General features: G+C 38.4%; 4 protein-coding genes, 2 long non-coding RNA genes and 6 pseudogenes across 29 annotated transcripts; 7 read left to right on the forward strand and 5 right to left on the reverse strand.

Moving 5' to 3' along the window:
- The first annotated feature begins 25,511 nt into the window (after positions 1–25,511).
- On the forward strand, positions 25,512–138,037 carry BMAL1 (basic helix-loop-helix ARNT like 1). Of its 10 annotated transcripts, none has more exons than XM_077114030.1 (21): positions 25,512–25,666; positions 58,020–58,092; positions 101,595–101,723; positions 105,186–105,453; positions 109,307–109,454; positions 109,935–109,955; positions 111,699–111,737; positions 112,041–112,082; positions 113,429–113,586; positions 115,315–115,394; positions 120,240–120,332; positions 121,473–121,590; positions 124,211–124,360; positions 126,394–126,640; positions 127,769–127,875; positions 129,122–129,272; positions 130,145–130,233; positions 131,697–131,805; positions 134,534–134,627; positions 136,542–136,644; positions 137,391–138,037. In XM_077114030.1, exons 5-21 carry the CDS (start codon positions 109,315–109,317, stop codon positions 137,549–137,551), a joined length of 1,902 nt encoding a protein of 633 aa, XP_076970145.1. In that variant the 5' UTR covers positions 25,512–25,666; positions 58,020–58,092; positions 101,595–101,723; positions 105,186–105,453; positions 109,307–109,314; the 3' UTR covers positions 137,552–138,037. The 10 variants fall into 10 exon arrangements, with proteins under 10 accessions (XP_076970145.1, XP_076970149.1, XP_076970146.1 ...); XM_077114034.1 differs by having other exon boundaries at positions 126,397–126,640; XM_077114031.1 differs by having other exon boundaries at positions 105,329–105,453.
- On the reverse strand, positions 124,182–128,003 carry LOC143644707 (uncharacterized). The gene is made up of 3 exons (XR_013156824.1): positions 127,795–128,003; positions 127,508–127,613; positions 124,182–124,343 (listed from the first exon to the last, which is right to left on the reverse strand). It is a non-coding gene; the product is annotated as an uncharacterized LOC143644707 (long non-coding RNA).
- A 751-nt stretch (positions 138,038–138,788) lies between the features above and the next one.
- Positions 138,789–308,149, reverse strand: BTBD10 (BTB domain containing 10). 13 transcript variants are annotated; one of them, XM_077114045.1, is made up of 10 exons: positions 306,815–307,016; positions 272,480–272,813; positions 254,957–255,086; positions 189,185–189,381; positions 186,880–187,165; positions 184,646–184,748; positions 181,898–182,018; positions 164,316–164,513; positions 161,620–161,730; positions 138,789–139,933 (listed from the first exon to the last, which is right to left on the reverse strand). In XM_077114045.1, exons 3-10 carry the CDS (start codon positions 255,055–255,057, stop codon positions 139,623–139,625), a joined length of 1,428 nt encoding a protein of 475 aa, XP_076970160.1. In that variant the 5' UTR covers positions 255,058–255,086; positions 272,480–272,813; positions 306,815–307,016; the 3' UTR covers positions 138,789–139,622. The 13 variants fall into 13 exon arrangements, with proteins under 13 accessions (XP_076970160.1, XP_076970162.1, XP_076970156.1 ...); XM_077114047.1 differs by lacking the exons at positions 272,480–272,813; positions 306,815–307,016 and adding an exon at positions 307,197–307,883; XM_077114041.1 differs by lacking the exons at positions 272,480–272,813; positions 306,815–307,016 and adding an exon at positions 307,197–307,883 and having other exon boundaries at positions 254,957–255,114.
- On the forward strand, positions 196,273–196,332 carry LOC143645399 (U6 spliceosomal RNA; annotated as a pseudogene).
- Positions 261,117–271,839, reverse strand: LOC143644706 (eIF5-mimic protein 2-like; annotated as a pseudogene).
- LOC143644704 (uncharacterized) lies at positions 306,807–393,323 on the forward strand. Of its 2 annotated transcripts, XR_013156823.1 has the most exons (3): positions 306,807–307,439; positions 384,878–385,051; positions 393,126–393,323. XR_013156823.1 is itself a non-coding variant. In XM_077114055.1 (2 exons), exons 1-2 carry the CDS (start codon positions 306,862–306,864, stop codon positions 384,927–384,929), a joined length of 630 nt encoding a protein of 209 aa, XP_076970170.1. In that variant the 5' UTR covers positions 306,807–306,861; the 3' UTR covers positions 384,930–385,447. The 2 variants fall into 2 exon arrangements, 1 of the variants encoding a protein (XP_076970170.1); XM_077114055.1 differs by lacking the exon at positions 393,126–393,323 and having other exon boundaries at positions 384,878–385,447.
- Positions 307,968–316,027, forward strand: LOC143643928 (cap-specific mRNA (nucleoside-2'-O-)-methyltransferase 2-like; annotated as a pseudogene).
- On the forward strand, positions 317,834–319,427 carry LOC143643929 (E3 ubiquitin-protein ligase KCMF1 pseudogene; annotated as a pseudogene).
- PTH (parathyroid hormone) lies at positions 335,572–336,170 on the reverse strand. The gene is made up of 2 exons (XM_077112256.1): positions 336,085–336,170; positions 335,572–335,966 (listed from the first exon to the last, which is right to left on the reverse strand). Exons 1-2 carry the CDS (start codon positions 336,168–336,170, stop codon positions 335,705–335,707), a joined length of 348 nt encoding a protein of 115 aa, XP_076968371.1. The 3' UTR covers positions 335,572–335,704.
- A 9,449-nt stretch (positions 393,324–402,772) lies between the features above and the next one.
- On the reverse strand, positions 402,773–403,367 carry LOC143645234 (RWD domain-containing protein 1 pseudogene; annotated as a pseudogene).
- Positions 403,368–408,921: 5,554 nt separating this feature from the next.
- Positions 408,922–456,678, forward strand: LOC143644708 (uncharacterized). Of its 2 annotated transcripts, none has more exons than XR_013156825.1 (4): positions 408,922–409,046; positions 454,533–454,605; positions 455,651–455,849; positions 456,536–456,678. It is a non-coding gene; the product is annotated as an uncharacterized LOC143644708 (long non-coding RNA). The 2 variants fall into 2 exon arrangements; XR_013156826.1 differs by lacking the exon at positions 408,922–409,046 and adding an exon at positions 439,958–440,084.
- LOC143643666 (Y-box-binding protein 1 pseudogene) lies at positions 438,227–439,125 on the forward strand (annotated as a pseudogene).
- Positions 456,679–508,883: the final 52,205 nt, after the last annotated feature.

Raw genomic sequence — 508,883 nt, forward strand, 5'->3', positions numbered from 1 at the left:
CATGGTTAGGGTGCAGTCAGGACAACTTGTGTTCAAATCACCGTTCTACCACTTGCTCTCTGCAAGACAGCAGGCAAGTTAATTAAACTCGCTAAGCCTCAATAGTCTCATCATAACGTGGGGATAATCATAGGATGCACATGATAGACTTGATTTGAAGATCAAAAGAGAGATACATGAAGAGAATTTAGCACAGTTGCTCAACACAATAAGTTCATATTTATGTTAATAATTACTATTAATTGAATACAGAAGGTGAAGCACCAAAATACAGGTTGAACAAAGTATGCTTATTATTAGAAGAAATCTAATAGAATATTTCCATCATCTTAACGTGAGGAGGTCTTTTAAAGCAATACATAAAACTCAAAAGCTAATGATGGTCATTTTACTGATATAAAAACATGAAACTTTTAAAAACGTGGAATTTCTATGTTACAAGAGACATTATAACGTTAAAGTCAAGTTAAAAATTTGGAAAAATGTTTTCAGCCTCTATAACAGCCAAAAGTTAATATGTGTACTATTTTGAGCCCTTCCAAATGAGTAAAAAGGAATTAACACTCCAACAGGAAAATGGGCAATGGATATATATGTATGACACAGTTCATTGAAGAAGGATAACAAAGGTTGAGTAAATATGAAAAATAATTCAACTTCAACAACAATTGAAGATAGGCAAGCTTTTTTAAAAAAAATTTATTTATTAATTAAAAAAATAAGAAACAAAATAAAACATACATAATCAGTAATTCACAATATCATCACCTAGTTGCATATTCATCATTTCTTAGAACATTTGCATTAATTCAGAAAAAGAAACAAAAAGACAATAGAAAAAGAAATGAAATGAACACAAGAAAGATAAAAAAAAAGATTATACCTATCATACCCCTTACACCTTGCCTTCATTGATCACTAGCATTTCAAACTAAATTTATTTTAACATTTCCTCCCCCTATTATTTATTTTTATTCCATATGTTCTACTCGTCTGTTGACAAGGTAGATAAAAGGAGCATCAGACACAAGGTTTTCACAATCACACAGTCACATTGTTACAGCTGTATCATTATTCAATCATCCTCAAGAAACATGGCTACTGGAACACAGCTCTACATTTTCAGGCAGTGCCCTCCAGCCTCTCCATTACATCTTGAATAACAAGGTGATATCTACTTGATGCATAAGAATAACCTCCAGGATAACCTCTCGACTCTGTTTGGAATCTCTCAGCCATTGACACTTTGTCTCATTTCCCTCTTCCCTCTTTTGGTCGAGGTTTTCTCAATCCCTTAATGCTAAATCTCAGCTCATTCTAGGGTTTTTCTCAATCCCTTGATGCTGAGTCTCCATTCATTCCAAGATCTCTGTCCCACGTTGCCAGGAAGGTCCACACCCCTGGGAGTCATGTCCCACATAGAAAAGGTTAGGGTGGTGAGACTGCTGGTTGTGTTGGCTGGAGAGAGGGGGATAGGCAAGCTTTTGACTATTTAGATAACAAAGATTAAATGCAGTGACAATGCTCAGTCGTGGCTGTGGGAGTCAGGCGCTCTTATGCACTGCTGGTGGGAGAGTTAACAGGCATTGCTTTTTAAAAAGACAATCAAGAAGTAGCTCTCAAATTACAAAATAGGGCTGTCATTTAATCTAATGACTCTGTTTCTAGGAATCTATCCAAGAGAAATAGCCACTCAAATGTATAAGGGGATTTATCCCAGCATTGCTTTCGTAATCAGCCATTGAAAAAAATCAAGGTTGCTTCCTCTTTGCTACTGTAAAAAGAAAAATTAAAGATAGAAATTGAAACATAAAAGTCACTGAACAGCATTGTACTATGGTTTGTTTTTATGTACTGAAAGTGCTTCTATTCCATTTTTTACTTAAAAGGAAAGATTTGGTGATGCATGTTTATAAACGCAGAGAAAAGACAACACTAACAGCAGTTACTTGGAGTCATGAGAATGGGAAGTGAGGATTTCACTATTTACCTCTGTGCTGTTTGCTCATGATTTTCTAGGAATGCTTTCTAATTTCTATAATAAAAGAAACAAATATGGGAAAATGTGGAAGAAAATCAAAGCGTTTGGGGAGTCCAGAATAGGGAGTAAAGCATGTTAGTGGAAGTGACATATAAAAGGTGTTCCAAGGAGGAAAGGAACTGCTAAGTGGAGAAGGCAATGGAAAGCATCCCCAGGCGGAGGGAAATGGGTACTTGGGAGGTAGGGTTGAGGCACCTGTCAGTGGTCAAATGTGGGAGTGGGGGGCTGATGAGGCAGAAGAGGTACTGAGTTGAAATCATGAACTCCCCCAAAGTTCCAATTGGAATGTTCACTTAAAAGGCTACATTCATTCAGTCAAAAATATTTATTGAGCACCTGCTACGGACTGATGATAAAAAAAATATATGAATCCTCTTCATTTCAGGTTGCTTTTGGTCTAAAAGGTATGGCAGACAAAAATATAAAATGAAATAAAATAATTGGCAAGTGCTTTGAAGAAAATAATCAGGGTGCAGAAATGGGGAACATGGAAAAGATAGGTCTCAGAAGGCTCCCAGAGGCAGTTATGTTTAAACGGAAACCTTGAAGGATGGCAAAGAACTAGCTTAATGAGAGAGTTGGAGTGAAGGCCAAAGGCTTTCTAGGGAGAGAGAGAACAGTATGTGCAAACCCTGGGGAGAGAAAAGCATTGTTTGAGAATAGAAGGAAAGCGAGAGTGACTGTTTTCCAAAATAACACCATGAATTCACCTTCTTTGATTTCCCTTTATAGTACCCAGCCCTGCCGAGGACTCTGCCTGCCTTCCTGTTAACATCTGTTAACTAACTGGCTTTTTGTATTAAATGGCATTCAAAAATGTTATTAGATACTAAATCTTGTACCCTAAGCCACTTATATCGCTGAGAGCTTCTATCTCTATGTGTGTGCGTGTGTGTGTGTAAGAAAGAGAGAGAGAGAGAGACTTAGGGTACAATTTTACATATGTTATCTGTCTTAAAAAAATTAAACAGGGAAAACAGTGGACCCTGAAACCATTGCCATTTTGAAATAAATGCTATAAGTTTTGCGGTGTAAGCCTGATGTTACTGAAAGTCCGACTGAAATGAAAAGAACTGCCAGAAGAGAACGGATCTAGCTTGAGCATTGTTGGAGTGCCGCTTCTGCTAAACATTTGGCCATTTTTGAGTAGCAAAGAGTATAACAGTTAATGTGTAAAATTCCTCAAGAGTCCATTAAACATTGTAAATTTTATGGGAGCCACAGATGAGGGACACGCAGTGTTGTCCTCAGAGAGTTTATAGTCTAAAGGGGAAGATTGACACATGGAGCAATCCTTGCAAAATAATAATAAATGTTGGAAGAGAGGCATAAACATAGTGGATGTGGTGGAAAACACAGATCGGGGAGCAATGAACTCAGCGAGGGGTGAGAATAGAAGCCCGCTTACAAGAAGGAGGTGGCGTCTGGGGGGCCGAGCCTTAAGAATGTGAGCAGGAGGGTATCCGGAGGGGATGGCGTTCCAGATAGAATGAACTGCATGAATAAAAAAAAAAGCATAGCTAAAAGTACACAATGTTTTCAGGAAATAAAATTCAAGCAAGAGTGGTTAGAGGATCAGGGAGTGTCTTGTGATGAAGCTGTAAGTTAGGCAGAGAGTCAAGGAGGGAAGGACCTTGAATGGCCTACTAAGGACTGTGGAATTTCTCCCGTAGGTGTGTGTTTAGGGGGAAAGTTTCCTCAAAGGTTTTTAAGGAGGAGACCGGGATCAGAGCAGTGTTCAGGAAGCCTGATGGCTGTAAAGGATGGACAGAGGGGCAAGTCTGGGGACAGGCAGAGCAGATAGGATTCCAGTCTGTGATTTTTGTCTCCTTCCCCCATTCCACGCTCACTCCCCACCATCTCCCACTCTTCATCCCCTGGCCTGGCTTCTGTTCGCCACTGGGTTTAGATGGGGGATGGAGAAAAAAAAATCAGTCTTTGCTCTTCCTCCATGGCTGGCATCCACCCCTTTGCTCCAGGGATGACAGAGGTTGAGGTGGTCGGGACCTGACCTCCTAAGGCCCTGCTCACTTCCTTTAGGAGATGCCTGGTGGCCCTTAGCAGGCTCAGACAGAGCTGAGCCCTGGCTTCAGATTCCTTCCTAGAGGGAGCAAAAAGGAAGCATAGACTTTATGCACCCAGGAGACAATCCAACTTTGGTGCTGGGCTATTTCCTAAGCTGGGCTTTCACCATTACTTTATATTTCAATTAGGGAAAGCCTCTGTAGTTTGGAGCTATTTTTCTGGCTGTAGATCAACAGTGGCAAACACGGACACTGGGAACTGGCCCAGAGTCTCAGAATGATTAATATCCTGTGTTGTGAGATGTCAAAATGCATGGATAGCCAAACCTTTTAGAGAGCCGACTGGTGCAGTGTAGAGGCAGTCAAGTCCCTTGAGTCATTTGGGAGAAAGATGCTGTAATTCCATATACTAAATCAATGAAATTGAATAAAGGATCTGCAAACAAACCTCATAGACATTGTCTTTCAGAAATGCTCCAAGGGTCTCTCCGAGCTTCTGTTATCCTCAGATTCTCCCAGGAAACTCAGCTAATCCCTGGTTTAGCATCTTCTCAGCTCTGAACCCCATTTCTTGTTCAGCCAATTGCAGCCTGTCTCTCCAGACTGTCACATATCAATTGCTTTGTTTATCTTATTGTCGGCCTGTTTTGGAAACACTCTCCTCAACTCCTGTCTGACTCATAGGTTAAGGAGCATGAGTAATTCTTCTGGAACTCACTTGGAACAGGAGGGAACCCTTCCCATTTGATTTCCGGCCCTAAAAAAAGACAAGATAGTTCACACAGGATGCTAATTGATTTTCCTATTCAACATGACCTAGCCCTGCTTGGAAAACTGCCTTTCACGCTGTGAGGTTTAGAAATTTGAACACCTCCAGCTTTTATTTCAGAATTATAAAATGATTAGTATTGCTACTGCAAGTGTTGTTACGAAGGGAAACCAAGCACTTTCTTTTAATGAGACATAAAAATTAAGAGAAATGAACGACTAGATTGATCCTATGGATTTTTCTTGGTTGTCAGTGTAGGTAACAGCTCACTGCCTTCTTCCTGCTGTTTTTGGCCTGTCTTTCTAAGCTCTTTCACCCCTACGTGGGTGTGGCTCCCAGTTTGGCATCCATTTCCTATAGCAGAGACGGCAAGAAAATGGCTTCACTCCTCTTTGTTTCTAAACCAGCTTCAGAGAGGGCGGATCCTGTCATAGGACTTGAGTATCCAAAAGCTTTTCCGCATCGCCAATGGGAAGTATTCCAGCATTGCTGGGGAGAAAAAACATAATGAAAGTTCAAAGTCACACCTTAGGGGCAGGGTTATGGTGACTTTCAACTTTCTACTTTATACAGGACTGTTCGGTTGGATTTTTCTACAATGAGTACGGAAAACAATAATCAGAAAGAAAAAAAACCTCAAAGCCTGCCTGTGCATACTTGCAAATGGTCCCCTTATTATTATTATTATTATTATTTTGTCTCAGTAGCTGTGTGACCTTGGACAAGTTAATTAACATCCCTGTCCTTACCTGAAAAACAAAGATAATAATGCATCCCCTTATAGGGTTGTTAAACATTGCAAAACACATGTAAGCACTCATATTGAGTGCACATAGTAAATGAGCACAACTATTACTGTTGGTGGTGGCAATGATATTGTTTCATTACCAATGCCCAAAGGCCTTCTCTCTGAAACGTAGCTATGGAGTGCTGCAGAATGCACCTCTCACCTTTCCATCGGGAAGGAGGAATATCAATCCTAATTCGAGCATCACTCCATCAGGAAGACACTGAAAGATAAAGGTAAATCCATAGGTTTCCCAGCTTCCCCTCCAGTCCTTTCTCCAGTGGGCTGCTGGAAGGATCACTGTCCCCTCGATTCTTCTTCTGCATGTAAGTCAGACCAGGCCATTGCCCACCTGAATCCCCCTGAAGCCTTCTAAATCATGTAGAGTGAAATCAGACTCCTTTCCCAGCCCTGCCAACCTCTCTGTCCTGGCTCCTCTGCTTTCTGACCAGCTCATTAGACTTGTCCTCCAACAGTGCCTAGATCGGGGCAGGCTCCTTCCCACCTCATGGCCTCATACGGGTGCCTCACCCTCTCCCTACCCTCCCACACCCTGTGTTCCTCACAGGTCTCAGCTAAATGTCTCTTCCTCAGAGATCTTTCCTAGCTGCCCCATTCATCATTTCCTATATGGCCTCCAGTTCATTTATTTCACTGTGCTTGTCATAAGCAATAATTAGTTTATTTGCTTACTTTTGAAATTAAAGACTCTCTTTGGGCTGGCATATATGGCACGTGAAAAAGGTGAGAGAGAAGGAAGGAGGGAGGGAAAGTAGGAAGGAAAGAAGGAAGAAAGGAAGAAAGGAAGGGGAGAGACAAAAAAAAAAAAAAAGAAGGGAAAGGTTATGTTCTAGTTTGCTAGCTGCCAGAATGCCATATACCAGAAACGGAACAGCTTTTTTTTTTTTTTTTTTTTGCATATTCATCATCATGATCATTTCTTAGAACATTTGCATCAATTCAGAAAAAGAAATAAAAGACAACTGAAAAATAAAAACAGGAAAAAAAATTATATGTACCATACCCCTTACCCCTCCCTTTCATTGATCACTAGCATTTCAAACTGAATTTATTTTAACATTTGTTCCCCCTATTATTTATTTTTATTCCATATGTTCTACTTGCCTATTGACAAGGTAGATAAAGGGAGCATCAGACACAAGGTTTTCACATTCACACAGTCACATTGTGAAAGCTTTATCATTATTCAATTATCATCAAGAAACATGGCTACTGGAACACAGCTCTACATTTTCAGGCAGTTCCTTCCAGCCTCTCCATTACATCTTGGATAACAAGGTGATATCTACTTAATGCATAAAAATAACCTCCAGGATAATCTCTCAACTCTGTTTGGAATCTCTCAGCCATTTATACTTTGTCTCATTTCACTCTTCCCCTTTTTGGTCAAGAAGGTTTTTTCTCAATCCCTTAATGCTGAGTCTCAGCTCACTCTAGGATTTCTGTCCCATGTTGCCAGGAAGGTCCACACCCCTGGGAGTCATGTCCCACACAGTCAGGGGGAGGGTGGTGAGTTTGCTTGTTGTGTTGGCTGGAGAGAGAGGCCACATCTGAGCAACAAAAGAGGTTCTCTTGGGGGTGACTTGTAGGCCTAATTTTAAGTAGACTTGACCTATCCCCTGTGGGGTTAAGTTTCATATGAACAAAACCCAAGACTGGGGGCTCAGCCTATAGCTTTGGTTGTCCACACTGCTTGTGAGACTATCAAGAATTCAACTCGGGGAGGTTGAATTTCCCCCTGCGGAACAGCTTTTTAAAAAGGGAATTAAATAGGTTGCTAGTTTATAGTTCTAAGGCTGAGAAAATGTCCCGGTTAAAGCAAGTCTATAGAAATGACCAATCTAAGGCATCCAGGGAAAGATACCTTGGTTCAAGAAGCTCGATGAAGTTCAGGGTTTCTCTCTCAAGTGGAAGGGCACATGGCAAATGCAGTCCAAGTTCCTCTCTCATCTGGAAGGGCACATGGTGAACACGGCATCATCTGCTAGCTTCTTCTCCTGGCTTCCTGTTTCATGAAACTCCCCAGGAGGCCTTTTTCTTCTCCATCTCCAAAGGTCGCTGGCTGGTGGACTCTGCTTCTCATGACTATGTTGTTCTGCTTTGCTCTCTCTGAATCTCCTTCATTTTCCAAACTATTTCCTCTTTTATAGGACTTCGGAAACTAATCAAGACCCACCCGAATGGGTGGAGAAATGTCGTCACCTAATCCAGCTTAACAACCACTCTTGATTAAATCACTTCTTCAGGGAGATGATCTAATTGCAGTCTCAAACATATAGCATTGAATAGGGATTAGAAGAAACAGCTGCCTTTACAAAATGGGATTAGGATTAAAACATGGTTTTTCTAGGGTACATCCATCCTTTCACACCAGCACAGGTTACATACTCAGGTGGTTATATTTAAAAGGCTAATGACTAGAAGAACATGGAGCCAGTGATAAAATAGTAATAGTTTGGAAGTAGAATAAGTTTGAGGAGTAAACTAATGTGTTTGGTTCAAATGTGTTGCATTTGAAATGAAGGCAGGATACCCAGGTAAAAACAAAATAGGCAGAAGGGTGCAGGACTGAAACTCAGGGCCAGGTCAGGGCTGGAGATGCCAGCAGGGAGTCACAAAAATGGTATTTAACCTTTCAAAATCCAAGAATTTTTTAATGGATAGGGAAGGGGATACAAAGAAAAGCAATTTCCAGGAAAACAAAATGTTTGAGTTTGGGTTGGGGGTTGGGAATTGGGTGGAGAGAATAAGGTTATCAAACTGAAATTTAAAGGAATTAATGGAAGGGCATAACCAGGAGGAGAGCCTTTGGCTTAATTTGATCCAATGTGGGAAGCCTCACCCAGCTGGACTGGACAGGACTGACAGATTGATATTTCCACTTAGGGTTAGTGAAGGAAACTGAGGACATGCACCATGAGGAAGATGATGTGATCCAGGGCCAATGGGCAGGAGGAGAGTGTTAAGAAGAGACCAGGAATAGAATAAAATAGAATAAAATGCCTAAGAGTTTGCTGCTAACAGTTTAACAATGCTGCTTAGTTCAGTGTTCTGCAAATTAAAATAACTGGATGAATATGCAAAGGTGTTGGTGATAATGACAGGCTAAACTGAAGTCAATGGGGAGTTTTTCTTGTTTGTTTTTTTCACTTTCAAGGCTTTCTGCTTCTAACCCCGGCCCTGCCCAATTGCGAGTGATACCATGGAAGGAGAAAAGATCAGAGGTACCCAAGAAGGAGAAGAGATTAAGGGCTCTGGTGCCAGAGAGCCCTGGGTTTGTATCCATTCCTCCCCCCACCCCCCATATATGCATGACTTTGGGAATATTTCTTATCTGAGCTTCAGTTTCTTTCATCTTTCAATTGAGGATGATAGCACTTACCTTTCAGGATTGTTGTGAAGATATTAAACAGGCTCTGAAAAGCCCCTGGGACATAGTCAGTGCCAAACAAATGTTAATGCTCTTTCCTGCTAAACCTTCGTCCTGTCTGCCCCTTCCCATTCATATCAGACACTTAAAATTTAGTGGAGCTTCAGGTTGACTAAGATGGCAGCCATTCCTTCACAGAATCTTTGAACGTAGCAAAATTGGCGGAGTGATCTTCTGCATTTCTCTGGAAAACAGTTAAAGGGTTGTAGGAACTGGGTGAGTGCTAAATCAAGGAAACACAGCTTTAAAAATGGTAGGAGAAACTTGGGACACCCCTGCTGCCTACTCTTATGACTCCTCCCCGGCACAATGTATAGCCAGCCTATGCTTCTATTGTGGGTCCCTGGTCCCGTTCCAGAAGGAAAGCATAATAATGTCTATGCACATACTGTGGGTACCTGTATGTCAGAACTGGATTATTGAGTTACAGCCTGAAAGACTGAACCAGGATAGTCCTTTTGGGCTCACCCTCCCAGAACTTACCCTGCAATCAGAAGAAACCTACAAATAGCTAAAGCAGTATGAGAAACCATTAAGTAATGGCCTAGGGCAAAGGATTACCTGTACTAAATCATAAAATAGAGCACCTAAGAAGGGGAGAAATTCTATTTGTAGGAAGTAGAGGGGAGCATTTAAAATCCAGTAACTGGAGGAATTCCTAAAGCCACAAGCAAGCACAAATACAGAGCGGACCCTGCACTTCTCATGCCCCACAGGCTGACTGGCTTTCTTGATAGGGCTGTTAAACTCTGAAAGACAGCACCAGCTAATGCAGAGCCAATTTGCAAAGATTGTGAAAGGTGTTCTTTACAAAGGTTGATTTTGCTTATCTTTGTTAGCTCACGGCACTCAAAGAAATCTCTGTCATATCACTAGCTGGATATAAACACAAGGAACAGATAGTTCAGGGACTAAATGGCAGAATTAATACTTTAAAATATTAAAAAGTACACTGTGCAATAAAAGATTATGAGACAAACAAAGAAACTGGAAATGATGGCCCACCCAAAGGAACAGGATAAAAGTTTAGAAATTGCCAATGAAGAAAACCAGATTTTGGACATGCCAGACAAAGATTTTTAAATAATGAGCCTCAAGGAAATTAAGGAAAACATGGAGAAATAACTGAAGAATAACAGGAAAATCTTGACTGAACAATGTGGGAATCTCACTAAAAAGATAGAATTTTTTTAAAGAAAACCAAATATACTGGAGTTGAAGACCACAATAATGGAAAGGAAAACTTCCATTTTCTTTCAACAGGAGTTTCAATAAAGATTGGAGCTGGCAGAGGAAAGATTCAGTGATCTCAAAGACAATACAATTAAAATGATTCAGGCAGGGGAATAGAAAGAAAAAATAATAAAAAAACAAGAAGAACATAAAACACCAGTGGGGAAATATATACAGAAAGAAATGAGAAGGAACTCTAAATGATACACTACAAAAAAAAAAATGAAAATAGGAATTAATGGAAGAGTTGAGAGACTTAAAAAGGTATAAGGCAAAATAGCAAAATGACAGAAAAAAATCCTGCATTATCAGTGGTTATTTTAAATGTAGATGGATTAAATCCTCCAATCAAAAGACATAGATTGCAGAATGAATTTAAAAAGTACAATCTAACTATATGCAGTTTACAAGAGACTCATCTTAACTTCAAAGACAGAAGTAAGTTGAAAATGAATGGATGGAAGAATATACCATGTAGATAGTAACCAAAAGAGAGCCAGGGTAGCTATACTAATATTGAATAAAATAGAGTTTAAGTAAAGAAAAACTGTTACAAGAGACAAGAAGATCACTCTATATTGATAAAGGGGACAATTCCACAAGGGGATGTAACAATTATATATATATATGCACCTACCAACAGAACCCCAAAATACATATGAAGCAAATATTGACAGATTTGAAGGGAGAAATAGACAGTTTTACATTAATAGTATGTGTGCTGGTTTGAAAAGATGTTTGTACCCTAGCAAAGCCATGTTTTAATCCTTATTCCATTCTGTGAAGGCAACCATTTCTTTTAATCCTATTCAGTACTGTTTGTTTGAAACTGTAATTAGATCATCTCCCTGGAAATGTGATTTAGGGAATCACATCTTGATGTGATCTTGATGTGATCTTGAGTGATCAAGAGTGGTTGTTAAAATGAATTAGGTGGAGATGTGTCTCTACCCATTCAGGTGGGTCTTGATTAGTTTACTGGAATCCTATAAAAGAGAATGACAAGAGAGAAAGCTAGGAGATTCTGAGAGAGCAGAACGACATAGCCACAAGAAGCAGAGTCCATCAGCCAGCGACCTTTGGAAATGAAGAAGGAAAACGCCTCCCAGGGAAATCCATGCCAGGAGAGAAAGCTAGCAGATGATGCCGTGTTCGCCACATGCCTTTCCAGATGAGAGAGAAACCCTGACCCTGTTCACCATGCGCCTCTCACTTGAGAGAGAGACCCTGAAGTTCATCAGTCTTCTTGAATCAAGGTCTCTTTCCCTGGATTCTTTAGATTGGACATTTCTATAGACTTGTTTTAACTGGAACATTTTCTTGGCTTTAGAACTGTAAACTAGCAACTTATTAAACTCCCCTTTTAAAAGCTATTCCATTTCTAGTATATTGCATTCAGGCAGCTAGCAAACTAAAACAGTGGGAGACTTCAATGCATCACTTTCAGTAATGGATAGAACATCTAGACAGATTATCAATAAAGAAATAGAAGACTTGAATAGATACTTTAAACCAGTTAGACCTACTAGATACATGTAGGTCTCTTCACATAATAGCAGCAGAGTACACATTCTTCTCTAGAGTGCATGGATCATTCTCCAGGTTAGATCATATATTAGGTCATTAAACAAGTCTCAATAAGTTAAAAAATGTGTCTCCTCTGGAGGTTGCTCTTATGCAAGCTTCAGTTAGACTTTGCTACCTATCATAACCTGCCAACCCCCAACCAGGGCCATTCCAGCGAATCTTAAAGAACACCTAGGGCAATATATAAGATTCCACAAGGGTTCCATGCACTAGAGTGACTTTCAAGAAAGCTACAACCTCTGGATGGGTCCCTGGTCCTGATAAGTCCTGAAACCTAGAGGACTCAGCCTCTCTAGGACATTGAATAGTTCTATCTCCCTACCCCATATTAGTGAGAGACCCTTCCAACATAAAAAAGTTAGAATGACCAAAGCCCAAATACCCCTAAAAAGAGGGATGGAAAGATCAAAGGTGATGGTGGAGTTATACAGTAAAGATAGGATTTAACAAATGATTATAAATGCTGAATTATTAAATTGTTAACTCTTTTAGTCTCCAGTATCTTAGAGCAGCTAGAAGTAAAACCTAAAATTGTGGAATTGTAACCTTTGCCAAACTCTGAAATATGTACTATAACTAATTGTGGTGCTGTGCTTTGAAAAGTATTTTTTTTGTATATATGTTATTTTTCACCGAAAAAAAGAAGGAAAAAAAGTCGATTGTGCTAAGAAAAATCTTTAAGCCTTCTTGCCTCCTAAATTCTGAGCAGCTAGAAGGAAAAATCTGAGAGGATCATATGGTAGCCCATGACAAACTCTGGGATCTTGTTGAAGAGTGCTTTGAAAACTATTGATTTTTATTTCTTTGCTTTGTATATATATTATATTGTACAATAAAAAAGTTTTAAAAAAACAACAAACAAAAAGACAAACAACCCAATTTAATAATTTGTGCAAAACACTTGAATAAACATTTCTCCAAAGAAGATATACAAATGGCTAAAAAGCACATGAAAAGATGCTCAGCAACACTGGCAGGGAAGTTCAAAGCAAAACCACAATGAGGGGTGGTGCGACAGTGGCTCAGTGGCAGAATTCTTGCCTACCATGGCAAAGAACTGGGTTTGATCCCCATCGCCTACCCATGCAAAAAACAAACAAAGAAACAAAACATAATAAGATACCATTTCACACCCACTAGAATGACTGCTATTAAAAAAAACAACAGGAAATTACAAGTGTTGGAAAGGATGTGGAGAAATAGGAACACTCATTCATTGCTGGGGGAAATGTAAAATGGTGCTGCTGCTGTGGAAAGTAGTTTGATCATTACTAGGAAATTTAAGTGTAGAATTGCCATACGACCCAGCAATCCCACTTCTAGATGTATACCAAAAAGAATTTAAAACAGGGACTTGAACAGATACTTGCACCCTGATGTTCACAGCAGCAATATTCAATTGCCAAAATGAGGAAGCAAGTCAAGTGTCCTTCATCTGATTAATGGATAAACAAAATGTGGTATATAACTACACTGGAATATTATTCAGCTATAAAAAAGAATGAAGTTTTGATACATGTGACAACCTGGCTCAGCCTTGAAGACATCATTTCAAGTGAAATGTCAGACACCCAAGGATAAATATGATATGATCTCACTGATATGAAATAATTTGAATAAGCAAATTCATAGAATCTGAAACTAAAATAAAAGTTACCAGAAGCTGGGGTGAGGGTAGGGAATGAGGAATCATGCTTAATTGGTTCAGAATTTCTTTTGGGGGTGATGGGTATGTTTTGGTAATGGATGGTGGTGATAGTAGCACAACATCATGAATGTAATTAACACTGCTGAATTATATATTTGAACCTGGTTAAAAAGGAAAATTTGGATTGTGTATCTGTTACTAGAATAAAAATTTAAAAAAACCATAGAACTGTACAACACAGACAGTGAACTGTTATGTAAACCACAGACTATACTTAATAGTAGAACTGTAATGATATTCTTTTATCAATTGTAACAAAGATATCACAACAATGCACAGTGTTAATAATAGGGAATATGGCGTGCGTAAATGGGGTATATGGAAACTGCACTTTCTGCATGACTTTTTGGTAAACCTCCAACTTCTCTGAAAAATATTTTTAATTTAGTGCAATTGCATTAACTTTCTAGAAGTATTGGCATTTAAAATTTACATACAGCTGAGGATTCATTTTTTTATTCTTCATGTATTCTCTCCGCAAATACTCATTGAACACCTTCTATGCGTTCAGGGCTGAGCTTAGTGTTGGGAGTATAAGGATGACCAATACAAATGTGCCACTCTTGTAAGCTTATTAGGTAAATAAGCTTTACTCTTCCAAAGTCTACTGAGGATGGATGCATAGCAGTAGTTCTCAAACTCCAGTGTGCATCAGAATCACCTGGAGGGCTCTTTAAAATGGAGTTGCTGGGGTCCACTCCCATGGTTTCTGATTCAGTAAATCTAGACTAGAACATGAGAATTTGTATTTCTACAAATACAAATTCTACAAATACAAATACAGCACCCAGTTGGTGCTGCTGCTGGTCCAGGGAACACGATTGGAGAACCACTGGAGTAAAGTTTTAGGGACTAAGTGGAGATAGTCAGAAGAGTCTTCATATCCATAAAATGTGTTGTTCTCTGACAGGGCATGGTCTGGGTGAATTCCAACCAAGTACAAGTACTTGAGATTTGAGGGTGGGGTGGAGGCAGAAGTGTCTGAAGGCACAGTGACCTCAGGCTGCAGATACAGGGGGCTCCAGCCATGTCTTCTCTGCCTGCAAACTTCTACTTGTCCTTCTGGCCTCTATTCAATACAACACCACTTTCTCCAGCAGATATTGGCCATTCCTCACTCCCAAAGTACTTACCACATATTTTTATTGTCATAACAATTTCTCTGGACTGTAAATTTGTTTATAACCTATATTCCCCACTAGACCATGAATGCCTGTATGGGTGGACTGTTAATCTATCTTGGTATCTCACTTAATATTTAAATACTTATTGACTTTCCAGCTAATTGATTGAATAAATGGATGTGTTTAATGAGTATTAAATGTATGTGGTGCCAGGAAAAACTATGAAAGTTCATATTGTGTGCAGATATTGAGAATTGGGAGCATGTACTTTCTTCTCTGACAAAGTACTTCTCTGAGCGAGTACCATTTCTCTGGTGTCTTAGTTTACTGGCCTGCTACAGCAAAGACCACAAATTAGTTGGCTTAAACAACAGGAATCTATTGGCTCACAATCTTGGGGCATAGAAGTCAAAATCAAGGTGTCAGCAAGGCCACGCCTCCTCCTCCTCTGCAGCACACGGGCAGTGGCCCGCTGACGGTCAGTCCCAGCTTCTGTCAGGGGCCTTCTCCTTCAGCATCCTCAAGGGGCTTCTGCTATGACTGTGTCACTTCCCTCTGCTTTGAAGGTCTCCAGTTAAGTTGGATTAAGGCCCACCCCGATTCTGCTTTGCTTTATCAGCTTCGAAGAGCCTATGTACAAATGAGCGCACCCCCATGGGACCTGGGATTAGGATTTGAATGTGTCTTTGTGGGGAACGTGATTCCATCTACCACTCCATTAATCATGTAACCATGGTTAAATTAGCCAGTCATTCTGAGTCTTTATCACTGATAAAATAAGGACAATCATCTTAGCATGCATGCAATGGTTAAGTGAAGCAATATGTATAAAATGTTAAGCTGGTACTTGGCAATAGAAAGTATTCAGTAAAATAAAATTCAATATTCAATAAAGCAAAGCAAGAAGAAAAAAATTGAAAATCGATTAGTCTGGGTAAAATTGACGCTGGCAGTTTAAGTTATTTGCAATATTACTTAATACTTATGCTACTTATTAAGCAGCAGTATACCGTTCTGCATTTAACTCAACATGTGTCAAATTAACTTTGGTGATTCTTTTGATAACATTAAATTTTGCCCATTTGTGCTCTCAAGTCAAAGAGACTGAAGACTTAAGAAACACCATTTCCCTTGGGGATGTGAATGTCATTGGTGACTTTTAAGAACTCTGATTCAGGAAAACGTGTATAGTAGGTGAAGGAGAGATTTTGTAGTAAATATCAGGAGGCCACAAATACACAACTCTGAGAAGTATGTCAGCAAAATAATGTGTGAGAGAGAAACATAATAGCAATGTTTTGTTAAGCAATGTTGTATCTATAGAAAATAAAGTTTCCATTGACATTTGTAATATCTTACCAGCATTGAAATGATTTCACTGCTAAGTATCAGGCACCCTACAATCTTGTTTCCCTCTACATTCTGTCAAATAAATGCTCAAATACACATATAGCTCATTTTAATGTTTCACTCTCAAAACAGTCCCTTTACCAGTGGATTCCCAAGACTGCTCATTTAAATAACACTTAAAATGTTTCTATTCTAAAACTTGTAGCTCTTGTAAAGGATAGGTATTGCAAAATGGGTAGCCACCCATTTTTGCCAGGAAGAACCCTGCTCAATAAACCAGATTCTAATGGCCTGGACAGGACACAGCAAGCAAGACTCTGTTATTGCTGAATTGGTCTCAAAAACAGTAATGCACAGGAAACAGGATGACAGCAAATTCCAAAGCACAGCAAAATCTTCATAGAGCTGAACACAGAAGTCACACTTCAGCTTAAAATTTGCTGAAGCAAAAATGAAAAAGAGGCCCGGTGGGTCTTCGTGTGTAGAAAAAAAGATGAGAAATATGCTATTCTATGGGGCTCTGTGATAATTAGGTTCGACTGTTTGTTTTTAAGCCACTTTTATTTTCAGATTTATTCTTGAGGAAAGCTCATCTAGGGCGCTCTCCCTAGTGTGTTCGAGTGGGCACCAAGGACTTGCCTGTAAACAGAAATTTAAAGAGGAAAGCTTTACAGCTTGGAAAAAAAAACAAGAAAGCATTCTGCATTGCAGTTAATGGATTCTTAGGCCTGTTTAGTGGAGGAATATGTTCAGTTTAGAAGAATGATCAGTAGCTAATCAAGGAAAAAAATCAAACATTATGTTCTTTTGTTCTATTCCTTGTTTTTTAGAGAAAATATATTTTTCTAATTCAACCAACCAAATACACGGTTTCCTCCTTGCAGAATAAGCAAAAAAATAAAAAAGGAATGTTGCATTATCTTTTTAAAAGACTGGGTTAATTTAACAGTTTATGACAGTTTATAATCAAATCATTTTTCCAATCTTGATTAATCCATAAAACTTTCAAATGTAGTCAATTGCAAACAGTCATGTAGAAGGTGATCCTCTGGAAGTTGGGAAACACTTTCTAACGGAAAAAAAATTTCTTTGTGATGACTGGATTTTCAGACCAGCCCACATACTTAACCCATCATGAACTTAAAGGACAGCAGGAATAAAAAAGTACTGAGGTAGTGCTATTTCAAGGTTGGAAAGGGTTCAAACATTAGAGCCAAAGAGACCTGAAGCCTGGGCTGAAATCCAGGTTCATCGGTGTTTAGCAACTTGTGACTGTAGGCAAAGAACTTGACCTCTTTGAGACTCAGTGACCTCACTGAGGTCATAAGAATGGGGATAATGTCTAGTCTCAGGACTGCTGCTGAAAGGATAGCAGAATGGATTGCTAGCAGAGACTCTGGAGTCAGATGCCTGGGTTTGAATTTTGGCTCGGCCATTGACTAGATGGGTGCCTTAGGTAAATTACTTCACTTTTCTGTGCAGCAGTTTCCTTACCTGTGAAATGAGGATAACAAAGAAACTTACCTCTAGAATTGCTGTCTTGATCATGTTGGATTGAGTCAATAAATATAAAGTATTTAGAATAACACTTGGCATATAGTAAGCACTATAGAACTGTTACTATTATTATTAGGTGTGCTCCCTGTTTTAAGCAACAAATGCAAAATATCCTAAATGAAAATATTCATATAATAGAGTTATTTATCTGGGAAATGTATTTGGCTTGTGATTATTTGCCATTTTCTATGGAAAAGAAGTTTCAAATCTCAGAACGTGTAAATGAAGAAAGAAGGGAAGATTGTGTCTAGCCAAACCACAATTTCAGACACCCGTTCACTTGGTTTAAAAGGAATGTCAAGCGTTACCTATTCTTTACCAGAAGGAAAACAAGCAACAAGTCTCTGCAGCCAGACATAGAAAGTATTGTTTTGAGAAAATGGAAGGGAAATCACAGACATGCTTGGGCAAGATTATTATTCCACTGCCTTTTAATTACAATTGTCATACTAAAAATAGTTGTATTTCATTCATTCATCATTGTTCAATAGCTCCATTTGTAGAATATAAAAATATTTGATGCCTTGCAAATGAAGACATCTGGATGCTTAAAACAGTCTCAAGTATTAGATAGACTGAAGGTCTTAATGTATTCTTTTTCCCTGGTACAATGAAATTATTGTTTATCAGCTACATTCTTAACTCTTCAGATTAGGTAGGGATGAGGGGGATTTGATTTTAATAGGGAGGTAGCCCAACTATTTTAGCTTTAGCAACTTGGAAAGTTTAACTTCTAAACATTGTAATCATCCAACCTTCCAAGGTGCCAATATGGCACCCAGAGTTAGGGGAAAGGAGTGGAGTGAATGGAGGTGGGGATCACATGAGAAGAGCTAGCTCGCTTTCATTTTCTAAAACCCATAATCCCTGGGAAGCATGAAGTCACTGAGATCATGCTCTCATGAAACATGAATTTTCCTTGTTTGGGCCCAAACAGGAATCTTTGGTCAAGGCAATGACCTGAGTGGGTGGTGCAGGGTTGTGGTGGTGGAGTGTGGAGGTCCCTTAGTTCTGAATATCCCTGGGTAGCAGGTGGTTTCCTTAGATGCAGGGCTGCAAGGTAGAGGATATCTGAAAATAAAGATAGTGCTAAGCACCACTAATACACTGTAAGTTATTTTGAATCTCATTTGGGAATGGAAAATTCACCATGCAACTTTCGGCGTTTCCTAGTTAGTTTACTGAGGCAAAAAGGGATTCTGAGGCCTAAAAGCAGATCACCTTGGAATTTTCCAGGGATCCCAGCCCAACCCAGAGCAAGTAATCTCATGCACTGTCCTATCTGAAAGTAGATAACTGGTGTCTTTAATAAGGAAAGAAAGCCAAAGTAATATGATGTGGTGCCAGAGAATACATAAAAGGTTCTGGGACACTTGGCTCTCCTGGTTTCCTTTTAAATACATTTTTATTCTTATAAACAACTTTGCAGAAAGTTTCTCCCATAACTTCTTTACTAAAATGAATTTTTGATAGTTCTTTATGAACATTTCTAACTTCATTCATATATAAACACCTTAGTTACAAATTAAGCACTCTGTACACATACTGTGGGGTCTTACTTTTTATGTTACATTTATTTTCTTTGATTTTTCCACATTTTTATGGTCTAATTTCATGTTCCAGTTTGTAAGCTGCCTGAATGTGATATAACAGAAATGGAACAGCTTTTAAAAGGGGGAATTGATTAAGTTGCAAGTTTACAGTCCTAGGGCTATGAAAATGTCCATATTAAGGCAACAATAAGAGGTAAGCTTCACTCAAGAAAGGATGATGAAGTTTGGGGTTTCTTTCTCAGCTGGGAGGGCACATGGCGATGTCTGCTAGGTTTCTCTCCCAGCTTCTTGTTTCATGAAGCTCACCCAGGGGCATTTTCCTTCTTCATCGCCAAGGGTTTCTGGCTGTGTGGACTCTGTTGGTTCTGGTGGCGCTCAAGCTTTTTCCAAAGCAGTTCCCTCTTAAAGGACTCTAGTAAGTAACCCTGCCTTGAATGGGTGGAGACACATCTCCATGGAAACCATCTAATCAAAGTTTACCATCCACAATTGGGTGGGTCATATCTCCATAGAAACAATAAAAAAGATTCCACCCAGCAATATTGAATGAAGATTAAAGGACATGGCTTTTCTGGAGTACACACAGATTCAAACTGGCAGACCTCATATTTAATATTTTAGAGTACTTCATAATATTTTCTTTCCAGTTGATATAACAAGGTATTCTGTCAAAAATGAGTCAACTTCCTATCCCTTATTGTGGGATTCTCTATCAAAAAGTCAACAATCACTCTGTAAGTTTTGGATAAGTTTGTTTATACCCAATGAGATACTTTATTTCAGTGTACTGTCAGTTCACTGTAAGGTGATAAGAAATGAACATTTTGAAATTGGTAACTGATTGACTCATAAATGATAGAAAAAATACAATTAATTAAAGGAAAAATGAAGAAAAAGTTTTATTCCTTTCTCTCCCAATCTTATAAAATGTTTTTTTTCTGAAATCTGATATGACAATTCTGAAAGCCAAAATGGTCCAATTGTGCTGCACTCTAGAATCTCATTCACTCATTCATTCATTCATTCATCTAACATTTATTGTATGCCTACTATATGTTAGAGACTACTCTAGGTGTGGAAGATAGAGCAGAGAAAATGCCCCTCCGCTCATAGAACTTACACCAGAGAGACCTATAATAAGTAGATGAATACATAATAAAATGTCAGGGAGTGATGCGTTATAAAGAAAAATCATGAAATGTGAAAAGGTAGACAATGACAGGGATAGGATGAGATGGAACGCTGCTATTTTTAAAAAGGTGGACTTGGAAGTCTTTTCTGATGAAGGGATGGATGAGCAGAATGAAAGGAGTGATTGAATACTACTTGTTATCTATGGGAGAAGGTGTCTCATGTTTGTCCCTGGAAGAAATACAGTTCAAATTTGCATCTCTTTATTGATTTATATTCATTTGTTCAACCAATATTCATGTTTGTGAATGTGCTACTATTTGGCTAGCTACAGAAGATACAGGCATGACCCACATAGGCATGGTGGCTGCCTTACCGAAAATTCTTATGGAAAGACAAGAATTTGCAAGTGTCATAGTGCTTTGGAAGAAGAAGTACTGGATGCTCCTATGGGAATCTTTTATAGCCGGGAGGTCAGAGAAGGTTTCCCATAGGAAATGATGTTTAAGTAGAGAAGCAGGTGTGAGCCAGATTAATGTCGGCCAAGGCAATGAGTGAGGGAAATTTACAGGCAAAGGAGAGCACACAACTTCTTTTTGCTGATGCATTTGCCACCTAAAATTTCCCAAGGGCTAAGAAGCAACAACATTTGATCGTATTTCCTTGTCTCTCTCTGGCAGATGTACCAATGCACAAATAAATGATCGAGCAGTATATGAAAAAAGGAAAAGGCATAGCACTAGGAGGCCAAAGTAATAATAATACACACAAAAATACTCCATTTATACCCAAGATTTGGATATCTTTATTTGCAGTGAGTTTGATTGTCAATTATTCCTGCTTTTGATACATGGAGTGCCTTTTGAAACACAGAATTTGTGTAATAAATTTCCCAAGACCACTTGCTAAGTTAAAGCAATTTGTGGTTTTGCTTTTAACTCAATGGCATACAAATCTTGTCTTTAAAATAAAGTTTATGACAAAGATAGAAGCAGAAGAAAGAGAAGAAAACATCAAACTCTTAGAAGAAAAAACATGTAAGTCTTATTCCCTGTTTATAAAAACTGATTCTTTGAAACCCAGAATGATGATGACGTAGGGAAGGAAGCTGTGGGTCCACCCCATATATAACCTAAGGAAGGCCCTGAAGTTGTTCAAGAAATCTCAAAGAATGTTCTTTTAGGCATTGTTTAAATAGTGAAAAACTAGAAGAAATAAGCATTTCAATCAGAGGGGTTTGCATAATGACTTAATGTTATTTCATACGGTAGAATAGGTGCAGCCATTAAACATTGTGTACAGAAGCCTTAAAGGCATGGTAGGAAGTTTACAATGGATTAAATTTAAAAAGGAGTATGCCTCCAAAACATTCAGTGTGAAAAAATTAGGCCAAAATAAAATACAATTACCGAGAAAATTTAATGACAAAAATACATTAATATTTTAACAAGGGTTAGATCTGCTTAAGGGAATTAAAATATTTTGATTTTCTTCTTCACAATTGTCCGTGTTTTCTAAATGTTCTGAAAAGATGTTTATTGGTTTTGTAATCTGAAAATAAAGTAATCTATTGTAAACCTCCTACCATGTCTCTCTCTGACTTTAGATTCTGTGCTTGTTTCTTTCTCGTTTTCTTAACATTTTTTAAATTGTGAAATATAACATATTGTGGTTATTTCTTTAGATATGCAATTCCCAGATTTGACTGCATCTTAGATCCCAATGACACTGAATCAGAATCTTCCTATGACTCAGGGATCTGTGTTTTGTTTGTTTGTTCTAACTTTGTACGTAATTTTAATGGATCTAACCAATTAAATCAGAGTTTGGGAAATTACTGTGGATTACACTACTTTATCCCCACCAATGTCATTTGTAAAGTGAGAGCAATAAATAACAAATTCATGGAATTAACAGTGGTACCTAATATATGTTGAATCTTTATGTAATCTAGGCATTGTGCTAAGGGACTTCTTGTCTATTATCTCCTTGAACTCTCACAACAACCCTGAGAGGTAGAAATGGGTCATCCCCATTTTACAGATGAGCAAACAGAGATACAGAGAGGTCAAACAATTTGATAAAAGTCATTTAGCTAGCAGCTGTGGCGCGCGGGCATATCAACTGCTGGAGTTAATGTGAGGGTTATGTTCCACGATATATTTAAAGCACTGGACACACAGAAGGTGTTTAATAAGTGTTCGCTTTTCCCTTCTCTTTATCTACTTGGTTCCATACATACCTAGAGATTTTCTTTAGTTTGAGGAAAATGCTTTGACCTTGGCAATGCCCAGATAATTGAAAATTCAGTTTTTGGAGGGTATTAGAGGGAAATAGGTAGCAGTGGACGATGGAGGTGTTTGAGGTCTCCTGCAGGGAGAAACATAAAGGAGAATATAACTCCATGTGGAAGAACAGGTGCATGTGAAGAGAAACAGTGTCTTGGCCACTCAGGGTAGGAAAAGGCAGGTGGCAACCTTTAAAAGAGGAAAACCAAGGTATGAGACTAGAACACCTCTCGGGGAGGCGACATCCTGAAAGACACTTGGTCCAGGTTCTCTTTCAGCTCACAGTTATCTGAAACTTGCTTGTACACTTTCTGTAATAAGAAACTCATTTGCCTTATGACGGTTCTTGTTGTTAGAAAATTCTTTATATTGATTTATTCTGGAGTTCCCACCCACACATCCCTCTTCCACCTCTTAGGGCCCCAAAGAACAAGTCTAATTTCTCCTCTGTTTGACAGCTCTTCAAATATATGGAGACAGTTATCTTGTACCCCCTGGGGCAAAACTTCTTGCTTCCTTTAATCTTTCCTCATATGACATAGTTTCCAGCCACTTTACATCCTGGTCTCTCTCCTTGTACATGTAGATAATTTTATTTGCCAAGCCTTAATTGCAGACAGTATTTCTAGTTTGTACTGATAAGCACTGGACACTCTAACATTCATCTTGACTTAGATATCAGACTTCTATTTGCTGCAGTCCAAGACAGCATTTATTTTGATAGCCATAGTACACTGTGGACTCAGATTAAGTTGTTTTTCACCTAAGACTCTTTAGTCTTCCTCATACACGTGTCAAGACAGCTTTACTCTGGCATGTCTTCCAGCAGTTGGTTTCCCAGGGCAGCATCCCACATCTACCCTGTTAAAGTTGGCCCATTGCTCCAATATGGGATTCAGCTTAGGTTATGCCTTGATGTCTCTTCCCTTCCTAGCTTTCTGAAATCTGAAAATGCCATGCAATTTCTCTAAATTTTCATCCAAGTCATTGAAAGAAGTCCTGAAGTCTTTGGGCCTGAGAGAGCCCTGGGTTTTCCTGATGGTAAACTGGTGTGATTTGGAGGTTTTGGAGGCAAATAAATCTGGTTTGAATTATGACTCTTGTCACCTACAGTGTGACCTTGGGCCAGCTAGTTTAACTCTGGGTTTCAGTTTCCTCATCTGTAAAGTAGGGCAATAGGACCTTCCTCACAGGATAGTTGTGAGGCAAGCGCAGAGAAAGCACTTAGCACACTGCCTGGCACATGGCAGACGCTGCATGAATGTTAATTGCCTCCACCCTTCCTTGAGGTCAACATGGATACACTAATCAGCATCTTTAGGTTATGGCTACTTAGCCAGTTTTTATCCAATTAATTACACTATGATCCAGCTCATATTTCTTTATCTTGTCCCGTGCACCGCTAAAGTTCCACTTATGCAGAGTGGCCTCATGAAACGGGAGCAGAGAAAGTAAAAAAGCAACAAGATTCCACCTGCATGTAAAGTCCTAAGGAAAAGCAGCTTCCTTTCCTGCTCCCAGGAAAGTCAATTGACCTGGAAAATAGTCAGCATCAATCCCTAAGCGATTACTGAGCAATTTCTTTGCGCATGCCAATGCGTTGGGAATGAGTGGGCCGTTTTACAACGATTAAAACGGTGTCTGCGTTTAAGGAATTTACAGGGTTAGAATTCTAGAGTCAGAGTTTAGTCTGGGTCAAAGAATTGGGTCAAGAGATTTAATTCCATTCGTTCATGTATCCGGTCAATAAACATTTACTGAGCATTTGCCTTGTGTTAGTTCCCCAACCCCACTCATTCACCCATCCCCATTAGGTGCTAAAGGGGAGGGGCGAGGGAATAACCAAAACAAACAAAGAGACACTTTTTATAAAGGAAGTTTAACATCTGTAAGGGTTGGGAGTTCTTTGTGCTGACCCTCTGCTAAGTGCTTGAGATGCAAAAATAAGACAGATTCTGTGTCCTCTCAGCACCTAATTCGCACCTCACAGAAATTTTATTTTCTGCAACTATTTGTTCCCTTCTTTCTTGCTCACTAGAAAGCTTTTTGCAGTTGGGACTGTGGCCACAGGAACGATATCTGTCACACAGTAGGTGGTCAAAACCTGGCTCCTGGAAGGAAGTGCAATGCAATCGCTCCGTGTTTCGGTCTTCTCTTCTGAGCGACAAGAATGATAGTTCCAGTGGAACGCTTGGAGGTCGGGACCAACGGAAAGAACGTGAGAACGCTTGGAGTTCTCGGGGTGAAGAAGCCTTCCAGAACTACGAAGCATTCGTTCTCTCGTTTGGACTTTGGCAAACTCGGGCATTTTAGGAAGGTTCTGGCACTCTGTGTTCCCAAAATTGGTTTCCTGGATGGAGTTGGAGGGAGGGGAGTGAGGGAATGCTGTTTTTAGCCTGGGTGCCGGGAGTGAAGAAGGGGAAGGAGAGAGAGGTGAGAACGGAGCCAGACTAAGTCAGGGACCTAGTGACGAGGGACATCCCAACCGACTGCAAGGAGTGCTGTGTCCGCACCCGCAGTGGTCGCGGCGGGTGCGAGACCTGAGGGGAAAGGCAGAGGGCAGGGGCGAGGAAATCTGAAGAGAACGCGCGCATTGGCCCTCTCCTCCGGGCGTGCGCTCCAGTGCGCCAAATGATTGGTGGCGGGAAACTGGCAGGTAAACCGGCCCCCGCCGCCCAGCCATTGGCCAGCGGTCTCTCCAGCTGCCACACAACTGGCCAGCAGGCCGCTGAGCCGCGCGCGGATTGGTCGGGGGCGACCGCCGAGACCGGCTTCCTTCCAAAGCTCGGATTGGCTGGCGGGAAGAGGCAGGTATCCGGGCTCCGCGGCTCCTCCATTGGTGGGTGGAGAAAGGGGGTTGGGCACAGCGATTGGTGGGCGGGGGGCCGGGCCTGGGCCGGCGGGGAGCGGATTGGTCGGAAAGTAGGTTAGTGGTGCGACATTTAGGGAAGGCAGAAAGTAGGTCAGGGACGGAGGTGCCTATTTACCCGCGCCGGACTCACCGCCGCCGCCGCCGCGGGATCCGAGTGGGGGCGCGGGCGCGGGCGTTCCCCGGGAGCCACGGTGAGTGTCGGGCTGGCAGCGGCCAGCGGCGCGGCCCCGGGCACCCGGTCCGGGGCCGTTACCACCCTGGCAGGCGCGGCGCCCTCGCCGCCACCCGGGGCGCAGCCCGGCAGCCGGGGAACCCTGCCCGACGTGCCCGCTGCTGGCCTTAAAGGTCCCGTGCTCGCTCCCTGCCCCCACCCTGGCCGCGGGGAGGCTGCGCCCCTTAAAGGCGCCGCGCCCGTCCGCCCCCATCCTCCCTCGCGGGGGCTGGCGCTGCGTGGTAGGGCGCAGGCGCCCTTAAAGGGACCAGGAAAGTGTCCACGGGCTTACCCACCTCCCCTCCCCGGGCATCACTACCTGACGGGGGAGGGTGCAGCCAGCTGTTTCTTAAAGGGATAGCTTCGCCCTTCGGGAGCTATGACCCTGTCGAGTGGCGGGTCGGAGGATGTATCCCCGGGAGCTGCGGGGACCTTCGAGAGGGACCATCCTTAGGGGCAGCGCTTCAAGGGCGTGGGGCGAGCGATGCCGCTTCTGCGCTCCCTCCCGCTGTCCTCCACTTCCCTCTCGCGAGCCCGCGGGGCTGGGTGGGGGCGGGGAGGGCATCTTGGTAGGTGTTGGAGAGTCAAGCTTGCCCGCCCCCCTCGACCCCAGTTGCGGGCGCTGGCGCCGCACCCGGGAATCCCCGGCGGGGAATGGGACCGACCTCAGCTACGAACTTTCGTCCGGCCTGCCCGGTCCAGGTCCTGGATGGCCCCATAGGATCCCGTGGGTCTGCGAGCAGGTGCCGGACGGCGCGAGGATGTCGGCCAGCGCCCAGGGACCAGCGCGCCGCGGGCCCTGGAGCCCCGCGGAGGGCGCAGCGAGGTTGGCTCAAGCCTCGAGTTTGACAGATGTCAGGGAAGGAAAAGGTTCCCGCTCGCGATTGCCGAGTGTTGACAGCCGAGAGAGCTCGGTTTACTCCGAGGAAAAGGTGGAAGATAGAAATTAATGCCGACCTTGTGGGGCGCGGGTCAGCCGCCCAAAGAGGGACGCTGGGCGGGTGCCGGGCGTATGCAGGTGCCGGCCGGCGGGCGCCGGAGACGGAAGGGTTGCACTGGACATTGGTTTCTGTTATCAAGTTTTTGTACAGGTGGGTGGTGGACCCGCTAACACTCTTAATTCTCCAATCCTTTTCCCCTGCCCCGGCCCGGGCCCCGGTCCCTTTGCGGTCACCTAGCTTTGCCACTTTGGCATTTGTGGTATCTAGTGTCTTACGTCGCTCTTCCCGAGCAGGGAGTTATTAGCCGACTTTCTTCCCTCAGCTTTCAGAAATCAGATTCGGTATTTATAAGGAAGCCTTTCTTGACAGTACCTGTTTTTCCAGGATCTTGGTTTTTCTAAAAAAATAAAATCCATAAAACCTGCCCTTTAGATGCATCTCATTTTCCACAACCCTAACTTGTCATTTGTCCTTCTAAAATCTTCTACTGTGCCCCCTTTAATCTATTTTTACATGACAACTATTATTTTAATTCATCCCATTGATATCACTATCTGTCAATTTCGGTTGGTGGAGTTTTGATTAATGTACCAGTTGCATCATGAGCTTAAAATAATCGTTGCTGCTCCTGCGCCGTTTTGAATAATCTCATGCTTTCCGTGTTTGGGAGATTTAAAAAAAGAAAATAAAAGAAAAAAGCACTGCTGTTAAATTTGATTTCCATATCAATGAAATTCCAAAATATTTTTTAATACAAACTTTAATCATTCAAGTCCATGTTTTGTTACTAAGTTCACTTTATTGGCAACTCATTAAAACAGTTTGTTGAACATATTTAAAAGGTTTTAAAATTTCCTAGGTGGGATTTGAAATTTATTGTATCATCTGAAGTTGGATCTGTAGAGGCATTTTGGTTTTGATTAATGTCCAGTGAATGGTAATAAAACTCTAAAACCATATTTAAAGTTGTATTTTATTCCAACCCCTAAAGTTTAAAAGGCCAGGGGTGGGGGTTGAAGAGCAAGTGTGGTAGAAGAGCACTACACTAGCCTGGGAGTTCGGCACCTTGGTTCAAGCCCAGACTTGGGCTTTCAGGGCTCTGTCACTTGGGGCAAGTTACTGAACCTCTCTGGTTTCTATTTGTCTCAGGTCGAAAGTAAGACAATTAACTAGGTGATCTCAAAAGTTCCTTTCTGCTCTAAAGGCCTGTGAGTCTCTAAAAAATTTAGTGCATTTGAATTCAGGTTGATATTTACCTGCTGGAATCTCCAGAAAAGCTGAGCTGAAGTCCTGTTTTCATAGGAAAGTTAAGCAGATCAGCAGATGGTGTTTGAAAGGATCCATTTCAAAAGATTTATAAAACGATGACTACTCACGAGTTTGTCTATTTGCCCAAGAGGTTTGCATGCCACAGGGCAGGAAAAGGAAGTAACCATACTTTCATATTCATCCCGTGGCACTAACAATTTCTATGCAATTCATGTACTAAAAGGTTTGGACCAACATAGAGGCTAGGCTACATTAACAAAACTGCATAAGAATATGCAAAAACAAAATATTTAACATCTCTCTTCTGTATAAGAATCCCCTCCCTTCTATAGCTTTCTTTGTTTTATGATTCCATTATCAGCCCCCACTCTGATGGGAGAAAGTCAACATTACAGAAACAGTTTCTGACTCTTAAGATGTTTCAACTTTAGGCAGTGATTTTAGTTAGTACTGTGGTTCGGCACTTGCGGGGAGGTAAAAAATCTTTTATAGACCCCAAGGTTTAGAGAAACACAGGCGTGCAGCCCTTCTGAACAAAGAGCCCACTTTCCCCTCTCCTTCACCTCTCTTGAAACAAGACCTGCTCTGAATTAAGCTCCCTCAGCATCTCTTCCTTCTCCCTTACAATGTCCTTTCCCTTTCCCCATTGTGTCCTCCTTTCCTCTTAGTTCACAGCAAGCAAGTGGAATCTTTCCTTCGTTCCCTTTTTTGGTACCCTCACTGTGGGTAAGAACCTGGGCTTTGATGACAGAAGAACCTGGGGCTTGGATTTGGACTGTAGGCTCGAACAAGGACTTGACTCCTCTAACCTCAGGTGTCTCCTTTGTGGGATAATGACAATACCTGTCTCATAGAATTCTTATGTGAGGATTAAGGGAGGTGATACGTGTAGAATGCCTGGCGCACAGGAAGCCCTGCCCAAGTGCCAGCTGCCACTTCTTCCCATCTTGTCACTGGAATACCCTCTGTGCTGTTTGTCTTCAGCCTCCCCACCAACGTGAGGGGCAAGGCAAAAAAAAAAAAAAAAAAAAAAAAGCCTTTTGCCTTGATCTAAGAGATGAAGGATGGTAAATGAAGAAACAGACCTGTTGTGAGCTTATTACACACCAGGCAGTTTATATGTGTCTACACGTGGTACCCAGAGTCTGTATGTCTTTCCTCTCCCTTTTCATCAACCTCTCAAAATGCTGAAACCATTCAACTCCTCCACATTCTTGTCTTTGCTCCATCCTTTGCCCTGCCCTCTGCTTTCTCTCTCTACCACACTTCTCTATGTTTCCTCTCAAAGGTCTCCAAAAACAAGTCTTGAATTCCAGTCCTAAGTGATTGTTCCTGGCTGTTTTGCAGCTTTTATCTTCCCTGTCTTTTCTTCCTTGAAATTATCTGCCTTCTCAGCCTTTGGGTCACAATATTTTCTTGGTTCTCCCCCTTTACCTCTTAAAGATAGGTGTCTGTCCTGGCATGTGCTCTTCACAGTATCCACCTTAGCCTCAGGTTCCATCTCCAGTCCTGATCTCTCTCCTAATTCAGCTGCTAGTGGTTCCATAGTAGACATCAGTGGCAGTTTGTAGCTAGCATATGTGGCCTTGAAGTTACAGATTACAAGCTTCTTTCAAATGCTGTCTCATTTAATCCTTGTGACATCCTGGAAATTGTATCTCTTCACCCCCACCCTACACCCCCAAAGCTGTCCTGAGAGGTGATTTGGGTTAGGTGTTGAGTGTAGACTCTGGAGCCAGATTTCCTATCCTAACTATGCCTTACTAGCTTTATGACCCGGGGTCAAGTTGCCTTTGTAATCTGTGCCTCAATGTCCTTACCTGTAAGACAGGGATCTTGGTACTCCCTGCCTCAAAGAGTTTCATGGATTGAATGAATTGAAATATTAAGAAGCACAGCACACTATTTGTGATGCTCAGTGAATGTAGGCTGTCAGTATTGCTCCTCCATACCTTGGAACCTTGGTCTGGTGTGCAGGTTTTCCACATCTAACCCACCTGTCTGCAGGACACTGCTGTCTGTCTAGACTCTCAGCCAAGCTGAAGGGCGGTTCCCTGTACTTGACCCTGGCTCATTCCGTTCCCACATGCCCCCATCTTCATCACATGTCCCAGTTCTACTAAGATTTAAGGCCCAGCTCAAATGCTTGGTACTCCAGAAACTGCTTTCCCTCTTGTTTTTTTCCCTCCCTACAGCCGACAGTAGCATTTCCCAATCCTTGATTTGACTCTAGTTCTCTTAGGGTACTGATGCATTTTGTTTCATTTTGGACTGCCTCAGGGTATATCTCACTTACTTGCTCAGGTTGAGCACTTTGGGAGGAGTTCATCTTGGTTTTCCCAAAGTGACAGGCACAGGGAGCCTTTAGGATATGCTTGTTCAATGAACATCCCAGTTAAAAACCTTGAGGAGATGGGGTGGGATAGGGGCTCAGGGATGGGTAGGGGGAAGGAAAAGGGATATGCATCCTAGAGAGATGGGGGCGTGAGATGAGGGGGGTACAACAGGAGCATGAACAGACATGGTTGTGAGTCGTCAGGTCTTGATGGAATGAGTGTTTGGGTTGAGGACATAACTTGGGCACGGGGGGATGGTGGGGAATATGAGATGGATAAGCTTTAGTCATCTTTGCTTCAGGGGAACGTTGAGTGCTGGCATATGATGGAAAATGATTTTTACTTTAGTACATGCTGTCCTTTTTAAATATTATAAACTCATGTTTATCCAGCATGGTTAGATAAGGGAATGGATGGTTTGCCTAATTTAAAATTCTGGTGAATACTCTCCCCACTGGGTTTTGTCCATATACAGAGTCAAACATTTACATGCATTTATTCCTTTGACTGCCGTTTGAAATGTGTGACCTTGGCAATTAGTTAGATTCTTGGAGTCTGAGTTACTTCACTTGCAAAATAGGAATACTACTAATAATAGTGATAATAGCAGGTAACATTTATTGAGTACTTTCTGTGTGCCTGCAGATATGTTAGTCAGTTTATTAATCCTCATAAGAATCCCCTGAGGTAGGTATTGTTGTTATCCCCTGAGTTAAGTACTGTTTTTATCCTTAATTTACAAGCATGGTGGTTTTGTAAGCTGCCCAAGGTCACTCAGCTGGTACGGGGTGGAGCAGAGCTTGCTCCCTAATCACTGTACTAGATGCCCACTGGGAAGAAATGAAATCATGTATGTGAAGTGCTCAGCCCTGTACTAGGAGCCTAGTAGGCCTACAGTCATTGGTAACTGTCTTATTGTTGATGCACTTGATGTGCATGTCCTGTAATTCAGTGCAGAATGCTTCTATGGTGGGCATGAGGGATGGGCATTTGACTGTTGCCCTGGAAGCAGTTGCAAAGCTTTGTAAGCATTCCTCTTACATCCTTTTGTGCATTTCGGTCTCTCTTGCTTCCTCCTGCCTTTCTGCAATACTGTACTGACACGGGCCTTGCATGGCTTATCCTCCCCCTCAGGCAGCCAGGCAGCTCCTTGTGTGAGATGAACCTCCGAACATAACTCACGGCCTCCCTGCCATGTTCCCCAATGTAGCCATCTGCAGAGCTCCTCCCTGGGGAGGAGACCTTTTCAGATGTCTCTTACCTCTTTCTGTCCACCCCAATTCCTTACCGTAAAGACTGACTTCCATAGCTGAGTATATATATTTACTTAATGTCATTTGTTCTCCAGATACATTTAGCTAGTAAGGGTAATACTGTTTTATGTCAAGAACCTGTTTCATAAAAATGCATTGTATAATGTTCAGATATACTGCACAGTTAAATTAGGTACTACTTTTTTCTTCCAAAGACTAAAAAGATAATAAATGCAGGTTATATTGAATATAATTAATCTCGGATTTGGGAGCCATGGAAGAATGTGCTCTGCCCTTAGAACTGTCATTTTGAGCCTCCCTTACCCTCCTTGAGTGCTCCAGGTGTCAGACGGCCAGAATCAGCTATAGTATGCTCCTCTTTCAAATACTGCCTCATTTAATCCTGTGACACCCTGGGCACTGTATCTCTTCACCTCCGCCCCCCACCCCCGAAGCTGTCCTGAGAGGTGATTTGGTTGGTGGTTCAGAGTGCAGACCCTGGCGCCAGATTTCCTATCCTAACTGTTCCTTACTAGCTTAAAAGTAAATTGCTCTTTTAGGGGGAAATGCCTCACCATCTTACATACTTATATCTCTCTCTCATGTCTAAGAAGAGGAAAGAAACTTTTTCTGCAGGTTTGTACTTAGACTGCTGTGGTCGTCCTCAAACCGGTTTTCTGCTCTATTCTCTACTCCTTTTACTTCTTCTCCTACAGTGAGGCCAGCTTTGCCCTCTGAGAAGAGCCCTGTTGGCAGTGACATGTGGAGAGTCCAGGCTCCCTGAAGTGGGCCAGGTACTTCCTCTCCAGCCCTGCTTCTGAGATTTAGATCTGCTTGTTTCTCCCCCTCCCTTCCCTATGCTACTTCGTGCAGTATTTTCTTTAGCTGCTTGTCTTTGCTTAAGTTGCTCCTTTGACCTTGCCCTCTTCCTGCCTTGGATCTCACTTCCTTCGTGAAGCCTCCTCCAATGACATGCGCTCTTTTTTCTTTTTTTAACTTTTGGGTTTTTGCTCTGTCTCACACTGTTAATTCCCAGTCATTCATTCAGAAGCAGTGGTACTTCATAGTTAGCAAATTATGATATCATATCTAATCAGGGTGGCCAGATCTCTCATTTCTTAATTGTTTCATGAATACTTATTTTGTCCTGGCTTCTCACTCTTCAACTTTACTCATTTATTCATTCAGTGAGGTTTGTTGAATGCCTCCCATGTGCATGTGCCTAGCACTATCTAGGCACTGAGGATCCAGCAGTGAACAAAACTGCTGGGGTCAGACAATATACAATTAAGCATGTTCACTTCTGGTAGTGGTATGTGTTAGGTAAGCAACAAGACAGTAAAGCAATAGCTATGATGAATTGTGGGAAGGGGCTGCTTTAGCAGGACAATCAGGGAAGACCTCTCTGAGGAAGTGACATTTGAGCCATGGGAAAAACAGTGAGAGCTCAGCTGTAGGAAGAGCTGGAGGAATATGTCCCAGAAAGAGGAAACATGTGCAAAGTCCCTGGGGTTGAAAGTGCTGTTCTTGAAGAAGTAAAGGCTAGTGTAACTGGATTATGAGTTCCTTGTAAGTACATGGTTTCTCCTTTTATCCTTCTTGTAGCCCTGAAGGGCTTTGTGTTAGAAGCATCTTTTAAATACGTGCGTTCAAAATGGAAGTGTTTGCCCTTGGTTATGTATTATATAAATAGCAGTTTACTGTACTCTGCTCAGAAGGATTTTAATAAAACATTGAATATAATAATGATGAACTGTGATTTCTCAGGTCCTTTTTAGTTACACAACCCTATATTTTTATCACCATAACAGGAAAACATGCATATATTGCATTGTTCAAACCTTCCCTCAAATGACTACCTACATCCATTTTTTTTTTAGTAGATGGCGTGCAAATAATGAACTCCCAAAGTTCTCATGATTAGCACTCAACAGTTATACTTTTAATATGAACCTTGATTTTGAGCTGCTATCTTTCTTGATAAGTTGAATGAAATTTTGTTCTAGAACTTTTGGTCCAGATAAGAATCCTGTATTCTTGGTCACCTTATCTTCCATATATTATATAAATCTGTTTTTTTTTTTTTTTTTTAACTTTTAGGGATAAAAGTGATGACTCTGGTTTGTTTGCTTATGAAGCATACTTATAGAAACCCTTAGGAAATGGAAAGAATTTGAGGAAAAGAGCAGAGCTGAAAGAGTGTGGGATCAAAAACAATTTTAAATGTTAAATGCAAAGCTATTTTCGGTATCCTGCTGGAAGAAAAAAAAAATTTAAGGCTTCAGATGACAGAAGAGGTTTCTGCTCCAAAGGAGAAAGGAGCCTCAGGCTTTGCTCTGGTGAAAACTAAAACTACCTGATCCTTCAACCAATTATCAACCCTCTCTTCCTCTTTTCCCATCCCTGGGTTTTGTCTTTAGCATCAAGAGCCACATTTGCCATTTGGGTGGTTTGGCATTTAACTGATGCTAGCAGTAGTGCTCAACTGGCAGCGTTCAAACGACTTAGGATGCAGAGTGCTGTGCTGTGAGCAACTTTCCAGTGGAATCAAGAGTAAGGGGTGCCTTATTGAAAGTGATGGTGCACTTTTAGCCCTGCATGTGCCTCTGTTTGGTCAGTTGTGAATGAGATGTTCCTTTTTTATTCTTCTTCACTTGAAGGCATACCAAGTTGGTGCAAGGAGTTGTCCCTGTCTGTACTTCACTTTGGAGCTTGAGGACGGCTTTGTACCTAGCCTTCATCCTTAGACGCTGGGCAATAAGCAAGAATTTTGTATCTTGTTTTTAGCTGTATCTCCAGCATCTAAGACAGTGTGTACACAAAGTAGGAGCTCCAAAAATAGTTGTTAAATAGGTGCATTCAGCTTGGGAAGATCTCAACTTTCCTTTACTCTTTAATAATATAGGCTCATGAACTTGGTCTCGCAGGGTACTTTGGAGTTTAGGCTACCATTTCCTTCTGACATCAGTGTTTTCTTCAGGTTGGCCAGGTATCAGTATCTTTTATTGATGATGATGAGTTAACTAGGCCATGGTTGTCCCTGCCCTGCTGACGCTCATCTTTCTGTTATCTTTACTGGGGGCCAAAGCTCAGTAAATCAAGAGCTGAGCCACATCAATTAAAAAAAAAACTTATTGCATATTTCCTTGGGTATAGTTGTACAGATTTATTTATTCAGTCAGCAGATATTGGACAGGCTATTATATGCCAGGCACCATGCTAGCCCCAGAGGAAGAAAAGAAATAGCCATGGCCAAGCCTGCAATTTCTTTTACTGCATATGGGCACTTTAAGCAGAAGATAATCAAAGCCACATACAATGTTAATTAAGTGGTCTAGACTGTCCCTAAGTGCTATAGGAATTCAGAGACCAGAAGAGATCTTTGGGGGCTGTCATGGAAGGGAGGAGTCTTCATGGAAAAGGAAAAGTTTATCTAGATCTTTAAGTATGGGTAAGATTTAGTTTGGCAGACAAAGGTACAACACTTCAAGGGGGAGAGGGTCAGGTACATAGCATAATTAAAGCTCAGAGGTAGAAATGACCAGTTTTTATTCAGAGACACAAACCTGTCTAGCATGGAGGGTTCTTAAATAAGGGCAGAAAGTTAAATTTGTAAGATCATTTAAAACCCAAATCTGATACGTATCATATCAGATGATAATAATTGCTAATATGTGAGTTCTTCCAGTGTACTTAGTATTTCACTCGTATTCTTTCATTTAATCCTTACGAAGACCCCAGGAAGTATAAGTATTATTATTATTATCATTTTAGAGATGAGAAAATTGAGGCACTAATAAATGGTGTATCCAGGCTTCAAAACAAGAATATGGGAGATTCTCGGCCACCAAGCTCTACTGCTTCCTAGCAGCCATCAGATACAGGATTTGCCTGGATTGGGGATGTTAGAGTTGTAAGCTTCAAGTAGACAGGGCTCTATGAATCTCACTCCATTTTTTAGATGAAGAAACTCAGCAAGGCAAAGTGGCAAGTCAAAGTTTGAGGTAGAGACTGGTAGGCAGTGGAGAACCACTATGAAGTTATTTTATTGTGATTATTATTTTAGTGATATGAAATAATCCTTCCTAAATCATTAATCCAGTGTTAGTGTTCCAGTAGGATTGGAGCAAAGAGGGACTAAATGTGGCAGAGACCTCACAGGTGGCAGAGGGTGAGAGAGAGCCAGAAATAGAATTAATTGTCAATTATGTTAATCATCCTGGCCATTTTCAATTATCCTTTAGATTTCTAGAGTGTGGTGAGCATCTGCCTGTGTGTGTGGCTTTCAAGTGTGTGAATCTGCCTTGACAGCGTCACCTTGGTTAATGAACGCTCCAGAAGCAAAGCACTCTTAAGGAGATCAGATGTGTAAAAACAAATACCCATGTTTTCTGAAAAGAGCACAAGATCAGGAGTCAGATAACCTACATTGTAGACTGGTTTCACTACTTAATCACCATGTATGTAGCCTCAGCCAAATCACTTAATGTCTCAAACTGATGCCAATTTCTTACCTGGGAAGTTGGTATAACAATTCTTGTTCAGTAAAATGGGGTTCAGATGCTTGAATGAAATAAGGAAAGAATAAGGGTTTTGAAAGCTGCAAAGCTGCTCCCTGGATTTAGGGAACAACATCTATAACTTTAATAGTGATGGTGTATTGGCCTTCCTGGGGATGATGCTGGGAGAGGGGGAAAGGAAATTTTCCCTACCTCTAGGATAAGTTTAGAGCCATGGAGCTGTCCACCAGATGGGTGCTGACAGGCTTCGCTTTGCTGGGTAGGGACATATTTTAAAGACGATGATGCATTTCATTCCCAGACATGGAGCGCCACAGCCTGATTCCTGAGTCAGGACACCTCTGGAACCAGGTGCGAGATGGACACAGAGGTGCCCAGTATCTCTATCTCCTGATTCCTTTTTCCTTCCTCTTTCCTTTCTTACCTGTCTTTATCACTCAAGTGCTTAAGAACCATGACTTACCACCCTTGGGCATGGATGGAAAATTTAGGCACAGATATCCATGTTACTATATCCTCCTCTGTGGACACCTCCTAGGACAGTGATGGGCAGTTGTGAATCAGTAAAACAAGTGCCAGGACCTAGCCAGATGGTCAGCCAGGCACTCTTGGATGTTTCACCTACCCTGGGGCATTGGGCAGAAATTCAGAAGACTCCTGATAAGCCTGGAGGATCAGTGGGTGAATCAGCATGCTGTCCAGGTAAGGCCTGTTTACAGAGCCCATACCAAAGCCTTGATGTGAAGGGTAGCAGACCTGCTAACTCTTAATTTTTGTTGCTATTTCCTGGTCTATTTATTATTGTTATGGTTAAATATTAGTAATAGAAATACCCAACTTTTGAGTATTTACCATATGCCAGGAACTGTGTTGAGTGCTAACATTCATTTTCTCATTTAATCCTCACGATACCCTTGTGAGGTAGATACTGTTAGTTCCATTTTATAGTTAAGGAGACTGAGAGTGAGAGATGCCCTAAACCACATAGTAAGAGGAAAAGCCCTGATTTCAACCAGAGACAGTCTCATTCTAGAGCTTGCCCTCTTAACTGCTGCATTCTTCTTCGTCCCTCTTCTGGGCACCCTGAAATGCTTCCTACCTCTGGTATTAAGGTTCCTGACAGCCCAGTGGGTCTTTGGAACACGTTTTTGGTTGAACAGCTCAGGACTGATATCTGGTAGTTCCTGTTGGTTGCCCTGAGGCTGGCGAGCAATTGGATGCCCACAATAGATACAGTAAAAAGATTCACTCGTTGCTTGCTTAATGCATGGGGCAGGCTGGGGATGGGGGTTAAAAAGAGAGAAAGAGGATAGCAAAAGACATTTCTCTGGGTCAGTGTTTGAAAAAGTGACTGACTAGTAGCCACTGAAAAAGTGGCTGAATAGTCATCTGCTGAAAAGTTTTCATCAGGATGCTTGTCACAGTCTCCCCCCAAAAGCCTCTCCAAGTGCCATGATCCAGGTAACAGTCCCATTTCAATGTGTGCAATTTTCAATGTGGTTTTTATGTATAGTTTCTCAATTAGTCTCTAGTACAAGTTTGTGAGAGAGGTGTTATCAAGTCTTGCTTTGTGAGCCCGGAAACAGTTTACAGAGTTTAAACAGTTGTCCAGGGTTCCACAGCTAGTCCGTGGCAGAGCCAAAACATTGGTTTTCTGACTTCAGCTTCCACCCTCTTCCAGTTTCCTTTTTGCTTTCTCTGTTGAAGACATTCTTAAACATTCTGATTTTCTGTGTTTAGCAGTCAGCAGAAATCATTAAACTGAAGTACTTTGTGCTACAAAAGGTCCGGTGTTGGTTGTTGTGTTCAGTTTAATGGACTTACGCCTGCTTTGTATTGTACGGAATGTGTATTAATCTTCTGTGGTATGTTATTAGACCAAGAATCCTTCTAGTTTTAAAAGTCCCAAGATCTTAACAGATGATAAATATAGTGATGATATAAAAACTATGGTGATGATAAAATAAAGATGGTAAAAAAAAATACAGTTTCTTTAAACAGTTGACCATTAAGTTCTTGGTCAGGAACACAAGCTTCTATTATGACACTGTTTCCTTGAAAACACTAGCCTTGGCTCGCATCATTTCAGCTTTCGGTGCCTTTTCTAGGAATGGAGTGAACTGCTCTAAGAGGGAAGAGTGACCATACTTGTCATAAATACCTCTTTCCCTCACTGCAGGAGGCTCATTTGCTTTTTGGAGGGCCGTCTCATTGTTTTCCTGTGACCTGAGCATATCACTTTTTTAGATCCTGGTGATGTCATTTTTTAATAGTTTGCCATAAAATAAAACTGTGAATGGAGCATTTTGGTATTCATAGTTTTTTAAACATCCCCTTTAAAGTATTTAGTTTGTGGCAAGAGGCTTTGCTAGAAGAATGTAAAGCTGTTCTCACTCAAGCTTCTTGTATTAGTTGGGACACAAGGCAAGCTCCTATATCAAAGAGACCCACAGGCGTTATGGTCAAATTGGATGGAAGTTGTTTTCTCTCTCATATATCAATCCAGAGTAGATGAGTGGTCCAGGCCTGGAATCTAAAACATGTCATGTCCACTTGGTGGTTGAAGGTGAAAGCTCCATTTTTCATCATCTCCCAGGGGAGAAGGATTAGGGGAGCACGCATGCAGTGTTTTGAAGGCAAGACCCATAAGCAGCATGTGGTGCTTTTTTTTATCTCGGGGGTCAGAACTTAGTCATATGGTTACATTTAGCGGCAAAGGAGAATGGGAAATGCCTTTAATTGGAAGGCCATGAATCCAATAAAAACTGTTTTAAAGGTGAAGAGGGAGAATGGAAATTAGGGTAAGTTAGTAGTCTGCTGCATTGCGGTGGCAGTGGGAGGGAGTAAGCAGGATTTGAAGCTGGTGCTGACAGGGTCAGAATCTCAGCAGGCACACAGAAACCAGGGCATATGCAGCCATCTAGAGGTTAGGTCAGCTCATTGCTCAAAAACTCAGCAGCCAGGTGGAACCCAGGTGCTGAAGGCAACATGAATAATCTACATTAGATTGTTAGTAAGAGGAAATTCACCAGTGTGAATTTCAATAGTACAGATGAAACAACACTGGGCTGGGAGTCCGAAGATCTAGGGTTGAATCGTGACCTTCTGCTTCATAACCTCGGGCAAAATACTGCAGTGAACATTAGTGTTATCATCTTGAATATGGGAATAATGGTGATTGCCTTTCCTGCCTCTCAGATAAAGACGATGGGTGCAGAAGTACTCTGCAAGCTGCAGCTCTGTGGAAGCTGCACAGCATCTGCATTATTCACCCTGGAATCCCCAGCACCCATTCCAGTGTCTGGCATGAGTGTATTTGTTGAATGACATATGAGGTATTATTAGAGGTGGAAAAATGCTTGGCCACGTGGAGATCTTGATCTGGGAGAGTGTTCTCTACCAGGCAGAAAAGTTCTCCTGCTCTCTGCTGGTCAAGGCCTTGGGCATACGTGGAAAACCAGGTACCCAAGGAGGATGTGGGTAGCCATTAGGGCAGCTCCTGATCAGGTGGCATATGTCACATAACATGTCTTTAGCGAGGTCATTTGCTTACTCCACTGTTTAGGTAACAGGATGCAACAAAATTGGAGATAAGACTTTCATTTGGATGCCATTATCCATATGTGTGAGCCAATCCTTTTTAAGTGATTTAGTCCATCTGCAGATTGGAAGATGGAAAACCCTCCCAAAGCCACCAAAACTTGATTTCTTGTTTCAAAATAATAAGATACAGTTATACAGTTCTTCCGATGATTTGAAAAACTGTGTGACTTGCTGAAAACAATAAATATTTATTGAAAATATAATATTGGTGAGTGGATACAGAAGAGGTTAATATTTCTGTCTTACGGGAAATTTCTATCCTAGTGATAGTGATTTTTCTTTTCTTTTGGTGGGAAAATGGAGGCTCAGTGGAATAATCAGTTTTTGTTTTTGTTTTTAAACCTCAATTTTATTCATTTAATTTAATTTGTTTATTCACTAAAAGTGAATTTCCTGCTTTGAACTCCAAGAAATATTTAAAAATTGACTTTACTGGGAAAAAAGCAGGAATCGAAAATATATATTATACACAATATGCTCTTGACTCTTAAAATCTGATTCGTAGAAGGGGGAAATTCACTAAAATGTTAATGGTGATTCTCAATTCATGAACATATAGGTGATTTTTATTCTCATCCCCTTCTCTTTAGTTTCCTATTTTTCAACAATAAGAATGCTGAAAATAATCATAAATAGACAAATTAGGTCACACAAATCAATACTCTCAAGTCCAATCAAAAAGTTTTTTTTTCCAACAACCTGTCCTGTTAAATTGTACTCATTCAGGTTCTTCTCTGACTGAGGCGTTAAGGAATTTGTTATGAAAGAGGATGTTTTCCTTTTTGAAATAAACCTAAAGAGCTAAGGGCTTGCAGTGTATTAGGAAAGATGGCCTGAGTAACTCTCCGCCTGGAATTTAACTAGCTTTTATTACAGTTACTTAAGGAAATTAATTTTGCAGGTTTCCTTTCTACTGTGTGCCTGTTTCTTCCTTTGTCCTAAACTAGCATGTCCCTTAGGTGCCCCCCATTCTGTTATCCTGGGATTGGGCGACCCTGTCCTTTGTTCTCTCTGGCCCCTTCTGTTACTCATGCTTTGTGTGCATCTCCTCCATCTGCTCATGCCTTTGTGGATCCAGTTGTTGCTTCTTCCCAGCGCCATTTTTATAGACTAAAGAGAACTAATTGTGTCCTCTTTCCTGTAGCAGCTTTCCTGTGCTCTCTGTCATAGGTTCAGGTGAGTGGTTCTCCTGGGATGGGGTGAAGCGAGAGGACAGTCAGGGCTGCAGGGAACGGGTGGTGGGGACTGAGCTGGCTGCAGAGTTTTGGCGAAGGCATCTGGGCCATCCATCCTGCACTCGGCTCAAATCTGGCAGGACTGGCTCAAGTACAGCTCTTGGAGATGACTATTTGGTGTCTGAAACCCGGGGGACTCCACTCCATGCATTTGTGTATGGGTGTATATGTGTATGTTTATACAACTCGCTTTGCAGGATACAGAAGGGTTTGGAATGAACCTGGCCCTCAGAGGGCCTGTTTTTAAGCCCTGTTTGGGGGGCATTGGATGCGATGGTGATGATAATAACTCTTTGGGAAATGCAGACTTTTTGTTTCAAACAGTCACTGGCTTAAATTTGTAAAGTTTTATTTCAGTCATAGTTTCAGAGTTTGCCCCAGTTTTCAGGATAATAACTTTGAGGTTCAGTATCTAGAGAAGAATAGTGATTATTGGATCTGCCCTCAAATTCACCATTGAATTTGGTAAGGAAAGCCTTTCATTTACCACCTAGTGCTTGTAGCTCCTTCAGCCTTAAGCAGCTCTTTTAACATCCTTGTTCTCATGATGCAGGAGCTTGGAGGGCTTGGGCACTCTCTGGCCTGAGTATCAGTGGCAAAGCTCCTGATTGGAATGCGCCTGTCTCAGCCTTTCCAGCCCAGGCACATGTGCAGAGCTCCTTTTCTTGGCCACAACGTTGTGAAGTGTGTCCACTTTGCTTTGGAATGCATATTTTACTCAAAAGGTTTAAGCCAAAAGTAATCCCTTAGCTCGTCAGAACAGCTCTCCCCTCTCCTTGTACGTTTGGCTGACACTGTCTGTGTGAGAGATGGGCACCCTGTGCTCCTCAGCACAAAGTTGTTTCCCTCTGAAAAGGGGGAAAAGAAGGACAACCTCTGTTGTTGAGACAGAACAAGGCTGGATAAGGGACTCAGGCTCCCGGGTCAGTCAGGAAAATGTGAAAGAATCATTTTGGGAGCCATCTCCAGCAGTCAAATAGGGTAGAAAAGTTAATACTGATGATTTATCCCTGAAAGTATTGTGTAAGACACAGGTCAACAGAGGCCACCAATAATGAAAGAAGATAAGGCAGCGTAGTAATGGCTAAGCAACCAGCCAAGCACCCATGAATCAAAAATAAAAAAAATCTACAAAGGCAAGATCGCAGAAAGGGACCACTCCCTTTTGTTTCTCCCCTCTATGTCGAGGGTGAAGTCTGTCACCCCAGAGGTGTAGAACAGTTGTTACAAGAGGGTTGAATGCAGGAGTAGCGAAGAGGGTGAGGAACAAGCTGTCTGTGGGCTTGAGACTGCTGGGGTGACAACCCCCCCAGGCATTTTCCACCAGCACTGCAGTCAGCTTGCACATCAGCTGACACAGCCTCTTTGTGAGTCCAGAAGGCTACTGTGCTTTTTTGGTTGTTGTCTTGTCACTGTACTCCGTTGTTTACCCCTATGCAGCCCTAAGAGTTATTTTATTTTTTTACAGCTTACATGTATGAACTCATTCAGTCCTCATAACAGCGCTATGAACCCAGAGTCTCTGGCTCTAGTGTCAGCCCTCTAACTCCTGCACTTTCTTTCCTTTGAAATCCTCTCTGGTGTTCAGAACTTTGGAAGGACTGGCCTGAGAAGTTGGGCTGTGGGGATGAGGAAGTCATCCGTTCATTCAGTATCAGTATTTGTGGAAGGGCTGCTCTGTGGCATGGTAGGAAACCACTGGAGTGTGGAGAGCAAGAAAATAATATCTGATTTATATTTTTAAAAGGTTTTTCTGGCTTCCAGTGTGGAGAATGGATCAAAGGGGGCAGGCCAGGTGTGGACCAGGGCGATGGGCTGGGTGGCAGTTGTTCTGGTCCAGGGAAGAGAGGCCGGCTTGGACTTGGCTGGTAGGCATTGAGGTGGGAGTACTTAGGGCAGAGGTTGGCCCTTACAGACACGCCCCAGCCATTGACCGCTGCGTCCTAACCTCCCTGGACCGTGAACCTCCCCTTCCCCAAAGGCACCTGCCAAGTTCCTGTTCCATCACCCCTGCTGTTCATTCCACCTGGAATGTTCTCTTCCCCCGTTTCCTGATCCTGACAGCTCTTCCACCACCTAGCTGAGGGGCCCTGCCTAAGTTGCCAGATTTCTCTTGCACATCGATCTCTTCATCAGTGAAATTGTATGGCATTGTGAGGGTATATATATATATACATATATATATATATATATATATATATATATATATATATACATATATATATTTCGTGTGATTATCGCAGTAGCCTCCTAAGTGATTTCCCTGCTTCTACCATTGCCCCTCCATCGTTTGCTCTTCACACAGTGATGCTGGGAAGACGAGGGCCAGATCAGGTGCTCCTCTCTCAGGGCCCTCTCAAAATTAGAGTTCCTGTTTCATTCAGAGGGAAAGCCGAAGGCCTCGAGGCCTCTGGGCACATCTGCCATCATCCCAGGGCTGCAGTGTGTGGTCGGGAAGGCTGGTCGTAGTGGTGCCTGTGAGAGGTGACCCCTGAGTTATGCAGCCTACAACTTGCATGCAGTGCACGTGGTCCTGCCTTTCCCGCTCTCACTCCACTCCACTCCAGTCCCACTGGAATCGGGCTGTGCTTCACACGTGCCAGGCAGGCTTCCTATTCAGACACCGCACTGGCTATTCCCTCTGCCTGCAGTGCTCTTCCCCCAGATACCTGAATATCTTGTCGGATCACCTTCTTCTGGTCTTTACTCTAATGTCATCCTATTTAAAATTTTGCCACCCAGCTCACTCCCAAACGCCCCCTCCGAGGTGTTTCCTATCTACCTTTTCTGCTCTATTTTACCTTTTGGCACTTATCACGAATTAATGCATTCTACATTTTTCTTCTTTGATTTCTTGTTTATCTTTTTCTCAATAGGACATGCACTCTAGAAAAGGGGAGATTGTTGTTTATTCTGTTCTGTGCTCTATCTCCAGTGCCCAGAACTGCCTGATAGATGGTAGGGCTATTTATTAATGAATGAATTTGTAACAGTAGGTGAAGTGTATGGTACAGTGCTTAATCCACAGTAAGCACTCAGTAAATGTCGGCTGCCATTTTTTATTTATTTATTTATTTAAATTTTTAAATTTTTATTAATAAAACCAATCCCCATTTTTTTTTAATACAGTTTTGTTGAGATACAGTCACACACCATACAGACCATCTGAAGTATACAATCACTGGCTCACGGTATAATCATATAGTTGGACATACATCCCTATGATCAATTTTGGAACATTTTCTTTACTCCAGAAAGGAAATAAAAAATAAAACCCAAATCCTCCTACCCCTTATCCCTCCCCCTCAGCCCACCCATTGACTGATAGTACTGGTGTGGTACATTTGTTAACTGTTAATGAAAGAATATTAAAATATTACTGTTAAGCATAGTCCATAGTTTGCAATAGGTACATTTCCCCCTGTTATTTATTTTTAATCCATATGTTTTACTCATCTGTCCATGCCATAGATAAAAGGAGCTTCAGACACAAGGTTTTCACAATCACACAGTCACATTGCAAAAGCTATATTGTTATACAATCATCTTCAAAAAACATTGGCTACTGGAACACAGCTCTACAGTTTCAGGCACTTCCCTCTAGCCTCTCTAATACATCTTGGACTGAAAAGGGATATCTATATAATGCGTAAGAATAACCTCCAGGATAACCTCTCAACTCTGTTTGAAATCTGTCAGCCACTGACACTTTATTTTGTCTTGTTTCTCCCTTCCCCCTTTTCAGTCGAGAAGGTTTTCTCAATCCCTTGTTGCTGAGTCCCAGCTCATTCTAGGATTTCTGTTCCATGTTGCCAGGAAGGTTTACACCCCTGGGCATCATGTCCCACATAGAGATGGGAAGGGCAGTGAGTTTGCTTGCCATGTTGGCTGCCATTATTTTTATTGTTGTTAATTATCCTTCAGAACCAGTTCAAATATGGCTTTCTCTGAGTCCTATCTTAGCCCTTTTCAGGGTTGAGTTAAATCCCTACGACCTCTACTCTTTGCTGATATTCACTCTGTGTCTTCTTTCTCTGCTTTGGCATTTATCATGTTTCCTTAGTGAAGCTTATCTCATTTTTTTTTCTGTCCTTGCAGGGAAGATTGGCCTGTTCAGATTAGTATCTTAACTGTCTGGTACCCACCAGGATAGCACATAATAGGAGCTCAGGAAGAGATTATTACTGGCAGCTGTGGCAAGAGGAAAGTACTCTCCCATCTGTCAGGACCTTTAGGAAGGATCCTGGCTTCAGCTTCATTGCCTAATGTTTGTGCCTCCATTCCAAGGGGGTGTCAAGGGAGAGTGCAACAACATCTTAAATAACTGAATTTCCAGTGGTATATTTGGAGCAAGTTTTGGGAAGAATGTGTCTCCTATGCACTGTTCCTTGAATGACTGTATCTGGATGACCTGCTTGTCCACATTCAACAGCCTGGCTCTTTGGCTACTTAGGTTCTGATGGGTTAGGGTTGTTCAGAGAGACTGTGAATAAAAGACCAGTGTGTTTGGGGAGGCAGGGTAGAGGGGGAGAAGAAGAAAGCACTTGAGCTGGCCCTCAAGGGATTTGGAGATAGGGGTGGGGAAGGAGAGCATGACCTCTGGAGGTGGCAAAAGGAGGAGAGCAATCCCTTGCCCAACCTCGGTGACAGGTGAGTTCCTTGGAGGCATGGATAGGTGGTAGTTTGGGGCCATTTGAAGAAGGTCCTTAAATGCCAGGGCAAGGAGTTTGGCCTCTTGTATTTGGCAATAAGGGTCCACATTGGGAATTCTGATAGTGTGGGGTTAGGAATCAGGGAGTAGATGGGCTGTGGGAAGGAGCGCTGGAGTAATTTTCTCCTATTTAGATATGGAGTTGTCTTTTGGGACACACATGTGGCATGGCAGTGCCAGAGTTCATGCCTGCAGGGCCCAGCATTGCCTCACCCAAGGGCAGCCCAGCTTTAGTTTAACCAACAGAGTGCAGGGGGCTGAGAAGTTAGAGGTTGAGGTTTGGCAAGGGTTTGGGTACAGGATCAGACTTTTTGCCTTTGAGGGCAACTGTTGATATCTTGGGGTTGCTGACATTTTCTTGACCTACGTGTTTGGGCTCACCTATTTATAAGCCACTTGCTTCTCTGGCATCAGTTGGATCCCTACATTCTGGGAAGGGCTGGCCAATCTGTCACATTGGTCCATCTTGCATCAGGTTACTCTGCAGAAAAGCTTTATTCCCAGAGATTTGTAAACTTGGATTCAAGTGCTACCTTGGCCCATGGGTTCTGTGTGGCCTAGGCCAGGATGCTCAGTTGGTCTCTTGGGAGTTTCCTTTCTTTATCTGTCAGGTTAGCAGCAGGCAAGCCAAATCCTTGGGTTCTAGGCTACAGTCCCTTCCATCTCTCCTGCCTTAGGTCAGGTTTAGCTCTAGAGGCTTGTGAGAGGCTGAACCTTCAGGTGGGCATTCTGTGGCCACACTGTGGAGAGGATATGGCTTGATGTGGAGTGTCTTAGAGGGTTAAAAATCGTTCTCTCGTCCAGGGATTGATTCATCCTACAGAATGGGGTGGGGGGTGGGGGGTTCTCCTCCAATTCTCCTCCAGCTTTGAGATGAAATTCCTGAAATGACCATGGCTTTGTGGAGCCTTTCCCTTCTCTTGCTTTGTTCTCCTAAGTGGAGTTCCTGCCCCTGCCCAGAATTCTGATTTTCCTATGGCTATCCCCATTCTTTCCATTCCCATGTGCCCAGATTTCCTCTTCACTTTCCCCTTACTTTCCTCCTAAGTGATCTCAGACTCGGGGCCCCCTGATGGCAAGAACATGTGTGTCCTTACACATTTGTGATCCCTTTACTCTTAGCCTCAGCCTTTTTCCATTTGGTTCTCTCGTTTTCATCATGATCATTTAAGATGACTGCATAATACTCTATCAAGGGAATGTTTTCAGTAAGCCATGAGCTTGTTGTGAGGCATTTAGATTGCTTCTAATTTTTGCTCTTTCAAGTAATACTACATTAAGCCATCTTTGTGTATTATGGAATCATTTCATTAGCTTGTCATTTAGCTAATGGCAGTGGTCCAAGAATAGATAGAGAATTAGAATTTCTTTTTTCGAGAAGAATGTTGTGAGACTATTTTAAAAATTAACTTTAAATGCTAGGAACCATCTTTGTTGTGTTTTCCTCAAATGAAGAGGCAGAATAATGGCGATGTGAAATTAGATGCATATTTACAAGAAGTACTTGACTTGTTGTTTGTTCCTCAGTGTGGAGGTGAGCCAATAAATTCTCCTAAGGAGCAATCTACTTGCTCAAATTGAGGAATTCTTCATCTCTGTATCTTTGATGATTTAATTAAATCAATAGCAAAATAAAATAAACTGATCTTTTCTTAAGGATGTGTTTAAGAAATGCTCTAAAATAAGGAAAATATGGAAAAGTAATTAGGATTTATGAGAAAAACATGGTTTTTTTTAAAGCAAGAAGTAAACCTGATGGGAAGCACAGTTAACAGAGGAAGCAGGTTGCAAACTTGCTGAAAGGATTTGGCTTGTTGTCAGCCATTAGGAAATGTCTAGAATGAAACCAACCAACGTACATCATGACTGGATCCCAGTGTTGCTTTGATCAAAGCTGAGGTCTTTGTTAACTTTGGTGTGATGGGGAAGGCTTCCTCTGATCTGCTGATCCATTTGTTGGTTATTGTTGTTGTGTCCATCCCTGGCTGTTTACTGAGACTTTACACTGTAAAAGATTATAGGGAATAAAAATTTGAGAAGGAAAAAGCCTGATGCACATTTGTTTCTGGAATGCTCATGACCTGGAATGAGAAGGGTAAAACAAGTCTGAAACTGATTACTCAAGAGAGATTAAGAGGTCCTAGGAGATATTAGCCTCCTTGCCCTGAGTTAGAAGAAGGAAAAATTCCATTCCATTGGGGGACCAAGACCCCAGGGAATCAAGAAAAGTTTTATGGAGGTTGTTGCTATTGTCAGTACCTTAAAGGACAGGCTGAGATGGAGATTGGGCATTCCCAGCACAGGTAAAAGGCCCGAGAAGAGGTGCTGGAGGTGGAAGGACACAGGGTTTGTTTGGTAACTGGCCGAAGCATTGGGTGCATGCAATAAGGGTCATTGGGAGCATTGTGTTGAGTAATATCAGGTGCCAGGCATGATTCTCAGAGCTTTACATATGTTAACTCAGTTAATCCCCACAATGACTCAAAAGAAATAGGCACTATCATTATCTCTATTATACCGACAAGCAAACTGAGACATACAGCAATCAACTTGCCCAAGATTACATCACTGTAGAGCCAAGATTCAGACCCAGTTGGTCTGTTCCAGAACCGTTACTTAACCATGAAGCTGTCTCTGAGGTAGGGGAAGAACAGGTACTAGGATCAGAAAGGTGATCAGGCCGTTAAGGGTGTACGGATGTAGAAGAGAGGCCAGTGAAGACGAGAGGGACTGGAGAGGTAGGGCTGGTGGGTGGGTGGTGGTAATGAGAACAGTGAAGGGTCACAGGAAGAGAGAGTTTCAAGGAGGGATGGTGAGTAAAGCCCAGCACTACGTACAGTCCTAGGAGGTGAGAGCTGAGAGCAGGTGGGGACCAAGAAGGAAGCTGAGAGCAGCTCTGGAGAGCTGGAGGGCGGCAGACCCAGGTAGCTGCTGCCTGGGCCTCTCCTGGCTGCATGGTACCATTCACTATGGGAGGATTTTGTATTTTGAAGATGGCAAAGCAGGTGCTATGCTATTGGGTATCTGTGTCCTCTTATCATTAGAAGGAGATGAGCATGACAGAGAGGGGGCATGTGAGAGCTAGCACTGCTAATTTGGCAAACCCAGTTGCTTTTCTGCAGCCTAATGATTTTTGAAAGTTGTTTGCTATGCTAAGGCACAAGTGTGACTCCTTCATCAGAGTGCTGAGGCAGTCGTTATTTTTCCTGGAAAATTGGGCCCTTGTGGGCTTTGTGTGTGGTTTATTTGAGTTCCATTTTTATAGCCTTATTACCTTGTCCCTATGATGCAAGAAGCTTCTCTCTTTTCTTGAGTTTTGCTGGCAAAATTGTCTCTTAAAAGGCACGAAGTGAGCTCCCATCATTTGGATGGTTCTTTCTTTATAGCAGCACTTTTCTGCAGACTCAGCACATACTTTTCATTGCCTGTGTCACCAGTTGTCATGTTTCTCTGATTGTTGGCAGTTTACTGAGAAGTTTTACGCAGCGCTTGCATCTGACTACCTAGCTATTTGCCATGATTTCTTTCAGAAGAGTTTGTGCATGTGAATATCCATTCAGTAGATTCCACTCTGAAATACCACCCTGGCAACATCCATGCCAGACCCAGATACCCAGTCTTGTCCTCAGGCCTATAGCAATTAACATTTATGGAACCTGAGCTGTTACCAGGCACTGTGCTAAGGGATTTATGTTCATGATCTTAATTATTACCTGTTATTACAAAGTACATAGTATTCTTCTCCCATTTTACAGATGAAGAAAATGAGTTTTAAAGAGGGAGAAAAACTTGGTCCAGGTCATGTGTTAATAAATGTCAGGACTGGGCCTCAGCTTAGGCCTTTCTGACCTTGGAGCCCATGTGCTTCATTTATTCATTCATAGAAAAATTCATTCATTAAAAAATTCAATAATGAATGACTGACTGCAATAGGTCAGGCAGTGTTCTCAATCCAAGAGAGACAGCAGAGGGAAAAAAAATGGCACCAATCCCTGCCTTCTGCTTATATTCTAATGTGGGAAGATAGAGAAGAAAAAAATGAACCATTAGGTTAAATAACAAACAAATCCCCATATCTTATCAACCCAGAATGATTTTATGTTTTGCACACCAAAACTACAGTGTGGCTGCTCTGGTTCACAGGCATCCTTCCTTGAGGTCATTGAGGGATCCAGATTCTTTTTGTCTTGTGACTGTCCTCTTTGAGGTCCTCAGGTTCATTTCCATTTAGTTGGAAGATAAGGAGAGAGAGGGGGGATTCTGTGGGAGGTTTTTCCGGGCCAGTCGGGAGGAAGCATTGATTCCTCCCACCCACATTCCATTGGCCAGAGCTCAGTCATATTGGTTATTTGTAATTGCAAGAGGGGCTGGGAAATGTGCCCACAAGGAAAAGGAAATGGGTTTTGGTGAATTTATGCCATAGAACATGCCACAGTGAATGAGGTGAGGAAGTAAGCTGAGGGGAGAGCATTTTAGGCAAAGGGAACTGCAAGGGCAAAGGCTGCTACTGTGGCTGGAATGGAACTGAGAAGGAAGAGGAGGAGAATTTTAGAAGATGAGGGCAGAGAGGTAACTACCTGGGGTCTTCTTGGTTATTGTAAGGACTTGGGTGGATTGCGAGGGACACATGGACCCATGAACATGTCAGGTTTTGAGAGAGGAATGACATGATCTGAGTTAGGTCTTTTAAGGATCACTCTGGCCACTGTGTTGAGAATAGACTGAGGGAGTAAGGAAGGAAGCAGGGAGACAAGTCCGAGTCTGTTGCAGTTGTCCAAGTGAGTGATCAGAGTGGCCGGGTCTAGTGTGGTGATGTAGAGGTGGAAGGAAGTGGTTGGCTTTGAGATGTATTCTGAAAGTGGTGGTAGAGGTGGAAGGAAGTGGTTGGACTTGAGATATATTTGAAGGTGGACAACCAGTTTTACTGTAGGAGTGGTTGCAGGGTATAAGAGGAAAAGATTCCGAGGTTTTGACTTTTGCATAATAACTGTTAGTCTCACTTTCAACCATTAGAGGGAAGAAAAGGGAAGATTTTTCTAAAAGAAAACTCAGTGTCCTCTAGTTTGTGATCTTCACCGCACAACACTGCCAGGTGATTCTCATTCATAACTAAGCTTTCAGACAGAGGGAGGGCATTTGTAACTCTTCCCAGCTCATAGCATGGATGAGACGAGGTGGCAGTGGTCTCACATCATATGGAGGTCTTTGGGTCAAGCCTTTGGACCCCCTTGGACTGCTGTAGGACAGCCCATCTTACCCCCTGGGTGGCTGAGAGATGCCTAAAGGGGTCACTTTCAATCTCTGCTGTCTGCAGCCACTGATAAGGCCCTGGTTGTATTGTAAGAATATATGTGTTTGGGAGTGGGAGTGGAAATGGTTTCCCTGGAATTTTCTTAACAATCATGATTGCCAAGTCAGCAACTGGGACTTTTAAATAGGTCTTGTGTCCAGTATCTCCAGTGAAACCAGCTCTCTGTGAAGATTTATTTTTTGGTAGTTTTTAAAATTACAAGTTCAATGTCTGACAGTACAGGATTTTTCAAAATATCTATTTCATATTGTGTGACTTGTGGTAGTTTGTATTTTGAGGAATGAATTGGTCCATTTCATCTAAGTTGTCAAATTATGTGTGTAGAGGTGTTCCTCATATTCCTTTGTTATCCTTTTGATGTTTGCAGGGTCAATGGTGATACCCACTGTTTCATTCCTGATAGTGGAAGTTTGTGTCTTTTCTTTTTCTTTTTCGGTCTTGATGGAGGTTTATCAACATTATTGATCTTTTCCAAGAACCAGTTCTGTTTCATTGCTTTTCTCTATTGTTTTTCTGTTTTCAGTCTCATTGATTTCTGCTCTTGTTTTTATGATGTCCTTCCTTCTGCTTGCTTCGGTTCTTTTTTTTGCTCTTCTTTTTCTAGGTTCTTTAGGTAGGAATTTGAATTATTTATTTTTCCCCTTTTTCCTAATGTATACATTTAATGCTATAATTTTCCCTCTCAGTACTGTGTTAGTTGCATCCCACAGATTTTTGTCTGTTGTAATTTTATTTTGATTTGGCTATATATTTCCCTTGAGATGACCTCTTTGACCTATGGATTATTCAGAAGTATGTTAGTTTCTTTTTTTTTTTATCCTCCTTGATTTCTTATATCTGCTGTTTGAATTGCTTTTCCTCTATAGATAAAATTCTGTTTTTCTCTTGCTAATCTCAAGAATTTTTCTTTGTCTTTTATTTTTAGAAGCTTAAGTATGATGCATCTTAGCATGGATTTGGGGTCATTCATCTTGTTTGAGGCTTGCCTAGCTTCTTGAATCTGTAGGTTTATGTCTCTTTCCAAATGTGGGAAGTTTTCAGCCCTTATGTCTTTGAGAACTTTGTCAACCTTATCCTCTTTCTCCTCTCCTTCTGGGACTTCAGTCAATGAATGTTATAGCTTTTTTGTTATAGTTCCACAGGTCTCTGAGACTCTGTTCATTTTTTTCTTTCAGTTTGCTTTCCCTCTGTTGTTCAGATTGAGTAATTTCTTTTGTTCTGTCTTCCAGGTCACTGATTCTTTGCTCTAGCCATTTTGTTCCACTCTTAAGACCATCTACTGAGCTTTTTATTTGTTAGTGTATTTTTCAGTTCTTAAATGTTTATTTGGTTCATTTTTTTCCATTTTCTTTTTATTGAATTGGTTAATGTTATAGTTCCAGCACTGCCAAAACCATGCCTGAGAATTCAGAGAAAGAAGTGGTACAATGGACAGCCTCATCTACGCATCATACAGTATATTCAAACTTGATTCATATGCATTTTTGATAATTTCACAATCTTTTAAAAAGTTGTAACAAGATTTGGAATTTTTCATTTGCTTCAGATTTCTGAAGGTCTTCGGATTTCTAGTACAGTATGCCATTAAATAACATTTCTATATATTCATCTGAGTTCGTTCCTGAAAAATATAATATCCAACAAGATTTTGCTGGAAAAGATGCATACTTTTCAGGGAAAATATATGGCTCTATGTCCAAGAGATTATTTAAGGTTTTTGGTTCCCAAATGAAGTCTTCAGTTTTATCAAAAGTCTGTTGTGTCTCTTTTAATCATCCAACCTCTCCTTGGCTCAGCTACTTGCCCAGTAGATCAGAAAACAGGTATCCTTCCTGCCACCTCAAGTAATACCAACCTTATTGCCCAGAAGTGGTTGGCAGGTCCTGTCAGGAGACAATATAACCCTCCTAGGAATCCGTTTCCTGCACTGATACTTTCAAGACTGAGCTCCTACCAGAAAAATGCTCTCATATCAAGACAGTTTTATTTGCCCATTTGCTTCATTCTTACCAGTAGCAAGTCTACAGCTCCTGCATTTGGCAAAGGTATTTATTATAGAGAAACTCAGACTCTTTGTCAAGTGGTCACATAACACTTTGAAATAGTTCTATTAAACCAAAGAGACAAAACTAGAAAATTACCAGAATATTTCATTAGATGAAAAGAAACATTTTAGTAACTCTGGGTAGCTCAAGTCCCTTTTATGTTTTTTTTTGGCATGGGCAGGCTCTGGGAAATGAACCTGGGTATCCAGGTATCCAGCATGGCAAGCAAGAATTCCGCCACTGAGGCAGGTTTGCTCCGCCCTCAAGTCCCTTTTAAGGACCAAAAAATTATTGGATAGTTTAAGCTGTAATTATTTAAAACACAAGTGCTACATCACCTGTCTCTTGCCTCTGACTCTCCAAATGATTTGAACAACATGAAGATACCATTTGGTTCCTTTTGATATTTTCTATTTCTTTCTTTTTCTTGGCTGGTTTTTTTTTTAATTTAAATTTGTTTCAAGTATGTTCATAATTACTCACTGAAGCATTTTTATGATTGCTGCTTTAAAATCTTTATCAGATAATCCTAACATCTTTCACCTTGGTGTAGGCATTTATTGACTATAATTTTTCATTTAGTTTGAGATCCTCCTGGTTCTTAGTATGATGAGTGAACTTTTATAGGAATCTAGCCAATTTCATATTATGTTATGAGACTCTAGAAGTTAATTAAATATCCTGTTTTAATTGGCTTTCTCTGACATCACTGTGGCAGGGGAAGAGGAGGTACTACCTCATTACTGCTCGGTGGAGGTAGAAGTCCAGGTTCGTTATTTGGCTTCTGTTGACACCCATGGTGGGAGGTTCCTCCTTATTGCTGGGTTGGGATGGGAGTTCCAGCTCCCCACATGGTCTTCACTGATATACAGTGCGAGTGGCCTTGTTGTTGCTGGGTGATAGTGAGAGTCCTGATTCTTTCCTAGGTTTCTTCTGATGCCACCCCAGCAGGAAGAGGAAAGCAAGCCTAGTTATCACTGGATAGGGGAACTCAAACTCCCCATGTGGTCTCTAGTGACATTGCAGAGGGAGGCAGTCCTGGCGAAGGGGAAATCCTGGCTCACTTCTTGGACTTCTCTGATGCTACCCTGGCAGCAGTCTTGCAGCACCATTCCATCCTTGAAAGGGTGGAGGTGTAGGTATCTCATCTGTACTTTGCTGGCGTTGGCTGGGGTGGAACCATGGTGTTTTCTCTGTTGTTTGGCTGGAATAGAGTGGTTACTGTCTAAAAATTTTCTGTTTTGATAGAGGAATCAAGCTTTTTTATTTTTTTGTACTACGTCCTGTCGGCATTTCTGGGTCACCAGCTCCCTGACCTCCAAATCTGAGCAAAAGGAAATAATAAATATGTGGCAGAAAGGAAACTCAAGTTCCTTGCCACCTAGTCTTTCCTCATGTACTGAGGTCCCTACCGCTCGGGCTTCTTCATCTTGCCTTTCAGAGTCTCCTCCTGTTTGCTTTATATATAATGTCCAGGGTGTTTAGTATGACTTAGCAGGAAGAATAGAAAAAGTATATGTCATGGGAAAAATTAGAGAATGTCAGCTGCGGCCAATTTGTGAAGGACCTTAGATACCAAGGGTTTGATTCCAGAGGCAATAGGAGGGTTTTTGGAGGATCAGCTCTGACAGCAGTGTGGGGGAATGGCTAGTTGGGGGAGGAATGGCAGGGAGACCAGAAGGCTGTTGCCTGGGTTCAGGTAGAAGATAGCGAAGTCCCAGACTGTGACGGTAGACATGGGCAGAAAGGAAGATGAGGAAATTTGATATGGACAGTGAGCAAGAGGGAGGAGACTAGGGTGACTCTGAGATTTCTAGCTTGGCAACTAGTTGTGGCTCAGTGAGATTAGGAAGGCAGAGGGAGGAGTCTAAGTGCTACCAGAAAGCTATATTCCAGGCATTTTTAGAGCACAGCTAGAAAATTGGACTAACTGTGCTTCCCTTCAGGGAAGGCTACATAGAAGAAATCTGGCTTCTGTGTAAAAATCCAGGGAGCATGCATTCTGGATAGAGGAAATAATGTGGGGAAAGTCATAGATACAGGAAATAGCATGGTGGGCCATTAAGACTCCAGCTAGCGAAGGCATAAATGGGTAGTTATTGGTTCCATAACTAGGAAGGATGCCATGGGAGTTCATAAAATAAAGAGGTTCTGGAATGGAAGTTGATGCTGCCAGTGGTCCATCTGGCTCCTTGCCTGCCATTCGCAGTGTGTTGGCATCAAACTTTCCTGCTGTAGTTAGGCACTCTCCTCCTCAGAGCACAGCTGCCGACAGCCCCAGTTTAACAATCCCAGTGAAGGGAAAGCTCTTTTCTTTGTCTCCACATATCAGTTCTGGAGAAAGGTTCTTAGTGGCCTAGCTTGAATCATGTGCTTATCTTTTTGGACTAGTCAGTGTTGCCACGGAGTGGGGTATTCTAATCAGCTGGATCATATGCACCCCAAAAGGGTGCAGGATCTTTTATAGTGAAAAAGGGTATAGAGGAATTGGATCTGAGAAAGATAAAAAACATTTACCATGGCTGACTCTAATACATTTTGAATAATTCATAGTTTTAACAATGCAGGAACTCTTTGGAGTGTTTTAAGCAGAGAACTTGATCAAATTTGGATCTTATCAAGATCATGCCAGGAACTGTAAGGCATTGTGGTTGGAAATAAGTAAGTGATTAGAGATGGAGAGATTGGTTAGGAAGTTGCTGTTATGTTTCTGAAGATGGTTGATGAGATCTATTAGTTATTTCATCTGTACTTTACCTCATGGGAGAGAGATAATAGAGTTTAGAGAAAAATAGGCAAATAGGACTTGGAGAACAACTGGAGTGTACAGGGAGAGGAAGGGTTTAGAGAGAATCCTCCTCCACCACCACCACTACCCAGTGGGGGGTAAACAGATGTTATCTGGAAAGCTAGCCTTATCTTTGGAAACTATTTAGGAAAAAAGAGGTGGTGGACTTTTCACATCTTGTGGTGCCCTAACTTGGAAAAGGAAGCTGATTGATATATTTCCCCCCTTCTAAAAAGTTTCTTTTCTTTAAGAAATCAGGTAACAGGAGATAAAGTCAGGAATCCCAGTGGAGAAGTAGATGGATGCAAGGAGTACACTTGCCCAGAGAACCCCTATCTATCTACAAGCCTGCCTCTGGACCTGCACATCTACTTTAGAAGCATTTGTCTCTTTGGCATTGTCCCTGCTGGGAAGTGTCCATTGGATTTGAAGGATGAGCAGAGAAATGCATGATCTAATATATGTTATAATGGATTCCCTCCTGTATTGAGAGGAAACTATGGTGGAAGCAAGGTCTCCAGTTAGGAAGCCATTGCAATGTCTAGAATGGTAATGATGGAGATGATAAGAAATGCTCAGATTCTGAATATGTTTTGAAGGTAAAAAAAATTAGTTTTAATTAGGATAGGATATGGAGTGAGGGAGAAAGGGAGGAGATGAAAATGAGTCCAGACTCTTTGACCTGGGCAGCTAGAAGAATGGAGTTGCTATAAACTGAGATGTGTTAAACTTTGAGAGGATAAGGTCTGGGAGGAAGGTCAGGGGTCTATGTTGGACAAGTTAAGTTTGAGGTATCAAGCATGTCTAACACAGAGCTTCAGCTTACTTGACATCTCTTCTTGAAGCAGGCAGTTGGATGTACTAGTCAGGATTTCAAAGGAAGGTCCAGACTTGGAGAGAAATTGGGACCTCATTAGCATGTAGATGATATTTGAAGCCAGGAGATCAAGTAAGAGCCCCAAGAGAGTCATTGAAGACAGGGGAGCAAAGGCCAAACATGGTGGGGCATGCACCATTAAGAGATGGGGAGATGAAGAACCAATAAAGAGAAAGAGCAGCTAGTGAGGTGGGTAGAAAACTGAGAGACAGTATTATCCTAGAAGCCAAGTGAAGCAAGAAGGAATTATTAAGTGGTATCAAAAGCTGTAAGATGAGGGTTAAGACTTGACCATTGGATTTAGCAATGTGGAAGATAAGCCAATGCATGCTTCTGGTCCCAAGCTTAACATTTCAATAACCCAAAAGTTCCTGCCCTGAAGGAGAATATAATTGTGCAAAAAAAATATCATCCAAGATTGAAATGAATAAGAAAAAGATGTAGTGGTACAGCAGAAGGGAACAGTATTTCTAGCTTTTGTGGGGAGGAAGGAGGTCAGGTTCATTCATGTGTTCATTCATCCATCCATGCATTTGTTCATTCCACAAATATTTATTGGGGCCTTACCATGGACTTGGTCTGGAATATGAGGTATGAAATGGACAGCATTTCAGCAGGTGGAGATAATGTGGAGAGAAGGGAGACAGACATCCAGCTAAAGGGAATGCTGAGAGGAAAGAAGTGTTTGTTTGGGAATCAGCTATCAGTCCTATTTGTTTGGATTGTAAGGTTCAGTGGGGGAAAGTATGTGAGCTGAGGCTGTAGAGTTGGGCTGAGCCAAATTGCTACATTGTGATTACAGAGTTGGGCTTGCCTTCTTAGATTCTAAAAACCTTTGAAGGTTTCTGTCTAAGGAAATGTTGTTCCAAAGCTGTATATTTAGAGGATTAATCTCATTATTCCCTCCTTTTAAAACATTGCCTATTAAAAACAATGGCATTGAGGCATGCATTTCCATCACCAAATTGTGGCCTAGCAGAATTTTAGATACACAGGCATGTGTTAATGAATTGAGTAGGCTGTTTTTCCATCCATTTTATAGGTTTTTACTGAGGGCCATCTAAATGCCAGCAGTGTTCTGGGCAATGGGGACAAGGAATGAGATGAATTAAACAGGTATTTTTTTTCTTGAAGAGCCTACAGTCTAGTGATCTCCATTCCTAAAAAAGGTATTATATTATAATGTCTCCTGTGTTACAAACATCTCACCGGAGTTCTGTGGGAGATGAGAGGAAGGGGTAGCTGGCCTGCCCCGTCCACTGAGGAGGCTTCCAGGGAAAAAGTATCCATTGAATTTGAAGGCTAAGCAGGAATTTTCTGGACAAAGAAGCAAAGATGGGCATTCTAGGAGGACAATAAATCAGAACTTTTGGAGACTGTGAATTTAAAGAAAATGTATAAATATTCTCTCTTACAGCTAAACTCTTATTTCATTGGCTTTTAGGTGGTGCTGATTAGAGTGTATGCTTTTGGATCCAAATTTAACTTTTCAAATGTGGAATCCTAGGCCTTCATTGGTAAGTTTGTTTGATGTCTTCTTACCAAATTATGTTATTGGAGGTCAGTATTTGGAATGAAGGGCAAGGTGGCTGTTTTTAATATGTGCTCTGTGGAGGCTACCAAGCCTGGACCTAGAGAAGCCTATAGTATAGGCTGAAAGGACACACAGGAAAAGTGACATCTCACAGTAGGTTTTTATGGTAGATGCAGAAAGGGAGGCCAGAGGAAGATAATCCAAGGGTCACAGAGGTTGGATGGGACTGGCTTGATGGAGAGGTGGAGCTTTGGCTGTATTTTGAAGGAAAAGGTAGATTGGGAAAAGTTCATGCAAGAGTGAAATAAGATTGTCAAGGGCTTGAGGAGGCATGAGGTAGAGAGTGTGTGAACTCAGCAGCAGACCTGTGGGAGCAAAAGCTTCATACACAGTCATTATAGGCAAGGAATTTGGCAAGGTCTGCTAGTGTTTGACTGCTCTAGACCAGCGTCAACAAACTTTTTCGGTAATGGGCCTGGTGGTAAATATTTCAGTTTCATGGGTCATGTGGTCTTTGTCACAACTATTCAGCTCTGCTGCTGTACCTTGAAAGCAGCCAGAGATGATATGTAAATGAATGGGCATGTTGGGCTCTAAGAGACAGGTGGTGGCCAGGTTAGCCTATAAGCCATAGCTTGCCAACTCTTTTTCTACACCCTGCATGCCAGATTAAGGAATTTGGACTTTATCTAAAAGGCAGTGGGAAGCCATTGAAGTTATTTGGGAGCTAGAAGTGAAATGGCAGAAGTGGTGTTTTAAGACCAGTGATTCATCTGTTAGCTGAACAAAAAGCATGCAACCCTGTTAGAAGGCAGCAGCAGAAATCTAGGTATGGTGTCATGTGGTTAATAGTGGCTAAAGTGGGAGGAAAAGACCAATAGAAGAGCTACTACAAAGGTAGAAATAATAGGATTTGAGGTCTTATTAGACATTAAAGACAGGAATCAAAGAAGGTCAAAGTTTAAACTTGGTGATTCTCAGAGTTGCCATTGACCAAAATGTAGATATTGGGGGCTGAGAGGAGTAGAAGCATCCAGTTTCATATATGTTGAATTTGAGATGACAGACAATCATCCACAAGGACATGGCCAGCAGATAATTGGAAATGCTGGGTTGGAGCTGGACTGAGAAGGTTAGGTCTGGAGATGTAGAGTAAAAGCCAGAGGATTAAATAAGTTCTCCCCATGATGAGGAGAGGGCTGAACCACAAGGAATGCCCATAACTCTGTGTTGGGAAGAAGGTGGTGAAAGAGAACTAGAGGCTGTGGGAGGAGAAATTCCCTGGAGCAGAGGCCAGGAACAAGGGACCTGAGAGAAAGCTTCTGAATTTGTGACAAGTTAATTACAGATGCCCCTGAAGGATGTATTGTCATAGGAGGGGAAGTAGGAGAAAGCCATACTGCACGGAGGTAGGATATAAACGACAGAGAAAGAATCAGAAGTGTTAGAAAGAGTATGGGAAGTAAGAGAAGGAAGACATAAAGTATAGGTAGGTATTTGCATGTCAAAATAACCTTTTCTTTAGCTTTGTACCCGAAAACATGCTATGACCGGTTCTCATTTCGTTAGTCAAAGCCAAGCTATGTTTGGAAGTTTATGTGTACATTGGGTTTGTGGTTGTGTTTTTGTGCTCCCTTTGAGGTGTATGCTCATAGTTCTGTCACAATTTGCACCATGGAATCCAGCCCATGCTTGGACTCTTGCCATAGAACAAGATATGACCTGTTGAGGAAATAGTTGCATTTGCATAAATTAGAGGAGAAAATGAGGTTGATCTTGAGAATCACCAGGTTTGAACTTTGATCTTCTTTGATTCTGTTTTTAATGTCTAATGAGACCTCAAATCCTATTATTTCTACCTTTGTAGTAGCTCTTCTAATGGTCTTTTCCTTCCACTTTAGCCACTATTAACCACACAACACCATGCCTAGATTTCTGCTGCTGCCTTCTAACAGGGTCCCTTTTGTTCAGCTAACAGATGAATCACTGGTCCTAAAACACCACTTCCGCCATTTCACTTCTAGCCCCCAAATAACTTCAATGGCTTCCCACTGCCTTTTAGATAAAGTCCAAGCTCCTTATTCTGGCATGCAGGATGTAGAAAAGAGTTGACAAGCTACAGCTTATAGCCCTCTTACTGCAGAGGCCACACAAGTATGGGAAATTCAGACAGTTCCTTGAATCATTCAAGTAGATATCAATTTTTGCTCTATTATTTCTAGTGGAAGTTCTTTGGTTTGGCTGCTAAATATTTTCTGACATGGTTTGTGTGGATAGAGCAGTTAGAGGTCTAGTATTAGAAGCAACTGGTGTAACTGGTTCCGGCTACCAGTTATTGAACAGTCATGGTGCACTAGGTTCTATGCCAGGTTCTCAGTATTTCGCCATTTCATTTAATCTTTGCAGCAAACTGTGACACGGAAATTACTGTTCCCTTTTCAGCAATATGGAAATCAATTTATAAGGTGATTACCTGACCAAGGTTACAGGGGATCTGAACTCAGACCTTTCTAACTCTTAACCCCTGGCCCGTGCCATACCCTATTTTCTCCCACCTAAATCTGGATTTCTCTTTCCTGGTTATATAGAAATTCTAGAGCTAGATTGAGCCCTTGAAGTTAAATATTCAGTGCCTGTGGTGGGTGTTTCTACATCTTAGGAGTCGATTAAAAGGGCGGAAATAGTGTGAGGTCTCTGGAAGGGACTAAGACCACACTTTAAATGCTTAGTTTATTTCCCCAGCTAATACTGGCGGCCATTATTTTCCTTTAGTTGGAGAAGGAGGCAGCCTTGGACTTGGCAACGTATCATCAGTAGGCATGACAATCAAATATCAGCCTTAGTTCTATAAGAATTGTAATCTACTTTTGTTTAAATATTTGGAATTTCTGTCCATTCACCTCCAACCTTAAGTTTTGAGGACAGGGTCCTATTTTGTCTTGTTTACCACTGTATTCTCTGTATCTAGTGCAGTATCCATTATGTAGTATACGTTTATTAAATAATTGTTGCTTCTAATGAGCCAGGTGACTTGGAACAAGGTGGTTAACATCTGTGTGCCAGGCACTGCTGTAGCACTAAGGTAATGGAGGTGACACAGAGCAAAACCTCTGACCTCATGAGGCATATATTCTAGTAGAAGAGACAGACTGTGTAGATATATGAGATGTGTATTGTAATGTCAAGCAGCAGGTCAGCTTTGAAGAAAAATGCAATGAGATAAGAGGGTGGAGAGCTATGGGGCTGATATTTTAGTTCCTATGGTCAGGAAAGGACTCCTTGAGAAATGAAATGAGTCAGTGAGCCTGTTGTAGGCAATGTCATAACGGTGCACACATGAGGTAACTACAGATTTGTCAGCCGAGCCCTTGATGTTTCTATGGAATTATTTTGCTTGGCTGCAGTTGCTTACACACTCCTAGTTGCCCACTCCAGTGAGGGCTGCCTCTTTGGGCCTCCTTCCTACGGCCTTGCTGAGCACTTACTCACTGCCTCCTTGCCTGACCTGATATCTCCTGGTTCTCCTGCAATCTCTCGAACCTCAGCCTCTGAAGCTGCTCTGCCAGTTCTCTTCTTTGTCCATCCCTTTTGGTTTTGCCTTGGTCCCTTTCATGCTGCCCCTAGTGTTCTCCCTGGATGAGCTTATCTCCTACTCTCCTCCATTCCATAGACACCCAAATCTACTTATCCAGCCCAGAACCTCCATCCAATCCACACCCCCAGCTGCCTGCTCTGCAGACACCTCACACTCACTCCTCTCCCTGGGGACAAATGTTTTTCTGGCTCCCGGTGCTGCTCTCTTGGGTAATGAGTCTGCACTCCCTCAGTTGTCTCTACTTCAGGAGTCAGCCTTGGCTTTTTCCTTTTCTCACCTGTCACATTGGATTGGCTACCAAGTCCTAAAAAGCCATTCTTCTCATTTGTCAACTCAGTATTTTCTTCTCTCTTTCCACTTCTTTATTTAGGACCCATCATTTGGATTTTTTCCAACAACCTCTTAATTGGTCTTCCTTTGCCCATGTTTTTCCTCCATCCCCCTGACTCTGATCAACAAGACATTTCTAACTCACAAATCTGATCACATCTTTCTTCTGCTTAGAACTCCCCAAGTGTTCCTCATTGTTTATAGAATAAAATCTAAACCTCTTCAGTGAGCCTTTTCACAGGCTGCCCTTTGGCCACCTTCCTCATTTCACTTTTTCCTTAACTCAGTTTTCTTACTTCCTGAACTGTCACCTCTTCATGCCTTTCTGGTGCTGGGCCCTCTCCTGGGAATGACCCTTCTACTATTTCCTAACTGGGTAACTCAGCTCAAGTTTCCCATTTTATGGACACCTTCCTTTCCCACCCCTGTGCCCCTCCCTGACCTGGAGATGACCTTCCTCCTGGCTCCCAGAACACCCTGCATTTCTCTTTTTCTCAAAGCACTTATCAGGGTAACTATTGATTTACTTATCTGTTAGGCTGAGTAAATTGAGCTCCTTTAGGGTGGAAACCAAACACACACACACACACACACACAACATAAATCTCTGTGTACCCAGTGCCAGCACAGTACACCTGGCTCAGGAAGTGTTTCTGAAAGAGTGCGGATAGCAAAGTCTGTGCAGCCAAACAGCAGATTTGTAACGTAATCAAATATATTTGAAATCAGATGCTCATTGGCTGGTGGTTTGGTGGGGCTGCCCCACTTCTCACCTTTGAGTGCAGGACAAGTTGTTCTGGGTTTGGGTTTGTTGTTACAGCTTATGTCTCCTAGGATGCTGAGGACTCAGGAATGTGGCCTGTATGTGCTTTGTCCCCAATTTTTTCCTAAACATTCTTTTTTTAATGTTTTTTAAAAACATTTTTTTTAACAACAGCAGAATAAACATTTTATTTAAGCACACATGGAATATATACCATGACAGACCATATCCTGGATGATAAAATAAACTTTAACATGTATAAAATAATTGAAATAATGCAGAGTATGTTCTCTGAACACATGGAATCAATCTAGAAATCAGTTACATAAAAGCAGTAGGAAAATCTCCAAATTCCTGGGAGCTCAAAAAGAAATCTATTTTCTGTCTCTATAGATTTTCCTATTATGGATGTTTATTATAAATGGAATCATATATACATTGACATTTCATTGCAGTTTTGATTTTCATTCTCCCAATGGCTAATGATGTTGAACACCTTTTTTTGTGCTTATTGACCACTTGTGTGTCTTTGGAGAAATGTCTATTCAAATCTTTTGCTCATTTTTAAATTGGATTATTTTCTTTTTATTGCTGCATTGTAAATATTCTTTGTACATGCTGGATATTAGACCTTTATCAAATAATGATTTGTACATATTCTCTCTCTTTCTATGGGTTGTCTCTTTACTTTCTTGATAGTGGACTTTGATGCACAGAAACTTTTAATTTTTATGACATCCGATTTATCTGTGTTTTCTTTTGGTGCTCATGCTTTTTGTGTCATTGTTAAGAAATTGTTGCCTAATCCAAGGTCATAAAGGGTTACATCTATGTTTTCTTCAAGGAGTTTTATAGTTTTAGCCCTTATCTTTAGTGAATTTATATTTGAGTTAATTTTTGCATTGATATGAGATAATATCCTAATTCATTCTCTTTTTAAAATATTTTTATTGTAAACAACAAACAAACATGCAAGCCTTCTTGACATGGTTACAATCAATGGCTTGGCTTACAGTATCATCACTTGTTTATGTAGTCATCACCATGATCATTGTTTTGAACATTTGCATCTCTCCAGCAGAAGAAATAAAAAAGAAAAAAGAAAAAACTCATACATGCCATACCCTTTGCCCCTCCCTCTCATTGACCACTAGTATTTCAATCTACTCAATTTATTTTAACCTTTGTTCCCCCTATTATGTTTATCTCTTATGCATATTTATACTCACTTGTCCATACTGTAGATAAAAGGAGCATCAGACACTAGGAAAAACATTTTTTTAAATGTTTTTTTTTTTCAATGTTTTTAAAATGTTGATGGAATAGTAGCAGTAATTCAAAAGGAAAAACAGCCTTTTCTCTCCTTGGTCCAGCTGAGACTGCTTTTCAGGCTGAGGGATGCAGATGCCTAGTGGTTCTCTGTGAAGGTTCCTAACAGCATCCTTCTCTCCACCTGGAACCTTGTCAGGTTTCAGTGGCTACTGAGGAGTAACCCACATAGGAAGAGGCCATGGCCCAGGGCTCCCAGGTCAATGCCTGTCTTTTGGGACCTCATACAGTGCACCTAGTTGATAGCAAATAAATTCTTATGTCGTGTCATCTTCGCTTCCTAGTTCTGCCGCATAACTGGTAAGTTGCTCCCAGAATGCCACTTCTCTTTGGGGGCTCACAGCACAGGAAGTGAGCTGCTGGCTAACACAGCAGTATCCAGCTGATCAGGGTGCTCAAGCGGAAATGTGGAGCTGCTCTCCCTCTCCTGGTAATGCTTATGATGCTGCCCTCCCTCGCGGAGATATTCCATAAGCTTTTCCTGAGCATGGAATATATTTCCCTTCGGGTTTGCCTAGTTAATGCTGTTCACCCTTCAGATCCCAGCTGATTTGTCTCTTCCTGGATCTTCCTGACCTCCCTGATAAGAAGGCCAGGTCTTATCATCACATTACCCTTATCATTCTATCCTGCCTTATTGCTTGCTCACCATGTGCCAAGCACGGAGTAGTGTTAGGGACCCAGTAGATACTGCCTGGGCTCAGTATCATTATTATCCCAATGACATAGATGCAAGGAAACTGAGACCTAGACCAGTTGAGTCACTGGCAGAGCTAGGGTTTGCCCCCAGGCAGCCTGGCCTGGCTTTACACTGGTACCCGGTCTCCTGTCCTCCTCATGCCCTCTGCCACACATTACAGTATCTCCATCCTCTCCTCATTCGGAGCACTCATCACAGATGCAATATTACATGTGTTTGTGTGATTATTAGATTAATGAATATGTGTCCCCCTACTGGGCAGCCCCTTGTATATCCCAGGGAGGCAGGAGCCTGACCTCTAGTTAGGTGCTTAACCCAGAGTTGGCACAGCCTGTCTGACTGCACAGAGAGAGCCACTCACCCCTCTTTCTCCTTGCCCCTTTCATCATTTGAGTCTGAGCGTGAACATAAAAGGGGCTTCCCCCTGCCCCTTGTTTTTTGGGTCTTCTGGTTGTGGGCATGGGGTTTAGCCCTCATCGTCACCTCCCTGTTTTGTTCTAGAACCACCCCCCCCCTCCCCCCGCTAAGGAAGCTTACATGCTTGGCAGGACTGCCCCTTCTGCCCACTCCCTTTGTTTTGTTCTCCATATTGCAAACTCCTCCTGGTCCTTTTGAGAGGAAATGGGCCTTTTTCTCCGAGAACCAAACCAATTGTCCTTCGTCTGCTCTCTGGACCTGCACATGCTCGGGATGGCTGTGACCAGGGTGGGTCACATTAATCTGGTGCCTTACTTCCTCGCCCTCCCAGAGCCTCTCAGGATCAGCTCTGACTGTGGTCTCTGTGGTAGGACAGCACTGGTGCATTCAGGACTTGGGTCTATAGAAGGCGACAAGGCAGGATCAGAAGTTAGTACTTTGAGTGGCTTCTCCATGATGCAGCTTGTGTGTATAAGTGTGCCATGTGTTTATTTGCATAATTTCTTCCCCTGCACGTTAGAAGCTATGTCTTTGACCTTGTCCTCTCTCAGGAATTTAATATGGGGCTTTGAATATATAGTGTACCTGTTAGCTAAATAAATATTTTCTCCTCTTCCAACCCAAATATGCCTCCTCTTCACCAACCCCCCCAACCCCCCAAACACTTTGGTACCTTGCTGACCATTCATTCAAAGGGGTACTGTGAATATCAGGACCCTCTTTTCAGACCTTATTCAGATAAGAAGGATGTAAAAGCCCTTTATAAATTGCAGAGCCCTGGGCTACCCTGCTCAGGCTAGCAGCAGGGGAGGCCCTGTCCCCCAGGGGCACCTTCCCCTAGTCTCTAGGGCCTTTTGAGGCCAGACTGGCCGAGCTCCAAGTGAATCACACTGCTTTTGAGTGGGGAAACAAAAATGGCTTTCAATCAAGTCGGGAAGGTGGGCATGGGGAGAGAGGCAGGGGGTGTTAGCTCCTTAGCAACATCTGCTGATAGCAAACTGAGATTGGCTTAAAGCACGGATGGCATCCAAGGCACCTTTCACAGGGCATTTTGGCCCACTGGCCTCAGGCTCTGTAGGCAAACCTACTTCAGGACCCCAGTTCTGCACGTGCTAACTGTGGCCTTCAGTTTCCTCACCTGTAAAACAGGATTATGATGCTAGTAATATAGTAATAACCATCATAAGATTCATGAAGGTGAAATGAAAAACATGCTTAGCACTGTAGCTGACAGGTTAGAAAACGCCAAGTATCTATTATCTATTATCATTATTGTTGAACAATCAGTATGGTTAATAATAACCATAAGAAGACTTTGAACAAGATGTAAAGTCTAAAATGTGCAGTTAAAGGCTGTGAGGAACAACGAGGTGTATAAGAAAAGCCCTTTGTAAATTGTAAATTACGTCCAAATGTAATTATGCCTGTTGTTTTGACTTTGGGAAAAATGTCTGAGGACAAGTTTATGATGTTGAATCTGAGTTCTTGGTTGTTTTTGCTTTTTGTTTTGGAGGGAGGTTTGTCAGATGGTTGGAATTTTGCCCACTGCCTGTCCGATCCACATTTGTGATCCCGGGTGCTAAAGTCTATATAGCACCTGGCACAAAGGACGCCTTCAGTGGTTGCTGTGGTTCTTTAAAAATTTTTATGGTAAACATTAATACATAGTCGTATAGTAAGTTCCTACAGGATCAAGGACAGTAAATTGTGGGGGCATTGCCCTGATTTACATTTTTCTCTAGACTTGAGAAATTCTCACTCACTGAGATTTGTGCTTAGAATAGCTGAATAAATCTAAACAATGTCTTCAGAATTTGAGTTAGATAGCTACCATTTTCTTCAGAAGTCTGTTAGAAGTATTTTCTTAATTCGACTGCTTGACTCGTGTGTATTCTATCTCCATTCCATACCATCTCCCTGTCCCTCTCATTTTGCTGAAAATAAGATTGAACAAAAATTAGCCATTAAAAAAAATGTAGATATTTTCAGGTAGAAGTTGAAAATTGCTCACTGGCTGTATCTGGGCTGCAGATGTGTTTTGTTCAGTACTCACAATATTTTAAAACTTTTAAATTAATGACTGACATTTAAGAAATTGGTGGATTTCACACAAAAATCTGGACTTCCAGCTCTTCCTGAAAACTCGTAGGTCTGGCAACACTGGGCCTATCTTCCCCCAAAGCAAGGACAGGTGGAGCCTCTCTTAGAGGGAGCTGGCTTCTCCAGTTTGTCCCAGGCTCTGCCCTGTCTCTTTGTATCTTTACAGGGTCTGCCTGGCCCCTAAAGGTAATTTTGTTTGCCGGTCCTTGCTAATGATAATTAATATCCTTGGATACTGTACATCAATTTAAAATTGTTTTCATTAGCAATCCTGACCAAAGTAATGGAAGGTTATATCACTTGCTAAGTTGTCATTTTTAGGATAACTCAGTGACTTTAGTGTTTTAGGCTCTTTGGATTTAGTAGGATCACCTTCACTCCCTTTATGTCTATGTGATTTCCTCATTAACAGTTTTTGAAAGTCTTCAGCAAGGCTTACAGGTCCACATAAAATGTTGGATAATGTGGATATAAATTTTGATTGCCATCTATAGGGGAGGTTGAAAACAAGTGAACTCACTTAATTCAATAATTTTCGATACTGTAGATTTGAACAATTAAAGATACTTAGTCCTTTCAATTAGCTCTCTCATTGAAATAGTTGTAATTCAGCAGAATCTGTATTGAAATAGGCTAGAGGTTTGAAATCCTCAGTACTGGCAACTACTCATTCCCTTCTCGGAAGAACCCTTGCCTCCCTCCAGCCAGCCAGCACCCAGGGGCTGTGGCCACCTGCAGAGGGCTGGAAAGGAGAGTCAGTGTCCCAGGGTGGTTGCTTTAAGAGACAGTCCTTGCCAACACTGAAATTTTCAAAAATTATTATTCTGTGGGTATCTAAAATATTTTTTGTCATCACAAAAGTAGTATACTCTTGTGTTCTTATTTTCAAGCTGCCAGAATGCTATGTACCAGAAACGAAGTGGCTTTTAAAAAGGAGAACTTATTATATTGCAACTTTACAGTTCTATGGCTATGAAAATGTCCAAATTAAAGCAAGGCTATAGAAGTGTCCAATCTGAGGCATCTAGGAAAAGACACCCTGGTTCAAGAAGGCCAGTGAAGTTCAGGGTCGCTCTCTCAACTGGAGAGGCACCTGGTGACATCTGCTAGCTTTCTCTCCAGGCTTCTTGTTTCATGAAACTCTCCCGGGGGCATTTTCCTTCCTCATCTCCAAAGGTCTCTGGCTGTGTGGACTCTCGTGGTTCTTTCCAAAATGGTTCCCTCTTAAAGGGCTCCAGTAAGCAACCTCACCTTGAATGGGTGGAGACTCATCTCCATGGAAACCATCTAATCAAAAGTTTACATCCACAGCTGGGTGGGTCACATCTCCATGGGAATAATCAAAAAGCTCCCACCCAGCAATACTGAATGAGGATTACAGGACATGGCTTTTCTGTGGTCCACCACAGATCCAAAGCGGCACAACAGTGTTGTATGACAACACTGAAGAGTATTAATGTAAAGCCAGAAGGTCCTCCGTGATCCCCACCCCAAACCGTTCCCTAAAGATAACTCCTTTTGAGAGTCTGTTGTTGAATATTTCCTGTTTTCTTATGTCCCTCTGATCCCTGCCTCCTTTGACCTCACCCTCTACATACACATTTTTACTTTTGTTTTATAAAAATGGAATTATCTCTTTATACATTGTGTTCCGTAGTTTTCTTTTTTGCAGTCAGTTGCCAGTTGTTATGATTATTTTCTCAAGTCGTATACAGATAGATCTACCTTATTATTTTTTATGGTTGTACTTCATTTTGTGGATGCCTTTAAGTGGATTTATTCATTCCTATATTGATGCACATTCAGACCATTTCTAATCTTTTGCCATTATAATAACCTTTGCTGCAGGTGGAAATTGTACACACCTGTGGACTTTGTATGAGAATTTTCTGTGGTATACATACCTAGATGTGGGACTTTGGGTTTTGATTGGCTTGCCATTTGAAATTTGAATCAATATTGTCAAATTCAAAAAAGCTTGTGCCAGTTCCAACTCCTCCCAACAGTGTCCCACTGTGGCTCTGAAAACCCAGCTTTTGCGTAAGCATGTATAAAGAAAGTAAAAAAATATTTTTTTGCATGGGCAGGCTCCGGGAATCGAACCTGGATCTCTGGGATGGCAGGTGAGAACTCTGCCACTGAGCCACTGTGGCCTGCCCAAGAAAGAAAATTTTGAGAGCTCACAAATATGCTATCAAACGATGTTTGTCTTAGAAAAGCGTTTAAAATACTTCAGCTTGTTGATTTAATTAAATGATTTTTATAGGTTGATTTTCTTTAGGACTGTTATCCTGCAAGGTGACAAAAAAATTTTCTCCAAATATTAGAACCACTTTAATTATTAGTTGTTGTGCCGGTTAGCCTTTGGAAGAATAATAACCAAGTCATGGCTTCTTTCCCACACCTACACCAGAGCTGGCTTGCCTTTCCCTGCAATGGTCAAGTGCTCAGTACCAAAGCTGGGTCAGCATTTGAATGGGTTGAGCTAGGGAGTGCCAGGCCTTAGGTTTGGGGAGGCGGAGCCAGAGCTGGGCAGGTGATCTGTGAGGTACTTAACACCTGATTGCCATTGACAGATTCTTCCCTGTGGATTCTCTCATAGCAGTCCTACCACTCCCTGTGCAGCAGATAACCTCTCCCCTTCCCTGATTTATACCTGGGGATTCTTAGGCTCAAAGTGTGGTCGATTGAATGTTGCAGGACCGATAAGGGACAGTACTTTCGACACAGTTCTTCTGACTCCACATGTAGTGAAGTCAGACCCCAGTGAGCTGAGACATTTTTTGCCTACAAAACACCGTGGAAATTTCTTTTACTGAACTGGGGGTGGAGAAGGGAAAGGGAAGTGACATTCCCTGACTTCCTGTGGTCAGTTTTGCCCGCAGCTTCCTCCTAGGAGTTCTAACTTCTATGTTCATGTTTTCAACTATTTCCTTAGCATTTGGGAAAGATCTGCTAAGTTTTTACATGATTTTTGGTGGAGCTATTTTTTTTCCATTCCTTTTTCTACAGTATGAGTAATTTCTTTTGCTTTCTCAGCAATGAACAAACTACCAGTCATTTGATGTTTCTTTTGTGACTACCATATTCCAGACGCATGGGTCATCCCATCTAGACCTCAGAACATCAAACAGCTGTGTAAAGCAGGGGTTATTGGTTATTTTTTTTGCAGATGAGGAAACTGAGACTTAGGTTGATATACTGAATATTACACAAATAGCAAATGGGGCAGCCCCCGTTCAACTGCTGGGTCCTTTCTCATGTATCTCTGCCTTGCACCAGGGCATGGACAGCAAACGTTTGCCTACCGTGGCCAGACAGTGAGGTTCTTGTTGCTGGTTGTGTCACACATCTAGGCACAGTGACAGTGCTTGTCATTTCACTTCCTACCCTTTAATAGGGCCCCCGAACCACACAGCAGTGATAATTGACAAAAACCACAATTTCCCTTTCTTCTTACTTTTATTTCTACAGCATTTGTAAGCTGATAAGTTAGACTGCTAAAATTTTGTTTTTTGCTTTGTCTCTGCCCTTTAAGGAATTTGTGCGAGTATGCAGATGCAGTGCTGTCAGCAGTCCTGGGAGTTGGAGACTCAGAGTCCAACTTCAGTTTTGCAGATCACTTCTCAGTTACTGGTTAAGCGCATGCCCTTCTCTGTACGTGTTTCCTTGGTGAAAATGGGCACTCTGTTGGTCCCTAAGGATCCTCCCTACTGTGTGACCGTGCATTTTAGAGTGAGGCTGTGGAGTGTGCTGGAAGGAACACAGACTGCTGTCGGGCAGACCTGAATGTGGTTCCTGTACTTTCCAGCTCTGTGACTTGGGCAAGTAAACTAACATCTTAATATTCATTGCCCTCATCTGTAAAGGAGGGTGATAGGCCTTGCTTCCTAGGATCATTCTCGGGATTAAATGTCAGTTTCCTTCCCTGGACCTCCCATTCCTGAGTGCAGTGGTTTTGGAATCACTAGGTGTTTCTCCAGCTGAGTCTCACAACACCTTCATCAGGTGCAGTGTTCATTATACCTCACAACACCCTGAGATACTCAACCCCCTTAGATTTCTTGAAGCTCTTTTTTTGTTGTTATGAAAATTCCCAAGGGACACGCTCATTCTACCCCATTGAGCTTTATTAGTGTTTCAGTGACAGTGCCTTATTTTTTTTTTCACCTGCTTTTCCTTCTTACAGAAAGCAGCTGCAGTGTGAGTCAGTTCACATGCATGTAATTTCTTTTGCTCTTCTTTATAGAGAGGAGAAAAATCCATTCATTTAGCAAATGCTCACCATTCCCAGACCTTGTGCTGGGTGGGGATTCAGAGAAGAGTGACTTGCAGCCACTGCCCTCAAGGAGCTCACAGGGAGAAAAGGTGGCAGTAAGACAGTGGTGACATATAGGCTTGTGCTGTCACCAGGGTATGTAGGTAGTAGGGTGCCGTGGGAGAAGAGAGGAGGACTGAGAGGCTCCCTTGGGGGAAGAGGGAAGGACCTTGTAGAGAAAAGGTGACTTCTGAACAAGTCCTTAGAAACGATTAGGAGCCGACTGGCTGTGGAAGCCCAGGAAAGGCATCCCAGGCAGAGGGGGCTGCTGGGTCAGAGCCCTGGTAGGAGGGGGCACATTTGGCACATGCTCAGGGCTGGGCTGAGGTGTGGGGTGTGGTACCTGGGTTGCCATGTCTTGAGGGTCATCTCACTGAAGACTCCCACATCTTTGGTACCAGTTCAGACCTTTCTTCTGAGCCCAGGACTCACATAACCACTGTCACTCAACATCTACACTTGATGTCTAGTAGACATCCCAGACCAAAGTATCTTAATGCAAGACTTGATTGTTTTCCTTAACAAAACAAAACAAATGAAGAAGAACTCCTTGCTGTTCCCCATTCTTCCCTACATTTATCTTGTAGCCCAGGCCCAAAATGTAGGCATCATGTTTGACTGCACTCCTTCCCTCATTCCTCATAGCCAGTCTGTTTGCAATTCCTGGCAGCAAATCCTTCACTGGGTAAGCCACCAGTCTTCTTTAACTCTTCTCCAAATCACCACCATCTTTCAGCAAGTCTCCCCACTTCCACTCTGGCCCCACTGCTGTCAGTTTCCCACCAGTCGGGCAGAGAGAGCTTTTAGAGAATAAATAGGATTGTGTCACTTCCCTGCTCAAAACTTTCCAATGGCTCTCCAGCATCCTTGCCACAGAATCAAAACTCCTTGCTGTGGCCTGCAAGCACCTCATATTTCTCTGATCTCAACTCTTAGCATCCCCCACTTTGCTCACTCCATTCCAGCCACTGTCTTTCTTGCTATTTTGTGAACTTGTTCTTTCCTGCCTCAGGCCTTTACACTTACTATTCTTTCTGCCTGGAACACTCTTCTCCCAGATCTTAACCTGTTTATCCCTCACTTCTTTCAGCTCTCTGTCCAAGTGTTCTTACCTGTCTGAAAAAACACCATTCCCTCCCTATCCTATCACGCTATACTTTTACTCTGCTTTTTTTTTTTGTCACTAGCCCTCATCATCCCATCTCCACCTGACTATATTATATAAGTGTGTATGTTTCATGTTTTTGTCTCTTAATCTACTAGAATGTAAATCCATGAGGATGATTCCTTGTCTACCTCATTCACCATTGTATCTCCAAGGCCTCAAACACTGCCTGGCACATAGTAGGTGAGCATCAAACATTAGATGAGTGAATGAGCAAATGAATGAATTAATGCATGCCTGTGTGCAAATTAAGAATTTGGGATTTATTTCATAAGCAGCGTGGAGTCTAGTAGACATCTTTCAGGAGGTGAGTGACGTGGTCAGAACTTTTATTTTAGAGAGCCAGCTGGTGGCAATGTGGGGGCTGGACTGTAGGAGGGAGGCAGCAGAACTAGTTTAGAGGCTGTTAAAATGGTCCAGGAAATTGATGCTGAGCCTTATGCTAGTGTTTTGGGGAATGAAGAAGGGATAGATAATAGGACCTGAAGACCTTTGGTTGCTTTTGGATTCTGAAGGATAACTTAGTTTAATGATTCCTTGTAAGAACAGCAGGAGGTGCTGAGCTGGTCTGGGGAGAGGCTGGCAACACTCTATAATGCCTTCTCAAATAGCAGAGGTAAGCCCCAGGATGCACATTCTCTGCAGGGATGTTGGCTCTCTGAGGAGCTATTCTGCTCCTCTATAGCCTCTCTTCTTCAATCTTTCAATAAGAATGTAGCCAAGGTGTGGATCAGTGAGTCTGAGCCTTCTTTCTACAGACAAGTCTGTTGATTTTTACACACTACCAACCACTCGAAGTCATTGTACACACTACTAACTGCTCTAAGCCATCAGTTCTTTCTTGCAGTGGGGATATTTCTCCATATTTGACTTCAAAGGAGACTTGCTCTGATATAATTCACATGCCCATTTACCCATTTAAAGTGTATGATTCCGTGGCTCACAGAGTTGTACAGCACTCACCACAGTCGATTTTAGAACATTTTCATCCTCCCATAAAGAAACCCCACCCATTACCGATAAATGGATAAACAAAATGAGGCATATCTATAAAATGGAATATTATTAGGCAATAAAAAGAAATATGAAGCATTGATACATGCATTTAACAACAACAACAACAAAATGGAGACTCGCTCTACCAAATTCTTTTTTCCTTTTTTCTTTCTTAGAATGCCTATGAGCTACCCAAGTTCCATTCAAGGTTTGGTAGTATCTGGGAGGGTTGGAATCCCCCATAGGAAAAACACACTTCGGGGTCCCTGTCCTCCCTCATGTGTCAGGGAGTCAGACCAGACAGGGGGCAGATGTTCCTGGGCCAGGCACAGCCATGCTCTCGGGTTTTGCCTTTTGAGAACTTTCTCCTTGGTCTTGAATTATTCCTCTCCCCAGTATCCACAAACCTCTCTGACTTTTGATTGAGAGCCTTATGTCTCTGGGTAAACACATTCTTACCTGCCTTGCTAGGTGTCCACTCTCTGTCCCTAACCTCAAATATATCATCCTTGTCGCTCGCTCTCTCTGATTTTTTTAAGTTGCCATCAATAAGAAATTTACTTGTTTTTAAAAAATCCAAATTCTGGCATTATCCAGAAAAATTTAACAGGTTTATTTATAATTGTTATAAAGTTGAACTGTTGAAACTTGTTCACTGAAACATTTTGATTTACATTAATGCTTTATGTCCCCGCATTTAAATGAAATATTCACACACGTATGAAAATGGGAAAACTGCCCATACCTGATTTCTGTCCCTTATTTTTCCATTCACAGTCATATACTTAGGTACCTTTTGACCCCATGGGGGGAAACAAATCTAACATTCAGAACTACCAATAACAGGAAAAAGAGAAAAAAAAGGTTTTTTTTTTTTTTGAGAATGAAATCTTTTTCTTCAGAGTGGATTCTTGAGCGCATTCTCCACATGTGGTGTGCTATCAGGTAGTCTTTTGGCATAATTGTTGCACGTTTGGTGTGGATAGCACACAGGTTGGTGTCTTCAAAAAGGCTAACCAGATGGGCCTCAGTTGCCTCCTGTAAAGCACCAATAGCTGCGCTCTGGAAGTACAGATCTGTTTTGAAGTCCTGAGCAATTTCTCGCCCCAGACTCTGGAAAGAAAGTTTGCGAATTGGAAGTTCAGTGAACTTGTGATGATGTCTGATTTCACGGAGTGCTATAGTACCAGGCCTGTCATGATAGGTTTCCTCACCCCTTCAGTAGAGGGCACACTCTTGCAAATGGCTATTGTAGCCAGTTACTTCCTGAATGCTTTACTGCCTGTCGATTTGCTGGCGGTCTGCTTTGTATGAGCCATGGTATAGAGACCTCCTTACTTAGCCCCTTTCTGCTTGGGCTGGAGCTTCATGAACTAGAGGCAGTGCTGGCGTTGGAGAGCAGCGGAGGCATGGCAGTGTCTGTGAACACCCAAGCTTGTCTCTTAAGAAGCCTTGGTCCAGAATTCATAATCCTGTTTGTTGAGCCCTATGAAATGAAATGCTGTACCATCTGCATAGCCAGATGCACACCTCCCATATCTCACTCTCTCTTCCAGAGGTCCAGCTGTTGTAGGAATAACATCAGTAGCAATACTGTAGAGCATCCTCTGTACTGACACTGGGTTAAGCACTTCACATACATTGTGTCTAATCCTCACTGCCCTGTGGGGTAAGTCCTATTATCTCTTTTAACAGAGGAGGAAATTGAGGCTTGGTAATGCAGTAGAACTTGGTAGTCAAGAGTTTGGACTTAGTCAAACAAATCTGAATTTGAATCCCAGCCAGCTGTGGAACTTGGACATGTCATTTAATATCTTTAACCTTATTTTTCCAGATCTAGAAAATGGAGCTAATGTGTGTGTGTGTGTGAGGGGGCATAGGGGATGGTGAAAGAGTGAAATAACGTGCTATTTCATAGATAACATAAGTATTTGCTTACTAGGTGCTAGTCCTTGTGTTCTCAGTAAGTAATAGTTTGTCACTGATAACATTATCAATAGCACCAACCCAAGGCCACACAGCTAATAGGTAGATAGAGCCAGGATTTGAATGCAGCCCTGCCTGGCTTCACAGCCCATGTTCTTTCTACTGTCCCATGCTATTGTTCTGAAATTCATCTAGCCAAATACTCTCTGGTCCCTGTACTCTCAGTTTCTTCTAGTTTTGCCACTTGTCCCTTTGTGGGCATTGGGCTTAGACTAGGGCTCAGCAGTGCCTCCATTTCTTCTAGCCAATGATTCTTTTTCAGTCATTGACAAGAATCCCCAATGGCTGGGTTTCTGGGAAGAGATTCGACAAGTTTCCCTGATTGTCAGTGTCCTCTTGTCTACTGTGAAAGCCAGGAGGGCTTCCTGTATAATTGTGTTGGTAGGATTGTTGAAATAAAAGGGTGGCCAAAGAAAAGGCAGGGGGGAGGGGTGGTGGTTCCTAGTCTTTTGGGACCACAGATTGCTGTGAATCTGATAAAATTTACCAGATTCTGGATATTCTCTCTAGAAGAGTATCAAGAACATGAAACATACAAGTCCAGCATGAGACATTTTCCCTGAAACCAACCCAGGGGTCCCAGTTGAGAAATTCTGATCTGGAAGGTTAGGAAGCATGATATGTCCTTTTGTCTTCCTGCTGCTCCTCAGTCACAGCCTATTTGAGAAATATATCCACACAGTAGAACCGCCTGGCCATTTTGATGAGAAAGACCTGCTGATTTGCACAATAAATATAAGCCATAGTCTGCATCTACTAGATAAGCTAGGGACTTTTTTTTTTTGCTCAAAATTCAGATTGGTAAGAATTTTACTGTGATTTATAGATTATAATGGTGTATAAACTTATTTATGTAGGGGTTAGTGTTCTAAATTCAGGTAAATGTAAATCTCTACTTTTCAACTTAAAAATTTTTGAAATTTCTATTTTTAAAGTATGCTTCTTCTTTTTTTTTTTTCCTTCTAGTTTTCAAAGTATGGGTCTGGGAGAAGGCAGCTTCCAACTCCTTTAATTTTCTAATCTCCAAACTTGCTTGTAGGCCTCTCTGTGGAGCCTTATCAATGTACCGTGGAGTAGTCTGCTGTTTCTAAGAGCAACCGAATAAATGAGTGTGACTGCCCATGGCCACCTGCTGCCTGCCTGGCTTCTGAGATGCCATAGAAAGACAGAAACAGACCCTCCATAGAGAAGGCCCCAGAGTCCTTCTTCTCACTCCATGGCCCTGCAGCTCAAAGTGGGACTTGGATTTTGGGTACAGAAACTGAATCTATCATATATTAGATCATTTGATCTAATGGTCTTTCTGAAGCATAGTTTTTCCTATTAAGTTTTTCTTCTTTACATTTTCTGAATTATAAAAGCAGAGATGCTCATTATAAAACCAAGATTAGAACTCTGGCTTAAATTCCAGCCTAATTACTTATGAGAGGGGTAATCCAGATGAAGCATGTACCTTCTCAGAGCCTTGATTTTTCTCACTGAATGGGAAAGATAATAGTTTCTATCTCATAGCATTGCTGTGAGGATAGAATGAGAATTGTATATATAAAGCTCTTCCAAAGATCTGGCTTGTATTTATTCAGTCAGTGTTCACTGAGTATCTTCTATGAACCAGACAAGAGCAAGATAGAGAGGTCTCTGCCCGTGGAGAGCTCACATTCTAATTGGAGGCCATACACATTAATGAGATCATTTCAGAAAGTAAGGATTAGAACCTGAGAGCAGTTTGAGTCACAGGGAAGGCTACTTCGGATTGGGTGGCCAGGGAAGGCCTCTCTGAGGGATTCAGTGCTTTGTGGCCCTCCAAGTGCCATACTTTCCAGGACACTTCTGCCTTTAAAAATTCTGCCTCCCTAAGCTTATAGGTTTCAGTTTTGAATTTGGAAAATCTGACAACATAGTGCCTATTTTAGCCTGTACTCAGTTCTCTTCTAGGCTGTACTTGTTCACTAATTGGGTCCCCATTCAGATTTTAAGCCCTTAGAGTGGGGAACCATCCACACATTTCCCTCTCAAGACTGTGCGGGCAGGCGGGTGAGCTCTGCACAAGCACTCCTCTCCCAGCACTCATTCAGTTGAGCTGACACTCAATGAAGAACCTCTGTCTCAAGAGGGATGGTGATTAGTTTCTAACCAGAACCCATTTTGCTTCATTGCTGCTTTGAGCTTCATAGTTTTTAAGGAGCTGGAAGTAATTTCTCTCTCAGTGAAAATGGCATACTGCAATCTCCCAGTTCCCCTTGTGCGGTTCTTTAAGGACTTGTTGAGACCTCACGGAAGCTGAGAGGCTGGGGCAGTCCCACTCGGGCATCAGCATTTGAACCACAGTACAGTAAGCTCAGTGCCCGGTGCAAACTGCATTATCCCTCGCAGGGCCCTGGTGTGGATTTTTAAAAGACCATTTCAGCTGGCTGCATTGGGCAACCTATGAGTGAGGCAAATGCCAAGGGAAAAGCCAGGCTGTGGCTAACTCACCAATCCTATAGATGGCCTTGGAGCTGACCTACTTTTTTCTGACCTTAATTTGTTCAGTGCAATTCAAAACACTGTTAGACAAGTGAGTATGACTGCTGAGTCATTATATTGATATATGTTTTTAGTTTCCAGTGTCTTAGAGCAGTTAGAAGGAAATACCTGAAATTATAAAACTGTAACCCGTACCATACTCTGAAATTTGTTCTATAACTACTTGTGAAAATGTATTTTGAAATTTGTCTCTTTTTTGTGTATATGTTATAGTTCACAATAAAAAAAGTTTTAAAAATGCCGTTATGAATGCACTTCTGCTACCTGATTTAAGTCTGACATGTGACAGCCCATGATCTTAAATGCACATATGACCCGGGCACATGGTGGATGGGCGTGTGGCTAGTTTTTTACTTACCTCTGAAACGTAATTCTATCACAAGGAAAGGGCTTTAGTTTCAAGAAAATGGGGCAATTATATGAGACTAACTATGATGCCAAAGCAGCAGGCCTTGCTTCCTTGTTACAGGGCAGCTTAATCAGGAAATGGCCTAGATGGCCGCCTTTCAAGTAGGTCCTTGCAGTAGCTTGGCAACAGCCACAGGGTCATAATTGGAAGAATTTGGCTCTGAGTGTCTGTGGGTGTTTACAGTGCATTATAGGGCAGGGCTTCTCTTATTTATAGACTATTTTGAGCAACAAGCAGCAGAAGGCTGAAAAGCCACTAAATCTAGATTTATTTTTAACAAATTCCATTTATGCCCCTCATCCCAGAAGGAGAACTGAGTTACTAAAAAACAGTAAAAAAAAATACATCATTGCAGAGTATGCCATATCTAATTATGGGGTTGCAAGTGTCGGCCTGCAGCCACATTTTAAGGGCTTTGTAAATCCACCATCCATTCAATCTGTGAACTTATGATTCCTATTCTTCATTTAGATGTAAAATGAAATTATTGGCAAGTGAGTGCTTATCAGAAAAAGTTCTTAACTGTCTAAATGAGGAGATGGGAGGTATAAATTTAGACTAGTATACTTCTGTTCTTGAAGGGAGATAAAATCATTCTTCATCATCCATTATACTTAACTGCACAAGCATATACCCCATAAAACTAAATACCCACTTTAGCGTTTCACTCATTGCAGTGGCATATCTTTACCACTCAAAGGGGCAGTATTGTGTTTTCCCACTGAGTCCAACCCTGAGTGATCGTTACAACATGGTCATGAAAAGTCATGAATCCAGTAGGGTTTTCTGTCCATGTTCTTATGTGTGTTAGAGCTGGATGGGAATTCGGAGGTCATCGAGGCCAACTACATCTTGCTATAGGTGGGGAGGGTGAGGTCCAGAGAGGGGAGTGACTTGCCCAAAGTTCTATCGTATGTGATGGCAGAGCTGGGCTGGGGCTGTATCCCTGGGCTTTTCCCTGAACGTGCCCTGTGGTTCTAAAATTGGGAGTCGCTGAATTAAGCAGATTTGATTTCTAACAGGGTTCACAACCTCTGAAAGAGAGACATTAAGACAATTGAATAATCAACCATATACACAAGTAGATGAAGTTATATTTTGCAATAAACAGATTGAGTGGTGAGAGTGGGGAGTTTGGGAATCTATGTATTTGGATACCAAGATAAAGGTTGTCAGTTGCTCTCTCTAACTCACTTGGGGAAATCTTTATAGATGCTGTAAAGTTTTCTGATGGAAAAAGGTACAGCAAATTTGCTGTGTTGTGGGGAGGAAAGTATGGAGCAGCACTGGGTGCAATGAAAGGCCATTGAAGATGAACACTGTAATTATGGAGAAGCCCTGGGAATGGATCATTGAGATATCATAGGAGTATCAAAGGAACTGATGGACTGCAGTACAGGCTAAAGACCCTTGACTGGGCTAGCACATGGGTGGCATGTTTGCTGCCATTCCCAAATTTCTGACCCCTACATAGAAGATTCATCACTGACCATGGTGGACTTTTACTGATCTTTGCACAAATGAAAGAGGACATATATCTTACATCTTATACAAAAATTAACTCAAAATGAATTAAAGACTTAAATATAAGAACCAGTAGTATAAAACCCCTGGAAGAAAACATAGGAAATATCTTCAAGTCCTGGTAATAGGAGGTAGTTTCCTTAACTTTAAACCCAAAGCACAAGCAACGAAAGAAAAATAGGTAAATGGGAGCGTTTCAGAATCAAAAGCTTCTGTGCTTCAAAGGATTTTGTAAAAAAGTTGTAGAGACAGCCAACTCAATAAGAAAAGATATTTGGAAACCATACAACAGATAACTGTTTGATATCCCATGTATATAAAGAAATTATACAATTAAACAACGAAAGAACAACCCAGTTTTAAAGTGGGCAAAAGATATGAATAGACATTTTTCTGAAGAGCAAATACAAGGCTAAAAAGCACGTGAAGAGTTGTTCATCTTCTTTAGCTATAAGGGAAATGCAAATTAAAACTACAATGAGATATCATGTCATATCTGTAAGAATTAATGCCATTAAACAAATTGGAAACTACGAATGTTCCAGAAGATGTGGAGAAATGGGAACTTATTCAGTGCTGGTGAGACTGTATAATGGTACAGCTACTACAGAAGACAGTTTTGTGATGCCTCAGAAAACTAAAATCAAGTTGCCATATGGACCCAGTAATACCACTACTTGGTATATAGCCAGAAGAGCTGAAAGAAGTGACATGAGCAGACATTTGCACACTGATGTTCATAGCTGTGCACCATTCACGATTGCTAAAAGATGGAAGCAATCCAAGTGCCCATCAACAGACGAGTGAATAAATAAAATGTGGTATATACAGACAATGAACTAGTATATAGCAGTAAGACAAAATGGGGTCCTGAAGCATATGACAACATGGATGAACCTTGAGGACATAATCCTCAGTGAAATAAACCAGATGCAAAAGAATAGATACTGTATAATCTTGATATTATGACTCTGGTAAAGATGACAATGTCAAAGCTCAAGCGAGCCGAATGAGTTGCTCTGAATAATAGGCCAAGAAGTGATCAGCTCCCAGACAGAAAGGCAATGCACCTTCCTCTGATATTTGCCCTAGTGTGGTCTGGATGGAGATTTTGGGCACAGATGGGGAATGTGGTGCTGTTCTGTCCACATTACCCTCCTTCCTTCCCCCTTCTTCTTTCCCTCGTTTCTCCCTTCTCCTTTCCTGTCTTTTTCCTTCTGTCTTTCTCTATTTTTCTTCCTTCCTTCTTTCCCTTAATAATAATAATAATATAAAGAGGTGGGGGAAAAAAAAGTGCTTTGTACAGTACTCTGGGCAGCCAGCATCAGTGGGCTAGAGTTGTGATGGGAGTTGAAACCTGTATCTCTCTCTTGCCCTGGGCGCCGTGTCCAGCACAGGGCTGTATCAGAGTGGGATCTCAGTGTTGAGTGCTCTTTGGGGGCTGGGCAAACCTTTAGGAGGGAGGAAGTATCCTGAAAGCACCTGGAGAAATCAACTGTTGGCAGTAAAAAGACTGAAGGCCAGTGGTTTTAGAGGATGTGAGTAGTCCAGGAAGGGGGTGATCTGGAAATCAGGTGGGAGAGGAGCAATTACGAAGCTGTGGATTTAGGAACAGACAGACTGCCTGAAAGTGAAGCACGGTGACGTCTGGGACTTGAACATACCTACTGCAGAGGACGTGTGGGGAGCAGAGGAATCAGGGTTGTGGGGCGATCCCAGCAGCTTAGGAGCCTTAGTTATTCAGGCTGCAGCCTTTGGATTGTTGAATATATTTCTTTGAATAGAGAATGCTGTTTTCTTGCCTGAGTTCCTAGACACACACACACACACACACACACACACACACACACACCCGACACACACACACCGACTGTGGTTTGTCACACACACACACACACCCAGCACACACACACCGACTGTGGTTTGTCACACACACACACACACACACACACACACCCGACACACACACACACCGACTGTGGTTTGTAAGTAGGTTGCCAGGTGTTTCCATTTGCAAACAATTAGGGGAATTCGTAGACTATCCCCAACATCACCTTCATAAATTCTTTCTTAATCCTTTGAAATCTACAGGCACTTACCTGCTTTTGAGTTCTCAGAGTAGAGCATATATAAATTAGTAGTAATGAGTTAACAGGAAATGCTTGGAAAGTAGCTGATGAGCTTTAGTTTAGAAATTTTATGCTTTTTCTGGGATTTGTGTTCTAGATTCAATATAACCTGGTATTTTTTTATTGGTAAAATAGTATCTAGTTTTAAAAACTATTTTTTATTTCTATAGTTCATAAAGAAACAGTATTTCATGACACCAGTGCTTCCTGGGTCCCCTACCTCTGAACAGATTTTCAAGGAGCAAATTCTCCTTTTTCTCTCTCTTGTTTCCCACTCCTGGCTATTTCACTCTGCCTTTCCCTGTGTACAGCCTACAACGCAAAGCCCAGGTCAGGTAACTGAGTTGGTAAAGGGGGTTTGGTGGTAAAGAACATGGAAACCTCTGCCCAAAAGGAGGTGGGGCAGTTGCCTGTGACCTTCAATCTTCCTGTCCCTGTTACACGGCCCATCCTGTCGCTGCCCCATCATGTGGTGCTCCGGGCTCCCAGGAAACAGCAGCATTAGTAATCAACCTTGTCTTTAACTAAATTCTCCAAAGTGAGAAAATGTTAATAGCTTGCTGCCTCAGCCCCAGGATTTCACACTTTCTCTGAATTACTGTGCCAAGCACCCAGTGGGTGTTTGAGAAACACTTCTTGTTTCATTGAGCAATTGCTGCTCACAGCGACCGCGTCCCACCCCCACGTGGTGTTCCGAGAGCATCAGGTAGAAGTCCTCAAGGGTGTGTTCATTAAGTCTTGTCCAAAGTCTGTCCCCCTCCCTTCAGGCTGTCCAGCCACACCCCGGCTTGGCTACCCGTGCTTATTTGGTCATTATCAGAGCAATAGGATGGTTGAGTAGAGGGGTATGGGGGAAGGCATCCTGTCGCCACTGCCATCCTGTGCAGGAGAATCCTATCTACATACTTCAGAACGGGCAGTGCCCTTGTCCCATGCAGGCACCCATGCCAGGCATCCTGCTCCCCCTTTATGGACAACTCTGGCGACGTCACCTCGTTGATCTAGCACAGTCCTTGGTAGCAGCACAGAAATAAGGGCCATGGGCCTGTCATGATTCCACTTCAGAAGTTTAAAAGTGGTGCTCATGGACCCCCAACTTTCCCCTTTCCTCCTCCTTTTACCTTCCTCATAGAGTTTATTTCCTCAGTGCCCTCAACCATTCTTTATATGGCATTGTAGTCAATGTCAGCATTAATAATAGCTGTCATTTATTAACTGTTTACCACATGCCAAGCACTGGTCTAAATTCCATGCATGAATTGTCTCATTTAATATTCACAGCTCCCCTATGAGAATGGTACTGTCATTATCCTCTTTTTTTTTTACCACTGAGGAAACCAAGGAACAAGAAAATAAATCTCTTGTACACAGTCACCCAAATAAGTCATAGAGCAGAGATTTGAACCTAGGCGGGCTGGCGCAGAGCCTGTGCTCCTGACTGGTACTGTAATGTCTCAAAACCTTCTATGCATCGTGCTAAAAATAAGCCCATGGTGCATTAGACATGGATGGCCCCACTTGAACTTATTTTGCAAGAGATCATTAGATGAGAACTTGAGTTGAGCCATTTTCTATGAAACCTCTTCAGAGTTTGTTTCGGCAGAATGGACTTCAGGGCAGAGGCCTTCACACCGTCTTCGGCAGCTGGGTTCATCTGGCTGTGCCAGGCCCACAGGGTTCATTGCAAGTGGTGCATTTAGATCAAAGTACCAAATATGGGCTATCCACATTTTCTTTTCCTGAACATGAAGTCTGATGCAATAGTTTTCTTGTTTAAAATGCTTAGTCATGGTTTTATGACCAGAAAATAAGAGGAAAGAAGGTGCCTAAGAATCATAAAACTGGGTCACCTCTTCGTGTAATTACACAGAACAACCCCAGAGGTTATGGGATGGAAGGATATGACAATACCTTTCATCCCAAGTTGGGAGGGAAGATGCCAAATATACATTTTCCTGAAACGTATGAATCAGGAAGGGTTTTTGAAGGTACTACGGAGCAGGAGGTGGGGTGGAAGGAGGTCATTTGGTTTGTGCTCGAGTGCTGGCCCTGACATTCCTCAGCTGTGTAACCAGGTACAAGTCACTTTTGGTTTCTGTTTCCTCTTCTGTAAAATGAGGTGATGGTATCTTTTCAAAGGGATGTTTTGCATGCACTCTATTCATTGTCTCCCAGAGAGTTTAACAGCAAAGTGGGGGACCTGGTCTCTGAGTTGCAGACATAGAGAACTGCAGGGAGTGTTGCTTGGAGCGATAGAAAGAACACTGGATAAGTGTTTTGTTTCATTACGAAGTATGGGGCCATCAGCAGAATCCTTATCTCCCTGAAATGCAATGTCTTTTTCTAATAATGGTACTAACTCCTAAGGAGGATTAGATAAAGTCTTCTGTGGACATAACGAAAGGTACCTGGCACAACACATGGTGATTAATAAATATGTATACTGAAAGAATTATTTCCTTCTTCGCCTGTCTCCTTCCCCCTTTCTAGTCCTGCTTGCCATCCATTGACTTACTGTATGACATTGAGGAAATATCGTAACCTCTCTTCGTCTCTTCTCTCTTTGTAGAAAGGAGAGGGTTGGACCATACTACTGATTCTGAATGGGGACATATCATCCCCTGTAGGACAGCTTGGGAATTGGGTGGCTAGGTGGGGGATTGTTTGTCATGTGATGGGAGGAGTAGGAGGCACTGGTGTTTATTGGTGGGGAGACAGGGATGCTAGATGTTCTGTAATGCTTGGGGAAGACTAGGGATTGTCCAATACTCTGCAAACTTCCTAATGTTCAACTGAGCTTTCATATAGGTGAAAACCCTGTCTATAATAATCTTAGCTTAGAAAAGGACTCCATTCTACACATAAACACAAATAATTTTTTGCATGTTATAGTAAATACTGAATTCCCAGGAATGAACACAGCTATCATGTATATTTATTGTAAATAGGTACAAGCATTTGATTATGTCTTTCATTATGTCTTCTAGTGCAACTGTGGTCAAGCATTTGCATATGGTTTACATATCTCTACTAAGTTTGTTTCATTTCTTTTTTATGTTACAGCTAGGACATTATACTGATTATTTTTTAAATCATATGCTATGGTAGGTTATATTATTTGTGAATTTCATTTCAAGAGTGTAAAAGGAGTATGTATATGTATACTGAATCTTTGAAAGTATAAGAAAGAGTGTGTGTATTAGCTTATAAATTGGCTGGAGAAATCTACAGACAGCCTTAAAACAAAAAGAAATTGTTTCGTTTCTTTTACAAATGTCATTTTATGTAAAGATCTGTATTAGCAATCAGAACTTTTAACTGCATCAATTATTTGTTCTGAGAACTAAGGTGTTTTGATGTTCTCCCTGTTCCTTTTAGAAAATACATCATCTGAAAGAGTCTGAAACACAGTCATTACTATCATCCTTTTTCATCATTGCCATCTGTTTTTTTCCCTACAGATACATACATTTTTTTTTTAACATCCCAGAAAGGAAAACCAGCCAGGCCCTTTGCTCTTTATCAAATTTGCCTTGGTTGTTTTCCAGCCTCTGCCTGCACCCTGGCTGGGGTACCAGCTCTGGGAGCCATGGGCAGGCTGAGGCAAAGGAGGGAGGAAGTGGGGCTTCTGAGGGGCTGCCCCAGTCAGCTACCCGTAGGCTAAAGTTGAGTAGATGAAGCTGGGTCTCTCCCAGAGGCTTCCTGCTCCATGCCTGAACCGCCATCTGTCCTGAAGCGCTGAGGGCTTACCTGGAAGGCCGTGGAGTCTGACATTGGGGCGTCCCATGAGGGAGTAGCTGTCTCTTGGGTGCACAGGGCCTGGCACCGGCAGTCCTGTACAGCAGTGCTGTGCCCTTTGTGGGTTGGTGCCTCGTACAGCCTGGCGTTCAGAACTGACCATGCACCTGAAAGACGAACACGTGTCCTAATGGACATAAGGTTAATGCGTCAGTTATTAGATCTGGCCTTGGTGAGTAGTGTGTACTGGCTAGCAGCCTCTAGCCCCATTGCACTTTTTTGTTTTGAAAATTTCACAAGGCTTAGTGTAGTATAGCTTGTGTTTTGAAGACTCTCTGTCCTTGGAAATCTTTGGTACACATATCTTGAGACCAGTTGAAGGCTTTTATATGATGTTGATACAGTTACAGCCTTTGAATACTTTACAGTAAGGTTTATAGTTCTGTTTGTTTGTTTGGGTTAGTCCAAAAATAATATAGGCTCATTAGAGAAAGTTAGAAACTGAAAGTCCAAAATCGCTACCCATTGTTTCAGCCGCCCAAAACAACTACTGTTAACTTTTGGTTTATTTCCTTTTTATGTTTATTAAATTTTATTATAAAATAAATCATATTCAGTATAGAAAAGAATTGAAAATCAAGAAAGTTTAATAATGCAAAATGTCCCATCTCACCAGGTGAGACAGTTGTCTTAATATCCTTTATCTTTTATCTGGGTATAAATATGTAATGAGATTGGGAGATACTGTGTATAGAATATTGTATGCTTTTCACTTAGCATTTTTCAAGAGTATTTCATGTTTTATAGTCTTATGTATAAGTTAAAGGTTATATAGTATTTCTCATTAAATAATAAGCCCATAATTTAATCATTCTCTTTGGTTGAATATTTAGATGTTTTAATTATCCTCTATATTGTTATAAGAAAATTCCTTATATTCATTGATAGCTCTATTAAATGAATACTGTATACTAGATGAAGTTCTTAGATGCAAAATTTATCTTAGACATGAAATTACTGGGTTAAAAGATAAAAACGTTTCTAAAGCTTTTATACATAATGTCAAATCTCTTCCAAAAATTTCATTTCAGTTTCTTTTCTGATTTGCAGTGTGTTGATCTGCCCTTTTATCGTCTTTGAAAATATGAGCGTGAAAGTGGCATCTCACTGTTTTCTCTACTATATTTTGATCATTATGAGATTGAGCATGTTTTCGTATATGTATTGATCTCTGTGTCTTGCCTGAGTCAGACAGACCTCGGTTTGAATCCTGGCCCTGTCCCTGGCGAGCTGAGGAATTTGAGGCAGTTTACCTAAACTCTCTGAGCATTGGTTACTTCTTCTTTGAAAGCTAAACAAAACAAACATTGCCTGGCACAAAATAAAAGTTTGGTATGTGCTTTCTACTGCTAGTTTTTATGTTGTGATTCCTTACTGAGTATTTTCTCAGAAAAATTATCTTGAGCTGTACAACTCAACATGTTTGGCTCCCTAGGCATGTCACACTCATTTGCTGTAATAAGAAAATGTTACAGAAAAGTGAAACTGAAATCACTGCTTTTTTTTTAATTCCTCTTGTAGGAAAATGTCAGATGTAAGAAAACAAGTTGATTCCGTTTTAGTTAAAAAAAAAAAAAGGAAACTTGCAGCGTTGTTCCTGGGGTCAGGATATATTCAGATCAACATATTAGATCTGGCACAGTGTAAAACCCAGAGACCACATTGAAAGATTGAATTATCTTCCTCAGACTATGCTTTCTAGAGCAGGCAAGTGGATAAGTACATTTTTGAAATATTTTAATTGTTAAGAATTGATACAGAAAGGATCATCTCGTTAACCTTTAGTTTACCCATTTAAAGGCAAACGAAATCGGCCTTTCCCTTAGTGCTCTGGTTAATTCACATTTTTGTTACTGGTTTTGGCATCCTTGAACCGTAGGAGGGAGGAGGGATGGGTTTGAACCTGCCCTGCCCTCTTTCTCCTATTTGGGACAGAGTTTTTGCTTTTATTTGCTGAGTCACTGAAGCAACAGAGCATATGCAGAGCTCCTCCAGGCCTTGGGGTTGGACATATGTGAGTTCCAGTCCTTGTTCTACCCTTTGGACATGTTGCTTCACTTCTCTAAGCCTCAGTGCCATCTTCTAAATGATGTAGCTAATAATACCTTCCCCAAAAGGTCACCGTGACGACTAAGTGAGATGTGTAAGGGCCTACCACTGTCCTAGGTGCATGTCCAATGCACATGTCAGTGAACAGGTGGTAGTGACTGTTATAGAAAGGCAGGGGGCAGTAGGTTTCTGCTCTGTTTCATCGCCACTTAGACAGCAGTGCACACTGTGATATCATTTAGACGTCTCATAAGCATCTCAACTTAACATGCCTCAAACCCATGGCTTCCCATTGGATGGACAGATGACATGAAAGCACCGCTTTGTCCAGCTGTCACACAGGGCACACTGTGGAGCTCTGGTTGGACTGTCACCCCCGGTTGCCCCCTTGACTGGTGGCCTTGGTGCAGTTCACAGACTGGATGTCACATCCATACCTAAACAGTCAGGAAATCCTGTTGGGTGTTCCTTCAGAGGATATCTAAGAATCCGACAAGCACTCTTTTTACCGCTACTACAGTTCATGCAGTGGCAACTCCTCTTATCCCTCATGTTTTATCCATCAGCACAGCATGCCTGAAAATACATCTAGAATTCCGCCACTTCACACCACCTCCATTCCTAATACCTGGGACTGAGCTGCATCATCTTTCCCCTGGACCAATTGTTTCTTTGCTCCACCTTTATCCCTCCCCTCCATCCACCATACACACAGGCATCTGTGCATGCACACACACACACCCAGTTTCCCCTCCTCTGCAGTCTCCCCCCACACCCCACGCCCGCACAGACACAGTTTCCCTACCACATGCACATGTGGTCCTTCCCCACCGCTCCCACCTCTGGGTTCTCTTCTCACCAGCTGCCTCACTCCCCATTCCACTCAGAGTCAAAGCCAAGGTCCTTGCAGGGGCCCACCATGTGATCCCACCCCCTGTTCCCAGGTCCTTGACTGCACCCCAGCTGTCTTCTCCCATCACATCATCTAGTCCAGCTGCTGGTCCTCTAATACAGGGCAGCTCACCACAGCTCTGTGCGCTGGCCGTTCGCCGCCTGGAACACTCCTCCTCTTGCCTCTCACGTCCTCATCCCTGGATGCCATGGGGCCTTCCTAACTATCCAGCCGCCCAATATGCCTCATCTCCCGTCGCTGAATTTTCTCCCAAGCACTTACCGCCATCCAGAATCCTATAAATGCACTTGTTCATTTCATTTGTTTGACTCCCTCCACCAGAATGTATACCAAAGGAGGACATGGAATTTTGTCTCCCTGGCCCCATCCCCAGTAGCGCAGTGGAAAACAGCGCCTGGCACTCCGATGCTCTCAATAAATATTTGTTGAATGATTAATGGATGAGCACGCCAGCACCTGGACAGCATCTTCATTATTTCAAAATTGCCCTGAATTGAAATGGGGCCACCAATTTGAATTGGTAATTTATTGGTAGAAATTCACTTAAATTACCAATTCTATCACCTCAGAAATTACTTGGCATATATGGGTGCTCAGTAAATTGTGTTGGCTGGATGGCTTCAAGGCTTTGGGCAAGCAGTGGCCATCTTAGGCCTCCTTCCCAGTCAGCCAGCACCTGTGCTGGGGCAGGCACAGGGGACCTCCACATGCCGCCCCGAGGCCCCGCTGCCGGGTGTCTCTTCTCCTGTTGGGTTCCAGCTCTGTAGGGAAATCACTGTCCTTTGCTTTTTTCCATTTCATCTCTCTGGGCAACACCAAAATTCTTTTTTTCATTACCCATTGACTTAACTTTCCGTTGTCTCATTCTGAGCTTTCCCCCAAAACGTAGCTATAGAGGATTTATTCCTCTGTACTTCAGTTTCCTTAATTGTAAAACGAAAGAGTGTCCTGGACTCTTAAAATCCAATTTTCCTTTCAAATTCATGTGAGTCCTCAATGCTTCTTGCTGCAAAATGCTGACCTTTGGGATGTTTTCCAGCTTCTCTCCCAGGGCTCCTCTTCCTGGCCTTTCCCAGCAGTCACCCTCATGGACTCACTCCCAGTTCTCAGAGTTCACAGTCCTGGATCTCTTCAACTTTAAATTCCTTGGCACCCACTCACCACAGCGCCGCCCATGCCTCCACCACACTTCTGCCCTCACCGTCACTGAGCTCCTTCCCCTCTGAGATTTTGTGTCAGATTCTTTCTTCCACGTTGATACATACCTTTCCCACAGCCTTGGCCCCTCCTTTTTTCACCACCGTGAGGTCATCCCTGTCTAGTGCTGATAATGCTCATTCTCAGCGCAGAGTTGCCCTGTGCGGAGGACTCCTCCCTCTTCTCCGGATGAGGAAACTGCAGCACCCAAAGGCCAAATAGTTTGCTTAGGAGACACAGCTGTATGTGGTAGCACTGGGATTTGAACCCCAGGCTGTCTAGTTCCAAAGGCCCTGCATTGACCACCACCCCATCACTACCACTCTTCATGCACCCATGATCCTTTCACCCTTTAGTCCACAGATGACACTCCCCTCGCTGGTCCAGCGCTGGGCTTCCAAGGTACTGCTTCCTCTGCTCCTGCTTGCAGAGATGCTGGAGCAGCCCAGCAGACCTGGTTGGCTGGCTCTGGATAAATGCCTGCTGCCTGACCTCACCTGGGAGGCTCTGCTGTTCTACACCTCCCTCTCTCCCTCTCTCTCTCACACACATCATCGTCATCATCATCCAGCCCTTCCTGCTTGTTCTCAGTTCCCACCTCTCCCACTTTGCAGTTGGCTTTGCTCTCTGCAGAGGGGAATGGCGAGTGCCATTCTATAGGCTCTGTCAGTATCCTGTTTCTCCAGTGCAAACTATTCTTCCCGTTTTCTGTCCTCTTCCCAACTTTCCCAACATTCTCAGAGAAAGCATATCCCTTTTCTCTAAGAGTCAATTCTTGGGTTTTCCTCCTACTGTCCATTCCAGCAGGGGGACACCATGATGGAGGCATGCCGTTTCCAGCAGCAGCCTCTAACCATTCTCTCCTCCACCAGAGAAGTAAAGCCCCATCCTCGACTCTGCTCTCCTTCAGACCAGCATCTTTTCCTTTACCGCCTAATAACAGCAGTGCATTATTCTGTTTCCTTTAGAACAAGATGCAGATGTTATCCAGAATTTTCTTCAACTTCAGGCAGTAAGTTTTTTGGTGGAAGTCTAAGGACTTCCCCTGAGTCCTTAGAACCACGTTCTCCTCTCCTTCTTCAGCATTCAAAATAAAATGAAAACACACATTAAAATCCAAACAGGAGGTGGGCTAATATGTCTTCCGTATGCTGGTCCTTGGGCATGTCTCGCTAATCCTTCTTGGAATCACCGGCGGTCTTTGCCTGTGCTCTTTGTGAAAGCTGGGGCTTCTCGGAGCTGATGGCCAGGAGGAGGGCTTTGCTCCCAGGAAACTGCCTCCCAAGGCTGAGGAGGTGGGGCAGGCAGGAAGTGGCAGGTGCAGACCACTGCCTGCCCCCCAGGTGGTGAGCATCTCCTCCATGCCCGGCACTGGGACACAGGAGAACGAGGCCTGGACCCTGCTTGGGAAGAGGCAGCATCTGTGAGTTGCCTTTGTTTATCCTCAGATCCCCACCATTGTGCTCCAGGTAACAGAGAAATGCCAGCACCTAGGCTGAAGTGGAAACCCCTCAGAGAAGAGTCCTGGTTCTGGATGGCGGGGGGCTGGGCTGAATGCAGCTGGGTGCTGGGAGCAGAACATGGGCACCAGTGTCCCGAGGCAGAGATCGGCAGCGGACCAGACACCTCGTACTGGGCAGAGGATTGGCCTGTGACCACTTACGGGGAAAAGTGGGACTGGGATCTCAGGCCTCAGGCTGGCTTTCAGAGGGACAAAGGAGGCTGATAAAAGCCATACCAAACTCATCCTGGCAATGAAGACAGCAGGGAAGAGAGATTCTTAACCCTGAATGTTGTTGCATAGCAGAGTTTCCCTTAGCATGCCCGTTGGAACCCTTGTGCACTGGAAGCTAGATGAATAAAAGGTATGTGGACAAGTACACTTGGGGAATTGGAGGCTCCCCTGCCTCTGGGCATTGAAATTCCAAGTGGCACTGGCATGTTTAAAAGTCCAGGAGGCCCTGAAGAAGCGAAACCTGTGTCACTAACGGAGCGTTTCCCATTCTTCTTGGGCCACCGACTTTTCTTTCCTGTAACCTCTGTTAATATCCCACAGAATTAGTGCCCATGGCAGACCCTTGGGAAGTGCTTCTCTGAAGAATTTTTAAATCCTGGCTGTACTTTGGAATGAGCCCACTTTTTATTTTGCATGGAGGATATGTAGTAGGATGGAAAGAGTACGTATGGACTTTAGATTGGAGTGACCTGGGTTTAAATCCACCTTCCTATAAAATCACTGGCCTTGATCAGGTTACTCAGCCTCTCTAGGATTTAGTTTCCACATCTGTAAAATGGGAGAAATAACAGCAGCCACCTTATGGGGCTGTTGTGATGGTTAAGAGATAATAATAGTAACTAACACTTACAGAGGGCCTATTTTATATGCCAGATACCAGTATAAGTGTTTTGTGTATTTTGTTTAACCCTCACTGCCATTCTGAGGTAGGTAATTTTGTTATCATTACCTTCCAGGTCAGGAGACACACAGAGGTTAAGTCCCGTGCCCAGTGTCACTAAGCTGGCTTATATTGGAACTAATAAATCATGGAATTAGGATTTGAAACCTGGCCAGATCTGCCACCAGAGAATGTATACTTAATCACTATATTATAAAGATCTTAGTACATGAAAAACACTAAAAAAAAATATCAGCTCCCTTTTCAGATGATTCACAGATATTTTAAGGGTGATTCCAATCATACTGCATTCTTTGTTATCAGACCTATTGAAAGAGTAATCGCCTTCATCTCCTTATCTGTGTGGTTACTTCAGCTATGACCATCCTCTCTGCTCTGCCTCCACATCCTGGCCGACCCCAATTTGGACATTTGTTCAACTGGAATAGTGCCACTGCCCGCACTGTCCCTGTCCCTGTCCCTGAGGTCTGTCATATCCAGGACGAAGACTCCTCTCTGAATGTCCAGTGGGGAGGTAGCGTGTTCCTCGGCTTATTCTCATTCCCGTATATCAAGTGGTAGACTTGGCAGAAGGTTTAAGAGGACATCCCTTTTTATCATTCATTTAACAAACATTTATGGAGCACTTTGCTGTGGTAGATGCGTGCCTTCGGAGAATATACAGGCAAGCACCGTTGTGTATGACCGATTCACTGCAACAGTCCTCAGTAGTCCCTTGGAGTGAATTCTGCAGACCCTTCTCCATCTAACGGAACTGTGGGTCTTTTCCACAAAGACGAGACCGGCTTCCATTCACAAAGTGCCCCCCGGGGACCCCCCCCCCCCCCCGTGAGACCATTACAAGTGAAGTTGCCTTGATTTCTGTTTGATTTTGCTCTGCCAAGCCACTGGAAGGGCTGGCTCTCAAAGTGCAGTGGATGGGGCTCCCCCAGGCCCCTGACAACCACTGTCTTTCAGGCTAAATTCTCTCTCTCAGAACACACTCCCACTGTGCAGTCCACTGGGCAAACACTTGCAACACCCAATTCAGTTCTTACCTCCTGCCCAGTCCTTTCTACTTCTCTTACCCTGCACATCCCAGCCAATAAGCTTATCATTTTTCCTCTTGAGTTCTGCTCCTGTAAGTTATATATGCTCAATTAGGGAAAAAAAAAAAAGCACTTCTTCCTCAAGACACTTGCCTGCCACCTGCTGGAAATTTGTCATAGCGACACAACAAATCTCTGCCACTTAAAAATATGCAGGCAACAGCTGTATGATGACACTGAACCATTGATGTACACTTTGGATGATTATATGGAATGTGAATATATAATATCTCAATAAAATTGCATTAAAAATATGCAGGCACCTTCTGGAGTTGTGCAGTGCACGGCCAGCATAACTGTTAAGCTTCGTCCTGTCTACTGCACTGATCATGCCATTGCGTATTTATTTAAACACTCTCTCCTGCTAGATTGAGAGCATCCTGAGTATAAGGACTAGTGCGTGATTTCTTATTGCGTTCCCGGTCCTTGATTTGTTAGGGGTAGATAAGTGCTTGCCGACTGACCTGGTGCAAACACCTGTTACCTTAGGGTCACAGCACCTGGTCTCACTGGTAGAAGAGTCTCTAAATCCATCGGATGCAAAGCAAAGCAACCAAGTTCTCCCAGGCTTTCAGAGTAACCATGGAGTGTCAAGAAGGACATGGGGCCTGTCGTGCCCTCCCCATTGCTAAAAACCTGTTCAGATCAGAGCAATTCAATATCTGTTCGCTCAGAAGACATCGGGTCAGGCACCAGCACTGCATAGTGGAGGTTGGGGCTTGGGGCCCCCACGGGCCATCGCATGGCCAGTTTGGGAGCATGTCCTGTGCTCGGGGCCAGCTCCGTACAGGTTGTGGGGATTCAGAGATGGCAGTGCAGGGGCCCTTCCCGGAGTAGTTTGCGGTTTTGTGGAGGAAGTAGATCAGGTGAAGAATGAGGGGGAAGCCCTCTGTCCTTCCACAAAGCTTGTTCCCTAGGGCCATTTGGCAGAGTGTTACTCAGGCCCCACAGGAACGACCTCCCGGGCAAATGCCTCTCTTGCTCAAGTCTCTCCTGATGAGCTAATAGACTTCCTAGTCTGACATAGCCAAAGTTGAGCATTTCCCTTTCTGCCCTGGCTGGCAGGGGCCTCAGGGAGAACTTGTTTGCTCAGTTTCTGAAGTTTCTGAGCCAGGATTTCTTTAAATTTCCTCTCATTCCTTCCCCAGGATGGCTTGTCTTTGCTTTTTTCCCTGTATTTTACTTTGTGGTGGTGTTTTTTGGCAGCAGGATCTGCCGTGGTATGTGAGTTAGAATCAGACAGTGAGGCCAGGCACACCTGGGCTTCAGTCCCAGCTGTGTGATCTTGAGCAAGATACTTTTGCCTCTTCAAGCCTTCTCAGTTGACAATTGAGATAATGATCACAATTAACAGATAGGTTATCGTGAAGATTAAACTAGTCCAGTTTAAAACGCCATTGTTCTCTTTCTTCCTACCAGATCAGTGGCTCTAGGTTCTAGTATTTTCTTTCCTCCTTCCTTCCCGTATCAGTCAGTTTCGATGAGATAAACCACTGTAATCCTTAGGTGACTAGCCATCCTGCTTTGTCTGGGACATAGGGGATTCCTGGATGCAGGACTTTTCAGTTTGAAATGGAAAGGTCCAGGGCAAACAGAGAAGATGGTCCCTGAAGTAATGAACAACCTCAGCCTCTCCATGGTTTACAGGAACAAAGGTTTATTCTTCCTTGTTGCTACTATTTATCCAGGACCTAGGCCAAAGGAGGAGCCCGATCCATGCAATTGCTGATCTCAGGCAGAGACAAGAAAGCATGTGAAGGGTTGTGTTCAAAAGTTGCATCTGTGTTGTAAAGTAATCATGTTAAAATACTGAATGAAGCTGCATCTGAGCTATAGGGTTTTTTTTTGTTTTTGTTTGCTTGTTGGTTTGTTTGTTGTTGTTGTTTTTTACTATTACTACTACTTTTGTTTCTTTTCTTTATGTTGACATTTTATAGCTTTTTCTGTTGTGTTGCTAGTTCCTCTAGACTGATGCAAATGTACTAAGAAACAATGATCATGCATCTATGTGATGATGTTAAGAATTACTGAGTGCATATGTAGAATGGTATGATTTCTAAATGTTGTGTTAATTTCTTTTTTTTCTTTCCGTTAATAAAAAAAAAAAAAAAAAAAAAGGGCTCAAAAGCCCTGTTAACAGAAAATTAAGCCAATGAGTTCTTCATTTTCCATGTTGAAGTAGTTCCTAATCAGTTCTCTCAACTATGACCACTCAATCATAATATATTTTTAAATAGATTGGCTGTCTCACTCAAAAGCAAATGGGAGTTCAAATGAGCTCTATTCCAGTTTGGACCATTAATAACAATAAAACTGCTGTAATATCAGGGACTTTATATAGAGCTTTCTCGTGGACGAGTGCAATGAATTTCACGTTCATTGAATAATATATCAACAAAAGTGTACTCAAAGGTAGCTAAGAAACCAATATTATCAACATTGTTTTGCTCAACATAATTATTCCACATATACATCCTCTCTAGCTATTACCAATCTTATTTAATGCCTTCTTTCTAAGCATTTCAAACATATACTCTATCTCAATTTTACTTAACTCCTTCTCATATGAAATGTCATCAACTATTGTTTAGCAATTCACATGAACTATTTTAGTCCTCTTGCTCCCCTCCTAAGAAATTCAGATACAGTCTCATAAAAGGCTATTGCCTCTTACATAAGAATCACTCTTCTGTATCTATCATCTCTTTCTTTCCTCTATCTCATCTGTTTTAAGTCTGCCAAAGTCATCAATGATCTCTGAAAACTAAATCTTCCCTCTGATCTCTTTCACTCTTTAGATTACCACACCACTAGATTTAGAATTTTTTCCATTTACTTTACAAACTTTTTGCTCCAAGTCAGAACTTTCATCCTGCACTCAGTTCTCCTGGGTGAGTTCTATTCTGTACTTACTCAACATCTGCTTCCACTACTGCCAGGAGATGAATTGGGGCCTCTGGGGTCCCTTTTGGTTGGACTGGTGCATATCATTTAGAATATTACATTGACTCTTGGTCATTTTAGCAGTTTTATGCTTGAAGTCTTCTGACTTCCAATCAGTTCATAGTTTATCTGAACAGAGTCTTAGGGACAAATTCTCAAAGAATAACTTAAAACCCCCAAACTTGTTTGAGGATATTAAGTTATTATGTTTGTAGGATAATTGATAATAAAATGTACCCTCCAAATCTTAGGAAAACTATGTGCTACTTTTGAAATATCAACTTCCAGATACTTACTCTCTGTCTTTATATCTGAATATGATTTTAGAAATTTACGCATTGGTATAAAATCTCTTGCAAAGGTATTTATTATTTGACATAAACTGGAAGTACATAAGACTAAAGGTGCCAAGTATATTTATAGGCAGGTAGTCTGCAAAGCCAATATTACATTCAAGGCAGACAATATGCTTGCTTTTTTTTAAAACTAAATCAATACTTATATCACATTCATATATTGAGTACATATGATCGATTATTTCTGTCATTATCTAAGCTTTAAAAAAGAACTTTTTGTTAAGTGCATCATCAATTTTCTCACCCATTTTATAATTTCTAAGTATACACAATTTATGAAGAATCTAAGCTTCTTACAAATTTGTGTGTTGTAATGATGTGTGTTGTACAAACAGGCAAGTCTTAACAAACGGAATACAATCTAAGGGAGAAGGATAGAAATTATACAATTAATGACTCTGAGGGTCTTATACATATTTTATCTATTGAGTAGAACTCAGTCAGAGACACAGAGATACTATCTTGTGTGCTATTAAAACTGTTAAGCAATTCTTAACAGGATAGCCTTTAGTTATAATTTAGCCCTCAGTGAAAACTGTAGAATTCCTGAGCCTTGTTTTCAGCAATGTTACTCTCTTCAATCTATTGTCTTCCTTTCATGCTGACCAACCATTAGCTCCTCTTTTCTCTAACTCCTTCCCTCCACAAAGACTCTCAATATTTCCAGTACCCATGGGTTTATACCTATTCATTTGTAAACTATAATTTGGAAATTTTCAAATACTTTTTGACTTGCTGAGTTGATATGTTATCGTTACTATAGTCCTTTGAATTGTTACCAAATGATCAAAGACTTCATCTAGAATAATGTATTTCCAAGAGAAAAATGTCAGGTTTTAGTAAAGGGATTTAGCTGTGAAGTAGGAAATAAAGGAATTTTTCTACATACCTGGAATAAGAAGCAATACCACACATGAGGATAATTCCTACAATTCCTAAAACTAATTCCAGTTCTTACAACCTTGGTCCCAAAGACTGTTTTATGAAAATGCCAAAATAAACTCACTTCACACCAAACACATTTTTCATATTTCATGAAAGCGTATAGATCATTAAACCATGTGTAGGGACTTTAAATCTCTCAATTTCACATTGTATGGATTATTTTTCTCTTGTGAAATGATGATAAACAGACTGAAAGAAATATATTATGGTGCTATGAACATTTAATAAATGACTTTGAAGTGCAAAAAAAAAAAAAAAAAAAGTTGCATCTGTCACTTCTCACATGTCATTTGGTCAGAACAGGTCACATGGCCAGGCCTGACATCAGGAGGGCAGCAGTAGACAATCTTTCCACAGGGAGTGGCAGCCAAAATTTTGAACATTAGTGCAATTAACAATGCTTCTCCTTCTCTTCTTTGGGCATTTTTGGGGTGCTGGAGCAGGGACGAGGGAAAGGAAGAAAAAGACACCTGGCCTTGCATTGGTGGTCTTTGAGGCAGTTTTTTTTTATTTTTTATTTTTTATGGGGTGGTGTTTAGCCTCCCCCTACTCAACCCAGAGGAGCAGCTGTCTCCCCTTGGCTTCTACCGGGGCTTGAGGCCCTCGGCCTTCTCAGCTGGTGAGGCGTCTCTCTGCAGGGGCAGCTCAGGCTTGTGACTTCTCTTTCAGCCTCCCTACTTCTTCCTCTGGAGCTGCTGAGCTTCCTTTCCACATGCTTCAAAGAACATGGGGACAGAGATGGGATAGAGTATGCCCCAGTGTCTTCCCAGGTGGACTCTACACATGCCTTCATGCCCTGCTCTCACTGATCTCTCTGGCTGTCACAAGCCTCCCTCCCACCTTTGGAAATCTCTAGTTCAGAAGTGGGCACACCTGTGACCCCTGACCTTCGCGCCAGAGGCCAAGCTCTTCCCAGAGTGTGTCACTATGCAACACTTCGCTCGCAGCCCCAGGCAGGGCCTGCCCTCTGAGTCCACCTCTCAGCAAGGGTCCCCTTCTCACAGGTACCTTCAGCCTCTTGGAGCCCCACTCCCTTGGCTCAAATCTCTTGTGGAAGTCGTTAGCCCAGAAAGACTTTTGTTTTGTTTCTTTTTTGGTCGTTTTATTTTATTATATCTAAAAACATTCTCAGAGAGAAAACAGGTTTTCAAAAATAATTATTATAGTTGGCTCAGTTTTTTTTTTTTACCTTGTCTGAGCATATATGGAAAGCCTTCCAATTTCTGTTTTGCAAAATATAGTACCAAAATATTTATTAGTATTATTTCTAAAAGGTAAATTTGAGTATTAGAACAATTACTCAAAATAAGGAATTTCATGTAGAGCTTGGGACTTGAAACTTAATAGAACCTTCATCTAAGTTTCAGAGAAGTGGAGGAAAGAGAAAGGATATGAATTTAAGTCTGTTAACATTTGTTGATCACCTACCTTGAGTGAAGCATGGTATTAGATACTGGGAGACACCTATAAATAAGGCCCTGTCTGCATGGAGCTCACGGTCTTCTGGGCGAGACAGTCAAGAAGGCAGGCAGTGGCTGCAGAGAGTGAAGGACTTGGGGTAGGAGCAGCCCGGGAGAGTGGAGGGAGGGAGGACTGCTCAGAGGAGGTGATGCATTGGGGCACATGCAGGGAAAGCAGGAGTTCTCCGGGGATGCAGCTGACAAAGGGAGACACACCTGCAAAAATATGGGTACAACAGAGGCAGCATACTTATGAGAATGCCAGTGTTTCAGTCTGACTGGTGCTTTGGGTAGTGAATTGGAGAGTAAGTTGGAGGATTGCAGACCCTTGGTGTTTCTTGCTAGAGTATTTGGCATTTTATCAGGAAGGGTTGAGGTAGAGCAGTGAAGCCATTGAGGTTTTTAACAATGGGGTGTCATATCTCTGACCACAGAGGGGAGGGGTGAACCTGGAGATGACAGCCGGAAGGAGGCAGTAACAAGGGCGGGGGGGGGGGGGGGGGGGGAGTTTTGGGATGTGGGAAGAAGAGAAGGGAAGAAGCCCAGGGTGGATTCCAGGTTGCTAATTTGGGACCTGAGAGGATAGTGTGATTTGGACAGGGCATCAGAATTAGATAGAATTAGAGATATTGAGCCTCCAGCAGCACTTCCTCAGGGACTTGGTACACGTTTGAAGCTGCTCTATCGATTGACGCTTAGGGACGAGAAATCCAAAACTTCTGGTGACATTATTTGCACATGCCTAGATCAGGATTAACAGAGCCAGACAATGAAAACAATTGCTTTTCTCAGTTTCTGAATCAGGTTGCAAAGAGGAATACATTGAAAGGACAAAGTCAGTTCTATTCCTAGATATTCATTTAAAGTATTCATTTAAAGACCTCAATAAAAATCAAGATAGCGATGCATAATCCAAAGACTACAAGAATTCACTAAAAATCTGCAAGTTTAGCCAGAGGAAATGAAGTGCCAGGATGTTTCCTTCAGAAAGGTTAGGAAAGCTCCATTTAAAATCAAAGTCTTGGAAATGAAAATCTGCAACAGCAACACAAATAAATAGAAATCGAAGTCTTGCCATCTCAAGGCAGAGAAGAGAATGGATTAGCCCGTTCCTTCCTTTTAAAGCCAGTTCCCCCGAGGCATAAGACTCCTTGAGAAGTGAGTGAGAAGGACAGAGGAGAGATCCCCTTGCCCTCCCATCAGTTAGTGCGGGAAAGAGAAGCACTGCCGCTTCGTTAGCATGAGTCCTATTTCAGAATTTATTTCTCTTCGGCTTTTTGTGTGGCCCCAGATGTACTTGGCTTTCCTAGGCATTTTCTTTAAACATCTTAGCTTTCTCTTAGCAATTAGTTTTAGGTGCTGGCCCTGCTGTCAGTTTGGTTCAGTGTTTTCTGGAAACTTGTTTTCCATTACTCTTTGTTGTCTGCATTTAGGTAACTAGGTCCACTTGAGAGGTTGCCGAGGGGCGCTTTTAGCTGTGAGCATAACCACTGGAGCCCTGCCACCCTCTAGCTCCATGACCACACCCCGTTTACTCACCTCTCTGTACCTCAATCTCTGTATCTGTAAATTGGGGGAAATAATTGTTATCTACCTCAGAGTTATTTTCAGGATTGAAGGAGTCAGTCCACATAATAAGCACAATGCCAGCCTCAAAATAACACTCAACACACACTATTATTCTTACTTGACTCTGTAGGAGAAATGAAGAACCACAGTTAGCTTCCTTCTCTTAAGGACATGTCCAAGACCATTTTTAGTAACTCGAAGAGCATTGTTTTTTGCTGAAAATGTCTCCTGCCAGATTCCTTCATGCATTTGCAGTTCAGGCTTAACAAGCAGCTGGAGGAGAGCCATATCGCTCGGATTAGCGAGTACAATTAGAATTGGCCGTGGCTGGGGTGGTGAGCCATTCAGTGTTCCTCCCTGTAATTAGGAACCTAGCTCCAACATCCATCTCCTGTAGCTAACATGAGATTCTCTACCCTAAGTGACCTGTCTGGGTTTTCTTTTCCTGTGGTCCCTACTGTAGGTTTTTGGAAGAAGTTGACTGCCTGCAAGGAAACTGCAAAACATGAAAATCACTTTGAGGTGACCAACAAGTCTAGCAGCCCCTTGCTCTTCCCAGGCTGGGTCTGAAGCTTAAGGACTCTAACTTAAGGTAACAAATGGATCCCTTTACTTGGCAGTGAATTTCTTACGTTTTCCTTCAGGAAGTCAGTCCATTCAGGAGCCCTGAAACCTGGAATATTTTACCCAGGCAATTGCTTATTAAGAAAGGGAATAGGACACAGTGGTGGCCCCCCTGTCTGGCATGTCGCTCAAAGGGGCCAGGGTTCTACTGGTCACCAAGACCCTGAGAGTCGGGCTCTTTCTTTCTGGGTTTGTTGTTCTTAACCCTAACAGTGTCTCTAATAGGGCTAATGATATAAAATTCACCACAAAACATAAGTCAGAGAGAATAGCCAGGAGATTTCTGCAAATGAAGAGTAATGAGGGAAAGGATTTACCTTACTAGATACTAAAATGTATTATAGTGTCAAGATAATAAAAGTAGAATGGAAATATAAATAACCAGATAAAAGGAAAGAACAGTAATTCAAGAAAAACACAATGAATTAATAAAGTAGCCTTTCAAACTACTGGTCACAAGATGTATGTCCAGTGTTGGGACAACTGTCTACCCACTGGAGGGAAATACATTCCCAGCCTTGGATATAATCTACCAAAATAATTTCTGCATGGATTAAAGAGCTAAATAAAAAAATAAGATTATAAAAATGTCAATACAAAGGAAAATATTTTTATTATTTTGAGGTTAAAAAAAGGATTTTTAAAACACGTCACTTTTAGTTCCATATGTGTACAAATACCATAAAATTAAAAGGCAAAAAAGCAAAGGTAGGGAAAAAAAGCATTTGCTTTGTTTATCTGCAATCAACAAAGAATGAATATCCCTAATATACAAGTTTTTTAATTCATTTATTCAGCGCCTATTTGATGAGCACTTACTATGTGCTGAGAAGAATTCAAGGCACTAGGGAAGCAAGCAATGCACACGATAATCAAAACAAAATCACTGCTTTCCTGTTGTTTATGGTGTAATGGAAAGGACAGCCCATAAATAACTAAGGAAGTAAATTATAGTAGGTCAAATTCTGACAAGAGCTATGGAGGAAAAATTAAGCAGGGTGGGTGGTTATGGAGGATTGGTGGGGATTTGTATTATATGGGTATTCAGGACAGCTTCATTGATGGAGTGGCATTTGAGTGCAAACATGAAGGAGAAAAGGAGACGTGGTCGAATCTGTATTTTGAAACTTCGGCCAACAAGATTTAGTGATGGATGCGATACAAGTTGTGAGAAGAGAGCAAGGAGTCAGGGATGGCTTCTGGGCTTGGGGCCTGAGCAACCAGAAGGGTTGAAGCACCACTTACCGACAGGAGAATGACTAAGAAGTTTGGATTGGGGAGACTCGGGTTTGGCTATGATTGTTTGAAGTGTCTGTTGTATATCCAAATGGAGATGCCAGGGAATTGGTTGGTTATACAAATCTGGCCTTTGTGGAGAGGTCCAGGCTGGAGATATAAATTTGGGAGTCGCCATAGTCTAGATCATATTTGAAGCATTGAAACTAGATGTGAGACCTCCCTAGAATGTGAGTATAGAGAAGAGATTCAAGTATCTCTGTGGGACCTCCAACATTTAGAGGCCAAGGAGGTGAGACAGAACCAGCTAAAGAAACCAAGATGAAGTGGCCACTAAAGTAAAACCATGAGGAGGGGCATTTCTGAAGTCAAGAGGCACAAGGCAGGAGAGACCAACTTTATGGGATGCTGCTGATGCCTCAGGTGGGTGGGGATGGAGAATTCATTGTTGGATTTAGCAATGAGGGGTCACTAGTGACCCTAACAGAGGCTGTGTTGTTGGAGTGAAAGAGACAAAAGCCTGATTTGAATTGGTTTATGGAGAATAAGGGGAAGGAATTGGAGATAGACTAGGAGCAATACCTAGAGGGGGATGATCTTCAGAAAAAGTTTTCTTTTTCCCAAGATTGGTTTGTTATAGCATGTCTTCATCCTAATGGGAACAGTCCAGTAGAATGGGGAAAGTGGATGTTCTGGAGCAGCGTTTTTGAGTAGGTGAGAGAATCTGGGGTCTGGAGCGCACGTTGAGGGCGGTGACCTTAAATAGGAGCATCCAGGAAGGTTGGTAGATGTAGTCACTGGCTTCTTTTTTCAGTGAAATAGGCAAGGGTATCAGCTGAGAGGGAGGACTGGGGAGATGTTGGAGGTTGGAAGAGAGAAGAGCAAGTGTGATATCCTCATAGCACATGGGAGAAAATGGGCCAAGGAAGGTAAGGATCGGCCAGGTAGCCCTGAAGGCCTCTTGAGGGGAGAGGTCATGGATTGGAAGCAAGAGCAGTCAGCTCGTTGTATGTTTTTCTCCAGCCATGTTCAAGTGCACTTGGGAGGCCCATCAATGCTAACAACAACATAACAGAAAAATAGGATGTGACTAGACACACCTCAAAAGACAAACGCCATAGACATATGAACACTATCAGCAATAATAAAAAATGTGAGTGAAAACAGTAGGTTCCCCCACCCCCTTCCAATTGGCAAGAGCTCTGACTGGGAATATAAGAGCCCTTATTGGAGGTTTTCTGGAGGGCAGAGTTTCAGCATGTACCAAATGTCTCGTTTGGACCTGTCAGTTCCACGTTTAGAAATTTATTCTAAGGATAACGGCTCAAATGCATGGGGATATATGCACAGCGGTGTTCACTCCCGTGGTGGTTATGAAAGTGAACAGCCGGCACACGCTTAACCATAGGGGGCTGGTTTACTCAACTGTGAGCATAGCAGTGAAGTGACAGTGCTGACAATAGCTCACTCTCACTGAGGGTCCCCCCCCCCTCAGGAGTTCTTCTCAGTCTTTCCGTGAACTAAAGTATTTAATCCTCACAACAATAGCTGTGGGGGCAATTGTTATCCCCATTTTAAGGTGGAGAAATGGAGGCACAGAGAAGTTAACTAACTTGCCCCAAATCACACAGCTAGTAAGTGATAGAGCCAGAACTCAAATACTGTTTACCATCAGAAATGATGATCTAGTTCTCTGTCCGTTCATATGGAGTAACTTCTGGGTTAGGTGCACAGACTTGCTGAGCTTCACCCAGTGGCATGTGAGGAGCAGAACAGGAACTCGAGCTGAGGTTGTCCAGTGCTGGGATCCCACACCAGGTTGCCTCTCCATGGTGGGACGAGTTGGAGGAAGCCCCAAGATTCCAGGCCCCTCATTTTGATGCGAAACTGCTGCCCAGAGAAGCACTCAGGGGCTTGTCCCCGTAACCAGTATCTCGTGGATCCCCCTCTGTGCCGTTCTTCCAAGAGAAGATGGGTTCCTGTTTATTGGTTGTTTGGGTTCTTGTTTATTGGTTATTGGTTATTGTTATTGGTTTCCTGGATTTGGATTCTCCTTCCTCCAGCTCTCTCTTCTCTAGGTTGTCCCAATGTATTTCTCTGTCTCCTCCTTCTGCAGTCCCACATATTCTTCTCTTTGTCCTCTTGATTTATATTAATTTCCTTTTCTCTCTCTCTCTGTTTTGTTTTGTTAAAGGGGCCAGAACGGGGCACACAGCTTTACGTTAGTCTCCCTGAGTAAGACCAGGTGTTACCTGCTTTCTGCCTTCCTGCTGACAGCCATAGAACCTGCAAGTGGGCAGGCACAGCGGTCATTGATTCCACTCCCCTGCTTTGCAGATGAGGAGACTTGGGCCCAGAGAGTGGGAGTGACAGCTCCAGCCATATCCTGTGGCGCTCGGCTCCCTACTGCGGGCAAGGCCCAGGTCTTTTCAACCCGGTTTGGAGTTGGAGTCCCCTGCAAGGTACTTGCTAACCTGTATTTTGAGCTAACTTCATGCTTTTTTAAAATATAAATTCTTAAATGTTTTGCAAACTTGTTTACAATGCCTTCATTACAGTATACAAAGTTTTCCATCTTTCCAAATGTTTCCCAGAAATTTTGATGCTTTTAAGAGATCTCAGTACCTCCCAGGTTAATCCCTAGCATGGCTATTGGGTTCCTGTTTATTTCTCCAATTTCATATCCCTGTCCTTTTTTTGAACCTTGTGCCCCAGCAGCACCCCAAATCAGCCCTGCTAGGTCACAGACCCCAGCCTCTGCACATGTCCATTTTTCTTGGAAAGCCTTTAGGGAGTGAGAAGTAAATAAAAGCATGGGAGAGTTGATGCTGGGTTTCTTTGTTTTAGTGAACATCTATCAGGTGACAGAGGTACAGTGTGAGTGAAACATAGGAGTTACTTCCCTCATAGAACTTACAGTCCACAAGTGGGAAATAAGCAGCAAACCTCGGAGTCATTTGCATATATATGTAGGTACATATGCTTACATATAATTACTACAAAATTAAGGTGGCAGGCCTATGAGAATATAAAGGAAGAGGGCAGCGTTGGAGAAGAGTCATCTGGAGGATGAGTGGGAATTAAGCAGATAAAGGTTGGGGACAAAGGGGGCGGAAGAGCATTCTAGACCAAGGGAATCTCTGGGCAAAGACCCAAAGTAAGAAGAAGGGTCGGCCATTCGAGAACGTTCGGAAGGCCCGGGCGGGAAGCAGGACCAGGTCTTGTAGTACTCCAAGGACGTGTTAAGGACTCTGCTCTGGTTTTTCAGCCCAAGAGCAGTGGAAGCTTGTCCCTGTCACTCACCTGCTGAGTGACCTTGCTTGCATCTGTCTGAATCTTTTCCTCACCTTAAAAATGAGGGCACTGCCCTGTAGAGCTATTGTGAGGAATACGCGTGACTATCTATGAAATGAACCCAAGGCCTGGCAGACATGGTACCTATTCCTTGCCTGCTGCTGTGTTTTTTCTGGCATGTCTGTTGGCCCCCCCAGCCTGGGACTTCCTTGAGGTCCTGGTCTGAGAGGTTCTGTCAATTTATCGAATGAACGAATGAATAAATGACCGGACAGTTGGTTTGAATCTAAGTTTCTGCAAACCCTTGAAGCAAGGCTGATAACATTAACAGAAGGGAAGAACCTTTAGTAAGTAAAGTTTACCCCTGTCCACATCCACCACCACCACCTTGTGTAGTTCCTGCACATGGAGAGAATAACACTTAGAGGAAAAGAAAGAACACTTGCTTGTTAGTCTGTTTGTAAGCCACGCTGGGCTTACTTAAACTTGGCATCAGGCTCTCCCCCATTGACTTGTTAGCAAACTTAGTGTCTGATCTCCTAGATCCTGAATTCCTTTTTCTTCCTGTAACATTGTTCTGCTTTTCTCTTACCCCTCTCATTGTTAATTGTTTCCTACTTCCTTTTGGAAGTCCTCTTGGGTCCTGATTTTGATCTTTCATCTACCTTGAATTCTGAACTCTACAAAAACTTTCAACAAGTTACCCCAAACCAACCCCCTTCTAGATCTTACAGCATAGTAAGTCACATCCTGAGCCTGTCCCAGGCTTCTCCTCTCTGTGAGGACCCTGCTCTTTCCTGCCCCTCCTCTCCCAGCGAGCTCTTCCCTTTCCACCCTATCTGAAGTGGATCCCCATCTCCAACATTCATTCTGTCTTCTTTCCAGCTCTGGTCTCGACTTGTAGTTCTTTTGTTTGTTTGTTTTTGTCTCTGTCTTCGAGGATCATTAGTTCCAGGAGGGCAGGAAACTTCCCTGTCTTTTCACTGCTGTAGCACTAGCTCAGGGCCTGGCACTTAGTTGATGCTCAGTATTTGTTAATGAATTTGTTAATGAAACAAGATGAGTCTTACTTGGGGGAAGGGTCTTTCAGTCTTCCTTCCCCAGGGTAGCTGTCCTCGTGAAGTTCTGACTCGGTTTGTTGAGTATTTACTTTTGCAATGCACAGGACTAAGTGCCTAAAACATAATTGCTCCCTCATGAGATAGGTACCATTACCACCTGCATTTTACAGAGGAGGAAACTGAGGCGCAGAGAGGCCACGTATCTAGTAAGTGGTGGAGCCAGGATTTGAGGCAATCTAGGGAGAAAGACAAAAGTCCAGATAACCATGTTCAGGCTGATATCTTTATTTAGAGGAATCTGCTCTAGGAAGTGAACATTCTGACAGCAACCGCAGTAGGCTTCGGTGGGTAACAGCTCCGTGTGATGTAGGTGATCTGTTGGGGCTGAAGCAGGGCCCAAGCCGGTGAACAAGAGTGTAAGGGACAGGATTCTAGCTCCTTGTTAGGATTGGCTAGCAAGGGCTAGAGTCAAAGCCTCAACCAGATGGACTGTGTTTTAGGACAGGGCTCAGGCCCCTTTGAGAACTATAGTACAAATTCATGAAATCAAGGCAGAAGCATAGGGAATCCTGCAAATCTGAGTGTTTCTTCCAGTTAAGGTCACAGTGGCTGATGGGGATGAACCTAGTATTGCTCCTACTAGCCTTGGACAGCGTCAACTCTGGGCCTGTGCACACCTGACCCAGTTCTTTGGAGGCCAAGGTACAGCAGAGAAGAATGGGAGGACCAGTGGTGATTCTTCACCAAAGATGTCACGTCCTGGACTCAGGTGGTCCTGCTTTCATGGACAACCTAAACATGAGATCTTAGGCTAGAAGCAGTTTGTACCATTGGGTAGGTTTGCGTGTAGACGCTGACATTGGTCATTTGGCTCAACACTTTATGGATTGTCTCGGTGCTGTTTTCCCTTCCCTTCTTCTATACTTACTGGCTTTCTAATCTGTGCATTTTATTTTGGGACGTAATATCAGATTCATTCAGTCATTCTAAAACAGTGACGAGGGTAGAGCAGAGGAACAAGACTGGAGGCCAGAGACCTTCTCTATAGCAGACAGTCGAAGTCCAGTTGTTCTTCAAGCAGTTGTTGAAGTTCAGCCAAAAGAAAGTGACAATGGGGAGAGAGAGGAGGGGTGGGGATGAGTAGGTAGAAATGATAAGACTGATCATCAGGATCCCTGTTAAGCTCACTTAGGCCAGCACTGAGTACCGCGGTCACTGCAGCTGTAAGAGCTAAACTTGCAGGGACTATGTCGTTTTCTGACCCCCATAGTGGGAGCAGACAAAGGAAGAGGGGCTGGGAAAATGTTTTAGTTTAGTCAACCAACCGTCCTTTATAAGCATCAGGAGGAACCCTCTAAGAAAGTCATATCCTAACACATGATGCTGGATACAAAAGGGCAGTGGGGAAGGAGTACAGATTGCCCAGGCTTGATGAGAGGGGAGTGTCATATTTTCCTGATTCCCCAGTAGAGCTTCTAGTTTGAGGAAGGAAATTTTCTACTTCCCTACAAAAGTTGTAATAAAAGTACAAAGATAGCAATAAGTAAGTCACATTTATTTATTTCACTGATCATATTTATTGATTAGACGTAAAAACAAAGTTAGAACTATCAGAGGACATCTGGAACACTTGGTTCCGTCAGTGGGAAGTACACTGGATTTTAACTCCTAGAGCTTTGGGTTCTTGGGCTTAGTTCTTTAGCCCCCCAGCACTGGGACCTTGGAGAAGTCACCTCGCATCTCTGGGCTTTTAGTCTTCATTAGAAAAATGAGTGGGTAGGCCCGAGTTACCTATAACAACTCATAAGCCCCATACTCTTTCCATTCTGGGGTGGCTGGGAAAGAGATGCGTTCGTGCTGTAAGCAAGCCCTCTGCCCCTCCCACTATCTCTCCAAAATGCTTCCCCAGCCCTCCCTCACTTAAGCTAGGTGAAATAAATGCTCCTTGTAACAATTCCAGAGCACCCAATGGCGGACCAGAGAATGGACATATCCTCAACAATCAGTGATTTCATGTCTCCTGGTCCCACCGACCTCCTCTCCAGCTCCCTCGGCACCAGTGGTGTGGATTGTAATCGCAAACGGAAAGGCAGCTCCACCGACTACCAGTAAGGCCTTTAAATTCATCTTCCTCCTGATTAAACATGGTGTTGACTCATGGGCCAGCTACTGTTTCTCATGGAAAGGGATGGGAATCAAATATTAGACTCTGGGTGACCACACAGTTGGTTGGTGCTTTATCTTCTTCGCTGGACTGCAGGCAAGGAGGGAGCCTCCAGCTCTGCTGAGGTGCTGTCTTCCCCGTCCTGTCCCAGGTTACGCTACCCCAAGGGAAAGGCCTTTTACCCTTGTCTTTGTCTTTCTTTGTTCCTTTGAGCAGAAGGTCTAAGTTTACATATGTAATTTCAAAGAACTTTTCCTGAGACCCTTTTCTGATGAAGAAAGCAAATATTAGACAGTTAATGTTTGTGGACTGAATGAACGAGGTTTTCTCTGGAAAGAGTATAGGAACATTGATACTATCCTTAAAACATAATTTAAATTAGTATGTACCTGTTATATTAAATAGTATTTTTGTTTCTTTTTAGACTTGATGACTTTTCTTTTGAGTAAGTAAATTTTCACACTTACAGTCCAATTCTTCTATATTTGTGCAAACACCTAGGGAATATGGCAGGGTAGAATATTCAAAGGCACATTTTATTTTTGAGGCAGCTGTGTGGAAACTTACCCAAATGTCCATTTAAGTGGTTTTCTTTTGTTTAATGAGGGAAAATCTCCAAGGAGGTATCCCCCTACAGCAGATGTCCTCTCTGCTGAAGTTCACAGGTCGAATTTGGGGAGCCCAGTGGCTGGAGGTCAGATGCCCACTAGGAGATGCTATGATTAATATGTAAGTTATCCCAGATAATTAAGAGAGCAAATGCCCAGGGGATGGAGAGTGGGTGTGAGGACTGTGAGGGTGTTCATTGGAGGCAGTAACTCCCCAACAGAGAGACCAGGAGATGTTTTCCATGGAACCCCTTGTATTGGACAAGTGCTGATGGAGCCACTGGCATATTCTAAGACCTCTGTTATCTAGATCTGTGGTTTCCAATTTTGTCATCATCCAAGACCCTTCAGCTTTCCCTCATGGACCCCAATTCTGCAAACCTTCTGTAATTGATGGATGACTCATTTCCCTATTACTTTAATGCACTAAAGTTGCATGTAACTGCCAAGGAGAACATCTCTTCACCTGAAATGGTCAGGCTGGCCTTGATGAGCAGACACAATTCTAGGCAGAAGGGAAGGGGATGGTTTTTGTTTGCTCATGTAGCCTGGGTAATTTCCTCTGAACTTGGGGACTAACTAGAAAAACTCTCTGCCTTTGAGGAAATCTGGGGTCCCCGGTTGGGAACCACTATTCTAGAATGTCCCTGATGTGATCCAGTGCTCCTGAGAAACAGTTGTCTTTGCCCTTGAAATTACATTGCTTAAGGGGCCATAATCCCTCCTCTCTTTTGGGATAAAGGATAAAGGAGGAGCAGCTGAGGTGGCAGTCAGCACCCTCCTGACTTAGGGGCTAGAGAGGGAGTGAGCTGAGCTGACCCCAGAGTCCCCAAAGGATTTCAGTATGTTTTCTACTTAATAGCAAGGGGTCATGAAATTTGGATCTTTGGGATCTCTGGAAGGGAGGCAGATCCCTGCTGTCACCTCAAGGCCCTCTGTAACCAAGTAGTGCCCCATGCCCCTCTACCCTATGCTCCCCTTCATCCCTATCCCTGAGCCTAGGTTTCCCTGACTCAGCCAAGAACCAGAACATTTGATAGCAGTGCCTTTGAAACCTGCCTTGGGGCTCTGCTTAGTACTTCTTTGTTGGTGTTTTGAATTCCGCCCTCTTCATTTCGGCCCCCTCCCCCACCAAATATATATGTATGCACATATGCACACATATATTTGATGCTTGATTTTTTTCAAATAGAATAAACTCCATTTATCCAGAATGATGGGAGAATGAGGTGTTACAGTTATTTGGATACTCTGGTTAACAAGAATTTCTATAAACATGATATATTCCTGATTTTCAAATAATCAAAATATGGTCAAGTGTGTATAACCTGAAACTCAATTGAGGCTATATATAACTTGTTTGATAATCTAAAAAATCCATCCGGATTGTTTTTCTATAGTAGGTTAAGTTGGTTTTTTTTGTTGTCCTTGTTTAAATTATTATACATTATTAATCAATACTGTGGCTATTTGAGCGCTCTAGTTTGGTTTCTGGATAAATGAGATCTTTCTGTATTATGTTAAGAAGCTATTCTGTATGTCCTTTTTAACAAGCTATTGTGCTCTATTTGTTTTTTCAGAGAAAGCATGGACACAGACAAAGATGATCCTCATGGAAGGTACTTATGTACCCTTAGTAATTTGAGCTTCAGGGTCCTTCTAGCATTTTCTTTGCATTGTTAATTATATACTCTATTTGTTGGGGGTGGGTTCCACCAGTGTCCTTGACTGGGGATAAGCAAGAAGGACATGAGCCCAGCAGCACCCCACCTTCCCCACCCCCACCGTGACTAACAACCAAGGGCCCTCATGTATCTATAGCGAGACGACAGGGATTAGGGCAGGAAAGAAAACAGATATGTATAACTTCGCCATTTATCTCCAGGGGATTGTGTTTTTATCTTTTGCTTTTTTTCTTCCAGATTAGAATATACAGAGCACCAAGGAAGGATCAAAAATGCCAGGTAAACTCAGACTCTCATTCTATCTCCCACTAGTTGCGGTCACTTAGAAGGCAGCCTAGGGGGTTCGGTGTGTTTTGTCTCTAAGGGTCCTTCTGGGCACCATCACATCCTTAGGAAATGGGGAAATGGGTAAGTCTTGGTGTAATGCAGCCTTCTACCCCTCTGCTCTGTCTAGGCTCAGCTGGCATTCCATTCTTTGTTGACTAAGTGCATTTAACCTGAAGGGCACTTTGAAGGCAGAAGAAAATAGGCTAAAATTTTCCCCTGGTCATCAGCGGGTTACTTCTTGACTAGAGGGCCCTTCGGAGAAGAACTGGCTTGGTGTTCCTGGGCTGCATCTTGCCTTTGAAAGGGACCGTAGTGGACTGCAGGTTGCAGCTACAGCCCAGGACATGATGCCCTGCTCACCTGAGTAGATTCTCTAACTCAGGCTGTCCTTCTGGCCTTTGACCACACTTGCTGACCCTTTGCAAGTGGGTCCTTAGGCTCTCCTGCCTTTAGTGCCATTAGCTACAGGGTTTGGCTGGCCCAAGACTCCTGGCTTTTTCCTCACAGACGAGCCTCTGTGGGAGGTGTCATGGCTGTGGTGCAGTGGCGCGTGCAACTGGCCACGTTTCCACTGTTTGTGTAGCCCCTTTTGAGGACAGGCACCAGTGGCAGGTGAAAAACAGTCAGGGAGAGGATGTGCCAGCAAGTGTCATCCTGCTTCGACAGGCAGCCACTCCCAGAAAGAAGCAGTGTGGTAGTCTTTGGGGGAGCTCTTAGGTATAGATGTAGCATCTTCTACATCTAGGTAGGTTCATGGATCATCCAATGATAGCTGCATTAGTTACCTGGTGACGCAGTTAGTGCATCTCTAACAGGAGGGAAGTGCAGCCCCTCCTCAGGCCACACAGTGGGTCCCTCACAAACCTTGGAGAGCTAGGGTGATCCTGGACTCTTGCTGGTGGCCGTGGGGGCTTTGCTTTGTGGAGTTGCCACCGCCCTTCTCTTTTCTTCCATCTCATCTTAAATTCTAATTTTACCAAGGCTGGGAGAAGAAGAAACAAGCAGAAATTAATTTGCTCAGCTTACTCTGCAAAGACAAGTTTTGTAAAATTGTGTCTTAATTCTAAGGACAGGATAATATTGTTCCTTAATTCTAAGGACAAGGTAATACTGGCCTGACAGTGAGACTACTTCTTTGGTGACTTTAATAGAAAAGTTTAATTTGAAATATTCTGCAGATCCTCAATTTATCTTGTCAGATGAATATTGAAAACACGTAAAACTTATTTATTTTTGTCACTGTTTTCTTGATGCTTGGTGACATTTTGTAAGAAACCATTTTTCATTTTATTACTCAGGGAAGCTCACAGTCAAATTGAAAAGAGACGTCGGGATAAAATGAACAGTTTCATTGATGAATTGGCTTCTTTGGTACCAACGTGCAATGCAATGTCCAGGAAATTAGATAAACTTACTGTACTAAGGATGGCTGTTCAGCACATGAAAACGTTGCGAGGTAAGGCCCTAGCTTTAGTGTCCTTGCCCACAAATGTCACCATCTTCATCTAGAATGTTCCTAAGTTCCGAAGGCAAATGTTTATTACTTGCAAATCTGCAGCCTCGAGAGATAATGCCTATAGTTTTCAGCAGTAGGATATGATGTTCAGTGAAATAAGGACCGAGCTAATATGGATAGTGAGTTGCAGTTTTACAGTCACACATGCCCAGAGCATATAAGCGGGGGTCTTTGCATGTCTCTGTAAGTGCACACAACCAGGCTATGTACACATCAGAAAGGACCCTGCTGGTGCCCCACCTTGCGTTTATGTCTGTGCCTGGATGCCACCTATACAGTTATTAAAAATCAGAAATGTAGGTGTACACAGTGACAAAGAAAACTCAGTTTCAGAGGAAAATTCAGCATGATTCGTTTGAAGAGTGAGTCACTGGTTGACGGTTCTTGCTGCATTTTATTGTCAGGAATGAGCATGGATGATATTTTCATTTTCCTGGAATTTTCCCAACCCAGATCAACTCTCTGTGAGGGAGGCAGTATTTTCCTTCTTTTCAGATTCGGGGGAGGGTGAGAAAACAGAGGCAGAAAAGTGGAAATGACTTATCCAAACCACAGGAGAAATCTGAAACAGACCAAGCCTTTTGGTGAATACTGTCCCTGGAATTTTCCATAGCTAGTGTTGGGCTATTTGAGGAAATTGGGAAGTGGGCACTCAGCCAGACCTCTGACCTGAATGGTAAAAGAATTGTATCTTTATATTTCCACAAAACCATCCAAAATAGGTAACTGGTTTTATCTGATTTTTGATCAGAAATATAAATGTATCGTGTACTTGGAGGATGGCATTTAGAAATTCATTTCAATGGGATTAAGATGGGTTTAATTATTGTAAGGTAATTTCTATCAAATTGGAAGAAAAAGAGTAGCAAATCTCAAGTTATAATAAAAAACAGGGGTGTGGATCAATAAATAATTTGTGCCTTCTTACTTGATATGAATGTTACAAACACATCCATTTGCCTCCTTCCCTAACATACTTTGAATTGTTATGAATTCATTTCATTTTATTTCTTCATTATCCTACTAACCATTCTGCAGATTCTAAACCATTTGCCGTTGGCATTTTTCCCTGTTAAATTATTGTTCTCCTGAAAGAAGCCAGATTGACAGCCTTTTAAACATAAGCCTTGTCCCCGTTTCGTCCTGAGAGCCGGTGCTGTGTGAACCGAAGCGATGCATTTTGTCAGGTTGCCAGGGTCATTTTACTCACCCCTGATGAAGAGGAGCGTCCACTAAGGGGCTTCCACAGGGTCCTGGAAGACCGGATGGTTCCCCCAGAGCAAGGAGAGTGGTGATTTAAGGGACTTCTTGACAACCCACTTAATAGAGATCTTGGGAGGATGAAACCCTCCCAGGAGCCTCTACCAGTTTGCTACTAGAGCTGTCTTCTCTCTTATTATCACTGTTTTTTTCCTATAAATGAGAAAAGCAAGCTTGTTAAGTCTTCTGTGGGCAACAGTGTTCTCTTTTCAATGGAATTTTCTTTGGCATGACAGGATCTTGTCAAAAGCCATTCTAGCCTTGTCTCCAGTTAAGAGAATAGAAGATAAAATTTAAATCCCAACCAGTAGAGACCTGGCTGCATCTGGAAAATGAATGAGTGAAGTGGAATGAGACACTATCTGAATATAAATTGTGTCAACTCTTTCTCCCTTCTCCCACCCTCAGGTGCCACCAATCCATACACAGAAGCAAACTACAAACCAACTTTTCTGTCAGATGATGAATTGAAACACCTTATTCTCAGGGTATGTTGCAATTATGGGATTGTTTTATGCAGTGTTTATTTTTATAATTCTCAGAGTTAAGTATCAGCATGTAGGAATTTGATGTCTTAACACTGAGCTTTTCTTGACCTACTTCCTTTTTCTGTTCTCCACCTATACGTTTCCATTTAGGCAGTCTTCATACTCCTGCCTTAAGACCTTTCTCCTCCTCTTCTCACTTCACTTAGACAAAAAATTGAAGGTCCATACTATTGTAGTTTTAAAACAGAAGTAGGATTTTGTTAAAAATAGGATGTAGTTAAGAATCACATTCTTGCATGAAGGTTTTAGAAAGGGACTGAAACTGAAAACAATTGGGAATTTCTCTTTTCCTGATTGACCACTGGCACAGAAAGATCCACCTAAATTTTTATACCAAAATTCCATCAAAAATGGCAAAATTCCCCAAGACTTCTTGGCCCAAAGAGGACAATAAATGCAAGAGGTGGATGCTTTCACTTGCTTTATTTTAGTCTCTGCTGAATCTCTGCAGAAAGACAGTTGAGATGATATTGTGGGAACTTGGTTTACAAGTAGAATTAGGTCTGCAATAGGACTCCAAGGTATGCTGCTGGGTAGAGTGAGATTAATTTGAAAATTGAATGGAAAGAAAATGGATTCTGAAACATATACTCTTGCAAATTATTAATAAAAAGGAAAAAATATAACTAAAAGGAACAATAATACCTGTCCACACGACCCCCATCCCCACCAGGGCTGACCTTACTTGCTGAGCTCCCCCATAGAGCTTTGGCACGCTTCCTTCAGCAGCAGTTTGCAAAGCCCCAGGATAGAGGGTAGTCCAGCTGGATTTTTGCATCATCACTACTTATTTTCAGGTCAACCTGGCGTCAGGCCCTCCATAAGTTTTAGCCTGCCTGCTTATGTCAGTATTCTCTGTCAACCCTTCCATGTTAGCACTTATGATGTGCTATGTCAAACTGTAAAGTTTTCATCTGCAAGGAATAGAAGATCCAATAACAGAATTTTGATTCTCAAATACAGCATGTTGTGGGGTGGGCTGCACGCGGTTGGTGCGGTTTCTCAGTGACATCAGCAGGAACTGGGTCTCTTTCTGTCTTCTCACACCATCATCCTAAGCTAGCATGCTACCTTGTTTCCTCAAAGTAGCAGGTCCAGGTATCCAGACCAACCAGAAAAGGGGCTAGAGGAGATTCTAGGCCAGATCCTTTTATCAGAAAAGGATATGCTTTCCTAGAAGCCTAACACTAGATTTCAGCTAATCCAGAATAGGCCACCTGGTCACCTCTAGCTGCAGGGCAGTTTGCAGAAGCAAATATTTAGATTTTTCCAGCCTCCATTAGCGGAAAAAGGAAAGAGAGAAGGGGACTGGGCACAGGTGCCGTCTTGGCCAGCCAACAGCATGTGCGACACACATTTTCTAGAGGCCACATCAGTTTAATAGATTTCCCTCTAGAAGTAGCTCCTACAACCCAATACAGCACTTCGTCTGTGATCTGTCTGGCCTGGAGTTGCATGGGGCTAGTGCCTCCCTTGCCATAGAAGCTGTCTTATTAGCATCACATTGGGGCATCTATAATACTGCATTTCTCCAATTCTTTTATATATGAATTATTTGTTAGGTCAGGTTTTTTCCATCTCATATAGGTATAGTTAGTTTTTTGAACTTAAGATAGGGCTTCTCTTTTGTCTCTCAAAATCCATTCATCAGGGCAGTGCAGCCGTGGCTCAGTGGCAGAATTCTTGCCTGCCATTCTGGAAATCCAGGTTTGATTCCTGGAGTGTGCCAAAAAAACATTCATCAGATGGTCCCACGTTCCAGCCTGTCATTAGTGAGCCTTGTAAGTTTCTTGTGACTTGTAGGGCTCAAAGGCATGTCTTCTGTGTTTTTCATTTTTCCTCTACTCACTAATTCAACAAATACTTCTGTGTACTTACTGTATGACAGTGTTCCAGGAACATCTAAATCAGTGGGTCCGAGGCTTCCCAGCAAGTTGTAATGATCCTTTGGTTAGTATTTTCAGGACACAGTTATTCAGACACTCAACACTGCCCCCACTTCTCCAGCTTTTTCATAAAGATGACCTTGCTCTCTGGGAGGATTTGCTGAAGTTAAGACATAAACTCTGTCTGCAGTATCCCTGGCACTATTAACCAAGGTCACTGCCATGAACATGCAACCTATGCAGTCACACAGGGCCCTGTGCCCAAAAGGGCCCTGTGCTTGGTTTAATGCTCTGTTCTCACCATCTTTCAAGTGTTAATTTTTGAATAACGGTCCCTGCATTTTCATTTTGCACTGGCCCCTGGAAATTATGTAGCTGTTTCTGACTGCCATACCATCTGATTCTTTTTTCTTTTTCTTTTCCTTTCTTTCCTTCTTTTTAAGAAAATGTTAGGGGGAAAAAAAGCAAGATCCTTTTGTAAAAATAAATGCTTAATAATAACTTTTCTATTGCTCCTTTTCTGAATAATTTCCTATCAGATGCCAACATTTGTCAGATTATGGAACGAGGATATTGCTGCTATTTCAGCTAAATACATCATCTTGGGCTTGCCTTTTCTGCTCTTGTGCGTCATACCGCATTCATAGTGATCTTCTTTCCCTGATGAAACTTTTCTCACCTCTCTGCCACAAGTCAGTGGCTGTGAAAATAATGTTAATCTCTTGCCACTTCTAGGTGCCCAGACCCCAGAAATTTGCTTCAACAGAGGGCAGGGTCCACTCAGATGGAATGGGAGCAGTTTGGTAACAGAAACTAGATTTCCACTATTTCCTCACCAGTGCAAATCTCGCTGCTTTTTTAACAAAGTGCTTTCAGAATATCTTTAGTAAAATATGTGCCTGGCGTCAGTCAATCTATAATATCTAGGTCCTCTACTTCTCCCTGTTTTGAAAATGAGGGTGGGCATACCAGGGTTTCTGTGTCATTTAATAACCAGCACTGGGCGGGCCACGGTGGCTCAGTGGCAGACTTCTCGCCTGCTGTGCCGGAGACCCAGGTTTGATTCCCGGTGCCTGCCCGTGCAAAAAAAAAGGAGAAAAAAGAAAAACTAGCACCATCTTCTGCAACAGTGAGCCTCCCTCCACCTTTCCTTGTGCTTTGGGGTGCTCATTGTGTTCTCACAGCCTGTGCTCTTCAGGTGCCCCCTCAACCCCAGCTTCTTCACCTCATGACTTGTTTGCCAGAGTAAACTGGAGTGAGAGTGTTTAGGGCCTCCCCTGCGTTGGCTGTCTTCACTGGCCTTTGGAACCTACTCTTTCCCCATGATGTGTTGAAATTTGCCTTGTCCCAGTCATTTGTTTATGCCTAACTCTGCCCACCATTCCCACCAAGTGTCACAGTCACTTTCTTCCCAAGTTCCTTTTGTGCCACATCACTTCATCAATGAAGAGCCTCAAAACACTTTTTTATGTTGGATGTAAGATTGTCTGCAAGGCAAATGAAGTTATTAATACCCCATTTTTGACAGAATGAGGCTTCCAGCAGATGGTGCTTAGAAAATTGCTTCCCCCTCACTGTCATCCCTTGCCCCTGGGCCCGCTTCGGGACCTAACTTAGGAAAGAATCATCCCTAGCTACCTTCTGGCTGGGTGGCCTGCCATGTCCTCTCATGGATATAGTGATTCTGTTCCACTCTTGCTCCCTTCTTTTAACCCAGCCCAAGTGCATGCACCATTCTTTTGCTTCTGACACATGTATTCATTTCCTTGTTCTATGAATTAAATTTGGGCTCTCTAGTGGAAAAGAGAAAAAGAATTTTTCAAGATTTTTCCAAAGAACAAATTGACTAGTGAATACAGCCAGATGTCAATCCATCGTGTGTTAAACCATGGGAACTGAGACAAAAGAGCAAGTATGTGATAGGGTGGACAACTTCCTCCCTGTCACAGGGAATGCCCTAGCAGTAGCTGAGTGGTCATCCATCTGGAAAGCTGTGGTTAGGATTCTTGCACAGGTAGACAGAATATACTATGATCTCAGATTCTAGGGCTCTGGTGTTTGCCTAGTTCAGTCTCTCTACCAAATAGTGTCCTGTCTCTATACCTGTCCTTTTGGCACTTTAGGTTTTACCAGTACTTGAAGTGAAGAAAGGGTAAGAAGAATCCAAGGTGAAAATTAGGCTTTGCTTTTATAGTTTCACCTAGGATACAAATGACCCAGCCCTGGATAAAGGGATGATGTTTGAGAGCAGTAGTTCTCAACCCTGCGTACATCAGAATCACCTGGGAGAGGGGTTAAACCAAACCAATGAGCAAGCTCCTCCCAGATCAGTTGATCCAGATTCTCCCAAGGGAGCCCAGGCATCAGCCTTAAAATAAAACAAGAGACCAACACTTGGGTTGTATAGAGAACCCTATTTCTCTTAGAGAGCCCTTTGTGAATGGAGGTGTTCAAGCGGAGGACAGATGGTGGCCACAGTATTGGAGAGGAGATTCTGATCTAAGAAATTCTTTCTAATCTTAGACTCTCTGATTCTGTATAATAGAGTATTATAATTAGGCTCAATAAAATGTGCTTTCTCTGGACCTTCACACAATTAAAAGAAAATTCTTAGGCTGAATTCTGCTTTGAAATAGGACTCAACTTAATTGGACTTCACCTGCAATCATTAGATGATGGTCTGTGCATATGTGTGTGTGTGTATCTGCCTTGGAGAGAATCTTGTTATTTTCATTAGGGGTTCCTTTTAGCATCCTGTTCTTAAGATATCAGTGAGAGCGTCAATGAGTGTCCCTGTGCTGTGAATACTTAGAAAATAAATCTTTGATTTGCTATAGAGTAATTACAAATTATGTTTTCCTAAAGTGTGATGGATTGATTATCCATTTCTCCTAATTAGGCAGCAGATGGATTTTTGTTTGTCGTAGGATGTGACCGAGGGAAGATACTATTTGTCTCAGAATCTGTCTTCAAAATCCTCAACTACAGCCAGGTATTGTTCATGCTTCTTTTGGTGGAGGGCAGCCTGCACAGCAGTAAGAAATGTCACCCCAATTTTCAGAATAATGACAGTGACAAGTCACATGTGAAAAGCTTATATTGTTTTTCTCCTTTAATCTGTCTTCCAGAAAATTCTTAGCTTTTTAAGAGAGAAGTGAATTTAAACTTGAAAAACCTTAATATGTTCCATTCCTCCCCCTTGCCACCCCGATTGGAAGGTTTCATTTGATCAGCAGCTTCATAATTTTGTTAATAATAAATATCCCACACCTACCGGATGGGGGTGGGGGGCTATCTGTCAAGGGAGGAGGGTAGGCAGGTAACATAATACCAGAGAAGGAAGTTGGGAATCCATCCCATTCTGTGTTTGCAGCAATGTCACTATTAGCTGATTTGTCTTAGGCAAGTCACTTAGCTCTGTCGTATATCAACTTCCTCTAAAAAATAACTGTGCTCGTCCATACCTTTTATGATTATTTGTAGGATGTAATGATATTAACACTTATGAGAGACTTTAGAACAGAGTTTTCCCTTATTATACCCATAGTTTTCATTCATTCATTTATTCACACAGTGGTGTTTACCCAGAAGTTAGGTAGACAGAAGAATTACTGTCAAAATAACATTTATATAAATTAGAATTAATGTAGCATTTAACTTTTCCAAAACGTTTTGCTGTTCTTAATCTCAGGGGATAATTGTATAGGAAATTTTTTATTATCTCTGCTAACAGGTGAGGAGACCAAAGCATACAGGGTGACATAACTTAAGAGCAGAGAGGCCAAATGGCAGAGCTTCAGTCAGGGCCCAGGCCCTACATTCCTCATTCAGAACTCTTACAGGGGAATGTGTGGGAATCAGAAAAGAGTATATAGAGCCCAAAAATCTGTGCCTTTGAGGAGCATGAGCTGTTTATATAATTGAACCCTCTTTTTCATTCACATTATCAAAATCAAACTCTGATGTCTTATTCATTGCATCCATATCGAGGCACAATGGTTAGACCTTTGTACATGCTCAGATACGAGAAATACAAAATAAAGATGAGGGATGTTCCGACTTGGAACATGTGGTTGATAATTCCTGTTCCACATGCTGTTCACTTATCATTTTTAACGTTTCATGCCTACAGAACGATCTGATCGGTCAGAGTTTGTTTGACTACCTGCATCCTAAAGATATCGCAAAAGTCAAGGAGCAGCTCTCTTCCTCTGACACCGCGCCCCGGGAGCGGCTAATAGATGCAAAAAGTGAGTACAGGAGAAGCCACCAGCATTTCCGCAGCTCTGCTCATAGGTACAGCCACAGGCAGCCAGTGCCCAGGGCAGAGCAGAGAGCAGTGTGTGCGGTGGTCTCGACCCCTCCGTTTCCACCTTCTTGCCTCTTATCTGGGCCACAGGTGCTTTCTTTGGCTAAATGAAATTACTTATTTTCTTTTGTGTTCATATTTGCTTAATTTAGCATAAAGGAAAAAAAATTCAGTGTCTAAATTTATTGAGAGGAAGAAGAGCTACTTTAACCTGATTCTTTCTGACTTTTGGTCATTTTCTTCCAGAATTTAGAAATTAGCACTTGTTTGTTCCTGAGTTTAAAGGGCTCAATGCCTGCTTGACTTATTCTCCCAGAATGGTTTTATCACCTCTGTTTGTCTCAGTTGCACATATGCAGTCTCATAAGATAAAAGCAAGAAAATTTCAAATATACAAATATCCTATCTCCTTGGCCAAAGTGGTATCTCATTAGATTGGTTTTCCCTCCTGGCTTCCCTCTTATTGCAGTGGAACCATTCACCTTCTCACCTTGCTTCCTGCTCCTGCAGCCCCTCCTGCGCCTACCCGCAAGGCCTGCCCTGGCTGTCCTCTCCTTCAGTCCCGTGGGAGGCGGAGCACGTCCACCGTTGAGTGTAGACTTGGAGATCAAACTGCCTGGGCTTACATCCTGCCTCCACCGTGTGCTCACGGTGGGGCCTTGGGCAAGTGACTTGGCATCTCTCTGCTTCAGTTTCCTCATCTGCAAAATAGTACCTATTTCACTGGGCTGTTGTGAGGGTTAAATACGTTAATATACCAAGGAGCACGTGGAACGGTTTCTGGCACACAAGCACAGTAGCAGTGTCTTCTGCGACTGCTTTCACCTTGGCCCAGTGCCGTCATGGCCTCGCTAGTCTCGCTCGGGCTTCCAAGCTCTCCATTTTAATCCCTGGAGGGAAACAGTCCTTAAAATCTTCTTTACATTAAGGTATTCCTTTTCTAATGCAATATAAAATGCAGCTCCTGGTGCCTATTGCCCTTTATAGTCTGGCCATCATACTTTGTAGGTGACCTCAGGAGAAAAAGGAAAGGCGTTTGGTTCTTGGCTTTGAGGCTTTTAGCACATCGTCAAGACCAGCAGATAGACAGCAGCACCCTGGATAATAAGTGCAGCCATCGAAATAGTACCAGGCACAGGAAACAGGATGATTCATTCTCGTGTGGGTGCGAGGACAGGCACCACCGGGTGGATGACAGCTGAGATGGTGAATTAGTCTGCCAGGTGATCCAGGGAGGAAATGAGCAAAGGAAGTGATGTGTGGTTGGTACAGAGGTGTGGAGCTGGGTGGTCCGCTTGATGGTGCTGATGGAGCAAAGCAGGCAGGGGAGGGGAGGACTGGACCACAGAGATCTTTTCCTCAGAGACTGACGGGCTCTGAGCCACCAGTTGGGGCAATCTCAGATTGATATTTTGGGGTGGTCGAGGTGGCACTGTGGGAAGTGAACTGGAGGGGAGGACACCCATAAGGAACCCTCTGCCTGGCTGCTCCCGGGTGGGCCAGTGGGGTGCTCATTACACCCCATTGCACCCGGCTTCTGCACTGACAGGTAGCCAGTGTTTCTTAAGGAGGAGAGTACATCAGAATCACCAGGGCGCTTTTTCACCGTAGCCATGCTCCACCTCCAGGGATTCTAATTCAGCTGCTCTAGAACAGCAGTGTCCAGAAGAAACATGATGTCAGCCGCAAATATGAGACACGTGTCACTTTAATATTTCTGGTGGCCACATTTGCAAAAAAGTAAAAATAAATGTAAAAATAATTTTGATAATATATTTTATATAACCAAACAAATCCAAAATATTATTTCGACATGTAATAATTATAAAAAATTGAGGTCTTTTATGTATTTTTATATATTTTTTGACCAAGTCTTTGAAATTCTGGGTGTATTTTACACTTACAGCACATCTCAATTTGAAGTAGCCATATTTCTGAGGCTCAGTGTTCCATGGTTCCCATGGACCGTGTAGCTCTCGAATGGGGGTCAAGAATCTATATGTTGATCAGGCATCAAGGGATTCTGACAGTCAGGTTGAGAAGCTACCCTGCTTCCTCCTTTCCATTCCAGTATCCAAATCTTGCTCATCCTTTGAGTCCCAGTTCAGGTTTTCCCTCCTCTGGGAAGCCTTCCTCCAGGAGTACCAGCTGGTATCAGACTTTCTTCTTCTGGAAAACACAGCTTGTCTTTGTCATTTATTTGACACTAATCATATATCACCTTGTGTTGTTATTAACCTTTTCATGGTGCATTTCCATTTCCCTTTCTCAGGCGTAAACTCTTGTTTGTCAGAAACCCCATGCTGTTTTTCTTCTTATCCCCCATAGGACCTAGTTCACTCGTCCAGCACCTGTATTCAACATGATCTGTAAACATTTCTGGATTGACAACGTACCTATCCATATTGCATCTTTTAAGGCCTAAAATGAGGAGAGATCTTATTCTCATGTTGTTATAAAACAAGGAAGGAGGAAAGAAAAGGCTTTGTTCCAGGCCACACTCCCCCTGCGGACAGACACCACCACTCTCAGTTTATCACATTTTGTGTATTGATTTGCAGCTGGACTTCCAGTTAAAACAGATATAACCCCCGGGCCATCTCGATTATGTTCTGGAGCACGACGTTCTTTCTTCTGTAGGATGAAGTGTAACAGGCCTTCGGTCAAGGTTGAAGATAAGGACTTCCCCTCTACCTGCTCAAAGAAAAAAGGTAACAGTTTAACAGTTATTTAAAAATCACATTGCAGGTGAGGCTTCCTTACTACAGTGGAACTCTCAGCAGGGTGTTGGGTCAGAGGTTCCTAGTTGGCCAGAGAAGCAGGATGTGGGATTGCCACTGAGACCACCTATCCTACCCACCCCTGATAGTTTAGGGCTTTTGGGGAAAAAGAGAGACAGAGCAGGGAGACCCTGATATGTTGTCATGATGACAGACTTGTGGGGAGGGCGCTTCTTTTTAAATTCTATTTGTTTTAATGTGGTTGGGAAGGAATATTCTTAGCCACCATCCTAACTGCCTTCTGGGCACCTCACCCATCCACCAAATTTTTTCTTGCTAAGTTCCCCAATAATTTCATGTTGTTAAATGCAATGGGCACTTTCTGTTTTTCTTCCTATTTGACCTCTTTTTTCCTTCTCGAAGTGTTCGTTTCCCTAGGATTCCATAATACTACATTCTTCTTGTATCCTCTGCTCTCCATCATCCCAGAATTTCTTCCTGGTTCCTTTTGCTGCTGCTCCTCTTCTGTCCTAGGAAGGTTCTCTTCTCTCTACATTCCCTCCATAGGTAATATCAATCCAGTCCCTTAGCTTTAAATGCCATTTTTATGCCAATAACTTCCAAGTTCATATTTCCATCCCAGACTTTTCTTTTGAACTCCGAGTCCATAACATAACTACTTTATTCATTCTACTTGCCTGACTATCTCAAGGGCATCTCAGGCATGACATATTTTAAAGGCAACCACTTGAACTTCTCCTTCACTATAAATGACGCCACCATCCATTCAGTTGTTCCTACTAGAGGCACCCTCACCCTCTGCCTCACTTTGCTCTTGATCCAGTCAGTTAGTAAGCCCTGCCTCAACAAATGCCATCCAACATTCCACAGAAGTTATGAAATCTGCTTATCCATCTCCATGTTTGCCACTATCACTCTGATCCAGGCTCCCATCATCTCTCACCACGTCTGGTTCAGTAAGCTCTGCATGCTTTCACTCTTCCACACAGCAGCCAGAATGGTCTTTGTAAAAGTACATCTCTTTATCAGTCTCCCGTTTAAAACCCTTCAATGTTTCCCAGACCCAAAGTTCGGTAAATAGCCTATAAGGATTGGTCCCCCATGCTTAACATGTCCCAAATTAAAATCTCTCCCACTCCTGTAAAACATAGCCCCTATTCTGTATTCCCCGAGTTAGTGAATGACACCAGCATCCACTCAAACCAAAAAAGGTGGAATCATCCTCATTTTATATTTCTTTCCCTTAAGCCTGCTATTCATACCGAATCCCAATATTTCTATCTCAGAAATGTCTCCCGTGCCCTTCCCCTGCTTTCTCATCTTCACTGCACTGCAATAGTTCAGCCCTCATCTTCTCACACTCTTTTCTTGTCAGTGGACTCTTAACCAGCCTTCCTACCTCTGATCTCTATGCTATGCCAGTTCACCCCATGCTCCTGGACCACCCAAACTGGTTCAGTTTTGCTGCCTCCCCATTTAAACAGCTTCAAAAGCTCTTCATTTCCTGTCTGAAAAAGATCAAAACATTTGTTAGCAAATAATCCAAATCCTTTATAATCTGCCTCCTAACTGCCTTTCCGACTCTATCTCCCTCTTTGCTTCAACTACATGGACCTCTTTGCTGTGTCCTGGGCGGGATGCACCTCTGGGCCTTTGTACATTCGCAGCCTTTATACTTTCTTACTCCTTAGTCAGTGCTCATCATTCTTGATCCACCTCCTAAATTGAATTTTCTAGGAAGCTTTCCTCTCCCCAAAGAGATTAGACACACCTTCTTGATTATGTAATGCCCTTGCTATAACTGGCTCTACCAAGCACATATGACACTGGATGATGAGCATCTATTTTCCTGTCTGCCTCCTCTCACTAGATTCTCACTTCTGGGGAGTGAGGCCTTCTTTTATGTTTTTTTTGAGTCCCTATTCACAGCCTACTCCAAAGGCTGATTACACCTCCGTGCCCCCAAGCCGGGACTGACAGTAACCATGGATTTTGCTTTTTAGCAGATCGAAAAAGCTTCTGCACAATCCACAGCACAGGCTATTTGAAAAGTTGGCCACCCACAAAAATGGGGCTAGATGAAGACAATGAACCGGACAATGAGGGGTGTAACCTCAGCTGCCTTGTCGCAATTGGACGACTGCATTCTCACGTAGTTCCACAGCCAGTGAATGGGGAAATCAGGGTGAAATCTATGGAATATGTTTCTCGGCATGCGATAGACGGGAAGTTTGTTTTTGTAGATCAGAGGTAAGAATCTGCATGTTACTCCTGAGCAGTAATGGTAGAAGAATTTCAACACTGACTGAAAGGGAAAGAATGAGCCACCAGCTGGCTTTTCTGAGGAGAAAGAAAGAGGAGAAAGTGATGGGGGGGGAGGGGGGGGGCGTCCCTAATAAAGAGAGACTCATTAGGATATCATCATAAAGACAGAGATTTTTCTTTAGGTCATTCTTCAGCATGGAGAGATGTTAGTTAAGTGGGAGTGGTTTGATGTTTCTGGCCAAAAGGGAAATAGTAGGCATAGCATGTATCTGAACCTATAGAGTGTTCCAAGACCATTACCCTGGCTGGAATTCTAAGGAGTAGGACTTAACAAAGATGATCTAGTCCAGAACTGTCCAATACAGTCACTAGCCTCATATGGCTATTTGGATTTGATTTAATCAATCATAATAAAATAAAATGAATAAATTAATTCTTCAGGCTCCCTAACCATATTTCAAGTACTCAAAAGCCTCATGTGGCTAGTGGCACTCTTATAGAACATTGCAGAAAGATCTACTGGACAATGTTGATCTAGTTCAACCTCCTCATTTTATGGATAAGGAAACTGAGGCCCAGCCTGGGGACTGGTCTTCTCCAGAATTCACAGTTTGGTAGCAGTGCTGGGCCAAGGGCTCTCTCACTTTAAAATATTCACAGGTTAATAATTTCTCTGGCTACTAGACATAGCCAGTAAATGATGGAGTAAAGAGAGCCACTTTCCAGGGTCCTTGTGGCCTCAGCTGATGGAGCTACTGGTGTTTGGTTATCCGGATAAAAAGCAGGCAGTAAAAAAAAAAGCAGCTTTTTCTAAGTTTTAGATTTCTACCACACATGATCTGATATAGTTACCATTTCAAGACCATCTAAAATATGATTTCTTGTGATAACAGGCCCTTTGGGAGGTTCCTTTGCTTTGTTTCCATCAGTTTTTATAGCCTGGATTAAATTCAGATGCCTGAAGAAAGAAAAGAAAAAGATCCGCATAATAAACATTCTGAAAATCCACCCAGCTTTTTTGCCTCTAGCTTTAACAGGAACAGGATCTATCTGCCATAAAGTTGGTGGTCATCACTGAAATGGCTTTTTTTCTTTTTAAAAATTCCCTTTTAGGGCAACAGCTATTTTGGCATATTTACCACAAGAACTTCTAGGCACATCATGTTATGAATATTTTCACCAAGATGACATAGGACATCTTGCAGAATGTCATAGGCAAGGTAAGCTGCACTGTATGAGAGTCTTAAACAGTTCTAGTTTAGTCCACATAGCCTTCTGGAGTAATCTGTCCCCAGCCAGTCCAGGACTCTTTTAGTTAAAGCATCTGTGAGGAGTGGAGGCTGATGCTCTTAGTCACTGTTTGTTGCCTCACAGATCCCCCCGCCCCTAACTGCCAGGAAGTTTTCTGTGCCTAGACTAGAGCAGTTTTTATAAGACATCTTTTGTTCAGAAGGTTTAGCTGAACCCTATAAAGATTTAGTGTGGCCCAACTTATCTGGTTCTCTTTGCCATGAAAACCTGTTCTGCTCCCAGCGTCTTCCTTCTGGACTAATGGCATGGCCCCATTGCAACCTCCATGGAGAGAAACTGATGTTGACCTGTTCACTTACCCACCACCATGGCCCTGGTTCTGGCCTTTGTGCCCCATTGGATGCTTGAACACGCTGCTGCTAGGGCTGCCTACTCCTTCCTCCCCAGCCCATCTGTCAGAGTTATCCCATGTGGTCCCTCACAGATCAAGCTTGATAATGTCACATCCCTGCTTAGAAACCTCATGTCTTGAGAAACAAACCCAAATGCCTTCAACTGGGATTCAGGTTCCTCACTTCTGGCCCCAACCCACCTTCTCAGTTCCACGTCCCATCCCTGCCACCAGAGGCCCTGTGCTCCAGCCACCCGAGCCTGTTCTCCTCTTCCATGTGGGTTTCTCTTACTCTTCTTGAGGCTGGCAGTCATGTCTCCTTTTCTCTCTTCATTGTGGGCACATGAAAGGTGCTCATTATGTGTTTGTTATATGAAAGAATGAGGTTTGAATAGGTGAGTGACCCCAATATAGACTCAGATGTCCTAAAAATGAGATAATTGATGCCCTAAAAATGAGATAATTGCTATACTGCCCACAGACTTTGGATGGGGTAAAGAACATGGCTCCTTTGGACAGCGCTTTCCCCTTTGCGGGGATTTACTTTGTACCCAATTCCAGTTCAATTTCTAGGATGAAGTCAGTTACTCCCTGGAGCATTAATTTCTTAGGCTGTAAAAAATAGTGTCAGGTTTGCAAATTAATTGAAAGGCTCTAAGTTAGACCCTCAGAAATAACCCTTTCTCTGCAGTGTTGACTGCAGCTCCCTTGGATTATCCAAGAGTGATGGCATCAGAGCCTGGGCACCCTTTACATTTGGTGTTAATCTCCCTGCTATAATTATATTTGAGTAAATAATATTTGTGGTTTCTTTGCATTTTCAGTTTTGCAGACTAGAGAAAAGATCACAACTAACTGCTATAAGTTTAAAATCAAAGATGGTTCTTTCATCACACTACGGAGTCGATGGTTCAGTTTCATGAACCCCTGGACCAAGGAAGTAGAATACATTGTCTCAACCAACACTGTTGTTTTGTAAGTGTTTTTCCTATTCCAGAAGCTCCCTTACTTCAAAGAAAGATGCCTGGGGCTCCTTACCTAGGGAAGAAGTTACAGGCCATGGCCAGTGTTACATCCTTTAATGCCATCTTGTTAATATCCTGTGAAGCCTCAGAATTGGAATAAGCCAGAGAGGGTTATTAACAAAGGATAAGTTTCAATACTTAGACCGTGCAAGCTCTGGTTTGTGAAATTGCTCCAGGAAACAGGAACAATCCCTTTCAGAAAGGACCCAGCCTTTGAATTCCACAGGCCCTGCATATTGGGCATTGTTTTACTGCTATAGAAGGAAGGGTCACCAATCCATAAAAGACTCATATATGTACCAGCTCATACTGGCCTTGGCTAAGGATAGGTGGGTAGCCATGCCCATCAGGCTGCTGGCCTGAGCCCTGGCAGCTAGAATGCCACCTCAAAGGCTGCTGCTACCTGCTATGTGAGTAGGGGAGGGGAGGAGCCTTCTCTTTGCCCAAGCTGGCTATCCACATCTCCTCCCCCATAGTGTCCAAGTCACCCCCGATCATAGCTGAGCTAGAGGCTGTGGTCGGGTATGTAGTAGTCTGGCAGGAAAGGAGGTGTTGTAGCCATAGTAGTGGGCTGCTGCAGCTACCACCTCTGCTGGATAGCACCCCACACAAATTAGAAAGGTCCACACAGGCAGTGAGGCCAAAGGCTGGAATGCTCTCTGTTGTGTTATGAAACAGTAAGGAGAGCTGTTCAGTTATTCAGACAGTTCATTTTTTGCCTGTCCAGGTCCAGAGTGGACACTCAACACTTTGGCCAATGTGAAAGGTCCACAGTTCTGAGCAGGCCTGACTCATATTTTCTTATTGCTGGTATGTTCACAGAGCCAACATCCTGGAAGGTGGGGACCCAATCTTCCCACAGCTCACAGCGTCCCCCCACAGCATGGACAGTATGCTCCCGTCTGGAGAAGGTAACTATGCACTGTCTGGGCATTGGGGTTTGTTCATTGAGAAGCTCCTTGTGGCTACCATACCCTTCCGCACAACTATTCTGCATATTCTGAACAAGGAAGGGCTTGAGAAGATGAAGTGCTAATTTCCCCATGAGTACAAAGAATGCTGTCACCTCTCACTGTTGAGACTGGAATACTGGAAACTGTCTTTCCTAAGGCTGCTTGGACCCTGGACGCCCCTGAAATTGCAATCTCTGTATTACTCTCATGTTTTCCTCCTCTTCTGTTGCCCAATGGGCTGTGGAATAATGTTCCTTGGTGGCTGCTACTATTTGGGAGGATGGGTTCTGTCGGCACTGGGTATGTGCCATACCCTAGCGGAGCTCGCTTACATGGCTTCAGTCCCCATCCCTCTATCAATGCCCTCCCCACCTCCATCCACATCTCTAGCCCTGGTCTCTCTCGTGAACCCTCCAGATCCACAGAGCTACCTAAAGTTCCAGTGGTACCTGAATTTCAACATAGGCCAAACCAATTTGCTGTATTCCCTCTGTCTGATTGATTATTTAAGCCAGAAACCTGATTGCTACCTCTCCCCCATAACAGCTAAACATGAAATCCTGTTCCTTCTGTCTCTTACATTTCTCTCATGACTGCCACTATTTAGCCCTCCTTATCTCTTGCTAGGATTATTGTAGATAACTTCCTACCTCTAGTCATACTCTCTCCACTCTCTACTACAATAACTTCTCCATGCAGTGGGCTTTCTAATACAAATCTAATTCAGTGCCTTTTCTATGTGAAGTCCTTTGGTATTCCTTATTCCCTTCTGGATACTGTCCAGATTCTTTAGTTTAACATCCAAGGCCCTTTGTGATCTCAGGTGTTCTGCCTCTCCATTTCATCATCACTCCTTCATTGTCATTCATGATGAATTCCTTAGATTAGTTGCCTCAGTGCTTTTGTACATGCTGGTTGAGGTGCCTGGAATGTTCTTCCCTCCTTACCTCTCTGCCAAGTTAATTGGTACTGGTCTCTCAAATTCAGCTCAGTTAACCATTTCCAGGGAGCTTACCTGGATGAGTTAAGCACCCTATGCTTACCTCAAATTTATCACACTTTGCTTTGACCATTGTTCATTATGTCTGTCTTCCCTATTAGACAGTGAGCTCCTTGAAGGCAGGGATCCTGACTCACCTTTGTAACTTTGGTACTGTGTATAACACATTAGTACTCGGTAAACCTTTGCTAAGTGTATGAAGAGAGTTAGATGTTTCATGTCAACACTTTGGTGTCTGATCCTAGAAGGAAGCTTGAGCCTTTCTCTTCTGGAATTCGAGCTCACTTCCTGACAATCTGTGGCTGTTATTGTTCACAGCACAACCCTGAAATTGAACTTCAAGTGGATCATGGGGTTTAAATTGACATATAGTATTTCTTCCTTGGTTTCCCCCTCTCACTCTCAGATTCCTTTGTTGTAGGTGGTCCAAAGAGGACTCACCCCACTGTTCCAGGAATTCCAGGGGGAACCAGGGCTGGGGCAGGAAAAATAGGTCGAATGATTGCTGAGGAAATCATGGAAATCCACAGGCGAGTAACCCCTTCTACCTTGTTCCCTTAAACCAGTGGTTTTCAACCCAGGGAAATTTTGTCATCCAGGGGATGTTTTGCATATTCTGGAAGCATTTTTGATTGTCATAACCAGGTGGGAGGTTGCCGCTAAACATCCAACGGATAGGGCCAGGGATGCTGCTAAACATCCTGCAATGCACAGGACAACCTCCTACAATACAGAGTTGTTCCAACCAAAGTGTTATAGTGCTGAGGCCAAGAAATTTTGCCTTAAATAAAGAAACTAAACCAGAAAAAGGCCAGAGCTAACAGGGACCTCTTCAGAGGCTCAATTTTATTAATACTTTGCCTATGACTGAAGGAATTGTCCAGTAAGGATGGCTGTATATTAACATTCTAGAACTGCAGGAGAATAGCTGTAGATTGCCAGAGTGATTAATAAAAATTAATAAAATATTAGCTTCTTCCACTAAAAAAGCTGCCTAAAGTTAGTAACAGGGACCAAGCACATCAGCTAGCTATCTTGAAAGAGACTTCTTTTCCAAATGAAAGAGGAAGAGCTTAGAAGCAGTACCACCTGGGTTTGACTCCTGGGCTTACTTCTCTACTTGGATATGCTTATGCTTAAGAGGTTCACTAACCTCTTGGTCTCCATTTTAAGCCATAAAATGAAGGCAGTATTTATTCCTCCAAGGATTGTGTGGGATTCTTAGGAAACTCATAAAAGTTCCTAGACCAGAACCTAGCATATAGTGAATGCTCAAAAATTAATTAAATCTAAGTCTTAATGTAAGAGCACTTTACTGTAAGTCCATTTGAATTTGGGAAATGGAGAGAGTGGTAACCAGGTTTCTAGGATTGCAAACTGTAATGGAACATAAAATAAAAGGAAAAGTTTAAAAAGACATTCTCTACTACCTCTGGATTAATTCTTGGGAAATGGGAAGCTAGCCTGTTTTCCTGTTGGCCATATAGGGGCCTTTATTCAGTGAATAGGTAGATTCTGTTCCAATACCATGGGATGAATGCATGTGGGTGCCTGACTGCTTCAGAAGGAGATATGAGGGTAGTCAATAGCAGTAATAAGGTTCGGACCAGCCACTGCCTATCCTGCGCTTTGAGACCATCCAAGAACTGTCTGAAACAGTCCTTAAGCTCAAGGATTTGATACTCTTTGAGTAATCCATTTACTTTATAATAGTAGAAAAAGGGGAGAGTACATGGGTTGAAGCAAGCAAGAAAGGAGGGGTTTGAACTTGGTCTTCAAGGCAGGAGGGGTTTGTGACAAAGATGTGTTGTTCCCTCCAGAAAAGCCAGCACACGCCAGAGTGGGGATGGGTGTGGCATGTTCAGGAGCAGACTGCCTAATTGGGCAGCCTCTTTGTAGGAAGGAACCACAAAGCTATGATGGGAGATTGCTAAGAATACTAAGAAACAATGCTGAGCAGTTTGGACTGGAAGAAAACTATAGAACCTTATTTACTGTAGATTGCTGAGCAGGTGTCCAAAGCATTGTATTAAGAATTGTGGGGCGGGCCACGGTGGCTCAGCAGGTAACAGTGCTTGCCTGCCATGCCCGAGGACCCAGGTTCGGTTCCCGGTGCCTGCCCATGTAAAAAAAAAAAAAAAAAAAAATTGTGTATGTTGGATTGGAATAGGGAGGAGAGATGAAGGTGGGCTGTCTGATATAACCCAGGAAAGAGGCCTGTCCTACAGTGATGATGCTGTTCAAAAGAGAGAGCAATAATTTAAGAACTGACTAGATATTGAACATGTAAAGGCAACTCCAAGATAGGGAACCTGGAAAACTGCTTTCCTAGACATATAAAGATGGTAGATGTTCATCAATTTTTTAGTAAGTAATTATTAGCCATCTGTGTGTGCTAAGAGCACGTAAGTATAAAGCTTTATCCTGCCTTTAAGGAACTTATAAATCCAGGAGAGAGAGAAAGCTTATTCACTCACAGGGCTACAGAACTATGCAGTAGATGCCAAGAGCCAAAAGCCTTGTGGGTAGTAGAGGATGGGTCCCAGTTGACTCAGAAGCAGCAATCATGCTTGCAGATGCTGAGAGCCTGGTGGTCACACAGCTGCTGCCATACTCTCCCTAACCTTTAGTCCAGTGCAAGGCCATGGCTTCCTCTCCTAAGGTACTTTTGCCTGACAAAAGTTTATATACATTTACAGTTCTACGTCCTCCCCTCTAAAAACCCACTATGCTGAAAAATATGCTGACTTAGAAAGTAGGGCCTACAAGGCTACACAGGCTAAACAGAGTGTGTAGGGAAGAAGCTAAATCATTTGCTGTGAATTCCAGTTCATAATACCAAAGATGGAGGTTGGACTTCTAAGATTCCCCCAACTCTGAAGATCTGGGATCTCTGGCCACTTACTAGAAACCCACCCACCCGACCTGAACTCCAAACCTAATCCCAGGGCTGTCAGTGAGATGCTTGACTCCAAGATGTGCCACCTATTTTGGTAGATATTTTTTTTTTGTTTTGGAATGCAGCCACACCCATTTGTTTATGAATTGTCTACAGCCACTTTCAAGCTATAGCAGCGGAGTTGAGTTGTGACCGTATAGCCTGCAAGGTCTAAAATAGTCACTGTCTGGCCCTTTACAGAAAGAATCTGCTAATCTCTGTTCTGGACCTTCATCTTCTCACCCCCAACTCTCAAGAAAGCACATATGCTCCACTAAAAAAGAAAAGGCAGTGTAACTAACTCTTCTATTCTCTGATAGGATAAGAGGGTCATCGCCTTCCAGCTGTGGCTCCAGCCCTTTGAACATCACAAGTACACCTCCCCCTGATGCTTCTTCTCCAGGAGGCAAGAAGGTGAGGCTGATGACTCTTAGGCTAGGTCCTTCTTAATCTAGGGGGCCTCTTGCTCAAGTTTGGAAAGATGAGGAGTGGGGATATATAATTACAGTTGTGACTGAGCCCTATCTAGGTAGAAGGGTGCACTGTTGCTGAATAAATCAGAACTTTTTTTCTTCCTTGAAGGAAATGCTCCTGTGCAGACTGGGTGGTGCACAGGTAGAGCAAGGGAGGCTTGCTAACATTCTCAGAGGATTTGTACCACATGAGTGGAGGAAGACAGAAGGAGAACATTCTTAAGGAGTGGGGAGCTGGCAGTTCATTTAATTAAGGGACCAGTTCAAGAGTTCCCAAGTGGAAAGAATTAGTGCATACCTCACACACCTATTTCTCTGCCAGGAGTTTTCAATGGAGAAAATATTAGTAAAGCCCCAGGCAGACACTGGAAACAGCAATGTCACCAGCAATTCTTTGGAAGTCGGGCCATGGTTTTGCAATTGCAGAATACTCAGGGACCTGCTGCCTGGCTATCCTGTGATGTGATGGCATTGGGCAAAAATTGTTGAACAGTTCCCAGCCCTCAAGAGGAACTGGCTTGACTGTAAATAGTTTAGACACCACCCATCTTGTTTTCATCTTTGCTAACAAAATTATAAGCCCTAGCCCATATTAATTATAAATCATAAATTTATAGTGCTTGATGTTAGGTTAGGACAGCCCAAAGGCCAGCATCTTTGCAAATGAATTCCTTCTCCCACTATCTCCCAAAACGCAGACAGATAGAGAATATTAGTAATTTGTATATGTGGGACTCGTAGCACACAGATTGTACCAAGCAAAGCAAAGGTTTTCAAAACTGGGTTCAGAACTTCCAGGTTACCAGGACCTGTGGTATTATGTGATAATGGTACAGGGGGCTGGGGCAATTGGTGAGGAGAGAGGGTAAGATCAGGATTTCTGCTTTACTAGAATAGCTTTACTTCTGTTTTATATGAGTCTTCTGCAAAGTTTCTGTTTAGAAAAGGTTTTGCTCCCCGCAAAATAGGTTAACAGTCAATACATGAATAGAGCACAGTGAAAGGAGGATAAACTGGTTTAAAGACTGGCTTTGCCATGTGCTAGCCATGTGACTTCGCACAATGTTTACTCCTTCATTTTCTTTATAATGTGGCTAAAGGTACCTACAATTAAATGAGATAATAATGTATGTAAAGTGCTTGGACTTTAGTAATGACCCAGAAAATGTCACTGTAAGATGAAGTCTGAGCTAGATACTCTCACCTGCTACTTGCTGGCTGTTTTGTTACACCCTGGGTCCTTCCTCTGCTATTTGATTCACCATTACCTTAAGAGTGCCATCCCCTTCTCTGCTTCTCAATTCATCTCTGAGACATTTGACTTCCTGATATTTTCAAGAACCCCATTACTCTCAAAGGTTATCACTCTATAATAATGCTTAAATATTCCTCGGGGAACGTTAAATATGCATTCTCTCATCTGATCCTCATAACTCTATAGGTGGCAAAATCCATGCTCCCAAACTATAACCCAGGTCTATTGACTTCTGATTCTTTTCACATCAACAAATGCCAGAAATCAAGAACTGTGCTTTGCATCATCACAATGCCCCAAGTATTTCTAAGGCATTTATGATTTTTTTTTTCCTTTTCTTTGGACTTATAAAATGGGTGTGGGAGAAGAAATTCTGCATTCGTTCTGAGTTCTCAGCAGCAGGACTTTGCTAACTGTTCTTTGTTTGACATCATCTAATAGAAGTCTTCCCAACTGAAGCCATTTCAACGTTTTTCCCCTACCTTCCTCTTTCCCATAGTTTTCATTTTCTCGGTGACATTACACATAATGATAGTGATTGAAAATTCCCTTTAAGAATGTAACATTTCATATTTCATATTTTTCCTCTTTTGTCTGTAGATTTTAAATGGAGGGACACCAGACATTCCTTCCAGTGGCCTACTACCAGGGCAGCCTCAGGATAACCCAGGTTATCCTTATTCTGATAGTTCTTCTATTCTTGGTAAGTGGCATCATTATTCATTTCGATTGTGATGAGGTTGCAAAATGTCTGGTATAAAGTTAGTTTTCAGAACTGGATTGTATAAAACCAGCTAGTCCTAGATAAATTTTAAAACAACAGGGTAAAGCTTTAAAACTTGTTTAAGCCTCTCCTTCGGAGTTGACTTTAATGGTTGAATTCTGGTAAGGGTGCAGTTTTGTGTCCCTGGACCTCAAGAGGAGGCTATGGCAATCAAGACAGGCTTTCTCCCACAACATGGGGGCACCTCTTCAGAGGGACAGCTGAAGGTTCCGAGATGAAAAGCAGCTAAAAAGAAGGGTGATCCATAATTTTAGAGGGTATTAAAAGTCATTAAATAATGAAGAGTTTGCTTCTCCCTATCCCATCTCTCTTTTCCTCTACTTGTCTTTCTAGATCTTTTTTTTTTAATCCTTATTTCTCCTCCCTATTTGTCCTTCTGCAACTCCCTCCCCATAACTTGGGTTATTATCAGAATATTAAAATGAGGTTAACTCAACATTTTTAATAATTAATGAATTTTAAACACTTTTTTCTTATTTTTTTTAAAGTTGGTTCTTTCCTCTGAAAAACACCAAAGTTAAAAAAGATACATATTTCAGTGCAGCCTTAAGCAGCAGCCTCTCTCATCCTACTGTTAAATAAACTTTCTATTTAGGACTTGTTTAGAAAAGTTAAACATGCTTTGGTATTTTTCACCACTGATTAGTCTTTATCTCCTCCCACAGGTGAGAACCCCCACATAGGAATAGACATGATAGACAACGACCAAGGTTCAAGTAGTCCCAGTAATGATGAAGCAGCAATGGCTGTCATTATGAGCCTTTTGGAAGCAGATGCTGGGCTGGGTGGTCCTGTTGACTTTAGCGACTTGCCATGGCCACTGTAAACACTACACGTTGCTTTAGCAACAGCTATAGTATCAAAGTGCATTACTGGTGGAGTTTATAGTCTGTGAAGATTATTGGATAAGGAGAGAACAGCTTTTATGAACTGTCTTCATAAAAGCCATCTCAGAGCCATTGATACAAGTCAATCTTACTATGTGTAACTTCAGACAAAGTGGAACTAAGCCTGCTCCAGTGTTTCCTCATCATTGATTATTGGGCTAGCTGTGAATAGCTTGCATTAATTGTATATTTTGGATTCTGTTTGTGTTGAATTTTTTAATCATTGTGCACAGAAGCATCATTGGTAGCTTTTATATGCAAATGGTCATTTCAAATGTATGGTGTTTTTACACTACAAAGAAGTCCCCCATGTGGATATTTCTTATACTAATTGTATCATAAAGCCGTTTATTCTTCCTTGTAAGAATCCTTTACTATAAATATGGGTTAAAGTATAATGTATTAGACAGTTAAATATTTTTAATAAATGTTTCCCTTGTTCTATAAATACTCTTTACATTGCAAATAATTACGAAAACATTTTTACATGCTACCTCCATTTTCTGTAACAGATATTTAAAGGTGATCCATGCCAAGAACATTTTGCAGTGCCTTTCTGACCTTTAAAACAGTTCTGGAACTTACATTATTTCCCTGTGCTATCGCTTACCTGTATTGTTAAAAGAGTTAATTTCAAAATTGTTCCAACTTTATGTGAGAGCAGAGATGTTACTACATAAACACAAATTTCATCTCCTCTGAAATCATAAATTCCAGATTAAATGTAACAAATTGGTCTTTGACTTATAACCCACAATTATGACTTCAAACATTAAGTGACCCCAGACCCACAGCACCTAAATAGTTCTAATTTCTTCTTTGATAGGACCTCAAAATATTTTTAAAAATAGTATTTGCATGAATAATTTGCTAAGCAGAGCAGCACAGTATAGTGGAAAAAGCACTGAACTAGTGTCAGAAATCAGCTCTGAAACTTAGTGGTTACTACATAATCTAAAGTTGTTCCACCTTTCATATCAGGTTAGATTAGAAAATGCTCATTCTTCTCAGCTCTTTTGTTGTTTGGGATTAACAGCATATTTTACAATTATTAGGGAATCTGCCTCATCATAATACCAGATTGGAATCCCTTGAGCTAATATTTGGTTTCTAACTATGCTTACATCAATAAGAAGAAATCTGTGAATTATGAGACTAAAAATCTGATCAAAATGGTTATAAAGTTGGTCAGAAACAAACCAATGAAATTTTATTCTGATGAAAAACTCGAGTTTACAATCATTAAGTAAATGAAGAGCAAACACTTCATTTTCCTATCCCATAACATTTAAGAAAAAACTCATTAGTAAATAAATATCTGTGAACAGATTAAGGATAAGGCAGACTGGATAATAAACCACCTCTGATGTTCACAATCCCTGCAAATGACTCACTATAAAAGGGTGAAAGTGGCACTGGAGATATCTGAACTGATAATATGGACATTGATCACATCCTAATCATTCAAATAAGCCCAATGATACTCACTTTGTGCTCATCAGTGGGCAGCAAACTATATACGTTTTACTAAGGAAATACTTTGATAGAAGCACTTGTTTAAGTTATATAATACATCACATCTACAAAAAAATGGCTTGAACAGTTCCATTTAATCACCATTTATAAAGTATGCTATATAATAATTCTGCATTTTACCTGGGATGTGACCAATGTCAGTCTAGACTGAAGGTACTTAGCTGCCAATTTCCACCACTTCTGAAAAAAAAACTAGATGTGTGAAAAAGGACTGTCCCCCATACAAAGAACCAATTTCACAAACCTACTCGGTAAACAAAAACATTTATATAACTGGAACCTCAAGATACTAGAGTTGTACACATTTTAAAAACCATTCAGCTACCTTTGGTCTTTCAAAAAGCCTACACTGCAATATCCTAAACATTGTTATGTGCATCTCACAATGAAGAAGAGTGGCCTTGCAGTGCAGAATGAGGAGAGTACAACGTCACTGTGAAGAGTAGCATGCTATGGTTTCAGGAAACATGAGCATCACAGCATTGGATTCTGTCCATCAGGATCGAGGTCATTGTTGCCAGAAGGGGGATGGATAGGAAGAATATCCAGCTCATCCACTTGTGGAGTTGGGTGCATGACTACTAGCTGATCCTGGGGAATGTCCGCGGCAGCTGCTGCAAGGTTGGTGATAGATTTACTCTTTACACACTGAAAGTCTACATGCCGGCTCTTTCCTTCTTCCTTTTCCCAGGACATTCGAATAAAGGGTCTTTGGACATAGTTGTAAATCACTTCTGGGCGGCCCCCAGGCCTTTTCTTTACTTTTTCTTTGTAGGTAGGATAACCTGGGGAGAGAGAATTTTTAAAAACAGAGGACAAGACATAATTTATTTCTCACTGAATTTAGCCTAAAGATAGTTTTTCTGCTGTAGCTTTTGAACAGAAATTAAAACAAGGAGGGAAAACAGTATTCCACTCACTAGTCACAAATTCAATGGCTAGAAACTGACCAGTGATAAGAGTCAATCCCATTATGGTCTTGCCATTCCTGCTCAAGGATGAGGAAGATAGTGCTATTCATAATCCAATCAAACTAAATACTTCGCTTTGTCTAACTTCCAGTATTCTGTGGCAACTGTATTCAACAATAGTACTTCAGGTTTTCTTTCCTTAAATATCAGGATCTAAGTCTCAGTTAAGTACTCTGACAAAAAGAGTTCAGAACAAAGTTTCTAATCATGGGACTAAGGCCATTCCTAATATGGCCTGCTAGATGGAGCAATAAATCCTTCCAGTTCTGACTGCTTTTAGTACCCAAATTCTATGAGAGAGAAAAGCTGTTGGTCCACAAAAGATAGGTAACACAAACAAAATGAAAAATTCCAAAGAGGTATTTTTCAGTGAAATCATACTATGGAGAGTGATTTTGGTAGGTGCTAGTCATGCTTTTCCATCCTCCTCTTCTAGTACTTTTTTTTTAATGTTCACCATCCAAGCAATCCTGCTTATAATTATAAGCCTTAGGTAGGCCTAACTGTAGCAACATCTGGGTGTGAATATGGTACCATAAAAACAGAATATTTAAAAAAATCCTTCCCAGTCCTATATACTATAATTCTTCCTCACATAGCCAAGTTCTGCCCTGTCCTCCCTTACATACCAAGCCAATCTAGTGTTCACAAAAATCAACATACTGAACAGCTAATAATTAGACTCTTATTCAGGGTCTTTTGAAATTCAGAAAAATCTGAAAATTGTTTCTTTGGTTCCAGAAAACATCTCAAATGTCTACCAGGATTGAAGGCATTCTATTTATTTTTTTCAAGAGGAAAAAGTTAAACACTTGATGGGAAGATATGGATATTTGGAAGTGAAATACTTATTGAAGGAAGAGTAGAATAGCAGCCTAGTTACTATCCTGCCAAAGTCAAGCCCAATTTATCCAAGTTTGTACTACTCAGGCAAATAATGTATACTGCTTCTTTTTAAAAATGTCAATTTAATGTAATATTTCAAAACTACTCACAGGTTTTGAAATCAAAGAGGCCTGGGTTCATTTGTGGCTCAGCTATATTCCAATGAAACCTTAAATAAGGTATTCATCCTCCTGAAGCTTCAATTTCTGTCTCTTAAAAATGGGGGAACATACTGGATAACCAAATAGCTTCAAGTGATGGGGGAAAGCTCTACTTTATAATATATCATCAGATAATAAATGTAGAAGGAAGGATAGAAAATAAAGATTAGAATGGCAATAAATGAAATAGAGAACAGAAAAACAACTGAGAGAATAAGACAACAAAAAGTTGGTCCTTTGAAAAAAAATCAATAAAATTGACCAACCTTAAGCTAGACTGACAGAAAAAAAAAAGAGAAAAATGCAAATAACTAAAGCCAGAAAGGAAAATAATATCACTACTGACCTTACAGAAATTAAAAAATTATAAGAGGATATTATGAACAATTGTATACCAACAAACTAGATAATATAGGAATACTTCTTTAGTCTGCCAAAGCTGCCAGAATGCAACACACCGAAGGTGGATCGGCTTTTAATAAAAGAAGATTTATTTAATTAAAAACTTAAAGTTTTTCAGAGGAAAGGCAGATAACTTTCATCTGAGGTTCTCTGTTACATGGGAAGGCACACAGCAACGTCTCTCTTGGCTTATCGGTTCCAATGGCCTTTCCTGGGGCCATTTTTTCCTGCATCTCCGAAAGTCTGGCCTGAGCCGTGGTGCTGAGATGAGATATGCTGAGCTCTCTTTTAAGCCTCCAGCTAATTAAATTAAACAACATTCATTGCGAAAGCACTCCCCTTAGCCGGCAGATGTAATCAGCCATAGATGAATTGCACATACTAATGACTCAAGTCCACAGGAACAGAATTACAGGGCATCATTACCTGGCCAAGGTAACAACTGCAACTAACTACCACACATACCTCATTTTATTCTACTTTGCTTTATTGTACTACAGTGATACTGCACTTTTTACAAATTGAAGGTTTGTGGCAACCTTGCATCAAGCAAGGCTGTTGGTACCATTTCTCTAACAGGATGAACTTTTACTTTTGGGTCTTTGTGTCATATTTTGGTAATTCATGTGACATTTCAAACTTTTCCATTATTATTATGTTTGTTATGGTGAGCTGTAATTGTTTTGGGGTGCCATGAAATGTGCCCAAACAAGACAGCAAAATTAATTGATAAATTTTGTGTGCATTCTGACTGCTACACTGGTCGTTCCTGGTCTTTCTCCCTTTCCTGGGTCTCCCTGTTCCTGAGACACAAAATACTGAAATTAGGCCAAATAAAAACCCTACAATGGCCTCTAAATGTTCAACTGAAATGAACAGTCACACATCTCTCTCTTCAAATCAAAAGATAGAAACGATTAAGCTTAGTGAGGAAAACATGTTGAAAGATGTTTCAAACATGTCGAAAGATGTTGAAAGACGAAGTAAGCCAAAAAGTAAGCCTTTTGTACCAAACATTAGCCGAGCTGTGAATGCAAAGTACAGTTCTTGAAGGCAATTAAAAGTGCTACTTCATGAACACATGAATGATAAGAAAGTGATACAGCCTTACTGCTGTTGTGGAGAAAATTGTCATGATCTGGATAGAAGATAAAACCAGCCACAAGATTCCTTTAAGTTGAAGCCTTATCCATTGCAAGGCCCTAACTCTCTTCAGTTCCATGGAAGGTGAGAGAAGTGAGGAGGCTGCAGAAGAAAAGTCTGAAGCTTGCAGACATTGGTTCATGAGGTTTAAGGAAAGCAACTGTCTCCATAACATTAAAGTACGAGGTAAAGCAGCAAGTGCTGATATAGAAGCTGCTGCAAGTTATCCTGAAAATCTAACTAAGATAGCTATATTAAACAACAACAGATTTTCAACGTAGATGAAATAACATTATTTTGAAGAACATGCCACCTAGGACTTTCATAGCTAGAGAGGAAAAGTCAACACCTGGCTTCAAAGCTTCGAAGGACAGGCTGACTCTCTTGTTAAAAGTTAATGCAGTGGCAAGAATCCTCGCCTGCTGAGCTGGAGACCCCGGTTCGATTCCTGGAGGCTGCCCATGCCAAAAAAAAAAGTTAATGCAGTTGGTGACTTTAAGCTGAAGTCAATGCTCATTTACCATTCTGAAAACCCTAGGGCCCTTAAGAATTATGCTAAATCTACTCTGCCTGTGCTCAATAAATGAACAATAAAGCCATGATGACAGCATATCTGTTTGCAGCATGGTTTACTGAATATGGAAGCCCACTATTGAGACCTACTGCTCAGAAAAAAAGAAAAAGATTCCTTTGCAAATATTATTGCTCACTGACAATGTATCTAGTTTAGAGCTCTGATAGAAATGTACAAGATTAACATTGTTTTCATGCCTACTAACACAACATCCATTCTGTAGCCCATGGGTCAAGTTGTGTATATACTATGCTTAGTCTTCAAGAAATAAATTTTTTAAGGCTAAATAATCATTCCTACAGAAAGACAGCCATATAGTGTCATTCCTCTGATGGATCTGGGCAAAGTAAATTGAAAACCTTTTGGAAAGGACACACCATTCTAGGTCCTATTAAGAACATTTGTGATTCATGGGAGGAAGTCAAAATATTTCCATTAACAGGAATTTGGAAGAAGGTGAAAGAAGGTGACGCCAACCCTCGTGGATGACTCTGAGGAAGTAACTGCAGATGTGGAAATGACGAGAACTAGAATTAGAAATGAAACCTGAAGATGTGATTGAATTGCTGCAATCTCATGACAAAACGTTAAGAGATGAGTAGCTGCTTCTTAAGGATAAGCAAAAAAGAAAGTGGTTTCTTGAGATGGACTCTACTTCTGGTGAAGATGCTGTGAACATTGCTGAAATGACAAGTCCATTTAGATTTAAGAGGATTTAGAATATTAAGTAAACTTTAGTTAATAAAGCAGTAGCAGGGTTTGAGAAGGAATGACTCCAATTGTGAAAGTCAAGTTCTACTGTATGTAAAATGCTATCAAAAACACTACATGCTACACAGAAATCTTTCATGAAAGGAATGTTAATAAATATGGCAAATTTTATTACTGTCTTTGTGCTGGTTTGAAAATATTATGTATCCAAGAAAAGGCTGATTCAATCTTGTGGAGGCAGCTGTTTCTTTTAATCCTGAGTCAACCCTATAGGTTGGAAAGCTTTGATTAGATTATCTCCAGGGAGATGTGATATGCCCAACTGGGGGTGTGACCTTTTGATAAGTGGTGGTGTGACTCCTTCCATTTCAGGTGGGTCTTGATTAGTTTACTGTAATCCTTTAAAAGAGAAAACATTTTAGAGAGAGTAAAAAAATGACAGAGCCTACAGAAATGACAGAAGTCTTAGAGCTGACAGAGCAGATGTAGATGCTTGGAGAACAACTGCTTCAGAAAACACAGACATGGATGTTTGGAGATGCTTAGAGCCCAGCAGACATCACCATGACATGTTAATCAAGCCAGAAACTGGAGAGAGCCAAAGGAAGCCAAGAGATGAAAGCCAGCCCCAGAGAAGCAAAGTGAGGAACTCCCACAGGAACAGAGGCTGAAAGCAACGGAGCCCAGGAGCAAGGGACCTGGAGATGCTAGCCACATGACTTCCCAGCTGACAGAGGTGTTCTGACCCATCAGCTTTCTTGAGTGAAGGTGACCTCTTGTTGGTGCTTTAATTTGGACACTTTCACTTCCTTAGAACTATAAATGTGTAACTTATTAAATTCCCCCTTTTAAAAGCCGTTCCAATTCTGGTATATTGCATTCTAGCAGCTTGCAAACTAAAACACTGTCTCAATGTAAGAAATTGTCAGTCACCCCAACCTTCAGCAACAACCACCCTGAGTAGTCGGTACTTATTAACATTGAGGAAAGACTCTCCACCAGCAAAAGATTATGACTTGCTGAAGGCTCATATGATGTTTATCATTTTTTTAGCAATAAAGCATTTTAAATTAAGGTATTACATTGTTTTTCTTAGAGAAAATGCTATTGCACACTTATAGACTACAGTATAATACACACATAACATTTACATGCACTAGGAAACAAAATTTGTATAATTTTTTTCTTTATCACGGTACTCTAGAAACAAACCTGCAATATCTCTGAGGTATACCTATATAATAGAAAGTGAAAAATTCCTAGAAATATATTAATTACCCAAACTGAATCAAGAAGAAATAGAAAACATCAACAAACCTATAACAAGTACTAAGGTTCAATCAATAATCAAAAGATCTTCCACCAAAGGAAAGTCCTGGACCAGATGGCTTTGCTGGTGAATTCCACCAAACACTTAAAGAAGAATTAATACCTATCCTTCTCAAAATCTTCCAAAGAATTCAAGAAGAGGGAATACTTCCTAATTCATTTATAAGCCAGCATTACTATGATACCAAAACCTGGTAAAGACATCACGAGAAACAAAAATTACAGATGAACGTCTCTTATGAGTATAGATGCAAAAATTCTTAACAAAATACTAGCAAACTGAATTCAACAGCTTATTAAAAAGATTATATACCATGACAAAATGGGATTCAGTCTAGGAATGCAACAGTGGGTCAAAATATGAAAATCAATCAATGTAATACACTGCATAAACACAATGAAGGAAAAAAATCAAATGATTTTCTCAATAGATGCAGAAAAGGCATTTGACAAAATCCAGCATCCTTTCATGATTAAAAATACTCAGAAAAGTGGGGATAGAAGGGAATTTTCTCAACATGATAAAGTCCATTTTTAAAAAACCCACAGCTAACTTTATACTCAATGGTGAAAGACTTAAATAAAGCTTCCCCCCCGCAAGACAAAATGCCCACTTTGACCACTGCTAATCAGTATTGTACTAGAAAATCCCCCCAGAGCAAAATTAGGCAAGAAAAATAAATAAAAGGCAAGTAAACTGAAAAAGACTAAGTAAAACTATCCCTTTCTGTAGGTGACATGATCTTTTATATAGGAAATCCAAAGGAATTCACAAACTATTAAATGAATTCAGCAAAGTGGCTGGGTGAAAGATCAATACACAAAAGAATAACTGTATTTTATTTCGAAGGGTAAGGGCCTTGAATAGCCAAAAATATCTTGAAAAAGAAAAATGAAGTGGGAGGTACCACACTTCCTGACTTTAAAGCATATCATAAAGCCACAGTGGTCAAAAGAGCATGGTACTGGAAAAAAATAGGCATATTTATCAATGGAACCAAATTAAGAGTTCAGAAATAGACCCCTTGATCTATGGTCAATTGATTTTTTTTTTTTTTAATTTTTGGTGCATGGTCCAGGAATTGAACCCAGGTCTCCAGCTTGGAAGGCAAGCATTCTACCACTGAACCAGATCAACTAATTTTTGATAAGTCTCCCAAGCCCACTCAACTGTGACTGAACACTCTTCAATAAATGGTACTTGGAGACACGGATACTCATAACAAAAAAAAGAATGAAAGAAGACCCCCATCTCATACCCTATTCAAAAATTAACTCAAAATGGATCAAAGACCTTAAAATGAGAACCAGCACCATAAAACTCCTAGAACAAAATGGAGGGAAACATCATCAAGATCTATTGATAGGCAGTAGTTTCTTAGACTTTACACCCAAAGCATAAGCAATGAAAGAAAAAATAGATAAATGGGAACTCTTCACAATAAAATACTTCAGTGCTTCAAAGGACGTTGTCAAAAGGGTAGATGATAAATACTTCAATGGGAGAAAATATTTTTCTCTACTTATCTGATGGAGGATTTTTGTTGCTGTTGTTTTCAATATTTTTATTGAGATATTTTCACACACATATAGTCCATCCAAAGTATACAATCAAAGGCTCATAATATTATCACATAGCTGTATATTCATCACCAGGATCGTTTTTAGAACATTTGCATCACTCCAGAAAAAGAAATAAAAAGAAAAAAGTCATACATCCTATACTCCTTACCCCTCCCTCTCACTGACCACTAGTATTGAAATCAACCCAATTTTTTTTTTACCCCTTACCCACCCCTATTATTTATTTATTTGTTGCCCTTTTTTTTTAACTCCTCTGTCCATGCCTTGGGTAAAGGAAGCATCAGACAAAAGGTTTTCACAATCACAAAGTCACACTGTAAAAGCTAAACAGTTATACAAATGTCTTTAAGAATCAAAGCTACTGGACTACATTTCAAGTTTCAGGTATTTCCTCTTAGCCACTTCAAAAGGCCAAAACCTAAAAAGGGATATCTATATAATGCATAAGAATACCCTCCAGGCTAACCTCTCAAATCTGTTTGAAATCTTTTAGCCACTGAAACTTTATTTTTGTCTTATTTCTCTTTTCTTCCTTTTGGTCAAGAAGGCTTTCTCAATTCCAGGATGCCAGGTCCTGACTCATCCCTGGGAGTCTTGTCCCATGTAGTGGGAGGGCAGCGAGTTCGCCTGCCAAATTGGCTTAGAGAGAGGCCATATCTGAGCAACAAAAGAGGTTCTTTGCCATGGATTGTACACGCTGGATGATTACACGGTATGCGAATGTATAATATATATTAATAAATAATTTTTTAAAAAAGAGGTTCTCTGGGTGTAACTCTTAGGGATAATTATAAGCAGATTTACCTTTTTCTCTGCAAAAAAAAGCTGCACAGGGGCAAACCCCAAGATCAAGGGCTCAGTTTATTGAATTGGTTGTCCCCACTTCTTGCAGGAATGTCAGGAATTCCCCAGATGGGGAAGTTTAATATTTCCTCCTTTCTCCCTAGTCCCCTAAGGGAACTTTGCAAATAACTTTTTTATCTGCCCAAATTACTCTGGGATATATTGGGGCATCACATGAACTTGCAAAAACCAACAAGATCTCACATGCTATTCAATAGTCCATGTAATATGGTGTTTGAATAAACTGACCATGCAAGTTAAATTAAATAATGCACTGCCCAAAATATAAATTTTGAAACAAACATCTCTTTCTTTGGTCTCACACAGAAGTCAAAGTTTTAAAATATGAACCATATCATACTTTACCCTGTATTCTGATTTACCTCATCCTATTCAGATCAGCTTCTGTCAAAGTCTGATCAATTTTTTCAACTTCTTTAACAGTTGCTGTATGGGGTAATGCTGACTTTCATAGCTTCAGAGCTCTAACTCTGAGTCTCAGATGTTACATAAATATCTGAAGGTTCAGGGAATGAAATGTTAAATTTTTTTAATTAATAAATAACTTTAAAAAAAAAGAAAAAATGCAATTGGCTGTAGATGAGACATTCTATTTCTGAACACTCAATTTGATTCCACTGGTCAGGATATCTATCTTTAATCCAGTACCATGCTGTTTTGACCACTGTAGCTTTGTAATATGCTTTAAAGTCAGGCAGTATGAGATGTTCCACTTCATTTTTCTTTCTCAAGATATTTTTAGCTTTTTGGGGCACTCTAGGCTTCCAAATAAATTTGGTTATTGGTTTATCTATTTCTGCAAAGTAAGTTGTTGGGATTTGATTTGACATTGCACTAAATCGATAAATCAGTTTGGGTAGAATTGACTTTTTAACTATATATAGTCTACTGATCCATGAACATGGTCTACTCTTCCATTTATTTAAGTCTTCCATGATTTCTTCTAGCAAGTTCTTGTAGTTCTCTGTGTATAGGTCTTTTGTGTCTTTAGTTATTTGTATACCTAAATATTTGGGGGTTTTTTGATTGCTATTCTAAATGGAAGTTTTTTCTTGATTTCTCCCTCTGACTGTTCATTACTAGTTATCAAACCACTACTGATTTTTGGGTGTTGATCTTGTACCCTGCCACTTCACTGTACTCATTTATTAGCTCTAGTAGCTTTGCTGTAGATATTTGGGGATTTTCTGCATACAGGATTGTCATGGTCAGGTTCATGTGTCAACTTGGCCAAGTTCTGGTACCTGTTTGTCTGGTTGGGCAAGTACTGGCCTGTCTGTTGTAATGAGGACATTTCATAGAATTAGATCATGATCACGCCAGCTGCAGCTACAGCTGATTATTTGTAATCAGCCAAAGGGGAGTGTCTTCTGCAATGAGTGATGTTTAATCTAATCACAGGAAGCCTTTTAAGGAGGGTTCAGAAGAGACAGGCTCTATTCCTGCTCCGGCTGGTGAGCCTCTCTTGTGGAGTTCGTCCAGACCTTCCACTGGAATTGTCGGCTTCACAGCCTGCCCTGCAGATTTTGGAATCTGTGTTCCTGTGGTCATGTGAGACACTTTTATAAATTTTATATTTTTGAGTGTTCCCTGTTGATTCTGTTTCTCTAGAGAACCCTAACTAATTTAAGTATCATGTCATCTGCAAACAGTGAGAGTTATACTTCTACATTTCCAGCTTGGATGCCTTTTATTTCTTTTCTTGTCTAAATATTCTGGCTAGAACATACAGAACAATGCTGAATAGCAGTGGTGACAATGGGCATCCTTGTTTTGTTCCTGATCTTAGAAGGAAAACTCTCAGTCTTTCCCCATAGAGGATGATATTAGCTGTGGATTTTTCATATACTCCCTTAATCATGTTGAGCAAGTTCCCTTTAATTCCTATCTTTTGAATTATTTTCATCAAGAAAGGATGTTGAATTTTGTTAAATGACATTTCTGCATCACTCAAGATGATCATGCGCTTTTTCTGCTTTGATTTATTGATATGGTATATTACAAAAATTGATTTTCTTGTGTTGAACCAACCAAGAATAAATACTACTTGGTCATGATGTATAATTATTTTAATGTGCTGCTGGATCTGATTTGCAAGTGTTTTGGGAGGATTTTTGCATCTATATTCATTAAAGAGATTGGTCTGTAATTTTCTTTTCTTGCATCTTTTTCAGGCTTTGGTATTAGGGTGATGTTTGCTTCACAGAATGAACTAGATAGCTTTCCTTCTTCAATTTTTTTTTGAAGAGTGTGAGCAGGAACGGTACTAATTCTTTCTTGAATGCTCGGTAGAATTCACATGTGAATCCATCTGGTCCTGGACATTTCTTTTGTGGGAGTTTCTTGATGACTGAGTTAATCTCTTTACTTGTGATTGCTTTGTTGAGGTCATCTATTTATTCTCAAGTCAATGCTGGTTGTTTGTGCCTTTCTAGGAAGTTGTCCCTTTCATTTATGTTGTCTCGTTTATCAGCATAAAGTTGCTCATAGTATCCTCTCATTACCTCCTGTATTTCTGTGGGGTCATTGGTTATGTTCCCTCTTCCATTTCTGATTTTATTTACTTGCATCTTCTCCCCCTCTCTTTTTTCGTAAGCCTAACTAAAGGTCCACTGATTTTATTGATTTTCTCAATGAACCAACTTTTGGTTTTGTTGATTTTCTCAATTGTTTTCATATTCTCAATTTCATTTATGTCTACTCTAATCTTTGTAATTTCTTTCCTTTTGCTTGCTTTGGGGTTAGTTTGCTGTTCTTTCTCTAGTTCTTACATGCGAACAGTTAATTCTTTGATTTTTGTTCCTTTTTTTTTTTGCATGGGCAGGCACCGAGAATCGAACTCTTTTCTTCAGCATGGCAGGCGAGAACGCTGTCACTGGGTTACCAGCACCTGCCCTCCCTTCTTCTTTCTTAATATAAGCATTTAGTGCAATAAATTTCCCTCTTCACACCACCTCTGCTGCATTCCACAGATTTTGAGATGTTGTATTTTAATTTTCATTTGCCTCAAGATATTTACTGATTTCTCTTGTAATTTCTTCCTGACCCACTGTTTAACAGTGTGCTGTTTTAGTCTTCATAAATTGTGAATTTTCTGGATCTCTGCCTGTTATTGATTTCCAAATTCAATCCATTATGAGCTGAGAAAGGATTTTGTATAATTTCAATGCTTTTAAATTTACTGAGACTTGCTTTGTGACCCAACATATGGTCTATCCCTGAGAATGACCCATGAGTACTTGAGAAAAATGTGTATCCTGCTGTTGTGGGTGCAATGTTCTATAAATGTCTGTTAAGTCTAGTTCATTTATCTTATTATTCAAAATCTGTTTCCTTGTTGATCCCCTTTCTAGATGTTCTATCCACTGATAAGAGTGGGGAATTAAAGTCACCAACTATTATTGCAGAGGTGTCTACTTCTCCCTTTAGTGTTCAGTGTTTGCCTCATGTATCTTGGAGAACTCCGGCTCGGTGCATAAATATTTATGATGGTTATGTCTTTCTGCTGAACTGTTCTTTTTATTAATAGATAGTGTCCTTCTTTACCTCTTTGAATTGATTTACATTTGAAGTCTAATATGTCTGATAATAGTACAGCTACCCCTGCTCTTTTCTGGTTGTTGTTTGCGTGAAATATCTTTCATTTTCAATCTGTTTTGTCCATGGGTCTAAAGTGACTCTCTTTTACACAACATATGGATGGGTCCTAGTCTTTAATCCATTCTGCCAGTTTATGCCTTTTGATTGGAGAGTTTAATCCATTACATTTAAGGTAATCATTGTAAAGGCTGTACTTCTACCATTTTGTCTTTTAGATTTTATATGCCATATGTATTTCTTTTTCTCTTTTCACTCTTACTGGTAGTCTTTATTTCTACACTCTTTTCCAGACCTCTCTTTCCTGTCTTTTCCTATTTGCCTATAGTGTTCCCTTTAGTATTCCTTATAGAACTGGTCTCTTAGTCACAAATTCTCTCAGAGAATACTGTCTGAAAGTATTTTAACCTCCCCTTGTTTCTGAAGGACAGTTTTGCTTGGTATAGAATTCTTGATTGACCATTTTTCTCTTTCAGAACCTTAAATATTTTGTACCACTATATTCTTGCCTCCATGGTTTCTGCTGAGAAATCCACATATAGTTTTATCAAGCTCCCCTTGTATGCGGTGGATTGCTTTTCTCTTGCTGCTTTAAAAATTCTCTCCTCATCTTTGACATTGGACAATCTCTTTAGTAAGTGTCTTTGAGTAGGTCTATAGGATCTATTCTGTGTGGGGCATGCTGTACTTCTTGGATCTGTAATTTTATGTCTTTCACAAGAGATGCGAAATGTTCAGTGAGTATTTCCTACAATAGTCTTTCTGTTCCTTTTCCCTTCTCTTCTTCTAGGACACCCATATATTCGGGCACTTCATATTATCACTCAATTCCCTGAGACCCTGCTCATATTTTTCCATTCTTTTCCCTATCTTTTCTTTTAACTATAGGATTTTAGATGTCCTGTCCTCTAGTTCACAAATTCCTTCTTCTGCCTCTTCAAATCCAGTGCTGTAGTCTGCACTCTTTTTTTCATCTCTTCTATTGTGTCTTTTGTTCCCATAATTTCAGTAATTTCTTTTTTAAAACTCTCTAGTTCTTCTTTATGCTTGCCTACTGTCTTCTTTTATGTCCTTCATCTCTTTTGCCACACCTTCCCTCAACTTGTTGATCTGATTTTTGATGAGATTTTGCATGTCTGTTCAAACATCCTGATTAATTGTTTCAATGCCTTTATCTCATTTGAAATGTTGGTTTGTTCCTCTGATTGGGCCATATCTTCAATTTTCCTAGTATGACTTATTTTTTGCTGGTGTCTAGGCATTTGATTTCCTTAATTAGTTTATTCTGGAGGTCACTTTCACTTTTTTACCTAGGTTTTCCTTTTTGGATGGCTTTGTTCTCCTTTCTAGCATAATTTCTGCTTAACTCTAGCATAGGTTCTGTTTAACTGATCAGAAGTTCAGCTCTTGCTTTCCCATTTCTTGCTCTGCCTATATGGAACATTTTATTGAGAAAGGTCTCCTCAGATATGATCAATCCCTGTCAGATTTTCCAAGACCAGACAGGCCCACATCTCAGGAGGAGAGAGTAACCAATACCAAGTTTCCCTGTGGGTGATACCCAGCAGGTTGTCAGACTTTCCTATGAAGCCTCTAGACTGTGCTTTTCTAGTCCTGCCCATCATGTCTGCAGCTTCCCACCAGCATAAAGTGATGCGTTTAATTTCAGCATCCTCTCCCTGTCAGTGGTGTGAGTGATACAGAGGTGGAGGGTGAAGGCAGGATTAGGTTACTTCAGTTTTCTAGCCCCTGGGGCCCAAATTCCCAGAAGGAGGGCTGCCACTTGAGTTGGGCCCTGCCCACCTTTTCTTGGGAAAGATACACCCTTTAGGGAATTATCCTCATTCACCTATTTCCTTTGTCTCTCAGACATGCCTTAATTCTGCCCTTGACCTGGGCAGTGCTGAAGCCTAAGAGTGCACCCAGTTCTATCTAATGAGCTGTTAAGAAGTTAAAAAAAAAAAAATCCTTTCAGAGCTAGACCCCAGCTCCCTGGGTTTGCCAATCAAGAGCTGGAGTTGGTATGTGGCTCCAAGTGTCCTCAGGCTCTATATGCCCCCTTTTCTTGGGGTCCAGCCCTTTTCCAGGATTTTATGCTGTCCAACTCTAAAAGCCACTTTTTTTTTTTTCTGACAGCCTTGCCCCCTCTCTTTCAGGGTAAAAACTCCTGTTTCCTTTAGTGCTTATGTCAAGTTTATCTGTGCTTGGGGCCTGTTTTCAGCAGTCAGAATTTGTTAATTCTGCAAATGGAGCTTGGTTGAGCTAACTTCCTTGCTTGCCAGTAAAGTCTGTTTCCGTTCCCCTCAGGGAACCAGCCTGCCATGCCCATAGGGGAGGGGTGCTGGCCTCTGTGACTTGCAAGACTTATAGTCCTATGTGCGATCTCAGCCATTCCACCTGTTCCAGACCATGTGCTCGATCACTGATGTCCTCCCAATAGTTGTTTCATACAGTTTCTGGCTACTTACTAGCTGCTCTGGAGGACAAACTAAATTCCAAACCTCACTATCTCACCATCTTGCCCCACCCCTCCTGATAATGGTTTGATATCCAGTATATATAAAGAAATCCTACAGCTCAACAATAAAAAGACAAATTAAAAATGGGGAAAGGCTATGAATGGACATTTCTCCAAAGACAAAATACAGATGGCTAAGAGGCACACCTTTACTAACTATTAGGGAAATGCAAATCAAAACCACAATGAGGTATCATCTGACACCTACTAGAATTGCCACTATTAAACAAATGGGCAAGTGCAAGTGTTGAGAGAGTATGTGGAAAAACTGGAACACTTATTCACTGCTGGTGGGAATGTAAAATGATACAGTTGCTGAGGAGGATGTTTTGGCAACGCCTCAGGAAGCATGTAGAACTGCCTTACGACCCAGCAATCCCATTACTTGGGATATACCCAGAAGATCTGAAAGCAGAGACACAAATAGACATTTGTACACCAATTTTCACTGAGGCATTAGTCACAATTGCCAAAAGATGGAAACAACCTAAGTGTCCATCAACAGATGAATGGATAAATAAAATGTGGTATACATATATATGGTGGAATATTCAGCAGTAAGAAGAAATGAAGTCCTGAAGCATGTGACAACATGGATGAACCGTGAGGATATTATATTAAGTGAAATAAGTCAGACACAAAAAGATAAATATTTTATGATCTCACTGATAAGAACTAATTATAATATATAAACTCATAGGCATAAAATCTAGAATATAGGTTACCAGGATAGACAATAAGGCAACAGAATGGGGAACAGTTGCTTAATGTTTAACTAGGGAGAACTTAAATGTCTGGAAATAGACAGAGGTGACGGCAGCATGCTATTATGAGAACAATTAACAGTGTTCACTCGTGTGTGAGTGTGGTAGAAAGGTGACCTTAGAGTCATGTATGTCACCAGAAGGAGGTTAAAACATGGGACTGTATAACACAATGGATCTTGTGGTGGACAATGCCCACGATTAACTATATAAATATCAAAAAGTTCTTTCATCAATTAGAGCAGATGTACAACCCTTTTTCAAGGAGTTAATAATAGAGAGGTAATGGGGAAAGCATACCTATCGCAAAATATCAACTATAGTTAACAATAATTATTTTAATACTCCTTCATCAACAGTAACAAATGTATCATACCAATGTTTTGGGTCAATACTGTGGGGAGATAAAGAATATGGGGGGATTAGAGTTTTCTTTTTTCTTTTTATTTCTTTTCTGGAGTAATGAAAATGTCCTAAATTTGATAATGGGGCTGTATGCACATCTATGTGATGATACTGTGAACCAGTGATTGTATACTTCGGATGGTTTCTACGCTATATTGTGAATATAGCTTAACAAAATTGCATTTAAAAGTGTATTCCTATACACCAGCAATGATCAATCCAAACAGAAAATTAAGAAAATAATTCCATTTATAATACCATAAAAAGAATAAAATATCTAGAGAAAAAATTAACTAGGGATACAAAAGACTTGTACACTGATGCAGTGGCTTAAAGCTGTATGTACCCCAGAAAAACACGTTCTTAAATCTAATCCATTCCTATTGGTGTAAACCCACTTTAACTAGAACCTTTTGATTAGGTTACTTGAGTTAAGGTGTGTCCCACCTCAATCAGGGTGGGTCTTAATCCTGTTACTGGAGTCCTTTATAAGAAAATGAAATTCAGACAGAGAGAAAGCCACAGGAAGGAAGGAGTTACAGCAAAAGAGATCCAAAAGAGAAGGGAGAGACCAAGAAAAGCTGCCATGTGCCATGTTGTGCGACAGAAGAGTCAAAAGATTGCCGGCAGCCAGCCCTAGAATGCCACAGTCTGCAGAAAGAAAGCATCACTTTGATGATGCCCTGATCTGGACATTTTCTTAGCCTCAAACTGAGTAAATAAATTCCCATTGTTTAAGCTGACCAATTTCATGGTATTTGCTTGAGCAGCCTAGGAAACTAAAACAAAAGAAATCAACATAACACTGCTGAAAGAAATTAAAGACGACATACATAAATGGCAAGACATCCCATGTACATGAATTAGAAGAGTTAAGATGGTTAGTATGTCAATATTACCCAAGGCAATATACAAATTCAATACAATCCCTATTAAAACTCCAGCAGGCTTTTTGAAGAAATGGAAAAAACAATTCTCAAATTCATAAAAAGAAGAAAAGGGTTGGAGGATACACTTCCCAGTTTTTAATCGTATTACAAAATATGGGTAATCAACACAGCACGGCAGTGGCACAAACACTAACAAAATATATCAGTCCTGAAATAGACCTACACACCTACGGCCATATGATTTTTGAAAAGTATGCTAAGTATACATAGTGGGAAAGGACAGTCTTTTTAACAAATGGTGTTGGGAAAATTGGTATCCACATGCAGAAGAATGAACTGTGACTTCTATATTACACCATATACAAAAATCAGTTCAAAATGAATCAAGGGCCTAAATATAAAATTCACTGAAGATAATATAGGGGCAAATCTTCATGATGTGGGATTCAGCAGTGAGTCCTTAGATATGACACCAAGCAACACAGTAAACAATATAAATTTGATTTCATCAAAATTAAAAGCTTTTGTGCATCAAAGGAAAGTATAAGGGAAGTGGAAAGGCAATCTATAAAGTGGGAGAAAATAGTTTAAAGCCATATGTTAGATAAGGGTTTAATATCCAGAGTATATAAAGAATTTTTATAATGAAACAACAAAAAAGAAAAAAACAATTTAAAAAATGGGCAAAGACTTGAATAGCTATTTCTCCAAAGAAGATATACAAATCCCTAATAAACACATGAAAAGATGTCATTAGCCATTAGGGAAATACAAATTAATACCAAAATGAGATACCACTTCACATACAGGAGCAGGGCTTTTTTTTTTGTACGGTGGGGGTCGCATTTCACTTTTTCCATGTGATTATCCCGTTACTGCAGTACCGCTTGTTGATTTTTGGGGGGCGGCAGGGTTAGTGTATAGGCTGGGAACCTGGATCTCCAGCACAGCAGGTGAGAATTCTACCACTGAACTACCCTTGCACCCTTAAGAAAGGATGGCCATTACTTAAAAAAAGAAAAATAACAGGGGTTGGAGAGGATGTGGAGAAATTAAAACTCTAGTGTACTGTTGGTAGAAATGTAAAATGGTGTAGCTACTCTGGAAAGCAATATGACAGTTACTGAAAAAGTTAAAATACAGAATTAGCATATGACCCAGGAACCCACTTCTAGCTATATACCCAAAGAGAGTGAAAACAAGGCCACAGATACTTGATTACCAGTTTTTGTAGAAGCGTTATTCACAATAGCCAAAAGCTGGAACAACCCAAGCGTCCATCAACAAATGAAGAGATAAACAAAATGTGATACACACAGATACACAGACACCATGGAGTATTACTGAGCCATAAGAATAAATGTAGTTATGAGGCATGTAACAGCATGGAAAAACCTTAAACACATTATGCTCAGTGAAATAAGGAAAACACATAAAGACAAAACTTATATATTATCACTTATAGAGATGTCTAGAAATTAACAAATCCACAGGGATAGAAAGCAGATTGGAGGTTACCAGGGAAGTGGAGGAAAGAGAATTAGGAGCATGAGGGAAGGGGGAATGTTCGTTTGAAAAAAAAATTTTTTAAAAACAAAAGATGACCTCCATGTTGTTAAATCCAAAACAAATTTTCCAATCCTTATCTGATTTCTAGTATTGATTATAACGTCCTTCCTAAAGCATCGTCTTTCCTTGGCATCTATAACACTACTTCTGTTTTTCTCTCCTCCCTCACTGGCTATTCCCTCTCAGTTTCCTTTACTGGTTCAACCTCCGTTACCTGATTTTTAAATGCTGGAGTTCAAAACACAATCCTAATCCTTTTCTCACTTTGCATTCTACTCTCTCTCCCTAGACCAATCATCCATAAGATTGAAGGGGTGAAATTACTTCTTTACTTTCACTGAAATAGAGCATTTCCTTCCATTATGAATGTATAGATGTTGGCAACAACCCACAGTAACATTAGCACTACCCGAAACTTTCTCACTAATACTAATCACAGATATTTTCATACCACATTACAATTGTTAGATACCTCAAATTAGCTTTCACATTCATATCATTAAGTCAAAATGATGAGATCGTTATTATTGTATTACATTTATGAAAAAGCACATATATTATTATACCCAAATATAGTTTTAAAATTTTTTATAATTGCCTCTCATTATAATTTCGTTCCTTTGCCATCATATATATTTTATTTTATACATTTAAGAACATTATTCGGAGAAGGGGTTTATGGCACACACATTAAAAAAAGAAAAAAAAGAAAATGATTACTTCGCAATTCCTAATAATAATAATGATTTAGGTAATGATTATCAACTGATATTTAAACCCACTAGGTGAAGGTTGATGAGTAACTGAACATTTTAAAAGTGTCAACATAATATTACACTAAGGAGCAACTTAATCCCACAAAGGTGGGATCAGGCTGTCGCCTCTCAACGGAGAATCTTTATATTGCTACTTCTGTAGCAACAAGGTGTATCTTGATGGGATGCAATATGAAATGCACATCATCTAGATATATTCTTGCTGAAAACACTTAACTTTAATCTAATTAAGCCTTTAAATCTAACAAATTATAGAAATTACAGAAAAGAGAGGAATAATTGGGCAAATCCAGAAGTGGGAATTTCTACAGGAAAACTTGCATAGATTTTTAAATAGGGCAGGGTCATAAATAAGAAACTGTTCTAGAGATGGGAGACTTAGCATAGTGACTAGTAAAATGCCAAGGTCCTGGACTAGATCCTGATTTGGACAGACCAGGTATAAAGGACATTTTTGATGAACATGGAGAAGATTTTAAGGTAGACTGATGCTAGATGACATTAAGGAATTATTTTTAATATTGCTGGGGAAAAACATTTTTTTTAAAAGAGGCACATTACAGCTTTTGCAATGTGATTGATTGGGAAAACCTTCTGTCTGATGCTCCTTTTATTTTGGTATGGACAGATGATTTAAAAATATGGATAAAAAATAAACTAATAATAGGGGGAACAAAGGCTAAAATACATTGAGTAGACTGACATACTATCAGTGGTCAATGAAAGGGTGTGGTAAGGGTATAGCATGTATTTTTTCTTTTTTCTTTCTTTTGCCGAAGAGATGCAAATGTTCAAAAAAACTATCATGGTGATGAATACACAACTATGTGATGATACTGTGAGCCACTGATTTTAACCACGTCAAGAATATTTGCATGTCAAGAAGGTATGTCTGTGCGTTGTCTATAAATTTTATTTAAATATGGATAAAAATAAACAAATAATAGGGGAACAAAGGTGAAAATAAATTGGGTAGATGAAAATACGAGTGGTCAATGAGAGGGAGGGGGTAAGGGTATGGTATGTATGAGTTTTTTTCTTTTTTCTTTTTATTTCTTTTTCTGGAGAGATTGCAAAAGTTCTAAAAAAATGATCATGGTGATGAATACACAACTACGTGAAGATATTGTGAGTCAATGAGTATATACCATGTGTGAAATGTTTGCCTGTTACGAATAGTTGTGTTTGTATGTTGCTGTTGTTATTTTTTTAACTTTTTAATTGTATAATATAACATACTTTGTATGTTGTTTTAGCAATAAAAATATTTTTAAAAAGAGGCATATTAAAATATTTAGAAGTACAATATCATGATATGCATAATTTTAAATGAATTTTTTAAATGGAGTTAATAAATAATATCCATCACCAGGCCCTTATGGCTACATAAAGTTCATTCAAGAATTTAGCTCAAAGCTTAGAACATAGTAAATACACAATAAATTCTGTTATTTCCTCATGATACAGAAAAAAGTCCTCACATTTCAATAACTAATTAACATGTAGTTTTTCCATAACTAATTTCACTATTTGAAAACCTTAGGCCACATGTTAAGATATACAACATACTCCTTGACTTGTTCAAGGAGCTCAAAGTCCATGACTGGACAAACCGAAGTATCACAGAGTAAGTTGCAACTGTATATAAGGACCAACTTCATAGAGGCCTCCAAGAAAGTTTCAAAAAGGATTTGAAGGATGAATAGTAGTAGCCAAGCAGAGAAAGAGAAAGTAGGGTAGGAAGATCATTTTCAGGAAACCTCATTTGATCATCACAACCATCTTCCAAGACATAAAATGCATTATATCCACCTACAGATAAGGAAACTGACGCTCAGAAATGCTGAGAGACTTGTCTAAAGACACTTGGCTACGAAACACCTTACCATGACATTTTAAGACCCTGTGTCTTCTGATCCTACCTTACCTTTCCTAATCATCTTTCAAGTCAACTATATCTCTTCAAATCTCTTCAATCACTATACCAGCCATATTTCTGCTTTCTATACTTAAAATACACTAAGCTTATTCCTACCTCAATTACTTTTTGTATCTGTTGTTTTCTCTGCCTTGAACCCTCTGTCATCAGTCTTCAGCTTAAAGGTATCCTCCTCAAAGAAGCCTTGCCTTCCCCAGTCTCTCAATCTACAGTAGCTCCCAGCTGCTGCCTCCTCTCTAGCTCGGCAATCAAGCAAAAAAAACCCCACTATTTGTAAGGAGACAGACTAGGGCACACCTGGCGAATCTAATGTGTTACCAATTCCACTCCTTTTTAATCCCCAAATTTCCTCCCATTCCTGCAAAGACCACTTTCTGGTCATTCTGTTAGCACTGTTAGCAGTCCATTACTGTGATTAATAGCAACTCAGTTAGATCACTGACAAAACCACTGTCTTCCTTATCACCATAACAACATAATGAGCACTTAACTATGTGGCAGGTTTTGTTCTGTTTTTAACATATTAGCTCAGTCTGTTCTCATAATAACCCAATAAAGTAGGTACCATGATGTTCCTATTGAAGCAGAGGGAGGTTAAGTGCCAAGGTCATAGAGGTGTAAAGTCAGAGAACTAGGATTTGAATGCAAGTAATGTGGCTCCTCATCTTGGACTCTTTACACTGTCATATTATACCAGCAAAGACACTTTGTTCTTAGAAGGGACATTTTAAAATAAAATATGCATCTGACATGGCATATAGAAAACTTCATTTAACCTGTAGAGTAAAAAGCAACATAAAAATGTATGCATTTAGGGGATGCACAGGTGGTTCAGCGGTAGAATGCTCACCTGTCATGTGGGAGACATGGATTCGATTCCCAGACCATGTACCATCCCCACCCCCCAAAAAAAATCATTTAAAAAAAGTATGCATTTAAACCAGATGAAATAATTTTTGAAAACTGTATTTAACTTGAAAATAAGCTATTATCATGTCTTAAGATACCAGTAAGCTACTAGTACTACTTTTACATGAATTTTCAGAAAGCAGTTTTTAGTTCTGTTGGACTTTGAGGAACTTCAGCACTCACTGCTCCTATTCTAAAGGTCGAGGTAAAGAGCCTGGCTAATCCCATGGAAATGTCTATACATGAATACCCTCACACCACATGGGCTCTAACAAAAACAAATTAGGGCAAACTATGGCAGAAAAGACAAATGCATATGCCTACAATGCTAGGGAATCTTATGGAATAAATAATAATTAATAATGGCTTTCCATCTGTCTTCTCAGATAAGGAAGGTGACTTACTTATAGGGCCACTGCATAAGCATTCAGCAATCATTTTTCAAAAGAAAACTAATAGAAAATAATGAAGATGTCTTACCTTCTATTCCCAATCTAATCTTCTTAAGACCCCTTTCCTTCAAAACCGATTTGGCCACATCTCGGTTTTCAATGTACTTGAAAAATCTATACAGTTTTGTGCTATAAATAACTGCAAACAAAAAGACAAAAATATTTTCTTATTAAAATCAAAGTACACAGAGGTGAACTTAATTTCATCTTGGTATCAAAGGGGCCTGACAGTCCTAAAAGCCCAAATAATGGATGCAGTGATGCCAAAGAATGACTAGCCAACATGACAGAACAATTCAGTACAGTTAATGTATAAGCAAATGTCTACTTAGGTTGAAACAAGAAAAGCTTTGATAACCAATCAGGTAACCCAATCCATAAGAAGAATCTCCTTCTGAAAGATACAGCACATAGACTTACAGGAGTGGGATCTGCCCAAGGTTTCTTCAAATAGGAGAACCAAAAGAAAGTATCAATATCACATTATCAAGCAGGCAATGTAAAGAACTTTGCCATGATGCCTAAAAGGACTAGTCTAGATAGGGGGAAAAAAAAACAAAACACAAAAAACTGCCCTGTCAAAAAATACGAAACAGACATTTACCATTACATGGAATGAGCAACTATTAATAACTCCCCCAAAAAGGCCAAAGACCCACCCCACAAACTGATTTTCATTCAGGCGAACAGCCCCACTTAATACCAATGTTAAAAATGGCAGATTCGAGCATGTTCTGCCTAGGTTAGTCTGTTTAGAGCAAACTGGCTTTGCAAAGGACAGACATTCCACTGACAACATGTTGAGTCTTCCAAATGTGCTGAGAACTTCAGGGAGTTAGACTGATGGACCCTCCTCGCCTTCTCTCTTTCAGGTGGAGTTATCTCCCTTAAAAGATGAACTGCAAAGGTTTTTTCAAAAAAAGAAAAAAACACTCACAAACCAAACACGCTGGTTTATAAGAGTCAATAAAAGGAAAATAAGTATACAGATGTTACTCATGGGGCAAATTTGTGATTATTATTATATCCTCAAGATCTTAAGATCAATAAAAGATATTTAAGATAAAGATTTTTTTGATGTTTCAGAATGGATGGTGTCACAATGTCACATTTTAGGAAAATCAGGCTTAAGAGGCTATTTCTATTTTCTCATATGAATCCTGTTTAGGTTGAAACATCCTGACACAAAATAAAATATATTTAGACAAATTAAGTGAAAATGTTTTCAGTCCTTTTAAGCTTCAAAGTTTAGATTAAGATAAAAAACAAGAAAGCAAAAACTTTGAAATGGAAAGTTCAACAACAGAAAAGGGAAAATCAGTTCTGTTATAATTTCTATATCACAATGATGCCATTTCTATGTTCTATGGTTGGCTCCACTCTCTTAGAGTCAACTTTCGAAAACTAAAATACAAATTGTAAGCTTTTCCATCCTCTTAAAAGAAAATAGTATAGTACATATTTTTTGATTTTTAAGAACCTTTAATTTTTCCTACATTTTGTTCAACTTTTTATTTCACATATTATTATAGAAAACCATTGTTAGCAAAGAATTTAGGACTGAGACTATAGTAACAGAAATATCTGTTACTACAACTATCCACAAAAGATTCACAACACTCAATTTCAGTACATCATGCAAAGAAAACATCTCAATGTAAACCATGAAAAGTTCTAGCACAACTTGTGTTACAGTAATATTTTTAAAATCTTATTTAGAAGTCAAAAAGAATACCATTTGGAATCTGCTTTGCTTTGTTTTTAGAAAGGGTATGTGGAAGAATCAGTGTAATTCAAAGGTCTAGGTACCCTTCAATATTCCTGTACTTTTTTTTTTCCTATACTTTTTGCTTAAAATTCAATCCTTATTAATTCAACACACTGGAACACAAAATGATATCAAGATGCTAGGCTACTATTCTCAGTTCCTCAAATCATTCTTTCATGTTGATCATCTTCTCAATATATGCAACTAATAAAAAATACTGTTATTAGATTTATCAAGAAAAACAATACAATATAAATTTTCTAACCAAAAAAAAACAAAAGGCTCTAATCAGAAAAAGTTTAGAGGTGAAATAGGAAAAAAAGTTAGTCATTACTGCTTAAGATATGCTGTGCAGGACAGAAACACTTAAAGAATTATAGCTCCACAAAGTTTTCTGAAGTATCACTATATCCTCCAGGAATACATATGGTGTTTAAAAAGGAGTATCTTAGAACTTGAAGTTAATTTGAAAATAATCAGTTAAAAAGCTCATTTTATATATAAACAAAAATATTTTTAAAAGCTCATTTTTCATAATAAGTACAGCTCTCCAGGAAGCTTCTAAATGCAAAGGAAAAATCAACTGAGATCTAGATACCCAACAAAGAGCAAATCATTTCTGTGTATGGCAGGTATGGGCCAACTTTTTCTATAAAGAGGCAGACAGTAAATATTTTTGGTCCTTGCCAGTCATTCGGTCCCTGTTGCAACTACTCAACTCTGCTACTGTAGTACAAATGAATGGGTATGGCTGTGTGTAAATAAAACTTAATTCACAAAGATAGGTGGTGGGCTGGGTGGGTTGGGTTTGGTCATGGGCTATAGTTTGCTAACCCCTGGTATATAGTAAGGGTTCAATATACTTTCTTTTTTCAAAAACTGTCCTTTGAACCATATTATAAAAGAGAGATAATACATGATGATTCAAGAGAGAGAAAACATGCCACAATACTTACTTTGTGAATATTCTTCTCCCATCTGTGGTGGGTACTCTTCATCCCAATCAACAACATCATCATCTGTAAGCACCACTATGTGGCATTCTCGTTCCCCACTTTGGGCACTAGCTACCATAAGAGGGAGGATCATTTCTTCCAGATAAAATTCAAATTGTCTACGAGCACCATCATTTGATAACTCATGCATTAAAGCACCTGAAATGAAACACAAAAATATTCTGATTTTGATTTTTTTTTTTTTTAGATGATTGTTAGGTAAATAAAGAGCAGAAGCAAAGCACAAACAAAACTCCAGCATATTTTAGTACCCTTACAGATAGTATACTGGCTACTCTCCAGGCACCAAAACTTTTCCTAAGGAAAAGTTGTTAAAGAACTGTAGACTCTTATAGCAAGAAAGGACAATTCAAAGTACCCATCAAGTCTCCTCATTTTACACATCTTGAAATAATTTGCCTAAGATCAAAAAAACAAGTTAACTTACAAAATCACAATTAGAACCCCATTCCTAGCTTAGAGTACTTTTTATTATATTGTCTTCCATGAATATATGCCATTACGATATGCACAAATATATAAGATACCTTTTAGATAATCTCTATGAACTAAAATAGCTATCAATTCTCTCTCACACATGTTCTCTCTTCCAGTAAGTTATTCTGAAAAAGCATTAAGATTCAGGGTAGAAAGAGAAGTGAGAAGAGAAGGGTCAACTGGGTTTGGGATAAGGAAGGCAAAAGGTCAAGCAAACCACTATCTGATACAGGAATTCCAGAGCAGACTTGATCCTAGAATTGAAAGGGGTGATAGAATACACTTCACTGTCCTTCAATATAGACATAATGAATCACTTCAACTTCTCAAATACACTGCTACAAACTCATCTGCAATGACAGAACCTTTCTTCTTCTACTCCTATTTTAACAGCAATGTCTAATTTCCAACCTAAGGTTCTACAATCTCAGGATCTATTGTTACTACATTAGCTTGGGGCAAGAAGTTAAAGAAGCAAACCAGTGTGGAGAGGGGGGTGGGGGTGGAGTGGGGGGTGGGTGGGATGGGAGAGTAGTGAAGAGTGTGGAAGAAGGATACTAGAACTCACACCCACAGTCTCCCAAGAGGGAACTTTTTCCCTACAAACCCTTTTTTTGTTTGTTTGTTTTAAATCTCCCTTTAGAGCTAAACTTCTAGAAGTTTTCCATCTCAACACACTTTCCTCTAAGTTCTCAGCCAAACCAATCTGGTCATCACTACCATGACTCCATCAAACTGCTCTTGCTAAGGTCTCCAAATGACCTCTATATTGTTAAAGACAATGAACATGTTTTTAACCTCTCAGGTAAACCTGATATTACTACTTGAAACACTCTCATTCCTAAGAATCCTAGAAATCTCTCTATTTTCCTTGTCCCTCTCTGGCTGGTCTTCCTCAGTCTACTGTGCCAACTCTTTCTCCTCTAGCTGTTCATTAGCTGGGATTTCTCAAGATAATCTTTTCTTTTCTCACTCTATGCTGACACGTCCCAAATTGATTTCTAGTTCTGTCTTCTATATTATAGACACATTATCTCTAGTTACCTTCTAGAAATCTCCATCTGGATGCTACTTCACAGGCATCTCCAATCTAATATAACCAAAATTGAAATGATCATCTCTGCCTCTCTCTGCAGTATATTCCAAATCAGTAAATGAGATCGTTATCCACACAAGCTCTCAGAATCATCTCAGAACAGTGCTGAGAGCATATGCTATTAAATAATTGTTGATTAATTAATGATTCCCTGATTTCTCCCTTACCTCCTAATTCAATGACTCCCCAAGTCCTATCAAGTCCACTTCCTAAGCATATACTGAATTGTGCCATTTCCTTCCCTGGCTGATGATATTTTCCAAAGATGGCCACAAAACATCCCATGCCACATGTTCTTCTGAAACATGACCTTGCCAACCACTCCCTGAGAGATGTAGTCTAATTCCCCTCTCCTTGACTCTAGAGTGGTCACACTGACTTGCTTGTAACCAGGGGCGCATGGCAGAGGTGATGGTGCATGTCTTCAGAAACTAGGTCAGGAGACCATTTCTCTTGGTTTCTGAGAACACTTGCTCTCCAAACAGAACCTCTCTGACCCCAACAGCCCCGGGTTTAAAGAAACCCAAACCCCATGGACAGTTCATATGTAGGTACTCTGTTCAATGGTCCTAACTGGAAGCACCGTTTTCCCATTCCAGGTTCCAGACACGTAAGGGAAGAAACCTAAGCTTTTTGAGTCACTCCCAACCTTTCAATTCTTCACAGAAAGAGCTCCAGACTTTGTGAAGCACAAATAAGCCACTTTTCACGCACCTTAGCCAAATTCTTAACCCATAGAATCATTAAGCATTATAAAATTATTGTGATTTATGCTATTAAGTTACATAGCACCAGAAAACATTCCATATTCATCACCTCCATCTTGATCCAAGTTATCATTAGCTATAACTGGAACTACCACAAAACCCTTCTAATTACCTTTCCCCAACATTTGCTTTTGCCTCTCTATAATTCAATTTTGTCTCAGGAAGATCTAATTATGAGTCTGCCTCTTGGCTATACCTTTCATGGCTTCAGCTATCCTTAGAATCAAAGACCAAAATCCTTAACATGGTCTGTAAGGCTCTGTCATGTGAAAAAGGTGGTTATAGATCAGCGTGTATGGTCAGTCCTTTTCTTAAAAATATTTTCTTTAAACACTATCCATACTGTTGGCTTCCACATATTAATATCTAGCCCATATCTCTTTTCTCAGCTTTAGATACATACACCCAATGTACCCACTTAACATTTCCATGTTACAGAGTAGAGTATTTCAAACTTAAAATGTCTGAAATCAAGTTTGTAAATTTCTGTTCCCATAAAGTCTCCCTCATTTTAATTAATGGCAACTCCACCTTTCCAGTAAGGTCTTCTTCTCTCCTACCTCACATTCAATAAACAAGAAAATCCTGTCACCTTACCTTCCAGTATACTCACAATTTGACCATTTATCACAGATTCCACCCTGATCCAAGCCACCTCCATCTCTTAGCTGGGTTGCTGCAATAGCTTCTAATTGATCTCTTTGCTTCTACCTTAATTCACTTTTCAGTCCATTTATAACACAATAACAAAGTCAGATCAAAACTATAGCACTGCATAACTCTACAAAGAATTCTGTGTGAACAGTGCCCCCATGAAAGGGTACAACATGATGACCTTACAGATCATGGCATCCCTCTGTTCCAAACCCTATAGTGGCTTCCTAGCTCACTCAGAGTAAAAGCCAAAAGCCTTACAATGGCCCAGTGACCCTGCATCATCGAGCTCTCCTGTTACCTCTCTGGCTTCATTTTTTACTACTGACATTCTCACTCACTTCAACTATAAGGCCTCCCAGCTGTGCTCAAATATGACAGATAAGCTTCTTCAACACTTGTACTCATTGTTTACCTCTGCTTAGAATTCATTGAAATTTTCCATTCCAGTGATAGCTTCCCTGGCCTCTCTATTTCCTTTACTTATCTTTTTCTTCCTTTTTCTTCCTCAGCACTTATCACTATCTAACACATCACCATATATTAATTTGTTTACTTGCTTATTGTCTGTCTTCTTAAATAAAATCTAAGCCCCATTAGAACAGGAAGTTTTACCTGGTTTGCTCATGCTGTATACGCAAAACTTAGGGCAAAGCTTGGTACCGCGTGGACAGTTATTAAAAATTTTCTCAGGGAATAATTTTTTTATTTCCTTCCTACCTCTCTGGTCTTGTTCCTCACTACTTTTACTCTGTCCTTCTACTCTAGCCTCCACACACGCTGCCTTTCAGTTCCCTAAACATGTCATGTTCCTTTCTACTAAAAATCCTCTGCAAATACCATTTCTGCTACCTGGTCAGCTATTTCCATTCTTTGCCACTGTCTGAGGTCTCAGCTTTAATGTCACTAACTCAGATAATGATTCTCTACAGTCCCTCTGTCATAAATTTCTTATAGCATCTAATTTCTTCACTGCCTTTTCACAGCTTTTAATTACTTGTTTTGAATATCTTCCCACTAGACTGCAAACCCTATAAAGGTAGGGACAATATCTGTCTTGTTCACCACTCCATGTATTATATGCTTGAAACTCACAAAAAGCTTGATTAAGAAGGAAAGAAGAAAGGACAAGTTAAATGATAAACTAGAAACACACAGCTGATACTTAGGAGAAAGATGAGAGTTAAAGAATTGGGAATCTTCAGTACATTGGTAATATCTGAAGCCACAGAAATGAATGGTATCACTTACAATAAGTACACAGATTCTCTTAGAGAGAAGATAGCTAAGGACAAAATGGGTAGGAAACAATCACATTAAAGGAATGAGAAACCAGGGAGCAAGTAAAAGGATGATAATCAGAGAGAACCAATAGAAGGATGGCAAAGATCCAAATGAAGAGAATCAAGAAATGGATGACAATAGTAAAAACTTTAAAAGACAGGGATGCTAGAATGACCACTAAATTTAACAGTGTTCAAAATCTCGTGGGCAATTCAATGACATTGAAAAGCTACAAAAAGTGTTATTTGAAAACAGGGTCAATTATTATCAAGAAATATATGAGAGGGCCACGGTGGCTCAGCAGGCAAGAATGCTTGCCTGCCATGCCAGAGGACCTGGGTTCAATTCCCGGTGCCTGCCCATATTAAAAAAAAAAAAAAGAAAAAAAAAAGAAATATATGAGAACCAATTGAGAAACAATTATAAATAAACAGGGGTCCATGAGGTGGCTAAATTTCTTATTGTATGCTAGCAGTAAGAAAATGTAAACATATTCTATACACAATATCAAAAATTCAAAATATCAAAGAATAAAATCAACACCAGAGCAGAAACTATATTGAAGAAAATGATACAAGTCTATCTAAAAGAGGACATAAAACAAAAGTATGAATAAATGGAAAGACATAGCATTTGAAGCAAGAGTCAACACAGTAAATATGTTAATTCTTCTAAAATTAACTTCAAAGGATTCCAATGAAAATCCAATTTTATTTTAATGAGTTTTTTTTTTTTTTTTGGAAAGTCTCAAATGGACAGAGATCACATTTGGGCATGTATGAGCCTGAGTGTTACTATAAATGGAGAAAGGGGACAAGAAGTAGAATACGATCCTAAAAAAATGCAAAGGAGAATGAAACAATTTGTTTATTCAATAAAGTAAAAAAGGTATAGTTCTGTTCTCAACCTCCAAACTGGTCTAATGCCACACTTTGAGAAAGAACAAGGCTGAATGTAAGGTGAGAAAGAGAGAAAGAATGTACAAGTGTAGCCCCTGTTTCCATGTAACTAACTCTAAAAGCAGGATCTGCCTCTGATCTTCCTTTCCCCTTTTAATCTTTGGTTGTAGTCCCATTGTTTTCAAAATTGACAGTGTCTTCCTTCTCAATTGGTGCTTTATTCAGACTTTAAATTTCATTATCCATCACACCTTCACCTAAGGACACTATATTTTTCATTTCCTTTGGCCCCAGGCTCTCATTCCAAAATTCACCCTGGTTCTCAAAACTGCCTCTGGTTTACAATGCTTATCTGGAAACAGAAAGCAGATATTGAAGAAATCTATAGCCTAGTTAGGGAGTGCTACTACTTAACATAGCTTTCCTTCAGCACATGGTAGGTTCTACAACAGAAGACTGACAAGTCAGTTTCTCCAATTCCAATCTTTCTTCCCGCTGAACATGACATTCCTTTTGATTGGAATATACTTTTCTCTCCTCCAGAAAGCTTCCCCAATCCCTTATATGCTCTTTAGTTCCCTATTCTTCCTTTAATACTAAATTGTAATTTACTTGGCTTTCCCACTACCCTGAAAGCATCATGAGAAGAGGGATCTTGTCTTCTTTGTTGGTTCCCTTTTAAATACCCATAATCTAGTATAAAGTGAGTGATCAAAAATATGTAGAATGGCTGAATATTATATAACTATTAAGAAGTTATTAAAGGGTTATTTACTAATGTAATTAGTCACAAATATTTCCAAAGGCAAATATTATAAAATGGCATGTATAATATGATCCTTTGATAATTTTCTTTTAATTGGCCTTTATTTTCTAATTTTGTCATTTTTTTAATAGCAAACCCTTATTTAACACCATGTACCAGGCACTAGTCATTTAATCATTACAATAACCCTATGCAATATTATTTGTCACCATTCTAAAGATGAGAAAACTAAGAAACAGGGTTTTAAGTAACTTGTCGTAGAAATCCAGACTCTCTATTCAAGGACCACTTAGTACTTAACATGATTTATTTTTAATTAGAGAAGATGTGGATTTACAGAAAAATCACACATAAAATAAAGGGTTCCCATAAATCATCTCATCATATTATTATTAACACCTTGTGTTGGAATGGTACATTTGTTACAACTGATGCAAACACATTTTTTATAAATGTACAATTAACTATATAGTCCATGGTTTATCTTAGGGTTCACCATTTGTATTGTGCACTTCCATGAATTAAAAAAAATTTTTTATTCTAGTAACATACATATGACCTAATATTTCCCCTTTTAACCACATTCAAATATGTATACTTCTTCTTTAAATTAATTGACAAACAGTTATTTCACGGTAAAGTGCCATTCCAAATATTCAGTAAAGGGATATACTTGCAGGAAAAAAACCACTTTGGGACTCACATCTATACCTGCAGTATTCTTTTATACTTTTACAAGATTACTTCTATCTCTTCAAATTCTATATATAGTTTTTTTTCATAAGATTTTTTAGAATCTTTAAAATTTTATTAACTTATAAGTAATCTGGAAACAATCACATATTATTTAAATGCCAAAAGTTTAGGGAAATCATATTATATACACTTTACATAAATATACTTATCTTTAATTCCAAAACAAAAAAGAGACTTAATAGTGATGACAAGGTAAACTATGTCCAAAGGAATGCAGAACTAAATTCCAGATCATCTGCAGAAATTCTGATTTTTTGAAATTCTGAGCATCATCTCAATTTACTATTTAATTATATAGTTTAATTAAAATGGTTCCATGAATAAAAAGACCAAAACTTGAAGTTAAACATCTATACTTAGAATAATTAATGCTCATGGTTTCACATGGAAACATTTTTTGAAGTATGAAAAAAGAGCAACTTCGATCAAGTTTACAGTTGTGCACTCCTATGCAACTATTTGACTTTAAACTTTTAAATGTCATTTATAGAAAAATGGACTTGGGGTCAACCATCCACTTGTTTGTTCTACCTACTGGTATCAAAGTTTAACTACCCACTTGTTTGTTCCACCTACTGATATTTTCATGGAGACATAAAAAAATGTTTGGCAAAAATAACATGGTATTAAGGAAGAGATTTAATAATGCCTCAGATTTTCAAGGAGTTAGATCATAACCGGGCATAAAGAAGGTAGTTATTCTAATGTATAAAGTAGGTGCTTTAAAAACTTAAATAAAATTCTCCATTCACAGAGTTTCTAGCATACCAATCTTTGAAAAGTTATGACACCACTGCACTAAGTTAGTGTTGAGCTTACGTAATGTTTGGGACTATAAATCAAGTGTAGGAAACTTTTTTTTGGTACGTTACATTTCATTCTGTTTCCATGTGAGTATTTCCTTATTGTAGCACCATTTGTTGAATTTCTGCTTTTGTTTGGTTTTCCATTTGTTTGTTTGCTTGTTTGTTTGGGAAGTACATGGGCCGGGAATCAAACCTGGGTCTCCCACATGGCATGAGAGAATTCTACTACTGAACTACCCTCATACCTCTGTAGGAAACTTTTAATGGAAAAATAAGAACCTTATTTGGGAACTAAAGACCTTCCATAATCTGCCCCAACGGTTTGCTCCCATTTCCTTCTGCTCTTGATATAAAGTTTACACTCCAACTCAGTTATTTCCAATATATACCTTTTGCAACTTTACTTCAAAAATCTCAACTCTTAGAATAACTGCCCTACTTTTCTCTTTCTAAATCATTCCTATTTATTCTTTAATGCCTATTCCCTCTGAACTCTTCCCTTATCTTTCTAGCCCACAATGACTCTTCCTTCCTCTGTACTTCTTCAACCACTTAATATCTGTGCTAGTTTGAAAGGATGTATGTACCCTAGAAAAGCCATGGTTTAATCCTAATCCCATTTTGTAAAAGTAGCCATTTCTTCTAATCCCTATTCAGCACTGTATGCTTGAGACTATAATTAGATCATCTCTCTGGAGATGTGACTCAATCAAGAGTGGTTTTTAAACTGGATTAGGTGGAGGCGTGTCTCCACCCATTCAGGTGGGTCTTGATTGGTTTATGGGAATCCTATAAGAGAGGAAACATTTTGGAGAGAGCAGAGAATGACATAGCCATGAGAAGCAGAGTGCACCAGCCAGCGAGCTTTGGAGATGAAGAAAGAAAACACCTCCCAGAGAGCTTCATGAAGTAGGAAGCCAGGAGACAAAGCTAACAGATGATGCCGTGTTTGCCACATGCCTTCCCAGATGAGAGACAAACCTGACTATGTTCACCATGCGCCTTTCTACTTGAGAGAGAAACCCTGAACTTCATCGGCCGTCTTGATCCAAGGTCTCTTTCCGTGGATGCCTAAGATTGGACATTTCTATAGACTTGTTTTAATTGGGACATTTTCTCAACTTTAGAACTGTAAACTAGCAACTAATTAAATTCTACTTTTTAAAAGCCATTCCATTTCTGGTATATTGCATTCTGGCAGCTAGCAAACTAGAACAATATCCAAACCAACATTTAATAATTCTTATATACTGCTTTGACTTTTTTCTGTATAATCACCTTTTCTTTCTAAGGTAGCATGGTGTAATAGTAGGGAGGTTGAGGATGAGGAGGTGATGGGAGAATACTGATCAAAGAGCTGGGATTCAGTGCTCTAAACCCTGCTTAATGTTTGCATTTCATGGATGAAATCACTTAAGCCTACACACAAATGAAGACAATGATCAATCTAAGAGCTTTAATAAGTAGCTGTTTTCAGAATTATTTGTATCTTCCATAGTGATCAGGATATTATCTTACATGGTACGTATAAAAAAACTAGAAACTTATAGATGATCTATTGGAGGAGTTAAGCCAAGTCACAACACTTGGCCAAAGATAGGGCTTTCAAGGTGAGAGTAAGACTGACAACAAATGAGAGAAGAAACAGTTGAAGGGGAAATCTGACAGGGTTTATAAAAAAAAATAAATTATTAAAGTTTAAAAGAAAGGTCTTGGAGCCTTACCCCAATCAAGATATCACAGTGAGAAGCTTCAGAGCTCCATTTCCCAGAGAAGCTTCGAAAAATCTTCTTTTTTCAAAGAAGATTTTCAAAAACGGCAGAAACGTTTTTCTCAAAGCTCCAAAAAAAGTTAAAGCATTGCAGTAACAAATATACATATTCAAAATGCTCAATGAACTCCAAACAGTATAAATCCAAACAGACCCACATCATAATATATTATAATCAAACTGACAAATGTGAAACATAAAGAGAGAATACTGAAAGCCAACAGTGAGAAGCAACATTTCATGTAAAAGGAAACCTCAACAAGATTAAGTGCCGATATCTCAACTGAAACCGTGGAATGAAGAAGACAATATGAAGATACATTTGAAGTATCTAAAAACCAAAAACTGTCAATCAAAAATTTTATATCCAGCAAAACTGCCTTTCAAAACTGAGGAAGAGATTAAGAAATTCCCAGACGATGGAGGTGTCCAAGATGGCAGCTCAGTGAGGGGTGGGATATAGTTCATCCTCCAGAGCAGCGAGTAAATAACCAGGAACAGTACAGAACTGCTGGGGTCACATCAGTGACCGGACACACAGCGTACACCAGTCTGGACAAGCTGGGCCAACTGCAATCCTACCCAAAACCATGAGTCCCCCAAGCCACAGAGGCTGGTGCCCTTCCCCCACAGGTTGCTTCCCAGAGGGGACAAGAGAGAAGAGACTTTACTAACAGCAAGGGTCTGAGCTCAACCAAGCTTCAATTGTGGAGTCAATTAACAAATTCTGACTACTAAAAATAGGCCTCCAGATCAACTGAAATTCATGTAAAAGCTGAGGTGGCTGTTTTTTGCCCCGGCACAGAGCGGGCAGGGCTGCTGGATAAAGAAAAAAACCGAAAAACAAAAAACAGAGATTTTTTTTTTTTTTTTTGAATCGGACAGCACAAAATACTTGAAATAGTCTGGGCCCTGAAGGAAAGGAGGGGACACATAGAACCTGAAGATACACAGAACAACATAATAACATAAGCTCTTGATTGGCAAACCTGAGGAATTGGGGTCCTGCTCTGAAAAAGATATTTTTTTCCTTTCTTTTTTTGTGGCTGTGTTTCTACAGCTTAACTGCTCTTTGGATACAACTGCAAGGCTTCTCAAGCTCCAAATGTCCCAGATAAGGGCAAAATTAATCTTGTCTGTGCGCTTGTCTGGAGGTTGTGCCTTCCCCAGGAAAGGAGTTGTGCCCAACTCAGTTGGAATTCCTCCCTCAAGGAATTCAGATCCCAGGATCTGGAAAACTGAAGTGATTAAAGCCAGCTTACAACCTCTCCTCCATCTCAACCACGCTCCTAGCAGGGAGAGTCTGCTGAAGTTAAAGGCACCACATCACTTTATGCTGATAAGACCTGCAGGCAGACAAGTGCCACATGCTGGGCAGGATAGGAAAAAGTTTAAAGACTTCACAGGGAAGTCTTTCAACCTGCTGGGTCTCACCCTCAGGGAAAACTGATGCAGGTGACTCCTCCTGAGAGGAGGCCAGTTTGGTCAGGGAAAATCTGACTGGGGTCTGTAATACCTAAATAGACCCTCCTTAAGGGGGAAAAAAAGGGCACCATACAGGCAGGGAAAGAAACAAGAAAACAAGAACTGAAAATTTCTGATCTGTTAAACAAAAGCTAAGCTAGAAGTTTAGAATAAGCTGAACTGGGGCAGGCCACGGTGGCTCTGCAGGCAAGAATGCTTGCCTGCCATGCCAGAGGACCCGGGTTCAATTCCCGGTGCCTGACAATGTAAAAAAAAAAAAAAGAATAAGCTGAACTGAACATCAAAGAACAGATAGGGTCATCCAGCAAGAAAATCCTAGGTAAAAAAAGTGAAAACAATCTCCACAATAAATTAATTAAGGAAATTAAATGTCTAGATGCCAGCAAAAAATAACAAATCATACTAGGGAAATTTAAGATACAGCTCAGTCAAAGGAACAAAACCAACAATTCAAATGAGATACAGGAGTTGAAACAATTAATTCAGGATGTTAGAACAGACATGGAAAATCTCATCAAAAATCAATTCAATGAATTGAGGGAGGATATAAAGAAGGCAAGGCACAAACAAAAAGAAGAAATCGAAAGTCTGAAAAAACAAATCACAGAACTAAGGGAATGAAAGGCACAGTAGAAAAGATGAAATAAACAATGACAACCTACAAAGTTAGATTTCAAGAGGTAGAAGACAGGATTAGTGACCTGTAGAATAGGACATCTGAAATTCTACAAGCAAAAGAAAATATAGGGAAAAGAATGGAAAAATCTGAGCAGGAATTGAGAGAACTGAATGACAACAAGAAGTGCACTAATATACGTGTTGTGGGTGTCCCAGAAGAAGAAGAGAAGGGAAAACAAGGAGAAAAATTGATGGAGGAAATTATCACTGAGAATTTCACAACTCTTAACCAAAAAACAGAATAGATATAGACATACTCCAAGACATTTACTTATCAGAATGTCAAATGTCAAAGAGAAAGAGAGAATTTTGAAAGGAGCAAGAGAAAAGCAATCCATCACATACAAGGGAAGCCCTGTAAGACTATGCGTAGATATCTCAGCAGAAAACACGGAAGAGAGAAGACAGTGGTATGATATATTTAAAATACTAAAGGAGAAGAACCGCCAACCAAGAATTCTATATCCAGCAAAATTGTACTTCAAAAATGAGGGAGAAATTAAAACATTTTTGGACAAAAAAATCACTGAGAGAATTTGTAATCAAGAGACCAGCTCTGCAAGTACTAAAGGGAGCACTAGAGACAGATAGGAAAAGACAGCAGAGAGAGGTGTGGAGAAGAGTGTAGAAATGACCTGTACTATCAGCAAAGGTAAAAAAGAAAAAAAAATTAGATATGACATATAAAATCCAAAAGGCAAAGTGGTAGAAGTACTGCCCTTACAGTAACTTCTACCTAAAGTAGAAATGTTTATGGATTAAACTCCCTAATCAAAAGACACAGACTGGCAGAATGGATTAAAAAACAGGACCCATCTATATGCTGTCTACAGGAGACACATTTTAGACTCAAGGATAAACACAGATTGAAAGTGAAAGGTTGGGAAAAGATATTTCATGCAAACAACAATTAGAAAAGAGCAGGAGTAGCTATACTAATATCCAACAAATTAGACTTCAAATGTAAAACAATTAAAAGAGACAAAGAAGGATACTGTGTATTAATAAAAGGAACAACTCAACAAGAAGACATAATAATCATAAATATTTATGCAACGAGCCAGAGTGCTCCAAAATACATGAGGCAAACACTGAAAAGAGAAATAGATGCATCTACCATAATAGTTGGAGATTTCAATACCACCCCCCCTCATCAATGGACAGAACATCTAGACAGAGGATCAAAAAAGAAACAGAGAATTTGAATAATATAATAAATGAACTAGACTTAGACTATTTATAGAACACTACACCCCACAAGAGCAGGATACACCTTTTTCTCAAGTGCTTATGGATTATTCTCAAAGATAGACCATATACTGGGTCACAAAGCAAGTCTCAAAAATTTAAAAAGATTGAAATCATACAAAACACTTTCTAAGATCAAAAGGAATGAAGTTGGAAATCAATAATAGGCAGAGTGCCAGAAAATTCACAACTATATGGAGGCTCAACAACAAACTCTTAAACAACCTGTGGGGCATGGAAGAAATTACAAAAGAAATCAGTAAATATCTCAAGGCAAATGAAAATGAAAGCACAATATATCAAAATTTATGGGATGCAGCAAAGGCAGTGCTAAAAGGGAAATTTATTGCCCTAAATGCCTATATCAAAAAAGAAGAAAGAGCAAAAATCGAGGAATTAATTGTTTACTTGGAAGAACTAGAGAAAGAACAGCAAACTACCCCAAAGCAAGCAACGAGAAAGAAATAATGAGATTAGAGCAGAAATAAATGAAATTGAGAACATGGAAACAATCGAGAAAATCAACAAAACCAAAAGTTGGTTCTTTGAGAAAATTTATAAGATTGATGGACCCTTACCAAGGTTGACAAAAAGAAGAGAGAGGGTGCAAATAAATCAAATCAGAAATAGAAGAGAGGACACACACACTGACCCCTCAGAAATAAAGGAGGTAATGAGAGGATACCATGAATGACTTTACGCTAATAAACAAGACAACGTAGGTGAAATGGACAACTTCCTAGAAAGGCATGAACAACCAACACTGACTCGAGTTAAAAACAGACAACCTCAACAAACCAATCACAAGTAAAGAAATTGAATTAGTCATTAAGAAGCTCCCAAAAAAGAAAAGGGAAATAGCTTATAAATCTTATAATAGGAGGCGGTTTCCTAGGTTTTACACCCAAAGCATGAGCACTGAAGAAAGAAATAGATAAACGGAAACTCCTCAAAATTAAACACTTTTGTACATCAAAGAACTTTGTCAAGAAAGTAAAAAGACAGACTACACAATGGGAGACAATATTTGGAAATCATATATCAGATAAGGGTCTAGTATCCAGAATATATAAAGAAATTTTTCAACTCAACAACAAAAAGAAAGACAACCCAATTACAAAACGGGCAAAAGACATGATCAGACAGACACTTCTCAGAAGAGGAAATACAAATGGCTAAAAGCCACATGAAAAGATGCTCAACTTCCCTGGCTATCCTAAATGCAAATCAAAACCACAATGAGATATCATCTCACACTCAACAGAATGGCCGTTATCAACAAAACTGAAAACGACAAGTGCTGGAGAGGACGTGGAGAAAGAGGCACACTTATCCACTGTTGGTGGGAATGTCAAATGGTACAACCACTCTGGAAGGCAGTTTGGCAGTTTCTCAGGAAGCTAAGTATAGGACCGCCATATGATCCGACAATACCATTGCTAGGTATCTATTCAGAGGACATGAAGGCAAGGACACAAATGGACATTTACACACCAATGTTTATAGCAGCATTATTTACAACTGCCAAGAGATGGAAACAGCCCAAATGTCCATCAACAGACGAGTGGCTAAACAAGCTGTGGTATATACATACGATGGAATATTACACAGCTATAAGACAGAAAAAAGCCATGAAGTATTTAACAACATGGATGGACCCTGAGGACATTATGCTAAGTGAGATTAGCCAGAAACAAAAGGACAAATACTGTATGGTCTCACTGATATGAGTTAACATTAATGAATGAACTTGGAGAATTTCAGTTAAGAACAGAGGCCATCAGGAGATAGAAATAGGGTTGATTTTGGATAATTGGAGCTGAAGGGATCTGACTGTAAAATTTCAGAAATGGACAGCAAAATATACCTAATTGTAGCACAATAATGTTAGTATACTCAAATTAAGCTGAATGTGAGAATGTTAGACGGAGGAGGGCTGGGGGCACAAATGAAACCAGAAGGAAAGATAGACGATTGATTTGAGCAGTGAATAAAAAAGTATTTGCAAAATCCCCTTGGTGAGAAAGGAGGAAAATTCAACTTCCCCATTTGGAGAATTACCGATATTCTCGCAAGCAGTAGGGACAACCAAATCAATAGGCAGAGCCTTCGATCTTGGGGTTTGTTCATATGAAACTTATCCCTGCAAAGGCTAGGCTAAGCCTACTTAAAATTAGGCCTAAGAGTCACCTCCAGAGAACTTCTTTAGTTGCTTAGTTGTGGCCTATCTCTCTCTCAGCCAACACGGCAAGCAAACTCACGACCCTCTCCCTCTCTACTCCCAGGGGTATAAACCTCCCTGGTAACATGGGACAGAAATCCTAGAATGAGCTGAGACTCAGCATCAAGGGATTGAGAAAACCTTCTCGACCGAAAGGGGGAAGAGAAAAATGAAACAAAATAAAGTGTCAGTGGCTGAGAGTTTTCAGAGTTGAGAGATTATTCTGGAGGTTATTCTTACACATTTCATAGATATTTGTTGCTGATAGGGTGACGCAAGAATTAAGACAGACACAGATTTCTGAAAATGAGAGCAGGGGACTCTTGAACTTCTAGAGCCAAGAGCCCTTTGCCAGTTTTGCTCCAGCTATTTGTTAGTGGTTATTTCAAAAGGCAGGAGGAAGTAACATCAAGTTAATCTTTAATGTTAATTACAATTATGCCAATATGTAAAATACAAGAAAATGCAAAACCTTTTAAGCTAAATTGTTTAGCTGTGGAATCTCTTCAAAGAATAGCACATTCTGCCCCCAGCCTTTCTACCCTTCAAAACTTCCTTGTAGGAGACTAGCTGTCTGCAATGTCTACAAGAGCTACTTGACCTAGTATTCCGGGTCACCGTCTCAAAGTTTAGCCTGAAAGTAAAATGGTCTGTTTCCCACAGATATTCCCTTTTTAATTTAAGGTATATTAGAGAGGCTAGAGGGAAGTGCCTGAAACTGCAGAGTTGTGTTCCAGTAGCCATGTTTCTTGAAGACGAATGTAAAATGATACAGCTTTCACAATATGACTATGTGAGTATGAAACCTTTTTATCTATGTCTGATGCTCCTTTTATCTATGATACGACAGATGAGTAAAAAAATATGGATTAAAAATAAATAAATAATAGGGAGAAAAATGTTAAAATAAATTGAGTAGATGAAATACTAGTAAACAATGAAAGGGAGTGGTAAGGGGTATAGGAAAAAAATAGGGGGAACAAAGTTTAAAATATATTGAGTAGATGGAAATAAGTGGACAATGAAAGGAAGGGTTAAGGGGTATGGTATGTATGAGTTTTTTCTTTTTTTCATTTTATCTCTTTTTCTGGAGTGATGCAAATGTTCTAAAAAATGATCATAGTGATGAATATACTACTATGTGATGATATTGTGAACCATTGATTGTACACCATGCACAGAATGTTTGTATGTTAAGAATGTTCATGTTTGTATGTTGTTTTGGTTTGATAATAAAAAATAAACAAAAAAAAAAAAAGAAATTCCCAGACAAACAAAAGAAAAGGAGTTCATCACCGCTAGACTAGCCCCAATGAGATGTTAAAGAGAGTTCTCTGCAGGTTGAAAGGAAAGGATAATAGACATTAGATCAAAGATGCATGAAGTAATAAAGATCCCTGGGGAGGGAAATAATAGTATAATTATAAATGTCAGCAAGATTGTATTTTTGGTTTGTAACTCTTTTCACTTCCTACAGGATCTAAAAGGCAAATGCATATAATGTAATAAGAAATCCCTGTTTTGGGATTCATAAAGTATAAACATCAATTTGTGAGAAAAACTACATGAAGGTGGGAAGGTGGAGAGGACTATAAACGTAGTTTGTGTATTCTATTGAAATTAAATTGGTATTAAAAGAAATGAGATTGTTACAGGTTTAGGATGTTAAATTTAATCCCATAGTAACTACAAAGAAAATACTGGAGAATAGGCAAGCTCAGGGAGTCAGAAATTAGAGTACAGGCTGCCAGGGGCAGGAATCAGGAAGAACAGTGAGTTAATGCAAAATGGATGTACGATTTCTATTTGGAGAGAAGGGAAAGTTTTGGTATTGGATAGTGGTGAGGGTTCTGCAACATAGTGAATGTGATTAATCCCACTGAACGGTATGCTTGGGAGTGGAGGTCAATATGGGAAAATTTATGTTATGTGTATGTCCCTACAAATTTAAAAGAAAAAAAAAAGGAAGAACAAAAGAGATGACAAAATGAAATACATGATTCTAGATAGGATCTAACAAGGGCAGAGAGATATATCTCAAAGAAACAATATTAAGACATATAAAACATTGGAATGTAGGTATGCTATATCTTAAATTTCTTGAAACTGGTAGCACATTTTAAGTGGTTACAAAGATGAATATTCTTGTTCTTAGAAACTGCACAGGGCAGGATTAAGTGCTCAGGATGCATGATATAAACAACCTGCACTCAAGTGTTCAGAAAAAGAACTGATAGAGAAATGGACAGACGGATTGAAAGAGTGCTGTATGGGTAGATAAAATGATATGGGGCAAATGTGGCAAAACATTAAAAGCGGTATATCTGAGGGGATAGGGGTATACCGGAGTTCCATGTATGGAATTTGTATTATTTCTGTTAACTGTCCTGTATGTTTGAAAGCATTTAAAATTTAAAAAAAAAGGTTTTGGAAAATTGCACAAGGAAACATAAAGATCTCTTTAGGCTTCCTATAAATAATCTCCACGGTACCAGAAGGCTTTATAATTCAATTAAACACAATGAGGTCTAACTATGTAAATAGTACTATTTAAGGCTTTTCATTCTAATATGTTAGCTTTAGAAACCATTCATACATAAAGCAACATACTTACTGAGATCTCTACATTTAATAGTACTATATTCAAAGGAGATACAGAGATAGTCGCATGCTTCTCTCAATTCAGGAATAGATATGCCATCAGGACAACGGATTATTCCTGTCTTATAGTAATCCTGAAATAAAAAAGTAAGGAGTGTATAATATATCTGGATTGTGAGGGAGCCAAAATTTATTGAAACAACATTTTCAAAAATAGTAGTGCTCTGATATTTTAAAGTTAGGTGGAATCTCAGTTCACCTAACAACTTTTTGATTATACAGATAAGGAAAACTGAGGCTCAGGTGGCTTATACAGTCATACATTTATTTAATAGCAGAGGTAAGATTAGAACCCAGGTCTCCCTATTCCTTATTCATCTCCTCTCACTACTATGTCATGGTAACTAGTATGTATTTCCTCCATGAAATTATTTTTCTACACATCTACCATAAATTTTTAGAACATTTTTTAAAAAGTAAAGAAGCACAATTAAAAATTATCTAGAAAATTCAACAAAATTTAAGCTTTTTAATTAAAAAACTTTAACTCTTACCCAAGTATTAAAATATGTAAAATGATGCAAAATTAGGTATTGTTCTTCTAAACACTATTCTTTGGTATTTCCCATATTATTATAAATAATTAATGGAAAGTATTTTCCAGATCTAATTTAAAAGTTGTTATGGGCTGGAATAGTGGGAAGATGGCAGAATAGGACAGATCAAGTACATCCCTGCTCCAAGGAACAGTTAGAGAAGGGACAGTAAGGCAACCGGGATGGCGATTCCAGGATGTAAGTGCCATGGGAGGGTCTTCTACACCACAAAGGGAAATCCTGATTGGAAAAGCTGAAGAATTGAGACACAGAGAACCAGAGACCGTCCAGCTAGGGCAAACAACCTAACACACACCTTTCAAAATGGAAGCCCAGAACCTTTAGGAGTGCATGGACAGGGAGATGGGAATTAGGAAGTAAGCCAAGCCATGTTCCCTGAACACACTACCCTCACATGTGCCGCCCACACCCCATGACTGCCCCCATACACAACAGATCTGAACCCCATCACCTGCCACCCACAAGGCCCTCCAAGCACTCCAGCCACTGCACATCCCCACCTTACGCATGAGTGTGCACGCTTGCCCCAGCCCAACCCACCTCTCCCACGCAAGCACACAGTCTAGCCTTGTCTCTCCCAAGACCTACACACCAGCACCCAACCCTTCGACCCCCACCTCACCCTCCCTGTCCCCTTCAGGCAGTTGCCAGCACGTTCAGGTTGCAGTGCTCACCTTCATACATACCTGGGCCAAACCCACCCCCAGCCTATACAGTCACACACCCAACCCTGACCCCGTGAGCTCTGGGCACATGTTCATCACTGTAAAATCCTCCCACATATGTGCACACTAGCACCACTGCCACGTCCACCAGCTCTAGACAGGCCCTGACCTGTACATTCCCACCACACCTGCTCCCAGCCAATACAGGCATAACCCCTGCTTGCTGCCCCTGAGCTCTGTGCATGTGCACACCAGAGCGCCTTTTTGTATTTATGTTATTTTACACACAAAAAAAGAAAAAAAAAAACAGGAGAAGTATAACAGAGAAGATAGGATTTAACAAATGAGTGCCTGTTGAATCACTGTATTGATATTTATTTTGGTCTCCAGTGTGTTGGAGGAGCTAGAAGGAAAAACAAAAAATCATGGAACTGTAACCTATACCAAAGTTTAAAATCTGTTTCTACAACTACTTGCTAAAATGTACTTGGAAATTTATTGCTTTTTTGTACATGTTATACTTCACAATTAAAAAAACACTAAAAAAAAAAAAAAAAGTTGTTAGGGGCTGGTCCCAGAATTACAGATGCCATATAAGTTACTCAAGAGCTGAGTCACAAAAATTTTTCTTGCTTGTCCATTCCAAATGGAGTCAAATGTAAGTATGGACAGACAAAAACTTATTTTTCAACATGCTTTAAAAATTAAGACCTATCTCAAGCTTCTTGAGGCTCAGAGCCACAGCAACATAGTTTCTAAGACTGCTACATCAGTGGAAGCAAAATGTCTTCTGGTGCTTGTCCAAGCACTAATAACCTGATAAAGATCAACAACATTTCCTATCTTTCTTCAGGGTCCTTCCTTACCAAAACTTCTTGAGGAAGTTCTATTTCCTGACTATGGAAAAAATTACCATACACTATAAATCAAACTTTTATCCCTGAGCTGAAATTATAAGTAGGGATATGCTGTAATATTAATTCAAATATTCTTCAAAATAAAAGGTTAAAACCTCAACAGGAAAAGTTAAAAACAAAGATGCTAACATACACATTTTGGAGGTGATTTTTAAATGTTCATAAGTTTCTATATTGCTGGTTACACATCAAAATATTAAAATTCAAGTAACCACATCATTCTTAGGTAGCAAAAATGATCAGCATATTGTATTGACAAGAATTAGGAAGAGAAGAGTAGTATGACTCAAGAAATTCTACTACTAAATCAGCTGAAAGAACTAGATATGCAGGCCTAACAGTTTAAGCAGCTCTTCCCAACGGTCTTACGTTTCTTTAGGTCATAAAATTCATTTTTTACAATTGTACATACTAAAATAAAGATGAATTAAATGATATTTATTTAGAAAAAATAAGATACTGCACAACTCCAAAGAGATATCTAATTAGAACTCTGCTCCATTCCAAGTACTTTCTCAGAAGGGGCCTTATGAACAAGTCAACATAAGAAACAAAAACTCACCAGAATAGCTCGAAACACAGTGGAGCCAATTCCCTCTGCCACCTCATACTCTCCCTTCTCGTTGGGGCGTGTAAAATTATGTTCTCTGCCAGACCCAAACATCCTATGATAGCAAATAATTGAGAAATATATCAATAAGATATTTCCTTCAAAAGGGAAAAATGATTTCATACACAAAAGTAAAAAAGAATTATAATTTGAGCATAAAGTAATATCACTAAATTAATTTAAGAATTTTTAGCAAAAATTTATTCTGCAAATATTATAAACAAAGTATTAAAAACTTCCCCTTTTTGATGGGAGGGAACAGTAATACAGATTCCCTATAAACAATAATAAAATTAAACCATTGCTGGGGGTTGAATCATGTCCTCTTCAAAAGACATGTTAGGTTGCAACCCCCAGTTCTAAAAGTATAAATCGATTATAAGCAGAACCTCTGAGGATGTTATTAATTAAGGTGTGACCAAATTGAACTGAGGATAGGCCTTAATCCAATGTGGATAAAGTCTTTATAAGCAAAGGAAATTGGACACAAAAAAGAAACCACTGGGAGTAGCCAGAAGCTGGAAGTCAATGGAACCCGGAAAAGAAAGAAGACATTGCCATGTAAATTGTCAAGTGACAGAAAAGCTAAGGACCCCTAAAGATTGCCAGCTAGCCAGAAGAGACTGATCCCATCCCTAAAGTAAATATGGCTGATCTTAGTATTTTACTCAACAATTTTCCAATTTAAATGGTTTTCTTTTTTGCTGTAACACAGAAACCTGTAATAAACAAAGCCTTTATATTTCAAAGTTTCCAAAACAATGCTAACTTCTTTTTACAGTTCCCATGGATATTAAATTTCATCCCCCAAAATATGTTGTAGTCAACTAATATGAAAAGAAGCCTTCACTGATTAAAAATAAAAGTTTTTTGGGAATCAAATGTTATGCAATTTTCCAAAATATTTAAACTTTTTACAAAGTGGAAAGATAATTTCAAATATCTAAATTTTTACTGTGTGTTTCTTTACAGTTTAGGTAATATAAGGCATCATTAACAGTATGAAGTTATCCTTCTAATAGCTTCCATCAAGAGACCTCCTACAGTCTAAACATACATAAAAGTCTGTAGTTCAAGTATTTTTTTCTCACAAATGTCAAATCTAGTGCCAATGTTAAATGAAAATATTTACCTACTTAACACGCATATAACACCATAATGCCAGCATTTATTCTATATTCTGAGACACTGAGAAATCTCACACACACACACATGCACAAACATATACACAAAGACATCCCAAATAGGTACTCATATCCAAACTAGAAAAAAAAGGCTTTTTAACCTCACATAAGCTTCAATATATGCCCCTTCACTTTATATGAGCGTGAACATACAAAGAATCTAATTAAAAGGTAACCAAACCCCCACAAAAAAAATTAAATAAAATAAAACAAAAAGGAAAAGGTACCCGATGCTAATTTTGGACACACTGAAAAATCAAGCCTATGTTGTCCATATACTTCTCAAACTGTGGTTTCTATAACTGCAAACTTTAAACTAGTGCTCTGGACCAGCACAAATTAGAAGATGATTATTTTTTTATTTATTTATTTTTTACATGGGCAGGCACTGGGAACCGAACCCAGGTTCTCGGGCATGGCAGGCAAGCATTCTTACCTGCTGAGCCACCGTGGCCTGCCCAGAAGATGATTATTATCTCCTTTAGTCTATTCACTCCAGTTGTTAATTGCATTCCTTTTAGTTTAGTTTAGTTTTTTATTTAGTATCTACATCGAATTGATAACTCATGCTGACTTTACAGCTGACCAAACTGTTGGATTTTTTCTTTAAACAATGTAGATATCTTTTATATTTGGTGGCAGAATTTGGGAGCCCAAATGTAGGAAATCTATTATCACTGTTAAATTTACTTTGTTATATTCAATCTACGATTTCAACCTATAGAGGTCTTTTGGTTTCCTTGACTTCATTAATTACTACATTTGCTATTCTTACAGTACTACAAAGAAAGAAATAAAACCAAGTTCAAGCTCTGACCCTATCACTCTCTAGCTGTATTAATTTAGGTTAAGTAATTTAACCTCTAAAGATCATCCCTTTCATCTGTAAAATAATAACACTGCATTGCAATAAAAACTACTTTTAAACGAGAATGAAAAACAAAATAATGGATGTGAAAGTGTTTCATAGTTAGTAATAAAAAGAACTGCAATAATACAAACCTGCCCAACATTGTATTTGGCTGTGCAGTAAAAATGGATGGGTCTACAACAAATCTAGTATTATCCACTATTAGTGTCACTCGTTCTGATGTCCTTACATTCCGAGCTCCTTCTTTTGCATTTTCATATACAAATACCATCTCCCCAGATATTTTACAGGTACCATCTGAACTTGACTGACTACTGTTTCTGCTGCTGTTCCCAGCACTGCTACTGGAACCATTTGGGGATGTTTTTTGAGGACGAGGACTACTTGGACGAGAGGAACTGTGATCTTTCTCTCTTTCTGAAAGAGAAAAGATGTTAAACAAGGTATTACAAATGTTCTTTAAAAAATGTATGATCCATCTACACCTTTAAAATCTTTTACTTAAAATTTTTTTAAATCACAGTATTCATGCTTTTAAATTTCAAATAACAAGCATTTCCAGAGAACACCATGAATTTATATTTCCCAGAAATAAAATCCAAACCTTCAAAATGTTTTCTAAAATAGTTAATCTTTGGTTGTGGACTTTTAAAAATATGTGTATAGCTGACTAATAACAAAGACTAAGATTAAAATTAAGGCAAATTTTATGTTATTACTCTAATTAGAAATAACAGAAAGCCAAGAAACCAAATATCCTTACACAAGCCAAATAAATAAGCTTTCAGAGTTAGTAAAAGATTAATAAGAATACCAATTTAAATTGTCCTAAATACTAGATGTATCAACACTATTCTGAAAATACAAAATATAAACAAACTTTGGAATCTCACTATGTTAATGAAGGCATTCAAAAAACCAGAGTTCACCTCACAAAAGGAAGGTTCAAAAGGAGGAAAAAAACCAATTCACGCAGGACAGGAAGTATTTATTTTTCCAAACGACTTTGAATGTCTATCACATAAAGTGATTTGAAAAGCTGATGATATACTGCTTTCTTCTCATTCTCACTTTTGTTGAATAAAGCAACGTATATATTTTATAGGATTACAAAACTATTATTCATAATTTTGGTAGAAAATACTATTAAAATTCAGAAAATTTCCTTTAAATGCTTTGATATTCTACAAAATGGAAATAAGGACTAAGATTTTGTAATAAGAAGTTTCCTTTAGAGGCTAGATCACTACTTTAAAAGGTGACCTAGGGCCACAGTGGGTCAGTGGCAGGGTTCCTGCCTGCCATGCCGGAGAACCGGGTTCGATTCCCAGTCCCTGCCCATGCAAAAAAAAAAGGTGACCTAGAACGTACCTTCATCTCATCAGTTTCATCTTTTGCCAAATTCCTTCATGATTCAGGCTATTTAGAATGCTCTGTACAGTATTACTGATTATATAATTAGGTTTGTTATCTCTCCAGAGATACTCTGACACCTTCCTTTGATTGTCAGTTTCCACAATGCTATTGGTATATCAAAAGCAAAATTCACTAAAATGGTAAGATAATTTATTATACCCTCCTAGTCTCTTTCCAGATACTGAACTTTATATGTAACTGCCAACTCTTTTTTATACTTTTGCTGATTTTTAGCTTGTATTAGTCTGACATCAAAACCTACTTAGACAATGATACTTCTCGGCATACTAGAACCTAATATGAATAATTTTGATTTAGAAGAGACCATCGAAAAGTACTTTAGAAATATTAAACCAAGGTATTTAATTAGCCTCTTTTCTAAGGGAAAATGAAAATCTGCAAGCTCACACTACGTAGGCACCTCTGCCTCACATTAATAACAAAGACTGTGGTCACATTAAGTATTCATTTGGAACAATAATGTTAATTTCTAAAAATGACATAGGAAGGAGGGAAAAAAACATCAGCTAGTCACCAAGAAATCAAAACATTTCACATCTCTTTCACCTTCTATTTTTATTATGTAATTTGAAATATTTCCAAAAATCAAAATAAGTAACTCCATACTCTTGGTTATTTTAGCTTTCACTTTTTGTTAGTATGATTAATCCAGAGATTACTATCAATTATTTACTCTACTACAAACTATTTTAAAATAAACAACTGCTTTATATCTTATATGATAAAAATCAGCTTGAAAGATCTGAAAAATCTACATAACAGTTTAAAAGGCTTTTCAAATTACTTCTTTTATAAGATTGACAGTCTTAAAAAAATTCACCTTTAAGGTGTATTTATAAATTGTTTTATTCACTGCAAGAACCAAGCTAAGCCAAAATAGAAAAACTGAATAAAAACCAATTCTATTCTGAAGTATTAGGCACAATTCATTGTCATTACTAGCTTTAAAACGTGAATGCAGTTTTAAGAACCATTGGAACGTTAAATGATTTTACATACCAATATGGTGCTGTCGTGTCGGAGAAGTAACATTTCTAATACAAGGAGTAAGCTGAGACTCTGCTCTTTCATGCGATGAATCTCGTGATCTGTCACTTGACCTTCGTCTGTCTCTTGATCTCTCATGGCCCCCACTAGCACCATGTAGACTCATTTTGGTGTGGTCAACTCCTCCTTTAGCAACACGTGAGGGAGTACTGATAAATTAAAAGAGAAAATTAACCATAAAAGCAAAACATAAGATCGAAAAAAGCTTTTAAAAAAATATGATTAAAATAAAATCCCTAGTTATTATTATTATTATTATGGATTCAACTGAGATGCTTTAAATAGATATTTTAGAATTGAAGAGTTCCATGCTTAGGATTTATTTATAATCTAACATGTCACCTGACTAAAAGAAGCCAAGCCAAAACCCAACCCACTTAGCATCAACACATATCTCATTTCTTCTAGTAAAATTTTACTTTAAATATGGTACAAAGAAAATCTAGTAGGTTAAAATGAGTAAAAGACCCACTCTACAGAGATTAGATCTTCACAAAGGTCAGCTGAAATAATCCATAGCTAAAACTAAATTGTACAGATTTTTAACGAAGTTACTAGTCATATAAGACCAACAAAGTCACCAGGCAAGTCCTCTAAGAAATATGCTCCAAGAAATATTAATCTGGGTGGGCCATGGTGGCTCAGCAGGCAAGAATGCTTGCCTGCCATGCCAGAGGACCTGGGTTCGTTTCCCAGTGCCTGCCCATGAAAAAAAAAAAAAAAAAGAAATATTAATCTTTGTTTTGTGCCATCTTGAAGTCTTGCATGCTTTATTTTTTAGACAAGTTTAATAGGCTATCTTCTATTATTCATACAGGATTGCTTATCCTGAAGCCTTGCTATTTCCCCAAGAAGAACTCTGATTATGCTTTAGAAGTTTCATATAAATAAAAATATTCATATTAAATATTAATATAGAGGGAGGTGACACAGGCTGCAATATATTCAGTCAAGTTACCATTCTGTATAATTAGTAATAACTTTCTCTTTCAAGGTATTTGCCGCAGGAAGCTTAGTCTGTCCTTAATATTTCAGAAGTACAGGTTTGAACTGTCAGAACCTTGGCAAAACCTTAACATTTCAAAATTAGAAAATACCTTTAGGAGCAAGTCTATATTATTGAATTAGGACAAATTTACCCTCATAAGGGAAAACGAGTACAGTCAGTCATCTTTAAAAATGCCCCAACTACTGCTTCTCAATATACAAAAGACTAAAATTACATATGGTTTACCATACAGTAAATCTCATCTCTGTCCCCTTAAATTCCCCTAATTTCATTCACAAGGAGGGGATTTTTAAAAAGGATTTAAAGAGCACTTTACAAAACAATCAGCTTTCTTCTTTGAAATATTCAGGATCTTAAATGTTATGCATACTTTTCTTTCTTTTATTAAAATTGACACTGGCTTCAAAATGTGTGGAACTGGGGGACAAAATAACCCATTCAAAACCATTTTAGAAATCGTCTTTTGGCAGAATAGCAAGTATCCAAGTTAAAAACAAGAGGGTCGACTTCCGGGTCAAGATGGTGGCTTAACAACGTGCATGTTTTAGTTCGTCCTCCAGAACAACTACTAAATAACCAGAAACAGTACAGAACAGCTCCTGGGGCCACTTCAGGGTCCAGACACACAGCGTACCCAAGTCTGGACCAGCTGGACTGGCTGCGAGCACCCCCCAGAACCGTGAGTTCCCAAAGCTGTGGCAGCCAGCACCCCTCCCCAATAGGCCACTTCCCAGAGGGGAAAGGAAAGGACTTTACCAGCAGCAGGGAATGGGCACAATCAAACGCCAACTGTGGAACTAATTAACAAATTCTGACTACTAAAAATAGGCCCCCAGCTTAGGTGAACCGGATCAATTCCGAGGTTGCTCGTATTTACCCGGGTGCCAAGGGGGCAGGACTGACAGAAAAGGGGAAAAAAAAAAAAGAAGGAAACATAGGTTTTTGTGGCTGTGTATCTACAAAGGCTTGACTGCCTCTGGATACAGCGGCAGGACTTTTCAGGCTGCAACTGCCCCAGGCATAGGCAGAAGTGAGCTCTTCTGGGGGCTTGACTGGAGCCTGTGCCTTCCCTGGGGGAGGGGTGAAGCCCAAGTCAGGTGGAATCCCTCCATCAAGGAATTCAGACCCCAGGGCTTGGTAATTTGAAGACATTAAAACCAGCCTACAACCTCTCCTCTGTCTCCACCACACGCCCAGCAGGGAGCATCTGCCAAAGTTAAAGGTACCACATCATCTTATGCTGGTGGGACCTGCAGTCAGACAAGCAGGACCTGCAATCAGACAAGCGCCACACACGGGGCAGGATAAGAAAAACAGAGTCCAGAGACTTCACAGGAAAGTCTTTCAACCTGCTGGGTCTCACCCTCAAGGAAGCCCGATGCAGGTGACTCTTTCCTCCTCATAGGAGGCCAGTCTGGTCTGGGAAAATCTGGCTGGAGTATATAATATCTAAGTAGACCCTCCTAAGTGTGTGTGTGTGTGGGGGGAAGGCACCACACAAGCAGGGCAAGAAACAAGAAAACAAGAACTGAAAAATTCTCCTCTGTTAAACAAAACTTAAGCTAAAGGTCCAGATAAAGCTGAACGGAATGTCAAAGAACAGATAGACAACAAATTCATCCAGCAAGAAAACCCTAGATAAAAGAAGTGAAAGCAATCTCCAGGATAAACTAATTAAGGTAATTAAATGCCTAGATGCCAGCAAAAAACAACAAATCACACTAGGAAAATTGAAGATATAGCCCAGTCAAAGGAACAAACCAATAATTCAAATGACAAACAGGAGCTGAAACAATTAATTCAGAATGTACAAACAGACATGGAAAACCTCATCAAAAACCAAATCAATGAATTGAGGGAGGATATAAAGATGGCAAGGAATGAACAAAAAGAAGAAACTGAAAGTCTGAAAAAACAAATCACAGAACTTATGGGAATGAAAGACACAGTAGAAAAGATGAAAAAAAAAAAAATGGAAACCTACAACGGTAGATTTCGAGAGACAGAACATAGGATTTCTGAACTGGAGGATGGAACATCTGAAATCCAGCAAGAAAAAGAAATATATAGGGAAAAAAATGGAAAAATATGAGCAGGGACTCAGGGAATTGAAAGACAATATGAAGCGCACGAATATACGTGTTGTGGGTGTCCCAGAAGGAGACGGGAAGGGAAAAGGAGGAGAAAAACTAATGGAGGAAATTATCACTGAAAATTTCCCAACTGTTATGAAAGACTTAAAATTAGAGATCCAAGAAGTGCAGCGTACCCCAAAGAGAATAGATCCAAATAGACATACTCCAAGACATTTAATAATCAGAATGTCAGAGGTCAAAGAGAAAGAGAGGATCTTGAAAGCAGCAAGAGAAAAGCAATCCATCACATACAAGGGAAGCCCAATAAGACTATGTGCAGATCTCTCAGCAGAAACCATGGAGGCGAGAAGACAGTGGGATGATATATTTAAATTATTAAAAGAGAAAAACTGCCAACTAAGAATTCTATATCCAGCAAAATTGCTCTTCAAAAATGAGGGAGAAATTAAAACATTTTCAGACAAGAAATCACTGAGGGAATTTGTGACCAAGAGACCAGCTCTGCAAGAAATACTAAAGGGAACACTAGAGACAGATACAAAGACAGAAGAGAGAGGTGTGGAGAAGAGTGTAGAAAGGAAGACTATGAGTAAAGGTAAAAAGAAGAAAATTAGATATGACATATAAAATCCAGAAGGCAAAATAGTAGAAGAAAGTACTACCCATGCAGTAATAACACTGAATGTTAATGGATTAAACTCTCCAATCAAAAGACATAGTCTGGCAGAATGGATTAAAAAACAAGACCCACCTATATGCTGTCTCTACTCAAAGGACATGAGGCCAAGGACACAAATGGACATTTACACACCAATGTTTATAGCAGCATTATTAACAATTACCAAGAGATGGAAACAGCCAAAATGTCCATCAACAGACAGCTGACTAAACAAGCTGTGACATTTACATAAGATGGAATATTATGCAGCTGTAAGACAGAATAAAGTTATGAAGTATGTAACAACATGGATGGACCTTAAGAACATTATGCTGAGTGTGATTAGCCAGAAATAAAAGGACAAATACTGTATGGTCTCACTGATATGAACTGACATTAGTGAATAAACTTGGAATATTTCCTTGGTAACAGAGACCATCAGGAGATAGAAATAGGGTGAGATATTGGGTAATTGGAGCTGAAGGGATACAGGCTGTGCAACAGGACTGAATATAAAAACTCAGAAATGGACAGCACAATACTACCTAACTGTAATGTAATTATGTTAAAACACTGAATGAAGCTGCATGTGAGATGATAGAGGGAGGAGGGCTGGGGACATAAATGAAATCAGAAAGAAAGATAGATGGTAAAGATTGAGATGGTATAATCTAGGAATGCCTAAGTGTATAATAATAGTGAAATGTACAATGCACAAATTTAAAACTGTTTTTGCATGAGGAAGAACAAAGGAATGCCATTATTGCAGGGTGCTGAAAATAGATGATAATTAATACTTTAAAATGTCACCTTATGTGTGAGACTAAAGCAAAAAATGTTTATTTGTTACAAAATTTATAATTTGACTAGAGCATTTCCTAATATAACTCATGTAGATAGTTTGATTGAATGTCATAAATACTTGAAATCTCAGGTAGGACATGAGATTTTGTTGGTTTGTCCAGAGTGATACCCTGATGAATCCCAGAGTGATCTGATCAGTGACCGGAAAAGTTATTTCCAAGCCCCCTTCGGGGAATGGTGAGAGTGGAAGAAATACAACTTCCCCAAGTTGAATTCTTGCTATTCTCACAAGCAGTGTGGACAACCAAAGCTATAGGCTGAGCCCCCAGTCTTGGGGTTTATTCATATGAAACTTAACCCCACAAAGGATAGGTCAAGTCTACTTAAAATTTAGGCCTAAGAGTCACCCCCAAGAGAGCCTCTTTTGTTGCTCAGATGTGGCCTCTCTCTCCAGCCAACATGACGAGCAGTCTCACCACTCTCCCCCTCTCTGCGTGGGACATGACTCCCAGGGGTGTGGACCTTCCTGGCAACGTGGGACAGAGAAACTGGAATGAGCTGAGACTCAGCATCAAGGGACTGAGAAAAACCCTAGAATGAGCTGAGAATTAACATCAAGGGATTGAGAGAACCTTCTCGACCAAAGGGGGAAAAGTGAAATGAGACAAAGTGTCAATGGCTGAGAGATTCCAAACAGAGTTGGGAGGTTACCCTGGAGGTTATTCTTATGCATTAAGTAGATATCACCTTGTTGTTCAAGATGTGGAGGAGAGGCTGGAGGGAACTGCCTGAAAATGTAGAGCTGTGTTCCAGTAGCCATGTTTCTTGATGATGATTGAACAATGAAATAGCTTTCACAATGAGACTCTGTGAATGTGAAAACCTTATGCCTGATGCTCCTTTTAGCTACTATATCAACAGAAGAGTAGAACATATGAAAAAACAAATAATAGGGGGAACAAATGTTAAAATAAATTTTGTTTGAAATGCCAGTGGTAAATGAAAGCGAGGGGTAAGGGGTATGGTATGTATAATCTTTTTTTTCTCTGTTATCATTTTATTTCTTTTTCTGTCCTTTTTTATTTATTTTTCTAAATCGATGCAAATGTTCTAAGAAATGATAAATATGCAACTATGTGATGATATTAAGAATTACTGATTGTATATATAGAATGGAATGATATCTTAATGTTTTGTATGTTAATTTTTTTAATTAATAAAAAAAGGTACAAACAAAAAAAACAAGAGGGTCACTTTATTGTTCTGTTATCTTTCCAAAATTAATTTTTTTGTTTGTTTGTTCCCTTCAACATAAACCTCAGTCACCACTCCTGAGTGAAGATGGATAGAGGCTCTGGTCCCCACACCTCCAGTTCTCAGTAGCTGCCTTTTTATTGCTGTAGCAAGGCTTGAAAAAAAAATGTGTGTCAACGAGGACTTCCCCAAAATGGCCTTTGTAGATAATTCCACAATATATTTTCTATCTTTTTCAATATGGGAGATATAAAAAGGAAAAGACTGGGATTCTGTTAGAGTCAGAAGCCTTGTCAGTATCTGAGCCATCATCTGACTGCTTACTGTAAAAAGGAAATTGAACTGGGGAGGCACTTGAGGTGATACCATGATACCATTACAATTCTGACATTTAAATTCTTTCTGTAGTTTACTGATCCGGTTGGTTTTTATCTTGCTTCCAGACAGATTTTTCACTTTCTCTAGTTTCAATGTAGTCTTTAGACTGGGTCTAAGACTTGCATCTACCACATGATTCCAAGTTTTTGTTTAATCCTGCTGGCAGCTTCTTCCATCTTTTCACGAGCCACACACAGGCATTACAGGTATCTTCTGAATGAGTCTCATGCAACCTAAAAGAGCTTTGAAAGTTCTTTTCATAGTATTTATTGAGAGTGAATTGAGAACTGGAGGACTTAGCCCTGCAAATACAGCAGTCCTCTATACTTCGGTAATTCCATGGCTTGTGCAAAACCAAACACGTCTTCTTCTGAGCAACAGTCTTCCAAAAGCAGCCATTCCACACACAACAACACTCCCGAGGTGCGGAGTGCATGCCAGGCCAACCCCCTTCTTATTGCTCATTCCTCCATAACTAACATTTCAAGAAAAAAAAAAAAAGCAGTATTTTGAAATGCAAAATTAAAATGCTACTTTCCAATTTTAAAAACTTAATTTAGCTCATAGGTGAGGTTTTATAAATTTCGTAATGTCTTTAAAGGTCATATAATTCAACTCAGTCTTTATAGATGAGAAAAAGGTCAATTGACTTTGGAGTTTGTAGTAATATTAGACATCACCCAGATATAAATATTATTCAAATATCCCTTCAATTTCTTTTATTGTTGTGTGAGAGCAATGGAAGAAAACCAGAATTGAAATGCTTAAAAAACAGGTGTAGGGGTGGTGCAAAGGTAGCTCAGTGGTAGAATTCTTGCCTACAATGTGGGAGACCCGGGTTTGATTAGCATGACCCCTGTGCAAGGATGACACGCAAATTCGTGAAGCGTTCCATATTTTATAAAGGGAAGAAAAAAAACAAAAACAAAAACTGAGGTGTGGGGCAAAATAACTGTTTTCCCCACAAACAAAATAAGTTTGCATGCTAACCTTAATTCACTTTGAGAACTCTTTTTAAAACCACTATGATAAAAAAATTGTGGGGCAAAGCTTGTCTTTGAAAACTGTACTGATTATGTAAATAAAGTTACAGACTTTAAAAAATTTATAAACATCTTATGTAGGATAACTTTGCCCATTAGAGAATGCTGATTAATGAAAATATTCCAGTTAATATAATTCATCTACACAATTATTAAGTTACATGCACTATGTACACAATGCATGCTAAATGACAATGAAAAGAGAAGCTTTCTCAAGGAGCTCATGATCAAAATGTAGCAGGGTAAGACACCAACATGTAAATTTTTAAATAATTCAAGAGTTATCCCAAATTTCAAATATAAAACTACTAAATATATCCCTAATATAGAACTATTACATGACTGAGTAATAACAAATGTTTTAGGATCTCTGGGGAAGATGGCATCACTATAGATTGTTACACTAGGCCCTGACAGGTAAGATATCAATAGTCAGAATATACTGCAGGTAGGAAAACTGACAGGAACAAAATCAGTTTTTTGTTCTTAAGGCAATTTGGAAATTTACCATCTTAGCATATTCTATGACTAATGGTTTAAAAATATTAAAGTTTTTTTTTAAATCACTCCTTTAATAAGTTAACTGCTTGACATTCTGAAAATTATTTAACATTTTAGAGCCTTAGTTCCCTCATCTGTAAAATGCAGATTACATTTACTTTCTAGGGTTAATATGAAAATTAAATTAAATATAATAAGTAAACTGATTGGCAATGTATCTGGTAGAAAAGAATCACCCACTAAATGATAGTTTATTTAGTTATGACGAGGATGTTAAAGTTCAAAGTTACATGATCTGCTTAGGGTCATGCAGTATTTAGCCACAATGTTAATCATTCCTGAGCCACCTCTATAACATTATACTGTTTTTTTCCAACAAAACCACATAACTAAAATTTAATCTTCTTGATGGTTCACAAAGCAGTTTTAAGTCCTGCAGTGTTTCACAGTTATCTCCTTTGCTGGCTTATTAGTTATAACAATTTTTTGCTGTTATTTTAATAGCTATTTCACTATGAAAATCAGTAATTACCTCACTGTAATATAGACTCCAAGAACAAAAGAAAAGGCTAACTTTGTTTTTATCCTGAAAGTTACTTCTAGGTAAATAAAATCAAGCTATCAGCCTATACTGGTCATTTGCCACTCATAAAACTAAAGAGGAAAAAAAAATCAAAATTAAAAATTAAAAAAACCTCTACTCCCATCTTCTTTCTGGTCAGGAAAAATCACAGTAGGTTTGAATCCTTTTAACAATCTTTTTTTTTCAAATACAGCAAATCAAAAGACCCTATTGCACTTATATTAAAAACCTTAGAGGGTGGGCAATGGTGGCTCAGTGGCAGAGTTCTTGCCTGCCATGCTCGAGACATGGGTTTGATTCCTGGAGCCTGCCCATGCCAAAAAACAAAACGAAACAAAAAAAAACCTTAGAGTAAGAAAGCTGAAATTTCTGGCTCATTTCCTAAAACAGGAAAAAGAAGAAACTCTATACTAACAGAACAAAGATGGTGTAGAGGAAAAATAACTCTTCAAATTATTCTGGTTCCAAGTTTTAATCATTTTCAATTAAAGGAAAGTACATTTTAAAAATGTTAATCTAACTAGCAATCTAATGAACAAGATACAAACACAATTACAATCAAGGCAAATGCATGTTAAATGTTCAATTGAGTAAGGGCCAAGCAGACCAATTTATTGAAAAAGAGTTTCTACCAGACATCTCTGCAGCTGAAAAATTAGATACTACTAAAAATTCTGCTAAAATATTAGCTTCATTTCTAAACTGCTTAGATTTTAAATAAATACAAATAGTGTCATAATATACTTCCATCTTTTTATTCCCAAATAGAATGTACCCTGAATTACATCTTCAAAATAAGATGTCATGGAAGATTAATTATGTCCTACTCTATATAATTAAATAATTTTAGATCAGGGAAGCAAAAACAATATGTGCAAAGGAAAATGAGGAAAGCAAGTTCAGAAGGAACATCTCTGCTTTAGGCTTTGTTTAAAAGAAATTAAGAGCTATGAATTAAGAACAGATGAGGAGATATTTCAGCCCCAATGTCTGCTTCCAGCCAAGATGAGGTAGCAAGCACTGAACTTATTCTTCTGCCTGAAACAAGCAAAAAAAGGGACAAAATATATGAAACAGTGGTTTACAAGGCACAGTATATCTGGCAACAAAGAATAGTGATCCCTGAAGGACAAAAAATACATGAGGTAAGCTCAACAAATGCCCCAGACACTACTTTGAGAGTTTCCAGAGGAAACATAGGAAGGAAGAATTCAAGTAAGCCTGACAGACTCTGAGTTAAGGAAATGGAGCTGAGAGGGATACTACGTAGATAGAGTTTCTAGGAAAAGTACTAGAGAGGAAAGAGCAGCAAGAGAGAAAACCTCAAGATCTTCAGAGTCTTTCTCAATAACTGGGCTGAGTACCAAACAGCACATACAGGTGAGAAAACTACGCCAGTCTGGAGTAAAAAAAAAAAAAAAACACAACTGAAAGAATTAGACGAAGCAGCCACCACACTCTTACAGGGACAGAAATACTTCCTGTTTCCATTAGTCAAAGTGGAAAACTTTAAAATTCATACGGTATTGGGCAAAGAACACTAGGGCTCTTGCCTCTACAGTGTAAAATAATCATACCTAGACTGAGCAATGCTCCAGTCCCACCCACCAAATAAATTTTCAAAGCAAGACCTGAAAGGATCAAACTGTTTCCAAATAAATTAACCAAATTCCAAAACAAAGCTCAAGAATATTTATAGGAATACAAAATTATCTAGCACCTAAACAAGATAAAATTCACAATACATGACATCTAATAAAAACTACCAGGTATGCAAAGAAGCAGGAAAATATAACCCACAATGAAGAGAAAAAACTGAAATTGACACAGATGTTAGAAATAAAAACAAAGACATTAAAACAGTTAATTATAACTGTATTCCTTCAAAAAGTTTTGTAGAAAAACAGAATATAAAAAAAGATGCAAATCAGATTTCCAGAGATGAAAATGATATTTGAGGTGAAAAATACACTGAATTGAATTAATAATAGATTAGATGTTACAGAAGAAAATATTAGTGGATTTGAAGGTACCAATAGGAAATATCCAAAATCAAACAAACAGAAAAATAAATAAATAAACAGAATGCAAGTGGACTGTGGTTCAACTTTAAGCACCCTAATAATATAGGTGGAAATGAAATCTATGAAGGAATGAGGATGGGAGAGAGAAAAAAACATTTGAAGAAATAATGTCTCAAAATTTTCCAAAGCTGATGAAAACTAAAAAAAACACAGATTCAAGATACACAACTTCAAAGTCAAATAAAAAATGAAACTATCAACCTAGAATTCTACATTCTTCAAAAATACACTTCAAAAACAAAACCAAAACACTCTTTCAAGCACAAAAAAACAAAATAATTCATCATGAGACCTGCAATGCAAGAAAAATTAAAGGAAGTCCATCATACAGAAGAAAAATAATGTCAGATGAAAATATACATCTATACTAAAGGAATGAAGAACCTCAGAAAATCGATTACTGTTTTCCAACTATACCATAAATGGATACTATATCATTTGAATGTAGCTAGTGACAAGTTAGAGGTGTATACTATAAACAGTAAATCAAACACCATAATAAGAAAACAAAGAATCATAGTTAATAAGCCAACAAAGCAGATAAAAGGGCTCATGGAAAAGATTCAATTAATCCAAAACAAATTAAAAAAAAAATAGTGTGTGTGTGTGAAACAAAGAACAAATGGGACTAACAAAAAACAGGAAGTTGAGAAGACTTAAATTTAACCATATCAATAATCATATTAAATGTAAATGGTCTAAGTACCCCAACTAAAAGGCAGAGATTATCAGACTGGATATAAAAGCTAAACTCAACGAGAAGCTGCCTACAAGAAACACTTTAAATATAGATGTACAAAGAGACTAAAAGTAAAAGAAGATGCACCATTTTAACATTAATCAAAAGAAAGCAGGCAAGACTATATTAATATGAAAGCAGATTTCAAAGAAAAGAATATTATCAAGGATAAAGAAGGTCATTTCATAAGGATACTGGGGTTAATTCATCAAGCACACAAAACAATCTCTAAGATGCATATAACTAATAACAGAACTTCAAGATATGTGAAGTAAAACTGATAACACTATAAGGAAAACTAGACAAATCCACAATTATAGTAAGAGATTTCACTAACCCTTCTTGCAATATTTGCTAGAGCAAGCTGAAAGAAAATCAGTAAGGATGAAGAAGATTTGAATAACACTACTGAATAATCAATTTGCCCTAATCGACATTTATAGAACACTTAACCCAACAACAGTTCAGTGCTCATTCTTTTCATGTGCACACAGGGCATTTACCAAAACAGACCATTCTCTGGGCAACAGAAAAAGTCTCAATGAATTTTATAAAATACAATCATACAAAGTGCAATCTCTTGGTATAATAGATTTAAATTAAGGTTCTATAACAGAGAGATGTCTGGAAAATCTCCAAATGGTGGAAATTAATTATACATTCCAAATAACCATAACCAAAGTAGATATCAAAAGGGAAATTAGAGAGAATTTTGAAATAAATGAAAATTAAAGAGAACTATATAAAAATTTGTGGGATGGGGCAGGCCACAGTGGCTCAGCAGACAGACTTCTCGCCTGCCATGCCAGAGACCCAGATTCAATTCCTGGTGCCTACCTATGTAAAAAAAAAAAAAAAGGAGAAAAAAATTTGTGGGAGGAATGAGAACAGCAGTTGGAGGAAATTGTAGCATTGAATGCATATATTAGAAAATAAAAAATACCTAATAAAAATGACCTCAGCTTCCAACTTAGAAAATTAAAAAATGAGACAGTTAAGCCCAAAAAAATTAAAAGAAAAGAAACAATAAAGAATGGAAATCAATAGAAAACAGGAAAACAATAGAAAAAAGCAATGAAAACAAAAGCTAGTTCTCTGATAAGATCAATAAAACTCATAAACCTCTAGCCAGATTGGGAAAAGAGTCAAGAAAACACAAATTACCAAAATCAGAGATGAGTGAGTTGGCATAACTATGAAGCCTACAGATATTAAAAGAATATAGGAATATTATAAAAACCTTATGCCAATAAATTCAACAACACAGAAAAACTAGACAGATCCCTTGAAGGACACTCACTACCAAAGCACACTCAAAAGAAATAAATAAGCTAAATAACACTAACTCTATTAAAGAAATCAAATTTGTAGTTTAAAACTTTCCTTCCAAGGAGACTCCAGGCACAGATGCTTTCACTAATAAATTCTATAAAGGAAGAAATTTAATCAATCTTACACAAACTCTTCCAAAAAACTAAGGAAAAGAAAATAAATCCTAATTCATACCCTGAAGCTGGTATTACCAGATACCAAAAGCAGGCAAAGACATTATAAGAAACTAAAAATCTAGATTCCTCAAAAAACAAAACTGTAATAAATCAAACCCAGCAATATATAAAATGGATAATACATCATGAACTAATGGTTAACCCAAACATGCAAGACAGGTTGAGTATTCCAAAAATTAATGTAGAAAAACGGACTTTCCAAAAGATGAAAGAATAGTGAATTGTAGGGCTCACTTCTCTTCCAAAAACAGCTAGTGGACAGGCAGAAACTCTAGAAAAACTGTTCTGGGGCTCCAAAGACAGAGAGTACTGCAGAGCATCCAGAGAAGAGCAGGAAGAAAAGCCTATGAGACTGAGGTGAAAAACCTGAGTAAATGCTCAGATGGGGTTCCTGGTGCCGACGCCCCAGGATACAAGCAGCTTGGGGTCGACCAGTACCTGCCTTGGAGGGCTACTGTGAACTGGGAGGTTGCAGAAGTCCTCTTTCCCAACAGAAAAGAGGACATGGTCCAGTAGTGATACAGCTATTGGCCAGTGAATCTGGGCTACTGGGTGTCACTATTTTAGCCTGGCCCAGGCAGGTGCTGCTACACCGTTGCTTCGAGCTGCCACAGGCACAGGCTCCAGGGGGTTAAAAATACCCTGCATTCTTAAGTTGGTGGGGAAAAGGTTGGAAAAAGCATCATCTGCCAGGTAGACCAGGAACTCACAGCCTTGGTAAGCTGAAGAAAAGGCTTTTTGGCATCTTTCCTGACTCTCTCCCCAGGGCTCTTTGGAACTGGTCTGTGCCCTCAGTATGGGTCACTGGCCCTGTTTTGGCTGAGAAATGCTGACAAAGAAGAGCCTTCACATAACCCAATCAACATGAAAATCCCACATGTGAGAGAGAAACCAATCTTTGGAATAATCTCAGCAAGATAAGAAAATGCCCAGATATTGGCAAAAAATTACAATCCTTACTAAGAAACAGGAAGATAGGCCCCAGTCAAAGAAAAAAATTAAAAAGTCGGAGATACAGAATTTGGAACAAATAATCAAACATGTTCAAATAAATCTCCTAAATCAATCAAGGACATGAAGGAAAATATGGCTAAAAAGATAAAGGATACTACCAAGACACTAGGTGAGCATAAAGTAGATTTGAAAGCATGCAAAGAAAAATAATGGAATTTATGGGAATGAAAGGCACAACAGACGAGATTAAAAATAAACTAGAGGTATACAACAGCAAATTTGAAGAGGTTGAAAAAATGATCAGCGACCTAGAAGACAAGACAACTAAAACTGAAGAGATAAAAGACCAGAGAGTGAAAAGAATGGAAAAAATTGAGAAGGGTCTCAGAAAATTTGAAAGACAGCATGACGTGCACACATATATGTGTCAGGTATATTCCATAGAAAAGAAGAGAAAGAGGTCATAAAGAATATCTGAGAAAATGATGTCTTTGGCCTTTATGAAAGACATAAATATACATACTCAGAAGTGCAACACACCCCAAACTGAATAAATCTGATGGAACCTACTTCAAAACATGCATTAATCAGACTGCCAACTTCCAAAGATAAAGAGAAAATTCTGAAAACAGCAAGGAAAAAATAATCCACCACATTCAAGGGATGATCAATAAGACTAAGGTAACAATTTTTCATCAGAAATCATAGAGGAAAGAAGGAAGTGGTATGATATTATTTAAGATACTGAAAGAGGAAAAACTGCCAGCCAAGAATTCATTATCCAGCAAAACTGTCATTCAAAAAGAAGGCGGAGTTTAAAATATTCACAGGTAAACAAAAGATGAAAGAGTTCATTAACAAGAAATACTAAAGAGAATTCTGCAACTGAAAAGCAAAGACAGAAAAGAGAAGCTTAGAGGAGAGCAGAGAAATAAGATTTTTCAATAAGGGTAACTAAAAGGGTAAAAGGAGAGACAATAGATATGACATATAAAATACCAAAGGATAAAACAGGTGGAGTACTGACTTTACAGTAATTACACTGCATTTAATGGTTAAACTCTCCCATCAAAAGATTCAGGCAGGGGCGGGCCACGGTGGCTCAGCAGGCAAGAATGCTTGCCTGCCATTCCAGAGGACCCGGGTTCGATTCCTGGTGCCTGCCCATGTCAAAAAAATAAAAAATCTTTTGTTACTCAGATGTGGCCTCTCTCTCCAGCCAACATGACGAGCAGTCTCACCACTCTCCCCCTCTGCATAGGACATGACTCCCAGGGGTGTGGACCTTCCTGGCAATGTGGGACAGAGATCCTGGAATGAGCTGAGACTCAGCATCAAGGGACTAAGAAAAACCCTAGAATGAGCTGAGAATTAACATCAAGGGATTGAGAGAACCTTCTCGACCAAAGGGGGAAGAGTGAAATGAGACTAAGTGTCAATGGCTGAGAGATTCCAAACAGAGTTGAGAGGTTATCCTGGAGGTTATTCTTATGCATCAAGTAGCTATCACCTTGTTCAAGATGTAGCGGAGAGAGACTGGAGGGAACTGCCTGAAAATGTAGAGCTGTGTTCCAGTAGCCATGTTTCTTGATGATGATTGAACAATGAAATAGCTTTCATAATGAGACTCTGTGAATGTGAAAACCTTATGTCTGATGCTCCTTTTAGCTACTATATCAACAGAAGTGTAGAACATATGGAATAAAAATAAATAATAGGGGGAACAAATGTTAAAATAAATTCAGTTTGAAATGCTAGTGGTAAATGAAAGCGAGGGGTAAGGGGTATGGTATGTATAATCTTTTTTTCTCTATTATCACTATATTTATTTTTCTGTTGTCTTTTTATTGCTTTTTCTAAATTGATGCAAATGTACTAAGAAATGATGAATATGCAACTATGTGATGATATTAAGAAATACTGATTGTATATGTAGAATGGAATGATATCTTAATGTTTTGTTTGTTAATTTTTTTTACTAATAAAAGAAAGTTTAAAAAAAAAACAACAAATAAACCAATAGCTTTATCGGAAAAAAAAAAAGATACAGGCAGGCAGAATGGATAAAAAATATATGACCTATCTATATGCTGTCTACAAGAGACTTACCTTAGACCCAAGCATACAAATAGGTTAAAAATGAAAGGCTGGAAAAAGATATCCCATGCAAATGGTAAACCACAAAAGAGCTGGAGCAGCTATTGTAGTATCAGACAAAATATACTTTAAATGCAAAAGCACGAAAAGAGACAAAGAAGAACATTATATATTAATAAAGGGGATATCCACAAAGAAGAAATAACAACCATAAATAGTTATGCACCAACCAGGATACCTCAAAATATATAAGGTACAAACAAAATTGAAGGGAGAAACAGACTATCTACAATAATAGTTGAAGACTTCAATACAACATTCTCATCAATGCATAGAACATCTAAACAGAAGATCAATAAGGAAACAAAGATCTTGAAAAATATGATAAATGAACTAGACTAAGAGATATATTCAGGGGTGGGCCACAGTGGCTCAGCAGGTAAGAGTGCTTGCCTGCCATGCCCGAGGACCCGGGTTCGATTCCCGGTGCCTGCCCATGTAAAAAAAAAAAAAAAAAAAAAAAGAGATATATTCAGAACACTGTACCCCAAAACAGGAGAATATACATTCTTCTCAAGTGCTCATGGATCATTCTTAAGGAAAGATCACATGTTGGGTCACAAACCCGGACTTAACAAATTTAAAAAGATCAAAACTATACAAAGCACTTTCTCTGACTATAATGGAATGAAGCTAGAAATCAATATCATATGGAGAACTGGAGAATACACAAATATATGGAGGTTAAACAACACACTCTTAAACAAACAGTGGGTCAAAGAAGAAACTGCAAAAAATCAGTAAATATCTCAAGATGAATGAAAATGAGAACACAATGTATCAAAGTTTATGGGTCACAATGAAGGCAATGCTGAGAGCAAAACTTAACAGCCTTATATGCATATGTTAAGAGGGAAGAAAAACCTAAAATCAGTGACCAAACTGAATACGTGGAAGACCTAGAAAAATGGCAAACAAATCCAAAAGCAAGCAGATGGAAAGAAGTAACAAAGACTAGAGCAAAAATAAATGAAATTGGAACAAAAAACACAACAAAATCAATAAAACTAAAAGTGGTTCTTTGAGAAGATCAATAAAATTGACAAGCCCTTAGCAAGACTGACAAACAAAAAAAGGGAGAAGAAATGACATCAGAAATGACAGAGGGACATTACTACTGACTCCACAGAAATAAAAGACATCATAAAAGGATACTATGAACAACTTTATGCCAACAGATTAGACAATACAGATGAATGAACAATTTTCTAGAAACACATAAAAAACCTACATTGACTTGAGAAGAAACAGAAGATCTTGATAAACCAGTCACAAGTAAAGATGCTGATTAAGTCATCAAAAACCTAACAACAAAGAAAAGCCTAGGACCAGCTTGTGAATTCTCCCAATCATTCAAGAAGAATGAATACCAATCCTGCTCAAATTCTTCAAGAAAACTGAAGAAAAGGGAACACTACCTAACTCACTCTATAAAGTCAACATCACCCTAATATCAAAACTATAAAGATACTACGAGAAAGGAAAATTAGAGACCAATCTCTCAAATGAATATAGATGTAAAAATTCTCAGCAAAATATTTGCAAATTGAATCCAACAACATATTTAAAGAATTATACCCCATCAGGCGGGTTTTATCCCAGGTATTAAAGGTACTTCAACACAAGAAAATGAATCGATGTAACAGACTACATTAACAAATCGAAGGGGGAAAACCACATGATCATCTCAACTGAGGATGGAAAGGCATTTGACAAAATCCATCACCCTTTCTTGATATAAACACTTCAAAACATAAAAGGAAACTTCCTCAATATGATCAAGTACATATATGAGAAACACACAACTAACAACGTACTCAATGGTCAAAGGCTGAAAAGTTTCCCTTTAAGATTAGGAACAAGACAAGGATACCCACTGTCACTGCTGTTATTCAACATTGTACTAGAAGTTTGGACTAGAGCAATTAGATGAGAAAAATAAGTAAAAGGTATCCAAATTGGAAAGGAAGAAGTAAAACTTTTGATTATTTGCAGGTGACATGATTCTATATTTAAAAAGTCCTGAGAAATCTACAAGAAAACTGCTAGAGCTAATAAAGGAAGTCAGCGAAGTGGTGGAATACATCAACACATAAAAACCAGTACTGTTTCTATACATTGTACTGAACAATCAGAAGAGGAAATGAAGAAAACAATTCCATTTACAATAGCAACTAAAAAAGTCAAATATCTACAATAAATTTAACAAAGGATGTAAAGGACCTATATTCAGAAAATCACACACCATTATTAAATGAAATCAGACAAGACCCAAATAAATGGAAGGATATTCTGTATTGATGGATTGGAAGAATAAATATCACTCTGATGTCAAGTCTTCCCAAGTTGATTTACAGTATCAATGCCATCCCAATCAAAATCCCAATGGTCTATTTTGAAGAAATGGAATAGTCAATCAGCAAATTCATTTGGAAGGGTAAGGGGTGCTGAATAGCTACAAACATTTTGAAAAAGAAGAATGATGTTGCAGGACTCCACTCCTGGCTTTAAAGTATATTACAAAGCAACAGTGGTCAGAAAAACGTGGTAATAGCATAAAGATAGACATATTGATCAATGGTACCAATTGAGAGTTCAGAAATAAACTCTTACTTCTATAGTCAAATGATTTTTGACAAGGCTGCCAAGTCCACAAGTCTGGGACAGAGAAATCCCTTCAACAAATGGTGGTGGGAGAAGTGGGCATATCCAAAAGAATGAAAGAGGTGACCTATCCCATACCTTACATAAAAATTAATTGAAGGAGTGATGACATCAACACGGTAATGAAAACAGCTAGTGAAAATTACCGCTTGGAGATTCAGTGTTAAAAAAGAACATTCTGAATTGTTCAGATATCTGGAAGAGAACATGGACTGAAGAGGGATCCTACAAATTCTATATTGAAGAAGTAGAAGAATATGAGGCAGAAAATTTCTGTTTCAGACAGGCTGGTCCTCTTCCCTCCCTCCCTTATTCGGTCTCACAGTGCAGGAGGGACAGAAAAACAGCAACAGGGACCCCTCCTAATGGAGGGAGAATACATATTCTCTCACAGAAGTAGGATAGACCCTCAACTTTTGGAGATCTGGGAGACATTTCAAGGCCCAGGTCAGTGGGAGACAGAGAGTCTGAGAAAACATGGACAGAAGCTTTGTTTATAGTGTTGGGTCCAAAAGTCCTACCCCCACACCTGTAAGAAACGGCAGCAAGAAACTTGATCCCTGCTAGGGAGGAAGCTAAAAACTGAGACAGCTGGTGATGTACTCCACCAAAAATAAAGTGGGGGAAACTCTATAAGACCAAGTGAAGATTTTTCAGTAGAAACTATGGTGGTAAGAAGCCAGTGGGTTGGTATATTTAAGATACTGAAAGAGAAAAACTGTCAACCAAGAATTCTATATTCTTGGGACAGCAAAGCTGTCCTTCAAAAATGAGGGAGACTTTAATATATTTACAGATAAATAGATACTGAGAGAGCTCGTGAACAAGAGACCTGCTCTACAGGAAATACTAAAGGGAGCACTAGAATTAGGTAGGAAAAGGCAGGAGAGAGAGGTTTGGAGATGAATGCAGAAATGAAGATTATCAGGAATGGTAACTAATAGGGTTAAAACAGAAAAAAATAAGATACAACAGATAAAATCTAAATGAAAAAATGGCTGGAGAAAAGATAACATTAAATGTTAATGGATTAAACTACCCAATCAGGGTAGTGCAATGGTGGCTCAGTGGCAGAATTCTTGCCTTCTATGCCAGAGACCCAGGTTCTATTTCCGGGGCCTGCTCATGCCAAAACAAAACAAAACAAAAACCTACCCAATCAGGACTTCCGGGCCAAGATGGCGGCTTAACAACATGCACATTTAGTTTGTCCTCCAGAACAACTACTAAATAACCAGAAACAATACAGAACAGTTCCAGGGGCCACATCAGTGACTGGACACACAGCACACCCCAATCTGGACCAGCTGGACTGGCTGTGAACCGCCCCCAGAACCGTAAGTTCCCCAAGTTGCAGCGGCCACCTTTCCCCCACAGGTTGCTTCCCAGAAGGAAAGGAAAGAGACTTTACTAGCAGCAGGGGCTGAGCCCAACCGAACACCAATTGTGGCATTAATTAACAAATTCTGATGACTAAAAATACGCCCCCAGCTCAGATGAACCTGGTCAAAGCGGAGGTCGCTCATTTTTGCCCTGGCGCCAAGGGGGGCAGGGCTGATGGAAAAAGGGAAAAAAAAGAACGAAACAGAGATTTTTGTGTCTGTGTTTCTACAAAGGCTTGACTGTCTTTGGATACAGCGGCAGGGCTCCTCAGGCTGCAACTGCCCCAGGCATAGGCAGAAACAAACTCATCTGAGGGCTTGTCTGGAGCCTGAGCCTTTCCCAGGGGAGGGGTGAAGCCCAACTCAAGTGGAATCCCTCTCTCAAGGAATTCAGACACCAGGGCTTGGTAATTTGAAGACATTAAAATCAGCCTACAACCTCTCCTCTGTCTCCACCATGCCCCCAGCCAAAGTTAAAGGTACTGCATCATCTTATGCTGGTGGAACCTGCAGGCAGACAAGCACAACATACTGGGTAGAATAAGAAAAAGAGAGTCCAGACACTTCACAGGAAAATCTTCCAACCTGCTGGGTCTCATCCTCAGGGAAAAGCAAAGCAGGTGACTCTTTCCTCCTGATAGGAGGCCAGTTTGGTTTGGGAAAATGTGGCTGCGGTCTATAATACCTAAGCAGACCCTCCTAAGTGTTGGGGGTAAAAGGCACCATACAAACAGGGCAAGAAACAAGAAAACAAACTGAAAAATTCTCCTCTGTTAAACAAAACTTAAGCTAGAGGTCCAGATAAAGCTGAACTGAATGTCAAAGAACAGATAGACAACAAATTCATCCAGCAAGAAAACCCTAGGTAAAAGAACTGCAAGCAATCTCCAGAATAAACTAATTACGGTAATTAAATGCCTAGATGCCAGCAAAAAACAACAAATCACACTAGGAAAATTGAAGATATGGCCCAGTCAAAGGAACAAACCAAACAATTCAAATGAGATACAGGAGCAGAAACATTTAATTCAGAGTATACAAACAGACATGGAAAACCTCATCAAAAACCAAATCAATGAATTGAGGGAGGATATAAAGAAGGCAAGGAATGAACAAAAAGAAGAAATTGAAAGTCTGAAAAAGCAAATCACCGAACTTATGGGAATGAAAGGCAAGGTAGAAGAGATGAAAAAAACAATGGAAACCTACAATGGTAGATTTCGAGAGACAGAACATAGGATTTCTGAACTGGAGGATGGAACATCTGAAATCCGGCAAGAAAAAGAAAATATAGGGAAAAAAGTGGAAAAATATGAGCAGGGACTCAGGGAACTGAAAGACAGTATGAAGCACACGAATATGTGTGTTGTGGGTGTCCCAGAAGGAGACGGGAAGGGAAAAGGAGGAGAAAAACTAATGGAGGAAATTATCACTGAAAATTTCCCAACTGTTATGAAAGACTTAAAATTAGAGATCCAAGAAGTGCAGCATACCCCAAAGAGAATAGATCCAAATAGACGTACTCCAAGACATTTACTAATCAGATTGTCAGAGGTCAAAGAGAAAGAGAGAATCTTGAAAGCAGCAAGAGAAAAGCAAACCATCACATACAAGGGAAGCCCAATAAGACTATGCATAGATCTCTCAGCAGAAACCATGGAGGCGAGAAGACAGTGGGATGATATATTAAAATTATTAAAAGAGAAAAACTGCCAACCAAGAATTCTATATCCAGCAAAATTGCTCTTCAAAAATGAGGGAGAAATTAAAACATTTTCAGACAAAACATCGCTGAGAGAATTTGTGACCAGGAGACCAGCTCTGCAAGAAATACTAAAGGGAGCACTAGAGACAGATAAAAAGACAGAAAAGAGAGGTGTGGAGAAGAGTGCAGAAAGGAAGACTATGAGTAAAGGTAAAAAGGAAAATTAGATATGACATATAAAATCCAGAAGGCAAAATAGTAGTACTACCCATGCAGTAATAACACTGAAGATTAATGGATTAAACTCCCCAATCAAAAGACATAGACTGGCAGAATGGATTAAAAAAAGAAGACCCATCTATATGCTGTCTCTACTCAAAGGATATGAGGGCAAGGATACAAATGGACATTTACACACCAATGTTTATAGCAGCATTATTAACAATTACCAAGAGATGGAAACATCCAAAATGTCCATCAACGGACGGGTGGCTAAACATACATATACATATGATGGAATATTACGCAGCTGTAAGACAGAATAAAGTTACGAAGTATGTAACAACATGGATGGACCTTAAGGACATTATGCTGAGTGTGATTAGCCAAAAATAAAAGGAGAAATACTGTATGATCTCACTGATACGAGCTGACATTAGTGAATAAACTTGGAATATTTTGTTGGTAACAGAGACCATCAGGACATAGAAATACGGTAAGATATTGGGTAACTGGAACTGAAGGGATACAGACTGTGCAACAGGACTGAATATAAAAACTCAGCAATGGACAGCACAACACTATCTAACTGTAATACAATTATGTTAAAACACTGAATGAAGCTGAATGTGAGAATGATAGAGGGAGGAGGGCTGGGGACATAAATGAAATCACAAAGAAAGACAGACTATAAAGATTGAGATGGTATAATTGAGGAGTGCCTAGAGTGTATAATGATAATGACTAAATGTACAAATTTAAAAATGTTTTTGCATGAGGAAGAACAAAGGAATGTCATTACCGCAGGGTGCTGAAAATAGATGGTAATTAATATTTTAAAATTTCAACTTATGTGTGAGACTAAATAAAAAAACGTTTATTTGGTAGACCAAATTTATATTTTGACTAGTGCATCTCCTAATATAAGTTATGTAGATAGCTGGTTGAACAACATAAGTACATGGAACCTTGGGTAGGACATAAGATTTTACTGGTTTGTCCAGAGTGATGCCCCAATCAATCCCAGAGTGATTTGATCAGTGAGTGGAAAAGTATCTGCAAAGTTCCCTTCGGGGAATGGTCAGAACGGGGAGAAAAATTCAACCTCCCCAAGTTGAATTCTTGATATTCTCACAAGCAGTGCAGACAACCAAAGCTATAGGCTGAACCTCCAGTCTTGGGGTTAGTTCACATGAAACTTAACCCCACAAAGGATAGGTCAAGCCTACTTAAAATTAGGCCTAAGAGTCACCCCACAAGAGAACCTCTTTTGTTACTCAGATGTGGCCTCTCTCTCCAGCCAATACAACAAGCAAACTCACCACTCTCCCCCTGTCTACGTGGGACATGACTCCCAGGGGTGTGGACCTTCCTGGCAACATGGCACAGAAATCTTAGTATGAGCTGAGACTCAGCATCAAGGGATTGAGAAAAACTCTAGAATGAGCTGAGACCCAGCATCAAGGGATTGAGAAAACCCTCTCAATCAAAAGGAGGAAGAGTGAAATGAGACAAAGTGTCAATGGCTGTGACCTTTCAAACAGAGTCAAGAGGTTATCCTGGAGATTATTCTTATGCATTAAGTAGATATCACCTTGCTATCCAAGATGTAATGGAGAGGCTGGAGGGAACTGCCTGAAAATGTAGAGCTGTGTTCCAGTAGCCATGTTTCTTGATGATGATTGTATAATGATATAGCTTTCACAATGTGACTGTGTGACTGTGAAAACCTTGTGTCTCATGCTCCTTTTATCTACCTTGTCAACAGACAAGTAGAACATATGGAATAAAAAAAAAATAATAGGGGGAACAAATGTTAAAATAAATTCAGTTTGAAATGCTAGTGATTAATGAAAGGGAGGGGTAAGGGGTATGGTATGTAAATTTTTTTTTTATTTTTCTGTTTTTGTTTTATTTTCTGTTGTCTTTTTATTTCTTTTTCTGAATTGATGCAAATGTTCTAAGAAATGATCATGATGATGAATACGCAACTATGTGATGATATTGTGAATTACTGATTATATATGTAGAACGGAATGAGCATATATTAAGGATGGTTGCGTTTCTTTCTTGTAATTTTTTTTAATTAATAAAAAAGGAAAAAAAAAACACCTATCCAATCAAAAGATGAAGATTGGCAGAATGGACAAAAAAACAGAATCCATCTATCTGCTGTCTACAAGAAACTTAAGATCCAAGGACAAAAACATGTTGAAAGTAAATGGTTAGAAAAAGATATTCCATGCAAACAACAACCAGAAAAGAGCAAGGGTAGCTATACCATATCAGACAAATTAGACTTCAAATGAAAACAATTAAAGAGACAAAGAATGACACTATATATTAATAAAAGGGACAATTCAGCAGAAGGCATAACAATCATATGTGTATATATATATGTGCAGAGTCAGAGTGCCCCAAAATACATGAGGCAAACACTGTCAACACTAAAGGGAGAAATAGACTCTTCTACAACAGTAGTGGAAGATTTCAATACACCAAACAGAGGATCAATAAGGAAAGAGAGATGTTGATAATATAACAAATAAACTAGACTTAAGAGACATTTACAGAACACTGCACCAAAAAACAGCAGGTACACATTCTTCTGAATTGCTCATGGACCATTCTCCAGAATAGACCACATGCTGGGGCACAAATCTCAGTAAATTTAAGAACATCAAAATTACACAAAGCACTTTCTTGGATTATAATGGAATGAAACTGGAAATCAGTAACAGGTGAAAGCCTGGAAAATTCACAAATGTATGGAGGCCAAACTATATACTCATTTTGTTTGTTTGTTTCTATGTATGGTGGGGGTCACATTTCATTCTTTTTCCATGTAACTATCCTGCTATTGCAGCACCATTCGTTGAATCTTCTTTTTACCTTGGGAGGAGGGGGGCAGGGCAGAGTGCATGGCCTGGGAATCGAACCTGGGTCTCCCACATCGGAGGTGAGAATTCTACCACTGAACTACCTTTGCACCCCCAAAACGATACATCCTTAAATAACCAGTGGGTCAAGGAAGAAATTACAAGAGAAATCAGTAAATGTCTTGAGACAAGTGAAAATGAGAACAGAATGTATCAGAACTTATGGGATGTAAAAGGAAAGGCAGTCCTGAGGGAAATTTATTACCCTAAATGCCTATGTTAAAAAAGAAGGGCAAAAATTGAGGAATTAACTGCTCACCTAAATGAACTAGAAACTGCAAACTAACCACAAAGCAAACACAATGAGAGAAATAATAACAAAGACTAGAGTAGAAATAAATGAAAGTGAGAATATGAAAACAAAAGAGAGAATCAGTAAAACCAGAAGATGTTTCTTTGAAAATGTCAGTAAAATAGATGGCTCCTGAGCTCGGTTGATAAAGAAAAAAAAAGAGGATGCAAACCAATAAAATCAGATTTGAGAGGGGGACATAACTAATGAGACCACAGAAATAAAGGAAATAATGAGAGGGTACTATGAACAAGTATATGCTAACAAACTAGACAACTTGGAAGAAATCAACACCTTTCTAGAAAAGCATGAACAACCAACATTGACTCAAGAAGAAACAGAAGACCTTCAACAAACCAATCACAAGTAAAGAGATAATCAGTCGTCAAAAAACTCCCAAAAAGAAAAGTCCAGGACCAGATGGTTTCATATGTGAATTCTACCAAGAATTCAAGAATTAGTACCAATTTTACCCAAACTCTTCAAGAAAACTGAAGAGATGGGGAAGCTACTAGCTCATTCTATGATGCACACAACACCCTAATAACAACAGATACTACAAGAAAAGAAAAGTACAGACCAATCTTGATAATGAATATAGATGCAAAAATCCTCCACAGATACTTGTAAATCAAATCCAGTAGCACATTAAAAGAATTATATACCATGACCAAATGGGTTTCATCCCAGGTATGCAAGGCTGTTTAACACAAGAAAATCAATCAATGTAATACACCACATCAACAAATTAAAGAGGAAAAACCACATAATCATCTCAATTGAGGCAGAAAAGGCATTTGACAAAATTCAGCATCCTTTCCTAATGAAAACACTTCAAATGACAGGAATAGAAGAAAACTTCCTCAACATGATAAAGAAAATACATGAAAAACCCACAGCTAAAATCAGACTCAGTGAGGAAAGACTGAAAGCTTTCCCCCCGAAGATCAGGAACAAGATAAGGATATCCTGCAACTACTGATATTCAAAATTGTATTTTGAATTTTGTACTGGTAGTTCTAACTAGAGCAATTAGACAAGAAATATGAATAAAAGGTATCCAAGTTGGAAAGGAAGAAGTATAATTCTCATTGTTTGCAGATGACATATACTATATGTAAAAAACCCCCCAAAAATCTACAGCAAAGCTCTAGAGCTAATAAATAAGTACAGCAAACTGGCAGGATACAAGATCAACACACAAAAATCAGTTGTTTCCATACACCAGCAATGTGCAATCTGAGAAGGAAATCAAGAAAACACTTCCATTTATAACAGTAGCCAAAAAATTCAAGTATTTAGGAGTAAGTTTAACCAAGGACATAAAAGACCTAATCATATACAAACTACAGAACTTTGCTAACAGAAATCAAAGGAAGACATAAATAAACAGAAGCAAGTATCATGTTCATGGATTGGAAGACTAAATAAATGTAGTTAAGATGTCAACTGTGCTCAAACTGATTTAATGCAATACTAATGAAAATCCCAACAACTTATTGTGCAGAAATAGAAAAACCAAGAGTCAAATTTATTTTAAAGACTAGGGTGCCCTGAATAGCAAAAAATATCTTGAGACAAAAAATGAAGTGGGAGATCTCACACTGACCTTAAACACTTACAAAGCCACAGTGGACAAAAGAGCATGGTACCAGCATAAAGTTAGGTGTACTAACTAGTGGAATCGAATTTAGTGTTTAGAGGCAGACCCTCACATCTGTGGACAACTGATCTTTGATAAGGTGGGCAAGTCAACTCAACTGGGACACAGCAGCCTCTTAAACAAATGGTGCTTGGAGAACTGGATATCCATATCCAAAGGACCCCTATCTCACATCCTGCATAAAAATTAACTCAAAATGGATCAACAACCTAAAATTTAGAGTTAAGACAATAAAAAGGTTAGAAGAAAATATAGGAAAATATCTCAAGGAACTTGTCATAGGCAGTGGTTTCCTAGACCTTACACCCAAACTGCAAGCAACGAAAAAAACAAAACAAAACAGTAAATGGGTTCTCTTCAAAACTGAACACTTCTGTCCATCAAAGAGCTCTGTCAGGAAAGTAAAAAAGCAGCTTATGCCATGAGAGACAACCCAATTTAAAAATGGGCAAAAGACATGGAAAGACACTTCTCAGAAGAGGACATACAAATGGCACAAAAATGAGATGGTCAAAGAATGGTTATATGATTATACTGGGAAAGATGCTAAGAAAAGATACTCAATGTCACTGGCTATTAGGGAAATGCAAATCAAAACCATAATGAGATATCTCACACCTACTAGAATGGCCATTATAAAAAAAAAAAGAAAACAACAAGTTCTGGAGAGGTTGTGGAGAAAGAGGTACACTTATTCACTATTAGCAGGAATGACGAATGGTGCAACTGCTCTAGAAGGCAGTTTGGTGGTTCCTCAGGAAGCTAAGTACAGAATTGTCATATGATCTAGCAATACCATTACCAGGTATGTATTCAGAGGATATGAAGGCAAGGCACCAATGGACAACTGCACACCAATCTTTACAGCAGCATTATTCACAATTGCCAAATGTCCATCAACAGATGAGTGGCTAAACAAAATGCAGTATATACATATGATGGAATATTACGCAGTTGTAAGACAGAATAAAGTCATGAAGCACATAACAACATGGATGAATCTTGAGGACACCATGATGAGTGAAATTAGCCAGAAACAAAAGGACAAACACTGAATGGTCTCCCTAATATGAGTTAACATTAATGAGTGAACTTTGAGAGTTAAAGTTAAGAACATAAGTTATCTGGAGAAAAAAAGAGGGTAAAGAGACTGGGCATTTGACGCTGAAGGAGTACAGAATGTTCAACAGGAATGATTTTAAAGAGCCAAAAATGGACAGCACGATACTATCTGATGAGAACACAATATTATAAGTGCACTGAGGAAAGCTGAGTGTGAGTATGGTTGAGGGAGAAGGGCTTGGGGCATGTATGACACCAGAAGGAAAGACAGAGGATAATGACTGGGATGGTACAACCTAGCAATGCCTATAGTGAAAAATAATGGTGATTACATGTAGAAATATAAGAATGTTTTTGCACGAAGAAGTACAAATTAATGACAACAATGCAAGGTGCTGAAAGTGGGATGGCATATGGGGAAAAAATGTAATCAATGCATACTAGGGTCTATAATTAACAGTAACATTGTAATATGCTTCCACTGAATGAAACAAAGGCAATATGCCCAAGCTAAATGTCAATAAGCAGGATTATGGTGGAGGGATATGGGAGTCATTGTGGAAGAAATGGAAATGTTCTAATACACACTGTGGTGGTGAAGGAATGGTTATGTGGTTATACCGGAAACTACTGATTTTTTACTTCAGTTGAACTGTATGATGTTTAAAAGTGAACAGAGATATACATGTGCTTGAGAAACTGTGGAGAGTGAGATGTACCCATCCACTGTTGGAAGGGAAGTAGAGAGATGCATTCCCTCTGGTGGGCAGTGTGATGGCTCCACAGGAGGGTAGGGGTAGCATGATCCTATGATTTGCAACCCCAGTTAGGTGTTTACTTGGAGGAATTGAGAGTGAGGAGATGAACAGACATTTGCACATTGGTGTTTATGGCAGCAGTATTCAAGATTTGCAATGAATGATGGTGGCCTAAGGATACATCAACTGAAGATAGAAGGGGAACTGTAGCATATACATACAATGGATTAAGGAGCAGCTGCAACTGCAACTGAAGTCCTGAGGCATGCAACTCCCTGAATGAACCTAGAAAATAGTATACTGAATGCAATAAGCCAGAAATGAAAAGACAAATATTATTACACCTCACTAATATGGACTAACTAATGTGCAAACTCTGAGAATTGAATTTGAGAGTATAAGTTACCATGTGAAGACCTAAGGTTCCTAGATTGAAGTTCTTACAGCAGTCACATCTATTCTGGAGTTGTAACTGCTATTTCTAAATTCTGAGATGCTGAGCTCTCTGTGTATAACCTGGTCTGGTAATTCCTTGGAGTAACTGACTCGTGTGATTCCTGTGACTCAGAGCTAGATTTCTGCAATATCATTGTCAGCATTACTCCATACAGCAAATGTTAAAAACTGAAAAAGTGATCAGATTTCAATTAGAGAATAAAGTTGATCTAGGTAGGAACAAGGATGGTACTAACTTTATTTTAAAACCTCAACTTCGGTGTGAGGCCAAAGGAAGGGATATTTATTTGGTGCAAAATTCATGTTTTTGGTAGCACACTATCTAACCTAACTTGTATGTTCAGCTTATTCAAACACCATAATTACACAGAAATTTGAATAAGGAGTGAGATCTTGTTGCTTTGTACAGGTTGGTGTGTTGCTCTTATGTATCCCAGAGTATCTGGGCAGAAGATAAAAAAGTATTTGCAAAGCCCCCTTGATGGACTGGGGATAGAAGTGGAAATAATATACTTCTCTACCTAGGAAGACCCGATATGCTTGCAATCATTGGGGACTGCAAATTTGATGGGCCAGGACCCTGAATTGGGGCTTGCCCTTATGAAACTTGTTCCCGAAAGGGGAAGCTAAGCCCACTTACGATTATGCTGAAGAGTCACCCCCAGAGAACCTCTTTTGTTGCTCAGATGTGGTCTCTCTCTAAGCCAACTCCACAGATGAGCTCACTGCCTTCTTCCCCTACATGGGAGAAGACTTCCAGGGGTGTATATCTCCCTGGCAATGTGGGAAATGACTCCAGTGGATGAGCCAGGCTCTGGCATCAGGGGAGTGAGAAACCCTTCTTGACCAAAAAGGGGAAGATAAATGAAACAAAACAAAGTTTCAGTGGCGGACAGATTTTAAATAAAACCAAGAGGTCATCCTGGAGATCATTTTTATGTAGTATATAGATATCCCCTTTCAGTTTTTGGTGTATTAGAGTAGCTAGGGGCAAATGCCTGAAACTACTGAACTGTAATTCAACAGCCTTGATTCTTAAAGATGACTGAATAACTACAGAGCTTTTAAGGAGTGACTGTGTAATTGTGAAAACCTTGTGACTGATACTCCCTTTATCCACTGTACAGACAGATGAGTAAGAGAAAAAAAAGATAAAAAATAAATAAATAATGGGAGGAGGTACAGGATATTTTGGGTGCTCTTTTTCACTTTTATTCTTATTTTTATATTTTTGGAGTAATAAAAATGTACAAAAGTGATGATAAATGTACAGTTATATAATGATACTGTGAACCACTGACTGTATCTTTTGGATGATAATATATGGTATTTGAATATATGTATCTCAATAAAATTGCACTAAAAAAATTAACTCAAGATGGATCAAAAACAAGTCAGAAACATAAATCTCCTAGAAGAAAACGCAGGCATACATCTACAAGATTTGTAGTAGGCGGTGGCTTCTTAGACTTCACATTCAAAGCACAAGCAATGAAAAGAAGAACAGATAAATGGGTCTCTTCAAATCTGAATACTTTTGTGTTTCAAAGGACTTTTTGTCAAAAAGGTGAAAAGCCATTCTACTTAATGGGAGAAATATTTAGAAGTCACATACCTAATAGGGGTTTAATGCCCAGCATATATAAAGAAATCCTACAACTCATCCACAAAATGATAAATACTCCATTTTAAAAATGGGCAAAAGACTTGAACAGATATTTTTCCAAAGAAGAAATACAAATGACCAAAAGGCACGTGAAAAGATGCTCAACATCATTAGCTATTAAGGAAAAAGCTATCACATGAAATGAAAATCAAAACCACAATGAGATATAATGTCACACCTACTAGAATGGCCACTATTAAAGAAACAAGAAAACTGTGAGTATTGGAGAGGACGTGGAGAAACAGGAACACTTACTCACTAGAATGTAAAAGGGTGCAGCTGTTTTGGGAGACAATTGGGCGGTTCCTCAGGGAGCTAAAGTACAGAACCACCATATGACCCAGCAATCTCACTACTAGGTATATACTCAGAAGAACTGAAAACAGAGATATGAACAGATGTGCACACCAATGTTCATCATGCCATTATTCATAATTGCCAAAAGATGTAAATAACTCAAATGTCCATCAACTGATGAATCGATAAACACAATGTGGTATATACATACAATGGAATATTATTCACCTGTAAGAAGAAATGAAGCCCTGATACATGCAACAACATGGATGAACCTTGAAGACATTATGTTGAGTTAAATAGCAACACAAAAGTACAAATATTGTATGTGCTCACTAATATGAACTAAATATAATGAGAAAATTCACAAAGTTAAGATCCAGAATATAGGTTACCAGAAGACAGAATGAAGGTAGAGAATCAGTAGCTGATGCTTAACTCGTGCAGAATTTTTAATAAGGTTGAATGTAAATGTTTGGAATGGATAGAAGTGATGCTAGCACGTTATTATGAAGTATGAGTAACAGCAGTGAATTGTGTGTGTGATTGTGGCTGAAAGGGCAAGTTTTGGGTCATGTATGTCACTAGAAGGAAAGCTAGAGGATGAAACTAGGGACTGTGTAAAATGCATGACAAAGTGAACCCTATTATGGACAACGAAGGTGGTTAATTGTAAATATAAGTACATATAAGAATGCTCTTCCATGAACTAGAACAAATGTATTTGGTCACTATCACAAAGTGTTAATAATAGTGTGGTATACGGGGAAAAATACACCTAATACAAACTATGGACTATTGTTAACAGTAATATCATAATATTCTTCCCCAAAGCTACATATCACTAATAGGAGGATATAAGGGGTAAAAGAATTTTCTTTTTGGAAAATAAAAATGTTTTAAAATTGACTGTGATGATGAAAGCACAACTCTGTGATTATACTGAAAGCCACTGATTTTATACGTTGGATGGACTGTATTGTATGGTGTGTGAATAAAGTTGCTTTAAAAATATTTTCAAAAATAATCAAGTCTGATGAAGGTAAAATGAGGCAGGTAACCATCTACACTGGTTAACTTTTATATGGGTACATTCTTACTGGAAAGCAGTTTGGTAACAAGTACCAAATATCTTCAAAATGTTCATATTCCCTGACCCACTTCTGGGAAACCATGTTAAAAATTTTAAGAAAATGAGACAAAGATTTTTGTCCACAGATGTTATCTACACAGTTATTTACACTAGCAGGTGAAATAAAATGAACTCTATAGAATATAATCATGAATTAACTATATCTTTCCTCTAGCTTATATTATGTGGATATCCTTTTCCTGCTCCTGGATTATGCTACCAGAATATTTCATAGCTTCTCAAATAACTCTGAGGCATTAAAACAGACTCACTTCCAAATACCAAAAAGTCCTAAACCAGAACTTTAAGTTTCATTTCAGTTCCCAGCTCAGGCCTAATTTGAAAACTGCAAGAAGGGGAAAGCAAAGTAAATCTTTTCATTATTCTTCTACCTTGCTCTTCTATTCTTCTCCATTTCACTAAATTGTTTCTAAATTCAGGCCCTCAGACTTAAAAAAGCACAGTAGAGGAAAGCAAGTAGAGTAATTAGAGGAAAAGAACTTACACGACTATTCTGTTGCACTCTGATAACAATGTCCTATGTAGACATCAAATTTTGACACCCCTCTCATAAAGCACTTCATAGCTTCCTTAAAGACCATCCTACAGGGACATCCTTAATATAGGTGATGTACTTTCCAGTTGACATCCCATACTTTCATGTTTGCTTAGAAGATACAAACTAAGCAGCTTTTTTTCTGATGAGGACACCTCACCACAGCACGTAGTTTTCCTGGGCAAGATTCTTTTAAGATACCGCTATCCTACCTACCATTTTGTTACATCTACTTAGCCCAGGAGAAGAAAAATCAGCATTTTTGTCCCAGAGTATAAGGTTTAACTTTAGAAAGGCAGGGAGCTCAGAGTATAGCCCTCTTTCTCCTTGCTCTGCTCCAGCTGACTTTAACTCTTAAACTCTTCTAGGGAAAATCAGGCAAGAGTTTCAATGCCCCCTCCCATGTTATCCCCAATTCAGACCAGAGTCAGGTTCTACAAAAAACTTTCTCTATTCTTCACAGCTCAAATATTTCTACAGATTAATAAGCCTCAAGCTGGAGGTGAAATGTTAGTCCCTCTTCTAGCAGACAGCCCCAATCTAATTTTCTTTTTTTGCATGGGCAGGCACTGGGAATCGAACCTGTGTCTCCGGCATGGCAGGCGAGAAATCTACCTGCTGAGTCACCGTGGCCCACCCCCAATTTAATTTTTAAACTCTATTTGCATCATTATGGAGGGATTTTACTGTATCTCAACTATGTAAATGATATACATATAATTTTACAGTATCTTCAATATATGCAAATAAAACTATTATTTATTAATAAATATTAGAAGGAAAAATTACCTATGTACTATGTATTATGTATTAGGAGTTAGAATAAATGAGTGTTCACAGTTTTTATGTGGGTAATGGGAAAAAGGATCATTTTAATTTTATTCTTTATACTTTCCTATATTATCTCATGTTATATATTACTCATAATTAAAACTGCTTCCCAATTAGAAGAAAGCAAAGCCAACAACAGCACATTCTGGGTGCCACATTATCTGTATCATTACTTCATTTGTTTTTAGCACAAAAATTAACCTTTGCTGCAATTAAGGAACTGATCTAGTTGGGCTACTGCCATCATAATCAGGATCATAGGAATGATATCATTAAAGGTCCAGCATACTAATGAACTAGAAAAGTATTACCATGCTGATCAACACTGAAGCTCCCTTCTTTGCAAACTGATCTGATAATAGGAGAACTCATTAGAAATGTTTCCTCTAACCAACAAAAAATTATTGTTAGCTACAACTCCTGAAGATTCATGCAGGATCACAAAGTTAGCAAAAATTCTCCACTGGCTTTCTCAGTCATGATAGTCGAATCACTCAAAATTTCTATACCCACTAGCTTAGCACAGACCTAGCTTTGCAAAAGAGTAAACTTGCCCATTAAATGACGCTGACTATAAAACATAGGCCATAATTCAACTTAAGTGAAGTAGATGAAATGTCTAAGTTAATGTTCCTTTTAAATTCCTGTATTTGCAAGGAGGTATAATTTTTTTAAGTAGTAATGAAGGACTGTCTAGCTTAAAATCAAAAATCAATGTAATTCACCATATTAATAAATTAATAAAAACATGTATCTCAATTTACGTAAAAAAATGCATTTGACAAAATCCAAAACCCTTTTCTGATTAAAAGCAATAAAAAAAAAACTCCTCAGCAAAAGAAAGTTTCAGTGGCTGAGAGATTTCAAACAGAGTTGAGAGGTTATCCCGGAGGTTATTCTTATGCAACATATGGATGTCCCTTTTTAGTTCATGGCATATTGGAGTGGCTAGAGGGAAGTATCTGAAACTGTGGAACTGTGTTACATAGCCTTGATTCTTGAAGATGATTGTGTAACTATATAGCTTTTACAATGTGACAGTGTGATTATGAAAACCTTGTGTCTGATGCTACTTTTATCCAGGGTATGGACAAATGAGTAAAAAATAAGGAAGGAAAGAAAAAATCAAGAAATAATAGGGGGGTAGAAGGGGTTAAAAAAAAAAGGTAGATTGCAATACTAGTGGTCAATGAGAGGGAAGAGTAAGGAGCAGGGGACATATCAGAGTTTTACTTTTTTCCTTTTATTTATTTTTCTGGAGTGATGCATATGTTCTAAAAATGATCATGATAATGAATTCATAACTATATGATGATATTGTGAGTCAATTGTATATTACGGATGGGTTATCTCCATAACAATATATTTTTTAAAAACCCTTACCAAAACAGGAATAGAATGGGACTTATTGGTAAGATATCTATGGAAAACCTACTAGCTAACATTATACTTTGTTATCAAAGATGAAATGTTTTCTACCTAAGATCAGGTACAAGACAAAAATATCCACTGTCACCACTTTAATAATGTACTAAAGATTCTAGCAAGTGCAATGTGAGAAGAAAAAGACATAGAAGGCATACAGATTGGAAAAGAAATAAAATTATACTTATTTTCAGATAACATGAAAGTCTATTATAGAAAATCTGATGGAATAGAGAAAGTTACTGATCAAAGCACTAATTGGTAAGTTTAGCAAAGTTGCAGAATACAAGATCAATATTTAAAAATCAACTGTATTTCTACATACTAGCTAATGAACAAGTGGAATATTGAAATTTTAAAAACATCAGTCAAAGTAGCATCAAAAAATTAAAGTACTTAAGAATAAATCTGGCAAAAGAGGTGAAGGACCTACATATACTGAAACTAAAACACTGCTAAGAGACATTAAATGGAAATTCAAAGGACCTAGAGTAGCCAAAATAATTTCAAAAGAAGAACAGAGTTAGAAGACTAACACAACTTGATTTCAAGACCTATTATAAAACTATAGTAATGAACACTGTGTGCTCTTGGCATAATGTCAAACAAGCAGATCAATGGACCAGAATAGAGAAAGGATCTATATGTATGGACAATTCATTTTCAACAAGGATTCAAGAGCAATCGAAAGAGTCTTAATCAAATGGTGCTGTAACAATCAGATATCTATATGCAAAAATCATCCCAAAATGTCTATCCATACCTCAGTTCACACATAAACGTTAACTCAAAATGAATCACAGATCTAAATATAAAAATCTAAAATTAGAAAACTTCTAGGGTAAAAAAGCACAGTTTTTACAGAACAAATTAATACATTGGTCTTCATCAAAATTAAACACTTTTACTTTTCGAAAAACACTGTTAACAGATAAGCCAGAATGAGAGAAAATAATTGCAAATCATATAACTGATAAAAGACTTATATCAAGAACATACCTGTATAAAGAGCTCTCAAAATAATGGACAAAATATTTGAGATATAAAGATGGCAAAAACTAGTATATGGAAAGATGTTGAACATGAGTAATTAGTGAAAAGCAAATTAAAACAACAGTGTGACTCTCACATCTATTAGAACGGCTAAATAAAAGGAATGACTATTTCATATGTCAGTGAGCATGTCTATGAAATGGAACACTCATATACTGCTGGTGGGAATGTAAAAGGGCACAAGGGTATACGGGTGGTTCAGTGGTAGAATGCTCGCCCTCCGAGCAGGAGACCCGGGTTTGATTCCCAGACCATGCATCCCCCTCCGACCACCACCACCAATGAAGGGCACAACAACTTTGGAAAACAGTTTGGCAGTCTCTTAATAAGTTAAGCATAAACTGACCATATGATCCAGTCATTCTAATCTTACCCAAAGATTATTTTGCCCCAAAGAAGTAAAAGAATGCATCTTTACAAAGACATGTACACAAATGTTCTTATTAGCTTTCTTTGTAACGGCCCAAAACTGGAAACAATCCAAAATCCATGAACAGGTAAATGGGATAAACAATTTGTGATATATCCACATAACTGAATACTACTCAGCAATAAAAAAGGAATGAACTACTGGTACACATTACAACATGGCTTCATCTCAAAATAATCATGCCGAGTAAATGAAGCCAGACCAAAAAAATAAAAAAATAAGACAGAACATTATATAAAATTCTAGAAAATATAAACTTTTAACATATAAAATCAGAAAGTAGATTGATGGCTGGCTGCCTGGGATGGAGTGTAGGGGTTGGGAGAGGTAAGAGGAAGGAGCTAAAAAGGGACCCAAGAAAACTTTTGAGGGTGATGGATATGCTCATTATCCTGATTGTGGTGAGGTTTCATGGGTATATATACATGTCAAAACTTAATAAATGGTACGCTATAAGGATGTACAATTTTTAGTATCTCAATTTTAAAAAAAGAGTAGCCAAGAACTCAGAATGCAAGAATTGGTCAAAATATAGCCAGCTTGAGATTACCCTCCCAGGATGCTGTTACTTAGCCATTGCAATTACACTTCATAAAAGTCTTGCTTTTTTTTTTTTTTCGGCCTGGGCAGGCACTGGAAAGTAATGCTTTTCTTCTAGTTTTTCCTCTTATGCTTTTCTCACCACAGTTTACTAAATTCTCTTTTATTGACCTAACACAAATATTTGCATTTCTGTTTTATGTTTCATAGTCTCATGAAGTCAAAAGTATTTCTACAATCAAATAAAATCACCAATTGATCATCACATGAAAATCTCACAGATCAATACTGATTAGCCAATAAAGTAATTACAAAAGCCCATACCCACACCCTTAATCAAGAATCCTCTGAGATCATAATTTTCATCAACTTCTGAGCACCACTTATGTGAATAAATTTTCCTTAAACATACACTCTCTTACCTAAAGAGCATAAAACATTTCCATTTTTAAATTTTGTAACTATATAAACCAATAGTGTTTCTCTGATTTCTTTATCTTACACTAACTTTTCATTTACGTTCAAAATTATGCTTTGAAGCATAAGATGAATTAGCAGGCAGTAAATCTCTGAAATTTTAAAAATCTTACTAAAACAGTCACTCTTGAAAACAAATTTCTATTTACATCAAACTTTAGAATACTACTCTTGTATGACATTAGCATATGTTATGACCTAATTAGTTTTAAAATTCTATTAAAGCAAGCCTTTAAATTATCTGATAGGCAGGTTTCCAAGGACTAAAGAGAAATATAAGGGTCTCTATAGTTTTGTTCAGTGAAACTATACAGATTTCTACAGAGAGAAAAAAAAACTGTAGATGGTAAAATATACAGTTTAAAAAACCCAACAAAACTGCCAAATTTATAACAAAAACCATGCCATCTCTAAGTGGATAAATAAACTGTGGTACATCTACACATCAGAATATTACTCAGCAATAAAACACAATGAAATATTGATAAACGCAACATCATGAATGGATCTTAAAGACATTAGACTGAATGAAAAAAACCCAAACCTCTAAGTTCATATACTATATGATTCCATTTATATAATATTCTCAAAAAGACAAAATTAAAGTGATGGAGAACAGATGATGGGTTGCCAGAGGTTAGAGTTGAGAAGAAAGGATAGCACAAGGGAGTTTCTTTGTGGTACTGGAACAGTTTCGTGGTGTTAAATGAATTTACACATGTGATAAAACTATATATCAGGAAAAATGCATGTAAAAACATAAGAAATTCAAGTAAGGTCCACGTTTAATCATTATTATTATACCAATATCAATTTTCAAGTTTTGATACTCATACATTATCAATCTTACATTTATATAAGATGAAGGGTACCCGGGAACTCACTGTACTATTTTTCCACAACTTCTTATAACTCAAACTATTTCAAAATGAAAAACTTAAAACATACCCAGAAAACAAAAAGCCAATAGACAATGCAGAAACAGAATAAAAATCAAAACTATAATCAATAAAATTTGTACATTTTAAAAATATTATATCCATAAAACAAGAAGAGGGATGCTACTTTTAAAAAATAAAGGGAACATTTAGAGAAGAAGAAAGATTCTTCAAAATTCAGGACACAATTGCAGAAAATTTTTAAAAATTCCTATTAGTGTTGAAAGAAGAAATTTGAAATACCCTCAACAAAACAAAAAGATAAAAATTAAAATAAGGTAGAAAGGATAGGAAAATCAGACAATTAATGAAGACGGTCCAACAATTAATATATGTTCCAGGAGGAACAAAGAAAACATAGGAAAGGAAATTATCAAAGAAAGAAACAAGAAAAATTTCTAAAAAAATTGATGAGGGTAGCAATGCTGCCATATTCAACTCTAAGGGCCACCATTCACAACGTATCCTGTATCTGTTTAGAGTCAAAGAGCCCCAAAATATCCAGAAAAAAAAACAAGTCCTTCCTACTACAATTCACATAAACACCAGGGTACAATAATCATGACATTTCCAAATATCAAATATTTTTAACAAGTAACAAATGGTGTATCTGCTTTGGAAAACAGTCTGGGCAGTGCCTCAAGTGATTAAACACAGAGTTGCCATATGAACCAGCAATGGAATCATAGCTTCACACAAAAACTGGTACATGAATGTCTATAGCAGCATTCTTAATAGCCAAAAGATGAAAAGAAACCAAACGTATGTCAACTGATTAAGGAATAAATAAAATGTGTACTTGTACCATGGAATATAATCTGGCCATAAAAAGGAATGGAATACTGATATATGCTACAACATAGATGAACCTTGAAAACATTATGCTAAGTAAAAGAAGCTAGTCACAAAAGACCATATATGATTCCATTTACATGAAATGTCCAAAATAGGCAAATCTAGAGAGACAGAAAGTAGACTAGTGGTTGCTTAGGGCTGAGGTAGCTGGTGGCTAGACTGTAGGGTTTTTTTTAATTGGTGATGAAAATATTTTAACACTGTGGTGAAGGCTGCAATAAACACCACTGAATTTGTATAGTTTAAACTGGTGAATTTTATGGTATGTGATGGGGGCAGGGAGGGAGTATGAGCATCTCATACATAAGGAACCAATGCTTAAAACAGAAAACACCCCAAAAAGCAATTCAAACATGTTAATTAGAAATACAGAGGCCAAGAACAAGAAATAGCTAACATATTTGAAAGTGGCTGCCTCTAAAGAGCTATATTCTAGGGTGGTATTTGTTTTTCAATTTCAAGTAACTTTTTTTCCAGTTTTATTGAGATATAATTCATATGTCTTACAATTCATAATCTTTTTGGGAAATTAAAAAAAATCAATGCAAAAATAGATAAGAAGTACAAACATGAGACAGTTTTAGAAATATTTATCATTGGATTGTGAATATTTTAACAAATCAGTTTTACAAGACAAAGTTCTAGAGAAATTATAGCCATCCCAAATCCTTCCTACTTTCAAACAGCCTTTTGAAAACACAAACTGACTTCTATCAAATTCCCTACTAATGCCTCATACTAAAATCTCAAACATTAAAAGAGTTAAAATTAAAAATCTAAATTACTAGAAATTAGATTGATAAAATTAAAGACTAGGAGAATTTGTAGCAGAGACCTTTTGATTTGGTTGTTCAATATGGTCTAACTTTTAAGTTTAAGAAGAAGGCCTTTTAAAAAATCTAGTGCAAATACCCATCTAATTCTTAAATCTCATCTACCAAATCCCTATGAATTAACTGACCTACTCCTACTAATTACAGGGAATGGGTAACTTGTTTTTCTTTAAAAATGTTTTGCTCTACCTTTGGAAATTTGACTCTTCAGTACTTTTTCTTAACATTAAAGTTTAAACCATTTTACCTGACCCTAGTTCAAGTTTTTGGACCAGATAACTATTTGTTGTATGGGCTGTCCTGTGCAATGTAGGATATTTAGTAGTTATCTCTAGCTCTACTCAGTAGATGGTGTACCTCCCATCCCCTCACACACACACACACACACACCAGTAAATGCTAGTAATTCTCTCTCCCTGTCCTTGTTCTTTCAACTCCACAGCTCCCACCACCACCACATCAGTTGTCACAAACAAAAACTGTATCCAACATCATCAAATGTCTCCTAGGGGGCAAAATCACCCTGGGTTGAGAACCAGTGCCTAGTTCTACATCTGGGACCAAATAATAACAACAATAATAATAATACAACATTTGATCATTTAGTACATGACCGTCACAATATTGAGCACTTTATATATATTTTCAATTAATCCCCACAACTATCAGTTGAGAAAATGGAAGGTTAAAGGCTAAGAAATTTTGTGCAAAATTATATAGCTAATAAGCGGCAAGTATGGGATGTGATCCATGGAGGTCAAATTCAGACCTCATGTTCTTAACCTCCCAAGTCTGGCTCAAACCAAGTCTAATTTCTTTTCCAGAGGACAACTGTCTTAAGTATTTGAAAATAGCTCTTATTGTGAGATTCCTTAATATCTACTCAGAGCTACAACCATGACTTCTCTAAATTCTCAGTTCCTTAAGCTGGCAAGGTTTCCAATTTCTTCATAGCCTTTCTTCTTAATATACACAGAACTAAAGACCCTTTCTTCTTAATATACACAGAACTAAAGACAACAATAATTCAGTGTACAGCAGAGAGGCTCTACCTCTTTTCTGCTAATTGCAATGTATTGGGAGGGATAAGGATAAGATGGGATGATGGCAGACATATTGTACTCTTTTTTTTTTTTTTTTCATGAGCAGGAACCAGTAATCAAACACCCAGGTCTCCAGCATGGCAGGCGAGAACTCAGCCTGCTGAGCCACTGTGGCCAACCCAGACACATCATACTTTTGTTTTACCAAGTTTACTGCCAACAACCATCTTCAGGTCTTTTTCACATATGATGTTGTAAAGCCATGCTACTCTATATACTATTGTTTTTCAGGCTTTACGTACACTTGTAAAAAATTCATTTAAATTTAGCCCACCATTCCAGCTTCAAAGATAATTTTAGATCATTTAGTATATTATTTACTACCCTTCCTTCTTCACTGTAACCTATAAGTTTAATCATTTGCCTTCTCCTGATAAGCAATAAGACAAAGAAAAGAACAAAGCCACTTTCCAAGGTCAATCAGGCTTTGGATAACAATGTTCAAAATCAGATGCAAATTAATTAATATAATCAACTAGCACTTAAGTTATTTTTCCTTCATCTTACACGCAAGAATATCAAAAGAGATTTTACTAAAAGCTAAACTTAAGACCGAATATAATGTATAGCTACTAGTCTAGTAATGGCATCAGAGAAAAATCAAAGTTGGCCCAATAATGTTTAATAAACCCATTTCAGATTATCTTAATGTTTTTCTTCAGGTTATCATAAATTATTCTTTTCATTACATGTTCTAAAAGCGTCTATCCGTTCAAACAGTAGACCTAGAATTTCCTATCTTTCAGCGTTTCTTGCATTCTCCTAAAATCTTCAAAGGTCACAAATTATAACAACAATTTTAAGATATTGCAGGCAATTTCTTCCATAACCATAAGATGTTTCAACTGGCCCAGAAGACAACTTTTTAATTAGATGAATTCTTTACCTCTATGTCTTTGTTGGTTTTTATGTCCTTGGTAACAGTGCTTGTTTTGCTATTATTATTATTAGTAGTAGTAGTGGTGGTGGTGATAGAGGTCTGCTCTTTCTCTTTGACAAAGAAACTACAAAACTACAAACAGCTGAGGAATTTTTCTTCCCTCATTGCCATCATCCCCTTTCTTCGATCATCATTTTATACTGAACGTAATATAAGAAATTCTTTTGATAGGTTTAACATTTTTTTTAAGCTTCAGTTTGTCTGATCTCTTTTTTCCTGATTTTTCAAATTTTTTTTATACTGGATTATCTTAACTATTTGCTTTGTTTTAAAAGTAATGGGTAAACCTGAGTTTAAAGAGTCCACTATATAGACACATTAATGACCTTTTACTGCCTAACTCCCTAAGACATTCTTTCTTTTTGGAGAAATTTATGTTGTAGAATCATACTGATCTTTTCTCTTATCAGAAGTACTCAAATTAGTGAAAAACATTACAAAATATATATGCAGAAACACTATGTAGACCTTAAAAACTGCACTACAGAAAATTATTTCATGACATAAGGATGTTCATGATTAATTCTTTTTAAAAGGATAGATTATAACAGCCCATTGGCAAGATCACCAAATCATTTTTAAGAAAACAAAGATTATACACCAAAATACCTAAAGTGTTTTTCTTTTAATAAAAGAATAATATTTTAAGTTTCTTCTATGTATTTTTCTTACCTACCAAACTTTATACAATGAATATACATTACTTTCACAATGAGAACAGGTACATTATTATCTTAAAAGAATCAGGGTCAGAGGAAAATGTTTTACAAAGTATAAGATAAAAAATCTAGCTTGAGGTTCTATTTTTATAACACTATTACTATAATAAGCTTTTAAAAAATGCCTATACCCCAATCAGAAAAAAAAAAAAAAAGCCCTTATAAAATACTAGCACCGTCAATATAATAATTTAGACTTTGAGGAATTAAATAGGAGAAATCACTACAAGAACCTTTGTATTTTAAGGGAAGAATATAATGAACTATTCAAATGTATTTAAAAAGTAAAATAACTTTAAAATGTTCTATATCCCAAAAGTCCTACAAAATGTACGACCTGTGAGACAGAATGACAAAAGCATTAGTCGAAATATTTTAAATTGTGCTAAAATTCCCTAACAAAGTAAGCAGCATCACCTGTTAAGATTTAAGATCTCACAGCAAGAACAATTACCTTTATATTTAGAAATGTGTCTGACTGACAATCAATTTGCACTAATCCAAAAACTCATCTGGCTTATTCTGTTTCTGTGACAGTATATAGATCATCTACCTATTCAGAGATTACGTTCTAAAAGACTAGAAAGAAATATATTTTAAGTATTTAAGGCTTTATCATTCAAATATATTCAGTCCTATAAAATATCACTATATAGAAGTGATTCAATTAATCCTTACTTCATCCAAAAGTAAAAATACATTCAACTCATTCTCTAGGGAATTATTTCAATTCTCTACATTGAATCTCATTTTCACATATAAGAAAAATATTTCAAAATTAATCTCTCAAAGTAATTTTATAATACTCATAAAAGACAGTATCAAACATAATGCATTCTCAAGTTACATGAGGCTTCTAAGACTTTAAACAAAATAAAAAACAAAGGATCAAAGGAAAATTAAAAAGTCCATTTATTTTAAATAACTTGCCATTAAACTGACAATCAGACATGATTTTTAGAGAGAAATGTAATGATCATAATGAAACAAAGGCCACACATTTCTCTCTCTCAAGTTCTCTTTCATATTCATAAATGTATACAATTATAACCCAGAGATATCATGTAATAAATGAATACACACCTTCCTTTAGTATATGCCAAGGCAGACACACAAAAACAAGAAAAAAATTTTGAAATCAGAGCATAAAGGGACTCTGCTCTTTCAAACAATGCAGCACTGAAGGCCAGGTCAGCATCCTTGGGCATTACTAGGAAACTTTAGCACATCTGATAAATCCATCATCTTCAAGATTCCTCTGAACAATTAGAAAATTTCCCAATCTTCCCTACCTCACCTATCCATAGACTTCCTTTAGCTTTCCTCCTTTTACTGTGTAATAATGCAGTTAAGACTATTTAGGCTTTAAATGTTCAGAGATACAACCCCCTCTCTATTAATTCAGTTCATTTTCTCACAGACACTGACTCAGCCGTGGGTTGTGCAGTACTGACGTTTCTAACCAAACAGCGTGTGAGCTATGATCATCCCATTTCTCCATTTCTGAGCAATGATTGGATATTATAATTGATAGACAGGCCAAAGGAAATCGAGGAGATGAGGCTTAGAGATATGTTGCAAAATGCTATCTGTAAAGCTATTTCTAGCTCTTCCAGCTTGCCATATTTTAAAAAACTAGGATACAGCAACTTTCTCTTTTTTTCTTTCAATATTTTATTATGTACCCATTCTGGGCAGTGGAGCTTCTCTTTAAAACCAAAGAGAGAATATTAGTTGTTCTTTAGAATCTACTGAAGAACTGCTCTTTAAAGTAACCAAACTTTTCAATTACTAAACTGCTGCTGGGTTTACGGAGTGACTTAAAAGAGAAAATGGAAAGTTCTGTCTTCGTGCAGTCTCAGAAGAACCGAGCATGCGTATTTCTATGTGGAATGAAACCTTGCGGCAAAGTCTGATATTGAATGTGTAATGCATTTATCTTTAGTAACCTGAGCACAATGCAGATCTGAGTTTTATATAGTTATATGTGACCCAATTTCACTATTATAGGTTTTTAGCATATTGTTAATCTAGGTATCTTAACATTAGTCACACATATTTTTCATTTTTAAAAATAAAATTTCTTCTTTATAATTTAAATAAAAAGTTGTCATAATTCAGGCCAAATACATTTCAACCAAAATGATATTTAAAATATTCACCAAGCCAGCTAAACCTCTCTATAAGTATTAACTATAAACTACTCTGACAGAAAGTTTTTTAATTTTTAACTATCTAAATCATTCTTAAGCACTTTCAAAGAGACCACTGGCACCCTGAAGTCCATTCATGTCCATACTGACTTCCCTAACTATCTTGCTTTGTTTTTTATATCACAGAATATCATACATATCAAATCTAAATTTAAAAGACACTATATAGAGAAGAAACTTAAAGCGGCATTTGACAGAATAGAAAATATAAATGCCCATGAAACTCTAAAAATTTCAATGGTGGGAGCACAAAAAATAGTAATTACTATTGTTACTTTCATAAATCAAGAAATTAATTTTTATTCCTGACAGCAAGGAGAGTAGAAACAAAATCAAAAGAAAAAGATTGAAAAAAAAGCAGGCTATTCTAAAATGTGAAGAGAAAAAGAAAACAAAAAACAAATTAAAACAACATAAACATAAATTATTTATAAAAACTGAACCAATAAAGAAAAAGATCATTATTTGCTCACTTTTTGTAAAAATAAATTCCCCATTTTGGTTAAAGCAGAAATGTGTCTAATTTAAAAGCTGTATTTCTCAGTCTCCCTTATATCCAGAGAGAGCCATATAATATTGTTACATCCAGTAAGTTATCAGCAAATGCATGCTGGGAATTTCTGACAAACTTAATTTCCCGATATAAATGAGGCCTTCTTTTCCCCTTATCCCTTTCTCCTCTTTCTTGTCTGGAAGGTGGACATGATGGCTGTAAGTAAAATACCACTTATGATCATGAAAAGTCAAGAGAATCACAAAGATTTCTGACCCTGACATCCTTAAGCCAATAAACATACATATATTGTCTACTTCTGGACTTTTATGTACAAGAGAAAAAAAATTCCAAATATCTACCCTGGTATCTTTTTATTCAAACATCCCCAAATAAAAAAACAAGATTTCTAAAAAGGATAAGATAGGCAGAGGAGGAGATAAAACAAAATTGGCCCATAAATTGATAAAGCTGGGTACAGGGATTTCATAACTGCCCTCTCTACTTGGTAGGTGTGTGAAATGTAACATAATAACTTACTTAAATTTTTAGAAATGAAAAGAATGAGAAACTTGCTTTTAAAATCCCAATTTTCCATTTATAAGTTGGATAGCCTTCCACAAGTTTACTAACCTCATTTTTCTCTTCTTTGAAATGGGAGCATAATCCCATCCACAAACTCTACCTTCATTTTCAGTCAAGTTATTCTCCTGAATGAAGATGGCTGCTATGAATGCCCTCTGCCTATGTAATTCTCTTACCATCCAAAGACTAGGTCAAATCCCATTTCACCTACTCAAACGGACACTGATTTCTCCTTTGAACACGTATTTTACCGCAACTCAGTGCTATGGTTTAGTACCCTATAATCCTCTAACTGTTCCACATGTGGATATTAAACATCCCATGACTTCACTGGGGGCCCAGATCTGAGCATGGTCATTATTCCAACTCACCTCGGGCAAAAGCAGGAGAGCCGCTTCCTCAAAACTACAGAAAACAATTAACACAGTACATTTACTAGTTAAGTGCCAAACTGAAGAAAGCAGCTTCAAAAAGCCTTAGGAAAAGGAGAAGTGCATGGCATCCCTTCTGGCCCCTCCCTCAATCCTTCCCCTACACAGTTTTCAGGAAGCCAACATTCCTATTGTGGGTCACCACCTTCTTCCACTGGAAAAGACTGACTTAGAAAACTCCTCTCTAGCTGGCCCTAACCAAGAATCTGCCTTCCAGGCAAAAGAAGCTTGATTACAACTAAAGCAGTTTAAGGAACAGGTTAGTCCAATGGCGGAGAGCAAAGTCTTAGTTGCTTTAAATCCTACAGTGGACCACCAAGGAGCGGGAAAGAATCTATTTCCTAAGGAGTAGAGGGGGCTTTCCGATTTTTCCAGGCAAGGGGGAAATCATAAGGCCAATATACTGAATAAGCCCAGAACAGCTCACAGGCTCATAAAAGATATGGAGGACCCTGTACTTAGCATTTGACTATGAGCTGACATTCCTGACTAGGGGTTGCCCTCTGAAAGAAAGCACCAATCAACAAAAAGCCAATTTGCAAAGACAGTGAGAGGTGCTTTCTACCTAGGTTTGTTTGATTTTCTTAGCTCCTGGCACTCAAGAAAATCTCCGCCATGTCACTAGCTAGTTACAAACTCAAGAAAGAGATATCTTAAGGAATAAATCCCAGAGCTAACACCTCACATTAGTAAAACGTAAAGTGTGCAATAAAGATTACAAGACAAACAAAGGAAGAACATAAAAATCAAGAAAATATCACAGAAGAAGACCAGGATGTGAGCATATCAGATATAGACAGGCTGAGGGGTAGAAAGAAAAAAATATATATAAAAAACAAAAGAGACCCGTGGGACAACATGATGCATACCAATACATGATGCATACCAATACATGATGCATTATGGGAGTCCCAGAAGAAGAAAGAGAGAAAGGAGCAGAAGGAATATTCAAAGAAATAAAGAAAGAAGACTTCCCACATGTAGCAAAACACATGAATACACACATACAAGAAGCGCAACGAATACCAAACAGGATAACTTGAAGAGAAATATGCCCCAACACACATTGGTCAAACTGTTCTTACGAAAGGAGAGCATTCTGAAAGCTGAAAGAGAAAAGCAAAGTGTTATGTACAAGTGAGTCCAGTCCTAATTAGTTTAATGCTTTTTCATCAGAACCCAAGGAGGCAAAAGGGCAATGGATGAAATCCTTAAGTGCTGAGAGAAAGCAATTGCCAACCATGAATTTTATATCCAGTGAATCTTTCTTTCAAAACTGAGGGAGAGAATAAAACATTTCCAAATAAACAAAAGCTGAGGGGGTTCATTACCATAAGAACTGCCCTAAGGACAGTGCTAAAGGGAGATTTCAGAGTGAAAGAAAAGGACATCAGATGATGGATCAAAATGGCATAAAGAAATAAAGCCTAACCATAGGGTAATTACAAATGTCACCACCATCATATTGTGAGTTAACTCCACTTCTTACAGGTGCTAAAATGCAAATGCATATAAAGTAATGATGAATTTATGCTGTTAGACGTACAATATACAAAAATATAATTTGTAAAAAGAACAAAAAAGATAGGAGGACAGAAGGGTATAGGTACAGTGTGTGTATATGACACTGAAGTTAAGTTGGTATGGCCAACTAATTTTTGACAAAGATGCCAAGTCCACTCAATTGGAAAAGAATAGTCTCTTCAACGAAGAGTGGTGGGAAAACTGGATCTCCACATGCAAAAGAATAAAGGTGTACTCCTACCTCAAACAATATACAAAATTCAACTCAAAATGAATTAGAACTAAATATAAGAACCAGAATTATAAAACTTCTAGAAGATATGGTAGCCCATGACAAATTCTTGGGTCTGTCCTGTAACTACTTGTTGAAGAGTGCTTTGAAAACGACTGCTTTCTTCTTTCTTTGCTTTGTATATATGTTATGCTATACAATTAAAAAAAGTTAAAAAAAAAACAAACTTTCAGAAGAAAACATAGGGAAGCATCTTCAGGACCTTGTGTTAGGCAATGGTTCCTCAAACTTTACGCCCAAAGCACAAGCAAGAAAAGAAAAAATATATATAAATAAATTGGATCTCATCAAAATTAAAACTTTTTGTGCATGAAAGGACTTTATCATGAAAATAAAATGATAACCCACAGAATGTGAGAAAATAATACGAAACCACATATCGGAGAAGTGCTTAATGTCCAGAATTTACAATGAAATCCTACAATTCAACCACAAAAAGACAAACACCACAATTTAAAAATGGGCAAAAAACTTCAATAGAAACTTCTCCAAAGAAGTTATACAAATAGACAAAAAGAACATGAAAAGATACTCAATATCAGTAGCCTCACGGAAATGCAAATCAAAACCACAATGAGATACCATTTCACAACCACGAGAATGGCTACTATTACAAATGCAGAAAATTACAAGTGCTGGAGAGGATGTGGAGAAATAGGAACACTCATTCATTGTTGGGAGAAATGTAAAATGGTGCAGTCACTGTGGAAGACAGTTTGCCCCTTCCTAAGAAAGTTAAGTATATATTACACATGACCCAATAACCCCTTCTAGGTATACAAAAGAACTGAAAGCAGGGATTTGAACAGATATTTGTACACTGATATCCACAGAAACCTTATTCACACTTGGAAGCAATCCAAGTGTTAATCAACTATGAATGGATAAACAAAATGTGATAGATAAATTCAATGGAATATTTTTTTAACAATAAAAAGGAATGAAGTCCTGATATATGTGACAACATGGATGAACTCTGAAGACATCATGTTGAGTGAATAAACCAGACACAAAGGGACAAATACTGTGTGATCTCACTGATATGAAATAATTAGAAGAAGCAAATACATAGAATCTGAACCTAGAATACAGGTTACCAGTAGCATGGTGGGGATAGGGAGTAGGGAGTTAATGCTTAAATTTTGGAGTTTCTAAAGGAGTAGAACATATGGAATAAAAATAAATAATAGGGGGAACAAATGCTAAAATAAACTTAGTTTGAAATGCTAGTAATCAATGAAAGCGAAGGGTAAGGGGTATGGTAGGTATAATCTTTTTTTTTTTCTTTTCTGTGTTGGTTTTATTTCTTTTTCTATTGTCTTTTTATTTCTTTTTCTGAATTAATGCAAATGTTCTAAGAAATGATGAATATGCAACTAAGTGATGATATTGTGAATTACTGACTATGTATGTTGATGTTTTATTTTGTTTCTTTATTTTTTAATTAATAAATAAATTTTTAAAAAATTATGGAGTTTCTATTTAAGATGTTAAAAGCTTGGTAATGGATGGTGTACAATGTTAACACAAGTTTGTTAATATAAATAACAACTGAATTATATACTTGTGTATGTGGTTAAAAGAGTAAATTTTAGGTTGTATTTAGGTTATCCTAATATCCGAATAAAAGTTAAAAAATAAAAACATAGGATTGTACAATACAAATAGGGAAATCAATGTAAATAGTATATTTATAAAACTACTCCTTCGTTTTTATCAATTGTAACAACTGTACGAAATCAAGGGGCATTTGGGCACTCTGAATTTTATGCAAATTATCTCACAAAATACATTTATTAGTAAATAAAACAAAACTTCTCAGCCAGAAGATAAAAAATGGCTGATTAGAGAGAAGCTGGATTTATTTCTCTCCCAGAAAAACAACTAGGGATTAGGCAGAAACTGTCACCACAATGAAATGGGGCTCTGACCATTGGGGGGAATACTCTACAGCATCCAGGAAAGTGCTGGACAAAGAGATGGGAAAGGTGTGGTGAAAAAATGTGAGTAAATCCCCTTTAGCCCCAGCTTCTGGTAACCATTCCCCACTACTGGCACAGAAAGCCTTTGGTTCGGAGTTTCTGGAGGGCAAGTAACTCCGGACTAAAAGGGTAATGGAGGTCCACTCTCCCAAGAACAAGGTGGGACATAATCTAGCACTGTGCCAGCTTTTGGTCAGGTGATCTGTACTGTCGGGACTACGAGAGGATTAAATTTTTCCTACCAGGCTCAGCAACACCACTGTATAGAGCCCGCAGGGAATTAAGAAGAGTCTGCCTTCTGAGGGCTGAGGGAAATAGGTTGCTGAAGACTGTCATCTGCTGGCAGGTGAGGAAAATGCACCTCTGGGAAGACGTCTAAAAGGCTTTTGGAGGAAAAGGGACATCCAATGGGTGGGACATACATTGGGAAGGCCACAAAAGGGCACACTGGGGAACACAAAGGCTTTAAGGCCCTTTACTTGACCTGGAGCCCTGAGGGAGCTGATGTATACCCCTCTTTGTGGGTCCCTGGCCCAGCCCTGGTTGAATAATACTGACAAACCAAGTGTGTCAAGGCAGAGCATTCACACAAATCAATGAACAACAAAAGCTCTGACAACAGAGAGAATCTGAACTTCACAGTAAACTTACCAAGCTAATTCAACATCAGCAAACCATAATAAGCCATATGAAGAAACAAGAAGATATGGCTCAGTCAAACGAACAAATCAAAAAGTCAGAGAGATACAGAATCTAGAACAACTAATCAAAGATATTCATATATGTTTCCTAAACAAATACAAAGACATGGCGAAAGAGATAAACGATTTTAAGAAGACACTGGGTAAGCATAAAAAAATCTGAAAGCAAGCAAAGAAAAACTACATATCTTATGGGAATGAAAGGTACAATAAATGAAATCTAAATTACACAAGAGGCACACAACAGCAGTTTTGAACAGGCAGAAGGATCAATGAACTACAAAACCGAAAATCTGAATTCGAACAACAAAAGAACAAAAAAAAAGAATGGGAAAAACAAAGAAAAGTTTTCTGGAAAATGACTGACAAAACAAGCACATAAACATTTGTATCATAGGTGCTCCAGAAGGAGAAGCAAAAGGAAAAGGAGAAAAGCAGGGAAAGGGGGCAGAAGGGATATTTCCGGAAATAATGCCCAAGAATTTCCCAACTCTTATGAAAGGCATCGGTGTGCAGGTCCAAGAAGCATAACATACCCCAAACCAAATAAATCCTAATAGACCTACTTCAAGATACATACTAATCAGGATGTTAAATGCGAAAGATAAAAGGGAGAATTCTGGAAGCAATGAGGGAAAAGTTATTCATCATGGCAAGGGATACCCAATAAGACTAAGCATGGATTTTTCATCAGAAACCATGAAAGCAAGAAGGTAGTGGTATGATATATTCAAGATATTGAAAGAAAAAAACCCCACCAAGGAATTATTTATAAGGGAGAGGGACTTCCTGGAAGACGATGATGGGCGGGGTGGGGGGGGGAGAGGCTGACTTCACCTAAGCTCTGGGAACAACAAGAATAGGGTCAAAACAAATAAAATAAAATAAACAATCTGGACTGCAGCTGAACCAGAGAGACTGGGACAGAGAGAGAGGGATGTGTCTTCAACTGCAGGCTAAAGGGGTCATGCGGAACTTGGCAGATGGGAGGTTTGGGGGAAGGACATTCCTGAGCGAGCAGTGGGCTCATGCACTCTGGCCTGCTCCTGGAGCAGGCTTGGAGGTCTTCCCTCATAGACTCATGGTCAGGAGTTCCTGGGGGGAACCCAGAGGGCGATAGACTTTCTTCTGTGCACAGGAACCACTGGGTTGGTGCATGGTGCCTTCTTCCCACCCCTAAGGTAGGCCACCATAGGTGTCTGGTTTTGGTGGAGACCAGGGGCTCACCCCTAGAGAGGAGGGAAGGGATGTGAAGCTGAGCTGACACTACAGTCAGCCAGCAAAGGAGGCTCATGAAGTTCTGGTCCCACTTCCCTTTTACCCATGGATGACCAAGTATCTAAGGCATGCACAGATAGAAAGGCAGGGCTAAGGAGGATGGCTGAGCTGCGTGCCACTATCCTACATGGGTCAGGATTCAAACCTATGTTTCCCACGTGATAGGCAAGCTTTCTACCACTGAAGCACCTATGTTACTGTTTTCTGCCTAGTTTTTAACAGACCCTCAAGTATTTCTTTTCTTTTTTTCAGTGTATGGCAGACATTCTGCCACTGAATCACCCATGCATCTTTCGTGTCTAGCATTTAATAGACCCCCAAATAGAACTGGACCTCCTACACAATTGGGCTGGCAGGAAATTATTAACAAACTAAGTGTAAAAAGGGACCTTCCCAATGCAAACCCTAGAAAATATAAGCCTTAAGACAAGTAAAGGAAACCAACATACAAAATAATCTTACTAAGACCCAAACACAACAGAAAATCACAAAGCACATAATGATCCAGGAAGAAATGGCCAAGCTAAATGACCAAATCAAAACACCAGGGCTGGAGGGAACACAGAATATGGAACAACTACTCAGGATATTTATAAAGAAATGAAAGATATCAAGAAGACACTAGAAGAACATAAAGAAGAATTCAAAAGATTAAATAGAAAAATAGCAAATTCACAGAGGTGAAAGATACTTTAGACTAAATTAAACATATGCTAGATAAACAAAACAGCAGATTTAAAGAGGCAAAAGAAAGAATAAGCAAACTAAAAGACAGAACAATTAAACTCAAGTGCATGAAAGAACAAATGGCAAAAATATGTGAAAAATGAAGTGGATCTCAGGGAAATGATGGACAATAAAAGGCACACAAATATAAGAATCACTAGTGTTGCAGAAGGAGAAGAGAACAGTAAAGTACTGGGAAAGTTAGTTGAAGAAATAATCAGAGAAAACTTCCTAGCCCTTATAAGAGACATAAATATGCAAACCAAAGGGGCCCAATAAACCCCAAACAGAACAAATCCAAATACATACTAATCAGGCTGTCAAATGTTCAAGAGAAGTAAAAAGTCCTGAAACTTGCACGAGAAAAGTGATCTACTACATACAAGGGAAACCACAAAAGACTGAGTTCAGACCAATCAACAGGCACCATACAGGTTGAGAAGGCAGTGGTATGATATATTTAAGAACCTAAACAAGAAAGGCTTCTAGTCAAGAATTCTTTATCCAGCCAAATGTCCTTTAAGTTGGAGGGAGAGATTAAAATCTTCAAAAACAAAGACTGAGAGAACTAGTCCACAAGACATACTAAAGAGATGTCAGTTGGGGAAAAAAAAAAAAGCTAGGAGAGGGAGGTCTGGAGGAAGGCAGAATTGAAGACTACCAGTAAGGGTAATTCAAAGGATAAAAAGAGAACAAAGGAAAAGAATAAATAAATCTGACAAAAACAAAAGGATAAGATGGTATATTCAAGAATTGCTTTTACAGTAATAACTTTAAATGTTAATGGATTAAACTCACCAATTAAAAGATACAGATTGACAGCATGGTTTTAAAATATGATCTACCTATGTGCTATTTACAACAGACACATCTCAGACCCAAGGATACAAACAGATTGGAAGTGAAAGGCTAGGAAAAAGATGTTCTATACAAGTTGTAAACAAAAGAAAGCAGGAGCAGCTATACTAGTATCTGATAAAATAGACTTTAAACTTAAAGACATCGTAAGTGACAAAGGATACTATACATTAATAAAAGGGATAACTTACAAAGAAGAAACAATCATAAATGTTTATGCTCCCAGTCAAGAAGCTCCAAAGTACATGAGGCAAAACTAAAGGGAGCTACAAATGTTTCAACAATATTAGCTGCAGACTTCAATACACCACTCTCCTCCATAGACAGAACAACAAGATAAAGGATCACCAAGGAAACAGAGAAATTAAACACTGTGACGAATACATTAGATCTAATAGACATATATAGATTGTTATGCTCCAAAACACTAGGACATAAATTTTCATCCAGTGCTTGTGGAACATTCTCTAGGATAGATCATATGCTGGGACATACAGAAGGACTTTAAACATTTAATAAGACTGAAATTACCCAAAGCACTTTCTCAAACCCCAAAGGAATGAAGCTGGATATGAACAACCACCAAAGAAGGAGAACTTTCACAAATATATGGAGATTAAACAACACACTCTTAAAAAGTCTGTGGGTCAAAGAAGAAATTGCTAGAGAAATCGCTAAATATCTGTAGACAAATAAAAATGAGAATACAACATCTCAGAATTTATGGGATGTGGCAAAGGCAGTGCTGAGTGAGAAATTTATTGCCCTAAATGCCTACATTAAAAAAGAAAAACATGCAAAAATCAGGGACTTAACTGTTCATCTGGAGAAATTAGAGAAAGAGCAGCAAACTAACCCCAAGGCAATAGATGAAGAGAAATAAGGACTGAAGCAGAAATACATGACCTGGAGAACAAAAACAGAAAGAAAGAAAGAATCAACAAAACAAAAAGTTCTTTGAAAAAAATCAGTAAAATTAATGGACCCTTACCTAGGCTGACAAAGAAAAAAAGAGAGAGGATGCAAATAAATAAAATCAGAAACTACAGGGGGATATTATCATGGATCCTGAAGAAATTTTAAAAATTGTAAAAAGATACTATGAACAACTATACAGTAAACTAGACAACTTAGATGAAATGGAAAAATTCCCAGAAACACATGAACTACCTACACTGACATGAGAAGAAACAGAAGATCACAACAAACCAATTACAAATAAAGAGATTCATTTGGTCATCAAAAACCATCCTACAAAGAAAAGTCCAGGACCAGACAGCTGTCCAGAGGAATTTTATCAAACATTCCAAAAAGAACTAACAACAATCCTGCTCAAACTCTTCCAAAAAAACTGAGGAAAAGGGAATGCTACCAAATTCATTTCATGAAGCTAATCATTCTAATATCAAACCAGACAAAGATGCAACAAGAAAGGAAAACTACAGACCAATCTCCCTAATGAACTTTAATGCAAAAATCCTCAACAAAAAACTAGCAAATATTAAAAGAATTGTACATCATATAAAAGAATTATACATCATGACCAAGTGGGGTTTATACCCAGGAATAAAAGGGTGGTTCAACATAAGAAAATCAATCATTGTAATACGGCACATTAACAAACTGAAAGGAAAAAAAATCACATGATCATATTGACTGATGCCATAAAAGCATTTTACAAAACTCAGCATCCTTTTCTGGTAAAAGCACTTCAAAAGGTAGGAAATGAAACAAACTTCCTCCATAGCATGAAGGGCATATATGAAAAACCCATAACCGGCAACATAACAATGAGAGATTGAAAGCATTCTCCTAAGATCAGGAACAGGATAAGGATACCCTCTGTCACCACTATTATTCCACATTGTACTAGGAGCCCTAGCTAGAATGATCAGATAGGGGAAAGAAATAAAACGCACCCAAATAGGGAAGGAAGAAACAGAACTTTCATTATTTGCAGAAAACATGATCTTACACTTGTAAAATCCTGAAAAATCTATGACAAAGCTACTTAAGCTAACAAATTCAGCAAAGTGACAAGATACAGGATTACTGTCAAAAATCAGTAATGTTTCAATATACAGGTAATAACCAAACAGAGACAATCAAGGGAAAAAATTTCATTCAAAATAACAACCAAAAGAACTAAGTATCTAGAAATAAGCTTAACCAGCGATGTCAAGGACTTGCACACAGAAAACTATAAAATATTGCTAAAAGAATTTACAAAGAACTAAATAGAGAAAGGGGGAAAATTCAACTTTCCCAAGTGGAGAATTCTTGATATTCTCACAAGCAGTGGGGACAACCAAAGCAATACGCTAAGCCCCTGATCTTGGGCTTTGTTCATATGAAACTTAATCCCGCAAAGGATAGGCTAAGCCTACTTATAATTAGGCCTAAAAGTCACCCCCAAGAGAACCTCTTTTGTTGCTCAGATGTGGTCTCTCTTTCTCAACCAACACAACAAGCAAACGCACTCCCTTCTCCCTCTGTATGTGGGACAAGACTCCCAGGGATGTGGCTCTTCCTGGCAATGTGGGACAGAAATCCTAGAATGAGCCAGGACTCAGCATCAAGGGATTGAGAAAACCTTCTCAACCAAAGGGGAAAAGCAAAATGAGACAAAACAGTATCAATGGCTGAGAGATTCCAAACAAAGTCGAGAGGTTATCCTGGAGGTTATTCTTATGCATTAAACAGATATCACCTTTTTAGTTAAGGTGTAATGGAGAGGCTGGAGAAAACTGCCTGAAAATGTAGAGCTGTGTTCCAGTAGCCATGTTTTCTAGAAGATGATTATATAATGATATAGCTTTTGCAATGTGACTGTGTGATTGTGAAAACCTTGTGTCTGATGTTCCTTTTATCTACCTTATTGACAGACGAGTAAAACATATGGATTAAAAATAAATAATAGGGGGGAACAAATGTTAAATAAGTTTAGTAGATTGAAATGCTAGTGATCAATGAAAGGGAGAGCTAAGGGGTATGGTATGATGAATTTTTTTCTGTTTTCTTTTTATTTCTTTTTCTGAATTAATGCAAATGTTCTAAGAAATGATTATGATGATGAATATACAACTATGTGATGATATTGTGAATTACTGATTATATATGTAGAATGAAATGATCATATGGTAAGAATGTTTGTGTTTGTATGTTGGTATGTTTAATAAATAAACTAAAAAAAAAAAAAGAACTAAATAGATGGAAGATATTCCATGCCCATGGATAGGAAGGTTGAATGTCGTTAAGATGTCAATTCTACCCAAATTGATCTACATATTCAATTCAATACCAATCAAAATTTCAACAACCTACTTTGAAAACTTGGAAAAACTAGTTATCAAATTTATTTGGAAGGGGGGAAAGAGACCTTGAATAGCTAAAGATTTCCTAAAAAGAACAGAGAAGTGGAAGGACTAACATTTCCTGATTTTAAAGCTTACTATAAAGCCATAGTGGTCACAACAGCATGGTACTGACACAAAAACAGAAGTACTGATCAATGGAATCAAATCAGAGATGAACCACAAAATTTATGGTCAACTGATCTTCAATAAGGCCCCCAAATCCACTGAACTGGGTGAGAAGAGTCTTTTCAATAAATGGGCATGGGAGAACTAGGTATCAATAGCCCAAAGAATGTAAGACGACCCCCTACCCTTATTCCCTATAAAAAAAATTAATTCAAAATGGGTTAAATACCTAAATATAAGAGCTGGTACCAACTCCTAGAAGAAAATACAGGGAAACATCTTCAAGATCTAGTTTCTCACATTTTACATCAGTAGCTCAAGTCATGAAAGAAAACAGATAAATGGAACTTCTTAAAATCAAAAGCTCCTGTGCCCCAAAGGACTTTGACAAAAAGGTGAAGAGGCAGCCAACTCAATGGGAGAAAATATTCAAAAACCACATATCAGATAAAGGTTTGATATTGTGTTCATAAAGAAATTATACAACTCTATCACAAAAGAACAGACAGCACGATTATAAAATAGGCAAAGGATATGAACAATTTTTTTCTGAAAAGCAAATACAAATGGCTAAATGCACATGAAGAGATGCTTATTTTCTTTAGCTATAAGGGAAATACAAATCAAGACTACAATGAAATATCACCTCACACCTCTAAGAATGTCTGCTAAAACTACCAGTATTGGAGAGGATGTGGATAAATTGGAGAATGTATTCACTGCTGGTGGGAGTGTATAATGGCATAGACACTATGGAAGTTAATTTGGTGGTTCCTCAGAAAACTAAATATTGAGTTGTCCTGACACCTGGCACTTGATATATATGTAGAAAAGCTGAAAGGAATGACACAAACAGACATTGGCACACCAACACTTATAGTGGCACTTTTCACAATCACCAAAAGATGGAAACAATCCAAGTACCCACCAACAGATGAGTGGATAAACAAATTATGGTTTATACATGCAATGGAATATTATGCAGCAGTAAGACAAACTGAGGTCCTGACAGATACAACAACATGGACATAATGCTGAGTGAAGTAAGTCAGACAAGGTTAGACACTATATGATTCTGCTATTATGACTCAGGTAAAGGTAATCTCAAAGGTTTACACTGTAGAATATAGGGGACCTAGAGGTACACAGAAGCTAGAGAGTGGGAAAAAGTTACCCAATGAGGTTGAACTTAAATGTAAGGGAACAGATAGAGTGATGGTAGCTAAGTAGTGGGGTTATAAGTAACACTGCCATATTGAAGGTGAATATGATTGAAAGAGGATGTATATAGTGCCATGAATCACATCAATTAACTCTACAATTATAAATCAGTTCTTGCATGAACTCCTTCAAATGTTTGATCTTGTACAAAGAGTCAATAATAGAGAGGTCTAGAATAATACTGGATTCTATGGCCTACAGTTAACAGGAAGACAGTAACAGCACCACAGCAATATCACAGTTAAATAATTTGGAGGGAGGGGCAAGAGATTAGAAGAAGTTTTGATTTGATATTTGGTGAGGTTATGTTTATCAGTTCTTTGTCTCTATGCACCAATGAAAACCCTGTCTAAAATTAAGAGTGCTGCTGATTGTACAACCAAGTGAGGACACTGTAAAACATGGTTTGTTTATTTTGGACATTCTCCATGATGCCCAAAAGATGGAGGATGTTGAAGGGTACAATGACTAAGAAGCCAAAAAGCAAACTCTGATATAGATATATATAATGGAATACTGTGTAGCTACAAAGAAGAATGATGCCACGTGGCAAGCAACGAACTGAATGAACCTTGGGGACAATGTTTTGTGCAAAATAAGCCAGAAACAAAAAAACAAATACACTATGGTCTCTTTCAGAAAATACAAGAAAATTGGAGCCTAGGTAGTAAGCTCTTATGGCAGCCATACAAAGTCCAAAGTTGTAAGTGTATTTTGTATTCTGAGACACTGCTATATGTGTATAAACTGGTATTTCCCTGGAACTTTGAGTACCTCTGAGATAGCTAAGATTCAGAGCTGGAATCCTGTAGCTCTGAAAGTCAGCATTGTTACATACAATAACAGTTTAGTTAACAAAAAAGAGATCAGGCTTCACTTAGATACGAAAACAAAGCTGACCTCCTTGGGATCAAGGTAAATCAGAACACAGGGCAAAAGATGATAGTGTATGTATTCTAGAGCTTCACCTACTGTATGAGCCCAAAGGCTGAGTGATTTATTACATCTAGAACCTAAATTTTCTGTAACTCACAATCTAAATCAACCTGTCTGGATAGCTCATTTAAACAACCCAAACACATGGAGCCCAGAAAGAGAATGAGGCCTTCTAATTCTGTATAATGTAATGCAATACCCAGAGACATCCCAGACTATGACGGGCTGATAAACCCCTGATACAAAACATTAAGGTCTCCCAAGAAATAAGAAAAGCCCTTGATTTTGAGACTTGCCCTTACAAAACTTATTTCTGTATCAGAGAAGCTAAGACTACCTATAAATATGCCTAAGAGTTGTTCCAGGAAACCTCTTTGGTTGTTCAGATTTGGCCTCTCTCTCTCTCTCTCTAAGTCCAACCCTGCAAGGAAAATTATTACCCTTCCCCCTACATGGGATGACATTCAGGGGCGAAATTCTCCCTGACAACAAGGAATATAACTCCCAGGGTTGAGTCTGGTCCTGGCATTGTGGGATCGACAAGGCCTTCTGGACTAAAAGGGAGTAACAAAATAAGGTACCAGTGACTAAGAGACCGAGAGGCTACTCTGGAGGCTGTTTTTATGCAAGCTTCAGCTAAATAAGCTAATTGTCATGGTTTGCTAACCCCCAACTAACATCATTCCTGTTAATCTTAAAGAACACCTTGGGCTTTAACTGATACACAAAAGTTTCAGGTATTAAGTTTACTTTCCTGAAACCTAATAACTTCCAGAGGATTCCCAGACTAGACTAGATCTGTTCTGAAATAAAGAAGGGTCAGCATCTCCAAGAATATCAACTAATTACATCCCCCTAAACCCCTTATCTTACAGAGAAGATAAGATTTAACAAACGAGTATGACTGCTGAATCACTATAATGATATTTCTTTTAGCTTCCAGCTAGACTGACAAAGAAAAAAAGGGAAAAGATGCAAATGAAATAAAAAAATGACAGGGAGGACATTTCTACTGAACCCCAAAGAAATAAAAGAAACCATAAAAGGATACTATGAAGAACTTTATGCCAATAAATTAGACAACACAGATGAAATGGACAATTTTCCAGAAACACATAAACAACCTACATTGACTTGAGAAGAAACAGACCTCAATAAACCAATCACAAATAAAGATATTGATTCAGTCTTCAAAAACTTAATAACAAAGAAAAGCCCAGGGCCAGCGGGTGAATTTTCCAAATCATTCCAGGAAGAATTAATACCAATCCTGCTCAGACTCTTCTACAAAATTGAAGAGGAGGGAACACTACCTAACTCATTCTATGAAGCCAACATCACCCTAATACCAGAACCATAAAGATACTACAAGAAAGGAAAACTACAGACCAATCTCTCAAATAAATATAAATGTAAAAATGCTCAACAAAATATTTGCAAATCAAATCCAACAGCTTATTAAAAGAATTAAACACCATCATCAGGTGGGTTTTAACCCAGGTGTGTAAAAGTGCTTCAACACAAGAAAATCAATCAACAACACACATTAACAAATCACATTAACAAATCAATGGGGGAAACTGGAGCTGGAAAGGCATATGACAAAATCCAGTATCTTTTCTTGATAAAAACACCTCAAAACATAGGTACAGAAGGAAACTTCCTCAATAAGATAAAGAGCATATGTGAAAAAACCCACAGCTAACATCATACTCAATGCTGAAAGACTGAAAGCTTTCTCTCTAAGATTGAGAACAAGACAAGGATGACCACTGTCATCACTATTTTCAACACTGAAACTCTAGCTAGAGCAATTAAATGAGAAAAAGAAATAAAAGGCATCCAATTCACAAAAGAAGAAGTAAAAGTTTGACTATTTGTAGACGTCATGATCCTATACTCAGAAAGTCCTGAAAACTCTACAACAAAGTTACTAGAGCTAATCAAGAAGTTTGGCAAAGTGGTGAGATCCAAGATCAATATGCAAAAATCAGGTGTTTCTATACACCTATAATGTGCAATCTGAGGAGGAAATCAGAGAAAAAATTCCATTTACAATAACAACTAAAAGAATCCAAATACCTAGCAATAAAGTCAACTAAGGATATAAAGGACCTGTATTCAGAAAACTGCAAAGCATTGCTGAAAGAAATCAGAAAAGACCCAAATAAACAGAAGGACATTCTGTCTTTATGGATGGGGAGAATAAATATCATTTTGTTTTGTTTTTGTTATTTATTATTATTATATGTATATATATTTTATAAATATTATTCTGATCTCAATTCTACCCAAGTTGATTTATAACACAACCCCAGTGGTCTACTTTAAGAAATGGAATAGTCAACTAGCAAACTTATTTGAAAGGGTAAGGGGCCCCAAATAGGCAAAAACATCTTGAAAAATAAGAATCAAGTTGGAAGGCTCACACTTCCTGACTTTAAAGTATATTACAAAACTATAGTGATTAAAAAAAAAAACTACAGTAATAAAAACAGCATGATATTGGCATAAAGACAGACATATTGACCAGTGGAATCAAACTGAGAGTTCAGAAATAAACCCTCACATCTACAGTCAATTAATTTTTGATGAGGCTCCCAAGTCCACACAACTGGGACAGAACAGTCTCTTCAACAAATGGTTGGGAAAACTGGGTATTCATATCCAAAAGAATGAAAGAGGACCCCTATTTTGCAACTTATAAAAAAAATTAACTCAAGATGGATCAGACCTAAATAGAAAAGCCAGGATTATAAAACTTCTAGAAAAAAAATGCTAGGAAGCATCTTCAAGATCTTGTAATAGGAAAGCACAAGCAACAAAAGGAAAAATAGATAAATGGGACCTCCTCAAAACTGAACACTTTTTTGTTATATTGCATACATTTAAAAATATTTTTAATGAGAAATGCCCACAAATCATATTATACAATCAATGGCTTACAATATCATCACATAATGGTGTATTCATCACCACGATCATTTTTAGAACATTTGCCTCACTCCAGAAAAAGAAAAAAAAAAACAAAAAAACTCATACACCCCATACCTCTTACCCTTACCTCTCACTGACCCACAGTATTTCAATTTTTACACTTTATTTCCTGTTATTCATTTATTTTTATTTTATTTTATTTTTTACTCATCTCTCCATACCCTGGATAAAAGGAGCATCAGACACAAGGTTTTCACAATCACGCAGTCACACTGTAAAAGCTATATAGCCATACAGTCTTCAAGTCAAGGCTACTGGAACACAAAAACTGAATATTTTTGTGCCTCAAAGGATTTTGTTAAAAAGGTGAAAAGGCAGTCTATTCAATGGGAGAAAATATTTGGAAACCCCATATCCAATCAGGATTTAATTTCCATGATATAAAAAGAAATCCTACAACCCAACAATAAAAAGACAAATAACTCAAACAAAAAATCAGCAAAAGACATGAATACACACATTTTCCAAAGAGGATACACAAATGGCTAAAAAGCACATGAAAATATGCTCAACATCACTAGTTATTAGGGAAATACAAATTAAAACTATAACAAGACATCATTTCACAGTTACTGGAATGGCGACTATTTAAAAAACAGAAAATCCAAGTTTTGGAAAGGATGTGGAGAAACGGGAACACTTATTCATCATCGGTGGGGCTGTAGAATGGTGCAGCCACTGTGGTAGCCAGTATGGCGATTCTTCAGGAAGCTAAGTATAGAACTGTCATATGACTCAGCAATTCCACTACTAGTCATACTCAGAAGAACTGAAAATAGGGATGCAAACAGACATTTGCACATCAATATTCATAGTAGCATTATTTAGGCAGCTGTAAGAAGTCGTGTCCAATGTGACTACATCAATGGACCTTAAGGGCATTATTTTGAATGAAATTAGTGAGACACATGAAAAATATTATATGACCTCACTAATCTGAACTAAACAAAACTAGCAAACACAGTTCCAGAACAAAGGCCATCAGAAAATAGAAGGGAGTCAGATAATGGGATGTTGATACTCAATTTGTGCAAAATATGTAATAAGGTTGATTGTAAATGTTCATAAATGGATGGAGTTGATAGGAGCACATTATAGTGAGTGTAACTAAAAGTGATATGTGGGTGTGACTGTGGTTGAAGGGGAAAGTTAGGGTTGGGTATATCAATAGAGAGAAATCCAGAGGATGAAACATGGGACTGTATAATATAGTGAACCCTCTTTATGGTAAAATGTTCTAGAACTGACTGTGGTGATGTACGCACAACTCTGTGAATATACCAGAAAACAGTAATTGTACACTTCAGATAGATTGTATAATATATGAATTTATCTCAATAAAACTGCTTTAAAAAAAGCAAACAATTTACTATCTTAATTTGAAAAAAATATTGAGTCAATTAAAAACACTAAATTCAAAAATCTTTTGAATATCTTAATTCAAAAAATGAAAAAGTCAAATAGTACTTTTTTCTTTAAGTATCCTAAGCTACATATTCCAAAGTACATAGGGATAACAGGTATCTGAAGTAAGCTGTTCTTCAGTGAGGCAATTTTTTTTACTAATGAGGCTAAAATAAGTTCATTCAAAAGATTTCATGGTCTTCTCATTAAAAAAAATCCATTTATTGGTATTTATCTATTTCTCTTTAGTGTTTTCCACTCAAACTGTCCTCAATACTGCTGCAGCCTGCCTGGAAACAATAGACCCAGAGTTACTGAGGCTACAGATATCAATAAAAGCTATCGCATCAGTAGGAAACAACAGTAATAAAGCAAGCACTATTAGTTTTTTAAATTTTCTTGAATACATGGAGCTTAAATAAAGCAAACGATGGTTTACTTTCACCCATTGTCACTTTGTTAAATCATTCAGTACTGTACATTAGCAGAGGGAAATATCAAGAAGGAAAAAGGATAATACATAACTAACTTGAATATATTCAACATAATAGAACAACAGCTTCACAATTAATGTTGTAAAACCAATACCTCTTTAATTTCAAAGAGAAGAGAATTATCTATGTCACGGAGTGGAGAAGGAGACATAGAATAAACAAAGCAACAAACAAAAAAACACATACCATTTGGCATGGACGTATAAATTAATAATATCATAAATTAATAATGTCAACTTAACTATCATCATTTTAGATCACATTACACATTAACTGTCCACAACAAATATGGTTCTCTTGACAGAAGAGCTAAAAAATACCAGTTGTGCGTGAGCGGTGCCGTGGCTCAGTGGCAAGAATTCTCACCTGCTGAGCTGGAGACCTAGGTTTGATTCCCAGTCTGCCCATGCAAAACAAAACACCAGTTGCTCATATTCTCTAGCTATAGCACACTATTTAAAAGCAGTAAAATTATTCTGTGAAAGTTACAAAAATGATTTCAATACCTTTTTCAAAGAAGCTGGCATTAGCAGTGATAAGGAGGATTTTACATTCAAATAAGATAAATGTTCATTAATACCCTCTAGGTAATATTCATGAAGCAAAATCCTCTAAGGAAACAAGTTTACATACCTGTAATATGTGAAGCTTATGAGCTGTCAATTAATAAACTAAAATTTCAAAGCATGAAGTGTTTCAAATAAGTGTTCTTCATTCACACAGCCCAAAATGAGAGGTTTAAAAATAATTATATAAATGGGCTGAAACTTTTGAAATTAATTTCTTTTAGTGCTTCAAACTTTAAATCAACCAGGAGAGTCATCCCAGAAAGATTAAGTTTTCCATTAGGATCAGGACGTCAATACAATACAAATACATTTACACAGTTAAAAATGTAGGGAGGGGCGGGCCACGGTGGCTCAACAGGCAAGAATGCTTGCCCGCCATGCCAGAGGACCCGGGTTCAATTTCCGGTGCCCGCCCATGTTAAAAAAAAAAAAAATGTAGGGAGGCAAATATTAACACAAACCCATAAATTATCATTTGAAGTCTGCATACACAACATTTTTAGAACACTAAATAAATTCCTACTACAATTTTAAATACAAAGAATTAACCTGACTTGTCAGAGTCCCAATTAAATCAGCTGTAGCATTTATTCATGGGCCCAAAATAGAGATTTTAAAATTATCTAGAGATAGAAATAAATATTCAAACAAATACAAATACAGGAAAATTAAAAAGAAAGATCTTTCTCAAAGTTATTTAAGGAAAAAAGAAACATTCCTAGTATTTTGTAAACCATTCCTATTACCTGACAGGACCTGCCATATACAAATACAGTAGTCTTTATAATCAGTTTTATTACAGCTTTGATACGTGAAATATGTATTTTCTACCTACCTTGAATGTTTATAAAGCTTACGAGGTCTACTATGCAATTTCCGATCCCAATTCTCTGGATCACTGGAGTTACTGTCATAAGGATGAGGCCGTCCTGCCATCCCACTTCAAGCTTCCTCACACTACTGCTCTGAAAGCACATATGTAGCACCCACAACCTACATAAAAGAGTAGTGTTGACCTTTAAATGTATTCCATGCAGAATAAAGTAGTCACAGAATTTTATATATTTTATAGTATTGTTGTGACATTTTTTGTAAGTTATAGACAGATTAAGTACTTGACATACAAAATGTCACATGCCATATTAAAATAAACACCAGAAGTCTTTGCAGTACCTTTCATTTGGTTCTTCTATTAAACTTACCACCCTGGTATAACAGTTTAATAGTGTGCTGTTTATATTTAGTAAATGAACAATTGTCACCTAGGTACCTCATGTTTCTGAACATTAATATAGTACTAAAAGGGTAAAAACAACTCCATAAAATCACTATTTTAGGTAATTGGAATACATTTCTTAATTTCCAAAGGAAAAGTTTAAGATGCTTTTAAAGCATCTAGTAACACCAAATAATATTATTTCTTCGACCATGAATAGAAATTTAATATTTGCTCAAAAAATAAAAGTATATGAACATCCTGATGCTTCCCTACAGTATAATTACCACAAAAATATTGTACATGAATTCATATAATTCATGACTTTTCATAAAGAAGGCTTGTAGCTGTGGTTTTCATTACAGTTATAAAAAATAAGAAAACTCACTAGCAACAGCTTTGCAGAATACCTGAACTAAGCACTTTAAAAAGCATTTTCATTATCCAATTCAATTCACAATCATCTTGCAAGGTAGGCTTTATTAATCCCCATTTACAAAACAGATATCAGGTACCTGCTGAGGTTGGATCATTGCTGTTTCTTTCTTCATAAGTTTATATAAATTACAGAATAACTACATTCAAGTCCGAGTACAAAGTGAAGTGGCTTCTCTTCAGGGTAAGGGGCACATGACCATAACAGCTTTCACTTCACATTAATTTGCTTTCCCCAGAACATAAAGAGAGTCCATGTTGTATTTAGATAAGCAGCAGCATTTCATCACCATGAATGCGCAAGTGAACTTTATGAAAAAGGACTACTTTGTGGAACCTTAGAAAAACCTCACTTATAGAAAACAAGCAATCTGCAGCGATTTAGTACTCACTGATGAAGGCACCCATCTCAGAATTTCAGTAACTTTGCCAAAGGTTACAATGCTGTTAAGCAGCAGATTTATGTACAGAATATAAAATCTGTTTTGAAAATGGCTTAGTCTAGAGTGTTTTATTTGGGAATAGCAGTTCAAGTTTGACTTTTATAGACTGCAAATGCTAAATAAGGTTAAAAAATTTGACAAAGTTATATAGGTTGACCTAGGACCCAGATTCCTAATACACATTCCTATGTGCTTGCTATATACTTTCCCAAGGTGCAGTTCATGGACTAAAGTATGGGGTGGGGAGCTGGGAGTTGCGCATTTAAAAAAAAAAAAAAGGAAATCCCAGAACTGGGAAAAAGCCATGCTTTCCTGAGTTTTATAAGATATTTCAGTATAATTTCACAAAGAATGACAAATAAATTCATTGCAACTATGAGTTTATATCAGAACTCAGTGAGAAGACATGCTTTCATTTTAGAGAAACGATTTTGCTATTTTATATTTTTCTCCTAGTTACTCAGTGCTTTCTTTCCAAACACAGTTGAAAATCTTTTAGCAAAAGAACATTTTAATATGACAAATATATAAATAATTAGGTTGATCTCTGAGTGAAATAAAAATAATAGAAAAAGAAAAGGGGAAGGGAGAGAGTTGCACAAGGCTAATTATAATTCATAAGCAAATGTCACAGTTTATCTGCTGCATTCTCCTGCAAATGAACTAATTTCCTTAAGGGTCACCGAATCATATAAAATCAATCAGGTATTAGATAAACAAAACAAACAAAAAAAACAAAAAAATACATCAAATTACTTTGAAAAGAAAAATCTCAATTTTATCTGAGTTTTTAAACATAAAAATGAAAATGTATTCATTATAAGAAAACTTTTAAAACCTTTAATTTCAGATTATTTGTGCCGAAGAGAAGTGGTAGAAGAGAAAAAAGGGAGAAAGACAAATCAGAGAGACAAAGGAGAAAGATGGTTAGAAAAATGTGGCCACTAAGCAAGAGAGACACAAAAGTATAAACAGCAAGGAAAAAAATCAATAAAGAAGGAAAAGAAAAACGTTGAGAGGCTTAGCAAGTTCTGAAGAATGAAATTTAGAGAATTTTTCTTTTTACTCTTTAGGTCCTCCAACAAGTTACTTCAGGGATTAATGTTTCCTTACAATGTTATCTACTCTTTATCAATAACTGTCAGACTCCCCTCGGAACAGGACAGCCACAGGTTTCCACCAACGGAAGAAGGATTCTAAACCATGAGAATCAGTGACCAAAATAATGCAACCCCAAGAAACAGATGTGATAAATTCAGGTTCAGATATTCCACTACTATTAACAGTGGGTGACATGCACCTAGCCACAGGTGTATACCAGTATGTCTTCCTGATCAAACCTATAGAAATTAAGGAATATATATTTTACACCAAGCCACAAGAAGGTAAAGAATGCTTAGGTGAAAGAAATCAAAAAGTCAATTAGAAAATCATATTCACATTTCATCTGTCAGTAAAACTTGAGTATCATCATGAGAAGTATTTCTTCCCACTCCTTATATCCAACAGCGATCAGAATGTATATGAAACTCAAGTTGAGAAATTTGGAAAATATATGCCATGTATTTGCCAATAAATGCTACTATGTTTTCCAATTTTATCAATAGGCTATAGATATAACTGCAAATAATTAAAACACAAACTTTAAGGCAACTAAAACACATTATATATTGTTTTGTAATGTCCAATGATCTCTTCAGCTTTAACCATTCACTGCACCAGATTCAGTGACATTATATTTCTGTCTTTGTTCATTCATTCATTCATTCACGCACTTATTGGGCACTATAATATGCCAAGTAATTTACAAGATCCTAAAGCAAGTCAAACATTGTTCCTGTGCTCAAAAATATCATCCTAGTAAGGGAAAAAAGACTGGTCCTCTTATGGCTTTCTATGCCACATTCTCCTGCATCTGTCTCCCACATGTAGCACCTCTATTCAAATTCTTAAACTGTTACCCCACCCTTCATTCCCACTGAATCTTGCTGTTCTTTATAATTCCATCTACATCTTACTTCTCTGCTTGCTGGGCCTAGAGAATCAGAAGAAAGAAAGGAAAAAAAAAATTAACCAAATTCAACATGGCCTCCCAAATCAGTTAGTGTCATCTCTAGTCACCAATCAAAAACCTTGTAGTCATCCTTACTTTTTATTTCCCATCAAGTTTATCTTCAAATTTTCTTCTGACTCCCTCTCTCTTTTTTTCATTTGTAAGATTGCTGCCTTCATTTAAACCCTTAACATCTATTAATAAACCTTTCAACTAACTTCATCAACCACCATACAATACCATAATTGCTCTAATGCATTCAGAACTATCTTCCTACAAACTTTTAATGTTCCCCATTTCCTATATCTAAACTCCTTACTACAAGTTTCCTTCAAAATCTGATGCTTGGAACTCTAATGACTACTTCACCTTAAGCAAACTAGGTTTATTGTTATTTAAGTCTTATGATATTCAAAATATATTATATATAGTAAACTAAAAAAACAAAATTCAATGTCCTAGAAAATAATCACTGTTCACTACTGTTTGTAGTCATGATAGAAATAACCTAAGTTATTGTACAGAAGATAGCCTGGGCTTATTGGCTAAGGACATGCATTAGGGAAACTGCCAAAAGTCAACTGAGATCAGGGTAATTCAATTATTTCTCCTTCTCTACAACATTAATATCTAAGAGGGCCAATAAAAAACAAAATCTTCAGGACTACAGTAACATAATAATTAAGTGCTCCCTGGAACTCCATTCCCAAGTAGTATTAGCTAATGGCAATGATTTATAGAAGGATTAGAAAAGAAATAGACAATTATTCAATTCTGTGTGTCAATGCTAGACAATTTATATATTTTCTCCTATTTAAAGCTCAAAACCACCATATATTACCCTGTTTCATAGATGAAGAAATCATGGAGCTAAAGTTGAAACCTCAGTTTAACCAAAAGTCCATGCTCTTGCTAATCCAAAAGCAAAGTACACAGGAGAATGTCTCTTTTAAGCCTTGGCCACATGTAGCCTTGTTCATTCTATTTAGTCCTAACTTTAAATAGTACCATTACACAAGAACTTTTCTATTAACTAAAACAAAATTATATTTCATCATTTTCACCACTATCTTCATCAAACTTTGCAAATAAAGTGATTTCTCTCCTGGTTACAGGAGAGAAAACCCTGCCAGGCAAGAGGGAGAACAACGAAGAAGATAAATTCACATAATGATTCCAGGCCTGGGAGACAATGATTGCCTTTAGCCAAACAGGAAACCAAATGCCCAGAGGTATGGGTGGTAGAGACTGTCCAAGAAAACATAAGAGCTAGCCAAACGTCCTAAGGTAACTTTTCCTAGGTGGAAACGATCAAAAGGAATAGAGGTATGCCCAGAGAACAAATGAATCACTTGAAATTGCCAGACAAAAAAACAAACACCTGAATGTTCACATAGTTGATTTTACACTAACTATACAGAAAGCCTTCAGAGGGGCCTTGATGGTAGAAGAAATCTGAAGGGCCAAGAACTGAGGATCATTTGATGAGACTCTGCCCTTCGGAAAAAAAGAGAAACTGTACCACCCTGAGAAGCAGAAAATATATGACATGAATATAACCACCATGAAAGCTCTGAAAATTTTCTAAAAGTTTTTAAATTTCCTCATATTTGCTATCCCCCTGAATTTTCCAATGGATAATAACAATAAATCCTTAAATTGATAAAGAACAAAGCAGTTTCAGAAATATCAAGAATTGGAGGAGATTGAGGGACTGAATACCACTTATTCAAGAAGGATGAAGGAGAAACAACTTGTAAAAGAAAAGAAGACCAGAGGGTTGAAAAGCAATCTCCTACAAAGACGGCCAAGTGAAGTGATCATATAAGCCTCTTGCAGGTAATAATTATTTAAATCAGGATAAAATATTTTAAAACAACTATTTAAAAGCACTGGAAAGTCTCCAAAAACAGACAACAGTGAAAGAAGAATTTACGCTAAAAATTTTAAAAACAGAATTTCAAGTTCAGCTCAAAATGTCTTTTCCTGTGGGCACTCCCCATCTCCCACAAATATAGCAAAGAAAACCAGGAACCATTACAGCTCAAAGTGGTAGAGAAAAGAATTCAGGGCTGGAGGAACAACAGTAAATATAAGGCAGACATTCTGAGAGTGAAAGAACCATAGAGATGAAACTCAAAATCTGAGTATAAACTCTGCTTAAATTGCTAACTGACACTTAAACTGAATATTCAGGGAGGAGAGAGAAGAATGGAGTTGAGAGGGAGAACACTAGGGGGCCTGGCAAAAAAACAAGCAAAGACTATAGAAGAATCTACACTTGAAATAAGCGTCGCATGGCATGAGAATCTATGAGTTTGATGGTTTTTAAGTGAGGGCACCTCCCAGGCAAACCTTCACGCAGCAGAAAGCTGAAGCTGTGAGGTATGAGAGAACACAAACCATTATCCATGGAGCTGTATATTAGGAAGGAATCCTCTGAAGTCACTGCATAACACAGAGGATGAGCTCCAAAATCTTAGTATAATCTCACCACCAAAACATACAGGTGTAGGAGAGCCCCCTCTAACCTAGCCAAAACCAAGTTAAAAAAAACAAGCAGTTTGTAAGAAAAGAGCAGACAGGAGCTTTTAAAACTGCAGGGGAAGCAAAGGTTGCAGCTTGAGTCCAGGCAAGCTAATGGTACACTAGAACAACAACAACAAAAACTAACAATCTTCATAAGAACACTATAACGTTCAGATTTCAAACAAAATGTATGAGACATGCAAAGTAACAGGAAGTAAAAACATAATCAATAGAAAATGATTACGTTGGATTTAACAATCAAAGACTTGAAAACAACTATTATAAATGCATTCAAACAATTAAAGGAAAATATATTGAATATATATAAGAGAAGAAATCAGTATTGATGAGTAATATAAAGGTGAAAACTATCAGAAAAGTGACAATCCCAAAACTAAAAATATAATAACCAAAATTTAAAAATTTATTAGATAGGTGCACCAGCAGACAGAGATGGCAAAAGAAAAAAAATCTCTGAACTTGAAGATAGATCAATAGATATTACCCAACCCAAAGAATGGAGAAAGACTGAAAAAAATGAACAGACCTACAGAGACAACATAGAAGTAACCAGAGGCACTATTGATATATGTAACAATATGCTTGAATCTCAGAAGCATTAAAAGTAAAAGAAGCCAAAACCATTCCTGCCAACCCTAAAGAACACCTAGGACTTTATCTGAGATTCTACAAAGGTTCTATGCACTATGATTACTTTCCAAAAACCTATAACCTCCAGATGGGTTCCTAGGCCAGGTAAGTCCTGAAACCCAGAAGGGCCAGCCTCTCCAAGACATCAACTAGTTCCATCCCCTATCCCATACTATAGACAGCTCTTTCCAACATGAAAAATTTGCAATGGGCACAGTCAAAACACCCTAAAAAAATGGAAGAAAGATCAAAAGAGAAGGTAGAGTTATAACAGAGAAGATAGGATTTAACAAATGAATACGACAGCTGAATCATTACATTGATATTTTCTTTTAGTCTCCAGTGTCATGGAGCAACTAGAGGGAAAAATCTAAGATTGTGGAATTGTAACCCATGTCAAACTCTGAAATCTGTTCTACAACTAAATGTTGTGATGTGCTTTGAAATGTACTGCTTTTTTTGTACGTAAGTTATTTTTCACAATAAGAAAAAATTTTTTTACGTGAAAGAAGCTAGACTCAAAAGTTATATACCATTTAATTCCATTCTGGGAAAGGCAAAACTATAGGAACACAGAACAGATCAGTTGATTACCAGGGATTAGGGCTGGAAAACTACACCAGGGCAGCATAAGGTAATTTTGGGGAGTGAGAGAACTACTGATTCTAGATCTTGATTGTGGTGGTAGTGGTTATACAATTACATCCATTTGTCAAAACTCATAGAACTGTATATCAGCAAGAGAATTTTATTACATGAAGGTTTAAAAAGAAACGTAAAAAGAAAAGCAGAAAAAGTCTGCAAAAGGACTAAATATATTAGCATAGCATAATTAAACCACATTTTGATCAAAAACTGCTACACACACAGATAAACTTTTAAGAGGGAAAACTGGCAAGAAATTTTTTACTTCTACCATAATAGTGAATGAATAAGACAAGAGATCACTGAAATCAGATAGAACTAGCTGAACGATCCTGTATAAGCTTCTTAACCTCTGAGATACTAATTCTCTTAAATGCAAATTCTCACTATCATAATTTTATATTTTGCTGCTAAAACCACCAACCACACTATCATGAAGAAAAAATGAGACAGGCTTACCATATATATCACACAATGTCAAACACATAGCTGACTTTCATAAATGTTTATCTATCCCATCCTCTTTTCTCTAGTAGACTAAATAGTGTAAATATTATGTAATATTTCATTAGTTCATTCATGACTTTCTATTTATCTTATGAGGACAGAAAAGAGAATGAGAATCCACAGATAGCCTTTCTCCATTTATTAAAGCCATTCTCCATTTATTAAGCACCTATAACGTGCTAGATGGTTGGATAAAAAAAAAATCATGGACGGCACCCAGGCCCTGGTTTCTTCCCCAAACCTTCAAATACAACACAGAGGACAGGAAAATAATGACTTATCAGGCATAGGATTCTCACTCATTTTGAGATTTCCTAATTTCTCCATTGTCTCACCTGCCTCTCCAGTGTTCTACTTAACATCAAAAATATCTTTCTGCAGGGTCATCAGAGAGCCATATACCTGGGACACAACTTATAGTGACAGATTTAAAAACAAAATCAAAACTCTGTGTGATTCATACAATAACTAAGATAAAAACAGAATTTTTTCACTGTTCCCATAAAGGTATTTTATTAAACACACTAATCATTCTAGTTTTTAAACTGTTAAAATTCCTTCAATTTTTTTTAAGGGTAAGGATGGATTTTATTTAAAAAAAAAAAAGTGGTTTTAAGGACTACAAATTACAAAGTAAAAGCAGATCGCTACCTGGAAATTTGGTGAATAACATTTTTCCTGTGCATGAAAACTTTATCAAAGTTATTCATTTAACAAATTCACTCCATTTACAATGTTTTCACAGCTATAATAACAATGCTCATCTTCATATGGCTACTTAATTTCAAATTACATTACACCTATTCCCTCAAGATGAATTTTTAATTTTAAAGATTAAATTTCTGGCTCATAAGAATGGCATCATAAAAAGGGGTTATTTCAACTCAGTCTTGGTGACATTATTCCAGGCTATTTTCTTTCACCAATCAGAAAATCTTCAAAATGTTCACTTTTAACATGAATCTTTCCACCAAAAATGTGGCCAGGTTTTGACTCTAATGACTACAAAGATAGAAGGATAGAAGCAAAAAAAGTAAGTTGAAAATTAAAGGCAGCCACTAAAATTAATGGAGCAATCATACAGAAATAATATTTGGCTCATAGTAATTAAAAAACGGCAATTAGGGAATGTTAATAGCCCAATGTTCAAGTCATTACAGAATATGGTAAGAGAATGAAGTCAGTCCAGTATGACCAAGTGAGAATAGTACTGAGACAAATACTCTTAAGTCAGGAAGAAATGCAAGTCATACTTCATCCCAATAAGAATAGTTTTTACTGGGTTTAGTACTCCAGCCATCTTTTTTTACTTGCACTCCTTTTTGAATCCTTTCCTACCAATCCTACTAAGTCTATTATGAACATAAATACTTTGAATGACAGGACATTTATTAAAGGTCTTATTTAAGAATGGTCTGAAAAGAATACCCATTTCTTTTGAATGGAACTATATCAACTAAACGCAAAAGTTTCTCTAATGGAAAAAAGATCAACTTTCTCTTCCCATCATCTCTGCCATATGTGACTTCCCAAAAACCTGACTTTCAAGTTTGTTCTTCATGGCTTCACTAAGGAGTGAAAAACAGAGAGCTAAAAACTACACTTAAGGACATCTGTGATAAATAATGCAAGAAAATATGTTAACATGCAGCAATGATTCAAATACACAAGATTCACATTAATTAATTCAATTATTATAATGAGATTTTCATTGATGAATAGGGTTTTGGGCATAAAATATGCCACTTCTTCATTTCATATAAAATTATCACACAAATCACTGCTTTTTAAGACTTTGGATACTTTTACAGTTTAATTTGCAAATGCAATTTTTATAACAAGTTATTTTTAACCAAACCATGTTACGAAAACTGTTTATATAAAAAAACCCAGGGAATGAAGTAAACCGCTCACTGGGGAAGGCCTTAAATTACATTATTATAGTAGAAAATACAGTAAGTAGAAGATAACTGAAAAGGCAAATGCAATTAGATTCAAATCTATAGCTCCTGTACCTACTTAAAACACTGATTTAGAAAATAAACTAAACTTTTTCAGCAATCAGATAAAATAAAATTTGCCATGAAAGCCCTTATATCATGCTTGATATAGGGGCGTAGGAAGATATAAGAAGTAGGAAACATGAGACATGACATTTTATCTACAATGCCTGTTTGTTCTACTGAGATTGTAGTTTCAAACGTTGGTCACATTTTTCAGCATCAGACTCAAACTTTTCAGCATTTTTGAACCACTCTAAAAACTTTCATTTGCCCAAGGAAGACAATTTTCCCCTTTGCAACATGTGCATCTTTATGCCACTTCAGAATGGGCTCTTCAGCTTTATAAAAAACACCAATATTTTCTGGAAGGCTTTCATGTAATGAAAGCTGTCCTAACAATACTCCTGAATCTTTAGTAACTGAGTCAGTCCAAACTGACCTTGAGTAGTAAAGGCAGTAAGTATTGGGCTATACTACTTCAAGTGCTCTGCTACAAGCTCCTATTTTGTTCCATTCCACAGTGCTCATTACATTTGACCAGACTATTCCAATGACAACTGGTTCTGGGATGTTATGTTTTTTTTTCATCTCCTCCTTGACATATAAAATGACACTCTTAAATGGATCACCACATCTGTTCTTGATGTCCTTTCTGGGACACTTTACAAGCGCCTATGGTTTGCTGATTCCACACAAACTCTGAAGGCTCTTTCAAGCCTGCCTCAGTAAAATACTTTGTGAAGTGCTGGATGCTTTGCATACAGGCAGGAAAAAGTTCCATCAGTCTGTTATCCATTCTGACTTTCTGAAGATTTGCAGCTACTGCACTGATACCTTTTACACTTATCCATGACTTAAAGGGCTCTACAGCAAAAGCTGCTGAAAACCCCTTTTTTTAACCAAATTCTTTTTTTTTTTTTTTTTTACTTTTTAACTATATGTATAACATATATACAAAGCGAAGAAATAAACAAGCAATAGTTTTCAAAGCACTCTTCAACAAGTGGTTACAGGACAGATCCCAGAGTTTGTCATGGGCTGCCATACAATCCTCTCATATTTCTCCTTCCAACTGCTTCAGAATATAGGAGACTAGAGGGCTTAAATGTTTTTATCATCACAAACGACTTTTCACCCTTCTTTTTTTGTGAAAAATAACATATATATAGAAAAGCTATAAATTTCTAAGCACAGCACCACAATTAGTTGTAGAACATATTTCAGACTTTGACATCAGTTACAATTTCACAATTTTAGGTTTTTACTTCTAGCTCCTCTAAAATACTGGAGACTATACGAGATATCAATTCAATGGTTCAGCATTCATATTCATTTACTAAATTCTATCGTCTATGTATAACTCCACCATCAACTTTGATCTTTCCATACCTCTCTTTAAGGTTGTCTAGGCTATGGTAATTCTAAACTTTTGTTATAGGTAGGGTCTGTCACTAATATGGGGTAGGGAGATGGAATTATCTGATGCTCTGGAGAGGCTGGGCTGGGTTTCAAGACTTATCTGGACCAGGTACCCATCTGGAGGTTGCAGGTTTCTGGAAAGTTACTCTAGTGCCTGGAATCTTATATATTGTAGAATCTTACATTTCTAGGTGTTCTTCAAGATTGGCTGGAATGGACCTTGTTGGGGGTTAGCAGGTTATGATAGGTAAAAAGATCTACCTGAAGCTTGCATAAGAGCAACCTCCAGAGTAGACTCTCGACTCTATTTGAACTCTCTCTGTCACTGATACTTTATTATTTACACTTCTTTCCCCCCTTTTGGTCAGGATGGAATTGTTTATCCTACGGTGCCAGGTCTGGATTCATCCCTGGGAGTCATCTCCCACCATTGCCAAGGAGACTTTCACCACTGGATGTCATGTTCCACGTAGAGGGGAGGGCAATGATTTCACTCATTTGTTCCACGTAGAGTGGGCTTAGAGAGACTGAGGCCATATCTGAGGAACAACAGAGGTTCTCCAGAAGTAACTCTAAGGCATGCCTATAGGTAGTCTAAGCTTCTCCACTACCTACATAAGCTTCGCAAGAGTAAGCCTCATGATTGAGGGCATGGTCTATTGATTTGGGTATTCCTAAAGTTTGACATGGTATCAGGGGATTCCCTGAAGGTAAGGTTTAATAGTTCCATATTCTTTCTTCCCTCCCTCAGGAGACTTTGCCAATACTTTTTTTTTTTTTGCGTGGGCAGGCACTGGGAATTGAACCCAGGTCTCTGGCATGGCAGGTAAGAACTCTGCCTGCTAAGCCACCGTGGTCTGCCTGTCATTACTTTTTAATTATCTGCTTAATACACTCCAGGATGTTTCCAAGCATTACAATAATCTATACAGGATTAAAGGACCTCTTTCTTATTCTGTGCTCCCTATGTTTCAATTGTTCAAATGAGTTATACAGATAGGCTGAATTAGATTATGCACTACAGAAAATTCCAGTTCCAGATCAAATAAACCTTTCTTTCATTGTTCTCAAAGAGTATGTGTGGTTCTAAAATACAGACACTGTCTTCCTTACCCCTATGTTCTGAATTACTTTAACCCCAACCTGTTCAGCTTCATTCTTATCTCTAAATATCAGGTTATATATATATATATAAAACAGCCTTTTAAAATCCAGAAATAATAATCACCACCCTGGACTTAATGTGTCTGCTCTAAAAGCTTACAATCTAGGCCCCTGTTTTCTTATAAGCATTTTTTAAATGTGACCATACCATTGCTGTGCTTTTGTTTCTGGCTTATTTTGTTTCACCAAATGTCCCACATGTTCATTCAGTGATGCATGCCTCACGACTTCATTCCTTTTTGTAGCAGTACAACTTCGTTCATAAGTATACACCATTATTCACCAATCTACTTCTCCATCAGTGCCTCTCTTCAGCTACCTGTACTCATTATGTATCATTGTAGAAGGCCCAAAGTCCACAGTCCATCAACATTCTCAATTTTAGATAATTTCATTGTTCCCAAGAGAAAGAAAGCCAATAAACACACCCTTGCGCAAACAGGAAATCTAAACCTCTTTTAACTCTTGTTCCTCCCTATATTATTTACCAGGGAGACTGTTGCTGTGGTAGTGCTGGCGGTTTCCTTTTGAAGACAGCTCATAGCATGCAATAGCAGTTTTCTCCTTGTACCCTGGACTTAAACACTCTTTATACACAAGAATCACATCTTTGAAGTAATTCTTAGGAGAACTAATTCATATTTCTAGTGTGAATCAGTGGGACACGTAGGTCTATACCACCTCTTTCAATCTTGTTCATCTTCAACATGGTAATATTACTTCTAGACCCACTAGAGAATCACTTTCACTCCTATCTATTCCCTTACATTGGAATTCAACCTCGTTAGCAATGGTTCAACCATCTCTAGTTTCTATGTACCGCTAAGTCCCCTATATTTTGTATTATAAGCCTCTATTACACCTTTATGCTGGTCCTAAAAGTGAAATCATACAGTATCTATCCTTTTGTGTATGGCTAATTTCGCTCAGCATAACATCTTCAAGGCTCATCTATCTTGTTATGTGCTTCAAGACATCATTTTGTCTTATGCTGCATAATAAGGCCATAGGCGAGACGAGGCCCAGATGGGCCTGGGTGGGGGTGGTGAGTGCTGAGGAGCTGGCCAGTCCGAGAGTGAAGGGAAGAGTTCCAGATGGAGGGAACAGCATTCCATCATATGTATATACCACATTTTGTTGATCCACTCATCTGCTAATGGGCATTTGGTTTGTTCCCAACTTTTGGCGATGAAACATCAATATGCTATAAACATTGGTGTGCAAATGTCTGTTTGTGTCATTGCTTTCAGCTCTTCTGGATATATACCAAGTAGTGTCATTGCTGGGTCACTGGGTAACACGGTATTTAGCTTCCTAAGGAACTGCCCAACAGTCTTCCATAGTGGCTGCACCATTATACATTCCCACCAGCAGTGCATAAGTGTCCCAGTTTCTTCACATTCTCTCCAATATTTATAGTTTCTGGTTTAATAGCAGCCATTCTTATAGGTGTGAGGTGGTATCTCATTGTAGTCTTGATCTGCATTTCCCTTATAGCCAATGAAAATGAGCATCTCTTCATGCATTTTTGAGTCATCTGTATTTGCTCTTCAGAAAAATGACTCTTCATATCTTTAGCTCATTTTGTAATTGGGTAGCCAAATTGTCCTGATAAAGCTGATTAAGAATGGATACATTATGTATCCCATTAGCCAGAAGAACATCAGTCAACACAGCCTGCTTGCTCTTTTTCAACTTTGAAAAACCCTTTAAAAACAACAGCAGCTTTTTAACTTTAGCTTCCAAATCTTTCTCCAGGTATCTGTAGCACCTGATTAACTTGTTAAAAACCTGAGCAAGGGCGGGCCACGGTGGCTCAGCAGGTAAGAGTGCTTGCCTGCCATGCCCAAGTATGGCATGAAAAAATCGAATAAAAATTAAAGGATAAGATAGTAGATTCAAGATCTGCTTTTACAGTAATTACTTTGTATTTTAATGGACTAAACACCAATTAAAAGATGCAGATTGGCAAAACAGATTAAAAACTATAGTCCATCTATATGCTGTTCGATTCCCGGTGCCTGCCCATGTGAAAAAAAAAAAAAAAAAAAAAAAAAACCTGAGCAAATGCTTCAGGATCTCTAGATCTACTTGTGCTGCAAACACACAGACATCTGTGTGCATTATGTCACCTGCCAGTGTACCACCTAGGGCCAGCATTTCAGCGACCACCAAAATGTCAAAGAGTGTTTCTGAATATCAGTGATAGTCAAGTTTTGCTCCAGAAGCATTAGGAAACTGCTACTGTTTCCAAATCAGTACCAGTTTCAGTTAAGCCTTAAGTAATACAGTCCTGAAACTGAGTAGGGTCAAACTTCTCTTTTTCATCTCTTTTCCCAGTTTTGAAATGCTGGCCTGACAGTATGGGCTTTGAAATGCTGGTCTGACAGTATCGGCTTTTGCTGCATCTGATTACTCATAAAAGATACTTGAATTTAAGGTGAAGAGGGATGAGCCAGAAATCTCTGATGTGGCAGCAACTGCAGCGGAGTCTTCTCTACCTTCAATTATTTTTTATCAGAATATTCTTGTTGTATCCAAGGAGCTTAAGTTTTAAAAACATTTATCTCTTTTGGACATGACAGTCTCTTTGTTACATATAAATGAACACAAATCTAATAACATATTTATTTCCTCTTAGTGAACTTCCCCTTTTATTATGTAGTGTCCTTCTTTGTCTCTCATGATATCTGTTTTAGTTTGTAAGCTGCAGATTGCAATATACCAGAAATGGAATGGTTTTACAAAGGGAATTTAATAAGTTACAAGTTTACATATGTACAAACTAAGGCATCCAAGGAAAGATATCTTAATTCAAGGAAGGTCAATGGGTACAGACACCTTTGTCAGCTGGGAAGTCACGTGCTGGCATCTGCTGGTCTCATGCTCATGGCTCCATTGCTTTCAGCCTCTGTTCATACAGGGGTTCCTCACTTTGCTTCTCCAGGGTTGGACTTGATCTTTTGGCTTCCCTTGGTTCTTTGCAGGTTCTGGCTTGCTTAACATCTCATGGTGACGTCTGCTGGGTTCCAAGCATCTCCAAACATCCTTATCTCTGTTCCCCAAGTGTTGGCATCTGCGCAAGGTCTTCATCTGTTGACTCTAAAATTTGACTTTTCTGACTCTCTCCAATATGTTTCCTTTTAAAGGACTCCAATAAACTAATCAAGTTATTGGCGGAGACACATCGCCATCTAATCAAAAGGTCACACCCACAATTGGGCATGTCTCTGTGGAGATAATCTAATCAAAAGTTATTGACATACAGTATTGAATCAGGTTTAAAAGAGCTGCCCCTACAAGATTGGGTCAAGGTTAAAACATGGCTTTTCTATGGTACATATAGATTCAAATTGGAACATTTAAGGTCTATTTTAGTTGATATTAGTATAGCAACTCCTACTTTCTTTTGGTTACAGCTTGCATAGATCTTTTTCCATCCTTTCACTGTCAATCTAATTGTGTCTGTTGGGTCTAAGATGTGTTTCGTGTAAACAGCATATAGATGGACTATAGTTTTTAATCTGTTTTGCCAATCTGCATCTTTTAATTGGTGTTTAGTCCATTAAAATACAAAGTAATTACTGTAAAAGCAGATCTTGAATCTACTATCTTATCCTTTAATTTTTATTTGTCAGATCTATATATTCTCCTTCACTTTTTATCCTTTAAATTATCATTACTGATCTTCTTCAATTCTGTGCCCTCCTCCAAGCCTACTCTCCTGTCTTTTTCATTCAGTTGATAGGACTCTCTTTAGCATTTCTTGTAGGGCAGGTCTCTTGTTGACTAGTTCTCTCAATCTTGGTTATCTCTGAAGGTTTTAATCTCTCCCTCAATTTTGAAGGATAATTTGACTGGATAAATATCGAATTCCTGGCTGAAAGCCTTTCTTGTTCAGGATCTTAAAGATAACATACCACTGTCTTCTTTCTTCCATGGTGCCTGTTAAGTAGTTCAAAGTTAGTCACATGTGTTTTCTCTTTTATGTAGTAGGTTACTTTTCTCGTGCTGGACTTTGTTTCTTTTCCACAATTGACAATTTGATTAGCATGTGTCTTGGAGTAGGCCTATTCAGATTTATTCTATTTGGAGTTAGCTGGGCCTCTTTGATTTGTATACTGATATCTTTTATAAGGGTTGGGAAGTTTTTCCCAATTATATCTTTAACTAACAATCCCAGCCCTTTTCTCTTCTCTTCTTCTTCTGGGACACCAGTAATTCTTACACTTGTATACCTCTTTGCTGCCTATCATTTCCCTAAGAGGCAGTTCCATTTCTTCCATTTTTCATGCCATTTGTTCTTTTGTGTTCTCTAGTTCCATTGTTCTGTCTTCTGATTCACTTATTCTTCCTGCTGTTTCTTCAAATCTGCTACCATATGTACCTAGGATATTTCTAATTTGGTCTACTGTGTCTTTCATTTCTGTGAGATTTGCCATTTTTCTATTTAACCTCCCAAAGTCTTCTCTATGCTCTTCTAGTGTCTTCCTGATATCCTTTATTTCTTTATAGATATTCTTGAGTAGTTGTTCCATATTCAGCATCCCCTCTGGAATTTTGATTTGGTTGTTTGGCTCGGCCATTTTTACTTGGATCTTCACATTCTCTGTGATTTTCTGTTGTGTTCAAGGCATTTGATTATCTTAATAAAGTTACCTGGCAAGCTGGTTTCCTTCACTCTTCCAAAGTTTTGTATTTACTCGGCTTTGTATGGAAAGTTTCCTTTTAGACTTGGTTTGTCAGTTATTCTCCACCAAATCAAGGACCGGATCTCATGTAGGGGATACGATTCAACTTGAAGGACTATAAAAAGCTAGGCCAGGGTGCACAGGCACTTCAGTGGTAGAACGGCTGCCCCACTATATGGGACACTTGAACTCAATGCCCAGGCCACGTACCCACTAAAGAAGGAAAAAAAAACAGCAAAATAAGAATATAATAAAAATATGAAAAAAATAACAACAAAACATACCTCAACAGTACTCGTCAGAAGGAGACACCCCAAGATACATTGGGAATGGAACTCAGACTGGTGCTCATCAAAGGGAGAGAAAATTTAAGAAAAAAAAGTAATAATAATATAAATAAATAAAGTAGAATAGTATATATATATATATAATAAGAAATAAAAAGTAAACATTCAATTTAAAATGTAAAAATAAAAATAAAAAATAAAACTACTACTAATAAAAAAATACATTAAAAATGTACTTAGAAAAAGAAAGAAAAAAGAATATTAGGAAAACAATTAAAATCTAGGTAGACAGGGAGTTAGCCTGCCTGCACTTACCCCTTCTCACCAGCAGGTGGTGCACCTACAGCACCTCCTCCCTTAGGCTCATTTCTCCTGGACTGCAGTGGCTCCAAACACTTTCTTGCCAGGTGCGGGGGCTGCTCCTGGCCTGTCTTGGCCAGGCAGCCAGTCCCTGCCCGCAGCACTGGGGAGCCAACCTGTGCCTGGTGCTCAGTTCCACCAGACATTTAACTCGTGGGATGGCTATTAATGGCACCCAGCTGGGCAAGTGCCCCGCCATCGTGGAGGCCTGGACCCATGCAGAAGATGGTCAAGTCCACCTCCAGGTCTCCTAGGGCAGTGTGGACAAGAAGGTTTCCCCAGCCAGCAGCTGGGGCAGATTGGAGAGGAGGAACAGTAAGTTCCCTTCAATCCACACCTCCCCTCATACTGCAGCCCACCCCCAGGGGAGATCACAGTACAACCACCCCTCTCTCCCCATCCCAATTTCCCCACCTTGCTCCGCCCCAAAACTCCCTAGAGACCCTCTTCTGTTTACACACACCCCAGAACCACAGTTTCCATTCCCTATCTTGTTCCATGGAGCAGGGCTGAATTTAATCCACTCAGCATCGCCACCTTCCCAGAAGTCCTTAACACATTTATTATCTCACAGTTTCTCCTGGTCAGGAAACCAGAACAGTTTATCAGGGTCCTCTACAAGGCTACAATCAAGGTTCTCATCTGGGGGCAAAAATGGGAAAAGTCTCACTTACAAACTCACTCAGGTTGTTAAGAGAAATCACTTCCTTGTGAATTCAAAGCCAATGACAGAACAAATGTGCTAATAAGATGGAGTCTTACATAATGTGTAAAGTAATCATGGGAGTGACATCTCACCACCTATGCCGAATTATTTTGGTGAGAAGGAAATCATAGGTCCCGCATAAACTTAAGGAAAGGGGATTACACAAAGGAATGAACACCAGGAGATGAAGATCATGGGAAACATCTTAGAAAGTCATCTTAGAGTCTACTACATTACTCAACACATTCTACCTATGCACTACACTAAAACATTACGATTCTGTTCAGACCTCACTCAAATTACATATAGTACTATACTAATATACATATAAACACAAATGCAAATCTCTCTCCTTTTTTGGTATACAGCATTGACACAGTATACAGTATTTTTGGACACTGACAAAAATCTGGAACCAAATTAAATGTTTATTGAAAGTGATTTGAGGTGCTATGACAGAATGGGAACCTCCAGGAATTAGTCCCTGTACCAGAACAACTATCTAATTAGCAGGAACTGTCTGAATCAACTATTTTGAAACCCCGAATACAGCAGAAAACAGTACAGCATCTTGGGAAGAGCAATAGGAAGAAGCCGGTTTGTCATGGTAAATACAGGTGAACTGCACTGTCTGTGAAGTGGTAACTACCGCCCATCACTCAGACACTATGTTGGCAATAGTGAAGTACTCAAACCTGGCCCCCAGTGCAGTGAATTATTCCTAGAGTGAGACATAAAGACTTAGTTCCCCAACATCAGCGGATGTATGGCCCAATTGCTGACAACTGCTTTGATTACTTTAGATAGCTGGTGGGCCAGATCTGAGGGTAGTCATTGTTCTAAACAGCCCCAGACAAAAGCAGCTCAGGGGACTTAAAGACTGTATATTTCCTCAAAACTGAAAGACAGTTGAAGGGCTTCATTTGCTGGGCAGAGTCGAGAAAAGAAAGCACAGTGTTAATGAGCTGTGGAAAAAACTCACAGTTGGTCATTCACTCAACCACTACCCAGGGGAATCTGCAACCGAGTGACCCAGGGGAATACTTTCCAATGTGCCCCACCTCCTAGAATTTGCCCTCCATGCAAAAGACACTTTAGACAGCTAAAGGAGAGTAAGAAACAATTGAGTCAGGCAGCAAGGAGCAAAAGTACAACTGCTTTAAGCCCTGCATTGGAACACCTAGAGTAGGAATAGGTACTTTTCCTGGGAAGCAGATGGAACACTCAAACACATGAAAAACAGGAACTTCCAAGGCTACTACAAACACAAGCCCAGGACAAGACACAGGTCTAAAAAAAAAAAAAAAAGACAAGGAGGACTCTGTGCTTTGCATTCAACTTGAGCTGACTTGCTTGATTAGAGGGCTGACATCTGAAAGAGAGCCTCAATCAACAAAAAAAAGAGCCAATTTGCCAAGACTGTCAGAGATGGTTTTACTTAGATTTGTTTGGTTCTCTTAGCTCCTGGCACTCAAGGAAATCATCACGTCACTAGCTAATTACAAACTTAAGAAACAGATATCTTAGGGGCTAACTCCCAGAGCTAACACTTCAAAATACTAAAATGTGAAGTGTGCAAAAAAGATTACAAGACAAACAAAGAAAGAGGTATGAATGAGTGATGGCCTACGCAAAGGAAGAAAATAAAACTCAAGAAAACATCACAGAAGAAGACCAGAATATGGACATTTCAGATAAAGACAGGCTGAGGGGCAGAAAGGAAAAAGAATTATAAAAAGCAAAAGCAGCCAAAGAGACCTGTGGGACACCATAAAGCATATCAAATATATGCATTATGGGAGTCCCAGAGGAAGAAAGAGAGAAAAAGACAGAAGGAATAACCAAAGAAATAATGAGAGAAGTGACAAATGTAGCTAAACACATGAATACACACCTGTAAGATGCCCAACAAATACCAAACAAGATAATTTGGAGAGAAATATGCACTAAAAAAACTGGTCAAACTGTTGGATACTAAGGAAAGGAGGGCATTGTGAAAACTGCAACAGAAAAAGCATAGTTCTGTACAAGTGAGTCCAGTCCCAATTAGATTAACTTCTGCTTTCTCATCAGAAACCAAGGAGGTAAGACGGCAGTAGGATGAAATCCTTCAAGTGCTGAGAGAAAGCAACTGCCAACCAAGAGTTTTATATCCAGTGAGACTTTATTTCAAAACTGAGGGAAATTATATATCCCAGAGTAATTTGGACAGTGAATAAAGAAGCATTTGCAAAGCATCCTTGCAGAACTGGAGAGAAAGGAGGAAATACCCAACTTCTACATTTGGACAAATTCTGATATTCTCGCAAGCAGTGGGGACAACCAAATCAACAGGTCAAGCCTTCGATGGTGGGGTTTGCCCCTATGAAACTTATTCCTGCAAAGAAAAGGCTAAGCCTACTTACAATTATGCCTAAGAGTCAAGCCCCAGAGAACTCTTTTGTTGCTCAGATGTGGCCTCTCTCTCTAAGCCAACTCGGCAAGTGAACTCACTGCCCTCCCTACTATGTGGAACATGACTCCCAGAGGTGCAGATCCCCAGAATCCAGGATTGAGAAGGACTTCTTGACCAAAAAGAGGAAGAGATAAATGAGACAAAATAAAGTTTCAGTTAATCTCTGAACTTCGTTAATTTTATTATTTCAGTTAATCTAATTAATCTCTGAATAAAGAGATTTCAGAGTCGAGAAGTTATCCTGGAGGTTATGCTTACTAATTATAAAAATATCCCTTTTTAATTTATAGTGTATTGTAGTGGCTACAAGAAGTTCCTGAAACCCTTGAGCTGTGTTCCAGGAGCTTGACTCTTGAAGACAATTGTGTAACAAAAAAAATCTTTTGCAATGTGACTGTGTGATGGTGAAAACCTTGCATTTGATGCTCCTGTTATACAGGGTATGGTCAGATGAATAAAAACACACAGATAAAAAAAAAATTAATAGGTGGGATAAGGAGTAAAATTAACTGGGTAGATTGAAATACTAGTGGTCAATGAAAGTCAGGAGCAAGGGATATGGAATGCATAAATTTTTTCTTTTTCTGGAGTGATGCAAACATTCTAAAAATAATCATGGTGATGAATAAGAAACTATGTGATGATATTGTGAATCACTGTATACCATGAGTAGACTATGTGTGTGAAGATTTGTCAATAAAAAAATATATATATAAAAAAACTTATTGCAGTGTACTGAAAATAGATGGTAATTAATATTTTAAAACGTCACCTTATGTGTGAGACTAAAGCAAAAAATATTTGTTACAAAATTTATATTTTGATTACTGCATTTCCTAATATAACTTATGTAGACAGTTTGATTGAACACTGTAAGTACTTGGAATTCAGGCAGAATATGAGATTTTGCTGGTTTGTTCAGAGTGATGCCCGGATAAATCCCAGAGTGATTCGATCAGTGAGTGGAAAAGTATCTGCAAAGTCCCCTTTGGGGAGTGGTGAGAACTGCTTGATATTCTCACAAGCAGTGTGGACAACCAAAGCTATAGGCAGAGCCCCCAGTCTTGGGGTTTGTTCATATGAAACTTAACCCCACAAAGGATAGGTCAAGTCTACTTAAAATTTAGGCCTAAGAGTCACCCCCAAGAGAGCCTCTTTTGTTGCTCAGATGTGGCCCCTCTCTCCAGTCAACACAATGAGCAGTCTCACCACCCTACCCCTCTCTACATGGGTCATGACTCCCAGGGGTGTGGACCTTCCTGGCAACGTGGGACAGAGATCTTGGAATGAATGGAGACTCAGCATCAAGGGATTGAGAAAAACCCTAGAATAAGCTGAGACTTAGCATCAAGGGATTGAGAAAACCTTCTCGACCAAAAGGGGGAAGAGGGAAATGAGACAAAGTGTCAATGGCTGAGAGATTCCAAACAGAGTCGAGAGATTATCCTGGAGGTTATTCTTATGCATCAAGCAGATTTCATCTTGTTATTCAAGATGTAATGGAGAGGCTAAAAGGAACTGCCTTAAAATGTAGAGCTGTGTTCCAGTAGCCATGTTGCTTGAGGATGACTGAATAATGATACAGCTGTCACAATGTAACTGTGAGATTATGAAAACCTTGTGTCTGATGCTCCTTTGTTGACCTTGTCAACAAAGGAGTAGAACATATGGAATAAAAATAAATAATAGGGGGAACAAATGCTAAAATAAATTTAGTTTAAATGCGAGTGATCAATGAAAGCTAGGGGTAAGGGGTATGGTAGGTATAATCTTTTTTTTTTCCTTTCCTGTGTTCGTTTTCTTTCTTTTTCTATTGTCTTTTTATTTCTTTTTCTGAATTAATGCAAATATTCTAAGAAATGATGAATATGCAACTAAGTGATGATATTGTGAATTACTGATTATGTATGTTGTTTCATTTTGTTTCTTTATTTTTTATTAATATATAAAAAAGGAAAAAAAAGATTTATAAGATAACAACAACAAAAAAAAAAAAACTGAGGGAGAGGATAAGACATTCCAGATAAACAAAAGCTGAGGGAGTTCATTCCATAAGACCTGCCGTACAGGTGGTACAAAAGGAAGATCTTCAGACTGAAAGGAAAAGACACCAGACAATGGATCAAAGTGGCATAAAGAAACAAAGCCCAACCATACAAGTATTTATAAATGCCACTACAGTTGTTTGTGTGTTTTGGTACATAATTCCACTTCTTACTTCTTATAGGTGCTAAAATGCAAATGCATAAAAAGTAATCCACGGTGTTAGACACACTATGTACAACATATTAATTTGTAACAAGAACAAAAAAGATGAGAGGACAGAAGGGTACAGGAACAGTGTATTTGTATGGTGTTGAAGTGAAGTTGGTATGACCAACTGATTTTTGATACAGGTGCCCAGTCCACTCAATTGGGAAAAAAATTGTCTCTTCAACAAATAATGCCTGGAAAACTGGATATCCATATGCAAAAGAGTGAAAGTGGAGTCATACCACAAACATAGAAAATTCAACTCAAAATGGATCAGAACTAAAATATAAACCGTTATAAAAGATATCAATACACAAATCAAAGAGGCCCAATGAACTCCAAATAGAATAAATCCAAATAGGCCTACTCCAAGACACACACTAATCAGAATGTCAGGTGTTGAAGAGAAACAAATTGCTGAAAGCAGCACCAGAAAAGCATTTACAATGTACAAGGGAAAACACATAAGACTGACTTTGGACTACTCAACAGGCACCATGGAAGTAAGAAGGCAGTGGTACGATATTTTTAAGATTCTGAATGAGAAAGGCTTTCAACCAAAAATTCTTTATCCCACCAAGTTATCCCTCAAAATTGAGGGAGAGATTAAAATCTTCAAACCAAAGGGACTTCCGGAGAAGATGGCGGCTTAGTAAGACACGCGGATCTTAGTTCCTCCTCCAGAATAGCTACTAGGGGAGTAGAAACGATACAGAACAGCTCCCAGAGCCACGACAGAGATCAAAAAGACAGCGTACCCAATCCTGGAACGGCTGACTGGCTGAGAGAACTCGTTCCGGTGAGATCGCCGAGAGGTGCGGGGTTCCCCGGGCGGGGCGGCAAAAGCAGTTGGAGTCCATCCCTTCCTCCTTTCCGGGCCAGTTGGGAGAATTGGGCAGGCGGTCCCCTCAAGCAGTGGCGGGTGGCGACCCCACCACACGCAGCACCCCGGACCAAATGAGAGAATTGGATCAGAAATCCCAAGGCCGCAGAGAACGGTGACGGGGGGGGGGGGTCCCTTCCAAACACGTGACTCTCCGGTCCGGCTGGGAACAGTGCACTTTCCCGGGCCGCGGTGGCTGGCGCCCTTCCGCCACGCTTGGCACTCCGGGCCAACTAGGAAATTCGGACGGGCGCTCTCACGGGCTGCGAAGGCCGGCGACCCTCCCCGCGTTCGGACCCCCGGGCCGGCGGGCACTCTTCCAAGCCGCTTCGGCTGGCGAACCCCCCCCACAGCAAGAGTTTTCCAAAGTTAAAGGACCCACAGCACCTTTTACTGGTGGGACCCGCAGACAAACATGTGCCACGAGCGCCACCTACTGGGCAGGATAAGAAAAACAGAACCTAGAGATTTCAAAGAAAAATCTTTAAACCTGTTCGGTCCAATACCCAGGGAAATCTGTCTAAATGCGCAGACGCCAGCAGAAGATAACGGATCACGCTCAAAAAATTGAAAATATGGCCCAGTCAAAGGAACAAACCAAGAGTTCAAATGAGATACAGGAGCTGAGACAACTAATGCTGAATATATGAACAGAAATGGAAAACCTCTTCAAAAACGAAATCGATAACTTGAGGGAGGACATGAAGAAGACATGGGCTGAACAAAAAGAAGAAATAGAAAAACTGAAAAAACAAATCACAGAACTTATGGAAGTGAAGGATAAAGTAGAAAAGATGGAAAAAACAATGGATACCTACAATGATAGATTTAAAGAGACAGAAGATAGAATTAGTGACTTGGAGGATGGAACATCTGAATTACAAAAAGAAACAGAAACTATCGGGAAAAGAATGGAAACATTTGAACAGGATATCAGGGAACTCAAGGACAATATGAACCGCACAAATATACGTGTTGTGGGTGTCCCAGAAGGAGAACAGAAGGGAAAAGGAGGAGAAAAACTAATGGAAGAAATTATCACTGAAAATTTCCCAACTCTTATGAAAGACCTAAAATTACAAATCCAAGAAGTGCAGTGCACCCCAAAGAGATTAGACCCAAATAGGCGTTCTCCAAGACACTTACTAGTTAGAATGTCAGAGGTCAAAGAGAAAGAGAGGATCTTGAAAGCAGCAAGAGAAAAACAATCCATCACATACAAGGGAAACCCAATAAGACTATGTGTAGATTTCTCAGCAGAAACCATGGATCTAGAAGACAGTGGGATGATATATTTAAATTATTAAAAGAGAAAAACTGTCAACCAAGACTCCTATATCCAGCAAAATTGTCCTTCAAAAATGAGGGAGAAATTAAAACATTCTCAGACAAAAAGTCACTGAGAGAATTTGTGACCAAGAGACCAGCTCTGCAAGAAATATTAAAGGGAGCACTAGAGTCAGATACGAAAAGACAAAAGAGAGAGGTATGGAGAAGAGTGTAGAAGAAGGAAAATCAGATATGATATATATAATACAAAAGGCAAAATGGTAGAGGAAAATATTATCCAAACAGTAACAACACTAAATGTTAATGGACTGAATTCCCCAATCAAAAGACATAGATTGGCAGAATGGATTAAAAAACAGGATCCTTCTATATGCTGTCTACAGGAAACACATCTTAGACCCAAAGATAAACATAGGTTGAAAGTGAAAGGTTGGGAAAAGATATTTCATGCAAATAACAACCAGAAAAGAGCAGGAATGGCTATACTAATATCCAACAAATTAGACTTCAAATGTAAAACAGTTAAAAGAGACAAAGAAGGACACTATATACTAATAAAAGGAACAATTAAACAAGAAGACATAACAATCATAAATATTTACGCACCAAACCAGAATGCCCCAAAATACGTGAGGAATATACTGCAAACACTGAAAAGGGAAATAGACACATATACCATAACAGCTGGAGACTTCAATTCACCACTCTCATCAATGGACAGAACATCTAGACAGAGGATCAATAAAGAAATAGAGAATCTGAATATTACTATAAATGAGCTAGACTTAACAGACATTTATAGGACATTACATCCCACAACAGCAGGATACAACTTTTTCTCAAGTGCTCATGGATCATTCTCAAAGATAGACCATATGCTGGGTCACAAAGCAAGTCTTAACAAATTTAAAAAGATTGAAATCATACACAACACTTTCTCGGATCATAAAGCAATGAAGTTGGAAATCAATAATAGGCAGAGTGCCAGAAAATTCACAAATACGTGGAGGCTCAATAACACACTCTTAAACAATGAGTGGGTCAAAGAAGAAATTGCAAGAGAAATTAGTAAATACCTCGAGGCGAATGAAAATGAAAACACAACATATCAAAACTTATGGGACACAGCAAAGGCAGTGCTAAGAGGGAAATTTATTGCCCTAAATGCCTATATCAGAAAAGAAGAAAAGGCAAAAATGCAGGAATTAACCGTCCACTTGGAAGAACTGGAGAAAGAACAGCAAACTAACCCCAAAGCAAGCAAAAGGAAAGAAATAACAAAGATTAGAGCAGAAATAAATGAAACTGAACACATGAAAACAATAGAGAAAATCAATAAGACCAGAAGTTGGTTCTATGAGAAAATCAATAAGATTGATGGGCCCTTAGCAAGACTGACAAAAAGAAGAAGAGAGAGGATGCAAATAAATAAGATCAGAAATGGAAGAGGAGACATAACTACTGACCTCACAGAAATAAAGGAGGTAATAACAGGATGCTATGAACAACTTTACACTAATAAATACAACAATTTAGAGGAAATGGACGGGTTCCTGGAAAGACATGAACAACCAACTTTGACTCAAGAAGAAACAGATGACCTCAACAAATCAATCACAAGAAAAGAAATTGAATTAGTCATTCAAAAGCTTCCTAAAAAGAAAAGTCGAGGACCAGACGGCTTCACATGTGAATTCTATCAAACATTCCAGAAAGAATTAGTACCAACTCTCCACAAACTCTTCAAAAAAATCGAAGTGGAGGGAAAACTACCTAATTCATTCTATGAAGCCAACATCACCCTCATACCAAAACCAGGCAAAGATATTACAAAAAAAGAAAACTACAGACCAATCTCTCTAATGAACATAGATGCAAAAATCCTCAATAAAATTCTAGCAAATCGTATCCAACAACACATTAAAAGAATTATACATCATGACCACGTAGGATTCATCCCAGGTACGCAAGGATGGTTCAACATAAGAAAATCAATTAATGTAATACACCATATCAACAAATCAAAGCAGAAAAATCACATGATCATCTCAATTGATGCAGAGAAGGCATTTGACAAGATTCAACATCCTTTCCTGTTGAAAACACTTCAAAAGATAGGAATACAAGGGAACTTCCTTAAAATGATAGAGGGAATATATGAAAAACCCACAGCTAATATCATCCTCAATGGGGAAAAATTGAAAACTTTCCCCCTAAGATCAGGAACAAGACAAGGATGTCCACTATCACCACTATTATTCAACATTGTGTTGGAGGTTCTAGCCAGAGCAATTAGACAAGAAAAAGAAATACAAGGCATCAAAATTGGAAAGGAAGAAGTAAAACTATCACTGTTTGCAGACGATATGATACTATATGTCGAAAACCCGGAAAAATCCACAACAAAACTACTAGAGCTAATAAATGAGTACAGCAAAGTAGCAGGTTACAAGATCAACATTCAAAAATCTGTAGCATTTCTATACACCAGCAATGAACAAGCTGAGGGAAAAATCAAGAAACGAATCCCATTTACAATAACAACTAAAAGAATAAAATAACTAGGAATAAATTTAACTAAAGAGACAAAAAACCTATATAAAGAAAACTACAAAAAACTGTAAAAAGAAATCACAGAAGACCTAAACAGATGGAAGGGCATACCGTGTTCATGGATTGGAAGACTAAATATAGTTAAGATGTCAATCCTACCTAAATTGATTTACAGATTCAATGCAATACCAATCAAAATCCCAACAACTTATTTTTCAGAAATAGAAAAACCAATAAGCAAATTTATCTGGAAGGGCAGGGTGCCCCGAATTGCTAAAAACATCTTGAGGAAAAAAAACAAAGCTGGAGGTCTCGCACTGCCTGACTTTAAGGCATATTATTAAGCCACAGTGGTCAAAACAGCATGGTATTGGCATAAAGATAGATATATCGACCAATAGAATCGAATAGCGTGCTCAGGTATAGACCCTCTCATCTATGGACATTTGATCGTTGATAAGGCAGTCAAGCCAACTCACCTGGGACAGAGCAGTCTCTTCAATAAATGGTGCCTAGAGAACTGGATATCCATATGCAAAAGAATGAAAGAAGACCCATATCTCACACCCTATACAAAAGTTAACTCAAAATGGATCAAAGATCTAAACATTAGGTCTAAGACCATAAAACAGTTAGAGGAAAATGTAGGGAGATATCTTATGAAACTTACAATTGGAGGCGGTTTTATGGACCTTAAACCTAAAGCAAGAGCACTGAAGAAGGAAATAAATAAATGGGAGCTCCTCAAAATTAAACACTTTTGTGCATCAAAGAACTTCATCAAGAAAGTAGAAAGACAGCCTACACAATGGGAGACAATGTTTGGAAATGACATATCAGATAAAGGTCTAGTATCCAGCATTTATAAAGAGATTGTTCAACTCAACAACAAAAAGACAGCCAACCCAATTACAAAATGGGAAAAAGACTTGAACAGACACCTCTCAGAAGAGGAAATACAAATGGCCAAAAGGCACATGAAGAGATGCTCAGTGTCCCTGGCCATTAGAGAAATGCAAATCAAAACCACAATGAGATATCATCTCACACCCACCAGAATGGCCATTATCAACAAAACAGAAAATTACAAGTGCTGGAGAGGATGCGGAGAAAGAGGCACACTTATCCACTGTTGGTGGGAATGTCAAATGGTGCAACCACTGTGGAAGGCAGTTTGGCGGTTCCTCAAAAAGCTGAATATAGAATTGCCATATGACCCAGCAATACCATTGCTGGGAATCTACTCAAAGGACTTAAGGGCAAAGACACAAACGGACATTTGCACACCAATGTTTATAGCAGCGTTATTTACAATTGCAAAGAGATGGAAACACCCAAAATGTCCATCAACAGAAGAGTGGCTAAACAAACTGTGGTATATACGTACGATGGAATATTATGCAGCTTTAAGACAGGATAAAATTATCAAGCATGTAATAACATGGATGGACCTAGAGAACATTATGCTGAGTGAGTCTAGCCAAAAATTAAAAGACAAATACTGTATGGTCCCAATGATGTGAATCGACATTCGAGAATAAACTTGGAATATGTCATTGGTAACAGAGTCCAGCAGGAGTTAGAAACAGGGTAAGATAATGGGTAATTGGAGCTGAAGGGATACAGACTGTGCAACAGGACTAGATACAAAAACTCAAAAATGGACAGCACAATAATACCTAATTGTAAAGTAATCATGTTAAAACACTGAATGAAGCTGCATCTGAGCTATAGGTTTTTGTTTTGTTTTTTTTGTTTTTTTTGTTTTTATTATTATTACTTTTATTTTTTTCTCTATATTAACATTCTATATCTTTTTCGGTTGTGTTGCTAGTTCTTCTAAACCGATGCAAATGTACTAAGAAACGATGATCATGCATCTATGTGATGATGTTGAGAATTACTGATTGCATATGTAAAATGGTATGATTTCTAAAAAAAAAAAAAAAAAATCTTCAACCAAAGAAAGATTAAGAGAACTAGTCAACAGAAGAGCCCTACAGGAAATACTAAAGGCAGTCCTGTCAGCCGATAAAAAAAGACAGGAAGGGAGGTCTGGGGGAGGGCACAGAATTGAAGAATATGAGTAAAGGTAGTTTAAAGGAAAAGAGAAAGAGAAGGAAAACAATACATGGATCTAACAAATAAAAATAAAAGGTCAGGTGGTGCGACAGTGGCTCAGTGGCAGAATTCTTACCTGCCAGTGCCAGAGACCTGGGTTTGATTCCAAATGCCTGTCCATGTGAAAAAAAAAAAAAAACCAATCAAGATGGTAAAGTCAAGAACCACTTTTACAGTAATTACTTTGAATGTTCATGGACTAAATTCACCAATTAAAAGATACAGACTGACAAGATGGATCAAAAAACACAATCTATCCATATGCTATTTACACGAGACTCATCTTAGACTCAGGGACACAGTCAGATTGAAAGTGAAAGGATGGAAAAAGATCTTCTATGCAAGCTATAACTAAAAGAAAGCAGGAGTAGCTATACTAATATCAGACAAAATAGACTTTAAATGTAAAGATGTCATAAGAGACAAAGGATACTACATATTAATAAATGGGACAATTCACCAGGAAGAAATAACAATCATAAATGTGTATGGTCCCAACCAAAGAGCTCCAAAGTACATTAGGCACATATTGGAAAAACTGAAGGGAGCTATGGCTATATCAACAGCAATATTGGGAGACTGCAATACACTACTCTCTGCTATAGACAGAACAACCACACAGAGGATCAACATGGGAATAGAGAGCCTAAAAAATAGGATAAATGAATTAGATCTAATAAACATATATAGATCATTACATCCTAAAACACCAAGATATACAATTCTTTTCTAGCACACATGGAACATTCTCCAGGACAGATCATAAACTGGGACACAAACTGAGTCTCTATAAATTTAATAAGATTGAAATTATCCAAAGCACTTTCTCTGATCACAATGGAATAAAGTTGGAAATTAATAATTACCAAAGAACCAGAGCTTGCGGAAATATATGGAGATTAAACAACACATTCTTAAATAATCAGTGGGTCAAGCAAGACATTGCTAGAGAAATTGGTAAATATTTGGAGACGAATGATAATGAGAATACAACATATCAAAACTTATGGGATGCAGCAAAGGCAGTGCCGAGAGGGAAATTTATTGCCCTGAATGCCTACACTAAAATACAAGAACTATTAAAACTTGAAGATTTAACTGCTCACCTGGTGAATTTAGAGAAAGAACATCAGACTAACCCCAAAGTAAATAAAGCAAGAGAAATAATAAAGACTAAAGTAGAAACAAACAAGCTGGAGAACAATAAAATAATAGAATCAACAAAACGAAAGTTTGGTTCTTTGAGAAAATCAATAAAATTGATGGTCCCATAGCTAGACTAACAAATTAAAAAACAGGACACAAATAAACAAAATCAGAAATGAGAGACGGGTCGTTACCACAGCTTACAAAGAAATTTTAAAAATCATAGGACAACATTATGAACAACTATATGCCAACAAACTAGACAATTCAGTTGAAATGGATAAATCCTAGAAACACACAAATTACCTATACTGACTTGAGAAGAAACAGAAAATTTCAACAAATCAATTACAAGTAAAGAAATCCAATCAGTCATCAAAAATCTTCCCACAAAAAAAAGCCCAGGACCAGCTGGCTTCACAGGAGAATTTTATCAAACATTTCAAAAAGAACTAATGCCAATTCTGCTCAAACACCTCCAAAAATCTGAAGAAAAAGGGACACTATCTAACTCCCTTCATGAAGTTAATATCACTCTAATACTAAAATCGGATAAAGATGATACAAGAAAAGAAAACTACAGACCAATCTCCTTAATGAACAAGATGCGAAAATTCTTAACAAACTACGAGCAAATCGTATCCAACACCACATTAAAAGAATTACACATCATTAACAAGTGGGATTCATAACAAGAATGCAAAGGCAGATCAACATGAGAAAATCAATCAACGTAACAAAAACACATTAACAAAACAAAAGGGGAAAATCGCATGATCATATCAACTGATACTGAAAAAGCATTTGACAAAATCCAGCATCCTTTCCTGATAAAAACACTTAGAAAGTTAGAAATCAAAAGAAACTTTCTCAATATCATAAAGGGCATATATGAAAAACCCATAGCCAGCATTGTATTTAATGGTGAGAAATTGAAATTGAAAGTATTCACCTTAAGATCGGGGATAAGACAAGAATGGATGCCTATTATTACCACTATTATTCAACATTGCATTAAAAGTATTAGCTGGGGCAATTAGACAGGAGAAAGAATCAAAAGGCATTCAAATAGGAAAGGAAAAAGTAAACTTCCATTATTTGCAGATGGCGTGATCCTTTAGTTAGAAAACCCTGAGAAATCTATAGCAATACTATCTGAGCTAATAAACAAATTCAGCAAAGTACAGGATACAAGATTAATGTACAAAAATCAGTAATGTTTCTATACACAAGCAAAGACCTATCTGAGGAGACAACTAAGGAAAAAAATCCATTCAGAATAGCAACCAGAAGAATTAGGTATCTAGAAATAAGCCTAACCAGGGATGTCAAGAACTTATACATTAAAAATTACAAAAAATTGTTAAAAGAAATTTATAATGAGCTAGATAGATGGAAAGATATTCCATGTTCATGGATAGGAAGGTTGAATATAGTCAAGATGTCAATTCTACCCAAACTAATCTACAGATTCAATGCCATACCAATAAAAATCCCAACAACCTACTTTGAAGACTTGGAAAAGCTAGTTAACAAATTTATAGGAAGCAAAAGAGACCCCAAATAGCTAAAGATATTCTAAAAAAGAAGAGCGAACTGGGAGGTCTATCACTTCCTGACCTTAAAGTTTACTTCAAAGCCACAGTGGTCAAAACAGCATGGTACTGGCACAAAGATAAAAGGACTAACCAGTGGAATAGAATTGAGAGTGCAGAGATTGACCACCAAATTTATGGATATTTGATCTACAATAAGGCCCCAAAATTCACTGAACAGGGACAGAATAGTCTTCTCAAGAAATGGACATGGGAGAACTGGATTTCAACATCCAAAAAAATGAAAGAAGACCCTTACATTACACCCTATACAAAAGTTAATTCAAAATGGATCAAAGACTTAAATCTAAGAGCCACTACTATAAAACTTCTAGGAAAAAATGTAAGAGAACATCTTCAAGATCTAGTATACAAATATATGATAATATTATAAGCCATTGATTGTAACCATGTCAAGAATGTTCGTATGTCAAGAATGTTGGTATGCTGAATTTATTGCTTATAATAAAAATATTTTTTTTTAAATGATCTAGTAATAGAAGGTAGCTTCTCAAACTTTACACCTAAAGTACAAGCTGTGAAAGAAAAAATAGACAAATGGGAACTTCTAAGATCAAAAGCTTCTGTACCTTACAGGACTTAGTTAAAAAGGTAAAGAGGCAGCCAACTCAATGGAAAGAAATATTTGAAAACCACGTATCGGATAAAAGCTTGATACCCTGTGTACATAAAGAAATTATATATATAAGATTCTACACGGGTTCCATGCACTAGAGTAACTTTCCAGAAACCTACAACCTCCAGGTGGGTCCCTGGTCCATGTAAGTCCTGAAACCTAGCCCAGCCTCTCCAGAACATCAGATAGTTCCACTCCTTACCCCATATTAATGACAGACCCTTCCAATATGAAAAATTTAGAATTGGCATAGCCCAAACATCCCTAAAGAGAGGGATGGAAAGATCAAAGTTGATGGTGGAGTTATACAGAGAAGACAGGATTTAACAAATGATCATTAAATTGATATCTCTTTTAGTCTCCAGTATTTTAGTGTAGCTAGAAGTAGAAACCTAAAATTGTGCAATTGCAATCCATGTCAAAGTCTGAAATATGTTCTACAACTAATTGTGGTGCTGTGCTTTGAAATTTATAGCTTTTTTGTATATATGCTATTTTTTACAAAAAAAAAAGACAGAAAAAAAGTCAATTGTGATGATAAAAAAATATGTAGCCCTCTAGCCTCCTATATTCTGGAGCAGCTAGAAGGAAAACTCTGAGAGGATCATATGGTTACCCATGACAAACTCTGGGATCCTGTAACTACCTGTTAAAGAGTGCTTTGAAAACTACTGCTTTCTTTCTTTGCTTTCTATATGTTATACTATACAATATAAAAAGTTAAAAAAGAAAAGAAAGAAATTATACAGCTCAACAACAAAAGAACAAGCAACCCAATTATAAAATGGGCAGAGGAAATGAATAGGCACTTTTCTGAAAAGCAATTACAGATGGTTAAAAGGCACATGAAGTGTTGCTCACTTACACTAGCTATAAGGGAAATGCAAATTAAGACAACAAAGAGATATCACCTCATGCCTATAAGAATGGCTGCTATTAAACAAACAGGAAACAACAAATATTGGAGAGGATGTAGAAAAACTGGAATACTTATTCACTGTTGGTGGGAATGTAAAATGGTTCAGTTGTTACGAAAGTCAGTCTGGTGATTTCTCAGAAAACTAAATATTGAGTTGTTCTATGACTCAGCAATACCAATACTTGGTATATACCCATTAGAGTTGAGGGCAGTGACACAAATTGATATTTGCACACCAATGTTCATAGCAGCACTATTCACAACTGCCAAGAGATGGAAACAATCCAGGCGCCCATCAACAGATGAGTGGATAAACAAAATGTGGTATATACATACAATGGAATATTATGTAGCATTTAGACAAAATGACGCCCTAAAACATATAACATGGATGAACCTTGAGGACACAATGCTGAGTGAAATAAGTCAGACCTAAAAGGACAGATACTATATGATCCCATTATTATGACTGTTAAAGCCGCCAGTGTTTTGGAACAGCTAAATGGAATAATCTGAGATAAGGGCATGGAAGCCCATGATAAACTCTGGAACCTGTTCTTTAGCTGCTTGTTGAAGTGTACTTTGAAAATTATTGCTTTTTTCTTTCTTTTCTTTGTACAGATATATTTTATATTACACCAAAACAAAATTGTTTTAAAAAAATGTAGACAGTTTATAGTAATATTAGATAAAATAAATTCCTGGAATCAAAAATTTGAAAATATTTAGTAACATATCTCACTACTATAGCAAAGTTGTTATTTGTAATAACTTTTTACTTGATATTTTGAGTACGCAGTTTTGACAGCTAATCAAATGGTGTTTAAGACAGTGTTTAATATTCAGAATTTAAGAAACTCTATCTGTGTCTATAGATTTTTTTCCTTCCTTGCTTTAATTTCAAATTGATTTACGAAACACATTGTACAAACAGGCTTTATGGTGATTACTTACATTTTTTTTTAAGTACGCCTATGGATAAGCTAAGCTATCCATTTTGGATGCTTAAGATTTTCATATGTTAATTCTAAAAATATTTGTATCTTCATATTTTCCTGAAATCAGGAAAATGTTTAATAAAATAGGTCATTACTATAGCAATACAGATATATGCAAGAACTTTTTACTTGATATTTTGAGAACATTCACAGTTTTGATGGTTGATTAAATGGTATCTAAGTTAGTGTTTAATATTCAGAATTTAAGAACTTTGCTATCTGAATTTGAAGATTTTTTCCTTGTTGCCTTAATTTTAAATTGGTTTATGAAACTTGCTGCACAAGCACAGGTTTTATAATGATTATATGGATACTTTATTTAAATATGCCTATGGTTAAGCTAATAAAGATAGCCATTTTTGGTGGTTCTAAGTGTATTGTTTGTTTTCTTAAATAAAAAAAAAGTAAAAAAAAAAAAAACTTCTAGAAGAAAACACAGGGAAACATTTTCAGGACCTTGTGTTAGGCTATGGTTTCTTAGACTTTACACCCAAAGCACAAGCATGAAAAAAAAAAAAAAACAGATAAATGGGACTCCACCAAAATTTTAAAATTTGGCACATGAAAGGACTTTATCATGAAAATAAAATGATAACCCACAGAATGGGAGAGAATACTTGGAATCAACGTATCTGGTAAGTGTTTAATGTACAGAATTTATAATAAAATCCTACAACTCAATGATCAAATGACAAACAACGCAATTTAAAAATGGGCAAAAGGCTTAATTAGACATTTCTTCAAAGAAGATATACAAATGGCCAAAAAGAATATGAAAAGATCCTCAGCATCATTAGCCTTAGAGAAATGAAAATCAAAACCACAAGATACCATTTCACACCCACTAGAATGGCTACTATTACAAACACAGAAAATCACAAGTGTTGGAGGGGATATGGAGAAATAGGAACATATTCATTGTTGGTAGGAATGTAAAATGTTGCAGCCACTGTGGAAGACAGTCGGCCCCTTCCTTAGAAACTTATGTATAGAATCACATATGATCCAGCAACCCCACTTCTAGGCATATACTCAAAAGAACTAAAAGCAGGGACTTAAGCAGATATTTGCACTCAATGTCCACAGCAGCCTTATTCATAAACACCAAAGGACAGAAGCAACCCAAATGTCAATCAACTGATGAATGGATAAACAAAATGTGGCATACACATATAATGGAATATTATTTAACTGCAAAAAAAAAAAAAAAAAAATGAAGTCCTGACACCTGTGAGAACATGGATAAACTAGGAAATATGCTGAGTGAATAAGCCAGACACAAAAGGACAAATATTGTATGATCTCACTGATATGAAATAATTAGAATAAGCAAACTTAGAGAGTCAGAATTTAGAGTGCAGATTACCAGGGACTGCAGTAGGCATAGGAAACGGGGATAATTCTTAAATTATACAGAGTTTCTATTTGGGTGATGGAAAAATTTGATAATGATGGTGGTTATGAGAGTACAACACTGTGAATGTAATTAACAGCTCTGAATTACATATTTGAATATGGTTAAAGGGTAAACTTTAGGTTGTATATATGGTACTAGCATAAAAATTTTTCGTAAATCCATGGAACCAGTCAATACAAACAGTGAATACTAAAGTGAAATCATGGATTATAGTTAAAAAGAACAATTATAAAAATATGTTTTCATCAATTCAAACAAATGTACTACACCAATGCAAGATATTAATAATAGGGTGGTATATGGGAAATATGTATTTTATGTATGATTGCTCTGTAAACCAATAACCTCTCTAACAAAAACAAAGAAACAAAAAAAAAAATCTCTAGTTTTGACCCCATATTCTGGTTGGCAAGGCTGAAGAGGAAAAAGTATGCTCTACTTTCTCATACAACTGCTGATGTAAGTACAAAGCAACATAACCCTGTGGAGAAGAATTTGCAGTATCTAGCAAAATTATACATATATTCACCCTTTATTCTATGAGTCTCACTTCTAAGACTCCACCCTGAAGATACAATTTCACAAGTACTAAACAAAACATTCAAAAATATTTTCATTGCAGCATTATTTTTAATGGCAGAAGATTGCAAACAGTCTGAATATGCACCAAAAGGGGCTATTTGAATAAACTACGGTATTGCTACACAATGGAGATTAAACTATGCATCTACAAAAGAATTAAGAATACTACCATGTACTAATACTGATTAATTTTAAGTTATATTATTAGATGAAACAAAGATGCAGAACAAGCAGCCTACAGAGTTTACATTTGTGAAAGAAAGAAGAAATAAAATAAATATATACATACTTATTGTGGTAGTTTTGGAGCCTGTATGTACCCCAGAAAGGATCATGTTCTTTTTTTTTTTTTTTTTTTTAAAGAGAGAGGGAGGAAGGGAAGGAAAGACAGAGAAGGAAGGAAGGATGAAAGGAAGGAAGGGAGGAAGAAAGGGAAACATCTTTACACGTTTTCTTATTTTTTATTATATTTTGTTTGTTTGTTTGTTTTTTACATGGGCTGGGGCCGGGAATCGAACCGGGGTCCTCCGGCATGGCAGGCAAGCACTCTTGCCCGCTGAGCCACCGCGGCCCGCCCGGATCATGTTCTTTTGATGCATTCCTGTGGATGTAGAGTTATTGTAGGTGGGAACTTCTGATTGCTTATTTCAATTGAGATGTGACCTACCTCATTAAAGGTGGGTCTTAATCCTCATACTGCAGTCCTTTCTAAGAGGATAATACACATACAAAAGCTAAAAGATGAAATTAAGAGAAGTTTTGAGAAAATCCCTGGAGAAGCAAAGAGAGGACCCACAGAAAACAGAGAGGAAGCCACTAAAGCCCGAAGTTGAAAGCAATGAAACCTGGGAGAGAAAGCCTTCCCACGTGATAGAGTTGTTCTAGATGCCAGCAGCCTGTCTACACAGTCCAGGCATTATCCAACTGATGCCCAGAGTTGGACATTTTCATAGCGTAAGAACAGTAAACTATTAAGTTAGTAAATCCCCATTGTAAAAGCTAGTCCGTTTCTGGTATACTGTATCATCAGCTTTAGCAAACTAAAACACATATGTACATAAATACAAAAATATATGTAATTGCTCATTTTTGTAAACTTTAGAAGGGTAAATATGACACAAAAAATAATGATTACTGTAGGGACAGGATGGAATGGAAGGAATGGGAATGTAAACAAGACTTCCAAGTATTCTTTTTATAGTTTTGATATCTGAACCATGTAATGATTTAAATATTCAAATAAATACTAAAAAATAAAAAGCCTACTACTACAATATTCTAAATTGTACTATTTTATGGTTCTTTGATTTTGTTTAAATAAAAGAAATAATAACTCTATACTATATATGTAACTGCATATTTAATAGCAATAAAAAGCGTTTACACATTACTCAAATTCATTTACCACATATTATATAACTCCATCTAGAACAATAAGCAGATACCAACAGGTATCAGGTCAGATCATCTTTTTTTGGGAGGATTACCAGACTTGTGGTAGATTAGGGATATGCCTCAAGACTGTAATTGAACTACAACAAGAACCTCAGTGAAGTTTTTGTTCTTTTTTTTAAAAACGCTTTTTATTGTGAAATATATATACCAAGAAAAGAAAGAAAAAGCAATAATCTTCAAAGGACATTTCAACAAGTAGTTACAGAACAGATTTCAGAGTTTGTGAAAGGTTACCATTCCATTATTTCAGATTTTTCCTTCTAGTTGCTCCAAAACACTGTAGGTTAAAAGAAATATCAAATGAGTGAGTCACACTCATTTGTTAAATCCTGTTTTCTCTATTATAACTCCTCCTTCTCCTGTGATATTTCTCCAGATCTATAGGTATCATTAGACAATGCCTATTCTGGCTTTTTCATGTTGAAAAGGCATGTTGATACTAAAGGATAGGGGAATGTAATTAGCTGATAATCTTGGAGGGCTGGTACCTCTGGGTTTCAGAATCTATGTGTCCTAGGAACCCTCTAGAAATTATGGGTTCCAGGAAAGCAAACTCACTGCATGATAGTTTTACAGTCTCAATTCAAGCCCTAGGTGTTCTTAAGAGTTAACAGGAGTAATATTGGCAGGGGGTTAGCAAACCATGGCAATTATTACTATCCAACTGAAGCTTGCATAAGAGTAGCCTCCAGAATAGCCTCTTGACTCTATTTGATTTCTCTTAGTTACTGATACCTTATTTTATTATACTTCTTTTCCCCGTTTGGTCAGGAAGGCGTTGTGGATTCCACAGTGCCAGGGCCAGACTTAGCCCTGGAAGTCATGTCCCACGCTGTCAGGGAGACTTTCATTCCTGAACATCATGTCCCACGTAGGTGGGGAGGGTAATGATTTTCCTTACAGAATTGGGCTTAGAGAGAAAGAGGCAACATCTGAGCAAGGAAAGAGGATCCCTGGAAATAACTCAGGCATAATTATAGGTAGTCTTAGCTTCTCCATTACAGAGATAAATTTCATAAGGGCAAGACTCAAAGTCAAGGGCTTGGCCTATTTTTTTGGAAGTCCCCAATGGTTGAGACGGAACTTAGGGTTTCCCAGATTGTAAAGTTTAATAGCCTTTTTGTTTCCCCCTTTGGACCCTCAAGGGACTCTACCAATACTTTTTTTATTATAAGTCCACCATAGTCTGAGATGTATCCAGGTATTACATTAAGCTTTACAGAATTACAAGGTCTCAGTCTTTCTGGACTCTATGAGATTGGGCCATTTAAATGAACTATCCAGGCAGGCTAAATTAGGTTCTAGACACAATAAACCTCTCTGCCTTTGGTCTCATACAGTAGGTAAAGATTTAGAGTTCATATACCATCATCTTTTACCCTGCATTCTGATTTACCGTAATCCCAAACAGACTGGCTTCATTTTTATCTCTAATTGAGATCTGATCTCTCTTGTGGTTATTACTTTAACTATTACTGTATGTAGCTATGCTAACTTTCAGGGTTGTTGCACTCCATTTCTGGATCTTAGGTCTCACAGAGTTACTCAAAGTTCCAGGGAAATATCAGCTGATACTCAAATAGCTCAGTGTCTCAGAATCTAGAAATATACTTCCAACTTCAGACTAAAAGTGACTGCTATAATGGCTTACACTATAGGCTACAATTTTCTTGTAAGTATTTTCTAAAATATACCTTAGCACATTTGTTCTTTTCTTTCTGGCTTATTTTGCACAATACACTGTCCCCAAGGTTTAGTCAGTTACTTATAACCCCATTAATTAGTAACCATCACGCTATCCATTCCTTTGCATTAAGTTCAACCTCATTGGGTAGCCTCTCCCCCATATTTTAGTTTGTTAAGCTGCCAAAATGCAATATACTAGAAATGGAAAGGATTTTAAGAGAAAGATACCTTGGCTCAAGGAAGGATGATCTGGGAAGGCACGTGGCTGGTGTCTTCTGGTCCTTCTTCCCAGTTCTACTGTTGAAGCTTCTAATGCCAGGGTTTTCCTCTCTAAGCGTCTGTAGGTCTTCATTTAGCTCCTCTGGGACACAACTCTGGGTTCTGGCTTGCTTAGCATCTCATAGAAAGGCACATGGCGATGTCTGCTGGGTCCTGCATCTCCAAATATCTGGGTCTCAATTTGGCTCTGTCAGTTCTATTACTTCTGCTCTCCAAGTACCTGCATCTGCTCTCAGCCTTCTCCCAAATGTTTCCTTTTAAAAGACTCCAGAAAACTAATCAAGACCCACCTTGAATGGGTGGAGTCACACCTCCAGCTAATCAAAAGGTCACACCCACAATTGGGCGTACCCCCTCTCCGTAGAGATAATCCAATAAAAAGTTTCTGCCCTACAATATTGAATTAGGATTAAAAGAAACAGCTGTCTGCAACAAGACTGGATCAGAATCGAAACATGGCTTTTCTGGGGTAAATAATACTTTCAAATCAGCATACCCCATCTCTAGCTTCTGTGTACCTCTATGTCCCCTATATTCTATAGTATAAACCTTTGAGGCTACCTTTACCAGAGTCATCATAGCAAAAACATACAAAAGTACATCTTTCTCTTCTTATTTCACTCAGCATTATATCCTCAAGGTTCATGCACACTGTCATATTCTTTGAGACCTTATTTTTGTCTTACTGCTGTGGTATATGTATATACTACATTTTGCTTATTCATCCATCTGTTGGCGGGCACTTGAATTGTTTCCATCTTTTAGCAATTGTGAATAGTGCTGCTATGAATCTTAGTGTGCAAATGTCTGTTTGTGTCACTATTTTCAACTACTCTGGGTATATATCAAGTATTGGTATTACGGGTCATAGGGCAACTCAATATTTAGTTTTCTGAGGAATCATTAAACTGTTTCCCACAGTGGCTGCACCATTATACATTCCCACCAATAGTGAATAAGTGTTTCAATTTATCCACATTCTCTCTAACATTTATAGTTTTCTTTTTGTTTAATAACAGCCATTCTTATAGGTATAAGGTGATATCTCATTGTAGTCTTGATTTGCATTTCCCTTATAACTAACGAAAATAAGCATCTCTTCACATGCTTTTTAGCCATTTGTATTTGCTCTACAGAAAAATGTCTATTCATATCCTCTGCCCATTTTATAATAGGGTTGCTTGTTCTTTTGTTGTTGAGCTGTATTTCTTTGTATAAACAGAACATTAAGACTTTACCCAATATGTGGCATGTTGGTTTGAAAGTATTATATACACCAGAAAAGCCATGTTTTAATCCTGATCCAATTTTGTGGGAGAAACCATTTCTTTTAACCCTGATGCAGCACTGTAGGTTGGAAACTTGATTAAATTTTCTCCATGGAAATGTGCCATGCCCGATTGTAGGTATAATCTTTTAATTAGATGGAGATATGACTCTACCCATTCTAGGTGGGTCTTGATTAGATTACTAAAGTCCTTTAAAAGAGGAAACATTTTGGAAAGAGCTCAGAGCAGACAGAGTCTAAAGAAATGACAGAAGCCTCAAAGCTGACAGAGAGAGCAGATATAGATGCTTGGAGAGCAGCTGCTTCAGAGAACAGAGACACAGATGTCTGGAGATGCTTGGAGCCCAGTAGACATCATCAAGAGATGTTAAGCAAGCCAGAACCTGGAGACAGCCAAGGGAAACCAAGAGATGAAAGCTAGCCCCAGAGAAGCAAAGTGAGGAACTGCCAGACAAAGACTGAAAGCAACAGAGCCCAGGAACAAGGGACCAGTAGATGCTAGCTACATTACTTTCCAGCTGACAGAAGTCTTCATAAACCAGTCGCCTTTCTTGAGTGAAGGTAACCTCTTACTGGTGCCTTAATTTGGATACTTTCACTTCCTTAGAACTGTAAACTTGTAACTTATTAAATTCCTCTTTTTAAAAGCCATTCAGTTCTGGCACATCGCATTCCAGCAGCTTGCAAACTAACACACTTTTTGTACCAAGCTGTATTAATCAGGGTTCTCTAGAGAAAGAGAACCAGCAGGAAAGATCTGTAAATATGAGATTTATAAAGGTGTTTCACGCAACTGTGGGAATGGAAGAGTCCAAAATCCATACGGCAGACTATGAAGCTTGTGGCTCTGATGAAGGGCCTGGATGAACTCCACAGGAGAGGCTTGCTGGCTGAAGAAGCAGTGAAAGAGTCCCTCTTCTTCCTTAAAAGCCTTCAACTAATTGGATTATCTCAATGTGGGAGAGATGCCTTAGCTGATCACAGATGTAATGAGCCACAGATGCTTACATAGCTCATTCTAAAAAATTCATCCTAAAAAATATTTATCAAAGCATTTATGGCACACACACTCAGAAGAAGTAAGAAAATCCAACCAATTCTTAACTGTAGGTTATAAAATAAGTTGACACATGTAATGAAATGTTAATTTATCAATCTAGGTATATAAGTGTTATAGTATTCAAATATTTTTAATTGCTCAAAATAATACTTTTAACAGTTATTACATACAGAATGATCCCAATTCTGTGTGTGTGTGTGACTGGAAGCAATAATCATTCAGTTGTAGGATGTATTCTTTGCCCACTCTAAATATCCCAAATATCACAGAATTCACATAACCTGTATAGTCAGAAAGAAACTCAAAAAAATCTACTTTAATAAATAATTTTTTCAAAGAACTCATAAAACAATAACTCGTAAAACAATTTCAGAATCAACAAATGTTCAAGGCTACTATTGAATAATATTATTAATTAAGGAGGCAAAGAAACCACGTGACTTTTTCTTCTAAAATACAGTAGCACTTTTCTCTCTTTTTAAATATGCTGAGAGTTCAATTAACTAACTTGAACAGCTGCCTATATGCATATTTTTTATAAATAATGCACAAGCACTATCACACCTGTACTATGTATACAGTACACACACGCATAAGTAGGGAAATGACAAAAGAATAGGGTAAAAAACAAACATAAATAGAAGTTCTACTGTTATCTTCATATGGCTCTATGGATCATTCTCCAGGAATGCATGCAACCCACAAGCTAAATCATCAGAAAAAAAAAAAACATTCAGAATCAGGGTACTTGAGAATCTGTATTCTAGGTCAGTTTCCCCACTACTACCCATTACCTTTATCAAAAGCAGTTACTCTATCTGCGCTTCAGTTTTCTCTTCCAAAAATGAGTATTGATGATTTAAAAATACTATCAGTTTTAAGTTATATAATCACACTAGTCTCTAGTAACTAAATATCCTCTTTTAAAAGAGAAACTCAGGCACTGGAAAAATCAAGAAGAAAGAAACAACAGTGCCACACAGTTAACCACATTATCTGGTGTTATAGTCTTCTTTGGGAAAACTGTGAAGAATTAAAAGGACAGAGCAGATTCTACTGCTTGCTCCCTAGGTATGAGAAAAAAAGTCAAATTAAATCCTGCATTCCATAAAACAAACTACCCTGAATTACTTCTAAATACTTACTTTTAAAATGTCAGATTATTTGTAGGACCATCATAGAATGAGAAAATTATAAAAACATTCAGTTGCACAGTTATGCACCTGAAATTTCTTCTCAAGTACCTGAGTTTCATAACTTATTTTTAAGGTGCCATTTGATATAATCTACAAATATAAGACGCTGAACAATTTTCTACTCATCTGCTACTAGATGTGATAGTCAACAATCTTAAAGATAAATACTTTTAAAATAATATAGTGTTTTTATTTATTTTGGGATACATCATTGTGGTAGTTATAAGTTCAGGTGTCAACCTGGCCAGGTGAAGGTGCCTACTTCTTTTGCTGTGGACATGAGCCAATGGCATGTGAAGCTCACCTGTTGCTGATTACATCTGCAGTCAGCTAGGAGGCATGCCTGCTGCAATAATGATGTTTGATTTAATTGGCTGGAAGCTCAAATGAGAAAGTTCAACACAGCACAGCCCAAGCAGCTCAGCATACCTCATCTCAGCAATCACTCACTCAGACCAGGCCTTTGGAGATGCAGAAAGGAATCACCCCAGGGAAAGTTGTTGGAACCCAGAGGCCTGGAGAGAAGGCCAGCAAAGATCATCATGTGCCTTCCGGTGTAAGAAAGAACTTCAGTTGAAAGTTAGCTGCCTTTTCTCTGAAGAACTATACATTTTTAACTAAATAAATCCTCTTTTATTAAAAACCAATCCATCTCCGGTGTATTGCATTCTAGTAGCTTTAGCAGATTAAAATAATCGTTATTTCAATAGATGATTTTAAAATGCCATACCATCTCTCTCTTCAATCTATTCTCCCTTTCCTTTTTCTACTTTTCCACATGACATTCAAATTACATGGAACACCAGATATCAGTCAATGGATGCCAACATTTGAAAAGAAGAAAATGAGCTTCCTAATGGTCTATGCTTACTATGTAAATAGAAAAGTCTTGCTTACTATGTAATTAGAAAGTAAAAGATAAGGATTTCTAATTTGCAGTGGAGTTCTCATATTGGCAGAGCTGTAAATAGTCATTTGAACTGGTTCCTGCCAAAGTATACAGCCAGATGTGAAAGTAAATTTATCAGACATATGTGTTTTAAGATCATTGATGCAAAGGAGAGCAATGATGCCAGTATGCTATTTTCAGAGCATAAACACAGAACAAAGTGCTAACAACTTATATTTATATACCATTTTACATAGCATTTTTATGAACATTATTTTATTTCTTCCTTAAATTCCTGACAATTGTGTTCTATACCCATTTTTCATGTGTGGTTCAGAGAGGTTAAGTAACTTTAAGGTCACAGAACTAGCACTGGACTTTAAATTCAGCTCTAAATAATCTCAAACAAGGCATTCCAAGCCGAAAACTATTATCACAATTTAAAATGACCTTTAAAAAGTATGATTCATAATTTCTAATCAAGTACTTCAACCAGTGATTCATTATGACAGACTAGCACCCCCGCTAAACACTAACTTTAGTTCGTGACCAAAAATACTAATAGATCACTCATTTCAACTACAAAATCAAGTAAACTGAAACTCCAGAGGCCAGAACACTGTACAGCATCCAAGGAAGACCAGAAGGAAAAGGTAAATAAATTATGGTAAAGAACTATAAATCGTTCTTTCCTCGCAGTTACCAGTGCCCATCCCCCACTCTCGCCTGCCACTGCAGGATCCAGTCCCTGAATAGCTGCTATTGATGTTAAGGAAGATAAAAATTCTCTTACCAAAGAACAGGAGTGGACACAGCCAATCAGTTATCACAGCTTTTGATTACCAAATTCAGATAGCCATTGGACTCTGAGGGCAACCACTGTTTCAACCCTCCCAGGGCAGGGGCAGAGGCAGTAGAGACTTAAAGACACTGTACTTCCTCAGGATTGTCGGGGACAGTTAGCTGAAGAGCTGCATTTCCCGGGCAGGCCACGAAGCTCAACTTCAGGAAGCCATCAGAGAAGCTTTTGGAGCCCTTCCTGATTCACTCCCCAGGGTACTATGGAGTCAGTCTGCACCTCTTTTGTAAGTCCCTGGCCTTGTACTGACTGGGATAGACTGAATTGAGAAAGTCCTCTCTAGGGTGAGCCTCCTCCCAGAATTTGTCCTTCAGGCAAAAGCAGTGTGAGACAACAGTAGTGTAAAAAACTCTGGACAAAGGCCTGCTGACATCAAATACCCAGGAGAGAAAGGTCTGTATCCTGAGAAAGATGGAACAATTAAACTCCTGTAAACAGGAGAACTCCAAAGCAATTAACAAGCAAAAGTCCAAGACAAGACAGAGGCTGAGAAAGACAGGGAAGCCCCAACACTCTGCATTCACCTTCCGCAGACCTTCCTGATAGGGGGCTAAAGCCCAATAAAACCTCTGTCTTATCAGCAGCTGGATATAAAATCAAGAAACAGGGTGGGCCACAGTGGCTCAGCAGGCAGAGTTCTCGCCTGCCGTGCCAGAAACCCGGGTTCGATTCCCAGTGCCTTGCCCATGCAAAAAAAAAAAAAAACAGGAAACACACATCCCAAGGAGTAAATCCCAGAGTTAACATTTTACAATCTCAAAATGCACAGTATGCAGCAAAGTACAAGACAAACAAAGAAAGAGGAAATGATGGCCCATCCAAAGGAAGAGGGTAAAAACACAGAAATCGCCAATGAAGAAACTGGGAACACTACAAAACTCATTCTATAAAACCAACATCATCCTCATTCCAAAGCCAGATAAAGATGCCACAAGAAAAGAAACTATAGACCAATGTCTCCTATGACTATAGATGCAAAAAACCTCAAGAAAATACCAGCAAACAAACAAACACCATATTAAAATTATATACCATGATCAAGTGGAATTTATCCCTGGTATGCAAGGTTGGTTCAACATAAGAAAATCAATTAATATAATATACCATATTAACAGAATGAAAGAAAAAAAAACACATGATCATCTCAACTGACAATTCCATTCACAAGTAGCAACTAAAAGGATCAAATACTTAGGACTAAAAATAATCAAGGATGTGAAGGACTTGTTTCCTACATAGAAAACTACAAAAACGTTGCTAAAATAAATTTTTAAAAAACCTAAATAAGTGGAAGGTCACCCCATCAAGATATCAATACTGGTACCCAAAGCAATTTATAGATTTGATGCAATCCCAATCACAATTCCAACAACATTCTTCGCAGAAATGGAAAAGTCAATCATCAAATTTATATGGAAGGCTAGGAAGCCCTGAATAGCTAGAGCTGTCTTGTAAAAGAAGAATGAAGTGGGAAGATACACTTTGTAATCTTTGATTACAAAGCCACAGTAATCAAAACAGCATAGTACTAACACAAAGACCATGGCTGGTACTGGCATAATAGACCAATGGAACAGAACTGAGAGCTCAGAAATTAATCCTCATATTTATGGCCAAGTGATTTTTGACAAGGTTGAAAAAGACCACACATTTAGGTAAGAACAGTCTCTTCAAAAAATAGTACTGGGAAAACTGAAACTCCACTTGCAAAAAAAAAAAAAAGAGGACCCCTACCTCATATATACAAAAATCAATTCAAAATGGAGTAAAAACCTTAATTGAAGCTCAAACTATCAAACTCCTAGAAGAAAACATAGGGAAACATCTTCAGGACCTTGTGTGATGGAATGGTTTCTTATACTTTACACCCAAAGCACAAGCAACATAAGAAAAAACAGGTAAATAGGACCTCAGCAAAATTTAAAACTTCTGCTTCTCAAAGGATTTTATCATGAAAGTAAAACAACTACCCACCCAATGGGAGAAAATGTTTGGGGGGAAAAAAACAAATGATAAAGGATTAATATTCATAACAAGACACAAAAGAAATCTATGATGAGAATCTAGTGCTTTCTTTAATATACCTTTCATATTAGACTAAATCACAAATGAAATCAATGATTTACTTAGAAACAAATAATAAAAATGGCATAAAATAACAAGTTTTCTTATTTCATTGGATGTTTTAATTCTATAATCCTTAGGAGATGCATTTGTCCACTGATGCTCATACTGGTTTGCGTTTTGTAGCAACTTAACAAAAATACAAACAACCCTATTTAAAAATGGGGCAAAAGTCTTGAATGAACATCCCTCCAAAGAAGATATCAAAGGCCAGAAAGTACATAAAAAGATGCTCAACATTATTAGCCATCAGGGAACTGCAAATCAAAAACACAAGATGCCATCTCACACACATTAGAACAGCTGCTATAAAAAAAAAAATGGAAAATAAGTGTTGAATAGGATATGAAGAAACAGCAACACTCATTCAGTGCTTGTGGCAATGTAAAATGGTACAGATGCTGTGGAAGACAGTTTTTATTTCCTTTTCAGAACTCCCTTACCTGGCCTTCTCTCTCACCCTTATCTCCAAACTAGGGCCCTCATTTTACTCTCTCTATGCCTAAGATCTACCTCTTACTTAGGTCTGACCTCTAAAACTCCCATTACCCACAGCCCAACTAAGTATGACTCTCATACTAATGGGTAAATGTGGTTTAGTCCACAGGGTTAATTTCACGAAGATTAAGCTCTGCTATGTTTAAGGCACTTCACTTAATCACTGAAAGCACCCATTCTTTCAAGAAAAACGAGTTAACCCAATCAGTCTTTTAATGAATGATGTTAAGAAAGAGGCAAAAGATGCCTGCTTCACAGAACACCTTCCCTTTTCCATTTCTTTTCATCGTTCCTCCTCCCCCAACCGTCAGGGAATAAAATCCAAGAGATCAAAATTTCCTCTAGTAAAAACCAATGCCTAAAATAAGATTGTTATAGATTTAGGGTATGTGCCGGTCTGAATCTGTGGTGGACCCCAGAAAAGCCATGCCCTTTGATCCTCATTCAATATTGTTGGGTGGGAGCATTTTGATTGTTTCGATGAAGATGTGGCCCACCCAACTGTGGGTGGTAATTTTTGATTAGATGATTTCCATGGAGATGTGTCTCCACACACTGAAGGTGGAGTTGCTTGCTGGAATCCTTTAAAAGAGGAAACATTTTGAAGAGAGTTCCTTTTGGTAGAGCCACGTGAAAGACAGCAGACACCGCCATGTTCGCCATGTGCCCTTTCAACTGAGAGAAAAATGTTGAACGTTGTAGTTGGCTTTCTTGAACCAAGGTATCTGTCCCCAGATGCCTTAAATTGGACATTTCTATAGACTTGTTTTAATTGGGACATTTTCTCGGCCTTAGAACTGTAAACTAGCCACTTATTAAATTCCCCTTGTTAAAAGCTATTCCGTTTCTGGTATATTGCATTATGGCAGCTAGCAAACTAGAACAGGGTGTTAAACTTAAGCCCCACACAAGTTCATAGAGGAAGAAATTAGAGTATGGTTATGGGGTGGGCGACTAGGGAGAGCAGGGACTAATGTAAGATGGGTACAAAATTTGAAGATATGGGAAAGTTTTATTAATGGAAAGTGGTGAGGGTATGGCATCATAATGAAAGTGATTCATCCCATTGAATGGTATGGTTTGGATAAGATGAGATGGGAAAGTTTATGTTGCATATGTGTTTCCACAAAAAAAAAAGAAAAGCAAGCAACTAAAGAGACAGGTAATTAAATGTAATACATGATCTTGGATGAGCTCTAGGGAGGGAAGAGAAAAGACTCAAGGAGTATTATTGGAACACACTGAAAAATTGAAATACAGACTATAAGCTTTATCACGTTAAATTTCTTGAACTTCGTAACCACACTTAAAGTGGTTACATAAGTGAATATGCTTGCTCTTAGGAAATGTACATGGCAGTATTAAGTGTTCAAGGATCATGATGTATAAACCTATACTCAAATGTTCAGAAAAAATGTACTGATAAGCAGACATAAGACAGATAACTTAGTGATTGATGAAAAATGTGCCAAGGTGTTAAAATTGTTAAAATTGTATTACTTATGTAACTTTCTGTAAACAGCAACAAAAAAGTCAATGCCTACAGGCAATGGGGAATGGCAGAGCAAACAATAAACATTCAAAGCCTGAGATGGGTTGTAAAGGGTTTCCTAGACTGCATGTTACCTATTAGTTGCAAGTACAATAAAGTGCTTCCTTAAAAGATACCTATAAACCAGCTTTGCTCAGAACTCTCCAGCTCTTAAGTCATAAATACTGAGAGCTTTTTTCTTCAGTTTTTCCACGGTTAAAATATTAACATTAAGTACTGGTCCACTCTGTCCTACTATATTAAAGGCTATTAAACTTATCTACTGGTTTCAATTAGACTTGACATTTTTCCAAGCCCTCCTAGGTTTGAAATTCCAAACTAATTATCATACTGCTTTAAATCCTTTTGTCAGCTGTAAAACGTATAAATTTTGACCGAATAACAGAAGTCCGAAATTGGTGAGAAGGTAACAAATGACAGATGGGTTTACTTGGGCCATATGTTATTTTTAATTAGTTGTCAATATTTTAAAAATTAAGAGATTGCGACAAAAATCTAAATTTCCCACGTTTGCTTGAGAAGCCTGAAAATGTGGCAACACTGGGCCCATATTCATGTATGACACTCATCAGGTGGACCTGAAAAACTGGATGTCACTCTTAAATGAGGCAAAAACTCTCTAGTACATTTCACTGGTTTTCATTATGTGCCTAGTACCTCAAGGCATATGAGTTTGCTACTAATAACTTATTCCTTTGAAAACTGCATAATACTTTCCAGATCACTTCTAATGCTTCACGAAATCACCCAAGTGTAAAAAGCCACAAAGCAGACCACTGCAATATGTGATTCCATAGACGATGATGATAACCTCACAAGTCTTAGAAGGAAAAAAGGGTGATAAAGAAAAACAAACTTGTGGACGGATGATATACTGAGGGTAAAAAGCCCATCCAAAAGCTTTTCTGAGTGAGAAAAAAAGGTGAAAGAGCTCAAAAAGACTGCTGAGAGACTAAAAGCTTTCCTGATAGAACACTATGCTATTCCATGGTTCCTTACTACACTCCACGCTTTAAAACCTTTCTCCCACTCTCCTGATGTAGAAGAATAGCAGTTAGGTCATAAACTCTGAGAAATGTTAAGGAAATTTATGAAACACATTTAAATATTCAAAAATAGTTCTTCTCACAAACTTTTTCAACAGTCTTAAAACACCATCACATCGTTTCCCAGACATTTTTTACTGCTTTCTGCTTTATATTCAAATGACAAACACAGTCCTCAGTTTCAAGACCTGGCCTTATGTCTGATGGACTCTCCAGTCCAGAAACCCTTTCGCTCCTTATAGTTGCATACTCTGTTACAACTTTTCTCCTAATTTCAGTAGCCTCTTTTAGTCAAAACTTATTCCTAAACTCCTCTCTAAAAAATCTTAATCAAATTTGTGTAACTGTCTAAATAAAATAAACATGTTTTGCTTCATTCTAAACTTAATTTAAATAAAAAGCCTCGAGATTAAAATATAGTTTTCAAGTTGTTATTTGCCAAGTGCACAAACTGACAAGCAGATGAAGCTGTTTTTAGCACGTCTGGACTAGTGACTTTGCATCAGACTCAAAATACCAGGGAAAAAAAGAGAAGTAAGAAATCTGGGAGGCCCAGGTACGATCACATTGCTCCACACTAACAAATTGCTAACCAATGTCTCACCTCCCCCATCCCACTTCCAAGGAGAAAGGTTGTTAGGAGACCTGTGTCTTAAAAAGGAAAAAAAAAAAAAAACACCTTTTCTCTGCAAGTTCAGGGAAACAAAGCTTTACCACATGTGACAGAGAATAAAACCGCGCGGCACATTATCGGTGTCTCACTCCCCTCCACCCAAAACGAGACTCTACCTGCCACCTTATACCGTATTGTGATGCGCCCTCCTCAGGATATCGCTGCGTTGGCCCAGAGATGACAAGCAAGGGGCGGGGCGTGGGTTACTTAGCCCAGGGAAGAGGGATGAGAGTAACGCCTTCACCCCTGGGGAAAGGCCTCCGGACTGTCGAACCCAAGAACAGCACCCCAAAACCCAAGCACCATCCCTGCCTCTGCGAACTGAGTGCCAGCGGCCGGAGCCCAGAACCCCACCCACCGTGCCTCAGCAGGGCCCCTGTCCCCCAGACCCTCACCACAGCAGCCCGTCTCCCTGTGCCCATATTTGCCCTCCGCCTCCTTCACTTCTTCGCCCCCGCCAAGCTCAGCCTCGGGCGCCGCCCCCACCCAGCTGAATCCAGTCACGCTCGAACCTGTAGTCCCCCTTGGGTATCCACTGAGAATCCAGGCAAAGGCCACGGCCAGCGACACGTCCGCTTCCTCCTCAACCGAATCGCTCAGCTGGTGACTGTGGTGGCGGCCACTCAAGCGGCAGCCGAGACCAGAGCCGCGGGGTTAGGCAGCAGGCCGGCTCCACAGCGTCTTCTCGCGAGAGCCCTCAACTCGAAGAGGCGAGCCTACAGCCTTCTCGCGATAATGGTGGCTCCCGGTACAAGGTAGGTGGAGCGCCGAGCACCGGGCGGCAGTAGGGGAGGGTGTCTGGGGGTAAGGCATTTAATCTGCGAGTTGACAGGCCTGAGAGCCGGTTGTTGTTCGGAGACGTGGACCGCGAGCCTCAACTCTGACTGACTGCGAGCACTTACCCCCCAAAATTTGAATCACGTTTCCTCCTTGACTTCCTGTCTCTGTTAGATAAAAAGCGGGTAGTCTGTAGACTACTACTCCAGAATACTACCCCTGGGACTCAGTTTGCTAGCAAGAGCTTATGCCTTAACAAAGCAAGTTCTGAAACCGCCCTTGTCTGCTCCACTAGCCGGCCGTGGCCGACCCAGCTTCAGAAAAGGCGGTAGTCATAAAGGGCACCCTCTATTTTCTAGTATCCACCGCTGCTTGATTTTGAACTCCCGTTTGGCGGGAACCGTGACTCCGGCAGTCTGGCCGCCTGTGGAGGCTGGAGACGGGTGAGATATGCTACCTGGTTGCTAAGTAATGTCGTCTCAGTCATTCACATTACCGAGCCTACCATGCGCCAGAATGCTGGACGATTAAAAACTGGAAAAACTAAAAAAAGACTCGGTCTCCATACTTGAAGCTCACAGCCTGGGGGCGAAACCTCTTAGTGCTGAAACCCCCGCTGCTCGCAGTGAACTGTGGGAGCAGAAAGGGAGTCACCAACTGTACCTACCATGTTGAGAAAGCCGCCACCAGCTAGCTACCCGTGAGATGGATCTTGAAGCATGAACAAGAGTTCCCGAGTTTTGAGGAGAGTGAGAAGGGTGTGGCAAACAAAGAGGAAGAGGACCTGATATGAGTCATTTGGTATGAAGACAGATTTTGCCTGTAGAACTTCGTTGAAAAATCTTTCATCACTGTTTAGTTCAGAAAAGATTATTCCCTGGCTCCCACGTGTGATAGCCAAGCTGTTTTCCAAACCAATGTTTATGACAAGGAGGGGAGCAGTTGAGCTGGACACTTACATGATAAAGAGCATCCTCTTCCTCCCCTAAGGACACTTAAATGTCAGAGAACTAAGGGAAACAGAGGTGATTGTCGTTGTGTGCCATGTTATTATCATTATGGTGATACAATACATTAATATATATTAAAATTATTCTAAATTGGAAATTGTCGATAATTTTGAAAAATTATGAAGAGCTATCTAAAAGGAATTTTGCAATACAAACAGATAATCTTGTGCAGAAACTTCAAGAAAATCCTCAGGTAAAAAAAAAATCAAAGCAAAAACACAACAAAAACCTCACCAATAATAATTTACTGTCAAAGTTTTCTCCTGTCGTCTAGGCCTGAGAGAAGTAATTCTACAGTCCAAATTAGGGATAGTGAAGCCTGTGGAAAGAAAATGTTATCATATCAAAATAGAAGCCATTAAGAAAGTAAAAGTAAAAACCATCATTTTCTAAAGAAAGCCTCTGCTATTCCACTAGACGTCTTCCACCAATCTTCCTTTAGACTCGTTATTTTCATATGATTATATTTCTGTGCACTATCATTTCATTTGGCTCACACTACCCTCAACACATCAAAAAAGCCCATCACTTAATAGGAAAACAAAAACCAAGTACTTCTAATTCTGCTGTGTGTCAATCAGGTGCTCTGCTTGGCATATTCACAGCTTCTATCCAAGTTCCAGGAATTTTCTCGAAAATATTGAGAGAGTCATACCGGTGAATGATTTCAGGGAAAACATGGAGGCTTTATTCCATGGTGGAATCTGTTCAAACCATCTTACTGTGCTTTGAGGAGTCTAGAGATTGATTCATTCTCTTATTCTTTAAAACAAACGAACACAAACAACAAGAAAATCTAAAGTTTCCATTGTCCTTTGCTTTAAAAAAAATAACTATCCAAATATTAAATTAGGAGCTTTGGTAGCAGGTATACATCTGGAGGTAATACCATGGGTGACCAAGATCTGTTCTGCCCAATAATTTACAAATCCTAGCTTACTTACTGAAGGGGCTAAGGTTCAGATCTTTAATGAAAGTTTTTCTTTCTCAGTATCAAGGCACACAGCAAAGAAGTCAACACAGAAATAAAAGATTCATATAGAACTAATGGGCAAGTTCCTTTAGTTGTTTATATTATTGAACCTCAAAGTCTGCTAAGGCAAAATTGTTTCAAGGCATTCAAAACTTCTACTTGAATACTTGATGAATAAATTAATGATAATACATAGATCCAGAATCCTATCTAACTTAAAATCCTGGGATTTAAAATTCTTTGTATGCAACATTTAAGCACTGATACCTCATAGAAGGAACAGGAAAATCACAAATACACGCAGAAAGAATTCTATACCTTATTCCACCTCATTCACATATTTTATTCAGTAAATATATTGATTGATCAGGAGTGGTTTATAATATGCAGATTCTCCTAATAAAAATATGTATAATTAAATAACAAATATGAAGGAAAACAAGTTAGGTCATAGGGAAATAGAGTGTCCTATGGAAAGTCAGAGAGAGGAAAAATTATTTCTCACTGGAGAGATAAAGAAAATCCAGAAGAGAGGAAGGCAAGAGTGTTTGATCTGGGGCCTTAAAGAATAGATAGGATTCACCTAAAGAACACCTAGGGCAATATATAAGATTCCACAAAGGTTCCATGTATTAGAGTAACTTTCCAGAAACCTGCAACCTCCAGATAGGTCCCTGGACCAAATAAGTCCTGAAACCTAGAGGGCCCTCCCTCTCTAGAATATCACATAGTTCCAGCTCCCTACCCCATATTATTGACAGACCTTTCCAACATGAAAAAGTTAGAATGGCCATAGGCCATCTATCCCTAAAAAGAGGCGTAGAAAGATCAAAGGTGTTGGTGGAGTTATATAGAGAAGATAGGATTTAAACAAATGAATGTTATTGCTGAATCATTAACTTGCTTTCTCTTTTATTCTCCAGTATCTTAGAGCAGCTAGAAATAAAAACCTAAAATTGTGGAATTATAACCAATACCAAACTCTGAAATCTGTTCTACAACTAATTGTGGTGAGGTACTTTGAAATTTATTGCTTTTATGTATATATGTTATTTTAAAAGAAGGAAGAGTATAACAGAGAAGATAGGATTTAGTTAGCAGTTGAGTTTGACTGCTGAATCATTTTACTGATATTTCTGTTGTTCACCAGTGTCTTGGAGCAACTAGAAGAAAACGAAAAATCGTGGAACTGTAACCCATGCCAAACTTTAAAATCTGCTGTATAACTACTTGTTAAAATGTACTTGGAAATGTATTGCTTTTTTGTATATATGTTATATTTCACAATTTAAAAAAATTAAAAAAAAAAAAAAAGGATAGGATTCATACAAGAAGAGATAGTAGGAAAGGGCTTTCCGAGAGAGCCCAACAAAGGCATATAAGTGGCTAAGCAGTTAAATGAAATGAATAGGAAGTAATGAGAGAAAAGTAGATTGGAATTAGGCCATACAAGGGCCTGGAATGTTAAGTTAAAACAGGGGTTTGCAAATTTTTTCTGTAACTTATTAGCCACACTAGGATAAATCTTCAAACCTTCTGTATTTAGCTTGCAGTAGAGTAAATTCTCAAACATTTAACAGGCTTTTTTGTGTGTGGAAATTGACAAAGCTGATCCTAAAATTTGTATGGAAATGCAAAGAACTTCCATAGCCAAAATAATCTTAAAAAGGAAGAACAAAGTTGGAAAACTTAAACCTCTTGATTTTAAATGTTACTACAAAGCTAAAGTAATCAGAACAGTATGGTACTGGAATAACTCTGGACATTTAGATCGGTGGAATAGAATTGAGAATCCACAAAGAAACCCTCACATTTATTGTCAACTGACTTTCCTCAGTCATGTGAAGACAATTCAATGGGAAGAGAATGATCTTTTCAACAAAGAATTCTGGATATCCACATGCAAAAGAATGAATCTGGCTTGGGCCGCCCACAGTGGTAGCCATAAGAGTGGGTCCTGGCTGCTTTCCAGGACTCTGGGTACACTGCCTCCCTCCCCAACATTGGGGATCCGTGGACCCAAGGAGCAGTCATCCCGGGAGGCAGCTTCATGGGGCAGAAATGGAGTATGGCCTTGTTTCAGCATGCCAAAGCTGCCCGAGTTCAATATACCAAAAATGGGTTATCTTTTTCAGTGAGGATTTATTAGATTCCAAATTTACAGTTCTAAGGCCATGAAAATGTCCAAATTAAGGCATCGAGAGGAAGACACCTTCTCTGAGAAAAGACCAATGGTATCCAGGGTTCCTCTGTCACATGGAAAGGCACATGGCAACATCTGCTGGTCCTCTCCTGATTCTGGTTTCAATTGCTGTCTCTGGGTGTTTCTTAACTTCTCTGAATTCTACGCATGCGGATCTTCTCTTAGTGTCTCTGGATGCTTTTCTCTCTCTCTCTCTTTCTCTCTGTTCTTCACTTGGTTTCATCTCCCTGGGCTCTGTATGTCTCTCTTTCATACTCTTCATAGAGGACACCAGTAAAAGGATCAAGACCCACCTGGAATTGAGTGGGTCACATCTACATGTAAGCAAGCTAAGCAAAAGGTCCCACCCACACTAGGTCTGCACCCACAAGAATGGATTAAAGGAACTTGTTTTTTTCTGGGGTACATAATAGATTCAAACCAGCAGAGGACCCTACATGAAGAGAGTGAATAAAGTACAGTCTCACTTGACCCAGTGGCCCGAGGTGGGCATGAGTGTAGATTTTAATTTATTTTTAAAATGAGTAACCCTCTAGTTCATCAGATAGCAAATTTCAAATGTTCTTGCTGACATTTTTGGACACTACCAAGAATTTTTCTTATAGTAAGCCCTTAATAGTGAGTGGCAGTTACCAGCTGCCAGTGAGATTTTCATCTGTGACCACACAGAGTTTAATGTATTTCTTGACTTGAAGAACTCCCTAAATGAAGTTTAAAAACCTACTGAGTGATAAGAACTGGCTGAGTTCCATGAGCATACTGCCTTCACTAACAAAGCTGAAAAAATAATTTCTCACATGAAAAAGTCTCTGAATGTGAACTTTGTACTCAAACATGGTGTAAGTTTCATGCGATTTTGTGCAGCTTTCCACCTATTCCATAGGAAGCTTTTCAGAGTGGAAAACTGAATTCTCTATACCTTTGTGAAGCTTCTGTAGCTTTTGTAACTAGTCTCAATCACTATTTAAAATCCCATTTGTTCCCCTGTGATTGGTGTTGGGTAGCCAGTACTCTCTATCCATAGCATGATGCAAATGATTATCCTATGATGATTATGGATGACTGGCTTATTGTAAATACCATGCATTGGTAGTAGTTTGGCCCAGATAGCACCAGCGATATCATGACTCTGAAATATATGACTGGACTTCAGAATTTCATAAACCACATGGTTACCATTCATTTAATCACTGTAGATGGGAATTTTGATTGCCCAGGAAACCTAGGTTTAGAAGCTTTAGTCTCTTCTTTGCGTTTCTGTGATGTTATCACAGCTCTGACCACTCTTGGAGTTTGGTGGGACTTTTGTTTTGAAGATGTTTACTTTATCTGAATACTATTCCATAAAACTGATGTACCAGCTGAACCCTTCCTTTGACCAAGTCCATCTTTTCAAGTCTGCTGATAACCAGGCAGGAAACTTAGAAGTGCAATATGTCTCCAGTATAAGGGACAAGAGGCCATCCATCCTCTGCTATCTAAGATGATGCTGAACTTTGGCACTGAAATGACCAGCAAATCTCTCTTCCCCCATCATGTGATTCCCAGATCTTAAAAGACCTGAAGAATGCTGTGTGTTCTTTCATAAATATCAGAGAGAGACTATTTCTGAAATCATTCATCAGTTTGAGTCCATGGGAAAAGAGGAACAAGCAATCTGAATAATTCAGGGAACTGTGTTGTACCATATTTCATGCAAAATTTTCCATTGAAGCTTCTTTCCTGAAATAATTGACTAGGAGAAAATCTAATATTGGTTGTAATACAAAAACAAAACGAATTGGGCAGAACAGATATTTTAAAACCTATAATGTAAGGAAGATGCTGGAAACTTTCATGGAAAGATAAAGTGGCTAAAAGATACTTTAATAGTTGGGCCAAACAATATGCTGAATATCACCCTGGGCAAAGTTCTCTTTTGGAAGGGATAACTTCCAATCTTGCATGTCACTTGTAGCATATTTTAGAGGGAAAGAAACTTCCAAAAATAAAGTGTGAAGGTAAAGTCCTTTCTGTGATGGTGAAATTTTAAAGACTCTTAATGAAGCAATTGAAAAGTCATTAGAAGGAGCTCTGAATTTAGATTCCAAGTTCAGGCCACAATAGCAGTATTGTTGTCATGTTTTAATGAAGAACTGATAGCATCTGGGTTATGTAACCTTACCAAGTATCTTCAGGATGAGCAGGTTGTAGGACCCAACAATCAAATAAAATGTCTGCATTTGGGTTTGCCAACACTCCATGCTATCAAAAGGCATATACCATTGGAAATTCAATTCCTAGAATTGGCTAAACTCATGAATTCAGCTGTTCTTTGCTTCATGATGGAGACCCAGTTTATCAGCAGTTATTTTTGGACTGCCTTCTACATTCATTACAGCAGCTTCATACAGGAGATGCTATGATTTTGAAACCAAGAATTGAGAATTAACAAATAGCTGAGAGCCTTGATGTATGTTAGCCTTTCGAAGTAGCTAAAAGCAAATATCAGTATTTCAGCCTTTTAAAGTAGCTAGAGTCAAGTATCTTTAACTGTTATTTCACTTAACTTGTTTCTTTGATGCTGTTGCTATGCTTTGTAACTGTGTAATCTCTTTACCTTGTAATTGGACAGTCACGAGTTAACACCTGACTGGTCCCACTTGTATCCCCTTATTTTATCATACATGCCTCAACCTGACTTTGTCAGTTCTTAATAGCCCCCGCTTTGTTGAGCTTAGCCCCTTTACTTGCTGTCTTATGTTTATTATGCAATTTACAGCCCTTTAGTTTCGTTTAGCCTCCTTATGGAATGAACTACTTACAACTCTAAGTAGTACTAAGGAGTAGCTTAGACTCCTTACTTATTATCTTATATGGATTGAACTATTTACAATGCTACTGTAACACATAACCATTTGTGTTACCCTAGCCCGAGTTTGCCAGTTCCTAATGACTGTTAATTAAGCAATTTATGACCCAGATGTAATGTGTAACAGAATGTTTACCCCGGCAGGCTTTTGTCAAGAGCAGCCTCTAGGGCCCAGGTTAACACACTTCCTGTTAAACAAACCAGTCATGTCACCCAACACCCCAGTGTCACTATCTCCACCTCTTTGTTTGAATTTCATAAAAACCAAAAGTTTCTCCAATATGGGGGGACATATCTGAGATTTGATCTGCTTTCCTTGCCTTGCACAACTGCAATAAAGGCACTTTCTGTCTTTGAAATCCCAGTGTCCCCAGAATTAATCATGGAGTTCATCGGTTCTTATTGGGGTTTGTCCAGCATTAATTTTGCCTAACTTTCTTGTTTCAAAAGATATATGCCTGGTTTGATGTTTGTGCTCCACAACTGGTTTAGATTTATCACATTTTCTTGTCCCACATCCTGAGTCCCTGAGGAGTTGTTCAGTCGTGCTATGTATTCGTTATCTGGACCTTCTAAATCCAGTTTTCCACTCTCTGCAGATTGTGAATGAATTGTTGCGCTCTTTGCTTAATTCTAATGTACCCCAGCAGGTTTTACAGTTTGTACCCTTAAGGGGGCACTACTTGATTTTTTGTGTGGAATTTGCTGCCTTTGCTAAAAGGCATTTGCAGATTTTCAAAAAGAGAGATAAGAGATCAGCAGCAGCCTTCACTTATGAAATTGAACATGTCCTTTCTGGGATTCACTTTGACATCTTATAGTTTCCAATGTTATTTCATCCCTTTGCTCTGTTAATTTAAAACTTCAGCAGCTTCATTTTAGGGAAAGGCCAACTTTTTCATCAATCAAAGATTAATCAAATCTGAAAAGCCACTAGGTAGTTCTGATCTCTGGGATATGTATGCCCACAAGCATAGGGTTCTTCCATGTAGTGGAATCTATGCAGTGATTCTCTAAACATGAGATGTGTTTACGCACTTGGGGAAGACACACCATGCTTGCATACGCTGTTTAGTTGGGTCTTATTTATCTACTTAAGAGTTGCACCTGTGTGATTTCATTCAGCGTTTTCCAATTAATCTCAACAGATTTTTATTTCCAAATACCTGAATAAACTGATGCCCTTAATGAATTGATTTAGGTTGTTGATGACAGCAGGTGAGTTACTTCTCTAGCAATACTGACTTCCATTAACACTTAACATGCCAGTTAAGTGTTCCCTGGTTTTCAGGGAACTCACCTTGCCAGATTTCTGATTATGTACATTTGTTGCCCTTAGGCCATTGACCCAAGTGCTGTTATGGTTCAAATGAAGCTAGTATGTTTTATGAACATTTTACTAACCACAGCCATCCACTAAAAAGGACAGCTTAAAACCAAATATCACGTTTAAAACAATGGAGAAGTTTCCTGAGTCTAAAGTACTCCTGTATCACGAGAAGCTTCATTTAGCAATGATGTAGTTAATTTTAACTTACATGAAATAATCTGTGAACCAAAAGATTTTTCAAATTGCAAAATAATGTTTATGGCCTCATATTGGGGGCATATAAATGTGATGAACATAGTGAATACTGAAGAAAAATTTTTAACACATTCAGGATGATTGTGCAGCATTTAAAAATGTTTATCTTTACTAATTGTCTTTTTCAAAATGAAAGTAGCACTTCTCCAAGAAGATTAGCCATGAAATGATTATTTTTACCAGAAATAATCAAAGGGTTATTTCTTTGAATTGTACATATTTTACAATGTAATATGAGCTTCTCTGACAAACTGTACTGAGGAAATCTCCACTACCTTGACAGTTCCACAAAATGGAGAATATTTATATTCTCCTATGTGTATTTAAGGCATTTTTGTTAATTAGATGAAAAATGGATGTCTTCTCTGGTGTGATTGGTTGATAAATATTGTGCAGACCCAGCCCCCACACCCACCCCATACTGAGGTATAAATTACAGCACGTAGCCATCTGCAATGACCAGGACAGAAGTTAAAGGTCATCGAGCCTCCTCAGGAAGGGAAGGAATGTACAGATGGTATCATAAACTAAAGCCTCAAAACTCCCCTCCCTTGATCATGGTTGATAACAAATCTCCAGATCCCTGTGTCATGGGACCCTACTGAAACTCCATTCTCACACCTTATGAAATGTCTTTGTCCTTGTAAGCTGTGCATTGTACTCCCCAAACTGTTGCAGAGCACCGACTTCCATTTTCAGGTTGTCTGCCACTGTGAAAGATGTTCTTCTGTTCATAAGTCCCAATAAAATCCATGCCTAACTCTCTCCCTAGTATGTTCTCTGGTCTTGGAGCTGTGCCAACCCAAGCTCTTCAAAACCTGGTTTGGAACAAATATTAATCTGATTTTTTTTCTTGTATTTTCCTATTTTGAGTTTCATTATAGACTCATGAACAAAGTCATTAGCACAGAAAAAAAATGAATGAATTTGGAAACTTACCTCATACCATATAGAAAAATAAACTCAGTATGGATCAGAGACCTAAATGTAACAATTAACACTATGAAATTCTAAGAAGGAAACAGGAGTGCACTTCTGGTTTCAGCTCCAACAAGTAAAGAGCTTGGAAGTCATCACTGCCATACTTACCATAAGAAGGGCACTGAACAACCTGAAAATCAATGAATTTCCTTAGAACCATCAGAGAATTGAGGTCACAGGGCAAACTATCACCCCAAAACTGGAGAGACAGGTGAATACAAAGAATCACAGCCCAGATCAGCTTACCAGGAACAGAAGACACTTAAGTTAGCACATGGGAAGAACCCTTAAATGGTAATTCATCAATTGCTTGAGACTGAGTGTGAATTGAGAGTTAAAAAACATTAGGTCTCCGTCTTAGGGAAGCCCAACTCCTAGCCAGATTCACATAAAACCTCATTTATTATTACGTTGACATATAAAAGCCTGACACCTCAGTTCCTATTACCAGATACATCATGTCTGCCAATCAACAAAAAAATGACAAGCAATGCTAAAAGGCAAGAAAAAATGGTCTTGAGACAAAATAATCAGAATCAGACTCAGTCAATTCTTAGAATCCCATTTTTTACTCACTCTGTGTTTTAGTTTGCTTAAAAACCACATTTCTTACTACTTCTTAGAAGCAATCCCTGCATAACACACCCCCACCCCCACCTCATGGCTGGGCCTGGGAGTCAAGTATGAGTTGGCCAGCCCACACAGGCAGCACTAGGACCTGCAGGGGACACCACAGCTGTAGCCCCAGAGGGGCCACACCTGCCACTGACATGAAGGTGTCAGCTGTGGTGTATGTTTAAAAGGAAATTTTTAAGGTCACAGATATTAATGTTTAATTTGCTATGAATACAATATTGTACATCTTGTTATGAAAGTGATGCAATAACAAGGTGTACAACTGACCACCCAATCCAGTGTATATTAACAAGGGTAGATTTTGATTTGTACTATGGTGGGGAAGCTTTTTCTATAGAGCAACTGTAGTTTTTTACTTGGCCCTATTGTGGAAAATGGGTTATACAGAGAAATTTCTTCAGGAACATGCTACTTCTGAATAAGCAGAAGCATCAACAGAAGTGACTTGCCCAATCTGTGCAGCATTACCCAGAGGTGATCCTACTCATGTTATAAACAACTTTGCAGCTCACCTTACACTTGAACACAGAGCTCCTAGAAATTCAGATGAATTGAGTGGTGTTTGTTATGTACACAGGATGTTTCACCCTGGCCAGGGCTTAGGAGGTTTTCATGCTCATAAATCAAACTTACAGTGCAACCCAGAACACTAATACAAGCAGCGTCACCACTACAATCACACAATCCACAGCAACAACCAACACGGCTAACAGAAAGCAGTCAGCAAACCCTCTAGAATTCACGATTTCTTTTAATGAGGTTGAATGACCTTAAAATGTCTGAAAGAGTGACAGTCCATGGAAAGCGAGCATGCAGACCACAGCTTATTTGTCTAAGAGCTCCTTCTGTCCATTTTTGTGCACAGAGTTTGTCCTCAGACAAGGATGCACAGGAGGAGATGGCAGAATTTGGTGCTCTGGGCTGTGTGGATATTATACCTTCAGATGTTGCTTTAGAAAACATACACTGAAAAGAGTAATAAAGGAAATGAGCTTCTACCACCTCCTCTTTAATAACATCCCAATTGGCAGACACATCCTCTGTACTATATTTGCCAGTGAAAGTGGACAACTTGAGTTTGTTTGAAGATTGTAATTTCAGGTCTGTCACTCTTCTTACATTGTGTACATTCAGAAGAAAGAAAGAAAATATATATGATAATTATTTCCACTTAACTAATCTTTACTTCTGGCAGGTAAATGTAGGTAGCAGGGCAGGGGTGATCGCTGCTTCCTGTACGTTGACATATAAAAGGTTCTCCTAATATTCCACATTCAAACTGAGGAGGAAATTGAAATCTCTGCTGTAGCTGCTGTGTCTATTTATGAATATTAATGAATAAAAACTGCTTGGATGGTTGACCTTAACTACTGTGTCAAGTTTTTTTGAGTATGCATGAGTTTTAGTGACCTTATTATTTAAAAAATTAAATACAAGGAGTGAAACTTTAAAAAAGCCCAGTTTTCCCAAACATTATTCAATGGTTACATAACAAGTAGCTTTTGAGTAATGCCTGCAGAACCACCTTTCTGTGTGTGCCTCCTCCACAAAAGCCACCTCTGCAGTGGAGTCGAGGACGGTGGCTAGGCTGCCCTACCCTGGGAAGCCAGCCCATCTCTAACTTATCTGCTGAAGACACCGGTGAAGCTACTGCCAGCATCTGTTACAGGCATGCTGTGTGCCCTAAAAACAAATCCTTTTCATATTTGTTTAAAGTTTTTACTTCGTTGTGGTTGTTGAAAATGTTTTCGATTGTTAGGTATGTTTTATTCAGGTGTAGATGAATTCATTTGTTTACTGTTCAACAACATTGACCTGAATTATGTTTCCGTTTATTAACATCTCCTATTCTCAATCTTATTTTGCATTATGTATTTGCTTCATAGTTTACTGAGACAGATCAGTATCAGGGCCGCTTTGAGGATTTGCTTTCCCAGATTTTGTCCATATATTATAACCAAATTCTTAAGGATAACTTTAGCACCTTTTATTTATTGTTTTTTTTCTCGGCATGAAAAAAGTAAAGCCTTTTAATTGAATCCTTCCACCTATATGCCTATATTATTAATCCTATGTGAGAAAAAAATGTACAGCTCTTTGAGGTTTGTTTTGGGGTAGGGAAGGGCCAGGTTATTTTTTATTTTATTTCAGTTTTTTTGTGCATAGACTTTCACAATAGTTCCAAGGCAGGGACAGCAGCAGGTTTAGGATTTGGGGTTGGGGGGCCGTTTTTGAAATGTAAATTTAGAACTTTTAAAAAGGTGCACACAGTTTCTGGTAAATTTATAAACTAGACTCAGTCATGTCTCATTCCCATTTTCTTAACTCTGACTCTTTTATCTGTCTCAACCTCTCTGTCTTGTCATTATTTTTCTCTCCCTTTCCCTTTCCTGTCTATTCTTATGTTTCTTCAATACAAGCATACAGTCTGCAACATTCTGCAGTGTTCTTCAGAGAACAATCAAGTCCATGTTCATCCAAATGTAACCAAAAAAGAAATCACCCACAGTTCTAAAAAACTGTTGCTTCTCCTCCTCTGAAACTTCAGACTCCAACGACTTCCAATTACAATGGTTCTGTTTTCTTTAGTTTCTGTAATAGAAAATGTTTTAAGGGAATATTTTACATCAGGCTTCTGGTTATTAACTCCAGTAGGGATTTTTTTTTTTCAATTAGTCATTGAAAAGTTTCAAAAACCAGTATTCAAGCTGTGGTCTTTTCAAATACATCTGCACATAAGTCACACATTTCCATAAAGTGTTTTCAGGACTGTTGTTCACTTGAATTTCTTTGGTATTGGTAACTTAGCCTGACCATTACTCAGAGATTTTATCTCTACTCCAGCATTTTTTTCTTTTTATACTAAACATGGAGATGTTTACTTTTGTGTGAATACATTACATGGGATGTGAGAAATAGAAATTACCAATATATGTGTTTTCCCTTTGTGCACAAATTCAGGGAACATGTAAGATCTTTCCTTTCTTAATATGGTTTTAGGGAACCAATTGTAAGTCCATTCGGGGGCAGTTTAATTTATATAATCAGTTTAACTCTTCAGAAGTGTTATAAGATTCCATCTTATAGAGAATACTGTGTATTAATTATTTTTACCTGATATTTTATAAATATCTCACCTCATACTGTATGCAATTAATAGAAATTTATTATTTTAGGGCAGAAAGACACAAGATTAATACAAAATATATATTTCAGCCCTTCAAATTAAACCCATACTTCTGAAAATTGAAGATACAAGTGTGAAATTGCCCAGTTCTAAATTTGGTAGGCAACAAATACAAATTTCTCAAACACATGAAAAAAACATCATTGAGAGAAATTAAATAAGATCAGAATAACTGGAGAGAGAAATAATATTATGGATTGGAAGACTCAGTATTGTAAAGATATCAATTCTCTAAATATTAATCTAGAATATCAATGTAAAAACAGTAGGTTTTTTGTGTGTATAGGTGTGTCTATGTATGAGGGGGAGGGGAGAAATTTAGCAAGCTGGTTCTAAAATATATATGAAAATGCAAAGGATAAAGAATAGCCTAAATACTTATGAAGAGGAATAATAATGTGTAATGAATTGCTCTATCAGATAACTACAGATTTAAGACATTACAGTAAAACAGATAATCATAAGGTAGGGCAGGATGGTGGTATAGGGAGGTGTGGAATTTAGTTAGTCCTCTAGAGCAGCTAGTAAATAGCCAAGATCAGCCTGGAACATTTGGAGGACGTCTGTGACTGGACCCATATCATACACCAGTCTGGAATGGGTGAAAGAGCCAAAGTCACAGTGCAGAATTCTAAGTAAAGCCCCCAAACTGTGGAGGCTGGCACCCCCCCCCCCCCCCCACTGGCATGGCAGGCAGTGTTGGAGACATTTCCTTATGGGAAAAAGAAACAGTCACTACAAGGAAAGGTAACACAATGAAGCCCCAATAGCAGTTTTAATGAACAAACGTGAACTGCTAAATACAAGCTCCATGCTCAGATAAACCCAGAGCAAGCAGGAAAGGAAACCTGAGGTCCCTTCTGGTGGAGAGGAGGTGGGGCTAATGGAAAACCAATATGGAGACGTTTAGAGTTGGTTGAGTTCAGAATACTGGAAAAGGGTTGTACCCCAAGAAAAGGGAAACATAGAGCTGGGTACCAACTCTGGCTTTTGGCTGGCAAACCTTGGGAGCAGAAGACTGGCTCTGAAAAGGGATTTCTTTTTTTTTTTTTTAAACTTTTCTAAGTAGCTTATTAAAGAAAGCCTCAGGCATTTTCGATTGTCAGCACTGACCAAGGCACGGGCAGAGTTAAGATGTGACTGACAGGTAAAGTAACTAGTCAACTGAAGAAGATAATTCCCTAATGGGCATATCTTCCCCAAGAAAAGAGGGGGCAGGGCCTAGCAAAAGTGGTGGCTTTCATTAAGAGAACTCAGACCCCCCAGGGGCTGGAAACAGAAACAGCTTAAGCCTGCTTTCTACCTCAGCCTCTGTCTCAACCATGCCCCTGGGAGAGACAGGGTCTGCTGAGATTTTAAGGCATTGTACCCCTTTATTCTGGTGGGGAGCTGCAGGCTGACAAGGGCCACCTGCTAGGTCTTATCCTCAGAGAAAGTTGAAACTGATTACACCCTCCTCCTTAGACCTAGGCCTGCCTTCTCTGGAAAGATATGATTGAGGTTGATCATATCTGGGGAGACCCTTCTCAAAAACAGGCTCCATATAGGCAGGACAAGAAACAGAAAAACAAGAGCAAAAATTTCTGATCGGTTAAACAGAGACTATGTAGAGATTTAGAATAAGTTGAACTGAATGCCAAAGAACAGATAAAGAACAAAGCCAACTAACGAGAAATCCCTAGGTAAAAGAGTGACGATGACCTCCAGAATGAACTAATCAAGGAAATCAGATGTCTAGACTTGAACAACAAACTATAAGTCATACTAGGAAAAATGAAAATATGGCCCAAAGGAACAAACTAACACTTCAAATGAGATAAAGAAGTGGAAAAAACTAATTAAAAATGTTCAAACATCCATGCTAAATCAAATGAAAAAATCAATGAGTTGAGGAAAGATATGGCAAAAGAGATGGACATAAAAAAGACCTTGGGTGACCATAAAAAAAGAACTCAAAAACCTGAAAAAACAAATGGCAGAACTTAGGAAATGAAAGGGACAATTGAAGAGATGAAAAAAAAAAAAAAAAGAGAGCCTATAATAGAAGATTTGAAGAGGCCAAAAAAGAAGTGGTGAACTAGAAGACAGGACAACTGAAATCCTACACACAAAAGAATATATAGGGTAAAGAATGGAAAAATATGAGCAGGGTCTTAGAAAATCAAATGACAATATGAAACACATGAATATATGTATTATGAGTGTCCCAGAAGGAGAAGAGAAGGGAAAAGGGGGCAGAAAGAATGCTAGAGAAAATAATCACTGAAAATTTACCAACACTTATGAAAGACATAAAATTACAGAATCAAGAAATGCAGCATACCTCAAACAGAATAGATCCACACAGACTGACTCCAAGACACTTACTAATCAGACTGGCAAATGCCAAAGATCAAAGAAAGAATTATGAAAGCAGCAAGAGAAAAGCAATCCATCACATACAAGGAAGCTTGATAAGACTATATACAAATTTCTCAGTGGAAACCATGGACGCAAGAAGGCAGTGGCATGATATATTTAAGATACTGAAGAGAAAAACCAAGAATTCTATATCTTCCTAAACTGTCCTTCAACAATGAGGGAGAACTTAAAATATTTTCAGACAACAGACACTGAGAGAGTTTGTGAACAAGGGAGCACAACAGGCAGATAGGAAAAGACAGGAGAGAGAGAGGTTTGCAGAACAGCGTAGAAATGAAATGAAATGACTATCAGTAAGGGTACAGGATAAATTCATATTGCCTGCAACAAATGGGTGAACCTGGAGGATATTATGTTGAGTGAAATTAGCTGGAAACAAAAGGACAAATACTGTATGGTCTTTACTGCTTTAATTGAAGTCTAATTTGTCTGATAGCATATTTTTATTTTTCCTTTCTTTCTCTTTTTTACCCAATTAGTTACACATATGGGTAATCTTCATTTCTATATTCTTCTCCAGACCTCTTTCTGTCTGCTTATAGTTCTCCGTTTAGTACTTCTTGTAGAGCAGATTTCTTGTTCACAAATTTTCTCAGTGTCTGTTTATCTGTAAATGTTTTAAACTGTCCATTTTCAAAGAACAGTTTTATTGGATATAGAATTCTTGGCTGGCAGTTTTTCTCTTTCAGTATATTAAATATGTCATACCACTGCCTTCTCACCTCTACAATTTCTGCTTAGAAATCCACACTTCATCTTTTCTAGCTTTACTTTTATGTAATGGATTGCTTTTCTCTTGCTGCTTTCAGAATTCTCTCTGTCTTCAACATCTGTGAGTCTGATTAGTAAGTATCTTGGATTAGGTTTATTTGGGTCTATTCTGCTTGGGATATGCTGTGCTTCTTGGATTTGTAACTTTATTTATTTCATGAGATTTGGGAAATTTTCAGTGATTATTTCCTCTATTATTCTTTCTGCCTCTTTTAACTTCTCTTCTCCTTCTGGGACACCTATAACACATATATTCATGTACTTTATGGTGTCATTCAATTACATAAGACCCTGTTCATATTTTTCCATTCTTTACCCTATCTATTCTTTTGTGTGTAGCATTTCAGATGTCCTGCCTCTAGCTCACTAATCCTCTCTTTTGCCTCTTCCAATCTTCTACTGTATACCTCCATTTTATTTTTCATTTCTTCTGTTGTGACTTTCATTCCCATAATGTTTTCCATTTGTTTTTTCAGGCTTTCAAATTCTTCTGTATGGACACCCTGTGTCTTTATATCCCTCATCACTTTTTCCACATTTTCCTTTAGCTCATTGAATTTATTTAGCAGATTAGTTTGAACATCATTAATTAGTTGTTTCAGCTCCTATATCTCAGTTGAGTTGTTAGTTTGTTCCTGTGGTTGGACCATATCTTCAGGCTTCCTGGTATGAGTTGAGATTTTCTGCTGGTGTCTAGGCATCAGTTTTTCTTGCTTAGTTTATTCTTGGAGGTTATTTTCTCTCTTTTGCCTAGGTTTTTTTGTTTGTTTGTTTGGATTGTTCTCTATCTGTTCATCTCTCCTGCATTCAGTTGTTAAATTGGCCTAGTCCCTGGATTTCCCTCCCAAGCAGATGCCTACTGTGGCCTGCCTCAGGGATGGGGGAAGGCCCTGTGCACCACAGTTATGTTTCTGTTTCTGGGTAAAGCTAGTCTCTCAAGGGACTTTGCAAACACTTTTTTCATTTTTTTGCTGAAAATACTCTGAAATGCATCATGGTATAATATTAACTTTTCCAAATATTAAGATTTTATTCCTTATTCTAAGTTCTATATCAAACAAAGCTGAATTAGGGTATTTAAATTAACTGACCAGACAGATTAGTGTGCTACAGAAAATCTAAATTTTGGACAGAATAAACATTTTCCTTTTTATCTCATGCAAAAATGAAAGCTTTTAAAAATAGAGACATTATTTGTTGTTGTTGTTTTTTACCTTAGTTTTAACCAGATCAGTTTCATCACATCCTTAATCAGAGTTTGATCTTTTTCAGGTTTGTTGTTTTGTTTTAAGTTGCTGTATAAACTTATGCTAACTTTCAGAGCTGGAGAACTAAATCTGAGTCTCAGGTGTCACACAGATACTGCTAGGTTATAAAAAAAAGCAAAGCATTTCAGAATTTAAAGACAACAGTTAAAGCTTACAATCTAAGCTCTAATTTTTATAAGCATTTTAAATGAAGCTACTTTCAGGAAAAAAAAATGTGAGGCAGTTGTTAGGCATTAACAAACCATGGCAAAGGTTTTGTTCTGTTTCACTTTTTACACATTTACCAGAGTTATGTTAATTAAAAGATTAAAATATAATTTATATATCTATATAAATTTCTATATAAGTAATTATATCTACTTAAATAAATGTATAATTAATATATCTGACTTGCCTCTCTTTTTTTTAAAAATCTTTCCTTGTTACATGTGGAGCTCTGACCTATAGCTGAACACATATACTTTTAGAGAACTATGAAAGCAAAGCAGTGCAACTGAAAAGTAAATTTTCCTATTGTCTGTCATCTGTAGCTTTTTAAAGAATAACTAAACTATGACTAACAACACCATACCATTGTTTTAAATCATTCAGATTAGTAACGAGATATAACATGAACAGTGAGAAATTTGTAAAATTTTTAGGAATTTTACAGTCTCTAAATATATGAATAATTTTATTTTAATTATGCAAATTTAACAAGCAACAGGATAAAAATCTCTCTTAACCACTGTAATACATCTCAAACACCTCCTATGCAATAGGTTAAAACTATCTTAGCATCTTAGTTATACAAGGTAAACCTATCTTAGCACCTTACTTATACAAGGTAAAAGAACAAATTATTTGTAACAGTTTTTCCCTTAAAAGTGAGAAGACTTGTTTTCTGAAAAAAGGAATGATAAATCCAACATAAACATTAACGAGGATATTACTCTGATGTAAAATTTTTGTTTTCTAGACAGAGTACTCAGATGATGAAGAAAATCTTTTTAAAAAAGATTTATATTAAGGGCAGGCTAACAATCTACATTGTTTTAACAAGGAGAAAACCATGAATACCCAGTTTGACAAAAATACTTTCTTTTTTATGAAATATATGATAAACAGACATTAAATTTTGGTCAGTACTGACTATGACAGACAGAATGCACTCTCACAAACTCCTTTTTTTCACCACACTCTACATTCATTCAGAGCTTATAGTCAATAATGATTATAACAAACAAAATTCACTTCCTCCAACTCACTACAACTTTCTGTATCCATTCAGGGCTTGTAACTAACAATGACTATAACAAACAAAACCCATTTCATTAAATTTAGTATCACCTTCCATATCCATTCAACCTATAGTTTTTACTTAACCAGGCTGCACATAATCAGAAATAAATTTGATAATTGTGTTAGTTAGATTCAGTTGTCAACTTGGCCAGGTGAGCATACCTAGTCTTGTTGCTGCGGACATAAGCCAACGGTATGTGAACCTCATCTGTTGCCAATTACATCTGCAGTCAGCTAGGAGACGTGTGTGCTGCAATGAGTGATGTTTGACTTAATTGGCTGGTGCTTAAATGAGAGATTGCAATGTAGCACAGCTAAGCAGCTCGGCATTCCTCATCTCAGCACTAGCAGCTCAGCCCAGGCCTTTGGAGATGCAGAAAGAAGTCACCCCGGGGAAATTTGTTGGAACCCAGGGGCCTGGAGAGAAGACCAGCAGAGACCATCTTGTGCCTTCCACGTAAGAAAGAACCTCAGTGGAAAGTTAGCTGCCTTTCCTCTGAAGAACCAACAAAATAAATCCCCTTTTATTAAAAGCCAATCCATCTCTGGTGTGTTGCATTCCAGCAGCCAGCAAACTAGAACAATAATAAATTCACAAAGCTTTTGAACTTGCATACTTCCTTCTAACAGAGACAGAGATACTACAAAATAATGGAAGAAGGAAGAAACTTATGCTTGGGTTTGGTCCACAGTCAGACATATATATACTTTAGATTTAGAACCCATAAACTTTACGATATGCCTAAAATCTCTCAGTCCAATTCAGCCCTTCCTTCAAAGGTCAGAAAAAAGTTTTGAAATCAAAGCTTTTTTGATATTTAAAGGATTATTCTAGTTTGCTAGCTGCTGGAATGCAATATACCAGAAATGGAATGGCTTTTAAAAGGGGAATTTAATAAGTTGCTAGTTTATAGTTCTAAGGCTGAGAAAATGTCCCAATTAAAACAAGTCTATAGAAATGTCCAATCAAAGGCATCCAGAGAAAGATACCTTGGTTCAAGGAAGTCAGTGAAGTTCAGAATCTCTCTCTCTCAATTGAGAAGGCACATGGCGAACACAGTCAGGGTTTCTCTCTCATCTGGAAAGGCACATGGCGAACATGGTGTCATCTGCTAGCTTCCTCTCTTGGCTTCCTGTTTCATGAAGCTCCCTGGGAGGTGCTTTCCTTCTTCATCTCCAAATGTCACTGGCTGGTGGGCTCTCTGCTTCTCATAGCTATGTCATTCTGCTCTCTCAGAATCTCTCATTCTCCAAAATGGTTCCTCTTTTATAGGACTCCAGAAACTAATCAAGACCCACCCAAATGGGTGGAGACACATCTCCCCTAATCCAGTTTAACAACCACTTTTGATTGGGTTACATCTCCAAGGAGAAGATATAATTACAGATTCAAACATACAGTATTGAATAGGGATTATTCTGCCTTTGTGGAAATGGGATTTTGATTAAAACATGGTTTTTCCAGGGGACATCCTTTCAAACCAGCACAGGGATTTATCTCCTGCAAAAACTCAAATTTTTCTCAACAATATTCCCAAATGCTAAATAACACCAGGAATGTGTTAGTTCACAAAATCAAGTTGTGGCTTCTGAAAAACTAGATCAGAACTGTATTTAATTGCCACTTTCTTATTTAAAGGTCTTACAAGTGTCATCTCTTCTATGGGGGTTTCCTGAGATTTTTTTGCTTTTTAAATTCTTCCAGCATTTTTATTCCTTTATTACTACTGTTTTATACTATGCCCTAGTACATGTATATTCTAACTAGAATATAAACTTCTTGAAGCTAAGAATTAAGGTTTTCTCTATTTATGACAGCATTTACTCATAAAAAATACTGACTGATGATAACAAAGTCACTATAAATTCAAGTTCTTCCACATTCTGAGGTACAAATGGCTATGTAACTAAAAACAAGATTATATGAAATCCAGGTTATCAAGATGTGTTAGTTTGCAAGCTGCCAGAATGCAATATACCAGAATGGCTTTTAAAAAGGAAAATTTAGTAAGTTGCAAGTTTACAGTTCTAAACCTATTAAAATGACCAAACTAAGGCATCCAGGAAAAGATACCTTAAATCAAGGAAGGCTGATAGGTCTGAAACACCTCTGTCAGCTGGGAAGTCACATGGCTGGCATCTGCTGGTCTCTTGCTCCTAGGCTCATTGCTTTCAGCTTCTATTCCTATGGGGGTTCCTCATTCTGCTTTTCTAGTGCTGGCTTTCATTTTGCATCTTCCCTTGGCTCTGTCCAGGTACTGGCTTGCTTAATATTTTATGGCAACATCTACTGGGCCCCAAGCATCTCCGGTCATCTGTGTGTCTGTTTTCCAAGTATTGGCATCTATGTCAGCTCTGCTCTGAAGTTTCTGTTGGCTCTCTCTCTGTTCTGGCATTTCTGGCACTCTCCAAAATGTTTCCTCTTTGAAAGGATTCTGGTAAACTACTCAAGACCCACCTGGAATGGGTGAAATTACATCTCCATCTAATTAAAGCTCACACCTACAATTGGGTATGTCATATCTCCATGGAGTTAATCTAATCAAAAGATTCCAACCTACAATATTGAATCAGGATTAAAAGAAATGGCTGCCCCCACATGGTTTTTCTGGCATACATAATTTCAAACCAGCACACAAGGTTATAAAAAAATCTATTTATATTTCTTACTAACTTAATTGCTTTTATTATATAGAATATATTTGAAGCATTAGTATATTTTAAATATTGTACTTTATATGTATTATTATTACCAGGTACATTCCTCAGTTTATGTAACTCAACCTATCTAGTTAGGCTATTTTAAGAGGAATTTTGAAAATGTATTTATAATACTGGCTTATTTTATCAGTAAGCTTATATAGATTTAGGAAAAAGAACACCCAAACAGAATAAAATCACATTTGTTCAGTTCAAAATTTATCATAAAATTCCTTTTAATGGAGGATAAGAAAGATCTGTTTTCATAATATCTTAAAGTACAAGCAATTTTAAAAGTACATTGACTGTCAAGTTCTGGAAAATATACTGCAATTGTTTAATTCGTTCTAAGCCTAAATCCAGGATAATCTTTCCATATCTTTCAAAGATCTTTCATTTTTTCTTACTCAAAGTTTGTAATTAGGTTTTATTCAGTCACTGCCATCCCAAGGCTATTTATATTTTAATAATGATCTGATTACAACAGTTACCATTGTAAAAGTATTATTAGAAAAAATAATATTAACAAACTTAGCATATTCTATAGCATTTCTTTTAATGTGTCCTATTACTAATCTCCAGGCCCAGTTAAAAAAGTTCTAAACCACACCTCACCTTATCTTTCTGTGCATAGCCCTCCCCCCATCCCTGCTTTAGGTGGTTAGGCCTTGTGGCAGGGATAGGTTGGGCAGAAACAATCCAGGCTTGTTGAGCTTGGATTTGAAAATTTTAGGTGAGGGCCATGTAATTTTGAGGGTTCCTATGCCCTTCTTTAACTATTTCTAACTATGCCCTTTTATTTTACTAAAAGCTGTGACCAAGATCATTGGAAAAGATCTTTGCTTTTTCCAGAGGCAGCCCTTTGGCAGTTTTCTGCTGCCTTAGGGAAATTCCAGGGATGGTTTCTTTCTAATGTCCAAGTTTGTTTACAGTAATTATAAAACTAAGGTTTTTGAATCTTGCTGTTCAGAGAGTTTTTTCTCTTTATTTCAGGAGTACCAATTTATATATTTATATATTTACGTCAGGCACCCAATGATTTCTAAGCAGTTCAAATAGAGCTCTTTAAGAGTTTTCTTATGAATTTGCTGTTACCATCTGGAAGTATGAGACTATACGTTGAGCAGGCAGACAGACGAATGGGAAGTTAGTTACACAAGAAACAGAAACACAGAAATACTTCTGAGAGGGACAACTAAAAGAATGATTATATTATCTCATTCCATTTCAACCTTTTTGCAGAACAATTTTAAATGTAATATCTTTAATTTTAATTGCAATGGTAGTATTTTCATTTTAAATCATATTGAGGCTAGATTATGTTACAGAAATAAGCTATTTTTTGAGAGTCTCACCCAAAATATTTTCAATTTTCAATACAGCTCAAAAGTTCCCTTTTTAAAGAGTTTAAAAAACAAATACAAAAAAAAATACAAATGCAGGAACATACCAACAAACAAATTTAAACAGACCCTTAATACTTATTTAAGTAACACACCAATTAATAACCAAACTGAACACACCAATTAACAAACAGGCATTATACACTTAACATACTGGTGAACTGTTTAACAAACATTAACTCTTACTATACCCAGGTAATATACCAGCTAGCATTTAAGCAGCCCTAATTAATTTCATTAAATACCAATTAATTGTTGGATTCCTCTATTTTGTTTTTTTTGTCCAGGATAATAATCAACAGACAAATTTAGGCCAGGACCTCAATCCCTGTACTTAACATGCACCAAACACATCAATTAACAGTTAAGCAGACATTAAACACTTAGCACACCAATTAACAATTAAACAGTACCTAGGTAACATACCAGCTAACACTTAGGCCTATTTACTTTCATTGGATACATTTCATTAAATCCAATTAATTGTCAGACTAGGTCAGGGTTTAAAATCCTGTATAGTATGATACCCAAAAAACAAGATGTAGTGGTCAGAGCAAAGGGGATCATTCTGGAAGCATGACCCAGGCCTAGATCAAAGGGACTTGAACTTCCATATTTACTCCCCAACCCACTTTTTTTTTTTTTTTCACATAACAGAAGTTTTTTCTCACACCATTCTGAAGTCCAGAAATCAGAAATTGAGATGTTCGCAGGGCCATGCTCCAAAACCCTAGGGGAGGATTCTTCCTTGCCCCTTCCAGCTTCTGATAGCCCCTGCTATTCTTTGGCTTGTGGTAGCATAGTTCCAATCTCTGCCCCATCTTTACATGGTCTTCTTTGTAGACTGTGTTTCCTGTCTCTTCTCTATGTGTTTCCTGTCTGTGTTTCCTGTCTCTTCTCTGTGTATGTGTTGCTCTGTTAACACATCTTTATTTTACTTTTTTTTAATTTTTATTGAGAAATCTTCACATACATACATTCCATACATGGTATGCAATCAGTGGCTCACAATATCATCACATAGTTGTGTATTTTTTTTTTTACCATGATCATTTTTTAGGACATTTGCATCACTACAGAAAAAGAAATAAAAGGAAAAAAAACAAAAACTCATACATGCCATACCCCTTACCCCTCCCTCTCATTGACCACTAGTGTTTCCATCTACCCAATTTATTTTACCCTTTGCCCCTCCCCATTATTTATTTATTTAGTTATTTTATCCCGATCTACTTTTACCCTGATGACCCACTCACCTCTTCAGATGTCTGGACATGGAACTGGAAACAGTTTCTCTCTCTGAAGCTCTTTCAAGGTGCCAAATGTCTTTGGAGTGCCAGCAGAACAGAGAAACCCTGGTTGCCAAGCCTCTAGACTAAATTTAGTCCAGTGGCTGCAAAAGACTCAGTTACCTGGCTTACCTGCTCTACTGAGACTCTGGACATTCAGGCATTCATTCTGGTGACATTCTGGTGACCAACAAATTGTTACCGGACAAAGGCCATCGATTCCTTTGCCTGACATGCTCAATGATACATGAGACACTGGGGTTTCAAAGAGAGAAAGAGTTTATTGATAGGCACGTAGTAGGAGAGCGGATGGCCTAGCAGCCCAAAATCTGTCTCCCAGTGCTGTGGTAATTCTGATAGTTTTATTAGAGAAAAAGATGGTCAGCATTTAGGATAATGAGCACAGTGTTCTCAGATGATATAATGAGGGGATCTTATTATTGATCACGCACAGACTGAACACATGCTTAGTCACAAAAATGTGTGTAAGAAAATGGTGGAATGAGGTCTAGGTGAATTGTAGGTTAAAATCTAAGCTACTGCACATGTCAGGTGGGCCTACTTTGGTTAGATCCAGTCTTGGTTATCAAGATTACTTTGGACTTGAGGTGGATTAGTTCTGGAATGACCCAGGACCCTTCGTTAATAAATGTTAACGGCTGCCTTTAGTGATTTTAAGACTCTAAAGTGGAAAAACTGGATGACTGGATACAAATGAAGGTTACTCACAAGTTTTTACACTCACAGGGGCAGAATATAGGGCTCCACAATCATTATTAGATGGACTATAATTTAGAGATTTCATGAATTTCCCTCTGTCCACTCCAGTATACCAGAAAGCAAAAAGATATTATCTATATAAAGATTCAGTAATCAAAATCATCTCTCAAATCCTGATTTCTTGGTTAATAGGGAGGAAACTTCCTACCTGATATCCTTCTATTTCTTCAATTTGGCATTTGTAGGTCCCTCTCCAGTCCATATATTCCTCTGGATTTCAAAACAATTCAGAATTGTTCTTTTTTTTAGCTGAATCACTGGGGAGAGATTTCAGTAGCTGTTATGTAGCCATGTTGATGACATCACCAGTAGCCTTGATTCTTGAAGATGATTGAATAACTATATAACTTTCATGGTATGACCATGAAATCATGGAAACCTTGTGATTGATGCTCCCTTTATCTAGTATATGGACAGATGAGTAAGAAAATACAGGTAAATCAATAAATAAATAATAGAGTGGATAAGGGGTATGGATGTTTTGGGTGTTATTTTTAATTTTAATTTTTATTCTTATTTTAATTTTCTTGGAGTGATGGAAATGTTCAAAATTTATTGTGGTGATGAATGTACAACTATATGATGATATTGTGAACCACTGATTGGAAACTTTGGATGATTATATGTTATATGAATATATATCAATAAAATTGCATTTAAAAAAAAGACGTTATGCTATTAGCATAATAGCAGACAAAAAGACCAATGGAACATCATGGAGAGTTCAGAACTGGTTTCAAGCATATGTGGACTCTTTTGTTTGCTTTTTTTGTTTTTTCTTTAATTGTGGTAACATACCACAACATAAAATTTCCCATTTCAAGTACACAACCAAATGACATTAATAACATCCACTTGGTAGTGCTACCATCACCACCATCTATTACCAAAACTTTTCCATCACCCATGCATAAAATCTATACCTATTAAGCATTAGCCCCCCATTCCCTTTTTCCCATCCCTGGTAACCTGTAATCTAATTTCTGTCTCTATGAATTTGCATATTCTAGTTATTTAATATAAATGAAAGCATATAATATCTGTCCTTTTGTATCTGGCTTATTTCATTCAACATGATATCCTCAATGTCCGTCCATGTTCTAGCACATTTTAGAACTTCGTTCCTTTTTTCCATTGTATGTATGTATCAAGTTTTGTTTTTCCTCTCATCTGTTGATGGAGATTTAGGAGCCTTCCACCTTTTCGCTAATGTGAAAAACACTGCTAAAAAACTGGTGTACAGATAGCTGTTTCAGTCTTTTTTTAAAAAAGGGTCTATTACGAAATAAACTATTTTTTTGATAGACAACCAACATCTTTTCAATTTTCAATACAGCCCAAAGTTTCCCTTTTTAGATAATTTAAAAAAGAAATACAAATGCAGGAACATACCAGTCAACAAATTTAAACAGACACTTAACACTTATTTAAGTAACACACCAATTAATACCAAACTGAACACACCAATTAACAAACAGACATTATACACTTAACATACTGATGAACTGTTTAGCAAACATTAACTCTAACTGTACCCAGGTAATATACCAGGTAGCACTTAAACAGGCCTAATTAATTTCATTAAATACCAATTAGTTGTTGGATTCCTTTTTTTTTTAGGAGAATACTCAACAGACAAATTTAGGCCAGGACCTCAAATCCTGTACGGAACACACACCAAACACATCAATTAACAGTTAAACAGACATTAAACACTTAGCACACCAATTAACAATTAACAGTACCTAGGTAACACAATAGCTAACACTTAAACAGGCCTATTTAATTTCATTGGGTAAATTTGATTAAATCCAGTTAATTGTTGGATTAGGTCAGAACTTCAAATCCTGTATAGTATGGTACACAAAAACAAAAGGTATAGTGGTCAGAGCAAAGGGGATCATTCTGGAAGCATGACCCAGGCTTAGGTCAAGGGTACTTGAACCATATGGACTCTGTATTTTATATTCTTGTAGTATCTCATACTTTTCTTTCATAGCACTTATCAAAGTTCATAATGAATTAATGTCTATCTTCCCCACTAAAATGTAGGCTCTATAAAGGCAGGAAATGTGTTTTTCTCGCTCACCATCTATGTCCAGCTCCCAATGAAGTACTTGACAAATAATGGGCACTAAACAAATATTTGTCAAATGAATGAATTTATCTTCTAATAAATATGAAAATTCTAACCTTTGCAATTTGAAGGCCAGACTAGAAATATGATCAATGGTTTTGTGTATGAGCAAATGCTTTTTGCATTCAGGTTTCAGACCATTTTCCATCTTTTAAAAAAACAACAATGAAAGTTGCTTAGCATTTCATCATTTCCTTTTCTGAAATGAAGAGGACATGGTATGTATGTATAAAGGATTTGGGATCTGGTACTTTTGTGATATAAACAAGATGATGTTCAATATATCAAAATAATGTGAAACATGATTTAAAAAAACATTTTGTATTGTTCTAACATAGTCCTTATTGATGTAAACCTATTGATGACAGTCCTTATTGTTTTAAACGTATTGATGACATTCATAGCCAAAAAGACATACTTGTGAAAAGTGAGAATTTCATTTATTTATAATCAGAATCAAATTTTTATTTTTCATTGTAAGACAGAAAAGAGGTTAAAAAGTGCAATTTTATTCTTTTATAAGTTATGCAATAACTTACTTTAAGAAGAATAAACAATAGGAATAGAACAACGGAAATAGCTTTTTAAATGAAAAGACAGAACAATTTGTTAAAATTTCATCATTATGGCTAGCAATGGATTATATGTAAAGTTTGGTAATATTAGAAATATTGGCACTTGATGATTTTCTTAGAGCTTGAAAAATTAGCAGCATGTAATATTGTTGGCCTATGCTATGTAGAGCAGTGCTCTGATCATATCTGTTTTTATTGGGTTTTAGTTTTGATTAATACATCCACATCAGCTTTGTCTACCTCTCCCAGACTTTTTTGATGGCTGTCAATCAGGATATTGTCCTCCTTTATTCGAGGCTTCTGGGACCCACCAACTCTGGGAGATAAAAGGCCTCCGAGGGCAAGAAAATTGTGCACATCCTGCAGCTTCTTACGTAGCCATTCCACCCTTTCCATCGAGTTCATATGTTTTCCCACATTATGCATAAGCTGTATTTCACTCACAGATCTCTTCCTGGGAGGAAAAGAAACAGAGAGAGCCACTTCATTAGCCTCCCACTTCCAAATCAAAAAGGCAATTTAAAAATCCATTTCCCATTCTCTCACCATGGAGAAATGGCTATAGTACTTACTTAATGGTTTTCCCCTCCGATTTTGTAAGGAAACATATTGCAAACAAGACAATCATTACTTTAGTCATGTCTTTTGCAGACACCATCTTCACTAAAAGGAAAATCAAAGAGGAGGTATTTAAAAATATTTTTAATACTCCAAACTATATAATTAAAATTACAGCAGTTTACATTCATAACCATACAACTATATGCAGTGTGACAGTAAACTAATTGGACTGGTTTCCATGATAGAGTTTTGGAATTAGCCTGTTTATTTTAGAGATAAGTTTATATATATTTTATATGCACATAATTTGATGAGAAATTATATTAGTTTTACTTCCCCTTAGGTATCTTTTTAGTTAGTGTGCAAGTTTTAATATATGAATTTATGTCACATGAGGAATTGAAAGAGTTTGCTTTTTAAAACTTCCTTCCAATTTTATGTTGTTTATAGCTAAACACTTATAGTTTGCTTGAAAATGGTTAGTTCTTTTTATTTCCTCAGTAAATCTTTTTTTCATAAGTAAATTTCATTTCAGGTACAATACCAGAAATACTAAATTAATAGGCTCTGATTTAAAGAGATTTTTACTGAATTAATACACACGCCTATGATTAAAAAGGCTGTCAAAGCATTGAAAAGATACACATGAGTGTATTATTATACACTGATAAAAAGTGTATAATTTAGAGCTTTAGCTGCAAATAAATACCATATGCATCTTATTTATTCAACATATTTTATTTAATTATGTTTTAATATAATTTTTAGCTTTTTCCTCTTTTACTCATAAAGCTTTTTGTATCAGTATGGAATATTATTGCCTTCATCTGCATTACAATAATTGCAAAGCACTTATGGAAGTGCTTCTTCATAGGCTTAGTGTTCGCCCTTTTAGCATATATAGAGAGTAGCTGTGTGCTCATATTTTAAAGGAAAAGTTCATCATTTAGAATTAACATAAGAAGCATTATAATCTGCTACTTTTCACTCTGCAATATAAAGCAATTGATTGGCGTAACAAATGAATAGCCTTCAGTTTTGGTTTATGTCAGAAACTGGCACTGTAGCTGAAGGACAGGGAACACTGAAGTCTAATCCCAGTTTTGTAGCATTTACCTTGTCACCTCAGATTAAAACTCTGCTTTGCTTCCTGGTTCTTAATAGAGGGTTGTACTTCTTATAAGAATGTCATGACAAAAGCAGCTGTGAAATACCCATAAAATTCATGTACAAGTTTTCACATTTGAAAATTAGAAAAGACTTTCATTTAGTTTAAAAGATCCATATAAATATTCAACAGATTGTTTATCCAACTTTAGTTTATAGATTGAGCTCTCTATCAGCCATAAAATAATCTATATACCAATACTCTTCAGGGAAAAAAAAACGGAATTTTAACTCTACTTTATAAATTTATATTAGTTATGTAAATCAGAATCATTCACTCATTAGGCTGTTTTACTTCAAAATTTCAGTATAATAATTCCGTAAAAACATAACAAGCCAGAATTTTATTATTTTGCCAGTAATTTCAGATGAGTTTAAGTAAAGCAAATCATCTGAAAAGACTTCAAACTCAAAAATAAATGATTTAAAGTATTTTAGTAGCATAGGTTTGTTTTGTGACATTTTCTATTAAACATAATTTACCTCCCCCTTAACATTTTTCCTTAAGCAGCATGATATTTGAAGAACCCGATGCAAATTAAATAATTGCTTGATTATAAAACATCACATTAATTTAGCAGAGAAAATAAAGATAACTTACCATACAGTATCTTCGGACAAGATACTCTTTCAGATCTATTAGCACCTGATGCTTTCTTAATGTTGAATAAAGTTGAGAAAGCTGATCAATTGGACTCTAGACCCTTAAATGTGACTTTTATATATAGGTCTTCACTGACCAAGAAAAGTTTTTTTATTGTCACAGATGATGTCACTCCCATTTCTCTGGATCACAGCTATAGGATTAGAGAAGCACACACCCACCATTGGGCGGTGCCCATGCCTCGTAAGTTTTAGATAATTAGTTATTAGAAGCAAAATAGTATGGGTCTGGGAAAAGGGCTAATGGAAATTCTAAAGGGTATTACATTGTACCACCTAGAAAAATTCTGACTGGACTGATAAATCTGAATTTATGTTACAAAAAGATTGATTATAAAAATTTATGCTAAAGACATCATTTTACTTGAAAGTAAAATCTGAAAATGAGATATACATATTCTAGCCATACAATGGGTACACATATTATGAAGATTATAATGAATCATAGTATGCATTTGTATTTTTGGCTTGTTTATGGCTTGTATCCTTGTACAATCTATTATAACATTGTAAAGCACACTTTACAAGCAATTTCCAATCAATGCATATTGTTGGTCACCTTTCAAAAAAGTAGGTATAATATTTTTCTTAAAGGAAGTGTTAAATTCAAGAAAATGCCCTTTGTGCATAATTATTTTTAAAAAGGCTTCAAAAGTGAAAATGGTTTTAACATTACTTCATTTACATGTTATTTACACATTTTAATCTCTAATAATAGCATTTGGTAAGCACTAACCATATGCCAGATTTCACATATATTACCCCACTAAATCCTCACAGCAAATTTTTAAAGTAGGCACCATTATATCCCCATTTTATATGAGGAAACAGTTTAGAAAGTGGAGGTCTCCAGAGCCATTTTGATTCATACTTAATACTCTAGTCTCCCGCTAGAAATGTAACCCTTCTTTATACCCTAGTTGGTTTGACAATAATTTGATTGGCCTTTTGCAACCTCTTTGCCCAGTGGTTTGATCTTAACCCTCGTGTTCCCCAGCTGATGACTGAGGCCCTACCCCACAGCCTAATGAAGACATGATGCTGCTACCATTCCAACTTCTATTATTACTACAGCTTGATCCCCACGTATCAGATTAGACTCCTTGAACACCCTCAGTGCATCTGGCATTCATTTAAGCAGTTTGCCTCCAAACTAAAGTGCTAGTACTGGAATTGGATCAGTTTTCTTAGCTCTGGTCCATGCAGCCTTCATGTCATTCTCTTTCCTGCTAGCAAATGCCAAGATTTAATTCTATGTCAAGTAAACTCCAGTTTAAGTTTGGGACAGTACTTATACAGAGTGTAGGAGGAGAGATATATGTTAGTCCTAATCTTGGAAATTATTTTTACTGAGAAAATCTTACTTGGAGTGTTTCCCCAGGCTCCACATCTTAGAAGTGTTAGAGACAAACTGAAATATGTCTAGAAAATATTAATCTGATTGGTAAAAAAGCTGAAAAACATGACATATGAGAAGCAGCTGAATGAAATGATGATGTTTAGTCTGGAAAAGAAAAAATGTCGGGTGACTATGATAGCTGTTTTAAATTTTGTGTAGGTCTATCATAGGGAAGAAGGCATATTCTTTGTGGCTTGAAAAGAAAGGTCTGTGATCAGTAGCTGAAGGTTAAAGGAGGCTGATTTGGGCATAACTCAGACATCATAATTATCAAAATATGGAATCAAGTGCCGTCTTAAGTAGTGAACTCTCCATCACTAGAAGTATTCAAGTAGAATGGTGATAAGCAGTTATCAGGGATTTTGTAGATCTTCATAGATAGCTGGAGTTCGAACCAGATAACCAAAAGGCCCCCATTGATTGTAAAAATCTATGTTATTGGTATTTCTTAAGGCCTCTTCTGATGCAAAGTGTACACATAATATATGGCATTTTCTGTTATTTTTAGTTGAGAGAAAGGAGAATTTGAAATATAAATGGTTTTATAAACACAATTTTCATTGTTATAATAAACCTGTGTTTAACATTGTGATTTTGAGAGTTTTTCTACTTCCTTAGTCCGTGTGACATAAATTGATAGCCTTCTAGGACTTGATGCAATTGGTGCTTTCACTGTCTTCCCTCTATTACAATTATTTATAGAAAAAATTGTCATATTGAAAACAGCTACATTATAAAACTAGTTTTACAGAAAAATAAAGCAAATAATTTTAGACAATGATTATTCATTAATTCATTCAAAAACACATCCAGCATTTACCATAAGCCAGTAGTTATGTTAATCAATAGATGATTGCAACAAGATCCCTTCCCTTGAATTTTACTAATATAATAATATAATGTGATAGGTGTTTGGATGAACAAAGTCCTATAAAAGTACAGAGTAGAAGTGACTAAATTTCCCTGGATGAACTAGAAGCTGTTTTACTGAGAAGTTAAAATGTCCTGAGGATTAGTATGAGTTTTCCATGTGCAAAGGCATGGAGGCAATGAAGACCGAATATTGACTTTATGCAAGTGGAAGGAGAGGGAAAATGAGAGATGATCCTAAAGATTTAAGTTGGGTACGAACAGTGGAAAGTCTTTGTTTGTGTGCACCAATAAGTATTATCTTGTAGTCCTTTCTAAACTTGGGTGTGTATTAGTGCCCTTCAGATACTTCAAAGGTCAACTTGACCTTCCCACAAAGGACTGATATAACTACCAAAATGTGACACAGGTTTATCTGAACCATCAGATTCTGGGACTGCAGATAGTAGATGGAAGGAAAGCATTTAGGAATAAGAAGACTAGGGGCTATGTGGGTACAGGAGGCTGATAACGCAGTAACAGAGAGAAAAGCTGAGCTCAGCTTTTTGCTTTGAAAAACTCAGCCTTCCTTAGCCTTCTCAGGTTCTCTGAAGCCAGGACTAGACAACCTGCTGTATTCCTGACATTTGGGAAGGGTAAAGGGATATATATTATCCCCTGTTGTCTTATGAGAGGCTTTATTTGAGATAGATCATTTTTCCTTCTGCTTATTCATTAGGAATTAGTGTGGCTTTGGATACTTAGCATTAAATAGAGGTCTCCAGCATTGGGAAATCCAGCTAAATTTCTCCTAATTCAAATGGTTAGTATCTATCTTAACAGTTGACTTATTATTACTATTTTGCTTTAAGCTCTTCTGTGGAATACTGAGCTATTGAATTCCTTTATGTTGCATCCAAAAGAGAGGATCCCTCATCCTCTTACCAGCCACAACTTGTTTCTAGTTAGAGACAAAATGCAAAAATGCTAAAAAGAACTTAGCACATAAAACTGATGGATTTTCAAAGGTTTATTTTTTATATTCAGTTCCTTATTTTTCTTTCTCCATAACCTTTTATTGATGGCAACTGTGAGTGTGGTTCTCTAATGGGTAATATTTAATAAACCGTTGATCTCTTTACATTCATGAACTGTCATAAACCCTAGGATCCATTACACATGAGTAGTCCTTTGAAAATAAATTGTGCAGCCACCTCACAAATAAAATATTATGTGTTGGGGGGTGTGATGGTGACTCAGTGGCAGAATTCTCACCTGATATGCTGGAGACCCAGGTTCAATTCCCGGTGACTGCCCATGCAAAAAAAAAAAAAATTATATATACACAACACATATATTATATATATATATATATATATATGCAAGCTATGTGTTGCTTTTTATCCATTATATCAGTGAATGTCCAGCCCTGAGTGTGTTTTCAGCCTTTTGCATGTTTATATGGATTTGAGAAGTGTTAAAATGGCATGTACTGTTTTCACATTCAGAAAGAGGCATCTCTAGCCTGAGGGTAAATGGTGAGATATAGGATATCTGGGATGCGGAGGTCTTTCTAAATACAGCAAAGAATATCTCTGTCTTGACATAATGTGAATCCATAGTTTCCCTTGAGTTACATTTCTATTTAATTGAAAGATGTCTAGTCATATGGATGCCTCTGCAATGTTCTCTGTGACACAGATAAAGAATGGAACATGTCCTTAAGGGTCATCATTCAAAGCTGCCTGAGATTTAATCTCTTATCTTCTGCTTCTTAAAGATATGGAGGAAAGGAATAGGCTCAATTGAGATTTATCACTTTTTGAATCATAAGGAAGATGGACAGCCATACAGGGTTTTTAGTATCCCTTTCCAGTGAATTGACCAGACCTCTTGCTGTTAGCCCTCCTGATTTGAAATATTCTTTTAAATTGTCCTATAAATGTACTTACATTTTTTTTAACCAAGTATTTCAATTTGGAGTTCAGATAATTTAGTCTCTTCAGTTAAAATGGTTCTTCCTCTGGATTATATAGATATCTTTCTGCTCTACTCTCGCTTTACCTTTGATGGAATATCACGATGCAACTTGTGAAACTACAAAAAGAAGAAAATGTCTTTTACATTCCTTTCCCAATGTTCAGCTGGACCTGGTAGGCTGTTTATTCTGATTATTCCCTCATTTCAGTGCTTCATAGAAACTAAGGATTCTCTAGCTGCATTTGTTAAAGAGAAGCAACAGATTTTTGAATGTGAGAGAAATCACTGAATGCTAACAAAATCACAAAAATCCTTTAGTCATTCAGTTTAAATAGTATAAATGCTGAAGAGAACAATTCCATGACAATTACTTCAATGTCAACATAAAGGGCATGAGATGATATTTGAGAAGCTTTATGCACAATATGGGCAGGATAGCCAACACCTTCCATGGAATCATTCTTGTTTTTGCTTCAACTTTGATGAATAAGCATTGTCTGCACATTTATGCAAACATTTGCCAAAATTTGTATTTGGATTATCTCCACCAAAAGTAGTACTTTTTTTTTTTTCTCGTTAACTCTTTAGTCAATAAGAGAATTTCTACAAAAATTTGCTATGGTTTCTAAAATTTCATCTGGAAGGGGTTTTACTCACAATAGCCTTATTGCAAGCCTTTTTCATGAGAAAACTATTGCAAAAACAAAGGGAATATTTTTTCTCCATTTGATTACTTGAATCCATGACTATGCTATAAAAAAGTGAGACATTAAGATCTTTGCTAATTTCTGTAGTAGTAAATGGAGCTGTTACATTTTTTTTTTATTATTGCAGTAGATTTTGTCCTGACACTTGAAAATTTGCTTGTAATTTTTGAACCAGAAAATACCTCTTGTATTAGTGCATTCAAATGATAATTTGGACTGCAAGAATGATGATATGCAACATAGAAAACCATTGCAACTTCTGCTGCAATTTTATCTTCTTCATCTGAATTTCTTTTAATAAAGATATTTATTTCTATCACTTTCTCTAGTACTAGTTGAAGAAATCATACATCTCTTAAAGCTTAGCTATTAGTACATAATAGTTTATATCTGACTCTCCAACAATAACAATATTAAATGGACAATGACATATTGCACAAAGAGCTTCCAAAGGACTTTTTCCTTATTTAACAAATGTCCATGGTTCAAAACATTCATGGCAAAACTTACATTGAATTTTGGCATTTTCGGTTCAAATTTTTACAAATAAAAAATAGTTGATGGTGATCACTGCAAGAACTGGAAAGACTGAATTTGATAATCCCACAGATGCAACCATGCATTTTTCAATCATGAACTCAAACTCATAACTAACTATAAAGAGTGGCTGAACCATTGAAAGGTTGCAAACTTATAAACTAACAATAAATTAAACTCAATATATGATGCAAGAATAGGTGAACTTCCACTTTCTTGTGCAAATGAGCTGTGCTTGTAAGATACAGTCTCTCCAAATAAAGCCAGAGAAGAGCTTAAATAAGGCTGATGTTCAGGGATTAGCAGACTTTGAACTGTGTAAATTCACTGTGGTCACTGCAGTAAGGTAGCTGGTGACCAGCTGACTTTCAGAAGTATGGTCACTGGACTGAGGCACATGCTGATTGGCTGTTGTCTATAGAGAAGTATGGGGCTGTCACTGATTGGCTGACTTTAGAAGCTTTGGGTGGGCATTGATTTGCTAACTTTAGGAGGATAGTTACTGGAATGAGGCTGTTGTTGATGTGCTGATTTTCAGAAGCTTGGCTACTTGTAATAGTTTTCTATTGCTGTGTTATCATATTACCAAAATTTAGCAAATTCAAACAACACCCATTCATTAGCTCACAGTCTGTGGGCCTGAAATCCAGCTTGGCATGCCTGGGTTCTTTCTTCAAGGTTTTACAAGCTGAAATCAAGAGGATGTCTGGGTTTTGCATTGTCATCAGACTGCCCTGGAAAGAATCCACTTCCAAACTCATTTCAGGTTGTTGGCAGAATTCAGTTCCTTGTTGTTGAAGGGCTGATATCCTTGTTTTCTAAGGATAAAAAAAGCTAAGAGTCCTTTCAGCTACTACAGGACACTCTCAGTTCATTTCCACAAGACCTTTTCTACCTTCAAGCCAGCAATGGCATGTTGAATCCCACCCATGCTTCCAACTTTTGGCTCCTCTTCTACAACTAACTGTGAAAACTCCCTGTTCTTAGAGAGCTAATTTGATTGTGTCAGACCATCCAAATCTCTCTATTTAAAAATCAACTGATTAGTAACTTTAAATGCATCAGAAAAATCTCTTTTGCCATGTAATATAATGAAAGCACAGTGTGTCACCAGAGGGTGGTTACTACAGTGAGTGGCTAATTTTCAGATCATGTGTCTTAGTCCAAAGTTATCGTTAATTAAGAGTGGTTAATGAGTATTACTTATTAATAGGAAAGTACTTATTAATAGGAAAAATAAGTACTTTTAATTCTTAGTTCCGCATTTTTGTCTTCTCTTGGCCAAACTTTCAGGAAGACAATATCATAAGATATTGTCCATATTTTATTTATGGAGGTATGATTTTTTACTTATGTTGCCATGTAAATTATTTAAGCGGCAATTACTAAGTTGGAAAAATAGCTCTAAGTGCCAAATTTTTGTACTTCATTGAAAAAAAAACTCAGTACAGAATGTTCAGAGTGCCCTGGAAAAGTCTCAGCACTAAATTATTAAATATATATGGCATGCCTGGCAACTCTAGTTCCATATCATGGGGGTGGAGGCTCTTTTAAGACTGTAGCTTGTGCTTCTATTTTGGGTGAGTCAGATTGTGATGAAGCCATAAGAGGGAAAACCACAGGATCCAAGAGGCTTTGCTGGGTCATCACATGTGTACTTTCTTTCCATAGTTGCCTTTTGTTGGTAGCTGAAAAGCTAGCTCTTAATCTACTGTTCTCATCTCTTCTGCTACAAAGGCTTGTTTCCAGTCCTTGGCCCATTGGTTAATAAGCTAGGCCAGGTTGGGGAATGGGGCAAGTAATACCTGGCCATGATTTCTCTACTTTGCATCATCCTCAAGATCATTCCATGCTTGGGGAATGGATCTGAGGCAAGGCATTTCCTATTCCTCCTACAGCCATATGATAGCTTCAGTTTACCTTCCTCTAAGTTAAGAGTTCTTCCCAAGACCTTTCAGAACCACCTCCATTTACTCGCCACACACTGCACTCAACTTTTGATTAATAAACTTTATATGTACCTTTTTCAATTCAGGCTGAATTGTATTGATTTTAGTACTGTTTTGGGGAATATGTGATATGGGATTTTGGCCATTCCCTGAGTTCAGTGTAGACAAAACTCATTTCCTTTATTTTAGACTTTTTTTCATTTTGTCAGATTTCAAGGAGAATCACATTTTTGATAATGTGAACATACAGCATGATCTTTCTTCTAAGTTCCAATCCTCTCAGTCTCAAGTCCCTCTTTTTTTTTTCTTTATTAAAGAAGATGCTGGTTTAAATAACAATCATCTGTAAATACAGGATTTCCATATACCACCCTGCACCAACACCTTGTATTGGCATAGACCATAAACTATAACTGATGATATCTTTGCAATTGTATTATTAATTAAAGTCCATAGTTTAACTTAAGGTTCACAGTTTGTATAGTGGAGTTGCATGGATTAAAAAAAAATTATCTGGGGCTATAGATACAATCTAATATTTCTCCCTTTTAATCATATTAATATATATATTGTAGTGCTAGAAATTGCATTTACAACGTTGTGATAGTGCATAGTAATGCACTATCCATTAGCAAAACATTTCCATCATTCCAAATAGGAGACTTGTATATTTTAAACCTTAACTTCCCATTCCCTATTCCCTTTTGCATCTGGCTTATTTCACACAACATGATGTCTTCAAAGTTCATCGATGTTATCACATTATCAGGACTTTATTCCTTTTTATGGCTGAATAATATTCTATTATATATAAATGCCACATTTTATTTATCCATTCATTGGATGATGGACACTTGAGTAGCTTCCATCTTTTGGCAGTTGTGAATAATAATGCTAAGAACATCATATGTAAATATCTATGTGAGTCCTGCTTTCAATTATTTTGGCTATATACCTACTAGTGGGATTACCAGCTCATATGGTAGTTCTATACTTAGCTTTCTGAGGAACCGCCAACTGTCTTCCACAATGACTGCATTATTTTACACTGCTACCAGCAATGAATGAGTCTTCCTACTTCTCACATACTCTCCAATACATGTTATTTTCCATTTTTAAATAGTAGCCATTCTAATGTGTGTGAAATGGTATCTCATTGTAGTTTAGATTTGCATATCCCTGATAGCTAATGATGTTGAGCACAAGTCCCTAATGTTTGGAGGTACTAAAAAACTGAACAACCAAACATCAGTAAGGAATGGGAGCTAACCACTTTAATTTTTTTCCTTTATCATGGCATTGTCATTTTATCTTCCATTCTCTTTCTTCTCTTCTAAACAGCTTCCTCAGTTATATTGTCCATAGGGTGCTCCTGTACCACCTCATATGACAGTCTATGTCCTGTCCCCACCATGATCTCTGTTACTTTTCTGAGAGAGGGAATCTGATGGGCTCTTGTCTTTTTAGGCCATTCCACAAATCATATTTGTTGATCTATTAATGGGCTCTTCAGGTCAGGTGGCCATCTCTGTCCCAATCAGAGTTTTGTGGAATGCTGTCCATTTAGCAGGGAGTGTGGGTTGAGGCAACTTCCCATAAAAGGGATTCTGAGTAAGGCAGGTAAGGATAGACATCACTACCTTATATGCTCTGGCAAGGTATCATGCATCAAGTATTTGGTTTTAAAAATGTTTAGAAAGGGAGGAGTAATTCCCTACTCCTTAATTGTGGGCTTCTTCCAACACTTAAGCTGGTGACTCATAAAGAATACAGTATAGAAAGGGGGCAGAGGACAAATAAATTTACAGTGGAGAAATCTGAGAAACACTGTTTCAGCCAAGTCATCAAAATCAACATCAAAAGTGATAAATCATGTTGATAGAATATACGCTAATATGGTGTGATGCCTCAGTGATCTTCCTTCCCCAAACCCATAACTCCAGTCTAATAAGAAAAACATCAGAAAAATTCCAATAGGCGAATATTGTGTATTGTATATTGTATATTGTAGGATACCTGACCAGCACTCCTCAGAACTGTCAAGGTCATCAGAAATAAGGAACATATGAGAAACTGTCACAGCCAAAAGGAGCCTGATGACATATAACAACCAAATATAATGTGGTGTCCTGGATGGTATCCTAGAACAGAAAAAGGACATTAGGTTAAAAACTAATGAAATCTGAATATATGAATAAACAATGGTCTTTAGATAGTAATAATGTAAAAATACTGACATTAATTATAACAATGTAACATATTAATTTGTCAGATGTTAATAACAGGAAACTGTTGGAGGATGGGAGGTTATATAGGGACTTGCTGTACTATCTGCTCAAATTTTCTACAAATTTAAAATTCTTCAAAAAAACAAAGTCTATTACTCAAAAACAAACAACTCCATGGAAATATGGCAGTCAAGGACAAATAAGTGCAACCTTTGGCAAAAAAAAAGTTTCAGGAATTAAAATTAGAGATTTGACTCAACACGGCAAAATTCAGAGTCAAATATGATCATCTATGGTCTTACTTGGTTTTCACGGTATCTTTGAGGAAAATGTTATTCCTATCTTATGTGTGAAAAGCTGAAGCTACCAGTTTAAGTATACTCATCCAGTGAAGGGCAAGACCAGAATTTAATATACATCTCTTGATTCCAAGTCCATGCTTTTTTCTCAATGTCACACAGCAGAGAATAAAAGTCAATAGATAATTTTTTAAGTATTGGCAAAGTCTTTTGAGGGACTGGAGAAAAAATATGGTACTATTAAATGTCCTTACCTGGGAAATTCCTGATACTCTCTCAAGCATTAAGGACTCCCAAGTTAATAGGTCAAACCCTTGATCTTGAGGCTTGCTCCTAGAAACTTATTTCTGTAAGGAGAAGATAAACCTACCTATAATTATGCCTAAGAGTCACCTCCAGAGAACCTCTTTTGTTGCTCAGATGTGGCCTCTCTCTCTAAGCCCAACTGCAAGTAAACTCATTACCCTCCCTTCTATGTGGGACATGATGTCCGGGGCATAGGTCTCCCTGGCAATGTGGGGACATGACTCCAGTGATGGGCCTGGCCTTGGCATCATGAAATTGACAATGCCTTCCTGACCAAAAAGGGGAAAAGAAATGTAACAAGATAAGATATTAGGGCCAAGAGATTTCAAATAGAGCTGAGAAGCTCTGGATGTTACTCTTATGCAAGCATCAGCTAGATTTTGAAAATTGCCATGGTATGCCAAACTCCAACCAGGAATATTTCTGAAGACCCTAAAGAATAACCGGAACTCTATCTGTGGCCCTATAAAAACTCATTAAGTCTATTTTCCAGAAACTTAAAACCTCCAGATTGGCCCTAGGCCAGATAGGTCCTGAAACCCAAAAGCACCAGTCTGTCCAAAAATATCAGCTAGCTGCATCCCACCTCCCCATAACATCTGCACTCCTTTTCAACTTGAAGAAGTTAGAATGGTCATTGCCCAAATATTCCTGAAGATTGGGAGAAGAATCAAATGAGAAGGAGGAGTTGTAACAGAGAAGATAAGATTTAACAAATGATTGTGACTGCTGAATCATTATATTGATATTTCTTGTTAGTCTCTAGTGTATTTGATCAGCTAGAAGGAAATACATGAAATTGTGGAACTGTAACCCATACCACACTTTGAAACTTTGCTCTATAGCTACTTGTTAAACTGTACTTTGACATTTATCACTTTTCTGCATATGTGTTTATTTTACAATTTTAAAAAATTTTTAAATGAAAAAAAGAAAAATTAAAAGAATGGAAGCAAGGAATTCTATAGAGGAAATATTTTTTGAGATTGAGGGTCTGTATTAGGAGCTATAAAATTATAGAGGCTAGGCAAAGATCTTGGTCTTGAGAAATTTATGCTTTAGTTGGGAAGACAGACAAGTATGATTTGCTATAATATCAAGCAGGCCCTAGGGAAGGGGGAAGATGTGGCTGTTTAACATGTACACAAATGTATTCCTGTGGGTGGTATGGAGTTTCAAGGTTAGACTCCCACACTTATGTGCAATCTCTGCAGATTAGAAGATTACTTATTTTACCTGAGGAAGCATGAAGGACAGGCATCTTAGTTTCTTTTCAGGCAAAAAATAAAATTATGCTCTTGTGAATCATTGTACTCTTTGGATGATTACATTGTATGTGAATATATAATATATGTCAATTAAAATAAATAACTTTAAAAAGTGGAGTTACAACCCTCCCCCCCCCAAATGATACTCACAAATGATAAACTTGACTATTTCCCATGTAGCATAAAGGCCTCTGTCTATAGTCTTTTATCTGTAAATACTTTCCTTTACGGGATTGAATTGTGTTCAAGTCCAAACCCCTGGTCCCATGAATGTGTTAGGTTTTGGAAGCAGGATCTTTGAAAATGTTATCAGTTAAGATAAGGCCAAACTTTATTGGGTTGGGTCCTAACCTAAAATAACTGCTATCCTTGCAATAACAGGAAAATTAGACACTGGCAGAGAAAGAAGATGGCCATATGCCAGAGGATGAGATTGAGTTATGTCACAATCCTAAGAACACCATGGACTGCTGACAAACCATCACCAGAGCCCTATAGACATCAGAGAAAGCATGGTATTTAGTTTGTAGTGCTTTGTTACAGTAGACCTAGAAAGCTGCAGTGGTTTGAAGCTGTATATGCCACAGAAAAACATTTTCTTAAATTTAACCCATTCCTGTGAGTATGAACCCAATTTAAGTAGGACTTTTTGATGAGGTTACTTCAGTTACAGTGTGATCCACCTCAATCAGGATGCGCCTTAATCTTATACTGGCATCCTTAATAAAAGAATGAAATTCAGACAGAGAGAATGGCACAGGAAGCAAGGGGATGAAACAGATCCCAGAAGAGAAGGAAAAGACCGACAGATGCCACCATGTGCCTTGTCATGTGACAGAGGAATAAAGGATCACTGACAGCCAGCCCAAAATGCCACAGTCTTCAGGGAAATGTCCTTGATTTGGACATTCTCCAAGGCCTCAAAACCATGGGTGAATAAATTCCCATTATTTAAACCAAACCATTTCACTGTATTTGCTTTTTTAGTTTAGAAAACTAAAAAACGAACCTGACAGTTGACAATTTGATTTTAAGCTTGGATTCAGTACAAGATCCATATCTTTCATTAATCAAAGTGCAATAAAATTACAATAGTTATGCTTGGAGCACACTTACTGTAATGCTAGTCACTATTCTAAGCGATTTAAAGCATTATCTCTTTAATCTTTATAAAAACTCCTGAGGTAGATCCATTTTAATCCCCATTTTATAACCAAGGAAATTTAAAGCATAGATAAGTTAAAACCTAGTCCAGGGCTTCCTGTTGACCAAGATGGTGGTATAAGATGCTCCAAGGTGCCAATCCCCGTGAATCTTTGAACAACTGGCAAAAACTAGCAGAACCATCTTCCTCAAACTCCAGAAAAGAGTTACAGGGTAGTGGTAATTAGATGAGGGTCAAATCAAGAAAATACAACTTTAAAAACAGTAGGAGGACGGTGCAATGGTGGCTCAGTGTCAGAATTCTCGCCTGCCATGCCAGAGACCCAGATTTGATTCTTGGTGCCTACCCATGCAACAAAACAAAAAGCAAAAAAACAGTAGGAGAAGCTCTGGGCAACCTTGTGGACTTACTCATACATATCCTCTCCCCAGAGCAATGTGGAGCCAGCCAGCCTATGCTACCATTGTGTGTCCCTAGCCCTGTTCCAGAAAGGGCAAAGGAATCCTTATGTGCCTAAGCTGGGTGGTCTACACTTTAGCGCGGATCTATTGAGTGGCAGCCTAGAAGACTGAACCAGGTAACTATTCTTGGGGTCTTTCTCCTAGGATTTTCCCTGCTAGCAGAAGGAGTTCACAGGCAATTAAAGCAGCGTAAGAACCAAGTCAAAGTGGCTGGAGTGAAGGATTACCTGCTTTAAGTAATAAAATAGCATATCCAGGAACAGGAGAAAGTCTATTTCATAGAGAGTAGAGTAGGTATTCAAATTCCTGTAAAACAGTAAGCACAAGCCCAGGGCAAGACTCAGGCTCAGAAAAGATGTCAATGACCTTAGACTTCACTTTTTCTTTGGGTTGATCTGCTTGAAGGACAGTAATAGCCAATGCAGAACAAATTTGCAAAGAATGTGAAAGGGGTTTTTTTTGGGTTAATTTGCTTACTTTGCTTAGCTCTTGGCACTCATGGAAATCTCTGTCATATAAGAAGGATAACAGAGAAAGAACTAAACAGAATCAGGAAAATAAAAAATGAGCAATATGACATAATTCTTTATGTAAAGACATAATTTCTTTTTAAGGAAACAGAACTACTGGGGTTGAAGACCATAAATACTGAAATGAAAAGTTCCAGAGAGAATTGGAGCCCGCAGATTGGAGCCAGCAGAAAGATATGTGAATTCAAAGACAAGACAACTGAAATAATATACACTGAGCAGGGAGAAAAAAAATAAGAATTTTAAGAAGCGTAAGAGACTTGTGGGCCACTTTCAAGTGTACGAATTTATGCATTATTGGAGTCCCAAAAGGAGAAGAAAGGGGAAAAATAAATATTGAACGGAATAATGGCAGGAAACTTCCCCAATTTAACAAAAGACATGAATATGCACAGTTAAGCATCTTAGTGAGCCCTAAACAGGATACACTCAAAGAGAACCATATCCAGACACACAGCAATCAAATTGTTGAATTCCAAAGACAATGATAGAGTTCTGATTAGCTGCAAGAGAAAACTTGCTTTGTATAAGGAAGTACCAATAAGATTAAATGCCAATATCTTATAAGACACCATGGAAGCAAGTAGGCAACGGGAAAACAAATTTTTAAGTGCTAATAGGAAACAATTACCAACCAAAAATTTTACATTTTCAAGGCAGTTTTTCAAAAATGAGGGAGAGATTAAGAGATTATGAGATAAGCAATGTCTGAGGGAGTCTGTTACCACTAGACCTACCCTACAAGCAAAGCTAAAGGGCATCCATCAAACTGAAAGGAAAGAACAATAGACAGTGGTTTGAAGGACGTAATGAAATTAAGACCTCTGATAAAGTTAACCCTATGAGTTGTGATGGTTTGAAGCTGTTACCACTCCAGAAAAGATCATGTTCCTAAAGCTAATCCATTCCTGTGTATGTAAACCTGTTGTAGGTGGAAACTTTTGATTAGGTAATTTCAGTTGAGGTGTGCCCCAGTTGGATATTAATCTTCTTATTGGAGTCCCTTATAAGAAGATGAAATTCACAAAGAAGACAGAGAGAAAGACAGAGAAGCAGAGAGAAAGACACAGAAGCTCAGAAAGAAAGCCACAGATGGAGCAGCTGGAAGCTGAAAGCAACAAAACTTGGGAAAGAAGGACCTGCAGATGCTGCCACATGCCTTGCCATGTGACAGAGGAGTCCAGGATTGCCATATCACCTACTAATATCTTGATGTAGACATTTTCACAGCCTCAGAACTGTAAGCTTGTAAATTGATAAATCTGCACTGTCAAAAGCGAGCCCATTTTTGGCATATTGCGTTTTAGCAGCTTTAGCTAACTGAAACAGGATAATTATGAATATTAGTAATATGGCATTGTATTTTTTGGTATATAATTCTATTTTTTACTTCCTAAAGTTTCTAAAATGCAAATGCATAAAAATTAATGATACATTTATAGTTTTGGGTATACAATGTATAAAAATTTAATTTGTAACAAGTACAACAAAAAGGTGATGGGGACAGAGGAGTACAGGAGCAATGTATGTGTAGGCTACTGAAGTTAAATTGGTATCAAATCAAATGTGATTTTTATAAGTTTAGGATGTTAACTTTAGTTCCATGATAACCACAAAGAAAATATATGAAAAATATTTACAGAGAGAAATAATAAGGAATTCAAAATGATACAATACAAAAAAAAGCAAATAATTATGAAAGTAGGCATTAATGAAAGAATTGAGTAATAAGAAAAGGGTAATACTTACTAAGACCAAATAACAAAATGGCAGAAGAAAGTCCTATATTATCAGTAGTTATTTAAATGTAAATGAATTAAACTCTCCTGTCAAAAGGCAGACGTTGGCAGAATGGATTAAAAAACCATGACATAACTATATGGTGAATACAAGAGACTCACCTTAAATTCAAAGATACAAGTAGGTAGAAAGTAAAACGATGGAAAAAATATACTCTGCAAATAGTAACCAAAGTAGAGCTGGGGTAGCTCTAATAATATCAGATAAAATAGACTTTATGGCAAAAACTGTTATGAGTGTCAAAGAAGATCACTATATACTGATAAACAATTCAACAAGAAGTCATAACAATTATAAATATATATGCACTGTGGTGGTTTGGAGCTATGTATCCCAGAAAAACATTTTCTTAAACTTAATTCACTTCTGTAGATGTGAACCCTTTTAAATAGAATATTTTTAATGTAGTTCCTTCAGATTCACTATGGCTTAGGATGGGTCTTAATCCTACTATTGAAGGCCTTATAGGGAAGGTAACAGAGGAAGAAAGCCAGAGGGAGCAGCCAGAAGTTGAGAGTTAACAGAACCTGAAGGAGAAGGGAGAGGCCACCATGTGCATTGCACATGGTGTTCAGGATGAAGTATTACTGGCAGCAAGCCCCAGACTGCCAGTCCTCAAAAAGAAAGCATTGCCTCAGTGATTCCTTGGTTTGAATTTCTCCTAGCCTTGAAACTGTGAGCCAATAAATTCCCATCAGTATGGCAATCCACTGCATGGTATTTGTTTTAGCAATAGCGAAGTTAAAACATGCATCTAATGGCAAAGCTCTAACATATATGAAGCAATATTGAAAGATTTCAAGGGAAAAATAGATAGATCTACATTAATAACAGGAGACTTCAATACTCCACTTTCAATAATGGATAGTATATCTAGACAGAACATCAATAAGGAAATAGAAGACTTGAATAATACTATAAATCAACTACCTAAAGGACATCTATAGAACACTTCACCCAACAACAGCAGAACATGTGTATTTCTCTACTGCACATAGACTATTCTCCAGGATAGACCATATGTTAGGCTGCAAAACAAATCTCAATTAATTAAAAACTATTGAAATCTTACAATGCATTGTCTCCATTCACAATGGAATGACACTAGTAAACAATAATAGTGGGAGAGTTGGAAAATTCAAAATATGTGGTAATTAAACAATGTAATCTTAAACAACAAATAGGTCAAAGAAGAAATCACAATAGAAGTTAGGACATATTTTGAGGTGAATGAAAATAAAAACACAGCATACCAAAATGTATGGGATGCAGCAAAGGCAGTGCTGAGAGGGAAACTTATAACTCTAAATTCTTACATTAATAAAAAAGAAAGATCTTAAATTATAAACCTATTCACATAACTGGAGGATCTAGAAAAAGAAGAACAAACTAAACACAAAGTGAGAAGGAAGGAACCAACAAAATTTGAGTGGAGATGAATGAAATAGGGAATAAAATAGAGAATCAATGAAACCCAAATCTTCAATTGTTCTTTGACAAGATCAATAAAATCAACAAACCTTCAAATAAACTGACAAAAAGAGAGAAATAAATAACTAAAATTAGAACTCAAAAGGGGAACATTACTACAGACACCACAGAAATAAAAAGAATTATAAGAGGCTACTATGAACAACCTTATACCAACAAATTAGATAACCTAGATGAAAGAGACAAATTTATAGAAACATGCAAATTACCTACACCAACTCAAGAAGGAATGGAAAATCTCAATAGACAAGTAATAAATAAAGAGATTAAATCAGTCACGAAAAACCTCCCAACAAAGAAAAGCCTAAGACCGGATGGCTTCATAGGGGAATTTTACCACACATTCTAAGAACCTGCTCAAACTCTTCCAAAAAAATGAAAAGAAGGTAGCATTTCCTAACTCAATCTATTGATACCATAAGAAAACAAAACTACAAACTAATATTCCTATGAATACAGATGTAAAAATCTTTAACACAATACCAGCAAATTGAATAAAAAAGCACATTAAAAGAATTATACACCATGATCAGGTGGGATTCATCCCAGGTATGCACTGTAACAATCGATCAATGTAATATACCACATCAGCGAAGCAAATAGAATAAACCACATGATCATCTCAATAGATGCAGAAAGGGCATTTGAAAAAAATCCAGCACCTCTTCTTAATTAAAACACCCAGAAAATAAGGACTAGAAATTTTCTCAACATGATAAAGAGCATATATGGAAAACCCATAGCTAACATAATACTCAATATCGAAAGACTAAAAAATTTCCCTCTAAGATCAGGAACAAGACAAGGATGCCCATTTGTACCACTCTTATTCAAAATTGTACTGAAAATTCTAGCCAGATCAATTAGGCAAGAAAAAACGAAATTGGACAGTAAAAAGTTAAACTATTTCTTTTGGTTTGCTAAAGCTACTGGAATGCAATATACCAGAAATGGGTTGGCTTTTTCAAAGGGTATTTATTAAATTACAAGTTTATAGTTCTAAAGCCATAAAAATGTCTAAACTAAGGCATCAACAAGTGGATACCTTCATTGAAGGAATGCTGATGGCATCTGGGTTTCCTCTGTTACATGGAAAGGCACCAGCAAATGGTGACGTTTGCTGGCCTTTCTCTTCTGGGTTGTTTTCAAAATGGCTCTCTCAGCTCCTGTGTGTCCTTCTGGCGTCTCCTGAGGCTTTTTCTTTCTCTCTTAAGCTTCTCTTGGCTTTGAGCTCTCTCCAAAATGTCTCTTCTTTAAAGGACTCCAGCTAGTGGATTAAGACCCACCTTGAATGGGCAGGATCACATCTCCATGGAAACAACCTAATTAAAAGTTCCCACCCAACAACAGGTCTATGCCAATAAGGTTGGATTAAAAGAGCGTGGCTTTTCTGGGGTAAATAACGGTTTCAAATCAGCACATTATCCTTATTTGAAGATGACCTGATCCTATATATATAAAGCCCTGAAAAATCCACAACAAAGCTACTACAGTTAATAAACAAATTCCACGCAGGGTATAAGCTCAACATGCAAAATTCAGTAGCGTTTCAATACTGGAAGTATAGTAGTAAACAATCTAAACAGGAAATCAAGAAAAAAATCCATTACAATAGCAACTAAAAGGATTAGATACCTAGAAATACTGCAAAATATTGCTAAAAGAAATCAAAGAAAACCTAAATAAATGGAAAGCCATCCATTTGGATGAAAGACTAAACATCAATTCTATCCAAAATGATTTACAGATGTCAATACAGTCTCAATAAAAATTACAACAGCCTTCTTTGCAGGAATGGAAAAGTCAATCATCAAATTTATATAGCAGGAAAGAGGCCTGAACAGTCAAAATCACCTAGAAAAATTAGAACAAAGTTGGAGGACTCTCACTTCCTGATTTTGAAACTAAATACAAAGCTCCAGCAATCAAAGCAGCATAGTATCACAGTGTCAGGAACTTCTGTTCCTACCAGTAAAAATAAAAGTGAGCACTGTAGTTAGTGGAGAATCAGATAGAGTACTCAGAAGAGATTTAAACAGTATCCAGCAAAATTAACACTGGACTAAATGCAGAACACTTAGATTGTACATAGAAACATGACCTGCCTCCACCCAAGAGACAGTATGGGGTCAACCTGGGCAGAAGCAGATAAAATTGAAGGGCAGCAAACAGCAAAATACAGATAGGCGTAAAACACCTCCTAGTATCAGAAAGTAAGGAAGTACTCAAAACATGTGCACACTCACACATTAACAGACACATTCACCAACACACACACAAAATGAAAATAAATATTTAAAAATCTATGCCATAAATTTTGGAATAATTAAATAAATTGGGGGGAAAGCACAGCATGTTAGTGGTACAAATACATGTTGGTAGACCAATGGAATCAAAATGACAGTTCAGAAATAAACCCTCACATCTTTGGCCAATTTTTTTTTTTAATTTTAATGCAATTGTATTGGTATATATTATATATTCACATACCATGTAATCATCCAAATATACAATCAATGGTTCACAATATCATCATACAGCTGTGTATTTATCATCACTATCGATTTTTTTTCTTTTTTGTGAAAAGTGACATATATATACACAAAAGCAACAAATTTCAAAACACACTGCAACAATTAGTTGTAGAACAGAGTTCAGAGTTTGATATGGGTTACAATTCCACAATTTTAGGTCTTTACTACCAGCTGCTCCAAGACACCAGAGACTAAAAGAAATATCAATATAATGATTCAGCAATCATACTCCTTTGTTAAATCCTACTTTCTCTGTAAAACTCCACCATCACCTTTGATTTTTCTCCCATTCTTTAGTGGCATTTGGACTATGCCCATTCTAATTTTTTCATGTTGGAAGGGGCTGCTGATTATATGGAATAGGGGAGTGGAACTAGTTGATGTTCCAGAGAGGCTAGCTTCTTTATTATTTCAGGACTTATCTGATCTAGAGACCAATCTGGAGGTTGTAGGTTTCTGGAAAGTAACCCTAGGCATGGAACCTTTGTAGAATCTCATATAACAACCTAGGTATTCTTTAGGACTGGCAGGAATGATTTTGATTGGGGTTTGGCAAGTTATGATAGGTAGCAATGTGTCTAGCTGAAGCTTGTGTAAGAGTGACCTCCAGAGTAGCCTCTTGACCCTGTTGGAACTCTCTCAGCCACTGATACCTGATTTGTTACACTTCTTTTCCCCCTTTTGAATAGGATAGCATTGTTGCTCCCAAGGTGCCAGAGCTGGGCTCCCTGGGAATCATCTCCCACATTGCCAGGGAGACTTTCACCCCTGGATGTCATGTCCCTTGGGTAATGATTTCACTTGCAGCATGTGGCTTAGAGAGAGAGATGGCCAATCAATTTTTACAAGGGTGTCAAGTCCACTCAATGGGGAAAGAGTTTTCTTTATTTTCTTTGTGAAGAATCTAAATTTCATCAGATGATGCCAGGAAAACTAGATATCCATATGCAAAAGAATGAAGGCTGACTCTACCACATGCCATATACAAAAGTTAAATTAAAATGGGTCAAAGACCTAAATATAAGCTCCAAAGCTATAAAACTCCTAAAGGAAAATATAGGGAAGCATCTTTAGGAACTTGTATTAGGCAATGGTTTCTTAGATTTTACACCAAAAGCATGAGCACAAAAGGAAAAACAGACAAATGGGACTTAATCAAAATTAAAAACTTTTGTGCATCAAAGAATTTTATCCAGAAAGTAAAACAGTAATTGTTCAGCCCAAACCAAGCTCCTGCAGAGCATGGGAGGGGGCAGCTGCTAGACTGAAAAACACACCAGGCACAAAAGTAAACATGAGTTTATTGGGACTTACCGATAAGAAAATTTTTCTGGTGGTGGCCAGCTGGATGATTACTGCTCTGCAAAGGGAACACAAATGCACAAGACAATATATGATTTCAGAACAGACATTCCCCATACAGTATGAGGACATTAGGTCTCTAGTATAATTGCTAAAGGGATTAAGACTCAATGTTTACTAAGGTTAGTGTTTAACCAATCAACTAGTTTTTACATCCATTATTTTATTCTTCCCCCTTGGCTAAGGCAGATTTGTTACAGAGGAGGGGGCCTGGCATTGGGCCACCACAACAACTGATAGGATAGGAGAAAATATTTTGAAACCACATATCCAATAAGGGTTTAATATCCAGAATATTTGAGGAAAGGAATTCAGAGACTTGCCTCACAGCACACAGAAGTGGAATTCAAGGCCTAATCTTGTATTTCTAAATTTAGTGTCATTTCTCTGCATCCCAGCTACCTCTCCCTACCATTCTAATGCACCAACATCATCAACATAGCATCAGTTCAGATCTAGCACATGTTTTGGATACATACTATGTGTACGTCACTATTTTAAGGCCCAGGAGAGAAAGAGCTGATTAAGGGAGCCTCAGCCTCTCCAGAAGCTTAGAGACATTTGGAAATCCCACCCCCCCTTGGTGAGGGATGAGAGTGAGTTCAGTTGAGAGATGAGGGTGACTTGCACCAGGATGGTGGCATGAAGATTTGATCTGTAGGTGGGACTAGATCTGGAGGTTAAGAAAGTGATGAGTCAAGGGCAGCTCCTTGCTGCTGTTTTTGTCTCCAGGGCACTTACGTAAAGGTACTCTCTTTAGATTTTTGTCGTTCTGAACTTAGATTCAGTGACACTATTGGATATGATCAAATGCACATTAAAAAACAACAACAACACAATTCCCCTAACAGACAAGAGAATTTACAGCCACTATCCAGAAAATGTATAAAATGAAAGTTGCCTTCCTCACCATGATAGGTCATTACATTTCTCCCTACTACAGCAATTCCTAAATTCTTAGCTTACTGGTACTTAGGTTTATTCGTCTCTGTATCCTTTGTAACACTTAGCACTCTCTAAACACAGAGTTGATAATCAATGAATGTTGAATTAAACTGAGAAAAATTAAATATCCTCAAAGTTGGCAGATCTACCCTTTGAAAATGGCCTCAGAATTTAGGAAGAGTTAAAAAAAAATCCATTAGGAGCCAGATATAATAACAACACTACTCAAAGAATAATACATCCATAAAGAAGTGAGTGATTTTCTCACATCGCTTCAAAACTTTGAAAAGACAACTCCCAGAGGTGTTACTGCCTTCTTCAAATCCTTGAATTCACATTTCAACCTGCACATACTCATCAGGCACTTATAATATTCCAGCTACTATCTGGACAGTAGAGATATAAATCTGAATAAAATATGAGTCCTCTAGAAGAGTGAGGTGCCCCCTCCTATATAATGTGTCCAAAGCAATCTGTACTTCTTTTAGTGAGGCAGTTTCTTGTGAGTCTGTCTTGCCACTGAGCAAGACTGATGTGCTCCATAAGAACAGGGACATGAGTATTGTTTTTATTACCACGTATCCTTTGCCCCTAAGAATGCCTGGTACATGGTAGATCTAGTGGATATTTATCTTTGCTTCCTATCATTCTTCCCCTGTCTTTAGTAAAAGGACCCTCTTTCCAGGAAAGCATCCATTCCAAATGGGTTGCTTGGCTCTGACTCCATCTGTCTGGCAAAAGAGTTGCATACATCCGAGTTCTCATTGGAGCTTTTCAGTCAGAACTTTAAAAGGAGAGACTGCATGGATGCTGTTGGTGCCTCATCTGGTACTGCTTCACTGAGAAGGTTAACACAAGTCTTCCCCATTCTGCAGCCCTCAGTTCTTGACTGACTGATGAGAGGGAACAAAAGACACATCCCCTTTCCTGAAAATGGTACAAACTCTGGTGATATTTATGCTCCAGATCTCCTTGTGGGATCAGGCTGAAGCTAGTCTCCAGCTGAGACTGCATCCTTAATTAGCTTTCTTTGCCTGCTCTATCCTGCTTCTCTCATGCAACTTTTTCCATAAGCACCCCCTTAATACATCACTTCCATAAAAATCCTTGTCTCAGGCTCTATTTCAAAGGAACCCAACTTAATCAGCCTGTCTAAAATAACTGAATGCCGGGATCTCACCATGCTTTTACTTATATTTTTAGTTAGATGAGCTAGTTTGTTTAAACTACTTGGATTTGAGTTTCTGTCATTTACATCTAAAAAAGTGCTGACACTCTGCAGGCATTATATAAATGTTGGCTAAGTATATTGAATTATAATAGAATAAAATGGAAGGATAGGTGAGGATACAAACATGGTGAGCTAGTTTGCTTAAGCTACTTGAGTTGGTTTTCTGTTATTTGCCTCTTAAAGTAGTCTGACATACAGCAAGTATTTTTTTTCAACTGTTATGTATTGACATACAGGTAGGCTTTATAGCAACAGGCCTAGAAGTAGCTGCAGTAGTGGGGAAAATGGAAGGTGGAAAGGGGAGTGTTTTCTGCCAGGACAGCTGAGCAGAGTGCAGGAAAACAGAAGTGCACAAGGGACAAACAAGGTGGGAGTGGGCAGGCTGAGGGGGGTTGGGGAAGCAAGTAAAAGGTGCCAGAATCTGCTTAAACTGGAACTAATGCCCAGCACCCTAAAACACCTATTCTTGCTGGCTGCTTCCTGACCAGGATCAGGAGTTCTCTGGGCATTCATTTTCTACAGGACCTAAATTAATTATACAAAGCAGAGGGAGCTGTTGCTCTCTTACAAGTTATAGGGCCTCCAGTCCTGGCCCCTCAGTCTTCCCTATCAGCAAGTATTTTATAAATGTTTTTTGAATAAGTATGCTGAATTATAAATAGAGTGAAATGGAAATATACATATGGATGCAATGAATTCTATTATACATTTTGAGGATAAGTGGTAATTTACATTTATATAAATTATTAGGCTTTATTAATGCTTAAAGACTCAGATCAGCAGGAAGATGAATAGTAGGGATATTCTATGTCAAAGGAATCTTGGTAAGAACAAAGTTTTGACAATGTAAAATTACATGGTTGAGTAAAAATGAGTTTCCTACATGGGTAGAGCCAACTGCTCCGGATGGCTCTTTTTTGTTGTTGTTGAAACAATGAGACCATGCCATTGTATAGAAATGAAAGCAATCAACCACTGTCATGTTTTCCACAAGTTGTGGGCTGATGCTGACAGGTGGGCTCTAAAGGAAGAATCAAGATGTTCAGATGATACTCTGATGTGCTTGTGATACAATGGCAAAGAGGCTGCAGCCAATGTAATCAAGCTGTCACTGTTAGTCATGGTCACATGCAATCAGGGTAAAGATCTGCTGAGACCTGTTGATTTGGAGGGATGTTCACATGCCAATCTCCCTGGAATCATTTTGTCCTGATATGCTTCACCTGTGTGATACAAAAGCTGGTCTGTGCAGAACAAAACACACTCACTCTGAATGTGATGACACCAGAGTCACTGGGTGTTTTCAGAAAGAAGTATATGTGTACAGTATTAACTGATTGATTGCTCATAATAATGCCTGCTACCACAATGTATAATATATTTACATAGTGAGATGCTTTTCCATGAATTATTCCATTTAATCTTCACAACTGTCCAGCAAAGATCAAATAAGTTTAAAATTTACAGGAGTCAGACTTAAACCATGCCTTCTTTTTTCAACAAAAGTTCATGCCTCTTTCTAATACCTTACAGTAGTATCTCAGGATGGTTCCTGTGGGCACTCAATAAATATTTGCTAAGATGAGCTGAAATAGCATTGTTGGTTCTTCTCTCCCTGTATTCCTCAGGACAAGGTGTTTCTTCCATTTGAAACTTGTTCCAGTGCTCAAGGAGTCAAGTTTTCCTTAGGAATGTAAGCTGTCTTCCTCAACAGCTTTTTTTATTTTTATTTTTTTTGCTGGAAGAATCTGACTGTTATCTTAAATGCCTACTGATGTTGCCATTTGTACATCTCATAGGCATTTCAAACGTAGCATGTCTAAAATGGAATTATTGATTCTTTTCACTTATATATTCTCTAGTCCTTTCCTGCTCTTTCCCATTGCAGTAACTCACCTTCCAGTGAGTTATTCAAGTCCGAAAGCTGTGTCAGTCTATTAATTCTACTTCCAAAACACATCTAGAATCTGTTTACTTTTGTCCATTTATCTCCATGAGTACCATCCTACTCCAAGACATTCCCTCTTTCATTTTAACAGCTACTAGAACCTCCTAACTGGACTTCCTGAATCTACTCTTTTTTTACACCAATCCATTCTCTACTCATCAGCCAGAAGAAGCTTTATAAATGTAAATCAGATAACAACATTCCTTGTTTTGAGATCCTTTAAATTTTTCCCACTCTATTTTAAATAAATCACCTCTCTCAGGTGGCCTACAGTGCTCTATAGTTCAGTGCTTGCTTACCTCTCCAGTATCACTCTCCATTTTACTCAGTACATTCCAATCACAGTGGCTTTCTATCAGTTCCTAGGGCAAACTTAGCTTTTGTTTGCCTCAGCATCTCTTTTGTAGCTGCTTTTTCTGTTTGGAATGCTCACGACAGAACTATTTCTACCTTATTCTTATCAACTTAGCAGAATTTTAAGTCTTCAAAGAAGCTTTCTGTGAAACCCGTATCTAAAGTGGTTGTCTCTGATATTTCCAGTTATGGCACTGTCAACAAGAAATAACAAACCAAGATGCAAGGCAACAAAAGGATTTATCTGGGGTCTTAAAATTGCTGTTCAATATTCAGGTAGTCACCCAAACTGTGTCCTATCTTGACACTTCCAGGCCATAGATTTTAAAGAAAAAGATTTAATAAGTTGTTTCTGGTTGGTGAATATTTGGGGTACTCCAAATGTCCTCCAGATTAGACACCTTACTGAGTTTTTTACTTATTGTTTGTTTATGGTGTCCCAATGTCCTTAGGGTTTTGAGCAGTACTATTGTTGAAGCTTTGCACACTGTGGCAGTTTATGATATCTGGCTGAGATTTGTATAAAAGTAACCTCTGGAATGACCTCCCAATTCCATTTTAAATCTCTTAGCCATAGTAACTCTATTTTGTTTTATTTCTTTTTACAGCATGCTTTCCTTTCCTTTATAGAAATCTATTGTTTGCTGAATTCTTTATTGTGTATCTCCTATATAAGAAAGTAAACTTCATGAGGGCAGTAACATTGTCTATTCTTGATCGTATCACTGATTCTTAGCACACAGTAGGTTCTTAAGAAGTACTCTTTAATAAATGACTGGTCTTCCAACTAATTGAGAAGTCTGTAAGATCTGGTATTTATCCTTGTTCTTATACCACTCACGTGGCTACTAAGCTAGCCTAGGTCAGAGAGAAAGTGCAGCAAAAGTTTAAGAACTATACAAAAGGAATCAACCTATCAGTCTTGCTGTAATGGAAAGACCATGAACTTGGAGTCAAAAGAACCACATTCTAATCCACTTATGCTCTTTGGGAGAGTTACCTAAACTTCTGATTCTCAGTTTCTTTACATGTGAGGGGAGGGATCATGTTACATCTTGTATTCCTAATGTCTTGTATCCACAATGTCTGGTACATAATAGATGTTAAAAAATATGATTAAGTACTAAAATCATACTATTATAGCTCCAACCCAGCTTTCGAAGCACTCAGGTTGACCCAGACTTAAGACCAAAGAACATGCTATGCAAAGAGTTAGATATGGATTTTACTGGAAGTTACAAACAGGAGAGGATTCTTCCTGATAGCACCAGTCAGGAAATGGAGCTTAATGCTCTGCAAAGGGGCAGGGAGTGCAAGGGCTTATAAGGGTTTAGAATAAGGGTGTGAGAACAGTTTCAGTAGAGTCTTGTAACTGAGAATTAGGATTTAAGGGATGATTTTGATTACTGAATCGTTACATAAATATTATTTTTGCTTTCTGGAATATTGACTAGAAAGAGGGGAATTCCTGAAATCTCTAAATTATAATCCAGTTGCCTTGATCTCTGATTATGATTGTATAGCTCTTATATTCTGCTCCTGCGATTGTAAAAACCTTGTGACTAACCTTCATTTGTACCCAGTTATCCAGTTTTTCAACTTTAGAGTCTTGTAATCACTAGACAGCCACTAATGTTTATTAATGAAGGGTCTTGGGTCAGCCCAGAGCTAACCTACCCCAAGTCCAAAGTAGTCTTGATAATGAAGGTTGGATTTAACCAAAATGGGCCCACCTGACATACACAGTAGCTTAGACTTTAACCTACAAGTCACCTATACCTCGTTATAATACTAAAAATCATGTCCATCATTTTAAGGCTGCCATTTTCTGACATACATTCTGTGACTAAGCATGTTTATCAATTTGTGCGTGCTCAATAATTAGATCACCTCTAATTATATCATCTGGAGCCACTGTGCTCATTATCCTAAACCTGCTCATCTTTTTCTTTAATAAAACTTTCAGAATTATTGCACTTCAGGGACTTTGCAATGTTGACATTCATTTGTTCTCCCTCATGCAAAAACATTCTTATATTTGCACATTTAATCACCATCATTGTCCACTCTAGATATTGATAAGTTGTACCATTTCCATCTTTATCCTCTATCTTTCCTTCTGGTGTCATAAGTGCCCCCAACCCTTCTCCCTCAACTATACTCGCCTACAGCTTCATTTAATGTACTTATATTATTAGGCTACCATCATATAGTATTGTGTTATCCATTTCTTAATTTTTACAATCAATCCTGTTGTACCTTCTGTACTCCTTTAACACCAAATGCCCAATCTCTACTCTCTTTCTATCTCCTGATAATCTTGTCTTAATTTTAACTCTCAGAGTTCACTCATAAATGTTAGTTCATATTAAAGAGATGATAGAGTATTTATCCTTTTTGTTTCTGGCTAATTTCATTTAGCATAATGTCCTCAAGTTTCATCCATGTTGTTACATGCTTCATAACTTTATTCTGTCTTACAGCTGTGTAATATTCCATTCTATGTATATGTAACAGCTTCATGGACATTTGGGCTGTTTCCATCTCTTAGTAATCTATACGGATATTTCCTGCTGATTCTATTTCTCTGGAGAACCCTACCTAATACAGGCAGGTTGCCCCAATAGCTAAAAATATCTTGTAAAAGAAAAATAAGGTGAGGGTCTCACACTACCTAACTTTAAAGCATATTACAAAGCTACAGTAGTCAAAACAACATGGAACTGGCATAAAGATAGATATACTGACCAATGGAATTGAATTGAGTGAAAATGTCTGTGCTCTTGTCTTCAGCTTTTCTGAATATATACTGAGAAATGGGATTGCTGGATCATGTGACAATTCTATACTGAGTTTCCTGAGGAATTGCTAAACTGCCTTCCAGAGCAATTGTACCATTTTCTGTTTTATTTTTTGATAATGGCTATTCTAGTGAGTGTGAGATGACATTTCATTGTGGTTTTTATTTGCATTTCCCCAATAGTCAGTGAAGTTCAGCATGTTTTCATATGGCTTTTATCCATTTGTATTTCCTCTTCTGAAAAGTGTCTATGTCTTTTGCCCATTTTTTAATTGGGTTGTTTGTTTTTTTGTTTGTTTGTTGAATTGTAGAATCTCTTTATATATTCTGGATAGTGAACTCTTATCCAATATGTAGTTCCCAAATATTGTCTCCCATTGAGTAGGCTCCCTTTTTACTTTGCTGGCAAAGTTCTTTGATGCACAAAAATGTTTCATTTTGAGGAGTTCCCATTTTTCTATTCCCTTTTACATTGCTCATGCTTTGCGTTAAGGTTTAGGAAGCCACCTCCTATCAGAAGATTTATAAGATTTTTCCCTACTTTTTTTTCTAAAAGTTTTATGGTCATAGCTCTAATATTTCAGTCTTTGATCCATTTTGAGTTAGTTTTTGTATAGGGTGTGAGATATGGATCCTCTTTCATTCTTTTGCATATGGATATCCAGTTCTCCAGCTCCATTTATTGAAGAGGCTGCACTGTCCCAGGCATGTTGGCTTGACCATCTTACCAAAGATCAATGTTCTGTAGATGAGAGGGTCTACTTGTGTGAATACTCAATTCAATTCCATTGGTCAGTATATCTATCTTTATGCCAGTTCCATGTTGTTTTGACTACTGTAGCTTTGTAATATGCTTTAAAGTTAGGTAGTGTGAGACCCTCACCTTATTTTATTTTACAAGATATTTTTAGCTATTGGGGCAACCTGCCTGTATTAGGTAGGGTTCTCCAGAGAAATAGAATCAGCAGGAAATATCTGTATAAATATAGATAAAAAATTTATAAAAGTGTCTCACATGACTTTTGAGGAATGTAGAGTCCAAAATCTGTAGGGCAGGCTGTTAAGCTGACAACTCCAATGAAGGGTCTAGACGAAATCCAAAGGAGAGGATCACCAGCCAAAGCAGGAAGAGAGACTGTCTCTTCTGAATCCTCCTTAAAAGTCTTCCAGTGATTACATTAAACATCACTCATTGCAGAAGATAGTCCCCTTAGCTGATTACAAATGCAATCAGCTGTGGATGCAGCCGACATGATCATGATTTAATTCTATGAAATGTCCTCATAGTAACAGGCAGGCCAGCACTTGCCCAACCAGAAAAACAGGAACCACCACCTGGCCAAGTTACACATGAACCTGACCATGACAGTCCACCCCTTGTCAACTTGGCAGCTATACACATCACCTTTAAATATGCTTAAATAGAAAACAATAAAAACACAATTTTTTTTCCTTACCTAACAATACTCAACTGTCCATGTACAACCAGAAATGCATTAAATCTCCTCCAAATAAGGTGCAAATCCTTGGGTAATATTCATTCTTAAACTTGATATCTTACAACTTAAATATAACATGAACAAAGCTGCATTACCGTCCTCATTTCTGTAACTGATCACGTGATTGTAGTTCCATACTGATCACTACCCTCTTCCACTACCCCTTCCACGTTTCCTTTACCCTCAGCAAGCACTTCAGCTGACCATGGTTCTTTGCCTGGTGGGGTGATCCAAACCTTCATTCCTGAAGTTTCAGAGCCATTTGTAGTCCTGCCTAGATTGGGTTGTTGCAGTTTTCCATTGATTTTAATCACAGGGCATGATAGTGCTAAAAGACACCCTAGGGAATCTCCTATATTCCAGGAAAACTCTTCTTTACCTCCATGTGTAGTTACAGTCCTATTTCCCACCTGATAGTCAGGGTCAATCACCCCAGCCAGTAAAGTAATCCCCTTCTTAGCTTGTTGATCCAAGAGCATGAGTAGCCCAAAATAATCAGGTGGCAGATTCCAGTTTAATGGAATCATTGTTGTTTCTCCTGGTGGAAGTTCCCTACTGGAACTAAAACCTGTAGGCCAGCAGAGCTCAAGGTCACAGGGATGGGAAGCAAAAAATTTTCCTAGTGGGTTGCTAGTGGTGATAGTGAGTTGTGCCACTCCCATTTCCATCCCTTGGTTCCCAGACCCATGGATCCTGGCTATGGGAGAAACAACACCGTACAATAGATGCTGACTCAGAGCATACACAACTTCCTGGAGAACATTACTCCAGCCCTGCAAGGTATTCCCAACTAGTTGGCACCATAGTTGAGTTTTCAAAACGTCATTCCACCGTTCTATCAATCTAGCCGCTTCTGGATAATGGAGAACATGGCGAGACCGAAGAATTCCATAAGCATGTGCCCATTCTTGCACTTCATTTGCTGTGAAGTGTGTTCCTTGATCAGAAGCAATGCTTTGTGGAATAGCACGATGATGGATAAGCCATTCTGTAAGTCAATGGATGGTAGTTTTGGCAGAAGCATAGTGTGCAGGGTAAGCAAACCCATATTCAGAGTACGTGTCTATTCCAGTTAGAACAAATTGCTGCCCCTTCCATGAAGGGAGTGGTCCAATATAATCAACCTGCCACCATGTAGCCAGCTGGTCACCTCAAGAAATGGTACCATATTGGGGGCTGAGTGTGGGTCTCTGCTGCTGGCAGATTGGGCACTCAGCAGTGGCTGTAGCTAGGTCAGCTTTGGTGAATGGAAGTCCATGTTACTGAGCCGATGCATAACCTCTATCTGTACCACTATGACCACTTTGTTCATGAGCCCACTGGGCAATGACAGAAGTTGCTGAGGAAGGAGGCTGACTGATATCCACAGAATGGGTCATCTTATCCACTTGATTATTAAAACCTTCCTCTGCTGAAGTCACCCTCTGATGTGTATTCACATGGGACACAAATATCTTAATGTTTTAGCCCACCCAGAAAGGTCTATCTACATACCTCTTCCCCAGACCTCCCTGTCACCATTTTCTTGTTATGGTCTTTCCAAGTCTCTGACCATACAGCCAAGCCATTAGCAACAGCCCACGAGTCAGTATAGAAACACACCTCTGGCCAGTTCTCCTTCCAAGCAAAATGAACATCCAGGTGCACTGCTCTAAGTTCTGCCCACTGGGAGGATTTCCTCTCATAACTGTCCTTCAGGAATATCCAGGAAAGGGGCTGTAGTGCTATAAGCTATCCACTTTTGGATATCCACCTGCATATCATGCTGAACTATCTGTAAAGCAGGCCCAAGTTTTCTCTTCCTCAGTCAATTCACTTTAAGGAACTCTCCAAGAGGCCATAGCTCTGGTCTCTGGAAAAAAAAAGAAGAAATGTGGCAGGAGTGGAGACCATAGGCATTTGGGTCACTTCCTCATGTAACTTACTTATGCCTTCAGGGCCTGCTCTGGCCGTATCTTGTATAAACCATTTCCATTTTATGATGGAGTGCTGCTGCACATGCCCAACTTTATGACTTGGTGGGTCAGACAACACCCAGCTCATGATAGGCAGCTCAGGTCTCATGGTAATTTGGTGGCCCATGGTTAAGTGTTTGGCCCAGTGGCAGGCCAAAAGCTGTTTCTCAAAAGGAGAAGAGTTACTTGCAGCAGATGGTAAGGCTGTGCTCCAAAACCCAAAGGGTCTGCATTGTAGTTCTCCCACAGGGGCCTATCAAAGGCTCCAGACAGAATCTCTATTTGCCACTGACACTTCCAGCACCATTGGATCTGCTGGATCATATGGTCCAAGTGGCATAGCAGCTTGTACAGCAACCTGGACCTGTCACAGAGCCTCCTCTTGTTCAGGTCCTCACTCAAAATTAACAGCTTTTCTGGTCATTCAATAAATGGGCTGGAGTAGCACACCCAAATGAGGAATATGTTGTTGCCAAAATCCAAACAGAACAACTAGGTGTTGTTCCTCTTTTTTGGTCAGAGGAGGGGCCAGATGCAGCAACTTATCCTCCATCTTAGAAGGGATATATGCTCCACACAACTGGACACCTAGAAATTTCACTGAGATGGAAGACCCTTGTATTTTTGTTGGATTTATCTCCCATTCTCTGCCACACAAATACCTTACCAATAAGTCTAGAGTAGTTGTTACTCCTTGCTCACTAAGTCCAATCAACATGATATCATTAATATAATGGACCAATGTGATGTCTTGTGGGAGGAAGAAATGATCAAGGTCCTTGCAGACAAGATTACAACATAGGGTTGGGGAGTTGATATACCCCTGAGTTAGAACAGTGAAAGTATATTGCTGACCTTGCCAACTGAAAGCAAACTGGTTCTGGTGGTTCTTACTAACAGCTAGTGAGAAAAAAGCATTTTCCATATCATTAGCTGCATACTAGGTACCAGGGAATGTATTGATTTGCTCAAGCAATAATACAGTACCTGGAACAGCAGCTGCAATTGGAGTCACCACCTGGTTGAGCTTACGATAATCTACTGTCATCCTCCATGACCCATCTGTTTTCTGCACAGGCCCAAATAGTAGAGTTGAATGGAGATATGGTGGGAATCACCACCCCTGCATCCTTCAAGTCCTTAAGGTTGGCAGTGATCTCTGTAATCCCTCCAGGAATCCAGTATTACTTCTGATTTACTATTTTGATAGGGAGGGGCAGTTCTAGTGGCTTCCACTTATCCTTTCCTACTATAATAGCCCTCACTCCATGAGTCAGAGAGCCAATGTGGGGATTTTGCCAGTTGCTTAGGATGTCAATTCCAATATGCATTCTGGAACTTGGGAAATAAATACAGAATGGGTCCAGGGGCCCACTGAATGCACTGTGAGATGGGCCTGAGCTAAAACTCCATCAATTACCTGACCTCCATAAGTCCCCACTCTGATTGGCAGACCAGAGTGACGTTTTGGGTCCCCTGGAATTTATGTTCCTTCTGAACCAGTGTCTAATAATCCCTGAAACATCTGATCATTTCCTTTTCCCCAGTGCACAGTTACCCTGGTAAAAGCCTGTCAGTCTCCTTGGGGAAGACTTGGAGGAAGATTAACAGTATAAACTAGTAGCAGTCTAACAGGGTCCTCCCACAAAGGGACCTGGCCTCAAGGGCTGAATGAGGGTCTGTAAACTATCTCAAAGTCTGGAAATTGATTAAGCGTCCATGACCCTGTGTTTTTTTGTAATTCAGGTTAGACTTCTATTCACTTGACCTAGAATTCTTTTGTTTATATAGCTCAAACAAGAATTTAGTAGACTGCCAATCTATTGTATTTCTAGGTACCCCATGATCTACTAGCCAACGCCACAAGTTTCTGCAAGTCAGATTATTTTGACTCCTGCTTTGAGTCTGCTGTCTATTATGATAGCCATGTCCACCTTGTCTGTGGCAATTAAGTGCTGCCACCTGGCTTCTGCCAACTTGGGATCTGGTCATCCCCACTGTGTTTAGGGATTCCAGCTCAGTGACAGCTATTCCCACAGTAATATCTGACCTACAGAGAAGTGCAACTGCAGAGCTCTTCAGGGATGATGGCACTAGTCTCACAAATTTATTTCTCACAGTTCTGGTAACAGATGCACCATCTGGACATTCCTGGGGTGTAAGAGCAGGCTTCCCATGATAAATCCACTCTAACATTCCAATATCTCTAAGCCTCTGGATCCCCTCATCTACATTATACTAGGGCAGTTCTGGCATTTCAACCTCAGGTAATGTTGGCCACCTTTCGATCCGTATTTCAGCCAATCATCCAAACAAACTCTTAATGCCTTTTCTAACCCTTTGAGATATAACATCAAATGCAGAATCTCTGCTTAGTGGGCCCATATCAATAAATTCAGCCTGATCCAGGTTTATATTTCTCCCACCATTACCCCACACCCTTAAAATCCATTGCCACACATATTCCCCTGATTTCTGTCTATATAACTTGGAAAACTCACAGTTCTTTTGGAGTATAGTGTACCTCCTCATGGGTGCTACTTTGTACCTCACCTTTTGGGGCCTGTTGGGACTTTAGACTAGTTATAGGTCTGGAAGAAATTAGGGGTGATAGGGGTGGGTTATGAAAAGAATTATAAGTATCTTCCAAGCCATTTCCTTCAGGGCATTCATTTGCAGTTTCATCTGGTGAAACAAGATTAATCACACTAGGGCTAATCCCTTTAGGTGGAGGTTGGGTGGCCAACTCTTCAGGGAAGCCTGGAGGTGGGGCAACTATGTACTCAGGGCAGACTATTATGGGATTATCTAGAGAAGACTCAGCATGACCTAAGGTTTCGACCTCTCCACCGACATCATTATCAATCCATATGTCACCATCCCATTTTTCAGGGTCCCATTCCTTACCAATCAATGCCCTCACTTTAATGTCAGACACCATGCAAGATTGAGGTTTCAGTTTACATTGTAGAGTTGCTACTCTAACAAAAACATTCTGAGTCTGATTTTTGGAGGTCTCAAATCTACAACTACAGGAAATAAGATTTTCCTTCAGGAAACTCATAGAAACGTTTACATCTATCAGATGACATATAAGATTCTCATTTGAAGCCTTAAGCCCATCCCTTTCACTCATTAATGTATACAGTGTATCTAACAACAACCAACCAACATCTCCATACCTTCTATTTCCACAAAACTCCATGAAGGTGTCAAAAACATTATCCTCCAGAGCCTGGCTTCGTACAAGCAAAGCATTAGAAGAATCGAATGGTGATATTTTAACTATCTCTTTTGCCAACTCGCCCCATGGATTGGCAGTGTCATTCTGAATATGGGAATCAGAGTCCTTAGTGCCTTTGAGTCCAGTCAGAGTGGAAAACCAATCATAAAAACCTATTTTTAAGATTCTGTTTCTTTACCACCCCACTCCCGCTACCAAGCTGCATTAGCTGGAGTTCTCTAGAGAAACAAAATCAGCAGGAAATATCCACAGATACAAAATTTGTAAAAGTTGGGCAGGCCATGTTGACTCAGCAGGTAGGGTTCTTGCCTGCTATGCCAGATACCTGGGTTCAGTTTCCAGTGCCTGCCCATGAAAAAAAAAATTATAAAAGTGCCTCACATAACTTTTGAGGAATGTAGAGTCTAAAATCTGTAGAGCAGGCTGTCAAGCTGATGACTCAGATGAAGGGTTTGGATGAAATCCACAGGAGAGGCTCACCAGCCAAAGCAGGAAGAGAGACTGTCTCTTCTGAATCCTCCTTAAAAGCCTTCCAGTGATTAGATTAAACACCACTCATTGCAGAAGACACTATCCTTGGCTGATTACAAATGCAATCAGCTGTGGATGCAGCTGATGTGATCATGATTTAATTCTATGAAATGTCCTCATAGTAACAGAGGACACTCTGTTGGGCAAGCCAGCACTTGCCCAACCAAACAAACAGGCACCACCACCTGGCTAAGTTGACACATAAACCTGACCATGATGCTTCCCTTCCAAATAAATTTGGTTATTGTTTTTTCTATTTCTGCAAAGTAAGTTGTTGAGATTTTAATTGGTATTGCATTGAATCTATAAGTCAATTTGGGCAGAATTGACATTTTAACTATATTTAGTCTTCCAATCCATGAACATTGTATGCCCTTCCATTAAAATTTAGGTCTTCCATGATTTCTTTTAGCATTTTTTAAAAGTTTTCTGTGTATAGGTTTTCTGTAGCCTTAGTTAAATTTATTCCTAAATATTTTATTCTTTTGGCTGCTATTGTAAATGATTTTTTTTTCTGATATTCTCCTCAGATTGCTCATTACTAATGCATAGAAACACTACTGATTTTGGGTATTGATCTTGGACCCTGCAACTTTGCCATACTTATTTATTAGTTCTAGTAACTTTGCTGTAGTTTTTTTTTGGATTTTCGACATGTAGTATCATATTACTTGCAAACAGTGAGAGTTTTTCTTCTTCCTTTCCAATTTGGATGCCTCTTATTTCCTTTTCTTGTATCTTTGTCCTGGCTACAACTTTCAGCACAATGGTAACAGTGGGCATCCTTGTCTTGTTCCCAATCTTAGAGGGAAAGCTTTCAGTCTTTCAAGATGATATTAGCTGTGGGTTTCTCATATGTTCCCTTTATCATGTGGAGGAAATTCTCTTCTATTCCTATTCTTTGAAGTGTTTTCATCAAGAAAGGATGTTGAATTTTTCAAATGCCTTTTGTATCAATCAAGAAGATCATGTGGTTTTTATGCTTTGACTTCTTGATATACTGTATTATGTTAATTGATTTTCTTATGTTAAGCCAGCCTTGCATACTTTGAATAAATCCCAATTGCTTCTGTATAATTCTTTTAATGTCCTGCTGGATTCAGTTTGAAAGTACTTAGTTGAGGATTTTTGCATCTATATTCATTAAGGAGATTGGTCTGTATTTTTTTTTGTCTTGTAGTATCTTTTTCTGGCTTTGGTATTAGGGTAATGTTGGCTTTATAGAAGGAGTTAGGTAGGCTTTCCCTCCTCTTCACATTTTTTGAAGAGTTTGAGCAGGATTGGAACTAATTCTTTCTTGAATGCTTCATAGCATTCACATTTCAAGCCTGAACTTTTCTAATTGGAGAACTTCTTGATGACTGATTCAATCTCTTTATTTGTGATTCATTTGTGGAGGTCATCTATTTTTTTTTGAGTCAATGTTTGTTGTTTATGTCTGTGCTGGTTTGAAAATATTATGTACCCCAGAAAAGCCATGTTTTAATCCTGACCCAATCTCATGAGTGCAGCCATTTCTTTTAATCCTGATTCAAGGAAGACCTGACAGAAACTTCAAAGCAGGGCTGACACATATGTTTGGAGATTCTTGGAGCACAGCAGACATTGCCATGAAATGTTAAGCAAGCCAGAACCTGGAGAGAGCCAAGGGGAGCCAAAGAAGAAAGTCAGCTCCAAAGAAGCAAAGTGAGGAACCCCCACAAGAACAGAGGTTGAAAGCAATGGAGCCCAGGACCACGGATGCCAGCCACACAACTATCCAGCTAACAGAACTGTTCTTGACCTATTGACCTTCCTTGAATTAAGGTATCCTTTCCTGGATGCCTTAGTTTAGACATTTTTATAGGCTTAGTAGTGTAAACTTGTAACTTAATAAATTCCCTTTTTAAAAACTGCCAATTCTGGTAATTCACATTCCAGAAGCTTACAAACAAATGTCCTTGGCATAGGTCTATTTGGATCTATTCTGTTGGAGTATCCTGCGCTTCCTGGATATATAATTTTGTCTTTCATAAGAGATGGGGATTTTTCAGTGATTATTTCCTCCATTAGTCTTTCAGTTCCATTTCCCTTTTCTTTTTATTCTGGGACATCCATAACAGTTATATTCATGTGTTTCATGTTTTCATTCAATTCCCTGAGACCCTGCTCTTATTTTTCCATTCTTATCCCTATCTTTTCTTTTGTGTGTAGAATTTCAGATGTCTGTCCTCTAGTTCACTAATTCTTTCTTCTGCCTCTTCAAATCTGCTGTTGTAGTTCTCCGTTGTTTTTTTTTTTTTTTTGTCTCTTCAATTGTGCCTTTCATTCCCATAAATCTGCAATTTGTTTTTTCAAATGCTTGAGTTCTTCTTTATGTTTATCCAATGTCATCTTTATATCCTTTTGCTGTAACATCCCTCAACTCATTGATTTTATCTTTGATGAAATTTTGCATGTCTGTTTGAACATCCTGAATTAGTTGTTTCAATTCCTGTATCTCATTTGAAATGCTGGTTCATATCTTCAATTCTACTTGTATGACTCATTATTTTTTCCTGGCACCTAAGCATTTGACTTCCTTAATTAGTTTATTCTGGAAGTCATTTTCACTCTTTTACCTAGGGCCTTCTTTTTGGTTGACTTTATTTTGTCTGTTCTCTGGCATTCAGTTCAATGTATTCTAGATCTCCAGAATAAGTTCTGTTTAATTCATCAGAATTCTCAGCTCTTGTTTTTCTGTTTCTTGCCCTGCCTATATGGAACCTTTTTTTGAAGAGGAGCTCCTCAGAAATGATCAGCCCTTCAGTTTTTCCCAGACCACACAGGACCATGTCTCAGGAGAAGAGAGCAGCCACTACCATGTTTCCCTGATGGTGAGACCCAGAAGGTGTCAGACTTTCCTATGAAGCCTCTAGACTGTGCTTTTCCTATTCTGCCCAGCATATATTGCTGGTGTGCCTGCAGCTTCCCACCAGTGTAAAATGATGTGGTGCCTTTCATTTCAGCAGCCTCTCCCAACCCTCTCCCTTAGAGGGTAGGCTTAGGTTGCTTGTTTTCTAGCCCTGGGGCCTGAATTTCATGAAGGAGAGCTGTAACTTGAGCTGGTCCCCACCCCTCTTTTCTTGGAGAAGATAAGCCCTTTAGGGAATTTTCCCATTCACTTGACTATTTACTTTTTCTCTTAGACATGTCTTAATTCTTCCATTGCCTGGGGCTGTGCTGAACCAGAGAGTGCTGAGCAGTTCTATCTAATGAGTTGTTAAGAAGTAAAAGAAAAAAAGAAAAAAGAAAAGCTTTTTGGAGCTGGACCCCAGCACTCTGTGTTTGCCAATCAAAAGCTTGAGTTGGAATGTGGCTCTATGTGTCCCCAGGCTCCATTATCCCCTTTTCTTAGGGTCCAGCCCTAAGAATTTCCAATATGTTATGCTATCTGACTCAAAGTGCCTCTATATTTTGTTTGTTTGTTTGTTTTTTGATCATCCCTGCCCCCTCTCTGCCAGGGCAAAACTGGTTCCTTTAGTGCTACTCCAGCTTTACCTGTGCTAGGGGCCTGTTTTCAGCAGTCAGAATTTGTTAATTATTTCTGCAATTGGAGCTTTATTGGGATAACTTTCTTGCTACTAGTAAAATCTGTTTCCTTTCCCCTCAGGGAACAGGCCTGTCATGCCCATGGGGGAGAGGTGTCGGCCTCTGCGGCTTGAGAAACTTACAGTTCTGTGTGAGATCTCAGTCATTCCACCCGTTCCAGGCTGTCGTATGATGTATGTTCGGTCACTGATGCCCCAGAGTTGTTCCATACAGTTCCTTACTATTTACTAGCTGCTCTGGAGGACGAACTAAATTCCATACCTCACTATGCAGCCATCTTGCCCCACCCCCAGTACTAATTCTTTCTTGAATGCTTTGTAGAATTCACATGTGAATGCATCTGGTCCTGGACTTTTCTTTTATGGGAGTTTCTTGATGACTGATTCAATCTCTTTATTTGTTACTGGTTTGTTGAGATAGTCTATTTCTTCTTGAGTCAATGTTTGCTTGTTCATGCCCTTCTAGGAAGCTGTCCATTTCATCTATGTTGTCTAATTTATTAGCATATAGTTGTTCATAGTATCCTCTTATTCCCTCCTTTATTTCTTTGCAGTCAATGATTTTGTCCTCTCTTCCATTTCTAATTCTATTTATTTCCATCCTCTCTTTCTCTCTCTCCCATTCTCTCTTTCTCTCTCTCTCTGTTTTTTTTCAGCCTAGCTAAAAGTTCATTGATTCTATTGAATTTCTCAAACAACCAACTTCTGGTTTTGTGGATTTTTTAATTGTTTTCATGTTCTAAATTTCATGTACTTCTGCTCTAATCTTCACTATTTCTTTCTTTTTGTTTGCTTTGTGGTTAGTTTGCTGTTCTTTCTCTAGTTCTTTCAGGTGTACAGTTAATTCCCTAATTTTGCTTTTTCTTCTCATTTAATATAGGCACTTAAGGCAATAAATTTCTCTCTCAGCACAGCTTTTGCTGCATCCCATAAGTTTTTTTTTATTTTTTTTAATTTTTTTTATTTAAGGAAAGAAAAAAAAAAAGAAATTAACACAACATTTAGAAATCATACCGTTCTACATATGCACTCAGTAATTCTTAACATCATCACATAGATGCATGATCATTGTTTCTTAGTACATTTGCATCAGTTTAGAGGAACTAGCAACACAACAGGAAAAGATATAAAATGTTAATATAAAGAAAAGAAATAAAAGTAGTAATAATAGTAAAAAACAACAACAACAAACAAACCAACAAGTTTTGATATGTTTTGTTTTCATTTTCATTTTCCTCAAGATATTTACTGATTTCTTTTTTAATTTCTTCCTTGAGCCTCTGGTTGTTTAAGAGTGTGTTCTTTAGCCTCCATAGATTTGTGAATTTTATGGCCTTCTGCCTTTATTCATTTCCAACTTTGTATCAATATGATCCAAGAAGGGGTGTTGTATAATTTCAATCTTTTTAAATTTAATGTGGCTTGCTTTGTAACCCAGAATATGGCCTATCCTTGAGAATGATCTATGAGCACTTGAGAAAAATGTACATCCTACTCTTATAGATTGTAACATTCTGTAAATGTCTGAAAGTCTAGTTCATGTATTGTATTATTCATAATCTCTGTTTCCTTATTGATCCTCTGTCTAGATATTTTATCCACTGATGAGTGTGGAATTGAAGTCTCTAACAATTATTGTAGAGGTATCTACTTCTCCCTTCAGTGTTGTCTGTGTTTTCCTCATGTATTTTGGAGCACACTGGCTTGGTGCATAAATATTTATGATTGTTATGACTTCTTGTTGAATTGTTCCTTTATATCTTTTAATTGTTTTACATTTGAAGTTTAATTTGTTAGATATTAATATAGGTACCTCTGCTCTTTTCTAGTTGTTGTTTGTGTGAAATATCTTTTTCCTACCTTTCATTTCCATTGTTTTTGTCCTTGGGTCTAAAGTGAGTCTCCTGTGGATAGCACATAGGTGGGTCCTGTTTTTTAATCCATTCTGCCAGTCTATGTATTTTAATTAGGGAGCTTAATCCATTAACATTTAATGTTATTACTGTAAAGGCAGTACTTTCTTCTATCATTTTGTCTTTTGGATTTTATATGTCACAGCTCTTTTTTTTTTTTCTCTTTTTGCCTTTACTGGATAGTTCTCATTTCTACACTCCTCTCCAGACCTCTCTCTTCTGTCTTTTCTTATCTGCCCTTAGTGCTCCCTTTAGTATTTCTTGTAAAGCCAGTCTCTTAGTCACAAATTTTCTCAGTGATTGTCTGAAAATATTTTAAACTCCCCTTCAGTTTTGAAGGAGAGTTTTGCTGGAGAGGATATGGAGAAAGAGACAAATTTATGCACTGTTGGTGGGAATATAAAATGGTACAACTGCTGTGGAAGGCAGTTTGGCGGTTCCTCAGGAAGCTAAGTATAGAATTTGTCATATAATCCAGCAGTCCATTGCTAGGTATCTATTCAGAGGACATGGGGGCAAGGATAAAAACAGACATTTGCTCACCAGTGTTTATAACAGCATTATTTACAATTGCCAATAAATGGAAACCACCCAAATGACCATCAATGGATAAGTGGCTAAATAAGTTGTGGTATATACATATGATGGTATATTACACAGCTATAAGAAAGAATAAATTCATGAAGCATAGTAACAACATGGATGGACCTTGAGGACAGTATGCTGAGTGAAATTAGCCAGAAACAAAAGGACAAATACTGTATGGTCTCACTAATATGAACTAACATTAATGAGTGAACTTGGAGAATTGAAGTTAAGAACACAGGGTTATCAGGAGATAGAAATAGGGTGGAGATTTGGCAAGTGGTGCTGAAAGGAATACAGATTGTGCAACAGGACTTAATGTAAAAATTCAGAAATAGACAGCACAATACCACCTGATGGTAGCACAATAATATAACTACACTGAATGAAGCTGAATGTGAGTATGATAGAGGAAGAAGGGCTGATGGCACGTATGAAGCCAGAAGGAAAAATAGAGGCTAAAGACTGACATGGTATAATTTAGGAATGTCTAGAGTGTGCAATTATGGTGATTAAATGTACAAATTAGTAAATATTTTCAGGGATGCACGGGTGGTTCAGTGGTAGATTGCTCACCTTCCATACCGGAGACCCTGCTCACCTTCCATACCGGAGACCCAGGTTCAATTCCCGGACCACATACCTAAAAAAAAATGTTTTTGCATGAGGGAGAACAAATGAATATCAGTATTTCAGGGTGTTGGAAATAGATGGTATATGGAAAAAAGTACAATCAATGTAAGCTAGGGTCTACAGTCATCAGTAACAGTGTAATATCCTTCCATGGACTGTAACAAAGGCATTATGCCAAAACTAAATGTCAACAGGTGGTGGGGCTGGGATTGGGAAAGGGGTATGGATTCTTTGTGGGAGAAAAAGAAATGTCTTCATATAGATTATGGTGGCAAAGTCATGTCTATATACTTAGGCTGGATTGTTTGATGTGTGGATAAAACTATTTAAAAATTAACTGAGGGCAGTCAATGGTGGCTCAGTGGCAGAATTCTCGCCTTCTGTGCCAGAGACCTGGGTTCGATTCCCAGTGCCTGCCCATGCAAAGAAAGAAAAAAAAAATGAACTGAGAGAAAAAAGTGCTGGAGATAATGTGGAGAAAGAGATGTACCTATTCACCGTCAGTAGGGAAACTGAGAAGTGCAACCCCTTGGAAGGCAGGGTGATGGTTCCACAGGAGGCTAGGGGTTTAGTTGCCATATGATCCTGAAACCACGTTGTTCAGTATATACCTGTAGGAACTGAATGTGGGGACAAGAATGGACATTTGCACACTGGTCTCTATGGTGGCAGTGTTCCCGATCCACAATGAATGGAGGTGGCCTGAGGGTACAACAACTGAGGAATGGAAGGGGGAACTATGGTGTATGCATACAATGGACTACTGAGTAGCAGCAAGAAGGAGTGAAGTTGTGAGGCACGCAACAAGATGAATGAACCTTAAGAGATACATGTTGAATGAGATGTCAGGAACAAAAAGACAAATATGATAATAGTCCAATCATATGGACTAACTATAATATAAAAACTTGGTGAACTAAAGTTGAGAGCATTGGTTATCAGGTTGGAGCTTATTGTGAAGGGTCCTAGACTGTAAGCTCTTACAGCAGTCACATATATTCAGGAGGTGTAACTGTTAATTCTAAATTCTGAGATACTGGGCTGTTTGTATACAACAGGTTTTTTTTTCCCAGAAACTTTCAGGTGTGTATGTGACATCTGAGACTCAGAGTTAGAGCTCTGAAGCTATGAAAGTCAGTATTACCCCATACAGAAACTATTTAAAAGTTGAAAAAAGTGATCAGACATCGAGTAGATATATGAGTGAAGCTGATCTGGATAGGATTAAGGTATATTAGAAAACGGGGTAAAGGATGATATCATGAACATTTTAAAACTTCAACTTCTGTGTGAGGCTAAAGTGAGAGAAGTGTAGTTGGTGCAAAATTTATACTTTGGGTAGTGCATTTCCTAATTTAACTTGTATGGTCAGTTTAGTTGATCACCATAAGTACATGGAATTTTGAATAGGGAGTGAGATTTTGTCAGTTTGTCCAGATTAGTGTGATGTCTTGATAAATCCCAGAGTGATTTGGGCAGTGCATTAAGAAGTATTTGTAAAGTTCCTTTGGGGGAATGAAGAGAAAGGAGGAAATATTCAGCTTCTTTATTTGAAGAATTTCTGATATTCTCACAAGCAGTGGGGGCAGCAAGATCAAAAGGCTGAGCCCTCGATCTTGGGGTTCATCCCTATGAAACTTATTCCTGCAAAGGATAGGCTAAGCCTATTTAAAATTAGGCCTAAGTGTCACCCCCAGAGAACCTATTTTGTTGCTCAGATGTGGCCTCTCTCTCTACACCAACTCAGCAGGTGAACTTATTGCCATCCCTCTTACATGGGACATGACTCCCAGGGGTGTAAATCTCCCTGCAACGTGGACAGAAAACCTGGGATAAGCCAGGACCCAGCATCAAGAGATTGAGAACGCCTTCTTGACCAAAAGGGAGAAGAGAGAAATGAGACAAAATAAAGTTTCAGTGGCTGAGAGATATCAACCAGAGTTGAGAAGTTATCCTGGAGGGTATTCTTATGCATTATAATAGATATCCCTCCCCCCCCTTTTATTTAAATTTATAGTGTATTAGAGTGGCTGGAGGGAAGTACCTGAAACTACTGAGCTATGTTCCAGTAGCCTAATTCTTGAAGATGATTGAATAAAGATATAGCTTTTACAATGTGACTGTGTGATTGTGAAAACCTTGTGTCTGATGCTCCTTTTATCCAGGGTATGGACAGATGAGTAAAAAAATATGGATAATAAATAATAAATAGATATTAGGGGGAATAAAGGGTAGATGGAAAATAAATTGGGTGGATAGAAACACTAGTGGTCAATGAAAGGAAGGGGTAAGGTTTATAGTATGTATAAGTTTTTCTTTTTCTGGAGTGATGCAAATGTTTTAAAAATTGATCATGGTAATGAATACACAACCATGTGATGATATTATGAGCCATTGATTGGACACCATGCATAGAATATAGGTGTGTGAAGTTTTCTCAATAAAAAAAAAAGAAAGAAAAAAAAAACCTAGTGATAAAAATCACATTGGCATTTCCAGGGACTTGAGGTAGGGAAACAGGATTGTCTACAAAGGAGCAACTTTGTGGTGATGGAAATGATATACTATATATTATGATGGTAGTGGTTACAGGATATATTCCAGAACTCATCAAATTATACTTATAATTGATATATATATATAAATGATACCTCATTAAAGCTGATTTTTAAAGTGTCACCGCAAAACCTCATTTAAAGGCGAAGAAGTTGAAGTCTAAAAGTGAATAATCACAAAAGTAGCTGTACTCAGAAGTTCGTCCAGCACTAGAACCTGCCTTCACTCCCCACTTAGGGCTCTTGTCATTATAACTTGTAGCTAATTATCTTAGAAAGAAAATTAACAAATGCACTTTGTTTTTCCTGCCTGTACTATTTTCTTGTTCTTCTTGGGAACATGCTAATTAAATGTTTGTCTTCACAGGTATTTCCTCTATTTAGCTCTACCTGGGTCAAACCTTTTGATGATAAATAGTATGCTGTAGTCCTTAGCTGAATGACAGGATGTCTGTTAGTTTCTATATCCCCTTAATAAAAGGGGACTAATTCCTCCCTGCCAAAATTTTAACAAAGAAAAACTAATAAAGGTATTGGGCAATGCTTTGATAGAAATGAAACATGTTCTTTTCAGGATTGTGACTTTTTTTGTGTTTTCTCTATTGCCCCGTTTCAAAAGAAAGCAAATACTTTTCTTGAGAACCCAGGAAAAGTATTCAGGGTGGTGAAGAACGGTTTGTAGATTTCACCTGGAAAATACAAGGGATCCCCCTGGTGTGGCTTCTTGTTACTGCACTTAAGTAATGCTGCCATCGAGTGGAGAAAACAAAATCTCCAAGGGAGGGCGGGAGTCAAAAGTAGGAGTTTGACTTCATGCTCATTCAAATTCTCCATGACTCCTGACCCTTTCTGCTTATCACAGAGACCAGCCTGCTCAATGCAGAAAGTGTTTGAACTGGATGTAATTCAAAAGGCATTAAGGCTATTATTTTCCAGGTGTTGATGAGTGCATAAAGAATGGGTACTTGGAGACAGATCACTTTATATATATATATATTTTTTTTTTTTTCCCCCTTTTTTTGCATGAGCAGGAACTGGGAATCGAACCCGGGTCTCCGGCATGGCAGGCGAGAATTCTGCTACTGAGCCACTGTTACACTGCTAAAATACAGATCACATTAGAATGAAAAGTAAAATGTAACTGAAATGTATGACTTACAAAGTACTATTATGCAAATTACGGGGAACTGAAGCTCAGAGAAGCAGAAACTTGCCTGATGTTGCTTTTTTAGAAAGCACTTTAAAGTTGAATGTCTTCTATTATGTTCTATACCCTTGGCCAGCATCCAGGGACACAAGGGTGAATAACTTTGAAACCCTCACTGTCTGGTGTAAATATGCAAAGTAACTATAATAGAGAACACAGAGGAGGAGACTGAAACATTTTCTAAGAACAATGGGTTGGGTCTCAAAAAGCATAAACAAATTTGCCATGTAGAGAAGAGGTGAAAAAGATTTCCAGACAGAGAAATCATCATATACAAAGATATGGGATACAGAAGACTGGGGTAATGAGAGAATGATGAAAAGTCCATTGACTAAAGCATTAAGTACATAACGGGAAGGCAAGGGTTTGAGCCTGGGAAACAAAGTTGGGACCAAATTCTAAAGGACCTGTATGCCATGCTAACGAGTTAAGATTTTAAAAAATCTCTGCATTTCCACTGCTTAAATAAGCAGGGTGATATTTTCAGAAGGTCATTCTGGAACCATTGTGAAAAGCTTTGCTGGAGGTGGAGGACTAGTTGGAATTGTCAGACATGAGATGGTGACAGTGCCACTCAGGGCACAATGTACTTGTAGGATGATGATGAGACAGGACCAAGAGTTCTGTCAGAACTGGGTGATCGGTTGGATTGGGGGGATTAAGGAAAAGGAAGGAGAGAAGATGACTCCAAGTCTGAGTCATCAGGTGGATGATAATGCTATCCTATTGACATATGGAGCACAGGGTTTGCAATAGTAGATGATGGAGCCAGAACTCAATTCCAGGTTTTAACTCCAACCCCCTCTGCTCATTCTACTCTAACATACTGTTTTATAGGCTAATGTGCCAATTGTGGTAGAAAAATAATAATGAGATTATTTTCAATCTTACTGGATCAAATTCTTCAATATAGCTAAATTATAGCTGATTAGCTAATTTATGATTATAACTTCTTCTGTTGCATAATTTCTCAAGATTATATTCCTTAAAAGTCCTAGTAATATGTGTATCACTTATTTTCTGTCACAAATTCTCTGCTAGGTCTCTGCTTCCAAGGGAATAATTCTGCTGTTGTATTATATGCAATCTCATCAAATTATATAAATGTAATGGTCCAAAAGTCATCTTGTTCTGTTTCAGAGGTGCTCACTCTGTGTCTGACAATACCATAAGCACCCCTGCTCCACCTTGACCTGTCTCCATCCATCAATGATCCACCTTATAATGGCATCCGTTCAGTCATCTGCTGGCCCTGTACTAGTACCTGTGCCACACTCTGCATATGATAGCTGATTCAAGCTTCATAATATCTTGGTGAGCAAACGATCATCATATCTGCTTTCTAGATGAGATCCTGAGACCCAAAGAAGCTGAATCTAAGACCCTGAATGTCTGACAGTTTGCAATATATCCACAGCTGTATCTCCTGCCAAAGCATCTTTAGTCCCAGACCTGTATCTCCCACACTCTACCAGTGAACTTTTTCACCTAGACAATCCTAATATGTTTCGAAACTCAGTGTCTACAATCAAATTCATTATTTTCCCCACCATGGGTTACTCTGCGTTCTGTACAAGTTGACACCTGACCACCTGAATCAAGGATCTAGAAGTCCCTTTAGTCCCTTACTTGTTCTCTCTACTCATATCAATAAACTAATCTTGATCTTTTCACCCTTCTGTGAAGGTTTACCTTCATTTGTTTTAAACCACATTTGCTTTAAAGTATGATTGACTATATAATTATACACGTTTTCTTAACTTGTAAAATAATTTCTAAAAGTTGCTTGATTCGATGGTACATCTCAAAGCTGAAAGTTGCTTTAAATTACAGAATGTTATTTGTAGATTTATTACTGAACAATGTCTAATTAATGATCATTTTTAGCTTTGCTTCAGGTCTTTATTAATGTGTTAGAAAAGTTTCTAAATTCATGATAATGTACAAGCATGATTTCAGGAAGCACTAAGAATTGCTGAGCAAACTAACACATTAGAAAAGTGATGAACATTTGTTCATGCATGTGAATATGCTTTAGCAGGAATTAAATACATCGTAGATTTTATCAGTGATGAAAATATGGCAAGATCCTGAAACCCATTTTTGACCCAACTAGAATGTGGAACTTTTAGTAACTTTGCAAAAAGTTAACATTAATATAATGAGCACATAATTTACATTCTTTAGCTTCTTACCATTTATTCCTCTACACCCTAAATAAAAAAACCTTTATACAGTAAATATCATGGCTAAAAATACAGTTTCTGGAAGCATACTTCCTGGATTTGTATTCCAGCTCTGCCTTGTCCCAGCTGTGTGACCAGACAAGTTAATTGGCCTGTCTCTGCCTCAGTTTCTTCACTGGTAAAATGAGGCTAGCAATGGTGTCTACTTCATAGAGGTCTTGTTGGGATTAAATGTTAAGTGTTTGCATTTAGTAATTCATAGATACTGGTTGTTTATTACTCTTTTTATAAAAAAATGTATATGTTCATCATTCTAAAAATTCAACAATAGATTAAAATACAAAAAACAAAGTAGAACACCCAGATTATTCCATGACTATAGTTAGCATTTTGGTGAAAATCTTTCCAATCATCTCTCTAAGTACGTATGTGATACGCAAATGAACTTTACTGCAGGGGGGAAGAAAATTTATTTAGAGTGTACTGGCACCTCTAAGAAGAAGGAGTTCCAGATCCTTCTTTGATATTCAAAGTTATTGCAGCAGTGATCTTGAACAAGTTTGTATAGTAGGTAACTGGTCTCCTGAGACAAAAATGTCCATGATCATCAGAACAGAGAAGGCAGTGGATTTGGCTTCTGCCCCACAAGCAAATTGTAAAAAGTTTAAGGTCTTCCTGGTCTATGCACTTCCCAAAAAACAAACAAGAAAAAGAAACAACCAAAAAACAAGCAAACAAAAATTCAACATATGGTGCTGTAATAACAGGATACTCACATGGAAAAATAATGAAATGTGACCCCTCCATATAGCATACAAAAAAAAGCTTAAGGTCTAAGGCCGTAGACAGCAGTATCTGCACCATATTAGTTTTGAGGAGGCCTATGATTAGTGGCTGGTGAGTATCAAGCAATTAAAAGTCTGTCACTAAAGAGCTATAGTTTTGGAAATCAAGGGTTACTTTGCAAAGTAGCAATGCATTTCTACCCTCAAGCTCTCCTAGTAGTGACAAGGGGTGCTGATTCAGAAGACCCATGTATGAAACCAAGATTGTTGCTGAGGAATCCTAGGAAAGAAAACTAGATTTTCTGCTAAACTGAGCAGACGAGGATTGGGGTTATTATTGTTTGAACAGTAAAGAAAATACATCTTTGCTTCATACCCATGCAAATGGAGTCAGGCACACTTGTTACTGATCTATGCGAGTCATTTTATATATAAAAGATATCAGATATCAGAGTATACATGCTATTTTATAACTTGCCTTTTTTCCCCTCAAAAATATTGTGGACATCTTTCCATGCAAGTATATGTATAAATGTATAACTGTACCATCATTTTTTAAATCAATCGCACAGTATTCCATTATATTTATAAATAGTACAAACTGTACCACAAAATCAGAATATAAATACAGTCATAGCCTATTTATTAATCATTAAAGGGCTAGTGCCTCCATTTTCTACATTAATGAAGATTCCATATCTTCCTGTTATGGCTTTCTCCTGTCCTTGAACAATCCAAACTTCCAGGGCCCTGCCTAGTCTGGAAGGAAGGTCATGGTGACTTCCACTTTTGATTAGGGAGAACACTGGTGTTGCTTTTCCTGTCTTTATCCTCCCCAGTTCTTCCACTGACAACACTTACATCATGACCTTCTCCAAGGTCTGCCCTGCCCTAGTTCCCAAACCTCATAGGATTATAGGATGACAAAATCATCACAAATCTACATATCTGAGTGAGTTTAGTAATACCTTCCCAGCTTAGGAAATTTCAGTATTGATTAACACTATGTTTTGCTCAGGTTCTCAGAAAACATTAATGGAAACCAGTTATCTATTGTGATGGCCTTTGAGTCATGGTGCCTCCTCCCCTGATGTTCTTCAATTTTAGGTCCTACCACCTTGCTCTTACCCTTTCCCTAGGGTCTAATTCCCTCTTCCCTCCCTGGTGGCTGGACCTGACTGATGAGGGCCCTAAAAGTCTTCCTTTTGAAGTCTGAGAACCACTGCTCTATGCTACAGAGCTCTTAGAGGCAGGAAGACTAAGAATGGAGGCCACAAAGACTGAGGCAGAATTTCAGAAGTATTTAATACAGCCAGCAATAGATATACTCACTGTTGGGACCATGCATCTCTTCACTGTGGGGAGAAGGGAGATAGATCCTCATGAGAGAATTCTGTGGAAAATCCTTCCCCAATTTGTGTAACATTTCTTCCCTGTTCTTCTTCACAAGGCTATAGAATGACATGCAATAGAAAAGGAGATGCGGGAAGCAGAGGGCTGGAGGATGGCTGCTTAGTGTGTGTGTCTGACTACACCAGAAAAGGAGGCAGGGGTTATTGCCCATTCTGTGCTGTTAGTTTATGGATCCTAGCAGAGGCTCATCTAGAAGATGAGGAAACCCTACAGATCTCTATTGTGAAGCTTCCAGAACAATTCCCTATGTCCACATTGTCTTGCTTGTTCTAAGCCCTTATAATTCAGCCCATTTGCCATCTATTTTTAGAACTTTCTCCTCCTCTGGTCCCTACCAACTTCCTGTCCCTAACTCAGGCTAAGGGAAAAAATCACTCTACACCCCCTTCCCTTCAGTCTCTCAGGCCATTTTCATTCCAAGGGCTGGTCTGCAAATCTTGTAGGAAGCAAATCCAGGAGCACAGCCGAGTTTGGGAAACCTTGCAAAGTTCTCAGAGACTGGTCCTCAGTCTTACTTCCTGGCACCCTCAGCTAAGTCTATTACTGGAATTCTTCTTGGATTCTTGTCCTGTTTTTTTATTGTTGCTGGGCCTGATGATTCAACCCCAGGGCAGAATTAGGGTTTCATCTCCAATCAAATAATCCAACCACTGTTTGCACCACATAACAGAGCAGAATAGGGAAAGGAACGAGCACTGGGCCAAGAGTCAGGATACTACACTGACGTTCTCATTAAATCACTAAGTTACTGTATGATCAAAACTCATACCTTTACCACGGCTGATTTTTCCTCAGTTTCTCATTTGAAAAAATGGGTTAGTACAGCAAATACTACTGGGTAGGGCATTAGAGTATTGGAGCTACATGCTCTAAGAGATGAAAAGATGTAGACTATATTTAATTCAATGAAAATTCATGGAATGGCTTATGTGTACAAGGCACATTTCAAATCCTATTTATTGAGTACTATGGTGCCAAGCACTGATCCAAGTGATATGGAAGACAAGTAATACAAGAGAGACTAAGCTAAAAAACTTAAAGAGCAAAAACTAAAGAATTGACACAAGGAACAGAAAGATTAGTAACAAATGGGTGGTTAGATAATAAATGCATTCAGGAGAAAGGGAGAGGAGAAACCCTAAAGACCATGGAGCTAATACCTAAAAAGAAAAAAAAAATACAAGGATTCTGTGAAAAGTTTAAGAATCTATGAAAAAGATTAGAATTAGTATTATACTGTAGACACTAAAATGCCCTAATTCTTAAGGTTGAAGTAAGTCCCCACTAATTGCTTATCCTAATAAATGCTTCCTAAAATGACTACAGAGATAAAGTACAGGGTTCATGTTGGTGGAGTATGGATTTTGACATTGGGTAGATCCAGATTCAAAATCCCTGGTCTATTATGTAATGGTTGTGCACTTTGGGGGCAATCACACTCTTTACCTTAGTTTCCTCATCTTTAAATCTGTTTAGTTATATTATCAGCCTTTTCAGCTTGTTGAGGATTAAGTGAGATAATGTTTGCCAGTTGATGAGTTCAGTGGCTGAAAATGCACTAGCTATTTTTCATATGAGTATTACATGTGATACTGTTAGCTGTGTCTAAAGGGGGCGAGGTCCCGATAAAGAAGACAGAGTCCCTTTTGCTGATCTAGAACGGAAGAGAAGGATTCAGAACACCTTTGGTAACTAACAGCACAAGGAAATAAAGCAATTAAGTGGCTGTGGAATGTAAAAAAATTCTTCCTTTTAAAACCTAATGTCTGAATCATGACTTAGCCCAACCTCTAGACACAATGCTTTGTGGACTTGGTATCTTCATGTCTCAATCCAAGGAATCCTGAGAAATGACTGAGATGGATCCCTGGCAAGAGTCTGGTCAGGGATCAGAGCAGGCCTTCAAGATCACAAATGATCAGGATGTCCTGAGATTCACAGACATTGTTTGGGGACACAGCACAGTTTATTGGTATACACTGGTCAGTTATTCACTTCTCTGTACTCACCTACCTCAAGTTCAGACATGGTAACCCCATTCCTTTTACTAGTTATCAGTCTATGAATGGGTCAATGCTGGCAATGATTTACGAGGAAGAAGTCTGCTTTAGAGTTTCTGAAAAAGATTTCTTTCTTCCTAATATACAGACAGAAACAGATAATTTCTCTTCCTTCGTACATGGTCATATCTAAATAGAATGCCTGGAACCACTTCAGCCTCTTCCAATCAGAGATGTGCTATCTCTAGATTTCATAAGTAGGGTAATACCATTCTTTATGAAGACTATTTGAGTGAAGTTTCCTATTACCTGCAGCCAAAACATGCATCTTTCATTTGGATAAATTGCTTATACTCTATGAACCTCAGTCTTCTCTTCTAAAATAATCCCCAAATTCCTATATTTTAAAGTTTAAATGAGATAATCTTTTAAAAACCCATGTCATGAGGCTATAACTACTGGATTAAAGTAGTTAATCCAGTAAATTAAAACTTCTTTACTCAGTTTATAATCTGGCCCCACAGTGAAATCTTCAGCTATCTTGAGCTCTAGTTTATATCTGTGAGGAATTTAACCCCATATGATCTACACTTAAGACACTGAAACTGTGTAAATCTTAGCTCCACAGTTGATGGAGGGCAGTATAGTAATGATTAGGAAAGTGGGCTCAGGAATTAGACCATCTATGTTCAAGTGATAGCTGCCCACTAACTACATGTTTTTGGTAAATTGCTTAACTTCTCAAAGTCCCAGTGTCTCCATCTATCTATTGTAGATAATAATAGTGCCTATTTCACAAGGTCAATTTTATGCTCAAATAAGGTGATCTATGTGTAGGGTTTAATTCATTGGCATAGTTCATGGTAAAAAAAAAATCCTATTATTTTCTTATGATAGTATAATTATTTGTTGATATGTCTTTAATATCTGTTCACATAGCATCTAAACCTTCCTATATATGTTTCTGTTAAGTCCTTCAAAATATACTGAACTTGAAATTTTATTGAGAGCTTTATTTTCTCATCCCTTGGTTTTATGATATAATATTTTGAATTTCATTTTGTATAAGTTTTTAATCTTACATTTGAGACTTGTGAGCCCATTATTTTATGTGCCTCAAATTTGTGGGAAAAGAGACAATTGAATTCATAACAAACTTGAGGGTCAGTGGCTGACTAAGCAGACTTACGTACCTTTCTCTTTCCCTCCTCCAATAGCCTGATGGTGAGTGGTGACCAGAGGGATGAAAATATTTTTATTATTGAAATAAAATAGATATCTCTGGAGGCCACTTCTGCTGAGTTAACCTCACATTCAAATGCAGTCATTATCTGAAAAGAAATGGACTAGCACCATGTCAGGATCCTTCTTTTCTTCTATTTTTCTTGCTTCCCTCAACTCCTGGTTTGCTTTGTCAATTCAGCCCATTCTGAGTCAAGAGGCAGTTTCTTTTTAATGTTGCCTGCATCTGCCTTACAGAGAAGAGGTACTCAATAATCACATGGACTGTACCATATGACCCAGCAATTCTACTCCTCGGTATATATTCTAGAGAAATGAAAACATATGTCCATACATAAGTTTGTACATGAATGTTTATAGCAGCATTATTCATAATTTTCAAACAGTTGAAAGAACCCAAATGACCATCAATGGATGAATGGATAAACAAAATGTGGTATTCCATATAGTGAAATATTATTTGGTTATAAAGAAGAGTGAAGTATTGAAACTTGCTTCAATATATATCTTTGAAGCTAGTCACAAAATCCACATATCAATGTTTTCGTGTCCTAAGCTGCTTATGCAAATACTTATGAAATGGATCAACTTGAACAATGAATTTATTAGCTTGCAGTTTTGAGGCTAAAAGAAAGTCCAGATTAAGGTGTCATAAAGGCAATACTTTCTTTTGAAGTCTGGCTATCAGCAATCCTTGTCTCCTCTGTCACATGGCAAGGCACATGGCAGCACCTGCTGGTTTCCCCCTTTTCTTTTGGGTTTCTTTGATTTCAGCTTCTGGCTTCCATGACTCTCTCTCTGTCTGTATTTGTTCTGTTAATAAAGGACTCCAGCAATAGGATTAAGACCTGTCCTGAATGAGGTGGGTCACACCTTAACTGAAGTAGCCTCATCAAAAGATCCCACTTACAATGGATTTACACCCAAAGGAATGGATTAGATTTAAGAAAATGTTTTTCTTGGGTATATACAGTTTCAAACTCCCACGTTATATGATTCCATTCATATGAAAACACAGAAAAGGAAATCCATAGAGACAGAAAGTAGTTAAGTGGCAGCTTAGAGCTGAGGTGAGGGTTATGAGGGGTAGGAACATAATAACTAAAGGGTACAAGGTTTCTTTTGAGGTTATGAGAATTTTAGAACTAAAATTAACTGTGTTGATGATTATACATATCTGTTGGATATCTAAAAATCATTTAATTGAATACTTTAAATGGGTGAGTTATATGGTATGCAAAGCATATCTCAATAAAGCTGTTTAAAATTAATTTAGTGAACTCTGGAAAACAATCATGTGAACTACTAAGGCCCAAAGACCAATAGCCGTCATCCAACCCAATACCTCTTATCTGGCATATAAGAGACAGGTAGCTCCTAAGTGATTTGTCCAGGATTTTTTTTTTTTTTTTTTTAAAGTATTTTTTTATTTTATTATTTTTTGTTTGTTTGTTTGTTTTTTACATGGGCTGGGGCCGGGAATCGAACCGGGGTCCTCCGGCATGGCAGGCAAGCACTCTTGCCCGCTGAGCCACCGCGGCCCCCCCATTTGTCCAGGATTTTATGACTACTTAGGGGTAGAGCATGGACTTAAACCAAGGTCTGGCCAGTATTCTTTGTATTTACTTGATGAGTTGATTTGGCAAGAGTTGCTAAAGAAATTCATATTTAAATAATACTTACTAAATGCTGTACACAAGTCAGGAATGGGCCAAATACCTTAACACGATCTCATTTCTCCTTTCCGATTACCTTATGACAGGTTTGGAGTGGTTTAGTAACTTGCCAAAGGTCATGATGGATTATAAGTAGTGAGGCTGAAATTTGAAACTGCATCGTCTGACTCCAAATCCAAGGCTCCTAAAAGAAAAAACGTTTGTGATCATTCTACCTACAGTTCAACTCATGCATGTGTTCATAGTAAAAATTGAATGAACAGCTCCCTTTTTCATTTCAACCAAAGCACACTCAACCAAGATATATATTATTTGTACAAGAACTTAAGGATCAGGTGGGCCACGGTGGCTCAGCAGGCAAGGATGCTTGCCTGCCATGCCAGAGGACCCAGGTTCAATTCCCGGTGCCTGCCCATGTGAAAAAAAAAAAAAAAAAAAAAGAACTTAAGGATCTATTCATTTTTCTAGGGAAGTGGAACCTCTAGGCTCTCTAGCTACTGAAAATGTGATCCTCACATAAGAAGTATGTTTCCATCCCCTTGGAAACTGTTAAAAATGTAGACTATCAGGCCCCACCCCGGACCTACTAAATCAGTCTGCAGTTTAACACATTTAACAAGATCCTCAATTGATTCCTGTGGCCTTTGCAGATGAGAAACACTGCTTTAGTCTACGTGAAGCTAAAGGATTCCTGACCTCTGGTGATAATGTTTCTACCATATTTCTCCTTGACTTGATGAATTTCCAAATAATTGTGTCTATTTCACTCCTGCCCCACAGAAGTCATAAAACAAGACTCTCAGAGAAAAATAAAATTAATGCTAGGCAGTACCTCTTACTGAAGGTGAGACTTGTAATCAATGTGAAAGTCTTTTTAAAAAACTAATGAAGAATTTAGACAGCAAAACTTCTTCCACACCCCAAACCACTGAGTCAAATGAAGATAAAATTTATAGGAGAAAAATGATAGTGTGAGGGAAAAAGAATATTTATTGAATAGCAATAACAGACATTTTATGTAGTTTACCATCACAAAATTGGCATGTGCATACGATCCTCACTGTTCAAATAAGAAAACTAAGGTAGAGAGATATTAGATTAAATTGTCCAAGGCCAAGCAGATTTGAATCTGAATCCAGGCTTTTCTGATTCCCTTCCACAACTTTCAGAAGAGTTGGCTGCCTCTGTCTCTAGATTTTGCTCTTGGTCAAAGGAAGCTGCCAGGAAATGAATTCCATGGAAAATGAATGCCTCAGTTCTGAAAGGGATTAGAAATATAAAGGGAGAAGTCCAGTGGAATCTGTAGTTCTGGGTGCAATATCCTAGGAAGATAGTGTTGAGAGGGAAGAGAAGAGATTAACAACAGAATTTTGAGGAAATCCTATTTTTAATGTTTGAGTAATAGAAGCAGAAGAAGGGGCTAAAGAGAGATGGATGGAAAATTAGGATTGTGTGGAGACATGGAGGCAAAGGGAAGAGAGTGCATCAGAAAGGAGGATGTTTGTCAATGTTGCCAAGAGAAAAACTAAAAAAAATTTTAAAAATTAATCGACATTAGAGATACGGAGGTTGTTGGAGATACTAGGCAAACACAATTTGGTTACCAAAGGGGGCAGAAGCCAGATTGTAATACGGTAATGAGAAAGAAGTAAGGAAATAGTGACAGTAAATGAAAAAAATTATTCAAAGAGAAAGAGAGAACCAGTTCAGTATCTGGAGTAGATACCTGAGTTGGAGAGCAAAATGTTTAAAAATTCGATTTCATGATTTTTGAATAAATAACGCATTTACTTGGTTCAACAGTTCAAAAAATACATATATTGAGAAGTCTGTTCTCACATATGTACACCCAGTTCCCCATATGGCTCATTCCCCATGCTGTCCCCTATATGCAACCACTGGTTATTAGTTTTTTGGAATCTTTTCCCTATTTCTTTAGATAGATTGAGCAAATACTAACATAAATTCATATTTCTCCCTTCTTCATAAAAGCAGCATACTAACTTTGTTTTTATACTTAACCATAGAGCCTACATATCTTTCCAGATTAGTCCTTATAGTGGGACATTTAGATTTGTTCCAACTTTTTTGCTATTAAAAACAATCTTGAGGGGGTGCAAGGGTAGTTCAGTTGTATAATTCCCACCTACCATGTGGGAGACCCAGATTCGATTCCCAGTCCATGCACTTCCCAAAAAACAGACAACAAACAAACAAAATTCAACAAATGATGCTGCAATAAGAGGATACTCACATGGGAAAATAATGAAATGTGACCCCTCCATACAGTATACAGAAACAAAGCAAAACAAAAAATCCTGCGTGTAAATCTTCCTGGCAACATGGGACAGAACTCCCAGGTTAAGCCATTACCCAGCATCATGGGATTGAGAAAGCCTTCTTGACCAAAAGTGGGAAGAGAAAAATGAGACAATAAAGTTTCAGTAGCTGAGAGATTTCAAATAGAGTTGAGAGATCATCCTGGAGGTTATTCTTATGCATTATATAGATATCCCTTTTTAGTTTATGGTGTATAGGAGTGGCTGGAGGGAAATACATGAAACTGTTGAACTATGTTCCAGTAGCCTTGATTCTTGAAGACTGTAAAACTATATAGCTTTTATAATGTGACTGTGTGATTGTGAAACCTTGTGTTTGATACTCCTTTTATCCAGGGTATGGGCAGATGAGTAAAAAAAATATGGATAAAAATAAATAAATAATAGGGTGGATAAGGGGGGAAGCAAATTGGGTAGTTTGAAATACTAGTGGTCAATGAGAGGGAGGGGCAAGGTGTATGGGATGTATGAATTTTTTTCCTTTTATTTCTTTTACTGGAGTAATGCAAATGCCCTAAAAATGATCATGGTGATGAATATACATCTATATGATGACATCGTGAGCTATGATTACATTCCATGTATGGACTGAATGTATGTGAAGATTTGTCAATAAAATTTTTTTAAAAAAGCAAGGAATGCTTGAAAAATAAAAAACCAATCCTGTGATGATATTAAGAATTATTGATTGCATATGTAGAATGGAATGATTTCTAAATGTTGTGTTAGTTTATTTTTTTTAATTAATAAAAAAAAAAAAAACAATCCTGTAGCTATCTTAGGTGCTCACTTCCAAGATTACAAAGAAAATAAGGAACAATGGTCTTGCCAAAAAGGACCCCGGCTGCGTGCAGCCTATTCCATGCCCAAAAGCACCTCCAGGTGCTCTAGAATAAGGTCATTAAGAAGTTTGTCATTCAAAACATAGCAGAGACCACAGCTGTCAGGGACATTTCTGCGGCAAGTGTCTTCAATCCCTATGTGCTTCCTGAACTGTGTGTGACACTACATTATTGTGTGATTGTGCCATTTACAACAAGGCAGTCAGAAACTATCCTCGTGAACCCGCAAAGGACTGAACATCCCCACCCTGATATAGATCTGTGGGTGCTGCCCTACGACTTCCACCAAAGCCCATGCAAAGAAAAAAATAAAATAGAAATTAAACTTTAAAACAAACAAAGACAATGCTGCATTGACTATCCATTGTACAGATGAAAACTTGCACATGCATAGGTGCATTTTTAAGATAAAATTTCAGAAGTGGAATTTCTGGATTAAAGGATAATGTATTTTTAATTTTGGTGGATTGTGGAGAGCCGCCTCCCGGGTCTGGCCTAGTGGACACGCTGCGGCCTGCTCTAGAGTTCCCCCCGCCCATCGAGTGAGTCAAGATGGCGCCCGCATCCTGTTTCCGCGTATGACGCACGCGCCCGCCAACCCTATCTTCCAATCACCTCTGTATACGTGGCACTAACCTATTGGGTTTGGGCACAGTATATAAGAGGTTACCCGGACAGGGTGGGGGGAGACGACCCATAGGGAGCCGTACCTGACGGCCGCATAGAGGTTGTTCCCCCGCGGGGTATTCTGTCCCGCGCGGAATTTGTAACAGAACTTGCAAGCTTAGCTCCAGTAAAGGTCTGTGCTCACAACTGCAGCGTGTCTCGAACCCGTGTCTGTCACTTGAGTCGGTTTGTCTGCGTCTGTCTCTCTCTCCCTCCTGTTCCCTCCGCCGGCCGGGGACCAGAAGCTGAGCGAGAAGTCCCGGACAGTGGATATTACTGAATTGCCTTTCATTAAGTTTGAATCATTTTGTTCTCCCAAGAATGTGTGAAAAAGTGCCTCTTTCTTCATGTCCTTAGTAGGAGAAAATACTGTATATCTTTGGATTTGTCCTTATTATAAATTATACTTTTGCCTCATTGATTTGAGATGAAAGAAGAGATCTTTTAGATGTGGGAGACTTGAGCTATTAGAGGAGAGTAGACATAAAAGGAGGAGGCTATTGACCATATAAGTGAAAGAGTGATAATAGAGCAGGTTTACTAAGAAGAGATGAGGAATGGGATCAAAAGGAAAAATGTAGGCATTAGCCTTAAGCAAGAGGGAGGACACCTGCTACATTATAACAAAAGGGGCAGAGGGAAGCATAAGTTCTGATGTAGGTGGGTATGAAGATTTTCATGGTAGAGATTTCAGGAGCACCCATTCATTGGCTTCTAATTTCACAATGCAGTAGTTGTCAGATTCACCTCTGAGCCTTGATGGGGGGCAGAAATGGGAAGAGGGGCAGCTGAAGAGAAGCTGGATATAGTCACTGTAAAGCATAGAGGAACAATAAGATTTGAAACACAGCAGGAGTCTTGGGAAGTACTCAAGGCCCAGCTGAGCTTGGTGATCATGAATTTATAGTGATAGCAGTAGGTTATGTGATTTTTCTCTAGCTATGCTCAGAAGCCCATGGGCATGCATGGCAAAGGCAAAGGGACTCAAGTTTTCATCCAGGAACTTATTTATCCAGATCTTGAGGTGTTTTTTTTTTTTTTTTTTTTTTAAGTGAGCCAAAAGGACAAAGGGGCAGAGGATACAGATCACTATCATGATATAGATTGAAAGGAAATGGAGACAAGAGAAGACAAATGGGTGGTAAGAAGTATATGTGTTAAGAGGTAGGGCAAGATGGTGGTGTAGGGAAGTGTGGAATTTAGTTAGTCCTCTAGGGCAGTTAGCAGATAGCCAGGAACTGTTTGGAGCAACTGCTTGGTGGACATCTGTGACTAGACACACATCATATACTAGACTGGAAAGGGTGGAAGGGCTGAGATCACAGTACAGAACTGTAAGTAAAGCCTCTGAACTTCCGACTGGCAGGGCAGGCTGCTGGGGACACTTCCTGGTGGGAAAAAGAAGCACACTCTACTAGGGCAAGGGGAAGGCAGCTCAACCAAGCCCCAATTATGGTTCTAATTAACAAATATGACTGCTGAACGTAAACTCCCAGCACAGATAGATCCAGAGAAAGTAGGAAATTAACCTTGAGGTCTCTCCTGGCAGACAGGTGTCAGGGCTAACAGAAAAAAGGAGGCTTTTAGAGTTGGCCAAGCTCAGAATACTGGAAAAGGTCCTATGACCCTTTATAAAGCCAGGTACCAACCCTGGCTCTTGGTGGGAAACTTGGGGGCTGGGAACTGTCTCTGAAAGGGATTTTATTTTTTTATTTCTTTTTAAAAAGTATTTTGAATAGCTTATTAGATAAAACCTCAGGCACATTCAATTGTCAGTACTGACCTAGGCAAGGGAGGAGTTAAGATAGGTCTGGGGGACAAAATAGCAAGTCAAGTGAAGGAGATAATTCCCTAAGGGGTATATCTTCCCCAGATCAAGTGGTGGCCCTCCTTCAAAGAATTCAGACCCCAGGGGCTAGAATCAATAACAGCTAAAGGCAGCATTCTACCTAGCTTCTGTCTCAGTGAGCCCCTACCAGGCTGAGATTTAAAAGCTCCACAACATTTTAGACTATTGGGGAACTGCAGGCTGACAAGTGCTACTTGCTTGGCAGAATAGGAAAACACAGTCTAGAGTTTCCACAGGAAAGCCAGACAAGGTACTGTGTCTCATCTTCAGGGAAACTTGATACTAATTACATCCTCCTGAGACCTGGGCCTGCCTTATCTGGGAAAATCTAATTGAGGTTGATCATATAAGGGGAGGCCCTCCTCAAAGGAAGGTTCCATATAGGCAGGGTAAGAACCAGAAAAACAAAAGCTGAAAAATTCTGAGCAGTTAAGTAGAAACTATACTATAGGTCCAGAATAAGTTGAACTGAATGCTGAGAGAGAGGGAGGGGAGGGGGGTATCAAAGTCAACCAACAAGAAACCCTAGGTAAAAGAGTGAAAATAACCTCCAGAATAAAGTAATCAAGGAGATCAGATGCCAAGACATCAACAAAAATTACAAGTCATACTAAGAAAAATGAAGATATGGCTCAGTCAAAGGGACAAACTAAAACTTCAAATGAAATACAGGAATTGACACAACTAATTAATGTTCAATCAACCCATGCTAAATCAAGTAAAAAATCAAATCAATGAATTTGGGGAAGACATGGCAAAGTATATGAAGGGTGAAAAGAAGACATTGGGCAACCATAAAGATGAATTCAAAAGCTTGAAAAAACAAATGGCAGAACTTATGGGAATGAAAGGCCCAATAGAAGAGATTAAAAACACACAATGGAGACCTACAACAATAGATTTAAAGAGGCAGAAGAAAGGATTAGTGAACTAGAGGACAGGACATCTGAAATCCTAAACACAAAAGAAAAGATAGGGAAAAGAATGGAAAATATGAGCAGGATCTAAGGGAATTAAATGATAATATGAACTGCATATATATTCATGTTATGGGTGTCCCAGACGAAGAAGAGAAGAGAAAAATGGCAGAAAGAATAATTATCACTGAATTCCCATCTTAATGAAAGACATAAAATTACTGATTCAAGAATCACGGCATACCCCAAACAGAACAGATACACATAGATCTACTCCAAGACACTTCTAATCAAACTGTCAAATGTTAAAGACAAAAAGAGAATTCTGGAAGCAGGAAAAGAAAAACAATCCATCACATACAGGGGAACCTTGATAAGACAATGTATGGATTTTTCAGCAGAAACCATGGAGGTGAGAGGGTGATATAAGTGAAAGTCTATTGTAAAGGTTTCTAGATTGTAAACTCTTACAGAAATCACATCTATTCAGGAGTTGTAACTATTATTTCTAAATTCTGAGATGCTGAGTTCTTTGTGTATAACTTGATCATTCCCTGGAACTTTGGGTATTTTTGTGACACCTGAGACTCAGAGCTAGATTTCTGCAGCAATCAAAGTCAGTATTAACCCATACAGCAACTGTTAGAAACACTGAAAAAGGATCAGACTTCAATTAGAGATAGGATTGAAGCTGATACAGGCAGGACTAAGGTAAAGCCAACTAAAGGATAAAGGATAATAGTGACTGTATTTGAAAACTTCAACTTCTGTGTGAGACCAAAGGAAGAGATGTTTAATGGCAAAATTTATATTTTCGGTAGCACACTATCTAATTTAACTTGCATAATTAGCTTATTTAAGCACCATAACTACATGGAACCTTGTATAGGGATGAGATCTTATCGGTTTGTATAACTCGATGTAATTCCCCTATACATCCCAGAGTAATCTGGGCAGAAGATAAAAAAGTTTTTGCAAAGCCCCCTTGAGGGGCTAAGATAAAAAGGTTTTCCCCCTGGGGGAAACCTGATATTCTCACAATCATTGGGGGCTGCCAATTTTATAGGCCAGGCTCTCGATCTTGGGGCTTGCACTCATGAAATTTATTCCTGCAAAGGAGAAGCTAAGCCTACTTATGATTATGCCTAAGCATCATTACCATAGAAACTCTTTTATTGCTCAGATGTGGCCTCTCCCTCTAAGCCAATTCTGCAGGTGAACTCAAGCCTTCCTCCCTATGTGGAACATGACTCCCAGTGGTATAAATCTCCTTGGCAATGTGGAACATGACTCCTGGGGATGAGCCTGGCCCTGGCATCATGGGAGTGAGAAAGCCTTTTTGACCAAAAGGGGATGAGAGATTAAATAAAGTAAAGTTTCAGTGGCTGAAAGATTTCAAATAGACTGAAGAGGTCATTCTAGAGGCTATTCTTATGCAATATATAGATATCCTTTTTCAGTTTTTTGAGTATTGGAGTAGCCTGAGGGAAATATTGAAACTGTTGAACTGCAATCCAATATCTTGATTCTTGAAGATGCCTGAATAACTTTAAAGCTTTTAAGGTGTTGCATGTGATTGTGAAAACCTTATGACTGGCACTCTCTTTACCCAGTGTGTGGTAAAATGAGTAAGAAAAAGAGACAACAAACAATAGGAGGGGTTGGGGGGGTATGGGATGTTTTGGGTATTCTTTTTTACTCTTATTTTTATTTTTAAAAAATTTTTTGAGTAATGGACATATTCAAAAATTGATTATGATGATGAATGCACAGCTATGTTATGATACTGTGAATCACTGGTTTTATACTTTGGATGATTATATGGCGTGCGAATAAATAATATATCTCAATAAAAAAGAAGTATATGTTACAGTTGACTAGAAATAAAGTGTGAAAAACATATATATGGGAAGTAGATACAAAAAAAGAGTAGAAAACTGATGGGAGATGGTGGTTAAGAATGAATTGTCTGATTCAGTGAATTTTAGAGGCAGAGTAAGTTTTAGGAGAGACCAAAGTCCAGGGTTAACTTTGGGAGTATGTGGCTGAGGTATGAAGGATAGAGGAGTCATTGAAATTTAAGAAATTAAGAAATTGAAAGCCAGGATGTTGGGTAGTTAATACTCTAGATATTAAAATCACCCAAATAGGTGACAGTAGTAAAGATGGAGAGGAAGGTTTTTGGACTGAGTTTATAAACATAGGGAGGAGAGCTTGAGTTCACCTGCAGAATTGGCTTAGAGAGAGAGGCCACATCTGAGCAACAAAAGAGTTTCTGTGGTAATGCTTTAGTCTTTGATGAATGAGAGGCAATATCCAGAATGTCAACAGATACAAGGAAGAATAAAAGGTGATACAGCAAATAAAAGCACAGTTTTTTTTCCCAAGCAGCTGGAAAAGTAATGTCCAAAAAGCAGGATTAAGAAATGAAAGAAAATGTCTTCTGATCCCACTTCTGGTCCCTGATATACAGAGGTACATGGGGCTGTAGGAGAATGAGCGGGTGTAGTGGAATCTGGTCTTTAGGGTATACTCTTTATGGATTTCAAGATTTTAGTAGTATGGAGCCATCAGATTTACATCACTATTTATGAACAATAAAAGCTCTTCTCCCTAATGATCTGGGACAGCTAGTTTTGAGAGTGAACCTGTAGAAGGCATGCTTGAAACATTAGCACCACTTACAACTGGAGTTCTAAGGGCCGAGGTTCAGTCCTGTGATATTGCAAAGGGAATGCAAACATGCTTGGTTGCTTTTTCTTTCTTTTCTTTTTTTTTTTTATTTTAAGGTCAGTTTATCAAGTTCAGTAATAAAAGTTACCAGAAGAGGGTGTGCGAGTGGTTCAGTGGTAGAATCCTTGCCTTCCGTGGGGGAGACCTGGGCTTGATTCCTGGACCGTGCACCACCACCCCACCTCACCGCTCCAAAAAAAGTTACCAGAAGAGTATTTGCCTAAAAAACATTTTTTTCTTGGGGGGGGGCGGGGAGAAAGGAAAATCAAAACCCTCTTTGTATATCCATAGATGCTGTGGCCGTCAAGCCTCTCTGGAGATAGGGACAATTAGTCAGTTAAGTAACCCTCTGGATCCGCAAGATTTTAGTTTTGATGTCCTCCAGCTTCAAACCATTTTCTGCAACAAAGACTCATCTACATCCACGTCGTTTTCAGCATCCTCCAAGAACCAGATAAAAGATGTATCAAGATTATGATCTGTTTCAAATAACTGCATCTCACTTAATTTGCTTTTTCCTGGTTGTCATCTTTCATTTGTTTCTTTGTAATCTCCAAGAGTTCTGCACGAAAGTTGCCCTTCCAATTTAAGAAATTGTCAATTGTAACAGGAGTGCCATGAAATGGTTGCATTTCAGCCTTTTGTTTCTTTTCTTCTTGTTGCATTTGTTTGATCTACTATTTCATTTAATTTTTCTTGCACACCTGACATTAAAGCAAAGATCACCATAGCAATATTTTCTTCTGTGATGCTGATAATTTTTAAAACTGAGACATCATTGTCTTCTACATTTTCCTGGGAAAATATTTCTTAAAGGGGAGTGTCAAGAGGGTATTTTTCAACATAAGTAACGAGTGTGATCTGGACAGTTTCATCATTTCTCCAGTCTCATATGACACAATAAAGGTGAGGCTAGGTAGATTTTCTGTAATACCATGAAGGAGTCGGGGCAGATGAGCCACCAATCCTTGCGCTGTTCCATGCCGTAATGTGTCTTCATGGCCCTCACAGCTGCCGTGGATTTTAGAAAGTGGAATATATATACATTCATTATTTTTTAACACTACTTTAGTTAACATTTCCCACAAAGCAGAGCCAGAAACAAAGAAGTGAGTGCCAAAGGTGATCCCTGAAAGCAGTAATGAGCGTATAAACAGAATGAGACAAATAAAAAGAAACAGCCAATAAGGATTAAGCTAGCTACTCTGAACAACTGAGGCTCAATCCTTGCTGTACCCTTTTGTGAACCAAGTAGAATGTGCCTCAGAACTGCCCCTTTGAAGGTTAGGGGGCTGGGACATATTTTTCACCAATTCTCATCCCCGACTGGGATTTGCTCCCAAGGGTGTTCCTAGGACACTTGTGGGAGGTAATTTAGAGAGCTCTCTTGGCTATAGGAAATCCTTGTGGCTGAACATCAAAGTACACAGGGAGACTTAGATGTCGGAGAACTTGTTCATGGGAAACGTCCACCACTTTTGCTGCTAAAATGCAAGCTGAGCTGAGGGGATGTGGTTTGTTTGGGGGCACACAAAGCACATTCTACCTAAACCTGTATCAGGCAAGTGAATGGAAGATGTTTAATATCTCAGAGAAGAATCTTCCTCTCTCTTACCTTCACACCACAGGTTGTTATGGGGGGAAGAGGGGCAGGAATTATGTGACCTGCTGCCTTTGCAAATGCATTTAAACTTTAAATGCATTGCCTGTGTTGAGCAGCATCTCTCAGTCTTGCTGTCAGTTATACTGGCTGTCTAACGCCCAGAATATTTCTGGATTTGCCAGACAGATCTTCTTCCTCCTGGCTATGCGATGGCCCTTCGGACCATATTCTAAATGGTGTTTTCCTTTGTTATCTCATCTGGTTACATATTTTTGTTCACTTTCTATTTTCTAGAATGTTGTTGAGATCTTTCTTCTTCTGAAGAAGAAGTGTCTATTCAAATCCTTTGCCCATTTTTAATAGTATTTGTCTTTTTCTTAAAGAGTTGGAATAGTTTTTCCCATATTCTAGATATAAGTTCCTTATCAGATATATAATTGGCATAAATTTGCTCCCGTTCTGGGAGTTGTCATTTCACTTTCTTGATGGTGTCCTCTGAAAAACAGAAGTTTTTAGTTTCGTGGTATCCAGTTTCTCTCTTTTTTCTTTGATTTCTTGTGCTCTTAGTATCATATCTCATAAACCTTTGCTAAATCTAGGACAGGAAGATTTAGACCTATGTTTTCTTCTAAGAGTTTCTTTGAACTCTTTTGAGTTAACTTTTTATTTTTTGTATATGGTGTAAGATAGGTTCCAAATTTATTTTTTTTCATATGGTTATCCAGTTGTCCCAGCACCATCTATTGAAAAAATTATTCTTTCCCCAGTGAATTGTCTTGTCACCTTGTTGAAAATCAATTGAACATAAGTCTGAGGGTTTAATTTCTGGACTCTGGATTCTATTCCAGTGACATATATGTTATCCTACCAGTACCATACAACCTTGGTTACTATAGCTTTACAGTAAGTTTTAAAACAGGAATCATGAATCTTCCAAATTTGGTTTTCAAGATTGTTTTAGATTGTTTGGCTATTCTGGGTCCCTTAGATTTCCGTATGAATTTTAGAATCAGCTTTAGAATCAACTTTAGAATCAATTTCTGCAAAGCAGTCATCTGGGATTAAACATGGGTATTTTAACTTTTCTTAATAATATATTACTTCTCACATACCTCACAAATGATCATAATGCTACTTTTTGACATAAATATTGTACTATTCATTTGTACTATGAAATTTCATGAACTTGTTAGTCAGAAAGAGGCAGTTGAAAGCCAAAGCCTAAAATTCTAACTCAATAAAAGTCTACATTGTTTGTTTTATATTATCCTTTTGAAGAATAATAATATACACATAAGAGTGATGCAATATAAGATATTTTGTTAGCATTTTCAGGTGTACCATCTGATCATTTTGTTGTAAAGGATAAATGTTAGCTAGATGGAAGACAGATTTTTTTTTTTTTTGCTTAATTATTGAGTGCTGAATAATAAGATTGCTCAATAAACATATTCGCTAAAATAACTTCATCATCTTTCTTTACTACTTTGGTATTAATCTTGAATTTTAATTGAAGAATCCTCATATTAATACAGAATCCTTTTAAAGTAGAAAGGATATGTTGAACACCTTGTGTGTGCTCAACCCATCTCTTCATTGTAAAACTTCTTGAGTCATCTATACAAGTCATTTCTATCTGTCCTAGATAGCTCTCCTTACTTTAATACTTATTCTTATATTGCCAAGAACTCCTCTATCGCCACATCCAATGACTAGTTTTCCTTTGTGTCATGTAACCTCTATGCTGTATTAGACACAATTGCCTGTGTCCCACTCTGAACTCTGTCTCCACAGCTTCTCTATGATTAATCACCTAGGATCTCCTACTTCTGATCACCAGTTCTTTGTTTCTCCTGTACTAGGATCTCCTACTTCTGATCACCAGTTCTTTGTTTCTCTCTTCCCACCATACCCCCCACGAACATGCCCTGGGCTATCCTAGAATTTAGTGATTCTTTTGTGAAAAACTTATTGTTACTCATTGGTTTTACAACCATCCCTATCCTGATCTCATCTTGTTTTTTCACTCCAGGACCATGCTTCCACCTACATAAAAAGCATATCTACGTATTTGGACATTCTGTCACTTCAAATACAGTATGTGCCAATATTGGCTCACTTTACATTCCAAATCAACTTCAGTTGGTTGTGATAACAATTTCACCAACGACCACCATCTTCATTACCTAAATCTATTCAACTACTATGAAGTCCTTCCAGGTATATTCTTTCAAGGAATTCTCAAATCTATTCATTTTCATTCCACTGTCACCACTTGTTCACTTGTTTATGAAGTTATGGCCGTAAAGCCAAAGGTAACCCAGTAAAAAACTCTAACCTGGAAGAAGATGTTTTGAGCTAGGCCAGATAAGATGAGCTATTGATCAAGGCTGAGGAACAATCTTGGATGATATGAAGAACTGATATAATCATTGCCTCAAGATTACATTTCTACAACTCTCCACCATATCATTTTACTATCATGTTTTGCTCACACCCACGTCTATACTTTTATTTATCTGTTTAGATCTGGATAGTTATTATCTCATTAAAGTTTCATGATTTATGTAAAAAACACCATGGTCAAAATACCATGGTCAAAGCAAGAATGTGGTCAAATGCATCCCTAAGTTGTTTGCCATGAAAACCAGAAGATGGGAAGACACAAAGAGGTATAATCTTTAACTCAAAACGTTGTTCAGAAAGTCAACAGGATAGTGTCAGGAACTAGAGTTGACAAAATCTTCAAGAATTATGGAAAACACAAACCAACAGAAAAATTCTGAGCAGAAATTTTTCTGAGCTTCCTGAAGTTCCATGCCACCTGTGGAGAAAAAGCAACTCAGATCTTCACCTAAAGTCCATCTGAACTCTCCTGGTCTTTGACTTCTAAGAAGGCTCAGTTTTTCCTGCAGTAGAGTAGCTAACACTCATGCAGCATTTACCTTGGATTAGGAGCCATACTAAGCACTTTGTATATAAAAACTTCTTTAATCTTCATAACACTCGATGGAGTATATACTTCTATTATCCCTATTCTAACAAGAACAACATTGAGGTACAGAAAGTTACTTAAGATTCTACAACGAGTAGGTGGCAAAGCTGGGAAGCAAACCCAGGAAGCCTGGTGGCAGTCTGTGATTTTACAACTGCACCAAATTGCCTTTTGAGCAAGTTAGGATCTTCTATATGCCCTTAACACAAATTCCTGGCTTTCTTGTCACCACTACAGCCTACGTGTAAGGATTACCCTACTTGTTTGAAAACCTGTACATTGTCAGGATGAAGAACAAATATGTCTGAGGCCTGAAAAGCATCACTGTTTTTACCCTGGGTGATTTGTTTGGGATGAATGGAGAAAAGAATATCTAGTAAAAATTATCTAGAAATCAGATGCTACAAAAATGACAATCCATACTCTTTGTCTCTTGGATTTGTCTTCTGGTAAGAATGCAGAACCAGTACTGATAAGAGTAAACCTTTGAGCTGTCCTGTAAATGAACCAAGTGATTTGTGTGCAGGCAACTGGATTTGTAACCTATCCAGTGTTTCTAAGGCAGAAAGTGCACGATGGTACCAGTGGAAGATGAGGTTAGAGAGGTCAAGGAGCCAGGCAGGGATAGCCTGTATGACTTACAAAGAAGCAGTGATAGGAAGACAATTTCCCTCTCTCCCTTATGCATAAAGACTGAGACCCGCCAATGATCCCCCAGTGGCTTGATCCATAAATTATCATTTAGGTTTTGTAACACATAGAATAAAACTTTTATAAATTACACTAATAAAGGTTAGGACAGCATTTAATGAACAGTACTTTTTTTCAATTATTGCCTTGGGCCAAATTCCACAAACAAGATTAAGTCAAAGAGATTCCTTTAAATCTTTTTAATCTCTAGATTGTTTTCATCATTTTACATAGTCTCAAGCAATCTGTGGGGTATACAGACTTGCTATTATTTAATTATATCATGTATGTATAATTATATCATGTATTATTTAATTATATCTTGTATGTACATGTAATTATATCATGTATATCATCCTACTCCTTCCAAAAATCATTATTTCACCCTCCTATCTTGTTTTATATTTTAATGCAATTTTATTGATATATACTCACATACTATGTAATCATCCAAAGTGTACAATCATTGGGTCCTGATATCATCATATAGGTGTGCATTCATCATCACAATCCACTTTTTTTCTTTTTTTGTGAAAAATAAAATATATACCAAAAAAGGAATAAATTTAAAAGCACACTGCAATAATTAGTTGTAGAACAGATTTTGGAGTTTGATATGGGTTACAATTTTACAATTTTAGGTTTTTACTACTAGCTGTTCCAAGACACTGGAGAATAAAAGAAATATCAATATAATGATTCAGCAATCATACTCATTTGTCAAACTCTACCTTCTCTATATAACTCCACCATCTCCTTTGATCTTTCTCCCACTCTTTAGGGTTATTTGGGCCATGCCCATTCTAATTCTTTCATGCTGGAAGGGGCTGTTGATAATATGGGATGGGGGATGGAACTAGATGTTCTTGAGAGGCTGGCCCCTCTGCACTTCAGGACTTATCTGGCCTAGGAATCCATCTGGAGGTTGTAGATTTCTGGAAAGTAGTGCTACATCATGGAAACTTTGTAGAATCTCAGCAAAAGCCCTAGGTGTTCTTTAGGATTGGCAGGAATGGTTTTTGTTGGGGTTTGGCAAAATAGGGTAGGTAGCAATGTCTAGCTGAAGCTTGAGTAGGAGTAGCCTCTCAACTCTATCTGAACTCTCTCAGCCACTGATACATTATTTGTTACACTTATTTTCCCCTTTTTGGTCAGGATGGGATTGCTGACCCCACGGAGCCAGGGCCAGACTCATCCATGGGAGTCAAATTCCAGGGCAGACTCATCCATGGGAGTCATATTCCACGTTGCCAGGAAGACTCTCAACCCTGGATTCATGTCTCACATATGGGGAAGAGTAATGATTTCACTTGCAGAAGTGGGATTTAGAGAGAGAGAAGCCACAACTGAGCAACAAAAGAGATCCTCTGGAAGTAAGTCTTAGGCATAACTATAAGTAGGCTAAACTTCTTCACTACATAAATAAGCTTCACAAGAGCAAGCCTCAAGATCAAGGGCTTGGCCTATTGATTTGGGTGTCTCTAATGTTTGACACAGTATCAGGGGTTTCCCCGGTGGTAAAGTTTAATAGTTCCATATTTTTTCTCCCATCCCTCAAGGGACTTTGCCAATACTTTTTGATTATCGGCTTAACATACTTTGGGATATATCCAGTCATTACACAAAACCATACAGGATTATAGGCCCTCATTCCCATTCTGGGCTCCCTGTGTTTGGATTGTTTAAGTGATCTACAAGACAGGTTGCGCTGGACTATGTGCCACAGAAAATTTAGGCTCTGGATAAAATAAACCTTTCTTCCTTTGTTCTCATAGAGTAGGTGAAGTTCTAAAATACAGACCACGTCTTCCTTACCCCTGAATTCTGAATTACCTTAATTCCATTGGCTTCATTCTTATCTCTAAATACCATGTTACACATATATAGCACAGTGTCTCAAAATCTAGAAATAACAATTACTGCTATGGATTAAACATGACTCCTGTAAAAGCTTATAATCTAGGCCCTAATTTTTATAATCATTTTCTAAATGAGACCATAAGATATCTTGCCTCACCAAATGTCCCACAGGTTCATTAAAATGTTGCATGCCTCACAACTTCATTCCTTTCTGTAGCACCACAATATTCGATCATATGTATATACCACTGTTTGCCATTCTACTTCTCAGTGTATCCTTCAGCCACCTCCATCCATTGGGCAGGATGTCTAATGTCCAAAGTCAACAGTCCATCAACACTCTCAATTTTAGACAATTTCATTGTTCCCAAGAAAAAGTAACCAATAAATACACCCTCAGTGAATAGAAAATCCAAACATCCCCTTAACTTTTGTCCCTCCCCCAATTATTTACTCCTGGTATTGCTGTGGTACTGTTGATGTTTTCCTGTTAAACATAGTTTTGCCCACTTTTTAATTGGTTTGTTTCTTTTCTTATTGATAAGTTGAGGGATTTCTTTATGTTTTCTGGATATTAATTCTTTATCAGATATGTGATTTCCAAATATTTTCTCCCATTGTGTAAGTTGTCATTTTACTTTCATGATAAAGTCCTTTGAGCCATAAAGTTTTTAATTTTAATGAAATCCTATTTATCTATTTTTTCTTTTATTGCTTGTGCTTTGGGTGTAATGTCTAAGAAATTATTCCCTAACTCAAGGTCTTGAAGATGCTTCCCTATGTTTTCTTCTAGGAGTTTGATTGTTTTAACTTTTATATTTAGGTCTTTGATCCATTTTTAGTTTATTTCTGTAAATGGTGAAAGGGAGGGGTCCTTTTTCTTTTCTTTTTTTTTTTTTTTGCAAATGGAGATCCAGTTTTCCTAGCACCATTTGCTCAAGAGATCATTCTTTACAAATTGAGTAGTCTTTGTCCTTGTCAAAAATATGTTAGTCATAAATATGAGGGTTGTTTTCTGAGCTCTCAAGTTACCTTGACTCAAGAAAGGCTGATTGGTCCAGAACACCTCTGTCAGCTGGTAAGACATGTGTCTGGTGTTTTCTGGTCCTTTGCCCTCTGGTTTCAAACAGCTTCCCCATGAGCATTTTCATTCTGCATCTCCAAATGTCTAGATCTCTTGTTGGCTGTGATAGCTCTGTCACTTCTGTCAGCAATGGAGCTTTTTCCAAAATGGTTCCTTTTTAAAGGTCTCCAGTGAGTGACCCTACATTGAATGGGAGGAGACACATCTCCAAGGAAACCACTTAATCAAAAGGTCCTACCCACAACTGGGTGGGTCACATTTCTATGGAAACAACTTAATAAAAAAGACCCTACCCTACAATATTAAATCAGGATTATAGAACATGGCTTTTCTGGGGTACACAACAGTTTCAAACTGGCATGGTAAGGGCTGACATTTAATGATATGTAATCTTCCAATACACAAACACAGAATGACCTCCAATTTATTTTGGTCTTCTTTGATTTCTTTTAGCAATTTTTTCAGTTTTCTGTGTACAAATCCTTTATGTCCTTGGTCAGATTTTGTGCTGGTTTGAATCTGTTATGTACCCAAGAAAAGACTATGCTCTTTTCATCCATTCTTGTAGGGGGCAGAACTGTTGTGAATGGGATGTTTTGACTAGGTTGCTTCCATGGAGATGTGACCCACTCAATTCAAGGCAGGTCTTAATCATCTTTATTGGCAACCTTTAACAGAGGATAAAAGGCAAAGGCATTTTGGAGAGAGCTCAGAGAAAGAAATGCCCCAGAAGGAACAAGCAAGAACACAGAGAATCCCAGAGAAATTTTGGAGAGAAGGGCCAACAGACATTGCCATGTGCCTTCCCATGGCCCTAGATGCCATCAGCCTTTTTCAGAGTCAAGATACCTCTCTCTGGATGCCTTAATTTGGACATTTTCATGGTCTTAGAACTGTAAAATTGTAACCTATTAAATCTCCTTTGTAAAAGCCAATCTATTTGTGATATATTGCATTCCAATATATACCAGCCTTAGCAAACCAAAACAGATTTATTCCTAGCTATTGATTCCTTTAGTTGCTATTGTCAGTGGAACTTTTTATTGATTTCTTCTTCTGATTCTTCATTACTTGTATATAGAAACACTAGAGACTTTAGGGTGTTGTTAGTATTATATCCTGCCACTTTGCTGAATCCTTTTATTAGCTCCAGGAGGTTGTTCTGGATTTTTCAGGACTTTTTTGCATATAGGATCATGTCATCCACAAATAAGGAAGGTTTTACTTTTCTCTTTCCAGTTTGGATGGCTCTTATTTCTTTTCTTGCCTAATTGCTCTGGCAAGAACTCCTAGCATAGTGTTGACTAATAGAAGTGACAGTGGGCATGCTTCTCTTGTTCTTGATCTTAGAGGGAAGGGTTTCAGTCTTTTACCATTAAGTAGGATATTAGCCATCAGCTTTTCATACATGCTCTTTATCATATTGAGGAATTCTATACCTAGTGTTCTAAGTATTTTTATCAAGAAATGGTGCTGGATTTTGTCAAATGCCTTTTCTGAATTGATTGCGATCATTGTGTGCTTTTCCTGTTCATTCTGTTTATGTGGTACATCACATTAATTGATTTTCTTATGTTGAACCAACCTTGCATACCAGGGATTTATCAATTTTTTGGGATGACTTTGAGCAGAATTGGAGTTTTGCCTTCTTGGAATCTTTGGTAGATTTCCTCTGTGAAGCCATCTGGTCTTGGGCTTTTCTTTGTAGGGAGGATTTTGATTATAGATTTAATCTCTTTATTAGTAATTGGTTTTTTTCTTTTGAGATCTTCTATTTCTTCTTGAGTCAATGTAGGTAGTTTATTTATAAGAGTTTGTCCCTTTTATCTAGGTTATCTAATTTATTGGTAGACAATTGATCATAGTGTGTACTTATAATCCTTTTGATTTCAGCTGGGTCAGTGGTAATGTCTCCTTTTCATTTCTAATTTTTAAAATTTGAATCCTCCCTCTTTTTTTATATAATTTTGGTCAGGCTAACTAAGGGTTTGCCAATTTTGTTCATCTTTTCAAATAACTGACTTTTGGTTTTGTTGATCCTATTTTTTTTTCATTTATCTCCACTCTAATCTTTGTTATTTTCTTCCTTATGCTAGCTTTTGGTTTAGTATACTTTTCTTTTTTCTTGTTCTTCTGCTTTTGAGATTAGGTCTCTGATTTTAAATCTTTCTCTTCTTTAATGAAAGCATTTAGAGCTATAAATTTCCCTTTCAGCATTGCCTTCACTGCAGCCCATACATTTGGGTATGTTTTATTTTCATTTTCATTAACTTGAAGATAATTCCTAATATCACTTTTGAGTTCCTCTTTAATGTTGGTTGACTAATAGTACGTTGTTTAATTTTCACATATTTTTGAGTTTTCCACTTCTCCCTCTGTTATTGATTTTTAGTTTCATTCTGTTGTAGCTGGAGAATATACATTGTATGATTTCAGTATTTTTTAAATTTATTGAGATGTGTTTTGGGATCCAACATATGGTCTATATTACAGAATGATCCATTTGCACTCATGAAGAATATGTATTCTGTTTTTTTTCAGCACATGTCCCATATATGTCTGTTAGGTCCAGTTGGGTTAGAATATCATTCAAGTCCTGTATTTCCTTATTTTTCTTCTAACTACATATTCCATCAATTATGGGGAGTGTTGTGCTAACTACAATGTAGAATCTTCTACTACAGTGTAGAATCTTCCCTCAAATTTGTCAGTATTTGCTGAATATATTTTGGGACTCTCTGCCTTTTGACTGAAGAGTTTAATCCATTTATATTTAAAGTCACCACTGATAATACAGGACTTTCTTCTGCCATTTTGCTCCTCACTTCTGTGAATTCCTACTTTTATATTTATTTGGTATTTTGTCAAAAAAATGCCTTCTCATTTATATCTGAATAAATAAATTTTCACCTATTTTCCTTGTGGTTACCATCAGTTAAAATTTAGCATCCTAAATCTATAACAATCATATTTGCTTTGATACTGATTTAATATCAATAGTATGTATATATACTTTTTACACCCCATCGTGCCCTCACCATTTCTATATTTGTTACCACTTTAGATCTTTGTACAGTTTATGTCCCCAAACCTCAATATATTATTACCTTTTATGCATTTACATTTTGATACCTGTGAGAAGTAATAACTGGAATTACACACCAAACAATACACTACAAGAATACTAGCATTTATAATTATCCACATGGTTATCTTTGCTACAGTTGTTTGTTTCTTCAAGCCACTTTAAACCACCCTGCAGTGTTCTTACCTCTCAATTTGAAGAACTCCCTTTAGCATTTCTTATAAGGTACATCTAGTGGTAATGAACTCCTTTTGGTTTTGTTTATTGGAGAATGTCTTAATCTCTTTCTTATTTTTGAAAGAGGGTCTTGCTGGGTATAAAATTTTTGGCTAGCAGTTCTTTTCTTTCAGCACTCTAAGTATATCAACCCACTCCCTTCTTGCTTCCATGTTTCTGATGAGAAATTAGCACTCAATCTAATTAGAACTACCTTGAAGATTTTCTCTTGCTGTTTTCAGGTCTCTCTTCTTGTCCTTTGCATTCAATAATGTGATCAATATATGGGGTGCGTTTCTTCAATTTATCTTGTTTGAACTTTTTGGCTGTACATATTCACATCTTTTGCTAAGTTTGGGAAGTTCTCTGTCATTATTTCTTTGAATAGTCCTTCTGTCCCTTTCTCTCTTTATTCTCCTGTGACTCCCATAATGTTGATATTGCCAAAGGTGTTTTAGGCTATTTTGTACTTAATATTTCTTTTATCTTTCTGCTCCTCATCCTGACTCATTTCAAGTGTCTTGTCTTTGAATTCACTGATTTTTTTCTGTCCACTCCAATCTGCTCTTGAAACCCTCCTGGACATTTTTCATGTCAGTTATTATTGTCTTCAACTCTAGCAGTCATTGTTGGTTCCTTTTTCAAATTTCTATCTCTTTACTTATACTCTCATGTTATTCATTCATTGTTTTACTGATATCCTTTAGCTCTTTCTCTGTATTTTCCTTCATCTCCTCGAGCATTTTGTATGTCATTTTTTTAAAGGCTTTGTTCAATATTTCCATATTTTTGTCTTCTTTCTTGGTGTGTTCTTTTTGTTTACCCTCTTTCTTTGGATAGGCCATCATTTCCTATTTCTTTGTTATCATGTACTCTTTTGTTGCACACTGTACATCTTAATATTAAAAAATGTTAATTCTGGGATTTGGTCCCTGAGATGTCTCCTTCTTGATTTTGTAAACAACTGACACTAAGACCAAATCAATTTTCTTGAGCTTCGGCCCTCCTTTCAGAAAGGTCTACTGAAAGCGAATGCAGCATAAAGGGTTTGCCCTGTCTTTCTGCACCTTTGTCTTGTCCTGGGCTTTTGCTTTTTGGTTGTTTTGGTATTCCCATTTATAGGGATTTTGTTTATCCCTTTTGTTTCCCAAGAGACAGATCTCCCTGTGCTGGGCCAGGCCTCTGCCCCAGACTCTCTGCCTCTATAGTTTCTTACAACTTCTTTCCTTTCCTCAAACTGCTTTTGCCTGGAGGGCAAATTGTCAAGAGTGGCATGCTGCTGAGGACTTTACCAAGTCAACACTGGGCCAGGAACACACAAAGGGGGTGCAGACTGGTGCCAAAGTGCCCTGGGGAGAGGATCAGGAAGGGCACCAAGAGCTTCTCTGATGACTCCCCAAAGCTGAGCTTTCCTGGTCTGCCCAGAAAATGTAGGCCTTCAACTAATGGTTCCCTGCAGGCCTGAGGAAGTGCAGAAATCTTTAAATCTCCATTGCTGCTGCCCCTGTCCAGGGAGGGTTGAAACAATGGCTGTTGCTTCTTTTGTTCAAGGCGGGGTAAAACAATGTTTTCCCTCGTAATTGGCCCCGGTTATCCAAATTTGCTAATGAAAAGCTATCATCAGTGATTAGCCAAACACCCTTGTTTTGGGGGAAAAGAATTTTAAGGTCCTTTCTGTCACCAGCAAGCTGGCTAGGGGCTGGATCCCACAGTGACCTGCCACAAGAGTGTGTGATGGGCACCAGTAGCCACTGTGTATAGAGAGCAATTTACTGATTTTTACTGTAATTTATTAGCTTCTTGCTTCCACTCTTCCCTGAATACTGCACAGTGTTCTTCTGGCCTGCAGAGTTTCGAAATATTTGTTTCAGACAGGTCCTTCCTGTTTAATAGTTCTTTTGGTGGAAAGACTGAGTCCTGTAGCTCTCCTTTAATCCATTTAAGTTAATTATTTATACCTTGTAGGGGAAGAGGGTGACTTCCTTCTTTTACATATGGATATACAGTTTTCCAGATAATTCTTTGATCTGGTGGGCTGCCTTGTGCATTGAAAGATGTTTTGCAGCATCTGTCCTCTACTATCTAGATCCCAAGATGTAACGACCCAAAATACCTCTAAATATAGCCCTATGTTCCTTGAGGGGAAACATCAACAATGATTGAAAATCACTGATCTAGGTGCTGGAAATTGCATTGAAACTTCTGGATCCTGCCCTTAAGTGAAAGGAGAAGGCCCTGCTCTTGACCATTTTTTTCTGCCTGGTGACTGGCATGTAGACATGATGATGAGAGCTGGAGCAGTTATCTTAGTTCACAAGAAGGAAGTCTTAGGTGAAGAATGCGGGGCATTAAGAGAGAAAGGCCTGGACCCTGATAACTGTAGAGCTCTTATTCTAACCCTACATTGTCTACACAGATTTATCCATAAGAGTGAAAAAAAGCTTCTAACTTATTTAGGTCACTATTATGTTGGATCACAGCAGCTGAACCTGTATCCTAACAGGATTTTAATCCTGTTTTAAATCAAGGGAGTATTCTTTACTCATACCTTATCCCAGACTTCTCTTTAAAAAACTGTAAATCTTTGGTGCCTGAATAAATCCCTGTAGCTTTCCTGGTAGAAAAAGCACATAGCAAGAAGTTATCTCTTGCCATAACAGTGGTAGTATGTTTCTGACTCCATCAGACATTCCAGTTGAAAGCTGTGTATGCAAACTCATGGAGGAAAAAAGCATCATGACTTGTGGACTGTGATTAAAAAAAGCAACTCAACAGCATTGGCCAATAAGATCTGAATCGATAAATAATTTAATATATGTGTCAGGTTTTCAAGATATGTCTGTCACATTTTGTGAAAAGCTTGATTTCTCTTGTATGACATGGTGAACCATTGAAGTACTTTTGATTGGATTTGTAGTTTAGAAAGATAACTCTTATGGCAGTGTGAAGAATACATTGGAGGGAATCATGACATGGAAAGGAAAAAAATGAAGAAATAAGTATTTGCAGAAAAAAGAAAGGCAAACAATTTTTATAAGATTAACACTAGCTAAAAAAGAACAGAAGTTCAGAAAAACACAAAATGAGGAATGGAAGTAGGTTTACAGATAAAAGGAAATTAAAATAAGCAAAATTGCAAAAGTTTCCCCCTCTTCTACCATCATCCCTGCTTCCACTCCCTCCCTCCTGTAGGCATTCATTTTAGTATATTAAATGCCTATCTTTCTAATTCACCTGTCCTCTGTTCATTTTTACATAACCCATATATTTTGAAAAATATGTTATACTGTTTTGCAAATCTGGTTTTTAAAAACATTTTTATTCAAGTATAACACTGTTCTAGTTTGCTAGCTGCTGGAATGCAACACACCAGAGATGGATTGGCTTTTAAGAAAAGGGGATTTATTTCATTAGCTCTTCAGAGGAAAGGCAGCTAACTTTCATCTGAGGTTCTTTCTTACTTGGGAAGGCTCGGGGTCATCTCTGCTGACCTTCTCTCCAGGCCTCTGGGTTCCAACAACTTTCCCTGGGGTGATTCCTTTCTGCATCTCCAAAGGCCTAGACTGAGCTGCAGGTGCTGAGATGAGGTATGCTGAGCTGTTTGGGCTGTGCTACATTGTGCTCTCTCATTTAAGCACCAGGCAATTAAGTCAAACATCAGTCATTGCAGCAGGCACACCTCCTAGCCAACTGCAGCTATAAATCAGCAACAGATGAGGTTCACGTACCATTGGCTCATGACCACAGCAACAGAGCTAGGTACCTTCACCTGGCCAAGTTGACAAATGAATCTAACTACCACAACACATAAGCAAAAATGTGCACAAATCATAATATCACTCAATGAATTGTCGGAATTTGACTCACTCTGATAATACTACCCAGGTCAAGAAATAGAATATTACCAAAACTGCAAAAAACTTTCTCTTAACCCTTTCTAGCCACTACTCTTTACCTCCTCCTGAATGTTAACTGTAGAATGATTTTAGAATCACAGATTGATTTTTGACTATTTTGAACTACAAATAAATGAGATCATACAGTATGTAATCTTTTGTGTCTGACTCTTTTATTCAACAATACATTAGTGAGATCAACCACATTGTGTCAGCAGCAGTTCTTACATTTATATTCCTGCATAATATTCTTCTGCTTATGTGTACCACAATTTATTTATCCATTATATTACTGATAAGCTTTTATATAATAGCCAGTTCTTTGCTATTATGAATTCTGCTTCTGTGAGTGTGTCTTTTGGTACCACATATATGTACATATGTACATACATATATTCTGTATCAAGGATTAAAATTGTTGTGCATTTGCACCAATCTTCATTTCCACCAGTAATGTTATGAAAGATCCAGTGGTTTTGCAATTCCCCAGCAGAGGCATTGTCACTCTTTTTTATTTTTAATTGTTCTGGTGGGTGTGTAGTAGTATTCCACTGTGATTTTAATATGCATTTCCCTGATGATCATTGAGGTTCCAGCAACTTTTCAAATTTTATTGGCTATTTTGATATCCTCTTTTGTCAAGTGCCTGGTCAAAACTTTTGCCTACTTTTCTATTCAGTTGCCTATTTTTTGAAAGTTTTATTGAGACATATTCGCATACCATAGAATTCATCCAAAATGTACAATCAGTGGTTCACAGTATCATCACATAGTTCTGCCTCATTATCACAATCAATTTTAGATATTTTCATTATTCAAAAAAAAAAAGAAGACAACAACCAAATCATCCTATACCTCTCTTCTGGCTTGCCTAATTTTATTCCATTGATTTTTTTTAACTTTTCCTATTGCATATATAATATATACACAAAGCAAAGAAATAAAAAAGCAATAGTTTTCAAAGCACTCTTCAACAAGTAGTTACAAGACAGATCCCAGAGTTTGTCATGGGCTACCATACGATCCTCTCAGATTTTTCCTGCTGGTTGCTCCAGGATATAGGAGGCTAGAAGACTTAAATATCTTTTATCATCATAATTGACTTTTTTTCCTTCTTTTTTGGTGAAAAATAACATATACAAAAAAAGCAATAAATTTCAAAGCACAACGCTACAATTAGTTGTAGAACATATTTCAGAGTTTGACATGGCTTACAATACCACAATTTTAGGCTTTTACTTCTAGCTGTTTTAAGATACTGGAGACTAAAAGAGATATCAATTTAATGATTCAGCATTCATATTCATTTGTTAAATCCTATCTTCACTGTATAACTCCACCATCACCCTTGATCTTTCCATCCCTCTCTTTAGGGGTGTTTGGGCTATGGCCATTCTAAACTTTTCATATTGGAAGGGTCTGTCACTAATACAGGGTAGGGAGATGGAACTATCTGATGTTCTGGAGAGGCTAAGCCTTCTAAGATACAGGACTAATCTTGGCAAGGGACCGTTCTGGAGGTTGTAGGCTTCTGGAAAGTTACCTTAGTGCATGGAACATTGTGGAATCTTATATATTGTCCTAGGTGTTCTTTAGAATTGGCGGGAATGGTCCTGGTTGGGGGTTGGTGGGTTTTGATAGGTAGCAAGGTCTAAACTGAAGCTTGCATAAGAGCAATCTCCAGAGCAGCCTCTCAACTCTATTTGAACTCCCTCTGCCACTGATACTTTATTTGTTACATTTCTTTTCCTCCTCTTGGTCAGGATGGAATTGTTGATCCCACAGTGCCAGGGCCAGATTCATCCCTGGGAGTCATCTCCCATGTTGCCAGGGAGACTTTCAACCCTGGATGTCATGTCCCACGTAGCAGGGAGGGCAATGATTTCACTTGCAGAGTTGGGCTTAGAGAGACTGAGGCCACATCTGAGAAACAAAAGAGGTCCTCAAGAGGTAACTCTTAGGCATACCTTTAGGTAGGCTAAGCTTCTCCGCTACCTACATAAGATTCACAAGATTAAGCCTCAGGATCGAGGGCATGGCCTATTTATTTCAGTGCCCCTAAAGTTCGACACAGTATCAGGGGATTCCTTGATGCTAAGGTTTAATAGTTCCATATTCTTTCTCCCATCCCTCAAGGGACTTTGCCAATAGTTTTTGATTATCTGCTTAATGTATTATAGGATGTATTCAGGCATTATAATAATCTATACAGGATTAAAGGACCATTTTCTTATTCTTGGCTCCCTGTGTTTCAGTTGTTCAAATGAGCTATACAGATAGGTTGAGTTAGATTATGTGCTACAGAAAATTTCAGTTCCAGACCAAATAAAACTTTCTTCCTTTGGTCTCAAAGAGAATTCATGGTTTGAAAATAAAGACATTGTCTGTCTTACTTCTGTGTTCTGAATTACTTTGGCCCCAACCTGATCAGCTTTGCTATTTATAGATATAAATATTTTGATATTTATCTCTAGATATCAGGTTATATATATATGTGTGTGTGTGCGTGTGTATACGCACACACACACGTATCTCAGCCTCTTAAAATCCAGAAATAATAATCTCCACTCCAGATTTAATGCATCTGCTATGAAAGCTTATAATCTAGGTCCTCTGTTTTCTTATAAGCATTTTCTAAAGGAGACCGTACCATCGTTGTTCTTTTGTTTCTGGTTTATTTTACCTTATCAAATGTGTTCATTCACATCATTGCATGCCTCATGAGTTTGTTCCTTTTTGTAGCAGCACAACCTTCGTTCACAAATATACACCATCATTTGCTAATCTAGTTCCTTCTCGGTGCATCCTTCAGCCACCTGCATTCATCAGGCATCATGTATAGAGACCAAAGTCCACAGTCCATCAACATTCTCAATTTTAGATAATTTCATTGCTCCCAAGAGAACGAAAACCCATAAACCCACCCTCACCAAATAAGAAATCTAAACCTCTTAGCTCTTATCCCTACCCCCATTATTTACCTCTGCTGTTGCTGTGGTACTGCTGATGTTTTCCTGTTAAACATAGCCCAGAGCATGCAATAGCAGATTTTTCCCTTTACTCTGGACTTAAAACACTCTTTGTACAACAATCATATGTTTGAAGTAATTCTTGCAAGAACTTATTTATATTTCTAGTGTTAAACATTGGAACATATAGATCTGTACAACCCCTTTCAATGTTGTTCATCCTCAGTATGGTAACATTACTTATAGAGAACCACCTTCACTCCTATCTATTCCCTTACATTGGAGTTCAACCTCATTAGCTAGCCATTCACCCATCTCTAGCTTCTATGTATTTCTATGTTCCTTATATTTGTATTATAAGACTGTGATTATACCTTTATGCTAGTCATAAAAGTGAAATCATACAGTATATATCCTTTTGTGTCTGGCTTATTTCATGCAGCATTATGTCCTCAAGGCTCCTCCATCTTGTCATGTGCTTCAGGACATCATTTCATCTTACTGCTACATAATATTCAATATATGTATATACCACATTTTGTTAATTCACTCATCTGTTGATGGGCATTTGGATTGTTTCCATCTTTCGGTGATTGTAAGTAATACTGCTATGAACATCAGTGTGCAAATGTCTGTTCGTGTCATTGCTTTCAGCTCTTCTGGGTATATACCAAGAAGTGCTATTGCTGGGTCATAGGGCAACTCGATATTTAGTTTCCTAAGGAACCGCCAAATAGTCTTTCATAGTGGCTACTCCATTAGACATTCCCACCAGCAGTGCATAGTGTCCCAACTTCTCTACATCCTCTCCAACATTTATAGTTTCCTGTTCATTTAATAGCAGCCATTCCTATAAGTGTGAAGTGATATCTCATTGTATTTCCCTTATGGTCAAGGAAAATGAGTATCTCTCCATGTGCTTTTGAGCCATCTGTATTTGCTCCTCAGAAAAATACCTAGTCATATCTTTAGCCCATCTTATAATTGGATTGTTGTTCTTTTGTTGTTGAGTTGTATGATTTCTTTGTATATACAAGATATCAAACCTTTGTCCTATAAGTGATTTCCAAATATTTTCTCCCATTGAGTTGGCTGCCTCTTCACCTTTTTGACAAAATCTTTTGAGGTGCAGAAGCATTTGATTTTGAGGAATTCCCATTTGTCTATTTTTTTCTTTTGTTGCTTGTGGTTTGGGTGTGAAGTTTAGGAAGCTACCTCCTATTACTGGGTCTTGAAGATGTTTCCCTACATTCTCTTCTACAAGCTTTATGGTGCTAGTTCTTATATTTATGTATTTGATGAATATTGACTTAATTTTTGTGTAAGGTGTAAGATGGGGTCCTCTTTCATTCTTTTGGCTATTGATATCCAGTTCTTCCATGCCCAATTATTGAAAAGACTATTTTGTCCCAGTTCAGAGGATTTGGGGGCCTTGTCAAAAATCAGTTGACCATAGATCTGGTAGCCTATTTCTGTACTCTCAATTTGATTCCATTGGTCAATGTTTCTGTCTTTGTTCCAATACCATGCTGTTTTGACCACTGTGGCTTTATAATAGGTTTTAATGTCAGTGAGTGTTAATCCTCCCACTTCATTCTTCTTTTTTAGGATGATTTTATCTGGGGTCTCTTTACTTTCCAGATGAATTTGGTAATTAGCTTTTCCAAGTCTTCAAAATAGGTTGTGGAATTCTGATTGGTACTGTGTTGAATCTGTAGATCAATTTGGATAGAACTGAAATCTTAACTATATTTAGCCTTCCTATCCATGAGCAGGGAATGTTTTTCCACCTATTTAGATCTCCTTTGATTTCTTTTAGCAATGTTATGTAGTTTTCTGTGTACAAATCCTTTACATCCCTAGTTATGCTCATTTCTAAGTACTTGATTCTTTTAGTTGCTATTTTGAATGGAATTTTTTCCTTAACTGACTCCTCAGCTAGGTCATTGCTTTTGTATAAAACATTACTGATTTTTTGCACATTAACTTTATATCCTGCCACCTTGATGAATTTGTTAATTAGCTCAAGTAACTTTGATGTAGATTTCTCAGGATCTTCCAAGCATAGTATCATGTCATCTGCAAATAATGAAAGTTTTACTTTTTCCTTTTCAATTTGGATGCCTTCCTTTCCAATTCTTTGTCCTCCCTGATTGCTCTAGCTAAAACTTCTAGCACAATGTTGAATAATAGTGGTGACAGTGGACATCCTTGTCTCATTCTGATCTTAGGGGGAAAGCTTTCAGTCTCTCTCCGTTGAGTAGGAAGCTGGCTGATTCTTTATCATATTGAGGTAGTTATCTTTGCTTTCTATTGTTTGGAATGTTTTTATCAGAAAAGGATGTTGAAGTTTGTTGAATGCTTTTTCAGCATCAATCGAGATGATCATGTGATGTTTCCCTTTTGATTTGTTAATGTGCTGGATTACATTAATTGGTTTTCTTTTGTTGAACCATCCTTGCATTCCTGGTATAAACCCCACTTGGTCATGGTGTATAATTCTTTTAATGTGTTGTTGGATTTGATTTGCTAATATTTTGTTGAGAATTTTTGCATCTATGTTCATTAGGGAGATTGGTCTGTAGTTTTCCTTTCTTATAGTATCTTTACCCAGTTTTGGTGCTGAAATGATATTAACATCATAAAATGGGTTAGGTAGTGTTCCCTCTTCCTGAATTTTTTTTTGGAAAAGTTTGACCAGGATTGGTGCTAGTTCTTTTTGGAATGTTGGTAAAATTCTCCTGTGAAGCCATCTGGCCCTGGACTTTTCTTTGTAGGAAGACTTTTGTTGACTGATTGTATCATTTTACTTGTGATTGGTTTGTTGAGATCATCTATTTCTTCCTGAGTCAGTGTAGCTTGTTTGTGTATCTCCAGGAATTTGTCCATTTCATCTAAGTTGTCTAGTTTGTTGGCAGATAGTTGTTCATAGTATCATCTTATGATTTCTTTTAATTCTTCAGAGTCTGTGATTATGCAGGGTCTATTCTCATTTCTGATTTTGTTTATTTGCATCCTCTCTCTTTTTCCCTTTATCAGTCATGCTAGTGGCCCATCAATTTTATTAAAGAATTTATTTAAAGAACTAACTTTTGGTTTTATTGATTCTATTGTTCTTTTTTCCCCCATTTGTTTATCTCTGCTTTAATCTTTATTTCTCTTCTTCTTTTTGCTTTGGGGGTAGTTTGCTGTTCTTTCTTAAGTTCCTCCAGGTAAGCTGTTAAGTCCTCAATTTTTCCTCCTTCTTGTCTTTTAGTATTGGCATTTAGGGCAATAAATTTCCCTCTCTGTCTTTGTCACATTCCATAAGTTTTTTTTTTTTAATAAAAGGACTTTATTAAGTTACAAGTCTATAGTTCTAAGGCCATAAAAATGTCCAAACTAATACATCCAGAGAAAGATACCTTGACCCAAGAAAGGCCAATATCAGTCATGTATGTGGGAAGGCACGTGGCTGGTGTCTGCTGGTCCTTGCTCCCAGTTCCATTGCTTCCAGCTTCTGATTCCAGTGTTTTCTTTTCTAAGCATTTGTGGGCCGTCACTTAGCTCCTCCAGGGCAAAACTCTGGGCTCTGGCTTGCCTAGCATCTCATGAGAAGACTCATGTTGACGTTTGCTGGGCTCCAAACATGTGTCTAGGCATCTGGTCCCTCAGCACTCTAAGCATCTCCAAATATCTGCATCTGTGTCAGCTCTGAAGCCACTGTGTTTCCTTGGGCTTCAGCATTTTCAAACTCTGTCTGTGTCTGCATTTGAGGTTTCTCCAGTTCTTTTCTCTTTTTTTTTTTTGAGGATTTTTTTTTGTATTAATTAACGGAAAAAAAGAAATTAACCCAACATTTAGAAATCATACCATTCTACATATGCGATCAGTAATTCTTAACATCATCACATAGATGCATGATCATCGTTTCTTAGTACATTTGCATCGGTTTAGAAGAACTAGCAACACAACCGAAAAAGATATAGAATGTTAATATAGAGAAAAAAAATAAAAGTAATAATAGTAAGAACAAAACAAAACAAAACAAAACAAAAAAAACCAAAAAGCTATAGCTCGGATGCAGCTTCATTCAGTGTTTTAACATGATTACTTTACAATTAGGTATTACTGTGCTGTCCATTTTGGAGTTTTTGTATCTGGTCCTGTTGCACAGTCTGTATCCCATCAGCTCCAATTACCCATTATCTTACCCTGTTTCTAACTCCTGCTGAACTCTGTTACCAATGACATATTCCAAGTTTATTCTCGAATGTCGATTCACATCATTGGGACCATACAGTATTTGTCTTTTAGTTTTTGGCTAGACTCACTCAGCATAATGTTCTCTAGGTCCATCCATGTTATTACATGCTTCATAATTTTATCATATCTTAAGCTGCATAATATTCCATCGTATGTATATACCACAGTTTGTTTAGCCACTCATCTGTTGATGGACATTTTGGCTGTTTCCATCTCTTTGCAATTGTAAATAACGCTGCTATAAACATTGGTGTGCAAATGTCCATTTGAGTTTTTGCCCTTAATTTCTTTGAGTAGATTGCCAGCAATGGTATTGCTGGGTCGTATGGCAATTCTATATTCAGCTTTTTGAGGAACCGCCAAACTGCCTTCCACAGTGGTTGCACCATTTGACATTCCCACCAACAGTGGATAAGTGTGCCTCTTTCACCGCATCCTCTCCAGCACTTGTCATTTTCTGTTTTGTTGATAATGGCCATTCTGGTGGGTGTGAGATGATATCTCATTGTGGTTTTGATTTGCATTTCTCTAATGGCCAGGAACATTGAGCATCTCTTCATGTGCCTTTTGGCCATTTGTATTTCCTCCTCTGAGAGGTGTCTATTCAAGTCTTTTTCCCATTTTGTAATTGGGTTGGCTGTCTTTTTGTTGTTGAGTTGAACAATCTCTTTATAAATTCTGGATACTAGACCTTTATCTGATATGTCATTTCCAAATATTGTCTCCCATTGTGTAGGCTGTCTTTCTACTTTCTTGATGAAGTTCTTTGATGCACAAAAGTGTTTAATTTTGAGGAGTTCCCATTTATTTATTTCCTTCTTCAGTGCTCTTGCTTTAGGTTTAAGGTCCACAAAACTGCCTCCAATTGTAAGATTCATAAGATATCTCCCTACATTTTCCTCTAACTGTTTTATGGTCTTAGACCTAATGTTTAGATCTTTGATCCATTTTGAGTTAACTTTTCTGTAGGGTGTGAGATATGGGTCTTCTTTCATTCTTTGGCATATGGATATCCAGTTTCCTAGGCACCATTTATTGAAGAGACTGTTCTGTCCCAGGTGAGTTGGCTTGACTGCCTTATCAAAGATCAAATGTCCATAGATGAGAGGGTCTATATCTGAGCACTCTATTCGATTCCATTGGTCGATATATCTATCTTTATGCCAATACCATGCTGTTTTGACCACTGTGGCTTCATAATATGCCTTAAAGTCAGGCAGTGCAAGACCTCCAGCTTCATTTTTTTTCCTCAAGATGTTTTTAGCAATTTGGGGCACCCTGTCCTTCCAGATAAATTTGCTTATTGGTTTTTCTATTTCTGAAAAATAAGTTGTTGGGATTTTGATTGGTATTGCATTGAATCTGTAAATCAATTTAGGTAGGATTGACATCTTAACTATATTTAGTCTTCCAATCCATGAACATGGTATGCCCTTCCATCTATTTAGGTCTTCTGTGATTTCTTTTAGCAGTTTTTTGTAGTTTTCTTTATATAGGTTTTTTTGTCTCTTTAGTTAAATTTATTCCTAGGTATTTTATTCTTTTAGTTGCAATTGTAAATGGGATTCATTTCTTGATTTCCCCCTCCGCTTGTTCATTGCTAGTGTATAGAAATGCTACAGATTTTTGAATGTTGATCTTGTAACCTGCTACTTTGCTGTACTCATTTATTAGCTCTAGCAGTTTTGCTGTGAATTTTTCCGGGTTTTCGACGTATAGTATCATATCGTCTGCAAACAGTGATAGTTTTACTTCTTCCTTTCCAATTTTGATGCCTTGTATTTCTTTTTCTTGTCTAATTGCTCTGGCTAGAACCTCCAACACAATGTTGAATAATAGTTGTGATAGTGGACATCCTTGTCTTGTTCCTGATCTTAGGGGGAAAGTTTTCAATTTTTCCCCATTGAGGATGATATTAGCTGTGGGTTTTTCATATATTCCCTCTATCATTTTAAGGAAGTTCCCTTGTATTCCTATCCTTTGAAGTGTTTTCAACAGGAAAGGATGTTGAATCTTGTCAAATGCCTTCTCTGCATCAATTGAGATGATCATGTGATTTTTCTGCTTTGATTTGTTGATATGGTGTATTACATTAATCGATTTTCTTATGCTGAACCATCCTTGCATACCTGGGATGAATCCTACTTGGTCATGATGTATAATTCTTTTAATGTGTTGTTGGATACGATTTGCTAGAATTTTATTGAGGATTTTTGCATCTATATTCATTAGAGAGATTGGTCTGTAGTTTTCTTTTTTTGTAATATCTTTGCCTGGTTTTGGTATGAGGGTGATGTTGGCTTCATAGAATGAATTAGGCAGTTTTCCCTCCACTTCGATTTTTTTGAAGAGTTTGAGGAGAGTTGGTACTAATTCTTTCTGGAATGTTTGATAGAATTCACATATGAAGCCATCTGGTCCTGGACTTTTCTTTTTAGGAAGCTTTTGAATGACTGATTCAATTTCTTTACTTGTGATTGGTTTGTTGAGGTCATCTATGTCTTCTTGAGTCAAAGTTGGTTGTTCATGTCTTTCCAGGAACCCGTCCATTTCATCTAAATTGTTGTATTTATTAGCGTAAAGTTGTTCATAATATCCTGTTATTACCCTCTTTATTTCTGTGAGGTCAGTAGTTATGTCTCCTCTTCCATTTCTGATCTTATTTATTTGCATCCTCTCTCTTCTTCTTTTTGTCAATCTTGCTAAGGGCCCATCAATCTTATTGATTTTCTCATAGAACCAACTTCTGGTCTTATTGATTTTCTCTATTGTTTTCATGTTTTCAATTTCATTTATTTCTGCTCTAATCTTTGTTATTTCTTTCCTTTTGCTTGCTTTGGGATTAGTTTGCTGTTCTTTCTCCAGTTCTTCCAAGTGGACAGTTAATTCCTGCATTTTTGCCTTTTCTTCTTTTCTGATATAGGCATTTAGGGCAATAAATTTCCCTCTTAGCACTGCCTTTGCTGCGTCCCATAAGTTTTGATATGTTGTGTTTTCATTTTCATTCACCTCGAGGTATTTACTAATTTCTCTAGCAATTTCTTCTTTGACCCACTCGTTGTTTAGGAGTGTGTTGTTGAGCCTCCACGTATTTGTGAATTTTCTGGCACTCCGCCTATTATTGATTTCCAACTTCATTCCTTTATGATCCGAGAAAGTGTTGTGTATGATTTCAATCTTTTTAAATTTGTTAAGACTTGCTTTGTGACCCAGCATATGGTCTATCTTTGAGAATGATCCATGAGCACTTGAGAAAAAGTTGTATCCTGCTGTTGTGGGATGTAATGTCCTATAAATGTCTGTTAAGTCTAGCTCATTTATAGTAATATTCAGATTCTCTATTTCTTTATTGATCCTCTGTCTAGATGTTCTGTCCATTGATGAGAGTGGTGAATTGAAGTCTCCAACTATTATGGTATATGAGTCTATTTCCCTTTTCAGTGTTTGTAGTGTATTCCTCACGTATTTTGGGGCATTCTGGTTTGGTGCGTAAATATTTATGATTGTTATGTCTTCTTGTTTAATTGTTCCTTTTATTAGTATATAGTGTCCTTCTTTGTCTCTTTTAACTGTTTTACATTTGAAGTCTAATTTGTTGGATATTAGTATAGCCACTCTTGCTCTTTTCTGGTTGTTATTTGCATGAAATATCTTTTCCCAACCTTTCACTTTCAACCTATGTTTATCTTTGGGTCTAAGATGTGTTTCCTGTAGACAGCATATAGAAGGATCCTGTTTTTTAATCCATTCTGCCAATCTATGTCTTTTGATTGGGGAATTCAGTCCATTAACATTTAGTGTTATTACTGTTTGGATAATATTTTCCTCTAACATTTTGCCTTTTGTATTATATATATCATATCTGATTTTCCTTCTTTCTACACTCTTCTCCATACCTCTCTCTTCTGTCTTTTTGTATCTGACTCTAGTGCTCCCTTTAGTATTTCTTGCAGAGCTGGTCTCTTGGTCACAAATTCTCTCAGTGACTTTTTGTCTGAGAATGTTTTAATTTCTCCCTCATTTTTGAAGGACAATTTTGCTGGATATAGGAGTCTTGGTTGGCAGTTTTTCTCTTTTAGTAATTCTTTAAGAATTTAAAGAATTAAATTCTTTTAGTAATTTAAATATATCATCCAACTGTCTTCTAGCTTCCATGGTTCCTGCTGAGAAATCTACACATAGTCTTATTGGGTTTCCCTTGTATGTGATGGATTGTTTTTCTCTTGCTGCTTTCAAGATCCTCTCTTTCTCTTTGACCTCTGACATTCTAACTAGTAAGTATCTTGGAGAACGCCTATTTGGGTCTAATCTCTTTGGGGTGTGCTGCACTTCTTGGATCTGTAATTTTAGGTCTTTCATAAGAGTTGGGAAATTTTCAGTGATAATTTCTTCCATTAGTTTTTTTCCTCCTTTTCCCTTCTCTTCTCCTTCTGGGACACCCACAACACGTATATTTGTGCGGCTCATATTGTCCTTGAGTTCCCTGATACCCTGTTCAAATGTTTCCATTCTTTTCCCGATAGTTTCTGTTTCTTTTTGGAATTCAGATGTTGTATCCTCCAAATCACTAATTCTGTCTTCTGTCTCTTTAAATCTGTCATTGTAGGTATCCATTGCTTTTTCCATCTTTTCTACTTTATCCTTCACTTCCATAAGTTCTGTGATTTGTTTTTTCAGTTTTTCTATTTCTTCTTTATGTTCAACCCATGTCTTCTTCATGTCCTTCCTCAATTTATCGATTTCATTTTTGAAGAGGTTTTCCATTTCTGTTCGTATATTCAGCATTAGTTGTCTCAGCTCTTGTATCTCATTTGAACTATTGGTTTGTTCCTTTGACTGGGCCATATTCTCAATCTTCTGAGCATGGACCATTATCTTCTGCTGGTGGCGTCTGGGCATTTAGTCAGATTTCCTTGGGTGTCGGACCCAACAAAGTTGTAAGATTTTTCTGTGAAATCTTTGGGTTCTGTTTTTCTTATCCTGCCCAGTAGGTGGCGCTCGTGGCACACGTTTGTCTCACGTGTTTGGAAGGGATCCCCCTGGTCACTGATCTCCGCAGCCTGGGGATTTCCGATCCAATTCTCTCCGTTGGTTTGGGGGGCCGCGCGTGGTGGGGGCGTCAGCCGCTGCGACTTGAGGGGACCCTGTGGCTGGTTGCCGGCCGCAGCGGGTCCAGGGAATTCGCCACCGGACCAGGAAGTCGCCCACGGGGGAGGGGCGTCAGTCACCGGCCGCCGCGGCCTGTGGAATTCCCCACCGGACCAGGAAGCCACCCGCGGGGGAGGGCCACCGCGGCTTGGGTAGCCCTCTGATCCGAGACTCGTAGCCGGACCAGGAAGCCGCCCGCAAAAGTGGGGCGCTGGCCGCCTCAGCTTGGGAAACTTGCCTCTCCGAGACTCTCAGCCGGCCCGGGAAGGAGGGAGGGAGGAGCTCAGGCTGCCACAGCTGCCGCTGCTCACATTCCATAAGTTTTGATAAATTGTATTCTCATTTTCATTTGTCCCGAGACAGCTGCTGATTTCTCTAACAATTTCTTCTTTGACTCACTGGTGTTTAAGAGTGTGTTACTTAATCTCCAAATATTTGTGAATGTTCTTGTTCTTTGGTGGTTATTGAGATCCAGCTTCATTCCATTGTGATCAGAGAAAATGCTTTGAATAATTTCAATATTTTAAAATTTATAAAGATGTGTTTTGTGCCTCTAACATATAATCTATCCTGGAGAATGTTCCATGAGCACTTGAGAAGAATGTATATCTTTGTATTTTGGGGTACAATGACCTATATATGTCTGTTAGGTCTAATTCATTTATCAGGTTATTTAACCTAGGAGTGCCATAAACTGATGCACAGAGCTCAGAGTGGGCAGGGTGAGGCTGTGTGACACTATGGGTGAAGGGCAGGGGTAGCCTAGGTATGGAAGTTAGCACCCGTAACCTTTATGCACTGGTAACAGCCTGCAGGGAACAGGGAGGGGGAGGCAGTGCTCAGGAGGGTTTCAGGAAAGGTGGGTTGGGTTGTACTTGGGGTGGGGGTGGGGGCAGGTATGTGCACTGGCATCTGGTGAAATGGGAGTGCCTGGAGCACGGGGAGTGGGAGCAGGTGATGGGGTTCAGGTGTGTGGGGTATGGTGAGTTGCCAGTCACAGGGCTGCGTGGGTGAGCTTAGTGCACCCAAGGAATATGGCCTGGCTTACTTCCTAGTCCCTGGGCTCCCGTCAGTGCACTCCTGTGGGCTCTGCATCTCCACACCAACCTCCCACTTTTGCTTCTCAGTTCCTCGGCCTCTGCTACCAGGGCTGCCCTATGTGGTGCAGAAGGCTCTTCCAGGTCAGTTGCATTCTTGAATCACCTCAGTCACCCTTCTGTCCCTTCTCTAACTTTTCCCTGGAACAGGGCTGAAGTTGGACTACTCTATTCTGCCAACTTCCTGGAAGTCCCTGCCTTATTGATTTTGAAGCCATTCTGTATAAATTTTGGATACAAGATTTTATTGTTTATACATATTGTAAATACCTTTTCAAAGCCTTTCCTCTTCATGTTGTCTTTTAATGAAATATTTCTTAATTTTAATCAAATCCAATTTAGCAAACATTTTTACTTACTCCAAAATCATGAAAATATTCTGCTCTGTTGTATTCTAGAGGTTTTATAATTTTATTTTCCACATTTACATCTATAATCCACCTGCATTTTACTTTTCTGCACATTGTTGGATAGAGATCAAGATGTATCTATATATTTTATACTGATATTGATCTGTAATAAAACTCTTGTCATAAATCAAGTATGTACACTTCTTGGGTCTATCTGAACTCTATTCTGCTCCTTCAGTCTATTTGTCTCCTCTTGGGATAATTCCACAGTGTCTAAATTATTGTAGCTTTATAAGAATTGATGCCATCCTATACAATAAGAATTTTGTCTTTTTTTTTAAGAGTATGACCTGAGTCTCAGAGTTAGAGCTCTAAGGCTGTGAAAGTCAGCATTAACCCATAGAGCAACTGTTTAAAAAGTTGAAAAAGTGATCAGATTTCAACCAGAGATATGAATGAAGCTGATCTTAGTAGGACTAAGGTAAATCAGAATACAGAGTAAAGGATGATATGGTTTATATTTTAAAACTTCAACTTCTGTGTGAGATCAAAGGAAGAGATGTTTCTTTTGTGAAAAATATATATTTTGGGTAGTAAGCTATCTAATTTAACTCATATGGCCACTTTATTTGAACACCATAAATACAGGAATCTTGAATAGGGAGTGAGATCTTGTTGGTTTGTACAGGTTAGTGTGATGCCCTAATACATCCCAGAGTAATGTGGACAGAAAATAAAAAAGCAGTTTCAAGGTCCCTTGAGGGACTGGGGAGAAAGAAGGAAATATTCAATTTGTCCATCTGGCGATTTCCCTATATTCTCACAAGCACTGAGGACAACCAATTTGATAGGCTGAGCCTTTCATCTTGGGGCTTGCCCCTATGAAAGTTATTCCTGTAAAGAAGAAGCTAAGCCTACTTATAATTATACCCAGAGAACCTCTTTCATTGCTGAGATGTGGCCTCTCTCTCTAAGTCAACACAGCAGGTGAATTCACTGCCCATCCCACTTCATGGTACATGACTCCCAGGGTGTAAATCTCCCTAGTAAAGTGGACGTGACTTCCGGGAATGAGCCATGACTTGGCATCTTATAATTGAAAAGACTTCTTGATGAAAAGGGGGAAGAGAGAAATGAGACCAAATAAAGAGTCAGTGGCTGAGACATTTCAAATAGAGTGAAGAGGTCATTCTGGAGGTTATTTTTATGCATTATATAGATATCCACTTTAAGTTTTTAATGGATTAGAATAGCTAGGAGAAAATACATGAAACTTTTGAACTGTATTCCAGTGACCTTGATTCTTGAAGACAATTGTATAACTATATAACTTTGACAATGTGACCATATACTAGTGAAAATCTTGTGGCTGATGCTCCCTTTATACAGGGTATGGACAAATGAGTAAAAAAATAAGGATGAAAAAATAAAGAAATAATAGGGGGCAGAAGGGTTTAAAAAATTGAGTAGTTTGCAATACTAGTGGTCAGTGGGAGGGAGAGTAAAGAGCATGGGATGTAGGGGGTTTTCTTCTTTCTTCTTCTGGAGTGAGTCATATGTTATAAAAATGATCATGGTGATGAATACACAACTATGTGATGATATTGTGAGCTATTGATTGTATACTTTGTATGGGTTGTATGGTGTGCGAAGATACCTCAAAAATATTATTTAAGAAGATCCTATTTACAAATGAGTTCACATCGCAGGACTGGGCTGGATATAGGGGACATGATTCAATCCATAATACATGGGGATGGGGTGGAAGTCTGGTGGAAGACAGGAGTAAGGGATTATAAAAGGCATGAGGAAACTTTGGAGGGTGATAGATACATGCATTGTTGTAGTGACTGTGATGGTTTCAAGGGTGTACACAAATGTCAAAACTTGTCAATATATTCAATATATTCAGTTATTTTATACAAATTGTATCTCAATCAAGCTTTTTATAAAGGGAATAATAAAATATTTAAAAGAAAAAAAGGGTATCTTGCCATTCTTGCCTTTGCTTTTCCATATAAATTTTAGAATCAGTTTGTCAGTTTCAAAAACCTGTGGGGATTTTGATTAACAATGCATTGAATCTAGAAATCTATTGGGGAAGAATTGATATGCTTGTAATATTGGGTTTTATCATGCATATGCAATTAGATCTTTAATTTCTCTCCACAATATTTTGTGGTTTTCAATACAGAGGTCATGTACATCTTAGATATATTTCCAAGTATTTGATATTTTCATGTTATTTTAAACTCTGTTGTTCTAAAATTTCATTTTCTACCTATTTCTTACTGGTTTATATAAATATTGCTGGATTTTGTTTGCCAATATTTTGTTTAAGAGTTTTGCATTTATGTTTATGAGGTAAAATGGCCTGTATTTTTCTTTCTTACAATGTTTTTGAGAGGTTTCTGGATCAAAGTAATCCTGGCATTATAAAATGAATTGTGATATTCTCCTTTCTTTTCTATTCTCTGTACATATTTGTGTATGAATGATATTTCTTTTTCATTAAGTGTTTGGAAAGATCACTAGCAAAGCCATTCTGGAAGGTTTTAAATTACGGATTTGATTTTTTAAATAGGTACAGAACTATTTAGATTTCTAGTCCTTCTAGGAAAGTTTTCTTTCTCCTGGATGTGCTGGTTTGAAAGGATGCATGTACCCTAGAAAAGCCATGTTTTAATCCTAATCCCATTCTGTAAAGGCAGCCATTTCTTCGAATCCCTATTCAATATTATACATTCGAAACTGTAATTAGATCATGTCCCTGGAGATGTGATTTAATCGAGTGGTTGCTAAACTGAATTAAGTGGAGGTGTGTCTCCACCCATTTGGGTGGGTCTTTAAGAGTTTCAGAAGTCCTATAAAAGAGGAAACATTTTGGAGAATGAAAGAAACTCAGACAGAGAAGAGAGTGCTGTAGTACCACAAAGCAGAGAGTCCACAAGCCAGTGACCTTTGGAGATGAAGAAGGAAAAGACCTCCTGGGGAGCTTCATGAAACTGGATGCCAGGAGAGAAAGCTTAGCAGATGATGCTGTGTTTGCCACATGCCCTTTCCAGATGAGAGAGAAGCCCTGACTATGTTTGCCATGTGCCTTCTCACTTGAGAAGAAACCCTGAACTTTATCAGCCTTCTTGAAACCAAGGTATCTTTCTCTGGATACCTTTGATTGGACATTTCTATAGACTTGTTTTATAGAACAAGTATAATTGGGACATTATCTCAGCCTTAGAATTGTAAACTAGCAGCTTACTAAATTCCCCCTTTAAAAGCCATTCCATTTCTGGTATATTGCATTCTGGAAGCTAGCAAACTAGAACACTGGACTATATCATTTTTTCTAAACTTACAAATGTATAGACATAAAGATGTTTGTAATAGCTTCTTATGACCTCTCTATGTCAATTATTAAGTTTTGCTTCCTGATATGGGTAATTTGTGCCTTCTCTCTTTTTTAAAAATTAAATATAATCACCAGAAATGTAGGAATTTTGTGAGTCTTTAAAAGAAGAAACTTTTGCCTTAATAATATTGAAAATAGTTTTAAATTCTAATTTGGGAAAGGATCTGGACAGGCAAAAAAATTGGGTGTCTCACATCTCTGTGGGGATAATCTAGTTAAGTTTCTAATTTACAGTACTGAATAGGGATTAAAAGAAATGGCTGTCTCCAAAAAATGGATCAGGATTAAAACATGACTTTTCTAGTGTACATAATCCTTTCAAACCAGCATAGTCCGCTTGGGGTACTGGGGAGAAAGGATGAAATATTCAACTTCCCCATTTGGAGAATTCTGATATTCTCACAAGCAGTGGGGACAAACAAATCAACAGGCCAAGCCCTCAATCTTGGGGTTCATTCCTATGAAATTTATTCCTGCAAATGACAGGCTTAAAATTAAGCCTGAGTTACCCCCAGAGAACCTCTTCTGTTTCTCAGATGTGGCCTCTCTCTCTAAGCGAACTGCTCTAGTTTGCTAGCTGCCAGAATGCAATATACCAGAAACAGAATGGCTTTTAAAAAGGGGTATTTAATAAATCACTAGTTTACAGTTCTAAGGCCGAGAAAATGTCCCAATTAAAGCAAGTCTCTAGAAATGTCCAATCAAAGGCATTCAGGGAAAGATACCTCGGCTCAAGAAGGATGATGAAGTTCAGGGTTTCTCTCTCAAGTGAGAAGGCACGTGGCAAACAGGGTCAGGGTTTCTCTCTCATCTGAATGTGGTGAACATGGTGTTATTTGCTAGCTTTCTCTCCTAGCTTCCTTTCGTGAAGCTCCTTGGGAGGCGTATTTCTTCTTCATTTCAAAGGTCGCTGGCTGATGGTCTCTCTGCTTCTTGTGGCTATGTCATTCTCCTCTCTCAGAATCTCCTACTTTCTTCAAAATGTTTCCTCTTTTTATAGGATTCCAGCAAACTAATCAAGACCCACCCGAATGGGTGGGGACATGTCTCCACCTAATCCATTTAACAACCACTCTTGATCACTCAAGATTACATCAAATCACATCAAGATGTGACTCCCTAAATCTACATCTCCAGGGAGATGATCTAATTACAGTTTCAAACATACAATACTGAATAGGGATTAGAAGAAATGGTTGCCTTACAAAATGGGATTAGAATTAAAACATGGCTTGTCTAGGGTACACACATCATTTCAAACCAGCACTCCAATTTAGCAGATGAACACCCTGCACTTCCTTCTATGTGGGATATGACTCCCAAGGGTGTAATCTCCCTGGTAATATGGACAGAAATCCCAGGATCAGTTGGGACCTGATATCATGGGTTTGACTTCTTGACCAAGAAGGGGAAGAGAGAAATAAGACAAAATAAAGTTTCATTGGCTGAGACGTTGCAAACAAAGTTGAGAGGTTATCCTGGAAGTTATTCTTATGTATTATATAGATATCCCTTTTTAGTTTATGGCATATTGGAGTGGCTAGAGGAAAGTACCTGAAACTGTTGACCTTGATTCTTGAAGATAATTCTTCAAGATATTATCTTTATATATAAAGATATAACTTTTACAACGTGACTGTGTGATTGTGAAAACCTTGTATCTGATGTTCCTTTTATCCAGGGTATGGGCAGATGAGTTAAAATACATAGATAAAAAGTAAATAAATAATGGGGGGACAAAAGGTAAAATAAATTGGGTAGATAGAAATACTAGTGGTCAATGAGTGGGAGTGGTAAAGGGTGTGGTATGTATGAGTTCTTTCTTTTTATTTCTTTCTGGAATGATGCAAATATTTTAAAAAATGATCATACTGATGAATGCACAACTATATGATGATAATGTGAGCCATTGATTGTACACCATGTATAGAATGTATGTACGTACAGATTTGTTAATAAAAACATATATTTTTTAAAAAAATATTTTAAAGAACATGGCTTTTCTGGGATGTACAACAGTTTCAAACTGGCACACTACGCAAAGTAATCTGCAACTTAAGTGGAACCACAATTAAAATTCTAGTAGTCTTTTTTTCTTTTTTTATAGAAGTGGAAAAGCTAATTCTCAAATTCATATGTAGTTGTCAGAGACCCAAGTAACCATAACAATCTTGATAAAGAACAAAGCTGGAGGACTCACACTTCCTATTTTAAAAGTTACTGCAAAGCTACAGTAATCAAAATAACATGGCATTGACATAAGGATAGCTATATAGACTGATGGAATATAATTTAGAGTTCAAAATTAAACCCACATACATATGAACCATTGATTTCCACAAGGGAGCCAAGTCTATTCAATGGGACTAGAATAGTCTCTTAAAGAAATGATGCTGGAAAAATGGATTTCCACATACAAAAGAATGAAATTGGATCTTTCTCTCATACCATACAAAGAAACTAAATCAAAATGGATTAATGACCTAAATATAAAAGCTGAAACCATAAAACTATTTGAAGAAACTCTAAGGGGAGATTTTCACAACTTCAGAATTAGCGATTGATTTTTAGCTATGACAAAAAAGGTATCAGCAACAAAAGAAACAGATGAATTAGACTATATCAAAATTTAAAACTTTTATGCCTCAAAGGACATTATCAAGAAAGTGAAGAGACAGCCCAGAGAATGGGAGAAAATAGTTGCAAATTGTATCTTAGATAAATATCTGACATATCCAAAATATATAAAGAACTCAACAACAACAACAACAGAATAAGCCAATTTAAAAATGGGCAAGGGACTTGAATAGCATTTCTCCAAAGAAGATATACAAACAGTCAATAAGCACATGAATAGTCATTAGGGAAATACAGCTCAAAACCACAATGAGATACCACTTTGCACCCACAAGGATGGCTGTTATTAATAAAAATGAAAAATAACTAGTGTGGCAAGGATGTAGAGAAATAGAAACCATCATGGATTGCTCGTGGAATATAAAATGGTGCAGTCACTGTGGAAAACAGTTTGGTGATTCCTCAAAAAGCTATGCAGAGTTTAGTTGGTGGCAGCAGGAGAAAACAGAACCCAAAGGGCCCTAAGCAGCCCCTTTGCTGCAGCAGGCCTAATGATCTTAGTATCCTGGGAAGAGCTGCAGCTGACCCAGCTGGTCCCAGTTTCCATCACCACAACCATGAGAAGTGAGGCCAAGACCCAGCAGCCACCTGCCCCACCAGCAGCATGGCAGGAAATGGTGGCCTGGGCAACCTCACATTAGGGGCACTTACTATCAGGGACAATAAGATAATCCAAAGGAAGATTTTGAGAGCAGCAAAAGAATTCAATGTAAGAGGCAGGTATGGTTTCATCAACGGAAATGATACCAGGAAAGATGTATTTTTACACCAGATTGTCACAAAAAAGTATTGCCCCAGGAAATACCTTTACAGTATAGGAGATGAAAAGACTGTGGAGTTTGATATTGTTGAGGGGGAAAAGGAAGCAGAGGCGGCAAATGTTACAGCCCTGGAGGAGTTCCAGTGCAAGAAAATAAATATGCAGCAGATTGGAACCATTGTAGACATTATCTATGTCACAGCGTCTTCCACACAATTACCAGCAGAATTACCAGAACAGTGAGAGTGGGGAAAAGCATGAGGGATGGAAGAGTGTTCCCGAAGGCTAGGCCCAACAACATCAGCATATCATAGGTGACAGTTCCTGCTTTACCACATGTGGAGAACCTGTGGGCATCAACCACAGTATTCCAACCATCTTGCGCAGGGAGAAATAATGGAATGTGCTGACAACAGGAGAACAAGGCAGACCAGTGAGACAGAACATATAACGGGGTTAGAGACTGTGATTCTGCAAAGCCCTTCTCACCAAAGACACCCTAGAGAGGAAGGCCAATGAAGAGGATAGGGAAAATTAAGGAGAAGAGACCCAAGGTCATCAGCCATCTCAAAGTGTGGTCCTCTGCAACTTCAATTACCAACAGCAGACTCCTAGAAAACTTAAACCACAAATAACCAGCAGCCAGCCTATCCATCCCTGAGAATTCCTTTGCTCACAAGGGCTGAGCAAATGCCAGCTTACCATCTCTGCTATCATCAGGTTTAGTCATCCAACAAGAAGAAATGAATATGAAATTCCAGAAATAAGAAATGAACAAAAGATTGGTGCTGAAGACCTCAGGTGCTTACTCTTTGCCCACTGACCAGATAACTAGAATTATTTGCATTATCTATGCAGCATGGGGCTTTTATTATTTTTTTTTACCTAAAATTGTCTCTTTTTGGTAATGATAGATTTTTTTTTAAGCCTGGCTTTCTCAATGCATATATAAATTGGTTCTAAAATTGTTTTAAATTTGTAATAACTTTCCAACTTGATTTTTTCCCCAAAAAACTGCAAGCACCTGTTAACAAAAACCTTAAACTTAAAACATTGAAAAAAATATAAATATGGAATTACCATATAGTCTGACAATTCCATTCCTAGATATATACCTGTCATGGTCAGGTTCATGTGTGAACTTGGCCAGGTGTTGGTGCCCAGTCATCTGGTTGGGCAAGCACTGGCCTGTCTGTTGCTATGAGGACATTTCATGGACTTAAGTCATGATTACATTGGCTGTATCCATGCCTGATTGCATTTGTAATCAGCTAAGGGGAGTGTCTTCTGCAATAAGTGATGCTTAATCTAATCATTGGGAGGCTTTTAAGGATTCAGAAGAGATAGTCGCTTTTCCTGCTTCAGCTGGTGAGCATCTCTTGTGGAGTTCATCCAGACCCTTCATTGGAGTCACCAGCTTCATATACTGCCCTGCAGATTTTGGACTCTTCCATCCCTATGGTTGTCCAGCCATCCTCTCCTGAGAGTTCAGTGAAGAATTTCAATGGAGTTATCAGCTTGTAGCCTGCCCTACAGACCTTGGACCCCTTACATTTCCATGGTTGCCCAGCCAGCCTCTCCTGAGAGTTCATTGAGGACCTTCATCAGAGTTACCAGCTTGGACTGCTGCTTGGACTCTACATTCCCATGGTTATGTGAGACACTTTTATAAGTTTTGTATCTATGAATATCTCCTGCTGATTCTATTTCTCTAGAAAACCCTAGTTAATACAATACCCAAAAGAAATGAAAGCAGGAACTCAAACAGAGACTTGTGCACCAATGTTCATAGTGGTGTTATTCACAATAGCCAAAAGGCAGATGCAGCCCCAGTGCCCATCACCAGATAAAATGGGTAAAGAAAATGTGGTATATCATACAATGAAAAGAATTGAAATTCTTATACATGCTATAAAATGCATGAATCTTGAAAATATATTAAGTTAAACAAAATGTCAACTATCACATGATTCCATTTATGTAAAATATCTAGAATAAACAAATTTTAGAGACAGAATGTAGATTATAGGTTACCAAGAGCTGGGAGGAGGAAGAAATGGGGAGTTATTGCTTAAGGAGAACCAAATTTCTGTTTGGAGTGATGAAAACAGTTTTATACTGGATGGTGGTGATGGAAGCACAACACTGTGAATGAAATTAATGCCACTGAATTTTGTACACTTAAAAATGGTTAAATAGGAAAATTTTATATTTCCTATATGTTATCATAATAAACTTTTAAAATAAAGCCCTATGAATGAACCAAAGCTACAAGCATGCAAAGGACAAAGAGGGTAGAAGGAGAAAAAATATTTTGGTAAAGAGACAGGTATTTGGAGAGAATAGCTGATTCATGTTGATGGTAGCATATTAGAGTGTGGATCAATAGACCACTGCTGCTGAAATCTCTAGGGTGGCCTTGGGTATTAGGGTTCTCCATGGAAACAGAACTGAAATATACCTGAAACATACTGACTTGAAGCTATTATATACCCTAGAAAAGCCATGTTTTAATCCTGATTCAATCCTGTGGGGCCAGACCAATTGTTTAGGGTGGGAAACTTTGATTGGATTGTTTCCATGGAGATGTGACACACCCACTTGTAAGTGTCACTTTTGATTAGATGGAGATGTGACCCTGCCCATTCAAGGTGGGTTGTGATTAGTTTACTGGAGTCTTAAAAGAGAAAACATTTTGGAGGAAGCTCAGATGCTTGGAGAACAGAAGTGAGAGAGCCAACACAGGACCCAGACATTTGGAGATGCAGAAAGAAAATGCCCATAGGGAAGCTGTTCGAAACCAGAAGCCAAAGGAATAGCAGATACCAACCACGTCCCTTCCCAGCTGACAGAGGTGTTCTGGACCCATCAGCCTTTCTTGAGTCAAGGTGTCTTTTCCTGGATGCCTTGGTTTGGACATTTTTATGGACTTATAACTAAACTTTTAACTTAATACATTCCCTTTTTAAAAAGCTGTTCCATTTCTGGTATATTGCATTTTGGCAGCATTTAACAAACCAATACAACATGTATATGTATATTGATATACATAAATATTATGTACTTTATTATAAGAATTGGCTCACACAACCATGAGGATTGACAAATCTGAACCCCATAGGATAGGCCACAAGTTAGGAACTCCAGTGAAAGTTTTGATGAGTTTCCCAGGAGATGCTGATTTCTGAAATAGAGATAGAAAGTCTTCTGGTTGAAGAAATAATCAGTTACACTTTAAACTGATTGGATAAGACTATTCTCATTGCTGAAGGTAATCTCCCTTATTGATTATAGGTGTAGTTAACCACAGGAGGCATCAACTTGACTAATGATTTAAATCCATGAGCAATCAGGCTAGGTCTTTCTTCTCTAGCCAAGTCAGCACATGAACTTTACTAAACATCACAGATATACTGTGATCAGCACTGGGATAGTAGCTATGCTGGTAAAGTGGGTCTTCTATTCAGGCTTCAACTTACTTTCAAGATCTAAGAATATATGAATTTTAAAGAAATTGGACAAACCAGACCTCTGTGGAGTTCACGTGGGGAATTTATTTAGTTAAGTGAAAATGAAAAACTGAATGGTGTCTTCACCTCTATTGGACAAGGGATAAATTTCTTCAACACAGACTCAGAAAGGGCCCATTTAGATTCCAAGTGTCCCAGGAAGATAAAGAGACTAAGGTAAAGAGCTAACGTTTATTGTGTGCTTAATATATGACAGACCCTGTTCTAAAAAACTTTATGTTTTCTTTTTTAACTGCAAACAAATTCTACATGTTGGGTGCTTTTCCTAACCAGTAGAGTGAAAAGTTAAGTAATATTTCCAAGGCTATAAATTTGTTAAGTGGTGGAGCCTGGATTAAAACCCAGTCAATTTGACTCAAGAGTATTCCATCAGTAAGGCCTTTCCAAGTAAGGTCACATTCTGAGGTACTGGGAATTAGGACTTCAACCTGTCTTTTGGGTGACACAATTCAGCCCATTATTCAGGGAAGAAAGAACAAAGCTGTGCTTCATCCAAAATGAGTCCCATGGGACAGTCTGTCCCAAATCTTTTGGCAATTCTTCACCTCCTGAGAGTTTTACATTAGTGAGCTGATCTCTTTCACTCCTTTTTGAATTCTTTTGCTCTTGTTAGTACTTTTCCATTTGTAATGCCTTTCTCAGTAACCCAGTGAGGCAAACAAGGTAGGTATTCTTATTCTCATTTTACAAATCAATTAAATGCTTTGCCTAAAGCCACACAATTAGAAAGTGGCAGAGTCAAAATAAAAGTGGGCTATTGTCTCCAAATCCTGTGCCATTTTTATTATGTCACAATTGACATTGTAAAATACTCCCTTGCTTTTTGCAATTTACTTTTTTGCTTTTTAACTTTTTCTCCCTTATAATCTATTGCTCTGAATAATGACATGCAACAGCCTTTCCTTAGTATCCTTGTCCATCTTATCAAGAACCCTTGATGACCCATTTCAAGTGTTTCTCCAAAAATTATTTGGAGATATAGTTCCTTGCCAATGAATTATCTCAGGTTTTAGATATTTAAAAAGCAATTGTTCTAATGAGTTCTTAGCATGACAAAATAATTAATTCAAGGCACTTAATATTCAGATTCACCTGGCTTTTATTTGGCAGCATAATATCAGAAAGTCTAATATGTTTTTCCTGCTCCCCCCTTCCATTCTCCCTCTCCTTAGAAAGACAAGTCTTTTTTGTTAACCAAGTCACATTGACCAGTTCAGAATTTTCTTTCGAGGTAAAATTTATTCATAATTTAAATTTTGGACTTTGAATTTCCTTTTTCTTGTGTTAAAATTAATATCATTTCCCCATGCACACAATATTTTAGGTAAGGCTAAAGTCCTCTTTGACTATCAACAATATGGCTCTATCCCCTTAGATAGCCACTGATATCACTTTGACTTGGATCTACCAAACTTTTTCTCCACATTACAACATGTATACATTCCCATGGGAAATGAAAAATTATTTTGTAGTTTGATTTACATTTTACATAAATGAAGACTGTTCTGAGATTTGCTGTCTTCATTCAACAGTAAGTCTTACAGCACTTTCCATACTAACATTAATGAGTTAAATGATTACCTAGTATTTGTGGTATGGTTCCACACAATTTATTTCTTTGCACTTCTTAGCTTGTTTCTCAGTTTTGCTTTTATAAACAATACTGCAATGAACATCTTTGTACATGCTTCCTTGTGTACCTATACTGATATTTCTTTGGAGTAAATATGGAGAAGTGGAATTGGTGACTCACAAGGTATTGATGTTTTAAAATTTTAGGACTTTACTGCCAAATTGCTTGTGAAAATGACTGCAATTTAACAGCTATTAACAATAGATGAGAGAATCTCTTTGTCCAAACTTTACTCACTTTGATATTTTTAAACTCTTTCATTTTGCAAATCTTGTGAGTGAAAATTCTGTCTCAGTGTTATAATTTGTATTTTTCTGTTAGTGAGTTTCACTGTTGTCAGGTCAGCTTCATGTGTCAACTTGGCCAAGTGGTGGTACCTGTTTGTCTGGTTGGGTAAGTGCTAGCCTGTCTGTTGCAATGAGGACATTTCATAGAATTCGATCATGATCACATCAGCTGCATCCATAGCTGATTTCATTTGTAATCAGCCAAGGGGAGTGTCTTCTGCAATGAGTGATGCTTAATCTAATCACTGGAAGGCTTTTAAGGAGGCTTCAGAAGAGATAGGCTCTCTTTCTGCTTTGGCTGGTGAGCCTCTCCTGTGGAGTTTGTCCAGACCCTCCATCAGAATCGGCGACTTCACAGCCTGCTCTGTGGATTGGATTTTGGACTCTGCATTCCCGTGGTCATGTGAGACACTTTTATAAATTTTATATTTGCGAGTATTCCCTGTTGATTCTATTTCTCTAGAGAACCCTAATACAATTGTCATTTCATATCTTTATAGGCTATTTGCTTTTTTTACTAATTGACTTTTATATAATTTATGCTTTTTTTTATTTAACTGGTCTTTTTTCTCACCAGTAATGTCTTTTTGGTCAAAAGAAATATTACATGTTGCTGAAGTCAATTAATGATTTAATTTTTATTATTTAGGTAAAACTCAAATAACACAAGTTTACCATATAAAACATTTTAAAGTGCATGACTTCGTGATTTTAATACATTTATGATGCTGTGCTAATGCCACCATGCTGGTGTGAAACTGGTTATGTACACCAGAAAAGCCATGTTCTTTTTCCTAATCTAATCTTGTGGAGGCAGACCTATTGTTTAGGGTGGGACCTTTTTATTAGGTTGTTTCCATGGAGATTTGTCTCTGCTCATTCAAGGTGGGTCTTAATCCACTTACTGGAATCCTTTAAGAAGGAACCATTTTGGAAAAAGCTCACAGCCAACACAGATAGACTTTTGGAGATGCAGAAAGAAAATGCCCCTGGGGAAGTTGTTTGAAACCAGAAGCCAAAGGACCAGCAGATACCTTTGGGCTTTCTTAGTCAAAGATATTTCCCTGGATGCCTTAATTTGGACATTTTTATGGTCTTAGAACTGTAAACTTGCAACTTAATAAATCCCCTTATTAAAAACCAACCCATTTCTGGTATAAATTCTGGCAATATTGGCAAACTAAAACACTCCATTATCTAATTCCAGAACATTTCCATCACCTCAAAGAGAAACCCCACACCCAGTAGGCAGTCAGTCTATATTTACTCTTCACTCCAGCCTCTGACAACTACTAATCTACTTTCTGTCTCTATATTTTGCCCATTCTGGATAGTTCATATAAATGGACTCATACAATATGTGACCTTTTGTGTTTGGCTCTTCACTTTGCATATTATTTTCAAGGTTCATTCAAACTGAAGTATGTATCAGTACTTCATTCCTTAATATGACCACTATTCCATTGTAAAGTTATGTACTACATTTTTTTAAAATTTATATTCCATATATCTTTTATTTTCTGGTAGCTCCAAACCAAATTATGAAGAAACTTTCCCCCAATTTGTGTGTATTTTAAATTTTAAATTGTACTGATGTTACTGTTGTATTTTCTCATACTCTCCCAACTTTGCTTTGTTTAAAATTTAAACAGTTTTATTATCACACCATGCAATTCATCCCAAGTATACAAGTCAATGGTTCTTAGTATAATCACATAGTTATGTATTCCCCACCACAGTTAAAATGAGAGCATTCTCATTTCTTTTGAAAACACAAACAAAAAATCCCATACCTCTTATATTTCCCTACTGTTGACATTTAGCTTTGTTTGATATAGTGCCTTTTTTACAATTAATGAAAGGCTATTACAATATTACTGTTAACTATAGCCCTTAATTTGCATTTCTGCCAGTTTGAAACTATTATGTACCCCAGAAAAACCATGTTTTAATCCTGATCCAATCTTGTGAGATTGGGCCTATTGTTTAGGGTGGGAAACTTTGATTAGATTGTTTCCATGGAGATGTGACACACCCAGGTGTGGGTGTGACCTTTGGTTAGATGGAGATATGACTTCACCCATTCAAGGTGCATCTTGATTACTTTACTAGAGTCTTTTGAAAGGGGAAACATTTTGGAGAAATCTTAGATGTAGATGCTTGGAGAGCGGTTGCTTCAGAGCTGACAGAGACATGGATGTTTGGAGATGCATGGAGTGCTGACAGAGAAAGTAGATGCCTAGACATGGGCAGAGCCCAACAGACATCATCATGTGCCTTCCCATGAGATGCTGGGCAAACCAGAATCTGGAGAGAGGCAAGGGAAGCCAAGAAATGTATCCCAGCCCCAGAGAAGCCAAGTGAGGAACCCCCATAGGAACCAAAGTCTGAAACTAATGGAACTCAGGAGCAAGAGACCAGCAGATGCCAGCCACATGTCTTCTCAGCTAAGAGAGGTGTTCTGGATGGCATCAGCCTTTCTTAAGTAAAGGTAACCTATTGCTGGTGCCTAAATTTGGACATTTTCTTGGCCTTAGAACTGTAAACTTGTAACAGTAAATTCCCTTTATAAAAGCCATTCAATTTCTGGTATATTGCATTCCAGCAGCATTAGGAAACTAATTCAGCATTAATTGCATTTTTCCCATATACCACCCTATTATTAACACCTTATACATTTGTTTTAGTTCATGTAAGAACTTTCTTTTATTTGTACAATTAACCACCGTCATCATCCACTCCAAGTTTTACTAAGTTATACTGTCCCTTCATTCTCTAGTTTTCCTTCTGTTGACATACACAACCCTAACTTTCTTTTTTCAAGTATACTCACACTCAGCTTTGTTACTGACACTTACCATCTTGTGCTACCCTCACACAGTATTGTGATTCCATTTCTGAACCTTTACAATAAATTTTATTAAACATTCTGTACTTCTTAAGCATCAATTGCCCAATCTCTATTCTCTGTCTCCTGATAACCAATAATTTCAAATTTAACTCTCAGAGTTTGTTCATATTAATGAGACCATACAATATTTGTCCTTTTTTTCTGGCTTATTTTGGACAACATGATATCCTCAAAATTCATCCATGTCATTGCATGCACCATGACAGCTGCGCAAACAATATTGTATATATACAACATAGTCCATCCACTCATCAGTCAATGGACACTTGGGCTGCCTCATCCTTTGGCAACCATGAATAATGCTGCCATAAACACCTGTGTGTAAAAAATGTCTATTTATGTACCTGCTTACAGTTCTTCTGAGCATATACTGAGTAATGGGATAGCTGGATCAAATGGCAATTGTGTACTTAGCTTCCTGAGGAACCATCAACCTGCCTTCCAGAGTGGGTGCACCATTCTACATTCCCACCAAGAGTGAATAATTGTACTTATTTCTCCACATCCTCTTCTTTACTTGTAGTTTTTTGAAAATAGTTTTATTCACACATCATGCAATCAATCGTAAGTGTACAATCAGTGGCTACTGGAATAATCACATAGTTATGCATTCACCACCACAAACAATAAATGCTCCACTTATTAAAAAAAAATGTCCCATACCTCTTATATCCCCCTATTATTGACTATATGTTATACTTTATTTATCCATTTAGATAGATATTTGGGTTGCTTCCACTTTTTGTTACTGTGAACAATGCTGCTATGAACATTTGTGTATTAAACACCAACAATTAACCATCATCATCCACTCTGAGTTTTACACTCCTTCCCAACTGACAGAGGTGTTTTGGGCCAATTGGCCTTCCAATTGGCCTTCCAAGGTAGCTTTCCCTGAATGCCTTAGTTTGGACATTTTCATAGCCTTAGAATTGTAAACTTGCAACTTAATGAATTCCCTTTTCAAAAGCTGTTCCATTTCTGGTATATTGCATTCCAACAGCTTTAGCAAACCAAAACAACCCCATAAATGGAAATCTTGGGTCATAATGTAACTCTATGTTTAATATTTTGAGAAAATGCCAAGTTCTTTTCCACAGCAGCTATACCGTTCTATATTTCCACAAGCAATGTAAAAGGATTCCAATTTCTCCACATCCTTGTCAAAAATTGTGATTTTCTGACTTTTTAATAACAGACACTCTAATGAGTATCAAATTGTATCTCATTGTGATTTCAGTTTGCATTGCCCCAATGACATATGATGTTGAACATCTTTGCATGTGTTTATTGGCCATTTATATATTATCTTTAGAGAAATATTTATTCAAATGTTTGCCCATTTTTAAATTGGGTTGTGTATCTTTTTATTATTGAGCTGTGAGTGCTCTTATATATTCTGGATACTAGACCATTCTTAGATATAAGATTTACAACTAATTTTTTCCATTGTGACAGTTGTCTACTCACTTTCATGTTGGTGTCTTTGAAATGTAAACATTTTACATTTTGAATAAGACCAATTTATATATTTTTTATTTCACAGTTTGTGCTTTTGGTGTCAAATCTAAGAAGACATTGCCTAATTCAAGGCCATGAATATTTACTCCTATGTCTTCTTCTAAGAATTTAAAACTTTTAGCTCTTCCATTTAGGTCTTTGATTAATTTCAAATTGATTTTTGTATGGTGTCAAGTAGAGATCCAAATTCATTCTTTTGCATGAGGCTTTCAGTTGTCCACACAGAATTTGTTTAAAAAATTACTCTTTACCCATTGAATTGTTTTGGCACTGAGCTTGAAAATTAATTGACCATAAATGCAAAGTTTTATCTCTGGACTTTCAATTCTATCCATTAATCCAATAGAACAATACTCTATTGATTTCTAAGTTTTTTGTTTCTTTGTTTGTTTTGATTATTAAGGTTTTGTAGTAACTTTTGAAATCAAGAAGTGTGAAATTTCCAACTCTCTTCTCTTTTTCTTTTTAAGATTGTTTTGAATGTTCTGGGTCCCTTTCTAGAATTTTAGGGTGAGTTTCTCAATTTCTGTGGAAAAAAAAGCAGCCAGGATTTTGACTGGAATTGCATTGAATTTGTGAATCAATTTGGGGCCTACTGCCATCTTGACAATATTAAATCTTAAAATCCAAACACACAAGACATCTTTCCATTTACATAGGCCTTTACTTTCTTTCAACAATGTTTTGGGTTTTTAGTGTACAAGTCTTCACCTCCTTGGTTAAATTTATCCCTAAGTATTTTATTATTTGTAGATATTGTAAATAGAATTGTTTTCTAAATTTTGTTTTCATTGCTACTGTATAGAAATACAACTAATTTTTACATATTGATCTTACACCTTGAGAACTTTGCTGAATTTATTTATTGGCTCTAATTTTTTGTTTGGATTCTTTAGGGTTTTTGAGATATAAAATCATGTCATCTATTATAGAAATAGTTTAATTCTTCCTTTCCAATGGATGACATTTATCCCTTTTTCTTTCCTAATTGTCCTAGTTGTTCTAACTAAAAAGTAAAATGTTGAATAGAAGAGGTAAGAGCAGATATCCTTGTTTTGTTCCTGGTTTTATGGAGAATGCTTTCATTCTTTTACCATTAAATGTAAGATTAACTGTTTTCTTCATAGATGCTCTTTTTCAGAATATAGACGTTCCCTTCTTTCCTAGTTTGGCGAGTCTTTTTTTTTTTTTTTAATCATGAAAGGGTGTTCAATTTTGTCGAATATTTTTCTGCAACAATTGAGATGATCATGTCTTTTTTTCTTCAATAATGTGGTGTATTACATTGATTAATTTTGATATGTTGAACCAGTCTTGCTTTCCTGGGATACACCGCATTTGATCATGTTGTATAATCCTTTTACTATGCTCCTAGATTCAGTTTGCTGTATCTTTTTGAGATTTTTCTTTGCATTTGTCTTCAAAAGTGATATTGGTCTGTGTTTTCTTTCTTGGGATATCTTTGTCAGGCTTTGGTATTAGGGCAAAATTGGCTTTATAGAATAATTCAGGAAGGCTCCCTCTTCCTCCATATTTTTTGGAAAGAGTTTGAAAAGTATTCATGTTCATTCTTTAAATGATTGATGGAATACATCGGTGAAGCCATCTGGTTGTGGTCATTGTTTTGGATGGAAGTTTTTTATTACTGATTCTGTCTTTTAACTTATATATATCTATTCAGATATTCTATTTCTCTTGTGGCGGTTTTTGTGGTTTGTGTGTTTCTGGGAATTTGTCCATTTCATCAAGGTTCTCTAATTTGTTAACATACGATTGTTCACAAGCCCTTTTATAAGCCTTTTATTTCTGTAACGTCAATAATAATGCCCCCATTTTCATTCCTGATCTTTGTAATGTGAGTCTTCCCTCTTTTTTCTTAATCAGTATAACTAAAGATTTGTTAATATTGTTACTGTTTTCAAAGAAACAACTTTTGGTTTTGCTAATTCTCTCTATTGTTTTTCTATTCTGTATTTCACCTGTCTCCACTTCAATCTTTATTACTTCATTCTGTCTGCTTGCCTTGGGCTTAGTTTGCTCTTCTTTTCTAGTTCCTTAATGTAGAAGTTTAAGTTATTGATTTGAGATCTTTCTTCTTTTTTTTAAATGTAGGCATTTACATTTAGAAATTCCTCTCTAAACACTGCTTTCATGGTAATCCATAAATTTTGGAATGTTTTATTTTTATTTTCTTGCATTTTATAATGCTTTCTAATTTTCCCTGTTATTTCTTCTTTAACCTATTGGTTGTTTGGGAGTCTGTTGTTTCATTTCCACATATTTGTGAATTTTCCAGATTTCCATCTATTACCAGCTTCTAAATTCATTCATTCTGGTCCAAGATGGCTTTTTGAATGCTTTCAATATTTATAAATTTATCAAGGCTTGTTTTGTCTATCTTGGAAGATGTTCTATAGGCACTTGAGAAGAATGTGTATTCTGCTGATGTTGGCTGAAGTGTTCCATGCATGTCTGTTAGATCTCATTAATATACAGTATTGTCCAAAATTTCCTTTTCTTTAGTCTAGTTGTTCTATTCATTATTGAAAATAGGATTTTAAGTCTCCAACTATTATTGTTGACCTATTTCCTGTTTCAATTTTGAAATTTTTTCTTCTTTTATCTTCTAAAAAGTTTTTTGTTTGTTTTTTGTTTCATTAGTCTTTTAAAAATTTCTGTCAGTTTTGTTTCAAACATTTTGGGGTTCTGTTGTTGGGTGCATATGTATTTACAATTGTTGCATCTCATCGATTGAGTAACTGTTTTATCATTAAATAATATCCTTCTTTGTTACTCATAATAATTTTTGTCTTCAAGTTTATTTGCCTGATATTTATATAGCCACTCCAGTTCTCTTTTGTCTACTGTTTGTATGTAGTATTTTTTTCCATCTTTTCATTACAAATCTACGTGTGTCTAGGTTCTAGAGTGAGTCTCTTGTAGAGAGCATATAGATGGATCAAATTGTTAATTCCATTCTGCTAATTTATGCCTTTTAATTGAGATGTTTAATCCATTTATGTTGCTTCCTATGAAATGGAACTCAAAGGATATGAAGGAATGATGAGAAAGAAAGAATGAAAGAAAGAATAAAAGACAAACAAAGATGGGTTCAGGGGGTCTGAAGCTCAGCGATAACAGACCAGAGACATCAGACAACTTTATTCTTAATTGGTTCCTGCTTATATACTGCAGGATTCACGTGACAAAGAGTATGCATGCACCTGGTGAGAATACAGAGTGCTTACTTAAGATGACCACAAAGAACCTGGGGCTAAGACAAAAAAACTTTCTCTCTTTCCCCCAGACTGTTCTCCATTAAACAAGTTACTATCTCCTCAATTTCTTGCTAGTACTTTGACACCAGCTGCTCCCAACAAATTCTGCAGGTCTTGTTTAAACCCTTGGCTCCTACACATTTACATTTAAAATAATTGATGATAAGAAAGGACTTACTTCTGAAATTTTGCTATTTGTTTTCCATGTCCTTTATCTTTTTTGTTAGTCAATTCTTCCATTTCTGTGTTAGATATTTTTCAGTTTACCATTTTAATACTCATCATTTTTTTACTGTATAAATTTTTAGTTATTTTCTTAGTGGTTGCCCTAGAGATTGCAACTAACATCTCAATTTATAAAATCTATTTTTAATTAATACTAACTTAATTTTAACAGTATATACAATCTTTTTCCTTATTCCTTAATGGGTATAGAATTTTTTGAGGTTATGAAAAAATTTTGGAATAGGAAGTGTTGATAGTTGCATGCCATTGTAAAAATAATTAATACCACTGAATTGTACCCTTAAAATGGTTAAAATGATATATTTTAGTTATATTTTCCACAGTAAAACTGCAAACAAACAAATAACTTTGCTCTTATATAGCTCTATCCCCTTCTTTAACGTTATTGTCACAAATTTCAATTTTATACATGTGTACCCATCAGCATAGACTTAGAATTGTTGTGTTATGTAGTTGCCTTTTAAATCAAACAGGTAAAAAGAGGTTACAAACCAAAGCTACATTAATGCTGACTTTTGTAAGTACATATGCAGCAGTTACTTCACTAGTGTCTTTACTTCATTTGAATTCCTGTCTAAGGCGCTTTCATTTCAGCCTGACGCTTTAGCATTTCTTGGAGGGCAAGAATGCTGGTAACAGATGGTCTCAGTTTTTATTTTTCTGGGAAAGCCTTAATTTCTCCTCCAATTTTGAAGGATAATTTTGCTGAATATAGAATTCTTGGTTGATAGCATTTTTTTCTTTCAGCAATTTGGGATACTACTGCATTCAGGCTTCAAGGGGTTCTTATGAGAAATCAACCCTTACTCTTATTGAGGATCCCTGGTATATTTCAAGTAATCTCTCTCTTGTGGTTTTCAGCAGCTTGATTATCACGTATCTCACCGTGAATCTCTTTTTTATCCTACTTGGTGTTCATTATATTTCTTAGATTGAAGATTCATATCTTTGATCAAATTCGGGAAGTTTTGAACACTTATTTCTTCAAATTTTTTTGGTCCCTTTCTTTCTCTACTCCGCCCCCCCACCCCCCACCCCTCCAGCACTCTCAATATGCACATATTGCTATGTCTGATGGTTTCCCCCCACCTCTTAGGTTCTGTTCCTATTTCTTCATTCTTTTTCCTTCTTCTCTTCATATTGTGTAATCTCAATTGACCTATCTTTTAAATTCATTACTTCTTTCTTCTGCCTGCTCAAATCTGCTGTTAAATCCCTTTAGTAAGTTTTTCACTTGTTAATGTACTTTACAACTTTGATTCCTTTTCATAATTTTTATAACTCTGTTCATATTCTCTTTGGGGAGACATTATTACCCTGGATCTTTCAGGGTTTTTTTTCTTTCTTTTTTGTACATGGTTTCCTTTAGCTCTTTGCACATATTTTAAAGGAAAGTTTCTATTGCTGCCATAACTTCTTGTTTCTTTGCATACTTTATCATTTCTCTGATGAAAACTGAAAATTATGAATATTATAATGTAACAAGTCTGGAAATCATATTCTTCCCCTCCCCATGGGTTGTTGCTGCTTATTGCAGTAGTAATTTTTTTTTTCATTTAGTGAATTTTCTAAATTAATTTTGTAAAGTCTGTGTTTTAGTTTCCTACACTGCTGAAGCAAATACCATACAAAGGGTTGGGCTAAACAATGGGAATTTATTCACTCATGGTTTTGAGGCTGTGAAAATGTCCCCAAGAAAGATACCACCATGGTGATGCTTCCCGGCACCCCCCACCCACCACCCCCTGACAAAAGACTGGCATTATGGGCCTGGCTGCTAGTAATCCTTGGTTCTTCTGTTACACGACAAAGCACATGTTGACAACTCCTCGTCTCTTCCAGGTCCCATTTCAGCTTCTTGCTTCCTGTGGCTTTTTCTTTCTACGTCTGAATTTTATTATGCTTGTATAAATTCCAGTAATAGCATGAAAACCCTGATTGAGGTGGATCACTCCTAAACTGAAGAAGCCTCATCAAAAAATCGTACTTAATAATGGGTTCACACAGACAGGAATGGATTAAATTTAAGAGCATGTTTCTCTGAGTACACACAGCTCCAAACCACCACAGTCAGCATTTTTTTGTCACATGGAGACACTGAAGTCTCTGTTCCATTAGTTTAATGGTAAGCTGGTGATTTAACAGAGATGTCCTTAAATGATTGGAACCCCCAAAATTAAATCTCTTGGTCTTTGTGGATAGGCTCTGGGTGCATGTTGAGGTATGCCTTCCACACTCTGTAGATAGTTGGCAATTATTTCTTAGCCTTCTCTTTCTGCTTGCACAAAGCCTAAAGGTCATCCAGAGGTGAGAGTCTGGAGCTTTCTCAGGTCTGTACTCAGTTCTGGGCACGTTCTCGGCCATCTAGATTCCCAGGAATATGTAGCAACTTTTCTAAGCCCATATTCTGCAAAGCATCTCATTCCCCAGCCATTCTTCCCAAGCTTTTGGCTTGTCTACTGTTTGCCCCAGCTGTTATCCTTTGCCCCAAGTAGATGCATTTGCCTTTAAATGTTTTTAAGCAAATGACACCTGGGTAGTTGCCGCAGCTTTGGGAGAGATTTGTAGTAGTGAAACAAAGACAAGGCCTTTGAGCTGATCCTTCAGAGAGTCACAAGATAGATAAAAAACAAAAAACAAACAAAAACCCCTGCAATTCTTTGAGATTAAGGTCCATTCTTACCCCTCTGGCACTAGGAACTTCTATGAGGAAATTGAGCTGCTGTGCTGAAGGTCACTGCCTAATCAGAGAGTGGGGAATTTGCCTAATGTAAGTTAAAACACCACAAATCTCTCTTACTAATATTGTCATTTAAAAAAATAAAGCATTTGCCTGGTTGTTGCAAACTTTTGATGAGTTTCCACAGTCCTTATAAAATTGATTCTGATGTTATTTACCAGCTTATTGATTGCTTTTTTTTAGTGGGATGAACCTTTGCGGTTTTCTGCTCCACTGTTTTCATTTATGTCTCACTGTTTAATTTTGTAACTCATTGAAAAGAGACATTTTTTTCTACTACTGAGATCATTAACATATTTTCCTAATTTATTCTTTGACAATTATGTTCTTCTAAAATATGGGTCTGTAATCCAGCAACATTTATTTTTGTGAAAAACGTGAAAAAGAAATTGTGGGCCTGAATATCGTTTCCCCGCCAAAGATACCTATGTCTCCATTACCAGAACCTGTGATTGTTCCTTTCTATGGCAAAAAGAACTTTTCAGACGTCATTAAATTAAAGATTTAGAGACGGGGAGATTATCCTGGATTATTTGAGTAGGCCTGATATAATCCAAGACTCCTTAGAAAAGGGAAACGGGATTAAAGTGAGGAGGAGGAAGGGGAGGAGATAGGATAGTGGAAGCAAAACATCAGAAGGAAGCAGGAAAGGGGCCATAAGACAAGGAATGCAAAAAAGTCAAAGATTCTTCCTTGAAGTCTCCAGAATGTAGCCCTGCCAACATCTTCATTTTAGACTTCTTATTTCCTGAACTGTAAGAATATAAATTTGTGTTAAGTCACTAAATTTGAGGTAATTTGTTATAGCAGCAATAGGAAACTAGTTTATATTTCTTAATGTTTTACCAAAGGAATACCCTATTATACCCAAAACCAAATACTGAAAAGTGTGCCCTTTTTCTTACTGATTGGAAATGCAAAATAAATTCCCATGGTACACAGAATTATATTTCTACACTCTCTATTCTCTCTCACTGTCCTATTTCCGTATCAAGCACCCACTTTCTGTTATTATAGCATTATGACAAGTTTTAATAGTAGTTAGAATACCCATCTTTGTAATTGTATGTTCCAGCCCAGGAAAGAAACCAAAGAACATGCAAGACAGAAGATACCCATGAGTTGACTCAGGGGTTACCGACCCGAGGCTGATTTTCTCCGGCGGAGGCTGGTTGGGAGATGAAAGTCTGACTCCGCCCAAAGCCCGAAGACTAAAAGCGCCAGAGGGAGACGTGCCCAGCATTGGCTGATAAAGTTTATCTCATGAGATTTGGGTATTAGGGGAAGGGGGTTTGAAATTTTTGACCTTCAACGTCTTTCCGGGTCATGTAGGTAGCTGTGTGACTTGCTCGCAAAATGAGGGTGGGGGCAGGGCCAGGACCTCGGTCCTTACTTTAAACTTATGATTATATTCTACATTTCCATTCATACATATGATTCCCAATTTAGTCAAGATTTTTTTTTGTCGTAACTTTCAAGAAAGTTTTAGAAGTATCTCCAAAAGATCTTGAAAATTTCTTGTAGTTTTCATGCATAATTTATAGTTTTATGTGCTGCTATAAACACAAAACCTTTATACTAAACCTTTTAATTTGGATATTGCTGATAAATAAAGAAACTATTATTTTTATGTATTGTCACATTTGGTAACCATAAGAAAATTCTTATTCATTCCACTAGTCTATTTACTTATGTTTGTATTTTCTAGATAGTTGATCATTTAATATGAAAAGATTAATTTTTGGTGAATTTCTTTCCAATTTTTAGAATTCATCTTGTCGATTATTGATTTTCTTGTCTTATTGATTAACAAGGATCTCCAGGATAATGTTGATCATATTTGCCAAAGAATGGGGTTTTGTTTTTGTTGTTGTTTTATTTTTCTTGCCCCCCCCCCCCCCCCCCCCAGCAAAGAAGCAGCTCTTGGCTTTATTGATCTTTTTATTTTCTTTTTTCGCAGGGGCAGACATCGGGAATGGACCCCGGGTCTCCAGTATGGCAGGCTAGAACTCTGCCCCTACACCACCATTGCCCACCATATCTACTTTTTTTTGTTTAATTCTCTGTTTTCCATTTATTAATTTCTGTCCTTGTCTATATTAAATTTCCTTGTTTGGGAAGGTTTATTTTATGTTTCCTTTTTTAACTCTTAAATTAAATGTGTAATTAATTTATTTCTTCTTTTTATGTTCTAAGATAGCATTTAGTATATATTTTCCTCTGCAGATATCTTTGGATCCATCTCACGTACTTGTCATTTAATACTTTCATTGTCATTTTGTGCCAAAACATTTAAAATTCCCATTTCGATTACTTTGTCTTTATTTTTTTTTAGAAAAAGCAGATAGAAAATTTATTAGGTTCACATGTGGAAGAATATATGGGCACTGGTACAAAGACAGGTGAGGGAAGTGAGAAGCAGTTGATATTATTCATTTATTAATTTTACATCTTCCCCAACTGTGTTGACATCTCTAGTCCACTTTCTTCACTTCTTTCCTTTTCTCTCCTGAATTTATATGTCTGCATTTCTATGCTACTGTTTCAGTGAATTGTAAGAGGAGGCATAGATAAACATATTTGCCCAATTTTCCATGTTAAAGCAAAATTTTCTTTTAGTTCATTGTTCTTTTTACCAACTTCTTGAATGGAATGTTTCATTGATCTATTGTTTTATTTTCTAAGTGCATTTGAATCTATATTTTTCCTTTGATACTGCTTAAGCCATGCACCACAGAATTATTATGTGGTGATTTCATATATAAATTCGTTTCTAATTTAGTATATATATTTACCAATTTAGTATATACTTATTTAGTGTATATATATAACACATAAAATTTGCCCTTTTAACCATTTTTAAGTGTCTCACAATTCAGTGGTACTAATTCCATTTACAATGTTATGCTACCATCAGCACCTTCCATTACCAAAACTTTTCATCACCTTAATTAAACTTTTATTTCCTTGTTAATTGAGGAGACTCTTAGAAGAGTATTGTATCAGATAGGAGTTTACAACTGCAAATTAAATAATATGTAAAAAAGTTGATTAAATATTTAAGAAGTGTTTTTTAGCTTGCTGAAGCTGATGAAATGCAATATACCAGAAAGGGGTTGGCCTTTACATGGGAATTCATTCACTTACAAGCTTACGGTATTTAGGCCTTGAAAATGTCCAATTCAAGGTATCAACAGGACAATACCTGCACTCTGAAGACAGACTGCTGGCATCTGTGACGCCTCTGTCATATGGGAAGGCACATGGTGCATCTGTTGGTCTTTCCTGTTCTTCCCAGGTTTTGTTACTTCCAGCTTCTGGCTTCAGTGGCTTCCTCTCCGAGCTTCTGTGTGTTTTTCTCTTTTTAGTTCTGTCTCCCTTAGCTTCTGTGTATTTTTCTCTATAAAATTCTCTGGGGCCTTTTTCCTGTTTTGTTTTTGTTTTGTTTTTTTACCCTCATATAAAGAACTCCATAAAACAATTAAGACCCATTTTGAATGATGAGGGCCACATCTCAATTGGAATAATCTAATCAAAAGGTCCCACCTACAATAGTTCTATACCCACAAGAATGGATTAAAAGAACATGGCCTTTTCTAGGGTACATACAGCTTCAGACCATCACAACATTCAGTTCAGATGAGAAGCACAGAGGCAGGAAAATTCCAGGATGGGTGCAGTGGCTCCGAGGTGTCACCAGTAACTATAGCTCCTTGCATTCATCTACTCTCATCCTTAGCAAACTGGCTTCACCTTCAAGCTTGTTACCTCATGATAACAAACAACTACCACAGCTCCCTGTGACCCATACTTTCAAATCACATCTCAAGACCATTTTAACTTGTATGAATAATTTTATCATAGAGAAAAATAATTACCAGGAATTGCTCTAGCAGACTTCTCCTCAGGTTCTGTTGGCTTCACTGAATACATTCCACTACCCTGGGTGCAAGAGAAGTTTGGAACATGAGTTTCTATTATTCTCTGTCTCCATAATAGGGGTTGGGCTCTACCAGCTAGGGGTGTTAGGGGTGGGGATAGGGAGCAGAGCAGGATCAGTAGGAGATAAGTAACTATTGGGTAGGCAACTAACAATGTCATCCACAAGTAACTTGTTTTTACTGCTCTCCTTTAGTAGTTAATTTCATTGGAGGGAGCATGGTAAGTAGAGAATGGGACTTATATAAACTCTTCATTTTCACATTTATTGAGGATTTCTTTTTTGCCCTACCGAATACATGGTTACATTTTATGAGTTTTCCATAAGTACTTGAAAATAATGTATATTCTCAGTTTGTGGGTATAAAGTTGCAGATGCAGCTATTCAAGCAAGTTTTTAACCCTGTGATCTGTCATTTGTGAGAAAGGTGGGTAAATCTCATACTATTATTATCAATTTGCTTTTGTAATTGTTCTTCATTTTTTGTTTCATATGTTTTATATTTTTCTAAGATATGTTGTTAAGGCATAGAGGTACATCACTATTATATCTTCTTATAATATGTGTAACTTCTCTCTTCATCCTGATCAATGCATTTCACTTTAATTTCTATTTTGACTGATACTAATTGTTACACCTGCTTTATCTTTGTTAACATTTCTCTTGTCATTTTGTGTCAGTCGGAAGGAGAGACACCTAAAAAGATATCAACCCATTCCAATACAGGTGTCAGGTCACCAGCAGAAGCACAACTCACATAGATTCTGATGTAGAGATGTTTTATTCATATAGAGAAGAGACAGCACAAGGTTATCTTCACTAGTGAACCAGGGACAGCTGTACCACTGGGGTGGGAGGTGAATGTCATGAAACCTGCATCCCAGAGTCAGACTCTTTCCAGTGACTGTTTACATATGCTCAGGAAATTAGGGGAAGGAATGTACCAGCAGTCCTCTTTTCTACTAAGGGATTGTGGCTGCGTTTTATGTCACCAGGCTGACACACCTGGTCCTAAGCACAGAATTTATTTGTGAGTCCCAGGGAGAGGTGGCAGATGATGCTAGGACTGCCCCCCTACAACATTTTGTTATTGATTTGTCTCTTTTTTATACAACTCTTACCTGGAGTTTTTTTTTCTTAATCCAATCTGAAATTTTCTGCCTTTTGTCAGGGATAGTTGACCCATTAAACTTTATTGAGATTTCTGATGATTGGTAATATTCATACCATTTCATTTTAATTTTTACATACCATACTCTTTTTTTGCAATTTTTAAATTTTGTTGGATTGACTGTCCCATTGTTTTATTCTCTGGTTATCTAGAAATTGTGTATCTGCTATCTATTCTCCTAATAGTTAATGCTAATTTCTAACATACTTATTTAGCATATTTTTCTAAAAAGGTGTAGAGTTAATATCTGTAGCTTTCCTATTAACAAGACAACAATCTTGGCTTATTCCTCTGTTCTTCACTACTTTTCTTGCCCATGTTGTAATCAGGGTATTTTTGTTACAGATTATGATTACTTTTTTTCATTTTATGCATTAGTAACAAACAGATTTAATAACAAATTCTTGCTTACCACTGCCTTTTGTGTCCTATGTCTGACTCTCTCAAAATCATTTTTTATTTTGCTATATTATATGTTCGAGTAATTCTTTTAGAGAATCTATATGTGGCAAACTTTCTGAATCCTTGTAAGTTCAAATATTGAGTTTGGTTGGGCAGATGAGTAGAACATATGGAATAAAAATAAATAATGGGGGGAACAAATGTTAAAATAAATTTAGTTTGAAATGCTAGTGATCAGTGAAAGCTAGGGGTAAGAGGTATGGTATGTATGATCTTTTTTTTCTGTTTTCATTTTATTTCTTTTTCAGTTGTCTTTTTATTTTTTTTCTTATTTGATGCAAATGTTCTAAGAAATGACAAATATGCAACGATGTGATGATGCTGTAAATTACTGATTATATATGTAGAACGGAATGATCATGTGTTAATGTTTTTGTTTGTTAAATTTTTTTAATTAATAATAATAAAAAAAAGTTTGGTTGGGGATAGACTTAGGGTTAAAAATTTATTTTTCATCTGAACTTTGGAGATACTCTAACAGTGTTTTCTAGCACAAAGTTTGAAAAAAACTATAAGATTTTTTGGCAGATAAGATTTTTTGCCTTTTTATGGAGACCTTTATATTTAATTTTACTTTTTTTGGGGGAGGGGGAGGGATACATGGTCCAGGAATTGAACCCGAGTCTCCCACATGGAAGGCGAGCATTTTACCCCTGAACCCTCTAAGCACCCTTATATTTAATTTTAATCCATGAAATAAAAAAATTTCATTTGGTCCATTTTTCATTCTTTTTCCTGCTATTCAATGAGATTTTTCATTCTATAAACATATTTTTCTTGCAACTCAGTGAAACTTTCTTATATTATTTCTTTGAGTATTTCTCCACCACTATTTTCTCCTTGATTGATTCTCCATACTTCCAATATAGTCTTTCATTTTTAACATGTCTCTTTTTTTCTCTTATGTTCTTACAGATTTCCTAAATTTTTATCTTTCATGTACTAATTTCAGCTTTTACCAGGTTCTTTGTTTGCTTTTATATTGCAGAAACAAAAGCATGTTGGGCAATTGCATCTTTATTTTCCAAGAAAATGTATCTTTATATTCTTGTTTTATGTTTGCTTCTTTTTCTTATAGTAATTTCACTGATGAGGAAACTGAGTTACAAAAAGGTTAAGTTGCCCAAGGTTACAAAACATAGGTGTAATTAGAATAAAAGATTCTTCTATTCATTGAATGATTAAGTTATAAAAAGTAAGATACTAAAGTGTGCTTTTTCAAGGTATCATTTATGTAATAGAATATGTATGTAAATTTGAAAATGTATAGAATATTTATTAAATGACAAGATGAAATTGGAAAAACATATTGCCTCTAGGGGGAAACTAAGTGGCTAGGGGATAAGAAAGGAAGAGACTTTTCAATCTATACCCTTTCATGCCTTTTAAATTCTGCAGTTGTACCTGTAATACCTATGCAAAAACATTCTTTTAAATAAAAATAAAGAGAAGGGCATTTAACCACTCCACTGGGAAATACTAGAGGATAGAATAATTTATTGGGGGGGGGGGGAGCGTTCCACACAAAGAGAAGGGCTAGTGCCAGTGCCAGAACAGAGAGCAGAGCATGCCTCGCCCATTTCAGGAATAGCAAGGAGGTCAGGACAGAGTGAGTGGTGGGAGGAGAAATAGGAAAGAAAAGAGATTTTGGCTTTTATTTTGAGTGGAAGGGTTGGGATGAGGGGGTTGGTCTACAGTGCAATAGGATCTGAGCTGTGTTTTTAAGTGATTGTGCTGGTTTGAAAGAATGTATGGTCCCTAGAAAAGCCATGTTTTAATCAAAATTAAAGGCAGAATAATCCCTATTCAATACTGTATGTTTGAAACTGTAATCAGATCATCTCCCTGGAGATGTGATTTAACCAAGAGTGGTTGTTGAGCTGGATTAGGTGATGACCTGTCTCCACCTATTTGAGTGGGTCTTGATAGGTTTCCGGAGTCCTATAAAAGAGGAAACATTTTGGAGAATGAAGGAGGTTCAGAGGGAGCAGAGAATGCTGCAGCACCATGAAGCAGAGAGTTCACGAGCCAGCGACCTTTGGAAGTGAAGAAGGAAAATGCCTCCCGGGGAGCTTCCTAAAACCAGAAGCCAGGAAAGAAAGCTAGCAGATGATTGCATGTTCACCATGTGTCCTTCCAGCTGAGAGTGAGTGCCTTCTCACTCAAGAGAGAAATACTGAACTCCATCGACCTTCTTGGACCAAGGTATCTTTCCCTGGATAGATGCTTTTAATTGGACATTTCTATAGACTTGTTTTAATTGGGACATTTTCTCAGCCTTAGAACTATAAACGAGCAACTTATTAAATTCCCCTTTTTAAAAGCCATTCTGTTTCTGGTATATTGCATTCTGGCAGCTAGCAAACTAGAACAGTGATCATTCTGGCTACTGTTTTAACAATAGACTAGTACACTATGGGAGGAGGGTGTGAAAGCAGGAACATCACTGAGGAGGCTATTATTATAGTCGAAGTGAGCTGTGGTGGCTTTGAGCAGGGTAATAGCAGTGGTGATGATGACAAATAGTCAGACTCAGGTATTATTTCAAAGGTAGAAGCAATACCTTCTTTCCTTTTAAATGGTCTAGATGTGAAGTGTGAGAGAAAGAGGAACCAAGGATGATTTTTTTTTTTTGGTCTGAGCAACTGATAGAATAGAGTTGCCATTTATTGAAATAAGTAAAACTATATGAAGAGCAGGTTTGGAGGAAGAAAAACAGTATTGGGCATATAAATTTGAAGTATTCTCCAAGTGGAGTTATCAAGTTGGGTTTGGAAAAGGATTTCAATTGGGAGTAGGGTTGCTGTCAAAACTAGAAATAGGAATTTGGAAATCATCAGCATATAGATGCCATTTAAAATAATGGGAAGGTAGGGTGGGCCACAATGGCTCAGCAGGCAAAGTTCTCATCTGCCATGCTGGAGACCCAGGTTGGATTCCGGTGCCTGCCCATGCAAAATAAAAAAAAAAGATGGGAAGGTAGATGGAGAAGAGGGCTGGGCAATGAACTCTTGTACATTCCAATATTTAGAGGTCAGGAAGAGGAAGAGGAATAAATCCAGAGGTCTGAAGGAGTGGCCTGTGAAGTAGAAGGAAAATAAAAGGGATGTGATGTCCTGGAAGCTAAGTGAAAAAATGTTTCATGAAAAAGGTAGTGATTGATTGAGTCATATGTTGCTGAGAGGTTAAGCTAAAACTGAAAAATAACCATTGGATTTAGAAACATGAAGGTTGATAACCTTGCCAAAGATGGTTGGGACAAAAGTCCTATGAGAGTGAATTTAAGAGAGAATAGAAAAAGGAGAGATGTTTATTTGGTGCAAAATTTATATTTTAAGGGGCGGGCCACAGTGGCTCAGCAGGTAAGAGTGCTTGCCTGCCATGCCCGAGGACCTGGGTTCGATTCCTGGTGCCTGCCCATGTAAAAAAAAAAATATATATATATATATATTTTAGGTAGCACATTATCTAATTTAACTTGTATGGTAAGTTTATTTGAATACCATAATTACATGGAATCTTAAAAATGGTGTGAGATCTTGTTGGTTTGTCAAGTTAGTGTGATGACCTGATATATTCCAAAGTAAGTTGGGCAGAGAATAAAAAAGTATTTGCAAAGTCCCCTTGAGGGGGCTGAGAAGAAAGGAGGAAATATTCAACTTCCCCATCTGGGGAATTCCCGATATTCTCATAAGTAGTGGGGATAACCAATATAATAGGCTGAACCCTCGATCTCGGGGTTTGCCTTTATGAAACTTTATTCCTGCAGAGGAGAAGCTAAGCCTACTTACAGTTATGCCTAAGGGTCACCCCTGGAGAACCTCTTTTGTTGCTCAGATGTGGCCTCTCTCTCTCTAAGCCAATTCAGCAGGTGAATTCACTGCCCTCTCCACTATGTAGGATATGACTCCCAGGGGTATAAATCTCTCTGGCAAAATGGGACAGGACTCTCAGGATGAGCTGGGACCTAGCATCATAGGATTGAGAAATTCTTCTTGACCAAAAGGGGAAGAGGGAAATGATACAAAATAAAGTTTCAGTGGCTGAGAGATTTCAGAGTTGAGAGATTATCTTGGAGGTTATTTTTATGCATTGCATAGATATCCCTTTTTAGTTTATGGTATATTGGAGTGGTTAGGGGGAAGTACTGGAAACTGTCAAACTGTGTTTCAGTAATTTTGATTCTTGAAGATGATTGTGTAATGATATAGCTTTTACACTGTGACTATGTGATTGTGAAAACTTTATGTCTGATGCTCCTTTTATCCAGGGTTTGGACAGAGGAGTAAAAAACATAAGGAAAAAAATAGATAAATAATAGGGGGATAAAGGGTAAAAAATTTGGGTAGATTGAAATACTAGCGGTCAGTTAGAAGGAGGGGTAAAGGGTATAGAATGTATGAGTTTTTTCTTTTTATTTCTTTTTCTGGAGTAATGCAAATGTTCTAAAAATGATCATGGTGATAAATACACAACTATGTGATGATATTGTGAGCCATTGATTGTGTACTGTGGATGGCCTGTATGTGTGAAGATTTTTCTCAATGAAAATATTTTTTAAAAAAAGGGAAAAGAGGAAAGGAAGCAGAAGTAGAGAGAATAAACTCTTTTGAGAAGTTCTGCAATAAAAGGGAACTGAAAAAAATAGCAGGATTTGAAGGAGGAAGTGAGGTCAAGGAGCATTTTTAAAGATGGGCTATATTAAAATATATGACTGTCAGCATTTTCTAATGACATGACCCAATATCATATTCTTCTACAACCTCCTATTCCACTTTTCCTCTGAAACTGTTCGGTTCTAAGAAAATTGCTCTACTTACTCAACCAGTTTTTTGAACCATTGTCCAGAGGCATGGATCAGAGGCATCACATCAATTTGTGCTGGTCAAATCCCAACCACAGATATTCCATATTCCTACTCTTTATAGGGAATTTATAATTAGACACCTGATTTCACTGACAGCCTTCTTCAGAGATTCTTGAATTAGAATCTGCACTGGTCTTTGTTAGTGATGCAGATAACTAGCCTCCACCCCAGGCCTGTGGTTCAAAATCTTTTTAAGTACACAGAGGTGTGGGAACTACTGCTACATCTTGTCCCCTTTGCTGGTTCTCCTCACTTCTTTTGCTCCACATCTAGTACCATCCTCTGGCATTCCCGACTGTGGAAAGCCATTTTCGGTATACTATCCTAGCTCAGTCTCAGGTATGATTCTACTAGTCATCATTTGACCCAAGGATCTTTGACAGTATATAAAAGATACTTCTGCCCGTAGACTCACAGACTCATAGATGAAGGAGTCAGACAGCAATCCTAAACCTATTTGAGTTGCCTTGGAAGACAACTACACAGAAAACTTTGTGGTTGGATGTTTAACCAAACAGTGATGGGGCTAGAGAAATTGAGGAAAGTCTACTACTTAAACTTTGAATATGTGAAATAAAATTTAAAAAAATAGACCCCCTGGGACCATCTGGAAAGATATTTGAAATGTCAGATAGCAAGCTTAAAGATAGAATTAAAGTTCTTCAAATATTTTTCAAAAATAGTGTGAGCATAATGGCAAAAAAATTTATGAGCATTATATAACTGTTAGAGCCAGTCATCATCTCAAGTAGTGCAAGACAGACCAGGGTTTGAATTTTATCTCTGCCTTCAACTGACTTTAGGCCAGTAGGTTTTCCAACTTCTTTGAGTTTCATTTTTTTTCTCATTTAATCTCATATAGTGGAAAATATGTCACCTACCACATAGAATTGTTGTGAAGATTAAATAAAAAGCATTCTGTATAGTACCTGGAACATTATATATATTCAGTAAACAGTGGCTATTAGTATCATGGGAGATTTCCCTACCCTGTGATCTATGTTTAAATATTGGAAACTTAGTAAAATTTGGCTTGAGGACTTGGGTTTAAATTTATGTTTTAAGCAGAAGAATGAGGTTTACCAATCCTGTATTAAAAGTTTTGGAAAACTCTGGTCAAAGCGATTTGGTGATTTGAAAATGAGATGCAAAGATATAGTAGGACAAGACTAGTCAGTATTAAAATAAGATGGAAGCATTTCCTGTCCCCCTCCAACATCCTCTCTGCCAAGTGAAATTAGCATGTTTCTAAAGCTCTGAAAGTGAGAACTTTTCTGAAAAGCAGAGTTGGAGTTGAGTAAGGGAGGTGCTATTTAAAGTCACAGAGAAAAGCTCTTCAGACATATGATAATAATTAGACAAAGATTAAGAAACAAAACAAAACAACAAGCAAAATATTCCAAACACAGTATGCCTGGAGGTGGAGTTAAAAGTAAAGGAACTGAGAAAACTTTCTATCCTCTGGTTCTTCCTGTTAATTTTGCATCTTCTCAAGCTTAAAGAAGTAAAAATAAAAAGCAATTGTCCTGTTTAATGTAATTCTAAATCAGAAGTAGCCCCTTAGCATTTCCTCCCACTTACTTCTTTCTTCCTGCCTGCACCTAGGAAACTCAAAGGACCACATAAAGGATTACATTCCTAGTATCATAAAACCAGTCACCTCACTCCTGCTACCTGTCATCTGTTTGAGAAACAACCAAAGGCCTCTAAAGCTATCCAACACTATTTAGTGAACTCCTTTCTTTCACGAGCTCTGTTCTGGTTTCTGGACATTCACCCTATCTCCCAGGCAGCCTGTGACAAAGACACAGAGCTACTCAGTAGAAGCAGAAACTCCAGTGAGGAACTTGGGTTGCTTCTGGTACCACTATTTCTGGAGGGGAAGGAAAGGGCCCTAAGCCAACTTTTAGAACACTATGTTGTTCTGTCTTTTCCACTAAGGTCTGTTTTGTGGTTATGATTTATTTGAAATTTTATTGGATACCAATGACAGCCATTGAAATATTTGTCATGTTCACAGGCCCAGACATTGACAATGATGACTTGTTTTGTATCATGTGATGATTTCGACCCCAGTTCATTTATGGTATATTGCATTTCACCAGCTTTAGCAAACTAATGGAACACTGGGTTATTAAGGAATGAGCCTTGACAAACATATCTTCACTCATGAGTTTGAATTGGAGAATATGAGAAGATGCAATAAGTCACAGATAAGAACAGAAGCTCAAAAGTCCAAAGGAGAGACCCAGATGGACCATGAGGGTTTGAAGGGAATAATGGCAAGTTATGAAGATAAAGAAACCACAAGCTAAAGAAAACATAAAAGGTCATAAGTTAACTGGTAGTAGGGAGAGAAACAGGTACAGAGAAGAACAGAGAGGTAAAGAATAATCATGTCACACTAAAGAGATGGTTCTTGAATTTTTACTGCTGAGGGCCTGTTTTGGATTCCTTGTGACCACTTGGCCCCTATTTCCATGGGACCCAGTCCTACCATGGTTCCTGTCATTTGTAAGTCAATCTTTAAATGGCTCTAATTAAAGCAGAAGGGAATTTATTTTAACAAAGTATTTACTATTTGCCAAAGTATTAGCACTATAATCAAATTTACAGGTGGCTAGAGAATAAAGTTTGCAAATAAGACAGCTGGAAACAATAGTGTGCTTGTTGCAAGAATGATCTGGACAGATTGCTGCCTCTCAGACAGAAGGGAAATGTGATCACTGATAGCTTTTGGTCTCTTTATCCCAGGGCTGAGGATTCAAATTCCAAGTAGGCAGCAAATAACTGTCCTATATGATGTCACAGGCCTGTCACCAATTTAAATTCCAGATTATGACAATTTAAATTCCAGATTATGGTTTTACCAAACTAGTCAAAGTGGAAGAAGGATTCCAAAAAAAAAAAAAAAGAGAGAAAGAAAGAGAAAAGAAGTTGGGGTAGTAAGAAAAGGAGAAGGAGGAAAAGATCCTGGGAAGGTATTCTTGTTTGCAAGCTGCTGGAATGTGATATACCAGAAACAGAATGGCTTTTTAAAAGGGGAATTTATTATGTTTCAAGTTTACAATTCTAAGGCTGTGAAAATGTCCAAATTAAGGCATCCAGGAAAAGATACTTTGGTTCAAGAAGGCTGATGATGTTCAGGGTTCCTCTCTCAGCTGGAAAGACATGTGGTGATGTCTACTAGCTTCTCTCCAGGAATCTTTAATGGTCTCCCTGGGGCTCTGTCCATTCTGTTGGCTCTGTTGGTTCTGGGTCTTTAAAGCTTTTTCCAAAATGGTTCCCTCTTAAAGGTCTCCAGTAAGCAACCACACTTTGAATGGGTGGAGACACATCTCCTCATGGAAACCATCTAATGAAAAGTAACCACCCATAACTGGATAGGTCACATCTCCATGGAAACAATAAAAAAGACCCAACAATATTGAATGAGGACTAAAGACATGGCTGTTCTGGGGTATACAACAGACTCAAACCAGCACAGAAGGTAAAACAAAAACTGTCCACTTCCCAACAACATGTCTCTGTCATTTCTTGTGTTGCCTTTCCACAGAATTGAAATTCCTGCCTTTTTTTTTCCTATGAGTATCTTTACTCCAGCCATCCCATAATTCTGTTATTGAATGATTCTCTGCTCCTTGCGACCAAAACAGCTAAGTCAAATTGCTTAGGAAAATGGTGCTGTTCTGCTTTTCCTTGTCTATGTACTGCTGAAATTATTGAAATTGCTCAAAAAAAAAGACTCTAACTTCCTTCTTCAGGGATGTTTAGCCTTGATGGATACTCTTTTTTTGGAAAATATTTTTATTACGAAATCTTCACACACACACAGTCCATACATGGTGTACAATCAATAGCTCACAATATCATCACATAATTGTATATTCATCACTATGATCATTTTTAGAACATTTGCATCACTCCAGAAAAAAAAAGAAATAAAAAAAACCCTCATACATCCCATATCCCTTACTCTTCTCTCTCATTGACCACCTGTATTTCAGTCTACCCAACTTTTTACCCTTTATCTCTCCCCTATTATTTATTTATTTTTTATCCTTATTATTTTACTCACTTGTCCATACCATGAATAAAAGGAACCTGAGACATAAGGTCACATTGTGAAAGTTGTATCATTATACATTCATTTTCAAGAATCAAGGCTAGTGGAACACAGCTCAACAGTTTCAGGTACCTCTCTCCAGCCACTCCAATGCAGCATAAACCAAAAAGGGATATCTATGTGATATATGAGAATAACCTCCAGGATAACCTAACAACTCTGTTCGAAATCTCTCAGCCACTGAAATTTATTTTGTCTCATTTCTCTCTTCCCTCTTTTGGTCAAGAAGGATTTCTCAATCCCATGATGCTTGTCCCTCTTCATCCTGGGGGTTCTGTCCCATTTTGCCAGGGAGATTTACACCCCTGGGAGTCCTGTGTAGTGGGGAGGGCAGTGAGTTCACTTGCTGAGTTGGCTTAGGGAGAGAGGCCACTTCTGAGCAACAAAAGATGCTCTCTGGTGGTGACTTTTAGGCCTAATTATGAGTAGACTTAGCTTCTTCTTTGCAGGAATAAGTTTCATAGGGGTGAACCCCAAGATCAAGAGATTGGTTGTCCCCACTGCTTATGAGAATATCAGGAATTTCCCAAATGGGGAAGTTGAATATTTCCTCCTTTCTCCCTATTCCCCCAAAGGGACTTTGCAAATACTTTTTTATTCTCTGCCCAAATTACTCTGGGATATAGTCTTGATGGATACTCTTAATTTGTCTTTTCCATCAGCTTTGTCTTAGAGCAGTTTCCATTTGGGAAAGGGAAGAGGGTCATAATATTTCAGCTATTTCCTTTCTCGGTATTGGGTTTTAGCATAGTATGTCTCAGAAGATGAACCCAAACAGGGGGTAACATATGGACCTTCACACTCCCTGATTCTTTCTTCTTTATTGGAGTAAATTCATATACCACAAATTTCAACCACATAAAGCATGAGATTCAATGCATTTTAGTATATTCACAAGGTTGTGCAACCATCACCATTTTAAATTCCAGAAAAGTTTCATAACATTGAAAAGAAACCCTATACTCATTAACAGTCACTATCTATTTTCCGCTTCCCCTAACCACTGGCAATCATTAATCTATTTTCTGTCTCTATAGATTAGCTGATTCTTGACAATTCATATAAATAGAATCATAAAATATAGGAACTTTGGGTCTGGCTTGTTTCACTTTACATGTTTTCAAGGTTCATTCAGCATTGTAGCATGTATCAGTACTTTATTATAGCTGAATAACATTCCATTCTATAAATATAGTCCATTTTGTTTATCCTTTCATCACTTGGCTGACATTTGGGTTGCTTCCATTTTTTTGACTATTATGAATAATGTTGCTATGAACATCCACATATGACTTTTCGTGTGGACATATGCTTTCAATTCTCTTGGGCATATACCTGAGGAAGGAATTGTTTGTAATTCTAACTTTTTGAGGAACTGCCATTCTTTTTCAAAGTGGCCACACCATTTTGTATTTACATCAGTATTGTATGAGGGTTTTACACCACAGCCTCATCAACAATTGTTATTGCCTGTTTTTTTTCTTCCCAATTTTCAACCATCCCTGTGGGTGTGAAGTGGTATCTCATTTTGGTTTTGGTTTGCATTTCCCTAATGACTAATGGCATTGAATATCTTTCCATGTATTATCGGCTATTTGTGTATGTCCCTTGGAGAAATGCCTATTCAAGTCCTTTGCCCATTTTTAAATTGTGTATTTGTCTTCTATTGTTGAGTTAAAGAGCTTTTATATATTCTGGATTTTAGACTTATTAGATATATGATTTGTAAATATTTCTTCCCATCCTGTGGCTTATCTTTTCACTTTTATATTGGTGTTCTTTGACATACAAACATTTGCTATTAAGTTAAATTTATCTATTATTTCTTTCGTTGCCTGTGCTATGGTGTCATATCAAAGAAACCAATGCTTAATCCAAGGTAATGAATATTTATTTACTCCTATGTGAGTTTTATGGTTTTAACTCTTACATTGAGGTCTTTAATCAATCTTGAGTTAATTTTCATATATGGTGTTAGGTAGGGGTACAAATTAATTCTTTTGCAAGAGGTTATCCAGTTGTCCACACAGCATTTGTTGAAGACTGTTTTCCCCCTTGAATTGTTTTGGCACAGTGGTTGAAAATCAATTGACCATAAATGTAAATATTTATTTCTGGACTCTCAATTCTATCTATTAATCCATATATCTTTCCTTATGCCAGTACCATACTATATTGACTATATTGTTTTATAGTATATTTTTCTTAGATTTTTAAACTTTTTTATTGTATAGTCTAACATACATAGACAGCAAAGAAATAAAAAAGCAATAGTTTTCAAAGCATTCTTCAACAAGTAATTGTAGAACAGATCCCTGAGTTTGCCATGGGCTACCATATGATCCTCTCAGAGTTTTCCTTCTAGCTGCTCCAGAATATAGGAGGCTAGAAGGCTTAAATATTTTTTTATCATTACAATCGACTTTTTTCCTTCTCTTTTTGTGAAAAATAACATATATACAAAAAAGCTATAATTTTCAAAGCACAGCACCACAATTAGTTGTAGAACATATTTCAGAATTTGACATGTGTTACAGTTCCACAATTTTAGGTTCTTACATCTAGCTGCTCTAAAATATGGAGACTAAAAGAGATATCAATTCAGTGATTCAGCATTCATATTCATTTGTTAAATCCTATCTTCTCTATATAACTTCTCCATCACCTTTGATCTTTCCATCCCTCTCTTTAGGGGTGTTTGGGCTATGGTCATTCTAACTTTTTCATACTGGAAGAGTCTGTCTTTAGTATGGTGTAGGGAGATGGAACTATCTGATATTCTGGAGAGGCTGGGCTAGGTTTCAGGACTTATCTGGACCAGGGACCCATCTGGAGGTTGTAGGTTTCTGGAAAGTTACTCTAGTGCATGGAACCCTTGTGGAATCTTATATATTGCCCTAAGTGTTCTTTAGAATTGGCTGGAATGGTCCTGGTTGGGATTTGGCAGGTTATGATAGGTAGCAAGGTCTAAGTGAAGCTTGCGTAAGAGCCAACTCCACAGTAGCCTCTCGACTCTATTTGAACTCTCTCTGCCACTGATACTTTATTATTTACACTTTTTTTCTCCCTTTTGGTCAGGATGGAATTGTTGATCCCACAGTGCCAGGTCTGGATTCATCCCTGGGAGTCATCTCCCATGTCATCAGGGAGACTTTCACTCCTGGATGTCATGTCCCATGTAAGGGGGAGGGCAATGATTTCACTTGCAGAGTTGGGCTTAGAGAAACTGAGGCTACATCTGAGAAACAAAAGAGGTCCTCCAGAAGTAACTCTTAGGCATGCCTATAGGTAGTCTAAGCTTCTCCACTACCTACATAAGCTTCATAAGAGTAAGCCTCATGATCGAGGGCATGGCCTATTGATTTGGTGTCCCTAAAGTTTGACACAGTATCAGGGGATTCCCTGATGGTAACATTTAGTATTTCTATGTTCTTTCTCCCTTCCTTCAGTGGACTTTGCCAATACTTTTGATTATCTGCTTCATATACTCTAGGATGTATCTAGGCATTACAATAATCCATACAGGATTAAAGAACCTCTTTCTTATTCTGCACTCCCTGTGTTTCAAATGTTCAAATGAGTTAGACAGATAGGTTGAGTTAGATTATGCACTACAGAAAATTTCAGTTCCAGACCAAATAAACCTTTCTTCCATTGGTCTGAAAAAGTATGTGTGGTTTGAAAATATAGACACTGTCTTCCTTACCCCTATATTCTGAATTACTTTAAGCCCAACCTGTTTGGCTTCATTCTTATCTCTAAATATCAGGTTATAAATATATAAAACAGCCTCGCAAACTCCAGAAATAAAAATCACCACTCTGGACTTAATGTGTCTGCGCTAAAAGCTGACAATCTAGGCCCCTGTTTTTGTATAAGCATTTTCTAAAGGTGACCATACCATTCTTGTTCTTTTGTTTCTGGCTTATTTTTCTTTTTTTGCATGGGCAGGCCCCGAACTGAACCCGGGTCTCCAGCATGGCAGGCAAGAATTCTGCCTCTGAGCCACTGTTGCCTGCCCTGTTTCTGGCTTATTTTGTCTCACCAAATGTCCCACATGTTCATTCACATTGTCGCATGCCTCATGACTTTGTTCCTTTTTGTAGCAGCACAACCTTCATTCATAAGTATACACTATCGTTCACCAATCTACTTCTCTGTCATGCATCCTTCAGCCACCTGCAATCATCAGGCACTATGCATAGGGCCCAAAGTCCACAGTCAATTTTAGATAATTTCATTGTTCACAAGAGAAAGAAAACCAATAAACACCCTCGCCAAATAGGAAATTTAAACCTCCTCTTAACTTTGTCCCTCCACCCATTATTTACCTCTACTGTTGCTGTGGTAGTGCTGATGGTTTCCTTCTGAACATAGCTCATAGCATACAATAGCAGTTTTCCCTCTGCACCCTGGACTTAAACACTCTTTGTACAAGAACCATACTTTGAAGTAATTCTTGCAAGAACGAATTCATATTTCTAGTGTTATTCAGTGAGACATGTAGGTCTATATGACCCCTTTCAAACTTGGTGATTTTCAATATGGTAATATTACTTATAGACCCACTAGAGAACCACCTTCACTCCTATCTATTCCCTCACATTGGAGTTCAACCTCATTAGCTAACGGTTCACTCATCCGTAGCTTCTATGTATCTCTAAATCCCCTATATTCTGTATTATAGGCCTCTGATCATACCTTTATGCTGGTCATAAAAGTGGAATCATACAGTATCTATCCTTTTGTGTAATTTCACTTAGCATCATGTTCTCAAGGCTCATCCATCTTGTCTTGTGCTTCAGTATGTCATTTTGTCTTACTGCTGCGTAATATTCCATCATATGTTGTTCTAGTTTGCTAGCTGCCAGAATGCAGTATACCAGAAATGGAATGGCTTTTTAAAAGGGGAATTTAATAAATTGCTAGTTTACAGTTCTAAGACCGAAATAATGTCCCAATTAAAGCGAGTCTATAGAAATGCCCAATCAAAGGCATCTGGAGAAAGATACCTTCATTCAAGAAGGCTGATGAAGTTCCGGGTTTCTCTCTCAAGTGAGAAAGTACATGGTGAACATAGTCAGGGCTTCTCTCCCAGCTGGAAGGGCACATGGTAAACACAGCATCATCTGCCAGCTTTCTCTCCTGGCTTCCTCTTTCATGAAGCTCCCCAGGAGGTGTTTTCCTTCTTCATCTCCAAAGGTTGCTGGCAGGTAGACTCTCTGCTTCTTGTGGCTATGTCATTCTCTGCTCTCTCAGAAATCTCTCACTTTTCCAAAATGTTTCCTCTTTTATAGGACTTCAGAAACTAATCAAGACCAACCTAAATGGTGGAGACACACCTCCACCTAATCCAGCTCAACAACCACTCTTGATTAAATCACACCTCCAGGGAGATGATCTAATTACAGTTTCAAATATACAAAACTGAATAAGGATTAGAAGAAATGGTTGCTTTTTCAAAATGGGATTAGGATTAAAACATGGTTTTTCTAGGGTACATACATCATTTCAAACCAGCACATATGTATTAACCACATTTTGTTGATCCACTCATCTGTTGATGGGCATTTGGTCTGTTTCTATCTTTTGGCAATTGTGAATAATGCTGCTATGAACATCAGTATGCAAGTATCTGTTTGTGTCATTGCTTTCAGTGGGTATATACCAAGTAGTGCTATTGCTGGGTGTATTAGTTAGGGTTCTCTAGAGAAACAGAACCAACAGGGAACACTTGCAAATATAAAATTTATGAAAGTGTCTCACGTGACCGTAGGAACGCAGAGTCCAAAATCCACAGGGCAGGCTGCGAAGCCGATGACTCCAATGGATGGCCTGGACGAACTCCACAGGAGAGGCTCACCAGCCAAAGCAGGAATGCAACCTGTCTCCTCTGAGTCCTCCTTAAAAGGCTTCCCATGATTGGATTTAGCATCACTAATTGCAGAAGACACTCCCCTTTGGCTGATTACAAATGGAATCAGCTGTGGATGTAGCTGACGTGATCATGACCTAATCCTATGAAATGTCCTCATTGCAACAGACAGGCCAGCGCTTGCCCAATCAGATGAACAGGTACCACAACTTGGCCAAGTTGACACCTGTCCCTAACCATGACAGTCCACCCCTTGTCAACTTGGCACATATATATATATATATATATACATCACCTTAGACCATACTTAATTTCCAAATGAAAACAAATAAGCACACATTTTTTCTTTTACCTGACAATACTCAACTGTCCTGCATATAACTGGAAACACATTAAATCTCTCCAGAATAGCGTGCAAATCCTTGGGCAACATTCATTCTTAAACTTGATATCTTACAACTTAAATAGTATAACACAAACAAAACAGCATTACAGTCCTCGTTTCTGTAACTGATCACGTGGTCGAAGTTCATATTTATTACTACCTTCCTCCACTACCCATTCCATGTTCCCTTTCCCCTCAGCAAGCACTTCAGCTGGCCGTGGTTCTTTGCCTGGTGGGGTGACCCAAACCTTCATTCCTGAAGTCTCAGAGCCATTAGTGGTCCTGCCTTGATTGTGTTGTTGCAGTTTTCCATTGATTTTAATCACAGGGCATGGTAGTACTAATAGACGCCCCAGGGGATCTCCTATATTCCAAGAAAACTCTTCTTTACCTCCATTATGTAGTTGCAGTCCTACTTCCTTCTGATAGTCAGGGTCAATTACCCCAGACAATAACGTAATCCCCTTCTTGGTGTGTTGATCCAGAGGCATAAGTAGCCCAAAGTGGCCAGGTGGCAATCTTAACTTCCAGTTCAGTGGTATCACTGTTGTTTCTCCTGGAGAAAGCACACCCCGTTTTGGAACTAAAACCTGTAGACCAGCAGAACTCAGGGTAGCAGGGACAGGAAGCAAAAATTTTCCTAGTGGATCACTAGGAGTAATAGTGAGTGGCACCACACCCATTTCCACCCCTTGGTTCCTGGACCCATGGATCCTGGCTATGGGAGAAACAGCACCATACAGTGGACGCTGATTCAGAGCATACACAGCTTCCTGGAGAACATTACCCCAGCCTTTCAAGTTTTTGCCACCTAGTTGGCATCGTAATTGAGTTTTCAAAAGGCCATTCCACTGTTCTATCAATCCAGCAGCTTCTGGATGATGGGGAACATGGTAAGACCAGAGAATTCCATGAGCATGTGCCCATTCCCGCACTTCATTTGCTGTGAAGTGTGTTCCTTGATCCGAAGCAATGCTATGTGGAATACCATGACGATGGATAAGGCATTCTGTAAGCCCACGTATAGTAGTTTTGGCAGAAGCATTGCAAGCAGGGAAAGCAAACCCATATCCAGAGTATGTGTCTATTCCAGTTAGAACAAATCGCTGCCCCTTCCATGAAGGGAGTGGTCCAATGTAATCAACCTGCCACCATGTAACTGGCTGGTCACCTCGGGGAATGGTGCCATATCGGGGGCTGAGTGTGGGTCTCTGCTGCTGGCAGATTGGGCACTCAGCAGTGGCTGTAGCCAGGTCAGCCTTGGTGAGTGGAAGTCCATGTTGCTGAGCCCATGCATAACCTCCATCCCTACCACCATGACCACTTTGTTCATGAGCCCATTGGGCAATAACAGGAGTTGCCGGGGAAAGAGGCTGACTGGTATCCATAGAACGGGTCATCTTATCCACTTGATTATTAAAATCTTCCTCTGCTGAAGTCACCCTCTGGTGTGCATTCACATGGGACACAAATATCTTCATGTTTTTAGCCCACTCAGAAATGTCTATCCACATATTTCTTCCCCAGACCTCTTTGTCACCAATTTTCCAATTATGGTCTTTCCAAGTCCCTGACCATCCAGCCAAACCATTAGCAACAGCCCATGAGTCAGTATACAAACGCATCTCTGGCCAGTTTTCCTTCCAAGCAAAATGAACAACCAGGTGCACTGCTCGAAGTTCTGCCCACTGGGAGGATTTCCCCTCACCACTGTCCTTCAAGGACACCCCAGAAAGGGGTTGTAATGCTGCAGCTGTCCACTTTCGGGTGGTACCTGCATATCGTGCTGAGCCATCTGTAAACCAGGCCCGAGTTTTCTCTTCCTCAGTCAATTCACTGTAAGGAACTCCCCAAGAGGCCATAGCTCTGGTCTGGGAAAGAGAAGGTAATGTGGCAGCAGGAGTGGAAACCATGGGCATTTGTGCCACTTCTTCATGTAACTTACTTGTGCCTTCAGGACCTGCTCTGGCTCTATCTCGTATATACCATTTCCACTTTACAATAGAGTGCTGCTGTGCACGCCCAACTTTATGGCTTGGTGGGTCAGACAACACCCAACTCATGATAGGCAACTCAGGTCTCATGGTAACTTGGTGGCCCATGGTTAAGCGTTCAGTCTCTACTAAGGCCCAGTAGCAGGCCAAAAGCTGTTTCTCAAAAGGAGAGTAGTTATCTGCAGCAGATGGTAAGGCTTTGCTCCAAAATCCTAAGGGTCTGCATTGTGATTCTCCTATAGGTGCCTGCCAAAGGCTCCAGACAGCATCTCTATTTGCCACTGACACTTCCAGCACCATTGGATCTGCTGGATCATATGGCCCAAGTGGCAGAGCAGCTTGCACAGCAGCCTGGACCTGTCGCAGAGCCTCCTCTTGTTCAGGTCCCCACTCAAAATTAGCAGCTTTTCTGGTCACTCGATAAATGGGCCGGAGTAGCACACCCAAATGAGGAATATGTTGTCGCCAAAATCCAAAAAGACCCACTAGGCGTTGTGCCTCTTTTTTGGTTGTGGGAGGGGCCAGATGCAGCAACTTATCCTTCACCTTAGAAGGGATATCTCGACATGCCCCACACCACTGGACACCTAGAAATTTTACTGAGGTGGAAGGCCCCTGTATTTTTGTTGGATTTATCTCCCATCCTCTGACACGCAAATGCCTTACCAGTAAATCTAGAGTAGTTGCTACTTCTTGCTCACTAGGTCCAATCAACATGATATCATCAATATAATGGAGCAGTGTGATGTCTTGTGGGAGGGAGAAACGATCAAGGTCTCTGCGAACAAGATTATGACATAGGGCTGGAGAGTTGATATACCCCTGAGGTAGGACAGTGAAAGTATATTGCTGACCTTGCCAGCTGAAAGCAAACTGTTTCTGGTGGTCCTTACTAATAGCTATTGAGAAAAAAGCATTTGCCAGATCAATAGCTGCATACCAGGTACCAGGGGATGTATTGATTTGCTCAAGCAATGATACTACATCTGGAACAGCAGCTGCAATTGGAGTTACCACCTGGTTGAGTTTACGATAATCCACTGTCATTCTCCAAGACCCATCTGTTTTCTGCACAGGCCAAATAGGAGAGTTGAATGGGGATGTGGTGGGAATCACCACCCCTGCATCTTTCAAGTCCTTAAGAGTGGCAGTAATCTCTGCAATCCCTCCAGGAATACGGTATTGCTTTTGATTTACTATTTTGCTTGGTAGGGGCAGTTCTAGTGGCTTCCACTTGGCCTTTCCCACCATAATAGCCCTCACTACACGAGTTAGAGAACCAACGTGGGGATTCTGCCAGTTGCTCAGTATGTCTATGCCAATTATACATTCTGGAACTGGGGAAATAACTACAGGATGGGTCCGGGGGCCCACTGGACCCACTGTGAGACGGACCTGAGCTAAAACTCCATTGATCACCTGGCCTCCATAAGCCCCCACTCTGACTGGTGGTCCAGAGTGACGTTTTGGGTCCCCTGGAATTAGTGTCACTTCTGAACCAGTGTCTAATAATCCCCGAAATATCTGATTATTTCCTTTTCCCCAATGCACAGTTACCCTGGTAAAAGGCCGTCGGTCTCCTTGGGGAAGACTTAGAGGAAGATTAACAGTATAAATTTGTGGCAGTGTAACAGGTTTCTCCCCCACAGGGACCTGGCCTCCCCTTCATTCAAGGGGCTCAGGGTCTGTAAACTGTTTCAAGTCTGGAAATTGGTTAAGGGGCCGTGACTCTGTGTTTTTGTAATTCAGGTTAGACTTCTGTTCCCTTGACCTAGAACTCTTTTGTTTATACAGCTCCAACAAGAATTTAGTAGACTGCCCTTCTATTGTATTTCTAGGCACCCCATGATTTACTAGCCAATGCCACAAATCTCTGCGTGTCATATAATTTTGATGCCTCCTTTGAGTTTGTTGTCTATTATAATAGCCGCGTCTACCCTGTCTTTGGTGATTAAGTGCTGCCACCTGGCTTCTGCCAACTCGGGATCCTGTCATCCCCATTGTGTTTAAGGATTCCAGCTCAGTGACAGCAGTTCCTACAGTAATATCTGACCTACAGAGAAGTGCAACCACAGAGCTCTTGAGGGATGATGGTGCTAGTCTCACAAATTTATTTCTCACTGTTCTGGTAAAAGGTGCATCCTCTGGACATTCCTGGGGTGTAAGAGCAGGCTTTGCATGATAAATCCACTCTAACATCCCAATCTCTCTAAGCCTCTGGATCCCCTCATCTACATTATACCAGGGCAGTTCTGGCATTTCAACCTCAGGTAATGTTGGCCACCTTTTGATCCATGTTTCAACCAACCACCCAAACAAGCTGTTAACACCTTTTCTAACTGCTCTAGCTATAACATTGAATGCAGAATCTCTGCTTAGTGGGCCCATATCAATAAATTCAGCCTGATCCAGCCTTATATTCCTCCCACCATTATCCCACACTCTTAAAATCCATTGCCACACATATTCCCCTGATTTCTGTCTATATAAATTGGAAAACTCACACAGTTCTTTTGGAGTATAACGTACCTCCTCATGTGTGATACTTTGTACCTCACCTTTAGGGGCCTGTTGGGACTTTAGTCTAGTTATAGGTCTAGAAGAAATGAGGGGTGGTGGGGGTGGGTCATGAAAAGAATTAGAAATATCTTCCAAGCCATTTGCTTCAGGGCTTTCATTTACAGTTTCATCTGGTGAAACAGGATTAATAACTCTAGGGCTAATCCCTTCAGGAGGAGGTTGGGTGGCCAATTCCTCAAGGCAGGCTGGAGGTGGGGCGGCTATATCCTCAGGGCAGAGTATCACAGGGTTATCTAAAGAAGGCTCAGCATGGTCTAGGGTTTCAGCCTCACCCCCAACATCATTATCAATCCATATGTCACCATCCCATTTTTCAGGGTCCCACTCCTTTCCAATCAATGCCCTCACTTTAACGGCAGACACCATGCAAGACTGAGATTTCAGTTTACGTTGTAAAGTTGCTACTCTAACAATAAGATTCTGAGTCTGATTTTCAGAGATCTCAAGTCTACGGCTACAGGAAATAAAATTTTCCTTCAGGATACTCATAGAAACCTCTACATCTTTCAGACGGTGCTTAAGCTTCTTGTTTGAAGCCTTAAGCCCATCCCTTTCACCCTTTAATGTAGACAGTGTATCTAACAACAACCAACCAACATCTCTATAACTCTTATTTCTACAAAACTCTGTAAAGGTGTCAAAAACATTATCCCCCAGAGTCTGGCTTCGTACAAGCGAAGCATTAGGAGAATCGAATGATGATATTTTGACTATCTCCTTTGCCAACTCAGTCCATGGATTGGGAGTGTCATTCTGATTATGGGAATCAGAGTCCTTAGTGTCTCTGAGCCCAGTCAGAGTAGAAAACCATTCATAAAAGCCCATTTTTAAGATTCTGTTCCTTAAGAACCACTCCTGGTACCAAGATGTATTAGTTAGGGTTCTCTAGAGAAACAGAACCAACAGGGAACACTTGCAAATATAAAATTTATGAAAGTGTCTCACGTGACCGTAGGAACGCAGAGTCCAAAATCCACAGGGCAGGCTGCGAAGCCGATGACTCCAATGGATGGCCTGGACGAACTCCACAGGAGAGGCTCACCAGCCAAAGCAGGAATGCAACCTGTCTCCTCTGAGTCCTCCTTAAAAGGCTTCCCATGATTGGATTTAGCATCACTAATTGCAGAAGACACTCCCCTTTGGCTGATTACAAATGGAATCAGCTGTGGATGTAGCTGACGTGATCATGACCTAATCCTATGAAATGTCCTCATTGCAACAGACAGGCCAGTGCTTGCCCAATCAGATGAACAGGTACCACAACTTGGCCAAGTTGACACCTGTCCCTAACCATGACACTGGGTAATAGGGCAACTTGCTATTTAGTTTCCTAAGCAACAGCCAAATAGTCTTCCATAGTGGCTGCACCATTACACATTCCCACCAGCAGTGCATTAAGGGTCCCAGTTTCTCCACATCCTCTCCAACATTTATAGTTTCCTGTTTGTTTAATAGCAGCCATTCTTACAGGTGTGAGGTGGTATCTCATAGTAGTTTTGATCTGTGTTTCCCTTATAGACAGAAGATCAACAAAGAAATAGCAGACCTGAACTTTATGAAACAGCTAGAAAATGAATGAAAATGAGCATCTCTTCATGAACTTTTGAGCCATCTCTATTTATTCTTCAGAAAAATGCCTATTTATATCTTTAGCCCATTTTATAATTGGGTTGTTTCTTCTTTTGTTGTTGAGTTGTATGATTTCTATGTATATACAGGAAATCAAACCTTTGTCTGATAAGTGATTTCCAAATATTTTCTCCCATTGCGTTGACTACCTCTTTACCTTTTTGACAAAGTCTTTTGATTTGCAGAAGCATTTGATTTTGAAGACTTCCCATTTATCTATTTTTTCTTTTGTTGCTTGTGCTTTGGGTGTAAAGTTTATACTTATAACCTAAACTAGGTCTTGAAAATGTTCCCCTACATTTTCTTCTACAAGCTTTGTATAGTAAATTTTTAAAATTATGAAATGTATTTCTCCAACTTTGTTCTTCTTTTTCAAGACTATTTTGAATATTCTAGGTCCCTTGCATTTCCATATGAATTTTAGGATCAGCTTGTCAATTTCTGTAGGATCAAAAAGAGCAACTGTGTTTTTGGTAGGGATTGCAATGACTATGTAGATCAATTTGGGTGTATTATCATCTTAATAATATTAAGCCGTCTGATCCATGAAATAAGATGTTTTTCATTTATCTTAGTCTTCTTTAATTTTTTAAATATTTATACTGGAGAAGTTATGATTGGCAACTGCGAAGAGTTTGTATTCTGCTCTTGATGGGTGGAGCTTCTTGGATGCTTACATTAAATTTTTTCATCAATTTTGGGAATTTAGGGCTATATTTCTTCAAAGGGGCATTCTTTCTGCCCCTGTCTTTCTCTTCTCTCCTTCTGGACCTGTATTTGTGCATATGCGTATAGATGGTGTCTCATCGGTCTCTGAAACTCTATTTTCCTTTATTTTTTCTTTCGCTTTATCACACTGGATAATCTCAATTTCCCTATGTTTAAGTTCACAGTTCTTTCTTCTGACTATTCACATCTGCTTTCGAGCCACATTAGTAAATTTTTCATTTTAATTATTGTATTTTGGTTCTTTTTATTGTTTCTATCTCTTTATCAATATTTTCTATTTGGTGAGATATTCTCATATTTTCCTTTAATTCTTTAGATTTGATTTCCTTTAGTTCTTTGAACATATTTAAAACAGTTGAATTTAAAGTTTTTGTCTAAGTCCAATGTCTGAGCTTTCTTTGGGATAGTTTCTATTTAAGGTAAGAACAATGCTTTCTATTTTCTTTGAGTATCTCATGATATTTTAATGATATACAGTGTCAATTCTGGAAATCAGAATCCTCCCTCACAAAGTTTGTTGTTATTGCTCTTTTGTAATTACTGTTGGTGCTGTTTGTCTGTCTAGTGGCTTTCCTAAATTAATTCTGTAAAGTTTGTATTCTTTTTGTTATATGTGACTACTGGAGACTCCATTCTATTACTTTAGTTGTCAGCTTATGATTGATTGGATAGAGATTTCCTTAAATATCTGAGCCAATAAATCTCCCAGAATTTGCCAAAGGGTTTTGTATGCATGTTGTGATATGCCTTTACAGGTCAGACAGACAGCTTAGAACTCTCTCCAACTATCACTTCCTGCTTGTATAGAGCCTCAACATCAGTGAGAAGTGAGAGCCTGGAGGCCTTTTCAGCTCTTTCCTGAAGATGTGCACAGCCCTGGGCATTTGCCCAATTTCGTATTGTAGACTCCTAGGAATATGTTAAAGCTTTTCAAAGGCCCCTATGGAAATCTCATTCACCAGCTTTTCCTTTAAAGTTTTTTGTCAACTTGTTGTTTGCCTGTATTGTTATTGCTACTCCAGGCTGCTGCAGTGTTAAGCAATTGCTATGAATTGTTTTTGAGAAACAGTCAGGGGGAAAAGCTGTTCACACTGAGTTCTGAGTCAGGACTAGTGAAGGCAAGCCCTGAAAGCTGGTGTTTCTGAGGAATTTCAGACAGGTCAAATAATGACATTTTCTTAGTAATGGGACTTTTGAGGAGCTCTATTTCCATTCTGCTCCCTCCAGTGGCTACTAGGTGCCAGCTTTCACCATGATTATGGGGTGTTGGTTTTCAATGCTGTCATGGAGCAGTAGAGAGGCGGATGGAAATAGGGCAAGTTTAAACACCACAAAGTTTGCTGTTCTTAATCAGGTTAAGTCATTGTTCTTGAATAAGCCCCCCCCCCCTTTTTTTATTTTTGCAAGTGTTTGGTTAATTTCCAGAGCTGTAAACAAGTTGTTTTTAAGAAAGATGATTTTGACAATTTTGCCAGTGTTCTCATTGCTTTTATGGAGGAACAGATTTTCTCAGGTCCATGTTCCACCATTTCCACTGAAGTCACACATTCCCTGATTCTTATCCTAATTATCCTTCTCTCTTGCCCATCATTTTTATGAGACTGAAATATACTGGGGCTAGAAAAACAGATGGGAGCCTTTAATAATGCAATTCAAGGCCAAACAATTTGATGAACTCTGCTCTGTGCTGGGTAATTGTACCCTTTGTGTTACAGTATTACACACAAATATAAAAGTATTACACACAAAGATAAGCTCTTGTGAACAAGGTATTAAGTGGTTAAAAGAACAATATCAAGTTCAAGTCAACAATCTTTGTTTCAGGTAAAACTTAGGCCATCCTGAAGTTCCTAGAGATACATTTTTAGACTGATGATTATTGGATTTTTGAAAATAAAAACAAAGCATATATGAAAAGTACTCAGCAATATAGCAACATAGTAATAAAAGAAAAAAAATAGTATTAGTCAAAATCCCAACCAAAAAAAATTCCACCACCCAGAAATATTTTTATATTTGGTGGTCAACATTTCAGACTCTTCTCTCTCTCTTTCTCTCTCTCCATACACACACACACACACACACACACACACACACACACACACACACACACATTTCTGTACATATATGCATACACTAGAGTCATTGTTACTTGACTCTCAAGAAAAAAAAATTACATGAACACTGTCATAATTGGCATGAGATAGCAATTCTGAAACTACTTTGCATGCATACAAGGGTAGAAAGAATAAATAAATAAATTGCCAATTTTCTCACTGTCAGAGAAAGACGTTTCAAATAAACAAAGAGAGAAGGCTAGAAGGAATCTTGTGGCCCTGGAATAGAGTTGGACATATTCATATGAACTCATGTTTATTTTAATACATGTGCAGTAAGACATATTGATATGAATACATAGTTTTACATATATATAATTTTCCATATAGAAGAATTCCAAAGAATATATATAGTGACCAACATCTGCTTAACTTTCCTTCAGCTTGACTAAACTTTAGATAGGCTTCTCTCTGACTCCAGGCACCTGACCTCTCTCTCACCCCAACCCTTACACTATTTAGGTAACTGAAAGGCACCTGTCTAGGTATTTCCTTATTTCCCTCTTCCTCTCTCCCAGGCCTTACAAATTCTAGGTGGCCTACTCACAGTGGAAGAAAATTTTCCAAACTAAATGATCCTAATTGCAAACTCAGCAAATCATTCATCCAACCCAGTGATGTTTTCCACTAGTCCACTCCAGTCCTTAAAAACTCCTGTCCTTTGTCTGAAAGTTGAATTCTACTCTCTTCCCTGCTACAGTAGTCCTTTAAAAAAGTCATCCTTTCTTGTTAACAATGGTCAGTGCAATATTTTCTTTGACATTTCATAGTCTCCCTTCCAGGTGGTAGAGTTTAATTCCTCTCCTCTTGAGTGTGAACTGGATATAGTGACTTGATTCCAAAGAATGGAATATGGAAAGGAAAAAATACAGGGGAGGCAACTGGCAGACCTGAACCAAATGAATAAGGTTAACATGATGAATAATAAATCATGTTGATATCATGTACCCATTGATATGATGTGATGAAAAGGGCACTTGCCCTCTGTGTGGTATTCTTTCCTAAAAGCCGTAAATCCAGTCTAATCATGAGAAAAACAATAGAGAAGTCCGACCCTAGGGACATTTACAAAATACCTCACCAGTGCTCTTCAAAACTGTCAAAGTTATGAAAGACAAGGAAAGCCTGAAGACAGCCAGTAATTGGAGAAGATAATTCACGATGACTAAAAGCAATGTGACATTCTGGCTTGGATCCTAGAACAGAAAAATTATGTTAGTAGAAAAACAGGTGTAATCTGGATGAAACCAATAGTTAATAGTATTGTACCAATGTTAATTTTTAAATTTTAATCAAAGTATTGTGATTGTGTAAGATGTAAACATTAGGGGAAGATTGGTGAATGATGCATGGTAACTCGCTGTACTATCTCGGCAACTTTAAAAATATTCTAAAAGTTAGAAAAAATATTAAGCATGTTCACAAAAGAAAACTCTGGCAGAGTATCTACTACAAGAAAATGCTGTGTGTCAAAAATATTTTCCCAGGCCTTACAGTGACCTGGCTGAAATATGTCTTAGGCATAACCACCTCCTTGCTCAAATTCCTTATTTACCCAGCAATGCTGTATTATCAACTCAGCCTACAACGGGCTGTGTTCTGGGAAAATGAATGCCCTGAAGTGGGCACAGACCATCCACTTACTAGGAAGATATAACCCCTTATTGTAAGTCAACTGGCATTCAGGCCAATTACACCAACCTCTGGAGATTTAGCTATTGGGTTTCTCATTGAAAATCTGCTTGTCCTCAGTTCTGAAGTCTACTTACTTGACCAGCAAGCCTCAAAGTCCCACCCTATGGTCTAGTGGCTTCCATGCTCCCCACTAGGCCTCTTAGCAAGTCCATTAAGCCTCTTGGCAGCCAGGTCTCCCAGCAATACCTCCAGCAACACCACACTTGCTCCATAAGTTAAAGTCCAATTCTGATACTCTTCGCAACTTTTTACTTTCTTGATAATGTGAATGAGTCTCTCCCATTTTCAAAAGTGACACTGTCCTCCGGTACCCACCCCCAGCCCCTTTTTTTGTATACTCTTTGGCAGGGCTCACATTTCATTTTTTTTCCATGTGAGTATCCCATTATTGCAGCATCATTTGTTGAATTTTTGTTTGTTTTTCTTTGTTTGCTTGCTTGTTGGTTTTTGGGGGGAAGGGCATGAGCCAGGAATCAAACCTAGGTCTCCTGCATGATAGGTGAGAATTCTGCCACTGAATTACCCTTGCCCTTTTGATGTTTTTATGAAGTAAGACATGTGGCCATGGAAAAATGAGAGTACAATACCATAAACGATGACCCTAGAATCCCTTTCTAGGAAGTTTTTACTGTGTTGAAAGAAAAGAACCTGATTTTCTCCCTTTCATGTATAACTCATTTTTCTTTAATCTCTGTGTACTTTCCTTGAGCTTTTCCTTATCGTTCTGTGTTTGAAGGTCTGTGTAACCTGAATTGCCACCTTTTTTTTCAGAGATGAAGGACATACTCATTTCACTTGTACTTCAATATTATGCCCTTCCACTCCCTTTCTCACTTTATTTTTATAGTGTCTAAAACTTGTCTTGAACTTCAAGTTCTTCTGGTCAAGGTGACTTTAACCTGGTTGCCAATCATTTTTAGTAAGTACTGTAAACATAGAGCTTTTCCTTACCACTTGAGGTTTACCAAACCCTATATTGGCAACTGCAATGTAGCAGTGAATCAAGCATGAGGCACACACAATGTCTCTATGTAAGCCAGAATGAAAACTAAGGTTGATGAATATTTTCTTCCTCTTCATTGTTAAAACTTTATTACACGTGACTTTTTTTGGTGTTTACTACAGGACCTAAATACCTTTTATTTTAAAGAAATGGAAAAGATACTTTTTGACTGACAAACCTTGATTGAGAAAAGCCTGACCTCTGTGTATATAAACATATTCCCTTCCCAGGGCTGGTAGAGAGTGGGAAATTCCATTCTGTTTACAATGTGGTGGACAGCCAGTTAACCCCTCCCTGTTCTCTTTATCTTTAGGAGCTGCCATCCCTGCCACAGATCGCAGGACCTTGACTCATTTTCCCCTTCCATTCTGGTTCTCACTTTTCTTCTATGCCAGTTGTAGGACAGGTGAGGGGGAAGTGAGTTTGTTAAACTTCCAGAATGCAGTATACCAGAAATGGAATGGCTTTTATAAAGGGAATTTATTACATTGCCAGTTTACAGTTCTAAGGCTGAGAAAATGTCCAAGTTAAGACACCAGAAGAAGTTACTGTTCTAGTTTGCTAGCTGCCAGAATGTGATATGCCAGAAACAGAACAACTTTTAAAAGGGGGTTTTATTAAGTTGCAAGTTTACAGCTATATGGCCATGAAAATGTCCCAATTAAAGCAAGTCTATAAAAATGTCCAAATTAAGGCACCAACAAAAGGTTACCTTCACTCAAGAAAGACTGATAAAGTTCAGGGTTTCTCTCTCAAATGGAAAGGCATGAGGCAAACATGGCCACATCTGTGAGCTTTCTCTTGAGGCTTCTTGTTTCATGAAGCTCCTCCCGGGGACGTTTTCCTCCTTCATCTCTAAATGTCTCTGACTGCATGGGCCCTGTGGTTCTCGTGGCTCTTGGGACTCTCAAGCTTTTTCCAAAATGCTTCCTCTTTTAAAGGATTCCAGAAAACTAATCAAGACCCACCTGGAATGGGTGGTCATACCTCTCTCTAATCAAAGGTTAATACCCACAATTGCACTTGTCACATGTCTGTGGAGATAATCTAATCAAGTTTCCAGCCTACAATGCTGAATAGGGATTAAAAGAAGTGGTTGCCTCCACAAAATAATCAGGATTAAAACATGAATTTCCTAGCACACATAATCCTTTCAAACCAGGACAATTACCTTCACTCAAGAAAGGCTGATGATGTCCGGAACAACTCTATCAACTCGGAAAGCATGTGGCTGGCAACTGCTGGTCCAGTCTCTGAAAGCATCCTTAGAGAGGATTTTTCTCTCTAAGAATCTGTGGGCCTTAATTCAGTTCCTCTGGGACACACCTCTGGGTTTGGGCTTGCTTAAGATCTCATGGGAAGGCACATGATGACGTCTGCGGGGCTCTGCCCATGTCTAGGCATCTTTTTGCTCTGTGTGCACTCTAAGCATCCCCAAATATCCATGTGTCTGAATTAACCGTTCTCCATGCAACTACATCTGCTCTGCTCTGAGCTCTCTCCAAAATATTTACTCTTTTAAAGGGCTCCAGTAAACTAATGAAGACCCACCTGGAATGGGTGGAGTAACATCACCATCTAATCAAAAGTTCCCACAATTGGACATGCCCCATCTCCATGGAGAAACTCTAATAAAAAGTTTCCACTCTATAATACTGAATCAGAATTAAAAGAAACGACTGCCCCCACCAGATTGGATCAACATTAAAACATGGCTTTTCTGGGTACATAATAAGTTCAAACTGGCATTCCTGGGCAGTGCAAAGGTGGCTCAGTGGCAGAATTCCCACCTGCCATGTTGGAAACCCAGGTAAATTCGGGTGCTTGCCCATGTGAAAAAAAAAAAACTGGCATACCTATCTTTCCATTTTTTCTATGTAATTGTATATTTCAAGTGAAGATAATAAATAGGCAAAATTCAGGGGAGAAGGTTAAGCCTGGGTGTTTAAGTTTGCCAGTTGTCAGCATCCATATGATATCTGATATACAAACTGAATGAAGGCTCCAGTCTCAAAACACATACCAAATTTTAGTAAAGTTCCTCTTTTTCATTTTTGGATAAATATATTTTAAAAATATACAAAATTAGAAATTCATACACTTTCCTCCCACATACATCTTCAGGTTCTGGAGGCCCATTTAGTTTCCTTTTATTAGAGAAGTTGTGGGTTTACAGAACAATCATGAATAAAATACAGGATTCTCATACACCACTCTACCAGCAACACCTTGCATTGGCGTGGAACATTTGTTACAATTGATGATAGTACATTTTTATAATTGTACTATTAATTAAAGTCCATGGTTTAATTTAGAGTTCACTGTGTAGTGTAGTTCCACGGATTGTTTTTAACTTTTCTTATGGTATAATATAACATATATACAAAGCAAAGAAAGTAAGCAAGCAATAATTTTCAAAGCACTCTTCAACAAGTAGTTACAGGACAGATCCCAGAGTTTGTCATGGGCTACCATTCCATCATCTCAGATTTTTCCTTCTAGCTGCTCCAGAACATTGGAGGCTAGAAGGAATTTTTTTTTATTATCACAATCGAATTTTTTTTCTTTTTTGTGAAAAATAAAATATATACCAAAAAGCAATAAATTTCAAAGCATATTGTAACAATTAGTTGTAGAGCAGATTTCAGAGTTTGATATAGGTTATAATTCCATAATTTTAGATTTTTACTTCTAGCTATTCTAAGATACTGGACACTAAAAGAAATATCAATATAATGATTCAGCAAGCATACTCATTTGTTAAACCCTACCTTCTCTGTATAATTCCACCATCACTTTTGATCTTTTTCCCATTCTTTGGGGGTATTTAGGCTATGCCCATTCTAACTTTTTCATGTTGGAAGGGGCTGTCAATAATATCAGATAGGGAGATGGAACTACCTGATGTTCTGAAGAGGTTAGCTTCTCTAGGTTGCAGGACTTATCTGGTTGGGACCCATCTGGAGGTTGTAAGTTTTTAGAAAGTTAGTTTAGTACATGGAACCTTTGTAGTATCTTATATATTACCCTAGGTGTTCTTTAGGACTGGCTGGAATGGTTTTGGTTGAGGTTTGGCAAGTTATGACAGGTAGCAATGTCTAACTAAAGCTTGCATAGGAGTTACCTCAGATCAGCTTCTTGATTCTATTTGAACTCTCTCGGCCACTGATATCTTATTTGTTACATTTCTTTACCTTCTGTTGGTCAGGAAGTTCCATCGATTTAAAAAAATTATTCTTTATCAAATATACAAGCTAACATTTCCTCTTTTAATCATATTCATATATATATATATATATATATATTTCAGTGCTGTTAATTGCACTCACAATGTTGTGCTACCATCACGACCATTGATTACCAAAACATTTGCATCACTCCAAATAGGAACCCTGCACATTTTAAGCCTTAACTTCCCATTCTCTTCTCCACCCCCATGCTCCATCCCCTGGTAATCTATATTTTAGATTCTGGCTCTATGAGTTTGCTTATTCTAATTGTTTCAAATCAGTGGGATCATATAATATTTCTCCTTTTGTGCCTCACTTATTTCACTCAACATGATGCCTTCAAGGTTCATCCATGATGTTGTATATATCATCAGGACTTCATTCCTTTTATGGCTGAATAAACGTTCATTTTGTGCCTACATCACATTTTATTTATCCATTCATTGGTTGATGAGCACCTGCTTCCATCTTTTGGCAATGCTCTATGAACATCGGTATACAAATATCTGTTTGAGCCCCTACTTTCAACTTTTGGGGTATATACTGAGTAGTGGGATTATCAGATCATATGGTAGTTAGCTTTCTGGGGTACTGCCAAACTGTCTTCCACAGTGACTGCACCATTTTACATTGATGCCAGCAATTTCTCCACATCCTGTCCAACATTTGTTATTTTCCATTTTTTAATAGGAGCCATTCTAATGGATATGAAATGGATGGGTTTGATTTGCATTTCCCTGATGGCTAATGAAGCTGAGTATCATTTCTTATGCTTCCTGGCCATTTGTATATCTTCTTTGGAGAGATGTCTGTTCAAGTCTTTTGTCCATTTTTAAATCAGGTTGCCTTTTTGTTGTTAAGTTGAAGCATTTCTTTGTATATTCTGGATTTTCAACCTTTATTAGATATGGGGTTTCCAAATTTTCTCCCACTGTGTAGCTTGTCATTTTACTTTCATGATAAAGTCCTTTTGGTCACAAAAGTCTTTACTTTTTTTTTTTATTAATTAAAAAAAAAGAAAAGAAATTAACACAACATTTAGAAATCATTCCATTCTACATATGCACTCAATAATTCTTAGTATCATCACATAGATGCATGATCATCATTTCTTAGTACATTTGCATCAATTTAGGAAAAGAACTAGCAAAACAGCAGAAAAAGATATAGAATGTTAATATAGAGAAGAAAATGAAAATAATAATAATAATAAATATATATATATATAAAAGGAAAAAGAAAAAAACAAAAACAAAAGATACAAACAAACAAACAAAAAAACTACAGTTCAGGTGCAGCTTCATTCAGTGTTTTGACATAGTTACATTACAGTTAGGTATTATTGTGCTGTCCATTTTTGAGTTTTTTTATCTAGTCCTGTTGCACAGTCTGTATCCCTTCAGCTCCAATTACCCATTATCTTACCCTGTTTCTAACTCCTGCTGGTCTCTGTTACCAAAGATATATTCCAAGTTGATTCTCGAATGTCGGTTCACATCAGTGGAACCATACAGTATTTGTCCTTTAGTTTTTGGCTAGACTTACTCAGCATAATGTTCTCTAGGTCCATCCATGTTATTACATGCTTCATAAGTTTAGTCTGTCTTAAAGCTGCATAATATTCTATCGTAGGTATACACCACAGTTTGTTAGCCACTCGTCTGTTGATGAACATTTTGGCTGTTTCCATCTCTTTGCAATTGTAAATAACGCTGCTATAAACATTGGTGTGCAAATGTCCGTTTGTGTCTTTGCCCTTAAGTCCTTTGAGTAGATACCTAGCAGTGGTATTGCTGGGTCATAATCCATTCTGCCAGTCTATGTCTTTTGATTGGGAAATTCAGTCCATTAACTTTTAGTGTTATTACTGTTTGGATAATATTTTCCTCTACCATTTTGGCTTTTGTATTATATATATCATATCTGATTTTCCTTCTTTCTACACTTTACTCCATACCTCTCTCTTCTGTCTTTTTGTATCTGACTCTAGTGCTCCCTTTAGTATTTCTTGCAGAGCTGGTCTCTTGGTCACAAATTCTCTCAGTGACTTTTTGTCTATAAATGTTTTAATTTCTCCTTCATTTTTGAAGGACAATTTTGCTGGATATAGAAGTCTTGGTTGGCAGTTTTTCTCTTTTAGTAATTTAAATATATCATCCCACTGTCTTCTAGCTTCCATGGTTTCTGCTGAGAAATCTACACATAGTCTTATTGGGTTTCCCTTGTATGTGACAGATTGTTTTTCTTTTGCTGCTTTCAAGATCCTCTCTTTCTCTTTGACCTCTGACATTCTAACTAGTAAGTGTCTTGGAGAACGCCTATTTGGGTCTATTCTCTTTGGGGTGCGCTGCACTTCTTGGATCTGTAAATTTAGGTCTTTCATAAGAGTTGGGAAATTTTCAGTGATAATTTCTTCCATTAGTTTTTCTCCTCCTTTTCCCTTCTCTTCTCCTTCTGGGACACCCACAACACGTATATTTGTGCGCTTCATATTGTCCTTCAGTTCCCTGATCCCCTGCTCAAGTTTTTCCATTCTTTTCCCTATAGTTTCTGTTTCTTTTTGGAATTCAGATATTCCATCCTCCAGTTCACTAATTGTAGCTTCTGTCTCTTTAAATCTACCATTGTAGGTATCCATTGTTTTTTCCATCTTTTCTACTTTGTCTTTCACTCCCATAAGTTCTGTGATTTGTTTTTTCAGATTTTCTATTTCTTCTTTTTGTTCAGCCCATGTCTTCTTCATGTCCTCCCTCAATTTATTGATTTGGTTTTTGAAGAGGTTTTCCATTTCTGTTCGTATATTCAGCATTAGTTGTCTCAGCCCCTGTATCTCATTTGAACTATTGGTTTGTTCCTTTGACTGGGCCATATCTTCAATTTTCCGAGCGTGATTCGGTATTTTCTGCTGGTGTCTGGGCATTTGATCAGATTTCCCTGGGTGTGGGACCCGGCTGGTTGAAAGGTTTTTCTGTGAAATCTCTGGGCTCTGTTTTTTTTTCCTGCCAAGTAGGTGGCGCTCGTGGCGCTCATTTGTCTGCGGGTCCCACCAGTAAAAGATGCTGTGGCTCCTTTAACTTGCCAATCTGAATCTTGCAGTCGGCCCGGGAAACCGCGCGTGGAGGGGGGGTCGCCGGCCACCGCGGCTTGGGGGAGTGCCGGTCCAAATTGCCCAGCTGGCCCGAGACGCCAAGCGTGGCGGGAGGGCCCCACTATCCAACGTTCCCAGTCGGACTGGGAAGTCACGTGTGTGTAAGGGACCCTGGTCGCCAGCCGCCCTGGCCCGGGAAAGCGCACGCCCCTCGGGTATCTCACCGCAGCGGATTCTCCCTGCCCTTTCAGCCGTTCCAGAATGGGGTATGCTGTCTTTTTGGTCTCTGTCGTGGCTCCGGGAGCTGTTTCGTATTGTTTCTGTTTCTTTAGTTGCTGTTCTGGAGGAGGAACTAAGACCCGCGCGTCTTACTAAGCCGCCATCTTCTCCGGAAGTCACAAAAGTCTTTACTTTTAATGAAGTCCCATTTATTTATTTTTCCTTTTGTTACTGTGAAACCATTGCCTAACACAAGGTCCTAGAGATGCTTTCCTATGTTCTTTTCCTAGGAGTTTGATTGTTCTAGCCCTCATGTTTAGGTCTTTGATCCATTTTGAGTTAATTTTTGTATATGGTATGAGGTAAGAGTCAGAGGCCCATTTTGCAGAGAACTCTTCAGGAGTACAGAAGTCCAATGGCTGAGTTCTAAGGAATAAAACAAATTGCAAAGTTTCTTTTCAAAGTGCAAAGTACCAACAGGAGTTCCTGTTTCTTCACATCCTTCCTGTGCTGGTCTGAAACTGATATGTACCACAGAAAAGCCATATTCTTCTAATCCATTCTTCTGGGTGCAGACCTATTGTTGGGTGAAACTTTTCATTAAATTTTTTCCATGGAGATGTGACCTACCCAATTCAAGGTGGGTCTTAATCCTTTACTGGAGTTCTTTATGAAGAGAATAAAAGACAGTAAATATAGACAGAGCTCAGAGCCAATACAGCGACCAGAGAGATGCAACCAAGTGAAGGACACAGAGGGAGAGAGACACCTTGAAGATGCTGAGGGAAGACCGGCAGATACAGAGAACTCAGAGAGGTGTTCCTGGATAAGAAGGCAGAGGACCCAAAGGACCAGCAGACATTGCCATGTGACATAGGAGTCCCAGGCACCATCAGCCTTTCTTCAGAGTCAAGGTCTTCGTCTGGATGCCTTAATTTGGGCATTTTCATGGGCTTAGAATTATAAACTTAAAACTTAATAAATCCCCATTGTTAAAAGCTAACCCATTTCTAGTATATCACATTTCAGCAGCTTTTAGAAACTGAAGCAGATTTTGCCACAGCAGTGGGGTGCTGCAATTTGCAAATACCAAAAATGCTGGAATGACTTTATAATAGGTACAGGGAAGATTCCGGAAAATTAGTAGTAAGCTTGATAGAAAAGGCCTAGACTGCTTTGAAGAGACTCTTGGTAGAAATATGGTCACTATAAGCCCTTCCAATGAGGCCTTAGACAGAAATGATTAGTGTGGCATTGCACACTGGAAAGAAGGTGACTCTTGTTTTAAAGGGCAGAGAATTTGACAAAATTTAGTACTAGTGTTGGATGGAAGGGAGAATTTCAAAGCAACAATCTGGATATCTAGCTGAGAAAATCTCCAAACTAAATGTGAAAACTGTCACCTGGCTTCTCCTTGCAGCTTATAGTAACATGTGAGAGGAAAGGGATACATTGAGAATTGAATTCTTGGGTACAAAGCAACCACAAACTGATAGTTTGGAAAATTTTGAGCTTTTGGAGAATGAGCCCCCAGAGAATAGTGCCCTACATGAAAATTTAACCAAACACTGGACCAGTCATTCATTTCAGAAAAGGCCAGGACTGGTGTGCTGGATTGAAAGGATGTATATAACCTAGAAAAGCCATGTTTTAATCCTAATCCCATTTTGTAAAAGCAACCATTTCTTCTAATCCCTTTTCAGCACTGTATGTTGGAAACTTTAATTAGATTATCTCCATGGAGATGTGACTCAATCAAATGTGGGTATTAAACTTGATTAGATGGAGATGTGACTCCACCCATTCAGGTGAGTCTTGATTAGTTTACTAGGATCCTATAAAGGGGAAACATTTTGGAGAAAGCAGGAGATTTGGAGAAAGCAGAGAAGAATGACATAGCCATGAGAAGCAGTGAGTCCACCAGCCAATAACCCTTTGGAGATAAAGAAGGAAAATGCCCCCCAGGGAGCTTCAGGAAAGAGGAAGTCAGGAGAGAAAGCTAGCAGATGACCCTGTGTTCACCATGTGCCTTTCCAGATGAGAGAGAAACCCTGACTGTTTCTCACTTGAGAGATAAATCCTGAACTTCATCAGCCTTCTTGAACCAAGGTATCTTTTCCTGAATGCCTTAGATTGGACATTTCTATAGAGTTGTTTCAATTGGGGCATTTTCTTAGAGCTATAAACTAGCAACTTATTAAATTCCCCTTTTTAAAAGCCACTCCATTTCTGGTATATTGCATTATGGTAGCTAGCAAGCTAGAACAATTGGAAATCCAGTTATCCAGGAAGGAGTTGTGGAAAGTTCTATTGTCTGATGGTTGGGATCCCAGTTTGCTGTATGGAAAACCAATGAGTTTGTTGTGGGATCTTTATAAACAGAACCACTACCAGCCTGGACTAAAAGGGACAAATTGAAGGAAAATGATTTCAAAGGCAGAAGCATGGGAGCTAAAATCTGGAGCCAAGAAACCTCAGGCCAGCAGAGTAGACCCACCTCTGCACATGGAGAGGGCAAGTTTACCTTGGAGTTTGCAGAGGGTGAGACTTCTGCCCTGTTTTTTTTGTTTGTTTGTTTGATCAATATGAGGCTGGTTTAATAAAATAAACCATGGTACATCCACATAATGGAATACTATGCATCTGTTAAGAAGGACAAGGTAGATATTAATGGTCAGCAAAAGATGACACCCAAGAGGTATTATTAAGTGAAAAAAAGATTACAGGACAGTAGGCAGTGTTTGCCACCGTGCTGATTTAAAAGTGTTATGTCCCCCAGAGAAGCTATGTCCTTTAATCCTGATTCAATATTGCAGGGCGGAAACCCTTTGATTAGATTATCTCCATGGAGACGTAGTGCTCCCAATTGTGGGTGTGGCCTTTTGGTTAGATAGAGATGTGACTCTGTCCATTCAGGGTGGGTGTAGATTAGTTTACTGGAGTCCTTTAAAAGAGGAAACATTTTGGAGAGAGCTTAGAGCAGATGCTTAGAGAACAATTGATTCTGAGTTGACAAAGCCAATCTGAGACTTAGATGTTTGGAGATTCAGGGCCCATCATACATCACCATGTGTCTTCACATGAGATGCTAAGCAATCCAGAACCTAGATTTGTGTCCCAGAGGAGCTAAGAGAAGGCCCACAGTGTCAGGTAAGGAACCTCCACAGGAAGCAGTGGCTGAAAGCAATGGAGCCCAGGAGCAAGGGGCCAGTGGATGCTAGCCACATGTTTCCCAGCTGACAGAGGTGTTCCAGATGGTCAGCCTTTCTTAAGTGAAGGTAACCTTTTGTTGGTGCTTTAGTTTGGACATTATCTTGGCACTGGAACTGTAAATTTGTAACTTATTAAACTCCCTTTTAAAAAGCCATTCCAGGGCGGGCCGCGGTGGCTCAGCGGGCAAAGTGCTTGCCTGCTATGCCGGAGGACCTCGGTTCGATTCCCGGCCCCAGCCCATGTAACGAAAAACGGAGAAACAAAATACAATAAAACAAGAAAATGTTTAAAAGATGTTTCCCTTTCTTCCTCTCTTCCTTCCTTCTATCCTTCCTTCCTTCTCTCTGTCTTTCCTTTAAAAAAAAAAAAAAAAAAAGCCATTCCAGTTCTTTTATATTGGACGCAAAAAAAATTTGTTTTGTCTAGAAATTTGTTTTTTCTAGTATACCAAAGCATTAATAGCAATTTTCTCTGAAGATGATATTATATGAAGACTTTCACTTTTTCTGTATTATTTAAATTTTTACCAACTATCATACATTATCAGAAAAAAGTATAGTTCCCTTTAGAAAGTGAAATAACAGTAACCCCAGCAAAGCTTTGAAGAGTACAATCTTACAGTTTACAAAATACCATCACAAATCATTGTCCTGTTTAAGTATCACAGAAATCCCATAAAATAGATACATTTTGCTATCTGTAGAGGAAAAAACAAGTTTGGAGGGGACATGACTTGCCCATAAGTGAATGAGCCAAGAAGCCAGGACCTAATCATAATCCCCTAATTTGGTCTGTCCAATGTGATTTCAATGCCTCACACTGTGTCTTAGTCAGCACCAGAGAAGACTGTCTGAAACTGAAGAATTCCCTCTGCAACCCAGAAATTTGCTTCCTGTTGCCCTGTTTTTCAAAAGAGTGTTAACACCCCAGGGCTCTCAAGTCTGGGGAAATGAGGAGAGTTCAACTGCCACATTGTACTGGAGGGATGCTGATGCCCTAGGCCTCAGAGAAGATGGAGCACATTCCCTGGGGATTGGAGAGAGCCTGGCTACCACCCCACTGTTCTATAGTGGTTGAGTGCATGTCCGGGAGATGGCAGAGAGTCTGGGTGCCACCCAGATGCTTGAAGAAGGTGGTGCTAAGGACAAGGTAGTCTCCCAAATGCTTGAAAATGTTAAAACCCTCCCCCCAATGTTTGGAGAGGGTGGTTCTGCCACTCTCTCAAGCCCGAAGGACAAAATGTCTTTCTGTAGATGACTCTCATTCTTTAAAATCTAATGAGGTATGTCACAGGTTTCTGGAAATGTTTGGGGCCTGTGGCCCCTGTTTTCCTTCCAATTTCTCTATATGGAAATGGGAACATTTATCCTATGGCGGTCCCTCCTTTGTGTATTGAAAGCAAATAACTTGTTCTGAGTTTCACAGGTCTACAGCCAGAGGAGAATTTTGTCATAGGACAGACCATGCCTATAGCTGATTTGGATGAGACTTTTTGTGCTGGTTTTTACTCTACATTGTATTTGTATTGTTTCTGAAATGGTTTAAGGCTTTCTTGATTTGTGATAGAATGAATATATTTTGTATATAGAAAGAACCTGTCTTTTCTGGATTCAGAAGGTGGGCTGTGCTGATTTGCAACTGTGATGTACCCCAGAGAAGCCATCTTCTTCTAATCCATTCTTGTGGGTGCAGACCTATTGTTGGGTGAGACCTTTTCATTAAATTTTTTCTATGGCTATGCTGGTTTGAAAGGATGTATGTCCCCTAGAAAAGCCATGTTTTAATCTAAATCCCATTTCATAAAGACAGAATAATCCCTATTCAATATTCTATGTTTGAGACTGTAATCAGATCATCTCCCTGGAGATGTGATTTAATCAAGAGTGGTAGTTAACTGGATTAGGTGACAACATGTCTCCACCCATTTGGGTGGGTCTTAATAAGTTTCTGGAGTCCTATAAAAGAGGAAAAATTTTGGAGAAAGAAAGAGATTCAGAGAGAGCAGAGATTGCTGCAGCACCACGAAACAGAGAGTCCATGAGCCAGCGACCTTTGGCGATGAAGAAGGAAAACACCTCCGGGGAGCTTCATGAAACTGGAAGGAAGCCAGAAGAGAAAGCTAGCAGATGATGCCTTATTTGCCATGTGCCCTTCCAGCTGAGAGAGAAACCCTGACTGTGTTTGCCATGTGCCTTCTCACTTGAGAAAGAAACCCTGAACTTCATCAGCCCTCTTTAACCAAGGTATCTTTCCCTGGATGGATGACTTTGATTGGAATTTCGAAAGACTTGTTTTAATTAGGACATTTTCTCAGCCTCAGAACTGTAAACTAGCAACTTATTAAATTCCCCCTTTTAAAAGCCATTCTGCTTCTGGTATATTGCATTCCAGCAGCTAGCAAACTAGAACAATGGCAATGTGACCCACCTGATTCAAGGTGAGTCTTAATCCTTTCACTGAAGTCTTTTATGAAGAGTGAAATACAGCAAAGGGATGAAACGAAGTGAAGGACACAGAGGGAGAGAGATGCCCCCAGAGATGCTGAAGGGAGACCCACAGGACACAGAGAGCTCAGAGAGGTGTCCCCAGCGATGCAAGCAAGGACACAGATGCTCAGAGAGAAAGCCACTGGAAACAGAAGCTGAAAGCAATGGACACCAGGAGCAAAGGACTGGCAGACGTTGCCATGCGTGCCTCCCCATGTGACAGAGAAACCCAAGATGCCATTGGCCTTTCTTCAGAGTCAAGGTATCTTTCTCTGGTTGCCTTAATTTGGACATTTTCATGGCCTTAGAATTATGAAACTTGTAACTTAATAAATCCCCATTGTTAAAAGCCAACCCATTTCTGGTATATTGCATTTTGGCAGCTTTGGCAAACTGAAACACTCCCCTAAACTTTATATTATTGAATTTTATACCTGTTGCTCTGTGGGTTGAACTCTCCCCTCAGTTATATTTTATTGTGTTTACATGTTTTGCCACCTAGATCAATGCTGGCCAATAGAAATACAATTGTAATTTTTCTATTAGTCACATTAAAAAAAGTAAAAAGAAACAAATGAATTAATTTTAATTATTATATTTTATTTAATCCAATATATCCTAAATATTATCATTCAACATGTAGATAAAGAAAAATTATTAATGAAGTATTTTACCCCTTTTGTACTGTCTTTGAAATCCCACGTGTCTATATATAAATATATAATTTTTTTTTTTTTTTGCTTTTTCAAAGGGGATTTATTAGGTTATAAATTTGTAGTTCTAAGGCCTTAAAAATGTCCAAATTAAGCCATCAGGAGGGAAATACCTTCTTTGGGGAAAGGCTGCTGGCATCTGGGTTTCCTCTGTCACATGATAAGGCACATGGCAATGTCTGCTGGTCCTTCTCTCCAAAATGTCCCTGGGCTTTTGTGGATCTTTGCTTGTTTCTCCTGGGGTATTTCTTTCTCTCTCTGGGTTCTGTATTGGCTCTCTCCAAAAGGTTTCTGGGCTTTTCTTTTCTCTCTCTAAATTTCTCTGAAATTTCTTAGCTTGTACTGTCCTTTTATCCTGTCAAAAAGGACTCCAGTAAAGAAGATTAAGACCCACCTTGAGTTGGGTGGTTCACATCTCCATGGAAACAACCTAATCATAAAGGTCTTGCCCACAATAGGTCTGCACCCACGGAATGGATTAGAAGAACATGACTTTTCTGGTGTACATAACCAGCGCAATGACCTATCCCCCAACACCCCACAATGTGACTTCAGGAATAGGGTCATTTCAGACAGAATTAGTTAAGTAAAAATGAGGTCATACTGGAGTGGGTGGGTGGGGTAATTCAATGTGACTGGTGTCCTTAGAAGAAGAGGAGAGATTACAGATAGCCGGTGTGGGGGGTAGGGTGCTGGGTAGGTCATTTTTAACCTACCAGTGAACCCCTGGGGCAGAGATTGAAGCTCTGAAAGCCAAGGAACACCACTGATTGCCAGCCACCATTAGAAGCCAGAAGAGAGGCAAGGAAGAAATCTATTCCTATGACTTCAGACAGAACCTGGCCTTTCTGACATCTTGATTTCTGACTTCTAGCCTCTGGAACTATGAGACAATAAATTTCTATTATTTTAAGCCATCCACTTTGTGGTACTTTGTTACAGCAACTCTAATAAACTAAGACATCTTTTAAGAACAATCCTTCTTACAATACTAGATTTTGGCAAAAATTTTGCATTTCAAATGTGTGGAGTGAATGTGAACAAAATTATTTCATTTCTCCTCTTCACATTTTTAGATCTTCAATCTTGGTCAGGACCTTAATACTGTCTGACAATCCTGCTTCATGACCATCATCAACATCACTTCCAGTTTCCTGCAATGGAGATGTGAAGTTTTAACATTCCTTTTAGCCTCCTACTCTTCTGACTACCTCCACTATCACCCTCATGCTTCACAACAACAACAAAAGGGCCATTGTTCCAGAACCACCTCAATTTCTCGTTTGCCACTCTTAAACTGACTGGCAATAAATCATCTCTCTGGTCTCAGATAAAACTTGCTAAAGATAGGAAAGAGAAAATACAGAAGCATCATTCAAAGTTGCACAATTGTAGCAAAACCAGATCCAAGTCACATTATTGTTGAGAAGTTGGGAAGCTGGTAAAACCAAATCAAGCAAATGACCAATTGCTCAGGGAAAAAAAAAAGAATGAACGAGCGGTAAAATTCTTTTATAGATGAAATTATTGGTTGTGGCGTGATATTAGTGATTCGCAGTGTGAGAGAGTCCAGGTGCCTCTGGCCAGGTTTATAGCTCATCACTCCTCTTGAACCCGAATCCAAATACCTTCCTGCAGCTGCTGTCTGCTGACACTCCTCTTGCAGGGTGCCGCCCCTGGTCACTAAATCTAAAAAAAATAATATATCATTCCTCCTTCACTTGACTTCCCTGAAAAATACAACAGATTTTACCGCTCCTCACTTGGATTCACTAACCCAGCTTTCTACATGCTTTCTTCCTCTTTCTGTGAACTCTCCCTTTCAATCTTCTTTAAGGAATCTCTTCTCATGACTTACAATAAATGTTCTTGTTCCCTGGGTTTCCATTATCTGCCTTCTGCTTAAACTACATGCTCTTCCTAAGCAAACTGACTTATTCCTGAAGCTTTATTTGTTTCCTGTAAGCTGAAAAACTTCCAGTCAGCTTGTGGGTTAAAATCCCAAATTAACCTATTTTTTAGCTGCAGAATTTTGGAAATGAGTATAATAAAAGCACTTATTGATTAAATGAGACCATACATGTAAAAGGCTTAGTGCAATGCCTGGCACATGGGGGAATACACTGAAATATTAGCTGTTTTTCTTAGCATCTCTATTGCCAGCCTATATCTCAATTCTGAGTTATCTAATATAATATCATTTAGATTGAGCAAAGCAGTGCAGACTCAACAGGTCCAATATTAAACTCATTTTCCCACTGTACCCATCCCACTGCCCTGCTAATATTCTGTGCAAACATACACACACCCACGTAAATATGTTCTTCCTTTGGTAGTATGTAATGTCTAATAATCTAATTTCAAACATTCTTGAGGGCGTTTTCAACATTTAATTTTGTCAAGTTATCCATATACTTGTCCATCTATCCATACACTTCCATCCATCCATTCACTATCCATACACTTGTCTAAGCCACACACCTCAGAGTGATTCCAGACTCTTCCTTCTTCCTCCACCCAACACCTTTCACTCCCCCAAAATGAAGAATTTGGGTAGCAGAAAAGAGCGAGTCTGGGCATGTGCAAGTGAAGATGTGTGAATGAAATAAATATGTTTGTCTGACTTCCAAAACTGCCAACACTCTCTATCACAAAAGTGTGTGTGGAGAGTAATAAAACAACACCTAACACATTGTATATGTTTATGTTATAAATTTTAAGGTAGTTTTAATGCGCTGTCTTCTTTGATCTGCACAACGATGTGAGCTGGATAGGGTCACTGCTATTTTTCTCATTGTCAAGGTGAGTAAATCGAGCCTCAAAGGTGCCTCAATGACTTGCTAGGAGTGTTTAATCTGGGATCTACATACAGAGGAGCCAGCCCTTTCTGATTCACAAACCAGCACTCTCTTACTATGCTACCACCTCATCTGACAGTGATAAGGGCATCAAAATTCAGCTTCAAACCTCTGCTTATGAAACAAGGTTGCATGATATCTCAGTTTGATGCCCTCAAAGCAGATGCTGAGATAAGGAATCAGGTGTAAGTGCAGGAAGCTCGAGAAGGGCTGTGGGTATGTGATACAGGGAATCAAAAGAAGTCAATGAAGGTAGAATTATCAAGCAATTTACTTTGTGGGCAGCTTTGGGGACCAGAGGTAAATATGCATGGCGGAGTTTCACACAGAGGGCCTCCAGTCCTTATCTGAGGGGTGCTCTTGGGGTGGAGAGGGCACTAATTCTCCTGCTTTTCCAAAAAGAGTGGACCCTCAGGCAAAAGGATGCAGAGGCTTTGGTGGAATTGGGACTGGAAGAATATGGTCCACTACCAACAGCTTTGACTACATTCAGCAGCCTCTTCAGAGAGAGGCATTCAACATCTCATCTGATGTAACACAGCATCATTGGGAGTTGAAGGCTCACTTTTCAATATGTAATTTTGTCACACGGGAACAATAGATGATAGCAATGCTCAGGTGGTATGAAATATTGTAGTACACAGAGGAATAATGTGGACCTTCAGAAACATTCTGAGCCCTGCCAGGCAGACTGCTAAGATCTCCAAAAACAAAAACTGTAGAATCAAGGGTGAGGCAATTAGGTCTGTAACATTTCAACTTGACCTGAAGTAAGAAGCCATCAAGTGTTCCAAGATGGAAGAGTGAATACCAATAAACACTGCAAGTAGCCCCAGACCAAGTCGCAAATGGGCCCACAGCAGAAGCCCAGGGGCATTGTTAACTACCTGCACCCTCCAGTCTTCATGTTCTCGGGATGATGTTAGAAAATGCTGGATGGCAGTTTGGTGGGAAGGAAAGGGCTCCCAACATAAATCCATGCTGGCCACACAAGTGCATGTCCTTTGTGAGAATCTTGTCCTCCAAACTGAAGAAAACCCACTCTGGTTTTAAACTCTTTCTTCAAGTTAAGGGGAAGCACAACCATTTCTTCTTGTTTTACACAATTCCTGTACTGGAGAATTTGTGTCCTGATATCCACATTCTCTCCCTTTTGGTGGTCTCTGGATGGATTCTGTGCTTGAAGGGAAACAGTTCACATCCTGAATACCTCAAGAATAATCCTCTCTGGAACCTTCTCGACCAAAAGGGGGAAGAGTGAAATGAGACAAAAAGTCAATGGCTGAGAGATTCCAGAGTTGAGAGGTTATCCTGGAGGTTATTCTTACGCATTAAATAGATATCACCTTGTTGTTCAAGATGTAGTGGAGAGGTTGGAGGGAACTGCCTGAAAATGTAGAGCTGTGTTCCAGTAGCCATGTTTCTTGATGATGATTGAACAATGATACAGCTTTCACAATGTGACTCTGTGATTGTGAAAACCTTGTCTGATGCTCCTTTTATCTACCGTATCAACAGAAGAGTAGAACATATGGAATAAAAATAAATAATAAGGGGAACAAATGTTAAAATAAATTTAGTTTGAAATGCTAGTGATAAATAAAAGTGAGGGGTAAGAGGTATGGTATGTATAATCTTTATTTTTCTGTTATCGTTTTATTTCTTTTTCTAAATCAATGCAAATGTTCTAAGAAATGATGAATATGCAACTATGTAATGATATTGAGAATTGCTGATTGTATATGTAGAATGGAATGATATGTTAATAAAAAAAAATAATAATCCTCTCTGGTAATTTGGGAGCCAGCTGCTTAAATGCTTTTTTGAAATCTTCTAAAGTTAAACATCAGTAATAATGCATACCAAAAGCTGCAAAGATGTGTATGATTTCATTCCAATACAGTTGGGCTTCCTTCTTTCTCTTTACAACATTTAAAAACTCCTACGGTAATATACCTTGGAGGGCTTGTACCCATACAGCATTACAACAGCAACTTTAAAGTCCTCTCAGCTTAGGTAGCCTTTCTTATCTTCATCACATTCTTTAAATACCTCCATCCACTTTTTGTGCTTGGAGGGGCCAACCTCGGTGAAAAACATCATGCCCACCAAGATACTGGATTGGACAACTCCACTATCCAAGCCCTACTTGTGGCCCATGGCAGCTGTGCACCTCATATGTATATTTTGTCACTGAGAATTCTTTTTTTTTTTTTTTTTTTATTAACATGGGCAGGCACCGGGAATCGAACCCGGGTCCTCGGGCATGGCAGGCAAGCACTCTTACCTGCTGAGCCACCGTGGCCTGCCCCCTCATATGTATATTTTATACTCACATCTCTGGATTAGCCATATTTCAAGTGTTCAATAACCACTTGAGGTTCGTGGCTCCCATACTGGACAGCTCAAAAGGAGCCTCAAAAGCAATTCTACCTTGTTCATTTTTGTATTGCCCAGCTACCTGACTTGTAAGACATACCTAATCAATGCTTGTTAAATGTATGAACGAACAATGATAAAAATAGCCAGTGAAAGAGGTGATAAGAAATATAAATGTTTATTTCTTTTCTTACCAGAGAATGGTTCATGCCCCATAACTGGTTGGTGCTCATTGGCTGTTTGTTATTAATTAGGTAGCTTTGACGGAAATCACTTAACTTTTTATGATCTCAATTTACCTATTTGTGAAAGGAGGAGGATGGGTGAAATAACTCTGAAGTTAAAACCAGTTCTAAAATAGTGTTGATATGAATAAGTGCAGAGCATTTGGAGAAAGGACATGAAAACAATGAAAGGACAGACAGCAAGTTCTAGGAGGCCATATTGCCAGGTGGAAGGGCACACGATTTGGAATTAGACACACCTTGATAAAAATTCTCAACTCCACCACTCAATCATGTGATTTTAAGCAGTTTAATTAAAATAAATTCCCTGATTTTCCATTTCCTCATCTGTAAAATGAAGATAATAGGGTTTGGAAATAATGTATATAAAGTATCTGGCATATCTGTAGATGTTCTAAAAAAATGGAAGATAGGCATTATTTACCTTTTTTTCCTTAGATTTAACACATACTTTAGATAGTGCTTACCATGTTGTAGAAACTGTTCTAAATGTTTAAAAAAATTGTCGTTTGAGCACCCTGGCATCCCTATGAGGTAGGAACTATTATTGCCATTTCCATTTACCCAAGGGAAACTGAAAGATAGAGATTAAATAACTGGCCTAAGAGTATATAGGTAATGATAGATCTGGATTAGACACCCAAGATTTCAATTCTAGAGTAAAGACTCATAATCACAATGCTTTATTCTCCTCAAGACAACCATTGCTGATTTCATTAGAATAAGCCTCCAATTGGTTGCTCTAAGAAACGCCTATGACAGAGAGAGTTAATGGCTTTGCTTAGGAATAAACTGTAATCTCTACCCTGTTCTCTGTTCTGGAAAATAACAGATTAGGGACTGTGCCAAATACAAACTTTACTTCCTTAAAGAGTCATAGCTTTGTATACTGTGACAATTTTTTAAACCAAGTTAAGGGTCACTGCCTGAGGTTTTCCCAGGTCAGGACCTTTGCTTGTAAATACATCTAGTAGGAGGAGGCTTTTCACTAGAAGCTCAAGGGTGTGCTGGTAATGACCTTAGAGACTCTAGGTACTGCTCTCAAAAAGAAAAAAGAAAGAAAAATCACTCAAAGAGCAGGAAATAGGTGAGTCAGTCTGTAGCTTATACCTCAGACATGTGATGTTACAAGCAACTGACAAACTAGTGATTCCCACTTCTGGGTAGCAGCAGCAGCTCTGTTTTGACTCATGTGTAAAGGGAGTGAATCCTAAAAGAAGGAAGGGAGATATGAAAAAGAAAAGAATAATCCCCAGGTCTCAGCGTTCTATTCAGTTGCTACTGTTCACAAATGAGATGCTAACAATGGCTAATGCCTCCCACATAAGAAGGGCAAAACAATAAGGATCTAATCAGATGTGGAAAGAAATTGGCCAGTAAGATGGTTTCTTCCTTTCACAATGATGCTTGCAAAACAGATGATATCAAAAGAAATGTTACAAGCATTGCTCTTCATAACACCTGTGTGCAAGGTAATACCACACACATCTTTATCAATAAACAGGGCCAGAGGAGACAACTAAGAACCAGAGTCAAAGGTTGGGACACCAAAGTGCTATAGAGGAACCAGGAATATAGCAGCTTCAATTTTGTTCCATTTAAATTAAAGCCGTTGAATATTTGAAGGTCTCATCATCTCTAGGTGAAAACCAAACTTATTTCATGGCTCTCTAAAACATTCAAAACAGTACCCGGTATTAACATACACTTATCTTTTACAGATAAGGAAAGGAAGCCACAAGGACTTATGCATATATACCCAAACTGGCAGTTGACGGAAACGTTAGAAACCTGACAGGATTTTACACTCTTAGGGTGATACTATTTTTCCTAAATTTTTTTCTTATTTGGCTTTACAAATATTTAAAAAACAAAACCATTCCAGATGTCATAATTAGGTGCACAGCAAGATAGAGATCACAAAATGAACTGCAGAGAATAACTGCACTCACTGTTACGAGTGTCAAGAGAATTTTGCTCATTTAAGAATGTTGTCTGAAACTTGTTGTATGCCTGCAAAGTGAAAAATGTTCTCTGATCATTCAGATGCATTCTAGATAGCTGTGATGAGCTCTCCACTGCAACTACAAAAAAAGTTGTTCCCTTTAGTGTTGTCAAAATAAATATTTTAAATGTGAAATAGCTAATTTCAAATTGTTCACACTCTCCATTGTCAAGAAATCTGTAAAGATAAAGCATGGTGAAAATAATTATTAATTCAATGAATTCTATGTGTCATAAGTATACATTTTTATGATAGGTGTGGTGGGGAATACAATGATGTATAAGGACAAGGCATGATGACTTGATCTTGTTTTGGAGGCAAATGTAGCACAGCAGAAAGATAATGGGGTTTGGCATCAAACAGACGGAATCCCACCTCTGCTACCTAACAGCTTTGTGACTTTGGGCAAGTTTCTTGTTTTACTGAATCTCATCTTCTACAAAGTTCAGATTAATATATGAATACTTGTTAAGGGTTGTTGTGAGGATAGAGTGAAACACCTCAACAAAATTATGCTTAATATTTTCTATTCACAGACAAATTTAACATGAGTTAGAAAAAGACATGCCACAAGCAAGGTATTTCCTCAGAGCAGGAAGAGGTGGCATTTACTTGACTAACTTTGTCGTTTTTAAGAAATCATAAAATTCCGTGGGACGGATAAATAGCTACAACTACATTAAAGCAGGAGCCATTTGGGTGTTATCCCGATGCATTTTCTCAATTATATACGGTATCTCCCTTTAGTCTGGAAACTCTCGGTTAATTCACTTTCACTTACAGCACAAGAGTGCTTCTACAGCATGTATCAAAAGCATACAAAGATGTTCACACTTGAATAAAATTATAATGCAGTTGATTCCAATATATAGCAAACCAACTTTACCAAACCCTGGTGGCTATTTCAGAATTTTGCTACTGGACTGGATTCTCATACTTCTTGCATTAGTGGAATGTGTCATCCTTGAGCGTAAGCAGCTGTGTTTGCTTTGCATTCTGTACTCCCTCCCAGAAATGATTTTATACCTAATTCTGGACTGTGAACCTCTGGAGGGTAGAAGCTATGGTATTCAATTAAAATTTCCTGGGTTCACAGTTTAAGTCTGCACAAAGTTGGCAGCTCCGTCAGCTTTTCTATTTTTCAGTTGGGGGCAGCTCTAAGAGTTATTTCGTGCTACTAACAGGGCCAGGCACTCAAACAAGCCGTAAATCCCTAAAGAAAAATCACTCTGACCCATCCTGGACCATCTTCAAATTACACAGCTGTGTGCCAGGAGCTTTCATTCATTTTAAAATCTC

The sequence above is a fragment of the Tamandua tetradactyla genome, chromosome 8, assembly GCF_023851605.1.
Source record: "Tamandua tetradactyla isolate mTamTet1 chromosome 8, mTamTet1.pri, whole genome shotgun sequence".
In the NCBI taxonomy this organism is placed as follows: Eukaryota; Metazoa; Chordata; class Mammalia; order Pilosa; family Myrmecophagidae; genus Tamandua; species Tamandua tetradactyla.

What these genes read in the sequence shown, in the direction of transcription:
- LOC143644704 (XM_077114055.1), top strand. Translation starts at nt 306,862, where the DNA reads ATGACAAGCAAGGGGCGGGGCGTGGGTTACTTAGCCCAGGGAAGAGGG. An exon ending in ATGGTGGCTCCCGGTACAAG is followed by an intron (nt 307,440 to 384,877) that starts GTAGGTGGAGCG and finishes GTTCTGTTTCAG; the next exon opens with AGGTGCTCACTCTGTGTCTG.
- PTH (XM_077112256.1), bottom strand. Translation starts at nt 336,170, where the DNA reads ATGGTGTCTGCAAAAGACATGACTAAAGTAATGATTGTCTTGTTTGCA. An exon ending in TCGGAGGGGAAAACCATTAA is followed by an intron (nt 335,967 to 336,084) that starts GTAAGTACTATA and finishes TTTTCCTCCCAG; the next exon opens with GAAGAGATCTGTGAGTGAAA.
- BMAL1 (XM_077114030.1), top strand. Translation starts at nt 109,315, where the DNA reads ATGGCGGACCAGAGAATGGACATATCCTCAACAATCAGTGATTTCATG. An exon ending in TCAACCAACACTGTTGTTTT is followed by an intron (nt 129,273 to 130,144) that starts GTAAGTGTTTTT and finishes GTATGTTCACAG; the next exon opens with AGCCAACATCCTGGAAGGTG. An exon ending in CTTCTCCAGGAGGCAAGAAG is followed by an intron (nt 134,628 to 136,541) that starts GTGAGGCTGATG and finishes TTTTGTCTGTAG; the next exon opens with ATTTTAAATGGAGGGACACC.
- BTBD10 (XM_077114054.1), bottom strand. Translation starts at nt 233,143, where the DNA reads ATGCCCAAGGATGCTGACCTGGCCTTCAGTGCTGCATTGTTTGAAAGA. An exon ending in CCAAATACAATGTTGGGCAG is followed by an intron (nt 184,749 to 186,879) that starts GTTTGTATTATT and finishes TTGCTATCATAG; the next exon opens with GATGTTTGGGTCTGGCAGAG. An exon ending in CTGTGTTTCGAGCTATTCTG is followed by an intron (nt 182,019 to 184,645) that starts GTGAGTTTTTGT and finishes TTTTTATTTCAG; the next exon opens with GATTACTATAAGACAGGAAT.